At 38.1% G+C, this 576,716-nt stretch overlaps 2 protein-coding genes, 1 long non-coding RNA gene and 1 other non-coding gene across 6 annotated transcripts; 2 read left to right on the forward strand and 2 right to left on the reverse strand.

The window, feature by feature from the left end:
- Positions 1-20,378: 20,378 nt before the first annotated feature.
- On the reverse strand, positions 20,379-23,125 carry LOC139029701 (uncharacterized). The gene is made up of 2 exons (XR_011481915.1): positions 22,789-23,125; positions 20,379-22,111 (listed from the first exon to the last, which is right to left on the reverse strand). It is a non-coding gene; the product is annotated as an uncharacterized lncRNA (long non-coding RNA).
- A 26-nt stretch (positions 23,126-23,151) lies between these two features.
- ASCC3 (activating signal cointegrator 1 complex subunit 3) lies at positions 23,152-343,233 on the forward strand. 3 transcript variants are annotated; one of them, XM_070450058.1, is made up of 43 exons: positions 23,152-23,453; positions 32,603-32,731; positions 43,425-43,555; positions 45,093-45,243; positions 60,329-60,888; positions 85,629-85,749; positions 91,523-91,727; positions 92,400-92,541; positions 93,106-93,231; positions 111,401-111,601; positions 112,047-112,187; positions 148,576-148,740; positions 160,349-160,525; positions 163,061-163,132; positions 195,778-195,912; positions 209,404-209,595; positions 209,908-210,132; positions 216,190-216,309; positions 221,783-221,947; positions 224,219-224,305; positions 225,160-225,336; positions 228,454-228,679; positions 230,264-230,418; positions 233,338-233,436; positions 234,389-234,557; positions 236,856-237,076; positions 238,950-239,035; positions 240,516-240,682; positions 240,793-240,938; positions 241,060-241,180; positions 243,378-243,520; positions 261,475-261,612; positions 261,702-261,822; positions 262,967-263,099; positions 266,895-267,020; positions 272,740-272,851; positions 273,045-273,179; positions 311,789-312,013; positions 333,357-333,508; positions 335,501-335,648; positions 339,204-339,413; positions 341,926-342,101; positions 342,432-343,233. In XM_070450058.1, exons 3-43 carry the CDS (start codon positions 43,466-43,468, stop codon positions 342,574-342,576), a joined length of 6,606 nt encoding a protein of 2,201 aa, XP_070306159.1. In that variant the 5' UTR covers positions 23,152-23,453; positions 32,603-32,731; positions 43,425-43,465; the 3' UTR covers positions 342,577-343,233. The 3 variants fall into 3 exon arrangements, with proteins under 3 accessions (XP_070306159.1, XP_070306158.1, XP_070306160.1); XM_070450057.1 differs by lacking the exon at positions 32,603-32,731; XM_070450059.1 differs by lacking the exons at positions 23,152-23,453; positions 32,603-32,731; positions 43,425-43,555; positions 45,093-45,243 and adding an exon at positions 54,954-55,105.
- Positions 231,454-231,526, reverse strand: TRNAC-GCA (transfer RNA cysteine (anticodon GCA)). Its single transcript has one exon. It is a non-coding gene; the product is annotated as a tRNA-Cys (tRNA).
- A 49,731-nt stretch (positions 343,234-392,964) lies between the features above and the next one.
- SIM1 (SIM bHLH transcription factor 1) lies at positions 392,965-467,356 on the forward strand. The gene is made up of 12 exons (XM_070450060.1): positions 392,965-393,316; positions 393,979-394,580; positions 403,821-403,903; positions 407,204-407,293; positions 407,812-407,920; positions 408,052-408,137; positions 408,877-409,076; positions 409,276-409,382; positions 410,008-410,155; positions 433,819-433,987; positions 459,146-459,548; positions 461,743-467,356. Exons 2-12 carry the CDS (start codon positions 394,406-394,408, stop codon positions 462,471-462,473), a joined length of 2,301 nt encoding a protein of 766 aa, XP_070306161.1. The 5' UTR covers positions 392,965-393,316; positions 393,979-394,405; the 3' UTR covers positions 462,474-467,356.
- The last annotated feature ends 109,360 nt before the right edge of the window (positions 467,357-576,716 follow it).

Genomic DNA, 576,716 nt, shown 5'->3' on the forward strand with positions numbered 1-576,716 from the left:
AAAAGGAAAGTTGGAGACAAGATGTAGAGACTATAGACAAAGTGTGAGATTATGAAAGAGACGAACAGCAGTACTGAAGTAAGAGGATTGCTTAAAGTTTTTTCTGTTGTGTGCAAGGTACATTAAGAACACTTCATAACATTTACATTACTAGCCAATGTTTTTGAATTTGGACTTGCTTTTGCAGGGAATGCCAGAAGAAGTGTTGAGTCTGTTCTCAGAGTGGGCTGGGTGCAAGAGAAGAGGCTGCTCAAAGGGTATAGTCATATTTCTGTTGCATAAGTAAAAGGCTACTAGGCTAACACATGACAAGCCTCCAATAAATGCTAGCTATTACTCATGGGATGTCAAGTGCTCTAAAAAGAGGTATGCAGAAGGTTGAACAGAGATTTCCCAAAAAGGCATGTCCACATCCTAATCCTCAGAACCTGGGGAAATTGCTTTATATGGCAAAAGATGTGATTAAAGAAAGGATTTTGAGAGGATGAGTTTATTCTGAAATAGCTGCATGAGCCCTAAATGAAATCACATGCATTCTTATAGGTGTGAGGCATAAAGAGTTTTGAGACCCAGGAGGGGAAGGCAATGAGATTGGAGCCATCAGGCCACAAGTCAAGGAACTCTTGGAGCCACCAGCAGGTGGATTAGACAAAGAACAGACTTTTCCTCAAAGCCAGTAGAGGGAACACGGTCCTGTTGACACCTTGATTTTAGATTTCTGGCCCCTAGAACTGCAAGACAAAATATATATATATGTATATACTTTTAAATTTTATTTACTATAACATAATAATAATAATATTATTATATAATGTGCCAGGTCTTTGTTGTGGCATGTAGAATCTTTAGCTGTGGCATATGAACTCTTAGTTGCAGCATGTGGGATCTAGTTCCCCAACCTGGGATTTGGAGCCCCCTGCATGAGAAGTGCAGAATCTTAGCCACTGGGCCACTAGGGAAGTCCCTATCTGTTATTTTAAGTGACCCAGTTTGTGGTAATTTGTTATATCAGCCACAGGAAAACTAATACAAAACATTTTGCCCAATTTGTGAATGTATAAATTGCTTTTGGAAGCTGAAGTAATCTAAAAGGAGAGAAAAAGAGTCCAGTTTCAGTTCAGTTCAGTTCAGTCCCTCAGTTGTGTCCAACTCTATGTGACCCCATGAAGCGCAACATGCCAGGCTTCCCTGTCCATCACCAACTCCTGGAGTCCACCCAAACCCATGTCCATTGAGTTGGTGATGCCATCCAACCATCTCATTCTCTGTCGTCCCCTTCTCCTCCTGCCCTCAATCTTTCCCAGCATCAGGGTCTTTTCAAATGAGTCAGCTCTTCGCATCAGGTGGCCAAAGTATTGGAGTTTCAGCTTCAACATCAGTCCTTCCAATGAACACCCAGGACCAATCTCCTTTAGGATGGACTGGTTGGATCTCCTTGCAGTCCAAGGGACTCTCAAGAGTCTTCTCCAACACCACAGTTCAAAAGCATCAATTCTTCGGTGTCAGCTTTCTTTATAGTCCAACTCTCACATCCATACATGACTACTGGAAAAACCTTAGCCTTGACTAGACGGACCTTTGTTGGTAAAGTAATGTCTCTGCTTTTTAATATGCTGTCTAGGTTGGTCATACTTTCCTTCCAAGGAGTAAGCGTCTTTTAATTTCATGGCTTCAATCACCATCTGCAGTGATTTTGGAGCCCCAAAAAATAAAGTCAGCCACTGTTTCCACAGTTTTCCTATCTATTTGCCATGAAGTGATGGGACTGGATGCCATGATCTTAGTTTTCTGAATGTTGAGCTTTAAGCCAACTTTTTCACTCTCCTTTTTCACTTTCATCAAGAGGCTCTTTAGTTCTTATTCACTTTCTGCCATAGCCATAAGGGCGGTGTTATCTGCATATCTTACGTTCCAGTTTAACTATATGTAAAACATCAATTTAGAAGAAAACCATCAGACAGGAAATAATAAATTTTTTTCTGAGAAATATAAATGGTGGGCCATATGGAAAGATAAGAAATGAAATTAGGCATGGTCAGTTAGATCTTTCAATGGTACAACTAAGAAGCCAAAACTCTAAGCCCTGGTCCTCAAAGTGTAGTTTTTAGAGTGTCAGAGGCAGCGTTACTCAGAACTTTTTAAAAAATGTATAAGTGGGGGCCACATTCCAAACCTATTCAATTAGAATCTGCATTTTAACAAGATCCATGGGTCATTTGTATGCATTCTAATATTTGAGAAGCATGCTTCTAGGACAAGGTGATTGGAAGATTTTGAAAGATTTAACACACATCAGGGACAAGGTAATATTTGCATTTTAGGTCAAACAATGTGATAGTATTATGAAGAACAGATTTGACAGGGGTAAAACCCAAGGCAGAGACAAGTGACTGCCATGGTACAGGTAGGAGATCAGTGAAGTTTTGAACAAAGGTGGTGGTAATAGAGATGCGGGGGAAATGACACAACTTTAAGAAATATTCAGATCCTGGTCTGATGTGTGCTAATGATGCTTATACCTAGGTTCTATAACAAGTCTTGATTCTTTATGATTAAATTTATTTTCTTTTTTAAAAAAGCTTTTTATTGAAACTATTTTCGACTTGTTAAGGAGGAAACATATTAGTTTCAGACATAAGTGGTCCACACAACTGTAAGCTTTTACCTTAAGTTGTTCCAGACAGGAACGTGAAATGACTGTTTTCTCTCTTTCATTTATGTAGCTCCACTGGATTGTTGTGACATGTGGAATCTAGTTCCCTAACAAGGGATGGAAGCCAGGCCCCCCGGATTGGGAGTGAAGAGTCAGCCACTGGAACACCAGGGAAGTCCCTATGCCTCCATTACTAACAGGATCCCAAAAGGAGTTTCTTCGTGGCATAGTTTCTGGTGAAGCGCCAACAAATGCTAGGATGCCCAAGAAAGTACGAGATACATTCTCTTCTCCATTGGCAGGTTTGCAAAGGAAATGTGTTCAAAAAACGGTTACATGATTCTCTGGGCCTTCAATCAGATTTGGTATATAAACAAGTGTCATAGAAGTAAATTTCCTCAGAAAACTGCGTGTTGTCAGTACCTACCCCCTACAGAGAATAGATGAAGGTGAGTATGACCTTCCAATCTCAATTCAAGTGGGTACTTCAAGGGGACCATAGCAGAGCTTTGAAATGTGCCTTCTGCACCCAGAAAATGCAAAGATCTAGTGTACTGATGCCCCAAAAGGCTTAAGTGGACTGTAGACAGAAATGAGTCTACTTCCACTCGAGGAAATTTAGAGGCTAAGAGCATGACTGCCAACTTCATGTGGAGCCAACAGAGTGCCATCGCTTTAGGACTGGTCTTCATTCCAACTTATCAGGGCAAGGGGTGTACGCCAGGGAGAAGAGAGCTGGAGCGAGTCATCTTGGGGGTCTGTCTAATAAAGCCATCTGGAGGAAGAAGAGGTTCCCCTTGAAACAAAGTGTAGGCACACAGCAGACTTCCCAGAGCCTGAGGGAGGAAAGACGCGTGTGTCAGGGGACTGAAAGAGTTGGGAGGGTCTGGTTGAGAACCTTCAAAGAGACCCCAAGATAAAGAGTCTGCTTTAATCACTTACCTGTAATCAGGATCTGCAAGGGTCCCTGCCTTTAGACTCACAGAGGGAAAACACCAGACTTTGCAGCCAAGTAAGAAATTTCCTCCATCTCCTGACTTCCTTCCAAACCCCAAAAGGTTTGAAACTTCCTTTCAAACACAAAAAGGAATGTGTGTGGCCTCGGGAATGACAGTGATAATGGGGTGGGAGGATGTTATCATATGCAGAAAGGAGAGAAAAGGCTCATCTCACAACTTGGGTTCAGGCCTTTGGCTCTAAATCAGCTTAATTAATCTGGTGGAAGGGAGAAGAATTAACACTACATCTGAAGGAAATGGCTACCTACTCCAATATTCTTGCCTGGAGAATTCCATGTACAGAGGAACCTGGTGGGCTACAGTCCAGGGGGATGCAAAGAGTCAGAAAAAACTGAGCGACTAACACTTTCACATGTTCAGGCTTAATTAAGCTGGTGGACAGGAGAAGAATTAACACTAAATCCAGTTTTTCATTTTAGTTATTATACTCTAGTGAATAGTATTAAATACTCTAATAACTGAATTACAGTAGCAATTGTGATCTAAAATGACAATGGAAGGCTACATTATTTAAAAGTAAACAACAATGAACTATAATCTCATGAGTTTTCATCTGGAAACAAGTAAGACATTCCAACAAAAGTTAATGGAACTGTGAGAGAAAAAAGGTTTCATTCTGGTTATGTTAAAAGCTATGTTTGCTCCAGCATGCAGATTACATTAATATTTTAGTCATTAAAAAACATTTTACTAAATATTCCTTGTAACCCCACAGGCCAAGAATCCAGTAAAGACAAATGCCCGTCCAGAGCCTGACCCTCCAGGAGTGATGCCCACTTCAGAATGTGAAGAGGAGGAAGGGTCCGGAAGGCCATGCTGGCCATATGTGGCAGGTGGCAGGTGGGGCCATCCTGATGGGCTGCAGGCCCTTCTCACCATGATCCATGCACACTCCTCTAAAGCATAATTGCTGCTGTACCTCTGTGATGAAGCACCACATTCTGGAGAAATTCCCTGCTAATTATCTCTTCACTCTTTGCAGAGGGTTTGAGATTTCACCTTCAGGAATATAAACAAAAGCATCTTTTGGGGATGTGGGCTAAGAAGTCTGTCTTCTTGCAAAGTGCTTCTGAGAATGGATTGAATTGCCTGAATACTGAAGTCTATGTACATGTTTATCTGCAAAACATATAAGTGAAATTTTTATTTGTTGTTGTTTGCTTGCTAAGTTGTGTCCGACTTTTGCTACCCCATGGACTGCAGCATGCCAGACCTCCCTGTCCATCACCAACTACCAGAGCTTACTCAAACTCATGTCCATCGCGTTGGTGAGGCCATACAACCATCTTATCCTCTGTCCACCCCTTCTCCTCCAGCCTTCAATCTTTCCCAGCATCAGGGTCTTTTCAAATGAGTCAGCTCTTCACATCAGATGGCAAAAGTATTGAAGCTTCAGCTTCAGCATCAGTCCTTCCAATGAACACCCAGGACTGATCTCCTTTAGGATGGACTGGTTGGATCTCCTTGCAGTCCAAGGGACTCTCAAGAGTCTCCTCCAACACCACAATTCAAAAGCATCAATTCTTCATCACTCAACTTTCTTTATAGTCCAACTCTCACATCCATACATGACTACTGGAAAAACCATAGCTTTGACTAGATGGGCTTTGTTGGCAAAGTAATGTCTCTGCTTTTTAATATGCTATCTCGGTTGGTCATAGCTTTTCTTCCAATGAGCAAGCATCTTTTAATTTTTTAATGACTTTAATGACTGCATTTACCATATGCAGTGATTTTTGGAGCCCCCCAAAACAAAGTCTTTCACTGTTTCCATTGCTCCCCACCTATTTGCCATGAAGTGACGGGAGTGGATGCCATGATCTTAGTTTTCTGAATGTTGAGTTTTAATCCAACTTTTTCACTCTCCTCTTTCACTTTCATCAAGAGGCTCTTTAGTTCTTTGCTTTCTGCCACAAGGATGGTGTCATCTGCATCTCTGAGGTTATTAATATTTCTCCCAGCAATCTTGATTCCAGCTTGTGCTTCATCCAGCCTGGTATTTTGTATGGTGTACTCTGCATGTAAGTTAAATAAGCAGGGTGACAATATACAGCCTTGACATACTCTTTTCCCTATTTGGAAACAGTCTGTTGTTCCATGTCCAGTTCTAACTGTTGCTTCTTGGTTTGCATACAGATTTCTCAGGAGGCAGGTCAGGTGGTCTGGTAATCCCATCTCTTGAAAAATTTTCCACAGTTTGTTGTGATCCACACAGTCAAAGGCTTTGGTATAGTCAATAAAGCAAAAGTAGATGTTTTTCTGGAACTCTCTTGTTTTTTTGATGGTCCAACAGATACTGGCAATTTGATTTCTGGTTCCTCTGCCTTTTCTAAATCCAACTTGAACATCTGGTGCCTCATGGTTCACAAACTGTTGAAGCCTGGCTTGAAGAATTTGAGCATTACTTTGCTAGCGTGTGAGATAAGTGCGATTGTGTGGTAGTTTGAACATTCTTTGGCATTGCCTTTCTTTGGGATTGGAATGAAAACTGACCTTTTCCAGTCCTGTGGCCACTGCTGCGTGTTCCAAATTTGCTGGCATATTGAATGCAGCATTTTCACAGCATCATCTTTCAGGATTTGAAATAGCTCAACTGGAATTCCATCACCTCCATTAGCTTTGTTCATAGTGATGCTTCCTAAGGCCCACTCGACTTCACACTCCAGGATGTCTGGCTCTAGGTGAGTGATCATTCCATCATGGTTATCTGAGTCATGAAGATCTTTTTTGTACAGTTCTGTGTATCGTTGCCATCTCTTCTTAATATCTTCTGCTTCTGTTAGGTCCATATCATTTCTGTTCTTTATTGAGCCCATCTTTGCATGAAATGTTCCCTTGGTACCTCTAATTTTCTTGAAGAGATCAGTAGTCTTTCCCATTGTATTGTTCTCCTTTGTTTCTTTGCACTGATCACTGAGGAAGGCTTTCTTATCTCTCCTTGGTATTCTTTGGAACTCTGCATTCAAATGGGCATATCTTTCCTTTTCTCCTTTGCCTTTAGCTTCTCTTTTCTCAAATATTTGTAAGGCCTCCTCAGACAACCATTTTCCTTCTTTGCATTTCTTTTTCTTGGGGATGGTCTTCATCACTGTCTCCTGTACAATATAATGAGCCTCCGTCCATAGTTCTTCAAGCACTCTATCAGATCTAATCCCTTGAATCTATTAGTCACTTCCACTATAAAATCATAAGGAATTTGATTTAGGTTATACCTGAATGGTCTAGTGGTTTTCCCTACTTTCTTCAATTTAAGTCTGAATTTGGCAATAAGGAGTTTATGTTCTGAACCACATTCAGCTCCCAGTCTTGTTTTTGCTGACTGTATAGAGCTTGTCCATCTTTGGCTGCAAAGAATATAATCAATCTGATTTTGGAACTCATGTGTAGAGTCTTCTCTTGTGTTGTTGGAAGAGGGTGTTTGTTATGACCAGTGCGTTCTCTTGGCACACTCTATTAGCCATTGACCTGCTTCATTTTGTACTCCGAGGCCAAATTTGCCTGTTACTCCAGGTAGCTCTTGACTTCCTACTTTTGCATTTCAGTCCCCTATAATGAAGAGGACATCTTTTTCGGTGTTAGTTCTAAAAGGTCTTGTAGGTCTTCATGGAACCATTCAACTTAATCTTCTTCAGCATTACTGGTTGGGTCATAGACTTGGATTTCTGTGATATTGAATGGTTTGCCTTGGAAACAAACAGAGATGATTCTGTCATTCTTGAGATTGCATCCAAGTACTGCATTTTAGACTCTTTTGCTGACTATGATGGCTACTCCATTTCTTCTAAGGAATTCTTGCCCACAGTAGTAGATATAACAGTCATCTGAGTTAAATTCACCCATTCCAGTCCATTTTAGTTCACTGATTCCTAGAATGTCTATGTTCACTCTTGCCATCTCCTGTTTGACCACTTCCAATTTGCCTTGATTCATGGACCTAACATTCCAGGTTCCTATGCAATAATGCTCTTTATAGCATCAGACTTTACTTTCATCACCAGTCCCATCCACAACTGGGTGTTGTTTTTGCTTTGGCTCTGCCTCTTCATTCTTTCTTGAGTTATTTCCCCATTCTTCTCCAGTAGCATACTGGGCACCTATCAACCTGGAGAGTTCACCTTTCAGTGTCATACTTTTTGCATTTTCATACTGTTCATGGGGTTGCATATGTATGTATTTATAACTTCTTGTGTCCTTGCCAAGGCTTAAAAGCAGAAATTCTCTCACAGAGTATATATGTCAAAACGTATTTTGTAAAATTCACATTAGTGGTTGTTAGATAACCAAATCTCTTCAGAGTTGCATAATCTGAGGCTTTATGTTCAAGCAAGGACAATTTTTTATCATTGTACATTGATCATACCTAGATTTTAAATTTTAAAAAGGTTCACTGATGAAATCCACATCATATTTCTAAGGAACAACTTATTTTTAAGCAACCTTGAATATATATTTTAAGAACTAACATATTGAAATGAATTATCTGTCTTTATTTCTCTTTCTTCTGCATAATAGCAACATAAACATCAAATGACAGAGTTGCAACTAAAATGAGTCCTTTCTTCTGGTCTAGAAAATACCAGGATTCTAGACGATAAACCATACAATAAAGAAGGGAATGAGGGAACCCTTGACACCTTTGGCAGCAGTCCCCAGGTCAAGTCCTCCTGTTTGAAATTCCACATCTTGCCAAAAGATGGGGCTCTTGTATCCAACACAGAAACTGAAACTGATGGAGGATAATTTTTCAGATTGCTGTTGCATAGTCTCTCAGTCATGACTTATCTCGTTTGTGACCACTTGGACTGCAGCCCATCAGGCTCCTGTGTCCGTGGAATTCTCCAGGCAAGAATACTGGAGTGGGCTGCCAATTCTTCCTCCAGGAGATCTTCCCAACCCAGGGGTCAAACTCATGTCTCCTGCGTTGCAGGCAGCTTCTTTACTGCTGAGCCACCAGGAAAGCCCGCTTTTTCAGATAACAAGGATTTATGTTCATTACAGCCAGCAATGGCCTTTTGCTAGCAAGAAAGTTCAGCTTTGAGAGATGGGCCAAGAGGCATTTAGACACACTCCTTCAGTGAGATTCTCAACGTCTTAGAGATTCAATTTCCTTACCTGTGAAATCTAGATAATACAAGTGTGAATAACAGAGTTCTGGAAGAAGTGCTTAGCACAATGCCTGGCAAACAGCAGATAGATGGGCAATGAACGTCAGCTGTCATCCTTAAAAGCCCAGTGTCTGTCTTCTCTGCTTCTGTGCCTGCTGACCCATAGCAGGTATTCAATGTACAGTATATAAGCTGAATGAAAGGCTGAATGAGCCTTCAAATCAACCTACAGTGTTAGCTAAACATAGCTTTTGATCTGAGACTTTCGAGCCTTTGAAATCAGAATCTTATGCCTGACTTGAACCTTGGCCTTCCTGGCCAATGACTCTATAATATCTGCCTGCCCAATTGTGATTTGATTGACTTTAATCATTCTGGTCCTGCTACGGTGGCTAAGGTGGTGTTTCAGTTTCCAATCTGTTTTAATTTAAGTCTTGTATCTTACTATACAAAATCACTGCAGATGGTCATTGCAGCCATGAAATTAAAAGACGCTTACTCCTTGGAAGCAAAGTTATGACCAACCTAGATAGCATATTAAAAAGCAAAGACATTACTTTGCCAACAAAAGTCCATCTAGTCAAGGCTATGGTTTTTCCAGTGGTCATGTATGGATGTGAGAGTTGGACTGTGAAGAAAGCTGAGCACCAAAGAATTGATACTTTTGAACTATGGTGTTGGAGAAGACTCTTGAGAGTCCCTTGGACTGCAAGGAGATCCAACCAGTCCATCCTAAAGGAGATCAGTCCTGGGTGTTCACTGGAAGGACTGATGCTGAAACTCCAATACTTTGGCCACCTCATGCGAAGAGTTGAATCACTGGAAAAGACCCTGATGCTGGGAGGGATTGAGGGCAGGAGGAGAAGGGGATGGCAGAGGATGAGATGGCTGGATGGCATCACCGACTCCGTGGACATGAGTTTGAGTAAACTCTGGGAGTTGGTGATGGACAGGGAGGACTGGCATGCTGAGATTCATGGGGTCACAAAGAGTTGGACACGACTGAGTGACTGAACTGAACTGAACTGATCTTACTATATTTTATCAATAGCAACAACAAAATCACAACTCATTTTAAACTTGGAAGAGAGCTAAACCCATCAAAATAATAATAAAAATGATTTTAAACAGAAATTTGACATAAATAATAATTGGGCTCATAGCCCTTTATATTTTTTAATTTCATTTTAAGCCATGATGCTGTTAATTCCTCAAACGTGATTTCTCAATACATTCAAAGAAAAAAATATTCAAAATATAGGAATGATTTTAGACAATTTCACCAATTTCACCCTTCCTTATGGAGGTTTTTGGGAGTTAACATTCTTTCTGGGGGAATCTTACTCAACCCCCAAGCCTCAAAATCACTGAATCGTTGCTAATTCAACCTTATTTTTTAGTATTGCCAGTACTGGTATTAATAGCTCCTAGAAAACTCTCAAAAGAACTAACTTTCAGAAGTACAAGTCAGTAATCTTGGTAGAATCCTTGTATTTATACATATTGGACAATTAGGGGGGAGAAAGAAAATGTTAGTATTCCCTCTTCAGTCTTAACTTCTTGTCAAATATGTTGAGATGCTTGATAACAATTCAGAATCCTTAGAAACACAAACTTGTGAAATTAATCATTGAGAAAAAATTTTTCAAAGAAACAATTTAATTTTTGGAAAAAACAAATTCTCCTGTCAGTGAGGTGAAGATTTGGGGGTATGCAGTAAAGAATTGGGGCTTGCCCAAAGAGAAGTCTTGGCCTCTGCCCTCAGCCATACAGTATCTGCTGTTTGCCAGAGGGCCGTGGGTCCTAGAGGGTTGTCTAGCAACAGGATTTAGGGTGGGGCCTGGCCACACCCATAAATCTTAGGTTGGGGACTGGCCCTGTCACAGGTCCAATTGTGTGACTTAGGGTAGGGGTTTGGGGTCACAAAGTACCCATGGACCTGGAAACTGGGATTAAATAAGGGGACAGTCAATCAATCATGTCTACATAATAAGACTCCGCCAGGCACTTTCCTGGTGGTCCAGTGGTTAAGACTCCTTGCTTGTGCTTCCGATGCAGGGTGTGCAAGTTCCACCCCTAGGCAAGGAGCTAAGTAACTAAGATCCCACATACCGTGTAGCACAGCCAAAAGATAAGAGAGCCCCCCACACCCCTCTGCACCCCGTTCCCTGCCAACAACAACAAAAAGCAGCTCTGGACGCTAGCCTCAGGTGAGCCTTCCTGCCTGGCCGTCTGGCAGTACTCGGCACATGTTGTCACTCATCAGCGTTGGGAGTACCATGTCCTGACTCCACGGCTAGAAGACAACTAAAACTCTGCATGTGACCCCCTCCTGGACTCCGCTCTACCATGTCTTCTTTTGACTGATCTTAATCTGTATCCTTTCCCTTTAATAAACCATAACCATGAGCGTGACAACTTTCAGTGAGTTTTACGAGTCTTTCTAGCAAATTATTGAAACGGAGGTAGTTTGGGTCCCGCTCAAACCCTTGCGAACTTGCAGTTGGTGTCCGAAGTGAGGGTGGTTTTGTATAAGGACTGTGCCTCTAAACTTAAAAAAATTTTTTTTTTTATATTGGGGTATAGCCAATTAAAAATGTTGTGATAGTTTCAGGTACACAGCAAAGGGACTCAGCCATACATATACACGCATTTATTCTCCCCCAAAATTCCCCTCCCATCCAGGCTGCCACATAATATCAAGCAGAGTTCCATGTGCAATATAGTAGGACCTTGCTAGTCATTATCCATTTAAAAAATAGTAGTGTGTACATGTCCATCCCCAACTCCCTAACTACCCCTTCCCTCCATCCTTCCCCACTGTGCCCTGTACCTCTAACTTTGTAATTGACCTAAACTTCTCATATGGAATTTCCAGATTTGTCTGAGTAAAAAAGTCACAGCAAGTTAACTTGATTGTCATCATGGAAGTACCAGTTATACTGGCTGTGCCTGATCTTAGAGTAAACACAACCTGTCTTTGAAGTTTAAAGACTAATGACAACTTTAATGCAAAGTATTACTTAATAAACACCTTTCCTATACTTTTATAGGGTTTTCCCATAAGAAAAGTCTTTAAAATAGAGGGTGGAAATATCTCTTTCAAGTATCAACAAGCTACACAAATTAAGACCAGGGCAGCAACAACTTGAAAAAATGTTGAGTGACATATTATTCTGTTTATATGAATTTCAAATCTAGGAAGATAATCTATATTGATAGGAATCAGAATAGTGGCTACTTTGGGTGGCTGAAGTGGGGTGAGCTGAATTGAGTGTTGACTGGGAGGGTCATAGAGTACTTTGGAGAGTTAGAAATGCTCTGTAACTTGATTTGGGAAGTAGTTACATGAGGTGGTATATGGCACTGTACAATTAAGATCTGTATACTTTAGTACATTTCAATTTTTTAAAAAGCTATACCTCAATAGAAAAATGTTAAGTCTTTAGTCATATACTAAAAGAAACATTGAGAATAAAAGGAAAATTATTTAACAGATACTTGAGATCTCTGTGTCAGGCATTCTGTTATAACTTGTGGATACATCATAAAGCAAAAAACAGAAACGATACCTATTTATAAACGACCCAGTTAATCATTTTTAGACTTTATGCTACTATCAGCAATTGCTTGGACTTTCAATTCAACATGTCTTTTTTCTCCAGGATTAACCCTACAAATAAACCTTTTATGATTTTGCATATGAAAGGTTTTATAAATAAATTAAGGCTATTCTTATATGCCTAGTTCAATTTTCACTATTTCCACAGAGGTTTTGTGCAGAACCAAAACGTTTTGCAGCCAGAAATGGCCTACCTTTACTTTAAATTCCTTTTATACTCATAAAGTAAGCATCATACAACTCAACACTTAATTGTTTCTGAATAGTCTTGAGTATTAAATTTGTCTTCTACCCAAACTGTAAATTCTTTTAAGTTCCTTGAGACTAGAGATCATATCACATTTTTGGGGGGAAACATTTCACACTGCTGAGCGAAGTATGGATTTTGTGATATATGCTTAATTACTTGTGGGTTCTGCTCAGTTCAGTTGTCACTCAGTTGTGTTCAACTCTTTGTGACCCCATGGACTGCAGCACTCCAGGCCTCCCTGTCCATCACCAACTCCCAAAGTTTACTCAATCTCATGTCCATTGAGTCAGTGATGCCATCCAACCATCTCATTCTGTCATCCCCTTCTCCTCCTGCCTTCAATCTTTCCCAGCATCAGGGTCTTTTCAAATGAGTCAGTTCTTTGCATCAGGTGGCCAAAGTATTGGCGTTTCGGCTTCAGCATCAGTGGCTCCAATGATTATTCAGGACTGATTTCCTTTAGGATGGACTCGTTGGATCTCCTTACAGTCCAAGGGACTCTCAAAAGTCTTCTCCAACACCACAGTTCAAAAGAATCAATTTTTTGGTGCTCAGCTTTCTTTATAGTCCAACTGTCACATCCAAACATGACTACTGGAAAAACTATAGCTCCAACCAGATGGACCTTCTTGGCAAAGTAATGTATCTGCTCTTTAATATGCTGTCTAGGTTGATTATAGCTTTTCTTCTGAGGAGTAAGCGTCTTTTATTTCATGGCTGCAGTCACCATCTGTAGTGATTTTGGAGCCCGAAAAAATAAAGCCAGCCACTGTTTCCCCATCTATTTCCCATGAAGTAATGGGACAAGATGCTATGATCTTGGTTTTCTGAATGTTGAACTTTAAGCCAACTTTTTCAGTCTCCTCTTTCACTTTCATCAAGAGGCTCTTTAGTTCTTCATCACTTTCTGCCATAAGGGTGGTGTCATTTGCATCTCTGAGGTTACTGATATTTCTCCTGGCAATCTTGATTCCAGCTTGTGCTTCATCCAGCCCAGCATTTCTCATGATGTACTCTGCATTTAAGTTAAATAAGTAGGGTGACAATTTACAGCCTTGACATAATCCTTTCCCTATTTGGAACCAGTCTGTTGTTCCATATCCAGTTCTAACTGTTGCTTCCTGACCTGCATACAGATTTCTCAAGAGGCAGGTCCCGTGGTCTGGTATTCCCATCTCTTTAAGAATTTTCCACAGTTTGTTGTGGTCCACCCAAAGGCTTTGGCATAGTCAATAAAGCAGACCTAGAATGAACTTGTACTTCAAGAAGTAGAAGTACTAGCGGGTAGAATGAATGAAAACTTCACTTTGACCATATTGAACATGCTTAAGAATTGTTTAAACTTCAGGAAAAACTGGTCCTTAAAGTAATTACTAGTCAGGATTTCATTTTTATATTTTTTCACTAGCTCACCTTTTAAGTGCTAGAAAGAGATAAAAGTTATTCCTGACATTCTATTCTGTTCTCTGTGGCTCAGTTCTGATAAGGGAAGAGAGGTTCTTCTTATCTGTTTAATACCAGTATATTTGCTTTAAGAAGGAAAAGCATCCTGGGTGAAGCATTTGTCTCCAAATATTTCTTACCTCCTGATTATTCAACTTAGGACAGAGTCGTCTGAAATAAAAACTACATTTTACAGCTTTTCTTGCAACTAAGTAGGTCATGTGATTGTGAGTGACAAGTATACTTTCAGTTCCCAAAGGGACGTCGCTGGGGTCCTTCTCTTCCTTTGGACTGCTACTTGGAATAAGGATAGGAGTCATCTTGCACTATGAAATGAGGAAAACACCCTAGAAAGGGCAGAGTGATGAGAAGGTGCCTGCGTCCCTGGATGAAACTGAGAAAGAAAGCTCAACAGTCTAGGATCATTCATGTATTCTGTACATGAGGTACCTACTGTTTATTGTTGTTATTGTTGTTTAGTCCCTAATTCACGTCCAACTCTGTGACCGTATGAACTGTAGCCCACCAGCCTCCTCTGTCCATGGCATTTCCCAGACAAGAATACTGGGGTTGGTTGCTATTTTCTTCTCCAGGGGATCTTCCTAACCCAGGGATCAAACCCATGTCTCCTGCATTGACAGTTGAATTCTCTACCACTGAACCACTTGGGTCTCATTGTGCTATGCTGTGTTCAGTTGCTCAATTGTGTCTGACTCTTTGTGACCCCATGCACTGCAGTCCACCAGGCTCCTCTGTCCATGGGGACTCTCCAGGCAAGAGTACTGGAGTGAGTGGTCATGCCCTCCTCCAGGGGATCTTCCCAATCCAGGGATCAAACCCAGGTCTCTTGCATTGCAGGTGGGTTTTTTTTACCATCTGAGACACAGGGAAGCTCATTATATATAGCTTAACCAATTTCCTACCTTATCAATGGGAGTAATCATAGAATGATAACAGTTGGCACAGAATAATTCTTCCCTTCCCACACTGTGCTTTAAGGAATAAATATGCTTCAGCCCCAAATTTTGGCTGAATCATTGGCTTGCATAAAAAAAAAAAAAAACAAACAGACCTAGCTTCTGCTATCAAAACACTAATTAAAAATGATTAGTTTTGGAGTTAAATACCCCTAATCATTTTTCACTAACACATATTCTCACACTTATCATGGGTGTCTCTTGGCATTTGGGCAACCAATTGGACAGCAAATTAAAGTAGCCAATAAGAACTGTGTGAATAGTTCTCATTATATATTTTTATGCTGACTTTGAATAGTGTTGCTTTTTAATATCTAACCTTGACTACATCCTTGAAATGGTGTTAACCTGCATTTAGTAATATTTTATGAAAATTTAATGTATGTATTATAAAACAACTAAATATATTCAGCCACTGAGCAATTCATAATTTTAAGGCTGCCAAAAGATGAATTAACTTTCATTTTGTATCTTCAACTTGGAAATTTCTATAGCTATACATATCTCAAAGCGCCTCTGTGCTAAGCTGCTTCAGTCATGTCCGACTCTTTGTGACCCTATGGACCGTAGCCTGCCAGGCTCCTCTGTCCATGGCATTCTCCAGGCAAGAATTCTGGAGTGAGTTGCCATGTCCTCCTCCAGGGCATCTTCCCAACCCAGGGATTGAAATCATGTCTCTTTTGTCTCCTGCATTGGCAAGCAGGTTCTTTACCACTAGGGCCACCTGAAAGTCCACGCGTCTCAATATCTTAAATATTCCTATATATTTCAGGATCCTCGAATTCTATTTCACAGAAAAATGTCCTACCAAGATGAAGTATAACCTCCCCCATGGTCTTCAGGGCATCTTTGTCTGCCTTCACCTAATTATTTCCTTCTTTGCTTATCTCTTTCTTGGAGGTTCTTTCCCCCCATCAATCCTTACCTCTACTCTTCTGTCTTAAAAACACACACAGACAAAAGTCTTTCTCAGACCCTAATATTTCTTCATGTATTGTGTTGACTTTTTAAGCAAAAATGATTATCATCAAAGTTTTCATTTTCTCACTTCTCATTTACTTGCATATATTTGCTATATGATTCCATCTTCTTACTAAAAGTGCTTCCAATTTATCAGTCACCTAAATCTCCATGGACATTTACTCAGTGTCTACTCTCCTTGACTTTGGAGCAGGAATTAACCTTGTTGATGACTTTAAAAAATAATAATTTTGCATGTCTTTGCTTATCACTTATCTTTTTGACCATTCTTCTCCTTTGCTAGCTCTCTTCTCCCTCTCAATACTGGTATAATGGATACATTCTGAAACGACCCTTTTCCTGATAATTTTTCTGAATTTCTTTTAAGGAACTACCCCTGTCTACATTTTATCATGGCACCATTTCATTTACTACACCTTCATTTATTTTCAAATCCCTTATCTTACCAATGTAGGAGATGTAGGAGATGGGGGTTCAGTCTCTGGGTTGGGAAGACCCCCTGGAGGAGGGCATGGCAACCCACTCCAGTATTCTTGCCTAGAGAATGCAACGGACAGAGGAGCCTGGCAGGCTACAGACCATCGGGTTGCAAAGAGTCGGACATGACTGAAGTGACTTGGTATGCATGCATCATCTGTTCTATTGAATTCCCCTCTAGCACTCCTCCCCCACCCCAGCATTTCCTCCACTAAGACCTTGTTCCTTGAACCCTTCTTCTTGATCCCATCTACATTGTTTTCTCTCTAGGTTTGATGCACAGCCCTCTTCCATAATTTTTTCTTTGCCTTTGTCTAGGATTGATACACTTTTTTCCAGAATTCTGTGGTTTCCTCTTGGTTTTTGCCTTTATTTTGCTGGAATATATAGGAGATAACTTTCTTTCTTTTTTTTTTAGTTTTGTTTTTTTTTTAGTTTTAGGTTTTTTTTTTCATTTATTTTTATTAGTTGGAGGCTAATTACTTTACAATATTGTAGTGGTTTTTGCCATACATTGACATGAATCAGCCATGGATTTACATGTGTTCCCCATCCCGATCCCTCCTCCCGCCTCCCTCCCCATCCCATCCCTCTGGGTCTTCCCAGTGCACCAGCCCTGAGCACTTGTCTCATGCATCCAACCTGGGCTGGTGATCTGTTTCACCCTTGATAGTATACTTGTTTCAATGCTATTCTCTCAGAACAGCCCACCCTCACCTTCTCCCACAGAGTCCAAAAGGAGATAACTTTCGAAAAGATCACATGGGAGGAAAGTGTTCTGTAGTTCTGCATCCTTGCTGATTTGAAAATTACTTTTGCTCTTACAGTTCATTAATAATTTGAATGCATACAGAGCTCTAGACTGAAAAATATCTACCATTTAAATTTTGTCTTTTAGAGCCAATGCTGCTGAAGAGGTCTCACTTTTATTCCTTTGTTAGTAAAATGTCTTTTATGTTTAGAAATTTTGCAGGTTTATTATTAGTATTCCTAGTTTTTCTTTTTTTCCCCCCTTTTGAAAAAAAGATCCTATTTACTTATTTATTTTTGACCATGTCAGGCCAGAGTTGCAGCGCACTGGCTTAGTTGTCCTATGGCATGTGGGATCTTAGGTCCCAGAGCAGGGATCAAACCCACATCCCCTGCATGAGAAGGTGGATTCTTAAGCACTGGACTACTAAGGAAGTTCCTCCTAGTTTTTATTCTTCATTTTTTTTTCCTCACTTAAAAAAAAAAAAATCTCTTTCTCTTCTACTGATTCAATGTTAGTTAGTTGGATTGGCTCTACACAACTCTTTAATTTTTCCCATATTTTCCATTTATGTCTTTATATCTTATATTCTAGATTTCCTTGATTTTTATCTCCAATACTTTCAATGAATTTTCTTATTTAAGTAGTCATGCTTTTAGTGTTTCAGAACTCTATTCCATTCTTTGGTTGCTCTTTTTCTCAGAGTACTTTATATCTCACAGATCTGATATATTCTGAAACTGGGGTACATAAAGTGGAGTGCTTAAAAAAAATGTTCTTTTTTAAATTTCCTGAATTTTAAGTGCTTCTTTAGGAGTCAAGTTACTGTATTTGTTTTTCTGTGTCTTTCTCTTTCACCGTGGTGAGTTTCCTGATTTGCCTGTTGATTCTTCATTGTAGGTTCCTATATACAAAGAGCTGGTCATCGTTGTGGTTTTCCCTTGCTTTTAATAAGGAGAACTTCTTCCAGTTCTCTCTCTTGTGTGGAAATTCAGAATAATTAGCAAGGTTGAACAGGGAAGGGCCAGCGATGCCAGATATCAGGCTTCACTTTCTGACGGCAAAGCAAGTAACTGGTTTTCTGGACGGTGGCCCTGAATGCCTGAATAACAGTGGCTTTGCTCTGAGTTAACATGGAAGTCTTCATGTCTTCTCTACAATTTGTACAATTAATTTGAAGGAGACTTTGGGGTCTTTTGGTTTTTCTTTTTCTCTGCTGGTAGATGTGTCTTTGTCTACTCTCTGTGTGCATGGACGAGAGAAGGAAATGTGTGTGGTGTTGATTCAGTTGTACCATATTTAGGTTATGTCCATTTTCAGCCCTTATTCTCACTTCTGCCCTTTGCCAGGCCTCCAACCAACTCTTCTGTAGCTTCTTCACTATATTTTGTTAGGCAATGGCTTTGGGTGTTATTACTAGTCAAAGCACTACTATTAGCTTTGTGATCCAGAAAACTGTTGACATTTCATTTACTTTTCTCCCCTTTGCTACCTACTCCTAACTTAAGCACATACATACAAACACATATTTTTATTCTTTGGTTTTTCTACTTCTACATTTTTATTTCAGGAATGTCTAGGAGAGACTAGCTGGCAGATTATATGCCAAGTCAATCATCTTGAACAGAAACCCAAGAATAACTCTATATTTTATAAGCACTTTTGCTATTTGGGTAAAACATGTTACAGAATCCTCCCTAGTTTGGTCACAGGACCCCCTCTACAACATTTAAAAAAAAAATATTTATTAATTTATTTTTGGCTGTGTTTGGTCTTCAATGCTGTGGGCGCTTTTCTCTAGTTGCAGAGGGTGGGCTTCTCATTGCAGTGGCTTTTTTTGTTGAGGAGCAGGAGTTCTAGGGCACGCAGGCTTCAATAGTAGTGGCACTTGAGCTCAGCAGTTGCAGTTCCCAGGTTCTAGAGCATAGGCTGAATAGTTGTGGCTCACAGGCTTAGTTGCTCTGAGCGATGTGGGCTCTTCCCAGATTAGAGATCGAACCCATGTCTCCTGCACTGGCAGGGGGACTGTTAACCACTGAACCACCAGGGAAGCCCTCTACAACAGTCTTATTCAAAGGGAAACAGAATTACTACCAGGGTAACAGGAGGAGCTCCCATTTCTTTAGTTCTTTGGAACGCTAACAAACTCATTTTATTAAGTAAGAAAGAGGACAAAAATGGGGTTTATGTAGGCAACCAATAGTCTGCCAAGGTAGTGATCCATTTTTCCTTCCCAACATAGCTCATTAAAAAGTTTAGGGAGGCTTATTTTAGGATTGAGTCTTTTATTAATCAGTATTGCCCAGCAGTTAGGTGTCAGCTCCAGGTAGGCAGCTGCACTGGGGTCCAACACAGATGGAATTTTAAGATCCAATGTTACAAACTGGAGTAAGGAAGACAGCTGGACACTGGATTGAGAATAGGTAAAACCAAAAAAGGCATATAAGGTAAGGCTGTGGGACACTGGTGAGCTGAACAGACTTACTGGTCTTACATATTGAGATACTAAGAAATTGACAGGCTGAAAATGAGTCTGCAGCTTATTAACCCATCCCGACAACCCAGGAGGTGACAAGGCTGAGAATGAAAGGCTAACATGCTAATATGATGGAACATAGATAGGGGAGGGTCAAAAACATGGATGACTTTGTTGAGCCACTGAAAATATGTTGGAAACATCCCACCCTGAGATTTTACCTTTGAGATGCTTTTGGAACAATTAGGGTAATTTTGGTCAAATGACCTAATTACATACATCACATATATAATTTTACATATATAGGTTCATTGTATTGTTGCTGTTTAGTCGCTAAGTTGTGTCTGACTCTTTTGCAACCCCATGGACTGGGGCCTGCCAGGCTCCTCTGTCCATGGGATTCTCTGGGAAAGAATGCTGGACTGGGTTGCCATTTACTTCTCCAGGGGATTTTCCCTGACCCAGGGATCAAACCTGTGTCTCCTGCAATGGCAGGTGGATTACCTACTGCTAGCTACCAGGGAAGACCCCATATGGGTTCATAGTGTACATATATTGTTTCGAAAACTATTTACTCTGCTGTACATCTTAATATGTTTCCATATCAAACAATACAGATTCCACTTTATTTATAGATGTGCCATAATTTATTTAAATCAACCCTCTACTGAACATTTTTTTGTATAATACATTTTTAAGTACAATAAGTTTTAATTGTTGCCCAACCACCCATTAATACACTCAATATTGCCAAGATATTCTTACAATCCCATTTTGAAACTGCCAAATCCTGATTGCCAATAGAACTAAATCCCTTAAATTCAAAATTGAGTCTCTCTTTATAGACAGCTTTCTAGCTAGTTCTGACTTTACTCGTCACTAATTTGTAATAAGAACCTTCTATCATGGACAAACATTTTACTCACCAAAGAATGCATCTGCATTCTTGTTTCCTTACCTTTGCTCAAGGCATATTTTATGGACAGTGTTCCTTTTCTTCATCAGGAATCTTTGTCATCAGACTGTCTTTCCGTTAATGTTTCAGAAAATTCCCCCAGGGACTATTAAGAATACAAAGACAGTTCTTAAAGTTCAATGAAGTATATTCCCTTCTAGATCAGGACTATCTAATAGAATAAGATGCAAGTAAAAGATGCAAGTGACTCATGTAATTTAAAATTTTTCTAGTAAGCCGATTAAAAAGTAAAACTAAACAAGTGAAATTTAACTCAATTACATACCAAATATTATTTCAACACATCATTAATGAAAGAATTAAGCTATTTTACATTTTTTCTTTGTACTAAGTCTTTAAAATCTGGTGTGTATTTCACACTTACTGCATTTCTGAAATTGGACTAGCTACAAGTATGAAAGTGAAAGTCGCTCAGTCCGGTCCCACTTTTTGCTACCCCATGCAGTCCATGGAATTCTCCAGGCCAGAATGCTGGAGTGGGAAGCCGTTCCTTTCTCCAGGGGATCTTCCCAACCCAGGGATCAAACCCAGGTCTCCCACATTGCAAGTGGAGTCTTTACCAACTGGGCCATTCGGGAAGCCCAAGAATACTGGAGTGGGTAGCCTATCCCTTCTTCAGGGCATCTTCCTGACCCAGGAATCGAACTGGGGTCTTCTGCATTACAAGCAGATTCTTTTACACCTGAGCTACCAGGAAAGCACATTACAAGTATAAGAATTTATATTTGGCTAGTGGCTACCCTACTGGACAGGGCAATTCTAAATACAGTCCATTTTCAATTTCCTTCTTATCCCTTAAGTCTCTGAAACTGTGATGAGAACAATCTGTCATGTGAACTCCTAAAACTTATTGCTACCACCTCTCTTTATCATCTGGCCTTCCTTGCATTTTTTACCTTTTGATGCATTTGTCTCACAGCTAACTTGTAAATTCTAAGGCTGGAACCACGAACTAATTGACTTTCCAGGTTGTAAACACCTTTAACAAAACCATTAACTGATTCTTCTCTTGATGCCTGGCTCTCCTGCACCTAGGTCCTATTAAGTAAACCTTCACAATCTACTTAAAAGTCAAATCCAGTGGTCAAGGCAACTATGTAACCTAAAGCAGACACCTTCTCTGGTGAGTGCTAGAAGGGGATCTTCTTCTCAGGATCTGAAATCTGTTTCTCTCAACTATGCATCTCTTGATACCACATGAAACAAATCTATGTCACATGAAGAGTTTTTACATATTTGGAGACAGTCCCAGTAGCTTTTGTTCTTCTATGAGAATCTTCCCAAGTTCATTTGTCATGCTTTTGAGAACTCGTCATCATTTTCCTCTTCTTTGAAATAGTTCCAGCATCTCTGAGGTCTTCTTGAAGTGTTTGATCTAGAACTGAACGGCAGAACCCCAGAATTAATAGCTGGGCCAGTGAAATGTATAATTGGATCACTACTGTCAGCCTCTATAAAACACGGTTCTATGAGCCATCAAGGCATATTCCTTACAAGTGTTATGTATGGAAGAGAAAGAAGGAGCCAGAACACGTTATTAACTCATACCACCTTTGCATGCTCGGCTTTTGGTCTAGAACTGTACACACGTGCGAAGAGCTGACTCATTTGAAAAGACCCCGATGCTGGGAAAGATTGAGGGCAGGAGGAGAAGGGGACGACAGAGGATGAGATGGTTGGATGGCATCACCGACTTGATGGACATGGGTTTGGGTGGACTCCGGCAGTTGGTGATGGACAGGCAGGCCTGGCGTGCTGCGGTTCATGGGGTCGTAAAGAGTCGGACACGACTGAGTGACTGAACTGAACTGAATTGTACACACATACTTGAGGTTAGTTTTTCTTAACCTCTTCCTGATTTTCAACTGAGCCAGGTAATCTCCACGCATTTTGTTTTGGTGGGGTTCGTCAGACAAAAGGACCAACTAGAAGACATAACTTTGAGAAAACTAAACTGAGAATCAGAAAGCTTAAGGAAGGCGGAACTTGAGAGCAAGGAATCATGCATAAAGTGACCAGCGGCCAGGATTTCTGGCTGTTGATGACAGTAGCAATTACCTTGGTTCTTCGCTCATACTCAGGGCTCCCCTCTCCTTTATTTGTAATAAACATTACTTCCTCCAGATCTTCGTCGGACGCGACTGAGCGACTGAACTGAGCCTCCGGGTCTTCGCCTTACAAATGGGTGAGAAGATGAGGCCGATCCAACTGCAGAGTAAGACGCTCAGGCAATTAGGAGGTGGCAGGAGCAGCGTGGTGACGGCACCTCCACACCCGGAATCCCAGGGTCGCGCGCACGCGCGCCCGCCTCAGAGCCCGCCCTCGCTGCTGGCCGGGTCCCGATCGGAGCTCCGCGGGCAGGAGGCGGGACAGCGGCGCGCGCGCGCGCGCGCGGGGTGGGGCTGAAGGAGCCGACGTGCGACGTTGGCGCCGCTGCGGGCGGGTGACGTGTAGGCCCGCGCCTGCTCCGCCCCCTCCCTGCCCGCCGGGTCTGTGGGTCTGTCCCGCGGCCGAGCCGTCTTAGTGGACCCTGCCCCCTGACTGGGAGGGATCCGGCTAGGCCGGCGTGGAGTGCGGACGAGGGCGCGGCGGAGAAGTTGTCTTCTGTCCTTTTCTGCCCTGCCCTCCGCCCCCCACCCGGCGTGGGAAGTAAAGATCAAACCGAAAGGGAGGGAGACAGGAGCTGGCGGAGTGATGGGAAGCGCTTGAAGCGGGGCCGAGAGGTGAGGAGGGGGAGTGGGAGGAGAAGGGGACCCGGCGGGAGGCGGGGCCGGGGCGCCCCAGGTGCGGTGGTCTTTGGGCCCCGGAGGCGAGGCCGGACCTGTCATTCCTCTCTGGGCCTGAGACTTTTCCGTGGTCTCTGATAGTCTCGTCCTGCTCCTGAAATGTGTAGGGTGGGGGTGGGGATCAAAACATGAACACGGCCACATGTTGCCAAGGTGTTAGGCCACAAGGTGATGACCAGATGCGTGCTTTTGCCCCCTGTGCGTGAGTAGTTTGTTTTCATTTTTTCTTTACAAAAATGTAATAACTTTTTCATTTTCTTCACGTGGACTTTGGAGAGAAGTCAACTTCCCAGTATTTTTTACTTTCACACTGAACAGTAAATAAACTGGATAGGGAGTGGACCATGGTGAATTGTGGGTGAATTTAGCAATCGAGGAATCTAGAATGTTATTTTGAAGAAAGTGTGTTGTATGTGCGAGCATGCTGCGATGTCGTGGGTACGTGGGCAGTTTTTTTATTTTAAATAGGCTTCTTATCATACACTAACTTGTTGACAGATTGCAGTGTGCTCATGTATTTTGCTCTTCTTTGGTTTAAAAGAAACGTCGTTTTAGCGGTAGCTAAAAGTTTAATACGAATGGCATCACATGTGCAGTTCAAACTAGTAATCTCTTTTCTTTCTTTCCCTAAGTAAAATTAGACTTGAGTAGCTGTTTTCTCCATCACCACATTTCATGCTTCATAGACTGAAATCATCAAAATGTTCTTAAAAGTTGATTCAGCTTTTGATTCCAGTCTGGATTGTGCTCCTGTTCATATATCTTTTATTTTAATGGTGGTTATAATAATATTCTTGCATAAGGAAAATACTCCTTAGAGATGCCAGTTAAATGTAAGCTAAACAGTGTTATTAGAGTGAATTGGGGCTTCCCTGTTGGCTAAGAAGGTAAAGCATCTGCCTGCAATGCGGGAGACCTGGGTTCAATCCCTGGGTCGGGAAGATCCCCTGGATAAGGAAATGGCAACCCACTCCAGTACTCTTGCCTGGAAAATTCCATGGATGGAGGAGCCTGGTGGGCTGCAGTCCATGGGGTGGCAAAGAGTCAGACACGACTAAGCAACTTCACTTTTTTTCTTTCTTTAATTTCTCATGTCTTATCCTTGTGATTCCCTGCTGTATAGTTTTAGTTTTCTTTAATTCATCATTCACTTAATTATGTCTTTCTATATGCCAGGCATATGCTAGGCCTAGGCAATCAAGAGAGACAGGATGTTTGTACTTAGGAAACTTTCTATAGTCCTTCCTCCTTCTAATAGGGACTTGATTAGGGTTCCTCCTCATGCCACAGATATCTAGTTGACAAAAGCAAGGCTTTTGCAAGAAAAAGTTACTGTCAGTGTTTATATATAAAGTGGCATTGAAAGAGGAGCAGATCATTTTACTTGAACAGCATGACTTGTTTTGTTTTTGATCAAAAAGATAGTATGCATGCTTGTGTTTTGCTGGTTAAGAGGAATAAGTTTTCTTTTGGACAAGTTGGCTTAATTATAAAATTCAGAATTAGAAATCAGTTTCTACCTGAAAAATAATACTTAAACATTAAAAATGTTTTTAAAGTAATTTTTCCAGTTTTTACGTTGGTCTGTTGGTCTATGTGTTCAGTTCAGTTCAGTCGCTCAATCGTGTCTGACTCTTTGCGACCCCATGAATCACAGCACGCCAGGCCTTCCTGTCCATCACCAACTCCTGGAGTTTACCCAGACTCATGTCCATCGTGTTGGTGATGCCATCCAACCATCTCATCCTCTGTCGTCCCCTTCTCCTCCTGCCCTCAATCCCTTCCCAGCATCAGGGTCTTTTCCAATGAGTCAACTCTTCGCATGAGGTGGCCAAAGTATTGGAGTTTCAGCTTCAGCATCAGTCCTTCCAATGAACACCCAGGACTGATCTCCTTTGGATGGACTGGTTGGATCTCCTTGCAGTCCAAGGGACTCTCAAGAGTCTTCTCCAATACCACAGTTGAAAAGCATCAATTCTTTGGCGCTCAGCTTTCTTCACAGTCCAACTCTCACATCCATACATGACCACTGGAAAAACCATAGCCTTGACTAGATGGACCTTTGTTGGCAATGCAATGTCTCTGCTTTTTAATATGCTATCTAGGTTGGTGATAACTGTCTATGTGTTAATAACTTGTAATTCATTAGAGTAATTCATAGTAATTCTGTGCTCTGAGCATTTTCATCAGAAATATGTATAATACCTGTTGACTGAAGTACATTTGTTGTCCAGTATACCTTCTGTGGGGAAGCAGTTACCAGCAGCCCTTTTAGAACAGTCTTGCTGTGTTGTTACTGTTCAGTCACTAAGTTGTTTACCATTCTTTTGTGACCCCATGGACTGCAGCATGCCAGACTTCCTGTCTTGATGTAATGTGGCAGTTTTAAACTTTGAGCAGATGTCTACCTGAAACTGAAATTTTAGCAAACACATTTATGGAAAGAAAAAGTGCTAATCACCAAGGAGGAGAGAATAAAGTGTTTGTGTTTGCTTAGTTGTGTTCTACTCTTTGTGACCCCCTTGCAGTGTTGTCTGCCAGGCCCCTGTGTCCGTGGAATTTTCTAGGCAAGAATACTGGAGTGGGTTGCCATTTCCTTCTCCAGGGGATCTTCCCTACCCAGGGATTGAACCCGTGTCTCCTGCATTGGCAGGCAGATTCTTCACCATTGAGCTACCAGGGAGTATGTGTTTAATAATTATCCAAAGGCAGACTTTTGTGTCTATCTCCTACATTATACTCTAAAGTTACTTAAAATAGTTACTTATTTCTTTTGCCTGGTATAATATCTGGCACATGGTTGACAGACCCATGTAAATGTTTGTTCATTCAATATGTACCATCTCATTTGAGTATTTTGTGGTTAGATGAGCAAGTGAATATTTTTGAGTGAGTTTGTCTGCTGTTTGTTCATTTTCCTGCTGTGTTGGCTTATAATAATGTCTTATAGACATATTTATATTTCTGAAACTCTCTGTGTTTCAGAGTTAAGTGCAGTTAAACTTGCGTATTCTGGTTTAATCAGATTATTCAGCCTGAAAGGGGCATAAAAAAATCGTTTTGCAACCCTCTTTATTTTATTGATCAGAAAATTGATACCTTGAGAAGTTAGCTGGTTTTCTGCCATCAAACAAATTGGCCTCTGAACTAATTTACCTTTATTTTTATTCTGTTTCTTCCCACTGTATTCTACCTCTAAGAAATTGTTATATGAGTAGAATAATCCTTGGGGACCTTTGTAAATTAGATTCCCATTTTGTCTTTCTGGTGTTGGAGTTTGGGGCTAGTTTTTCTCCACTTCTCTGATTTCCTCTTCAAGGAGAATTCATAGGAATTGCATTTGTTATCAGAGGTTTGAACTGACATGGAAAATAAGGGTGGGAATTTGGAAAGATACATAATTTTAAAATGTAATATGTAAGAAATTTTCAGGTAGTAAGATTCTCAGGATATATTTTAATAAGATAATTGGGAAGAAATATTTATATTTGAAGAAGAAAAAGTTCACAGCTACTTATTTAGTGTTTAAACCAAAGATTGTTAAACAACTAAATCATAATTTTGGGAAGTGGTGTCTGGAAACGTCTATTTTCAAGTGAATTCCCAATGATTCCAGTGCAGCTAATTCATATTGTTGAAGGACTTCATGTTAAAGCATGTGAATTCAAGAGTCTCTTAATTACAGATAATATCTATTAAAACAGAACTTAAAAAGAAGGAAGGTAATTTATCTTAGGATTGTGGATAGTTAGGGAGGCAGTTGATAATGTTTTCCAGCATTTTCAAAGACTTGCTAGGTTAATTTCAAATGAAGTGAGTGACTAGCAAGTTCCTCAGTTGTGTGTAGCTAAGAAACCTGGCATATGAATTTGATAAAGGAAAACTATATTCCATTTCAAGGGAGGAAATTCTTGTTTACTGATGAGACAATTCGAGTTTGCGGAAGAATTCTTGAAAGTGCATAAAATGTTCAACAGGCTAATCAAATGTAACAATATAAAAATGGTAAATTCTACTCTTATTTATAAATACAAATAGATATAGTTTCATCTTGATTCAAGAGATTTAATTATAAAATTCTAAGAAGAAATTAATGTTAAGGGCAGGTCACAATTTGCAAAAATGACTTCAGTGCACCTTTCTCCAGGGCACATGCCTTCTCTAACACGTTCAGTCCGGACGCTCAGTCATGCCCCACCCTGCGACTCCATGAACCGCGGCACGCCAGGCCCCCCTGTCCGCCTGCCGTCCTGCTCGGGTTTCTCTTACCTTGGATGTGAGGCATCTCTTCGCGGCTGCTCCTTCCCTTGGACGTGGGGTGGCTCCTCTCGGCTGCAGCCCCTGACCTCGGGCGTGGGGTGGCTCCTGCTTTAAGTAGTACCTCTGTCACCAAGGGGGCCCACTAAACATTCTTTTTGAGCATTCTTTAAGGAGTGAAGGAAGCTTTGCAAAAATATTAGCAATGCTTTTACTCTGGGGACTGGAGTAGTGAGGAATAACCTAACAATCATTTCTGGAGGACTTCACAGTAATACTCTGAGTACACATTGAACAGATATTTATTGAGTTCCTTGGCACAGGCCAAGAACTTTGCCAGGTACCAAAGAGAAGAAGATATACATTACTTATGCCCTCTTGGAGATTATAGTCAAGATGTTGGCTCTGTGAGACTGTTCAGTGTAATTCCTTAAGGCAAGGACAAATACTAATGCATGGCCACTGACTGCTCTCCTGGCCATCTGAAGTTAAAAAAGTAGACGCCTTGTCGCTGATTAAAAAGGTGAAAAAGCTGTTATCCCAAGTCACAGATTTTGGCAATCAGCTCAGAAAGAAAACCGAGTGGGTTTTAGAGAGGTTTAAGGTTTCTTGACCTAACACCAAGCTTTGAGAACTCTTCTGTTTGTATTTATCAGAAGCGGAGCACAGGAAGAACACGGCTGAAATTCTAAGTCCAAGGACATTTCACTGCATTTCTTGACAGTGTTTGGCATAGTTGACCATATCGCTTGTTTAAAACTTATCCTTCCCTTATTCTAACCCCAGTCTGGCCGTACTTGACCTTCTGCTGTTCAGAATCTCCTTTCTAGACCTTACCCAGCCCCCCGACCCCCTACTTTTTCTGTAAAGACTTGTGTGTCTCCACCATCTGCTGTCTTGTCTTCTTTAGTCTTCACATAAATCCTTGGGTGATTTTCATCTGTTTCTGTGGTATTCCTTATGATTCTCATGTTTGTATTCAGACCTCTCTCCTGAACTTCACACCTGAATATTCAGTCCCTGCTGACCATTTCTACTTGAATGTCATATGGACATCTTAGACTCACCCTGTTTGAGATTGAACTCATGATATTCTGATCTAGTTTTGTGAATTATGTCATCACCTGATCTATTAATGTGGAAGTCAACTGTGGTCCTTGCCTCCTTCCCCACCACAGATAAAAATAATCAGACTAAGCCAAATAGATTTGATTGGATTCCTCCACTTTCCTCTAATTCATTACCACTACAGTTGGTGGCTCAGAGGTTGAAGCATCTGCCTGCAATGCAGGAGACCTGGGTTCGATCCCTGGGTTGGGAAGATCCCCTGGAGAAGGAAATGGCTACCCACTCCAGTATTCTTTTTTTTTCCACTCCAGTATTCTTGCCTGGTGAGCCCCATGGACAGAGGAGCCTGGTGGGCTACAGTCCACGGGATCGCAAAGAGTTGGACACAACTGAGCGACTGCACTCTCACTTTCACAGTTCCGGAACTCTCATCTCTTCTGGATTACTCTGACAGCCTCACAGTGTCTTTCTGCTTCAGGTCTTGCCTTCCTGTGGTCCGTTTTCTCCTCCCCAGTCGTAGCGTGTGTGTGTGTGCTTAGGGGCTTCAGTCGTGTCCGACTCTCTGCAACCCTGTGGACCATGGCCTGCCAGGCTCCTTTGTCCATGGGATTCTCCAGGCAAGTAATCCTTATTAAACACAGTTCAAGTCAGTAACTCTTCCGGAGAGTTCTTTTACTATTAAGAGAGTTTCCAAACAACATGCCTTACAAGGCCCTGATGACCTCATTCCCACCTGTCTCTCCAGCCCCATCTCCTGCCACATTACATACTCCTTGACCACTATGCTTCAGTCATCTATTTAGTTCTTTGAATGTGGAATGTTCTCACTTTGCATCAGGAGTATGTGTACCCGACTGACCCCTCATCCCTGTTGTTTCAAGGAAGGAAGGTACTTTTTCTTCCCAGTTTCCTTTTGTGCTAGGCTGGATGCACCTGCTTTGTGTTCCAAAAACACTCATTACTGCCCTCTTTGAGAGCCAGCAGTCTTACTCTGTATTGCGACAGCTTATCTAGTTGGATTGTCTTCTGCCCCAGACTGTGAGACTACCCTCTGGAAGTTTACTTTTTCACCCTTGGGAACCTGCTGTTTCTCAGGTCATTGCAGCTGCCCTTACAGATGGTCAGTTAAGGTGTGTCACCACTACAGACTTGTCTCATCTTTTTCTTCATGTTCATTCTTCTCATTTAAACTTTTACATAGTTGATACCTCTTTTAAAAATCTGGAGACCTCTTATTAATTTTTACTCTTAAGAAGATTCAGTGTTTACCAGAAGAGTTAGGGGAAACAGATATTTGAATATTTAGAGTAGTATTTCCAAATATAGGGTGCAGAGTTAAATTTGGATTTCAGATAAGCAACAGCTATTTTTTTTTCCTTTTTTTTTTTTTAGTATAACTATATGCCATTTAAGTATGTCTCAAATATTGCATAGGCCATATTATACTAAAAGAATGATTTGTTAAACAACCTGAAATTCATATTTAACCGTGCATTTTATATTTTTATCTGGCAACTGTAACTTACAAAAAAAGTTTGCGTGATTCTTAGTCTGAGAGCATAGACACAAAGGTAAATTGGGTCTCTTGAAAATGTAATCCTGATGTTAATCATACATTAACTCCAATGATCAAGAAGAGAGAGGTGTCTCAAGAAACTGATGCTGTTAAAAAAAAGAAAGAAACTGATGCTGTGCCTGAATATTTTTTAAAATATAAGTTGAACAATGGAGAAAGAGTGCACAAACTAAGAATGAATTAAAGAAAAGTGAATTTGTAGAACCTGTGATGTGAATCCTTGAAGAAACACTGACATTAGTGAAAACAATTTTTAAGCTACATTCAGCAGTGTTTCTTGGGGCAATTACTAGGATGTTAAAAGAGAAAATAGATTTAATTAACTGCTAAATTCTCTTCCTTCTTTTATGCTAAGGAGAATGGAGGATGGACTCTCTTTGGATTGGAAATGGCAGAATTGATTTGGTTAAATGGAATTGAAGTACATTATGGGTGGCAATATTAAAAGAGCACCCAGGTATTCAATGTTAAGTCTCATAAGCCAAAGCATTTTCAGTAATGTTTTCAGAACCTGTGATTTGCTTGATATTCAGTTTGATGCTTTCACAACTCTTCTGTCTCTTATTAGGCTTCTGTGTTTATTTAAAACTTGATTAGGGAGGGAGGTTCAAGTGGGATATACATATACCAATGGCTGATTCATGTGGGTGTATGGCAGAAACCAACAGAATATTGTAAAACAATTATCCTTCAGTTAAAAATAGAGACACTTAATTAAAACTTTCATTTTGATATATCTCCAGAATATGGAAAATGTTCAGAAAGTAATGTAACACACGTTGCCATGCAGATTTAACAAGGAGTCATTTTCACCTTAGTTGCTTCAATTCTTCTCCTGAAAAGTGCTGCTAATTTTTTTTTCTTCTGTCACTTCTCTGCTGCCTCTCAGTCTGTTACCTTGAAGCTGGTGTATAAAGTTCTCATGCGTGTTTCTACGTACTTCTGTGTGACAGGATATAAGCCAAGGCTTAATGAGGGGTATTGGTGGGAAGAAATGGTACTGATTACCTTGGTGAAGAAAACATTTAAAGTGAGATGACAGGTTTATATCTAGAAGTCACTTATGTGAAAAGAGTACTTAACTTTGAAAACTCACTGACAGTAGACAGTACAGATAATTTTTTTGAAAGTACTTTTAAGATCAGAAATCAACATCTAGTACTTAGTGACCCAGATACTTTGTGATTTGTACTTATGTGGAGAGTTTTATAGACCACTGAAAAACATTGATGTTCAGCCTCTACAGATGTCATTTTTATTAAACAATCAATAACTATCATGATTTTCCTGGTGTTTTTACTGTAAAGATGGTTAACTAGCAATCTTTAGAGAATTGACTCTCACTATTTAACATTTCGTAAATGGCACATCCCATAATATTTAAGACATCAGAGAAAGTGAATTTTAAAAATATGTTACTTGTGTTTTGATGTTTTTTGAAGCATGTTTCCTTTAGTAATTATGTTCTAAAAAAGGTTGGAGATGTCATTGTCAAAACTTATTTTTTTCTCTGAAATGTAGTATATATAATTTGTTGGTAAGAAAAATGACTTAGCAAGTTAAAATATAAGAAAGAAGGAGAAATACGGGTCTGATCCTTTCAGACATCTTTCAGTTTAGGAAGCTGTGAGTAACAGAGTATGGAGTGAGAGTTCAGCTCAGAAGAGGGTACACAGAAAGTATTCTTATTAACTGTATTTGTCAGGGTACATTTCTGACTAATACAGAGTGAAAGAGAGTACCCTCTTTTAGTAATTAAGTTTTTAATTTAATAAGATTGAAACAAACAGTTCAGACCAGAATGTTAAGTAACTATCCTGGCAATACATTCTTTCAGAAAGACTAAGTAAAGCACACATTACATTAAATAACATGTAACTACGATAAAATTCTTACTATGTATTCTAATTTGTAATGCCCAATGAGTTAGTAATTTCATTTTCTGTTTTTATATTTCTTGTTTACAACTAAATTCACCTCAGTCCTGTTGTTAATGCCTACTTTTTCTCTACTTTAGAGAGAGGGGTAGAGATTTCATCTGCTATCTTGAGGTACGTGCCAGCTTCTTTTACATGGTGTCGAGTTAGGGCTATTCAAAAATTTCTTCTACACAAAATAGTAAATAAAGATCAAAGTCATTATACTCTTTGATAAATTTTTTTTTTTTTTTTTTTTTTTTTTTTAGGAATTGGAGTGTACAATCCTAGTTATTTGCATGTAAAAACTATCAGATTTCTAAAAGATCACTGGACCTCATATTTGGGAATGTGGTGGTGTTCCATATAACTGTGGTACAGAGGAACAAGTGTACAAGGTCAGGAAAATGCTTTCTCTAAACAGCTAAAGCTGACTCCAGAGCATCACTTGAGTTTTGGATTTGGTGTATTAGGGTACCTTATGAGAGGTTTCAGTTAAATTAATCTTCTCAGGGCTCATTAGGGGACAGGAACAGAGTCCCTGAGTCAGTCTATCCAAAGGCTCATAGATTGGGGTGGAATGAGAATTTTGCCTTTTTCAGCTAATTTGGGCGCAACCTCTTCCACTGGAATGAAAGGAAAATATGTACTGCCTTGTATGTAGTGGGTCTGCTCCCCGCCTTCTCTGCAATATGTGTGCTGGTTTGTTCCTTGTGCAGTGTTCTTCCTGGCTGTTCTTCTTCTCATCTGTGCTGATATGTTACTCTTGCCATTTATTGTCCCTGGAGTATTTAAAAGAAAGGCTTTTCTTATCCTTTGTTAAAATTAAAATTAATATAACCTTGGAGGTCTTCTGTAGACTCTTAGGTTAATAGTTATAAGCCTGTCTAGGTTGTCTCCCCTATCTGTGGTTGGTAAACCTGGAGTTACTGTAAGTCAGTAGTTAGAGGGAAAAGTTAGAGAACAAGAATCTTATACATGTACATTTTATTCTTAACAAGCCATTATAGATTTTGATTCATATGAAAGATGTATATGTTGTGATTGTTTGTTGTTCAGTCGCTAAGTTGTGTCCGACTCTTTGTGACCCCATGAACTGCAGGACATCAGGCTTCCCTGTTCTTCACTATCTCCCAGAGTTTGCTCAGACTCATGTCCATTGAGTCAGTGATGCCATCCAACCATATCATCCGCTTTTCTTCCTGTCCTTAGTATTTCCTAGCATCAGGGTCTCTTCCAGTGAGTTGACTCTCTGCATCAGGTGGCCAGAGTGTTGGAGCTTCAGCATCAGTCCTTCCAGTGAATATTCAGATTTGATTTTCTGTAAGACTGACTGGTTTGATCTCTTTGCTATTGAAGGGACTCTCAAGAGTCTTCTCCAACACTGCAGTTCAAAAGCATCAACTCTTTGGCACTTACCTTTCTTTATGGTCCAACTCTCACATCTATACCCGACTGCTGGAAAAACCATAGCTTTGTCTATATGGACCTTTGTTGGCAAAGTAATGTCTCTGCTTTTTCATATGCTAAATTTGTCATAGCATTTCTTCCAAGGAGCAAGCATCTTTTAATTTCGTGGCTGCAGTCACCATCTGCAATGATTTTGGATTTTGGATTTTCAAAAAACTAAGATCAAGGCATCTGGTCCCATTACTTCATGTCAGATAGATGGGGGGAAAGTCTATCACTGTTTCCACTTTCCCCCATCTATTTGACATGAAGTAATGAGACCAGAGCCTCATTCTTAGGTTTTTGAATGTTGAACTTTAAGCTAGCTTTTTCACTCTCCTCTTTCACCTGCAGCAAGAGGTTCTTTAGTTCCTCTTCACTTTCTGCCATTAGAGTGGTATCATTTGCATATCTGAGGTTGTTCATATTTCTTCTGGCAATCTTGATTGCAGCTTGTGCGTTATCCTGCCCAGCATTTCTCATGATGTACTGTGTATATAAGTTAAATAAGCAGGGTGACAATATACAGCCTTGATGTACTCCTTTTCCCAATTTGGAACCAGTCTGTTGTTCCATGTCCAGTTCTAACAGTTGCTTATTGACCTGCATACAGATTTCTCATGAGGCAGGTAAAATGGTCTGGTATTCCCATCTCTTTAAGAATTTTCCACAGTATGTTGTGATTCACATAGTTAAAGGCTTTAGCGTAGTCAATGAAGCAGATTTTTTTTTTTTTAATTCCTTTGCTTTTTCTATGATCCAGTGGATGTTGGCAATTTGATCTATGGTTCCTCTGCCTTTTCTAAATCCAGCTTGTACATCTGGAATTTCTCTGTTCACATGCTGTTGAAGCCTTGCTTAAGGATTTTGAGCATTACATTGCTGGCATGTGAATTGAGTGCACTTATATGGTAATTTGAACATTCTCTGGCGTTGCTTTTCTTTGGGATTGGAATAAAAAGTGGCCTTTTCCACTGCTGAGTTTTCCAAACTTGTTGGCATATTGGGTGCAGCACTAACAGCATCATCTTTTAGATGATACACAAAAATGTATATGTGTGTACTTATTTATCTTTCCTGTGCTTTCTCAGTTCTCCATGTTCCAGGTATGTTTCCTGATTTGATTGGAAACTATTCAAGAGCCATTGCTTCATGCTTAAGAATGAGTTAAGATCTAAAGTGAACTTGTTTGGTGAAGATTATGAATAGTTATAAGTTTCCCTTGAAAGTCTTTTAGAAGGACACCAGGTTGTCAAAACCTACTATCTCTCAATATGTCATATGCAACCACATTTTTCCTCTAAACTTGGGACATATCGTAGTTTCTGAGGATGAACAAGATGAAAAAGTTGGCTTGTGTTTAATGGGCATGTTGTATATTTTTTTAAAAAGGGAACTTGGTTTTAAACCTTGGAGTCCTGCAGTACAGCCAGATTCTCAGTTGGATACGCATGTAGTTATTGAAACAGACCTAAGGGAGCATCATATTCTTGTTGCTCACCCCCATTCACTCAAGAGCATGTGTTGAGTGTGTGAAATAGTGGACAGAATCTCTTAGTGTTTGTGTCTGTCTGTACCTTGTATTTGGTCTCCTTTGTTTGATTCAGATAATTAAATACACCTAAGATGTGACTTCACATTAACCTATTGGTGGCATAAGGTACAAGACAAGTAAGTACAAGTTCAGTACAAGTAACTAAAATTTTTCTTTAGGATTTACCATGAAAAAAATCACCTCCTTTTTTTTTCCATTTATTTTTATTAGTTGGAGGCTAATTACTTTACAGTATTGTAGTGGTTTTTTGCCATACATTGACATGAATTAGCCATGGATTTACATGTGTTCCCCATTCCGATCCCCCCTCCCGCCTCCCTCCCCATCCCATCCCTCTGGGTCTTCCCAGTGCACCAGCCCTGAGCACTTGTCTCATGCATCCAGCCTGGCCTGGACTTTTGAAATGGTATAATAGAGGATTTTATATATATGTATGTGTGTATATATATTATATCTATTAAGGCTTATTTTTCTGAATTCTGATTTTAACAGTGTTAATTATATCTATATCACAACTTGATTTTTTTAAACAGGTGAATTAAAATATAAATATTTCAGCTTTTTTTTTTCTAAAAGGTATCATCTGTGGGCATATAATTCTGTTTTAGCTATTGAAATCTTAAATTATAATTTTTGCTTCATTCACAGCCTCATCCATCTTTTCAGTGTTTTTATCCCTTACCTACATTATATCTCTTTTACTTTTTTTTCCCCCTCCTAATAATTACCTGGTATTCGTGACCACCAACAAGCAATTGCTTGACGTTATACTCATTAGGAAATATAGTTTGATTCTTCTTGATCTTTTATTATTTATTTGTAATTAAAAATACTGTAACTGTGTTTTCCTTAAGTTGCTATCAAGCAGTTGGACCCTTTTTAGAGTTGAGAAACGAGTTTGGAATGTGAAAAATAAATCTTATAATTTTTAATATGCTACTTCAGAATAATGTGTACTAGAATTCTGGCTTACTGATTATTGGTTAATATTATTTCACAAAGGGAAATACATTACTGTCGGATATTTTTCTTCCCTACTTGAATGTTAGAAAGGGCAGTTAACTTCTTCAAAACAGTTTCTGTTTGTTTCTGTATATCTGTCAATATATCTAACTGACGGTCTAAAGGCTCATTCAGATAACCATAGCGGGGTACTTCAGGGAACAGGGAAAAAAAAGAAAAAGTGACTTCTAGGCTTTCTCTCTTTTAGAAAGATAGATATATATGTTTTGAGGGATATTTTTATTTACATAGTTTTGGTTGGAATAAAAATTACTGGGGTAGCAATTTCTTTGTAGGTCAGTTTATCTTGATAAGCCTTCACTGTATCTTATATCAGAAAGTTTAATAATAAACATTACGATGTCTGTCTTTAAGACCTCTTAGTTGAATGTCTTTTCCTTTTGTTTTGGACCTCAAATCCAGCACTCAGTCATTTGCACCATTTACACTCCACTGCTCTCCTACTGTCCATGAGTTATAAAACCTTAACCCTGTATGATACCAACCTTTGTTCCTGTGCCAGATTGCTGCCATTCTAAATTTATGGTTTCCAGTATGAGATGAGCATTCATTTGCCACCTGAAAAATCCTTTTATGATTTATTAGTCAGTTTCCTCTCATTGTTGATGGTAAGGTCAAACTTTTGCCTTTGTCTTCAAAAATTCCATCACATTTTTTTTCGACTAGTTTTGGATCTCAAAGAAAATAGGAGTCATTTGGTGGAACCATCTTTTACCATATTTTTTCCTCTCCCTATTTACCTTCTGCTTCCCTTATAAACGTATATGCACTTCTACTCACCCACCCCTCCATGCTCCTTCTATCCAAGCGGTATCTCTAGACCCATGATTGTCTCTCTTGCTTTCTCAGGAGCCCTACTCTCCTAAGTCATGTTCAGTCTTTCCTTTGGTTATTCTACCTGTCTGTCTTTATTGGCTCTCATCTGATTTAAAGAATTGTGCTGAACTCTCTCTTACATTACTAAAAAGTCTCAACCCTGTGTTTTCACTATTTCTTGCTTTTTCTTCTCAACCACGTTCCTTGAAAGAGTCGCTAGTACCCATTTTCTTCCTTTCCATTTATGTTTCACCTACTGAAATATGCTTTCTTCCACCATTTTTTTTTTGAATATGTGTGTACTAAAGTCATCTAAGACTTCAGTGGCTGAGTGCACTGAACTATGTAGCGTAACATTCGAAACCTTTTCTTGTGATACCACTTTCTTCATATGACAGCTCTTTGCTGATCCTTTAGGACTCTGTCTGCTGTCTACTCTCAAGAGGTTTTTAGGGATACATGGATGGGTTTCATGGCTTTCATGCATCCTGTGAAATGAATTACAAAATGTTTATATGTGTGTATGTCTGTTTTCTTAGGGAGTCTGCAGGTTTATATAAATAATTTGACATAAGGGAGTATGTTCATCCATGCTTTTAACTGCAAAGAAGGGATGACACTAAATTCTGTCCTTCTAGCCCCAGACCTCTGATAGGAAACCCTAAACCGTGTATCCCACTTGATGGCCCATGATCAGAATTTTCCAAAGCTGAACCAATCATCTTTCCTCTTCCGGTATGCCTTCTCTACACACTCACTCTGCTCTTCTGCCTGTCCAGAGCCAGAAAGGTGGGTGTCCTGCCGCTTTTGCCTTCATCTTCACATCCTGTCCGTGAAGTTATTCTATCTCCCAAATAAAGACACTTCTCAAATCCATCCTTTGCTGTCTTTTCTCGCTTCGGTTGTGTCCTCTTTCACCGAGTTTATTGAAATAAATTTCCAAATAGTTTGCTTGTCTCCAGTTTGACCGCACCTTTAATCTGCTCACTACACTTAAATCTGAGTCATTTTTTCTACAATATGTTACATTTTTTAGCAGGATAAAAAGTGCTTAAATTGAGACATGCTGTTGGGTCTCTAGTTACATCTTTAATTTCATGAGTCTCCAAATGCACTATTTTATAGTTTTTTTTAAGCAATAATCTGTTGGTTTAGTTTTCCTCTTTATATGTTTACCTTGGAATAACCTTTTTTCCCCCAATCAGACCAACTCACTCAAGTCTTTTAAATATCAGTTTCCTTCCTTCTTACCTACTTTTGTTTCCACCCTCTTAGGTGTTTCTCCCTTGTCTTCCTATAGTTATACTTGCATAATTATTGCAGCTGTTTTTCTTTCTTTTCAGCTGTATTGTATGCTTGTTATCTAGGGCAAGAGGCAGTCATACTAGAACTGTTTTTTCTTTTTTCCCCTTTTTAAATCTCTAGATCCTTGCGGTGTATCTAATACATTGTGGGTGATCTGTAGATATTTGTTGATTAAATGAATAACCATAAGATTTAAAATTTATTTTCTCAATTTGACCTTTATGCATTTCAGATACCCTTAAGTGTTTGATGATCTTTTTACTGGTATAGGATACAGTAGGTTTTGAAGAATAGAGTTCTGTATGCCTTATTTATACCCAGTGCTTAACACAGTTCCTGCTAGATAGGAGATACTAAAATATTTGTGAATAAATGATTTATAGGCAACTATGAAGAAGTGAACTATTATATTTTACAGTGTTGGTCATTTAACTTGAGGAATAAAATAGATAAAACCAAATTAAAAAAATCAGGGAATGTGCTTTACTTCATCTTTTGAGAAGTATAATTCATACTGATTATTTTGATGATTGCTCAGGGAGCTTTAAAGTTTCCTGTTAGTGTAGAGTCTAACAGTGTGACCTCATTACCAGGCCCTACTATTATTAGATCTCTTCTTAAGAGTTTGTGTGTGAGCAGTTTGTTGTTTTGTTTGGATTTTTGATTGGTGAATTATAATAAAAATCAATGAAGTCTTACTCCTTGCTTTTTAAAGAGAGAGACAGGACATTCAGATTACTGTGAGATATGTGAAAATGATGAAAGTAGTGATGCCAAACTCTATTAATTCTTAAGACCTTGCCTGAGGTAGAATATCCCATGTATCACATGTCTCTTGTTCTGATATTGTATTTTGAAAGCACTAACGTGTATGGTTAAAAAGTAGGTTCTGAGGCAGAGTACTGTTCAGTTTAGTGTCAAGACCTTTCTTTAAAGACTTCTGACTTCTGTCAGTCATCATGAATCGAATTCTTATCTTTGAATAGAATTCTCTCTATCTAGGTAGAGAGTTTAAACTCCAGTGCCCCAAGGCATACATTTTACTCAGTGGATGATATTAACTATGTTCCATCTGTAGGAGAATTGAGAAAAAAGGCACTCAGTTCACTTTCAGTAAGACTTCTCTCACAGATCCTCGTTGAGAAAGACTGCTGGGAAACAGATTGTGCACTTAAGCTGCTGAGTTCTTAATAGAAGTGGGAACTTCGTGGTTACTGTTGGTTTGAGACAGGACTGAGATGGTGACTTCAGAAGAAAAGATACCACCTCTGAAACAGTGGTTCTCCAAGTGTGGTGCTAGACTTGCTGCATCACTGGAGAACTTGCTGGGAAGATGAGATCCTTGTGTCCCATCTCAGTGCCGTCTGGTCTGAGTAGAAGACGGGGGGTGAAGGGTAGGCAGGTGAAGCTCAGCACTTTGAGAAGCCCTCCAGGTGATCGTGGTGCACACTGAAGTCCTAGGACCCCAGTGCTGTGTTCACTGACTCTTGCTTTCATTTATTCTTCCAGATGCTCCAGAAAGTATGTTATGTCGTGTTAGAAAAACCCCAGTGTGATTCTTTGAATCATCTCATTTCCAGAAATGTTCTCCTAAATTCATTCCCAGTGGGTAGCTGAAATTTAAAATCAGCCAGTGAGGGAGTTTATTTGCAAATTGGATCGTTTTACTTTTCTGACTGAAATTCTTTATTGTGATGTGGAGACTCCAGCTGGTTTTTACCTCACCCGAATCATACCCTTTACTTACAGATTTGCAGTGCAAACAACTATGTTTTTTAATCATTTGTGTTTCTGATTTCTAATCATATTTTATTCAGAAAATATGAACTGTATCTGAAGTCAGCAGATTAATTTGGTTACCTTGAGCCCAAGAATGATTAAAAAAAAAAAAAGGAATATACAGCAGAGGCTCCCTGCCAAACCTAAAATATTTGCTTTTTTCCTGCAAAGTTTGTTGACGGCCAGTCTATACGATACTTAACTTTTTGACATCTGTTGAGATTTACTTTATGGCCTGGTATACATAGACCATTTAAAATTGTTACAAATGTAGTTGAAAAGAATATATACTTTCATTTATCGTAGGTTATATTTACCAATTTCACTGCTCAACTTCCATTTTTTTTGTTGAAGTTGATTTGACATATCAATAATTGATCGATTATTGAACTTTCACTTTGATGTTGGACTTGTTACTTTTTTCTGGAAGTCTGTTTGTTTTAATTTACATTGACGTGTGTTGAGGTTTAATTAATTTTCATCGGGGCATGCAAATGCAACATTTTTATACCTTAGTGAGCTACATCTCCTAATATTATATAGAGAGGTGTTTTTTTTCCCCATCCCTAATAATGCCTTTTGTTCTAAGTCTTTTTTATCTGATCTGATGCTATTGATATATAGCATCACATATTGATATAGCCACTAGCTACTTTTGGTTATCATTTACAGGAGGATCTTATTCCATCTTTTAACTTGCAACCTTTCTCTGTCCTGTTTTAGGTATGGCTCTAGTGTTTACTTGATTGCTGTTTAGTTATTCAGGTTGTCAATCTTTTGGGTGTTAAGATTAATTTGTTTACATTTATTGTGAGTATTGATATATTTGGGCTTCTTTCTCTTTGATCTACTTAATTTATACTTGGTCTAGTTGTAACAGCATACTGGGTTATTCAGATCTCTCGAAGATCACCACTTTTGTTTTCACTGTATCTAATCTATTATTTAACTCATTATTGATTTGTTTTTTATTTAAGTATGTAGTTTTATTTCTAAAAGTTATATTTTCAAATTTGCCTAGTCATTTTACTATTCTTCATTTTTAAAAAATTCTCCTATTTTGTTAAACATTTCATACAATTTTTTTAATATCTAATTAATATAGGAACTGGACATTTTACTGAGTATCAAATTTTATAATAACTTCAAAGGTGTATGCAGTCAAGAAGAGCAGAAACAGGGAGTGGTCTGAGGCATCCTGTATGGTCTCCTAGTTGCTATTCCAGTCCCATTAATGGACAGATACTCTTTGGCCCAGAATAATTAGTGAGGTCTCTTAATTGAGGTGTGTAGGTCTTTTCACAGTTCAGAAGTGCTTTGGGTTACAAAACATCTCTATTTTTAGACTCTGGAATGGGAATCCTAATAAGCTTTGCCCTATTGACATTTGGGGCTAGATAATTCTTTATTGTGAGGAGGCTGTCCTGTGCCTTATAGTGTGTTTGTCAGCGTCAATAGGCCCTACCCACCAGAAGACAGTTGTACCCACCCAACTCCCCAGTGACCCAAAGTGTCACCAGGTATTGCCAAATGTCTCAAGTGGGGCAAAATTATTTGTTTGACAACTTTCATAGCTTGGGCTTGCCTGGTAGCACTAGTGGTAAAGAACCCACTAGCCAATGCAGGAGACACAGATGCAGGTTCAATCCCTGGGTTGGGAAGATCCCCTGGAGAAGGAAAGGGCAACCCACTCCAACACTCATGCCTGGGAAGTCCCATGGACAGGGGCCTGGTGGGCTTCAGTCCATGGGGTTGCAAGGAGCTGGCCATGACTGAGCACACACGCACTAGCTCATGTGACGTTCTTCAGGGAGCCATGCCTTACAGATGTATATATTGTAGTTTTATTATAGTAAGCAATCTTAAACCAAGATAGCCCTCTAAGAGTATTGTAAAGTTGAGGACTCTCTTCATAGTAAATAGTCTATCTGCCAGAAGACTGTTAGCATATAAATAAGGAGATTAGATCAGATCATGTGACTTTTTTCTTTGCCTGGGAGTTCTCCCCTTCCTCAGCTGCTCTGGTTGTTTTCTGGTTCTTTAGTGTTCCCGTTACCGTGATTTCTTCTTCTCAGTTTTTCATCCTTCTTTTATTAACCACGTAGTTGTTGTTTAGTTGCTAAGTTGTGTCCGACTCTTTGCGACCCCATGGACTGTAGCCCACGAGGCCCCTCTGTCCATGGGATTTCCCAGGCAAGAATATTGGAGTGGGTAGCCATTTCCTTCTCCAGGGGATCTTCCCGACCCAGGGATTGAACCCGTATCTCCTGCACTGCAGGCAGATTCTTTACCACTGAGCCACCGAGGAGGCCCAGCCAAGACGTTGTCATCGCCGAACGTGTTGCATCACTGTTGTGTTTGCGCGCGGAGACGAGGGAATATTATCCGCCGAACGTGTTGCATCACTGTTGTGTTTGCGCGCGGAGACAAGGGAATATTATCCGCCGAACGTGTTGTATCACTGTTGTGTTTGCGCTCACTGTTGTGTTTGCGCGCGGAGACGAGGGAGATGAAGGTCTTTGTTTTTGTTGTTTTTTTTTTTGGTCATGCAGCTTACTCTTTGTTGGGTGAGACACTGTATAAATAAGTAGATAAGAAACTATCAAATATTAATTAGTGCCTGTAAAGAGAATGGGAGTTTTGTACTATGATAGGCAGTAGCTGGGTAGCTGCCCTGTCTGTGACTGAGTGGTCTTTTAAGCCTAGAACTTTAAGGCGGCAACTGTATGAACATCAGAAGAGTACTTCAGGTAATACAAATGCATGTAACCGGAAAAAGCCAGTGAGACAAAAAATTAGAGATTATGTGAGATGAAATCAATGAGCATAAAATGAAATTGGAGAAAAGATAAGCAAATGCTTTTATCTCTGTCATTGTTACTGGTTGTTGTACTTGGGAATCTATGCAATTCATCTGAAGGAATGTTATGGTAGTACCCACAAACAAGTGTTGGTGGGTTTTTTTTGTCTTTTTTTCCCCACCTATAAGACAATGTGTTATAAAAGAACTGCTTGGGTAGAAAATGTGTCAAGAGAACTTTTCATCATTGGTAGCAATTGCTTTTTAACTGTTTTCTTTTTTTTTTAATACAGGCTAATTTGTTGAATGTGATTATCTCTCCCACCTCCTCTCTACAGTTAAATATCATCTTGTTTTGTTTCAGTTTCAAGTTTCTCGTTGTATGGATCACTGATTGAATAATAGATGGCTTTACCTCGACTCACAGGAGCCTTGCGCTCCTTTTCAAATGTCACCAAGCAAGATAATTATAATGAAGAAGTGGCTGACTTACAGGTACATTGTTTTAGATAAAACGATTATAAATATAAAATATGGGCAGATATTTGACATTCCTTTTCTCAATTCTGTGTGCATTTTCAAAAATGGTAAATTTTACCTTCAGCTCAGTTCAGTCGCTCAGTTCTTCTCCTCCCACCTTCAATCTTTCCCAGCATCAGGATCTTTTCAAATGAGTCTGTTCTTCACATCAGGCGGCCAAAGTATTGGAGTTTCGGCTTTAGCATCAGTCCTTCCAATGAATATTCAGGACTGATTTCCTTTAGGATGGTCTAGTTGGATCTCCTTGTAGTCCAGGGGATTCTCAAGAGTCTTCTCGAACACCACAGTTCAAAAGCATCAATTCTTTGGTGCTCAGCTTTCTTTATTGTCCAACTCTCACATCCATACATGACTGTTGGGAAAACCATAGCTTTGACTATACACACCTTTGTTGGTAAAGTAATATCTTTGCTTTTTAATATGCTGTCTAGGTTTGTCATAGCTTTTCTTCCAGGGAGCAAATGTCTTTTAATTTCATGGCTGCGGTCACCATTTGCAGTGATTTTGGAGCCCAAGAAAACAATTGGTAACATGCAGTTGGTAAATGCATGATTTTTTTCTTGGGTCCAAAATCGTTAGTACAACCAAGGGGAAAATTAAAGCGTTGGACATGACTTAGCGGCTAAATGACAGGAATAACATCTGACTCACTGCTTTTCATTTGGTCAGAGGATGTCATGAAGTTTAATCCAGGGATCAAGTTCAGTGATATGAAGTAGAATATTTACAGCTTTCTGTGTCAGTTCTTGAGACTGGAGAGATACAGTCTCATGGAAAGAGTATGTACAGATAAGAATCTCCTGGATTCCTAACCTGTTGTAGGATCAACCTTAGGAAAGAAATGCTGATTTGAATATATTGAACCCATCATTTGCTGTTGTCGTTCGGTCCCTAAGTCATGTCTGACTGTTTGTGACCCCATGGACTGCAAGCATGCAGGCTCCCGCATCCTTCACCATCTCCCGGAGTTTGTTCATATTCATGTCAGTTGGGGCAGTGATGCTTCTAACTCTCTTATCCTTTGCCACCTCCTTCTCCTTTTGCCTTCCCATCACAGGAGTCTTATTTTCTTTAAATGCCTTTCATCAAAAAGCATGACATAAAGCTCTTATATACAGTATGGTCTAAGCTATGTAAAAAGCAAGCAGGAAAATGAAAAGAGGTTTGTGGAATGTTACCAATTGTTATCTGGGTGTTGGACTTTTTGCTTTTTACTTTGCCACATGAAAATTATTTCATAATGAGTATTCATTGTGATTAAACTATAGAAAAAGAAGCTTTTAAAAATGTATCTTTGAATAAATGAGATTCTTTTAAATCACATTTAAATAAAGCTCCTTCTGGGAGCTGTAAATTTGGATGTGAATAGATACAATTTTGCATTCTTGTAGAAGGTGCCAAGTTGTATGATTAATGAAGAATATATGTGGTAAAAGATAGATTCGAGAAAATTTTTAACCAGTATGTTTCTGTATTATGCTGTCTGTTTCAGATGAAGCGGTCTAAACTTCATGAACAAATTATAGGCTTGGACCTGACATGGATGAAGATTGTAAAATTTTTGAATGAAAAACTGGAGAAGAGTGAAATGCAAAGAGTAAATGAAGACTTAAAAGATATATTACAGGCTGCAAAACAAATAGGTATAGTCTTGTTTTTGTTTTTTTTAAACCACTAAAGTTCAAAAAATAGATTCTTTTTAAACTATAGACTAAAATTTCCAGAGAAGTATTCATAATTATAAGATAGTCTTATCTGTCAAAGAGCTTAGGATTCAGGGAGGCAGAAGTAAGCTAATTAGTATAATAAAATTAAGTTTGAAGGATCTATAGGAATCTATTTAGAGTTTTAAACCACTGTCTTTACTGAAATAAGGATAGGGTAAATTAAAATTGTCATACAGCTGGAAGAAAACTTAAAAGCCATGTAGCTTTTACTCAGGTTACTTTCCCAAGATTGAAGAGAGCAAAAAAAAATAAACGACTCTTTGGTAAAGTGTTTGAGTTTATTCATTGAAATTCATTGTTTCATTCCAGACTCTGATAACTAAAAAGCATACTTTAACACTAGTATACTTGTAACTTCAAATTTAGGTTTTTACCTACAAAAGCTTGAGACTGCTAACTGTGGCTCTGTGTGGTCTGGCCTTCATCTTTCTCTCTGATCGGGAGTCATCCTTGCCTTTCCTAACTGTGCTTCACAGACATACAGCCTTCCTCACTTCCTCAAACCCACCAGGTTGGTGCCTGTTTGGGATTCTTTGTACATGCTCTTCCCTATGCTGAGAATGTTCTTCTGTCCTACTCTTAGAGTGGGTAGATCCTTTCTTGTTACTTTTGAAGGTATTCCCTTAATGAGACTCTCATTGATCGTCTAATCTCAAATGAGTACCCATTCTTTATCTTGTAACCCTTGGTAACATTTTCTCCACAACATTTATTATTATCTGATATTTTGCTTATTTATTGCCTGTGTTTTGCTCGGAACAGGATCTTTTTCTTCTTGTTCAACACACACCATCCCCGGTGCTTAGAATAGTGCTTGGTATATTTTAGGGTCTTAATGAAAGTTCACTTGACAAATAAATGAAAATTTTTTTCAGGTGATTTCTTGGTAGAAGGAAAATTTAGATTCTTACTTCACCATATGCAGGTTGACAGTTTTCTTCCTTTCACCAGTTTTGGAAGGTGTTTCTATTTTATCTCATCTACATGAAGAATTTTCATTATATGATCATCAGTTCTTTGAATTTATTATTCAGATATTTTGACTTTGATGTATCACTCAATTTTCATTGGTTTGCAATATAGTATTATGTTAAATTTAATGACCTCATAGTTTTATGCTGTGAAAATATAAAATGAATGTCACATATGTTTTTGCAGTGAGATAACCTTTTGAAATTTGAGGATTTTGGTAAGACTTGAGTTTGCTTATTAAGCCTGGGAAAACACTGATGTGATTTGTGATAGCATTTGACATACAGTCATACTTTATATTTTAAGAATATTGCAGCAGTTGGGTTCATTGGAAAACAATGTTGAAAATGCAAAGTCTTCAATCTAACTAAATTACCTTGAATAGGATATTAACCCTTCCGGGCTTCACTGTCTTCATTTGTAAGGTGTTACAATCATTTTGGGTTGGGTTGTCTGACTCAGATAGTTTTCAAAAACTGGAATGTCATTCCTCTTCTTTAATTTATAAAAATACCTCAGAATACTTAGCAAAGGCAGTATAAAATATTAAGCTTATTCAGCACCATGACTGAATTAATTCTTTATTAAATGATGTGGAAGTTAAGATTTTTGAAAAGTAAGTTTTCCTTTACTACTTTCTGCAAATATCTCTGACAAGTCAAAAATTATTGTTTTAAAAGCCATTTAAAATATAATAAATTTAAATATATTCTAATATTATCTATTAAATATAATCCTAGGAGTTTTGCCTGTTAGCAAAACATCTGATTCAAACTCAGGGACTAATCTATTGACTGATGTATTTAAATAAATGAATATTTTGAGATGTAATATCTCAAAAGTTTAATACTTTTGTGACAGATGAAATCTTGGGGTTGAATTTAGGCAAGTGCTCTTTTTTTTTTTGCAGGTGCTCTCTTTAATGGTGTGTTTAAGTTAAATTAACTATTAGCTTTAGTGAAATTAGTAGTTGACTAGTAGTCATCTAGTCTGAATGAAAAATACTGGTGATACTGGAAGTTTTATTAAAGCTGGCAGCATTAAGAGGATTAGTCTTATGGGAAAAAATGTGTGTTTTCTCTTATATCATTCTTTTAACACAGGTAATTTTTGCATAATTGTGTTAAAAAGGTGGAGCAAGAGAATAAAGAAAAAGAAAATTACTTATATTTCAGTTGAGCATAGTGGTATGAGGTACTTAAGACCATGTATATTGACTAGTCAGAGTAATGGGTATTTCAGCTTGAGGGGACATCAGGGAACATCTTGTCCAGCCCCATCATTTTGTATGTGAAAAGACAGGGTCCAAAGTTCAGTGAATCTTGTGGTTGAGTTGTGGCACTTCTTGGCTTGGACCCAAATTTTGAAATGGAAACATGATGGAATCCTAGATTCTTTCCTTGTGGTCAGAGGTCAGGTTCTGTCAAGTCTACTTTATAGTTGTTCTTAAATTGACTCCCTCTATATATCCGCTATTGCCCTAGTTCAGGCTTTTATCATGTCGTGCCTGAACCACTGCAGTAGCCTATTGTCTCAAACTTCCTTTCTTATTCAACTTCGTCACTGTCACCAGACTGATCTTTATAAAAAGCAAAGCTCATTTTAGCCCCAGTTTGGTGGCTCAGATGGTAAAGTGTCTGCCTGCAATGTAGGAGACCCAGGTCGGGAAGATCCCCTGGAGAAGAAAATGGCAACCGACTCCAGTACTCTTGCCTGGAAAATTCCATGGACAGAGGAGCCTGGTAGGCTACAGTCCATGGGGTTGCAAAGAATCAGACGAGACTGAGCAACTTCACTTTCTTTCTTTCTTTATTAACTCTTTAAACCAGATTCCTTAGAATGGGAAAAGAAAAGCTCCTTTATGAATTGGAATAATTTATCTTCTTGCCTTTCTGTCACATGTAACCTTTATTCCTAACGTATGTAGTATTTACTATAATACTTTGCTGAGCAGTACTCACTGCTTTTTCTCTTTGTAATTATGTGTTAGAACAACTTTCCCCGTTGTGTGCATCTGGTGAAATGCTTCTCATCTCTGAAGAAATGGCTTAGGCTTCATCCATGTCTTCTTCTAATGTTGTTATTCCTTTTTAATGTTAGTAGGTGGTGCTCCGTTAGAATAGCATCTCTTCCATACCTTTTTAAGAGTACTTTCTCATTATTTGATGTTTACCTCAGTCCCTTCACTGAGGGACTGTGAATGCCTTAATGACACAGGAATTCCAGGAGTCATAGTGTCTTCGTCCTCCAGTGCCTAACGTGCTATGAGGGATATAGTAGATGTTCAATAAGGAAGTGAAGTATTGAGAATCCAACTAAAAGTCGACTGTGGTCTTTACTATCTGTGATGCTGATAGTGTCTTTCAAGTAACAGCTTTTAAAGAATTTTTGTAATTTTAAAGTACTTTCTTACCTCTCAGATTTACATTTGATATATTCCCATGTCTTTTTTACAATTTTATTCTCCCTTCCAGAATGTTTTAATAATAAAACTTAGCTTGAGGAAGAAAATACTATAAATTATTTTTAAATAGTTAATTTATTTAATTACTCATTGTAGACATAGCTGTGTCATTAGAAAATTAATTTAGCAGGGTCAGTATAAAAATCAGTTTTACTTCTCTTCATAAGAAGCAAATTTGTGAAAAACGCCATTTACAAAAGTACTAAAAATCATCAGAAGTAATTTTAACAAAAGATGGATAGGACTTCTTCATGAAAAACTAATATATTATTGAGAGAAATTAAAGATGGCCTAAATCAATAGGGGGATATACAAAAGATGGAAACACTACAATAAAGCTATCATTTTTATCCAAATTGATCTGCAGATTCAGTGTGATCTAATCAAGATCTAAGCAGGTTTATGTTTGTGAGTTGTGTGTACATGGAAATTGACAAGATAATCTGAAAGTTACAGGGAAAATTAAAGGTGAAGAGCAGCCAAGTCAATCTTGAAAAAAAAGAGGGAGAGCTTACTCTCTGGATATAATAATATTGATTTATTATAAAGATCATAATTTAGACAGTAAGGTATCGATCCAAGGATAGGCATACAGACCAGATAGAAGAGGGTCCAGAAACTAGCCCATGGATATTAGAATACTTGATTTATCATGAAGGACCTCAAGTGTGAGCCATGACTGATTGTTCAGTATGTGGTGTTGGGTCAACTAGATGTCCATATGACAAAAAAAAATGTACCAATACAAATAATTGAAAGCAACTTACAAAAATGAAACTGAAGCTCAGAACAATAAATCTTCTAAAAGATAATATAGAAGAATATCTTCATGATCTTTGGATATAGAATAATTTTTTAAATAAAAAACAGCTTTCATAAAGGGAATGATTGGTAAATTGGACTACACTAAAATTGATGCATTTTATTCTTTCAGTGTAAAAAGGCCAGTTATAGAGTGGGAGACTATATCTTCAACATATGACCAAAAAGATATCTTGTGTCTACAAGAAGTCCTATAAATCAGAAGTCCTATAAATCAATAAGAAAAGGACAGATAATTATGTGTAAATAAAAATGAGCAAGAGTCTTGAACACTTTGCAGAAGATAATGGAATAGCTAATAAATATGAAAAGATGCCCAACCTTGATAGTAATCAGGGAGATGCCACTACATACCCATCAAAATGGTTAAAACTAAAAAGACTGACATACCGATTGTTGGTGAGGCTCAAGAATATGAAGCTAGACTTTTCATCCACCTCTATTAGAGTTTACATTGGTATGACTGCTTTGAATAACTATTTGATAGGCTCCACTGTGGTTGGACAAGTGAAATTTAAATGCTGATACAAAGTAATATGTACATAAGTATCCAATGTAAGCACCTGTATAGGCACAGAGACATGTGCATTCATGGCTACATTATTTGTAATAGCCTTATGATGGAAATAGCCCAGTTTACTGTTAAGTAGTGGCATGGATAAATCATGATATATAGATTGCCTTATAACAATAATAAACCATGGCTACGTATAACTTTGTAAACGCATCTTATGAATGTAATGTTGACTTAAGACAAACAGAAGAACAGATCATATGATTCTGTTTATATGAAATTGAAAACTAGACATTACTAATATCAGGTTTCAGAAGTCAGGACAGTAAGACTGGGAATGAATATGGGAGAAGTTTCTGGGAAGCTCCTAATGTTCTTTTTCTGGAAGTAGTTACCCAAGTTATGTAGGTGTGTTCATTTTGTGATAATTCTTTGAGTTGTGTTGGTATTGTATATATCTTGTTATATTAAAAAACATAAAAATTGTGCTTTTCATATTATCAGTTTTCATGAAATGTTTCAGACTGATAAAAATAAAAATGTATATAGCAAATACCTGTGTATTCACCATTCAGCTTAACACTTGACTATCTTTCCTTCTGGTTTTCTTTTTTAAAAAAATAAAATCTTATTGACATGGTCAGAACTGTTTATGTACCTTGCTCAGTCTCTGGTAACTGATATAAATATAATAAAAAATTGGTATTTATCACTCTCATGCCTATTTATGTTTTTATGACATTTATATATTCATAAATATATGTTTTAGGAATGTATTTAACTCAAATGACAGGGAGCAAGTAGGTTTATTTGTTTTCCTCTGACACCCTCCCTCTGCAGAATTCAGCTTGGTGATGTTAGGGGTTAAGGCTGCTAATGTTTGTCCTTTTGTTTGTACTTGTCGCCTTTTGCTCACCATGTCTGCTCTACTTCTGGCTGTCATATCTTAGTATTAGAGTCTCTGTTAATTTTTTGAGAGTAGATTATCTTGCTAGGTTTTCTGATAATTTGAATCATCTTTGCATTCCTGGAATAAACTCTACTTGCTTATCGTTTATTTTTGTAGATATGGATGACTCTAGTAAGTTCGTATTTTGTTTAGGATATTTGCAACTGCATTTTTGTACCATCTTTTTGTTTTGTTTTCAGTTTTCATATTTTCTTTTAGCCTAGATAATTTCAAGTCACCAGTTAATATTTGTGGTACAAATTCAGTTCTGTCATTTACCAGCAGGCGGCTAATTGTGTGCGTATGTGATGTGCTTACTCGTTCCATCCTGTTCTACTCTTTGCGACCTCATGGAGTATATATAGCCTGCCAGGCTCCTCCATTCATGGGATTTTCCAGGTGAAAATACTGGAGTGGGATGCCATTTCTTCCTCGAGGGGATCTTCCTGACGCAGGGATCAAACCTGCATCTCTGTCTCCTGCATTGGCAGGCACATTCTTTACCCACTGAGCCATAGAGAGCTAATTAATATCCCTAAGTCTGTTTCCTCTTATATAATGTGATGATAGTAGTAATTCTTACTTTTTGTAGTTGTTGTGATGTGAAGAAGTAACTACAAAGTGCCTAAAGTAAAGCCTGGTAAATGGTTGTCAGTGAATACTTTTATTGTAACCTAGAGGTACCAGTAGCCATTGGTAAACAATAGTGCTCTGAGTGGTTACATGTTAGGATAGTTGTATGTGCCCAGTGATGTGCCGCCACAAGGTCCAGAACTTCCTAGGGTAAATCAGGAAGGAATTCTTAAAGAGGGAAACTTGGGATGGATTAGACTGTGTCTTGAATGCTAAGGGACAGAGGTGTGTTATATTTATGTCTCTTTCACGAGGAATTGCAACATGAAAGAGCTGAATAACTTAATGAAAATCATAGATGACTTTACACATGTATAAACAGGCAGTTAAGATTACTTGGTGATATGGCAAAACAGCTGAAAGTTAAATGGCTGTTCTGGCAATGGCAAGAGTTGGAAATGGGATCAACTCTTCACAATTTGTTTTAGCTTATCAGTATATTCTTCATTTACAAATTATTACAACTCCCTTAAGTATAAGGCAATTTATACTGCCCTCTGGTAGAGGTATTTTTAAGTTTGCAGTTAATTTTCTATATAGTATTACCAGGTATAATATTACTAGGTGCCTGATAAATGCATGCAGCACTCAAGTGTATATTTAAAACAATTTTCGCCCTTGGAATTCAAAAAATAAAAAAAGTGTCAGTTAATTCTCAGTGAGCTATAAGATTTGTTCAAGGATAGACTTTCTATTTGCTTGAGGATGTTCAAAATATGGTTTTATTATAAAAAGCTTTTATATAAAATTAAAACTTTTATGTTAGCCATTTGGTTCCTTGAGAAGTCAGGTTGTAATTTGATGCAGAATTTTTAGTAGAAATGATAATATAGAGACTGGATGCTAACTTAAAAGTCTGCCATGTAAGATGAGTATTCACATTTTGTAATGAATATATGTAAAATTAAATAGTTGACTTTAAATCATGGGGACATGTTTTGGTCTATTTTTAATCTCTTGTGTTAGTTACTACTCCCTTTTTTTGTACCATGTATGTTTCTCTATTCGTTTTCTTTCATTTAATTATTTGCTCACCCTGAAGGCAGTAATTTCTATATCAATCTTAATATTTAAGCACTTCATTCAAATTAATACATTGAACATTTCTTGAATACCCACTTAACGCAAGATTTTGATGAAGTATTTTCATGCACAGAGTTATAATTTCTCTAAAATAATGAAACTCATTATTATTACATTACTTTGGCAATTTAAAATTTGGATCTCATAAATTGTTCAGCTTATTTGCCCAAAATCCATATGGGTAGTTGTTTACCTCTATTATATCATAAATTTGTTTGATAATTTGGTGATTATTTGAAAGATGGTATAATGCAAAAAGAAAAAAATGATCTGGCTCTTACAGTCTTAGTATATTATTTAACCTTACTGTATTTAACCTTACTGTATCTGTGTTTCTCTGTAAAATAAGGAAAATACTTGTACAGTTCACATGACAAGTTTACATAATATTAGACAATTTTAGACAGTCCAGATTACTTGTGGATATATATACTTGTTAGGAAAAAAGTACATTAATAAGCACTGGCGGCATATATATGTAAGAGGGAAAAAATGAGGATATAAGGATAATATTTTTTTTAAGTTAAATCACTTCTGTGTTTTTTATATGTAATGTCTTCAGAAAGTTGCTGATACAAGTGTTTTCCATATTTATAATTTAATAATAATTATCAGTTAGCTAATCTCTATTCAAATACAAAATGTTTATAGCCTCTTTCCTACCTTGCTGGTATTTTTAACAAGTGAAATGAGCTTAAGTTAACTCTGTGATGCAGAGTTGTAATATTTTGGTATTTACAGTTTATCAAGTGTCAGGGGTAAAATGGACATTTGAAGTTTGGCCATAAGGTGAAACAAAAAATTTGTAAAATACTTTCTCCCATACATTAAAGATTTAACTGGTCAGGGAACTCATTTGTTGACAACTTCTAATTGAATATTTAGCAATTAATGATGTAAACAGTTGATGGATATTTTTTATTCATTTTCAATTAAAATTTCCTACTCATCCTTTTTAATTATTTAGGTAGGCAGTTAAAAAAGCTGTAAGGTTCAACCTTTTAACTCTTAGTATTTTGCACTCAAAAGGAAAATATATAAGTAAATTGTATGTTGAGGATGATTTAAGATTGTAGTAATCACTAAATTCTAATTTTAAAACTTTGTTCTATAATGTTTACAGTCATCAGTTACTTATTATATCTTTACACTTTTGCATTTCACATCTCATTTTCTCTCAATATAACTCAGGCAGGGAAAGTATTTATTATTAATTAAAAATATCCTAGTGACCTTATAAGTGTATTTCTTTAAATATATTGCAATTAAAGTGCTAGGTGCATAGAGCCAGTTTTCTGAGTTAACAATCGTAGTGTTTTGTGCATAGAAAATTCAGTGTTAAAGTGGTAGGTAACTAGTTTCCTTAAAGGTTTGGGGATCTTAAGTTTCATTCAAACTTTAGTCAATTGATTATTGAGGGTATATTTTATTCTTTCCTGAGACTTTATCTTGAGGACAAAACTAAGTTTCCTAAAATGCCTATTCCTCTGAAAGATTAGCACAGTCAGAGGTGTAACTGACCTAAGAGTTTCAGCCTAATAAATAATCATTTAAAAGATTACATGTTATAAATTGTACTTAAAATATAAAGGGAAGTGGAAAAAAAAATGAAAGGTTATTTGTGAACAAGATCCTCACGGTTAATCTAACAAAGTTCCATCTTTGGATATAGTGTGTAAGAAAACGAGACAGCTACTTATTACAAATTTCTACTCTGGAATTGTACCACGCACGTTTTCCCAGGCCTTTTGATGTGGCCAGTTACTAGTGTGCTAGTTCAGGTGGCTCCTAGAGAAAGCAGAAAAGCGTTTCCGTTACTGTAGGTTTCCCTTCTAATTGCATTTTATTGAAAGGAGGGTGGGACCTGCCAGACCTTTGAGAAATCAGATACCTGATTGTGTTCATTCTCTTCAGATCTTTTCTCTCTTTTACAGAGACACCCTTCATTTATCAGTCACTAAAAGATCGCTGGGGGTTGGTGCGGGGTGGCGGCCTTTACTAGCTAGTTGGGGTGGCAGCCTTGTTGCTGGGCACACAGTTCTCCGCTCCAATCCTGAGCCGCCTTCTTATCCGGGGTTCTCTGACAGGCAGTCCCCCTGCGGTGATACGTCATCACATGCGGACTGGGCGCAGTGACGCACGTCTCCGCCCCAGGCTGGAAGACACGCATGTGCAGTCACCTGAACGCGGCTTGATCCACGTCTTCATTATGCCTCAGTGCCGCGGGGAAGTTCCTTAGTTTCAAAATGTGATCGCCTGCGTCTTGGAGAGCCAGTAGTGCTAAGAATGCCGTTTTCAAATACTCTCAGAAGTTGCAGCCCCCAGACTCTCGAATAGCACGGTGCAGTTTCAATTTTGAGAAACCTCTTTGCGCTGTAGAACCGTGTTCATTCTTAGGGGTCTGCCTTAGAGCTGCGGTAGAGTAAGGGCTTCCCGGGGGCTCAGACGGTAAAGGATCCGCCTGCAATGCGGGAGACCTGGGCTCGGTCCCTGAGTTGGGAAGGTCCCCTGGAGGAGGGCATGGCAACCCACTCCGGTATTCTTTCCTGGAGAACCCCCATGGACAGAAGAGCCTGGTGGGCTACAGTCCATAGGGTCGCAAAGCGCAGCACACAGCCGGTTATCCAGAAGAATTTGTAATTAGGCAAGGATATTAATTACGTGTGTGAAGCACCATTATGAACTAAGTTTAAAAGTATCTGTATGTTACTTAAAATTTTTTATACATGTACAAAAGGGCTCAAATTAAAAATTTGAAACCTTGAGAAAATTGTTTTTAAATCTTTGTAGGTGTTCCTAATGAATCTGCAATTAGTTTTTTCTTCAAAAGTGAACTGATAACCTACTTTTTCTCCCCCTCAATATATTGTGGAGATTATTTTATAGCAAGATACATGGAGCACTGCACTATGTTTGGGCTTTGCAGGTCACCCTGGTGGTAAAGAAACCGCCTGCCAATACAGGAGATATAAGAGACTGGAGAGACAAGGCCGCTAGGCTCTCGATCCCCTGGAGGAGGGCATGGCCACACACTCCCGTATTCTTGCGTGGAAAATCCCATAGACGAGTCTGCGGGCTATTCCATGTCGCAAAGAGTCAGATACGGCACACGTTATGTTTAATGTATGTAATATATGGCTGTAATGTAATTTAACCAATGACCTAATAATAGGCATTTAAGTTAATTCCACTTTTGGTAATAAATTTACTGTTCTCGCATTTATTTCCTAGGGTGGTGATTATTTATTAAATGAGAATAAGCATCTTCCTGCAATGTGGGAGACCTGGGTTCAATCCCTGGGTTGGGAAGATCCCCTGGAGAAGGAAATGGCAACCCACTCCAGTATTCTTGCCTGGAAAATCCCATGGACAGAGGAGCCTGGTGGGCTACAGTCCATGGGGTAGCAAGGAGTCGGACACGACTGAGCAACTTCAAATGAGAATTAGAGATAAATCTGGGCCTCCCTAGTAAGCCCAGTGGTAAAGAATCTGACTGCCAGTGCAGGCGACAGGGAAATGGCAATCCACTCCAGTATTCTTGCCTAGAAAATCCCATGGACAGAGGAGCTTGGCTGGCTGCAGTCCATGGGGTCACAAAAGTGACTAAAAAAAAAAAAAAAACAAAAAAACCCAAATAACTAAGAGATAAATCTACTTTCTAGAAGTGTAGTGTAGTAGAAAATAGTTTATTTAGGAGGTAGAAGCCTTCTTTGAATCTTGCTCATTAACTAAATAGCTATTTGATCTCTCCCAAATTTAATCTAAAGTCTCTTGTAGTATCTATAAAATAGAGATAATTTTGTTAAGAAGAATTGAGATAATTTAAAAGTTCTTAGTAAGTTGTGTAAGGAAAATGCCAAGATGCAAAATAATATCTTTACCGAAGAGCACATTATAATGTAGGTACAGAATGAGTTTGCAAATGTGAATTCCAGTTTTGGTCAGACTTCCTTAGTCCCAGTCCTGTTGAATTATCTATAGAATTATCACAATCTATAAATTATCCAAAACCTAAGATCTCCAAACCTCATATATAGACTGCATAACTAAAATGTACACAAATGCTATTTAATTAATTAACTTAAAAGCATTATTTAATCTCTAGAAGATATTTGTTATGTATTTTCCTAAGTACTAAAAGAATATGTCAGATGGTGTTTTATGAATTCTTTATAATCATGGAAGATTTTATAGACTTTATACTTGAAGAATTAAATAATGGAGTTATATTGTGTGTTTAACTTCACTTGCATAAGCTGTTAGTCTTCTACACAATGTGTAAATATCAGATACAATCAAAGCCGGTGGTATAATGTAAAAACAGCAGTCTGGTGTCTTTGAGGCCTGGGTTCGGATAATTCAGCAGTTTCTTTTTCTTCTTTTTTTTTAACATTTGTAGGTTTTTTTTTAACATTTGTAGTTTTTTTTTTTTTAATATGTATTTATTTGGCTGCACTAGGTCTTAGTTGCATCATGTGGGGTCTTTAATTGCTACATGCAATTTCTTAGTTGTGGCATGTGGGATCTAGTTCCCTGACTAGGGATTGAACCCGGGCCGCCTGCATTGGGAGTCTTAGCCATTGGGAGTGGAGTCTTAGCCACTGGGCCATCAGGAAAGTCCCCAAAATTCAGCGGTTTAAATCTATTGAGGCACTTATTTTGGCTAGGTAGCAGGTAATAAAACAATGCACACAGCATTTTACTTGCCTTGAGAGAGGCATTTCAGCTGGCCTATGAAATGTGGGTAGGATTTGAGAAATTAGAGGCCTTAGAGAAGATTTAATAAATGCATGGAAATAGGCCTAGAGTAGAACAGGGCCTGCCATTACCAAGGTTAAAATCCCTGGTCAGGGAACTAGATGCCACATGCCACAACTAAGAGTTCGAATGCAGCAATTAAAGAGCCCATATGCTGCAGCTAAGACCCAGCACAGCCAAATAGATAATTAAAAAAAATTGTTTTTGAGGATTTCAAATCTTATTAAAAAAAAAAAGGCAGACCACCAAGAGTAACTAAAGAGTCTCTTGATGAGGGTGGAAGAGGAGAGTGCAAAAGCTGGCTTAAAACTCAACATTCAAAATACTAATATCATAGCCTTCGGTCCTATCACTTCATGGCAAATAGATAGGGAAAAAGTAGAAAGAGTGACAGATTTAATTTTTTTGGGCTCCAAAATCACTGCAGATGGTAACTTCAGCCACAAAATTAAAAGATGCTTACTCCTCAGACGAACTATGACAAACCTAGTTGTTCAGTTGCTAAGTGGTGTCTGATTGCAATTCCATGGACAGCAGTACGCCAGGCTTCCCTGTCCTGTCTCCTGGAGTTTGCTCAAACTCATGTCCATTGAGTCGGTGATGCCATCCAATCATCTCATACTCTGTTGACCACTTCTCCTTCTGCCCTCAGTCTTTCCCAGCATCAGGGTCTTTTCCAATATGTCCACTCTTCACATGGCCAAGGTATTGGAGCTTCAGCATCAGTCCTTCCAATGAATTTTCAGGGTTGACTTCCTTTAGAATTGACTGGTTTGATCTTACAATCAAAGGGACTCTCAGCAGTCTTCTTCAGCACCACAATTTAAAAGCATCAATTCCTCAGCCTTCTTTATGGTCCAGCTCTCACATGCATGTATGACTAGTGGAAAAACCATAGTTTTTACTATATGGACCTTTGTCGGCAAAGTGACGTCTCTGCTTTTTAAATACACTGTATAGATTTGTCATAGATTTTCTTCCAAGGAACAAGCACCTTTTAATTTCATGGCTTCATTGTCTGAAGAAGCAGAGACATCACTTTGCTGACAAAGGTCTGTATGGTTAAAGCTATGGGTTTTCCAGTAGTCATGTACACATGTGAGGGTTGGACCATAAGGAATGGTGAGTGCTGGGGAAGACTCTTGAGAGTCCCTTGGACAGCAAGGAGGTCAAACCAGTGAATCCTAAAGGAAATAAACCCTGAAATATTCATTGGAAGGACTGATACTGAAGCTGAAGCTACAATACTTTGGCCCCCTGATTCAAAGAGCTGACTCAGCATCATTTCTCACTGATGCTGGACTTAGCCAGCAGGAGGAAGGCAGAAGGAGAAGGGGGCGACAGAGCATGAGATGGTAGGATGGCATCAGTGACTCAACAGACATGAGTTTGAGCAAACTCTGGGAGAGAGTGAAGGACTGGCAAGCCTAGCATGCTTCACTCTGTGGGATTGGAAAGAGTTGGACACGACTTAGTGACTGAACAACAAGAGCAGGACCTGAGTTTTGGATGTTAAGCAGTTCTTGTTGGTTAGAGTAGGAAATGTATAGTAGCGAGTAAAGCTGGTAAAACAGAATGGGTCAGTATCAAGCATGACTTGAAAATAAAGTATAGGAGTTTGGGTTGAATTACTGAGTTTTATGGGGCTTCCCAGATGGCACTAGTGGTAAAGAACCCATCTGCCAGTGCAGGAGACATAGAGACCCGGTTTGGATCCCTGGATTGGGAAGAGCGCCTGGAGGAGGGCATGGCAACTCACTCCAGTCTTCTTGCCTAGAGAATCCAGTGAACAGAGAAGTCTGGTGGACTACAGTACATAGAGTCACAAAGAGTCCTACACAACTGAAGCAACTTAGCATGCATGCAGGCATTGAACTTTATCATAAGCTGCTCAAGATTTGTGATTAATGATGTAATTGGAGCTATGGTTTCAAGAAGATGATGGTGTTAATTGTATTATTACTAACATTACAAATATTACTTTAGGAAGTCTTACTGACTTTTCAGGCCTTCTCAGATTGAATATCTTTTTTACTCTAAGAATTTTCTTTGAATTCTATGACATGATTATAGACTCTTCTTCCTTTTGAGAGAATCAGATATGAGATACTAATGCCTTAAAGAAATTAGGGGCTGCTCCTTTTAACTTCCTCATACTTTCATAAGAATTTACTTTTGGCCTCTTCTCAATAGCAGAATTAAAAAAAAAATTTTATAGTGTGGCTGAGTTTATTTTAAAAGTTCTTTTCATGTACATCCTTGATAGTATTAAATATTTTCAAAGCTATTTTTTATTGAAGTGTAGTTGATTTATGTAGTAATAAATATTTTTGAATGGAAACTATAAATCTGTTCTTGCTATCTCAGATGTACGGTACATGGAAAGAAGGTTATGGGTTTGCAAGGCTTCCTTCCAGCTCCAGAAGTCTATAATTCAGATTTTTTTTTGCATCTTATTTATTTAACTAGCTCAGTTTTTAACATTTGGTTTTAAAATAAATCTTACCTAATGCCTCAAATTGTTTTTAGAAAAAGGTAAGGGATTATTATAGGCAGTTTCTATCTTATGTTTAATACTGATAATGGGTTATTTACCTAATGCCATTCTTTGGGAATTTGGGAATGGCCTTAAAGGGATTTTCCTGTTCCTGAATTGGTTATCTTCATGTGTCTCACTATATCTAAATATCAGTATATTTTCACTGTTGAATTTGCTTAGAGGAATATTTGTAGTAGTTTTTTTTTGGAAAATGGAAGCTTGAACCATGATCCATTTAAGCTAATACTATTTCTTTTGTCTGAATAGTTGGAACAGATAATGGGAAAGAAGCCATTGAAAGTGCAGCCGCATTTCTCTTCAAGACATTTCACTTGAAGGACTGTGTTGGTCACCAGGAGACAAAGGCTATCAAGCAGATGTTTGGTCCCTTTCCATCATCATCTGCCACTGCAGCTTGTGATGCTACTAATCGAATTACTTCTTATTTTTGTAAAGACAGTCTTACTGCTCTTGTCCAGATGACAAGTGATGAATATGGTGATCGAGTTTTATTTGGTAAAAATTTAGCATTTTCATTTGACATGCATGATTTGGACCACTTTGATGAACTGCCAATAAATGGTGAATCCCAGAAAACTATAAGCTTGGATTATAAGAAGTTTCTGACTGACCACCTTCAGGAGCATTCCACCCTGAACCGCAAGCCTGCAGAAAAAACAAACGACTCGTTTTTGTGGTGTGAAGTTGAGAAGTATTTAAACGCAACTTTAAATGAAATGGCTGAAGCAACAAGAATAGAAGATCTTTGCTGTACTTTATATGATATGCTTGCTTCTGTTAAAAGTGGTGATGAACTTCAGGATGAGGTACAGTTGAAGTTATTGCAGTTTTATCTTAATGTGCATTATCTTAATGGAATAGCCTTTTAAAATATGAGTGTCTAGCAAAGAAATTACTTCTTTAATATTGTGCTGCAGAGATCAAATATGTAGCCAGACGGTTTTACATGATAGGCGTGCATATTTCTCCACTGTGTTGTAGGAGGACTGTGAGGGTAATGAATAGGGAAATAGTGAGGGTGTCCACATGTCCTGGTTACTGGGACAGTTCTGGTTAAACCTGTTGTTACATTGAAATAATTAGAAGTGTACCTTCTTCAAAAAGTATATAGGTTTGAATGATAAATTGCTTGGTTAATCTAGTAATATCTCATGAAAATAAGTTTCAAAACAGAAATTTTATCTGTCTGTTGAATGACTTACTGATTTAAAAAATATTTTTGGCTAGTTTCTATGATTGAAAGAATAAACTTTCAAAAACAAACTGATCTGGAAATAATTGGACTATTTTATATTACTTGTTCAATAAAGAATTCTGTATTTGTAAGTTTTTTATATCACACAAAGGAAACATTATTTTAATTCCTTTCTATGCCACCGTTTGGTGATGTTACTCAAAAAATGGTGAATTACTCTTACTGTCACATGAAAAGTTTATCTTGAAGGGTTTCGGTTACTTTCAGTCATGGCATTATATTCATTTTCTGATATAAATGTCAAATAATGTCAACCCAGTTTTAATACTGGATGAGTAATATATTTGATGAAGATGAAGAGAGGTGGCATATTGTTGTATTAATAGAAAGGGCAGAGGCTTTGAAATCAGAAGTCCTTCCTTTCCCACTTATTGGTGGTAAGACTTTAGGTAGTTGAATCTCCTGGAGCCTGTTTTCTAGTTGGACTATCTCAGGATAAAAAGAATACATTGATTATGGAGTTGGTATAAGTCTTAAATGGGATACCATAGGTGAAATGATAAGTAGCATTTGGTAAATAATCACTGCATGGTAGCTGTGATTATTTTTGTTGTTGTTATTGAAATTAAGAATTTTAAAATCACACAGAGTATCAGAAATGTAGAAAAAAATCTCGGTAGTATTTTTTTTTTCCAGAAGGGGAAGAAAAATTTAGGGAATAGGAGAAATAGGTATTGGAGGATTAAACCCATGGTAGTTAGGTATTATACTCATTAACTGTAGTTTCAAAGTAAGTTAACATGCTGTTAGTTCTTTGATCAGTCTCGCTTACCTTTAATGTTTTACACTTAGTTTATCAGATATGGTCCACATTCATAAGTGGTTCTCTCTGACATTCTGAAAGGTAATATTGTTCTAAAAATTGTGATTTATAAAGAAAACTTTACTATTTGCTTGTTGTAATTGAATACATAGTTTTGCTGTGATTATTGTAAGCTGAAACTTACAAACATCAAACTAATGGAAATTTTGTCTGAGTGAGCCATAAAGCTATTCTTTTTATTTTAGAGTATCTAGAGTGAAGTTTGCATTTCTTAGGGTTTCACCACAGTTCTTCAGTACATAACTGAAACTGGTTGTTGGAAGAACATTTTCTTATTCTCAAGATCATTTTCATAATGTACCTAACTGCAGGATCAGAGTGAATTCATGCTTTCATCCCTTCATCATATGTTGTAGCACTAGGTACAGTGCTACTTACTGAACATAAAAGGATGAATAAGACAGCAACCTTGCTGTTAGCGAGTTTGTTGTTTAGTCGGAGGAGGCATGCCAATAAGTAAGTGCACCCAGATACCTAGGTATGATGATACTATATACAAAGAAAAATGGGGCATAGAAGAGTTAGTCATAAATTTTGTAGGGGAGTTAGAATGGTAGGAAAAGTATTCACAGAGGAGGGTGAGCATGAGCCAAACCTTAAAATACAACTAGATTTAACTTCTTCAAGTGGATCAGAAAGGTAAGGAACATATTTTAAGTGTGAGAAAAAGCAAGGTGTGTGTTGAGGGCTGTAGTCTCTACAGTGAAGATGCAAGATATGCAAAGAGACAAGGATGAGCAGGGAGGTAAGGGCCAAATAAGGGGAAGCCTTATACACCTTGTTCAGGTATATTGTAAGCCACTCTAAAACCTGTAGATACACCCTGCATGATCTTGTTTAATGATTTTCAACCAGGATTTTATGGACAATTTAACATGTAAGTGAATATTTCATGTACTGCTAGTGGCTTGAGTAATAAGAGTTTTAAATGGTTCATCTTTCAGAGTTTTGGTTTTTTAATAAGTGAATAAAAATAAACAATCATTATGATAGTTTTTTGTTTGTTTTACAGTATAGTCATATTTACTAGAGCCCTTTCTTTATGATTACATTGTTTTGATAGCAAATTTTCATTATAATTTTGAAGAATAATAGAATGTTTCAATATAGTTATTCTTCATTGCTTTTTTCACTTTTGGGTGTGCTGTATATCTTATGTATTATCTATTTACTTTTAAATTCCTGCTTAAGCTTTAGAAGAGTCTAAAAGGAGTAATCAGTTTATGTGATAGAATAAATTCCATTTTTTAGTTAATTTCTATTTGAGTTAATTTACAATTTCTTAGTTGAGTCTGTGCAATAGTGATGTTTAAATAACCATGTTTTGTGTTGCTCCAGAAATTTAGCAGAATCATAGAAATCTGTTTTTGCATGTAATCTTAAATATACAAAAACTATGAGTAATACTGAAGGTATTTTTGGTCCTCACCATATGATTTCCCATTTTCAAATTTAGTTTATTGACCTAATGACTGATGATAAAGCTGTTTGTGAGGACTGGCTATTTAAATCTTTTTCCCAAAGACCTTTATGTCATTAACTAGTGTTACAAGTATGAGAAAAAGTGTATGCATATGATGACATTCACCACAGACATGGTGCAAAAGAGGTTCTAGTCTGAAACATGTGGAGAGAAATAATTCTAATAGCAATAGTAATAAATAGCTACATTTGAGTGCCTACTGTATTAAGTAAGGCATTATGTTAAGTCTTTTCTGTGCATCACTTCATTTAATCCCTAACAATAATGCTTTGAGGTAGGCAACACTGGATTCAGTTCAGTTCAGTACAGTCGCTCAGTTATGTCCAACTCTTTGCAGCCTCATGAACTGCAGTACGCCAGGCCTCCCTGTCCATTACCAACTCCCGGGGTTTACCCAAACTCATGTCCATTGAGTCGGTGATGCCATCCAACCGTCTCATCCTCTGTTGTCCCCTTCTCCTCCTGCCTTCAGTCTTTCCCAACATCAGAGTCTTTTCAAATGAATCAGCTTTTCACATGATTCATGGCCAAACTATTGGAGTTTCAGCTTCCATATCAGTCCTTCCAATGAACACCCAGGACTGATTTCCTTTAGGATGGACTGGTTGGATCTCCTTGCAGTCCAAGGGACTCTCAAGAGTCTTCTCCAACACCACAGTTCAAAAGCATCAATTCCTCGGCGCTCAGCTTTCTTTATTGTCCAACTCTCACATCCGTGCATGACTACTGGAAAAACTATAGCCTTGACTAGACGGACCTTTGTTGGCAAAGTAATGTCTCTGCTTTTTAATATGCTGTCTAGGTTGATCATAACTTTCCTTCCAAGGAGTAAGCATCTTTTAATTTCATGGTTGCAGTCACCATCTGCAGTGATTTTGGAGCCCCCAAAAATAAAATCAGCCACTGTTTCCCCATCTATTTGCTATGAAGTGATGGGACCAGATGCCACGATCTTAGTTTTCTGAATGTTGAGCTTTAAGCCAACTTTTTCACTCTCCTCTTTCACTTTCATCAAGAGGCTCTTTAGTTCTTCTTTACTTTCTGCCATAAGGGTGATGTCCTCTGCATATCTGAGGTTATTGATATGCTGAATTAAAAGCTGTTAGAGACCTGAAACACTGAAAATGTTAAATGCTGAGGTATTTCTTCTCCCCTCCCATAGATTTTTTAAAAACTTAAAAGCATGCTACAGCAAATATAAGAAAGTCTAATAAAATGTTATTTTATTTTTACCATTGTGGCTGAATTGATGTCTTTTTCAAACATCAAATTCTTTAAAAAAAAAAAAGTTTTTCTCATTTTTTGGTACCCGTGTTTTGCTGGTACTTGAAGGAAATGTTTTGGTGGCCTCATGGATTATTGCTCACTGGAGATACGTGTTTTATAGAGGTGCTGGGAAATTTGTCCAAGGTTGCAGGATAAATAGTGAATCCAGAGTTTAAACTCAGACTGACTCTAGTGTGTGCTTTCTTTGCCAAGAAATAGTTCTGTACATTTCCTTAGGTTTGATGCTTTGAAACATCAAGCAGTTTAAGTATGGTTAGGATTCTTTGGCATTTACTCTAATTTATAGTTTCTTCAGAAACAATATCTGTTCCTTATAGAGAATTCCAAATATGGAATTGGCTAAAATAAGAGAAAGGATGAAATCTTGAAAACTTGTTAAAGATGAGTTTTAAAACTTTTGTGGGGAATTGCATTTAAAGTAATTCTGTGTTTCTGTGAGTGTTGAACTAGTAAAACAGCCAACTTAGATTTCTGAGTTCTATCTTTTTTTCCTTTCCTACTTTGCATCTTTAAGTTTAAACTCTGACTCCCGGTAATTTCTCTGTTAAGGCCATAGTTACTGTGATTAAGCCTAAGAATTTGTTTGGGCTAGACTCTTTAGTTTTTATACTCTTGAGACTTACTTACTTCTAAAAATACTTACTAAAGTTGGTACATTTTAACTACCCAGAAGAAGATAAGATATAAACATTTCAGATTACTTTCTTAATCAGGACTCATCCATGGTTGGTACAGACATCTTCTTGGCTGCTGATTTTCTGTAACCAGAATTGTAGCAATAGGTTTAGTCCTAACAGGATCACATAGTCAGTGAACTTTCAACAGAAACTTTTCCCCAAGAAAGTAGTAGTTTTAATAACAGCAAAACTCCCATGTTTTGAATGCCTGTTATATATAGAGTTAGACCAATCTGTCTCCTTTGATATAACCAGTTTCTTCATAGTTCTGCAAGGTAAGGATGGTGTATTATGTATAAAGATAACAAACAAACAAAAAACCCCCCAAAACCCGCATCCCAGTTTGTTTCCTAAAGTCACAAAGCAAGACACTGGTAGATATTCTGGGACTTTTGTTTAAATCACCAACACAGGCCTGCTGTTCCTCTCTGGTCTGTCACTGGATTCTTTGAAGAGAAGGACACTTACTTACAAGGCTCTGAAGGAAGTTCTGTCTGCGCACTTACCTCTTGTGGACTGTGGGCAGGTCACTACACTCTTGTGAACCTTTGTTTCACAAAGTCGCTGTAAAGATTTGTGAGATGCTCCATAGGAAGTACCTACCTAGCATAATGTTTCACAGACTCTAGGTTCTCATACGAAGCACCTACCCTGCATAATGTTCCACAGACTGTACATTCTCAAATGTTAGATTCTTACCTTCCACATTAATGAGGATTATGTATTTCCACATATGCAAAGTTTTATTAGAGTGGATACCTTACAGATCAGTAAATAAATTTTATCTATGCCTTGTTATATATAGATGTTTCAAGTAGTTAATTAAATGATGCTTAGAGGGTAGTTCTTACTTTAGAGAATTATTATTTTTACTGCTTTTTTTTCTCTATTGCTTTTATAAGTCTCACTATTCTAAAAGTCTTGAATTCAGTTTTTGTAGTGAGTTCTGATTTTAAAATCTTTGGTAAAATAGAAAAGAAATTAATAGAAAATTACTTGAGAATATTGGAAATGGAGTATGCATATCTCTTGGTATTGTTTCAGGATTAAATGCTATTTGCAGAGTTATTAATATTGATGTAAGTGTTGATGAGTAATGTGTAACAAGTTCTTAGGAAAAGTGAATTTTGAGTTATATTGATATTATCATAGTTTGCAGTTGTGCAGCTGAGGTTCATTCTTTATAGCTTTTATAATTTTATGTTCACTATTACCATTATCGACTCTATGCAGATGGTATTATTTAACCCATGAAAGTTAATTTCTGAACCCAATCCTCTTCCAGATATGTACCAGATCTTAAAAATTAGGACTTATTTGGTTAGAATGTCTTCTGAGGAAAGACTATTTTTTTAAATACTCATTTGCATTATAAATGATTCCAGCATCCTTTGAAATTTTAATATAGAATAATTAGCATGGCTTAATAAAGTGGCATCCAAACTTTACTTTCTTTAACATTATGGAGGATCTCAGAGTTTTTATGTTGCTTATCATAATGTTCTACTAGGGTCAGACACGACTGAGGGACTGAACTGAACTGAATATTATGTTAAAAATTGAAACAGTTTTTAATATGTTATTAAATATTGTATTTATTAAGTAAAAAGTCATTAAAAATAATACTAAGTCTATCACACTAGTGTAAATAGCTAAATCTATTACATTAATGCCAATAACACTAAATCTGTTACATTAACATTTTTATGAAAAATAACTTTTCTAAAATAGAATGTAAAGTATGAAGAATGGGATTGTATGGCATTTTTTCAAGTCTTTTCAATGTCTAGCTTAATATAAGACAACTAGATTCCCATATGTGCTTCTGCATGTAGTTTGTTTGTATATCACACATTATGTAGCCTCTGAAAACTCCACTCAATTTATACTCAGGGGAGGGTGAGGAGAAGGAGGCAAATAACATTTGACTGTTATTACAAAAATAATTTTGGTTCATGGACCTCCTGAAAGGGTCTTGGAGATTCTAGACCACACATTGAAAGTTACTGACTTAATATATATACACTACAGCTTGGCAAGGAGGCTATAGTGATGATTTTGGTACCCAGAGTAGGAAATTTAAAATATTATCGAGCTGAATGACTAACATGAGTCCTTTATGAAAAGTCTTCATATTATATAAGGACGCCAACATTAATGAGGTTGAAATTAAAATAATATCTCTTCAACTGTGAGGACCAATTATGTGTTGCTTTTTCTATAGTCATTTCACCAAATAATCAGAAGAGCCCTGCCCCTGCCCAGGTCTGAGTAGAAAGCTGCCATTGGGTAAAATTATACTTAGAGAATATTTAGAATCATAGCATCCCCCCTACCCTGCCCCAGAGTATATTATGTGTGTGTCTAGCCTTCTATCCAAGTGATGCCCATGTAATAAGATCTACTTATTCTCATGAGTTTCTTTTTTTTTTTTCAAAAGGCATTTTACCCCTTTCTTGAGTAGCCCTCTTCTAACTTATTTGTTTATTAAACTGACAACTGCTCCTATTACATCTGCCATTTAGTCTTATATCTAATACATGGGGAAGTAAAGTTATAGATGTCTACTCTTTTATATGATTGTGTTTTAGACGTGTGATGGCAGTTATATTTTTCTTTCCTTTAGTCTTTTTTTTTTTAAGTGTAAAACTCTCCCAGTTTTCCTCTGTTAGCATTAATCCATTATCAACACAATTTGGATACAGCTGTTCAGTCCTCTATAGATCTAACACTATTGACCTGTAGAATGCTTTCATCATCTCATTTTCAAAGGTATCAAACTTTCAGTTGCTTTTCCAATCTAAGAACAGCTAACCTAACAGTCTCATAGGAAAAAGAATTAAGACTATTTTGCTATGATTTTACTTGTGAATTCTGTTCCTTGTTCTGTTACATTTCCATGTATTGATATTAAGTTAAATTTTCACAATCCATCTTTTATATCATTTATTTTTTTAAACTGGGGAATTTTGCCTTCATATGGCACTTCTGTTTTCCTTAATTATTCCTCAGAGATAGCAGACTCTGACCTCAAATCTGTAAGTCGTTTTTCAACCTGGGGATATGATTCATCAAGGTCTGAACACCTGAAGTTATTTATCTGAAGAAGTTAAGTGATTCCTTACTACTTTCTCCGTAAGATAAAGCTCAGTATTTCTCTATAGGTAGCATTCAGGCTTTATGGCTTCTATTCTGCTCTTTCCTGTCTTAAGCTAATGTTTTCTGTAGGAGAAGTGAGAATGGACTTGCCTGTCTTATCTTCCTCATGGAGGAACATATGTCTTGGTTTTATTTCCTTCCTTCAAACTTGGTAAAGAAAGTCTCTTTGTTATTTCTCTCATTTTTATGTGCCGAGATGTTTTTAGAGATGTAACTTTATAGAAACTAAAATGCTATGTTTTAAAGACATATATGTGTAATTATGTTAGTTTTTATTGTGATTTGCTACCATACTTTCTCTCATGTCCCTCTAGTTTTTTGTTTTTTTTTTTTTTTTTTTAGTTTATGGTTACTGCCTAGCCATAGTGTTTTATAGAATCCAGTTTTTTCCCCTTATTATTTATTTTCAAGACTGTGCTGGAAATGCTAGTCTTTTATGTCATTTCATTTTTGTAATGTCGACTGTTCTTTACACAACTTTATTTTTCTAATTAAAAAAAATGTATCATTGTAGAAAATTTAGAGCATACTTATATACAACATGTAGAAACAAAATCATCTGCATTCTCACTATATCTAGTCATGGTCATTGCAACTATTTTGACATATATATTTTAAAAATATGAATAATTTAAAAGTGGATCATATAGTATATGAATTGCTTTTTTGTTACTTAACACTTCTGTGTGAGACAGAAAAACATTTTTATAACAATAAAATCTGCAATGCATTATCTATTGTATACATGTTTTACATTGAAGTATACTTCACTTACAATGTGATATTAGTTTCATGTATATATCATGGTGATTTGGTTAATGTATAATACTTTTTAGTGGTTGCAGAGTAATGCATTTTTCATCATATCCTAGTTTATTCTGCTACTGAAGATTTGTTAAATCTGGCCTTTCCCTATGAAAAAACTCTTATGCTAAATATTTGCTCACACATATTTTCTCCTTTAATATATTCCTAGTACTGACAGAATTCTTTCCTGGAAGAATCCACCAGTGCACATTTCTGCCTGTAGTGTATAAGAGTATCCTTGAACTTACATTCTTGGCCAGCCCAGTTTATTAGGGAGAAAATGATATCTCACTGTTTTAATTACATTTTTATTACTACTGAGGTAAAGCTTTTTTCCCCCATATATTTATAGGCCATTTACTGCTTTCTTATGAGAATTGCGAATTTTTCATATGATGAAGTTGAGTTACTTTTTCTTAATTAATAAGGTAATTTATAATGAGATTGCAAATTTTTTTGCAGATATTTTGAGTGTATAAATAGGCAAGTCTGTTCATCTTTTTTTTTGGTGTTCTGCTTAGAAAGGCAGTCCTCAGGATGTGATTGAACCTCTCTTTTTTGAACTTTTTTCTTAGTCTCACTGGGTTTAGTCAGAATGTTATTTGGGGCAGATGTATCTTTGTATTTAATTTGTAGGTACATATATGAATATATTCACATTACGTGCTCTAAAGTGATATAGCCATTTTCTCCCAAGGTTCTTGTGACTTCCACATTGACTGCCACTTCAGAATATTCATTCCTACTTTTACTTTATAAGGGATAAAATTTTTATGAGAAAAATTCATGTTCTACTTTTAGCTGAATGTAAAAATTAGGAAAGGTCAAGACAGTTGAAGTGTTTTACCTGTTGTAACAGGTCTCTTAAGTTTTATAGTCTGTATTGGGAAAGCACTAGCTATATCTATATGTATATATAGATACATATCTATATTATCATGGTTGAATGTTGCTTTTATCTTCTTTATGGCTCAAATTGTTAGAACAATGGGCTGAATATGACATGATAAAATATATAAATATAAGTTCACATACTTGTAACAAGGAACACTGTTAATTTTAGATAGGAAGGTCTAGTTCAGCAGCAGCATTTGAATAAACTAAATTCAGTATGAGTTAGCTATGGGAACTGTGAATTCAAGTGTTTAAGAGAGAATGGGAAAAAAAAAAGAGAGAGAGAATGGGCTTTAGGGCAGACACATGTATGAATCCTAGCTCTCCTGCTGATAACTGACTTTGGCCAAGTCACTTCTCCAAGGGGCAATTTTCGTAATTGTTGTGTGGAGAAAGTGATAGGCTTACCATATAGGTTGCTGTGAAGATAGGGTGTAAAGCACTTGAAACACTTAGAATAGTGCCTAGCAGATGCTAAGTGTTCCATATGTATTATTTTTGTAATCAGTCTTATGTAGCTAGCTAACAATACAATTTTAATATTAAAAAAGTACAGTCTTATACACGGGTAATGACAGTTAGCTCTTTTTTATGCTCTTCAGGCCGCACCTGGCCTTCATACTTTTTTTAAGGGAGTTACAGTCCTACAAAAGGCATAGAGAAGAGTGATGAGGTCAGTGAAGGAAGTAGAATCAATGTTTTGTAATGAACACTTGAAAAACCTCTAACTGGTTATTCTTTTCTAGAGAAAGCTATGGTGGGATAGGAGGATGGGCATAATATTTGAAGATCTGTATTTGGAAGAAGGATGGCCCAAAATTTTAACTAGGACTCTGGGTGGAAGGTACATGAAGACAGATCTCAGCTCAGGCAAACATTTTCTGAATCCTTTAAATATAAGGTGCTCTTTTGGCAAATAATGAGATCTTTTATTGGAAAGATAGACATGTGTGCTCAATGATTAGTTTGTTGAAAATTGTGGAGGGTTGACTTTTAAGATATCCTTTCATCCCCAAGAGTTCTCAAGGTCTTGTGTCATCTTGTTGTAGATATGGAGGAAAAGATATTATTAATATGTTAAACTCACAGTGAGGACTTAAAAATACTTGCTTCCAATTTGTGGCAATAACAGATTTCAGACTATTTTGCTGTTAGTTGGAATGATTGTTCAGAGAGTAAGACATTTTGCCAGATTCCACGCATTTAGTTTTATTCTTCTCTGTTTGGTACTGTTCATTCAATCATTCACTCATTCATTCATTCTCTACTGTGTGTCAAGTACTCTTTGATTTGGGGAGACAAAAAGGAAAGGTAAGGTAACAGAGTTCAATCACCCCATTCCCATTATCTTGCTTTCTTAAGTCTCTTCCTCTGGGAACTTTCACACATATATTTAAAAGAAGAATGGGCAAGAAAATTATATTTGATATAATGAATGTTGTTATGACTGATTTGGAAGAGCATATGGATTTCCTAAATATATATTGAGAAATATCTGTAATGTATTGATATGGGAAAGAAATAAATATATTAATAGAATAAATAATATATTTCTGTGCTTTAAAAGTATTTGAGATGAATAAAAAACATTCTGAATAATGTTTTAGTTGTCAGTTTATAAGCATAAATAAGTATGGCTATTAAATTTAAAAATTGCTGTAAGCATTTATTTAAATATTTAAAATTTAATATTTGTTCAATTTTATATATATATGCATAATATGCATCCACTCATACATGCATATGATGGCTATAAATTTATTTTCATGAAAGCATTTAAAAATCAGCATAATTTCTTTTTAATAATCTAGTACACTATAAATTTGCCATGTGTGTGCAATTGTAAAGTAAACTTTTAAATATGCAATGATACTTAACTCTAACCTTAACTTATACATCTAATTAATTATAGTGTGTGAGGAATAAATTGATTTACATTCCAAGTAGTTTTAATTAAGTTGTAAGTGACCTTGGTTTTTAGCTTTGTTAAGTTGTTGTGTTAGATTAAGTACCTGTAAATAATGAGTAAGTTTTTCTGAAAATGTAATTTATCTAATTCTCTGCAATGCAGCAACAATTTTCATAGCACATTTTTCTTGAGAGAAAAATAAATGTTAAATAAATACTGTCCTAATTTTCATGGTCATTTTCTTTTGTTGTTTAAGACTTTATTTTGGAATGTATGAATATTTAATAATTTTTTCTGCCACAAATCAAACTAAGAATAGTTTACAGTATTATAAATAACATGCTCTGCTTTATATAATTATTCTGACACTGAGTTCCACATGGACTGTTAATTCAAAACTTTTCAGAATTACTCAGCATTTTCTTTTATCATACTTTATTATTCTTTGTTTTCAGTATGTACATCTTTTTCATTTCATGTATAAATCTAACTAAAGTTGCTTATTTTCTCAAAGGAAGATATTCCCTAAATGAGTATCTTTTTTCTCTGGATAGCACATTTTCTGTAGTGCATGGTGTATGCTGTTTATTACATACAGTAGAGGTGTAGGTACAACTCTTAAGTTTTAAAATTTTGTAACTAAAAATGGAAATACATGGATTTGCCTTAGCTTGATTTATGAAAATCAGAATGCCTCCTCTTTGTCATGGGGCTTTATTGGATAGTCACATGATATTCCAGTTCTCCTACTGTGCTTAGAATGCCAACCTGAGCAGATAATTTGTAAATTAGCCTGCTTTAATATTAATGTGTTAGTTGCTCAGTCATGTCTGACTCCTTGTGACCCCATGGACTGTAGCCTTCCAGGCTTCTCTGTCCATGGAATTCTCCAGGCAAGGGTACTGAAGTGGGTTGCCATTCCCTCCTCCAGGGTATTGTCCTGACCCAGGGATCAACTCCAGGTCTCCTGCGTGGCAGGTGGATTCTTTACCATCTGAGCCACTAGCGAAGCCCATTTTAATACTCATGCCTAAGGGTATTCCGACTTCCTAAAGTGAGCTTCTGGAGGTTTCTTCATTTTTTAAAAGGTTTCTTAAAGTAATTATTTCTTTCATGAAAGTTTGACACTAGTATGCTAATAAACTTTCTCACCTGGTGTCTTTTGTAGTTAGAAATTCACATTTTCCACTTGTTGGTTTATTCAGAATTTCTGTTTCTTCTTAAATTGTTTGACAATTGTATTTGTCTATGAAATTAGCCATTTCATTAGCCACATAGTCGAGCTTTTTGCTCTGAAGTTATTCGTAAATGTCTTCTTATTAAAAAAAACTTTTTTACACCAACTTTTAGTTATGTTGCCCCAGTACCTAATTTTTGATACAAGAGTGTTTGCTTTCAAAGAACCATGTTTTAATTTTGCTGGTCTTTATTTTTTCTCACATATGTTTTAGCTTTTTTCATATAGCGGGTATCCGTTTTAAACAATAAGACCTCTGGTAGTTTCCCGTCTTTAGATACAAAGGGGTTGGGACAAGCCTGATGTCCTTCAAGTTACACCCAGTTATAATGGATATAATTGTTTCACAGTGGAAATGGGTTTCTTCTTTGAAATGTTTAATCTGTTTATAACTACTTGTTTTTAAATGCTATCGATAACAATCATGATAGCATTTGAAATACTCTAAAAGTATAAAATGACATCAAGGACATTTATTGTATTTGCAAAATAAAATAGATCCCAATGAGAATATTAAAAGATATGTATATTGTATGACCTGGTAACTAATGTGGTTTGAAAATGACCTCATATTGATCATTAATTCCCTCTTTTCATTACTCATTTTCTTCACAAAGATTTGTTAAGCATCTTTTTTTTTTTTATATGTAAGGCATTTTACTAGGTAGTTTTTATTTAAACCACAAGTGTATGGTCCTTTAACTTTTACAAATATTTATCAGCAGTAGGAGAATCACCTTGATTGACAGAGCTTTAACATTTGTTTTTCCATGAATCAGCTATCATCATTTTTTAAATTAATAAACTTTTTAAATAGCAGCATTGTTTATAGAAAAATTGAGCAAGAAGGATAGAATGTTTCAATATACCTTCTTTTGTTCTGTTTCATAAATCCTTTTGATAGAAAACAACTGCTTTATTATCTCCTGGAACTTTAGTGCTTACTGGAAAGGCTTTATCACATTGTTCCATATTACCTTTTTCTGAGTAAACTTAAGTTCCTGTGTTGATTTTGTTGACTGTCATTTTTACTGTAAGATTTGCTCATATGTTTTACAATTTTCATTCTAATGCTGATGTTGATTTGCAGGGTCTTCCCTCCACATTCCCCCTCCTCCCCATCTTGGATTGCTGTAGAAGGTGTGGGCGCAAGTCTCATCGCGGTGATAGCTCTTTTCAGGCCCTTCTCATCATCAGGGGAGCCCCGTGCCGATGCTCTGCCTTCACCTAAGTCACTGGTCTACTTCCCACGTTGTTTGCAGCATTTTTCATCTAGATTATCTCACAGGAGCCAGGCTCCTGGCCTTGCTGTCCAGACCTGGAGCTCAGCTTGTCACTTTGACCCTACTCATTGCTTTACTTTTTTTGCTTGATTTATGGTCCAGGGAGATATTTTTCTTCTTTTCAAGTTTGAGGTATCTTTTAGGTTTTTCTCTTTTTCTGTCTTGCCAGAGAAGGTGCATTCAAGTATGAATTTAGTACCATACCTTCTTTTTCATCTTAATTGTTAATACTTATTAGCAGAAGGCAGCCTCCTTCCAGTGTTAAGCATAAAAGGGAGTTTTTTCAAGATAATTTTAAGAAGAAATTTAAATGTAAAATATATTTTTTAAAAAAGAGTAATGACTGTGATTATCCTTTAAGATCATCATTGTTTTTTATTGTGACAAACTGTTTAAGGGTTTTTTTATTTATAAACATTCTACAATTTGAAAATAGTACACTAAATTCAGTATATGGAAAGTCAGTTGTCCTGTCAGAATCCGTGACCTATAAACACTTTTTCAGCTGTTCTTTCTACTTAGGGTTAAAATGGAAATCTTAAGTTTGCTCAAGACAATGGAAAATTAATCATGATGGTTTTGTTGTTTTAATAAGAATAACTAATACTTGTAGCCTTTACAAGTATTTTGATAATTTTAACAAAAAGATCCCAGGAACTCGTTGTTACTTACTTTATTATTTTTGTTGTTGTTTAGTGGCTAAGTCGCTAAGCTGTGTCTGACTCTTTGCAACCCCATGGTCTGTAACCCACCAGGCTGCTCTGTTCATGGGATTTCCCAGGCAGAATACCGGAGTGGGTTGCCGTTTCCTTCTGCAGGGACGTTATTATGTGGCTTTCTTTTGTCATTTTAAAGAATTGATTTATTTGTTTACTTTTGGCTGCGCTGTGTCTCCGTCGCTGTGGGGGCCTTTCCCCAGTTGCTGGGAGCGGGGGCAGCACTCCGTTGCAGCGCGCGGGGTTCTCTTGTTGCAGGGGACAGGCTCTAGGGCCCTGTGGCTTCAGGAGTTGTGGCATGTGGGCCTAGAGCACAAGCTCAATAGCCGTGGAACACGAGCTTAGTTGCTTCTAGGCATGTGGGATCTTCCTGTACCAGGGATCGAATCTGCGTCTCTTGCGTTGGCAGGTAGATTCTTGACCGCTGAACCACCAAGGAAGCCCTATTTTGGTACTTTTAACCCTGTGTCTTGTTTGTATGGGTGCTTGGTTCTCATAACTTTATTGCTTATGCATTTTATATATTAACTAATACCCAGAAAAAGTGATGTGTTCTATAATATTTCTGGGGACTCAATTTCTGTGTAGAGAGTTTAGTGTCTTACAAATCCTCCAGATAGAAAGTTCCCTTAATAAATGCTGTGATTTTCCTTGTCTCTGCCAATAAGAAAAGAGGCTGAACATTATTCCCTGTGTATTACCATGAAACATAATAAATAAGCCTCATACCAACATTAAATGTATATTTGAGGAGTTACAGGTATTGCTTTCTGTGAAAATGTTAAATTGCTTTTGATACACAACTAAATAAGCTTACTTCGAGAGTGATACTTTATTCACTTGCTCCATTTTGTAAATCTAGCCATTTAAATGCTCAACCAAATTTTTAATTTCTGTTTGCGAGCTGCTGTTCCTTTCTCTAACTAGCTTAGTTCAAAGTGCCATGACGGCTCTTCTGTTAATGTGTAATATATAATATACTTTCCACACTTTCTGCATCTCTGTACCTCTCCAGTTAGATACCAGGATAATGGGTTTACTTATTAACTCAAATGATTAAATTGTTAAACATTTATTGCTATTCAAACTGATAATTAAAATATTGTTAAAGGTACTGAAATAGTTTTTCAGTGGTCAGATTTTTTTAGAAAATGCTGTTAGCCTGATTCCTATGTAGTTACGTTGTACTTGATTTAGAAAAAAAAGGTTTTTCGTTTGAAAAATAAGATTTGGTAGAGGAAAAAAGTTTATTCCTTGGTCCTTGTCCTATTAGTTATCAGCTGATTTGTCAACATGATAAGGGATTTTTTGGTTTATATAATTTCTTGTGTTCATTCCAAATAATGGCAATTTGTGAAAACCTATTTTATTTATTAAGTTGGTAATGCTTTGTATCCTTAGTGGACAAAAAGTTAAAAAGCACTTGTTAAACCAGGATCTGGTTTGTATTATCTAAAAATAAAACTTCATCTGATTAAGTAATATATGTTTATTATTGTAGAAAATTTGGAAAAGGCAAAAATGAAAAATGTGCAATTTAGTGATATTCTTTCAGCCTTTCTCTGAATATGACTTGCTTGTATATTTTTATGGATTAGATACTTTGTGTAAAAAACAGAATTTAATGAAATAAAAAATAAAGACAGTTGTCAAAAGCAAACTAGATATCCTTCAGTAGGGAAATAGATGAGTAAACTGTGATATATCCATATGATGGAATAGTATTCAGTGATTAAAGAAAATGAGCCTGCAAGCCATGAAAAAACTTAAGAATCTTAAATGATTATTGCTAAATGAAAGAAGTCAATCAGAAAAGGGTGTGCATTGTATGATTCCAGCTATGCGACATCCTGGAAAAGGCAAAACCCTGGAGATAGTCAAAAGATAAGTGGTTACCAGGGTTTGGGGACAAAGAACAAAGGGATGAATTGGTGGAGCGCAGGGGGTTTTTAGGGCAGTGAACTCTTCTGTTATGATAATATAATGATGGGTACACGTAGGCATCATACATTTGCCAAAACTTGTAGAATATACAACACAAAAAGTAAATAAACTCTAATGTAAAACTATGAGCTTTAAAGAAAATCAGATTTGGTAGTCATTGTGATACAACTAGACAGATAAATTTTGCTGTATAAAAATATTCTATTTAGATCTCAGCAGAGTGTTTTATAATAGAACCAATATATCTTCCAGCCCAGTGCTGTCTTTTTGCTATGACTGAAGCATTGTTTGCTTTTTAACGCAGTAGCCACTAGCCTCATCACTAGCCTCGTCTCTTGACTTGTGGTTAATGTGACAGGAGAATTTAAAAGGATGCTGTTTTGAAGAGCATTTAACTTTATTATTGGTATTAAAATTCTTTCTAGTCAGAGCAATGTAATTGAATATACCGCAGCATCAGTGTATTGACTCTTCATTTGGCACTTTGTGATGTTTTGAGGTTCTAGTTCTATGTTCAGTTCAGTTCAGTACTTTATCTTGAGAACAGTGGAAGGCAATTGAAAATTTGTTGCCAAGGAATGGACAGAAGGCAGTGAACATTGATCAGACCTACATTTCATAAAATCGTCATTGTTCTGTGCTTGTGTCATTTGGATAGATGTGCAAAAACCATTTAGGGAGCCCTTTGAGTGGTACAGGCGATAACGAGGAGTTTCAGACAGGCAAGGAGAAAGGCTTGAAATCTGTTTAGTAGCTGAGAGAACTTGAGAGTGGGTTGGATGACAGGAATAGAGTTGGGTGTGATGGGGTAAAGAGGCGGTAAGGGTGCATTTTAGCTTTTGACTTGTGTAACTGGAAGGATGGCGGTGCCATTCATGGAAATAAAAACAAGTATAAAACAGTGAAGTAAGTGGAAAACTGAGAGATAGTTTTGGGCATATGTGGAATTGTGGGAGGTCTTAAAGACTTCCACGTGGGAGATGACAACTGGGCAATTAGATACATGAAGTTCAGCATAGAGATCTGGGAAGGATGTGTAAATTTATGAGTTATCAGTATATGCGTGGTAATGGGAGTTGAAGGCTTGTATGCAAGCAGTTAAGGAAAGAACAAGGAGTGGAATTAAGAGAAAGCCTGGGATTAAACCTTAAGGCGCTCCAATGTGTAATAGTTAAAGTGAACCTGGAGAGAAGATAGGAATGTAACAGAGTGATAGGATACATATCAAAAGAATGGTGTGTCAAGGATATCAAAGGAAAAGTATGTTTCAGGAAGGATAAGGAATGATATATGGAGGAAGATCAAGGAAGATGGACCCAGAATAATATTCATTGTCTTTGTCAAATCTATGAATGAGGATTCTTTGAACAGAATGGATAATAATAGATAAGAGATATGCAGTTGAAAACATTTGCATAGATATATCTTATTTTTACTTTCTTTTTCTTGTTCTGCTCTTTTTTTGTGTGTTTAAAAATGTATAGACTAAAATTGAACTCAGCCTTCTAAATATGATTAAATTATGTCTGCCAACACAGGAGACACAAGAGATGGGAGTCCAATCCCTGTGTCAGGAGATCCCCTAGAGTAGGAAATGCAACCCGCTCCAGTGTTCTTGCCTGGGAACTTCCATGGACAGAGGAGCCTGGTGGGCTAATTTCTTTAAAGAAAATAAAAAGTTACAAGTACAAAAAAAAATGTGATTCAATTAATGTAGTATCCTTTGAGATGCTAAATGGGGTTTTTGAGACACAATATTGCAATTACTACAGTAAATTTTCCCCTAGCCTTCATTGCATTTTTTAAAATCCATATTGAGCCAGTAAATAACCAACCTCCCCGGCTATACACACACACACACACACACACACACACACACACACTGTCCTTTCTGGATTTTTCTTCGGAATTTATTTGTGGGATAATATTTCTTCATCTTGTACAGTACATAGGGGCTTTTTCTGTTTGAATTTTTAGTGTTGATTTTACATGTGGGTTCTATAATTGTGGGGTTTTATATTTACCTCTATTACTTTTCCTTTGATCTGGTAGATTATATCAGACTATTCAGAAAATTTCAAAATTTTGATTCTGTCATGAACCATATTAATACTTGAAGTAAATTTGGTTTAATATGCCTTCTAGTTTATGTATCATAAAATTTTGAACAGGACAAAGCCATGGTCAATCTTTTTTTTAATTTTTTTTTATATTAAACTTTTAAATTTTGTATTGGCATATAGCCAGTTAACAGTGTTGTGATATTTTCAGGTGGCCAGCGAAGGGACTCAGTCATACCTGTACATATATCCATTCTCCCCCAACTCTCTCCCGTCCAGGCTCTCACAGAACATCAGGCAGAGGTTCCGTGTGCTGTGCCATAGGTTCTTGTTGGTTATCTGTTTTCTAATATTGATGGATTTATTTAATTTTGGGGCTGTGGTGCTTTGTTGCTTTGCAAGGGCTTCCTTTAGCTGGCCGCGCCTTCTCTTGTTGCGGAGCGCGGGCTCCAGAGTGTGGGCTCAGTCGTTGCGGCTCCCAGGCTGTGGAGTGCTGGCTCCATAGCTGTGGTGCCAAGACTTTGTTGCTCTGAGGCAAGGGGGATCTTCTTGGACCAGGGATCAAACCCATGTCCCTTGCATTGCAAGGCAGATTCTTATGCACTGGACCACCAGGGAAGCCAGGTTATCCATTTTGAATATAGCAGTGTGTACCTGTCTATCACCATGGCCAATTTTTGAAGAACAACTTTAGAGGATAGTCTCCATATTGTGGTTAATTCCATAATCCACTTAACTGTATTGTTGTACCTCATTCACATGAATATATTATGCCTAATGTACATCACCAGCTGTTTTCAGAATGCCCACTGACTATTTGATAGGGAGAATCAGTTCAGTTCAGTCACTCAGTCTTGTCCAACTCTTTGCAACCCCGTGGACTGCAGCACTCCAGGCTTCCCTGTCCTTCGCTAACTCCAGGAAGTTGCTCAAACTTGCGTCCACTGAATCAGTGATCCATACAAGCATCTCATCCTCTCTTATCCCCTTCTCCTCCTGCCTTCAATCTTTCCCAGCATCAGAATCTTTTCCAATGAGTCATTTCTTCACTGGGAGAAGGAAGACTGATTGGTCTTTATTTTGAAAGTGATTTTTTTGGAACTTCAGATAGACTTATTTTTGACTTTTAATGAATTCCTTAATATTGACTAGATGGAAACAATGTAACTGACAAACCTTTTAAAAACCTGGGTTTTATTTGCTTTAAAGCTTGTTTTACTGATTAAATACTTGGTCTAACACTTTTTGACTAACCTGAGAAATAGGATTCAAACAGGACATTACGGTGACCAGACCCTTTTACTTGGAAATAATGTTTTGCATGAAAATCTTTGAGTAAACCCATAATACAAGTATGTTTATCATATTTATTCTGGGATTTCACAAACCCTCAGCATATCTCTGCATACCCCAGCTCTTGAACAGATTTATAGCTCTTATTTAGCCCTATGATAACTTTTTTTCTTACCAGTTTTCTTAAGATTTGTAGTATAATTTTCCATGGTATATTATTTAAAGGTTTTCATTACTTTATATTTTGCTTTTATGATAATATAATGTTTGTGATTTATTTGATACTGTGTTGGGGATATAGCATCCACTATAGCTTTGTTCCTATTGGAATAAAAATGATGTAAGTCACAATACAGTGGAAAGTGGGTATTGCCTTTCCTGAGAGATTCACAAACTACATTCATCTGTTAAAAGTATAAGAAACAAAAAAGTAATGCTGCTTTAAATTTAGTCTGTACATGTTCTGAAATTTTCTTTTTTTTTTTGGTTTTTCAGGAATGTAGTCTTGGTTAATTTTTCTTATTGTTTCCATTATTTTAGTCTAATGAGGAGGTACTTTAATTTGCTCATCTAATTTAATAAAAAAGGAATTATAATAACAGTGAAATCTCTGAGCACCTTTATCTGTTGATAAATTATTTAATAGATAATGTTGGCTTTAGCAGAATCTACCAGGAATAGGATATTACCTGTCTGTTCTTATAAATCTCATATCCTTAACTTACAGCCAGAGTACTAAAACTTATCTTTTTTTTTGTTTGAGAGCTGTATTTTTTTTTTTTAAACTCTGTAGTTGATGCCTTCTTCTCTACCCATAGCTAACTTTTCCTGCCCACCCCTCCTTTTTTTTTTTTTCAATTTGATAGCTTCTGGAACTTGTTTGCAGTGATCCAGGCAGCTCTACCTTTATAAACAGCTAGTCTCCGTGCCAGATTAGTTTGTAGTGCAAATCTTTTTTTTTTTTTGTAGTGCAGATCTTGAATGAGAACTGCACCTGCTCTCGGTGTAGATGAAAATGGCAAATGTTAGGAAAAGCAGAATTTGGGATTGCTCTAAATCTGATGGCAGCTGATCTCAGAATTCTGCTGGGGATTCTTCATCGTGGGTTAGGGGAGTCCTGCTATTCAGAGCAAAACAGCTTTCTTGTCTCTTTTGCTAGATCACAGATGTGTTATTTTTAAGAAATATTAATAACATGTTCTTTGTGCTGTGATTTTGTACCTGAGATATTTTGTCTAGAAGTTATCTTCCAGTTACACTGGTGGTTTCCTAAAATTATGTTGAACTAAAAATTTCTGAATTAACATTTCATATGTCAACATTATATTTCAAATTAAATAACCTTGAGTAGCTGGGAATATATGTCAGGGTAACTGCTCCAGTAAATCATATCCTTATAGGGAAATTGTCTCAATTTAAGAATTAACACAGTCTTTGAAAGTTGATAGGATATAAAGACATTCCATGGTGTATGTAGAGAGCATTTCCTGATACAGTTTGTTTGGAGTGTCAGGGGAAATTAACTCTGTAGGTATGTGTCACATTTATGTTTTTTGAATTTCTTGTTTTTTAATATCACCGTTACCTTAAGCATGAGGCTGGCTTGTGTCTAACAGCCATTCAAAACCTACTTAAAATGCTTATCAGAAAATTTATATTTAATCTTTATCTTTAATATTTCCAACCCTAAGCAATTTATTGGTTACTTTTAGTATTACAAGTCATTTTGGTTCATAATTTTAAAAAATAGCTTCATTGATAAGTAGTACACATACCATACAATTCACTCACTTAAAGTATATAAATCAGTAATTTTTAGTATATTCATAGGTAAGTACAACCATCACCATGGTCAACTTTAAAGCATTTACGAAACTTCAAAAAGGAATCCGGAACCTTTAGCTATTTTTTTCTGTACTTCCTCCTCACCCCAACCACTTGCCCCAACCCCTAAGCCCTGAACAACCACTAGCTTACTTTCTGTCTCTAGAGATTTCCCTATTTAAAACATCATATTAATGGAATCATAATATGTGACCTTTTGTGACTAACTTATTTCACTTAGCAAAGTGTTTTGAAGGTTCATCCATATTGTATACGACTTCATTTCTTTCTATGTCTTAGTATTTTCTGTTGTGTGAGTATACTGCTTTTTGTTTATCCATGCATGAGCTGATGGACATTTGGGTTATTTCTACCTTTTGGCTATGTTAATAGCGCTATTTGTGTGCAAGTTTTTGTTTGGATATGTTTTAAATTCTTTTGGGTATATACCTAGGGATGGAAATGCTGAGTCATATTGTAATTCTGTGTTTAACTTAACTGAGGAACCAGAAAACTGTTTTTCACAATGGTTACACAACTTTGCATTCCTATGAAGTATGAGAATTCTAGTTTTCTCTACATCCTTCCCAACCCATTATTTTCCATTAACGAATTCTTCTTTCCAGTGGGTCTTCTTTGTATTTATCTAGTGACTAATGATGTTGAGTATCTTTCATGTGCTTATTGGTCATTTATCGATTTTCCTTGGATGAATTCAGATCCTTGGTTCATTTTCTCATTGGTTACCTTTTTATTAGTAGTAAGAACTTTCACAAATATATAATTGGTAAATATTTTATCCCATCCTATGAGTTGTCTTATTCACTTTCTTGATGGTATCCTTGAAGCAGATGTTTCTTATGTTGATGAAGTCCAGATTATCTGTGTTTTCTTGTGTTACTTATGCTTTTGGTGTCGTGTATAAGAATGCCTTACCAAATCTGAACCCATTAAGATTTACTTGAATAAAGAGTTCATAAGTTTGTTTGTTAAATGTAGATCACTGTTTCATTTCAATTTAATTTTCGTGTGTGGTATAAGGGTCCAACTTCAATTTATTTCATATGGGGCTAGCCAGTTGTCCCATCATTTGTTGAAAAGACTGATCTTTCCTCACTGAATGGTCTTGCTGTGCTTTTTGAAAACTCCACTTATTTATTAGTTCTAATACCTTTTCATTTTCAATCTGGATGCTTTCTGCTTCTTTTTCTTGCCTAATTGCCCTGACTTGAACCTCCAGTACAATGTTCAGTAGAGTCACAAATGCACACCCTTTTGTCTTGTTTCCTTTCTTAGTGGGAAAGTAATCCAGTGTTTCACCATTAAGTATGACGTTCACTGTGGGATTTTTATAAATGCCCTTTATCAGGTTATGGAAGTTCCTTTCTAGTCTTAGCTCATTCATTGTTTTTATCACAAAAGGATGTTGGATTTTATCAAATGGTTTTTCTGCATCTGTTGAGCTAACCATATGATTTTTCCTTTTTATTCTATTGCTATGATGTAATATATAAATGATTTTCTTACATTGAACTAACCTGATATTCCTGAAATAAATCTCACATTGTCATGGTATATAAATTTTTCATAAATTGCTGGATTTGATCTGGGTTGCTTGTATTTCCCTGAGGCTTTTGTGTCCATATTGCTAAGAAATACTCATCTGTAGTTTTCTTTGATGTATTTGTCTGGTTGTGGGGTCAGAGTAGTACTGACCTCATAAAATGAATTGTGAAGTATTCTTTCCTCTTCTGTTTTTTGGAAGTGTTTGTGAGGAATTGGTTTTAACTTTTTAAATGCTTTGTAGAATTCACCATTGAAGCTATCTGGACCTGGATTTTTCTTTGTGGGTAGTTTTTGATCACTAATTCAGTTTTCACTTGTTTTAGATTTCTTCAGATTGTCTTGAGTTAGTTTTGGTAGTCTGTGTCTTTCTAGGAAGTTGTGCATTTCTTTTAGTTCCACCTACAAGGCTTGTTATTGTTACTTGCGTGTTGGTTCAGTGGCCAGCTGGATTATTTCAGTGCAGACATTTCTTTCTCACTCCACAGTGTTGAGTTTCTGGTGGTGTTCCTTGTGGAGACACATCTGTGAGTTTACCTGAAGTCACTTTGGGACAAAGGTAGTGTTAGATGAACCCTTTTTCCCCTTCCCCTGACCCCACTCAGCCATTAATCTTTACTAATTACCAGCTGACCATTCTATTGTTTGCAAAAATGCCCTGGGCCTTAAATTATTCCATGCACTAATCCAGTAAATTTGTGACCCTTTGAAGGAATAATTACAAAGGTTAGTGTTGGTATTTATTCTCACCCCGAGGGTCCTTCCAACTGTGTCTTTCTCAGTTCTCTTCTACAGCTTGGTTGCTGAATCTGTGAATCTTCTGATTGTGGTTTACCACAACTCTGCTGTTTTTGAGGTAGCTCTTTGGATTCAACTTCATGGCCTTGGTTATCCCAAGAGAAACCAATTGTAAAAAACTTTCGGCCTGTGATTTAGGGTTTTATATATGAATCACAATTATTTTAACAATTGGATCATGCTCTTTAATTATATAGGGCTTCTGTGGTGGCTCAGTGGTAAAAATCCACCTTCGATGCAGGAGACCGGGGTTTGATCCTTGGGTTGTGAAGATCCCCTGGAGAAGGAAATGGAAACCCACTCCAATATTCTTGCCTGGGAAATCCCATATAATTGCAGATAGCCTTATAAAGCTGAAAATATGAGGAGTTTTTTTTTTTTTCTTTCCTAAGTTGTTATTTTTTTACAATTCTTTTCTAAATATTTTTTAGGTTCTTCTGTGTTAGTTTAACTTCATTGCTCTGTTGAATAGATGGTAATAACTTGAAAACATTAATTTTGAAGTAACTGTTTTGATTTTCCTCTTCTTATAAGCTATTTGAGCTGCTGGGACCTGATGGACTTGAACTTATTGAGAAACTCCTCCAGAACAGAATTACAATTGTGGACAGATTTCTTAATTCTTCAAATGATCATAAGTTGCAGGCTCTTCAAGGTAAGAAAGTAATCAGTGGTAATTTTACTTTAAAGGAAAAACTCATTGTTTAGCAATTTTTTAATACAATTATACTTTAAATTTTCTTTGGTTGTTATATAACTTACTGATAACATTCTCTTGAGTAGATTTTAGATATGGCAGATTATGAAACAAGTATCAATGCCCTAGATAGGGTTTTATGTCAGAGAGTCTGTCTATGTTTAAGTATGGCAGAAGATTTGGATAGACAAAAAAAGAATTAAAGCAACTACATATAATGCTTAGGGTCAAATAGAGTTACAATTTATAACCACATTTTTTAGTTTGAAAATTTCAGACCTTAGTAATGGTGCAAAGATAGTATAGTAACTACTCATACACTCTTCATGTAGATTCACCAATCATTAACGTTTTGCTTCCATACCCACCCTTTATCTTTCTCACACACTCATACAAACACACATGTGCAGGTGAATGCATACATGGACACACACGTACACAGTTAAAATTTTTGCTAAACAATAGGAAGTTGCACACATCATAATATTTTAGATATAAAATCTTCAATATACAGTCTCCTACTTAACCTGTAGTACAGTTATCACAGGCAGCAAGTTGAACATTTATATAGTCATGTATTACATATATCTGAAGACCCCCAGAAGAATTAAAGTTGTCAAGGAAGCTAAAATTATTAAAAAAAAAAAAAAAACCTGACTTACTATGAGACAACTGATGATAAACTCAGGTCTTAGGTGGTAAGTATTGATAGGAAAACTGTTTCTTACCTTTACCCAAATTTCTTTGCCAGCCTTGTAAATAGTTTGGAAGTTTTACAAAGTGCATGAGAATAAAAAATTAGATACCCCTTTTCAGAGCAGTCAACATTTACCCTTTGTTTAAGTAAGTGATATCACTTTTTTCTTACATTTATGAGTGTGGCAGTGAAAGGAAATTACAAAACCAGCCTTGAGTTAAATCCAAAATTTCGTAAGGGTTTTTTTTATTACTGGTAGTTGTCTTGGAGTTACTTTGAGATTTCTAGAAACTTTGAACGTTGGAATTTAGCCACTTTGTTTCTAAAAGTGTTTTATTTCTTTAAGTATATTCAGTACTTATAAACAGCCTGGCTCTAAAAGGACTCTCACCTGTTAAACCATGCTTCAGCCAGGCATTGCAGTAAGCCAGCACAACTGAGTGTTTAAAGTGGGTATCTGCCAGAAGTAAAGGAATGGATTTAAATATCCAGTCTTGCAATGTAATTTCTGAGAATTTGGTATTCATTTTTTCAGTCTTTAAAGTGTTGATTCTTACTGATCCCACCTTTCATTAGTTCTAATTTATTAACAAAACTTCAAAATATGTTCAGCATATGTATTTTTTAAAGAAAGCTGTAGGTGATGAGTGAATGTCATTTTTCAGTTTCATTATGGTCATTTTTGTATAACACAAACTTTATTCTACTAGGATAACTTTTAAGAAGCAGCACACTTTTTAACCTAAAACCACATTTTAAATTTGAATTATTAAAAATTTTTTGAGCCTTTAGTTTGCCCTGAAATATTTTCTACTCTTCTCAGTTGTCATTTACTCTTTTAAGTCTATGCTAGGTTGTTTTTAATGTTGCTACTAATGAAGAATATAATTATAACCATCAAAAATTTGGGACATTTAAACAGACTAACTTCTTCTAAGGATTGTGGTGAAAGAAACTGACAATGAGCATATATTAAAGATTTTTTTAAATAGCGTTTTTTGTATAATTGCCTTAAAAATGATTCTCCTTAATTTCTTTTTCTGAGGAGTGGGGGAAGGAAATACTCAAGAAGAAAAGAATCATTTGACTTGTTACTTTATCTCTGTTCTCATCCATTTATGTATTTTGATATAATTTTGTATTAATGATCCTTCAAAATTCTCTTAAAACTACCAAATTGTTCCATTCTTTATTAAGTTACCTTAGTAAGACGGTCACGTCCTATTCTTTTCTCTCTTCCGCAAAATCATGGTCTTAGAGAGCAGTGTGATGGCTCAGATGGTGAAGAATTTGCCTGTAACGCAGGAGACGTGGGTTTGATCCCTGGGTTGGGGAGGTCCGGAATGGCCACCCACTCCAGTGTTCTTGCCTGCAGACTCACACACACACCCTATTTTATCTCTGTTCTTATAACCAGGAAATATAAGGTAGGCTAGAAGTGAGTGAGAACAGTGTACTAACTGCTAAGTTGATAGTTATAAATTGAATTCTGTTTTGGGGGCTGTTGTGGCAAATGTTTAGTATAGGGTGTATCATAAAATAAAAATTAAGTTAGCTTATGCTGTCAAATGACACTATTTTGAGTAGTTATAGAAGACTTTGTCATAGGAGCGTTTTAAAAGGATACAAGCTCTACATGTTCTTCAGAAAGTTCTGTATTAGAGTTGCTGTTAAGCTTATTCATTTCATTTCTACTTGTCAGTCTCCAGTTAGCTGAACTCATCAAAGAGAATAATACACTTAAGCATTTGTGCTTAATAACTTGATTTTAAAAGTCGCTTATTATGTTCAATCTTATGGGATTTCAGTATATTCTGACTGAGGCCTTTTAAAGCTATTAATAAGGTAAATATAGTTCCTTCTTATAATTTTAACTTTATTTTGATGAGCACAGATGTGTCCAATAGTATTTTGTACCTGTCACATTTGTTTAAAATATTAATGATGTTATCATAAAATATGTCACCCAAAGACCCCTTCAAAAGCAGAGACATCACTTTGCCAACAAAGGTCCATACAGTCGAAGCTGTGGTTTTTCTGGTAGTCATGTATGGATGAGAGTTGGACCACAAAGACTGAGTGCTGAGGAGCCGATGCTTTCCAACTGTGGTGTTGGAAAAGACCCTTGTGAGTCCCTTGGACTGCAAGGAGATCAAGCGAGTCAATCCTAAAGGAAATCAACCCTGAATATTCATTGAAAGAACTGATGCTGAAGCTCCAATACTTTGGCCACCTGATGCGATGAACCAACTCATTGGAAAAGACCCTGATGCTGGGAAAGGTTATTATAGGCAGGAGGAGAAGGGGACGAAGATGAGATGATTAGATAGCATCACTGACTCAATGGACATGAATTTGAGCAGACTCCAGGAAATACTGGAGGACAGAGGAGCCTGGCCTGCTGCAATCCATGGGATTCCTAAGAATCAGACACAACTTAGTAACTGAACAACACCCAAAGAATTTAGTTTCACGTACACAGCCTTTATCATTCATTTATAGTAATAAGTTTATGGCATTATTCAGATTTTTAAAAATCTGCTTAATATCTCTGTTCTGAGCATGTGACTGTGCAAATAGGTTAATTTTTTTTTTTCATATTTCAGAGTACATTAGAAAACTGGCAGTATGCTGCTTTCTTCCTCTAATACTAGAGTTTCTTGATTATAAATTCAATCATTATAATAGATAAATAAGTTTTACTTACAAAGCAAAATATGTAAGACTTAGAAAAATACTTTTCTCAGAACCATAAAATGTAGTTTCAATATAGGTAAGAATATATCTTATTTCATAATTTTCAGATGTAACTTTTATTTCTCATTTTCCTTTTTGAGACTTATGGTGCCTTATTTACAGGCGTTATTTCATGTGGTTGAGAGTTAAAATGACTTATTCAAAATCATGTAATGAGATAATGACACATGCCTGAGAATTGTAAAAATTTGACTTAGAGTGAATTAGAAAGCTAAATTCCTCCTCTTGATGCTGTTTAAATCCTTCCTTGTTTTGTATTGGGCCTTGGAACTTGATAAAATAACTTGCACTGTGCATCTTCAGAGTGTGGACCAATTTCATTCTTCATTGTTTTTCTAGCCTACCAGCAGTGCCTGGGACCTAGTAGGTCTTTAAAACAGTAAGCTTGTATTGACTTGGATTGCTTTCAGTGACATTCCTGTCAATTCCTTTAGGGCTGCAGTGAGCCAGGATACTATTTCTTAGAAAGATTTAATTAAACACAGAAGGTATTCCTTGTAGAACATTTTTCCTGACTATTGAGTTGGCCAACCACAGGTTTAATTCTCCCTTGTAAACATTGAGCTTTGATTGACCTGATTCCTCTTAAGTGGCTCTAGACTTCTTCCATTTTTTTAAAGAAGCTGTATTTCCCAAATCAAAATTACCAGGAGGTATCACCTTACACCAGTCAAAATGACCATCATTAACCAGTTGACAAATAAATAAATGTTGGAAAGGGAGCCCTCCTACCTTGTTGGTGGAAATATAAATTGGTATAGCTACTATGGAGTACTATATGGAGGTTCCTTAAAAAGCTAAAAATAGGGAATTCCCTGGCAGTTCAGTGATTAGGTGTTTATACTTCAGGGGGCACAAGTTTGATCCCTGGTTGGGGAACTAGATCCCTCAAGCCATGTGGTGTGCCCTCCCCCACCAAAAATAAATAAATAAAAATGGATTTACCAGATGGTCCTGCAATTCCACTCCTGGGCATATATCTGGATATCTGGATAACTCTAATTTGAAAATATATGTGCACCCCAGTGTTCATAGCTGCACTATTTACAATAGGCAAGACATGGACTAAGTGTCCCACTGACAAGTGAATGGATAGAGGAGGTGTGTTTTATGTATATAGTGGACTATTACTCTGACATAAAAATGAATGATATAATGCCATTTACAGCAACATGGATGGACCTAGAGATTATCATATTGAGTGAAATAAATCAGACAGAGAAAGACAAATATCATATGATATCTTATATGTGGAATCTAAAAATAGGATACAGGTGAGCTTATTTACAAAGCAGAAGTAGACTCATAGACATAAAAACAAATTTATGATTACCAAAGAGGATGGGGGAGAGATAAAATTAGGAGTTTGGAATTAACATATACATATACATAGTAATGTATGTAAAATTCCAAACAAGGACCTACTGTATATAAACATATACTACATATAAACATATCTATAAACATAAACACACATATAAACACACATATATATATACTGTATATAAACATATGCTGAATATAAATATATAGACAGTGTTGTATATAAAATCCCAAACAAAGACCTACTGTATAGCACAGAGAACTATATTTAATATTTATAATAACCTATAATGGAAAAGAATCTAGAAAAGCATATGTATATATATACACACACCTGAATCACTTTGCTGTACATCTGAAATTAACTCAACATTTTATATTAACTATACTTCAGTTTAAAAAATGGTTAAAAAACCCTGCATTTCCATGAAAAGGTGGATCATACTTAATTTGCTTTAGTCATCTTCTAAATATATCCTGAGCTGTATTTTATTTTTATTTTACTTTATTTCATGTATAAAATAGTAGTGACATATAGACAGTTTAACAGAGTGAGACTTATTATATGGAAAAAAGTTAAATCTTATATATATGTAAAGGATATCTTTATTTTACTATGTTAACAGTAAATACTGATTAGTATTGGTAATTATTTTGAAATAATTTAGATTATTTCAAAATTATGAAATAGAATTTTTAGGTTCCTGATGTTATGTCTAAGAATTTATATTAGTCAGTAGAAAAACAATATCTTCTGACTTTTTCTAAGCCAGGATATTATATCATTTAGAAATTGTGACTTAGAAAAGCTCTCCTTAGAACATGTAATTAAATGTGCCACTTAAAAAAAATGAATTCTTAGAGCATTGTGTAGCTTATGTTTTGATAAAGAGGAAAACTGGTTTTCATAAAGGTTAAACTTGTAAAAATATGGATCTTAAATTTGCCTTGCAGACAATTGCAAAAAAATTTTAGGAGAAAATGCTAAACCTAATTATGGTTGTCAAGTCACTATTCAGTCTGAACAAGAGAAGCAGTTAATGAAACAGTATCGCCGGGAAGAAAAAAGAATTGCCAGACGAGAAAAAAAGGCCGGAGAAGATGGAGAAACTGCAGACGGCCTCCTGTGCTTTGATCCTAAGGAACTGCGGATGCACAGGTAATAAAAACAGAAGTTGAAAAATGCTTGTGCTGTACTTGCTGCTTTTATGTATCACTATAATTGTTTAGTTTTAACAACTTGGATGATTCTTCTAGTCACGTTTTCTTACAAGAATAGAATTTTGTTGTATGAAAACCTAATTTTCTAGGATAAGAAAGCAGTGATCTGCTTAATTAGAATATTCTTGGTTGCATCCACAGAGGTGAGAGATTTAGGTGCTGTGCTTTATGAAGTGTACACAAATTTGTTTTGAGATCTTTTTCTTTCCTACCTTAATGAATGCTTTTTCCCATGTTGTTGAGAAGTAGAAAGGAGGCAAATGAAATAAAGGCATTATTATACATGGTATTTAAATATTGAAACCCAGTTTAAAAAAGGAACTTATTTATACTTTGTTAAATATCTTTGGATTCTGAAAAAATTATAATAAAAATCATTAAGTCAAACTTATCAGATGATGTTATCTAAAAATAGTACCTGAAAATGTATTGATACTTACATGATTACACGGAAAATTTCAGGCTTGCTAATAACTTTGTGTTGTTTAATTTCTTCTCTTTTGTAATTGAAGACTACATGAAATAGTTATTATAGTGACTTTGTTTTAGTATATGCTTTCTATTGTGAGATAAAAATGACAGATTTAGCCTATTATTTTTGTATTTACAGAGAGCAGGCACTCATGAACGCTAGAAACGTTCCAATTCTGAGCAGGCAGAGAGACACAGATGTTGAAAAAATACGTTATCCCCATGTTTATGATTCCCAGGCTGAAGCCATGAGAACATCAGCATTCATTGCTGGTACAAAGGTATGTCATTGGTATATGACCACTTTTGGATAATGTGTCTGTTCTAGAGATATGACACACAGATTTTTCCCTGTTTCATTTTACTATGCTAAATTGTATATTTGAATATTGAAGAAAATGAGATAGTGCAGTTTATGTGAAGTTCTTAGCACATAGTAGGTATTCAAAGCATATTTGTTCTCCTCCCTTTCATTATCTGTACAACTTGTGTTTTTGAGTTTTGGCAGTTGCACCACTTTTTAACTAAACCTTACAAGGTGTATTGCATGTTTTCCCTGGCTATGTTAACTACATTTATCTTCAGGAATACCATGTAATTACTGTGTGCTTAAAATTCATCAATGTAATATGGTTTGTGTGTTATATGAGATATTTGATTCATGAATGCTTTATGTATATGTATGTGTGTGTTTTTTTGGTTGTTTTTGTTTTCCTTTAGCTACATTTGTTTGCTAGTGCAATGTCATGAAACCAATAGCATTTTCCCTTCTCTCTTTAATTAAAGAATCTTTACCAGAGACATTATTCTATTTCATATTATTATTGAATTTTTAATGTTTATAGATGATTTTACCAGAAGGAATCCAAAGAGAGAACAACAAGATATATGAAGAAGTAAAGATTCCTTATAGTGAACCAATGCCAATTGGCTTTGAGGAAAAACCAGTTTATATCCAAGACTTAGATGAGGTAAGATTTTCATTTTGCGAAGTTGATTGTTTTGATGCTTGGTATGATTTTGAATGCATTTGTATTGGAAAAATTATTTTTAAAAGTTGGTTAATGAAACTAGAGCCCATTATACAGAGTGAAGTAAGCCAGAAAGATAAAGACCATTACAGTATAAAACTTGGTTAATACAATAAAGAGATACATGCAGTTGATTACTAATGAAATAGGGGAGTTTAAATTAAAAAAACATTTATACATATATTTCTTTACACATTGAATATATTTACATGTATTTTGTGTATATATTTCTATAATTGTATGTTTATTTTAGCTATTTTAGCTCATACTTTTATCTTATGTAAGCTGACTCAAGTGCATTGTTTTAAAGGATTCATGTATTGTACTGACATATGAAATGGTCAGCCTATAATAAAATAGAATATTATTTGAGGATAGGACCAAATTCTAAATTAATTAACTTTGCCTCAGCTTTTAAATTTTGAATAATTGCAGCCCTATGGAAAAGATGCGTGAATAGTACTATTCTTATTCCCTTTTGTTTTGATTTACCATTAGTTAAAATTTTGCTCTAATTGCTTTATCTCAGAATAAAATATTTTTTCATTTAAAGTACATTTGTTATTTAAGGTTAGCTTTTTCATCACCAAAGTGAAGTTGCTTTATTTTTATATATGAGTCTTATGAAATCATTCAGAAATATCAAATAATATAGGCATACAAAAGGAGCAGCATAAGGAGTAACTACAGCCAACCCAAATTAGCTCCATTTTATACATATCGGTGCATATGTGTTTTAGTTTTACAAAAATAGAATTGTATCCATACATACTTTTTTTCTGTGTTTATATATATATATATGTATATATATATATATATATATATATACACTTACGTACATTTTTCTATGTCAATAGACATATTTTTACGACATTATTTTAAATCACTATGTGGTATCCCAACTTATGTCTTCATTACTTTTATACCAATTTCTTATTGTTGGAATTTTAAGTTGTTTCCTATAAGTTTTTATAGTAGACTAAAATGGTCATTAAAACTTATATTAGTGGGTTTCAGCCTTGGCCTCAAAATTACTGTAGAATTTTTTCAAGATCCAAATGCTTTGATCCCTATTAAATCATAATCTCTTGGGTGGGACCCATAATATCTATATTTTGAAGATGATTTTTAGAGCTCTGTAGGTGATTCTGAAATGCAGGCAAGGCTGAGAGCCTGTAGAATTAAATAGTTATATATATAATTCTTTTTAAACCCTACCAATCATTATAAGGATTATCATCATGAAGATTTATTTAGTTTTAGATAGCAAATATTAACTTTTTTTCATGTAAAAACATCATTGACATTCATTGTATTTATAATGAATGGACCAGGCTTCTTTTTCTCTCAAACTTTTTTCCAAATAAATACTTTGTTCACGTTAATGTAGATTATAGGAGTGAAAGAGATTTCCGAATGCGTTCTTTCCATGTGCAGCCCTACTGTCTCTTTGCCATGTAGCCTAACACACTTACAGGTTCCCTGGACTAGGATGTGGCCATCATTGGGGATCATTATCCTCTCTACCCCGCGAGATGTGGATGACCACAATGTAGCTGTTCACCTGTTGACAGACATCTGTGTTGTTTACAGATTTTGGCTGTTATGGATTCTGTGAGTCTATCTGAGCTGCCCTAAGCACAGACTAGGTGGCTTAAAGAACAGACATTTGCTTTTTCACAGTCCTGGAGGCTCAAAGTCCCAGGCCATGGGACTGACAGTTTTGTTTTCTGGCTGAGAACTCTTCCTGGATTGCAGGTGTGATCTCTCTGTGTCCTCGTGGACTCATGTGGCCTCTTCTCTGTGTATCTAGAGACTTCTGGTGTCTTTTCTGCTTCTTATCAGGACACCAGGCCTATTTATTGGATTAGGGTCTCATTCAGATAACCTCAGAACCCTAAAGGTTCTGTCTCCAAATATGGTCACTTTGGGAGTTAGGGCTTTAGTTTATAAACTTCGGAATACATAATTGCATCCATAATGTGGAAATAACTGCTCCAGATATTGGTGTACAGATTTTTTTTTTTTTTTTGGTGTACAGATTTTTGTGCAAATGTAAGTTTTCATTTCTCTGGGATAAATATCCAAGAATGCAATTACTCAGTCATATTATAATTACTTGTTTAGTTTTCTAAGAAACTACCATAATTTTTTTCCAAAGTATCATTTTATTTACCCAACAGTAATCCAGTGTGATCTAGTTTCTCCACATATTCACCAGCATTTGGTGGGTATCACTTTTTAAAATTTTTATTTTAGCCATTTTAATTCATATTTTTATATATTACTTATATTTTTCTTCTTGTGGTTTAAATGTGCACTTTCATAAGGGGCAATAATTGGGGAATACTACATTCAAATGCAGTGTCATAAGTACATAAGTAAACTCTTTGATCTCTTAGCAATGTAAATAATGATCCCAACTAGATGCTGTTACTGTGGATATTCATATAGAGCTCAGGAAAAAATATAGATGTTAACAGACTGTTAGTTTAGTTAGATGCATCTGTTAGTTTGGATCTTTTTTAAAAGGCAGGATCTTTATGTATCAGGAGAAATGTTCTTGAAGATGTTATCTTTCTCTTTTCACTGAGATCATAATTGGATTCTGCTCCTGACAGTCCTGTGGAACAATAGATAAAATGCTTTTATGTCCTTTCGCTGACTGCATGTCACATCAGATAAATTTGTCCTGTCTTTCTTGTCTTCTTAAAATACTTCTGTAATTTGATTAAAAAGATAAGGATAATTTAAAAATTCTAAAATGATGTGCAAAATTGCTGTTAATGCTCTTAAATGGGTTTTGTACTTTCCTGGAGAGGGAATAATCCAAAAAAAAAACCCAAAAAAATCATTAGATGGGCTTCTGTATTAGATAGAACTCACTCATTTGGAAGTTAGAGAAATGAAACTCAAAATAAGTTTTAGCAATGAAGACAGACTGTTGGCTTTTCTAACCAAAATATCTGGGAATAAAGCTGCCTATGCATTCAGATGGATATATAAGTTCACATGATGTCATCAGATCTTTTCCTCTATCTTCATCTCTCTGTCTGTCTTTATTTCCTTCTCTTTCCCTTCTCCCTTATCTTCTCCTCCCTTTCTTTTACCCTCTATTCCCCTCCTTTTATTTCTCTGGTTCTTTTTATCCCGACTCTCAGATACATACTTTTTACATGTAATCAGGGAAGAACATAAGACAGTAACTCCAGGCTTTCCTCTCCCCTCATTCTAAAAGCAAGAGGCTTCTCCCCATTAAAACAAAGCAAAAAAACTCCTGGGATGAGCTCTTATCTTCTTGACTTGTGTCACCAGTTCATTTCTGAACTACTTTCCCCGTGGTAGGAGTGTGGGATTCTTAATTGACTATGCTGCTCACTTGAGTTTCCTCACCCTCAGCCCTCTGTGAGCCATCAGGAGTCAAGGAGGAGTTTCCCGAAGGGAAGATGAGGCTGTTATCTTTAAAAGGAGCATGTGAAAGATGCCAAGCAGACAGAACTGTGTCTTTGATATTTTGATGAGAGTGAGGTTTGCTTTTTTGTTGGTGTTAAATCAGGTGACTGTTATCTGTTTCCACAGGCGGGAGTTACAGTTTTTAAATAGCCAATAGAATGTTATTTGGCAGAATCGGAATACTGATTCAAATATACTATTTAGTTTGGAAAAGTAATATAAAAGATGCATATAATGTTTCATTTGAGAAGTTAAGAAAGTTGAATCCTATAAAATCTCAATGTAGAGAGTTTGAGGATTTTTGTGACCCCAGATTTTTGAGTCCCGTGTTTACAGCCTAGGTCCTGAGGGAAATTATAAACAGGGTATTATCTCCGATCTTAAATTACTCCGTGTAGTGTATCTGACCCACACCATTCCTATGGAAGTGGTTAATACAGTAGGGGTATGTTGTGCAGATTTCTATGGCAGCACAGAGAAAGCAGATTATCAAGTTCACAGAAGTCTTCATGGAGGTCAATGAGGGCATAGGATTTTGCCACATAGACAAAGGAGGTGGTGGGGGGTGTATCATAGGCAAAGGATGCTCCATGAAACAGTATGTGACCTTTTGTAAACATGTATTTCAGTATTATTAGTATGCAAGCTACATATGTAGCATGGCAGCAATTAGTCTAAAAAGAGACTTGCTAGTACACATGAAGGACTTTGAAAACCATACATAGTAAGTTTAAATTCATTATTATTGGAAATGCTACTTCTTAAAAATAAATGTAAATGATCAGATTTTTTTTCACTTACAGAGATTACTCTGGTTGCAGTAAAAAAAAAACTGATGGTTGAGAGTAGAGCTGCTGCAATAATTAAAGGGAGAAATGCTGTGTGCCTGGATGAAGAAAGTGGAGCCTATGTAGAAAGTGGGACAACGGAGACTAGAGAGCTGCTAGTTAAATGTTAGTAGATGTTAGTTTAGAAGTCGTGTAACATCTGATGACAGGTTAAATGACAGGAGATGAAGCAGAGAGAAGAAACTGAAATGATATCCGGGGCAACATGGGTGAGCGCTGGTGTCATTTATTAAGATGAGAAATAGGAGAAGAGGAGCAGGGTGTGTGTGTTACGTCCGGGAGGTCACATGTTGATGAAGAGTGAGGCTGGGAATCCACTCGGACAAGCTTGAATCTTGGCTCCCCATGTTCTAGCTGAAAGACTGGGCCAAGTTATTCTCTGAGATCCAGTGTTTCACTTGTAAGATAGGGGTGATAGTACCTACCTCACTGTTTTATTGTGAGGATCAAATGAGTTCAGTTCAGTTCAGTTGCTCAGTCATGTCTGACTGTTTGCAACCCCATGGACTGCAGCACACCAGGCCTCCCTGTCTATCACCAACTCGCGGAGTTTACTCAATCTCACGTTCATTGAGTCAGTGATGCCATCCAACCATCTCATCCTCTGTCATCACATATATATGTAAAAAAATATATATGTCATCAAATAATATATGTAAAACACTTGGAAGAATTGTGAGTACTTAAGACATTTTAGATAGAATGTTAGCTTAAAATGATAAATGTAAACTGACACTGGTGAGATCAATCTGAGTGTGGATAACATGAAAAGACTTATTCTCTGGGAATTATATTTATTAAATACATTACTTCTATGTTCATTTATGCTCTTCAGGTATTCTTTCATTACAAGTGCATAGTCACTCTATGAAGACATAGGGTCAGTTCAGTTCAATTCAGTCTCTCAGTCGTGCCCGTCTCTTTGCGACCCCATGAATTGCAGCATGCCAGGCCTCCCTGTCCATCACCAACTCCTGGAGTCTACCCAAATCCATGCCCATCGAGTTGGTGTTGCCATCCAGCCATCTCATCCTCTGTCGTCCCTTTCTCCTCCTGCCCCCAATCCCTCCCAGCATCAGGGTCTTTTCCAGTGAGTCAATTCTTCGTGTGAGGTGGCCAAAGGACATAGGGTAGTTTCCAGTTAATTGATAGAAAATAAAGAAACCTGTCATTGTATTTATTGACATTTGTGGTTATCTCAAGACTAAGAGTTTGGGAAAAGGGAAGTAGAATGACTGTAAAAAACTATTACTTTTCTTGTGGTTTTACTGTGTTCTCTGAGCCTTGAAGGGATCCTAAAGCTAAGAGAGTTTATTGACACAGTTTGATTCAATCAAATTACAAAAGCAAGAAAGCTAAAGAGGCATCCAGAAAAGCACTTCAGAATGTGAATCATTTTTATGAGATCAACTTGAACAGGAAAAAATGTTACTAAAACCTGGACATACACCCAAATAAAAAGCCTTTTTCAGAAGCATCCCACAGGCTGCTTATTACACTGTCAAGTGTATTATCAGTTTCATCAGCACCATGACCTTGAATTCCTCACTGCTTTTTTTGGAGGTGGTATCAAGAAATAGTAACAAAATCTAAAGTTCAGCACTGAGAAGTGAGCTCACAATCTTTTTCATACTGATAGAGATCTTAGGGAAGAAGATTTCATAAATTTCACCAGGAAGGAAACAATGTGACAAATATTAAATTTCTGATCATTTTAACAAATTATAATTTCCCTTGATACATGTCTCACCTCACCTGGCAGTCAAAGAAACATGAGTATTCTGATAATATTTGCTACTATATATTTCAGATTTTTCAGTACTTATTACCACCAAAGCAAACAAATGAACAAACAAATATGTAAATATAGACACATTCTACATCTGTTGTAAACCCCACAACACGTTGTTATTCTTTTTGCTGTTAATAGTCTTTTTTTAAGATATCATTTAAGATGTCTAAATGATAACCAGGAAACGTCCTTACACTTGTGCATTTATCTGCTCTTTTATGCCTTTGTGTAGGGAGATTCAGATTTCCATCTGGTATTCATTTTTTCTAGTGCAAGTCTGCTGGTAATAAATTCTTTCAGTTTTGTATGTCTAAAAAAAATAATCTTTATTTTGTGTTTGTTCTTGAAAGATATTTCATTTGCTGTGAAATTTTAGGTTGATGGTTTTTTCCCTAGTACTTACAGATGTAGCTGCTTCTTGCAGCTTACAGATGTTGTCTTCTTACTTACATTGTGTCTGATAAAAAACTTGTCCTCATTCTTAATCTTCCTCTCTATATAATAAGTCTTTTTTTTTTTCTGGTTGATTTTTAGATTTTCTTTTCCTCACTGATTTTAGGTAGTTTGATTATGATGTGACTTTGTGTTAACTTTCTGTTGTTGTATAAGAAATTACCAAGATATTAGTGACTTAAAACATCCATTTATTATCTCAGCATTCTGGAGGTCCGATTTGGATGGGCTGGACTGGGTTCTCTGGACACGATTTATCAACTAAACAAAACAAAAGGATTTCAGGGGTTTTCTGTTTTAGGGGTCAATAAATGTGCAGTATATAAAAATTTGTTCCACGAGATAAGCTTTCCCATAAGAAATGTTTATATATTTTGACTCTCAGGAAACATTTATATGATTAAAAAGTAATATTTACTTGCTATGAAAGTACATTATAGTTTAAATATATGAAATAGCTAAGTCTGATTTGAAGGAGTAAATCTATATTTTCTTTTCTAAAAAAGAATTAATTTTGTCTTACGCCCTGAACTTTTGTAGGATTTTACTGTAAAGTCTACTGGGAATGCTGCAAACAACTAACCAGGAAAAGGGCACCAGCTGCTTGAAAAATACCTGCTAAGGAGAGTTATAACTAACATCTGCCTCTAGCTAGGAGTAATTGAACAAAATAACTTTCTTTACAACCTATACTTTATTGATTTTATGGGGAGGAAAATTAGAAGAGAGAAGATTAAAAGCATAGCAGCATATTGAGCTACCCCAGAATGATAATGTTAGGACTCAGATGATTTCAAAAGTCTGAAATGTACATGAATTTAACTTATAATGTGGGAATTTCAAGCTGCTTTAGAAATGAACTTTGTCCATATTTTCCAACATATCTGTGTGTTGTAGTTACGCAGGCCTATCACAGATAGACAGAATTGTTGGGTAGGATTGTATTACTACTATAGGGTTTCATTATTTGTCTTTGAAAATATATGTGAATTGGTTATCTATCATCAGGAATCATTTCTTGAGTCTTGATTGATGCAAGTCACTGTGCTATGGTGGATATCAAAAGGTTTGGAATTACGATCATGCATTTGAGGAACTAACTATTGCATTAGGCAATTAGAACTGATGGGATTCTCACCTTTACCATTTGCACATTTTGTGATGTGGATCAAGTTACATAACATCTCTGAGTTTCAGTTTCCTTATCAGTCTGTTTATTCTGAAAAGATTACATGTGTCAGCACACAGAAAACATGTAGCAGCATCTGTGATATATTTTGAAAGATGAGCTACCCAAATTGCAGTGTGGTATTGCAATCCTGACAAGGTTCAGGGCATTTGAAACTTTCTGTTAAGACATATGGAAAGGTGGAATTATTTTGGAATAAGTAACATTAAAATTCCTCAAAGATGAATACTGGGGCTTCCCCAATGGCTTAGTGGTAAAGAATCCGCCTGCAATGCAGGAGTCATGGGAGATGCAGGTTTGATCCCTGTGTTGGGAAGATCCCCTGGAGGAGGAAATGGCAACCCACTCCAGTATTCTTTCCTGGGAAATCCCATGGGCAGAGGAGCCCTGGCTGGGCTACAGTCCATGGGGTCACAAAGAGTCAGACTGAGCATAGTAGGGCACACAGCAAAGATGAATATTGAAGTAATGTAGAAAATGGCTTTAAATTGATAGAGGTAAAGCAAAGGAATTTGCATTTTTTTAGTTAATACTGTACATTTTTTTAGACACATTATATCACATTATTTAACTGAATCCCCTGTATAAATCCTGAAAGCAAGATGTTTTGGAAAGGACAAGGTTCATTGGATTGAATGGTGCAAATATCAAACAGTGGCTAAATAAACATAGGGTTACCTTGCTTTTTGTATTCTCTGCAAGCTCTTACATTCTTGATAAATTTTAGAGTTGTATGAAAATAATAATTATGTAATTTGAAAGTGTTAGTTGCTCAGTCATGTCCAACTGATTGCAACCCCATGGACTGTAGCCCACCAGCCTCCTCTGTCCGTGGAATTCTCCAGGCAAGAATACTGGAGTGGGTTGCCATTCCCTTCTTCAGGAATCTTTCCGACCCATGGATCAACCCCAGGTCTCCTGCATTGCAGGCGAATTCCTTACCATTTGAGCCATTAGGGAAACCCCAGTAATTATGTAATTTGGGTAGTTTTGAATATATCAGAGGAAATCAATATATGCAGAAATTGTCATGCTTTATTGTATAACTTTCATAATTTCTTCCTTTAAGTGTTTTGCTTATCCTTTAAATCTTTACATACTACACAAGGAGTTCAAGTAAAGCATTTGTCATACAGGGAGGGTCCCCCTACCTAACTTCTCCCTTCTAATTTGATACATGTTTAAACCAAAGTTTTTCTGAGTAAAATGTACTTTAATCTTCCTGGAGTAGGTTGGGTTAACTTATGAAAAAACTAGATGACTAAGAAAAACTTAATCACTATGTTCAGTGTAGGTAGGAAAAGTTAGGTAGGCTAACAATTCTCAGTCTTGCTTGTTCGCAATAATCACTCGAAGGACTGTTAAAAAATGTCCAGATTACTATTCCCCATCTTAGCAAATAAATGAAGCTCTCAAGGGTTGAGAAGAAAGTCAAAGCCAAGTGTGTTGTTAAGCAGTGGAATATTTGAATACACACATGTGCGTGCACATTTGTCTATTGAATTATTCTAAATAAGTCATTAATACTTTCATTTATATAATGGGTTTTTGCTATATAGTTTTTGTTCTATATTAGATGAATTCTTGACTTGACATCATAATAAGTTATTCAAATACTGTAAGGTTAGTTAGGGAAAATAGTTCATTATCCTTCAAAGTGAAGTGAAAGTCACTCAGTCGTGTCCGACTCTTTGCAAACCCATGGACTATGCAGTCCATGGAATTCTCCAGGCCAGAATACTGGACTGGGTAGCCTTTTCTTTCTCCAGGGCATCTTCCCAACCCAGGGATCGAACCCAGGTCTCCCGCATTGCAGGCACATTCTTTACCAGCTGAGCCACAAGAGAAGCCATATCCTTCAAAACACTTCATTTTATGAGGATTGTCTTAATATTACATTTTCTTGTGTAAGGATTATATATTTAAAATGACATCCTTGATTTACTTAATTAGTTTTGGAAAGTTTAAAACTTAAACTGTAAAACTTAAAACATACTGTAAAAACATTTTAAATTTTAAATGAAGAAATTACCTATAATTTAATAAATACAACATTTTTGTGAACTTGACTGCATTCTGCATTAAGTGCCTAAATACTTCACCTGCTTTAAAGATTTCAAGCAAGCTAATGAAAGTAATTTAAAAGTTAAGGTCAGAGCTAAAACTGGTTATTACTATAAATACCAGCCAAGAAACTGAAAATGACATTTTCTTTGTGGGACTCCACTGAATTGGACAGAGACTCTTCTGTTGCATTGCCGTGGTTAGAGGTATGGCTGTTTATTAGCAGGCAGGCCCCACAATTCTGGTCAAAAAGACTGTAATAACAATTAAATAATAATGTCTTACATTTTTAAGGTCTAACACTTAAAAAAAGTGATATCCTGGAGGGCTACTTACAATATATAATGTCAGGATAAATTCATCTCCCTTATGAAAATAATTTATTTCCTTAGTAGAAAATGCCTTATTCTTTGCCTCTAATTTTACTTCTGCTTTAAGCATCTAAAGTTTGTATATGTAATTATAATCCTGGTTTGTGAATCCAGCCCTTGTTTATTTTAGAGACGCAGCCAAACCTAGCCAGCTCACTCAAAACTGAGGTTCCACCGTGTTTTTGTTTTTGCTTTTTTATTTTTGGCCCTGTTGTGTGGCCTGTGTGATCTTAGTCTCCCAACCAGGGATCTAACCCATGCCCCTTGAACTCGGAGTGCAGAGTCTTAACCACTGGACTGCCAGAGTTCCCTTTTACTGTCTTTTTGTGCATTGGGAATGTGACTCTTGGTGTTTCATGACATCAGACCTGCTGACTGTGCTGGCAGAAACCCACATGTGCAATCACGATGAGTTATCAGTGGAATTCGTTATTGTACAGAGTTTTGTCTTTCAGAATTTCCTCTTGAGATTTTCTTCTTCAGTTTTCTCAATAGTTAAGCCTTAGCACAAACCTGGAAGTAAGGAGGATACCTTCCCCTTCCAAGAAGAAGAGAGTGCTCCTTTTTTCTAACACCCATTACGCCTTAAGTTCTCAATTAAAGGTGCTAGTGTTGCTATTATTCGTTTTTCTTTCCTTGTATTTTTCTCTTCAAGGCTAGTAATACCTACTTATTTATCATTTTGTCATCAGGGAGTTCAGTGTATTTAGAGGATCCATCTATTTATTTAATTGGATTTTTTGGGTTGTTGTCAAATGGACTATCTTCAGGATGAGAGAATTTTTAGAAATTGATTCTTCAGGGCATATGGAGTATTTTTGGTTACTCTTTTAAATGGTGTAAATGCATTCCTTTAAATAATATGAAAGGATTATGAATTATGCATTGTGATTTCTTACTGCTTTCTTGTACGTAATGAAAATTGGCTGTTTCATATTAGACAATAACTAACTTACTTGATTTTCACAAAATCTTACAATCTCATTTCCTTCAAAGATTCAATAGAAGATTACTCTCCCGAGGTCTTTTGTTGCTAAGACTTAATTTCCTCTACCCAGATTATCCCGTTCAAAATGAATTAATATCATAAAACATTAAAACATATAACTCTCCAGTAAAGAGTAACTAATAATGACCATACACTGTCTTTCTTATCTCCTTTTTTCTTTTTACCCCTTATCTCTTAATCAACAGCATTCAGTAATTTTTCAATGTGTTTTCAAGTAGGAGTACAAATTGAAAATTTGGTTTTTGGTAAAGATATAGAACTCTTCATACGACATAATGAAAAACAGAGTGAATCAGTTACTTTTTATTAATGTAAAACATTGTTTAGAGCTGTTAAGAAAGAAATGATTACCATTTTTAATACATTAAGACAGCATAGACTAAATCTTCCCTTTTTGTTTTTCCTCAAGATAAATATTTTTTTATGTATAGAGAAAAGCATTTTGGGGGATCTGATTATAAAATCTGCTCTATAAAAAATAATATCTAAAATATAATATCTAAATTTATAAAACAGAAGGTAAAATTCCTTTATAACCCCGGATCCAGTGAAGCAGTTTGATATATATCATTTCATAGTTTTTTGTATAACAGTTTATATTTAATTAATTATGTTCTGTGACGTATTTTGTTTTCCCCTTTTAGGTATGTTTTTTTGTAAGAATATATATCTTCCTCATCCTTTTAGGGTTTCCCAGGTGGCTCAGTGCTAAACAATCCACCTGCCAAGCAGGAGATGCAGGTTCAATCCTGGGTTGGGAAGATCACCTGGAGATGGAAATGGCAACCCACTCCAGTAATCTTGCTTGGGAAATCCCATGGACAGAGGAGGCTGGCAGGTTACAGTCCATGAAGTTGCAAAGAGTCAGACACAACTTAGCGACTAAACAACAGCATCCTATGTAACTACTGTAATTCATAAAGAATGCATCATGAATTGTTTGTCTTCTGTTTATGTACATTCAAATTGTATTAGCTTTTTCTTAAATTATGAATAACATTTTAGCATGTATCTTTGAGCTTAATCTGGCATTCTTGTTCAGTTAGTATAACTTAGGTAAATTTTTTGGAAGTGGAATTTTTAGGCTAAATGATATGCAGATTTCTCAGTGTTGATCATTTAAAAGCAATGTGTATGATGCATATGAAGACATAAAAATTACAAGAATAATCCAGTTTAAAAAGTCTTAAACAACCAGATTAAAAAACATTCTTACTGTATTTTGCATTTATTTATTAATATGGTCAATATTTTCATGACTTTATATTTTTATATTTTATATCTATATATATTTTTATTTTTATAAAATTAAGTTATGCTTGGTTAAAAAAGATCATTATAAGGAACAAAAGTGTAAAAAATAATTAAATCAGTAAACTTTATAAGTTTTTAACTTGGACTTTAAAATCTGAACTTGTTCCAGTCCTTGCTCGGCTACTTCTTGGCCATTGGTCCTAGGGCACAGTCTTCAATTCCTCTGTGCCCAGTTTCCCTATCTTTAAATTAAGGATAATAAAAAAAAAGATCCACTTCATGGGTTTTCTTTGGATACTGAGAGAAATAATCCCCTTAAAGCATATAAAGTGAAGCCTCATATGTAGTATGTGCTCAATAGAAATGCTAGCTAACTGGTACTATTATCGTTAAATGAACTAGTGAATAATATACCTGCCAATTTAAATAATAAGGAATTTATTATCTTCTGGATTTATCTATAATTCGAGAGTATTAAAAGTGACATTTTAGGTTTTGTTGTAACGTGCACATCTGCAGATGTTGCCGCAGATCATCAGTGTGGGGTTTCAGCCAGTGAAGTAGTGTGCCTGGTCATTGAAGGTTGTGGCGTGGAGGTGTGCAGTAGGAGAGGTGTAGCTGGGGCCTAAGGAACAAACTGGTGACCTAGGCTCACCTGCTCCACCTTTAGCTCTTCAAGACGGAATATAAGCCCTGATAGCTTGGCACTTGCTGGGCAGAGTTCAGTGCATGATGAACAAGTGGGAGGGTACGTTTGAGATAACAGCAGGGTGTAATTTAGGCTTTGCATTTAATGATAGATCTGGACTTTTGATGAAACTGTACCATCTTGGGTGAGGTCCCTGATCTAATGTTATAGGTATTAGGTACTGTAGGAAGAGAATCTGTTTCTTGTATTCCTAAACTTGTGATAGAGAAAAGCCTTTGAGGAATTCAGCATATGAAGACCAAAAAAGAGAATGTTGAGGAAGACAATGAAAGGAGGGACATATGACTTAATTTAAAGAAACTTCAAGAGGGTAATTCAATTTAACTTTATTTTAAAATTAAAAAAAAATTTTTGGCCATGCTGCACAGAATGTGGGATCTTAATTCCCCAACCAGGGGCGAACCCATGTCCCCTGCATTGGGAGCACAGAGTCGTTATCACTGGATCATCAGGGAAGTCCTTCAGTTTTTCTTTTTCTCTCTGTAGGGTAAAACTCTAGGAATAGTGAGAGGAACTTTTTAATACGAAATATTTTTGCAATACTTGAGAGCTCATTTAGGCATCACAACTTAATCAGACCTATCTTAATTTTTCTATTTTTTTAAGGAAGTCAGTTGTATATCTTTGTGCATGCCTGTTATCTTTTTCTTCTTCTGTATTATCACATTGTAAAAACTAGAAATCTTTAAATAGCAAATTATCTCTTTAATTTATTCTTGTCCCCTCTCAGCCCAGATCCTTACTTCCTTCTATCACTATATTAGATTGTGAGTATCCTTCTAAAATGTCTACAAGAAAATATGAACATATTTTAATGTTAAATATTAAGCATATACAAATAGTAGATTCTTATTCCCTATTCCCTACTGCTATCATCTTTTTAAAAAAAGTTTTATTGATGTATAGTTGCTTTCCTACCATCTTTGAGAAAAGTTGTATAATATTGCTGTGCATCTTGCTGTTTTCCATCTTAGTAAACAGAACATATTCCATGGCTGAGCAGCTTATAGTGTGGAATATGGTTTGTAAGAAACAGGAGAGCAGTGGATTCCAGCATATAGAGCTTGGACTGACTGTACTGAGTTGTGAAATTTTGAGCCTAAGGCACATGCTATCTAAAAATGGAAGAAACTTAAACTGTGAAAATTATGTCTTTGGTATCTATATGATTTTTCCTAGATATATGCTGAGATTGATGTTTACTGTTTAAAACTTAAGCTTATGATACATACACTAACTTGGGAGGGATGACATGATCTTGGCTTCATCTTAGGTACCCAGTTAATGCGTTTTAACTGGTACTACCTACATTTGATTATTAAAACATTTAATGCAGTATGTTTAGTGTACATTTTTGTTCTTCCAGGTAAATCGTATTATACAGAGTAGTTTTTTAAAGATAAAACCTGCATTTGACAGCAGTCTGTGTAGCTAGTGTTTGGTAAAGTATATTAGAAGCATATAGTTTCTATGGATTTGCATATATGAGCCATGTCATTTCTGTGAGATTAGTAGTATGATGAATCCAAAATATGCATAGACAAGTGGATTTAGAATGAAACTTGTAACATTTTCATCTACTGATTATAGTGTTTTGAAAATGCATAGTAAAACTAAAAGGGAAAATGGTACATATTTAGAATGACTATCTGAGCTAAACAAAGCCTTTATGATAAATTAGCCATGAGTTACTCAGTTTTCTGTTTAAGAGCAAATATTAACATACTAAGAAAAATAATTGCAGCTTAACTTTTTATACTCATTAGCATAAAAAGTCAATACATGAGTTAGGATATTAAATATTTGGAAGCAATGATTGTTAGTGCCACTTAATTAGACATTGGTGGATGTTTCATGTATAAATAAAATGATGGATATTATTATTACATAGTTCGAAATTTGAGTAAATCAGAGTTTTGATATAGTCGCACTTTTCTTCCTCTTTAATCTTTAGTTTTCCTAAGATATTTGTGAATATAATTTGAATATTTTTCAAATACAAGAAATTCCTTATGCATAATGAACTTCAACTTAATTATCTCATGTTCCAGTAGCTCACAGAATTTATTTGAAGTACATTAAATATTCTAGTAATATTTTTAAATAAAGTTATGGTTGCTATCTCTGCACATTCCTTTTATTCTTTTACTGATAAGTTTATTCATGAAAATTGTTTCATTCATTTTTCTAAACTTTAAATAAAAAAACAAAAAAAAAAACTTGGGAGAAGGGGGCAGAACATGAGCTGCTTAAAGTAATTTACAAATTTTTGTGGGTTTTTTGGGGTAACTTGCTTTTTCTCATCAGCATGTTATATTACTACTAAAGAGTGTATATATGCAACAGTATTTTAAGGATTCTTTTGCAGTGGTTTTGAATATAGAATTATTAACTGGCAAAAATCATTGTATGATGGTATTTTAGACAGCATATGTATTTGGTGGTAATTTGTATTGAAGCTAAAGGAAAATCAGTTCAAGTCTCATCTCTTCCACAGTTTATTAATGCTGTGGACTTGAGTGAGCTGTTTAACTTCTCTTTACACCTCGGTTTCCTCTGCTTCCCTGCAATCTTTCAGGAAAATCTAGAGATAAAGAGTCTCTACAGTAGTTCAGTCTTCTTAGTCTGGTCGTGACCACTGTTCCATCTGCATCATCTCTGCTGCCCCTTCCTCCCATCTCTTGTCTCACAACTACTAACTTTTAATAAGCTCTCGGTGTCTTTCTAATACTCTCTCCCTTCTGCCTGAAATAGCATTCTGCTTACTGAGATTCTCCCTCAGATGCCTCAGCACGTGGTTTTTATCTTTAATATAGACAGCTAAACTGACGTAATATAATTCTGTCACCTTTTCCCCCTTTAAACCACAAACTAATATGTTGTAAGAATCATTTTAGACCTCCCTAACTTTCGTTAAGAGAAAGAATATTTATATTTATATAAGTCCTTAGCACAGTAATATTTGTGTAAGTGACCAATACATGATTGTTGAACAGAATGCGATAAACCTCCATGTGTCAGCATTTTCTTCTGATGCCTTAGTTTACTTCTTGATTGAACTGTAATCTTTAGGAACAAAGGAAAAGTTTCTTATTCAAGGTTGGATATAGGTTTTTTTTCCCTAGAACTACTGCATATTTTGCTTAAATCCAGTCTACTGTTCCTTTGGAAGATATTGTGTATGAAGTGTGTATCTTTTTAAGACTTGTACTGTTTTCCCTCATTTACTCAACTGACTTATCAATCAATAAAAATTTATTCATAGGCCTACTGTGTTCCTGGCAACTCGTTAAGTACTATGGTAATGCAAAGAGTAATAAAACTGAATTCTTAGTTTGAATCCAGTGGGCCAGATGTACATATAAACAAATTATTTCAGTGTTTGTGAGTAAGGATCATAATGACAATATATAAAGAAGGTATTATGGAATGTCTAGCTGATGAGAGAAATGGGAGTGTCCTTAAATCTTTTGAATTATGGCAGAATATAAATGCATAAATAATTATGTGTGGAATTGGAGGGGACCAGAGATTACATTTGAACTCAAAGTGATAATGAAGAATTTCTCCAGGCTGGGAAAGGCATTATAAGTAGTGCAAAGGCACAAAAAATGTCCAGAGAATAGTATGTATAGATAGTGGTAGTAGAAGATTATAAACAAGGGTTCACATTTTGAAGGGTCCTGTTTGCTGTACCTTCTGTGTCTTAAAGGATCTGTGTATTCTGTATAGTTAAAATTGACAGTGAGAAGTCAGAAAATATTCAAGCTGGAATGTGACATGATCAGATCTCTAATCTAGGAATAGTGGATTCTATATTTCTTGTCATGAGCCTATAAAGACTGGAAATTGCAGCATTCATTTGCCATAGTATTTTAGAAGCTTTATATAAGAGACAAAGATGACATAGGACAGTGATGATCAGTTCAGTTCAGTCGCTCAGTTGTGTCCGACTCTTTACGACCCCATGGACTGCAGCATGCCAGGCCTCCTTGTCCATCACCAACTCCCAAAGTTTACTCAGACTCATGCCAGTGATGAGTCAGTGATGCCATCTAACCAGCTCATCCTCTGTGGTCCCCTTCTCCTCCTGCCTTTTATCTTTCCCAGCATCAGGGTCTTTTCAAATGAGTCAGCTCTTCCCATCACGTGGCCAAAGTAGTAGAGTTTCAGCTTCAACATCAGTTCTTCCAATGAATATTCAGGACTGATTTTGCTCAGGATGGACTGGTTGGATTTCTTTGCAGTCCTAGGGACTCGCAAGAGTCTTTTCCAACACCACAGTTCAAAAGCATCAATTCTTTGGCACTCAGCTTTATTTATAGTCCAAATCTCACGTCCATATATGATCACTGGAAAAACCATTTGTTTGACCTTTGTTGGCAAAATAATGTCTCTGCTTTTTAATATTCTGTCTAGGTTGATCATAGCTTTTATTCCAAGGAGTAGGCACCTTTTAATTTCATGGCTGCGGTCACCATCTGCAGTGATTTTGGAGCCCAAAAAAATAAAATCTGCCTCTGTTTCCACTGTTTCTCCATCTATTTGCCATGAAGTGATGGGACCAGATGCCATGATCTTAGTTTTCTGAATGTTGAGCTTTAAGCCAGTTTTTTCACTCTCCTCTTTCACTTTCATCAAGAGGCTTTTTTAGCTCCTCTTCACTGTCTGCCATAAGGGTGGTGTCATCTGCATATCTGAGGTTATTGATATTTCTCCCGGCAATCTTGATTCCAGCTTGTGCTGGATACAGGTGTAGTCTCATCATATTTTTCAAATTGAGTGAGTTTCATTTCCCAGGTGCAATTGTTGTGAGTTGTTTTCAACTGCATACAACTTAAATATAGGATATGAGAGACTAAATAAATTAGTCTTTCTTTTTAATTAAAAAAAGATGGCATTTGATGTTTTGTGTGGGACCTTCACATTTTCATTTTATTGTTGATATTTTTTGTTTTTCTTTTTAGATTGGACAGCTGGCTTTTAAAGGAATGAGGAGACTGAATAGAATCCAGTCAATTGTGTTTGAGACTGCCTACAACACCAATGAGAACATGCTGATTTGTGCCCCTACTGGAGCTGGAAAAACCAACATTGCGATGCTTACAGTTTTACATGAAATTCGCCAACATTTTCAGCAAGGTGTTATCAAAAAGAATGAATTTAAGGTAGGAATTAAATTGAACAACAGCTTTTTAAATTGTAAAATCTAAAACCATTTTTCAGTTGTATATTTTGTCTGATATCTGGTAGTTTTTAAGGATATTACACAGGAAGTCATATAGAGAATGCTGCATGGTTTCCTTCATTACTTTTAGGCAATACTTCTTTGTGTTATGAAAGTCCCACTACCCCTGTGAAAGCTATCAAAATGCACTTAGCTTTAAAGCACCAATTTTCAAAGTGATGATGCTATATAACCATTCTGTAGTTCTTTAAACAGATGTACACTTATACAACAAAGATAAGTATTTTTCATCTATCAATATTAAGATTTTTCACCATAAGTGTCTAGAATCATATATCACAATAAATATGACTTCAGTTGACTTCTTTGAAACAAATGACATTGTAGTTTTACTCATTCATCAAGCTAGTGTTTCTTGGGCGCAGATTGTATATGTTGCTCCAATGAAAGCCTTGGCAGCTGAAATGACAAATTACTTCAGCAAACGTCTGGAGCCACTGGGCATTGTTGTGAAAGAATTGACTGGTGACATGCAGTTGTCAAAAAATGAAATTTTACGAACTCAGGTATGTTGTATACTTAGATTTTTTTGTTGTTTAATACTGTTCTTTTTTTCCAGGTAATTGTGAAAATTGTTACACAACTGTTCTTTAAGTAACTATAAAATGTAATATGAATATTACATAGTGAACTTCTTTTGTTTGTAGCCATATCTTAACATCTACAGAAGAGGTTTTTACTGGTGCTTTATTCTGTTATATCCCTTCTAACTTCCATAATTCTTGCTGTATCTGGAATATTGTTAGATTCCTAGTGTAGATGTTTAAGTCATTGACAATAGATATTGATCTTTTAAAACAATAGGCAGTGAGGATGTAAATAAGACCAGGCTTCAGTTTTAAGAGCAGGAAAATATATTGACCTTTAAATGATCCCATAAGCATTCTGAACTATTCCATGAAGATGATTTAATGTACATAAAAAAGTTTTTAGTCATCCTTTTTTTAGAAAATAGGATACCATTAAATCATAACACTGTATATAGCACTGTATTAAGTGAAATGTATGACAACTAAGGCATCTAAGATACAATCTCTGCCTGCGAGGAACTTATATTATGACTGAATAAACAAAAACTACATTAGAACTGCAACTAGATTATCATTAATGGATGCAACATGTAAGTAAGGTGATGTTCATAGTGCTTTAAAAAAATGATATGTAACCAAATATTAATGGGAGAATTCAGGGAAATTTAGTGGAAAATAGATGATGAGTCTTTTGAAACAGTGACGAGACATTGATTTAAAATGTGATTGGAGATTATCTTCAGGCCCTAAGGCTGCCATAACAAATTATCACAAGCTTTGTGGCTTAAAATACCAGAAACTTCCTTCTCTCACAGTTCTGGAGGTCAGAAGTCTGAAAGCAGGGTGGCGGTGGGACTTCGTTGTTTCTGCAGGCTCTGATACCGTATCCTCTTCACGTCTGTCTCCTAGTTTTTGGTGGCTGCTGGCAGTCCTTGGCGTTGTGCAGCCTGTACGCACATCACTCCAATCTCTGCCTCCGTTCTCAGAGGGATGCTTCTCCTGCATATCTTTCCTCCTGCTTTTCTGGGAACACTCTTTAGGACCTACCCTAGTACACATGATCTTATCTGAAGGTCCTTACCTTCAGCATGTCCACAAAGATACTTTTTCTAAATAAGGCTGACTTCTGGGTAGATGTACATTTTGGGATGCAACAATCCAACCCAACAATGGGAATACTGGGTACAGTGAAACACACAGCAAAGATAGAAAAATCCAGTTCCAGTTGAATATATTTTGGACTTGATAAGGATAGAGTGCATTGTAATAAACATTTTGGTCAGTTTTGCCAGTTATTTTTACTTTTTGTTGACACTCTTCTTTTTCCATAGACAGTCGAAAAAATCAAATCTTAATATTTATATACAGGCATGTTCATATAGGGGCTTTCCTGGTGACTCAGTGGTAGCAAATCCACCTGCCAATGCAGGAGATGCAGGTTTGGTCCCTGGGTCAGAAAGATCCCCTGGAGAAGGAAATGGCAACCCTCTCCAGTGTTCTTGCCTGGGAAGTCCCATGTGCAGAAGAGCCTGGCAGGCTACAGTCCATGGGGTCCCAAAAGAGTCAGACATGACTTAGTGACTAAACAACAACAGTGTTCTGTAGTATTTTTAAAAATATATAGCAAAGATTTGGAAGAAGTTCAATATCTATGACTAGAAGACTAGTTGAACAGTATGATATTTCACTTGATGAGGTAAAATATTCCTTAAAGTTATGTTTTCTGGGAATTTGTAATGACCTTAGAAATTAAAGTTTAGAAAAAAAATTAAAGAAACAACTCTTTATGTTAATATAATTATCTATTCTATATAACAACTAAAACACTATCAGGAGGAATAATTACATTAATAGTAGTTATGTCTGGTTGTAGGATTATGGAAGATTTTTTTCCCCATGTTTTCTACCATAAGAATGTGTTAATGTTATCATCTATAAAATATGCATAATTTTTATTTTACTTTAGGCATTGTTTTATTTAGCATAATTATTTTTCTTCAGTATAGTTGTTTCATAACCTATCACTCAATGCAAATGTAACACTGCAGTTCTACTGAGGAGAATGAGGCTTGCTGAGGTAACAGTTTTTGCCTGGGGTCCCATTTCTAGTAAATCATGTGGAAAGAACTGGATTCCAAGTTTTCAAATTTCAAAGTCTGTGATAAGTTTCTGCTAAAATATGTCACTTGTGCCTAACACAATTTATTGTTGGTGGCGGTGGTCTTGGTGATTTAAACCACCAGGACAGCGACAGAACTTGGTAGTATTTGAAAGAAAATCAGTAAAACGAGGGTATGGTGTGACCACGCGAGGGAAAAAGTGGTACAATGAAATTAAGAAAAGAAGTAAATCAGTTCTTTCCTCTTTTGCTATTTGCAATTCTAGGCTTGGGAAATTTTCTGTAAATGTTGTTTGGCTGTGGTCATCATACCTCACTCACTGCTATGCCAAATCTCGGGCTTTTCCTGTGTCTTTCTGTTCTAGTCTTCACTGCGTTCAGTTCAGTCACTCAGTCTTGCCTGACTCTTTGCGACCCCATGAACCGCAGCATGCCAGGCCTCCATCTGTTTCCCCATCTATCTGCCATGAAGTGATGGGACCGGATGCCATGATCTTAGTTTTCTGAATGTTGCACTTTTAGCCAACTTTTTCACTCTCCTCTTTCACTTCATTTTCCTATTTGGAACCAGTCTGTTGTTCCATGTCCAGTTCTAACTGTTGCTTCCTGACCTGCATACAGGTTTCTCACGAGGCAGGTCAGGTGGTCTGGTATTCCCATCTCTTTCAGAATTTTCCACAGTTTATTGTGATCCACACAATCAGAGGCTTTGGCATAGTCAATCAAGCAGAAATAGATGTTTTTCTGGAACTCTCTTGCTTTTTTTGACGATCCAGCAGATGTTGGCAATTTGATCTCTGATTCCTCTGCCTTTTCTAAAACCAGTTTGAACATTTGGAAGTTCACGGTTCATGTATTGATGAAGCCTGGCTTGGAGTATTTTGAGGATTACTTTACTAGCGTGTGAGATGAATGCAATTGTGTGGTAGTTTGAGCATTCTTTGGCATTGCCTTTGGGATTAGGATGAAAACTGACCTTTTCCAGTCCTGTGGCCACTGATGAGTTTTCCAGATTTGCTGGCATATTGAATGCAGCACTTTCACAGCGTCATCTTTCAGGATTTGAAAGAGCTCAACTGGAATGCCATCACCTCCACTAGCTTTGTTCACAGTGATGCTTCCCAAGGCCCACTTGGCTTTGCCTTCCAGGATGTCTGGCTCTAAGCGAGTGATGACCCCGTCGTGCTTATCTGGGTCATGAAGATCTTTTTTGTACAGTTCTTTGCTGCCTCTTAATATCTTCTGTTTCTGTTAGATCCCTACCATTTCTGTCCTTTATTGAGCCCATCTTTGCATGAAATGTTCCCTTGGTATCTCAAATTTTCTCGAAGAGATCTATACTCTTTCCCATTGTATTGTTCTCCCCTATTTCTTTGCACTGATCCCTGAGGAAGGCTTTCTTATCTCTCCTTGCTGAAGAAAACAAAAAACAGTTCCCTGCATCGATTTGGTCATTCTCATTGCTATAGAAAGGCCAGTCTCAAAATGGATATGGAAACACCCGGAATTCGCTGAGACTCCTCAGGGGATCAAAGAGGTTAAAATGCATTTTTGTAACAATATTATGACATTTTATTTTACTCTAATTATCTTACAAGAATACGGTTTAGTTTTCCAGAGGCTACATAACGTGTGATTTTCATCATCAGTGACAGTTAATGGAATGAGCACTTTGTATTTTTGTGTTGTAAAAATCTCTTAGGTTCAATTTATAATATAAGAAATATTGATAGATTTAACCCAGAAAAAAAAAAAGGTTTTTGGAGCCTCAGTAATTTTTAAGAGTGCAACAGAGTCCCAAAGGCAAAACGTTTTAAGAACCACTACTTTAGGAGAAAGCTCCTTGTTTATTACATTGGATCCTCTTCATAATCTACATCCAGCCTAATGTTCAGCCTTTTTAATGATTTTCTAATACAGACTTCAGCCTGACTGTTTTTTCTTTTTGTAAAATCACCTTACTCAACATTTTCTCAAGTGAATTTTCTGGTTAGTAAGTTTCATCTTGCATTTTCTCTTTTTCATATCTTCCTTTATCCATTGACATTTGTCCGAATCTTACCCACTGTAAAAAACTCAGTTTGAACTCTTTAAGTACCTTATTTCCTCTTGCCTGAATCCTATAGCATCATTCATTTATATTTATAAAATAATACCTAGTCTACCAAGTTCATGCTTTTGGATCTTGTCTTAGAAATTTGGACCACTCTCAAATAAAATTTTGATTGCTATTGTGCCATATTCATTGCATTACTGATGCTAATGAAAGAATATTTATGGAAAGAGATATAACATTTGAATTCAAATTATGGACCAGTCAGTATAGTAGTGCATATATACATTCTCACTAAGTCATTACAGTAACCTTATTGAGTAGTGTCTTCATTTCATACATACAGAAAGCAAAAGTTGTCAAAAATCTATCTCAATTTATGTATTATATTTTCAGAAGATTGATTGCCATCTTTGACTCTCGTTTGCTCATCTCCATACTTCCCTAGATCTGCTCTGTATTTTTTGGCAATATTTGTTAACTCCGTAAGGGCAGGAACCATGTGCTTGGCCACAGTAATAGTTTATCAGTGGCTTCCTATTTTATGCTTGCTTTTCATTCTCCTCCAGTGTACCCCTACTATCTGTGACAGTAATTTTTGTGGACCTAAAACTATATAGTGATTAAGCTCTTCCACCCTATCTTTCTGTGTATTCTCACATTTTTACAGATCAATATTCTGCACTGCCTTCTCAATTGGGCTGTAGAGAGAACAAAGCAGGAATATTGCAGGGCGTGTGGGAGTACAGGCACACTCCACTTTTTTTGAATTTTTAATTTCCTGCTTTCCATACTTTTCCACTTTTAGAATTTTTAATAGCTTTTTAATGATTCCCATTGTATATTTCTTTTGGTAAGTAAGTTTCCCGATAATTTACACAATTAAATATAGCCTTAAATTTTCCCTGTCATTTTAAAAATATGTTTTCAATGTCATTTGTTTATTTTATTTTACTTTAGTATGGGAAGGCAAATTGATCTCATTTTGCAAGCTCTCTGTCATGCTGTTCTGATCGTAATATTTCCTTGCTCATAAACTTTCATTGGCTCTTTATTGCTTATTGAATTAACCGCAACTACCTAGCTTGTTAAGAATCTTGTGTAAATTAAATATAACGCGAGATGTAATCTGTTTTGTGGTTTACTAGGGATTGTCAGGTCAAGCAGCAGTTATGATTTTATTGAGATTTGATATAAAATTTCCTTTTACAAGAGAGAATTGTATAGTTCTAAGATTTATTAATCATGAGAAATAGTCTGTGTAGGGAACAGACACCTCTTTGTTGTTCAGCTGAAGAGCAACTTTAAACAGTTTAGTAAGGTTGTCATCAGTGAAAACATCAATCCACTTTTCAGAACCTATTTTTCATTATTCTATACCTACCATTAATTTCAGACTTCTCTGCCTAAATGTATGCTTTATCAAGATATATTGCTATTTTATAATATTCATTTTGCTTTTCAGTGGTTCCATGGAGCAGTCACACTTTTTCTTACATTATTTCTTCAATCTAGATTATCCCTTCTGTATTCTTTCCTAATATCAGAGATGCAGTATTCTTTTGAATCTCAGTGAAAATGCTGGTCAGAAATTTTAGAGAAGGTTTCTCCCCTCCTGGCACTAACTCTGGTTTATCAAAAAGTTCCTGTTCATCAGGGCTGCCCTGCATCAGTACTTTGTTTAGAGAAAGTATCTGAAAGTATCTTTGGAGCTTGGGTGTTTTATTTTGTTTTGGGAGTGGGTTCTGCACCCTTTTTGCTATCTCATTTTGAGCTTCTTCAGCAACTGGTTAGGATATATAGAGGCCAGAGAAAGAAACCCCAGGGAACTCACTGCCATGTTATTTGTTGAATCCCGAGATCCCTCTTCACTTCTTCTTTCCAAATTTTAGAGTCTTCTGATGTCTGTTTCATGTATTATATAATTAAAATAAATTTTAGGTGTAATAAATAATTGATGAGATGAAATGTATCTAATCTGTCTTATCCAACCAGACTTAAAATCACAAGAAGTTTGTTTTATTTTCTTGGAAATACTACATCCATACTTTGGAGATAGTGCCAGTTTGATTCCAGATGACCGCAATAAAGCAAATATTGCAATAAAGCAAGTCATAAATTTTTTGGTTTCCCAGTTTATGTAAAAGTTGTTTATACTGTCCTGTAGATGATTCAATAGCTCTCTGTCTTAAAAAATAATGTAATGTCTTAATTTTAAAATTAGTTATGCTAAAAAATGCTAGCTGCCATCTGATAGCACAGTGTTGCCACAAACCTTCACCATTTGTAAAAAAAAAACACAGTATCTGCAACGCACAGCAGGTGAAATGCAGGGAAACGAGGAATGCCTATACTTTAACCCAAGTTTCTGAGATCTTTCTCCTATATTTTTCTTCTAGTGGGGTTCAAACTTGTTTTTCACATTTAAGTCTTGAATCTCTGAATTTTACTTGTTATTTCTGTGAGGGCAGAGTTCTAATTTTTTTTTTTTTAAACCTTAGAAAAGCCAACTATTTCATCATCACCTTCTTTATGAATTGTCCTGGTAAATTTGAAATGCCATCTTTATGATATTCAAAATTCTACTGTTGTGGCTTTGACTGAATTTTCTGTTGTGGCATTCATGTTGTGTATCTCTAGCCTGGTCTTAGGCCTATGCTGTTTTAATTACTGTTATTTTAGAGTAAGTCTTGAATATAAACAAATTCCACTTCTTTATTTTATTCTTATTTTTCAGAATAGCTTTAGATATTCTTCAACCTTTATTTGACCATTTTCATTTTGAAGTCAGACTCTTTAAAAGGATCTGTTGTGATTTTGTAAAAACTGCATCGAGTTTATGGAGTACTTTGGGGGAGAACTGACACATTTATCAAGTCCTCTCTCCATCCATGAGTATTATATATTTTCCACTTTTTAGGTCCTTTTTGCCCTTCAAAATGTTTTGTAATTTTTGTTATGGGTCTTCTATTAATACATCTCGTTTAAGATTTACTTCAGGGGATCTTGTATTATCTTTTGCTGTCTTTTAAAATTTCTCTTATGTAATAGGTACCATTGGAGTTTTAAGAACAGTATCGATTTTTTTATGTTTATATTACTATATATTATATTATTATATATTACTTATTACATAAGAGCTATATGCTCTTATGAATGGTAACAGCTTATCTTAAATATCTTTGACTGTCTATGTTTCTGTTGTTTAGTCACTAAGTCATGTCTGACTCTTTTGTGACCCCATGGACCATAGCCTGTCAGGCTCCTATGTCCTTTGGATTTCCCAGCAAGAATATTGGAATGGGTTGCCATTTCCTTCTCCAGGGAATCTTCCTGACCCAAGGATTGAACCCACGTCTCCTGCATTATAGGCAGATTCTTTACCCCTGATTACCAGGAAGCCTTGATCAGTTGTCTCTGTTGATGGTGATATAATCTATAAATTACAGCAGCTTGGTCTCAGTAACTTTGAGAGTAGCCCAGCCTTAATCCTGATTTCTTTAGCTTAGTGTATGTGTTTTGTGTTGCTGTAAGTAGTTCCTCTTAAGTGTCTTTGAACTGAACGGGGGAATTTACATCAGTTCATTCTGCTTTATTGAGTGAAATTTACAAAATTCACTGTTCTTATGGTAATGGACAACAGACAATTAAAATGATCACAGAATAATGACTAAGATATATGTGAGGGGTTACTAAACAAGTTGATTTCTTTTAGTTTGGAAGTCTGGAGCTTCCATATATTTTGCAGAATTACTGAATTAAAAGTTGAAAACAGAACAATATTTTTATCTCTGAGAATAAAAAATGTCATAAAACAGAAAAGTAAAAGTAGTATAATGTTTAGAGTTCAAAATCATTCTGTCTGTATTTTTTGCTTGTGAGAAAGAGGTTTAACTATTATGACATTTGGAAACATCATTTGTCATTTTAAGTTTGGCTAATTGAATATAAACAACGACTCAGAGCAAGTTTTAAACTACCAGTGTTTCTTTGATTAATAACAATTACAGACCTTATTTTAAGGGGGAAATTCTTGACAAATTACCTTTGTGTCTTATTCAGAAAAACAAAAACAAAAACCCAGGATTCTTTAAATATACGAATCTTAAATCTCCTGATGACATCTAGAACATAAAGTATTTTATTTTGTGTGCTCTTCCATCTTCTATTTAGACATAATTCAAAAAAGTTACTTTTAGTAACTTCACATCTAAGGAATTCATACATACTCTATTTATAATAAAAATAAATTACTCTTCTAATTGAATTAACCAGATCATTTTATAAAATTATCACTTGACCTAGTACTTTTAGAGAGAAAATGTAAAATGTTTTGTGAAAGAATCCTAGATTTGAGTCATAACAGGGCTGATGTCTTAAGGGAAACATTTGAGGTATATGTAAAATCATCATTAAGTAGCTATTTACTGAATTATGAACTTGTATAAAGTGTCTTAATCCTACATCTTCTGGAGGGTTCATTTGTTGTGCCTACTTAGCGGTTTGAAAAGTATCCATTTATTAAATTGTCTTCAGTTCAGTTCAGTTCAGTTGCTCAGTTGTGTCCGACTCTTTGCAACCCCATCAATCGTAGCACGCCAGGCCTCCCTGTCCATCACCAACTCCCAGAGTTTACTCAAACTCATGTCCATTGAGGCGGTGATGCCATCCAGCCATCTCATTCTCTGTCGCCCCCTTCTCCTCCTGCCCCCAATCCCTCCCAGCATCAGGGTCTTTTCCAGTGAGTCAACTCTTCGCATGAGGTGGCCAAAGTAGTGGAGTGTCAGCTTCAGCATCAGTCCTTCCAGTGAACACCCAGGACTGATCTCCTTTAGGATTGACTGGTTGGATCTCCTTGCAGTCCAAGGGACTCTCAAGAGTTTTCTCCAATACCACAGTTCAAAAGCATCAATTCTTCAGTGCTAGCTTTCTTCACAGTCCAGCTCTCACATCCATACATGACCACTGGAAAAACCATAGCCTTGACTAGACAGACCTTTCTTGGCAAAGTAATGTCTCTGCTCTTTAATATGCTATCTAGGTTGGTCATAACTTTGCTTCCAAGGAGTAAGCGTCTTTTAATTTCATGGCTGCAATCACCATCTGCAGTGATAAATCGGGTCCGGTTGGTCTGCATAGAAGATCAGAGAGAAGAGCTCTCTGTGGATTGCCTCTATGGGCATCAGGTGTCAAGAAGATGTTCAGTGCCTGAGGACAGACACTAATTGTGCTGCAAGCTACCCTGAAGTTTTGTGTGTGCTAAAGGTACATTTTGCTGCACACTTTTTCAGTGTTCAATAGTTAGTATGAGGGTTTTATGCTAAAGCTAAAACTGGGAGCTTACCAACTTTGTGATTTCAATAATTCTTTGTTTGACTTATTATTGCTTCTTGTTGTTGTTCAGTTGCGCAGTTGTGTCCGACTGTTTGCAACCCTGTGAACTACAGCACGTCAGGCTTCTCTGTACTTCATCTCCTGGAGTTTGCTCAAACTCAAGTCCGTTGAGTCAGTGATGCCATCCAACCATCCATCCTCTGTCATCCCCTTCTCCTCCTGCCTTCATTCTTTCCCAGCATCAGGGTCTTTTCCAATTATTCAGTTCTTCTCATTAGGTGGCCAAAGTATTGGAGCTTCAATTTCAGCATCAGTCCTTCCAGTGAATATTCAGGACTGATTTCCTTTAGGATTGACTGGTTTGATCTCCTTGCTATCTAAGGGACTCTCAAGAGTCTTTTTCAAAGTTCAAAGGCATCAATTCTTTGGTGCTCAGCCTTTTTTATTGTTCAGCTCTCACATCCATACATTAACTACAGAAAAAACTATAGCTTTAACTTTGTAAGCAAAGTAATGGCTCTACTTTTTAATATGCTGTCTAGGTTGGTCATAGCTTTTCTTCCAAGGATCAAACATCTTGTAATTTCATGGCTGCAGTTACCATCTGCAGTGATTTTTGGAGGCTAAGAAAATAAAGTCTGTCACTGTTTTCATTGTCTCTTCATCTATTTGCCATGAAATAATGGGACTGGATGCCATTATCTTAGTTTTTTGAATGTTTAGTTTTAAGCCAACTTTTTTACTCTCCTCTTTGACCTTCATCAGTTCAGTTCAGTCACTCAGTTGTGTCCAACTCTTTGTGACCCCATGAACTGCAGCACACCAGGCCTCCCTGACCATCACCAACTCCCGGAGCCTACCCAAACTCATGTCCATTGAGTCGGTGATGAGTCCATCTCATCCTCTGTCGTCCCCTTCTCCTCCTGCCCCCAATCCCTCCCAGCATCAGGGCCTTTTCCAATGAGTCAGCTCTTCGCATCAGGTGGCCAAAGTAGTGGAATTTCAGCTTCAGTATCAGTCCTTCCAGTGAACAGCCAGGACTGATCTCCCCTAGGATTGACTGGTTGGATCTCCTTGCAGTCCAAGGGACTCTCAAGAGTCTTTTCCAACACCACAGTTCAAATGCATTAATTTTTCAGTGCTCAGCTTTCTTCACAGTCCAACTCTCACATCCATACATGACCACTGGAAAAACAATAGCCTTGGCTAGACAGACCTTTGTTGACAAAGTAATGTCTCAGCTTTTTAGTATACTGTCTAGGTTGGTCATAACTTTTCTTCCGAGGAGTAAGCGTCTTTTAATTTCATGGCTGCAATCACCATCTGCAGTGATTTTGGAGGCCCCAAAATTAAAGTCTGCCACTGTTTCCACTGTTTTTCCATCTATTTGCCATGAAGTGATGGGACTGGCTGCCATGATCTTAGTTTTCTGAATGTTGCGTTCTAAGCCAACATTTTCACTCTCCTCTTTCACTTTCATCAAGAGGCTCTTTGGTTCTTCTTCCCTTTCTGCCGTAAGGGTGGTGTCATCTGCATATCTGAGGTTATTCATATTTCTCCCGCAATCTTGATTCCAGCTTATGCTTCCTCCAGCCCAGAGTTTCTCATGATGTACTCTGAATATATATAAGTTAAATAAGCAGGGTGACAATATACAGCCTTGACATACTACTTGCCTAATTTTGAACCAATCCATTGTTCCATGTCCTGTTCTAACTGTTGCTTCTTGACCTGTTGACAGATTTCTTATGAGGCAGGTAAGGTAGTCTGGTATTCCCATCTCTTGAAGAATTTTCCACAGTTTGTTATGATCTACAATGTCAAAGGCTTTAGTGTAGTTAATGAAGCAGAAGTAGATGTTTTTCTGGAATTCTGTAGATTTTTCTATGATCCAGAGGATGTTGGTAATTTGATCTCTAGTTCCTCTGCCTTTTCTAAATCCAGCTTGTACATCTGGAAGTTCTCAGTTCACTTCGGCAATAAAAATGGGCTTCCCTGGTAGCGCTAGTGGTAAAGAACCCATGTGCATTGCAGAAGACACAAGAGATGTGGGTTCAGTCCCTGGGTCTGGAAGATCCCCTGGAGGAGGGATGGCAGCCTATGCCAGTATTCTTGCCTGGAGAATCCCACGGACAGAGGAGCCTGGTGGGCCCCAGTTCATAGGGTCACAAAGAGTTGGACACAACTGAAGTGACTTAGCACACATGTAGGGAACAAAATGAAAATGAGAGAAATAATTAAAAATTTTAACTTTTATTATACTCCATAACAGATTGTCCCAACATATGTGTGGCAGTACAGTATTTTGGGGAGCTGCTGAGTGAGTGCCAGAACAGAATGAAAATTCTGTTCATTGTTGGTAGTGACTTGCAAAGTATGGTCAGATATTCAGATGATCTGATCCCTGTAAGAGACTTGATAATCCTACGTGTATAAGAAAAACTAAGATGCCTTGAAGTGAACATGACTTATTTAACTTAGCATTTTTCAAACTTAATGGAACATAGAGCACTTCTTTCATAGAGCAGTTATTATTAGAGCTTGCTTGAGAAGTGCTACCAGTGAACTTATTCACTGGTCTAGTGAAGTGGTCAGTGAACTTATTCACTGGTCTAGTGAAGTGGCCAGTGAACTTATTCACTGGTCTAGTGAAGTGGCCAGTGAACTTATTCACTGGTCTAGTGAAATCATGTTCCAGTGAGAAACATTACTTTTAAGATAGTTTTGATAGTTTTAAGAATTCAGCCTCAGGTAAATGTTCTGTGTTGCTCTGGTCTTTGATTTAATGTATCTGACCAAACCTGAATATGTTAAAGGTAGTCTGTTTTAAACCAAACTTTCTCTTCAGTGTTTACAACTCCTTCAAATATTTTATGGATAATTATACTTTTAAAATTTTCTAGTGTTGTTATATATATATATTCCAGAAAATTCTGTTCATTGTTAGTAGTGACTTGCAATATATTTATTTCTTTAAAACAGTTTGCTCACGGAATGACCTGGTGGTCCATTGGTTAGGACTCTGCACCTTGGAATTTAATCATGATCTAAAACTAATGATAAACTCTTCTGGTCTTCCTGAGAATACTCAGAAATCGCTGTATCAAATAGTGTACAGGTTAATAGCTAATATCAAATATTTTAAAATTATATGCATTGTGTGCAGAGTGTTTTCATGTTTGATATGTGTTTCATTAGGTTATGGTTTTGTGTACAGTGTTGCTCGGTGCCAAAATGAGTCTCAAAAACAGTTATTTTTTCTAACATAGCCTCTCCTTCATTGATGTCAAGTTTCTCTTTTAGAAATATCAAGACATTCTTAGAGTGCTGAAATTTTCTCCTCTCGATGGAAGGCATTTTTTAATTTATCCATTTCTCCATGCCCTTTTATGACATTTAATACAACTTTCTTCCATATCGTATCAATTTAATTTTAATTCTGGTATTTTAGAACAGCTGATACTCATTTTTATTGTGAGAGAATACTTTTTTTTTTTTTTTGCTGTTTAATATTTGAGCAACAAGCTATTTTTTTCAGACATCTTGATCAAATTTGGTTAATCTTAAGATATTAATTAAAATTTTTACTTTTTCTTTCTCTAATTTTCCATTTCAATTCATAAGAAATTATTTAAATATCACAAAATTCAGTTTAGTTGCTTGGGACTTAGGTGTGTGTTAGGGTACAAATTGAATAAGGTTGAAATCTTCAACATGTTAAATTGGTAAAAATCTTTAATCAAAAATCTTTGATCAGAATGATTGATTGATTGGTAAAGCCCAGATCTAAGCTTTAGAGACCCTCCCACCATGTGCTCTGAAGTATACCCTTTCATTTCTTATATATTTCCTATTACATATTTAGAAGGAAAGCAAGCAGAAAAAGAGCTTGATAGGTATATCATTTACTTTCATTTTTTCCTACTTCACATTTTCCCACCTTTGAGAATTTTGCATTTGAATTGGTATTCTGGACTGTGAAAGAAACAATAATGTAAAAAAATACTACACTTATGCATTTTCTGAACATCTTATGTATAATACCTTGAACTGTGAGTTGCATAGATCTTATAATGTGGACAAAATCTATACAGTGGTCATTGAGGCTTTGACTTCTGGCTGACTCATGTAAACAGAATTGGTCTATTTAACATTCTGGACAAAGTTCTGACAGGTTGGAGAGTAAATGGATATGATATACCAAAATAACATTTTCCTCACATACAGTTTTGAACCTGAAAACATAGTAGGACAAAATAACTTCTTACAAGAATAGAGTTTGGTTTTAAATATTTAGAGCATGAAAGATGTCTGGAGTTATAAATAAAACTGAGTTGGAAGGGTAAGCTAGCCCAAAAGAACTCTGGTAACATTTCTGGAATGTTAGGAATATAATGTTACTTGGGGTTTCCTTGGTGGTTCAGATAGTAAAGAATCTGCCTGCCATGTAGGAGACCCGGGTTCCATCCCTGGGTTGGAAAGATCCCCTGGAGAAGGGAATGGCAATTCACTCCAGTATTCTTGCTTGGAGAATTCCATGGGCAGAGGAGCCTGATGAGCTACAGTTCATGGGGTTGCAAAGAGTCGGACATGACTGAGCAACTAAGACACACACACGCACACACACACACGTAATGTTACTTTTGCTTTCACGTATAATTTCTAATAGATCTGGTAAAAGGTGCTAAATGCACCATACTTGTGGTGGGTAGGTATGTGTTAGGGTTTCTTGAATCTTACGCTCCCCTTGAGTTTGAATTGGAAGAGCAAATATGCACAATTATACGCCATTGTAATGACCCTGAGCTAGGAAAGACTGGGAGAAGAGGGTGGCAGAGATGAGATAGTTAGACATCATCACCGACTCAGTGGACATGAATTTGAGCAAACTCTGGGGGATAATGAAGGACAGGGAAGCCTGGCATGCTGTAGTACATGGGGTTGCAAAGAGTCGGACACGACTTAGTGACAGAACAGTGGCAATGATATGCCATTCTGCACAGTGTGTTCTAATGGTTCACCCATTTCAGGCAAGGCAACCCTGTGACCATTTTTTCATAAAGCACAGAATGCTATGATTTAGGAATTATAATCCTAGAGTACCGTGTTTGGGCACAGCATTCGCTGGAATCTATACAGACTTACATGGCCCTCAGTTTTAGTAGGACACTGCACATTTAGCTGTGCTATGCTTGTTGTTTTCCTGTGTTGGGGACCAAACGTATATTAACACTGGTGGTATGTATATTGTTAAATACTACAGTAATGCCATTATTTTGTTAGCTATTATACAAAAGCTATTATTATAGCTATTATACAAAAGCTATTATACAAAAAAGATTTTGTACACCTTATTCTGTAAAAAGTATGCAGTTATTGAAAAAATACAAATTTGATTAGTGAGCTTCCTGTTCTATAAAAGTTAGAATGATTCTTGATGACTCTAGGGCAAATACATTTTATGAGTCTTAATGATATGGCATGTGCTTTTCAGATATTGGTATGTAGCCAGTAATATATGATAGTTCTGGGGAAACTGTATTGTCTTGGCATAATTTACTTTTTGAACAGTCAATTTCTCTAAAACTGAACTGCCTTGGGTAGGGCATAGACTTTATAATTCAAGCACATCTTCAAGTTTCTTCTCCTAAGGCATCCATAGAAACATAAGGACATTCTATATACTCATTAGCATCTGAGATATTGTGAATTTATTCTTATCACTTACCTCTAGAATTAAAAAACAACTCTGCTTAAAAGAGCTGATGTATAAAAATATTCATTGTTAATCTGAATTCTTACACTTTCTTGAACAATACCAAATGCTTGTGCTTTCTCCAGAAAGCTGTAGTTTGATCTGGTATGATATCAGTGAGAAAATACAGCCCTATAAGATCCTGAGAGCTTGTTAGGTTGGGGCAATTTCTTACTTCTTGATTTGAAAGCAAGTTTTCTGTTTTTACAAGTGCTTTACTCACTCTTCAGGGAAATTGTTGTCAAAAAGGCCCATTTCTCACACTCTGCCACAGAGCTATAAAGTTGCTATAAACCTAAAATGCAAGTGCCGAACTGGCTAATTTTAGGGTTTGTAGGGAGATGTGTTTTCTGTAATTTCTGTGACTGATCTAAATAGCTTCTCTTAGATGTATTGTTTTCATTTTCACATTGTAAAAGAATTATCTTTCCTATATCAAAACTGGAAATATATGAAATCTTATTTTTGCATAGCTTTGTGCTGCTGCAGCCATAAATAACTTTCCTAAAGGAAACTAATTGTACTTGGATTCATCATTTATTTGAGCCTTTGTTAATTTAAATTCATTACATAGAAATATTTACTGTCTGTTGGTTCATGGATAATCAAAGTCACCACAACCTTAGAGGGCATGCCTGTTTGTATTTTGATAAATACTGTTAGATCACGCGTATTTTTAAACTGCATTGTATGTTACAGGTCATTTTCTGTGTATTTTGTTGCATAGTTTTACAATTCTAATTGGAGTTTTGTGGCACATTTTTTTAAAGTCAGTGTGAATTAAAAGATAAATTTATTTTGAAAATTCCTCTACTCTACATTTTTTTTTATTCCAAAAGATAACATACTCGTATAAAATTTTAAAAATAAAGATAATTATAGAGTTTAGTATATATCCTATTAATCTTTTTGCTAGGCAAGGATGTATAATGTTAAAAATGAGTTTATTGTTTATTATTTTGTTAAATTTTTCCAGTAAATATGTTTGTATGTTATTAAGAATTAGTTCATATTGCATGATAATTGATGGCTGCAGATCACTCCCTTTACTGGATATGTGTTAATTATGTACTTCTGATGACTTTTACTTAAAAATAACATTTATTTACTTATTCATAGCAGATTGAATATTGAGGGAAAAGAACCAAATAGGATATTTCAGAGTCTAAATTGATATAGTGAAGAACAAAATTTTCTCTTCTTGTTTTTAAGTTTATTCTTTGTGAGCTCCTGGTTAAGGGGTTTCCTTGACATTCACATTTATCAACCATGTTACCATAAATGTCTTCTTGCTCACTTTTAGCCATAAGCATAAACTTAACTTTTTTTTAAATCCAGGGATTCGTAGGGTCTAGTTTCCTTAAAAGAGTTCCTTGTCTTTTCTGTTGATGGGTGATGGACTCTCCTAGGCTTACTCATAGGATGGGCCATGAGTTATCTAGTTCTTGGTGTTCCAATTATAATTCTTTTTTTCTCCACTATTCAAAGCACATCTGTATGCCAGCTAATTTTGGATCCATTATATTTAGAAAAATAAAAATTATTTTCTTTGGTACTTTAATATGGTACCTTAATTCTCATTGCTGTCTAATCTATATATTGTAAATGTTTCTTTTATTTTAAAGAAATATTAGGTACCTTATCTATAGCATGTAAGGCGTGGTGCTTTTTATGTGGGATCAGTCATGTTTATGGCAGGGCCAAGCCTCAAAAGATATTAGTCTGAAAGAATAATACCTGATTTTTCCTATTTGCCTTAAAAACATTTTTGTCGTGTAGTACTTTGTTCTGTTAAGTTAAAGACTAAAATATTCTAAGTGTCTCACTGTTGTTATTTGATATAACATATAAAAGATATTTTGAAGTTGACAGCTTTGTACATAGTTGGCCTTCAACAAATGTTAGTTTCTTTCTGTAGCTTGATTGAGTTTTTTATTCTCCTAACGCACTGTACTTCATGAGAATAACCCCAGAGTTTACATGTGGTTTATGCTACACTGCTGCTTTGAACTAGGCCTGGCTGTTACAATCCAGGAGAAAAGGAAAAAAATGACAGCTTTCCCTCCAGTGTTAGAAGTGATAGTGTAGTTAAGTGTGAGTGGTGTTTATTTGGTAGTATTATAAGTAGAGTATCCTTTTGACTTACCCCTTTGGCAGAACAGTAATCTTTGGAATTGATTCTGGGAGAAAACCTTTTGAATGCTTGGTTTAAGAGAAGTCTTTTATGTTAAGTTTGATCTTTTTTTTTTTATAAGAGAATTAAAGCTATTCATTTGTTCCTAAATTTGAATCTTTTCTCACCAGAAAGAAAATAATAATTATATTCTACGGAAAGCACTAGATAGTACTATATGTCATATTTAATGTAGGTGTGTTAGTTGATCTTTAAACATTTTATTTCAGCTTTATTGAGGTATGACTAATGTGCTAAAATGTACATATTTAAAGAACACAATTTAATGAGTTTTGACATATGTGCATACCAGTGAAACCATCACTACAGTCAAAATAATGAACATATTCAGCAGCCCTAAAAGTTTCCTCACATCTCTTTGTAATCCATCTCTCACCATCTGCCACTCATATCCCCAGGCAACCATTGAAATGCTTTCTGTCATTAAAATACAAGTTCGTTTACAATGAAGAAAATTTACGTAAGTAGAGCAGTATAGTGTATGCTTTATAAAAAATCTGGCTTCTTTCATTCAATGTTGTTATTTTTATATTCGTCCATGTTGTTGCATGTGTTAATGGTTTATTCTTTTGTACCACTAAGTAATATTGTATTGCATGGACATATCATGATTTGTTTATCCATTCAATTTTCATAGTCTGTGCCTTTGTTCCAGTTTTTGGTTATTACAAATAACACTGCTATGAACATTCTTGTGTATTCGTTTTTGTGGACATATGTCTTTCATTTCTTGGATAAGTACCTAGGAGTACAGTTGCTAGGATTATGGTAGATGCATAGTAAACTTTTTAAGAAACTACAAAATTGTTTGCAAAGTGGCTGAAGTACTTTATATTCCTACCAGCCATGTATGAAAATTCCATTTCTTTCACATCCTCCTTAATACTTCAACTTTAATTTTAGCTATTCTAGTGACTTTTTAGCAGCATCTCACTGTGATTTTAATTTGCATTTCCCTAATGATGTTGAGCATATTTTATGTGTCTTTTTGGCATCTGTGTATGCCATCTTTGGTGATGTATCTTTTCAAGTCATTTGTCTTGTTTGAAGTATTTTATGTGGGTGGTTTGTCTTACTATTGAGTCATAAGACTTTGCATGGCTCTAAATACAAGTCCTATGTTGGATATGTGCTCAGCAAATATTTTCTTCCCATTAGCAGGCTTACCTTTACATGTTTGTAATACTATCTTTTGAAAATTAAACACTTGATATTTTAATAGAGTTTTAACTTACTAGCTTTATCCTTCATAGTGCATACTTGTGTGCTGTTTTAAAAATATTTATCAAACCTAAGTTTTTTTGTTATGTTTTCTTCCAGAAATTTTATAACTTTAGAAATTTGATAGTTTCAGTTTTTACATTTAGGCTGCGGTCTATTTTGAGTTAATTTTTGTGTAAGAAGTTCAGGTTGAGGTTCTTTTTCCCTTTTTCAGTATATCTGTTGTTCTGACATCATGTTGAAAAGGTTATTTTTTCTCCTTTGAATTACCATGGCAGCATTACTAAAAGCTAAATTCACTATGTATATGGCTCTGTTTCTGAATTCTGTTCTGTTTCATTGATTTGTATGTTTATCTTTATGCCAGTACTACACTGTCTTGATTGCTACACTATATATACTGTATGTCCTGAAATCAGGTAGTATAAGTTCTCCAAGTTTGTTCTTTTTCAAAGTTGTCTGATTATTCCAGGTTTTCTCTTTTCCGTATAAATTCTATATATTTTGCTTGATTTTGATAACATTTCTCCATTTATTACTATGCAATTTTGCCAAGTAACCATAGAGAGAGAACATGTTATAAAAGTGTGAATTGGGGGATTATGGCTATTTTTAATTGTTTTGCAGAACTTGAACCTCCTAAAAACATTGCTTTAATGGCAGTAGAAGCTGAAGTGACTAAAGTGATTAGAAATATTTTGAAAAATAGGGAAAGTTTATCCACAACACCTTAGGATTACAGATCTTTTTAAAGTATGTAATTCTTTTTAATACTTTGAATTTTTGTTTCTCTTTTCAAAGCATATTCTTTCATTTCAGAAAAACCTTACAATAGGCAAACAGAAACAGCATGTCCAATTGTAAGTTGTTGTGAGTGCATACTTTCTGTTTCTCATTTTTGTGCCAAAATATATTCATGTATTTAATGAATGGTAGTAGGGCATAGTGACAAGTAGAAGTTAATTGATTTCCTACACGTGAAGTGTTTAGAACTGTGCTTATCAGTATAAAGTTCTTAAGCAACAGCAATAAAACCATACAAGCAAGCTTTGTATTGTGCCTTATAAAATTATTTAACAAGGTACCACACACAGCTGACCATCCTTGTCAACAGGTATATATGTCAATGACCATTTTAATGATATTAACTAACTGAACAAAGCAGATAACTGATTGTGGAAAGAGGACCACACACACAAACCTGCTGTGTGTTCCTGATTAATTAAATTGGAACATAGAGCAGTGTAGTGCAGTATAGTAGCCAGTTACCACATGTGACTATTTATATTAAAATGTAATAAAATTTAAATCTTTTTCCTTCGTTTGTACTAGGCTTATTTCAGCTATTCAGTAGTCATTAGTCATTACCAGATCTATGCCTGATTCATTTTGAGGTTTGATGGAAAACAACAAAATTCTGTAAAGCAGTTGTCCCTCAATAAAAAAAGAAATTAAAAAAAAAAGATAATGCAGATGTGGAACATTATGCCATCACAGAAAATTCTGCTGGACAATGATAGTATAGCGCTTAGAGGAAGCATTGTGCTAATATAGAGGCAGAAGCTGAGGCAGTGTGCATGTCTGCACACGGGTTTTCTTTTGATATGGAGCATACAGTGTTCCAGAATGCAAAAGGGTCTTGCACCAATTGAGAAAGAAGCCAGGCATCACTCAGCCATTCCTCTTTTGTAGAATTCAGTCTCTGGGCAGCTTAAGGCAGTGTTTACCATCAGTCTTTTCTGTTTCTGAACCCATTTTGATTCAATTCTCAATTGTACAGTTGAGAAAACCCTGCTTTTAGCTCCCCAGAGTCCTGCAGAACCCTCTCCTCATAGTAGTACACAACATTATATGGGTATTTTGTGTTTTATTTAACACTTGCTTGGATGTTTGTTTACAGTATTTTCAAACTTTTCCTATTAGAAAAATCAAAAAGCATGCATGATTGGCTAGAAATGTGTACTATGAAAAACAAAGCATATATCATAGAAAATTAAAACCCCTTAAGTTTTTGAAAAATTGATATAAATGCTTAATAAAAGCACTGCAGTCTTCAGAACAATCCTGTAAAGTACTAACATTTTAACATGTTTAAATTAGTAACTAGAAATATCTTTTTCATCAAGTCATCATTTCAAAATTTATCATTGGAAAATTATTTTTTATGTTATCCTTTTTTTATTGTTATCTAGTCATATTAGAAACCAGCTTAGTTTCCCATTCATGCCCTTTTATATTACAGATCTAGACATTGAATTGTCATGTTGCTATGTTGATTGCATTTTGCTCTGGAAAATACAACACAGTTTTACAGCTTACTTATAATAATCACCATCCCTCCCCACCCCATCTTTGACCAATGCTGCATTTTATATGAAGAGCTAAAAAGAAAATAACAACTGCTTGATAAAATCTGGAACAAAAAATGGAGAGCAAGTGAAAATGAGGCAGAATGAAAATTTTATCAGGGCAAAAGAATTTGCTTCTACTTCTGGGTTTTGTATAGATATGAACCTCTACCATGTACAGCTAAGGATAAAATCACTGATGTAGCTCATTAAAAACAGTGTATCTGTTTTATAAATCAGTGAAGAAAGCTAATCATTTAAAATCATTGTTTACTAAGCTACTTAAGCATAATTTAAAATCAGTTGAAAAATGCAGGGTCTTAATGATGAAATCTAAGTATTCTAGGTATTGATTTAGTTTAGAAATTACTGTGATATTTACATTTGTTATAGTGTTGCTTCTTATTTTCCTAGTTGTCTTTATTGGGCTTGGGGATTTTTTTTTTTTTTAGTATTACTTCAGAAGCAGAATAAAAGACAACAATATTCTTTTGTATTTTGAAAGTGAATCTCGACTGTTTAAGCTTAATTTTCCAGGTGACTGCACAAGTATAATTAGTGTGTTTTTGATGGCAATAATGATTTTTCAATCTTTCATAAGTCAAAACGTTTTGCTTTTTCTATTTTTTTAAATTTGAATTTCCAATTTATATAATTGAATAATAACCACAATGAATTTTTAAACCCCCTTTCATTAAGAGACATATCAGAAAATGGGACTAGAACCTGAAATGGGAAGGCTTTGCTCTCTAACAGAATAGTTAGTTTTAAAAGGCTTAACCGTGTGTTTATAACTGAACTAGAAGGCTACCACTTTCAAAATCCCTTGATGAAATGTAAATATTCTTTGCCAGGATAACTATTTCCTGCATCTAAGGCGTGCCATTAAGAAGTAATGAGAGTTCCATTTTGAAGAATGTCTCATTACTTTTATTTGTAAGTAAGCTATAATTTCCTTGGAAGCATCCTGGAGTTCTTAGTATTAGTTACTGATTATTTTTACTTTTACAAGGTTTAATAGCTACTCATAAAATACATTAAAATGCTTTGAGTAAAAAAAGCCCAGTTCTAGATTTAAACTGCTGTTTTTAACTGTTTTGTTCTTTGTAATAAACTTGAGTTGGAAAGGGTAGTAAGAGAGCTATAATTTTTGATACATAAATGTCTGTCTAGTGATTGCAAATCATGTGTTATGTGAGATGCTTTTCTTAGAGAATAATTTGAAAGTAAACTTTCTCTGAAAACAATTTAGACTAACAACTTTGCATGAGTGTTCCTTTGCAAAAAAAAATAAAATTAGCTTGTTTTGTAGTATTAGAGGAGTGAAGAGAGGCATAAGGGTTATGTTCTGTCCATGTGTTTTTTTCTCTTGTTGTATTGTTTTCCATCAACATTTAGTTTCTTTTTTTAATCATGTGATTGTTTTATACTCCTGTGGATATTAAGTAAAAAGAGCAAAGTACTTAAAAAATTTATTTTCAAATTAGTTCAAGAACGCTGCTTGTAAATATATCATGTTAACTTACTGAAACTCAGATCAAAAACCAAAAGAAATTTTATTATTTTCTTCTTCCTAAAAGTGAAAAATCTGGATATTTTCTATTATAAAGTTATAATACAATACATAGCATTCTTAGAAGCAATCTGGGTTTCCTATAAACAGGGACGTAAAAATAAAAGGAAATGTCTAGAGAACTATGATGCTCATCCCAAGTATTTTGATTACTTACTAAATTTGAGAAAAATCCTTCCACCATTATGTGGTCAGATGGGAGCTCACTAACCACAAATATTAGTTTCATTTTGAAAAAATTACCTCTCTTTCTCAGCTATATGATATGTATTAAATATTCGAGGGTATATCATCTCTGTGGTCTTTCATAATTGCAGATCCCTAAACATACGTGTTTTTCTTTAGTTCTCAAAGACTCTGTAATGAAATCTGCAACATACTAAAGTTTTTGGAAGTTAATTATTGTCAATAAATAATAGGCATCATTTTCTAGAATTCCTTTATATCAGTATCTTTTTTTTCCTTTTAACCTCATAACTTAGTCTTACAGTTATTGGGGGGTAGAATCTGTAAAAAGGAGTTTGACACAAGTATAAGTATTGGCAACTAATGATGACCTAGGAGAGATGAAGAGGCTAACCAGCTTTAATTTTCTTCTATTATATTATCAAATCAAATTAGAAAACTTTTGTCAGAGGGTAACTTGTAGCTGTACTGAGTGTTTCTTAATGTTTTATTTGTGATTATCTCATCCTGAATAAGGGATTTAGTAAAGAGTAGTAAAATATCTGACACAGGAGAATTTTCTGTAGCTTATGTTTTTATATTATATATATATTTAGATAAAGTCATTGACTATATTTAGCTTATATATAGCCTATATTTAAATATAAGGTAAATGTAATAAGTTCAGCACCCCTCCCTATTGATTATTGAGTTTATCTCCTAAGTATTTCTTAGATTTGTCCATGTCCTCTCCATCTTCACTAGGACATCTTCCTAGTTTGAGGTTCCAATTATGTTTCGCCTTGATTACTTTTATAGTATTCTAACTGGAATATCAGCATTCAATCTGCCCCCTCCAATTCTTCCGTCCACAGTCAGGAAAGCAACCTGGTCAGTTTTACTCCTTCCCTTTTCTATTCCCATAACTCTGTTGTATGAAAAACAATAGCAATAAAAAAAAAAGCCTCTTGTACTTTTCCAGGCTACTGTAAGGAGTGACAAGAATACAACTGAAAGTGACTAAATGGCTGAGAAGTCTGCCCCTGCCTGTCTTATTTCCACTAGTCTCCATTCTTCTCATCCTCCTTGCTCCAGCTGCACACTGCCTGTCTTCAATTTCTCCCATCCATATTGTCTCCCATATGCTTTATGCCTGTAACTGCATCTGCTTATTACTCTCTTTTTTCTCCTTCACCTAATTAATTCCCTTTTGTCCTCTAGATGTTATGTCAGATGTCATTTTCTTAATAAAGGCTTTTCTGATTCTGGTTAGGTCAAATTTTCCTGTTATAATTTGTTGTAACACTTCAGAGCTTATTCTCAGTAGCTTATCACAAGTAAAAATTTGTATTTTATGACTTTTTGACTAATGTGTATTGCCATACAACCTCCAATACTGTGAGATCACGGGCTATCTGTCTTTATCTTTCTTCACCATTGCATAGCTCATGGCATCATGCCTGGCTCATTACAATGAGGAAGAAGAAGATGATACCGATGATGTTAGAAAACATAATGGATCCCTATTTTGTGTCAGGCATTATTCTAAATGTTTTAATGTATTCACTTGTTTCCCTTTCTTTAAAACCCTATGACATGTTGGTACTTTTTTTTAATTTGTAGCAGAAACTGTAAGATTTACAGTAGTAGAGACACAATAAGTATTTGATAAATGCATGAATGAAAGATACTGAATGTGTTTTCATTAAGCAGTCACAGTATATTAGAATGCATCAATAAATGAGACATGGCTATAAGAATACTTAGAAATGTTGATAAATTTGCTTATAGAAATACAGGTTTTGGTCCATGTTAATAGGGCTATCCACTCTCCTTTGCCTAGTAGGAAATTATGTTTGGAGTCCTCAGCTATTGGCTGTGAGACGTAGGAAGTGAAAAGCTGGCCTGTTTTGATGGGAAAGGCCTGGGGCAGGTTTGGGTGGGGTGGAGAAAGAGGCAGGAGGGGAACATAAAAAACCTGTAAGCCCTGATTGCAAAATGTTCAAGTTATATTTAATCCTCTTTGGAGGATACTTGAGATGCAATTCTGTTTTTCCTGATAAGCTGAGGATACAGGCCACTTAGCTTATTTAGCTTACTACATAAGGAGCCATCTAGATCCCACCTTTCCTCAATACCTTCATCCTAAGTAGGTAGCATCTAGGTACCAGAAACCTGGAGTGTCATCCCTGAGGCCACAGGGTGAGCGGTGGGGGTGCCAGTGCTGTCTTTCCCCAGGACTCAGTAAATGGACCTGTTTCTTGTGTAAGCTTTTTGATTTGTCAGTTTGGCACATTTACATGAATGGATTAAGGAGAGTATTTCCATGGCTAATTCACAAAATTTATTATGTGACAGTATCCTAGACGTAAATTTTTTAAAACTCAAGTATCTATGTAGTAGAACATAAGTTGTATCAATCCTGCTATTAAATATAGAAATATTTGTCCTACTTTCTTATTAGGCAAGAATTGTTACCACCAATATGGGGAGTAATTACTGTCTGCGAAAATACATAATCCATTGGCAGTCCTTGAGTGTGGACAGCGCGGCAGACCACTTGAAGACATTGTAGATACAATGGCTGTCACTGCCCCGACTCGTCTGTGCCTGTGGTTTATTGAGAGAGACAAATATTTAAGCAAGCAACGTAGTGTATTAGATGCTAATGTAGAAAGTATGAGCACAGTGATGCTGCAGAAGCCTGTGAAAAGGAAATAGTATTAGGGTATTGTGGTTTTAAAAAAAGGTGCTGTTAGTTGCGGTTTAAAGAAAAAGTTGTGGTTTAAAAGAAGTTAAACATTTAAACTCAGAAGCTGGAGAATGTAGAGAAATATATGTATATGTGATTTTGTTTTAATTTAATAATGGATCATATTTATGTACACATGTGTATGTGTTTGTATAAAATGTATAACATTTGCCTTTTTCCACTTAATATCAGTGTGTATAGATCTTCCTTATTGCCTTCTAAAGAACTTCATGTCTCTCTGTCCGTATGTCTTTATTCTAGGATAGAATTTTGGAAGTAAGATTGCTGGACGTAGGGTTTGCATATTTAAAATTTTGATAGATTTTGCCAAATTGCCATCTTAAATGTGTCCACTAGTTATAATTAACATCTCCATTAAAAGCTGAATTTATGTGAATTGATGATATAAACCCAAATAGTATATATATGAGTAGACTCTTACCACAAGGGAAAAAATGCAGTTTCATAAATAAGGTGTTAAACATCACTAACAATCAAATAAATATAAGTTAAAATACAAAGCTGCTTCTCCATGTTAAGTTAGTAAAGGTAATGATAATGCCCCAGCCAGGCAGAACTACACTCTAATTTCAGCTCTCTGCTATTGCACAGTGTGGCAAAATCTTCTTTCGGTGACTGATTTGCTTAAAAGAAATATGTATAGTATAGTGAAAAACAGTTAGTTACTGAATAGAGAATGAATGTGGGAGTCCTGGGGCCCTGGAAGTTTGACAGATTTAACCAAGTCTTCTTCAGTTGCAATGTCATAATTATTTGGGTAGTGTTTTCCTACTGCACACACCGGTATTCTTTTTTGGTAACTGACATCCTAACAAGTGTGACGTGTTGGGATCATTGTGGTTTTGTGTGCACTGACTAGATGATTAGCGATGTTGAGCACCGTTCGAGTTACCAGGTGTGGGTTCCCAGGAGCCTGCTGGTGGGTATACCCTGGCTGCTGCCCGAGGCTCGGGAGCAGCCCTGCCTTGGGTGGCTGGAGGTAGTAGGAGCTGGGGCTGAGCTGGGGGAGGTGGGGAGGCCCTACAGCCTTGGGCTTGGCCTGATGTCGGGGCCTGCAGTTAGGTACTTGGTTTTACTTTCTTCTCCAACTGGAAAGGTATTTCTCTCTGTGCTGGGTTTCCTGGGCTTAGAGGACGAGTCGTGAGGCTAATGTGAAGGTATCTTTCCTACCCGCCTCACTGTGTCTTATTTCTGTGCTTCACCCACAGGTGGTAATCTCTTACCTGGAATCCTTGGTTTTTGCGAAGCAGTGTTTGTGTGCAGATAATTCTTCCTAATGTGTAATGCTTCTGAGGGGAGGGGTTGAATGCTAGAAATTCCTATGCCCCCCCCCCCCTTTGCTAATATAACTCCCAGTTGTGTTTTTGTTTCTGTTTTTTTCAATTCGGTGTTAAGAAAGCTTAGAGCCCGGTTTTATACTTAATCACATATATTATATTAGCTAATTCTTTGGGTATGTTTGCTTTTGTCCTTCTTTATCACTTTCTTAAGCCTCGTTTTAATTGAATATGAGTTTCTGTTAAACCACTTCAACACCAGTAACAAGTAATTTTGTTTGATCTCTTTCTGTGCTGTAAGTTTGTTAGACTGTAGGAAATGTAAGGAAATGGAGGGGAAAAAATGCAGGAAAATGTGTAATTTCACTCAGTTCTGCACTGTAGTTGTATTGGTGCTGTGTGTGTAATTTATACATGTGTAGCTGTGGGCAGATTCAGTGGCAGTTTCTTGAACAAGGCTGCTGCTGCTGCCAAGTCACGTCAGTCGTGTCCGACTCTTCTCATCCCCACGGACGGCAGCCCACCAGGCTCCCCCGTCCCTGGGATTCTCCAGGCAAGAGGACTGGAGTGGGGTGCCATTGCTTTCTCCGTGAACAAGGTTAACTGCCCCCTTTTAGGCGACATTTGCATTTCATAGCCTTATATGAGAGAGAGTTTAGGCCACTTTTCACTTCTTTGCTGTGTTTTCACCTTGAAGTATACGCTTCTGAACTTCTTGCCTTTTATCTTTGTGTTCTTAACCATAGAAAAATATCAGAAGACATTGACTTGAGTGAGTTAATCGCAAAGTTTTATTAAGAAATTCTCCTTTGGATAACCATACATTATAATTAAATAGTACACATGTCCTGCCTTAAAAAAAAAAAAAAGAATTCAAATAAAGGAAGTAGATTAACAATAAAAACAGCTAATTTCCTTAATTGTGGTCATTTTCAGCAGCTTATGTCCTGCCATAATTTCCTCATAAGATTTTAGAATCTTGTCTTCAAGTATCTCTTCTTTCTGAAATAGCAGACTCCAAATGTTTGATTAATTATTCTTGAATTAGTAAAACCTCTTAGTATTGAATGTTTAGAATTAGTTTTAAGAGATGAAATTGGTATTATTTTCACATTAACATTTTTATGAAGAGCTGCAGAATACATTTTGTTTTTTAGCTCAACACATCTGAGGTTTCAGGTTTAGTACCACAATACAATATTTTAAAGCATTTCACTTTAGTAAGAAATTGGTCCTCAGTCTGAGCTCTTCACAGGTGTAGGGAAAGAGGTAATGACTATCAAACTATCAAATATTCAGAGTCATATGAGAGAGGATGTTTCTCCCACTTTCAAAGGGCACATATACCTGTTTGATTTGGGAGGGAAAAAAATTACTTTATAATAAACCAAGGAAACGCATTCAGTATGAGTCATATCCTCATTGTACAGGACAAGATTTACAACAGGACAGGTTTCTACCACAAATTAGTCATTGTTGTGTTGTTTAGCTGCTAAGTCGTGTCGGATTCTATCGCAGCTCCATGGAGTAGCCCACCAGGCTCCTCTGTCCATGAGATTTCCTAGGCAAGAAGACCGGCTTGGGTTGCCATTTTCTTTTCTGCAAGTTAGTCATATTCAAGAAATATCTTTTATGAGTGAGCAGAATAGGAATCATTGTAAGTTATATCAGACCCCTGCTCTTTGAGACTTTAATGGAACTAAACTAAATCCTAGGGTATTATGGACAGGCAGTTAGAATGACGAGAGCTAGGTCTTCATGACTTTTACACATTGCAATATAAACCAGTTTTTGCATTTTTCTTTTTGTGTAATTAAGTTTTAGGATAATCAAGCACTGTATTCTTTACACACTTATGTTGATGAGGCTATAGTTCAGTATATATGTTCTGAGATTGTTGGAAAGTGTTTTAAATTGACCAAAAGAACTGCAAATATAATTCTGCTCCAGTTATAAACACATGCAATCTAAAAAGTATTTTTCTTAAATGTTTAATTTTGAGCTATATATTGTAGGAGCCTTTTATCCCTTACTCCAGAACTCCATGCTCTGTTCCTTTGCAAATATTAGGATTTCTTATTGAATTATGCTTTGTTTCTTTATTTAGTAAATGTTTACCTTTGAGCTTTTAACTAAAAATAGTATCGTACAGATTTTTTTCTGAACATCAAGATGCCAAGATACATTTCAGATTATATTCCTTATGCTTTAGCTTGACCATTTCTATACTTTCAACAAAAATATAAGGATACTTTTGTAGTTGAAGATTCTCCAAATAACTTTTATATTTTCATTTTATAATTGAAAGCTGTGATCCTTGACATAAGTATATAGCTAGATACTTCAGAATACTTTGGGCTTCACATGTGTGCGTGTGCACTCAGGCATGTGAATTGGTGGGAGAGGAAGGAACATAAAAAAGGTAGAAAAGAAAGTAGTTGGAACGAACTGATTTGTTGTAGTGTCCCAGGGGGCAGGTGTAATCTGCAGGCTGTCAGGTTCCATTACGGGGGTTGTTGCCATCGATCAGAACTGACATTTGTAAGGCAGAGTTTAGTATAACTGTAATTATATGTGTGTTTACAGAATTTAAACCGCGTGACATTAAAACATTCATATAATTTATAGGCTTGTTGGTTGAGTAAGTATGTGATTATGTATTTTAAAAAGGAAGATAGATTTCCTAAATCCTGCAAACAGTTGCATGGTCTAAGTTTATAGCATTAAAATGTGATTTGGAACAGCTCCAGGCTGACTGTTTTCACACAGAAAATGTATTGAGCACACATTCTTGAATATTGTTCTTTAGCATAGTTAATAGATCCCAAACATTTTCAACTAAATGTACAGTATTTCATCAATTGTAAGACATTAGAAAAATTTATCTTTTTTTTAGCTTCCTAGTGACACATAAAATGATGATATAGCTCAAAATCAATAGCTCTTGTGACTTGATGAAGTATAGTGATATACTCTTAGATTTTAATGACAATATTTTAATATCTTACCATTCTGTTTTTAAAATCTAATGTAATGAGTTTAAACAATTAAAATTTTTTTCTACAGTCTAAGTACCAAAAATTTCAAAATTAATTTTAAATATAGTAAAGGTAAGAAAGCATGCTTTCACTTTTAAAATTTGTTATATTCCTTTGACTTAACATTTTAAATCTAGTTTTAATTTATAGCCATCTGCCTCAAGGAAAAATACTGCTCCAACAGTCAAAATGTTTTTTAAAATGTTTAAAATTCAGTAGGATATCAGTGTGACTTGTATAGCTTTAAATAGATATAACAGGATTTGTTAAGCATAAAACTGTATTTAGATATCACAAACATTCTGTCTTAAGCTGGATATATATTGCTATTAGTGATATAATTTCTGTATAATGAATTAATTTATTGGAATTAGAAAGTTTTATGGACTGGTCTGTGTATGGAAAACATGAATATTGAGAAATAAGAATAAATCTTATTTTTAAATAGACATCAACAATGATAACATTAAGGAAATACAGGAATTATGAATTCTAAAATAGGTGTCTAATTTCTCTTCTTGGTTCAAAAACTTCCTATAAATATATCAAAACTCTTATCTCTCTGCTTTTAGTGCTTATAGAGGTCTCTGGTTGAGGAGAAGATTGATAAGTGATCAGGAAATTGACATAAATTTAGAAGTTGTCATTTGTATGAAAAAGAAATCCAATCAGTAGCTTGAAGAATGTGGACTTCTATGTATAAGATTTTATATTTGATTCCTTCCTCAGGATGCTTGTGGTGTGCATAGAAAGATTATACAAGAGATGATATGTGACTAATGCATATTAGAAGCGCAAAGAACAAATTTTGCTTATTTTTCTTTGTAGCATGCGTTTTTTTTTTTTTCTTTCTTTATCTAGCAAACTCTTATTTACCTTTCGCCTGTTCAGTTCAGATATCCCTTCTTGCCATTTAGTTTTTGTTTGTAATTATAAGTTATATGTAATTATAATAGCATGTGTGTGCACAGCTTACTGTTACTGAGTAAAATACATACTCAGAATAGTACAGAAATTGTAAGTGAACAGCTTGATAAATTTTCCTAAACTGAATACACTGATATATGCACCACACTGATCAAAATAGTTTTACCACACTTCGGAATCTTCCCTCATTTCTCTCCCATTTGCTGTGTCCTTCTTCCTCTCCAAAGATGACTCCTAGCTTTTCACACCTTATGTTAGTTTCACCTGTTTCAAAACTTCATATCCATGAAGTTTTATACTGTATAACTGGATTTTTTCACTAACAAGATTTTCAGATTTTTACTGTATTATTGCATACAGCAATAGTTTACTCATTTTTGTTGTATAATTGTTTCATTGTATAACTGTTATAAGTTATTTATCTGTATTATTGATGGAAATTTGGCTTCCAGTTTTGAAGTATTATAAATAGTATAGCTATGAAGATTCTAAAATACATCTTTAGGTATAAGTACATGTGCATTTCTGTTCAGTACATAATACACTAGGAATGGAATTGCTGATCACAAGACTTAAATATGTTCATCTCTAGTAGGTAATACCAAGCAGCTTTTCAAAATGGTTGTGTGAGTTTTCATTTCCACCATTGTTTCATGAGCGTTCTAGTTCCTCCACATGCTGTCTAAACACATGATATTTTATGTCTTTCATTTTTAAACTTTTTCCTGCAATATTTAACATCCTTTTATGATTAAAACCTCTCAACAAATTGGGTTGGAATTGTCATCAGCATAATGAAGTCCATATATAACAAACCTATAATTAACATCATACTCAACAGTGAAACGTTGAAAACTTTCCTAAGGTTGGTCTTTCTTTGCTTAGATCAGGACAGGGGTGCAGATTCTCACTAGTCCTGTTCAACATAGTACTGGAAGTTCTAGCCCACATAATTAAGCAAGAAAAAGAAATAAAGGTCTTCTGAATCAGAAAAGAAGTAATATGGTCACTGCACATACGATTTTGTATATAGGAAACCCTAAAGACTCCAGGAAAAAACTTCTGCAACTAAGAAACAACTTCAGTAAAGTTGCAGGATGCAAAATCAACATGCAGAAATCAATTGCAAAAAAAAAAAAAAAAAAAAGAAATTGCATTTCTATATGCTAACAACTAACTATCAGAAAAAGAAATAAATAATCCCGTACACAAAAGCATCAAAAAAAATGTAATGCTTAGAAATAAATTTAACCAAGGAAGTGAGAGATCTGTATACCGAAAACTGTAAGACACTGAGGAAAGAAATTGAAAAATAAATGGAAATAAATGGAATAAATAAATAGAAAGATAGCTCATGTCTGTCATACGTTGAAAGAGTTAATGTCTTTCATACATTGAAAGAGAAATGTCTATACTATCTTAAGCCATCTATGGATTCAATGCATCCCTATCAAAATTCCATTATCATTTTTCACAGAAATGGAAAAATGCTTTTTAAAGTTAGTATGTAACCACAAAAGACCCAAAGAGCCAAAGCAATCCTGAGAATGGACAAAGCTGAAGGTATCAGACTTCCTAATTTTAATCTATACTATGAAACTATAGTAATCAAAAAGTATGGTACTGTCAGAAAAATAGACACATAGACCAATGGAACAGAAGAGAGACTAGAAATTAACTCACACATATACCATCAACTAATATTTGACCGTTGAGCTGAAAACAGTTGGGAAAGAATGATCTCTTTGGTAAATTGTATGGGGAGAAGTGGATAACCATATGCAGAGGAATGAAAATGGCCACCTATTTTATATTGCTTACAAAAAATTAAGGGGCTTCCCAGGTGGCACTGGTGGTAAAGAAACTGCCTGTCAATGCAGGAGACATAAGAGAAGAGGGTTTAATCCCTGGGTTGGGAAGATCCCTGAGTCAGGAAGATCCCTTGGAGGAGGGCATGGCAACCCACTCCAGTTTTCTTGCCTGGAGAATCCCATGGACAGAGAAGCCTGGCGGGCTACAGTCCGTAGGGTCGCAAAGAGTGGGACAGGACTGAAGCCACTTAACTTGAGTTAACAATAAGTTAACTCAAAGTGGATTAAAGACTTACATGTAAGACCTGAAACTGTAAAACTGCTACTTCAAGAAAACATAGAGAGAAAAGCTCTTTCACATTGATCATGAATGATTATTGGATATGACACCAAAAGCCCATGAAAGAGAAGTGAAAAAAGCTTCCACACAGCAAAAGAAATAGCAGAATAAGAAGGTTACCTGTAGGAGAAGATATTTGCAAGCCATCTATCTGATAAGAAGTTAATATCCACACAACTCAAAAGCAAAACACACACATAACACAAAAGCCAAACCAAAAACAAAACAACAAAAAATGGACAGAGGACTAGAATAGACATTTTTTCAAAGAAGGCATGCAAATGATCCCCAGGTACAGTAAAAGATATTGAACTTCACTAATCAGTAGGGAAATGCAAGTCATAATCACAATGAAGTATCCCCTTACAGCTGTTAGATTGACTTGTTATCAAAAAAGACAAGAGATGAAAATATGGGTGAGGATGTGGAGAAAAGGGATCTTTTGTGCACTGTTGTAAGCTGGTGTTGTAAGCTGGGAATGTAACAGTTTGAAGGTCTCCCACAAAGTTAAAAATGGAACTACCATATGATGCAGCCGTTCTACTTATGGGTATAAATCAGAAGGAACTGAAATCATTATCTTGAAGAGAGATTGCTCTCTGGTGTTCTTTGCAGCTTTATTCACAATAGCTAAGATATGGAGACAATCCTAAGTGTTCACCAAGAAATGAATGGACAAAAAAAATGTGGCATGTATGTAGAATAGAATATTATTCAGCCATAAAAAATGGAAATTCAGCCTTTTCCCACAATAGAACAGACCTTGAGGTCATTATGCTAAGTGAAATAAGTCAGAAAAGAAAAGACGAATACTATTACGTTCTCGCTTTTATATGGGGGAAGAAAAGCCAAACTCAAGAAAGAAAGAGAGTACAATGTTGGTTGCCAGGAACTTAGGGATGAGGGAAATGAGAAAATGTTGGTCAAAGTATGCAGGTTCTAGATATTAAGATGAATGTGTTCTGGGGATCTGATGTACAGTGCAGTGAGTATAATTAACATTCCTGTGTTATATCCTTAAAAGTTGGTAAGAGCAGATTTTAAATATTATCACCACACACGCACACACACACACACACACACACACTCAAACACAAAAGTGATATGAAGTGAGGGGAAGAAAGTGTTAACTGACCTCATTGTGGTAATCGTTTTACAGTATGTATGTGTATCAAATCATCACATTGTGCATTTACATTTGTATATGTTACATGTCAGAGATAATGCAATAGACAAAAAAAGGAAGGAGAGATAAAGTGATTTCCCCAAGGTCACAATGCTTTAAAAGGCAAAAGATTATGTTTATATTAGTTACAAGATGAAGTGGTTCTAGCAAGGCTTAGGTCTTTTGCTTTAGCTGTCAAATGGATGGAGCATTTTAAATTGAATATACCAAATTGTTGACACAATAGTGGTGGATAGCATCTCAACCATGCCATTTTACCAGTGGTTCGGCTAAAATTGGAACCGTTTGGAATAATGATTTTTACACTCCTAAAGGAATAAAGTACATGTATTGAGAGAAATTTCAGTTGACAGTAAAAATATTGACAGTTAACCCATGCCCTAATACAAGAGCAGATGGAAATGTCTTGCATGAGTTCCAATTCATTAAGCAAATGTGACACTTTATTTTCTAGCCATTTTTGTTCAGGGAATTAGAGTAATGAAATGGTAATGTAAATGAAGTCATTTCTCACTGTGCTGAAAGTATAGAAAACAAAATACTAAAATGGATTTTTAAGGTTTGGTAGTATAGTTTTCTTATATCTGAAAAATTTTATTTTAAAATTTAGTTGTTACCACATTATTAGCTTTGTAGTATACTTTGTAGCTTTCTTAACATTTATCAATTGTAAGCTTATTTTATATTTTAATGTAATATGAATTTACAATTTAGAAGAATTGTTGCTTTTGAAAACACATGGGCATGTTTTTTAGGATTTTCAGTTAAAGAGTTGTTAGTGAGTGATCCCTGAGCATATTTGTAAGATATATCTTGGATTGTTTTAAATTGTCATTTTTCAAAGTAGAAGTTATGTTTAAATTATTGGAATATAAAAGATGTTAATTAATGCATAGTGAATGTTTCAAACCATTTTAGATCTTAAAATTCATTATACATCTGTTTATACTTAATTCCAGTAGCATATTTTTATCAATGTAACATTTGATGTGGCTTCAATATTACCATTTAACTCTAGCAAATTAAACTAAGTAACTTTAGATTCATAGTATTTTGCACCTTAGATATGAATGCCTTAATCTATTTCATTATAGTTTGCCAATTAATGTTATATTGAAATACAAATGCTTAATTTTGTGGTTGATATAGTTTATTTCAAAGTGATCGTGATACCTCTAATAATGCAACAGGTTATACTGATAAACTTGGATTATGCATTTATTAAGAAGTATGTGATTTGCATTCTAAAAAAATAAGATCACCATTCCCGTAAGCAACTTCAAAACAGACATGAGAGTAATAGCACAACAAAAATGTTGAACAATCTGACTCCCATCTCATTTAACTGCTTCACGAAATAGTTGAATTTTGATTACCATCAGGCTCTATAATCTGATATACTGGCTAAGAGAAAACTTCAGTTTTTGACTTGTTACCTCACATGTTAAATATATACTAGTATAATATTATCATAGTAGGAGGTTTAGTAGGAGGTTTATTAAACTTGTCTTTTTCTCTGCCATTGTATGCTTTTAGAGGACACAAGCCAATTCAATATGTAGAAAGCAAATAGATTTATAATCACAGCTCACGTCAAATGGTCTCTTCTAAGAACTTAACATAAATACCCTGGGCTCGCCTTCTGCTCTGGGTACCCTGGGTCTCCGGTGACCCATTGTTTTTATTGCTACTATGTGCCAGTTATGCTGTGGTATGTGTATTGTTTTTTGGAATAAAGAGCTGCATATATTAGTTGATATTAAAGGTGGTAGTTTTTTAAAACTGCGTATCAATAGTAAAGTTTCCTCCAAATTTGGAGAAGTATAGACAGGTGACCATTCCTAGAGCAGATTCCTGGTATCCTTTTCATTTCCTTTTAATGCTTTGTTCACTTGTTTTTATCCCTTTTCAAATGAAAGCCATTATCAGTACACACTTGTTTAAAAGATACTGTCATTTTTCTTTAATATTGTAAGATACATTTTAAATATGCTTGTGTAATTTGTACACTTTACAGTACAGTTTACTGACAGACTACCTTTACTGAGTTTTAAATAACTGCTTAATATCACAACTTATAGAGAAGTGACTGTTGTATATAGGGAATCAGATATCATTCTGGGTATCTTTAACACCTTTTATTTGATCTGTATATAAGTGGTCAATCATATTTCTTTTTGAATGACAGTGAAAATTTAAGTAATATATGATCTTTTTCCTCTTTTAAATTTATCTTCTCTTGTGTTATAGATGCTTGTGACCACACCAGAAAAATGGGATGTAGTAACAAGAAAGAGTGTTGGAGATGTAGCTCTTTCCCAAATTGTAAAGCTCCTTATTCTTGATGAAGTCCATTTACTGCATGAAGATAGAGGACCAGTATTAGAAAGCATAGTGGCACGAACTTTACGGCAGGTAAGAGGAAGTTATATGTATGCTTATTTTGAGGGGTAAGTTGTTAAACTTTAATCTTGCATTCAAAGAAATATTAATATGTGTTGTGTATGGGGGAAAATATAATTTTAGTGTGGATAAACCTATAGGTATTTCATTTTTATGTTAAAAGTACTTGATTGTTCTTCTTTTCAAGTCTTATTTTATTGAAGTCTCTTTAACCAAAATAAACACAGGAAAACTTCGAAACCTGTGTTTTGTATCTATTATTGACAAAGCAGTGTTACACTTGATCTTAGCCAAAAGACTGAGGAGCAGTTGACTAAACAATGTTAACATAATGGTAGAACATAGGACAATGTTAGTGATTCATCCACTTTTCTCCATGCCTAAATTCTCCCTGCTGAAAGGGGAGTGAGAATCCTCTGACTGCCGAGGTCCAGCTTGTGGATTAATCAGCAGTCACATCCACTCATTGCTGGTAGCTCAGCTGGTAAAGAATCCACCCGCAATGCAGGAGACCCCAGTTGGATTCCTGGGTCAGAAAGATCCCCTGGAGAAAGAGTAGGCTCCCCACTCCAGTACTCTTGGATTTTCCTGGTGGCTCAGCTGGTACAGAACCCACCTGCAATGTGGGAGACCTGGGTTCCATCCCTGGGTTGGTAAGAGCCCCTGGAGAAGGGAAAGGCTACCCACTCCAATATTCTGGCCTGGAGAATTCCATGGACTGTACAGTCCATGAGGTCACAAAGAGTCGAACACAACTGAGCGACTTTCACTTTCACATCCACTCAGTGACCTCTTCCAGCGCAAGATCCAGTCACTTGCCATCTTCTTTTTTATTCTAAATATTTACCCTGGGAAAAAAGCACTTCCTTGCCAGTATCACCTAAGTCTCTGTATGTAGTCCATATCTCTCTGCTGACTTCTAGTCCTGTCCAAACATAGTTGGTATTTCTACTTTGATATTCCAAAGACATCTCTTGATAAACATGTCAGAAACTCTGTCGTTTCTCCCATATATTTATATAGGGCATCACAATTCACTGAGTTCTCAAGCCCAAATTGAGTGTGTGGGAGTCGCCTCCAAGTGTTCCTTCTTCTTTAACACTGTGCCTCACCCCAGTAACTAGATAGACATAAATTCTTTCACATTTCCTATCTTGAATAGCTGTCATCTAGATCTAGCTATGGGAATTTAAACAAAAAAGGGAGTACAGAACTTATGAAGTTTATGTTGCATTTTCAAATATTTTAAAATAATGTATTTTAATCTGGTAAATATACCATAAAATTCTAGATGAATTAATGATTTAACTATATCAGACAAAACTCAGTGTATTAAAGAGAGCATTTTGAAAATAACCTTGGCATGGATACACTCTATGCAAAGTGCAAAACTCCAAAGGCTATAAAGGAAACATGTGACTCATTGGAATATGCATTAAAAACTTTTGACCAGTAAAGATACCTCCATAAAGATAAAATGTAAGAATAATAGAAATTATTTGTCACACATAAAATAAGCTTAGATGTCCTTTGTAATTAAAAAGTTATTGTAAACTAATAAATATTTGTTGTTCAGTCATTAAGTCGTGTCCTACTCTTTGCAAACCCATGGACTGCATCATATCAGGCTCCTCTATCCTTCACTATCTCCGAGAGTTTGCTCAAATTCATGTCCACTGAGTCAGTGATGCTATCTAATCATCTCATCCAATGCCGCCCTCTTCTTTTGCTTCAGTCTTTCCCAGCATCAGTCTTTTCCAATGACTCAGCTCTTGGCATCTGGGTGGCCAAAGTATTGGAGCTTCAGCATCAGTCCTTCCAATGATTATCCAGGACTGATTTCCTTTAGGATTGACTGGTTTGATCTCCTTGCTGTCCAAGGGACCCTCCAGAGTCTTCTCTAGCACCACAATTTGAAAGCATCAATTCATCAGCATTCAGCCTTTATGGTCCAACTCTTACATCCATATATGACCACTGGAAAAACCATAGCTTTGACTGTATGGATCTTTGCTGGCAAAGTGATGTCTATACTTTTTAATATGCTGTCTAGGTTTCTCGTTGCTTTCCTTCCAAGGAGTAAGCATCTTTTAATTTCATGGCTGCAGTCACCATCTGCAGTGATTTTGGAGCCCAAAAAAATAGAGTCTGTCACTGTTTCAGTTGTTTCCCCATCTGTATGCCATGAAGTGAGGGGACCAGATGCCATGGCCTTAGTTTTTTGAATGTTGAGCTTCAAGCCAGCCTTTTCACCAAGACTCTTTCATCAAGAGTCTCTTTAGTTCCTCTTCATCTTCTGCCATTAGAGTGGCAGGACCATCTGCATATCTGAGGTTGTTGATAGTAAGAAATACAAGTTTTTTAAAAATTTGGAAAAAGCACTTTACAGTGGAAATAAAAATACTGAAAATCTTAGAAAAGAAGCTTAAAAATAATCCAGATTAACTTGAGACATTCCTCTTCCATTAGATTGGCAAAAGTGAAAAAAAAAAATGTAATTTGAAAACTCTCACTAAACTATGCTTTTCCTCCTAGAGTTCTAACCTACGGAAATAATAGCACAGAAACATAGATACAGTAACACCAGTATTCACTGATGCTTTCTTGTTAATGCAAAATATATTGGAAACAACCCAAATGTTCAACAAAAGAAAATATGATTGAATAAATCCTATTGCTGCTGCTGCTGCTAAGTCGCTTCAGTCGTGTCTGACTCTGTGCGACCCCATAGATGGCAGCCCACCGGGCTCCTCCATCCATGGGATTTTCCAGGCAAGAGTACTGGAGTGGGTTGCCATTGCCTTCTCCGAATAAATCCTAATACAGTCATCAAATAAAATGCTACTTTGCAGTCTTTTAAAAAGAATGAGACAGAGCTATAAGAACCAGACTTAAAAGATATCCAGGTTATAATTTTCATTTGAAAGGCAAGCTGGGTCCTGTATATATAGCACAATCCCGGGGCGGGGAAAGGGCGATATATTCTCATTCATTCATTTACTGAACATCTGTTAACTACCTGCTGTGTGCCAGCTTCATGGTTCTAGGTGGTGTGGATGTAGTTAACAAATTTCTTGCCTCTATTTAGATTTTTAAGCTGGGGTAGAGTAGGGTGCATAGATGTGAAAGCATATGAAACAACTGTAAAAGTGGTTTTATAGTAGGGATGGAATTAGAGGACTCTTTAAGACATGTCCACTTTTTACCATATAAAAATATGTGCATACAGACACACAGACACAGAATACAAAGAGTTGAAATATTCGAGTAGACACACAAAAATCAGAGATTTTAGCTAATACTCAACTTAGAACAGCGTCAAGAATACATGTGGTTGTGAAAAGTCTGCAGCTGCCGCCACTTCTTTTGCTCTGGCAGTTAGTTTACTTGTGAAGTCTTCAAAAGAATCATTCAGGGCATCATTTATGCAAAAGCGAGCTATTTTGATCATGAGATTTTTAAATAAAAATTTTAACAGCTTTGTTGAGGTATGATTGACATAGAAAGCAGTGCATATGATTAGCATAGGGGGTAAGTGAGTTTGTGGTTAACAGAATATACTACTTCCCATGGTGATGCTTCCTGATCATAAGATGTTTTGGCTTGGTACCTTGATATGTACATAGCTTAGTGATGTTTTTCAGGGAGCCCAGGCCACATGAGTCCATACATTCCTGGTTTGTTTGCATTGAGCTATCTGGAGAGACCATGTCCATCAGCTAAAAGCATTACAAAGATAAGGCTTTCCTACAACTATAGAGCATTAGAGGTCAAGTAAATACCATTAGTATAATTGCCAAGAGGACTATCAGTAGCATGTTTTCAAGGGAGTTTGACCAGGGCATCTTTCTTTCTTGAGCACTTCCAATTGAGGGAGAAAATAGATTGCAAGAGTGCTGCTGTATACACATGTACACAGACACACACACATTATGTACCATATATACTTTGAGGCATTCATTAAAATTCATAAATATCTTATAAATTATAAATGTTTAATAGTATAATTTTCTATATGTAGTTTATAAACTATATGATGTAAAATATATAAAATTATATATTATGTTTTTAATTATATGTAGTGCAGTTGGAAACGGCAACCCACTCCAGTATTCTTGCCTAGAGAATCCTGTGGACAGAGGAGCCTGGTGGGCTGCCGTCTGTGGGGTTGCACAGAATCAGACATGACTGAAGCGACTTAGCATGCCTGCACGCATTGGAGAAGGCAGTGGCAGCCCACTCCAGTATTCTTGCCTGGAGAATCCCAGGGATGGAGGAGCCTGGTGGGCTGCTGTCTGTGGGGTCTCACAAGAGTCGGACACAACTGAAGCGACTTAGCAGCAGCAACAGTGCAATTATAAATATGTTATTAGAAGATACAGGAACATATAATATGTTTGTAATATGGATATATAATATGTAAATATCCCTGGTAATGCAGCTGTAAAGAATCACCTGCAACACAGGAGACCCCCGTTCGATTCCTGGGTTGGGAAGACCCCCTGGAGAAGGGATAGGCTTCCCACTCCAGGATTCTTGGGCTTCCCTGGTGGCTCAGATGGTAAAGAATCCACCTGCAAAGCAGGAGATCTGGGTTCAGTCCCTGGGTTGGGAAGATCCGCTAGAGGAGGGCATAGCTACCCACTCCAGTATACTTGCCTGGAGAATCCCATGGACAGAGGAGCCTGGTGGGCTATGGTCCATGGGGTGGCAAAGAGTCAGACATGACTGAGCAACGCTGCACAGCACAGCAATATTTAAATATATAATATATTAATTCATCCTGTACATTAGCATCTTCATAATATAGCCAAATTCCAATTGTTTAGTTTATCAGTACTATGCTCATAAACCTTTGCTGACTTGCTGTTTGTTTATCCTAAGAAAAATGTTTAAATACCTTAGCTGGACATAAAAGTCTACTAAAACCCTGATCTATTTGTCTAATTTTAACTTTTCCACTCTATTCCTTAGTTACTTAGGTTCCAACCACACAGAACCAAATTTTTTCCTTCCCCAGTTTTTTTTCCAATGCCTCTTTTTTTTTCCATCTCTTTCAGAGATGAAACTAATCTTACTTAAGTCAGAATGTATCTTTATTTTATGAGATTAAGGGTTATAAATGCAGAATTATATATTATTACTCCACAGATCTATCTGTTGAAAACCTACTGTTCTTTAGAATCTGCCCGGTATCACTTCTTCTATGAAGTGTTTCCTAGTTCACCGCTCGGCATGAATTCCACCTTTTCTGTGTTCCTTCTGTATTCCCTTTCTTTGCACATTTTTAGCACTTACTACAGTCTTCCTTATAATTTCACAACTTGTTATAGTTAATTCTGTCTTTATTTGTGGCCCTCACTAGATTTTAATCTCCTTGACAGAATGATCTATATGATTCTCCTCATATTTCCAGTGTGTTAGTGCAGTGCAGAGCAGTGCTCATAAATATTTTTATAAAAAGCTAAGTTCCTATTTTAATTTGTTCTTGTGATTATCAGACATTTCCAGTAGATGGCAGTGCTTCACATGGCACTTTATAACTAGCATAGACACACCATAGGGAGCTTTTCTAATGCGATGTAGATTCTGTTCAGGTTCTAAAATTACATGATGGAATTAGGTACTAAATTCACAACATCCTTGGCATGAGAGAGATTTGGAAAAGAGAAAAATAGAACAAAAGCCAAATCTGTTGTATTTAACAGTGTTGAACTAACATTAGTTGTTTTAACTAAATTTACTTTCAGTGAGTAGGGAGACTTTGTCCAAACTTAGATTTTATGTGAGGGAAAATGCTATAAAAATTTGCTGCCTATTTTTTGGGCTAATGATAAAGAAGAAACTGTAAAATGTTAACTTTTTTTAGTTTTCAACTATTAATATTTTCAGATTACTCTGTATAGTGTGTAGAGTTTCAAGATGTGGTTTAAGACATAAAGTTAATTATCCATATTTAAAGGAAAATATTTCTCATACAAACTTATGAGTATAATAGATTATTTTTAGATTAAAAAGATAGCAGTAGTTTTTAAATGGGGGTTTAGCAGAAAAATACTATCTCTAGTGTTTGCAAGGTGTCGTGTATTTAACATCAAAAGGCATTAAAAATATACTCAATAACTTTTGTGTTGAATGATTTTAATGCTAACAATCAGTTTCATATCCTTTCAAATCACCACCAATAGTAAATAGAACTATGGTATAATTAAAATTATTCTAGGGGGCTTCCCTGGTGGTCCCATGGCTAGGACTTCATGCTCCCAATGCAGGGGCCCTGTGTTCAATCCCTGGTCAGGGAGCTAGATCCTACATGCCACAACTAAAAATTCCTACATGCTGCAACTAAAAGATCCTGCATGCAGCAAGGAAGAGCAAGGTCACATGTGCTGCAAATAAGATGTAGTACAGCCAAATAAGTAAATGTATTTCAAGATAGCATTCTAATTACTGTAAAGGAGTCTAGTTATAATACGTAAAGGAGACTTCTTAAGTAGGGACATCAGTTCCCCTTACTTAGGGTTCCTTGACTTGGGTTGGATTTGCTTGGGAAGCTATGTGTATATCTCATAGTGTTTTATTTAATCCTCAAATAAGCCCAGATATAACCCATTACAGTGAGTAAGCAGATTCATTTTTGTCCTACTTACAGAATGATTTTGGAAGGGACAGGGCCACATTTTCTCTTAGTTCCTGTAAGTGATATTTGTGTCAGGGAGTGCGGGACCTTGGATTTTCCCAGCCCATGTATGCACTGTATTGAAATATCCAAGGTGAAATCCAATGTTGGGAGCTGCTCACTTAGGTATAGTAACTTGAAGATGCCAATATGAGGCAAGTAACTTTTCACTAAGAAGGTCATAAAAAACTGAAAGAAATAACTAAAATATGCTCAAGTAAGTATATCCCATGAATCCCCTTATTTTATGATAGCAAGAACATTAAACATTCCTAGATTTAAAAAAATAATAGTACTGTATAGTTTTTTGTTACAGATTGAGAATCTTTTTTAATGGATTCTCTCATAAAGGAATTTGGTTGAAGTTGATTAGCTTACCAAATTCATTTCAAGTCATGTGTACTTAAATCACATCAGAGGTTTTCAAACTTTTTCCCAGGTAAGAAGCCCTTTTTTAAATTAGACTTTTACATGGAAGCCTAGTAAATATATAAAAATATAGGATGAGATGGTTAGATAGCATCACCCACTCAGTGGACATGAATTTGAGCAAACTCTGGGAGACAGTGAAGGACAGGGAAGCCTGGTGTGCTGCACTCCATGGGATAGCAAAGAGTTGGGCACAACCGAGCTAGTGAACAACAGCAACAAAATGCAATAGAAATTTTGAAAGAAATTCTATATGATAAAAAACTATATATTCCTATCTACATACAAACACACTTGTATGTGTGTATATATAGATAGATATAGACACACATACACACATACCTTCTACACTTTGAATTTGATAAGTTGATATGAAACCCAGTCATTTGAAAAACTATTCTTCTGACACTTAGAGCTCAGTAAGTGCTCATGGAAGGAAAAGAGAGAGTGAAACTCTTATCAGAAAATAATGAAAGTTTACTTAGTACAGACAAATTTATAATTCAGAGTTCAAATTATGCTCTAAAATGAAACAGATATGTAGGGACTATAATAAGTTAAGTATTAAATTTTAACTGCTAGATAATATTAAATAGAATGCTAAAAAATGGAAAAATACCAAAGTTGAAAAAATAAAATTAAATACAAAGTAGAAAAACAATAAACTAGATGTATTAACTTGAGTCCTATAAAAATATTTTTAAAGCTAGTTTTTTAAAAAGTAAAATAAGCTTAGAACAAATCTAATCACAAGTAGACAACCTATGAGTAAACAAAATTAGAAAGGATAAAGACATTTTACAGAATGTTTAGAAATGAAAAAAGATGAGAATACTATAAGCTGTAAAAATGTAATTGAACGAGAATGGGGTAGTGTCCTGGGTTCATAAACAGTAAAATGGAGAAACTTCTTGGCATGCAAGATTTCTCACAATCGTTTCTACATTTCTGTTACCTCCCTTCTCTAACCGGCACCACTAGTGTTTCCAAGTGCAGTATCTTAAACACTTTTCTTCCTGGCCTACATTTCTAACTACTCTTCTCTTAGAAAACAGCTGTCACCTCTGCATGTCATCTCTCCATTGTTCTCACAATTTTTAGAAGGTGCTACTGTTAATGGGATACATTGCAGTGTTTTTTTGTGCTTTTGCAGACTCTTAAACCCCTGCTTTCCCTGCACTGCATTAAAAGCTTAATAAATGACTGGCAAACAAATTAATCAATGTTATCAGCAGTGTTTAGCAGCATAATTAAAATTTTACACCCTAGCAGTGAACACAAGAGGATGGCAAGAATTAACATCGACATTTTAGGAATCAGTGAACTAAAATGGACTGGAATCGGCAAATTTAATTCAGATGACCATTGTATCTACTACTGTGGGCAAGAATCCCTTAGAAGAAATGGAGTAGCCCGTCATAGTCAGCAAAGAATCTGAAATGCAGTACTTGGGTGCAGTCTCAAAAATGACAGAATTATCTCTGTTCGTTTCCAAGGCAAACCATTCAATATCACAGTAATCCAAGCCTATACCGCAACCACTAAAGCCAAAGAAGCTGAAGTTGAACAAGTCTGTGATGACCTACAAGACCTTCTAGAACTAATCCCCAAAAAAGATGTCCTTTTCATCATAGGGGACTAGAATGCCAAAGTAGGAGGTCAAGAGATACCTGGGTTATCATGCAAGTTTGGCCTTGGAGTACATAATGAAGCAGGGCAAAGGCTAACAGAGTTTTTCCAAGAGAACGCTCCAGTCATAGCAAACTCCCAACAACACAAGAGTCGAGTCTGCACATGTATATCACCAGATGATCAATACCCAAATTAGATTGATTATATTCTTTGCAGTCAAAGATGGAGAAGCTCTATACAGTCAGCAAAAACGAGACCTGGGGCTGACTGTGGATCACATCATGAACTCCTTATTGCAAAATTCAGACTTAAACTGAAGAAAGTAGGCAAAACCACTGGACCATTCAGGTATAACCAAAATCAAATCCCTTACAGTTATATGGTGGAAGTGACAAATAGATTTAAGAGATTAAATGCGATAGACAGAGTGCCTGAAGAACTATGGATGGAGGTTCGTGACATTGTACAGGAGGCGGTGATCAAAACCATCCCCAAGAAAAAGAAATGCAAAAAGGCAAAATAGTTGTCTGAGGAGGCCTTAAAAAATAGCTGAGAAAAGTGAAAGGCAAAAGAGAAAAGGAAAGGTATATCCACCTGAATGCAGAGTTCCAAAGAATGCCGATAAAGGACAATAAAGGACAGAAATGGTATGGACCTAACAGAAGCAGAAGGTATTAAGAAGAGGTGGCAAGAATACACAGAAGAACGATACAAAAAAGATCTTCACGACCCAGATAATCACGATGGTGTGATCACTCACCTAGAGCCAGATATCCTGGAATGCAAAGTCCAGTGGGCCTTAGGAAGCATTACTACGAACAAAGTTAATGGAGGTGATGGAATTCCAGTTGAGCTATTTCAAATCCTAAAAGGTGATGCTGTGAAAGTGCTGCACTCAATATGCCAGCAAATTTGAAAGACTCAACAGTGGCCACAGGACTGGAAAAGGTCAGTTTTCATTCCAATCCCAAAGAAAAGCAATCCCAAAGAATGCTCAAACTACCGCATGATTGCACTCATCTCACATGCTAGTAAAGTAATGCTCAAAATTCTCCAAGCCAGGCTTCAGCAATATCTGAACTGTGAACTTACAGATATTCAAAAATTTAGAAAAAGCAGAGGAACCAGAGATCAAATTGCTAACATCCGCTGGATCATCGAAAAAGCAAGAGAGTTCCAGAAAAACATCTACTTCTGCTTTATTGATTATACCAAAGCCTTTGACTGTGTGGATCACAACAAACTGTGGCAAATTCAACAGATGGGAATTCCAGACCGCCTCCTGAGTAATCTGTATGCAGGTCAGGAAGCAACAGTTAGAACTGGACATGGAACAACAGACTGCTTCCAATTTAGGAAAGGAGTACATCAAGGCAGTATATTGTCACTCTGCTTATTTAATTTATATGCAGAGTACCTCATGCGGAATGCCAGACTAGATGAAGCACAAGCTGGAATCAAGATTGCCGGGGGAAGTACCAATAACCTCAGATATGCAAATGGCACCACCCTTATAGCAGAAAGTAAAGAGGAATTAAGGAGCATCTTAATGAGAGTGAAAGAGCTGCTTAAAGCTCAACATTCAAAAAACTAAGATCATGTCATCCGGTCACATCACTTCATGGCAAATAGATGTGGAAACAATGGAAAAAATGACAAATTTTATTTGGGGGGGACGGTTGCTCCAAAATCACTGCAGATGGTGACTGCGGCCATGAAATTAAAAGACGCTTGCTTCTTGGAAGAAAAGTTGTGACCAGTCTAATCAGCATACTAAAAATCCGAGACATTACTTTGCTGACAAAGGTCCATATAGACGAAGTTATGGTTTTTCCAGTAGTTATGTATGAATGTGAGAGTTGGACCATAAAGAAAGGTGAGCACTGAAGAGTTGATGCTTTTGAGCTGTGATGTTGGAGAAGACTCCTGAGAGTCCCTTGGACTGCAAGATCACACCAATCAATCCTAAAGAAATCAACCCTGAATATTCACTGGAAGAACAGATGTGGAACTGAATCTCCAGTACTTGGGCCACCTGATGTAAAGAGCAGACTCATTGGAAAAGACCCTGATGCTGGGAAAAATTGAAGGCGGGAGAAGGGACAACATAGATTGAGTTGGTTGGATGACATCACCGATTAGATGCACCTGAGTTTAAGCAAGCTCCAGCTGTTGGTGATAGACAGGGAAGCCTGGCGTGCTGCAGTCCATGAGGTTGCAAAGAGTCGGTTATGACTGAGAAACTGAACTGAACTGAGTGAACACAAGAATGAAGCTTAGTACATTCTTTGAGAATGTACTTGTGAATTTCCCCCCCAAGTTTGGCTGTTATTCCACATAAACTCTCCCTTATACAGTATATCATTTTAAATTTAAATTTGTAAAACACTAGAAGAATCTGCCTTAATTATTTCAGACTTTTACATGTTTGTGTTTAAAATGAATTTGAAATTTCTGAACTTGAGAATAAACAGTATATACTTTAAGTGCTTGAAATTATAAGATAACACTAAAGCCTAACACATTTCACTTGCCTTATTACATTTTTAGGAGAAAACAAAAGAAACCATTTAACTAATAGAATTTTCCAGCTCAGGAAATACACTCAAAGTACATTTTTAATAATTTTTTATATCATTCCACATGCCAAATTCAGGCATATTATCTTTCAGGCTATGTATTGTTATTCTCAATACCTTTAGTGATCGTATTTTACTGCAAATATTTCATACTTTATATTACCAAAGCTTTCTTTAAACTAAGTAGAAATCCAGTCTTACACATTATTTAAGACTTATACACGTTATTTATGTGTCACTTAATATAATGTATAAATTAAATAATTTATTTAATGTCTTATATGTTATTTAACTCCTATAGGTTGAATCCACGCAGAGTATGATAAGAATTCTTGGACTCTCTGCTACCTTACCCAACTACCTCGACGTTGCTACATTTTTACATGTTAATCCCTGCATTGGACTTTTCTTCTTTGATGGCCGTTTTCGACCTGTTCCTCTTGGACAGACATTTCTAGGGGTTAAAAGTGCAAATAAGGTAAATATTTCTTTTAAAAAATTATGCTTTTCTAGAAATATTATTGTTGATATATTGTTTAATACTTGTTTGACATTAGAGACTTCAGACCACCATTACAAATATGGCAGCTTAGAAGAAAATCAAGCGCATGTCCTCAGCTATATGTAGGAAAATGTCTCCTCTCCAAAAAGCTGCTTGTAATAGTTTACATTGCTGTTATCAGTGAATATTTTGTATTCTTAGCTAAGAATACAAGTTATATATATATATATTCAAAAAGTTATTTTGATAGGGTTGAGGACAGTGAAATAATAAAAGACTAGTTAAATCAGTAATATATATTATATTCATCTAAAATAAGTAATACCATATATACAATTGAAAAATAATTTCATGATAACAACTACTAAATGAGGTATTCTGTTTAATTTGTTGTATAATTATCATATTAATTATATATACAAGCAGCATTTCTGAAATTCTTTTGAGATGTTCCTTAAATGTTATTACCATGTACCATTTGCATTATCGGGGTGCTTATTTTAGGCTTTTATAGAATCATGAAGGAATATTTTGCTTAAAATTTATATGTTTATTAAGTTTCATGACATTTGTTTCCCCCTGTGGAACAAATAGTTTTAGGAGAAGGTTCATGGGCCAGATGACCTCTTTATAAAGGAAAATGAGATAGAATCATGTGTTACTGTATCAAACTTGTTCTTTAGTGTATTATATTACTTCTTATCTAAAAATAATTTTGTTACTAAAATAGAGCTATTTTTACCTTACAATATTATAAATAAAATAGTTAGCTTAGAAAATACTAAGAGCCAATATCACTGCAACAGAATATACTCTATCTGCATATTAACTAAGATATGTTTAGAATTGTGGGGAACCATTTCAAATGTGTATACAAAGAATAGTCATGATATAGTAATAGTTATGAAATGCATATTTTCTTTGATTGTTTCAAGTGCTTTTCGGTATTACTTGCTGCTTTTTTTTTGGTTATATCTTAAAATATATTTGATTATTTAGTTTATTTTAATGTATTATTAGAACAGATATAGAGTTGTGTATAAGATTGTTCTTTCAATTTATAATTTAAATGATAGCAGATAGCAAATGATTATCACAGAAAAATATAAAGTGTTTTCAGATGCTTTCAGCCATCATAAAACTTATTTTTATCATAGAAATTGGTAAATCACTTAAAGCTAATTAAATTCTAAGTATTTTCACCACAATATGTTAGGATTGTAATCATAAAAGGAATGGTGTGAGATGTTGATCTGTGGTAATTATTTAGAAGGTTCAGGAATTTGGCAAAATTTTAAAAATACTTTTATCAATATTATGTAGTATAAATAATAAACTAATTATACATATTAGTTATAAATATGCATTTATGTCTTACTAAAACACATTAGTTTTACACTCAGCTGACATATACAGTTGGTAACAATTAAGCATTTCCCCAGGGTGTCGTTTAATTTATTCTAACCATTGTTAATTTGTCATTTCTTATACTAAGAAATCCTTGTAGATTTTCAAAAGTTTCTTTCAGAAGCTCATGATATGATTCAGTTGTAGTGAAAGAACATGGGAAAATAGTGTCCATGACACGTCTAATTTGAAATAATGCCCTTGATCAGAATTCAATCCAAAGTTAACCAAAAAAGTTATTAAGAATTTTGTTTGGAGGAGTTTTAGTGTTTTTTTTTGTGTGTCATTAGTTGAAAGTCAATTTTCTTGTGATTATTTTATCTTACTTAATCGCTAAGTCCTAAGAGTTCTAGAATGTTAAAATGTTTCCTTTATTAAAACAAAGATTGTAAATTATAGTCATTTTAGATGTATAACATTTTCATCCCATGCAAAGTCTTCATCAGTGTTAAATAGAGAGATGCAAGCTTGGTCTCATGCCTGCTGTTTTAAGGTAACCACCTTACCTTTTTTTGGTTGGAAGTCATCTCATCATTAACAGAGAAAATGAGACCTTTTTAAAATTCATGAATTTGATACTAAATTTCCAATCAATTTGGAAAATGTTTCTGTAGAAAAATATTTACTGTACTCCATATTCATTACAGAAATAGTAATTTTTCTTACATTTTGATATTCTATGGTAATATTCTGTGATTTTGAGAGTTAGGAAATCTCTATATTTTTATGAAATGAAACAGAAGAAAAAAAAAGCCTGAAGAGTGGGCTCTCTGGGGAAAACAGTGGAAAGAACCTTAAAATTATTTTAAAATACCTCTAATTAGAATATTGTTCTTAAAATTATTGTCTTCAAAAAACTTGGCATTCTTAATAAAGTTAGTACACTGAAAGTGTTGCATGTGAGGTATTTTACTTGTTTTAATTACATTGTGTTTACTTCCTGTGGGTTGCTGTGTATTACGTATTGATAACTGCTCTTCTTGTTTCAGCATTCTGGCTAGTCTGAAAGTAAAAGGAGATGCCTCATAATTGGTAAAGATTTTTTGTAGCTAAGCAGTTTATAATTGCTTTATTTGATATTTTTCATGTTTTATAAACTTTAAGGTACAGCAGTTGAATAACATGGATGAAGTATGTTATGAAAGTGTTTTGAAGCAAGTAAAGGCTGGACATCAGGTACACTTTATCCTGTTTTTAGAGATTGCATAATGATTAAAATTATTAATTTTTATGGTCTTAAAAGTATTCTTCAATTCGAAATAAAGATCCACAGGTTTTATTTCTTAGTAATAATTTAGTCTACTAGGTAACCATTTAAGTCATAAATTTTCCAAAGATACTACTATCATTCTAATATTGATAGATCATGCTGATTTATTTGCCATTTTTATTAAAAAGGTAAGAGAAAGAAGAATTTCATCCTTAAGATTTTAGATTATTTAAAAATACCAACCTTCTCTCACACATCAAAAATTTTAATTTATTTGCATAATGTAAGAAATTAAAATGTTTATATTACTCTTATTGTTTCATGAAGTAGTAGCAATTGAAATATACATATAATAAATTTTCATATTGTTTGCTTTTTTGATGTTGTTTTGATGTTAACTGCTTTTTTGATGTTGTTTTGATGTTAACTGCTTTTACTTTAAATTCCAAGGTTCAAGATGTTACAATCAGGATTGTTAAGAAAAATGTAGAATAATGATAATTACTTATGTAACAGCTAACCAATGTGAAATTGTATATGGTTCTTCAGGTCACTTTATTTTATTATGGGATTTTTTTTCTACATTGTTAGCCTTTTATGGCATGTAAAATGAAATATTTTTTGGTCCTTTGTTTTTAAATTCATTTTAAAAGCAGTGACATCTTTTTTTTTCCCCCAGACTAAATATTTTTTGGAGCCTCAATATATAAAACAAAGATAAACTAGAATTGAAAGTGGGATACTGCCCACTCAGCATTCTTGATGCATTTTTTTCCCCCTTAAAGGCACAGTTTTAAAATTCTATCCTCAAGAAAATGTCCTTAGTTATAGGAATAACTTTAAGGAAAAGAAATCATGATTAAATTGTATGAAAATATTAGTAACTTTTTAATATATTTCTTAATGATCAATAAATGCCTGAAACTGCTACAATTACCTTACACTTATTATCTCATTGACTTCTCTCAGCAGCCAATGAGGCAGACGCTCTTATCCTAATTTCTCAGATAAGAAGATGAGGTGCTGTGCTGTGAAGTAACATATTGCCTTTGTTTTACTAGTACACTTACAAATATGACCATGTAAGTGTAGCGTCTTGGCTAACCATGGTCTCATATCACTTTATTTGGATTTATTTTATAGCTTTGGTCCTCTTTGATCCTCATTAGAGAACTGCCTTGGGGGCTGCATAATTTATCATGTACAAGTAAAGAAGTATAAAAAACCAATATTCTTTCTTTAATACAAAAATATTACCAAATACCACCAGTCTGTTCTTGCCTGGAGACAGAAAACTTTTCTGGAAAAGGCCAGATAGTAAATGTTTTAGACTTTGTGGGGCTTATGTTGCAGGTACTCACCTGTGCTGCTGTAGCATGGAAGGAGCCATGGACAATATAGGAACAATTGGGCATGGTTATGTGCCGATAAAACTTTATTTATAAGAACAGGAACAGTTGCATTCAACTCGCAGCCTGTAGTGGTACCAACCTTTGTTCTAGACTTCCTCATGACATTTATTTGTAGCAAATGTCTGATGATCCTAAAATGCTCTCTTGAGAAACTTTTGGTAGCATTTCACAGGAAATCCTAAAACAAAGCAATATGTTGCATAGCCACCAGTATTTGCACCATCTTTGTAAAGTGTAATTAGCTAGATGCTACCACAATGGACATTTATTTCCAACTTTTATATTACAGACGTTTTCAACTATATTATTAGCTAAGGAATCTAGCTCTGGAGCCTATGCCATATTAGAAATATTCAGTGAATATTTCAAAGTTTTCTCCATTAATTTTTTTTAATTGACTTTATTTTTTAGAACAATGTTGGGTTCACAGCAAAACTGAGCAGGAAGTAGAAAGATTTCTCATACACCCCCTACCCTGACACGTGCACAACTTCCTCCATGATCAACGTATCCTTCACCAGTGTGACACTTTGGTTTCAGTCTATGAGCTCATGTTGGCACGTCAGTGTCACCTAAGGTCCATCGGTTACATTAGTGTTCACTCTCGGTGGTGTACTTTCTATGGGTTTGGACAATATATCCACCATTATAGTGTCACACAGAAAATTTCCCTGCCCTGAAAGCCCTCCGCTCAGCTGATTCATCCTTCCCTCCCCTTTACCGCTGGTAACCATTCATCTTTTCATTGTCTCCGTAGTTTTGTGTGTTCCAGAATGTCATATAATTGGAATCATGTAAGATTGTAGCCTTTTGTAGTTTATAGCCTTTTCAGATTGGTTTCTTTCATAATACGTGTTTGAGGTAACTCCCTGCTTTTTCATGGCTTGATAGCTTGTTTTTTTAAACACTTAATAATATTCCATTGTCTGAATGTACCACAATTTATGTGTACATGAGAGCTTTGAACAGATTTTATGTGGACATTAGTTTTCACTTCCTTTGGGTATATACCAAGGAGTGTAATTGCAAGATCAATATTTATTAAACTACTTCAACCTTTCTCCATATAATCTTACGTTATAAAGTATGTCTTTTTAAAAAATAAAATGCAGCTTTATTCCTAAATATTGGGAAATATAATGGTTGTATCTTCTATTGTAGGTAGATAAAAGTCCAAGTAAATATAGGTAAAAAATCCTGGGAAGATTATATCCTCTTCCTCTTCTGGCATAGTTTGTTCTCCGGCTGTTACAGGGGCTGACATGTCCCTCTAGAAATCGTAGAGTTCAAATGCTGGCTGGGCATGTTTGGTCAGTAGAGATTAGATCTCACTGCCAGCCCTTTCATTCTTAGGGATTCCATCCATTGCATTACTTTTCAGAACAATAGCTGCCATAGGGCAGGCACTTCCAGTGGTATATTCAGACCAGCCCAAGGCGAGATGGAGTTCACAGCGCTGGCCTCTGTTTAGAAAGGACAGCCCAAGGCGAGATGGAGTTCACAGCCCTGGCCTCTGTTTAGAAAGGACAGCCCAAGCTGGGAAGCCTCAGGAGAGGCTTCAGCTGGTCAGGGGCTGGCTACTATGAGGCAGGAGAAACCCAGGAATGGAGAGTGTGCAAAACTAAGGCAGCAGTTGCACACTTGTGTCACCTCCTGTCTTTTGTGTGCGTGTCGCGGTGTCCACAGATACATGACCACCAAGCTGTCTCCTTTCTGTACACTTCGGTCTGGCTAAAAATGCACTGGGGGTGACTCTGTAAAGTGTGGTTGCAGTTTAAGTACCCACTGGAACACTTCGGTATCAGTTCCTATCCGGATCTGTGCTCACATCCCTCTCCCGAAACAAGAAAGGAGCAGGATAACCAGGATTGTTTTCAGGTTCTCTGCCCTAAGAAGTAGAGTTTAGGCTGCAGGTCTCACAGTTTCTGTCTCAATGACTAGTGATGATGTTTGTTTTCCATAGTAGTAGGACTTTCTTCAGTTCTCTACACATACCTACATATCCATTTACTTTTTTAAATTGTAAAACTAAAATAACAGTATTACAATTTTGTTCATAGTTCTCCTATTATTTTACCATTTCAAATTATTATTATAATTTTTATTCATGACCTGCTGGTCTTTTTTAATCCATTTGCACGTGTACCTTTTAATTTTCCTTATTCAAACTTAATTATTAGTTACAGCTCATTGCTAAATTATAATTACACTGTATATACAGTTTTATATTCACTGTTTTCCTTAATGAATAGTAAATATTTTTCATTGTTTCTCCATGATCTTCTTAATGTTAATGTCTGTAAGAGACAGAAGGGAGTTTTTATTCAAGTTCTAAGTTTTAGATTCTGTGTAAGTCACTTTGGACTTTTAAATCTTCATAATCTTCTAATATAAGTATTAAATCTCCTTTTGTTAAAAGAGAAAATGAACATAAGACATGTTAAGCAGCTTCTCAAGGTCATACAGTTAGTAAAAGGTCACACCAGGGTTGAAATACAAGCTTATGTTGTTAAAATACAAGCTTATGTTGTTAAAATACACAGCATCTTCAGTACTTTACACTGTCACTTTACCAGTGAGCCAACATCAGCTGTTCTTCTCATTATTGGTCATCCCGCCATTATTGAGTACATTAAATGTTTGTGGCTTGCTCTTATTAAAGCTGTGCTAAGTAGCTTCAGTCATGTCTGACTCTGCAACCCTGTGGACTGTCATCTACCAGGCTCCTACGTCCATGGGTTTCTCCAGGCAAGAATACTAGAGTAGGTTGCCATACCCTTCTCCAGGGGATCTTCCCAACCCAGGGATTGAACCTGTGTCTCTTAAGTCTCCTGCATTGATGGGTGGATTCTTTACCACTAATACCTGGGAAGTCCCTTATTAAAGATAGGGCTGCTGTAGTGATCATCTTTCTATTATTTTTTCTGTTGAAACGTTTACTTAGGGTAAGTTGTCTAAAATAAAATTATGGCACAAATGGCCACATGTTGTGATCTTACCCCATGATCCTATAATGCACTCTAAATGGGTTATCACATTTTATTGTCACAGCAGACCTACAAAAGAGTTTACAAATGCACACCATGTTCTGAATAATTTTATCAAGTTGTGTGATGTAGGTTATGATCTGATGTATGTGTGTCATTTTGAATTTGTTTTACAATTTTAAGGTGTTATACACCGTGTGTTTTACCAGTGAAATTTTTTCTTAAGTATCTACAATTACCTCTAAATTATGATTACAAAAACACATGTTTTACGTACCATATTGCCCATGCTTTCTTTAGATGTGCTGTTACTTTCATGTAGAAAAACATGTCCTTCCCTGTGTTTTTTGCTTCATGTGTGACCCTGTGGTCTTTGGCCTCTGTAATTACATCTTTTAAATGTTTAATATAAAATATGATTAATATACTGATAACAGAGAGTGACCAGTAAAAGAGTTTAAACAAATTTCACCTTTGGGCACTCCATAAAGTAAAAATGAGGGGGAAAAAATGACTGAATTCTACCATTCAGAGATAGTGTTGGTGTATACTTTCTATTTCTTAAAATGCATTTTACTCCCTTAATTTTCTAATTTCTCTATTTTATCTACCTAAAGATGTGATAGAAAAACCAATGGAAACAATAACATGTAAATAAACACTTAAAGATGTCAGATTTTAAAAGTTTAATCACTGTTCTATGCAGTGTTTTTTTTGGGGGGGTGGGGGGGGCTTTGTGTTCCAGTGGAACAGGTCCTGCTAAGTAAGACTGGGTTATAAGGAAATACTGTTGGTTAAGTTCCTAGTGTGGTGTCATATACATGGGGACTCTGTGATAAATAGGATTTCACTGTGATAAATTGCTCATCTTCATAGATCCTTAGTTTATTGGGGATGCTGGAAAATATTGAATGCATCAGGACTATGGCCCATTAGTTGATATTTGCCTCTAATATTACTGGTATTACAAATGCCCAGGCCAATACCTTCAGATGTTAAGTACTATGTTGTTGGTTGTTAAGGCAGCATCTTAGTCTTTTACATTAATGTGATCATTTCAATAAAAAGCTCTTTTACAACACAATTTGAGAACAAACCTCTTTTTCATTTCTTTAAATTATCTGTATTATGTATGTAACTTTGGGAAAGTTGCCCAAAACTAAAATTTTTTTCTGTTTCAATCTTTTCAAAAGGATCGTTCTGTCTGTTTAAATCTTCTATTTGCAAGTTTCTCTGCCAAATACTATTTGGCTTAGAAGTTCAGTTAGCTTGATAGGTGGCAACTTCTGCTGATTGTCTTTGTAATATGTCCAGAACTAGGATTGCAGTGTGCATACTTGGAAAAGAGGACTGTTATGCATTTTGACTTTGGAAGCTGAGGCAGATACCTATTTCAACAAGGCTAGCAATCTTTGACTGAATCCATCACACAAGAATTGCTATTAATACTTCATGGTAGTCTTTGATTGCTAAGCCTCATGTGGAAGTTTGCTTTCAGGGCCTTGCATTCCCTCACTGGATTATTTTTCTCTTATCTCCTTTAAGAAACGCCTTCACTAAGCTGTGGTCTTCTGCTTTTATTAGAAGGTTAACAGAGAACTCCCCAGTGGAGTAGAGTTTAAAGTTTCCTTTTTTCCCTCATAATTGAGGTTGAGTATAATGTTATCCTAGTTGCTTGCTGTCTTTGTGTAAGGTTCCAAGTGATAAATTCCAACAAATGAGTTTGTATCCATCTGTCAGAAAAGGAAAATAGATAATTCAATAATCTTTTAACTTCTTATCTCAAAAACTGACAGCTAAATTAACTCTTCAGTTACATTATTCTGCCTAACTCTAGTGACTGAAAGGTCTAACTATATGCACTTCATTCTAAGAAATTCTTCTGTATAAATGCTTTGTTTTACATGTGAAAGTGCAGTAAATTATGTGTGTGTGTGTGTGTGTGTGTGTACAGAAAGAGACACAAAGAGAAATAGGCAGACAGAGAGCTTTGGTCTGGAATTCAGCTATAACTAACTGCACATTAGTGCGTTGTTATTAAGCAGCCAGTAAATATTTGATAAATGTACTTTTCTTTATTATTAAGGGAGCATAAGTTATTAAAGGACTGTGTACCTAAAAAACTGTAGCTTTATTTTATTGCCTTTTAAATATAGCTTAGCAGTTAGTGTACAATAGTAGAAAATTGTAAGTCAGCCTGTTCTAGTTCAGGAAAACATTCGATTTTTTTTTTTTTTGACTACCACCTCATGCCCCGCCGCCTTGCCAACTAGTTAAAAAATTCTTTCAATGACTATTCCTTGATTTTGTTTATTTGTTTGCCTTCAAGTTGTTTCATATTTTGGATTTTCTCTCTAGTTGTGGTTTTCCTAAACAATTTTATTAGAGCAACTAGTTTTCAGACCATTATTAAGAGTAAAAATATGTGTCCATAGGGGAAAAAAAAAAAACTATAACTCTCAGACAAATAAATACTTTTCATGCTGAGAATTAAGTTTCCTCTTATATATATAAATGAATTAATTTTTTTTCTCTCCATTTAGATTTAATTAGAACAGAGCAAATTTCATGTCAAAATCCATGCTGATGGTCTCTGATCATAATGTTGCATGGGTTTCAATATACCAATCATCCAAACTTGTGTGTTCATGTACTTAATAGATTTCATGTGCAACTTTGTCTTAAAAGTATTAAAAGCAGTAGGAGGCAGTTGTGTTCCACTCAAGCATGTGTGATGACAGATGGAGAAAATCTTTTCATGTTGACTTTTCAACAGTCATACTCTGCAAGACTTCAAGCTCTTCTTGGCTATTGGGAAATTAAAAGTTGGCGATTCAGCCTTTAATTTTGATCCATCTGCTCAAACTAATGAGACGTCTCATTTGTAAGCTTCTCTTTGCGTTACCAAATGCAAGTACAGCTTTATCATTCCTGTTAATAATTCCCCTCCTCCTGTGTAACTCGCAGAATGGGAAAATAATTGATGCCTTAACCCTGTTGAGATTTTTCTAGTTATACAAACTTTGTTACAGTGATAAGAAAAGAAATTAGAAACTGCCTCAGAGGTTATAGCATATTTTTTAAGTTTACTTGTTCTTTTTTTCACATTATCAAAATGTTAAGATCCTTACTCAATAGCTTCTTACTCCAAGTCTACCTCCAATTTCAAGAATAAAAGATTTTGCAGTATTAAAAAGAAAAAAATAGTTTCAACTTTGAATTAATGCTAAACATCAGCTTTTCCTTATTCACATATGTGCCTTTTTCTTCATTATTTGTAAGTTTTTCATAGATACATATGTTTCTAGTAAGAAACCACCTTAAAATTGACTAATAATTATGTATTAATTTATTAGTGTCTGAAGGAAATCTTTGGTTTTTAGCACTAAATTATAGTTTATCTAAAACCGATTATGTCCAATTGAAAAAACTACTTTGCTAACTTTAATAACGGAACTTTTCCATTGACTCTTTGCCTAAAAAGTTTTCTTCCTCCAGATACAAGCATCTCTCACTCTTGGTACTAATGGTTTTGTCATATCAAATTTGTGTGCAGCGTGAATTTTATAGGTAAATCATTTCAGAGCTTATTTCTTTTCTGCCTTCTTTGCTTCCTTCCTTCCCCAAACTTTGACATAACCCCCAAGGAATAAAAGAGCAAAATTCATGTTCAAGCCCCATGGTGCTTAGTTGCTCAGTTGTGTCCCGCTCTTTGCAAGCCTTTGGCCTGCCAGGCTCCTCTGTCCATGGGATTTCCCAGGTAAGAATGCTGGAGTGGGTTGCCATTTCCTCCTTCAGGGGATCTTCCCAACTCAGAGATTGAACCTGGATCTCCTTCGTCTCCTTCATTGCGGTCAGATTCTTTACCTTCTGAGGCAATATGAGCAGAATTTGTAAGGAGCGGACATTTTAACAATTACGAGCATAAAAATTAAGGACATTTCTCCTTGATCTTTGCTGCTAAAGATGGTAGTACTAAAGAAATATTTTAGGTGTTTTCTAAGTATAAAGTGAAGTGAAGTGAAGTTGCTCAGTCATGTCCGACTCTTTGCGACCCCATGGACTGTAGCCTACCAGCCTCCTCCTTCCATGGGATTTTCCAGGCAAGAGTACTGGAATGGGTTGCCATTGCCTTCTCCAGAGGATCTTCCCGACCCAGGAATTGAACCCAGGTCTCCCGCATTGTAAGCAGATGCTTTACTGTCTGAGCCACCAGGAAAGTCCATTGAGCTACCAGGATATGTATAGACCTACAGAAATATATCCTATTAGGAAAGAAAATTTTGATAATGATAGCAAACAAAACATTTTGAGAAACCAAACTTCCATACATACCTGGCTAATGCAGCAATATTTCCAAAGGTATAAAACGCTGCAAAAAGCTTTATGCCTTCAGGGAGCCAGAGCAATCCAGTTCCAAGGATGGAGAACAATAAGAAACTCTAAAGGAAGCATTCACTAAACCTCTACCTTTGGGGAAAAGAAAAACAAAAACCCTCGCTACCTACCAGAAGAAAGCTCTGATGAGTCTGCTATCAAATTGAAATTTCCTTATTCTTCCTTATTTCACAGGCAAAAATTAGTTTTTGATACTGTTGAGTTCTACATTTTACGTTTTAATCAGTATTACTAGTGTTCGCTTAGATTTTTTTTTTCCATCTTCTCTCTGTATGATTTCTGTAGTATATCTGTGGACATTTAGTTAAAAAGAAGACCAAAACAGAACATTCTTATTATCATAGAAGGAATTTCTGGTATGACATAATGAAAATGTATCAAAGAAAATTGAATTATAATTATATTTAGAAGTCAAAATGTTTCAATTAGACAGTATAGTTCAGGAGAAATAGTTTCTTAGCACTGTCAGCTGCAGGGTTGATCCTGTGATCACTGTACTGCATATTTTGGTCATGGCTAACTTAGGAACATGGAAAATGATGTCCGCTGAGGCATTCTGCTCTTTCCCCTACAAAAGCCAAAGGGAGTTTCAACTAAATATTAAGTCCAAGTAAAACTTGATACATGCTTAATGAAAGTTTTGTTCTGTTTTTTTAAGGTGAAACTCCCTTACGAGGGTCATTCCCAGTTGAGAATAAAATAATCAAAGGGATTACAAAGAGGTTATAAAGTGGAAGTAGTTGCAAAATGTCAGTTTTTCTTTTCTGGCTCTTGTTATACAAAACTCACCTTCCTGTTCTTTATGTTCTAACCTTTTGGGCCATCTTTTTTCATTGTTTGTAGCCTTTAGTGGATCTCTGCTTCATCTTGCTAGGTTTCTGGTTGATGAATAACTCCCTTTTGGTATAGAGAAAGCAACAAGTCACCATATATTCAGGACCCCATGGGGCAGAACCTAAGCCTTATATGTAGGTCAAATGATTCCTTCTCTACCTGGCTTGTTCCTAGACCCTTTTAAAATTTAGCACTCTTTCTTGTATCATTCCATCCTAGTTAACGACCTTTATGAAATAACATATGTTTATATTCCTAACCCAGACCACTTCCCTGAGCTCTAGATCCACATTATCCTGGCTGGCCTCTCCTCCTGGGTATCACAAATGTAGTGTTCCAAACCAATTACATAATTTACCCCCTCTAAACCAATGGTTATGTCTTCCATTATTCCTTAGTTCAGTTCAGTGAATGGCATAACTACAGATACAGTTCTGTAAAACAGAAACCTAAAGGTCACCCTAGTTAACTCTCTCTCCTGTGTTCTCATCTCTAGTCCCTCATTAAGACCTGTTGATTTGACCTGCCTCTTAAGTCTTCTCATTTCTTTCCATCACTTTCTTTTGCACCATCACCTCCAGAACCTAATCCAGGTACCTATCGTGTCATCCATGACACCTCTTAGCTGCTCTGCCTCTCTTAACTCTTCCTTCTGTGTCCCTTCTGGCCTTGCTCTAGCTGTTCTGTCCACTGGAGCTGTTTTCATCACATTCGTGTCTTTCCCTCATCTCCCACCTCCCATCTTCCTGGCCTTCTTTCAGGCCCTGAGCTATTGTATAACTTGTTCTCTCTGCCTCACACATTCTTGCTTATTCTCCACTTAGTTTTTCTCTACTAAATCCATTAGATTTCATCTTTCTTAAAGAAGCCTTTTTTTTTTTAACCTCTTTCACCTCCCTGTTATGAACTATATAATAACACAATGTATGTCTTCTTCCTATTTCTTACTATAGATTTACATTTTTCCTGGCTGTTTGTGATTAACCACTTTTCAGTAGAAGATCGTAAGTCACATAGGAAAGGGGCCATCTCTGCTCCGGCTCATAATCATATTATCATGGCCTTACCAGTACCTGGCACACAGCTGGTGTTCACATATTGCGTGACGAATAAGTGAATGGAAGATATGGTAGTCTTTGTAAGTCTTAACTTATTCTTAAAGGATTAGGGAGCAACCAACTTCAAAGAAAATAATAATTAGATCCACAGTAAGCCGAACGTCCAGGCTGAGGAAAGAACACCTGGAGAAGTGGAATGACATCAAAGATTGCTTTGATTACTTTCTTAAGGAATTTTTTCCTCTCTGTAGTCTATAAAGATCAATGAAAGAATGCTGGCATTCTCCTTAAAAATATTTCATTATGTACATTTATTCTTAATATTATTTCATGTATTTATAGTCTTCTCTGTTAGAAGTATTAAATTATCTCATTTTCTCCTAAAATAAAATGTCCATGTGACTTACCTGTTTTTCATGATATGGATAACATTTGTGTCACCAGTTATTTTAAATTAATATGTTCTTTCTCTTATTTCTACTCGTTAAGCCCTAGAGGAGTAACTTTTGAACGCTTTTAAAATTTTACAATTTTAAGAAAGCGAAGTTTCTGGACTATAGTTTACCAAGGGAGTACTCAATTATACTCTTGAGATTTTATCAGTTTCTTTGTTAGCTTTGTAATATTTTCTTCATTTGCACAGGGAATACTTTTTGATGAGGAATATTAGTATTGCGTTTTCCTTCATTGTCCTTAACATTACTTTTTTCTAAGTCTTCAAGGACTTTTATTACTAAAATAACACATTCTTATAACAGTTGAATCAGCACAAATATGTGAAAGGAAAAGACTAGTGAATTACTTTCTCCTCACCGCCCCTCACTTCAGCGCCCTTGCCTCTGAGTGTACTCCGTGTTCTCCTGGCGCATACAGACGTATACAAGTATGTACGTACCTGTAGGCGTTTGAGCTTTTCAATGTTGGTCATCAGTGGTTTCTGGAATTACAGCACAAATTGTTCAAGCACATGGAACAGTTTGTCTCAGAAAGACTTTTAGAAGTTTCCAGGATATAAACTAAATTTTCATCTATCCTTATACAGCCTATAGGTCTTCAACCAAAAGATCAAAAGAAAAAAAAAAGACTGTGTATGATCTTGGAATAAAATTGGAAGTAATACAAGTGGTTTTACTTTCCTGAAACTGGTTTTATTTTTATATGTTGAATCAGTAAAATTTCCTTATAGAATTTATCACCATTTCTATCCATTTTCTCATTCTCTGTGTCTTCTTTGTTGCTCTCTTCATATTTAAGTAGAAAAATGTGAAGATAGTACGAGTTTTGCTTTGCCCTCTTATAGGTACTATACCATATTATTATATAATTTTCCAGTCAGATCTGTACAACTGTAACTATCAGACTTTGCATATATGCTTTATGCAAGTAGCCAGTGTATAAATGCATGTTTTACATGAAAAGTAAAGTTAGTTAAATTGTATATAATTTGTTATAAATTTTATTATTTGAAAGATTCGATATAGATCCACAGTTGATTTAAATGAAATATTCCAAACTTAGGAAGTGAATTTATGAGATTATTTGGTAATTTATTGATGCAATTTTTGTAATTGCAATATTAAATTACAGTGAATGTATAATTATCAGGAAACATTGACTATTTTGTGGTATTTACTTTTGTCAAATACTCTGTATATTTGGAATTTTCACTAACTCTGAACAATAATATAAATAATTAGAATAACATAGTGTAAAATAAACATAAATATAAACTGTGTTTCATGCTTTAAATTTACATTTTAAACTATGTTTCATAGTTACATTTATGTTTATTTTACACTATGTTATTTTAATTATTTATATTATTATTCAAATAACAGTAATGATATAGATTTGGAGAGTACTAAAACAGCATTTGACTGCTTGTAATCATTTTTCTTTTTTACACCATGGAAAATTCTCCAGACAGTAATCAGAATATTTTACATTGAACTGTCAGAAGTTAATTTGACAGCTGTTTATTTCATTTTAGAAAATGATACATTAAATTTCTGTTAGCTGGTTTCCAGGTGATATTTGGACTTGGTAGCAGTTGATATTTGGAAGCAGTTGGTAGGTATATTTAATAAGTTTAATTACCACCCCAAGGATTTGTTGACTACATTTTTGTAGCCATCTTATACAGTATTTTTTTTCTTTTTAAATTAACTTGTATTGGAGTATAGTTGCTTTAGAGTGTTGTGTTAGTATATACTACACAGCAAAATAGATCAGCCATACATGCACATATATCCACTCCCTTTTGGACTTCCTTCCGTGTTTATTAAAGCTAAGTATAAAATTTTGTGTCCCAGAAATCTGATACAGCTATTTGTGTATTTTCTACAAGTGCAAAGAAGAGGGTTGAATATTTCTATTCGGTGAACCACTGCAAACGTTTACTGTCTTTTCTTGTAACGAGGGTTTGTGTCAGTTTGTTGTTGTTGTTGTCATAGCATATTTAAGTGAGAAGGGATGGGAAGAAAGAAACTATGTCTCTATAGTTAATAGTAGAATATTCTGTTCTTTAAGAGAATATTGTAATCGTGTCCGATCCTATCTTACTTTTTTCTTGGTTTTGTAAATGAGTAGATAAGAAGTACAGCTCTGACTATATTATGACAAATAAACTGGGCATTTCCCACCTGTACAGCGTTCAAGTTAGTGGCTGCTCTTGAAATATGGTGAGCAACTTAAGTCTTGTGAAGGTATTATTCTACATGCATGCTAGCTAGCCACAGGCTAACTTTATTAAAAACCACACACACACACACATGTGCACACAGAAACAGGAGACACGGGTAGGGGACAGACCTTCAGTTTATTCATAGAGCATGGTGTTGCTTGCCCCTTTTTACAGGGTAACATAGTAAGCTACCTCTGTGCACAGGGGTTGCCCCGTAGGAATGCTCCAAAATTATAAAACTTGAAACTTACGTAGCTGCTGCTGCTTCTAGTAGGGGAAGAGAGGATGTGAGGAAGAGAGAGGGAAGGAACAGAGGAGGCAAAGAAGTAGACCAACTGACCTGCCCAAGGACCTTCTCTTTCACTCTGGAAATAAATAGATTTTCTCTCTTGAGGAGGGAAGGGGCACCTGTACCCTGGAATATAAGTAGTTGTCTCTTTGAGTGATAAGAAGCCCCTAGGCTTTATTACCTATAGAATGGGAAGAAATGGTTCTGGGAGAGTGGAGACATCCTCTGCTAGTAGACCCCTTCAGTTTCCACTGCTCGGAAAGCCCTGACCATGTAGGATCACCAGGAACTTCAGGGAGGATCATTTTCCAACAAGACTTAAAGGTATCTTGCAAGAACAGGTAGTCTACTAAACTATCCCAGTCCTTTTTCTTTTCTTCTCTTTTTTTGTTGATGGGTCAATCAAAGAGTACAGTACAGATTTATGGAGAACTAAGGTGTTTTTTGATTTGTAAGCACAAACGCAAGAGCAGTCACAAAAAATGGAGACAATTAAGAGCCAGTCTAAGAGGAATTACAACTTTGTGATTTTCTCTTTATAGCAATACAGTTTTAATTAGTCTAGTTAGTAAATTTTATTGAGAGTTTATTGGCTTAGTGGGATTTTTTCTGCTCAAGAAAGTTTAAACAATTCTTTTTAGGGAGAATCTATTCAAGTGTATTACTTAAGAATATTAAATGCACAGTTGGATATTTAGGAATTATAAGTAGTGGTTATTGTCTAAGAAAATAAATAAAAAATACTGATAGAAATCTTAAAAATACATTTTTTATGTTCTTGTCTTACTGAAATTCAATTCAGTCCAAAACATCTTATAATATTGAATAGTAATAGAACTTCAAGTCCAGCAGCATCTGTAGAAATGAAATTGTTAGCTCACTAATGAATTTTATTTGCATAGTAATAGACTAGCTAGTCTTGCTTAATTTGCTATACAGAATAGATGTTGCTATTTTGGGACTGTCAATAACAAATGTCAATGCAATTTGGTCTGTCATGGACATCAGTAAAGCATTTTTCTGGGTGTGATGCTATAATGTATTGAAATATTCTTTATTCTGTTTTATCAGTCTTTAGTGGATTGACCTAGGTTTAGAAATGAATTAAGTGAACACAGTTGTACTATGGGGACTGAGAGCGGTGTAGTTTGGTTCAGATATTAGTCATATTTGAAAACATCTTTGACAAAGCTTAAATTCAGAGTGGTTGAATTTTTAGAACTTTATTAAATTACTTCATTATTAAATTAATTATTACAAGTAGGTTGGCTTCAACATAATGTTTATTAAAAGTTTTACTTATGTGTGGGTCTGTATGAACACTTATAATCTTTTAGCAGTTACACAGTGTAGACTGAAATTTTAAATGGAAATTGAATTGTAGACTTTAGAAGCTTGTAGATTACTGGGACTTCCCTGGTGTCTCAGACTGTAAAGTATCTGCCTGCAATGCAAGAGACCAGGGTTTGATCCCTGGGTCAGGAAGATCCCCTGGAGAAGGAAATGCTACTCACTCCAGTATTCTTGCCTGGAGAATTCCATGGAGAGAGGAGTCTGGCGGGCTACAGTCCATGGGGTTGCAGAGAGTAAATTACTAAGAATGGTTCATAATTGGGATCTCTTCGAGGAGCCTGTTTGCCTTCTTAAGGTGAGAGCTACAGTGGGTAGAGTGCTAAGTATAGAAACTGCTACACTTTTCTTGTAGCATATGAACCGTATCTGACTTGTCAGTGTTAATTCTAGGTATTGAAAAGAATGGAGATGGCTTTTAAAACTAGATCAAGACAATGCTGTTAAATATTCAGCAAGTATTTTTTGAATAGCCAGTGTGGGCCAGCAACTATGCTAAACACAGAAAACAAAGACACTCTGCATTTGTGTTGCTTATAGTCTGATGAAAGAACCAAAGGCTATTAAATCATTGTGGATAAAATGTAATTACAGCTTTCACAATAAACTTTTACCTACTCAATTTAGCATGTTGATGATTTTCTAACTCCATCTTTCCTTTCATTCCATTGTATGTAAGAAAGAGCATTCCCTTTCTTCCCATTTGTTCATTTCTCTGTTGACTCAGATTCTTATTTTATTCAAAAGGTTATAATCCATTATTACATTATTATAATATTATGACCATACTAGCCCAAATTTGGCAGTCGGGAGCCCCTTCAAACTGGCTTCTTTATCCTTCTGACATGTCCACATCCCAGAATTGGAATTAATCATTTCTGATGAATCATTTCTGCAAGCAAATCTGGTGTAGAGAATGGTATTTAGAAACCAGTGAAAGTAATTTATTTCATAAATGAATTTTTCCACTTATTTTTTTCCCCCAAATATTACCCAGAATGAAAGAGAAATTGGGGTTTTTAGAATTTTCAACTTTTAACCAAAAGGAAATTCAATTTTGAGCAGTTCCTTTCCCCTAGTAGAGTTCCTCTCACAGCTGTTATTTTTAGACTGCTCCATCATCCTCTAAGGGGCCACGGGAATTACTGGCATGAGGTTGGAAGAAATGTGCTGTTTTGGAGGCAGAAGTGAGATTTGAGTCTATCAAGTCCGCTTAGATAGCCTTGTGTTTTGTAGGTTTTTTTGTTTTTTTTTTTTTTTAATATCTCCTGCAGAAGAGTTTACTGAAATAAAGAATTACACAGCCAAAATAAGGTTTTAAACCACTGTCCTGTGGAATTAACTTTTCATAATTTCTGCAGAGATGAGTCATTTCTGTTCTTGTGGTGATGCCAAATGGACTGACCTTTCATGTATGCATTATCAGTTTAACTTTTATGTAGGGATGGAATTAGATCTTCCACTTTGTCATATATATATTAGACTAAGCAAACCAGTAGTTTTTTCCTTATGGGCTTTGAAAACCAGATGGAGTACTAATTGGATATACTGGCTGAATGCAGTAGCCTGAAAGTTTTCATATGTAGTGTCTTTTAGTCACCAGGCAGCTATGACTCTGCTGTTGTTCAAATCAGGTTCAAAGTATTGTATTTGCATAACAATAAGAGAGACCAGTAGCTGAAAATGCTATGCCACACCTGTACAAACTAGGACTGAATCAGAAAGTAGAGTATACTTTTCCACTGCCCTTTGATACTTAAGAAAATGTTTTTAATTATGTTAAAAACTTTATAGCCAAAGGAAAATGCATTCAAAATACTTACCATTTTAAAATTATGTTTTAAAAACTCTTTTTTTTTATGGTCATAATATTTTACAGGCCATACTGAAATGTAACTGTCTTAGGCTTCTAAGTGTACTGTACAGTGTCCTGACACATGCTGCATTGACTGTAAAATAATACTTTTTATAGTGAGCTAAGCTAGAAATGTGGTGTATTTTTGCTGCTATAGTACATAAAGGCACTAAGCCATCCAAGTTTGTTTTTTTTGTAATTGTTATACATTTTGATAACTAGTATCTTTAGGGTTTAGAAGATGTAAAATACTGTGGATTTCTTTTAACCAACTACAGCAGCTCCATACAACTGAAACAGAAACTGATAAATATTAAAATGATTCCTTTAGAGAAATTGATGGAGAATATATTTCACATTCAGGGTAGTACCCTAAATGTAGTTCAGTAATGACAACCTGAGTCTATTTATCACTTAAAAAGCTTAAATTTCTCAAGAAGAGCTGTAGATTCTCAGTGTGAGAGTTCAGAGGTGGCTCTGAACTGCCAAGTATAGATCTAATTACACAGCTTGGAGCTGTGGAGCCACTTCTCTCTACCCCAGATTACTGACCTTGTTTTATTTGCATAATTTAACACATGAAGACTAACCAATGAATTATATAGTTTTCTGATATAGATAAGACAAGTAACCCTATTTGAGGTAGTTTGTGTATGTGATAAAGCTTTTGCCATGTCTTTCACAACTAAAAAATATGCTTGGGACTTCCCTGGTGGTCCAGTGGCTAAGACTCCGTACTCCCAGTGCCGGGGCCTCATGTTCAATCCCTGGTCAGGGAACTAGACCCCACATACCACAAAGAAGAGTTAAAAGGTCCAGAAAAAAGCCAGAATTAAAAGATCCTGAGTGCTTGATTAAGACCCTGCACAGCCATATATATTAGTAATGCAACTGGTTGGCAGGAATATCTAATGATAAATGCTAGTTGTTATACTCATGATTAATAAAATAGAGAATTTTAAAATTTATTATTTTACCGCTATTTTTAGTAATAATAGTTTTACTGATGTAATCCAATTATGCATGCTTAGTCACTCAGTCATGTTCAACTCTTTGCGACCCTATAGAGTGTAGCCTGCTAGGCTCCTCTGTCCATGGAATTCTCCAGGCAAGAATACTGGAATAGGTTACCATTTCTTCCTCCATGGGATCTTCCCAACCCAGGGGTTGAACCCATGTCTTCTGTGTCTCCTGCATTACAGGCAGATTCTTTACCTGCTGGACCATCAGGGAAGTGTCAAATTTTCTACTGTTATAAAATAAGAAAATGCTTTCTTTACTCATATACATCAATAAGATATTATTTTAGATAATGAATCTAAATAATTTGATTCATTGTAAATGTAGTTAGCTTTGATTTAGGAACTTTTTGACGTCAAAGTCAAGAAGCTTTTTTTTTAAGATGCTCTTAGAATAGCTTATTTTATGAATTCTTTTTAAAACCTGAATTTTTAACTTTGCAATGGCATTAAAATATCAGTTGACCTTGAACAATTTGGGGGTTAGGAACGCCAACCCTCTATGCAGTCAGAAATACCGTAATTGGCCCTCCCAATACCTGCTTCCTTTATATGCATGTTTTCTCCAGATCAGCGGTTCTGCATAGGATTCAGTTAGCAATGGATTGTGTAGTTCTGTAGTATTTTTTTTTTTTGTAATCTTTTTTTTTTTCCCATTTATTTTTATTAGTTGGAGGCTAATTACTTTACAATATTGTTGTAGTTTTTGCCATATATTGACATGAATCAGCCATGGATTTACATGTGTTCCCCATCCTGATCCCCTCTCCCACCTCCCTCTTCACCCGATCCCTCTGGTTCATTTGAATCAGTTCTAATGAGATGGATGAAACTGGAGCCCATTATACAGTGGAGTAATCCAGAAAGATAAAGACTAATACAGTATACTAATACATATATATGGAATTTAGAAAGATGGTAATGATAACCGTTATGTAGTATTTAATATTGAAAAAAATCTTCAAATAAATGGACCTGCCCATCTCAAACTTAATTGTTCAGTGATCAACTGTATACACATAGCTTTACAACAGTATCAAAAAACTAATAGTAACAATTTTAGTTATTAAATATCAGGGGAGCATTTGATAATAAATTTAAATAAACAGTCCAGGAAAATTAATTATCCAATTGAATAATTGGAAGTTAGATTTATACCTCATATCTAATGAAAGATATCAGTGAAAGTGAATGGCAACCCACTCCAGTATTCTTACTGAGGAATCCCATGGACAGAGGAGCCTGGTGGTCTACAGTCCATGGGGTCGGAAAAGAGTCAGACACGACTTAGCAATTAAACAACAATCAGTGAAAGTATTAACTCAGCCTGCATCCTATTATTTATAAACTTTTACGTTTCCATCTCTTCTCAGAAAGGAATAGAGCTGCAGATGTAGAGAGTGGACTTGGGACACGGTGGGGAGGGAGTGAGTGGCAGGGATGGAGGAAGCAGCATCCACATATACCCGCCATCGTGTATGAAACGGGCAGTTGGTGAGAAGGTGCTGAATAACACGGAGCACAGTCTGGCTCCCTGGTGACCTCCGGGGGTGGGGTGGTGGGGAGGGGAGGGAGGCTCAGGAAGGGGGAGGAACGTGTATAATTATGGCTGATCCTGTTGTTGTATGACAGAAACCAACACAACACTGTAAGAAGTAAGCAAAAAACAATAAAAGACATAAGAAAAAAATTCACGTCTCTGCTCAAAAACGTGCTAAAGATAAGTGGTTTTTTTTGTCAAAGCTGAGCATTTTTAACATTGGAATTTCAGCAATCACTTGTGAGTGCCGCTGTTTGGATGATAGCAGGGAGAATGGCATGGGGGATGACAAGGAGACCTCAAAATTAGTAAGATGTAAACATGCCCTCAGTCCACACCCAAAGAGGCACTATAACTTCTCAGAAAGAAAATAGACTTTGGAATATCAAATCTGAGGCTAATTCCCAGTTCTGCTCCTGAATGAGTAGCAAGTTATTAAAACTCTGAGCTTGTTTTCTCACCTGTAAAATACTAATAGAATTGCCTACCTAATTGTGTTGTTATTAGTAAGTTAGATAACTGTGCTGGCAGCTAGTACTGGGACTATCACATAGTAAGCACTTAATAAATCATTTCTTTTATTATTAGTCCTGGTAATTATTAACAATAGTGGAAAGACCTATGTACATCTCGAAATTACACAGGGCACAACCATGAACAAAGTGCCATGGAAGTGACATTTTTCTCTGGAGAGATTGGAGAAGTGTCATTTAGAACTGAGCCTTAAAGGTTTGGAGAATTTCCCCAGGTGAAGTTGGCAGGAGAACTGGGTAAAGTAAAACATGGGTAAAGGCCTGGGAACATATTGATACAGGTGCATGCCTCGAGGCTGTGATTAACAGGAAGGATTTAGAGAGATGACACCCCAAAGCCAATAATGAAGAAACTTGGAATGTCATGACCTTTAAGTTAAGGAATTACTAGCTTTAAGAGAGGACCCCAATTAATTTCTAGATTACACTTTTATTTCTTTTTTTTTTTTAAACTGCATCTTCCTATAGTTGTTCATGTAATGAGTGGCAGTTTCTGTGTGTGCCAGGTTCTTAGATTGCGGTAATGCATCACAGTAACCAGATATTAGCTCTGTGAGCACAGGAACATGTGCTGGGGTCATCCACTGTTACATCCCCAGTACTTCTCATGGAAGTGTTAGATGATCGCAGGCTCACAGAGGAGCTAAATTGAGCACAAAAAAAGTTTAAAATGTTTGTGCTCAGTTGCTAAGTTGTGTCCAACACTCTGTGACCCTGTGATCTGTAGCCCACCAAGCTCCTCTGTCCAAGGGATTTCCCAGGCAAGAATACTGGAGTTGGATGCCATTTCCTTCTCCAGGGGATCTTCCTGACCCAGGGATTGAACCTGCGTATCTTGTATTGGCAAGCAGATTCTTCACCATTGAGCCACCTGGGAAGTCATTAATAAATGCTCAAGAGAGGAACGTATGAATTCTTTGGATGCTCAAAAAGAATAAAGTATCACTTCTACCTAGACACATCAGGGAAATTTTTATTATTTTAACTTAATCATGATAGCCTCATGTCCCTCAGTGTAGGTATGAGTTTCTTTTCTTCCTTTCTTTTTTCTTTTTTTAAATTTATTTTTTAATTGAAGGATAGTTGCTTTACAGAACTTTGTTGTTTTCTGTCAACGTCAACATGAATTAGCCATAGATATACATATGTCCCCTCCCTTTTGAACCTCTCTCCCATCTCCCTCCCATCCCACCCCTCTAGGTTGATACAGAGCCCCTGTATGAGTTTCCTGAGCCAAACAGCAAATTCCCATTGGCTATCTATTTTACACATGGTACCAAGGGAACATTTCATGCAAAGATGGGCTCAGGAAAGGACAGAAATGGTAGGGACCTAACAGAAGCAGAAGATACTAAGAAGAGGTGGCAAGAATACACAGAAGAACGATACAAAAAAGATTTTCACGACCCAGATAATCATGATGGTGTGATCACTCACCTAGAGCCAGACATCCTAGAACGTGAAGTCAAGTGGGCCTTAGGAAGCATCACTACGAACAAAGCTAGTGGAGGTGATGGAATTCCAGTTGAGCTATTTCAAATCCTGAAAGATGATGCTGTGAAAGTGCTGCACTCAATATGCCAGCAAATATGGAAAACTCAGCAGTGGCCACAGGACTGGAAAAGGTCAGTTTTCATTCCAATCCCAAAGAAAGGCAATCCCAAAGAATGCTCAAAATACCACACAATTATGCTCATCTCACACGCTAGTAAAGTAATGCTCAAAAATCTCTAAGCCAGGCTTCAGCAATACCTGAACTGTGAACTGCCAGATGTTCAAGCTGGTTGTAGAAAAGGCCGAGGAACCAGAGATCAAATTGCCAACATCCACTGGATCATCGAAGAAGCAAGAGAGTTCCAGAAAAACATCTTTTTCTGCTTTATTGACTATGCCAAAGCCTTTGACTTTGTCGATCACAACAAACTGTGGAAAATTCTGAAAGAGGTGGGAATACCAGACTATTTGACCTGCCTCTTGAGAAACCTATATGCGGGTCAGGAAGCAACAGTTAGAACTGGACATGGACCAACAGACTGGTTCCAAATAGGAAAAGGAGTACATCAAGGCTGTATATTGTCACGTTGCTTATTTAACTTATATGCAGAGTACATCATGAGAAACACTGGGCTGGAAGAAGCACAAGCTGGAATGAGATTTCCAGGAGAAATATTAATAACCTCAAATATGCAGATGACACTATAGCAGAAAGTGAAGAGGAACTAAAATGCCTCTTGATGAAAGTGAAAGAGGAGAGGGAAAAGTTGGCTTAAAGCTCAACGTTCAGAAAACCAAGATCATGGCATCTGTTCCCATCACTTCATGGCAAATCGATGGGGAAACAGTGGCTGACTATTTTTTGGGGCTCTAGAATCAGTGCAGATGGTGATTGCAGCCATGAGATTAAAAGATGCTTACTCCTTGGAAGGAAAGTTATGACCAATCTAGACAGCATATTAAAAAGCAGAGACATTACTTTACCAACAAAGGTCCATCTAGTCAAGGCTATGGTTTTTCCAGTGGTCATGTATGGATGTGAGAGTTGGACGGTGAAGAAAGCTGAGCGCCAAATATTGATGCTTTTGAACTGTGGAGTTGGAGAAGACTCTTGAGAGTCCCTTGGACTCAAGGAGATCCAACCAGTCCATCCTAAAGGAGATCAGGCCTGTGTGTTCATTGGAAGGACTGATGCTGAAGCTGAAACTCCAGTACTTTGGCCATCTGATGCAAAGAGCTGACTCATTGGAAAAGACCCTGGCACTAGGTAAGATTGAGGGCAGGAGGAGAAGGGGACAACAGAAGATGAGATGGTTGGATGGCATCACTGACACAATGGACATGAGTTTGGGTGGGCTCCGGCAGTTCGTGATGGACAGGGAGGCCTGTCGTGCTGCAGTTCATGGGGTCGCAAAGAGTCGGACACAACTAAGCGAGTGAACTGAACTGAACTGACTGTTTTCAGTGGTTTATCATTTTTTTCTGAATCCCGAATGAATGTTTTCACTGTATACAGTCATAATGAGTTTGTGTTTTACCTTCGCAGCTCTTATTGCTCATCTGTCTAATGTCCATTTCTGCCTAGAGCCTGTATTCACCAAATCCATGTGGGTTTGTGGTCTTCTCTGTGCCTTTGACCTCTGTATATTATACTTTCCTAGGAAGTACTATTTATTTTCTTCTGCTGGAGCGTGTCTCTTTTCTTTTTAAGGCATTTCCAGGTAAACTAAAACTTTTTGATCAAAAGTACAGCCACTACCCTCCTTAAAGTCCATTATTAAATATGTGTTCTGTCAGTTTTTACTTTGATGCTGTAAATCCCTTAGCAATAAAATAATCACATCAAATGTAGTAGTACAGTAGTAAATTATAAATATACCTTTACAACCTCATCATTGATCGTTGCTCCTTTTCAATATAATTTATATGTTTATAAAACTTAAGGCTTGTTTCAGTGGGCAATACAAGTATTGTAAGATATACAGAGAGAACATTATCTTTTTATACCCCCTATATTATACCTTTTTATACCCATCCTATTTTCATTTGTGAGTTAATTAATTTGGTGGGTGTTCATTCATATCTGTCTCTTTTTAAACACACACACACTTTATAATATACTCCGAATAATGCAGTGGAAATTGTTTTTTAATTTTATTTTTTTTCGTAGCACTGTATTATGGATATCTCTGTAGATATCTTTGCAGACCTGTGGTGTGTGTGTGTATGTGTGTACAAGAACAAAATCCAGTTCTTCCTGTGCCCCTCATTGGGTTTTGAGAACCACACAGTGCTAATGAAGTCCCATACCTTTTTGGGTGTTGATGACTATTTTCACTTTCTTGCCTATGAATTTCCCAGTAGTCACAGAGAAAACTCCTGACAGATTTAAACAAAAATATAACCATTTCCATACTAAATAAGATATCATAAACAGTCAAAAGATAAAACATAGACTAGAACAAAATATTTGCAATGTAGAAAAAAAGACAAAACATACTATCTTCTATATTATAAGAGCACCTAAAAATAATAAGCAAAAATGCCCAATAATAAAACAGACAATATTCAAAATAGAGACATAGTTCAATGGTCATATATATTTCACCCAACAATTTGGCTTCTAGGAAAATATCTGCAAACAATGAAATTGCTTGTATTCAGAGTTGTTTATTACAGCATTGCTTTAAATAAGAAAAGATTAGAAACAATGTAAATACAACAAAGATTGGTTAAATAAATTATGGTATTTCTAAGTAAAGGAATACTATTGCAAATGAAAAAGTAAATGAGGAAACTTAGTATGGATGTGAAAAAGATCTTCAGATGACCAATGTCTTCAACTGGTCAGTATTGGCAGGACTAAAATGAAAACTGATTCACAGCAATCAGAATGAAGCCTTTTAAAATTACATTTACTTGATATGACAGATAAGTTAATATAATCACAGCAATAAAAACGATTTTGTTGCCTGCCTGCCCTTGTGGTATATAAATCTGAAATCTATCTGCAGTGGCACTCCTCATTCAAACTACACATCGTAGAAAATGATTTGGCTATTTTCTCCATTCTCCCAAAGATAGTACTTACAGAATCATTTTAAACGTGCAGAGGACAGGTTAGGGATTTGTTTTTCTTTCTTTCTTTCTTTTTTTTTTTTTTTACTTCCAATGACTACCACTTCCCTGGATTCTCAAATGTTAACATTCAACTTATTAATGGCTTATAAAACCAGATTGCTTGGTCCCATCCTCCTCGTTTTTTGGCTCAAATGTGAGGAGATGCTATTAATTGATAATTTTAACAAGTTTCCAGAGGATACTAATGCTCTTGGTCTGGGGACACATTTTTAGAATCACTGTTTGTTTAGATCATTGGGGCTTATTTCTCTTGAGGATCCTGGGTTAAGAATGTTAGGAAGAACTGAGAGCAGAACAAATAAATGGCTATAGTGGTTAGAGTCATAACATGAATACCATGAGATCAACTTCCTCACCCTCAAGCCTTATTCTTTAATCACTGCAGTAGCCAATACCGTATACCATAGAACATTTTTTCTCAGCAGCATTTCCTACTGGACATCTATCTGCCATGTTGTATCTTTTTCAGTTATGTCGATTCTTAGTCTTCCTTCTTAGTGGAAATGTCTAGGGAAGAGAATTTGATTCAAGATTTTACAGTCAATCTTTGGCCTTCCTCCTGTTCTAAAATAATCTCAGGCTTAAATATTTCTGTTAATCTTTTTTTATTCCTAGTTCATCTGGCACAACACCCTTACAAGGTTGTTGGAGTGTTCTTTCTAATTATTTTCTGTGGTGTAAGATGGGGATTCCCAGGTGCCTCAGCAGTAAAGAATCCGCCTGCCTGAGCTGGAGACACAGGTTCAATCCCAGGGTTGGGAAAATCCCCTGGAAGTGCAAATGGCATCCCACTCCAGTATTCTTGCCTGGAAAACTCCATGGACAGAGGAACCTGGCAGACTATACAGTCCAAGGGGCCACAAAGAGTTGGACATTACTGAGCATGCATGCACCATGCATGTGGTGTTAGATATGCATGCACTTGCGTAGATGAGGAATAAATGTTTTTATAGGTGACAATTTATACTGCTCATTCACTGATCTAACCCTTTGGTCTTTGGGGTCAAGTTGATTTTATTAATGTTTATTACCTTTATCATGGTGTTAATACTTACCAGCTTTGACTAAGGGTCTCCAAGTCCCTATACAAAGAGTTTTAGCATCTCCTTTGAATTTGTTAGAAGTGCAAATTCTTGTCTTGCCTCAGACTTACTTATAGAAAGGGTATTGAGGGAAGGAGCAATGGTTTGTGTTTTTAACAAGCCTGCCAGGTGATTTTGATGGTTCTAAAATTTGAGCACTGTTGTCTTATTAAATGTAGTGGTTCACTTACATGATATCCTTTAATCCTTGCAGTAATCTTGTGACACTAGTAACTATGTCATAGAGGAAATTAGGATCAGAGATAAAATAATTTGTTCTCAATCACACTGCTGTTTAACAAACTTCAAAGTAAAATTGTCTTTTTAAGGTAATATGTCCTTCTTTCCTTTGACTACACTGAAAGAGTATCAGTTATTTTAGCATTTTGGTATTTTGAGTGATTGTTGTCTGAACTTTTACTTTTCATTAATTTTAATCAGCATCTTATTTGAGGAACAGTTTCTTTGACAAGTCAAATAACAGAACCAGAACTCAGGTTCACATACTTTTATTCTTAGTCCAGAACTGATTCCATGGTACATTTTTAAACTAAACAATTTTTTAAACTAAAAATAAGTATATAAAATATTTTTAATTCCATTAGCCTAACAAACCCTGAGTTAAAAACATAAGCAGTTCAATAAAACAATTAAAACTTATCAGCATTATTGACTTGAATCTACTTTTCTAATCTTATTTTAATGACACATTGCCCATTTAACTGCTGTTTGGTTACCAGCAGTGTTTCTAAGATTAATTTGAAGTTATTTCTGCCAAATGAAACAGTGCTGTCCTCTCTGTTAGTTATCATTTTCATATGAGTCTATTTAAATTAATTAACCAAATTAGCAAACCATAAAATCAAGTATGTTTATAGAGACCCAAAACCTTGTAATGGCTTCTGTTGGAGCCTCTAGACAGAAACTTCTTAACAAGAAAAAGAGTTTATTTTACTGAACAAGACATGATGGATTCTTTAATAAAAAGAAATTGCTACTTTAAGTTGTAACTAATATTTCTCTTGGCTGCAGTAGAAAATAATTTGCAAAATGATAAGTTGACAAGTCAGACTGAAATAATTAATGAAGATTTAGGGTCATATTTTATTTTCCCTTATGTTTTCCATATCTGTTATTTTAACAGGATTTACATAATATGGTATTTGACTTATGGAGAATAGAAATCTGGTTGTATTCTAAAAATCTTGCCCATCTGGAAAATGACTTTGGGGCAATACTAATTATATAAAATATCTTAATAATATCTGATATTTCATATGTATAGGTAAATAAAGATGGGTTATTAGGGAATCTTTGTAGTGGTGATTTTACTTATGTTTCCTTTTGAACTCCTTTTAATTTTAAAAAAGAAAACTAAATTGGTGGTAATCATTAACTGTTTTCACACAGTAATACAGTGGTGATCTCAATAGTTGTTAATAATTCAGTTTTTCGCCCCTACTGCTTGATATTTTTACTCAGTTGGTTTTAGGGAAGGACTGAGAAATCTATTTTAACAAGCCCCAGCAGTAATTCTGAGGAAGTGGCCCCTAGGCCTCAGTGTAAGAAACTTCGAAAGAGAATCTACTTCTTCAAGCTAACACTGAAACCACCAATGCTAAATACTCTGTAGACTACCATAGCTTTTTCCATGCAGATTGCACCCAGCTCCTAGTCAGCTAGGGTCAACTCCTAGTGATTCCATCTTGGCGTAACAGTGTGTGTTCCAATTTGGTGCCTTGGAACATATTTCTTAAGGTTTCCCTGGTGCTTTGGCCACTGTTTGGCACTCAATAGGTATGTGTATACATCTTGGCATGAATGAATAAAGGAAACCAACTAGCTCCACATTTAGCATTGCTGTTACCACACTTTATCTGTCTTTTGGGTCAGTTCCCTAAATTATTTCCAGTTTTATCTCCCTCCTTAAATTGTATAGAAGAAGGGACCATGCCTTATCCATTTTCATATGTCTCCCAACAGTATTTTACACACACACGGCCAATAAATATATATTAAGTAAAAAAAATTTTGTGTTTATTTAATCTATCACACAAGATTCCCATCTCCATGAGGATAGGGACTTTGTGTCTTTTTCACAGCAGTTTTCTCAGGGCTTGATAGTGACTGCATGCCCAGAAACGTTTAAGCAAATTAATAAAATTTAAGTAATTTAAGTAAGTAAAATAATAAAATATAGCTTTATTCTAATTGAGATTTTCTTAAAATTTAATGTTGGGGTAAATGAGATTTTGTGTGTGGTCAAATGTATTTTTATATAAAAGAAAAAAGTCTGCCTTACTTACCCTTTAAAAAGAAATTCATAGATGAAATGCCCTTATCTTTAAGAAGACAAGATGGTGGGATTTGACAGAATATAAATTGGTGAAGCTTCAGCATGGCATTATGGTTAACAGAGTATTCTACATAAATTAGTATTAAACAATTTATGTCAGGAATTATGAAAATATCATAATGAACATAATGTCAGCATATCCTCGACATGCTCTGAGGTAAAGATGACTCCTCAGAAACCTAGAAAGCCTATGAAAAGCAGATTTATTTTTTGATTTGTGTGTTTTTAGGGGGGGGATTAAAAATAAGGAAATCAAAAAAATTTCTAAGTATCCATGAAACTTACTGAAATACATTTTATTATCATTCCCTTCAGAAATATGCTTATGATAATATTTCTTTTCAAATCACATTAGTATCAGAAAATAAGTTCAGTCAGTCAGTTCAGTCACTCAGTCATGTCCAACTACTTGTGACCCCATGGACTTCAGTGTGACTGCAGCATGCCAGGCTTCCCTGTCCATCACCAACTCCCAAAGCTTGCTCAAACTTAAGTCCATCAAGTCAGTGATGCCACCCAACCATCTCATCCTTTGTTATTTATCCCCTTCTCCTCCCGCCTTCAATCTTTCCCAGCATCAGGGTCTTTTCCAGTGAGTCAACTCTTTGCATCAGGTGGCCAAAATATTGTAGTTTCAGCTTCAGCCTCAGTCCTTCCAATGAAATTCAGGACTGATTTCTTTTATGATGGACTGGTTGGAACTCCTTGCAGTCCAAGGGACTCTCAAGAGTCTTCTCCAACACCACAGTTCAAAAGCATCAATTATTCGGCTCTCAGCTTTATTTATAGCCCATCTCTCACATCCGTACATGACCACTGGAAAAACCATAGCCTTGACTAGATGGACCTTTGTTTGCAAAGTATTGTCTCTGCTTTTTAATATGCTGTCTAGGTTGGTCATAGCTTTTCTTCCAAGGAGCAAGCGTCTTTTAATTTCATGGCTGCAGTCACCATCTGCAGTGATTTTGGAGACCAAAAAAATAAGATCTGTCACTGTTTCCATTGTTTCCCCTTGTATTTGCCATGAAGTGGTGGGACCAGATGCCATGATCTTAGTTTTCCAAATGCTGAGTTTTAAGCCAACTTTTTCAGTCTCCTCTTTCACTTTCATCAAGAGGCTCTTTAGTTCTTCACTTTCTTCCATAAGGGTGGTGTTATCTGCATATCTGAGGTTATTGGTATTTCTCCCAGCAATCCTGATTCCAGCTTCATCATGCCCGGCATTTCACATGATGTACTCTGCATATAAGTTAAATAAGCAACGTGACAATATATAGCCTTGAGGTACTCCTTTCCCGATTTGGAACCTGTCTGTTGTTCCATGTCCAGCCCTAACTATTGCTTCTTGACCTGCATACAGATTTCTCAGAAGGCAGGTCAGGTGGTCTGGGATTCCCATCTCGAAGAATTTTCCACAGTTTGTTGTGATCAACACAGTCAAAGGTTTTGGCGTAGTCAATAAAGCAGAAGTAGATGTTTTTCTGGAACTTTTGCTTTTTTGATGATCCAATGGATGTTAGCAATTTGATCTCTGGTTCTTCTGCCCTTTCTAAATCCAGCTTGCACATCTGGAAGTTCTCAGTTCATGTACTGTTGGAGTCTGGCTTGAAGAATTTTGAGCGTTGCTTTGTGAGTGTGTGAAATGAGTGCAATTGTGTGGTAGTTTGAGCATTCTTTGGCATTGCCTTTCTTTGGGATTAGAATAAAAACTGACCTTTTCCAGTGCTGTGGCCACTGATGAGTTTCCCAAATTTGCTGGCATATTGAGTGTAGCACTTTCACAGCATCATCTTCAGGATTTGAAATAGCTCAACTGGAATTCCATCACCTCCGCTAGCTTTGTTCGTAGTGATGCTTTCTAAGGCCCACTTGACTTCGCATTCCAGGATGTCTGGCTCTAGGTGAGTGATCACACCATCATGGTTATCTGGGTCATGAAGATCTTTTTTTATAGTTCTACTGTGTATTGTTGCCATCTCTTCTTAATATCTTCTGCTTCTGTTAGGTCCATGCCATTTCTGTCCTTTATTGAGCCCATCTTTGCATGAAATGTTCTCTTGGTATCTCTAATTCTCTTGAACAGCTCTCTAGTCTTTCCCATTCTGTTGTTTTCCTCTATTTCTTTGCATTGATCACTGAGGAAGGCTTTCTTATCTCTACTTGGTATTCTTTGGAGCTCTGCTTTCAAACAGGTATATCTTTCCTTTTCTCCTTTGCCTTTAGCTCCTCTTCTTTTCTCAGCTATTTGTAAGGCCTCCTCAGACAGCCATTTTGCCTTTTTGCATTTCTTTTCCTTGGGAATGGTCTTGTTCCCTGCTTCCTGCACAGTGTCATGAACCTGCATCCATAGTTCTTCAGGTACTCTATCAGATCTAATTACTTGAATCTATTTGTCACTTCCACTGTATAATCGTAAGGAATTTGATTTAGGTCATATCTGAAAGTCTAGTGGTTTTTCCTACTTTCTTCAATTTAAGTCTGAACTTTACAGTAAGGAGTTCATGATCTGAACCACAGCTGGCTCCTGGTCTTGTTTTTGCTGACTGTATAGAGCTTCTCCATCTTTGGCTGCAAAGTATGTAATCAGTCTTATTTCGATGTTGACCATCTAGTGATGTCCATGTGTAGAGTCTTCTCTTGTGTTGTTGGAAGAGGATATTTGCTATGACCAGTGCATTCTCTTGGCAAAACTCTGTTAGCCTTTGCCCTGCTTCATTTTGTTCTCCAAGGCCAAATTTTCCTGTTACTCCAGGTATTTCTTGACTTCCTACTTTTGTATTCCAGCCCCCTATAATTAAACAGACATCTTTTTTGGGTGTTAGTTCTTGAAGGTCTTGTAGGTCTTCATAGAACCATTCAACTTCAACTTCTTCAGCATTACTGGTTGGGGCATAGACTTGGATTAATGTAATATTGAATGGTTTGCCTTGGAAACTAACAGAGATCATTCTGTTTTTTTGAGATTGCATCCAAGTACTGCATTTCAGCCCCTCTGTTGACTGTGAGGGCTGCTCCGCTTCTTCTAAGGGATTCTTGCCCACAGTAGCAGATATAATGGTCGTCTGAGTTAAATTTGCCCATTCCTTAGAACACCGATTAAAGTGTGAACACTCCAGCTTTATGTCCTTGAAGGCTGTGATTAACTTATGTTAAATTTTACCAAATGACCTAGCATGCTGGTTCTATTTTCTCTAAACACTTTGGGAGATTTTCATTAAGTAACTTCTTCTTCTCCAGAATACCCACTCTCCTTTACTTTTAATACACCCTAAATGAGTGTCACTTAAGTATTCCAGTTTCTTGAACAATGGTTATCTCAGATTTTACTTCACTATGAATTTTATCAGATCCCATATCTGAAACATTCCCTTTGACAAGTTTACTGTGGGCTAATCATTGCCTTGGCCAAAAAGTTCATTCAGGTTTGCCATTTGATGGTACGAAAAAACCTGAGCAGACTTTTTGGCCGACGCATTATAAGGTTACTATAGGTTAATTATATAGCATGAGCTCTAGATCTATATCATTCTGGCTCCTTTTAGGTCAGATACCAGACCTCCTTCCCATTTTCACTTTTGTTTGTCCTCAAAATGATCTCTTACTAAGGTCAACTCCCATGAGCCTATTAATTTTCTGACTGAAAGCAGTCTGTTACATATCCTTCTAAATGTGTAGCCTGAGATAACAGCAAAGTTCCAGCTTCTGGGGAAACACAGTTGACAGGAAAACATGGAGAGATACTGGAAAGAGAGGCAAGAATCAGGAATTAGTCATGGCTCTTTTGGAAAGCTGGGGTTGAACTATGAAGGGAGGGGACAGGGAAAGTGGAGACTGAAGAAGAAACATCACATAGAAGAGAAGGCAGGCCCTGATAAGCAGCAAATGCAGACTGCCAGTCACTCCCTGATTTTACTCTCTTTTTTGCCTTCACATTCTGCCTGACTTCTATCCCTGAAAGAACTTTTATCCTTTTCCTCTTGACAAAGCATCCAGACACTGAACTTCCCCTAATTCAGATTTCCACTGTCACTTTGTAGAAAGGCTGCCACAACAGAAAATGCCAAATACTTCTCTAGAAGCTTTGTCTTCTCCAGCAGTCCCCTAAACTGTATTTTAAATGGTTGTTCTTAGACACGATTTCATCCAAAGAAGAGTGATCTTTATTGTTTTCAATTTCCTTAAACATCTTAATGATACTGGCAGTTTCATTGACTAGGGAGAATAAGGCTCTAGAATGTTTTTATACTCTGTCTTCATAAGATATGATTGTGCTAATGAATCACATCTTCAGAAGAAAAATGCATAAATCAAATTTCACATTTTATATAATCCATTAATTTCATTTTGACTTCTGCCTATTTTTAGGATTAATGATAAACAAAACCATAGTATTGACTTTTACTTAACTTGCCCTTATCCAAATGGAATTTGTTCTAAAATAAGCAAATGTTGACATGTTCATAAACTGGGGGGTTATTTTGAAAAGTTATTAGTTGTTTATATATTGTGATTTCCAGACCAATACTAAGCTATCTCTTAATGAAGGTGAATATTAAATCCACTGTTTTCCTTTATTTTAGGTGATGGTGTTTGTACATGCTCGAAATGCCACTGTAAGAACAGCTATGTCTCTAATAGAGAGAGCCAAGAATAATGGCCAGATTTCCTACTTTTTACCTACTCAAGGACCTGATTATGGACATGCAGAAAAACAGGTAGGGAACAAATGACAAAACAATACAAGAACTAAAACACATAATGTGCCAGATATTTTATATGTGAAAGATTCATGGTCTCTAATTTCCAATAAGTTACATTGTAGATTTATCATGTTATAGTTCTTTTTTCTTGACTGTCAAAGGATCTCAGTGCTTGATGTATTCAATTAGTACTTTTTTCTATGTGATTATAATTGTAATGTTTAGTTCTCTTTAAAATATAGTTAAAGCATAAAATAATTTAAATATTATAAAATCTGTTAATGTCTAATGGATTCTTCTTTTAAAGATAATTTTTTTTAAGTTTCTAGAGTCAACACGGACAGATGTAATTAGCATAAACAAAAGCTGTTTTTTAAGAAAGCGTTTTGTTTTATATTGGAGTATAACCAAGTAACACTGTTACGGTAGTTTCAGGTGGAGAGCAGAGGGACTCCGTCATGCATACACATGTATCCACTCTCCCTCAAGCTCCCCGCCCATGCATGCTGCCACATAACATTGAGGAGGAAAGAGTCGTGTCTGACTCTTTGCAGCCCCGTGGACTGTAGCCCACCAGTCTCCTCTGTCCATGGGATTTCCCAGGCAAGAATACTGGAGTGGGTAGCCATTCCCTTCTCCAGGGGATCTTCCTGACCCAGGGATCGAACTCTGGCCTCCCGCATTGCAGGCAGATGGTTTGCCCTGTGAGCCACCAGGGAATTCCCTGTAAATAACATAAACAAAAGCTCTTTTTTAGAGTGCACGTTTGAGACCCAAAAGATTCAGAACAACTGCCTTGCTATTCAGTATATACTCAAAGGGCCTGAAAAGTCTGTGTCCTTGTTAGAAAGGCAAAGCCTGAGCCCCCCAGCCCTGCCGTGATTTTACACCTCCTAGTCTGCATTTCTGCTTGAGCCCCAGAGGATTTCTGCACATGATAGTTTGAGAAGCACATCTATAGGTTATTTGGGTATTGCTAGTATTCAGAGATTTACCAAAGATTTTGTTTACTCATATCAAATAATGATTTAGATAGAGTGGACTACAGCCTGAGGGCCAAAGGTGGCAAATTTTGTAATTAGTTTAATTAGAAAACAGTCAGAGCCCTTCCTTTATCTTCTATGGATGTCTTTACACAATGGGGAAAAATTGAGTACTTTCTATCGAGATGTATGGCTCACAAAACCGAAAATGCCCTTTATCCCTTTGCAGAAAATTTTGCCTTGGTTTAAAGCTATACGTATAAATTTTTTTAATTAAAAAAAACTATATGCATAAAATGGTGGGAACTTCAGAATATTTTGTTTGCATAACATGAGGTTGAACTGATATTTGCTGAGTAGCTGCTACATATGCTCTGCACCTTCATATTTACTAGCATAATAAGGTGTATTTGGTTATTAGGATTGTGCTGTAAATCTTACCATTTTATATTGATATTTTAAATTCTATCTGTGATAATGTGATACAGGTTGTTTTGAATGTCAGATTCTCTTTCAGTGTAACTACAAAATTTATCCATTTTTTTTCTCTGTAAAATTTTCTATTACGTACCACTTGTTATGCAGCTTTGTATTCCTCCAGTTATCTATTAATTATGAATTTATGAGAGTCTTTGAAAAGTCAGGTCAGCATTCATAAGTCTTGTTTCATTTTCTTTGGAAATACAGAGCAGCTCTATTGTGTTTAAAAGCCAAGCCTTGAGAGCCACCTTGTGGATTTCTAGTTATTTCATACCTCTCGAATCTGAGAGTCATTGCTATTCTAAATCATACAAGTTTGTTGTTTCATTGTGATAATAATATTCAGTATTTATCAAGAGTTTACTTGAGCCAGGCATTGTTTTCATTGCCTTCTATTACTCACTCAATGGTCACAACTTATGATGTAGGTTTTTACTGTTATTATCTCTTGATGTGACATATTATGCATAAGTAATTCAAATATAGCATTAAATAGTCAAAAGCATATAGAAATAGTTTATATAGAGACATTTTCAAATGATATTTATTTAAGGCCACACCACCAAACATGTAATCACAGAACACTAAGCTGAAAAAAAAAGCAGAGAAATACAGAGTTTTCCTACAGTTAGGTAAACTTGGAAACCCCTAATCATTTTATTGGACCTTTTTTTGGATATTCTTATTATGCTTGATTTTTATCCTGACCTACTTATTATTTTTTTGACCAAGGGTGGATTCCCCATAGATTTATTAATAAGTACATGTTTTCAAGGAACATTGTCCTTTTCTCCGTTATCCTTTTTAATATGGTATTTGGCTGATCATAGCTACCCTAAAACTACCTTTCTTGTTTGCCTTTGTTTCTCAAAGACAAACATTATGAAGAGATGTTCTCACTTTAGTTATCTCATTTGACAGAATGCCACTATTCTGTCTTAAAGATTCTCATCCGTATTTTACACATAAGAAAACTGAAAAAAAGAATAAATTTTTCCAGAGGCTACCATGTAGTAAGTGGAGCTGTGATTTCAATTAGTCTGACTCCAAAGTCTACCTTTTCACCACCCATTTCACAAACAGTGCATCCTGTTTGTTCAAAAGTGAGTATATCAAACCCAACCTGTGGTTTGCTAAAGGCTTTAGAGCTTTGAGCTTGTGGTTTTGTTTTGTTTTTTTAACTAAGTGGAAGAACATTTCTTTGACCCAACTATATCCTAAAGAAAGATTTAAAACAGTTGGCCCCTCCACCATGGAAATTATTTTATAACAAAATATAGTAATCTTTCTGAATGTTTTCTCAAAGCTCTAGAATTTTAGTTTATTCTTCTAGTGCAAGATATACGTTTGTTCCTATTCCTTGAAGTGCCTTTTAAACTTGAATAGTATTAACTTTCTAGCAATCTAAGGACACTATTACCATGATGGTAGGAGATATTTCTTCTCACGAAATTGAAAAATGGAAAATTAAGTATTCAAAACATGAAAATTAGAAGGTAAATTTGCTATGGTAGCACATAAAAATTTAGTGTCATGACTCCTATTGATGGAACTACAGCTCAATACCTATTGTGCCACAGCCATACTTTACTCCTAAGTGTTTAAAGTAACCATCTCAATTCCTAATTCACCAAGTATGGTTTTTAAAAAGCATTTCTTCACAGTTTTATTCAACATACAGTCACTTTCAGTTCAGTCACTCAGTCGTGTCCAACTCTTTGCGACCCCATGAACCGCAGCATGCCAGACCTCCCTGTCCATCACCAATTCCCGGGGCCCACCCAAACCCATGTCCATCGAGTCAGTGATGCCATCCAACCATCTCATCCTCTGTCGTCCCCTTCTTCTCCTGCCCTCAGTCTTTCCCAGCATCAGAGTCTTTTCCACTGAGTCAGTTCTTCGCATCAGGTGGCCAAAGTAATGAAGTCTCAGCCTCAATATCAGTCCTTTCAATGAACACCCAGAACTGATCTCCTTTAGATGGACTGGTTGGATCTCCTTGCAGTCCAAGGGACTCTCAAGAGTCTTCTCCAACACCACAGTTCAAAAGCATCAATTCTTCGGCGCTCAGCTTGCTTTATAGTCCAACTCTCACATCCATACATGACCACTGGAAAAACCATAGCCTTGACTAGACGGACCTTTGTGGACAAAGTAATATCTCTGCTTTATAACATGCTCTCTAGGTTGGTCATAACTTTGTTTCCAAGGAGTAAGCGTCTTTTAATTTCATGGCTGCAGTCACCATCCGCAGTGGTTTTGAAGCCCAGAAAAATAAAGTCAGTCACTGTTTCCACTGTTTCCCCATCTATTTGCCATGAAGTGATGGGACCAGATGCCATGATCTTAGTTTTCTGAATGTTGAGCTTAAACCAACTTTTTCACTCTCCTCTTTCACTTTCATCAAGAGGTTCTTTAGTTCACTTTCTGCCATAAGGGTGGTATCATCTGCATATCTGAGGTTATTGATATTTCTTCCGGCAATCTTGATTCCAGCTTGTGCTTCCTCCAGCCGAACATTTCTCATGATGTACTCTGCATATAAGTTAAATAAGCAGGGTGACAATATACAGCCTTGACGTACTCCTTTTCCTGTTTGGAACCAGTCTGTTGTTCCATGTCCAGGTCTGACTGTTGCTTCCTGACCTGCATACAGGTTTCTCAAGAGACAAGTCAGGTGGTCTGGTATTCCCATTTCTTTCAGAATTTTGCACAGTTTGTTGTGATCCACATAGTCAAAGGCTTTGGCATAGTTAATAAAGCAGAAATAGATGTTTTACAGTCACTTTATTTGTTAAATAATAAATAAGACTCATTATGGATTCTTTTTCATGGAGTTGGGGGAATGGTGTGTGTATATAATAAGGCTGTGTCTGTGCCTTAGTCACAGCTGAAAATGACTCTCTTCTTCCCAGTAACAGTTATGTTTCAAGACCGCTCATGCCACTCCCATCTTTGATTTCAAATTCACTCCCAGCTGTAAAACCAACTGCTATTCCCAAATAGTCCACTGAAACAGGATAATACAGAACGGAAACTGAAGTACTCTGAGAGTAACTTAAGCTATAAAGATGGTACTTGCAGTCTCCTCGAGGAAGGGAGCATCTCACGAATTCCAAATGAGGCCCAAAGTAAGAGGGCACATTGATGAAAAGCTTTGGCTCTGACTTCGCCTCAGAAGCCCTGTGCCCTTAGACACCTAAACTTTCTCTTCTATCAAGTGGAATAATAATGGGGTAAATAACACCTGTTCTAGTAGTTTACTGTGAGAGACAAGTGGAATGATATATGAAATTATTTTGGAAACTAACTGAAAAATGATAAAACACTACATGTCATATTATGGTAATCTACTTCTAGAAATTTACTTTGCATATTACTTTCACCCTCTCCCACAGAGAAACTCTTCTTAAGAAATCACTGTTTTCGATAAGAGAACATACTTTAGGGAAAGTAATAGATTGCATTTATTCATAGAAGTTTATTATTAGGGGTACAGACATTTTCATTGGTTAAGCCATTGTTTTTTATTATAATTTTAAGTTGAATAAATTATTCCAATTAGAATCCTCAGATTGTGTTTCATTCTTCATCTCAGTGGAATAAATTCTTTCCTTTAGGGAACAAAACTTTTAACAGGCGTTAAATATTTTAGTACTAGGATGTGTATTTCCACCCACTTTGTACCATATTTCTCTGATTTATGAACACCAATGTGGTTCAGTTTTTTACATATATTAGTGATATTAAAAGTTTTCCTCATAGGTAGATATGAGCTTCCGTGGTAGCTCAGGCAGTAAAGAAATCACCTGCAATGCAGGAGACCCGGGTCGGGAAGATCCCCTGGAGGAGGGCATGGTGACCCACTCCAGTATTCTTGCCTGGAGAATCCTATGGACAGAGGAGCCTGGTGGGCTACAGTCCTTTGGGGTTGCAAAGAGTCAGACATGACTGAGCGACTAACACACACAGGTAGATATGGTCTATCATGCAGCAGGTCTCATGAATGTAGTTATTAGGGATATCTATTAAGCAAATCAGAACACTAGGAAAAAGCCAGTAATAGTATGTACCCTCAAGCTACTTTGAAGTATCATTTTATGACTTTTTATTATTATCTGTATCTGCCAACCATCTCCTGTTTTCATATGTTAGCCTTAGCCTTTGCCTAAGTTATAGGAATTGGAATTTGATATAAATTATCAGATACTTAATATTGATAGCCTTAATTATTTCTGCTTTAGCAGCTTTCCAGCGTCAGTATAGCCTAATGAAATTAGAATTTCCTCTTCCGGGAATAGATGATATCTGTTACCTAAAGAGAGTAGCAGGTGCCTCATAACCCCTTTCTCTTACTTTTTTACTTTAAATAAGTGTAAAATGTTATCTCAGAGTTTATTCTTTCCTCTGGCATATCAACCCCTTTTCCTTTTGAAGGCTAATATATTAATTCTGCTGTCTGTCTGTAACCTCATAAAAAGAATGTTAAAAGTATATTAACTTTTATGTGAAATCAAAGAAAATTAATTAAACAATAGACCTGAGTGTTTAATTGGATTTTTGGAGGCATGACTTTTTCATTTTCAAAGGGAAATAGCCGCTTTAGCATAAAGACTGAAGCCAGGCAAACCTGGGTTTCAGTCTTGACTCACACACTCTAACATATCCGTCTTTTGCCTTCCTTGAGCTGCAATTTGTCATAAACAAAATGAAACTGAGGTAACATAGATCTTGCCAGTCACATAGTAGACACTCTGTAAATGATTATGTATGAGCTTTGAAGGGAAAGAAGATGATAGCTTTAAAGAATAGTAGATGTGACAACATTTAAATATGAAGATTTTGGACAACAAAAAATATTATATTGAATTGTAAAAAGTAATAAATAGGTTGGGGAAATATTAGTCACAAATACAACAGACTAGTTTATATCTTTAGATGTTGTACTTAGTATGTTTAATAGCTAAAACATGGTTTCCAATAAGTAAACGAAGAAAAGAAGGAAATAAAATAGATAAACTATGGGAAAAAATGACTAAAGTTGTATAAATTAATAGACTATATATTCTTAAACCCAATAAATCATCAAACACTAAAAATGATAATGTCAAATTCCGAAGGTGATTTGAGGATTTGGCATACTCCTAGATTTCCTCTTGCAGTAATCAGTTCACTTCTTTTTTAAAAGTTTTTGGTAATATATTTTAAGAGCCAAACTGTTTTTCAGAGCCTTTAACCTTGAAATACTAAACCTGAGAATCTTTCCTTGGAAAAGTTAATGTACACCAAGAGTTTTATCCAAACATATTATTTATAATGAAAAAATTACAGGCAGCTAAATATCTAAAAGTAGGGGAGTTTTAAAGTATGGACAGTTAATTCAATTAAATATTATATACCTACTAAGAAAACTGATTTTAGAGTATATCAGACATCCAGTTCTAAATATGTCAATTTTAGTTCAGCTGGTCGAATGTGCCTCTCTAAATGAATGACCAAATGAGGCAAGACATGCAATCCCACAGAGGATTTAGAAATACATATATAAGGAAAGAAAAATGTGGCATATAACATGAGAAGAATGAACAGTTCAATGGGAAGACAAAAGAGATTAATTTAAGCTGGTGGTCTTGTATTTCAGTAGTCAACAACAGAAAAAAAAAGTAGTAAAGGACATTTTACAAAAAAAGAAAGAAAGAAAGAAAAGAAAAGGACATTCCAAGAGAAAAAGAACGAGAACATGCGCAAAGGGAACCAGTTCATACATTTGAAGAATGAGAGTGTTTCTTGACCAGTGGACTGTAAGGTGAATGAAGGGCTAGGTATATGGATTTCAGTCAGAATGTAGAGGACCGTAGAAGAGTAGTTCATTGATTAACTTTATAAACAGTGAATGATGAAAATAGCACTTTCCCAAGATGAGGACTCTATAATATTTTTTCCCAGTATCGATAAGGCATACTCACTGGGAATTGTAGAAAAGAATGGTATAATTTGCGAGAAACTATTTGCCTCCTTCTGGTTAAATTTTAGTTTTTATGATGACAGTTAAATTATTTCTTCTTAATGGACTTGAAATTATCCACATTAAAGCATATCTTATCAAGATAAATTACTTCAGAAGGCTCACAGAGGTCACTAAATTATTCATGCCATTTCCCATTACTCTTTCATTCAGGGTTTGTAACTGAGCTAAAGGTCTTGTGTTACATATGCATATTTTTTTTCATCTTATGGAGTTAATTTGTTTTCTTTTAACATCTTCAGTTTTTGCTGTCAATCTTCCTTTAACCATGTATTTGTGTTAGTTTGGAAGTCAACTTTGGAAAGTGTTTATATTTTAACCTTATTCATTTTAAAAAGTAGTCACACTGATTTTCTGTGTCACAGTTAGGGAAAAGATAAGTAAAGTCATAGAAGGAAGCTGGGGTGTGCTTTCACTGAGGGAAAACATTTAGCATCTTCTGTGTGCTAATGGATTCTTAGCAGTTATCCATTCTGGTCTAGTTTTACTGAAAAATAAAGCCCTGGATGGGAAGTTGACTTTTGAGAACTGGAAATATAAAGTCCACGAAAACCAATTTAGATAACTTTTGTACTACGCTCTTGACTTCCTTTACCTTTTTACAGTTTAATGTTCTTTGTGCTGGATTTCCATGTATAGAGACACTATATCCAGTGAGTATAGTGTTGGATCCCTGATGCCTTCCTTGGAGAATCCAATACTCTGTTCAGAGAATGTGAACAAGGTGGGTTATACCCCTCCAGCCCTGCAGAGGCTACAGAAGCCTAAAAGCCTAGCCTCCGAGTAGAGCTCACCCTGAGAAGCCAGGCGGAAAACAACTGTTCTGATATTTGAGGAAGAAGCAGGCATCTCGTATTAATAATAAACAAGTTCAGCTCCATAACTCATAGGCTTAACCATCTACCTTCATTCATTTCTTCAGATGAAACTGTTGTAAAAAGTTTCTTGTATTTATATTCCTTTCAAGGGAAGATTTTGTACAACTACCATTGTGTGTGTTTGCGTGAGTTTCAGTATGAAAAAACTGGGTCCTGTTAGGCACACTTTTATGTCTCTTGCTTTTTTTTGCTTAGTGATACATCATGGAGATCTTTCCAAGTCAACACAGAAAGATCTGATTCATTCTTTCAACAACCGCATAGTATGCCCCAATGTGGACATTATTTTCATTCATTTGCCCTGTCTTGATGGATACTTTTGTTGTTTTTAATTATGTTTTATTGTAAACAGTGCTGCAGTAAACATTCTTGCTCATACTCTTGGCAGTTGCAACAATGTCCATTGGAAAAATTCCTGGCAGTGGAATTTATCCATCAACATGGTACATGCATTTAAAAGTTTGGCGAATGAGTGGTCCTGAATTGCCCGCTAAGACTGTTCCAACTTACATTTCCTGAAACAGTAACTTCCTCCTATCTAACTACCAGCACTGAGCAGTGTTAGAATTTTTGGGTTTATGACAGATTAAAAGGCAAAAAAGATACTTCATTATTATTTTTACTGGCATTTCTTTATGAGTGAAACAGCATTTTTCACATTTGCTATTTGAATTTCTTCTGTAAATTGCATGTACTATTATATGTGTTACAAACATTTTTCCTAGTTAACCTGTGATTTTGATTTATTTATGAATATTTTTACCATGATGAGATTTTTATTAGTTTTTATAGTATTTGGGCTTTGTCTTGCTTATAAAGGCCACACCCACTTAATCATGATTTCCTCCAGCCCTTTTTAAACTTAATTTTTAATATTTATTATTAAATCTTTGATCCAACTGGAACTTAACTGCCTATAGTGATGGTATTTGGTTTGCATTCTCCTCGAGACCTTTCTGGGTATAATCTGAAACCCTCCATAAACAGAGGGAAGGAGAGACTGAAGAAAGAGGCAGACCATTCTAGATTGGTAGGTCTCAGGTTTAAAAACTAAGAGAACTTATATACAAGTAGATCTCCAAACCTACCTGCTACAATCTTAAAAGTTTATATAGAAGCCTTAACGGGATTTAGTCACGTACATAGTCAACACTGCATTTCTAACTAAAGCTATGTTCTTGGCCAGCCTCTAGCATAGTGAAGGCAAGCAGAGTGCACATTCCAAGGACTGGGGAAAGGATGAGGTACCTCTGGATTACCTGGGCCCAACTCGTGGGTCAAACTGGTGGTCACATCTTTCTGCTGATATCCTGCAGCAAATGAGTTTCTGAATGTCCGTGTTAAGTTGCTTCAGTTGTGTGTGACTACTTGCAACCCCATGGACTATAACCCATCAGGCTTCTCTGTCCATGGAATTTTCCAGGCAAAAATACTGGAGTGGGTTGCTATTTCTTTCTCCAGGGCATCTTCCAGACCCAGGGATCGAACCCATGTCTCTTACATCTCTTACATCTTAGCAGGCGGGACTCCTTGTTTATTCCATTGATTATAAAATTTAATGTAACATAACAAAATTCTCACATCTGCCTGAGTCAGTATCTGAGTTTTCTCTTCTATTTCCTTGAGCTTATTGACTCTTCTCTGGTATCAAACTATTTTACTTATCCTGCTTTTATAATATTTTTAATATGTGTTTGGGATAAGCATCCTCATTATTCTTCAATTTTAGAATTTTTTTCCTGGATAAATATACATGTGTACTTTTTAGGATGTACTTCAGTGTCACTTCCAAGAAATGATGTTTACCTTTTAGTTAAGTTAATATATTGATTTACAGATTACATTGGTGAGAATTGATATTTTTATCAAATCAGGTTTTTCCAACTCAGAAACAAAGCATGTGATTTCATTTGTTGAATATCCTTTGGCAGTGTTATGATGATTTCTTCAGGTAGGGTTCTACCTATTTCTTGCTTTTTTCTATTTTTGATGGCTTTTATAGATGTGATATTTTCTTCCCTTTTATTTTCTAACAAGTTATTGTTTATATATAGAAACACTTGTTAAAATATTGATTTGAGGGACTGTCACCTTTCTGAATTCAATCATTAGTAGTTTTTAATTAATTCTCAATTTTCTAAATAAATGTTTATTTCATCTGCAACTAATAATTGGTTTGATCTCTTCCAATCTAGTACTTCTACTTTTTATTATTTTCTCATGTCTAATTCCATTGTTTAAGACATTGGTTAGCTGATTGTAAACAACTTTGCCTTGTTTCTAACTTTAATAGATGTACTCCTAATGTTCTATGATTCATTGTGGTTTAAAATCAATATTGTCACCTCTGCTCATTAAGATTGAATGTGGTCTTTTATGAGCTTTCAGTGCCTTTAGATCATCTATGTTTTTTCTCCTTTGACTCATTCATAAGCATGTTCATATAAATTTATTTATAGGTATAATGCCCTTGCCTTCTGGGGTTTAATTTACTTAGTTGTGATATATTGTTTTAATGCATTGGTGAATTCTATTTTCCAAAGCTCTTTACTGTTAGGTCTAATATTCTTAGATATTTCTCTATTGTTTTCTGTTTTCTGCTGCTTTATCAGGTTTTAATATCAGTGCTAGTACACTGCCTCTGTAAGATTAATTTTTAGACTTCTATTTCTGTGCTCTAAGGTCCCTAACTAACATTAGAATTAATTTGTCTTTAAAAAGGATGAAAGCCGAGATGTTAGACAGCCTTTAACTTTTCTTCCATTGCTCTTATTACAATTTTCTATCAGTTTTAATATAAATGTTAGCCACATATTTTCCTAGAGCAGATCAGGGGGTCTGATCTACCAGGGGCTGTAGGAGGGGAGGGTTTAACTATAAAGAAATAACAAGAGAATTTGAGGCAGTGTGTAAAGGAACTGTTTGTATCATTATCATGGTGGTTACACAGTTTGAACATATACTAAAGTTCATAGAACTGTACACCAAAAGTGAGAAGATAATTTGACTATATGATAATTTTTAAATAAAGTTTTAAAGCATATCTATCCCTGGATCTCTTTCCAAGATTTCTCATTTATTTATACTGTGAACTAGGCTAGATCAAAAACAGCAGATTCAGATTCTAAGATCGTTGAGAAAGACCAACCCAGTCTTACTTTAAGGTTGTTGTCACTTCAGGTCTCTACTGAAGTAATACAATAAAAAAAAGCAACAGCGCAAAATACCAGCGAGAACAGAGAGAAAGGAGAAGTGACCCCTGGGACCTCTTGGTTGCTTACAGAGACCAGGCTGGTTGAACCCACCTGGTCAGGGTGGAAGGTGCTGTGTCAGCACCCCATGATCCACCTACTACCTTCTAGAAATATTCTGCACCACAGTTACATGTTTCTGGGGTTCAGCTTCTTACTGTGTCATGGTGTCACAAGCCAAGGCTTAACTCAACTGGATTTTGACTAAAAATCTGCATTTATAACACGCCCATCAAGATATTCTGGTTCAGGAGTCCACAGACAACAGATTCACCCTCCAGAGCCATCCAGCTTTGTTCTGAATGTCTCTAAGCAGTATTTTTTAGTTTGCTCTCTGAGCTCTGAATGTTCACTCATGAATGTTAGGGAAGAAATGAAGTAAGTAAAATGTTTTTACTTTTTCTACCTTGACCTTGTGAAGGAGCTTTGTTAGATACTAGCAAATACTCCATAACACGGAGACCGAAATACTCCATAACATGGAGCCCATATTTGTGAGATTGATATTAACACATCTAAAAGGATGAAAGTTAAGGCAATATGATCCTTAACTTAAGGCAAATGTAGCTAATCATAAAGTGTGCATATAAAATTATTTCTAAGAGTCTGACCACACTGCACAAAAATGAAGTAATACCCTCCCCATGAAATTTTAAAAAGATAAATCGTTTTGTGTATATATTTCCAAGTTGTTATTTACGTGGCTGGCCACTAGATGGTGCGGTTTGTTAATATATTCCCTTTCATTTTATATTTGAAGCCGATTTCGTGGAGTGCGGTTTTCACAGATCATTTTCTTAATTATTATTAACTTAGAAGTTTCCAATTTTAAGAGCTAGCCAGTGTGATGAAATCAGTGCCAGAACCCCGTTCCCCGCCAGTGTAGTGCGCCTTACATAAAAATTATGGAAACGCTCTTTCAAAAGAAGCTGTCAAGGCGTTGATCTTGAAATTTTCGGAGCAACAGCAGACAAGCAGAGGATGTGGTGCCCAAACAGAAACTTTGAGCACTAATGTTAGTCTTTAATTTTGCAGAAAAAATTTCTCCAATGTATGATAGCTATCAGTGAATTTTAAAAGATTTGCTGTAGCCCTTACACAAATTGCAGGTAAGCGGACCAGACCCCGCATCTGAGCTCAGACGGAGCCGAAGACCAGCCCTCAGAGGCGGGTTAGTATATTCGGGGCAGATGTGACGTTGAGGAGGTAAGACAGGTGGCTAGTGCAGAGATCAGCGGGACACAGGTGTGAGGGGGCGCAGCTGGGCTAGTTGGCTCGTTCTCATGAGAAGGCGTGCGTGGCCAGCGGAACCGGGGACCTCTCAGTAAGGGGGAGAGGCTTCCGAGGCAGTGAGTCTGGAGCAGACAGTGTAAAGACCTCAAGGGAGGTGTGGATTTGTTAAAAAAAGAAAAAAAAAAAAGACTTTAGAGAAAAAGCCAGCACTTGTGTCTGGCATGAGTAAGTGAGGTTCGGGGATGGGAATGATTTCTGTAGGTCTGGCATGGTAAGCACTCTGACCTTTACTCCGAATGAGTTGGAATCCACTGAGATTTACGCTTACTTTTAATAGATTTCTTTTGGATGAATACAAAACAGGTAATACTGATCGATTACAGGAAGAGGATACCTGAGTGAAAGAAACACTTTATTTTAACTTCTTTCCTTTTGGATTTTGTGCCATGTTCAAGGTTACCTATTTTTTAAGATATCTAAAATATAATTTTAAGTGATCTTGTATGACACATTATATACTAAAACTTAGTAAGACCTTAAGATGCTTGACAATAATTCTATGCTCTCTTTGATAAACTTATTCAGCAGACATGCTAAGTAACAATTGCTTTTAAATGCTAAAGAACACTTTTATGTTTTGTTGCTGTCTACTCTAGGTGCAAAAGTCAAGAAATAGACAAGTACGAGAATTATTTCCAGATGGTTTTAGTATTCATCATGCAGGCATGCTCCGGCAGGACAGAAATTTGGTTGAAAGCTTGTTTTCTAATGGGCATATCAAAGTCCTAGTCTGTACGGCGACGTTAGCCTGGGGTGTCAATCTTCCTGCTCATGCTGTTATTATTAAGGTGAGAGCTTACCTTCCTTTTTGCATGGATTTGAGATATCTTAAAACAAACATGTGGGTTGATTTATTTAGAAAATTATTGTGATTTTGGCTGCTTCAGTGACTTTGAATGTTATTCGTATAAGGTCAGAATTATTTTCTCCAACAGAATCTAGTTTATATTGTGAAAATTTAACTCTATCACAGATAATGAAAGGATTAGTTAAAGTACACTTTTGAGATCTTACCATATTTGCCTAATTTCAGTATTCAACTCATCAGGATTATATTTGTGTGTGTTTATGTAAATTTTTATTAACTTTTCCTCATCTAGGGAACACAAATATATGCTGCAAAAAGAGGCTCCTTTGTTGACCTTGGAATTTTAGATGTCATGCAGATATTTGGTCGAGCCGGAAGACCACAATTTGACAAATTTGGAGAAGGAATCATCATAACAACCCATGATAAACTCAGCCATTACCTCTCTTTGCTCACTCAACAAAATCCAATTGAGAGCCAGTTTCTGGAAAGCCTTGCAGATAATCTAAATGCAGAGGTAAGAGCTAATAAGCAAAAGGTTGGAATGGAATCATCAGCTTCAAGAAAGACTAAGAAAAATAAAGGTTGAGTTGATTGCTATTTTGTAATATTTAATAATACATTTTATTTCCTTTCACAGTCATGAGACACAAGAGGTGGAATGGTGATATCCTTGGTTAGATCAGAGCAATATAAAATGCAAATGAGAACTGATAACAACTCATTGCTAAAAGACTGTGCTTTTAAGTCATGAGGTTTTGTGAAAGGGCAGAAATATAACCACAGCTATACAAACTAAGGAAACAGTAATAACAACAACTGTGTTCATATGAACTTTTATAAAGTTTATTATGAAGTATTTTATAAAGTTTTTATAAGGTTAATAAAGCTCTTCTGTTTTAGCTCATTTGATTAACTTTGTTATAGAAAATATGATTGCTTAAATTGAGCTGCAGTATAATTTATTTGTAATTTATTTCATGTGTGATGTGTTTTTGTGTTAAGATTTAAATAGCGGACCCTGGAATCCTAGGTAGCATCTTAACTGGTAAAGAGGATAAACATTCTAAACTTAAGAATATGTTAAAGTGCACTTAAAATCAAACGAGTTTTTGCTGTTCTTATGGCGTTTTTTATTGTTGTCTGTCACTCAGCACTTTTCTGTCTCTACATCCCTTCTTACCATGCAAGTTGACTCAGTCTTTGAAAGTAGGTGGAATATAACTATTAAATACATGAATAAGTGAAATATTTGTGAAGTATTATAGAAATTTCACTTAGATCTACTGATCTTATTTACAAGGCTTTTTAGAGGATGAAAACACAGTCAGTATGCAATTCCTCTGTTAAGGAGTATATAGTCCAGAATGGGAGAAAAAGACACAAAAACACAGTGCAATAGTGTTGGTAAGTAATAAAGTTCTAAAGAAGGATTCAGTAGAAGGAGAAAACACCTTTGGCCCCAGCCTATCAGGAAAGGCTTTGTTCATGAAGGTGATAAAACTTGATCTGGCTTCAGAAAGTTAAGTAAGGTTTGGAAGATCTAGTTGGAAGTTAGAAAAAATCAGGAAAGATGCTGGTTTCTAGCAGCAAAATTATAAGAAAATAAAAAAGATTAGAAAGTTAATTATGATGTAAAGATTGTCTCCAAAAGAAATACTATAACTCAGTTTTTATCCTCATTGCCTACTATAATGGCATGGTTTTAATAATTAGGTCTTGGGTCACTGGAATCTATGATAAAAATAGTCTATTGTACAAAGATAGTAATAGTAGCAATGGACTGAGGATGTGCCAACCTGCTGGGTACTTTTTGTATCTTCCGTCAGTACTGATGCTCAGGAGGTATTGTTCTCAGAGAGACAGATAACATCCAAAGCTCATGCAGATACTAATCTTTGAAACTAGTACTGTTCAAGCTCGAGTCTTTTTAACTACAAAAAAAGTCTTTTTATTATAGCCTAGATTTCAATTATATAAAATGTGGTACGTGAATACACATGAATGAATACATTTCTCTATATTAATTAACCTACCATTTGCCTTCTTCTGAGACCAGGACTAAATATTTTCCAATATGGCAATAATCATTTCTCTTATTTACAATAAAAAGCAAGACTCTTTTATGCAATGTTTCTAGAAAAGCATATTAAGAAAGCCTACATCTTTGTAAACTTAGAATTATTTTCCTTGATAGCTTTTTTTAAGTGGTAGACACCAAATAGTGATGCTTTTATGCAAAAGACACAGATGAGTAACTCTTGTCCTCAGGAATTCTTTTTCTTAGGGACTATAAAATACCATCAGTGAAACTATTTGGTCAATTCCTGAGAAATTAAAAATGAATTCTAGCCCACAGATCCACCTCATATTCATAAAATACTTATTAGTGTTTGTCATTTTCAGAAATGTCAACTATCTAGAACTGTAATTCCATTTAATACTATAAATGGCATTCAAATAACAAAACATATACCTTGAAATTCTTAGCTAATATAGCGAAGTATAGCCATTGCTAAATTTTCTTTATCATATTTTGTCTACTAGACTAGTTCCCAATTAAAGTAAATTTTCTTATTAAGGAAACAAATTCCCTTAAATTATAGTTTGAATGTGAAATTAAATTTGGTAATCTGTGGAAGCCAAGTGTGAAATTAGTTTATACAATGAATGTGTGCTGTGCTCTCAAGGTAATGAATTTTTCAGTCTTTAGATTCCCCAAATCTTTGCCAGACTGTATAGCAACAATTGTCAACACCAAGGTCATGTTAGATTGGGAATGTTGCCCAGACTATTATCCTTGATAACACTAGTTTAGAAGAACTGGAGAAAGTATTCTATCAAACAGTCATTTTAATGCAGGTATTTTATGAGACATCTCTGCTAATTGATCCTTAATCAGGCTGACTCCCTAATGCTAATTAATGCCAAAAAGTCAGAAGTCCCAGCCCTGTCTATACCATTTCATTCTGCTCTGAGAGAAACACTGAAGCATGTTTGAGGCTTATGAAAATTGACTCAGCAAACATGACTGGGTACCTGTTCTGTGCCAAGGCCCTGTGGTCCATCCTTTAAAATGTGTTCATCTTTCTATAACCGTACGTACATTCTTTGTACAGAGTTCCTCCCATCTGCACAGCAGTGCGTGTGCATATGCGTGCTCAGTCGTGTCTGACTCTTCATGACTGCATGGACTCTAGACGCCCCAGGCTCCTCCGTCTATCATCCTCTGTCCGTCTCCGCAGGGTATAAATACAAGCACTTTGTCTTTGGATTTTGGCCTCAGTAGCCTGACATCTCCCAGGTCTGACTCTGGTTCCTTTCCAGTACAGCTCTTCTGCTCTAGAGGCTCTCAGTCTATTTGCTTCCCCTGTAAAGTGCTCTTGGTCCCATGTTTAGATTAGGAGTAGTATCACTAGATTGTTGTGAAAAGTTAACAAACACCTGTGCCAAGTTGTTATTTAGTACAAGATTATGCCACTTGTGTTACTTCATAGTTGCTTTATGCTCAGCCCCAATTATACTTGCTACCCTCACAAATTTTAGTGAAATAAATAAATGAATAGTGGTAGAAATGTGTTTGCATACATGTACTAGAGAGATTTGTGTTTGCATATGTATTTATATAAATATGATTATTACATTTGCTTGTTTAGTTTTATTTGATTTCAACTAGCTTTTTAAAAAGCACATACAAATAAACAAGATAATTGTAATAACTGAAGCTTAAGTAGATAAATCAGATACAAATGATACTTTGAGCCTTCTAAATTACCAAAGTTGGGATCGATTTTTTTTTTCTCTTAGCACTTAAAGCTCTGTTACAGTATATATTAATGGCACTTTTTTTTATAAGTTATATATGTTAGGTGTTTTTCTTTAAAAGCATTTTTGAATACATGGTGTGTCCTGGCACTGTGGATAATGGTTTCATAGATGTCATCTTAATTAGTTACATGTATCTCACCTAAGGGACTACAGAACTTAAGATGAGGCGCCATGCTATATTTATTGCCATATCCATTGTACTTGACTTACTGGCTTCTTGGATGGTTATTGGGGTGAATGAATAAATTTCAGAGAGATACTATGAAAAACACTTGTTCTATATCAGCCTCCTATACTAAGTAGCTACTAGGTGACCACAGATATTTGCAAGTGAATTTTTATTGTTGTCACTAGATGGCATTCAAGGATTAATCTCACCGTATGATGTACCGTCATAAATTTACATTCATTTTTCTGAGTGGTCTTTTCCTTTTTGGTGAACATTTGAAAGACTTGTATTGCCTGATCCAGGTTTTGCTACCTACTTGGTCTTTTCCTTTATTCTTATCAGCGCCCAGCAACAGCTAATTATCAGTTATTGTTAATTTACTGTCTGACTTTGAAAGTAATAGGAAGCTTATATTATTTTTTATAAAATTTTCTACTCTGGAGTTGTGTGATGTTATTTTAAAATGTCAATAAATCATAAGGAAATTGATACAATCCAAATCAAATAATAGAATTAAAAATGGAGAATGCTATCGGATGTCTCGCCATATTATCTAACTAGTTTCCTTTGTCTACGTAGACTAGAAAATGTTTAACTGTGATGTTTGTAAATATTTAGGAAGTGTTGTAGGACTCACTCCTTAGATAAATTTTACTTCTTGTTACTCTTTGTTTTGTAGAAAGTCTTACAGTTCACATTTTAGTAAATGTGTATGTTTACTTAGACTGTGGTCACTTCTGGTCATTTGTAAATATGTAATGTAAATTTATTTACTTTTTCCAGCTTTATGGAGTTATAACTGACATGACATTGTAAGTTTCAGGTTATACAGTGCAGTAATGTGACACACACATGTATTTGTTAAATGTTTCCCACAATAAAGTTAGTAAACACGTCCTTCACTTCATGTGATGACCATTTTGTCTTTGTTAGGATGAGAGCACTAAAGCTGTACTCTCATATCAGCTTTCAAGTTTAGAGCACAACAGGATTACCTGTAGTCATGATGCTATACATTGGATCCCCAGAGCTGACTCAGGTGCCTGAAAATCTGTACCCTTTAAACAACATCTCCTCATTTTCCTTACCCCTCAACTCCTGGCTGCCACCATTCTGCTCTTTGTTTTCTGAGTTTGGTGTTTTTAGATTCTGTATATAAAGGAGATCTTACAATATTGTCTTTCTCTGACATATATCAAGATTGTTTAATTTTTAAAAAAGATAGCATCTGCCTTGTCATTTACTTAGTTTTGGTCATTTATTTAAGGATGAATAGTATGATATAATACTATAATGATATTTATAAATTGCTATATGTCATCTCCAACTAAATAAAGATAGCTAAGACTACACATACTTACTTTACAAAATTAATTATACACAATTTAAATTATAATGAGAATAAAGCAAACATTAATGTTTATATTTTCTTTAATATTTTATACTAAAATAACAGGATTTATTTTTCCTTCTTGTCTCCCAAAATTTTGTTATTTAGGGTGGAGACCATCAGTTATCCTTTGATTAAAGTATTAAGATGTAAAAATTTTTTCAGCTACAAATTCAGGAAAAATTATTCAAATCTGAAGTGGCATAACTTGGATAAATTTGTTAATTAAAATGAACACTCTAGGTAGAAGCAAAATGACTACCTATAGATCCAGTGGCTAAAAAAATGTATCTTTAAGATTTTTCACTGCAGTTCTGTGTTAAGATCATTTTCTAGCAATTCCTTTTATTACACAGATTTTATATGTTATCATTGTTTTAAAATTATTAACTTTGGTTTCATTAAATTACCATATTATAAAGTTACATTAAATGCTATGTTAAAAATTTCAGAGTATAATCTAAAGAAATACCCAGTGTTTATTATAATTCAAATTTATAAATAACTAATTTTCCATAAGTTAAGTTTACCAATAAAAAGATTAAAACCACTCCCTGTTCTTGTATGAATTTTGAGGTACATATGTTATTAATATGTATAAATCCCAATAAAATATTTGTGCCAAAATTATTGCATTTACCATTGTATTTGTATTATATATTTATACTAGCTATACTGCAAATGGGAATCTTTAGAGGAAAAAAATTAATGTTATACCCTTTGTGATTTTGGTGATGACAGTATACAAAATCAAAATAAAGAGGGATAAAATCATCAATATTATGTTTTACTTGTGGTACAGTTACATTTAAAACTATCAATAATGTTGTCACATTAAATGAAGCCAAGATTTAAAAGAAACAAAAAGAGGAAGAATTAATGAATACCAAAATGTTTTTAACACTATATAAAATTAAACTCAAACGGGAAAAATAATCCAATGCAATAATATTAAGTAAGGTCAGTTTTGGCAGGTAACATATCTAGTGTACTGTTCTCAAATGAGGCAGGGCTGATTTTTAATTAATTGGAGAAATGTCATGGCCAATAATTATGCTTACTTTCTTTTAAATACATCATAGTGATGCATTTTAAAAACTTAGCTTTTGACAGAATGGTCCTTGATGCAATGTTTATATTCAACTTTAATGCATTAATTTAATTTTTGTTATATTTTTGATTTGCAGATTGCTCTGGGAACAGTTACTAATGTGGAAGAAGCAGTGAAGTGGATAAGCTACACTTATCTTTATGTACGGATGAGAGCAAATCCATTAGTATATGGCATCAGCCACAAGGCTTATCAGGTAAAAAAACTCATTTATTAAAAAAGAAAGTCAGACCTCCTTTTTAGTTCTGTAATCCTTTCATGGTATGAGGATAAATATTTGCTACTTCTGCCTCATCTGAAAAGAGTTAGGTACCTGTAAGAAAAACAGACCTTTAATCTTTTTTTTAGAAAATACTAATGTTCAAGCTGGATTTAGAAAAGTCAGAGGAACCAGAGCTCAAATTGCTAACATAATCGAAAAAGCAAGAGAGTTCCAGAAAAACATCTACTTCTGCTTTATTAACTACGCCAACTCCTTTGACTGTGTGGATTACAATAAACCGTGGAAAATTCTTCAAGAGATGGGAATACCAAACCACCTGACCTGCCTCTTGAGAAATCTGTATGCAGGTCAGGATGCAACAGTTAGAACTGGACATGTAACAACAGACGGGTTCCAACAGGAAAAGGAGTATGTCAAGGCTGTATATTGTCACCCTGCTTATTTAACTTATATGCAGAGTACATCATGAGAAATGCTGGGCTGGAGGAAGCACAAGCTGGAATCAAGATTGCCAGGAGAAATATCAATAACCTCAGATATGCAGATGACACCACCCTTATGACAGAAAGTGAAGAAGAACTAAAGAGCCTCTTAATGAAAGTGAAAGAGGGGAGTGAAAAAGCTGGCTTAAAACTCAACATTCAGAAAACTAAGAATATGACATTTGCTCCCACCATTTCATGGCAAATAGATGGGAAGACAATGGAAATAGTGGCGGACTTTATTTTGAGGGGTCTAAAATCACTGCAGATGGGGACTGCAGCCATGAAATTAAAAGATGGTTGCTCCTTGGAAGAAAAGTTATGACCAACCTAGACAGCATATTGAAAAGCAGAGACACTACTTTGCCAACAAAGGTCTATCTAGTCAAAGCTATGGTTTTTCCAGTAGTCATGTATGGATGTGAGAGTTGGACTATAAAGAAAGCTGAGCGCTGAAGAATTGATGCTTTTGAACTGTGGTGTTGGAGATGACTCTTGAGAGTCCCTTGGACTGTAAGGAGATCCAACCAGTCCATCCTAAAGGAAATCAGTCCTGGGTGTTCATTGGAAGGACTGATGCTGAAGCTGAATCTCCAATACTTTGGCCACCTGATGCAGACAACTGACTCATTTGAAAAGACCCTTATGCTGGGAAAGATTAAAGGCAGGAGGAGAAGGGGATGACAGAGGATGAGATGGTTGGATGGCATCACCGACTCAGTGGACATGAGTTTGAGCAGCCTCTGAGAGTTGGTAATAGAGAGGCCTGGTGTGCTGCAGCCCATGGAGTCGCACAGAGTCGGAAATGACTGAATGAACTGAACTGAAGGAAAAATAATTTTATCCCCTGTAATTATTTTACTTTCTTTATACCTCTTTCCTGCTGATACTAATGATGTTTATGTTGTTAATCAATTTAGTATTCAGATGAGTTTCCATTTGATATTAGTCTTTTGCTATGATTTTTTTAACTATATTTTTTTAATTTAGTTTTTGGAATAAATAAGACATGAGGAAACTTAGAGACCACTTTTAATAATAGGGTGATATTGTATACCATATGTTCCTCTTATCAAGCCCTTCTAAGTCCTTGTTCCTAAGTTAATAGATAGCATTAATGAGTTACTATCTTAACAGTTTGGAGGCTGAATCGGTTCTGCTGAGAACATAGACTGAGAATCAAATGCATGTGGTCACAGCTCTTCCTACAAACTTCACAGCTGTGTGGTCCACATAGCTTAAAGATTCTGTGAGATCTTGTCTTTTCTTTAGAACTCTGCTTTATACCCTGTAAATGCTTCCTAATTACAGATAAAATCTAGTTATTCTCTAGTGAATATACTATTTCACCACCATCATATCAATATTCACTGGTATTAAATCAAAATTAGAAGAAAGGTTGAATTTAACTCAGAGTTATAGTTTTCCTCCATTCATTAATTATGTTGGCTTAGTTTGTGTATGTATTCCCTGGTGTTATCAAAGCTTCCCTGGTAGCTTAGATGGTTAAGAATCTGCCCACAGTGTGGGAGACCCAGTTTCAATCCCTGGATCGGGAAGATCCCCTGGAGAAAAAAATGGCAACCCACTCCAGTATTCTTGCCTGGAGAATTCCATGAACAGAGGAACCTGGTGGGCTTCAGCCCATGGGGTTGCAAAGAGTTGGACACAACTGATCGACTAACATTACATTAACATTATAGTTTTCTTCCATTTATTAATAATAATGGCTTAGTTTGTGTATACATTCCATGGTGTTATCAAAGCGTATGCCTTTCTTTTTTCTTCTTTATTTTTCCTTTTCATATACAGTAAATGTGACCATGGGAAATTTTTGAAATTTAAAGATTTAGGAGGGGGAAATAAAAATAGCAGCAACAACTAGTTATGAAGCTGTTCATCTGAAATCATTTTATTTTTATATTAAATACTTAGGTTTACTCTTTTACTTAATACCTAAGTATTAAGATATCTGATACTCAGATATCTTCTTTTACAGCCAGATTGCTCTCAGCTATAAAATGTAGATGTATTGTAACGTGTAACTTTATAAATTTTTAAGAATGAGGCACTAGCTCATTATAGATACGGGTTTTGTAGGACAGGTCAATGGTACTATGAAAGTATTCTGAAGGAATGAAGGAAGACAGAAACACAAAATGTTTTTTTTTCATGGGCTAAAGCATCTCAAATCTCAAGATAAACATACCAATTGATTTTTCTTAAAGTACCAGGTCAATATCAGAAGTCATTTTTATATGATTTTCTAGTATAAAAAAGTGACTTTTTTTCCCCTTCTGAGGTACATGGTTTTATAGCCCTCACAGTTCAGATAATCTAACCTTTTTTCTGACCTATGTGTTTTTATTACTCAATAAGGATTTACAGCTATAAAATTCATGTGAACTAACACAAATAATGTAATACTTTAATTCTTTTTAGTGGTTTATTAATATGTGATTAATAAAATGGTTTTATAAGGTAAACCTGAAACATATAGTATGTCACTTAGAGAAAATACTGAAGACTTTTTGGGGACTTCCCCAGTGGTCCAATGGTTGAGACTTTGCCTTCCAGCACAGGACGTATAGGTTTGATCCCAGATCTGGGAGCAAAGATTCCACATGCCCCGCTGCTGAAAAACCAAAACATTAAAAACAAACAAACAAATAAAAAAACCCACAAACAATGTACAAATTCAATAAAGACTTAAAAAAAAAGACTTTCTGTATTTGCTAATATGACCCTTGATTCCACCTTACTTCCCTACACTTGATTTTCCTTTGCCTCATTTTTTTCTGATTTATTCATTTGTTGTAGCTATATTTGGTGCATGAATAAGTTGCTATAAAAATCTTTTAGAACAAATAGTAGGAGTATTAACTTGTAAATAGTTTTCTGAAGTATTTTATACTTCCCCTCACCCCCTTTAGAAGGTCATACTCCACTTGATTGCTTGTGGCCAGACTGCAGTCTTCAGGACTTGGTCTGTATGCATATATGTGTGTATATATACATATATTTACACACACATATCTTGGTAACAAGAACATTTGTTGATATCTAGTGTTAATGTCCTTTCTCCTTAGAAAAATACTGCAAAGTGGTTTTCCCATCAACAGTTATGAAAATTGTTAGAACACTAAAACCATGCTTTTGAAAGGATAACTTTTCATTTATTTTTGTATACCCTTACTTAAGCAGAGGAAAGCATTCTCACTGTCATTTCTTAAAACAGCTGATAAAGCAAGACTATGATTTGGTATATTAAAATTCTTATTTATTTTAGTGTGGGAGGGAGAAAACAATGATTTTTTTCATGTATCTAATTTCTAATCATGATTAATCTTAAAGATTATAAGACTATACAGAAATTTTAGATTCTAATATTTACTATCTGAAAGTAATATACAGATTGATAATTTTCATTAATTTTAAAAAGCTTTAATGAAATAAAATATTTTCTAATTGTTCTTTTAAAAAATGTATTCTTTTTAATGGCTGAGTATTTTAAAGTCTATTTTATCTGATAAGAGTATTGCGACTCCTGCTTTCTTTTGGTCTCCATTTGTGTGAAATATTTTTTCCAGCCCTTCATGTCAATGTATGGCAAAAACCACTACAATATTGTAAAATAATTAGCCTCCAACTAATAAAAATGGAAACTATAAGCAAGGTGAAAAGACAGCCCTCAGATTGGGAGAAAATAACAGCAAACGAAGCAACAGACAAAGGATTAATCTCAAAAATATACAAGCAACTCCTCCAGCTCAACTCCAGAAAAATAAATGACCCAATCAAAAAATGGGCCAAAGAACTCAACAGACATTTCTCCAAGGAAGACATACAGATGGCAAAAAAACACATGAAAAGATGCTCAACATCACTCATTATCAGAGAAATGCAAATCAAAACCACAATGAGGTACTATTACACGCCAGTCAGGATGGCTGCTATCCAAAAGTCTACAAGCAATAAATGCTGGAGAGGGTGTGGAGAAAAGGGAACCCTCTTACACTGTTGGTGGGAATGCAAATTAGTACAGCCACTATGGAAAACAGTGTGGAGATTTCTTAAAAAGCTGGAAATAGAACTGCCATATGACCCAGCAATTCCACTTGTGGGCATACACACCGAGGAAACCAGATCTGAAAGAGACACATGCACCCCAGTGTTCATCGCAGCACTGTTTATAATAGCCAGGATATGGAAGCAACCTAGATGCCCATCAGCAGACAAATGGATGAGGAAGCTCTGGTACATATACACCATGGAATATTATTCAGCCATTAAAAAGAATTCATTTGAATCAGTTCTAATGAGATGGATGAAACTGGAGCCCGTTATACAGAGTGAAGTAAGCCAGAAAGATAAAGACCATTACAGTATACTAACACATATATATGGAATTTAGAAAGATGGTAACGATAACCCTATATGCAAAACAGAAAAAGAGACTCAGATGTATAGAACAGACTTGTGGACTCTGTGGGAGAAGGCGAGGGTGGGATGTTTCAAGAGAACAGCATTGAAACATGTATATTATCTAGGGTGAAACAGATCACCAGCCCAGGTTGGATGCATGAGACAAGTGCTCGGTCGTGGTGCACTGGGAAGACCCAGAGGGATGGGGTGGAGAGGGAGGTGGGAGGGGGGACTGGGATGGGGAATACATGTAAATCCATGGCTAATTCATTTCAATGTATGACAAAAACCACTGCAATGTTGTAAAGTAATTAGCCTCCAACTAATAAAAATAAATGGAAAAAATAAATAAATAAAATAAAATAAAAATCTGCATTAAAAACTAAACATTAAAAAAAATGTATTCTTTTAAAATTGTAATAAAAATGTATGCTAAAGCATCAATAGAAACGTTAATTTCCATAAACAGGTATACATTTGCAAATGATGACTGTCTAAACAATTAGTCAAGTGTTTTGTTTTGTTTTTTTTTCCTATAGATTGACCCAACATTAGCAAAGCACCGAGAACAGTTGGTCATTGAAGTTGGACGGAAACTAGACAAAGCTCGGATGATTCGTTTTGAGGAGCGAACTGGATATTTCTCCTCAACTGATTTGGGTAGAACTGCTAGCCACTACTATATTAAATACAACACTATTGAGGTATTATACTGAGTGGAACAAATAGAATAATATGTCTCTTTTTAAACGTATATACTTTCTGGACTTCAGAATATAGTATTGTGGAAAAACAAAAGCTACTAATGGAACAAAATTCATTTAACTTAGGAATTCAACAGCATGAACTCAGTAAGGATAAGAAAAAAAAAATAGGACTTTAAATATTCAGACCTTCTTGCCATCCTGTTCTATAAGTACATCCCAAGCCTAAAACCACTGAGCATATTAGCCCTGGGGAATGAATGCCTGAATGATTTAAAGAGGGGGCTGTTGGCTTATTGATGTCTATGAATAAGAAGTTGAAAAATTAATTACAAATTACTGAGAAACACTGACCAAGAAGAATTATAAAAGCTAATAAAAATATTAGGGCAATCAGCTGTGCTATTTGGACAGTTTAAGAGATTATTCAAAGGTAATTTGTACTATACAGTTGTATCCTTGCCTGTTGCCTTTTAATGTAATCTTATGTAAGGTAGGGTACCACCAAATATCTACATTTTAAATAGTACATACTTGTCTTCATATGTATTTATATACCTATATATGTGACCTTCATTGGAGAGGGAAATGGCAATCCCCTTCAGTATTCTTGCCTAGAGAATCCCATGCACAGAGGGGCCTGGTGGGCTCTATATATTCCATGGGGTCACAGAGTTAGACACGACTGAGCGTCTAACACAAATACACATGGACCTTCATGTATTACTACACGTAAAACTTAACAGTGATTACCTGTGAAGAGAGGATTTAAATTTGAATAGAGGGAGGTAGATTAAGGTGAAATTTTGCTCATTGCTCTTTTTATAGAGAGAAGGTTTGAATTTTCTATGTTCACTTTTATTTTTGTTCTTAAAATTGTTTCTTAAATGAAAAAGTAATAGCAATCACTAAGGTGAAATTTCTTCAAAAATATGAACACCAAAGCCTGTATGAAAGTTTTGTACGTGTTAAATGTTTTGTATTTATGTAACATCTGCTTATGCATAGAAGATGTTTCAGAAAACGTCTTCGTGTGCTTAATAGCTTTTCCTCCCTTGCCACGTTTATATCTCGGGTTTCTATAGCACTTTGTGTGTGTGCGCGCGCTGAATCATTCAGTCGTGTCTGACTCTTTGTGACCCGGTGGACTGTAGCCCACCAGGCTCCTCTGTCCACTGGATTTTCCATGTTAGAATACTGGAGTGGATTGCATCCCCTTCTCCAGGGGATCTTCCCAACCTAGGGACTGAAGGAGCAGCTCCTGCATTGGGAGGTGGATTCATTACCTTTGCACCACCTGGGAAGCCCCATATAGCACTTTGAAAGTGTGAGTGCTCATTCATGTCTGACTTTATGCGATCCCATGGACTGTAGCCTTCCAGGCTCTTCTGTCCATGGGGTTTTCCAGGCAAGAATACTGGAGTTGTTTGCCATCCCCTTCTCCAGGGGATCTTCCCAACGCAGAAATTGAACCCGAGTCTCCTGCATTCCGGGCACATTCTTTATTGTCTGAGCCACCAGGGAAGCCCCATATAGCACTTTAGGTTTCTTCAGAGTCTTTTAACATGTGTCATCTCACAACTGTGATCTCGTAGTTCCTCAGCCCACAGCATTTCCCCCAGCCCTCTAAGCTTGCATCGCCTACTCATGTCCACTTGTTTGTCCACTAAGTTTCCTTTCTCATTTGTCCACCTGGTAGTGTGTTGCTGGCAAACCACATCTTAAGCCTGTTTGCTGCTCTCTGTCAGGATCTCTAGCCTTTTTTCAACTGTGTTTTTATTCTGATCTTTTTCTTTGCAATTTTCTGAATTTCTGTATGCCCTTACTAGCAATATTATGATATCTTTGCCAGAATCTTCAGGTTACATAGTATTAGTTATCCCTACATCAATTTTATGTGATATATGATCAGCTTAAAGTCAGAGAATGGTATAGGTTTCCATATGCCAATGCTGAAAATGAGCCAAAACCAGAATGTTATGCTGAACATTGTTTTAGATATCTAATGTAGGCCTCATTAACTGATTTTATTGATTTTTTTTTTTTTTTTGCTTCTAAAGATCTTCTCTAGATAAATAGTCTTTTTAGTCTTTGGTGACTTTAATAATTGTTTAAAATTATGATTTGGAACAGTGTGCTACAAACATTGTAACTCTGCACATTCTAGGGCTCAGATGTTCTTTTAGAATGTGTGATTTATAGTCAGGTTTTGAATTTAAAATATTTCACTAGGCCTTCTATTTTAATAAAATGTAACACTTACTTTGGTAGACCTTCAATGAACTCTTTGATGCTCACAAAACAGAAAGTGATATTTTTGCTATAGTCTCCAAAGCTGAAGAATTTGATCAAATCAAGGTAAGATTGCTTGAAGTTTGAATTAAATGCATATCATATATGTGTCTATTCATTTATAAACATTTGCAATAAATTGTTATTCCTGATACAATATAAACTATATGACACTTCACATTTTGAGTACCAGCCATGTTGTTCCATTTACCAACAATGTCCACTATTATAGATTTTGATAGTATTCCATACCTGACACCATTCTTTGCTCTCTACTGCAAATCAAATACAATTTAAGTAGCTTTTACAGTAATGAAACTATCATAGAATTTAGTGTGTAGATTTTGGTTTATTTGCAATGTAAGGTTCACTGAAGAAAATATAAAGGACATGCATGAATCAGACTTAGATATGAATATTTCTGTACTCATATTGTAATTTAATCTTATTAACAGTGAAAACTTTAATGCTTTGATCATAGTACTTCACAGTTTTAAGCTATGAATGTGTTATACCATATAAAAATATATGACTGTAATGAATGCATTTGAAGATAATTCAAGTTTTCCATAATCCATTTGGGCAGAGGTTTTACTCTGGTCAAATAAAAAATGAAATCTCATCAATAGAAGGATGGTGAGGTCAGAAGATTTAATTTTTGTGGCATATCAAATTTTTATATGTCAATGGCAATTTCAATATTGGTGATGAATAATAAAATGTAGTTGTATCAGCCTCAAGGTAGTTTTTCATTGTATTTTATTGGTTGCCTATGAAAAAATTGCTTTTATCTTAGTATACAAAAAAATGTTGAGTAATGACATGGAAACTTTTAGAACACATGCAGTATGGTTTAATTTCAGTATAAAAATTTTAAATAAGTCAGCCCAGATAATTCTATAAGATCATGATTCTTCCAGGTCAGAGAAGAGGAAATAGAGGAGTTAGATACCTTATTGAGCAATTTCTGTGAACTCTCAGCTCCTGGAGGCGTAGAGAACAGTTACGGGAAAATAAACATCCTGCTTCAAACTTACATCAGCCGAGGGGAGGTGGACAGTTTCTCCCTCATATCAGATTCTGCATACGTTGCACAGGTAAGAATATTGCTCCCTTTCTGTTTTCTCTTACTTTGGTTACTTTTAGAGATTCAAGGAATTAATTCATGCTATAGTGTATTGCTTCATGATTGACATGCTATCAAATCAGCATTTTATCTTAGAACTGGTTCTGTTTAATTTGTATGTCTTTTATTCCATCTTATGCTGTTAGATCAGGAACAGAGGTTAGATTTGGTGGTTATTTTGGCTTTTTTTTTTTTAATGTTGCTTTTGTTTACTTTTTAGCATGTAAAAATATCAGTATCTGATTTTTTTCCTGTTTTAAATGGTCAAGTTCATTTCTTTTACTTAGGGCAATAGTAAAAAATATTTCAAGGAAAAAAAAATTATGGAAACTTTGTAGCCGTCCTCAGAAGTTAGAAATATAAACAATTGTTTTTAACCATTGGACAGAGTTTAATAAATGTACCTCATATCATATATCCAATATGATATATCTTTTATTAAGAAAAAATGGTCTTCCCTCCTAAGCTGATTCTTATAAATTGAGGGCTGAAAGAAAATTAATCCTTAAATTACAGCTCATTAAATATTTAGTTTTTAGAATTATCACAGTATAAAATGTTATAATATTTATGTTTTTGTATTCAAGACCTCATGCAATATATAAAGTAGATTTGTGTGTGTGTGTGTGTGGCAGTATATACCTTTCAGATGAGAGGTTTTACTTCTAGGGAGAAATATTTATTATTTATCAAAAATACTTTTTTCATTATTTTTATTGAGTAATGCCTCTTGTAGGTTAAGGAGAATAAAACGTTAATCATCCTTTAAATATAGAAACTATTGCATCATGTGGTTTCTTTTTGTAATTTTGTTCAAAGACTTAATATAGAAAAAGTGTTTGTGTTAAATGAATTGCTGTTAACAACCATGTATACACCAGAGTACTTTGAAATAACTGTAAACATGAATATTTATAAATGTAAACCAAGACACATTAGCAAACAATTTGAATGAAATGCAGTAATTTAATCAAAGTAACCGAGAAACTAGACGATGACTTCAAATATAAAGTAAATGTGGATGTGGTAAAAACATTTTTTTTCATTTTGCAACTCATATGTTTCTGCCATGGAAAAATATATGTATTCTCGGAAGCCTAAAGCTCTAGAAGGAACCATTGTTTTTAAAGTCTTTGTTTTACCTGTTTTTCTGAAAGATAATATATTGTCATTTTATATAATCTAATGGTTTTATATTGAAATAGTTAATAATTTAATGAAAAGGCGAAGTTTTACTGCATTCTAGATGGATAATCCAACCACATTTCTGCTTAATTCAAGATTATGAAGATATTATCAGAGACTGACTTATGAATTGCTTTACAATATAAAACTCATGGTTTCCTCATGATTGGTACCCAGAAAGTCAGTCTCAGAAGGTTGAGGATGTATCTCAAGGCATCCCTGGTTTTTCTTAAATAACTGCTATTGGTTTATCATTCTTGATTGCGTTAGATAAATTTTGTTGAGTTTGGGGGTTTCTTGTTTGTTTGTTTGAAGTTTACTAGTTTTTTTACTAGTTCCACAAGCACTGTCAGATCTGTAAAATGGTACTTCCTTCTGTATTCCTGGAACTTTCTCTCAGCCCTTAAAATAAATCCTTAGTTTTTTTATCCTATGGTATTATAAAGGAGCCTGTATCTTCTGCATGTTAGAGATTTTGATCATTGTTCCCACCCAATTTGTATCATTCCAGATTAAAATGTCCTATTTGCATTATGTCACACAGAATTTCTCTTTCCATTTCTTTTAGCTTTTAGGGAACAACCATAGGCTCTGAAATATTAAAACACATTTTTCAAACACAGTTGAAAAAATTAGCCTGACAGTTTTTAGAAGAGCATCTGGGCATGCTGTAGGAATAACTACTTGATAGCTATAATAATAAAAATGTTCAATTTATTTATCATTTTATGAGCCTAATGAGAGCCATCCTGTCTTTTTTAAAAGATATTAGAGATAGCTTCACATACTTCTAAATACCATTTGTTTTTAAATTTCCAATACTGAAACAAATAGTCGAATTTATCAAAAGATGAATAATACTTTTTATATAAAATGTAAAACCAAAGCCCTTATCTCTTATGATTATTTTTCACCTCACAATTTCAAGCCATATCATGTTTGCCATTTTGCTATTTAAAATCTCACTATTTTTAATCTATTTTTATGATTTTGACCAGATTTAACATTCCTCATTTTCAAATGCAAATGTTATTAGATATTGTAGATGTCTCTAAGTTCATGATTTTTAAAATAATCTTCCATAAAATGATCTGAAAAGTTAATTATAGAAAGAAGCAAAACAAATGAAAACTAACTATGTGACAAAGGGCCTCAGTCATTGTGTCTCTATTTGTCTGTGAATGAAGTTTTCCTCAGGTCACTGAATTTAGAATCTTGGTGTTAACTTTGGCGATGTTTAGGTCTAGTTTTCAGAAGATACTCTGACACCAACTTTCCAAATCATTAAAATCACTAAACTTTAGTATCTTCATCTATACAATCATAATATCAAGACCAGTCAAATGCATTTGTCATAAAAATTAAATAACAAATGAAAGCAATGAACACATTGTCTGGTTTGTAAGGAAGCCATTAATATGGGTAGTTGCACTCATCAGTATTTTTTTGTTGTTCTTTTCTCACTAATTTTTCTCTCTGACTGGATCCCAAGTCTTCTGCATTTCTCCAAATAGCTTTATAAGTTTGATTATTACACTATATACCCAAGGATATCCACTGCTGTCTCTTAGATTCTAAATGGTTTCAACAACCTCCTAAATATTTTGCATGCCTTTTGTCTCATCTCCTTCATTCCTGTTTAGGGAGATGTAATGTGGAACTTCCTAAGAACTTGGAAATAAAGCTATTCTTGGAGAGTTAACCAGAGTAACATCCACATAAAAGGGTCGATTATTCTTGTGTAAAAATAATAAAGATAATTAGAGGTATATGAGGATAGATGTTGCCCACAATTAAAGGATGCAATTTGACATACTTTTTAAACTGAGTCTGAATAATAATTTCATTGATAAATTAAAAATGACATTGGACCTGACCACCAATCCCCCTTTTCATTCTTCAGAATGCAGCTAGAATTGTCCGTGCTCTTTTTGAAATTGCTTTGAGGAAACGCTGGCCTGCCATGACCTACAGGCTCCTGAATCTTAGTAAAGTCATTGACAAGAGGCTTTGGGGTTGGACTAGCCCTTTGAGACAATTTTCAGTCTTACCACCACACATTCTAACAAGATTAGAAGAAAAAAATCTTACTGTGGATAAGCTGAAAGACATGAGGAAAGATGAGATAGGTAAGAAGGAAGCAAAAATGTTTTAAACTGTTACATGCAATTAAAATATTTTGTTTAATGTTTTAGAAAAGCATTATGAATTTTCATTTTACTAAAGATAAACTTTTACCATTTTATTGTTTTTTAATTGATCTAAACTCAAGCAAAATTTAAATTTTGTGAAGTTAAATCTTTAAATTTTATGTAGTTACTCAACGAAATTGCTAGTTAAAATGGAGTTTAGGTTGTCATACCCTTGATTATTTTACAGATGCAATCTTAGCTACAAATAATGAGAATTAGTTAATGACATTTATTCTCAAATTATTTCTTAATATTTAATTCATTTCATTGCCTTTTGTTATGTGTATAGACAGTATTTCAACAAAAAAAGTATGTCAACAATAAACTGTACAATTCTTCAGATTCTAAATGAGCCTCATCATTATGTATGTATAGATCTTTAAATACTGTTGGTATTAGTGTGTAAATAGTATTTGGTCTTCTATGCTTTTCAAGTAATACTGAAAAATTATCCCTGCATATCTTGCCATGTGCCTTAACATTCTGTTGAACAAACATGGATTAGGTAATGTTTCAGATTCTAAATAAAATAAGCTTTACGCATGAAGGAAGGCAGGCTGAGGAGAAGAGAGGTTTGGCAAAAGGTCCATAGATACAAGGAGAGGCTGGGATAGTTATTTCCCCTGTGTAATAAGAATACTACTAAGATGGAATGAAAAAAGGGAAGTATCAATAAAAATAGAAATTGGGAATACGAACTAGAAAGTTGGGATTACTCGTATTTTCTAATGTAAATATTTTATTAAAATTAAAGGAATCACTTTAGTTTCAAACGTTAGTGTACATAAAACTTTTTGGTTTACTTATAAATGTGCTTTAAAAAAATTATATTATGAACCACCAGGACACATAAGAAATACTTCTCCTATAAAAAATATAACCTATTTCCACTTAGTCATTTGAATTAGAGTAGGAAAATGTTTCTAGTTAGTCACGTCTGTTTGTGACCCCCACTACCACCCTGGTGCTTTCATGCATATCTATATTTCAGTATCTCAACATTTATGAAAATATGTATATATAAGTGGTTAATTTTGTGCTAGATTGGCCGTAGTTTATATTTTATCTCTGTTTCCTGGAAATAGGCATGTAAGTTAGTTGTGTTTGATTACTAAAGCATTTTCCATCATGGTTATAGAGTTCTGAAATAGGCCTTGAATAAATTAATGACTGTTTTCACAAAATACTAAATATTTCTATAATGGTCTTAAACTGACTAGGAGAAAAGTAGAACTGTTTATAGTAGTTTAGAAACGATCAAGTTTCAGTAATTTTAAGAACCCTATTAATAGCTGAAAAAAGAAAAAACCCTGATACTGGTTTTCAGAGCTATGAATTGCTAATTCAAGTTAACTATTAAAAAATATTCAAACATGCCAGGTCAAGAATGTCAACCATTCTACATAGCAAATCATAAAACAAGCAATAAAAGCACCTTCTCTGAAATCCCATTTACAAGTCGGATTTTATTGCTTTTTTCCTGTCTGGACACGTTTCTTCTAAGTGATGTTTTCATTGTAGGTCACATTCTGCATCATGTGAATATTGGGCTCAAGGTCAAGCAATGCGTTCATCAGATTCCTTCTGTAACGATGGAAGCATCCATTCAGCCCATCACGCGGACTGTCCTCCGAGTGACGCTTAGCGTCTCTCCTGATTTCTCTTGGAATGATCAGGTAGACATGGAAGCACCTAAATCTACGTTAAGGAAATAAGTCTGTACTCCAGGTTCAACTACACCTCCCTACATCTGTCCTCAAGGCATATAGAGAATCCTTTACAAAGAATATACATTGAAGAATCATTTAAAACATTGTAGTAGTATTTACTCTCATCGTCAAGATAGGCATGTAGTATAATAGATGGATAATATGTCAACCAATGAGACCCCATCAGAGAATTATAGGAAACCTAAAATTTCACATGAAACAATTGTATAATGGTTTCAACTCCATAGTGACTTTGCTTAATTCTGTCCTCTTTCATTTTGTCTGAGTGATCTTCATTTTTTTCTAGCTCTATCAGTTCAGTTCAGTTCAGTCGCTCAGTCGAGTCCGACTCTTTGCGACCCCATGAACCGCAGCACACCAGGCCTCTCTGTCCATCACCAACTCCCGTACTCCATCCAAACCCATGTCCATTGAGTCGATGACGCCATCCTGCCATCTCATCCTCTGTTGTCCCCCTCTCCTCCTGCCCTCAATCTTTCCCAGCATCAGGGTCTTTTCCAATGAGTCAGCTCTTCACATCATGTGTACTCTGTCATTTTAATGTACTTAAAATTCAAGATTCTTCATGTTAAAAGAGCCCTTTTAAAATCCTGATGTTTCTCAAACTGTCATTGATTACCATAATAAATGGCCTTTCCTTAGTTATCATCTTTATTTTCATGAACATTAAGTGCTCTACATTGTCCTTCTTGAAAATGTCCTCCTTTGGCTTCCATCCCTTTCCTATTTCTGTTTTTACCCCTACTTCGGTTCTTTCTTCTAAAACTTAGCTGTTACTCTGTGTGTATGTGTGTATATATATACACATATACACATTGAAATTCTACTCTGGATCCTCTTATTCAGTCAGTAATTCTTTGTGTGTTAGCTACTCAATCATGTCTGACTCTGCAACCCCATGGAGCCTGCCAGGCTCCTCTGTCTGTGGAATTCTCCAGGCAAGAATACTGGAGTGGATTGCTATTTCCTTCTCCAGGGGATCTTCCTGACCCAGGGATTGAACCCGGGTCTCCTGCATTGCAGGCAGATACTTTTACCACTGAGCCACCAGGGAAGCCCTCAGTAATTCTTAAGGTCTATCTTTGCACCAGTTACTATGCAAAGAGTACGGTAGAAAAGAGATTGTAGGTGCAGACAAGGAAGTGTCAGTCCTTTCTTTCAAGAGGCCAGTGGGGAATGAAAATCAGTAAATATAGTATAGCAGTGCCTGCTTTATAAGCTTCTAGTTAAGTGTAAGTAAATATCATCTGCATATTTACAGTATTTGTCATAATGTCATCATCTGCATGACATTAGTACCTCTTTAAAGTGAATGCATTTTATTATACCTAACCATAGTCCTAACTGAAATCAACCATTGGCCTTAAAGTGTCCTAACCATTCATTCTTTCAGTTTCTTCATCTCTAAACATGTATTATAATAATAATTATCTTTCTCACAGAATTTCTGTGAGGGCAAGATGATAGAAAATTATACTTAATATTTTATAAATATAAAATTTATGTAAAATATAAAATTACCATTAGCCATAAATTCATTTTTATATATTGAAATAATAGAAGTTTTAAGTTTTTTACCCTATTTTCTTCTCTTAAGATATGTAATAAATCTCCCACAGTGCATTAGCAGAATGGAGTACTTAATTATTTTCATAGCTGCTTTTATCAGTTAGAATACTGTTGGCTGTAAGAATAGCAGGTATAAGTAGTCTCAAACTGACTTAAGGAAAAGAAGATATGTGTGTGTGCTAAGTCGCCTCAGTCATGTCCAGCTCTTTGTGACCCCATGGACTGTGTGTAGCCCACAAGCTCCTCTGTCCACGGGATTCTCTAGGCATGAATACTGGAGTGGGTCATCATGCCCTCCTCCAGAGGATCCTCCTGACCCAGGGACTGAACCCACGTCACCTGCAGCTCCTGCATTGCAGGCAGATTCTTTACCACTTGAGGCACCAGGAAAGCCCAAAGAAGATACATCCTCTTACAAAATGATAGGTCCGTGGGTAGAGCAGGCCTAAAGATGGCTGAGTCTTCTGTTTAATAATACTGTTCCAGACCCAGGATCTTTCCATCTCTTTTCTCTGCTGATGTTTTTGGCTACTTCTCAAATGTGTTCATGCTTCCTTGTTCACAGTTAATTGAGAGAGGGGAAAAATACTCCCTGCTTCAGCAGCCCAGAGCATGCACCTTTTCTTTACCCTGATTGGGCAAGTACTGGCCATGTGCCTGTCCCTTGCCACAAGCTCTTGTGAGGGGGATACTATAGGCTGATTAGTGTATGTTAACCAAAATTATTCTTGGAGGTGGGGTAACCTTCACTGTTACATGAGAGAAAAAGAGATGAACATACTGAACAAGTCTAGGCTTTTTTAGGAATAAAAACAGAGAGGAATGAATACACAAAACACAATATATCTATCCAATGGAATATTACCTGTTAGTAAGAAGGAAGGTAGGACTGATGCATGCTATGACATGAATGAAAATATTAGGCAAGTGAAAGAAACCAGCCGCATATGATTCCATTTATATGAAATGTCGAAAACAGACAAATCTATAGAGAAAGAAAATAGACTGTGGTTGTCAAGAGTTGGAGGTTGATATGATGGAAAGATAGTTAGGGTACAAGGTTCTTTAGGGGATGATGAAAATGTCCTAAAATTAGATTATAAAGATGGCCGCAAAACTTTGTAAAGGTATTAAAACTATTGAACTGTATACTTTAAGTGAGTAAGCTTTGTTATGTAAGTTCCATATCAATAAATCTGTTAAAAAGAGAAAAAGGAATGGGTTCTGGGAATGTTAACAATAGAATCCCTTACTTGAATTAAAATATATAGTATTAGGATATTATTTTCCTTCTAGGTCCATGGGACAGTAGGAGAACCCTGGTGGATTTGGGTAGAAGATCCTACAAATGATCATATTTATCATTCAGAGTATTTCCTAGTTCTAAAAAAACAGGTAAATATGTCTATGTCACTCTATCCTTATTTTGTTGGTATCATTGAAAAGAAAATATAAATTAAATAATTTCTGTTTTTACCTGTTTCTCTATAATTTCATAATGCCATTAAAGCTTTATTTATTATGTTTTATGTTTCTGTTTGGTTTTAAAAGAGTGATTAAATATTATAATATTCATATATTCAATGTGATTTTCATCTGAGAAATTAAATTGTAATTTTTCTAATGGTTTAAGGTATAGATTCCAGAGGGGTAGAATGTGTCAAATGGGTAGAATAAATAAAATTTTTTAAATTAAATAAATAAAAAATAACTTCAGGTGTTACAAAAGGCACAGTATTAAGACTACTGAATACATTATATAAAAGACATACTTTTTTAAAAATTCCAAGACAAAGACTCAGTTTGATGGAATTCACTGTGATGCTTCATTCCTAATTTCTGTTTTTATCAAAGAGAAACAAGCTTTAGGCCTGAGTGGACATCTATAGAATTTTATAGCAATATTTTATTTTCATTGCATTTGTGTTCATGATTATCTTTTATTTATGCCAAGTGTTCTGTTATTTCACTTATGGTAGTGAAAGATTTTTTTTTTAATATTAAATGAATAATTTGGTAAACATTATGAAGTTAAGTACTTGAATGAATGAAGTTAGGGAAGTTCTGATAATGAGTTAAATTGGTAACTTGATAATACATGATGATATGCATATGTAAATATTATAAATTGAGCATATGCTTTTCTTTCTATAATATCAGATCTCCTCAGAGAATGACCACCTACAAGTTTCTGAAGTATCTGAATATCTCAGCTATTTAGAAATCCAAGATATTTTCTTTCTCTTTAGTACTTACTGCTGTAGAAACCATTGTTTTCACAAGAGAATAATAAGGGCCCTTTGCTACTAGAATAACCACATCCATTTTATACTTTATTCCGCATTAGGTCATTAGTAAAGAAGCTCAACTACTGGTATTTACAATCCCTATTTTTGAGCCTTTGCCTTCCCAATACTACATCCGAGCAGTGTCTGATCGATGGTTAGGAGCTGAGGCTGTATGTATTATCAACTTTCAACATCTGATTCTACCAGAGAGACATCCTCCCCATACAGGTAACATGTAGAATAGTAACTTGAATCTTCCAAAATTGTTGTTTTTATTTCATGTTGAAAAGTATCTATGCTTTAAAATTGTCTGAATCTAAATCAAAACACATCTTATTTCTCAAATATAGTTTGAGAAGAGACTTTTCAAAATCAAATGTAGACCCCAATGCAGGCCTTAATTTTATTTATTTTTTTTTTTTGAGTTCCAAAAACATGAAACTAAGCCTAGACACTCACTGTTGCTCTATTACTGTACCTTCCTCTCTATAATCATTATGATTTCTCAAAAAATAATGAAATTGCATTATCTATTGATCTATTCATTGAAGACTTTTCTGATTTTCTTTCATCAAATAAGCTTTGTGATACCTAGAATCTCAAAATAAAATAAAATATTTGGTACTTTATTTTTTTATTAAAATCTAGTTGATTTACAGTGTTGTGTCAATCTCTGTGGTATAGCACAGTGACCCAGTTGTATATACATATACACTTTTAATATTTTTTCCATTATGGTTTATCACAGGATATTAAGACTAGTTCCCTGTGGTATACATTAGGACCTTGTTGTTTATCCCTACTAAATGTAATGATTTGAATCTACCAACCCCAAACTCTCAGTCCATCCCTCTCCTTCTCTTCCTTCCTTTTGGCAACCACAGGTCTGTTCTCTGTGTCTCTGAGTCTATTTCTCTTTTGTGGGTGCTTTAAACATACGCTACCAACATCACTACTAGGTCTCTCTGCTTGCAGTACCTGATTTTAACATGTATTAATGTTATATTTTAATTCTCATTTAATCCCTTCTTTGTTGAGTGGATAAGCATGTATTACCTTATTTATGTAATTAGCTGATTTTCTGACTACATTTTTAAATGCAACAAATGTACCACCATGACTTATCAATTGATATTAAAAAATACATAATGTAACCTCAATGATTTCCAGTTCTGTGTGGATCCAAGTTTATATACAGGCATTCCACTGAACTCGAATCAGCTAGGAAAAATCTTTGTATTTCACAGAAGTAAAACACCTAAATTAACATTGTCAGTAAATGCTGAAATGTTTTTTTTTTTTTTAGTGTTTTTTAAGAATATGTCTATGCTTTGATTGGCATTACAAGTTAAGATTTCCTTCCTCCTTGATTTTCAGTGCTACAAAACATATCAGTGATTGTAATCTGGTATAAGAAACATACATTTAGTTCTTAATCAATTACCTGTATAATAGAGTAGAGCAGTGGGGCAGTGATAATATTTTAAAAATTAGTGTTTTACTTTTAAATATATTTTTTGAGACGAGAACTCTCCATACTTTCCACTTTGAAGCTGTACTGTGAAGATCCAACTCAAGATACGGACCACCATGTTCCCTTCTTGATTCTTTTTTCCCCTTCTTACTTCAAATAAGTAGAGTCATACATTGACATGAATCAGTCATGGATTTACATGTATTCCCCATCCCGATCCCCCCTCAAAAACCACTACAATATTGTAAAGTAACTAGCCTCCAACTAATAAAAATAAATGGGAAAAAAAAATAAATAAAAATAAAATAAAAAATAATAGTTTGAAAAAAAAAATAAGTAGAGTCATACTTCATGGAGTAATCCTGAAATTAGCTAACTGATACCTTTCTGGATTATAGGAAAATGAAATGACTGTCAGGTTTAAGGGTATCTAGGTATAACTTTATTTCTCTAAATTATTTTGATTTTCTAATCTCCTGGACTTCTAGTCTACATGATGATTTACAGTTAAATCTAGTTTCTTTCCATGTTTTCTCAGCACAGTTCTTATTTACCCAGTCGTGCTCTGATTTAAAGCTCCCACCCAAGCTTCTTCTTATTTTAAGCTCATGTTTGTTTGCATTGTCTGGAACAACAGTGCCCTCAACCACTGTGTTTGTCAACTGTCTAACAGATGAAGAGTTATTTGTTCTTAGTAACTGTTCTAGTACTACTCTGCAAGTGGTTTTCCTCCTTCTACAGGTTGGCACAGATTTAGTTTTCTTCTAAAACATGCATATTTTCATACACCTCTCATTCAAATCTCCTTCCTGATTGGAAGATCATTAGCGCTGTCTTAGAGGGAGCTCTGCCAGAAAAGTGTTTAGTGTGTATGTCAATGTCATAATCGTGGTAATGGGGTGGGGAGGGAAATCTGTAACTAGTATATAAGAATTGGTTAATCTTTTTTTCCCCTCTGAAGAATTAAGGATTATTATAATTTGTTTCAAAAAGACGGTATTTTATCATGTGCGTGTTCTCCAGTTTTGTGTGTACTGGTTGAATCTTTTCAGAATTGCTGGATCTTCAGCCTTTGCCTGTCACAGCTTTGGGCTGTGAAGCATATGAAGCCCTCTACAACTTCAGTCACTTTAACCCTGTGCAGACACAGATATTTCACACGCTGTATCACACAGACTGTAACGTCCTACTTGGAGCACCCACTGGATCAGGAAAGACTGTTGCAGCTGAATTAGCCATTTTCAGAGTCTTCAACAAGTACCCTACTTCAAAGGTCAGTTGGAAACAATCACGTGTTTACATTTAATTATAAAACATAATTTATAATCTGTAAATTAGCCAGTTCTAAATATACTGGCAGGACTTATTGAATAGATTTGCCACTCTCTTGTGAGTTTTCCAGGGGGGGCCAGATCAATATATGAGTAAATGGCCAAAAGAAAACTTCTATTAACACTTTGGAGTCCTTTAGTTAGATTTCTAATGTACTTATTGGTGCTCACATGTCCTTTCCTCATTATAAGATACCTATAATTCATAGGAAATTTCATTGTAAGAAATGTAGTTCATAGCCATACTTATAAGAAATATAATGATTCATAATCATTAATCATAATGAAACCCTTTGGCTGTGAAGGAAATGCTAATACTTTAATAAATACAGCTTGATTACACACAGGAAATACCAAGGCAGCTTTTATTCCACATTTCTCCAAATGGCCTTGCTATTATTAATGTAAAATAATGTGTCGAGTAAAGCTTTCTTTAAATGTGAAGTACTCTCAGAAACCTTTTTTCTAAAAAAGTCAATTTATTTGTTATGATTAGAATTATGTGCTCTTCCTCATCATTTGTGATTGTAGAAATGTTTTAACTTCCTTTTTCAGTGATTTTCACTTAGTAGTTATTCTTCCCTGCTTAGCTTTGTGTTTTCCTACTCTTCAGTTTATTTTGTGGCTATGGATCCATTGAAAGTGAAAAAAAGTGAAAATGAAAGTCACTCAGTTGTATCCAACTCTCTCCGACCCCCTGGACTGTAGCCTGCCAGGCTCTTCTGTCCATGGAATTCTCCAGGAAAGAATACTGGAGTGGATGGCCATTCCCTTCTCCAGGGAGTGTTCCCTTCTCCAGGGGATATTCCCAAGCCAGGGATCAAACCCAGGTCTCCCACATTGTAGGCGGATTCTTTACCATCTCAGCCACCAGAGAAGCCCAAGAGTACTGGAGTGGCTAGCCTGTCCCTTCTCCAGGGGATCTTCCCAACTCAGGAGTCAAACCAGGGTTCCCTGCACTGCAGGTCCATTCCTTACAAGATGAGCTACTAGGGAAGCCATTAGGAGACGAATTAACACAACCAGTAGAGCTCTGTTCTAAATTTGAAACATTTTATAAAGGAAAGAATTTTTTTCCAGTAAGTAGTCTGTATGAAAGTTTAGATTATTAAAGACCAGGGTTTTTTTTTTTAATTTATTTTTGTTTTCTAAAGTGTAGAACACATAAAATGTATGACTGGCATTGGCATCTTCCATAAAATCTGCATTAAAATTTTAAACAATCAGATTATTTATCTTTATAATTTCAAAATTAGTAGCCTTTTTCATGAAAGAGTTATAACTTATATGTAATTTATTATCTCCTGGTTTTTTAAAAAATTTTCATATTATGTTAAAAGATAATTTCATTCTGTGACAACTAAGAGGGGTGAGATGTGGTAGGGAGTGGTGAGGAGTTTCAAGAGGGAGGGTACATATGTATGCTTACGACTGATTCATGTTGTTGCATGGCAAAAGCCAACACAATATTGTACAATATTGTACAGTTATCCTCCAGTTAAAATAAAAATGTTTAAATGATAATTTCATTATAAACTACCTAGAGAAAATACTTTCTTTAAAAATGCTTTTTAAAAACTATTTAAAATTTTCTATGTCAGTATATTTATGATTTGTTACATTCGTGTCTTACTTTGGGTAAATGTAGTTTAAGCTAATGACAGTTTTCCATTAATTTAAAATTTTAATTCTTTCAGTCTTAAAAGATACATTTTTTTAAACTACGCTTATATTTTGATAACATTTTATTGAGTTTACCTTTATTTGAAAATGATGTCACTATTTTCATGAGATTTTTTTGCATCCCCATTTTAGGCAGTATATATTGCACCTTTAAAAGCCCTAGTACGTGAACGAATGGATGATTGGAAAGTTAGAATAGAAGAAAAACTTGGTAAAAAGTAAGTTCTTACTTTTTCAGAAGATATGCAATGAATAATTGAAAAGGGTCAACAAATAAAAGATTTGCATAAAACTGTTGAATGCTTTTAAATGATTTGCATTTTCTTTTTATTTAAAGGTGTTGTAGTTAAAATGTTATCAATATTCTCACTTGTTTCAAGATTGAAAAATGAGAGCCCTTAATTTACTTATACTTTAATTTGGCAAGAAAATCTCAAAACTTTAGATTCAAAAACAAAAGAAAAATAAGATATGTCTCTCTATTTTTCTTTCACGCACTTCAGAATAACTTCCAAAAACTGCTTAGAAGGCATTTTGCATGTAAATAATTTACCGAAAAAAGAAAAAATCACTGAAGAACATGACATAAAAAAAATTTTTTACTATTGACGAGGTTACTTATTATAATTTTTTTTAATAGCAAAATTGCATGTAACCTGAGTGACCGCTGGAGCATCACTAAATACACTATGACACATTCACACAGTGCAAAATATGGTCTTACTATATGAAAAAACTGAATTCTATATACATAAATTCTATATGCATGAAAAACAGATCTTCCAAGATACTGTTTAAAGAAATGTTTTTAACTTAAGTATTCCCTTTTTGTTTTTAAAACTTGGTGAAGAATATAAATATGTGTTTGTTTTAGAATGAGAATCAGGTGATGAGAATATCCATGATGCAGAGACTATTTACTATATATATATAATATATATATACATACTTTGAACCATACAAATATATCACCTATTCAAAATAATAAATAAAATGTAAAAAAATAAGAAAAGGAACTAAAAGCTTTGGGAATGCTATCCTTGGAGGAACTAATCTTGATTTTTTTTTCTGTTTTTTGAATGTCAAAACAGATATAAAATGACTTAGGTAATAAAAATGATTACCTAAAATTTGGAGTTAGCCTTCAATTTTCCTTCTTTCTCATATTTGCCCCAACTTACCTGTTTGTGTCCTTATATATTTGAACTTGCTTGTAATATCTAGACAATTTCAACCTAAGAAAAGAAATGAAGCTTAAACACAATCATATTCTTAATGAATGCCTCCTTTTATCTTAATAAGTTAACACTTTCCCTCATTAGAAAGGTGTTTATTCCAACATAAGGAGGAGGTGTGAGTTCACCTCTGTAAAATCACAAAGGGTGGAGACTTTGTAAACATAATGAAAACAAAGTTTGATACATATGCATTCTATGCATATGTATGATTCTATGCACATCTGCATAGAAGTTAGATTTCAGTGATTTGCTTTTATACATTCTTCATTTCGTGGGAGTAAATCATCTTAGAATCATTAAGAAATATCTATTTTGGACTCAAGTCAGAAAATTTCAGAAATCAAAGGGAGATAAAGTAGTTTTAGGCATAATATAATTTTATTTTGAAGGCCATATTTTTGCTTTCCTAAGCTCATGTGTTACCTGAAAATTTAAAGGCATCATTTTTGTTCTTCTCCAGAGTTATTGAACTGACAGGAGATGTAACTCCTGATATGAAATCCATTGCCAAGGCTGACCTTATCGTGACCACACCAGAGAAGTGGGATGGAGTCAGCCGAAGCTGGCAAAATAGGAACTATGTAAAGCAAGTCACTATTCTCATCATAGACGAGATCCATCTGCTGGGTGGGTACCACTGCATCTGAATCCAGTGCGCAAACTTGGACTCCTCATACCTGCAGCAGCTAGCATCAGGACTCGTTAAATGATTAACTTCCATTATTCCTCTTTCTTAGGGGAGGAAAGAGGCCCTGTTCTAGAAGTCATTGTATCTCGAACAAATTTCATCTCATCCCACACAGAAAAGCCTGTTAGGATAGTTGGGCTATCCACTGCATTAGCTAATGCCAGAGACCTTGCTGACTGGCTCAATATTCGTCAGGTATGTGAAAGACTGGTAAACCAGACATTGCGTAGTGTGCACCTAGGGCCTTATTAAGGAGGCACTAGAGTATTATAAAGTATGAAAACTGGAAATGGTTTCTCTCTCATTTTTACTCCAGATGGGCTTGTTCAACTTCCGACCATCAGTGCGCCCAGTTCCGCTGGAAGTCCACATTCAGGGCTTCCCAGGTCAGCATTACTGTCCCCGTATGGCCAGTATGAATAAGCCTGCATTTCAGGGTAAGCTTCAGATTCCTGGGATGGGTAACCACCGTCTTGTATGGTAGCCTTTAAATGCGTTCTAAATGTCGTGGGCTTGTTTGAAAGGGTGGTGCTGCTCCAGCTTCTACAAATATCTAGGACTATTTACCTTAACTGTTGAGGAATATTAATATATATTGAACTGACTATTGAAAATTTGATTTCATAAGTGATAATGTCTTCATGGTAGAATAAATGTATGTAGTCTTAAAAAATCAAATTATTCTTAAAATTAATTTATTAAGGTATTATGATAGTAACTTGAGTAAATGACAAGTAGAATATTTTAGACTCATAATATTAATTTTTATCAGAATCATCTGAAAAATTTCATTCTTTTTTTGGCTATGTATCTGATTATGTTTTATTTTTTGTTTTTCCCTTTCTAACAAATTAGGCAAGCAGGAAAGATTTAAGAATAACACTCCTATTTTATTGAAACATGTTTTCATGTTTAGGCTGCATAAGGAATATTTATTATATCAATTAAAAATAACCTCCAAAATAAATTCTCTAATGTGAACTGCTGTTGATTGTGAGGTGACAGTTGTGAGGTGACTTTTTAGCTGCTGTAATTAGCCTTATGACAGAAGCAAAGTATTGATTGTGAACTGGAGACCAATCTTGGCAGTTCAGATTATTTACACCTCCACAGAAGCATTGTACAAAATCACTAATGAACAATAAATCTGCCGTGAGCTGTTCAGCCACACCTGTTCTTGCAGCAGCAAAAATCCATTAAATGTTTGAGGTTTAAAAAAGAGGCAAATTCATTCATTCATGATTATGTGCACCAATGATACCAATATTGTACTAATATGTGTATTTTAAATGTATCTCTAATATGATTTATCAAAGCATTACCATTTGTATTCTAAAAATTCTGATCAACTGTGAATGTGTTAATTTTTCATAGTATGTTTGATTGGTTCCATTTAAGGAATGACTGATTCGTGATTGAAATGAAGCATTTTATATTATGTAAATCAATAGTAAATTAACTGTACCTACATTTCTCTAAATATTGCATAAGTACAGCAGCTATCCTTGTAAACTCTTTATAAAGAGACCTATAGTGGATCACTATATTTCTTTGAGTTTGCATTTATGATTTTGTGGTAGCTTTATTTCTCACTCTTAGGTATAAATATAGCCAAGGTCATGTCAACATTTCCATTTATGAAGCTTGTTCTTTTAGCCCATAAAAAGAAATTCTGCAGCTCACATTTCAAACTAGAAACTACAAGGAAGTTGTACTTTTTAGTATAAAAATTCCTAATACCTCTGACTGTTTTAAGAGACCTATGTACACATAAATATAAATTCTCTTTGTGCCATCTTATCAGTATTTCGGAACCTATGCATAGCAAAGAAACTTCAGCTCCAGTTAAGTCAAATGATTTGTGTGGCTCTTTAAGTAATATTTTTTCAGGCTTATTACCCAGTTTTCAAACTATCATCTTCTGTGTGTCTGCTCCCTATGTGCCATCACTCAGACATGGATTCAAGCATGGTATTTTCTTCATCTTCCTTCTGCTTTCTTTTATCTTCCCACTTGAAACCTTATGCTTACATTTGGGGGAAAACATTTTTCTGACATATCTGATTAATTTATTGATACAAACTCACTTAATTTTTCTATCTACTGGTAACAGGACAAAAATAAAAGGAATTTTTTGTGGCTTTCCTTCAACCCCACCCCACCCCCCCACCCCTGCCTCAGATCTTGATTCTCTGTCCAGACCCCAGGACCAACTAACTCTGCAATATCATTGCTTAGGCAAGCAGAAACACAACTCAAAAATAGAAAACCCAACCTAAGATTTAGTATCCATCATAGTTGTATCCATATACAGCTGTTTATGGAGAGTCTCAGCTTTTAAGTCTCCTCCCTTGGCAGGTCATAACGGAACCAGGAGTCAAGACAGTTCAGTCTTCCCTGTCTTGGGCAGAAATTTCTCCTGAGTAGAGACAGCTATCTTTCCTTTCCTATCATTTATCCAGTATAATGTCAGAACCAGGTAGTAGCTCAGATAATGCTAAATTTCATGACCAAATTAAGAATTCAATTAAATCATTTACATCCTTAGTTTTCATGCATTTATTTGACATCCTAATGAAATTCAGATTCTGGTTTAAGTGGCTTACTATCTTATTTTCTACAATTTTTCAACAGCAATTAGAAGCCATTCTCCAGCCAAGCCTGTTTTGATATTTGTCTCATCAAGACGTCAAACTCGTCTTACTGCTTTGGAATTGATAGCCTTTCTAGCTACTGAAGAAGATCCAAAGCAGTGGTTGAATATGGATGAAAGAGAAGTAAGCAACATATTTTAATTCTACTTCTTATACCTGTCAAATTAGTGTGTATTGTAGTATAATAGGAATTACATATATAACTATGTTTAGTTTTAATCTATTTATTACCGTTGCTGTTGTTTAGTCCTAAGTCATGTCCAACTCTTTGCAACCCCATGGACTGTAGCCCACCAGAATCCTCTGTCCACGGGATTCCCAGGCAAGAATACTGGAGTGGGTTGCCATTTCCTTCTCCAGGAGAGCTCTCCGACCCAGGGATCAAACCCATGCCTCCCGCGTTGCAAGCATATTCTTTACCACTGAGCCCCACCAGGCTGTCCATTTATTACTCTGTTTCTCCCTTTAACTTCATCACCTATGTATATTTTAATATTTGGCTAAGTTTTTTCATAATATTTGAGTGTTCACTGCTGTTGAAATTCATAATCAATTCAGCAAAATTAACTTTGTATCAACTATATAATTTGACCATCTTCAAAAATTTAGAAAACACTGATAAGTATGTAAAAATTAAAATCCTATTACTGTCCTTTAAGTAATAAGCATCACTAAAATGTTTTCATATCTGCATAATTCTATTATATGACTATTCCATTGTATTTTTCTCCTATAATTAAATAATCATTCATCTTTATTATTATAGGTTTTTCTTTATTTAGAGTTATTTCCTGTGTATAAACTTATAAATTTAAAATTAATGATTCAAATAATGTAGCCATTTTTAATAATTTTTCATGCACACTGATAATTACTTTCCAAAAGGACTATACCAATTTTGATTATCCCTACTGGTATATGAATTGTCAGCAGTGTATGAGAGTAACAGCCTCACTACATGCTCACTTGTTGTAATTCATTGTTATAGATAAAATGTTTCTTGTTTTAGTGTTTTAATGTGTACCTTAATTTTTTTGTGGTTAAACATTTTTTTTCATATATTTTGTTTTATTCTCTTTTGTCCCTTCATTCCTCTGAGCTTTTATCTGTTGCAGTATAGCATTTTTCAAATAGATTTGTGTGGGAGCCTTACCAAACTGAAATACCATATACACATGCATACACCCCTAAAATTTTATACAGGCGCACCTTAGAGATATTGTGGATTGTGTTCCGGACTACTGCAATAAAGCTAACATTGCAGAAAAGCTAATCACACAAAATTTTTGCTTTTCTTGTGCTTAATAAAAGTTACATTTACACTATACTATAATCATTTAAGTGTGCAATAGCATTATGTCTTTAAAAAAGTACATAACTTAATCTATTATAAAAAGACTGTATTGCTAAAAAAAAAATTCACTATCATCTAAGCCTTCCATAAGTAATAGTAATATAGTAATAGTAATCATAATAGTAATATCAAAGATCACTGATCACAGATAATCATAACAAATAATGATGAAAAAGTTTGAAATATTGAGGAAATTGCCAAAATTTGACACAGAGACATGAAGTGAGCAAATGTTGGAAAAATGGTGTTGATAGACTTGTTCAACATGAAATTGCCACAGACCTTCCATTTGTAAAGAAAAGATAAAGCCACATTATTTGCAAAGCACAATACAATGAGGTATGCCTGGTATGAGGCATGTCACTCATGAAGTATGTTACTTTTTTCCATATGTATGTATTAGTTATATATACATGTATTAACCTTTCATCTGCTTTATTAGTAAATTTTGGTAGTTCACTGAGTGTCTTTTAGTTTTTTCAAATGGCAGTATTTGCATTTTATGTGAAACAGTCTGTTAATATGATTCTTTGTGATTCCTTCCAATACTTCTAAATGTAGGTATTCCTCCTGTCTCCTGCCATAGATTGATAGATGGTGATTTGTTCTTTCTTACACTTTTATGGTTTTTAAAAATATGTTCCTAGCTGGAGTTATGATTGAAAAAAAGTAGGTGAAATCAGTGATACAACCGTTGCATCATCTTCCTTCCCCCTGCCCATCTCCCCTTTTTCATCTCATGTAGCCTGAGGAGCAGTGAACACAGTGCTCCTAGCCTGCTAGAGCCGGTCTCAGCAGTCACATATCCCTCCCCGTCCATGTCACAGCTCGTTTAGGGCTGGATGACACCGTGTATGTTACAGTCATAGGTTAACATTGGTTAACTAGCAACAGTTAATATTTCAAGATTCTTATGTAGGACCACAGATGACTTTATTAATCACTAATAAGTAGCAGAACCCAAAATTCACTTCGTGTAAAAGCTATCACATGACCCATGAAGTAGGGCGAAAGCTATCATTTATCCTTCAAGTGTCATCATTACTCCTTTAATGCGATTTGTAGGCATATACAAGATATATAATTCAAGATAATTTAGAATCAAAATAATTTTGTCAAAAGTTCCATATCCTGTGTTATTTACTTATTATGCCGAAATAATGACCCTGTTGCATTTAAACATTATCTTGACTTAAAGGAAATGCTGAAAAATAAGTGTATGAAATATATACCTGTATACAGTTTAGTTTATATACAGCATCTATCTAGCCTTATTTTCTTTTTGGTTTTGTTTTTCTTCCTCTTGTGTCTTATCACTAGCGGTATTCGCAATGGAGACTTTTCTTTGAAGTCAGGGTATAAGGTAACTATTTACATTTGGGGATGTGTGCTCAAAGCATATTTATATAAGAACTATGCCTTTAGCACATGTGTGACTCGCATGAACCTCAAATGTGAACCTCGTGTGCTCTCCCCAGCTACAGTTCAACTCTACTGTTCTTTATTTTTCATTTAAAGGTGTGAGACCTTAGCAACTCTGGACTGCTCACCATTGTATGAAACTACTTCCCTGTTTTGTTTTGTTCTGTTTTTTTTTTTTTTTTTAATCAGCAAAAAGTCTATCACCAAGGCTCATTAGAAAGTACAGAAATTACTTACATGGTTTTTGCTTTTTCATATATTTCATTGCTAAAATAGGCCAGTTGGAAATTATGTCATTTCTGGACATTTTGTTTCACTAAGCCCATCTCAAGAATAAGACAACCCAAGCTTTGTTTTTATTCCTGCCACTAAAAACCATCACCTTTAAAGTCAAATTCTCGGAGGGTTTACAACTGATTATTATGCAAATTCATCTGATTATAAGTAGGTTCTCATTGTTGAATCCTCTAAATAAGTTAGGACTTTTCAAGACTCTAGTTTTTGTAAGGGTTACTCTCCATGATACCCTGGCCTAGACATTTAGTGAGTACTCCTGGTGCTGCTCCGTAGTGTCAGGTTGCTGTTCTGTGGTAGGTCATGAGTACTCTGGTAGGACTTGAGTGTTGACTACTTGAGCATTCAGAGGAGGCAGGGTAAGCTTGGGGCAGTTTATCCTGGCAGCTGTAGAGTAGGGAGACCCTGTGGAAGACAGTAGCATCTAAATAATTCTTCAGTTGAATGGTGTGAAGTCAGGAAGTGTCCCTAGATGTGGAGGTGGGAGCTGATGGATTCAGGGGAGAGAGGAAAGAAAGCTAGGGCAAATCTGAAGAGGATGGAGAAAGAGAAGGTGACCAAGGAAGAATATATGTGTACTATTTTGATTCTCAGCAAAGACAAAAGAAATTATCCAAGTATATTCTTAACCCAGTAAAGCCTCAAAGTAAAGTATTAGAAAATATCACTGATGTAAAATCATACTGCAGAATGAGAAAACTCATTCTGTAATAATAGTAATGTTCTTTCATATTTACCATTATGAAGCCTCCTGCAGTGATTCCAAAAGTTTGTGGGCATGTGCTGCTATGCGTCTTGGATTTCTCAGTTGGATAGCCACCACTTCCACCATTAACCCCAAAAGGTTGGGTTTTACATCACTCTCTCAAGCTTATTGCAAAATTCAGATTTAAATTGAAGAAAGTAGGGAAAACCTCTAGACCATTCAGGTATGACCTAAACCAAATCCCTTATGATTGTACAGCAGAAGTGACAAATAGATTCAAGGGATTAGATCTGATAAAGTACCTGAAGAACTATGAACGGAGGTTCATAACATTGTACAGGAGGCCGTGATCAAAACCATCCCCAAGAAAAAGAAATACAAAAAGGCAAAATGGTTATCTGATGAGGACTTACAAATAACTGAGAAAAGAAGAGAAAGGCAAAGGAGAAAAGGAAAGATATATCCATCTGAATGCAGAGTTCCAAAGAGTAGCAAGGAGAGATGAGAAAGCTTTCTTAAGTGATCAGTGCAAAGAAATAGAGGAAAACAATAGAATGAGAAAGACTAGAGAAAATTAGAGATACCAAGGGAATATTTCATGCAAAGATGGGTACCATAAAGGACAGAAACAGTGTGGACCTAACAGAACCAGAAGCTATTAAGAAGAGGTGACAAGAATACACAGAAGAACTATACAAAAAAGATCTTCATGACCCAGATAACCATAATGGTGTGATCACTCACCTCACACCAGACATCCTGGAGTGTGAAGTCAAGTGGGCCTTAGGAATCATCACTATGAACAAAACTAGTGGAATTCCAGCTGAGCTATTTCAAATCCTAAAAGATAATGCTATTAAAGTACTGCACACAGAATTCCAGCAAATTTAAAAACTCAGCAAGGCCACAGGACTGGAAAAGGTCAGTTTTCATTCCAGCCCCAAAGAAGGGCAATGCCAGAGAATGTTCATACTACCGCACAATTGCACTCATCTCACATGCCAGCAACATAATACTCAAAATTCTCTAGGCTAGGCTTCAACAGTATGTGAACTGTGAACTTCCAGATGTTCAAGCTGGATTTAGAAAAGGCAGAGAAACCTAAGGTCAAATTGCCAACATCTGTTGGATCATCAAAAAAGCAAGAGAATTCCAGAAAAACATTTACTTCTGTTTCATTGACTATGCCAAAGCCTTTGACTGTGTGTATCACCACAAACTGTGAAAAATTCTTAAAGAGATGGGAATACCAGACCACTTTACCTGCCTCCTGAGAAATCTGTATGCAGGTCAGGAAGCAACAGTTAGAACTGGACATGGAACAACAGACTGGTTCCAAATTGGAAAAGGAGTATGTCAAGGCTGTATATTGTCAACCTGCTTATTTAACTTATATGCATAATATATCATGTGAAATGCCAGACTGGATGAAGCACAAGCTGGAAACAAGATTGCAGGGAGAAATATCAATAGCCTCAGATATGCAGATGACACCATCCTTATGGCAGAAAGCAAAAAGAAACTAAAGAGCCGCTTGATGAAAGTAAAAGAGGAGAGTGAAAAAGTTGGCTTAAAACTCAGCATTCAAAAAACGAAGATCATGGCATCCAGTCCCATCACTTCATGGCAAATAGATGGGGAAACAATGGAAACAGTGACAGACTTTATTTTCTTGGGCTCCAAAATCACTGCAGATGGTGACTGAAGCCATGAAATTAAAAGACGCTTACTCCTTGGAAGAAAAGCTATGACCAACCTAGACAGCATATTAAAAAGCAGAGACATTACTTTGCCAACAAAGGTCCATCCAGTCAAAGCCATGGTTTTTCCAATAGTCACATATGGATGAGAGAATTGGACCATAGAGAAAGCTGAGCACTGAAGAATTGATGCTTTCAAACTGTGATGTTGGAGAAGACTCTTGGGAGTCCCTGGGACCACAAGGAGATCAAGCCAGTCCATCCTAAAGGAAATCAGTCCTAAATATTCATTGGAAGGACTGATGCTGAAACTGAAACTCCAATACCTTGTCCCCCTGATGCCAAGAACTGACTCATTTGAAAAGACCCTGATAGTGGGAATGACTGAAGGCAGGAGGAGAAGGGGACAACAGAGGATGAGATGGTTGGATAGCATCACTGACTCAATGGACATGAGTTTGAGCAAGCTCTGGGAGTTAGTGATGGACAAAGAAGCCTGGTGGCTGCAGTCCCTGGGGTCGCAAAGAGTTGGACACCACTGAGCAACTGAACTGAGTTGAACTCAAGCTTCAAGTCCAAGACAGAAACATCTAAGTGCCTAAACTTCAGTATCTAGCGTGCAGCAGGAGTAAGGAATATCTTTTCCTCTTTGGCTTGTATTGAGAGATGTTCAGGCACTGGTTGTCTGTAAACAGTGAAGGTTCAGCACAGCCCTTCTGCTGCCCAAATGCATTCATGCACATTCTCTCCAGACCTTCACTTTAAATAAATAAATAAAAATTCCTCCTAACAATGCAGCTCTCCCTCATATAACCAAAATCCACTCATGCCTCCCCCAGGGAGGCAACTTTCAATTTTATCATTAGCTCCATTAATCCTAGATCTCTTGGTTATCCAGTCACCCTCTGGTTCTTTGGCAGTTCTCTCTAAATGTTCTCTGCTCAGTGTACTGAATTATGAAGTTATCCACAGTCAACTCATGCTATATTTAACAGTGAGGGATGGGGACAGAGACATGAGGTTGGTTAAACATGTAACATATTGTTAGTTAAAATATGGTAGTGCGTACATGAGACAGCAAGGGTAGAGGCCACCATGTGCAACTGATCAGAGAGATATCTGTGGTTTATTTTCTCTACTACCCATCACCTACACACGTCTTCTTCAACCAGCCCCTAAGCTAATTCACATTCTCTGTTCCATGGAGTTACCAAAACCCACATTCCTGAAACATTGGAAGTTGACTGTTCATATATGTTTAATATAAAGGGTTTTTTTAAAAAAAAAAAAAAGCTTTGATTTATTTTCCAAATGTGAGAAGATTTCTGTGAGGTCCATTCAGAATTTCCCCTCCCCTTGTGGTATAGCAATAGCCCCATGTTTTCATCAGGGTCAGTTACCTAGACTATACCAGGACCACATTTTGCTTGCTCACATAGCCCTGTGGCTCTTTCAATTTCCATATAAGTTGTTACATCCCTTGAACATTAAGTCTATAAATGAGAATAGCTAGAGGTGTAGGGAAAGGAAACAAAAAATTCCCAGGTTGTTTATCAGCTCTGTTTGCAAACATCAGCACACTTTGACTGTTTGGTTCCTGGAACTGTGTATTCCGGCAGTGAGAGAAGCAGTGTCATTTAATGATTACTTAGTTCAGAGCATACACCTCATCCTACGAAATAGCACACCAGCCTCACTGAAGTAATGTCTCTCAGCTGCCACTCTGAGTCATTAATCTATAAAGCCAGCTCTTTCTGGGTAGTGAGAGACATAGTAAGAAAAGTGGATCTCCTGGCAGCCTTTGTCTTAATCTTTCTCTATCACGTGAGTTCCTCAGGCAGAAGCATTATCATCCAGGAGATCATGATGATGTACAAGGCATTCAGTTATTCTATCCTAACTGAAGCCTTATTCAGTTACCCTGCCATTCAAGGCACTGACAGGACATGGTGGGCAGCATAGGAGAATCAAAATCTATAGTGTCCATCCTAGACATCATCTCAAGTAGATGTCCGCTCTGTGCTCGAAAGGGTCCAGTGTAATTTCAGGTAGCTGTCTGTTCCCACGGGGAAAGTACTTACAATGGGCCCAGGCTTTTTGCGTCACTCGCATATTAGGCGCCGAGCAGTAGCAGAGTGGGTCTGTCCGCCCGAGGAGATGGAAGCCTGTGTTTAGCTCAGGCAGAGTTCATCTCTCCCACGATGGAGCAACTTAGTACATGAACCCGTCGCACAAGACCTAGGGCCTGGGAGAGAGGCTGTTGGGTGCCCTCAGATGCCCCGTGGACGGTTCACAGCGTTTTCCACACTGCTGTTAGCTTTTTGGTAAACATCTTCATGGGCTATAGGTAGCCGTTTATTCTTGGACCGTTTTAAAAGTTCATGCACATAGAACTGCTTTCTTGTCACTTGTTCCCTGGTAGCACTCTTACCGAACTCCTGGCCATTTGACTAATCAGTAACTACAGAGTAAAGAGTGGATCGTCAGTTCGCGTCATCTCCATTTTGCAGTAAAGTGACAGGGAAGTACATTACACTCAACGTTTACTTCTTTCCTTAGAGTCATTCATGAAGTGACCATAATACCATGTCAGTGTACTTCTTAGAGTGCTACCATCTTGTTCAAAGCCATTTGGAATTTTTCTCCCCTCAGTCAGTTGCACATAAAAAGTGCCCCATGGGGCCTACGTGGGTGGACTGAAGTAGAAATGGTATGCCAGGAATAGGCACACACATGGAAGGTTCATGGATCACATTTTGTAATATTTTTCCATTGGGTCCTTTTATTTCTACTAATGATGAGTGCTTATACGGCTGTATGATTCAGACAACATCCAATTCATGATCAGCAGCTTCAGCAAGTTTACCTGACATTTTAATTAGGAATTCTTTCTCTCCCCTCTCAAAAATATCTATTAAATAATCCTCTCACTAAATCAATAGGGCTCTTAACAGAATTAGTGAAATATTCATTTATTTAACGTCTGTTTATTGAATGTCTACAGCTTACCAGGCACATGTGTTAGCCTTATTGATCCCAAATCTCAAAAAGCTTAAGTGAAGAAAATAGAAGTTTAAAAGTATATACGTGATTAAATAAATAGTTGATGTCAGTTATGAAAATTGCTATGGAAGAAGGCAGTAAGAAATCAAATAGAATAGAGGGATGGGAGGTTCTTCATTAAGTAGAACGGTCAGAGAAGACCTCTCTAAAGAGATGACATTTAAGCTGAGCACCGAAGCATGAAAACGAGCTGGCTAGGCCAAGAGAGATGATAACAGCCTTGCAGGTGAAGGGACAGCATGTTAAAGGAACTGAGAGAAGATCAGGTTCAGCTGGAGCAGAATAAGCTAGGAGGAGGTGGGTATAAGTTATGTTTGAGAGACAAGCCAAAGCCAGCTCAGGCAAGGCCACTGACCCCTGGTTAGGGAGTTTGGATTTTTATTCTCAGTACTATAAGACACTCATGTATTCATGTATTAAGCCAACATTTATTGAGCTCCTTCTTATGTCAGGCAGGTTAAGTTCCTGCCCTGTGGGATTAACACTCTGGTGGGAATGATGGCTAATAAGCAAATATGTCAGATTGTGATCATTGATGTGGGGAGAAAAAAATAATCAAAGCAAAGAGTATAGGGGTGCCAGGGATAGTACTGAAATGCCGTACGTTAATGCAAGTTGAGGAGGCCTCCCTGATGAAGGTACTTTTGAACAGAGAAGAACTGAAGGAAGTGAGGAAGCAAACTAAACTGATATCTAAGGGAGGGGGCATCCCCAGGCTTTGAAAGGTTTTAAGCTAAACTTTTTTAAATCACTTTTTCTTTTTAGTGGAAAATAGTTTGAAGTGGAAGTATGCTGGTAAAGAATCCACCTGCAATGCAGGAGACCCCAATTCGAATCCTGGGTCAGGAAGATCTGCTGGAGAAGGGATAGGCTACCCACGCCAGTACTCTTGGGCTTCTTGGTGGCTCAGCTGGTAAAGAACCTGCCTGTAATGTGGGAGACCTGGGTTCGATCCCTGAGTTGGGAAGATCCCGTGGAGAGTGGAATGGTTACCCACTCTAGTATTCTGGCCTGGAGAATTCCATGGAATGTATAGTCCCTGGGGTCACAAAGAGTCAGACACAACTGAGTGACTTTCACTTTCACTTCACTTTGCTGCTTGGTGGAAAATAGTTTTAAGTGGAAGTATGCATGGAATTAATGATGGTGGTGACCTCAAGGCCACCAAAGAGTGGTAAGAGTAGGAATTAAAAGATATATTTGGGATTAGATTCAATAGGACTGTCTAATAGATGAGAAATGGTGATTGAAAAAATGAAAAGAATCAAGAATGGTGCCTCGGTTATTAACTATAAACGTCTGAGTAAGTAATAGTATCGTGTGTTGAAATGGGGAGAGCTGAGACTGTAGGATAGAGAGGAAGAAGGAGACAGATTTAGGATGGAAAGAGGAAGACAGAAAACAGATTTGAGCTTTAAAAACAAAAGGAAAGTAAAGAGGGGAAAAGTTGTGTTTTTGACATATTAAATTATATCTCTAAGACTCTCAACCCTGGAGGAGAGCATGGCAATCTACTGCAGTATTCTTGCCTGGAGAATCCCCATGGACAGAGAAGCCTGACAGGCTGCGGTCCATGGGGTTGCACAGAGTTGGACATGCCTAAACACAGCACAACAAGACTTGCAAGTGAAGATTTCAAGGCAGTTAAACATAGTAAGTCTGTGAAACACACAGTGTGAGTGAGACGAACACATGAACTTGGGAGCATCTGTGGAGAAGCAGCCTTCGAACCCAGGTGAGCACCTGAGACCCTCAGAGAGTGTGGGGCTCAGAAGGCAGGCCTGAGGGACTCTCATCGTGAGCTCAGGTAGAAAATGAGGAGCTGGCAAAGGACCCAGAGAAAGTGGTGCCAATGCGGAAAGACAGCGTCCTGACCTCTGTAGGCAAGAGGGGTTCATGAAGGAAGGAGTGCTTGACTCCATCAGATGTTAATGGGAGTTGAGTGAGATAAGAACAGAGAAACACTCATGGGATTTCGCACTTGGATGTCCTGAATGAACTTGGCAAGTACAGTCAGTGACATGTTGTGAACATAAGCCAGTTTGGAATGAGCTGAGTAAATGGGTGGGCAGGGAAGGAAATGGAAGCAAATAACATATACAGCTCCTTCTAGAAGCTTTTCTATGTAATTTAATTAATGTTATAATTTAGTACCTAATAAGTACGGTCTGTTGGATTCTGCCAAATATTCTGCAGTCTAGTTCAGCATGCAGGGTGAATGGTGCTGAGATCTGGATAGTTGCCAGCCTGCTCTGCAAGATAAAAGAGCAGAGGAAACACCCTTTCTTCTGAGTGGGTTTCCTGATTGAAAGCTCAGAATACCGCGCTGATTTCATCACTCACACTTTGGATGAGATGCATATCTGGAATGGGAAAACAGAACCTGGCTGAAGATTAGACTTTATTCTTCAGTCTGTCTTATATTCTCCTCCTCATCTCCTCTACCTATCTGTCCAGTTAACAGCATAGCTAACCCTTTCTTCCTCCACACTGTTAAATAAGGTCCAGGTAGCTAAAAGAAAAAGCACATCAAAGAGAACTACCTTTTTTTTTTTTTTAGTCCTTAGATCCTTACAAGTAGGAATGAATTAAACACAATTCTACAATATTTTTTGCCCTAAAGGTCCTGCACCACAATGTTTGGGTTGTATTCTAAGGTCTACGGTACCACCGAAAGGTAGATTCGGGGAAATAATCTGAAGCAGGAAAGGGAATAGCTTTCTGACTGTATAAAAGGAATCTAGATGTGGGAACATGAAAATCAGAGTGTGAAAGATAAAAATTCCTTGGAACATAGTATTGTTAAACAATACTGTTAATTTGTTAATTCAAATTAATTGGCTGTATGACTTAATGTAGATGACATTGAGCGTTATTAAGGAAATGTGCTAATTTTAATTTTATACAATGCTTCAAAGTGAATTCATGAAAAGCTGCATAGGTACACAGTAGGAGCACATTCATGAAAAGTAGAACTGATGTTATTTCCACATGTTTAATGGGAGTTCCCAGGTGGCTCAGTGGTAAAGAATCCTCTTAGCAATGCCAGAGATGCTGGTTGGATCCCTGGGTGGGAAGATCCCTTGGAGGAGAAAAAGCAACCCACTCCAGCATTCTTGCCTGGAAAATTCCGTGAACAGAGGAATTCCATGGAAGGCTACAGTTCATGGGGTTGCAAAAGAGTCGGACACAACTGAGCAACTTGAGCACGCATGCACACCACATGCTTAATACTGAAGGAATTTTTTGATACTTGAAAACTTTTCTCTTTTTAAGCTAAACATAACTCATCCAACTACAGTACAAGTAAAGCCTTCATAGATGAACTCTAGGTTTATACAAAATCATCACAAGTTCAGGTTTGGTGGAGTTTCTACTACTGACACTTTACTATAGCTTTCTTTGGTCCATTTGCTTTTTCATTCAACATATACATACTGACCTCTTCCTATAGGTAAGAATTTAGCACCAGGCTTTGAAGATGGATGTTGAGATTTTTGAAAATCAGAAATTAAGTTGACTGTAATGAGGGTAACCGTATTTTCAACTTAAAGGATCTGTTTTATCAAATTAAAATAGATTTAGCTCATGATACAAAAGTCCCACCCCACATGCTTTCTATTTTGATCAAGCTTCAGACCTCTTTAAGGACCATCCAATACAGAAGACTATTAGGCTAAGAATGTTAAGTATCAAAACAGACATTATCTACAGGTTTGCTAAGCATTGGACATTTGAACTGAGTTGGGCCTCGTGGAATGTTTGTGTAATTAAGGGCAGCTTCAAGATAGGAGACTTTTCTTTTTTTGTTTTGTCTTAGTTTATATCATACATGTCCTATTGACTAAAGAGGTAAAGCTCTTGTTAATGCTTAGTAATAACTGATATGTTTATCAAGTGCTTTAATCGTTCCCTAAAGGCTTACCTTATCCCATTTAGCCATGGATTCTAGGAGGATTGCTCCTGTTACCCCAGTTTTACAGATGCGGGAACTAAAAACTTAGAAGAACTAAGTGACTTGCCCAATAGCACAAAGCAAGGGAACCGAGCAAGGGAGCTGCAGGTCAGAGCGGCTGTTTCAGAGTTGCGCTTTTTTATTGCCCCACATAGTTACGGAATCATGGACAACATGCTGTCTAGAGAAGATGGAAAAGTCGAAGTGGGAGTGTGTGTCTTTTGATAGGGATGGTAGCTAAAATGTCAAATGCAAGCAACCAAGAAGAACTGTGCCATTTTCAATAATGAGAGGTGATAGTTTAGAGGAGAAGATAATTGGAAGTATCCTTCATTTTGAACATAGGAGAAGAAATCAACTGTAAAAAAGAAATAGATTTGCAAATCGTCTGTATAGAGTTTCCCAGCTGTGTGAGTCTGGGACATCACCCATGATTTCAAATCTCACCTATTTTCTTCATACTGTTTAAAACAATGAGGTCTAGCCCTCAGCCAAGTGGATGATGTCATTACTTCAAGTAGGTACTTGAAACATGGCTCATTCACGTGTTGGTTAGAGGGTGGCATTGTGGTTGAGAGCGTGGACTAGATCCTGGCTTCTTAGGTTCAGGACTGACTGCCCACTGCAAGCTGGTGACCTTGGTCAGGTGTTACACTTCTGAGCTCATCCTTTAGTCTATGAAAGGACGATAGTAATCCTATCCCAACAGGATTCTTGTGGGGATTAAATGTATTCGTACATTTATTTTTTTTTATTAGTTGGAGGCTAATTACTTTACAATATTGTAGTGGGTTTTGTCATACATTGACATGAATCAGCCACGGATTTACATTTGTTCCCCATCCCGATCCCGTATTAGTACATTTAATGTGCATAGGACAGACCTAGAACAGAGTTAAATGTTCAGTAAATGTCATTACATTGAATAGCACTTTTTAAAACAGATATTCTTTTTGCTGAAAGCTCTGTGGTAAAATTTAATCATATATTCATAATCTTTTACTTGTGATCCTTCACAGATTTGATTCATGTTAATATAGTATTTGCTTAAAATTCTGCTGCTTAAGATTATAACGCTGTAATGTCCCTTTTATCAGCTTCCTCTGTATTTTGGTTATTTTTTAATGCTTGTTTATTTACTAATTTATCTGGCTGCCCCGGGTCTCAGTTGCAGCATGTCAGGCCTTTGTTGGTCACGCAGGATCTTTTGTTGCGGCGCACGGACTCGATGCTTGCAGCACTCAGGTTGCAGCCTGCAGGCTCGTTAAGTTGGAAACGTTGCTCTGCAGCGTGTGGGACCTCAGGAATCAAACCCACGTCCCCTACATTGCAAGGCAGATTCTTAACCACTGGACCACCAGGAAAGTCCCTCTCTGCATTTTAAGAGCAGACATCTATGAAAATGTTCTCCAAGAATGTTTTGAAATTTGCACTCACCAAAAATTGAAATGAGCATAAAATACATGTTCAGAAATTTAATAGTGTGAAAGTGTTAGTCCCTCAGTCGTGTCTGACTCTCTTTGCAACTCGACGGACTGTAGCCGACCAGGTTCCTCTGTCCATGGGATTCTCCAGGCCAGAATACTGGAGTGGGTTGCAATTCCCTTCCGCAGGGGCTCTTTCCAACCCAGGGATCTAACCCAGGTCTCCTGCATCGCAGACAGATTCTTTACCATCTCAGCCACCACATGAAGTGCTTATACTGGGATTTCCAGACAATAGCATAGTGAATTAAGTTGGAAACGTTAATAAATAAAAAATTTTCATATCTCATCCTACAGCCCAGTTTTGATACTGCTATTATTAAGAATCAGACTAAACTAAATGCAAACATTGAAAATAATATTGTGTTTATTTAGCAGACATAGCAAAGATTTATATCTTATTGTTTAGATTTCATTTACATATTTACTTCTCGTCTAATTATATATTTAATCATTTATAAACACATTTGTATATTAACAGTATGGTAAATTACTTTGAGGTGTGGTTGTTTTGGGTCTCAGATTGGGCACAGGAGAATATGTTCTGAGGTGTATCAGTAAAGCTTGAAAACATACTACCTTAAATGAATTTTATTTAAAAAATTTTTTTCATATTAGTAGATCAAAAGAATGTTCTAAAGTGTTTCTTTTATTTTTGTTTTTCCCCTTTAGTCTGTAGGGTGTATCATAAAGAAGTGTATTTTAAGAATAATAGTAGTTATGAGGAAATATTTTAACTTCATTTAACATCTGTGCCAGATGTGATGTATTTAATTATTTTTTTAAAAAAGAAAGTGTTTGTGACTTTCATTGTTCTTCTTGTGGTGCATCTTTTTTTGAGTGTTTTATACAATTGATAAGCATTATTCAGTGGCATATGGTCCGAGTCTGACGTGCTTTGAAAAGAGTACAGAGTTCTGATAATGAGGATTCTGTGAAAATGGGAAAACCAGTACAACAGATATGCTTTGAGAAAGTATGGGTTTTTAGCATCTTGAAACAATATATCACACTCAAAGGGACAGAACTGGGCTGCACAATCTGTTAGCTCATTCTTGTCCAATCTGGTCTCCTCCTTTCTTTTGGAGCCAGCATTGTCATCAACTCACTGAATTATATTCTGACTGGAATGTATTTCAGGCACAGAGTAATGTATCTACTTAAATGGAATCCTATCTTTCTACAAAAGCTTTTTGAGTATAATAAATTTAAAATATAAAAAAAAAATTTCTATTAAGTTAAAGTAATTGGTTCAACAGTTTACATATGTGCCTCTTCCCCCACCACCCTAAAAAATGAGCACTACTTAGAGGAGCATAGATCTGTTTTCCTTTTATTTTTAATATTGAAAAACATTTTTTGGTTTCACTAACATACAGTCAGACATATTTCAGAGACTGTTTATTGGAAAGATACCTGTACCTTACAGCAATCGTTACTTGAACGTAAGTGAACTGTGCCATTAAAACTTCCTCTAACAAGGTGTTTTAATTATGATTATTCTTTTTAAAATTCTATAGCAGTCTTTCTACCAAGAATTAGGCCTTAATGTCCTACGACATTCAGTGAGTGTAATAAATGAACTTTCTCCTAAGTATTTAAATGGTACTAACTGTCCTTGAAAAAATTAAGACAATGGTAATTCAGATATTTTTTTGTGAGGCTCAGTTCTCTCATGGAGCCAGAATTGAGAAAAACTACTATATAGTATTCAAGATCACCCAGTCTTTTAATTTGAAATATAATGTGTTGTATAAATGAATTGAGTGTTACTTTAGAGCTATATTACTTTATGTAAAGAATTAAGTGTTACCATTTTTGTAAAGTCATAAGCACAATGCCTGATACTTAGTAAGTACTCAACAAATTATATATATTATCATATTTAAATTCCTAAAAAATTTTGCTCTTATTATGTTGTTTTGATCAAGATGAAATTAAGTATAGCAGTAAAGATGCATATAATCTAGTCAAAAATTATATTTTCAAATTTAAACAGGCTCCCCTGGTAGTATTTTATGCTTATTGGTTGAGTAACATTACTATAAATTTTGCTTTTTTATAATGTACAGATAACTCAGAATTCATCCATAGTAACCATGTAATAAATGAAGTTGTTTTTTGTGATTGTCCTCTTGAGGATTTTAGGTCTTTGCCAGTTCAGATAGGCAAATAGTTCTTTTTAATGCATTGATTTATGTGAAAGTGGGGGCAAAGGAATGAGAAGCAGCTCGGCTTCCCTGATGTGGAAGGACAGGGTATTATTGCCTCGCCAAACCTCCTGCCGTAGGACTCTTCCTCTTTCCTAGCGTAAATTGTATGTTAGTTTTTCAATGTGATTGGCATTGCCATGGAACACTGCAAACTATACAAGTTATAAATATACAGTGATATTTAAGATGTGAAACTGAAAAATCCCAAAACTAATTATCAGGGCTCGAATATCAGCGAATTAATTCTTGATGGCATAAATTGAAGCTATTTTATGCAGTGAACTATTGAACAAAAAAGGGATAATAGGCTGTCACTTGAGAATGGCTAACATAATTTGTGAGACGGGACAGCATCTTTCTTTATAGCATACATTTGTAGTCAGTCTTTATGCTAATACATTTCCATATTCTTGCGAACAGTTTATAAAGAAAATAACACAAGAATACCAGGTGACTATGCTGTGAATGTGAAACAGAACAAAGTGTTTATACATTGCATTCAATTCAGGAAAGTGGATAAATGACATTTCTGATGTATGTGTTAATAAAATGTTACCTAGCCTATGCACTACTTCTTATACATTGATAATTATTATAAAGCAAAACTTTATCTTTCTTTTCTTTTCTTTTCTTTTTGGATAATTGGTATAAAACAACTTTTTCCCACACAGAAAAACTAGTGAGTTTCGTAAGAAAAAAGGATTTGTTCCCTTTGCATAAAATCTGTGTTGCATTAACTATTTTCCATGTAGAAAATGGAAAGTGATTTCTATCACTATATTCTGAGAGTATTTATAAAATATGAGTTTCAGAAACTGTTTGTACAAATAAAATTCAGTGAGCTAAACTGAGGCTGGAAATGCAATCTGTTTTACAATGCAAAACATGGAATGTATGAGAATTCTGAATACAATCAAATTAGCATTTAAAATAAATAAGGTAAAGAGTTACTTAACCAAATAAAATAAATAAGAATTACTTAATATTGCTAGAATAATTGATGGACTATTTACAAAAATTAAACTTAGATTTCTACCATACTTTTTATTACAAAATAATTACAAGTTAATATTTAAATGTAAAAGTAAAACTATAACAGAAGTTAAAGGAATAGTAGGTGCATATGTATTTTATCTCAGGATGAGGTAGTTTTCTAAGCAAGAAAACATAAGGCCAATTTAAATTTTAAGTCCATAAAGTAAAAAAATAAATAAATTGATAAATTTATAAATAATAAATTGTAAACTTAGTATTATACATATAAAACTGGATGAAAGTTTATGATAATTTATGAAAAATGAAACAGTAAATATGAAAAGTATTTAACTGAACTGTTGATCAAAAACATGAGAAGTAAGTAAAAGTATGTACCAGGCTGGTTTTGTAAATGAGAAAGCTGAGGCTGAGAGGGTATATAACTTGCCAGCAGGTCACTAAGTTCAGTGAGAAAGTCTAAACTTGAATGCTTACTCTTTGGTAAGATTATAACTGATTTTTTCCATTAATTTTTTGTCCTTCCTAAATTTTTATTACTGAGCCAAAAAATAGAAGTCTTTTCCATAACAAGACAAACAGACACTGAAACATCTTAGGCAATATTGCATCGCTTTTAATAGTGTGGCTCATTAAGGGGTAATGAGTACAGATTTTTTTTCCTTGATACATAAAAATAGGATTGATAGCATTTAAATTTTAGTTAATGTAGGCTATACATTCTCACTAAGCAGATATTCTTTTCAACTAATTTAACTTTAATCATTGCTGCAGATGCGGCCTAGATTTTTATGCCAGTAAGAATTAAAAAAAAACAAATTTAACCAAATATAGTCTTATGAAAAATGTAAAGCTCATGCACCTACAACTTGTAATTGTGTTTTTATTTGCAGATGGAGAATATCATTGGAACAATAAGAGATTCCAACCTGAAGCTGACACTTGCTTTTGGAATAGGAATGCATCATGCTGGGTTGCATGAAAGGGACCGAAAAACAGTAGAGGAACTATTTGTAAATTGTAAAATTCAGGTATTTTTTTTTTCCCATGAACAGGTATTTAAAAGTGACTTGAAAGTTGTGTTTTAGTTAGATGTAAGATATTATCTTTTATTTTTTAGGTTCTTATTGCTACAAGTACATTAGCCTGGGGTGTAAACTTTCCAGCTCATTTAGTAATTATTAAGGGAACAGAATATTATGATGGAAAAACACGACGATATGTGGATTTTCCTATTACAGGTAATATTTTTAAATTTACAAATACATTAGACTTCTGTTTCAGTCTTAATAATTTGAATTTGCATGAATTAAAGTTTAGAAAATTGGTCATATATGATGAGCAAATTGTAAAATTTTTTTTTGTTTCCAGTAAAAATATAACTCAAAGTGTTGAGCCATTTTGTTTACTTTTACTTATCTAATTTGTTAATGAATGTCAAAAGCACAAGTAATTTTTTTTAGTTAAAAAGGGATTAATACTGATTAGTAGCTGCTAGTAACGTTCGGTGTGTGTGTGCTGTTCAGTCCTGTCCAACTCTTTGCTACGCTATGGACTGTAGCCCAGCAAGCTGTCCATCCATGGGGTTCTCCAGGCAAGAATGCTGGAGTGGGTAGCCATTCCCTTCTCTAGGAGCTCTTCCCTACCCAGGGATCAAACCTAGGTCTCCTGCATTGCAGGCAGATTCTTTATCATCTGAGCCACCAGGGAACCCCCATAAATTATAATTAAATATTATGTTTAATTTTAAATCTCCCTCAATAGACATGATTGTTTCCATAGGATTTCTAGAACCAAAGCATTTTTTACTATAATTTGTACAAGTCAATTAACATATTTTAAAACCTGATAGAATATTTTCAATGAGTTTTGAACAGGGTGATATACCAAATGAATATTTTAATTCAGTTAATGCATAGAAGACCTATATCATTTCTCAGTGATAATTTATGTCAAAGACTCCTGCAGTATAAAAGAAAAATTTTATACAGTGGGTGAGTTGAGGATGAGGCCTAAATGGATCCATTATCACAGGTAAAAATAATCAAATTACCCTGCTAAAGAGGTTTTTCTATGTGTTTTATTTTTTCTTACTTGATTATAGTAGTTATAACTCTTAAATATCATTTTTGAAACATTTAACTAAAGGAACCTTTGATCTTTCTTACTTTTACCGCAAGGCTCTTTTGAGGACTCAGTTTTCTGTCTTAGTGAATTGGTTATTAAATTATTAAAGAACTCTATAGTAGGCATAAGAGATAACACCCCTTGTCTTAAAATACTCTCTTTCTTATTTTCTGGTATTGTAGAAGCATGCCATAATCCATCAATATTTTTTGTGCTACATGCCACATTACAAAATACCTCTTGTCCTCTTTTTTATAGATGTACTCCAGATGATGGGGCGTGCTGGGAGGCCTCAGTTTGATGACCAAGGCAAAGCTGTAATTCTGGTTCATGACATAAAGAAAGACTTTTACAAAAAGTTTCTTTATGAACCTTTCCCAGTAGAATCAAGGTAAATTTTGCTGTAAATTACTTTAAATGGATTATGTCTTAGCAGGTTGATGTTTTTGTGCTTACATTTTATTAGGTAAAAATAGGTAAAACTTGTAGTACAGAAGAATTATTTGAAGTGGAACAATACATTTATCACAATAAGACAACATTAAATTATAATTTTCACTAAAAAACAAAGCTGTTTAAAAGAAGCAGTGAAGCACTTTGTTCAGTCGTGTTGACTCTGGAGCCAGAACACTTAGGTTCACATCTGAGGTCTCCACCACTTATTTGCTGTCATCCCTTTGGCAAAGTGGACAATGCAAAGAAATAGAGGAAAACAGTAGAATGGGAAAGACTAGAGATCGCTTCAGGAAAATTAGATACACCAAGGGAACATTTCATGCAAAGATGGGCGCGATAAAGGACAGAAACCATGTGGACCTAACAGAAGCAGAAGATATTGAGAAGAGGTGGCAAGAATAAACAGAAGAGTTATACAAAAAAAGATCTTAATGATGGCAGAAAGCAGAGGAACTAAAGAGCCTCTTGATGAAAGTGAAAGAGGTTGAGTGGAAAAGCTGGCTTAAAATTCAACATTCAAAAAATTAAGATCATTGCATCCAGTCCCATCACTTCATGACAAATAGATGGGGAAACAATGAAAACAGTGACAGACTTTATTTTCTTGGGCTTTAAAATCACTGCAGATGATGACTGCAGCCATGAAATTAAAAGACGCTTGCTCCTTGGAAGGAAAGCTATGACAAACCTAGATTCCATATTAAAAGCAGAGACATCACTTTGCTGACAAAGGTCCATCTAGTCAAAGCTATGGTTTTTCCAGTGGTCATGTATGGATGTGAGAGCTGGGCCGTAAAGAAGGCTGAGGGCCAAAAAATTAATGCTTTTGAACTGTGGTGTTGGAGAAGAGTCTTGGGAGTCACTTGGACTGCAAGAAGATCAAACCAGTCCATCCTAAAGGAAATCAGTCCTGAATATTCATTGAAGGGACTGATGCTGAAGCTGAAGCTCCAGTCCTTCCACCACATGATGTGAACAGCCAACTCAATGCAAAAGACCCTGATGCTGGGAAAGATTGAAGGCAGGAAGAGAAGAGGATGACAGATGGTTGGATGGCATCACCGACTCAATGGACATGAGTTTGATCAAGCTCTGGGAGATGGTGAAGGACAGGGAGGCCTGGTGTGTTGCAGTCCATGGGATCACAAAGAGTCAGACATAACTAAGTGACTGAACAACAACTTTGACTATGTCTTTGCTCATTTCTCAGCAAAAAATAATCTTTTCTCTGTCAGATTTGTACATTTTCATTCTTAACATATATCATATACTTTTTATCACTGTCTTAATATACTGAACTTCATTTACCATATTCCAAATGCAAAGGATAAAACACATTTCTCATTTATACTGTAAACAGTTATTGAGGTTTTTTTACTGTGTTAGAATTTCTACTAATGTTCACTTTTTTAATTTGGAAAATATGAAAACATTTAATTTGTGGGAGATAGCTTATACTGTGCTAAGAGAAAATTTATGACCATAAATATGTATTTTAAAAGAAATAGGGAAAATGAATTATCTGAATATCCATCTCAAGAATTTGAAAAAAAGTTAACAAATTGAACTCAAAGGAGAAGATAGAAAGATGAGAAAGAATTAATGAATTAAAACCAAACATACATTAGAAAAAAATATCAGCAAAGCCAAAAGTTTATCAATAACATTGATAAACCTTTAGTATGGTCAAGAAGAAAGAGAGAAGGAACAACACAGTATCAGGAATCAAAAGATATAAAAAAATTTTAAATAATAAAATATGAGAAAATTATGCATATTTTTAAATTTTATATCAAGTGGTGAAATCCTTTTTTAAAAAAACTTACTAAAACTGACACAAAAAGAAATAGAAAATTTAAATAGTCTATCAAAGCAATTATATCTGAAATTTAAAACCATTCCACAAAGAAATTTTCTGATCCAGACATTTCACTAGTGAATTCTTTACAGCATTTAAGGAAGAAATTGAACATGAACTCTTTTCTACTCTAGAAAAGATTGGAATATCTGCCAACTTATTTTATGAGATTAGAATAACCTTAATGCCAAAACCTGATAAATTTACCAGAAGGGAAAGTAACAGAGCTGTGTCTCTCATGAATATAGATGTAGAAATCCTATATAAAACTTCAAATCAAATCTAGTAATGTATAGAAAGATAACATATTACAGCTAATTACAATATAAGTGCAAAGGCTAATTACTTGAAAATACATGAATATAATTCACTGTATTAGCAGGAAAAACATGAGAAAAATTATATGATTATCTCAGATATTTTAAAAAGTGTTTGATGAAATTCCACACCCATTCATAATAAGAACTGTTAGCCAACAAATATTTGGGAAATGTTCTTAATCTGATAGAGTATCTACTAAAAATCTACCTCAGATGCCATGATCAAGGATTCAATATAATGTTCTTAATCTGATAGAGTATCTACTAAAAATCTACCTCAGATACCATGATCAAGGATTCAATATTAAAGGCTTTCTCTTTGAGACAGAAAATTATACAAGGGATGTTGCTTTACCACTGCCAGTAATTAAGCATTGTGTTAGAGGCCTAAGCCAGTACATTAAGGTAAAGAAAAGAAAAGTGAAAATTCTTTTTGAGCAAGAGGAGTAACTAAAAAACACAAAGAGAAGACTTCTGGGGCAGTGGGAATGCTTGATCTTGGCACTGGTTACACAGACGTGTTCACATTGTGAATATTACTTGAGTTGTACATATGTAGTTTATGTAATTTTTTTTCTATATATACTTCAGTAAAAAATGGATTAAAAATTTAAATGTGCAAGTTTGATGTAATATTTTATCTTCTACAAAATATATATACAGAAGTTATATATTAACTTCTCTATTAATGGGCATTCAGAGTTTCTAGTTTTCTCTCTTACATATATTGCTGCAGTGAAGGGTTTTGCTTCCCTATCCTAACTTTTGAATGTTTCCCTAACAGGTGATAATGAAAAAGTAAAATTGCTGGGTCATGGTGATTGTTCACATAGATATTGCCAAGTTGCCCTCCAAATTAGCTAGACAGATTTACACTCTGCCACTGATGACTAGAGAGGAATATAGCAACTTTTTTTCATTCAGTTATTATTATGGCCTTTTCCTCATATCCTTAAAAACATCCTTTGCGGAAGCTGTTTTTAATAATACATACTGTTCCATGTATCATAATTTACATGTTTTTATCCTTTATTGGACATTGCTTCCCTTTTTTGTATTTTATGTAAGAAACTGAAATGACCATTTTGTTGTGCCAATATTTCAATGCATCTGATCATCGCTATATTCTACAACACCTAGTACATTCATCGTATATGACTGAACTTAATATTCACTGAATTAATGAAGGGAATATCCTTGCTCCAACATAACTGTCCCCCATTTCCTACCAACTCTTCTGTCATCTGCGTCAGTATTATTCCGTACTTACTCCAGTGCCCTCTAAGAAAATTCTGCTCTCCAAGGTGTGTGTCTCTTGTCCACTCTTATGTTGGCTCTCATCTTCTTGTAAGAGTTACTAGCTCCCTTCCTATCAGCCTGTGTTTATTTGCACCTAGCAATTCATTTGGCCAAAATTATATATGAAGTATATAAATTACAGGAAACACATTTGTCCTATATCTTGGGACATCAAATTTGAGTCTTGACTATGTGTTCAAGTAGTTTTCATTTAATTTTCATGTATGTTTCCCATGTCTTATTCACTCTGTAGTTTATTAGGAGTGCTGTCTGACCATTTAAATGCAGAGATTGCTGGTGGTACAATAACATCTAAGCAAGATGCAATGGATTATATTACCTGGACTTACTTTTTCCGTCGTCTAATCATGAACCCCAGGTAAGCACAGGACTATTATTTATCGTTCTTCTCTAAAGATCTTTTTTGTATTTAAAATATCACCTGTCTGTGGAAGACCCAAAATATTTCACTCCATCTGCTCTCCATCAAGTAGAGTCTCATGTCTCCACCAACCTTCTGAATGTTGCCACATGGACTTCCTACCATCATTTCAAATTCAACATGCCTAAAACTGAATTAATCATATCTAAAAATTTTGCTCAAATCTCACTTTCTTGATCAGAAATTAAATATATTGTTTTGGAAATGGAAAGTAGATATGGTTTACTTAGTAGACATAGGATAAATGGTGACATTTGAACAAAGACTTGAAAGAGGTAAGAAGGTTGACCACATAAATATCTAGTGAACAGCATTTCAGGCCAGGGGGACAGGAGAGGTTCTAAGACTGACTTGTCTGGTGTGATGAAGGTACAGCAAGAAGAAGATATAGCTAAAGTGGAATAAGTAGGCGGGTGTGGAGAGTAGTAGGAGATGAGGCTAGGGATTGTGGATGGGTGGTAAGTGGTCTTATTAGTCTCATGAGGGCTTCGACACCAATGTAAGAACTTTGATTTCTATTCTGGGTGAAATGAGAAGCTTTGTCAGTTTTTGATCAGAGGACTGACAGTATCTATCATATCATAAAGAAGGCAAATTATAATCATAAATGTTATAAATAATTTGAATTCCCCTGTTGAAAGGTAGAAATTTTCAGATTTATTTTTTAAATATCACTAAAAAAATTTTTAAGCAACATTTCAAATCAAGAGAAAGGGCCCAAATAAAGTCAACAATTTGCATATTTTACTTAATCTGCTATAGTCATGCTCTGCAGTTTTCTTTCTAATTGGCCCTAATATCTTTTTATTGTTGTCTGTGTTAAAAGCCCCTATCCACAAAGCCAAAAGCAAAGAAAGGCACAGGAAATTGGTGCACTTTTCCCACTTACTTTTAGATCTAGTAAAAGTTTTAAGAAGGCTAAAATCATTGTCTCAAATGAAGAGCTTGTGTTGTGTGTAGTTTTAATATATACTTCATACTCCCTGTCATTCAGAGGCATAAATTGAGATTTGACTTTTCTTTGGGTGGGAGGCGCTTATATACACACTTGTGTGCATGCATGTATGTGTGACAAGAAGAAACTGAAGTTTATTTTAAAAGTTGAAAGAGCAAGCGCCACTCCTGAAATACAGTCACATTTAGATAAATAAATATGACCCAATTCTCCAACCAGTTCTTCATTTATTCATGTTACTGTAAAGTGTCCACACCATACTACTACCCAAAATAAAATTTATGTTGGGAAAGATTTGAGTTCCTGGTTGTTCTCTGTATGTCTATGTATATTTTTATGTTTTGATATGCATGTGTATATATATGCAAATCTATATATATACATATAAAGATATATGCATATGAAATTATATATATATGTAGATACAGATATATGTATATATTAGTTTGTTTAAATATATATAAACACATGTATTGGTGCATCCTGAAATGTAATATATTTCAAATTGAGTTCTGGATTCAATTTGTATGTTCAGTTTTACTCTCTGTTTTCCCCTGAGAAAGCTTCTAAATATTTCTAGGGGAAAAAAATGTTGTGGTAGTTTCAGCTGTCCCTGTAACCACTTCCATTATTTGTGTCATTATTACTGCTGCATAATCTGAACATAAAAAAGCATGGTGCTGTAACAAATGACTTCCCAGTACTGACAGTTATAGCAGCAGCATTTCTATACTGATGAAAAATTTCCCAGCGAGATCTCTGGCCAGGTTTACATAAACCAAACAGGAAATGGCTGCCACTATTCACATTAAATCCAAACTGTTTGGTGTGACTTTATCTATGTTTTACATTACAATAAAATCTCTCTTTTTCAGCTGGTAAACTTTCATTTCTTTTTAAGGTTGGAGAAAGATAATGAGGTTTCGTGTGAGGTATTCTTGTTTATCTTTTGATAAGATCTTTTAAAGTTAATATTTTTAAGCTTGTTTTACTTTTTGATTCTTTAAATGTAATCAACTTTGTAAAATTTTATGATAGGGAGAGGTTTGTTTAAACTTTTCCCCAACGGACTGCTGATAGAACTAGCCTGTCTAGTCCATGTGCTAGATGCTGTCAGTACAAACTGCCTTTGACTTTCACACCTCTCAGGGGACTAGTAATTGTTGTGTTCAAACAGCCTGTAATTGTGATCCCGCTGGCTTTCTCAGTACGCTTCTGGCTATTAGAATCATTAAACAACTCAGCACCTGTTAACAGCATTGTAAATATTCAACCCTGCTTGTGTGCAGGTTGAGTCCAATATAGAGAAATCTTACAGAGCTCAGCCTCATAAATTACAGCCTCTGACAAGTCAATTATTGTGAAACTGGGTTTCTCTGTGAAATAAATGAAATACCATGCTGACAAAAAAGGTAGGCTGTCTGTTTATAGCAGAGAGAAGATAATGACTTGATGATTCAATGCAGTGAGCATGAAACTACATTGTATCCTTTATTCATAATTAAACGTATAATATTTCTGCTTTAATAACCAATAAGTTATAATTTTCTACTGTGGCGAGTGCAACATGAAAACAAACCTTTTTACTTAGCAGTTGCATGCTTTTTCAAGCTAGTAAAGTGATTATTAATATGTAATTTGTAAGCTAAATGCTTATAATTATTTAAGCTAGAAATTGCATGGTTACTGAACATTCACGTGTTAAAAGCAAAGGCCATATAATGCTACTAATGAAGATTATGTAAATATAAACTCTATCCTTTATTCACAAATAAGTGTCAGAATATACTCTCTCTCAAAATTTTATGGGATCTAAAAAATGGATATGAAAAGTTTTATATAACCTTAGAATCGCAATTCAAATATTAACAAAGAGTAGTAATATTTGGTATAGATGAGTGAAGTCATCACTAGCAAAACTAGCAAAACATTTTACTATTTGTGTTGGCTGCATAAGAGAAAAGTTTTTACTATTATGTTCAACAATATAATATTTGAACTAGTACTCTCTGTTTTTAAAGTTGTCACTTTTAAAAAATAAAGTTAATCACTTACATATGCCAGAATATCTGAAGAAAACAATTTTAGGGATTTTGAAAACTCTTGATAGCCCCGAGATGTAGTAAGGGTAGAAAGTTCAATATTGAATCAATTGAATGTCAGTTCAATTACTTAAATTGAGTTTTTCATCTCTACTCCTATGCAAGTCAGTAATGTTGATGAGCACGTTGGAAAAGAACAACTATATTAAGAAATTTATCAATGGATTTTTTTAAGTTATTCTACTCCAAAAATGCATTAGTTTTTAGCAAGTTAGATTATGAATAATATTTTAGTGTGGTCATTAGATAATTTGTTGGAGTCTCAAAGTCATGATTTTACTTAATTTTTTTTTTTGCAACTCATTATAAATGTTTAAAACATGTTTATCCTGACTCTACTTTATCTGAATAAAACCACAAAGTAGTTTAAAATATTTTCCAATAGATTTGAATAAACAAACTTCAGATGGGATTTTAGCCCATCACAATATGTCTTAAAAGTACATAAAATAGTGAATAAAATAAATAATTTAAAAAGAACCTATCATTTTTAGAGAAAAGTTTTTATCATTAATGGTTTTAAGTATTATTTTTAAGTGTACCAAATTCATTAAAAATTGATTAAAATTGAAATGCATTAAAGCATAATGTGGTAAAGTTGACCTTCCAGTTATATTTATATGGGAATGTCTGTGATTATCTGTAGCAGCAGCCATGAGATTTTTTTTGTTTTCAAATAACCTAATAAATTTATAGATGAAATGGAATCACAGCTTTTCATTTTTCATGGTAATATTATTTTCACAATGTCTTCTTTCTATAATTTTAATTGCATAAAGAATGTCTTGATTTGTGTTCTGCAAATAGTACTACTTATTCAGTGTCCTGGACACATTTTCACTAGTTTTCATCCAGTTAGATATAACTTTATCAACGTTGTATTAGTCCAGGCAGCTGACAATACTATTGGAAAATTTATAGGCTTAGCAAGCCAAAAGAATGTGAAATATAAAGTAAGCGCTTACATCGCACAAAGTCTGGCTGATAAATTTCATTTGTTGGGAAAAATATAAAAGGGAAAAAAATTGTTAATAATTTGAAACAGCTTTGGAGATCTGTCTCTTTTATGGAACCTTGAAATGTCCAGAATTTTTATTTTCACCTCTAATGCAGTATAAATTATTCTAACTATATGCTTCTCAGTCATAATTCAGAATAAAGGAAGTATTTTCTAACGGTTTCTAATACTGATTTTTCACCTTCACATATGGCTGGTCATATTTTGGTCAAATTAACAATAGCACTGATCTGTCTGGTATTTATCTGTTCATTGATAAATATTGCTTCATTTGGGATTTATGAAAAGAGCTTTTCCAGGAAAGGCAATAATTTCTCTACAGACTAAAATTTCAACTAACTATTTCTCTTTTATAAGAAAATCCTTAGCATCTAATTAATTATGATTTAAATAAATAACCTATTATTAATCCATACTCAGTGGAAACTCTCATATTTGAGGGTACCTAAATATTTGGGCTAACTTCTCTTTCTAATGAAAATATATCCTGCCATGATTTAAGTCCTGCTTTTGTGTTTTTAAATAAATTTTTATAGTATTGACCCCAACTCTTTCCCTTGGAAGAAAGAAAATCACCATACTTGGCAGGCCTTAAGGCCTCTCCCATTTGAGACTGTTAACACTTTCTTCCCCAGGCCCTGACTACCCACTTCCTGCTGCTGCTGCTAAGTCGCTTCCTCGTGTTCGACTCTGTGCGACCCCTTTCTATCCTCTACAGATGTTAAACCTCCTTGCTGGGGTTTCAGTATTGACGGTCTGTTCTCTGAGGCTTGTATCCTTGATTTGGATGGAGGTAGGGCATGTAATTCTCCAGGCTAACTAGGGGACAGGATTCACCCATCAGGAATTAGCAGTCTGCCATGATTGTGGGGATGGTCCCTCACCTCTTGGATCTTTTCGCAGGCACAGTTTCCTAGTAATCTTAGGGATTTGCAAAAAAAACCTCTTGGAGTTACAGGGAAGAGCATTAAGGTGAATTGCATGTCCTTAAGTTTTTATGTAGAAGGTATATAGAGCTGAACCTGTATATTTTCTGTATAAGTAAGCATAGTTAGAAGCTTTTTTGTTAGCCTGAAGATGTTCCTTCTAATCTTTAGAATATTCCTTAAGGGAACAACAATTTACTAAATTTCCTAAAAGAACTTATCTACTACCCAAATCAATAGTTATTTGAGTTTTTTAATGTTACTGCAGATGAGTTTTACATATAAAAGGGAATTATATGTTTAAATGTAATAAGCTTCTTGCCGCTTTTGAATCTAGTATGTAGATTTAGTTCGTAGTAGATGCATAAACTGAAATAGTTTTAATGCTGGAAAATTAGTGTCTTTTTAATGTGTTGCTGAGTTTTATCCACTTATCTTTCATATTTTGAATGTATTGCCATTCTTCATCAGTATCAATAAACTCTAGTATGAGGATTTTGATCTGTAAGGTGGAAATGACAATTGCAGTTGCTTTATTTCTTTGATTTGCTATAAATGGATTTTTTTTTAATTCTGGAAAGAACAAGGTGAAATTGAAGTGACAGTTTTAATAGGAAATATTTTGAAACAAATAATGACTTTGCTTGTTTTCTAGCTACTACAATTTGAGTGATGTGAGCCATGATTCTGTGAACAAGTTTCTGTCCAGTCTGGTTGAGAAGTCTCTGGTTGAATTGGAACATTCCTATTGTATTGAAATTGGAGAGGTACGACTGAGTCATATACATTCCAATTGAAAAGATTGCCCAGCTTTCTAGCAATAGGGCTTTTGCTAATGATAATCAAAAACTGTAATGAAATTTTGCAATAGCAACCTGCAGTATGAATTATTAATATTATGAATATATTTACTTCTATTGTACTTTCTATTTACATTACTTTATCTTTCTTCTGAAATAGGATAATCGGAGCATTGAGCCTCTGACATATGGCCGTATTGCCTCTTATTACTATTTGAAGCACCAAACAGTTAAAATGTTCAAGGAGCGTTTGAAACCTGAATGTGGGACTGAAGAATTGCTTTCAATTCTAAGTGTGAGTTTCATATTATTGCATTGTTTTTATTATAAAGGGATTATATTTTATATATGTTATACCTTCTCTTTTAATTTGGGTCTTAAACTGTTGCCTTCTAGTTCCTCTTGAAATTTGGCAGAAACCATTTATGAAGTTCGTTCCTCTGTCTGGCAAGATCACTACAAAGCAATATATCTGGGCCAAATTCCCCATGGATAAGATGACCACGTCATTTATCATCCAAAGTTGAGTCAGCCTGAGAGTGGAATCTGGCACTATTAATGTTTAAGCCAGGATAATAGTTATAAACTGGGCTGTCCTCAGCAGCCAGGTGATTACCCTATCCTTCAGTGTAACAAGCTTTGTGAATTATAGTTGAAAGCTTTTCTTATTGCTTTTTTGAGGAATTCAGTGGAATCCATGATATTGCTGAAGTTTTTTAACATAAGGATCCCTTGATTAAGTTCTCTTAGAATTAATGCCAGAAAAGTTAACTCCTCCCATTCCCCCTTCCCAGAAAAAAATATACAGTCAGCTTTATCACATGGTAAAAAATTATACTCTGCTTATTTTGGGTTTTTGCCAAGAAACTGTGAACTAAATTTAATATTGAAGTTAAAATTACTATTAGCAGTATCTTCTTCACTTCCTTCCTGCATATTATATATGTGTTCTTTTTTTTCTTTGTTGACTTTATGTATAATAATTTACCATAAAACTTTGTTGACATGTTAGTTGGGATCCAGGAGATAGTGAAGGATAGGGAAACCTGGCGTGCTGCAGATCATGCGGTCGCAAAGAGTTGGACACAACTTAGTGACTGAATAGCAGCAGCAAATACTGTATTTTACCCTCAGGTATGTTGGTACTTTTTTAAAAAATTAAGACCCCTTGGACTGTAATATCTTTAAGGCCCTTCTCTTATAAAGTCACTGAGTCTGCTGTAGTTCACTTACGTATTAGCTTTTTTTTCCTACCTTTCCTATTGCTTTATCATTTTTAATAGGCGTCAGCATCCTCACAATTTTCCAATTTTTCAGTGTTTTCCCTTTGAGAAACTAGTGTATAGCTTTCGTGTGTGTTATAGGGCCACGTACAATGAAATGAGTCAGAAAATATTTGTTAACAAATTGATGGATGGGTGGATGGATCCTGTGTAAATCACTTTCCTGTTGTTTGCTCTATAGCAATGAGAAGAGGATTAGAGTATATGAGACAAGTATCAAAAAATTATTTTTTGTCAAATTAACTCATTTCTGGGATAAGAATATTTTTTAATTAAGAATTTCTTTTAGATTTCTAAGAATGAGATTTTATCATTTTCTAGACGGATTCATGAAAACGAGATTAGGGAAAAGACAGTAAAATAATGATTAATTTCAGCAAGCATCTTAAAGTATCTGTTAGATTTAAGAATATAATGTTTCTTTCATATTTACCTACATTGATGTATTTGCCTAATTTAGTATTTTAAAGTACTTGGGAACACATAATAATAGCTAACACCTTTGAGCACTTTTCATGTGCCAGACACTATTCTAAGAACTTCACATTGATAAGCATTTAATCCTAACAGCAGTCACTAATTTGATATTGATAAAATCCCATTATTATTCATGTTTTAAGGATTACCCAGCTTGTCCAAGGTTGCACATCCAGTGAGCAGTCTGCAGTCTGGCACCTTAGTATAAGTTCTTAACCACTACCCTGTTCTGCCTGTCCTGTGTGTGTGATGGATGTCTCTCACACACACACAGAGTGAGGTGGAAAATGCTGAGGTGGGAGGTCTGAAGTATAATATATTGTGTTAAGACTAGGCGCATATTGTTCTGTAAATGTTTGTGAAGTCCATGCGTCTGTTACATTCCGTAGCCTCTTCCACCCACTGTTTGTGCATGCTTAGTTGCTTCACTTGTATCCACCAGTTTGTGACCCCATGAACTATAGCCTGCCAGATTTCTCTGTCTGTGGGATTCTTCAGGCAAGAAGACTAGAGTGGGTTGACATGCCCTCCTCCAGGAGGTCTTCCTGATCCAGGGATCCAACCACCTACTACAGAAGCCCACAAATGTATATAGTACCAAGTTTATTCAATCATTTTTCTCTTTTGTCTTTTACATAAAAAGTTATTGATCAGAACAAGTGGTCTGTTCACATCCTTTCAGCATCCTTTTTCTTTCCAGTATCACACTGCCCAAAATGACTTATGCTAATCTCCTGGTATAGCTTTATTAAAATAGAGTCAACCCTTTTGTGAATAGTAAGAAAAATAAATCATCTGCAAATATATTTAAAGTAAACTACAGTGTATTTGCGTAGATACTGTTCAGCAAACTCCCTTAATGGTTTCCACAGCAACAATGATATAATGTCTTCATCCTATGGGGTTTGATCCAGGGAACTCTCAGGTTCTGCTCGGTAGTATCTAAGTAAGCGTAATATTTAAGTGAGCCCTCTTTTTGAGTGAAGATGTTGGGGCATTAGGAGTGTAGGACTCAAATGTAGGAGAAGGAGATCTGCAGGTACCGCTTTTTTGCTAATTTCTTGTTTAGAAACTATTCCCTATGTACACGAGAACATATGTATAACTAACAGAGAAACATTAAATAATAAAGTAGGATTGTGTTTTAAGTAATTATAATGCAATTTTTAGGAATCATTCTTTCAATGAGAAGTGTTTTTAAATATTATTCTGTGGCCACACCTGAGATTCCTAAGTGAGTCTCAACATAACTTCATTATCGTCTCTGCTCTCACTTCCAAAACTGCATATTAGTCTCCTTGTGGTTTTGAAACAAGGAGAAAGAAGTGGCGAAGCAAGAGCCTCAGAGGAGGGTGTGACAAACACAGGGAGGCAAAGAAGAACAGCGCGTGTGCAAGTCCCCTTGCCCACCAGCATTGATTTTGTTTTATAGTGTTTAATAGTGTCACCTTATGTTTTTGAACAACACAGTATTGTAATTTATTTTTTGTCAGCATCTCCTTTTACTTAGATACAGTCACTGATGTTTCTAAAGTCATTTTCAAACTTTCTTATTTTTAAAATTTAATTATTTTTAAGAGGAATTTTTAGTATTCCTGAAAAGATCACAACTGAAAAGCTTCTATTCTCTTGGGCATTACTTTGAATTCACTATAACATTTTCATCAGTTTAACTTTGGCAGTGCATAATGTTTTCTTATTTTTTAGGCTACATATTATATTTAACTTTCAGTTAAATTACATGCAGATATTATGTTCATTAAGATTTTTATTTTAGGTGTTCTAATTATGTTCCAATGTGATTATTGTTGGTGCAGAGAAAACAAACTAGAAGATAACAAGAGAATGAAAAAAGAATATTGAGGCATTCATTGACTTTGACCATTGACTTTTATTCATTGACTTTTAAAAACACGTGAACCCTTATATCTCAGTAGGTAAAATATCCACTTGCAATGCAGGAGACCCTGGTTCGATTCCTGGGTCAAGAAGACCTGCTGGAGAAGGGATAGGCCGCCCACTCCAGTATTCTTGGACTTCCCTTGTGGCTCAGCTGGTAAAGAATCCACCTGTAATGCGGGAGACCTGGTTCGATACCTGGGTTGGGAAGATCCCTGGGTTGGGAAGATCCCTTGGAGAAGGGAAAGACTGCCCACTCCACTATTCTGGCCTGGAGAATTCCATGGACTGTATAGTTCATGGGGTTGCAAAGAGTTGGATATGACTGAGCAACTTTCGTTTCTGGAGAAGGGAATGGCAATCCACTCCAGTATTCTTGCCTAGAGAATTCCACGGACAGAGGAGCCTGGCAGGCTGCAGTCCATGGATCGCAAAGAGTCAGACATGACTGAGCAACTACATTTTCACACTTTCACAGTTTTATTGCCAGTAGTTTTTCTTTCAAAACTAAAAAGAGAAAGCCATAGAATCAGGTCATTTCATGGTATGCTTCCTTTCACAGTGTTTTTGGCCCTTAAAATTTCCCTCTACCACAGTGTTCCACAGCAAAAAGTCTTCAGCTTTGGTTCAAAAAGTCCCTAACATTAGGTTCGTGTGTACCCTGTCTTCTGAATTCTGTCTTTTTTGTCCTTTTCCTCTGTCAGTAGGCTGGTTAGGGTCAGCCTGGTGTTTTGCAGAATAACATTTACTGTATTAACGATATCACCCTTTTGACAAAGGATGAGTTTAAAGATGAAAACTAAACTCTTCCAAACAGTAAAGAGCTAAGCTGAATGAAATTAAATATTTTAAGCACGTGATGACGTATATATAATTTGGATGTTTATCCTTAATATTTCACTCTATTCAAGTCCGTATTAAATTCCATCAGTCACATTTCTACCCACAGAATATGTATTGATTCATCCAAAAAATACTTACTTTATACCTGTAATGTATAAGGTTCTTTCTAGGGGCATGAGATAGAATAGTGAACATTAGTGACAAACTCTGTGTGTGTGTATTAATGCACAGATAAACTATGGGCATGGTAATAAACTTCTTAGGTGTTGCTCCTGACTGAGGTCCCCAGCACAATGTGATACTCCCAAGAATCACAACAAAATATTGTCCACCATGAAAAAGAGTCTCTAAAAACAAAATAGGATATGGTATTCTTCCTGCATGTTAATCTTTCCTGTACATAAGATTTGCTATATACATTTCTGCTGGCCCCACATCAAAAGAACATCATGGATAAAGTTTGAATGGGCCCAGGAGAGCTGCTCCAATGATGGAAAATATATGATTGGAGCATTTCAGTCTAAAGAGGTAAAGGCTTTGAGTCAGTTAACAGATATTAAAATCATGAACTGTGAGAACAGATTGTGAACACAGGTAACTTTCATAATTAATCAGAAACTCCATCTGATCCTGCAGCTAATAAACTCAGAGAATTTATTACTTCACTTGACAAATACAATGTAGGCCAAAAATATACAGATTCAAAAAGGACTAGAAAATATTTACAAATGATAAATCTACTAACAGAACTAAAAGAGAAGATGGAATTGTGCATATCATATTTGGTATGGTAGATGCTGATCATTCTGTTTCAGAACAGAAGAGGCAAGGAGGAGGTTTAGATGAAAATGTATCATCTGTATGGTATTTTTCTCTGGGTTCACCAGATACTTGGACTATTTTTTATCCTTCAGAATACATGGGGGAAATGAGGTAGTATTTGTTTCTCTAAATGTGACAGTCTGTTACACACTCAAGAACTAATTCCTGTTAATTATAACTTCATTAAATATAAATCTTTTGTTTTAGTTAACACCTAAAAAGAAAACACGCTCCCACTAAAGATTTTTTTCTCTACTACACTTCTTTTGAAAATTCCGTTTTCGCTTATCTTCTTCCTAATAAATTGAGCTGTTTTTTTAGGTGGCATTCTTTTTTTTTTTTTTTTGTCTTTAAATGATAGTAAAATATTCTATAAAGAGTAAAGATAGTAAAAATAGTAAAATAATCTAGGTGTAAAACTGAAGATTATATTGAGACTATTTCTCTTCACTTATTCTATGATAGCACCTGCTTATTTGAATCTTGTCTTTTCAATATATTCATTAAACAATGATAACAACTACCTTTTATGAAGCACCTACAAACATGCCAGGCATTTAATATATATTATTTGTAATTCTCAAACACTTCGTGGTAAATGTTAATATTATGTAGAGAATGCTACTGATGTTTGATGATATTTTAAGTTTTCCCAGGTTTTATATGAAGTAGCTGTTTAGAACTCTTTTCCTTTCTCCTTATTTCCTCTCTTAGACATACTTTATCCTTATTCTAGGATTTCATTCCAACTGTAAAAAAATTTTAAGTACTGAAATGTGATGGTATTTAAAAGTCAGTTAAGAAGCAGAATTACTTTTAAAATTATGTGTGACCTTGTAGAATAGACTTACAGGTTTTAAACACAAATGTTAATTATTGGCAAAATAATTATTTCAACATTTCTTATTGGAAGTGTATATTTTAAGTTTTAAGCAATATGATGCTATTTGGAAAGGTTAGGTACTTTATAAGAACTCTTGCCAAGTTTTTTTTCTAACACCATGAATTAATAAGCTTCATAATTAAGGCAGCTGCTTCACACTTCTATTGTTAACCGATGACATTACATCTGTCTTGCTCCGCTGATGCCCTCCTCCTACTTATTGAAGCATTTAGCAGTTTTGGCAACAGGGATTACATGGCATAGAGTAAGTAGTCTAATTAGATATAAGTGAAAATCCTGAGGGAAAAGGACCTTTAAAAAGTAATTTGAAGAATCTCTTAATGATGTTGGCACTGACAGCCAAGTAGAGTAGAAAATGCCTGTCATCATGACAAATAATGGATTGTGATTTGATATGTGCAGTGGAGTTTTAGAAGGAGCCTGTTTTAACAGAGTAATAGAATGAAGAGATTTCAAAGTTAGGAGCAATTTGAGTGAATTTTTCATAACATTCTTGCTATAATATTAATAGTTTTGAAAGAAAGCAAAATATGCCCCAAATGTATTCTGATCTAAATGAAACAAATGAGTTTATTTACAAAACAGAAGCAGGCGTAACAGCTATCAAACACAAGCATAAGTTACCAAAGAGGAAGCTTGGCGGGGAGGGGTAAATCAGGAGCTTGAGATGAACCTGCACACACTCCTGTATAAAAGATAGATAACCAGCAGAGAGCTGCCGTACAACACAGGGACGTCTGCTCAGTATTCGTGGTAACCTGTGTGAGAGAAGAATCTTAAAAAGAATGAATTACATGTACATGTGTAACTGAGTCGTTTTGCTATACACCTGAAAGTAACACATTTTAAATTTTCAACAGATTGTTTTTAAAAAGACATACTCAGTTGTTAAGGTTCTAGTGACTACACTGAGAAATGAGATTATATATCAAATATCCAATTTGAAAACTTGTGAGATTCTCATTTTTCCATGAAGCCTTGGATATTGACTAAAATTATGGGCTTCATGTGTTAATGTAAAAGGGAACCATTCCAAATTTAGGAAAGCTCCAAAGCGATAAAATTTTGATATCTTAATAAATTTCCAGGTTCAACAGTTCTCTGCACTGCTTTCTTTAAAAACATACTGGTTCTTTCTTTGCCCATATAGAGAAGATTTTCAGTATTACAACATCTTTAATGCTTAAATTTTGTTCTCTTTGGGACACAACCACAGATCTCTTGGTTGAAAATTACAAATGTATCTTTCTTAAACATAGACTTGGAAAAATGAACAAGAGTTTTTTTCCTAAGGAAGAAGTTTTAAATGTGATAAATAAAAAGGACAAGCCGTATATGAACACCATCGGTAAGGAACCACACATGTAAAATTAAAGAGTTCATTAAAGGAAAAATGAAAGGGAGGAAAGGTTAACTGAGTAACAGTGAACATCACCAACCTCATGGCCTTCCATTTCCAAATAACCTCCTGACAATCGCAGGATCCCATCTGCTCCTCTTTATCATCCTAGTGGGGAAACCTAATGGGATGTCTTCCAGGGCTCGTGAGGAGAGCTTCCCTAACCCTCGGTCTGGGGAGCTGGTTGGCATCTTTGGGAGAGGCACAGATGGCAGATGTCTTAAAAAAAAAAAAAAAAAGGTATCTTTCTACTTCTCTTGGTCTCTTTCCCTTGAGACAGTCCCTATTGTCTGTTATTTCCTCAGCTTCTTCCTAGCTTTCCACACTTACAAGGTTTTCTCAGCTCAGAAAAAACTGAAGTAAAGTTTTCCTGGTGCAAACTTTCATTTCTGAGATAGACCTGTTGTGATGTAATAGATTCCTCTTAACAATTTTTAAGCTAATGATGTCCTGATGAGCCTGAAATGTATTTGTAATATTACCTGAAATTTGACCTGTTTTAAATTTTTGATACTTTTTTTTTTCAAGTTACTCTTTGGCTTTCAGTTATTCTCTCCCACAGAATAACAACTAACAATTACTGGAATTCCAAATGTTGGTGATTAAATAGGGTTGTTAACTAAGAATGAGTGTAGATACCAAAGTATGACTAGCTTTAATATTTCTCTCATTATCACTTAGTTTAACTTTCTAATGTTTTCAAAAATCAGAGACTCAGTTTTGCTCAAGATGACAGAAATCTGTACAGAAAAAAATAATACAAAAACTGCTCCCAAAGGGCAGAACTGAAATTAGGATTTTTATCCCCCAACAACCTTTTAAATGCCCTTCTCTTTTTTTCCCCTTTGCTGGGTTTTGTATTGAGCACTTTCTTTTTCATCTTCTTGAACCTTATTTTGCCCTTTTATTTAAATGTACAAAGCAAGGCATATTAAAAAAAAATAATTTAGTTGCTCAGTCGTGTCCAACTCTTTGTGACCCCATGGGCTGTAGCCCTCCAGTCTCCTCTCTCCATTGAATTCTCCAGGCAGGAATACCAGGGTGAGTAGCCATTCCCTTCTCCAGGGGCTCTTCCCAACCCAGGGATTGAACCTGGGTCTTCTGCATTGCGGGCAGATTCTTTTACCTTCTGAGCCATGAGGGAAGCCCACGGTATATAAAAAGGTGGGTGTATATATAAAATTACATGTATACTTATTATTATATATAATATTATAAATATTGTAATTATGTATATATATGTAATTTTTTAAGGTATAAAAAAAGGATGTACCGTTAACCTTCTCATCCTAAGCTGTCTATAAAAAATACTTCTGGCTTGTCAACAATAATTAAGATTTGCAAAGTGTTCTAGCCAATATTCAGCACTCTTGGGGGAATACCAAGGAAATAGAAGACAGAGCTATGTCTTTTAAGGATATTTGAAGTTGAGCCCAGAGAACCTAATAAAAACAAAGGAATAGGCTTGTGCCAAATATGTCTGTCTCTGCTGCTGGGGCTGCCCAGCAGTGTCTGTGTCTGTCTCTGCACAGAAAGTGTTCAGTCCTGCTTATGGCATTCATGGCAGAAGAGTTGCTGACGTTGTCCTCAAAAGTCCAAGTTACTAGCCTGGCCTAAGGGCAAGATTGGATCACCGAGCTCCTGGGGGTCATGTTAAAAGCATTTGTAAAAGGAAATTCCACTTAGACATTTTTAAATTACAAATAAAATCTTGAGTGGTTTCATGTAAATTAAATCATATTTATAAAACTTCAGGGTAGTCTGCTTTTCAGGGAACCCTATCATGAATCACTTGGCAAAGTAAATCATTGTTAATTTGGTTTTGAATATAGTTTTGTTTATCATTGGTAGTAACTCACTGCTTAACTTAATGATATCATAACTAGAATTGTCAGTACACATGCAATGACATTGGAAAAATAAAAATATAATGAAAATGAGATTATTGTCTGTCTGAGGATAAAATCTCTTCCCTAAATTCTAACCATTTGTCACTTCATTCTACTTTGAGTAAGTAGAGCATTGTTTAGACTATAAAAATAAGTGAAAAATAAATAGAAACTTTAATAGTGAATAAAACATTTTAAAATATAATTTCCATATGCTAGAAATTGGTTTCAGCTCAAAATGTTTCCAACTTCATCCGAGTAAAATGTAAGTACTCTGAAATTATGATTAGGGTTTTGTTGGTCCAGCAGGTGGAGCAGTTCAAAAACCCATGCTAGCTCCATCCTCAATTAATAGTGTTGATTAGGTTCATGGTTCCTGTCCTAAATATCTTCCCAATAGAAATAATGCTGAAGTATTGCCTTTTATTTTCACAAAGCAGCCAAGTAGGTAAATAAGTGTGATCATTCCCAATACTTAAAGCCAACTAAATATACTTTATTTAGTATCTGTATTATTTAGCATACTTATTATGTGTACAATGTATACAGTATCATTTTCTGTGTAATAGAGCAAAAGAAAAATTAAACATCCTAAAGAAAAATTAAATATCCTTCCCAACCCCCTATTAGTATAATTCAGAGTCCTTCAGTTTTACATTGTTTTAGAAACATGCAATTTTTTTAAAATGACCATAGAAATACTCCTTAGTGTAGAGAGAGATATACAGCTCATTACGTTAACTTAACATGCCAGGCTCTCTTTATGTAATAGTATAGAGATACAATAGAAACACTATGTGCTTTAAAAAACATTTTTAAACTGTGTTAACACAGTTTCAGATAAACTTTTTATAAACTCTCTATTTATAAAAATAGTGTGTTAAAGTGTATCCTAATGTGTGACATAACTTAAGAGCAAGTTATTATAGTAGCCATCTTATTTTATTGAATCTTGTTTTATAGAAAATACTACTTTTGTAAGTTTGAGGGGATTTTTTTAAGTGGCTTCCCTGGTGGCTCAGAGGGTAAAGCATCTGCCTGCAATGCAGGAGACCCGGATTCAGTCCTTGGGTCGGGAAGATGCCCTGGAGAAGGAAATGGCAACCCACTCCAGTATTCTTGCCTGGAAAATCCCATGGATGGAGGAACCTGGGGTCACAAAGAGAGTCGCACAGGACTTAGCAACAAAACAAGAGATTTATATATCCTGGTCACTTTCTCAAAAGACAGTTTCTCATCCATTAATTCTTCTGAATTGTTCCTTTTATAGTCATTGTATTTTAAAGGAAAGAACCTGTATTTCAATTAAAGAGTGATTCCATAGCTGTGACTTTTGTGGTATCACCTCCCTAAGTATCTCATGGAATTATTGGGGAGATGAAATTAGTTAATATAGGCAAAGAAAAGAACAGTGCTCATTTGCTCATCTGCAGTACTTAGTGTTAGCTATTCTTGTATTTAGTCATATTTACTGAGTATACACTATGCTCCAGGCATGGAGTATACTGCAGCACACTAGACTGATGAAGTTCCAATAATTATGGAACTTCATAATGAAATTAGCAAACAAACAAGTTAACCAATAAACATATAAATTCGAAAGTGTGTAAATGAGATTAAAAAAAAAATAAGGCAGAAGTCTGAAGATAAATAGAAAAGCCTGTTCTGCATAGAACAATTGAGGAAAACTTTTCTGAGCACATGATATTTGAACAGCAAACTGAGTGACATGAAAGAAAACTCACGAGAAAGCCTTGGGGGAAAAAATTCTAGGCAGAGGGAATAGCAAATGGGAAAGGTCATGAGCTACTTGTCAGGGAACGGCAGCAAAACCTGAGTGGCCAGAGTGAGCAGGGCAGGGCTGAGGAGTCTTTGGCCTGGCTCAGGAGTTTGGAGTTTATCTCAAGTGGTAAGGAAAGCCATTGGAGGAATTTTGATCAAAAGAGTGATATGACATTATTGACAGATTGGCCAAAAGTTTCATTTGTTTTTTTCTGTAAGATGTTCTTTTTTTTTTTTTTTTTTTCATTAGGGATCATATGGTAACTTCATTTGAAAGATCTTGGCATTCTTGATCACAGTGTCATTTTCTGAGTTTTTACTCCTAGATTGTTCTGCCCCTATTCCCTTGTTCCCTCTGCCTTTCTCCCCAGGTTAATGTTTTACTTGAGGCCATGGCTCTAGGTTTTAGCATACCGTGGGGGAATGACAAAGTCGGTAAAAGTAATGATTCCCCACTGCCACATTATCCTACCTCCAAATAAAAAAGCACTGCGGTTCTTTAATGAGACATTACCCTGGCTTCCAGACCAATGTCTGTGCTCCTAAGAGCACTCATCTATTCGTAGTTGTTAAAAACCACTTAGTAATTAGAAGAAATCATAAAGTAATTATGATTCGTAATAGTGATTATGGCTGGGTGATTACTCCTTCACTAAGATGCTTTGCAAATGGATTAGCACTTCTTTGAATTAGGAGCTGTGGCTTGAAATCTATGAGGAGGCTATTTTAGTGAGAAAAATGTCCTTTCTTTTGGGACTAAGCAGAAAGCTGTAAAACAGCCAGGAAGCCACTGGAATCTGGCTGACAGAAAAATCAAGCAAACCAAATCGGCCATTTTATTAAGCATATATTCATCTGAAAAAATTTTCTTCATTCAATTGCAGTTAAAGCTCTGGTCAATTTAATATATTAATAGTTCATTAGTAATGCCAGCTCTCAATTGGGCTATGATGTATAGTAGTTTCTCTTCCTGAATAATTAGGTAAATATTACATTGCTTAATATGAAGCTTGGGAAATGGGACCATATTAAAGTCTCGGTACATGCTAAATACAGCTTTCCAAAAATCAGCGTTTTTGATACACAGATGAAGCATTGTTTCATTTTAATTTTTGATGAGGAAATAAATGGCCATACCTTTTATTTTTCTGCACTTTTCTAATCTCTTTCTTCCTCTACTTCAGTTTCTTCTTTGCCTTCCTTACTGGTTATACTTTCTCTTGCTTGTCCTTAATTTTCTCTTACCTGGAAGCTTTTCTGTTCTATGCCTGTTACTATCCTACAGATATTCTTAAATACACATTTTCAACAGGCCAGCAAGTATTTATATAGCACCTACTGTGTTAGGTTCAAGAGGACAATGATAATGAAGATGCAGTCCCTGCTTTCAAGAAAGGAAGAGGCCTATGTCTAAGAAGTAATTCTAGTTTGATATTAACTCTTTTAAAAGTGTAAGCTGTACCAGCATGTCTAGAGTATGCTAAAAGTCTAGTTATTAAGAACGTGAGCTTTAGAGTCACACAGACCTGTCTCTGTCATTTTCTAGCTATGTGACCTTGGGTTAGTCACTTAATCTTTCCAAGTTCCATGCTCCTCTGTAAAATGAAGAAGAAGATTAAATAAAAGAATATGTGTAAAGCCTCAGTCAATACATTACCTGCCATATGGTAATCATTCGTATCTATTATTGCTAGTTTTCATTAATAATAATATTTTAATATCAATAAGTTCTAGTAGTTGATTTATTATAATTTATATAAACCATAGCTATATAGAACAAATATCACTATTCTCTCCTATTCAAAATCACCTTATAAGGGACTTCCCTGGTGGCCCGGTGGCTGAGGATCTGCCTGCCAACGCAGGGGACACATGTTCAATCCCTGGTCCGGGAAGAATCCACACAGCACAGGACAACTCAGCCCTTTTACTGCAACTACTGAAGCCCACGCACTGTCGGACCCTCACACCTAGAGCCTGTGCTCCACAGGAGAAGCCCCGTGATGGAAGCCTGCTTACTGCAGCTAGAGAAAGCCCATGCATAGCAATGAAGACCCAACACCGCCAAAGTGAATGAATACGTGAAATAAAACAAAAACCTTATAGTAGTAATTCTGATTCCTTCCCATGCCATATGAGACTTCAGAGCCCAGCTCCGGGACAGGCTGGAGTGACAGTAGCCTCCGTCTTCAGCTGCGCCTCGCCGTCCTCCCTTTAGCCTGTCTGTGGAGCGCTTGCGGCTCCATATGCCCAGTATGCCTCCCTCCCCACCTCAGCCAGGGGAGTTTTCACACACACTGGTCAAGACCAACTCACTTAATCTGTGTGACGCACTAACCGAATACAAAGAAAGCACCATAAAATCATTGGCTAAGGGGCAGTTTTTTCAACAGATATTGTTGGGTAAATTGTATAACATTTTGGAATAATATTCATTCGATTCTTACTTCATAGCACATACCAGAATAAAATTCAGATTAAGGATTAAAGCCAAGAATAATGTTTAAATTTCAAAGAGGGAGAGGGGAAGAAGCAAAGGGCATAAAGGAATTGAGGAAATTATAAAAGAAAATGAATGGATCTGCCTACATAGACTATAAAATATTTGCATGTCTATATAAAATTTTTAAAGTATTAATATTTGTCATTTTTAATTATATTGAGAGTAATATATTTTAATTTTTCAAGTAAAAAAATTGAATAAAGCAACCACTATGACTCCAATTATAAAAATGAAAAGAAGACATTAAATAACAACTTGCAGAAAAATGAATTCAATCTTAACAATTGTTTTTAAAACCCCTCAGACTTCTCAGTGATAAGAAAATATTAATTGAAACAAAAAACAGCAATCTTTTTAGCCTATTAAATTGTTGGAAATTCAAGAAGGATAATACCCTTTGACTGTGAGTGTGCTGTGAGTTGCAACATTCCCGGACACTGCCAAATAAAGTTTTTATTGACTTAAACTTTCTAGAAAGAAATTTTATAATATCTGTCAAACTTAAAAAAAAAAAAACTCTTAAAAGTTTATGCTCCATGGCATTGTAATTCCATTTCTAGGAATCTATGAAACAAGGAAACAAGTCAAAATATATGTACACAGATGTTCATCACAGCATTACTTATAGTAGGAAAAAAAAACCTGCAGAAGTTTTTTTCAAAGATCAATATCTCTTTAAAAATAATTTATAATTGCTTATGCTGAGTTTTTGAAAGACAAGCAACAGAAAATATGGGTTTTGTTTTGATTTGTTTTCTTATTTCCCTATAGGTGAATTCTTGTATGGAGATATTTATAAAGCTTGCCTTGTTAGACAATAGAGGATAACTTACCAATTAACTGAATAGCCTTGAAAAGCTCTTTCAAGAAAAATATCTAACTAGTGATTAATAACTCTTAGCAAACTAGTTTTCCCACTGTGAGGACTAGAATGAATACTTTTATGCTGAACCATTATATATATGGCAGAAGCCTAGAGGAATTTCCTCTCCAGAGATACATTAAAAGCTGAATATCTTTTGATTTCTCAACCCAAAGAAATGGATGTGCCCCATTCTTATACGTACATGAATTCTAAAAAATCATTACTACCAAATAAAATGCATCGAGATGGTCTTTATTACAGTAGTATTATTCATACCATCTGCATTTTATTTTAACATCACATTCTCCTAGAAAAGAACTTCACTTATTTCACAATGTTTTCCAGCTGACAATCCAATGGCATTTAAGCGGGTCTCAGAGGTTTGATTATGTCAGAAAGTTAGAACTCACTTTGCTTTAAAAACAGAAAACGCAATATGAAAGAACCTGAAAGGCAAGAAAAATTTACAAATGTCAGTCTCCTCAGATACATAAATTCTACATGTTCGTATGTTCTAGTCATTATTTTGTATGTAATTCAGAAGAATAATGCAGTTTGGCAGAAGCACTATAATCTGTTTAAAGGACTTTAAAGATTTCCATTGGCAACAGAGAATTGTTCTACATATACTTGCTTTGGCCTGTTAAAACATAGGTCCTCCATCCAAACTCTGTGGGTATTTTCTGTTATTTATTAAACAGTGTCAGCAAATTTGTAAGACAAATGCCAAACAGGTGTCATCTCCTACTGACAGATGAACAAATAAACTGTCTTGCAGAACCAGTGACTGAGCTGGCAGTGTACTGCCCTGCTGGGCTGAGAGCACAGAACGGGTTAGAACCTTGAACTTCTTTGACTTATTTTTTGTCAGGGAAGGAGGAAGAGAAACGAGAGAGGAAAGAACCAGTAAGACATAGAAATAAACAGTGAATTCCAAGTAAAATCAGGGAAAAAGGAAAAAAAGAGTTAATTGCACTTGAGACCACACTAAAATTGTGTGGCTATAGCTTAAAAGCAGAATGGGCTTTTTTTTTCTTTTTTTTCTTTTTATTATAGGATGGAAATATGCTGTGATGATTATTTAAAATATTTTTGTTAATAAAATTTCAAAATATATGTCTTATACAGATTTCAGAATTCAAAGAACTTTAATGCCATAGAATACTCTTAGAACTGTGCTGAAAAAATGTTTCTTTGATCATTCAGAAGACCTGTAAAGATCTTTCAGAGTCTTGAAGCTATCTTTATAGACATCAGTCATCATTACATTATGGATGTGTTAAAATGCTAGAGGGCTCATTAAAAAAGTCCTGATAAACTGAATTTGCTATTTGGTTCTTTGGTTTTAGAGCAGGCAGATGTCCACAGATAACCACTACATCAGAGTGTCAGTAAAATAAAGCCAAGTAAAATCAAAGGTTTCTCTGTGTAGTACTTTGTTAGAAACTGATTAAACAGTCTTACTTTTCTTATTGAAGCAAGTACTTGGCTGCTACATCTGAGAATCTGGAAATGTGTATATGCCTGATATATTATCATATTGCACTATAGAAGTTAAATTTCAAGTTAATGAGTCCCATGTGCATACCAGACTTAAGAGCTATACTTTATAAACTCTAAACACTTTGTTTTCCAGCATTTCAAGTACCAAGGAAATGCAGACTAAGTTGAGGAATTGGGTTAATTTAGCTTACAGCTTGTGATTGCCTGTGATTGAATAGGTAGGTAGGTACATAGGTAGGTCGGTATATAGAGATATTCCTATAAGATGTTCTGGGGGTTGAATATGACTTTAGCCATAAGAATGCATGTTTGCTTTCTTTTGATTCACACAGAGCAGATGGATGCTTGACTGCCTGCTAATCCACAGCTGGAATGGTTTCAGCAGCTTCCACGTTGCTGGGTTAGAGTGGCTTTTCTAGTGGACTGAGAGGGCAGGAAAAGAGGGATGTCATTATTCATCAGTATCCCAGTGGGAGCGCTGCCAGCGGAGATTAATTTTTTCTGTTATGCTTGTAAAACAAGCTCAGGTGGAGTCTCTAATCCTCAGGGCACGGGTGGCAGATCAAGGAAGATGCTACAAAGCTAGTTAATTTTCTGATTCTGGGGGAAACAGAAGCTCTGTTAGATGTATAAATACATGATTGCAAATTTAAGTAGCTCAAATTCAAATGGGATCCTCCCAGACATCTGGTACTGAAAATCTCTATTTTTCTTTGTTGTCTTTAAATATAACTTCTTACGAATTTCTCCTAGAGCCAAAATACTGGTAACTCTACATATGAGGAAGTAATTAATTTTTTGAGTTAATGACAAAATGCTTAATTTTTACAAACATGAACAAAAGCTTTCTACCTAAAGCAGACTCGAACTTAGATGCCTAAAATACCCACTTAAAGAAAGTTATGGCCCTAGCTATCTGATTGGCACAGTTAGTTTGAGGTTTTTTTTTTTTTTCTTAATGTATAGTCAGTCTATTTTTTAATGGTTTTATTTTTATTTTCTCAATATATGATTTCCATGTGAGGCCTGTTCCCTATATCTTATATGATCCATTAGTATGTTCATAGATTTGAGCAATTAATGTAGGCTTCAAAATAAAGTTAGGTGACTTTTTTTAATAAACAGAACTTACCCAGTAGGTATTGTCTTCTTAAGATTATTTATCTTTAAAAGTCCTTTACTACACTTATTACAAAAAATTTTAACTTCTTCCAGGCCCTTGGCACTTTCTGTTGATTATGTTGGGTCCGAGTAGATATTCGTTAATGGTTCTTTCTTGTCTGGACATTTGCATTTGTTTTGAGAAAATGATAGGCAGTTATATGAAGCCTAGAATCAGAAGACTAAAGTTGATTGATGAAGTCAGAGAATATAATTTGGGTTTGTGAAGTTGATTATGACTACAAGATAATGTGTAGTTCCTAAAGTCTTTCTGATCTGAAGTTATAAATTATAAACATTTGAAAGACATTTCAAAATGTTTTGAATGACAGAAACTTTATTGAAAGGAGTTTATAACTTCTCAGAATGTCTGTTTTGACTAGCATGACGTGCATATGTTCTGGGATATTCATTTAAAATCAGTCCCTCCTCTGAATCTAATCACTTTGCACACCTTTCTTTTTGTTAACTTTTGGACTTTTGTTAGTAATGAGTCCAAATCTTGTTATTTACTAAGAGCATTTCATAGTCCAAGAGGAGATACACATTTTTAAAAGCACTCAGTGAAATGCAAAAACTACCACATCATGAAAGAGGCTCCTACCAAAAACACAATGAGGGTTAGGAAGGCTTTCTAGTTATGAAGAAATAGCCAGAGGAATAATGAGAGTTAAGCAAGTCTCCAAGGGACTAGAGAACTAACTGAGGAGTTAGGATGAAGCCCAGAGTCATTTGTTAATAATTTTTGAAGTAGTAATGACTGCTAATAAATTTAAGTAATTGTTCCCTCAATCTGTGTCAAATAAACCAGTTCTTATTGTTAGTTGTCTATCCCACTCAGAAGAAAACATAGTCTAAATACTGTATGTAGCTTAAACTATTCCCAGCCAAACCTAAAACCCCACAAATCTGTAACTTCTTCATTGATCTTTTCAGATGGTTTAGATGCTAAGTTGTGTCCGACTCTTGCAACCCCATGGACTATAGCCCACCAGACTCCTCTGTCCATGGGATTTTCCAGGCAAGGATACTGGAGTGGGTTGCCATTTTCTTCTCCAGGGGACCTTCTCGACCCAGGGATCATGTGATTAATTCTGTAGCTGGCATTTGACACTCCACAGTGTCATGGCAATCTGATCGCAGGTTGGATAAGAATTTCCTGATGCAGAGTTGCAGAAAGGAGTGAGTTTAATAAAAACAAAGAGCAGGGGTAGTATGGACCCTGCAAGTGCAGCAGGCCAACTCCTGACAGGCCAGCGAGAGTGGACAGGATGCTGTTACAACAGTGGGTCAGCAAGTAGCCGGTTTTTATAGCCTCAAGACAAAGGAAATTTCGGCCAGAAGGTTGCCATTAGGTGAATGGTTAGGGCGCTATAGGGTGAGCAGTGGGGTGGACCTGTCTGCCTGATATGGGGTCGGGAAGCATGCTGGTGATGATCAGGGGACTTTCAGCAGTGGTTATAGAGAGGGTCAGTTAGCTTCAGAGGTGACCTTGGTTGTGGGCTCTGCTTCTGTCACCTTGCTGCAAGGCCTTACACCTGTGGCCTTGAGGCAGGACTCCATACATAAGGAACATTGTTTCAAGAAAGAATAGAAATTATTTGTTCAATCAGTCCTTTATTTTGGGGGGCTCCAAAATCACTGCAGATGGTATTTGCAGCCATGAAATTAACAGATGCTTACTCCTTGGAAGAAAAGTTATGACCAACCTAGACAACATATTAAAAAACAGAGACATTACTTTGCCAACAAAGGTCCATCTAGTCAAAGCTATGGTTTTTCCAGTGGTCATGTATTGATGTGAGAGTTGGACTATAAAGAAAGCTGAGTGCCAAAATTGATGCTTTTGAACTGTGGTTTTGGAGAAGACTCTTAAGAGTCTTGTGGACCGTGAGGAGATCCAGCCAGTTCACCCTAAAGGAAATCAGTCCTGAATATTCATTGGAAGGACTGATGTTGAAGCTGAAACTCCAATACTTTGGCCACCTGATGCGAAGAGCTGACTCATTTGAAAAGACCCTGATGCTGGGAAAGATTGAAGGTGGGAGGAGAAGGGGACGACAGAGAACGAAATTGTTGGATGGCATCACCGATGCGATGGACATGAGTTTGAGTAGGCTCCAGGAGTTGGTGATGGACAGGGAGGCCTGGCATGCTGCAGTCCATGGGGTGGCAGAGTCGGACATGACTGAGTGACTGAACTGAACTGATCCAGAATTTCTTGTAAATTTTAGGAATGTCTACATTTTTCTTGCTAATCAGTGCAGATTTTCCTGCTTGTTGGAGTAATTAATATGTGAAAGTTACTCAGTTGTGTCCGACTCTTTGCAACCCCATGGACTGTCCATAGAATTCCCCAGGCAAGAATATTGGAGTGGGTAGCCATTCCCTTCTCCAGGGGATCTTCCCAACCCAGGAATCAAACCCCAGTCTCCTGTATTGCAGGCAGATTCTTTACCAGCTGAACCTCTAGGGAAGTCTCAATTCCTAAGAACACTAATGTATACAAGCTGCCATTTCAGTTTCCTCTGAGAACCTAGATTTTTGCATTTCAAATAAATCCAAAGTTCCCTTAGACTATTTAAATAAGTTTTAGGAAAGGAACTTTCCACTTAGTGAATAAAAAGCAATAAAATCTAATAATTTGAAGTGATACCCTAAGCTGTTCTCCATTACTGGAGAACGTTCAGGCAGTATCGCTGACTTTCTGTCACTTCAGGTGCTATGGCGCAGGTCTTTCTTCTTCTGAACTCTCAACCCTAGTGATGGGTTTATGGATTAGACATCTAAGAAGAGGTTGGGTTTTTTGTTTGTTTGCTTTTGAAACTTACAAGGGTGTATATGAGCACTGACTCTTCAAAAGTTTTACTACTATATTCTGTTAATGTGTTCATTGTAGGTTTTAGTTTCTTGATATTGGTAAACTATCCTGATGAACAGTCATTTATAAAAATTAAATGTTATGTTTGTATTAATAATGATGATACTGTCCAGATAGAATTCTGTGATGCACTTAATATATTTACCATATATTCAAATATACAGATCTGTGTACCCCATTGTAGCTTGAAATTCATGTTCTCCCTCTTGGAAAACTATGTTAAGACTTATAGGCCATTGAAACAAAGATTTACCATAACGTTTTAATACAGATGTATAGAATTAATTGTGAATTGAGAACTTTGTACATAGTCATTATTATTAAGGCACAAAATTTATACAACCTATTCGGAAGCCTTGTTGCACCATTACACTAAGTCAGATTGAAAGAATCAAAGAAGAGGCAGTACTACAGAACTGAGGATACTAGTCTGTAGAAAAAGCCACTGAAATATATTCTGCTTAAAAGAGAGCCTAATATTTTATAGTATGTGGGGAGAAGGAAAAACAAATTAATGAAGAAAAAAATTTATCTTAATAATGAAACTAAAAGCTGTGGAGAAAAGTTCATTTACTTTTATATTCAGCAGAATTTGAACTTACATCTCAATTTACTCATATCTTTGCTAACTCTTAAAAAGACTGAATCAAATTTATTTTGTTTGTGGTGATTTTTTGAAGCACACTGTCTTGACACAACTTTCAAAAGACACAATTTTTCTAACATAATCATATATTAAGATATAATACTTTTCACATCAGGTTTAACTTTCAGCATACAATCTTAAAGAAAATAATTTCTTCCAAAAATACACTTACAACATCATCATTTTTCCTGATAACCTATTTCAGTACTTTGATATTGAAATCATTTGCTTTTGAGTACTTATAGTATAATTATTCTTAGATATTTTTCTTCTTCAGATGTTAATCAGACTAACTCTTCCTCATTTTCATTGCCAGTGGATTTGTATGATATTCAGTTTCTGTAGCAAATCTTTCATTGATTTAATTAAAAATGTATCTTTTCCAAGATGTTTAGTTTTACTTGGCAATCATTTTTCTTATTGTTTTGCATTATTTTGTTGAATTGATTTTAGACAGTTCAATTCAGTTCAGTTTAGTTGTTCAGTCATGTCTGACTCTTTGCAATCTTTCCCAGATCAGGGTCTTTTCCAATGAGTCAGCTCATTGCATCAGGTTGCCAATGTATTGGAATTTCACCTTCAGCATCAGTCCTTCCAATCAACTCCCAGGACTGATCTTTAGGATGGACTGGTTGGGTCTCCTTGCAGTCCAACGGACTCTCAAGAGTCTTCTCCAACACCACAGTTCAAAAGCATCAATTCTTCAGTGCTCAGCTTTCTTTGTGGTAAACTCTCACATTCATACATGACTACTGGAAAAACCATAGCCTTGACTAAATGGAACTTGTTGGCAAAATAATATCTCTGCTTTTTAACATGCTGTCTAGGTTGGTCATAACTTTCCTTCCAAGGAGTAAGCATCTTTTAATCTCATGGCTGCAGTCACCATCTGCAGTGATTTTGGAGCCCAAAAAAATAAAATCAGTGACTGTTTCCCCATCTATTTGCCATGAAGGGATGGAACCAGATGCCATGATCTTAGTTTTCTGAATGTTGAGCTTTTAAGTCAACTTTTTCACTCTCCTCTTTCACTTTCATCAAGGGCTCTTTAATTCTTCTTCACTTTCTGCCATAAGGGTGGTGTCATCTGCATATCTGAGGTTATTGATATTTCTCCCAGCAATCTTGATTCCAGCTTGTGCTTCATCCAGTCTAGCGTTTCTCATGATGTACTCTGCATATAAGTTAAATAAGCAGGGTGACAATATACAGCCTTGATGTACTCCTTTTCCTATTTGGAACCAGTCTGTTGTTCCATGTCCAGTTGTAACTGTTGCTTCCTGACCTGCATACAGGTCTCTCAAGAGGCAGGTCAGGTGGTCTGGGATTCCCATCTCTTTCAGAATATTCCACCGTTTATTGTGATCCACACAGTCAAAGGCTTTGGCATAGTCAGTAAAGCAGAAATAGATGTTTTTCTGGAAGTCTCTTGCTTTTTCAATGACCCAGCGAATGTTAGCAATTTGATCTCCAGTTCCTCTGCCTTTTCTAAATCCAGCTTGAACATCTGGAAGTTCATGGTTCACGTATTGCTGAAGCCTGACTTGGAGAATTTTGAACATTACTTTGCTAGTGTGTAAGATGAGTTCAACTGTGTGGTAGTATGAGCATTCTTTGGCATTGCCTTTCTTTGGGATTGGAATAAAAACTGACCTTTTCCAGTGCTGTGGCCACTGATGAGTTTTCCAAATTTGCTGGCATGTTGAGTGCAGCACTTTCACAGCATCATCTTTTAGGATTTGAAATAGCTCAACTGGAATCCCATCACCTCCACTAGCTTTGTTTGTAGTGATTCTTCCTAAGACCTACTTGACTTCACATTCCAGGATGTCTGGCTCTAGGTGAGTGATCACACCATCATGATTATCTGGGTCATGAAGATCTTTTTTGTATACTTCTTTTGTGTATTCTTGCCACCTCTTCTTCATATCTTCTGCTTCTGTTAGGTCCATACAATTTCTGTCCTTTATTGAGCCCATCTTTGCATGAAACGTTCCCTTGGTATCTCTAATTTTCTTGAAGAGATCTCTAGTCTTTCCCATTCTATATTTTCCCCTATTTTTTTGCATTGATCGCTGAGGAAGGCTTTCTTATCTCTCCTTGCTATTCTTTGGAACTCTGCATTCAAATGGGTATATCTTTCCTTTTCTTCTTTGCTTTTCGCTTCCCTTCTTTTCACAGCTATTTGTAAGGCCTCCTCAGACAGCCATTTTGCTTTTTTGCATTTCTTTTTCTTGGGGATGGTCTTGCTCCCCGTCTCCTGTACAATGTCAGAAACCTCTGCCCATAGTTCATCAGGCACTCTATTAGATCTAGTCCCTTAATCTCTTTGTCACTTCCACTGTATAATCATAAGGGCTTTGATTTATGTCATGCCTGAATGGTATAGTGGTTTTTCCCACTTCCTTCAATTAAAGTCTGAATTTGGCAACAAAGAGTTCATGATCTGAGCCACAGTCAGCTCCGGGTCTTATTTTTGCTGACTGTATAGAGCTTCTCCATCTTTAGACAGAGACTGACAGAATTGTTGACTGACGGCTAGAAATAAATGATAACCTTCAGGTAGGAAGAATGTTTGTTGACATTTTTAATTGGTTGAAATGTTTAAGAATAGTTGCATTATGACTCTTGCTTGTTTGTACAATTTTATAGCAGACTCAGATAATGAATACTCATATAACAAAAACCTCTGCATAAATAAAGAACATAATTTTGGACATTTATAATTGTAAATGCCTATATTAAAAAATACCTCAAATCAGTGACCTTACCTAGTTTAAGAAGCTGGGAAAGGAGGAATAAGCAGAAGATTAAAGATTTGCCTTGAAAGAAATGAAAAAGAGTATATAAAATCAGTAGAGAAAGTCGATAAAACCAAAAAGTTAATTCTTTAAAAAAAAATCAACAAAAATGACAAATCTTTACCCAAACTAATTTTTAAAAAAACCAAACTAGAACATTCAAGTCACTTATAACTGGTAACAAAACAGGGGTAACTTCACAAAAATAAAAAAGATTCTAAGGGTATACTATAAACAACTACATGCAAAAAAAATTGTATAATTTAGATAAAATGAAAAAACTTCTAAAAATACAGAAACTACCAAAATTGACTCAAGAAAAATAGAACATCTAAATCTTACCCTTAACAAGAAAGAGATTGAATTAGTAATTTTAAAACTTCCTATGAAGAAAAGCCCAGACTCAAATGACTTTATTGATGAATTCTACCAAACATTCTAACAGTTAATATCAATTCTATGTAAATATAAGTTCTTTAAAAAATATGAGAGGACACCTCCCAACTCATTTTATGAGGCCTGTAGTACCTTGACACCAAAGCCAAATAAGGATAGCATAGGTTAATATCATTTGTGAATATAGATGTAAAAATCATCAACAAAATACTAGCAAACTAAATCCAGCAGCAGAGTAAAAAGATTGTACACTATGACCAATTGGGACCTATTCCAGGAATTCAAGGTTTATTTAACATTCAAAAGACAATTGATAATTCACATTTTAATAGAGTAAAGGGGGAGGAAACCACATAATTATGTCGATAGAGGAAAAAACTTTTGTCAAAAATCAAACACCCTTTCAGGATGAAAACACTCAGCACAAAGGAATACAATTGAGTTTCCTCAACCTGGCAAAGGACATCTACGAAAAACCTTCAGCTGATGACATGCTGAATGTTGAAAACCTGGATGTTTTCTTCCTAAGATCAGAAACATGATGGGGATGTCAGTTCTCACCATTTTATTGAACATTGTAATGTAGACTCTAGCTAGAACCACTAGGGAAGTAAAAGATATTAAAGGCATCCAAATTGGAAAAGAAGACGTGAAACGGTTTCCAATTCCAGGAAACATGATCTTGTATATAGAAAAGCCTTAAGGAATTCACCGAAATATTATTACAGTTAATAAAAATATTTAGCAAGATTTCCAGGATACAAAAACCATATACAAAAATCAGTTATATTGCTGCACACTAGAAATGAAAAATATGAAACAAAATCAAGAAAATGATTTAATTTAGAACAGCGTCAAAAAGAGTAAAATATTTAGGAATAAATTTAACCAAGGCAGTGTAAGTCGTGTGTACTGAAAACTATAAAACACTATTGAAAGTAATAAATGAAGATCTAAATAAATGAAGAGATATCCCATGTTCATGAACCAGAAGACTAATATTGTTAAGATGGCATTACTCTTTATATTCATCTACTGGTTCAACACAATTTCTATCAAAAATCCTGGCTGACTTTTTTTCAACAATTGAGAAGCTGATACTGTAATTCATATGGAAATGCAAGGCAAACAGCCAAAGCAGTTTTAAAAAAGAAGAACAAAGTTGGAAGACTCACACTTCTTGATTCAAAACTTACTACAAAGCTAGTCTAATCAAAATAAGGTGGCAAAAGGAAGGCCTTATAGATCAATGAAATAGAGTGCAGAAATAAACTCTTACGTTATAATCAATTGATTTTATACCAGGGTGCCAAAACCAATAAAATGGAGAAAGAATGGTCTTTCCAACAAATGCTACTGAAGTAATTGGATATATGCATACAAGAGTATAAAACTGGACCCCTCCCTCATACTATACACAAATATTAACTCTAAATTAACCATGTACTAGCTAAAACTATATTACTCTTAGCAAAAAGAAAAAAGATGTTAAGTTTTCCTCACCTTAGGTTGGGTAGTGCCTTTTTAGAGAAAACATCAAAAGTGCAAGTAACAAAAGAAAAAAGTAAGTAGATAAATTAGATTTCATTAAAAAAAGTTCTTGTGCTGCAAGTGATACTGTCAAGAAAGTGTAAAAAATAGCCCACCAAATGGAAGAAAGTATTTGCAAATCATGTAGGTGATAAAAGACTTGCATCCAGAATATATACAGAATTTTTCATTTCAATAATAAAAAAATAAATGGCTCAACTTTAAAGGATATGAATAGACATTTCTCCAAAGAAGATATACAAATGACTAATAAGCACATAAAAAGATGCTTAATATCAGTAATTATTAGAAAAATGCAAATTGAAACCACAATGAGATACCACTTCATACTCACTAGGATGATTATAATCAAAAAGACAAAGTATTGGTGAGGATGTGAAGAAACTAGAACTCCTCATCCCTTGCTGGTGAGAATGTAAAATGGTGCCGCCACTTTGGAAAACTAACCGTTCCTAAAAATATTTAGCAGAATTACCATGTGGTGTTCCAGTTCCACTTCTAAGTATATACCCAAAGAAATCAAAACATGTTCAAACAAAAATTTACACACAAATGTTTTATTCACAGCAGTTAAAAAGCAGAAACAATCCAAACTATGAATAGATAAAATGCAGTATATTCTTAAAAATAGATAACAATTTATTTTCATTAGCTGGCTCTAGTAGTCCACTGGTTCTCCCCCTCACAACTCTTTTCTTGTACAATTTTCTCAGTAGATCTCTTGATATTGTTTCTTATAAACTTTAAAATACTTTAAAAACTTTAAAATAATAAAATTTAAATAATAAATAATATCTAATAAATACAAAATAATTTATATATCAGGATGGGGAACACATGTAAATCCATGGCTGATTGATGTCAATATATGGCAAAAACCCACTACAATATTGTAAAGTAATTAGCCTCCAACTAGTAAAAATAAATGAAAAAAATAATAATAAAATAATAAACTTTAAAAACTTTTTTAACTTAAAAAAAAAAAAGGTACTTCTGAGCAATTTATAGGTCACCCTTAGTCTGAATAAGAAGAAACCTATTTATTTGGATTTAACATCCTCGAATTACCATCTTATTTTCTTTCTCCTATTCACTACCAAAATAAAAAATGAAATCTCAATGTGTTTCCATCTCTTTTCCATCCATTTATTTGTAACTTCCTGCAATCTGGGTTGGTATTACTCAAATTTTTCACAGCTCCCTAGTGCTCTCAGAATTACCCAGTGCTATTGTCTTTTCTTAGTGCTCATTCTCTTTAATTTTTTATAGCATTTGACAGACACAGGTTACTTCTTGATACTCTCTTCATCTTTCAAAACGTTCTTTCACATCTTATCCCATTCTTTTTCTTATTGTTTGACATTGGTTCCTCTTCCTGTGTCTAAACTCTAGTTGTTCTCTCTTTTTTTTTTTTTTCTTGTTTTCCTATGTACTCTGCCAGGTCTCACCACAATTCATTTTGGTTTTTTTCCCCACAATTACAGTTTAAAGTGTTGCCTTTAAATGGGTGAGCCTCACAGCACAGTCTACTCGTCTTGACCTCTCGTACAAACCATGGTTCCAACTTCTGCGTGCTGAATGGACATTCTGACCCAGACTCGCAATGTCTCAGTCTTCCTTTTCACTGTTCCCCAAATTCCTGTCCTCATTTTTGTCTGTTGGTTGTCTTTGCATTCTTTCATACCTCCAAGATGAATTCCTTCGAGTAATCCGTGACTCCTACTTCTCTCCTCCCCAATTCCACACATTATACAAATTACCAGGACTATTTCTTCATAATTGTTTTTTCAAGTTTCTTGGACTTTTTAAAGATTGTTCACTCTCCGGCTCCTGTCAGAGTTTTCATCACCCTGTTTCAAAACAATTGTGCTTACCAGGCTCCTAAATGATCTTCCTACTTTAGTTTCTATCTCCTCTAATCCACCAACTCATTTATCTGTTTATTTGTTTTAGAACATCATTTGCATCATTTCTCCCCTTAGAAATCTAAAATTATGTCAATTTTAAAGCATTATTTCCTTAACCTGGGTATCTACTTGACAGCCGTCCTTTTTAGTCTGAACCTTCTTACTCTCACCTATAAACAGGCTGTATGGATGTCAACTTCACACTTTTGTATGATTCTTATCTGGACAATTGTGTCTAACATTCATCCATAGCATCTTGGCTCAGCTCCCTCTAAAATATTTTCTTATTGAGATGCAGTGGTTGCTACTTTTTCTAAATTCATGATACCAGTGTTTGTTTCACTCATTTGTCAATCACGCCTGTATTATCTTGTTATGTTTCTTGTATATTGATGTGTTTTGATATTTCACTTTTAGATTTATTTTGTTTTTTGTATATGTATATCTTAACTCCTGGGAGAAAGATATACAGTAGCTGTTAAGTAAATTAGAAGTATTTTAATGTTTTCCACTTTGCATTTTATGTTTTAATTTTTTGCATTTTTTTATTGTCTTTACAGTCTATAGAAATGCAAATTATAAATAAAAAAAAGTTGCCGTAGTGAAAATGCGAAGTTTTAAAGACAGGATCAAGTTGTAAAAAAAAAAGTTTGTTTATAGCTTTTAAAGATGGACTGCAAAATGTGATATTTAACCATGCGTAATTATTATATATTGCTGCTAATCTCAATTATTCCCTTTTAGGATTCAAACCTGATAGCCTCAAGATTTTTATTCTTAAGAGGAAAATAGCTAAACATTGTTAAGCTATAAAGCATTTTTATTATATCTTTGAAAACTGAGGAATTTTTTTAAGTTTCATCAAAGAACAATTTTTTAAGGACTTAGCTGTAAATCCTGGGAAATAGAAGTTTTTGATGGAATTGTTACCACTGAAATTATTTTAAGTACAACAGACCTACTGGTACTCACTATTGTAAGATCCCTTAAAATCCAGCTGTCAACCAGGTGGTCATTCTTACAATGCAAAGAATAAGGTATTATTTCTTGTTCGTATTTATTTTTGGCAAATGATTCTGTGGTTGCCCTAATTGGTTGAAGGCCAAACATATGTCCATAAGTTTAAGACATTGATATAAATCAGACACATATTCTCAACATAAGGCCTGACAGGAAACACACATAGATCTATGAGTAATTACAAGTATATCTGTCAGTGTTTACGTATTTGCCATCTGCATATGATAAAATTATTTTGATAGTTTATTCCAGTAAGGCAAATTGTATGCATGTTGGACAAATATTTTATTGCTTAACTAGATCTTAGTTTTACCATTTTCCAATAAATGTTTTATAACCAAAGGGCTCTTTTGTTACTTTTTAAATTCATTCCTGGTATATCTTTCACTGCACTATGAGGTCATTGTAAGTTCCATGTAAGTCTAGTTTTTAGCAGTCTTCTATTTTAGAGATGAACTTTCTTATAGTGGTATATAATTTATTCACTTTGAACAGATAATTTGAATAAAAGTATAAGTCTTAAGTTTAAAAACAATACTGCTTAAATATATATTTGATTTAGAAAACAAGTTATGTCAGTTTTTTCATAGATTAATGGTTGAATATAAGGTAATCTGAAGTAATAAAGATAAAAATAAGAGGTATTTTTTTAATCCCTTAATATATCTAGACCTAGATCAGTAAATGCCAGATTATTTTTCAAATATTATTATAAAATATATAATATACAAATTAATTTAATCCTTCAGAAAGGCAGAGAAATTAAACAGGGTTCCTACCTGGGAAATTTACTGAAATGCTTTTTCTACAGCTTCAGTGGCCAACAAACAGCGTTGGAATGTGAGAAACTAATTTTGGTTTGTTTTAACGCCTCAGAATGTTACAGATTAATCGAGTGCTACTTAAAGTCTAGAATTCATTAACTTTATATGTTTTACTTTTCCCATGACAAAGATGGTTACAGCATAAGGCATCTTTCGTCGCTTCCCTTGGCCAGGTTTGCCATCCCCCCTCTCACCTGTTCCGCACCTGTTCAGTGCATCGGTGATGTGTCCAGCAGCGTAAAAGCACCAGTTTCCTGTTACGTCAGGCTTGCACACAGCCAGGCAGCAACCTGTTTGGCTGTTTGTTACCTCGGTGGTTTGCTTAGGGGAAGCAGACTCCCCCAGTCACTGCAGCTAGAGTAAACACACTCACACATACACAAACAACTCATTTGTTTATGCACGTTCACTAAAGAGAAAAAGCAGTGTATATACTACTCCTTGTTAACAAATCTAAAAGGTAAGCTGCATGATCAGCATATTAAGGGCCACAAGGACATGTAGGTAAGACTTACATATTGAATAAAGGTACCCGAGTCCTAACTAAACCCACGTGCTCCTAATCTCTGAAAGACATACCTCATCAGTATAGACTGGCCAGATTGTTCTTCCAAGAACAAGCAAAATAAACGTATCATTATGTAAGAGTGTATATTTTCACTAAACTAAAACCAGTGAGAGGCCTGCCGTGCTGCGGTTCATGGGGTCGCAGAGTCAGACATGACTGAGCGCCTGAACTGAACTGAACTGAACTGAAAATCAGTGTAAATATACAAGCAAAATGTAGTAGCGTACATACATATGTTTGTGGGTTGTTGTTTTTTCAGTTTTTTACTTTATGTGGAGTAGTTGAGTTTATTGCATTTGTCGAGCAGATTGAGGTGTGTGGTGAAAAGGGAAACAAAATGAAAACTATTGAGTGAACAGCAGGGCCCATTTGATGTGATTATGAAAGATGTTTCTTTATGATTTCTCTTTTGCAATCGAAAAACAGTAGCAGGGGGCTGCAAGCAGAGTTCATCATAGATTGTCAGTCACTGTCACTCAACATTTGCAGGGAAGATGTCTTTATTCAAGGACAGCTGGGCAAATCAGAGACATAGATTTGCAGTTAGTAGCCTGTCCAGCCAACAGTAAACAAGGACAGGGCAGACAAACCAGCCTCTTACATGAAAATATAATGGACTCCACTGACCTCACTGCCCTCCATTCAGCTTCAATCCCAGTTGCATAAAAGCTTCATTGCCCACTTTCAATTTCCTTTAATTACCTACATGATGTAGATAAGAAAATGAACCTCACTTACACTCAGTGATCACACACAGGAAATTAACTGGACAAGTTGTTTAGAATTAGAGGAGTAATTTGGAGATAAATAGAGTATCTTACTGTGGAAGAAGAGGCTAGAAAGGGGATTTGTTTGCCCATTTGTTTTTAAGCAGGGATTTTATTATTTTACTAGCACTCTCTGCAGATCCTGGGTTTGCTGCTTTCCTAATCAATCTAAATAAAAAATCTCCTTTGTAAGTATCCTGAAACACACAGAATAAAATACTTGAAAGAAGTGAGAGCTAAGTAAAGTGGTGAAGCAAACACACCACATTCTAAAGAACTCAGAAAAATTGTGAACTGGGATGCCAGGAGTAAATGATCACGGTTTTCACAGAAGGGTCTGGTGGAACAATTGAGGGTTAAACAGCAGTGTCTTCCACAAGTCTTTATTTTAAGTGAACCATAATCAAACCATGAAAAATTAAATTCAAAATGCTGATACTGTTTTTATATATTCTAATTGATCTAAAAATCAGTATTTTTGTTTCATTCTTGTGGGTCACAGCTTTTAAGTTTTAATTAGAAAATACTGTAGGATTTCAGAGTACTATAACTATCCATAATACTTTTTCTCCAGAAAAGTTGCAGCAGGTGCATAGTATAAATGGTTCTTTCTCTTCCCTGTCTCTTCATTGTATTTTGAGTTAGTTTGCTGAAGAACACTGAAAAGAGCATCTTTTCCTAACACACACTTATATGCTTTTGTGAACATTTAATTAATGTAAATTTAAAAGAAACCTAGTTGGAGATTGGAGACTAAAATCTGCAGTATCAAACGTGTAGTTCAAGAGGATATAATTTCTGAATATTTTATCTTTAATTTGACTGTGTCTTGTATTGACAATATTGTCTTTCAAGGAATCAATATTTTCTGTAACACAGTTACATAAAAATTGTATGATTACTTGGATAAAATGAGTGTGCCCCTGCTAGTAAAGCATCAGTTAAAAAAATAATAATAACCTATTTCTTTGAAAATTATTTAAGAATCATGATATTTTTAAAGTGAGCTAATTAAATGTCATTTTAGGTAGGGAAGTATTTTTACATAATTGCAAACAAAGGTTTATAACTGAAAACTGTAGAACAAAACTCAAATAATTGAATCTTAAGGCTCAGTTAACTTTCTATATAGTATCAGATATGAGGATTATTATCATAGTAATAATGCCTGACGTCCATACAGAGTCTTACAGCTTTTAAGTGGTTTCATAAACACTGTCACATTGAATCATCACACCAAGTCCCAACTCAAGATAAGGAATTTGGGACTTAGGGAGGCTCAGTTACTCTCAGAAGGTCACGTAGCTTGTAGATGGCAGAGCTGAAAATCCACCTGTTATATCAATTCCCAGGCCCAGTGTTCTCTCTACCACCTCACACCGTGCATGCCACCCTCATGATCTGTAACATTTCCTAGGGGGTGAATTACTTGCTACATTCTTTGGATTCCCCTTCAGTTCAAACACTGGAAACAGAAAAGGAGGGACCCTCAAAGGAAGTAATAGCTTTTGATGAGACTTCATTTAATTATGGATAATTTTTAATTATAGAAACTATTATCAATTTGATATTTCAAACACTGCCTTTGTAAAATTTAATAATGAAAAAGACATTACTAATCAAAGTGAAGTGAAGTGAAAGTCACTCAGTCAAGTCTGACTCTTTGCGACCCCCTGTAGCCTGCGATGCTCCTCCATCCATGGAATTCTCCAGGCCAGAATACTGGAGTGGGTAGCATGTTCCTTTTTCCAGGGGATCTTCCCAACCCAGGGATTGAATCCAGATCTCCCCCACTGCAAGCAGATTCTTTACTGTCTGAGCTATCAGGGAAGCCCAAAAATACTGGAGTGGGTAACCTATCCCTTCTCCAGCGGATCTTCCCGACCCAGGAATTGAACCAGGATCTCCTGCAATGCAGGCGGATTCATTACTAGCTGAGCAACCAGGGAAGCCCGCAGCCACAATGTCCAACGTTTTTTGCAGCCCCATGGACCTGTAGCCCACCAGGCTTCTTGGACCATGGGACTTCCCAAACAAGAATACTGGCGTGAGTTGCCGTTTCCTCCTCCAGGGAATCTTCCCGACCTCGGGAACCTGCGTCAAACCTGCGTCTCCTGCATTGGCAGGCAGTTTCTTTACCACTGAGCCACTGGGAAGCCCTAGTAATCAAAAGAATAATATTAAATAATAAAATCCATGCAAGTATTCTTAAGTTTTCCTGTAGTAAGAGGCTGTGTCCTTCTTTCTGAACTCAAATTTGAACCTTATCCTATCACTTTTACCTTCTTTATCTTAAAAAAAATTTTTCTTTTTATTGTCTTTCAGCTCAGTCATAACCTCCTCAAAGATACGTTCCCTCTGACCCACTGTTATTTGTACCCCTCCCTTCCTTGTCCAGTTGTCATTTTACATTTATTCATGGTCAATTTTGATTAGGGTTTAGCTCCCCCATTTGACTATGAAGCTTAATGAGAGTAGGGGATCAATTGTGTCTTTTTTTTTCCCCCACCGTTTGTTTGGTACCCAGCAATAATATATGCTAAATAAATATTTGGTAAACAAATGACCAAGACATTGTCCATTGTGTTTATTAAAGTATTTTTCATTTTTATTATTAAAGTGTATAGATTTTGCAAAGAAATTAAGGACCCCTTGGCTTAATTAACAAGGGGTTAATTAGTTCTTTTATGCACTAAGAAAAGCCATCACTGAATTAAATTTTTCAGTAAGATTACTGTCCCGGTAATCTATATTAAAGATTTGATTGCTCCTCTAATCAACCTAGAAAGATCTCTCCACTGCAGAGCATTTTTTCCAACCTAAAATGTACTCAGCTGTTAGCAGACTCATCTGATATTGATACTGCTGGCAGTGAGCAAATTCACAATCCTGGTGAAGCAGGGGATTAAAGCAATAAATCGGGGGTAATTCAAGCAGAATTGGCATGATTTGGAGAACAGTGGAGTCACATCTTACATACACTTTAGATTCTAAAGTAAGTAAATACATTAAGAAGCACTAATGATTAAAGTTACCTGAAAATAACCCTAAAAGTAGAATAAGCATAATTTTGAGTAGTCAGTCTTGTTTAGATATGCCAGTACTCAGTCACTTCAACACCACTGGTTTTCCCTCTAGTATTAGAGCAGATCGTTGTTTCTTTAGCACCAAATAAAGTAGTCGCTTGCATTTGGAAGTCATGCTTTTTGAAAAAATGTGCATCTTTGGATGCTGGAATCATATGTCACACTCTCAGTATTTGTGAACTAAGACTGGGAAATGCCTAGTTTATATTGTTGCCTTCTAATCAATCAATCGATATCTAATCTATCTGTTTCTCTCCATTTGTCTCTCTCCCTCTCTCTCACACACACACAGAGTGTGGGAAAGAGGGGTGTGTAATGTATATAATAAAATGTGAACAGGATTGTACAGAAGGAAGTGGATTACTTAGACAATACTATTAATTAGTGCTTTTAGCCAAATCCTTACTTTCCATATAATTTGATTTTCATTTAACTTTTCATGTAATTTATAAGTCTAAACCTGTTTCCTACATATCTGAAACCTGGAGGACCAATCCAGTTGTCAGTATTAAAATAGTTATTCAATTTTCTTTTGGTAAAAGATCAGTTGTTGTCGTTCAGCCACTCAGTCCTGTCTGACTCTTTGTGACCCCATGGACTGCAGCACGCCAGGCTTCCCTGTCCTTCACCATCTCCCAGAGCTTGCTTAAACTCATGCCCATTGAGTCGGTGATGCCAGTGGATCAGAGATGGTTGTGTTTTTCAAACAGTATAAAGAAATATAAATATAAATAAATTTTAAATTGTGAGACAGATTTAAAGCTGATTCCTTCTCCTTCCACCTCCACCCAACTATCTGGATTGTAGTCCTTTCTTTAAGTGTATTTTGCACGCTTAACAGAAAGCTCCTGCTCACTGAGTGTTCCCAGCCTCTCTGTTATTAATAGCATCATCATTCTCCTCATCCCTGAGGCTCAAACCTTAGACCCCTCCTTATCTGTTTTTATGGATCTGCTCGTATTATTTTCTGCGCCTGGAATGCAAGGAATCTCTCTCCCTCTCTCCTCTTCTGCAAATTATTCTAAGACTCGAACGAACACTCTCTCTTTTAGGAAACTTTCCAACACATCCAATTCACTTCAGTCCTCTTCTCTGAATAGCAGTATTTTATTCTGCACTTAAAATAAGTATTTATATAAGTTGTTTTCACTGATATCACTTTATTTTTTTAAATAAAAGGTCATGTTTTAGATTTCCGAACCATCTTCTTCCTTATCTGCTATTGCATTTTCCTTAAGCTATTTGGCAAGGCTGAGATGGACAGGCATTGATGGGGATTTGAATGGAGCCCAGATACTAGGTTGAGATATGTCAGTCATCAGGTGACAATTTATCAGCCCTGAAATTCACCTGAAATCAAAAATAATAGCCCTGCCATGTATAACTGGTCCTTCTTTGGCAGATGACTTGAGAGAGAACAGGAAAGAATTGAAATGACATTTAAAAAGAAATCCAAGATGACTCATAGAGGCAAAACATTATTAACTGCTAACATGTCAGTATACACTTCTCACATAAAAAAGCACAATCTGGTGAAGACAATGTTCAAAATAGTGTAAAACAGCTGTGATATTTTTGACTTACGAAATAAAGTAAGACAAGAGACATAATTCATGAGAAAATGTCATGATTGTTTTAATATTTCTATTAAATGTCCTGGTTCTAGGAACACTATTCACGTCTCTGCTCATCTAGGTACCAACTGCTCATCTTCGGTATCAGCCTATCTGTCTTTTCCTTCAGGAAACCTTTATGACCGTCCTAACTTGGTCAGATTTCTTTGCCAAATTCTCATGCCCTTTTACATATTTTTTCTTCATGGAATTTATCATCATATCACAGTTGCATTTATGTGGCTGAATAATGTCTATCTCCTTCATAAGGTGGATATTCAAAAAATATTTGTTACTGTTTTCTATTTATTGCCCTTGTTCTATGTTCCTGTTTTTGTCTTTCTTTGTCTTCTGTTGTCTTATTTGAGCATTTTATATGATTTCATTTTCTGCTCTCTTAGCATATCAGTTATATATATGTGTGTATATATGTATATATATATGTAGTGGGGGGGTTTTTTTGCTTTTTTTAGTGGTTACCCTAGAGTTTACAATGTACATTTACAAATAATTGAATTCCACTTTCAAGTAGCAGTATACACTAGCGGGTAATGTAAGTATAATAACAATTATAATAACAATCATAATTCCTTCCATTTCCTGTTTCATTGCTGTTGTTCGTGTCACTTATATACAAGTCATATACATAAGCATAAGACATATGCATAAGCATACATGATTGAATGCACTGTTATTATTTTGAACTAAATGTTGTCTGTTAGATTAATTAAAAAGAAAAATGAAAGTTTTTGTTTTTGCCTTCACTTATTCCTTCTTCAGTGTTCTTTTCTTTATACAGTGCCAAATTTTGGACCTATATTATTTTCTTCCTCTGCAGAGAACTTATATTTCTTGCAAGGCCAGTCTTCCAGTCTGTTGCCAACAAATTAATTCAGTATTTATTTGTCTGAGAAAGTTGTATTTCTCTGTCCCTTTTGAGGGATAATTTCACAGGGTATAGAACTCTAGGTTGGTGGAATTTTTTTCTCAACACTTTAAATACTTCATGCCACTCTCCTCTTGCTTGCATGGTTTCTGCGGTGAGTAATTCAGAAGTGACACTTACCTTTGTTCCTGTATAGGTAACATGATTTTTTTCCCTGTGGATTGGTGTCTGGCATTAATGGGGAGGGGGCAGGATTTTCGATCATCATTGTTTCAGCTGTTTCTTCTCTTTCTCTCTTCTCCTTCTGGTATTCCCATTATATATATATATATATATATATATATATATATTACACCTTTTGCCTTGTTCCACAGTCCTTGGATATCATCTTGGGTGTCCTTCAGTCTTTGTTCTCTTTGCTTTTCAGTTTTCAGAGATGTGATTGTTATATCCTCTGGCTCAAAAATTCTTTCCTTGGCCATGTCCAGTATACCAACAAATCCACCAAAAGCATTCTTCATTTCCGTTAGTGTCTCTGTCTTGAGCATTTCTTTTTGGCTCTTTTCTTGGATTTCCATCTCTCCATTTCTGTTGTTCACCTGTTCTTGTGTGCTTAGTCACATCCAGCTCTTTGCAGCCCCATGGACTATAGCCTGCCAGGCTTCTCTGTCCATGGGACTTCCCAGGCAAGAATACTGGAGTGGGTTTCCTTCTCCAGGGGATCTTCCTGACCCAGGGGTCAAACCCACCTCTCCTGCATTGCAGGCAGGTTCTTTACCACTGAGCCACCAGGGAAGCCCTCATCTGTTTTTACATGCTGTCTATCTTATCTGTCAGAGCTCTTAGCATATAAATCATAGTTGTTTTAAATTCCTGCTCTGATAATTCTAACATCCCTGCCATGTCGGATTCTGATGATGGCTCTATTTCTTCAAACTGTGTTTTTAGCCTTTTGGTATACCTTTTTTCTTGATAGCTGGACATGGCATATTGGGTAAAAAGAGCTGCAGTAAATAGGCCTTTTGTAATGCAGTGAGGTGGGGCACAGAGGTGCAGGGGGACTATCCTCTGGTCCAGTGATCAGGCCCCATGTCTATAGTGACTCTAAACTGAATTTCACATCTGTTTCTCAGTTTTTTCCTACCCTCCCACCTTTGGTGGGATAAGATGGCTAGCATGGGCTGGAGTGGGATATTTCCATTCTTCCGTGTGCAAAGCTGGAACTGGTTACAGTTGGGTGTTTCCCTTATCCAGGTCAGATAGGTTCTGATAATATCCCAGTGGGTTAGGCTCCAGTTAACTGGTTTTCCTGAGAGCTGGCCTTGCTAAGAAGGACAGAGTGCTCTGGCATCTTTCAGAATGGTTCTTTTCCCCTCCCCTGGCCAGAAGTCCAAGGGGATTTTTCTCTGATATTGACTGTAGGAATCTGGTTGGGCTCCTGAAGGTAAATCTCATAGTATTGTGAGGCCCCTCCAACTTAGTCCCCATGGAGCTTTTAGCTCTTGGAGTTGCCCACACTGAATCTCCCACAATTCATCAGTTACAGTTCAGGTTTTCTTGCCTTCACTTATTCCTGTGACATTTTCTGCCTATGAGTCTCTGCCCCTCTTAGCCGTGACTCGCTGCATTTTTCAGCCTTGGGGGAAGCAGTTTGTCCTGTGTCCTCCCTTCTCATATGGATCCAAGACCATATGTTGTTGGTTTTTTCAACCTCTTCTGCTCTTTTTTTTTTTTTTTGATGTATAACTGATATACAATGTTCTGTTAGTTTCTGCTGTGTAGCAAAATGTCAGCCTGTTCAGCTTTTTACTTGTTAGGATGGAGTGGTGGCTTCCATGCCCCTTGCATGTGGAACTGAAAACCCCCAAATATGAATAATTTTATTTTAATCTAATTTATCATAGTAAGTCTTAAGTTAACGATCCTGGTCTTCACCATTTTCCTACCTCACCAATCCTATCCTTATCCACCTTTCTCCCAGCCCTGCCTATTTCTTCCACTCATCCTAAGTCCCCAAACTGACTGTCCCTTTAATACTCTCTACTTACCATATCATAGCATTCATTTCCACTTTATAGAACTTGTTTTTTCCTGATGAACTCTCAGTTGCCGATTTACTGCTGTGGGTCCACTGTCAAGCATGGTGTTTGATGCTCACTAGAATCTGTATTACTTTTGTTGACTGTATAAATAAGATCATACATGAGTTTCAGATATATTATAAATTACTAGCTTTTGCTTAATAGTGTGTGTATGTTAGCCGCTCAGTCATGTCCAACTCTTTGTGACTCCATGGACTGTAGCCCGCCAGGCTCTTCTCTCCATGGGATTTTCCAGGCAAGAATACTGGAGTGGGTTGCCATTTCCTTCTCCAGGAGATCTTCCCGACCTGGGGATCAAACCCAGGTCTCCTACATTGCAGTCAGATGCTTTACCATCTGAGCTACTAGGGAAGCCTGATATTAGTAGTAGTATTGAACAAAGCAGAATTTTAAGGGATATGGTTATCTTAAAGTTTTTCTAAAGCATGTTTTAAATGTTAGTAGTTAAAGCTAAGTACAGTAACTATTATAGTTTTGATCCAGTACATTAATATATGTATCTATGTGAATTTGTATGTTTTTTCAGGATGCAGAAGAATATACTGATTTGCCAGTAAGACACAATGAAGATCATATGAATAGTGAACTGGCAAAATGTCTTCCCTTGGAATCGAATCCTCACTCATTTGACAGCCCTCACACCAAAGCACATCTCCTACTGCAGGCACATCTCAGCCGAACCATGCTGCCCTGCCCAGATTATGACACTGATACCAAGACGGTGTTGGACCAAGCTCTCCGAGTATGCCAGGTATGAAAGTCATTTCTAATTACCTACATTTTCTCTGATTATTTCTGGATTTTTTCTTTTTTTTTTCCCTGTTGTAGAAGAAAATATATGTTGTAGAAGAAAATAAAAGTGTTTAAACACTTTTATTGTAGCATTATTGAAAAGTACCTAGTGAATCAAATCAAGAATTTTTGAAGGAAAAGAAAATGCAATAAGGTGATAGTTTCAGCCATCCATTCAATCAAAATTTATTGAAGGTTAACTGAGTGTCAGGTATTTTTCTAGGTTCTGAGCACACAGCAGTGAACAGGACAGAAGAGACCCTGCTGTAATGGGCTTTCACTGGTGACGTAAAAGACAGACAATTAAAAATATAAGTCAAGTGGCAATCACTGCTGTGTTGAAATAGTAATAAAGTATAATAAAGGAAATTTGGAGAAAGATGGAGGGTGCCATTTTGCCTATGAAGTCATTTAAGAAACAAAGGGAAGGGGGTGAGCCATAGTTTATCTATTTAGAATAGATTCTAAACACTCAGAAGAGCTAGTGCCAGAATTCATGTAGGAGCTTGCTAAGTATATTCAAGAAAAATGAAGGAGGCCATTGTAAAAAAGTTGAAAAGGAGTGGTCTGAAATGAGATCAGAGAGGATGGGAATGGAGACTATAGAGAAAGTGGGGTCAGGTCATGTAGGAAGTTTGTAAACCATGGTAGGGATTTGGGTTTTACTCTGAATGAGAGAGAAGCTTCAGAGTAGCTTCCATTAGTGGTTCATTAATGTTTGTGGTGGTTATATTGATACCTATGAATATTTGCCATATTAATTAAAACATACATTCTCAAATATTACTTCATTTGAAAATAACACTTATAAACCCATTATATGTTAGAGATTTTTCATAGGAAACAACTATTTTTGAAAACAATGAGAAGTGTAATAGTGTTTTACATTTTTGCAAATATCTTTCATATCTCACTTACTAGAAGTCAACTCATTTATCATCTTTTACAAGCAGTCTGTTACAATATATTTTAATTGAAGTATCTGGAGGAAATCCAGCCTCAGAGAGATACGTAGTTTAAAGAAGAAAGAGTATTTGTATAGCCTTTTCAGAAAAGTGTAGATATTCTCTGATACTATACAAAACCTTCACATGTGATATTCCTTAGTTAGTTGCCATGTGGAATCTGAAATCGTTATCTATGAACTTTATAGCTTGAATAAAGTTTATTCAAGCTTTATACCTTGAACTTTATAGCTTGAATGCTATAAGGCTATGCAAGAAATGATGGTGGTTGGACCAAGTTGGTCTGGGTAAGACTGGTGAAAAGTAGTTGGATCCTGTATATTTTTTAAGGAGAATCTATTAATGAATTGAACAAGGGTTTTTAGGCAAGGCATAGAGCCAAAGATGATTCCAGAGCTTTTCCCCAGGGCCATTAGGAGGCTGGAGTTGCCATTTCCTGAGAGAGAACTGTGAGGGGAGCAGGGCGGGAGAAGCACACCTGAAGGACTGAGCGTACAAGAGACTGATTTTCTATTTATGCCTTTGGGACATTTGTATAGCAAAAACAAATACGGTGTTTTCAGGGCTTCCCTGGTGGCTCAGATGATAAAGAATCTGCCTGCCTGAAAGGTAGGAAAGTTGGGTTTGATCCCTGGGTTGGGAAGATCCCCTGCAGAAGGGAGAGGCAACCCACTACAGTATTCTTGGGGCTGTCCTAGTGATTCAGATGGTTAAGAATCTGCCTACAGTGGGGGAGAACTGGGTTCTATCCCTGAGTCTGGAAGATCCCCTGGAGATGGGAACGGCTACCCACTCCAGTATTCTTGCCTGGAGAATTCCATGGACAGAGGAGCCTGGTGGGCTCCAGTCAGTCCATGAGATTGCAAAGAGTCAGACACAACTGAGCAAGTATCACTTTGACTTTCACATGGTGTTTTTAAAGGTAGAGTAAATGAGTCTGAAGATTTACGTATGAGTGAGTGAGTGAGTCAAGTCGCTCAGTTGCATCTGACTGTTTGCGACCCCATGGACTGTAGCCTACCACGCTCCTCCGTCCATGGAAATTTCCAGGCAAGAATACTGGAGTGGGTGGCCATTTCCTTCTCCAGGGGATCTTCCCAATCCAGGGATCAAACCCGGGTTTCCCGCATTGTAGGCAGATGCTTTACCATCTGAGCCAGCAGGGAAGTCCTAGATTTAGTCATTTACAAAATTAAAGACTTAAGAGAGAACCTAGGCATCTTTCAGGTTATAGAACACTGCAAAATATTACAGTTCCTCTTATTAATTCTGTATCTGTAGAGAATATCTACATAAATATGTGAATATATATTTCTAATGAGAGAAGATCCAGAATACTATCTACCAAAAGATTAACAGTAGCCATCTCTGTGTCACAGCATTTGGGGTAATTTTTAATTTATTTTCTATGCTCTTCTTAAATGTTTGAATGTTTTCAGATGAGCTTCTAACAATTTTATTATCAGGAGAAAAAAAGCTTAATTTTATTAATTAAAAGAATAGAGCTGTTTCATATAATATTCACAAACTATCAGGAATTAGAATGGAAATAAGGCTATAATACACAAGTAAATTTTTTTAACCCTTTTTTGTAGCTAACATATGGTTTATCTCTCTAGGAAGATGATTTGCCACTCTTTATTAGTCACACTTTATCAATGAAGGTTAAAGTTCCTAAAGTTTTAGCTGTGGCCGCAGATATTCATTTGTGTTTCCTGTAGCCATTTTTTCTCCTCCTCGAAGGCTGACCTATTAATGAACTCAGGGTCAGGAAGGGTTGGAGAGACATTACAGGGGAAATTAAATTTTTGTACTTACAGGTATACTTACAGGTGTATGTATTTACATCATATATAAAAGTTATAATATATATCAACTCATTCATAGTTTCTTTTTCACCACTCAAGTCAATAATGATTCAGAAGCTATAAATAATAGAAATCAGTGATTTTACAAGAAGTCTATTTCTAAATTTACTCTTAGGAAAAGATTCAGTCAGGTACTTTTAGCCTCTACATAAATATACTTATATACAGTTTCTTGGATATTTATATTTCTTAAAAATTTTTTGCTCCATCTAAACAACATATAAAGAGAAATTGTTCTTAATTATAAAAGTAATACATGTCACTGTAGAAAATTTGGAAAAGCAATGTATTGAGCTTAAATTCATTCATGGTAGTTATATCTTCACCCCTATGAATATAAGGCTCTTTTTTGTTGATGAATTAAAAAATTTTTAATTCAAAAAAATGTTTGTTAATTTTTTTCATTTTGAAGTAACTTCAGACATAAAAAGTTTGTAAAACATAGTACAATAAAATTTCCATGTGTCTTGCACTGGGCTTCCCCTAATGTTAGCATCTTGCCTCAGTACTGATCCTGTTAACTAATCTACAGACCTCGTTCCAATTCTGTCCATTTGGATTTTATCCCACTAATGCCTTCCTCTGTTCCAGGATCCAGTCCAGGATCCCACAGAGCACTTAGTTGTCACGTCCCCTTCAGTCTCCTTGACGTCCGGGACATTGGCACGTGTGAGGGGCACTGGCCAGGTGTCTTACAGAGCTGCCCCTCAGTTTGGGCTTGCCTGATATTCCCTCATAATCACATTGACTTTACATACTGCTGGTTCAGAATGCCATAGAAGTGATGTTTGTCCTCTTGGTGTATCATATCAGGAGGCTTGTGACATGGATGTGTTATTACCAGAGATGTTGACTTTGTACACTTGAGGTAGCATCTACCAGGCTTCTCCACTGTGAAGTTACTTTTTTTTTCCTCTTGTAACTAATATGTTGTGGTAAGGAACTTTGAGATTATGCAGTTATCCTGTTTCTCATCAAATTTTCCTACATTACTTTCATCATTCATTGGAGGCTTTCACCTGAAACAATTATTACTACTGTGATCTTTTTCTGTCACTCCCAGAATTTCCGTTCTCCTCCGTTTATTTATTTATATAAGTATAGGCTCACAAGTATTTAGGGAGTGATTTTAGAGATGCTGATTGACTTCATTGCTACCTGGATGTCATTACCTCTAAGCCCCCTCAGTGGGAAAAGCTAGGAAATATAAGTATGTATACATAGACATCTGTATCTGTTTGTTTATCCACTTGTGTGTGTGTGCGTGTTTGGATATGTAGAAAACATTTGTATTCATAAAACCATGAGTTCATTCCAATATCTCCAATTCTAGTTTAATACCAAGAGTTCATTTTAGTCTTCCCCTTTTTAAAAATTGCAATTCTTTTCTCTACCCATGAGAAACTTGGCTCTCACTAATCAAAATGTGTTTACTTAATTCTTCTAGCCTACTCCTGATATAGCTTTAGAATGACTAACCCTACTCCTGCCAAAAAACAAGTTTACTAACTAGAGTAAATAGCTGTGTATAGTTGTTTTTTGTCTTTGGAGGCTCAGAGGCTCTTTTTCTCTGTGCATTTACTCTCTTTCTTCCTTTGCAAATTTTTATCATGTTATTTTCTAACCTTTTTAACTTAATAATTTACAACATCAAGTATTCTTCTCAAGTATAATTTCTAATGGCCACATTATATATTTTCATAAGAGGTCACAGTTTGTTTAATTAATTCCTATTGTCAGGCATTGTGTATGCAATTTTCTGTTAGTATAAATTACAAGCATTAGTTATATTTATGGACTTTCCTTGTGGCTCAGCTGGTAAAGAATCCACCCGCAATGTGGCAGACCTGGGTTTGATCCCTGGGTTGGGAAGATCCCCCGGAAAAGGGAAAGGCTATCCACTCCAGTATTCTGGCCTGGAGAATTCCAAGGACTGTATAGTCGATGGGGTCGCAAAGAGTCAGACATGACTCAGCTACTTTCACTTACGCTTACACTTAGTTTTGTTTAGAAATGTAGTTTGACTTTTTGGAAGCCACCTGAAAAGAAACTTAATTGTAAAGAAATGGCAACCAGCTTCATATCCTAAATCCTCTCATTCCTACAATTTTTTGGTAAGATTATGATAAAAAGTTAACAAGCGAGGAACAGGAAATATTAGGGTTGCTAATGGAAAATTTGAGGGTAAGTCATGACTTGATAATTTCCTGTGACAGAGAGACAGTTTTCATTATTGTACATTATTGTTCTCATTTGATACATTGATAACCATTGGCCTGGAAAGCATTGGTTCAAGCGGTTTTCTAAACTGAAGCCCTGCTGGCTGATTGAAAATTATACTGCCCTCATGGGACATCGGCATGACCTTGTGTTCTGAGTATGGGACTTGGTACCACCATCTTAATATAAATTCAGCTCTGCTCCTGTTTTGGTATAAAGGCCTTAGGCAAGTCACTGAACCCCTGCTGTCTGAATAAAAAAGAAAATCTTACAAGAGTGGGACATTAGTTAATATTTATAAAATGAACAATGATTTGACGACTCGAGGAGCTAGGTCTGTCTTAGTATCTCTCATTCTTAGTAGTAGTTTTACTTCCTTGCTTTTTCATAGTCAATTAACTCTAAATTTTGCTATTCCCTTTCATTTATAGAAATATACCTTTTACATGAGCTATCATTTAGGTTATGAAAACTGTAGTCTTGACTACCCGTGTCCTGGGGAATCTTTTACAAAGAAAAACGTAATTGTTTGTAGTCATGTTCGCTCTGGCTTGAAGTCAGAATGCACAGTACAGCCTGCCTTTGCTTGTTGTATGCATTTGAAATTATCTATCAAGGTCATTTGTGGGTTTAAGATGTTTTTGTCATGGTTCCTTTGAATATTTTACTGTTAAGAGCATTTCCATTTGCATCCCACCCAACAAAAATGAGTAAAACTTTATGTACCTATCTCAATTTTTAAACCTGCTTATAATATACTAGTTTATAAATTGAGCAATTATAAAATTATTCTTGCCAGTAGTCTTTGAGATCCTCTCCTTAATTACATTAACTCTAAAATATATTTATAAAATGTAGTAAATGATGTGACATACTTTGTGTGCCGCATATACTGCTTTTATAGGAAAATTAAATATCAAAAATTAAAGTGACTTGCCTAAATTTTTCAGATTTGATGACCAAGTCAGAACTGTTGAAAAGTTTCAGGTGTCCTGATTAACACCACACTGTTTTTTGTTTGTTTTTTCTTTTATCAAGGGAAAAAAGAAACTGGTTTTCAAAGAAATTAAATAATTTAGCTGAAAGGTGATCTGTTGAGGCAGTCCATGCTGAAACCAAAGGGAGATACCAGGACTTTAAATCCTGCTCTAATAGCTATGATCTTTTCTAAGAAGTGCCATAAGTCTTTATGTTAAAACCATCTTCATTTCAATGAAAAATAATTAAATACAATACTGAGCCAAATATTATCAGAGTACATGATTTATCTTAGCCACTCCCACTACCTCTTATATGGTGTTTATAGCAAAACTTACCAGTAATTTGACACTTTCAAATGTTTCAGGGAAAAAGGGAAACCGTGGCTCGAGCTGACTAAGTGAGCTGAGGACTAAAGGGCTGTGTGTGATTCAGAGTGTAATTGTGCTGTCAGTTTGCTGGGTTCATGTGGAGAAGTTGCTTTCAGATAAAGAGAGGCCAAATGTACCCTTCAGCCAATGCTATCTACCCTGCAGATCAAAATATCTGTGTGCATTTTAAGATTTATTTTAAATAACTTTAGCAATAATGGGCTTCCCTAATAGCTCAGCTGGTCAAGAATCCACCTGCAATGCGGGAGACCCCGATTCGATTCCTGGGTCAGGATAGGCTACCCACTCCTGGGTCAGGAAGATCCTCTGGAGAAGGGATAGGCTACCCACTCCAGTATTCTTAGGCTTCCTTTGTGGCTCAGCTGGTAAAGAATCTGCCTGCAATGCAGGAGACCTGGGTTCAAACCCTGGGTTGGGAAGATCCCCTGGAGAAGGGAAAGGCTACCCACTCCAGTATTCTGGCCTGGAAAATTCCATGGACTGGATAGTCCATGGGGTCGCAGAGAGTTGGACATGACTGAGCGACTTTCACTCGCTTTAGCAATGATACTCTTAACCACTGCAAGATACATCTCATGAAAGGAGAACACACACACACACACACACACAAGCAGAAATATGACGGTGTAGACTGGTTAGAAAGATCTCTGGAAACCTATACTTCCACATTGAAATTGGAATTAATGTGTTAAATACTAAATTCAACCAGAATATTTGGAGAACTGCATATCATCCCTGCACCCCCACACCAAAAACTTGCTATTTAATGATAGTCCCTAAGGCAGGCTATCATTAATAGTGGTGCTGGTGAATGCTTATTGAGAATTTTCTTTGTAGCAGGCTCTGTTGTACTTTGATTGCATAGACTTATTTGCTGTAATAGTCCAATGAAATAATATTATCTTCATTTTACAAATGAAGACTAATAACCTTCTGAAGATCATATAGAAAAACAGTTTCCAGCGTAGGTTATCTATATAGTAAAACTTTATCTTACTGGATTCCCTTTGTCCTGTAAAGATGGATCTAAGAATTGTACTCTTGGTCTAGTCTGGATTTATTTTAGATGTGAGAACCTCACAAGAATTTCTACTATTTTTTTTTAGACCAAGAATTCCCACTAGAACATGAATAATATTTTTTAATTAATCCCTTCTTTTCGGAGTATACTCAAATCTCCTCCCTTTAATTACTCTAGTTCCCTTCAACAGTCTGCCTATAATTACTTTAACCAGTTTCTAAGAGGGACTTGTTAATATGACTGATATTTGTAATTGCTTTATTATATTATCTGCAATGTCCAATTGATATGCTGTTTGCCAGTTGATATGTTTTTTGTTTCAACAGCTTATGATCCTTCCCAAAGTTTTTGTATTTTGCTTGGTTGCTCAATAAATTAGCCATTTGCTTCCTCAGATTCTCCAGCAAAAACTACAATAATTGGAAGCAATGGGGGAAAGATCAGGTTGCTGATACAACCACAAGAAGAAAAGGGAATGCCATAATAAAGATACTCCTATAATATTAATAAATAGTGATACACACTATTAAATGACTGTGCTTAGATTGATTATTATAACACATATACAAACATTTTATGTTCCTGTTTTATTCTTTAAGGTTTGCTTTCTCTGCTTAGATTAGCTTCTTGGCTTCTTTCAGAGTCACCACCACTCCCCTGGAGGCAGCTTTTGTCCATGCACCTGGTCCTTTTTGAAAAAGTTCAAATGTCTAGAAGCAACAGGCAACCTCAGAGATTCCTTGTCCCAAGGTACAGAACTACCAATTCCCTTCAGAGGTAACAGACATCTCCTCTTTACTATTGGAGGAGAGTGTAAAGTTCTGTACTCTGTGTAACAAGGCACATGTTTATATAGATTGAATTAATCATGTTCCATGGCACTATTGGAAGTTGGCAAAAAGTAAACCAGGAGACTGGTTTTGAAAATCCAGGAGACTGGATTTATTAATAGGTGATTCAGTGCCTGAAAGAAAACATTTAGGGAGCTATATTCTGATGGGTAAGTTTCCATTGTTTTGTAAGTTCTTGCATCTAACTTTAACATAGGAGCTGTCATTTTACATCTTTTTCTTTAATGCCCAAGCTTTTTTGAACAGGTAATAAGTGTCCAGCCTTTCTTCTCTTTCACATGAGATAACGTGTAACTCATATACCAAATACTTTAATAAGTTGCATAAACAGAAAAAAGGGGGTAAATGTGTGAATTGGTATGCTTTACTTCATTCAGAAAACCTTAAATTTGTGAAACTGAACCCCTGAAAGTTTATTAGTAGGGTTGTTATTTAGTCCAAACTTCAGAACAGTTAGTTGACCTCTGTAACAATATCTGCTAATGTGTATTACATTTCAAATAACTAGTATCACATTTTTATAACCCACAGCTATTCTTAAAACACGTTGCATCTTCAATCTATTTTAATTGGTAAACTTAAGATATGAATGTATGCATCATTAGAGTCAGAATAGAAAAAAATAGGATAAGGGAAGCAGAAGAAGATACAATGATATGAATATTTTTATTGACCTGAATATTTTAACTGAGAGATGTTACAACTATAGCTGGGCCCATATTCCCATTAACAAGTGATCCCCATTTGTAGTAGATTAAAAAGCTAGACTATTTGATGATACCAGGAGATAAAACGGCCATGAAGCAAGGCTAACGTAACCTTTGAAGAGTATTTACCTATGGACGCACTCAGCACAGGCTCAGTGGGCTGTTAATGTATTGAATGTCTGTGTCAATTAAATGAACAAGTTCTAGAATCAGAGTCAAATATAGTTAGTGGTGAATAGTCCAGTGTTACCGAGCTTAACCAAAGAAGTACTGCATCAAATCATCAATCCAAAACCTGTAAGAAATATTTTGATGTAGCAAATCGTAGGTTAACTTTCCTGTATATTCTTAATAGAATCCTTCCTTTCACATTTTTAAATGCTTATGATTATTATTATATCAAATGAAAAGCTTATCTTTAAGTGGACAGTACAGCACAATAGACTTCAGAAAGCTTCTTTAAATCATTTTGAGAAAAAGATGGGTGATGATCAGTAAATTATTTTTAGATTTCCAAAATTGGATTATACATATTTAATAATATATAGAGTTAATTTCTGCAACTCAAGTCTTTGAAGTACCCTAAAATGAAAATTACACTATTAAGTTTTAAATATATCTTTTATACTTTTATGGGTATGTTTCGAGGAATATTAATACTATAAGCATACATTTGGAGGATTTTGTATCATATCCAAAATATGCTGGAACCTTATCAATAACTATTTATAATGTCACTGACTGTTAAGGTGACTTGGGCATAATTCTTGGCACATAACAGATCTCAATATATCATGGGTGAATATAATGAATAAATATTTCACTTTTTCCTCTCTAGTTCTTTCTTAGGAGAGGATTGAAAAGTGAGATTTCTTGTGTGCAGATTCTCACAATGTTTTTCAAATTATCTGCCAAGTCTTAATTGTCTACCAACAAATGTCTGTATGTTGTAAACATTTATGTGACCTTATCAAATTCAGAGACGGGGAAGTCTAATTCAGGCTGCTTTCCTGGCAAGACTGCCAGGAGCTCATATCTTGCCACAGAAGGCCTGATGAGGTTTTATTAATGGATGTCTATTTCAAAACAAATAATTCTAAATGAATTTAATCCTTAGTGGTTATTCTTTCAAATGCAAAGATCCACACTGTGATGCAGAATCATCATCCAGCTAGTGCTTATTTTACCCTGTATCAGAGTCACATTCAACAGAACACCCGAAGTGAAAGTGTGAGTTGCTTAATGGTGTCTGACTCTTTGTGATGCCATAGCCTGCCAAGCTCCTCTGTCCATGGAATTCTCCAGGCAAGAACAGTGGAGTGGGTTGCCATTTCCTTCGCCAGGGATCGAACCTGAATCTCTCCTGCAGATTCTATACCATCTGAGCCACTGGGGAAGCCACACCACCTAAAAAAAGCACCATCCCCACTGCAGATGTAGCACAGAACTAACGCATTTAGCATTTCCAAAACTAACACAAATGTGTGGATTTTGAGGTGTAAAACACCTTCACTTGCTCTTGTGGATTTACAGACAATCTCCCTTCGAGGACTATAATGTAATTTGGAAGGCTATTTCCCCCTGGGTGACTCTACCTGTAAGCTTTTGTATGACAATTTGGTGCTGGTTTATTGATGCTAGGATGCTATTATGAAGGATCCTTCTACCCCCAGCCCTTCTCATACCCACATAACAACCCTTTTCCCGGTTGGGGCTGTAGGAAATGAGTAATGCTTAACCCATTTGTGTGATCAGTTCACTTAAGCAGCTACTGTGAAATGTTAATCACAACTTTAATTTGTACTGCATTAGCATTTTGATTAACTTGTAGGCTTGCTAGCGCACTTGAAGCGCTTTTACTCATAGTTACAGCTCGGAAATGACTTTTTGATTAATTAAGTTTGTTAGACAGCAGCTGAGCTTCCTGAATGCTAACCTTCTGGGGGTAAAAGTTCAGGAGAAAGTTACTGTGAACAACTGTTGCTATTGAAAAAGATTCTTGTACATGTACTTATAGCATTTTAATTATTGACAAAATATTGTATCATTACTTGCAACTGACCTGAACCTTTAAAGGAGTGTGCCTTTCTGTCTAGAAAGCTTTTTTTCCAGTTTTCCCATCGTTGTGAAACGTCTGGGAGCTCTTGAACTAAATAGTGCATTTTCTAGCAGATGTCTAACAACTAATGTTTTAACAGGCTGCCTAGCCTGAATTACCATAGTGGTTTTTTGTTTTGTTTTGTTTTTTAATAAACTTTGCACTTTAGAATAGTTTTAGACTTGAAGAAAAGTTACAAAGACAATACAGATGTTTCCTGGATACCCCACACTCAGTTTTCCTCTGTAGTTAATACCTTATGTCAACATGGTACATTTGTCACAATTAACATTTGTCATGATGCACCTTTATTGATATATTATTATTAACTAAAGTCCATGCTTATTCAGAATTCATTAGTTTACTTAACGTCCTTTTCTTGTTCTAGGATTCCATTCAGGACACCTCATTATATTTAGTTGTCATGTCTTCTTAGTCTCCTCTTGGCTGTGAGTTTCTCAGGCTTTCATTGCTTTTGATGATCTTTCCATAGTAGTTTGCATTTTCTTGATATTCCATCGATAACAACTTGGTTCCTGTAAAACAATGAAAATGTTATCTTCTCATTCTGGACTGAATAAGTCTTTTTCTTCAACTCTGACCATGTATTATGTTTATGTCATTTAATTTAAATGTAGCAACATTTTCTAGCCCTTTGAACCTTTGTCATGACTTTGTTTTCATGTGGTTTTCCCCTCCCTCCGCTGTTACTAGATGCGGAGGAGAGATGTGAGGAAAAGGAGGGAATGTCCTTGAAGAGGAGAAAAGTGGAAGGAAGGAAGAATAGAGGCTGTGGGTCATCAGAATGCCGAGAGGGAGCTGAGAGTCTGACATGTCTCATTGTGCTCCGTATGCACAGCTCACAGCCACAGCTGATGCGTTGAGGACTGAATTCACACTCTGTAACCTGAAGTTTAGAAAGTTTTTAATGCTGGATCATAGAGCTACATCTTTTTATGCACCATTAACATACTTCTTGGTGTACAGTAAATGATAGTTTTTCCTCTTGGTGAGGTGAGTGATTCTATTTCCTTGCAATGAAATTGACTTAATTCAATTACAGTACTCAGAGTTCCAGTTTTACCCTTGGATTATTTAAATCCAGAATTCAGGCATGTTTCAAAAGATATTTAATGGCAGCATATCCAGTTCCAGAAAAACATCTACTTTTGCTTTATTGAATACACCAAAGCCTTTTACTGTGTGCATCACAACAAACTGAAAAATTCTTAAAGAGATAGGAATACCAGACCACCTGACCGGCCTCCTGAGAAATCTGTATGCAGGTCAAGAAGCAACAGTTAGAACTGGACATGGAACAACAGACTGTTTTCAAATAGAGAAAGGAGTACATCAAGGCTGTATATTGTCACCCTGCTTACTTAACTTATATGCAGAGTATATCATGCAAAATGCTGGGGTGGATGAAGCAAAAGCTGGAATCAAGATTGCCAGGAGAAGTATCAATAACCTCAGATATTCAGATGGCACCACCTGTATGGCAAAAAGTGAAAAAGAACTAAAGAGCCTCTTGATGAAAGTGAAAGAGGAGAGTGAAAAAGTTGGCTTAAAGCTCAACATTCAGAAAACTAAGAACATGGCATCCAGTCCCATCACTTCATGGCAAATAGATGGGGAAACAATGGAAACAGTAAGAGACTTTATTTTGGGGGGGGCTCCAGAATCACTGCAGATGGTGACTACAGGCATGAAATTAAAAGACGCTTGCTCCTTGGAAGAAAAGCTATGACCAACCTAGACAGTATATTAAAAAGCAGAGACATTACTTTTCCTACTAATGTCCATCTAGTCAAAGCTATGGTTTTTCCAGTAGTCATGTATGGATGTGAGAGTTGGACTATAAAGAAAGCTGAGCACCAAAGAATTGATGCTTTTGAACTGTGGTTTTGGAGAAAACTCTTGAGAGTCCCTTGGACTGCAAGGAGATCCAGCCAGTCCATTCTAAAGGAAATCAGTCCTGAATATTCATTAGAAGGACTGATGTTGAAGCTGAAACTCCAATACTTTGGCCACCTGATGCAAAGAACTGACTCATTGGAAAAGACCCTCATGCTGGGAAAGATCAAAGGTGGGAGGAGAAGGAGATGGCAGAGGGTTAGATGGTTGGATGGCATCACCGACGCAATGGATATGAGTTTGTGTAGGCTCCAGGAGTCGGTAATGGACAGGGAAGCCTGGTGTGCTGCAGTCCATGGGGTCACAGAGAGTCGGACATGACTGAGATACTGAACTGACTGAACTGATAACCAAGTGGTAGATTAAAATTTATTTTTAGATTTTATGTCTTCAAAACTGTTGACAAATGTTCTAATAATCAGTTAAATGCATAATAATTTGGAGTCTGCATAGTAAAATTTGGAGTCTGCATTTTTCTGTTAAGTACAAGAAAAAGGATAGATGTAAACCACTTTAAATCCTTCTTGAAATAAGACAGGGTATGTGTAAATCATTCAGAGGTTGTGGAATATAGTGTGATGAGCACAGATATAAAATTAGAAAACCAAGATCAAGTCTTCTCACTTTTCACCAGTGTGGTTACAGTCACTGGACTGATGTGAGCTTCAGGAGACAGTACTAGTGTCTGCCTCATAATTGGTGTTGTGAGCTATTTTTAAAAGTGCTGTATAGCCAACACACTACTGTATAAATATTTTTATCACACTTTATGTGTGTGCTGTCTATACAGTTTGAGTTTATATAACTCATTGCTACTTTTCACAATAATTGAATGAAATGTACTTTATTTGATACAAAACGCAGATATGTTGTCAACCTTGCATTTTTAAGTATAATCTATAGTAGCAGAAAAAGAAGAAAAATATCTGTAGATTTGGATAAACCCATCCTTTGCAGGAATAGTTTACATCTCTATGAAATGTGGCTGTATTTATTATAAATGCCAAGACCAAGTTTGATATGCTCGAGGAATTCTTGAAATGGATTCAAAATAAGTGTTGAGGACATGAGGTATATTCAAGTCAGAAAGCATGCCCTTGGCTTCACAATGCTTACAGCCTAAAAAATTTTCTTCCAGAGAGTGTCTCTTCTAAACTCTGGTTCTTTTTGATGATGGGGATGAGAAGCAGCGTTGTTTTTGGAGGTGGTAGTGGTAGTGGTTTTACCTTTGCACAAAGCCAAGTTCTTGAATGTTCGCTGTGAGTTCTACATGAGGATGTCTGGGAGGTTTGTAGTTTATGTCCCCGTTTTTGTTTTTACCTCCCCTTCTGCAGCTGTCAATCAGACACAGGCAGACACATACACCACCTCATTTCTGTGATCTCTTTGAAACTCCTGGGCTGGCTCGTTCTTTGTGCTTCTCCAGTAATCAAAGTCTGCCTCCTCAGATCTCTTCAACCACATCTTTCTTCTCAGATTCCTGCTTCTCTTATCCATGTTCGTTTTACTTTCAGTGTGTATAAGATTTCTTTTTCAACTGTGTTCCAGAGTCTGGATCTCTTTTCCCACCTCCCTCAAACACCAGTTCACAGCGTGCGGCTCCGTTCCAGCTCCTGCAGTCAGCAGGCGACCCTCCCAGCACTGTAATCACATTCATCCCAGACTCCTCTGCGGCAGTACTGCATCCAAACCCCTTCTGCCACCACCTCCACGGTATCACCCTCTGACGCTCCGGACCACAGCTTCTTTACCCACCAGCATGACTGAGCGTTTCTGTTTCTCATCAGCCGGGAGTCTCTCCTCGCCTTCCTGACTCTTTGGTCCAATCCTCAGTCATCTGTGACTTCACTTGCCACCCACCCAGCATTGGCCTCCAGTTGTCCACTTCACCCGTGATGTCACCAGTAACCTAGAATCTCAACATCTGAATTCTCTGCTTTCACACCCAAATTAACCCTACTCATTATTGTCAGAATCAGTCATGAAACATTACTATTTCTATAATTTCTCAATGTTTCTAATAACTTCTATAATTACTATTTCAAAGTCATGCTGCTGAAACTCACCAATGCTTAGCTTTTATTCACATCAGTAATTCCCCCCAGTACTTATTCCAGATCTCTTCATGCTCCTTACAGTACTTTCTCCCAGCAAGAGGTATCACCTCCACTCACAGAGGTGCTAGACACCCTGTGATATGAGTGCTATCAGTTTCCATCCGCTTCTTTCAGAGCTTCCCTCTCTGCCATGGCTGTGTGCAGTCTCAGTGACCTGCTGAAGCCTCTCTTCTCTGTGAGGCTCGCATGCCCCAGGCATGGAAACCTCATTTTCTGATCTTAAGAGGGTCTTTTCTCTCTGCATCTTACTCTGTCCCTACTGGAGGCTGCCTCCTTTCTTCACTTACATTTTTCTGCCCCAATTCCAAGGGTACTACAGTCCATCTGAAAGATAGAAAGTGAACTTTATAAAAACAAATAACAGTATAGTTTATGTTGGCATTTTATTGGAAGGTCAAGGCTTGCATTTAAGTCTTCTGGCTTCAGAATGGCACCTTGGTTCAAATGAGTTCAAAACTGAATTCATTGCCTGCTTTCCTATAAATAAATGAACCACACCATAGTTTCTGTTGATTATGATAGTTTTAATTGTATAATAGTATAGATAGTATAATTTTATAAATTAATGCAATGCCAGGAGTCATATTTCTAATCTGTTACAGTCAGAAATGACAGGGAATTCTGAGTCAGCAATCAATTAAAGTTGATTCCAACTTAATAGGAAAAAGTCTCCTGGATGGAGTCAGCCCCCACCTATTTTGCCCCTAGACTTAGAATCATCCTAGCTTTGTCTGATAGGGGGCATACCCAGTAGAAGATGGACATGAGGTAAAAGGGGGTAGGAGAGGGGGTTCAGTATTTGCCTCATGTTAATGCTAAGCCAGTAAAGAATGTCCAGTTTTTTCTCCACAGTGTACTAAAGCAGCTTTTTGTTGTTTGAGTATTAGATCTCTATAAGGGACTTTGAGGTGTCTTGGGGAACTGAACCATGATCTCCAGCTATTACCAAAACCAGCCCCATGCTAAGGAGGAGTATACACTTATTAGTACTTTGTTTTTTAAACACAATTTTTTTCTTTTTTTCTGGCCACACCATGTGGCTTGCCGAATCCTAGCTCCCCAACCAGTGACTGAACCTGGGCCTTGGCAGTGAAAGCACCAAGTCCCAACCACTGAAACACCTGAGAAATCTCTTTAATACATCTTTAAAGCTTACACTTCATTTATAGTTATTACAGAATACTGGCTATATATATTCTCCGTGTTATACAATACATCTTTGTAGCCTGTCTTACATCCAGTAGTTTGGACTTCCCACTCTTACCCCTGTATAGCCCCTAACTAGTAACAAGTTTGTTCTCTATATCTGCGAGTCTGCTTCTTATCTATTATATTCACTAGTGGTGTATTTTTTTAGATTCCACATACATAAGTGATATCATACAGTATTTGTCTCTCTCTGTGTGACTTGTTTGACTTAGCATAATGCCCTCCAAACCCATCACACTGCTATGAATGGCAAAATTCTGTTCTTTTTTATTGCTGAGTAGTACTCCATTGTGAATATACCAGTGGATCATGCGGTAGTTCTATTTTTAATATTTCAAAGAACCTCTATGTTGCTTTCCACAGTGGCTATCAGTTTACATTCCCACCAGCAGTGTATGAGGGTTCCCTTTTGTCCTTCTCCTCGTCAGCATTTGCTATTTGTGTTCTTTTTGATGATGGCTATTCTGACAGGTGTGAGGTGATACCTCACTGTGGTTTTGATTTGCATTTCCCTCATTATTAGAGTGCTACTCACTCAATCATGTCCAACTCTTTGCGACCACATGGACTGTAGCCTGCCAGGGTTCTTTCTCCATGGGATCCTCCAGGCAAGAATATTGGAGTGGGTTGCCGTGTCCTCCTCCAGGGGATCTTCCCAACCCAGGGATCATGATTAGAGATGTTAAGCATCTTTTCATGTACCTGTTGGCCATTTGCATTTCTTCCTTGGCAGAATATTCAGTTTTTCTGACCATTTTTTATTTGGGTTATCTGTTGGATATTGAGTTGTATGAGCTGTTTATATATGTTGGATATTAATCCCTTATCGACATCATTTGCAAATATCTTCTCCCATGCAGTAGGCTGTCTTTTGGTTTATTGATGGTATCCTTTGCTGTGCAAAAGCTTTTAAGTTTAATTAGCTTCCATATATTTTTGCTTTTATTCCCTTTAGGAGACAGATCCAAAAAAATATTACCGAGATCTGTGTCAAAGAATGTTCTACCTTTGTATGTTTCCCTCTAGGAGTTTTTTAGTATCTGGTCTTCCGTTTAGGTCTTTAATTCATTTTAAATTTATTTTTGTATATGGTGTTAGAGACTGTTCTAATTTATTTTACAGGTAGCTGTCCAGTTTTCCCATCACGACTTATTGCAGAGACTGTCTTTTCTCCATTGTGTATTCTTGTCTCGTTTGTCGTAAATGCGTTAACCATAAATGCATGGGTCTGTTTCCAGGTTCTCTATCCGATTCCTATGATCTGTGTGTTTCTGTACCAGTGTCTTGCTGTCACACTAGTTCCTGTCTACCAGGAAGACTGCTGTAAAAGACAGTGAGATGCAGGGAGTCCATGCTAGGCACCGTCATGCAGGGGTGTGTCAGGGTGACGCACCAGTCCCTCAAACCCATTTACCTGGATCAGCCTCAGCCTCGGCCCTTTTAGTTATGTACCTACATGGTGACTTAGACTTGTCCCTTCAAACTGAGAACCGAGTCCACATGCTCCAGCCCACACGGCCTGCCCTGCAGGGTCTGCCTTCAGTCTTACATGTCCCCTGACTGTCTTGCAGTTTACCTCTCCTGATGAACAGTTCTGCCCATTCCATGCATTGCTCCCAACCTTCCATACTTTGCTCCTTGAAGCCCTATACTCCTCATTGCAGAACTCAAGTCCCAAAGGTCCCAGGGAAGTCTTAGAAAGTCTCTCCTAGGTTGTTTTACAGTGTTCTTTCCATTTCCTCATAGAGGAACCTTCAAATAAGTACCTATTTATCGAGATCTATTATTGAGATCTAAAAGATTTATTCTCTTCCAGGCAGTGTAATAGATATCTTACATAGTACATCATCTTATTTTACCCTCATCAGCCCCTGTACAGACATATAACACTTCTATCAATAAGAAATCTATCCTCGTAGAGTTAAGTAGTTTCCCCAAATTTTATACATAGAAAGTAGGACAAAATAACATTCAAACCTGTGCCTGACATCAAAGCTTGTAATTTTTTTTTCCTACACTGTGCTGCCTTTGGCAGATATGCCATAACAGATAGAATGTTTGTTATAATTATTGTAATTGCATTTTTACGAATGTTCTTTCATAAAATGAATATTTCTTGAGTGCTCTGTGCTAGGGCTATAATTACCAAGACTACTTCCAGAATCTTGCCATCAAGGAGCCTATATTTAATGGGCACGTGTGTAAACAAAGACCCACAATATGATAATAATAGCATGGAGCAGGAGACACATTAAGAAGTACCTCCTGTCCATTAGGTAGCCTTCACAGGAGGAAGTAGCATTTGAGCTTGACTTGAAGGATGTGTAGGAATTTCCCAATTAGACAAGGTAGAGGGAGCAGGATTTGTTAAGAAGAGGACCGGCAGAGAAGTGTTAGCTTTTGTCCACTACGAAGCTTGAAGCCGTTGAAGAAACTTAAGCAGACAAATGACATAACCTGTTTTACCTCTGTAAAAATGCACTGAGGTAGCAATACAAAGTATGAAGAAAACTTAGAATGAGGATAAAGTGGTATTTATTGTAATATTCCAGGTGAGCGTTGATGAGGGTCTACACAGAGGCAGTGGCCGGAGGGGAAGGAAAATCAGGAACCACTAGGGAATGAGTAGGCAGTCGTGTGGCAACATTCACTCAGCACATTTGGGTAGTCACAACCATCTCTCATCCCTAATTCTTCCCTGCCTGCCTTTTTTCTAAATTAAAACAAGATAAGTAATAGTTTTCAATTCATGATACGGCTTCTTCATTTACTTCACGTAAGCAATCACTTTGCATGATTTTTTACATTTTCACATCTGGATCATACAAGGAAAGATTGTGGGCAGCTCTCATAAATTTTACAAAATCTTTCAACTTCATCATGAAAACTTCAAAGTTAAAAACATATGGTCTGTCCATCTAGCTCTTCTAGTATATGAGCTTTTGGTCTGGAACTTATTTCCAGTCAAGTTGTAATATAAAAATCACAAGTAAAATCACCATAGTTACTCTACATTACAACTTCTAACATCATCATGATACTGCATTAGGTATAATTATTCACTTGTCTTCCCTTTGGGAATTCAAGAGTTGTGACTTGTGAACTAATACTTTTATTTTTGTCTGAGGAATGTTCCTTGTGACCAGCTTGTCTCGTATACTTCAAAGGCTAAGCGTTCTAATCAGCTCTTCAGAGAAATAGGAAGAACAGAAGTGGATTTCCCCTGGATTTATAAACACATACATTTGTGCATGTATACACTTTGATATGCACACATACATATAAATATATTATACCAACCATAAAGTTTTATGACATGCAATTAGTAGGCTCACGGTCCCATGAGTGCTAAGTCACTTCAGTCGTGTCCGACTCTTTGCAACCCCATGGACTGTAGCCCACCAGGCTCCCCTGTCCATGGGATTCTCCAGGCAAGAATACTGGAGTGGGATCCCATTCTCTTCTCCAGGGGCTCTTTCCCACCCAGGGATTGAGCCCACATCTCTTAAGCTCCTGCATTGGAGGTGGGTTCTTTACCACTATCACCACCTGGCAAGTGCAGGCTCATGGGTACTAAAGGCCAATTTGACCATTCCATCACAGTAAACATCATACCCAGAGATGTGGATCCATTTCCCTGTAATATGTATAAAAAGAACACAGATTAATTTAGCCAGTTGTTTTTTGAACTATTTTACATGTTGTAAATTAGAAAACCCAGAATAGGAAATTCAAAACTTGGAAGAAAAATGTGTCTGACTCAATAACTACTAAGTAATATGGCAGATTAATTTTACTAACACAATAAAGCTTTAAGAATCATTTCTAAAAAGGTACTTGTAGATTTTGTACACTTTATAAATATTTTACAATCAGTGAGATGATGAAATATCATTTTAGGCATTTATGAGGTACATCTGATTTCTCTTACCTTCATTTCCCAAAACAAGGGAGTGCACTCCTAAAACTGTATAAACTAGCTGCCTCAGATCATGATATTAACTTATGTGTCTTTAAGTCAGCATTCACTAGAATCTAATTTAATTGAAATAGCTTTGCCTGTGTAAACTTCTCCTTTGTTTAAATAAGATTTCACTGTTTGGTTTGGACTTAAGCAAATGCAGCCGTTTGTTTGTCCATAAAACATTGGATTAAATGTATAGACTAATATGAATAGCTTCTCATCATTCCGCATGTACATGTGCACTGGTCCTTGCCCCGTTTACTCTGTGGCATAGTGTAGTCCCTGAAAACCAGGGCTCTGCTTTTATCCTGCTCTCTGGGAAAAAATAAAGTTTGGGTAAGTAGACCTATCACCTTACCACTGTTGCCTTTAAATTTGGGAAAGACTACTTGAGATTTGAATCAATGGTAAAGAATCCACCTGCAATATACAAGATGTGGGTTCGGTCCCTAGGTCAGGAAGATCCTCTGGACTAGGAAATGGCAACCCACTCCAGTATTCTTGCCTGGGGAAATCCCATGGACAGAGGAGCCTGGTGGGCTACAGTCCATAGGGTCACAAGAGTCAGACACAACTTAGTGATTAAAACCACCACCAGTTGAGATTTACTTTTTAAATGGAGCTGCCAGTGCTCTTGATATAGTGAATTATATATAATTTGCTCTCAAAGTACACTGAGTGTTTCTCTTTGTTTTATTATAGTGCCGATATTATCTGCCTAATCTTTGCTGACCTAAAAAAGCTAAATATTTGGCATTTTGTACAAAGTTATATGCAGTAAATGTTGTAAGAGATGTTTCACTAATGTTTCACTATAGACATTTCACTGTGTTCCCTCCAGTCCAATTGTAGTTTATTTTCTGGTTTCTTCCTTTGATTAGTAGTAATTTAGAGATATAACCCTGGGAGCTTTTTGTTAAAGCGCGGCATCAGATCCCCCATGGAGGGGGACGGTGCCATGGAATTCTTCTAACACGTGTGTTCTCGCCGTTCAGGCAATGCTAGACGTGGCTGCCCACCAGGGCTGGCTGGTGACCGTCCTGAACATCACCAACCTGGTGCAGATGGTGATCCAGGGGCGGTGGCTGAAAGACTCCTCCCTTCTAACAATACCACACATAGAAAACCACCATCTGCACATTTTCAGGTAGGTGTTTTAATTCTCGATGTAATTGGGGTTTTTATTTCAAAATCATTTCCTTTACCTGTATGGTCTCTCGAATTTCACATTGTGCCTAGGATATTGATTCCTGACAGTGAAAATGCCCCTGTTTCCCAGAGGGGAACATAGACTAGCAACAGTGGAATTCTCACTTGAAATTTGATCACTGGCTTCAAGCTGAACTGCAATTCATTTTAACCTTCTATTGTTTTCCATTTGCAACATCAAATGCATTTTCATTTTAGCTATTTCTTTGCTGGGTCAGCCTTCCTCTTAAAAAATGTTATACAAGTATTTTAAGTGACCTAAAGCAAAAGAGATTACCAATTTCTATCATTGCAGAATAGATTCGAGAGATCAGAAATTTTTTGTCAAAAGTAAGGAGAAGGCAATGGCAACACACTCAGTACTCTTGCCTGGAAAATCCCCATGGACGGAGGAGCCTGGTGGGTGGCTGTCTATGGGGTCGCACGGAGTCGGACACGACTGAAGCGACTTAGCAGCAGCAGCTTAAGATGTAACTTGTGGCTTATAAGAAGAGTTTATGTTATCATAAAATTATTCAACTCTTAGATCCTATGTGAAAAGAAAGTGAAAGTGTTAGTCACTTAGTCGTGTCTGACTCTTTGCAACCCCATGGACTGTAGCCCGCCAGACTCCCCTGTCCATGAATTTCCCAGGCCAAGAATACTGAAGTGGGTTGCCGTTTCCTTCTCCAGGGGATCTTCCCGACCCAGGGATTGAACCTGGGTCTCCTGCATTAAAGGCAGATTATTTACCATCTGAGCCACCAGGGAAGCCTAGGTCTCATGTACAACTATAACTATTTTAGCAAAGGAAAGAATGGTACATACTGCAAGCAAGATTGGCGTTGTTTAAATGAAAATGTTTCTTTTCACACCACTTGAGAGATACTGTGCAGCCAGAATATTGTTTCACAGTCATGTAGATGGACAAAACAGTCTGCCTGTGCTTGCCATCATGCACCCTTCTGCCTCTCATCAGCTGGACGAGGAGTGGCAGTCATTTGATACGTCTAGAGACATTCGTCAACCAGAACCTCAGGCACACATGGGGTCTCCTCGGGGAAGTCCCTCCGTCTGACTGACATACACTGGCTTCCAGGGCGGTTGATCCCATGGTACTCGAGTTCCCGCTTTGAGATGTCACTGAGAACTAAAACACATGCTCAGAGAATGGGCCACACCAACAGCGGGTGACCTGGGGCGGGGGAAAGGAGATAGCTCACGTGTCTATAGCTCAGTATCAGGAACTCTTTCAACATGGTACTAGAAGTTATGGAAGCTGGGCTTCAGCAGTAAACGAGACACACCAGGGTACCAACCCAACATCACATGGGTCTGTTATGGAAGCTGGTTGGGGCCTAGGAGATTTGATCCATTTTATTATTGCTGCCCAGAGAGGTGGCTGTATTTGGCTAATTTCAAGGATATTTTTCATCTTACTATATAAACAGAAAATAGATTTAGGTAGACTCCTTTGCAGGTTGATTCAGCACTATTTATACTGTAAATATGAAATATTCCCCTAATATACTTTTAACTGTAGGATGTCAGCAACTTACAATGAAAACTTTATTCAGTAAATGTATTAAAGACATTTGCCTGTATCCATTGCAAACAGGTCAGGGCTCCAGTTCAGTATTTTATCCACATATTAGTGTGTGTGTCAGCACATATTAGTAGTGCCTTCCTATAGAAAGACACCACCTGTCTGTCAATCCTAGTTTTCTACTGAGCTCACACGTGAGTCACACATTTTATGTCGTGGTAGCAAAACTGCCTTGGATTGATACCTTAAAGAATCCTTACTGATTCTGAAGCTTCATAATAGTGGTCTTTAAAAAGTTATACAGTATATTTAATTTTCAAACTCTTCTCTTTATAGAAACTATCATTGTCAGAAAATCTCATTTGTGCTATGAAAGAATTATTTGGTATTGATATTATTTCTTAGGAAATGGAGCCCAGGTATGAAGGGTCCACGTGCTGGTTACCATGGGTCCATTGAGTGCCTCCCAGAACTGATCCATGCCTGTGCAGGGAAAGACCATGTATTCAGCTCCTTGATAGAAAAAGAGCTACCAGCCCCAAAAATGAAGCAGGTAAGGCCATCAGTTCCATGTTCAGACACTCCCTCACTCTATCTGGGAAGTTACACAAAAGTTTTCTGACTTAAAGTGTTGCTTTCAGAGTCAGACTCTCCTGGGTTTAAATTCCACCTGCCATTTACTATGATTATAAACATGAAAACATTATATCAGCCTCATGAAATTCTTGGGAAGATTAAGTGGGATGTTATTATGTAAACTGCTCTATGCTCTATATCTATCCTGATATAGGATAAGAGCTCAACAGATGGTATTAAAAGTAATGACAGTAACAATAATTGGAATTAGCGTCTGCATTATTAGAAGGTTTTTTCAGTATAATGCTGTTACACCATTTGAGAAGTGCCTACTAGGACTTAGCCATCTAGGCTACATTGCCCAGGAGTCCTTCTACCAATAATCTCTTCTTCAAGGTGGTTTGTTGTTTTTTTTTACACTTGGATATATTTTCATGCAACTCCCTCAGTTACTCTTTTATGCCCCCCTCATTTTAATCACTTTTTGTTCTAGATTCTAAAGTATTTCTTCAAACAAACTCCTTGTTTGTATACTTTGTAGCTCAGAAAAATCTAAATCTATGTTGTGAAAGACAACTATCCAAACAAACAAACTCCTTGTTTGTATACTTTGTAGCTCAGAAAAATCCAAATCTATGTTGTGAAAGACAACTTTCCAAACTATCTTTGGAAAGACCAAAAATATGAATGAACAATGCCAGAAATATTTGGCATATGTAGACTTTTAAATCTTAAGCAATTTTACCCTAAGCATGTAAATGTTCAGGGTTTATAACATAATTTACATATTGGCTTGCAAAACAGGTAGTAAAATAAAGAAACTTTTAAACCATGTCATTCCTCCCCCTCCCCCCCAGTGGAACTTATTTCAAGCAAGACTTAGAAAAAGTATAACAGGCATATAAGTCTGATTGTTCAATTTCTGTTGAACCCAGAATTGGCACAAAAATCTATTTAAATATTCATAATAAGTGCCTCCTTTCTAGCTAAATTATCATCAAAATTATGAATAAAAACAATATATTTAAAACAAGGCTTCTATTAGCAACAACAGATTTCTAACATAACATACAGTGGTTTCAAGCCAAGTTTTAGATGTGATAAAAAATTAGAACATTGTTATAATTAGTTCAGGGAAAACTCAGAAGTAAACTTACTTAATTTATTTGCATAAATTGCCATTCTGTTATCTTTAAAACCAAATGCAAATTGGCTCAGTCTGATATGATGATGGTTATTTGGCTCAAAAGTGCTTCAATTTGCAGAGCAATCTGGTGTCGGCTCTGCAGTGAGGCGATCCCAGGTAACATACAAATCCTGAATTATTCCAGAAATTAGTATGTTTAAAGCATCAATTTAAGTGCTAATTGCAGTAGTAATGAGAAAAAGCAGTACGGCTGTGAGATTTGCATCTTCTACCCCATCAGTATGCCTGGAATGGCTGCTGACTGGCAGAGGATTTGGCTGCTAATTAAATAATTGTATGCATGGCAGTGCTCTTGCCTGATTCAATAGATGAAGATTAATCCACAGATAAATATGTTTGGCTGGTGTTGAAATGTCTTAGCAATTTCTTTAAAAACAGCTCATGTTTTATATACTTACATATGTGCGTATGTGTGTATATGTTTGTGTATATATATATGTACAAATGTATGCACACACCCGAAAAATATATGTATATTCATTGTAGATTGCAAACAATAATATTAAGCACTGCAAAAAGATTACAGATATATAAAAGCAAGATCTGACTTTGGCTTTGTTAAATAAAGTTCCAGTGAGTTGCTAATAATTATTATATTGCTAACTCATTTAAAGGGATAAGAAAAATATGAAGTCTTGCTTCATATGATAAATGCTACTTGTGTTGTCTCACGAAGTTAAATGCTATACAGAAATGGGATGTTTGTGTCCTTGCTGTGGCTAGTCTAAGAACATCCAGTGGTACAGCTTCTAGCCTCAGCTGGTCCTAGCAGGGGATAAGCCATCATTTGTACCTTAAAGCTCCATGTAGACCATTCTGTGGCTTGAGTATTTCAGCATCTATTTCAAACATAATTTCAGATTCACAAGACAAGTTACAGGATTGGTGTCGAATTGAAAATTTGCATTGGATTTACATTTTTTGAATTCCTGAGGGATAGTTTGATTCATCAGGGCTTCTTCATTTCAATTAGGTGGTATACTCAGCAGCAATAAAGTCTTAGCGAATAGGAAATCAAAGCCTATAAGGATACCTATGGAATATTATTAAAGAAATAAAAGGAAAAAATTAAAGTATTCATGAGCTTTTCAGAACTAACTTAGATGGTAACAACAGATAAAACAGCCAGTATTGAGAGTTTTCTTGACCAGTGGTGATATTTGCCACATAATTATAAATGTTAGAAGATGATAATTATCTAAGGACATTAGGTTATTTTTTTACATCTTTTCCATAGACTTAGGAATTCATTCATTCATTCAACAATGATAAGCACTTGAAAAGTGAAAGCCAAAGTCACTCAGTCGTGTCCAACTATTTGCAACTCCATGGACTGTAGTCCATGTAATATTCCAGGCCAGAATACTGGCGTGAATAGCCTTTCCCTTCTCCAGGGGATCTTCCCAACCCAGGGATCAAACCCAGGTCTTCCGCATTGCAGGCGGATTCTTTACCAGCTGAGCCACAAGGAAAGCCCCATTAATGATAAGCACTTACTATTTGCATTTTGATTTTTCACAAATATTTTTAATTAAAAGAGCAGGAATAAAATTGGTAATATTTTCTACTCCTTTAATATGTGTCATTTAAGTTGGTATTCTCAATATGATAATGCCAAAAAATATATATTTGTTTCTAGAAAGAACCCTAGGCCTAGAGATTTCCTTACAGTGTACAAACATATAAAATGTTTTCCTTTCAGAATAATTTGGAATAAAAACAAAAGAACAGTCCATTTTGTACACTAAATGGTCAATGAAAGATGCTGTCTGACATCAAAAATTACATCACAACATTTTTTCAAGTTTCTTTTATATCCCCAAGTAATGCTTTCCACCTTAGCAGTCACATAAATGCTTATACTTGATGCTTCTCTAAAACTAGCCAGTTCAACAATTATTTTAAAACTTATTTTTTTAGTATAGTCAGTAGCCACTCAATGTCTCAAAGGGATTTACAATAAAAGGGTCATAAGTTTAGGTAATGATTAATACTTTTTTAGTTTTTTTTAAAGGGACTTTAATAATATTAAAACTACACTATTGTTACAAACAAATGAGTATAAGAAAAATTAGGAAATCTGAACAAGAGCTGTAGATTGCGTCACTGTTAATATCCTGGTATAACTACTTGTACTGTAGTTGTGAAAAGTGCTCACCTTGGGGGAAATTGGGGAATGGTACACAGGGTCTGTCTGCTTTATTTCCTACAACTGCATTGAATCCAGAATTAATCTCAGAACAAAGTGGCTGATTTTTTAAAAGTTCACTACATCTTAGTTGATCACTCCATTTCAGTTACCCACTCTTTTCTCTTGTTATTCAGGCATGGAATTTCTTATCTCATTTGCCAGTGATCGATGTTGGCTTGAGTGTTAAAGGCTGGTGGGATGATGCCGCAGAGGGACATGATGAGGTCTCCATCACAACTCTGGCTTCAGACAAACGCAGCGACAACAGATGGGTCAGGTTGCACGCTGATCAAGAGTATGTGCTTCAAGTCAGCCTGCAGAGAGTCAGCCTCGGGTTCCACAAGGTAGAGTGTTTGGTTTCCATTCTCAAATGCTTCACACCAGATGCAAGCACGCGCCAGCACACATTGCTGTTATGTGACTAATGCCTCCGTGCCCTTCACAGATCCCGCTTCTTCAACTGGCCTTAAGCAGCAAGAGTCAGTCTTCTGAAATGAGTCACTTCGCCTCGTGTGCCATGTTTCAACCCCAGAATACCCATGAGACACCATAATACAGTGCCCAGAGTCCTGTTCTCAGGGCGTGGTCTACAGATTCAGCAGAATTTCCTAGAGTAGCTTTAAGAGCACAGATTCTTTGGCCCAATACCAGGCCCACAGCAGTCTCAGGGCTCCGAGGAAATCTCAAAATCTCGACTTTCACTCCACACCCCAGATGAGGAAGATACTAGTTAAGTTTTTCTGTGCCTCCTGTGCCACATCTACCTGCTTCCTTCGTTAGAAGCATATGAGAGAGCTCTGTCAACATGCAGATAGGCCAGAAATTTATATTTTAAGTTACTGGGCTCTGTTCTGCTGTCTGTGGCTCCACAGTAATTATTGAGCCCTTCAAGAACATTAGTACACAACATGGGGACAGATTGGTTTTTAGACGTAACAGTCATGTGTTGATTTTTGACTGCGCTGGGTTCTGGTTGTTTTGAGCGGGCTTTCTCTAGTTGCAGTGTGGGGAGAGGGGGGGCCTACACTTCCTTGCAGTGGCTTCTTATTGCCGAGCCCCGGCTCTGGGCATGCAGGCTTTAGTCGTTCCCGCTCCCAGCCTCTAGAGCACAGCGTCCATAGCTGTGGGACCTGGGCTAAGTTGCTTTGCTGCATGTGGGATCCCGCCTGACCGGGGATGGAACCTGCATCCCCTGCATTTGCAGGCGGATTCTCATCCACTGCACCACCAGCGAAGTCCCATGATCATCAAAATAAGAATTTGCCTTCTCCTTAGCCCAGGGAGAAGGGGCTTTCTCCCCTATCTAGAACTCTCCCTCAGGAATGAGGTTGTGGTTCACTAATATCCTCCTCCCTGTTTTCACACACAAAATGATCAGTAACTTTCTGTTGTTAAAAGGTCTTTTCAGTACTGTGCCTTTAAGTCTCATCTCATTTGATTTCTCATTCAAAAAGTCAATCAGCTTAAGTATGAACTGATTGGCCTCTGGCATTTCAGAGGCTTTCATATGAGCATTTTTAGATGACTTAAGGTATCCCAACTTACAAAAAAAGAAAAAAGCTGTCATAAAGATAAAATCATGAGGAAAAAAAAAACTGAAGAGTTTTCTTTATTGCTGCTATGTAAGAGGATGTGATTTCCCATTTTACAGAATAATGGGACTTGGGGAGTTTAGAAATTCGCCAAGGTCCTAGAGTCAGAAAATACAGGAGCAGGATGGGAACCCAGAGTTCTCTGATTCCAGTCCCTGCTTGTCTGTACCTTCCATGTGCACACACGGACAGAAGCGAGGCCAGTCCCAGATAGCTGGACAGTGGACCCCCAGCCTCAGGGGCTCACTCTCAACAGAGATGCTCAAGCAACGTAATACAGTGCCCAGACTAACAGCGTACTGAGGTGTAGCTAAGGTATGTTGCGAGCACTAGTGAGGAAGAACTTTGAGGCCTTTGCAGACATTTCTGAGAATAAGATTCTTTTTACCATAATATTAGTACTTCAACATTAGATTTAATCATGCTAGAAAAACTCTAAATTTTGTTTCTAAGTGCTGTAAAAATACATTGCTTTCTGACCTCTCTTTTAAAATGCCTTCAGTGAAACATCTCCCTCTGGAATATTGAGTGAGGTCTGATTGAGAGCATGTCATTATTAGCATCTTTTACACCATAAACTCATTGTCTTAAGGAATCTCTAGAATCTTTGATTTTCTAAAAATCAATCTAAAATAAAGACTTCAAGTGTTGTCATTATGGAGATATCTCATCTTGGGTGGTGGTGATTAATATATTTTACAATTTGCTTGGCTCACAATTTCCCATTCCTTAGAGAAAGGACTTTTTAATATTGCCATATTGCAATATGTGCTTTTTCATATGAGTTTTATTCTTGGGTAGTGGGGGAACATGTTTATATGACAGTGTTTATTATCTTAAGATTCCCGAGTCCAGCTTCAGTTGACTTTTTTCCCCAAGTGTTGGTTTCTCGTATATAAAGCTTTGGAAGATTTGGTTAATATGATTGTATCCCAGCTTGTTCATCTGCAAATAGGGTATTAATTTTCTTTACAAGAATGGTGTCAGAATTTATTTTTATGTCAAGATTTGAAGATTTTCTGTTCTGAGCCAAATAATCCTGGTGGTTATGGCCACAAAAGTAGTAGTGTGGCTATAATGTGCTTTGAGAATCTTAAAAAAAAGGTAGATGATGGCATATCAAATACACCAAACCTGAAAATTAAACACGTCCCAGATACTCAGATTTATGGCCGCCAAGACAACATGGCCTTTTAACCACAACCAAATGGTATAGAAAATCTAGCCATGATGATACTTTATCTTTCCTTTTTCTGGTTTACAGGGAAAGCAAGAGAGCCATGCAGTTACTCCTCGATTTCCCAAATCGAAGGATGAAGGATGGTTTTTGATATTAGGAGAAGTGGATAAGAGAGAGCTTATTGCTTTGAAAAGAGTGGGCTATGTCCGAAGTCATCACGTGGTCTCCATCTCTTTTTATACCCCTGAAGTACCCGGAAGGTAAGCAGAATCTTTACTCCCAAAGAATTAACCGTGACTGTGATAAGAACACCGCAGACTGTGGGCTTCCTGGGCGGCACTAGTGGTAAAGAACCCACCTGCCACTGCAGGAGACACAGGAGATGCGGGTTCGATCCCTGGTTGGGAAGATCCCCGGGAGGAGGGCATGGCAACCCACTCCAGTGTTCTTGCCTGGAGAATCCCGTGGACAGAGAAGCCTGGTGGTCTGCCGTCCGTAGGGTCACAAAGAGTCAGACACGACTGACGCAACTTCACAAACACGTGATGAACACAGTGGTTTCACCATTCCGTTCCTCTCTTGCGTGTTAGGTATATCTACACACTGTATCTCATGAGCGACTGCTACCTGGGCCTGGACCAGCAGTACGACATCCACCTCCACGTCACACCGGCCAGCATCTCTGCACAGGCCGACGAGGTCTCTGATGCCCTGACTGACCTCAGAGTGAAGTAACCCAACCCAGACCATCCATTTGAAAGAAGTGGTGGAGGAGCCTGGCTCTTCAGTCATCTGGACAAAGTCGAATTACCTGACGTTTGCCTCGGAGGAACCAACTCCAACCTCAAGACGCAGCAGAAATTGGCAGTGGCTGCAGCTCTGATTCCGGCAACACCAAGTCAGCTGCGGGGGGCGGGGGCGCTTTTCACAAATGTTGCTTTTTGTAAGTGTTGACTTCATGGATCGCTGGACATGTAAAGTGACTACGCCCACAGGAGGATCTTTCAGTTTGTGTATATTGAGATGCTATTTAGGAATTATCAAATTTTACATTTTACAGTGTACTGTTTACAAGAACATCAGCTTCTCTTTTTTTAAGGAAAACTACACAGGGGAGTGACAGCGTTCAGATTTGTTAGAAGAGATTTCTAACCAGATTTCTGTACAGTGACACACAGCGCGTGTTATGTTGCAAAATTTATACAGTTGCAAAATTTATACTTTGATCACATATAGAAGTAATTTCAAGAATTTCTTATAAATGTTAAAAATATATGATGTAAAATTACATTATAGAGCCCAATGATGATTTAAAGGAAAGCAGAATATACTGGTCTTAAAAATGTAGATACTGTAACTGGTGGAAATAAAATATTTAGAGTGCCACTTTAAGACAGCCTGACTCACTCCCTCTGGCTCCTTCCATCACAGCCCCTCTGACTCTTCATTTCCTTCTCTGTCAAGACGTCACTTCCATTCCCTTTCTGATAGTTTATTTATACAAGGAGAGACATACAGTCTAATTCACACAGACCTCATAGTTCAAGTCTTTGTCTTTATGCTCTTCAGGATGGGCCTGAGGCAAACCCAGAAAATGTTCAACCCCTGTAGGTAGGTTTTCACCTTTGATAAAGGACATTTCTCTATACCCAAACAATTTCTGTCTTGAAAGATACTTTTTTCCAACTAAAAAGTTGTTGGATTAAAATGTCCATATAACATACATTTTCTAGTGAAACGATATTCTACCTTTGCAAAATAATTTCAGTTATTCCTGGTCCTGCAGTGATTTGGGGGATTGGGGCGGGGGAGATGACACTGTGTCACATGTGGGATCTTAGTTCCCTGGCCAGGGATTGAACCCACATCCCCTGCATTTGAAGCACAGAGTCTTAACCACTGGAGCACCAGGGAAGTCCCTGTGATGAATTAATTATTTTAAAATATTTTCAATGTAACCATTGCAAGTACTGGAATTTAAAACTTTTTCTGAAACTGAAACATACTGCTTATGTGTACCTCTCTTTCCATACCAAAAAATAAAAAAAGGTGGGGGGGGGGTAGAAGCAGGCATTCACTTCCCCACATTAAATCTAAGCAACTAATATGAACATACCAAGTGCTATGGGCGTGAAGTGTCCAACGGGCTCTAGTCTCAGGAGTTTACTTCATATAAAGAGATCTTTCTACCTTTCGTTTGGCAGTTTATTTCCTACTTGCAATTCATATATATCTAAGCTCTGTTTAAGTGAAATGAAAAGAAAGTGAAAATTATATAGAGACGGATGATTACCAGTTCATATAAGAACCTGAAAAGAACTCATTGTCTTCATGTTTATCAGCATCATTCTTTTTTTTTTTCAATGAGAGCTGGCTACTTTGGGGAAGTAGGAAGTCCACTGGATATGTGGCAGAGAACATAGGAGCAATAGGAAAGAATGTTATATCCATTAAGAGAGAACATATGACTAATTAATTTTAACATTGAAAGTGATGAGTTCACAATAAGCTAAGAAGACACTAGTAAGACAAGGTGTGCTTAGATGGAAAAGTTCATCTTATTCCAATGAGTGACCAATGCTATTTGTCTATAGCTTTATCCTCACTCATTACTCAACCAAAATTTTAGAATGAAGTGTGCACTATAATATAGGGCATGTGCTAACCATTAGATTAATTCCATATTTCACTTTTAATTCCATATTTCATGTTATATTCCCTTGGATTTTATTGACTTCAAATAGTAATGGAAGTGCCAGTCAAATATTCAGTCTAGGCATGACGTTGAGTACTATGAAATCTACATGAATCAGAAACATGTCGTCTTAGACAGGTGGCCTAGAGAGGTGATGAAAAGATAGGTATTATAGATGACTGTAAGAAAAGGAAGTCACTGCAGTGGTGAAATATTTGGAAAAACCATGGAGGGACATATAGGCTGAGTCTTGAAGGTGATTATGAAGATGATCAGAGATGACAGAGAAGAGCCCTCCAGATAGAACAGCATTAACTAAGGCTCTGAGATAGCCTGGGATGTCCAGTTGGTCTGCATTTTCAGGGATGAGAAAGGGACTGCGCCTACAAAAGACTAAAAGTTGTGAATACTTACCTTGAATTACAGGGTAAGAGTTGTGAAGCTTACATATGTGAGTGTAATGGAATTCCTTGAGAAGGCACCAGAAAAGATGAGAAGGAATTCTGAGACCAGGACCGAGAACCAGTGGAGTTGGAGGGTGTGCCCCCGTGCCTGTGGATGCGTGCCAACAAAATTGAGGCTTGCCTCAGATTCTGACATGACTAGTAGCTTATAAAACTACTCATTCGGTAGCCTTGGAAAACTACACATCGCTTCCCAAGCACACTCTTCACGGCTTCCTCCAGTTGCTTACACCAATACCTGGGGGTCAATCCTTGAGTCCCCCTCTTGCTCACTCCCCGCTACCCCGTGAATGTCCTGCAGACCACGGCTGGTGCCGCTCCCTCAGCCCGGCTCTCTCCCCAGACACCCACAGACCTAACCATCTCACTCTAAATGTCAGCCCACCCGCGCTCACCTAGCCCATCACCCTTTCCTGTTTTTTCTTATCACCACTAATAAAAATTATTTGTTTATTAGTCTCTCCAACTATGTTTCCCAATTAAGCTTCAGGAAGGGTTCTTTATCACTTTCATTCAGGGCACATTACCAGGACCTACAACATCACCTGGCACATGGTCACTGCCTGATAAATCCTTGCTGAGAGACTTCCATGGTGGTGTAGTGGCTAAGACTCTGGGCTCCCAATGCAGGGGACCAGGATTCAACCCCTCATCAGGGAACTAGAGCCCATGTGCCACAGCTAAGACCCAATGCAGTCAAAAAATAAAAAAAATATATTCTTGCTGAATGTCTAAATGAATAGAGACAACCATGGATTTTAAAATACCACGCACCTAGTTCACTTCACACCTCCTCTTCTAGAGATGGCAAATACTCTCAGGCTCAACCAAAAACACGGACTTGCCTGATCATCCTGTCACCTGTCAACAAAGGAGAAGCATACTGAAAACTGATTGGTAGCTTTATTATGATGAAGACTGGAATATTTTTATATACCAGTGGATATTGGGTATTAGAAGTATGTAAAAACTTCAAATCATCATAAAACCTTTTTAGCCCGAAATTTCTCTGTTTTTAAATAGGAGGGTAATTGCTTTACAATGTTGCCTTGGTTTCTGCCATACAACTTGAATCAGGTATAAGTATGTGTGCACGAGCCTCCCTCCCTCCTGCCCCCACCTACCATCTCACCCCTCTAGGTATCACGGGGCACCAGGCTGGGCTCCCTGTGTTACACGGCAGCTTCCCGAATCTGTTTCACATGTGGAAATGGATATATGTCAATGCTTCTCCCATTCATCCCACTCTCTCCTTTCCCACTGTGTCCACAAGTCTGCTCTCTACATCTGCTTCTCTATCCCTTCCCCACAAATAGGTTCATCGGTTGTTGTTATTTAGTTGCTAAGTCGTGTCCAACTCTTCTCAACCTCATGGACTGTAGCCTACCAGGCTCCTCTGTCCACAGAGTCTCCCAGGCAAAAACACTGGAGTGGGTTGCCATTTCCTTCTCCAGGGGATCATCCTGACCCAGGGATCAAACCCACGTCTCCTGCATCGTCAGGTGGATTCTTTACCAGTCAGCCACTAGGGAAGCCCTAGGTTCATTAGTACCATTTTTCTAGATTCCGTATATATATGCATGAATAGAAGATATTTATTTTTTCTCTTTCTGGCTTAATTCACTCTGTTTAACTAGCCTGAAGTTTTAGCTCTCTTCTCTCACCAGACTCCTTTCTTTCCTCCATCACTGCTTGTAACTATTCACAGTGAAAAGGCTCCCCAAACAGGAACTCCGTACATTTGAAAAATATGAACTGACAATAACTTCTTTCTTTCAGAAATAATTCCAAAGGAATAGACAAGCATTATTTCATGAACTAGCTTCTTATAAAGAAAAACCTGATTTAAGTTTTAAATCTTTTGACTGTTACCAAAATAGAACTTAACTTCAAAGAAATATATTGAGCCCATAGATTAGCACTCATTTTCTGCTTTCAGAAATCTAAGCTCTAAATCTGAGAGAGACAAGGAGATAAATTTTTTTAATTTTAAGATCCCCCAAAATGCTCAAAATGATAGTTGATTCCAGGTTATTCTGAAAGCCTGTTTTAGTAATGGAGGATGGCTACAGAGACTTCTGGAAAGAGTTATTCCCACAGTTTCAAGCTCAGTTCACTTATTTCATTACAGAGCATTCTGTCCTATTTCAGAAAAATTAAGGGCTTCAAACTTGAGGACTTTATATGAGATTTCAAAGATTCCTTTTTGTTTGAAACTTCTGCCCCAAATCTTTTACATGTCAATTTGAGAAAGACCTTGGGATGCTATTCAGATCTGGGGTCCAGTCCTACCCAAGGTCAAGCTTTGGGCCCCAACAGCCACATCTGAATAGATGCCTAAAATTTTACTGTTACTCTTAACTGGCCTGTGATTCAGAAAATATTTCTTAAAAGCACTTGAGTGAATTTTCACAAGTACTGTGTCTCTTTATGGAGACTTCCTGGAGAACATAATGGATTATAAATCAATGCAAGTTTGGATAAGCAGAATTACAGCACCTCCTCCTAATTAAAAGTTCTTTGAATCCTTAAATCTATGTTTCCTTACTTATTTTTATTATTTGTCTGTTCTTGGTTTTATTTGGACTTGTTAAATCCCATAGATGCCATGCCTGTCCATTAAAAACAAGTGAGTGATTGTACCCTTGACTCCAATTATACTGGAAGCAGTTTTTAATGATTCGAAGATTGCAAGGCTGATCTAAGATGAATTTTATTTCTGAACTTTCATCCAAGTACAACTGGCTCTTGGCATCAAAACACTGCACCTTGCAGGATGTGGACTGCTCTAGCCAGTTATGGAACTCCTTACAGCCAATAGCCCATTCTCCAAAACAGCCTTGAAGGTACCAACTTTTCAGAGGGGAATAGAGCTTCTGAAATAACCAAATAATTCCTGCAAGTGAAATGGCTAGTAACACTGAGTAATGTTGACTGCCATAAAAGAAAAATACCAAAACCATCAGAAAAAAGGAGATTCTTCCAAAGTTTCTCATGGCAATACATCAGAATTGGTGCATGTTCCACTAACCAAATCACTCTACTTAACCCCTCAAATTGTATGTAATTATTTTATATTGTTAGGTTTCGTGTTTCATAATCATGTTTTCATTATGGCTTGGAATTGTAAAGGGAAACTTCTCTGGATGTGTAAGTTCTAACCAAAGTGGACCAGCAACACATAAAATGAGTCTTAAATTACAGAAGAAAAAGTTTGAATTGGAACAGCAAAACTTCCCAGCAAAACCTTTATTTAAATCATAGGCAGTATTTGTAAACAATTTTTATGTAGTTAATATATTCAGCATCTTCAGTTGATCTCTTATTCTGCCTTGCAATTTCTATATAATTTTTCAGTCATTAGTAATTTCCTTGACATCTAAAGGCAGCACTTGGCACTCAGAAGCTCTGCTCTGATAGTCAGCTGGGTCTCACATTGCTAGCTATTTCACTGCAGTGCTGGTGGGTGCATTGAGCCAATAATAAAGATAAATAGAAAGGAGATTGATTGATTGATAGATGATAGATATAGACAGATAAATATGGGGTTTTGAAGACTATTTTCTTTTAACCTTTAAAACCTAAAATTTCCCCTTCCCTTGAAGGTGTACAGAACATAGTAACTCATTCCCAAAGAATAGAGGGTAAATAGTATATGGACAGTGGAGAAATCTTGTTATTCTTGATAACCTTAACCAGTTAGTAAGTTAACATCACCAGCAACAAGGCTTGTTGATAGCCTGCAACCTTGATATGATGTGATAAGGAGGGCATGCTGTCTCCTATTTTACCCCCAAACCTATATAACCCCAGTATAATCATGAGGGGAAAAAAAAAAAAAAAAGGCAAACTTAGTTTGAGGATATTGGACAAAACAACTGACCAGTACTCTTGAAAACTGTCAAAGTTGTGAAAAAAAGAAGTTCATAAATAGAGACTAAGAAGACATGATGTCTAAATTCTGAGTTGGGTCCTAAAACATGAAAAAGAATATTAGTGGAAAATTGGTAAAATCTCAATGAAGTTTCCCTTTTAGTCCATTAAAAAAAAAAAAAAAAAAAACACTTCACAGCACAATTATAAAATAATCCATAGCCAACAGAGATCTTCATTAACCAAACATTATCTGCCTCAATATCATAGCTGTCTTTCCAATGAACTCTGTACGAGAGACAGGTCATTGCATTCTGCTTTAAGTTCCTGAAATTGATGCCACACAAAAATGTCTAACAGTCATTTTAATAAAGGATACCAATATCTTCAACTGAGCTTTCAAATAAGATTTTCTAACTTCAATACAAAGACAGCCTAATTGTGGGCAGTATATCACAACTGTACACCTTTACCTGTGTTCCATTAGCTGGGTATTGTCAGAAAAGATGCTCTATTTCCTTTCACAACACAGTTGTACCAGAGAAGGAATAGATATGCCTTAGAAAAGCTAGGCTTGCTGTACCAAGAGAAGCAGCTTCGGGGCTTTGGGGGTCGTTCTCTCATGATCTCTCACCCATGCACTGTATTTGCTGATCCAGCTCCAGAGTGGAGGATTTTAGGACAATACAACCCATCAGCTCTCTTCTGCTCTCATTTCTTCACCTAAAGAGGTGAGGAACAGAGGTAATGCCTGCCCAGGCTTCCTCTCAGAATGATTGGCTCCATCATAAGAAAAGCAGCTATCTTCATTACTGTGCCACGGCAAGTGTTTTCTCAACTTTTCTCCTCAATTTTGATGAACTAATCATATATGTGAAAAGGCTTAGAAAGTGATAAGGAGCTCTAAAGAGGAAATAAGATGTAGATAAAAGTCTAAGGTGATAAATTAGAAATAAACTCCTCCTCGGGATGGATTTTATATGTCAGTAGGCGATAGGCTAAGAGCCCATCTCATCACGCGACTCCCACCAAAAACACCAAATCTCTGTGCCCAGAGAGCGATGAGCCTGTGCTCCACTCCTTGGTGCTGCAGTATTTCCATCTCGCCAAGTACAGATGCATGCACACATTCATTTATAGCTCAGCACCCATTGGAGAGGGCTTCCCTGGTGCCTCAGTGGTAAATAATCCAGCTGCAATGCAGCAGATGTGGATTCGATCCCTGCATCAGGAAGATCCCCTAGAGAAGGAAATGGCTACCCACTCCAGTATTCTCGCCTGGGAAATGCCATGGATAGAAGACCCTAGCAGGCTACAGTCCATGGGGTTACTGGAGTCAGACATAACTGAGCAACTAAACCACCACCACACAGAGGGGATTGGGTGTTACTTCAGTGGGACTTTTCTGAGGATGCTTCCTGGGAATGATAGTGAAGGATAAGACAGGAGCCCCTGATAGCAGAGAAGTCTGACTACCTCATTTCTACCCCTCTGGTTTCTGAGGACAAGCTTCACCACTTCACAACCCTCCCAACGCTGTTTCTAATGTTCAAATTAGCAGAAACAAGACCATTCTGGAAGTAAAATAGCTTTTGAGAGCAAGAGCTGTGGGCAGCTCGCACTTTCAAGTGTTTGGGTTGCAAAACATACTGCACCCAGAGTGAAATGATTGTCAAGTAAGTTCTAAAATTTCCTTAAAACCTTTGTGTACTTCCCTTAATATTGCACACAATACCCACTCTGTCCAATTTCCCTGGCTTGTATAAGTGTGAAAATCAATTTAAGCATATTCAGTAAAAACCTAAATCCTTTCCTCTTAAAAGCAAATAGTTGATTTTTCTCTTAGAAGTAACTATCTTTACACCATTCTGTCCAACTTCTGAAACCTAAGTCTAGCCAAAAATATAAGGAAGAGAAAAATGCCACTGGCTTCTAACAGAGTACATTAAAAGCAATAAGAATAATATAGACATCTTAGTAAAACATCAGTCTTCTTTTGTGATACTTTGGAAAATACGTCTCCTCTAAAAACACATTATCCTTCAAGTGGCCTTTGGAGAAACTGAAACATTGAAGAAATCTTTGGATTGCAATAGAGAACGTTCTCCATGGACAATTCTAATCAATTGTAGAAACATAACTGTACCCAGATCATAAAATATACCACAGTGATGATCCTGGCTTCTGTCCATCCTCTAAAATGCTACAACGACAAACATCATATGTGCTGCTGTTTGCAGCTCTCCAACCCAGAAAGACTTACTCTCAGCTGCTTGTTACTTTTCATGCAGAAAATGACTATACATCTGTATCTTCTATTTCAGTTTTGTCATTTTGTTATCTTTGCCCACTGTGTTAATTATTTTTGAATGCCTCAATCCTGTCTCCAAACAATATATTTAAAACACTCATGAGGATGCATTGCATAAATATTGAATGTGTTAAAGACAGAGTCTGAAGTAATTCAGAATGAATTTAAGTAAATTGATTGGAATCAGCTTTTATTTAGGAAATCTTCTAGGGACAATTCTGACATATTTAAAGTAACTAACTGTTCACAGAGATGCAGTCTGTGTGCACTGCAACAAATTAGTGAATAAGCAATCAGGACAGAAACACATGCCTTTGAGATGCTGGAAAACAGCTAAAAAGAGATAGCAACTACAGTAATAAAATGCCTGGGAATATTCTTCAGCACAAAAATGTTTTAATAAAATCAGATAAAGATGATGTAACAATGATGAGGTGTTAAAAAGAGGAATAGTAAAAGAGAAAGAACCTGCCTGCCAATGCAGGAGACTGCCTGCAAAGCAGGAGAAGTGGGTTCGATCCCTGGATTGGGAAGACCCCCTGGAGAAGGGCATGGCAACCCATTCCAGTGTTCTTGTCTGGAGAATCCCCATGGACAGAGGAGCCCGGTGGGCTATGTAGTCTTTGGGGTGACAAAGAGTTGGACACGACTGCAGTGACTTAAGCACACATGAATGCACGGTACACCTAAACTGTAATGACATGTATTTTATAGGGTCAGTAGATAGAAAAATGAGATCTGTTCCACGCTGGTGAACAGTGAGGGAAAGAGAAGCAGAAACTGCAACTAAAAGTCAGATGTCCTGCACTGGATTTGGCAATGATTTCTTGGATATGACACCAAGGGCACAGGCTACAAAAGAAAAAATAGCAAACTGAGCTTCATAAAAATGTTACGCATGAAAAAATACTATACGGGACTTCCCTAGTGGTCAGGGGCTAAGACCCGGCACTGCCAGTGCAGGGGGCTGGGGTTCAATCTCTGGTTAGGGAAATAGATCCCACATGCCAAAACTGAGAGTTCACACACCACAGCTAAGGATCCCGCAGGCTGCAAGCAAGACAAGGTGCAGCCAAGCAAACAAAAATCTGTTTTAAAAGGACACTATGTGTTAGCAGTATGGGCTTCCCAGCAAGCGCAGTGGTAAAGAATCCACCTGCCAACGCAAGAGATGCAAGTTCAATCCCTGGGTCGGGAAGATCCCCTGAAGGAGGAAGTAGCAACTCACTCCAGTATTCTTGCCTGGAAAATTCCATGGACAGGGGCACCCGACAGGCTGCGGTCTCCTGGGGTTGCAAAGAGTCTGACACAACTAAGTGCACATGCATTAGCAGTAAAAAGGCAACACACAGAATATGAGAGAAAATATTTTCAAATTATATATCTGATAGAGTATTAAGAGTCACAACATATAGAGAATTCGTAAAACAAAAACAAATGAAAGCAACCTGATTTTTAAAAAGAGTGTTGGGCTGCACCCTACAGGCCTACGAACCCTGTACTTGCCTCGCTTCAAGACCAAAGAAAGAGCCCGGAGTCAGCAACAGAGACTTCAATGGTTTAATGTCCCGAGGAGCTCACAAGTCTGAAACAAGGTTCTGAACATTGGGCAGGACTAAGCAACAGTCTCTGCTCCCAGAAAAAAAAGATTACCACTTATAAGGAAATTGACATCAGGTGGGCTCATTAGTTACCAGGGAAAGCAGTAGATGGGCAATGCCCCTCACCACCCCTTAGATCAGATCAATCACCAGTTGAAGCCTGAGGCAAGGACACAGGAAAGTCAGTCAGGTGCAGAAGACACAGATGAAGCAGGCCCTGGTCAGGCAGGGGATGTACAGAGAGTAAGGGAACAGTCATCTTGAGTGGCCTGACCATACAATGGAGGTAGATAGATGAGCCTCAAAAAAGAAATAGGTCTCATAAAAAAAAAAAGATATGCAAGCAGCCAATGGTCACATGAAAAGATGCTCAACATCACTCATCACTAGAGAAATGCAAATCAAAACCACAATGATACCACCTCACACCAATTAGATGGAGGAAAAAAAAAATAACCAATGTTCATAAGGAAGTAGAGAAACTGGAACCCTTGTGCTCCGTTGTTGAAAATGTAAAATGATACAACCACTGTGGAAAAGTAGCAAGGGAGATCCTCAAAAACTTAAAAATTGAATTACAAAATGCTGGGCTGCACCCCACAGCCTTACAAGGTCTGCATTTGCCCAACTTCAAAACCAAAGAAAGAACCCAGAGTCAACAACAGTGGCATCAGTGGTTTAACAGATGGGGAGCTTACACATTTTGAAGCAAGGTCCTGGAGAGACAACTCAGGTTGTGCAGTGGATGGCAGGCAGGACATGGTGTCAGTATTAGCTCCCTCCTGGGGTTAAGGAAGGAGCAATTACCAGTTATAAGGGAACTGGTGACAGGTGGGCTCATTCGTTACCAAGGGAACCAGCAGAGGGGCATGCGCCTCACAGCCCCTTTGGTAAGAACAATCACCAGCTGAGGCCTGGATGGAGGAAGGTCAGTCACGTGAGTGGGGTAGAGGCGAAACAGGACCTGGTTGGGCAGGGGATGCACAGAGAACAAGAAAACATCCATCTTGGGGGGTCTGATCACACACTCCACCCCTAGACACCCTGCACAACCTTCACAGTCTTGGTCCACCCCTTTTCCACGCAATCCCCTGGGTCAGGTATGCAGAAGGCAACTGCAACCAGATACCACAGACAGTAGACAGAGGCCACCCCTGGTTTTCACAAACCCAGAGCCACCCCCGTGGGGAGGAGTGGGTCTGGCTCAAAGAGAAACCCTATTGTTGGGAATTCCCTGGCAGTCCAGTGATTAGGACTCTGCATTTCTACTGCAAGGGTCATGGGTTCAATACAAGTCTGCCACTCCATGTTATGTTGAGTGACATTAGGGGTGGACCCATTAGGTCTTTCCAAAGGGAAAAAAAAAAAAGGAGTTAATCCCACTAGTTGGACTTGTGTGTCCAGAACTCAGCCTATTCTTCTTCACACAGTATAGTCCAGGGGGGCTCCTGGGCAGTCAGTTACACAATAACGTTTACTGATGGGTCTTTCTGACATATTGGCATATGGGACCAGAAGACGATGGGTCTTTTCCCCCCATTGTCAGTAGTCCCCATATAGTCACATGAGCTAGATCAGTTTTTCATGGAAGTCCAGAGAAGACGACAACAGCACCTCACTGTACACCCAGCAATTAGACTCATTTCACAGTGAGGCCAGTGTTGCTGCTCAACCCTCAAACAGATTTCCTCTCTCAGACTAGGGACGAAGCGTAAGCCATCTCACAGGCACACACAGGGAAGATCACAGCAATGAAGCAAAATACAAGCAGTAGCCACATTCTGAGAGAACACCACACCCGCCTGTGGGTTTTGTTCCAGTCTGCAATACAGTTGAGAAAACTTAAGTTTTCAGTAATACAAGAATGTGTCTAAAATCACATATACAATAGCCATCTAGTTTTACCTTGGATCTCTGGACCACAGTTACTTCATTTTGACTTTCAAATGCATTCCCTTCCTCAATAACCAAAGCAATGCACAATGAATACTGGAAAAGTCAGACTACAAGCTGCTCTGGTCATTAAAATTTAAGTTAAACCATGTATAAGTCTTCTGACCTCCCCATACCTCACCATGGACAGATTTTTCCATCATTCCCTCTTTGATTGCAAAAGCATTGACTACAAAATATCTATCCTTTGATGTCAGGGTGCTGGCTCCTATCCCAGGTTTAGATCATGTCCCTGTCCCTCAGTGCTAGGCCTCCTTTATATTCACATTACCATTCACGACCAGTGAAAACTAATCAGATCTCAAGTACAGGCCGAGGTTATATTAATGTGATATGCTTCACAGGCTACACAATTTATCTCTTATACCCAATGGTCACACAGGCATTGTACATGTGCTTTTAGCAGCAAACTCTAAGCAGTGTCACACTTCATGAGTAGTTACATTCTGTGACAATTTCAAACATAATGTTGTTCTCTCTAAAAAAAATTACCTCATCTCCACCAAACACAGCCAATCAAGACTAATTTGTCCACAAAATAAGTCTGGTCAACAACATTGTTGTTGTTGTTGAGTCACTAAGTCATGTCCAACTCTTTGTGACCCCGTGGACTCCAGCGCGCCAGGCTCCTCCGTCCATGGGATTCTCCAGGCAAGAACACTGGAGTGGGTCTGCCATTTCCTTTTCCAAGGAATCTTCCTGACCCAGGGATCAAACCCATGTCTCCTGCTTGACAGGCAGATTCTTTACCTCGGAGCCACCTGGGAAGCCCCAACTGACCACATAGGTTCCTCCAAACTGGCTGAGGGAGAACTCCGCAGGAGTCTCAGACTGAATGCCCAAAAGGTCTCTCAAGGTCAGCTGAGCCATGTCAAGCCCTGCCATCAGGGACTGCCTTGGTGAATTTCTCGCTCCTAGAGGTCCCCAGAGTATTGAGATCCTGAACATGCCAGGAGGCAGTCTTTCCCATTCACCTGATAAGGCTACTCAGAACCTAGGATCCCCAGTTTCTGGAGGGACCAGGCAGAGAGAAGAGAGAAGCGCTTCACTGCTACCCACAGGTGCAGTTTACCAAACTACTGGAAGTCATAACTAACTTGAGGGGAAGGGCTTCCCTCTAGATCTGTTCAGAAAACAGCAGATCAAAACCAGTGATATTCTAGACGAAACCTGTAACACCATAACCATAGCCACAGTTCACTCAGTAACCACACTGCTAACCTTGTATGATGCCATCGGGTCTTCCATTAGGATTAAGTTCTTAACCAGTTTGGTAGTATAATAATTCTCTAGAAAAGACAAAAAAGACAAGGTTAAATACCTGATTACAATGTAATCAATAAAGAAACTTGGTTATAAGAACTAGAAGTAGGACTGACTACAATCTTAACCCTTAAAAACTTTAATCTCTGGCAAAAACCAAGAAGCAAGTCACTGTGCACTTTCTGAGAGCCCTGTAGGAAGAGGACCGCTTGCAGGGCCCGAGAGTGAACTCGTCTAACACGGAAGTGAAGAGCCTGAGCAGACCTGTGCCGACAAAGCAGGAGACCTCATTGGAAGCAAGCACCCGGGGAAGAAAGCAGAGAGCAGGGTCAAGAGACCCAGGAGAACTGCTCTGCCACAGGGCTCACCCTCTCAGGCTTTATGGAATGGGGTTAGCTTCCAGATTGTCTCTGGCCAGTCATCTTGCTTGGTTCCCATGTGGTCTGACTCAGAGTCCTTCCTGGTGATGCCTGCATCTCTCAGCCAAGATGGATTCCAGCGAGAAGAACTCTGGGAGACTGGTCATCTCCTCCTTCCCAAATTCTCCCAGTTGGCTCCCGTTTTCAGCAGCAACACTAAGTTCCTTATCGAGACCTTCTGTTATGAGGAGGCAAGCGGGCCGAGCCAAAGTTGATGGTTTCAGTTACCAGTTTCCTAACTATGGGAAAACTTATGCTTTAGTCTTCATCTCCTAAGAAGGCAAGAGTAGGTAAACTTAGACCCACCCAGCAATTAGTGTTCCAATATTTCATCCTATTTGAAATGACACAGATAGTCAATGAATTCTCTTCATTTCACTTAGTTTAGTTTCAAGTTACCAAAATCTGGAGAAACTGTTTTAGATCATCTCAAAACATAATTATTTCTCAGTTCAGTTCAGTCGCTCGGTCGTGTCAGACTCTTTGCAACCCCATGGACTGCAGCATGCCAGGCCTCCCTGTCTATCACCAATTCCTAGAGCTTACTCAAACTCATGTCCATCAAGTCGATGATGCCATCTAACCATCTCATCCTCTGTCATCCCCTTCTCCTCCCACCTTCAATCTTTCCCAGCATCAGGGTCTTTTCCAGTGGGTCAGTTCTTCACATCAGGTGGCCAACGTATTGGAGTTTCAGTTTAGCATCAGCCTGTTAGGCAGTTAGAATAGGAAAAAGGAGTCCAGAATGGCGGTGGCTAAAAGACAAGGAAGGGAAAAGCCCGAGAAAATAGAACAAAAGAAGGTCCAAGGATGGGAGTGAGGACCTCGGGTAGAACAAACAGCACTCCTGGCTAGCCCAATTTACATACGGCAGGCCCAGGGGGGATGAAAAAACATATAGAAAGAGGAGCCAAAGGGCCGGGGCACTCTCTTCTCTTCGTGTCTTTGGGTCGGCATGCCCTCACGCCTCGAGGATGTATTTTTCCTGTTATTTTCTAAATAAAACTGAGCTGTAACACTGATCTGTCCAAGAGCTTTAACACGGTCTGTCTGAGACCCAAGAGATCTAATATGGTCTGCATAGAGCTGTGACACACCCACACAGAGGGCGTTAACATCCGTTGTTTCAAATTTTTGTTGAGATGAGACAGAACCGAGAAGATTACATACTCCCCTAACAAGTCCTTCCAATGAATATTCAGGACTGATTTCCTTGAGGATGGACTGGTTGGATCTCCTTGCAGTCCAAAGGACTCTCAAGAGTCTTCTCCAACACCACAGTTCAAAAGCATCAATTCTTTGGTGCTCAGCTTTCTTTGTAGTCCAGCTCTCACATCCATATATATGACCACTGGAAAAACCATAGCTTTGGCTAGATGGACATTTGTTGGCAAAGTAATGTCTCTGCTCCTCAATATGCTGTCTAGGTTGGTCATAGCTTTTCTTCCAAGGAGCAAGCAGTTATTTCTAGAGTTTATCTAAAAGCTGTTTTTTCTCCTTTACTCTTAGAGATCACAGGAGGTTAAGTTCCGGAGAGCTCAGGTAGATCATTTACATCTCAAAGGTACAAGAGAAGAGTCATCTCCTTGGAGAGAACTACCAATGGCTTAAATGGCAAAAGGCTCAGTTTGATATAGTAGCAGAGCCATTAGAGGCCGTTGTTCTCCAGATCTCTAGGAAGCCCCAGTTGAGCAAGGACAGCCAGCCCAGGGCTCTTCATGCTGGTGGACAGCCAACCAAGGATTTGCTCCGCAATTTTTGAGATCACCTCTGGAACTTTGGGGCCCAAATATCAGTGGATGCCCTTGCAACTTTCCACTCCCGTCCTATATTTCCAGACAGCTCAGAGCTCAGGGGGGCTCCCTCCGTATCTGGCTGCTCTGCCAATTGTTGGGCTGAACCCCACAGGCCTACAGGGTCTGTACTTGCTCAGCTTCAAGTCCAAAGCAATAGCCCGGAGTCAATGATAGAGACATCAGAGGTTTAATGGATGGGGAGCTTACATGTCTGAAGCAAGGGCCTGGAGCGATGTCCCACTAAATGCGGCAGACAACAAGCAGGACTTGGCGTCAGTCTTTGCTCCATCCCAGATGGTGGGGGTTGGGAAGGGAAGGGGAGATGACTAGTTACAGGGGAACTGACAATAGGTAAGCTCATTATCCAGGAAAACCAGCAGAGGAGCACCCATTTGATAAGAACAATCACCAGCTGGGGCCTAAGGCAAGAACATAGGAAGATCTGGTGCATAAAATATAAGTGAAGCAGGCACTAGTCGGGCAGGGGAGTTCAGAGAGTGAGAGAACAGATATCTTGAGTGGCCTGATCATACAGCATATGATCAAGCAAAGTGACTTTTGGATATATATCCAAAAAAGTGGAAAACAGCATCTTGAAATATTTCTACACCCATATTCTTAGCAGCATTATTCACGGTAGCTAAAACACAGAAGAAACCCAAGTGTCCATTAATGATGGACGAATAAGCAAAATGTGGTATATACATGTAATGGAATATTATTCAGACTGCAAAAGGAAAGATATTGACATATGCTGCAACATGGATGAACGTTGAGGGCATGATGCAAAGTTAAATAAGACAGTCACAAAAAAAATATTGTATGATTCCACTTACACAAGGTTCCTAGAGTAGTCAAATTCATAGAGACAGAAAGTAAGAAGGTGGTTACCAGGGGCTGAGGGAAGGGAGTATGGGGAGTTAATAGGTACAGTTTCAGTTTTGCAAAATAAAATTTAGGAGATGGATGCTGGTAACAATTACATAACAATATGAACGTAATTCCACTGAACTGCATTCTTAAAAATGGTTAAGATGGCAAATTCTAAACGTGTATTTCACCACAATAAAAAATATCTTTTGTTTCATTTTGGGGTTTCTTTTTGCTTACAGAATCTCAGTTCCATGACCAAGAATTGAATGCAGGCCACAGCCACGAAAGCCTGGAATCCTGACCACTAGGCCACTGGGGAACTCCAAAAAAAAGGTGTTAGTTTTTAAAAGTCAGATAGATGTCTTGGATCAAAGATGAAGAATTATAAGAAAACCACATAACATTCAAAATGTTTAAGAAAAGTTCAGGACAATGTACTTAGGTAGTCAGTATATTTATACAAGAAAAAGCAAACATTCCACAAGGAAAACTTATTGGGCCATTTTGCCAGTTTATTCCACTGAAAATATATTTCAAAAACCTGTCAGATCATTGTTTCTAGATATTAGGAAAAAAAAGGGTGGAGCAACTAATTTCCTTTCATGCATCCTTCCCTGCTTTTCCTGCCGGAATCCATACCCCTCACTTAGGTCAGAGCCAGGTCTTCTCAGAGTGAGAGGGCGCATCAGCACCCCCAACACTTTGCCCCAGACTTTGTACCTAAAAGTGAAAGTGTTAGTCTCACAGTCACGTCTCACTCTTGGCAACACCGTGGACTGTAGCCTGCCAGGCTCCTCTGTCTATGGGATTCTGGAGTGGCAAGAATACTGGAGTGGATTGCCATTCCCTTCTCCAGGGGATCTTCCCAACTCAGGGAATGAACCTGGGTCTCCTGAATTGCAGGCAGATTCTCTACCCTCTGAACCACGAGGGAAGCCCCATGATACACTACAGAGTTACCGGTTGGTTGGATGGTGGTCCCTTCGTGACATCCACACCTCCAATAATGTGAAACTCGTCACCAGGAAGTCAGGCTTTCTCATCTCTCCTCCATCTCCCAGACCTATGCTTATGAGGTTTTGGAACCCCACTCTTCAAGCCCACAGTGAATAGAATGAAAGGTTTTAATTGTTTGTATTTTGCTCATTTTTTATTACAAAATATTCCAAACATAAAAAATGCAGAAGTGAACATAATGAATATTCCTGCATTGTCTCCCAAATTTATTGAATGATAACATTTTGCATACTTAGTTTTTAAAAGAAATAAACAGTAAAGTATAGTTGGTGTCCTGTACACTTGTTCCCAACTCTTCCAGTCCAGAGCTAATCCCTACCTTGAATTATTATTTTTCATGTACATGTTTTTTTACTGTTACTGATATAACTACTGTGAAATGTAATTATATCAATATACTCCTGCCATATCAATAAACAAGAAATGTCACAGCCAGCAGCAATTTCTGGCCTCCAAATGTGAATGAGAGTTCCCCAAACTGGGATCCAGAGGTGATCCCAGGTGATTGCTGAGGAGCTAGGGGGATGCAAGAAGCAGTCATCTGCCACTCCTCAAGGTGAACAAGGAAACGGGATTTGGCCCCAGATAGCTGAGGTGCAAATGAAATGAATGAATGCAGTGAGCCAGAGGCTTGCATCTTCCCATACACAAAATGCTACATTCCTTAACTTGATATCTGATCTTTGATGTTCCAGCTGCCTGCTGCCTTTGTTGCAAACTTGTATATAGCCTGACTCTCCCTCTTGCCTCCTTGGAGCAGTTTTCTCAGAGCTACTAACATGCTGTTTCAGGGCTCGGAGTCCTAAACATGCACACCAAATAAGATAACTCTACAACTAAATAACCATATTTTTTCAGACAACATTACATAATTTTATTACATGTTTTTACACTATTTTCACATATATGCAAAAAAGCTATCTAGCACTTGTGGTCTGCAGCCCCCAAGATGGCCTCCAGTAACCCTTCTTCCTGGTGTTCACACCCTGGACAATCCCCTCCCCTTGAACTTTGTCTGGATGTAAGGATTAACTTCTAATGAGCAGAATATGGCAGAAGTGATGGGATATCACTTCCAAGATTAGATTATAAAAATATATTGCTTTTGGATAGCAGAAAGTAATACAACATTGTAAAGCAACTACACCCTAGTTAAATATATATATATATATATATATATATATATATATATATATAGTTTTTGAGATTTATCTATGTTGACATAGTTTACTATACTAAATAAATATATCACTGCTGCTGCTAAGTCGCTTTAGTCGTGTCCGACTCTGTGCGACCCCATAGACCACAGCCCACCGGGCTCCCCCATCCCTGGGATTCTCCAGGCAAGAACACTGGAGTGGGTTGTCATTTCCTTCTCCAATGCATGAAAGTGAAAAGTGAAAGTGAAGTCGCTCAGTCGTGTCCAACTCTTTGAGACCCTGTGGACTGCAGCCTACCAGGCTCCTCCGTCCATGGGATTTTCCAGACAGGAGTACCAGGAGAGGGTTGCCATTGCCTTCTCCAAAATATATCACAGTTTATTTATTTTTAAGTTGATGGACTTTTATATTTGTTTCCAATATGTGCTACCACAAAAACTGCTGCAACCGGGACTTGCCTGGTGGTTCGGTGATTAAGAATCTGCCGGCCAACGGGGGGGACACTGGTTCAATCCCTGGTTGGCGAAGATCCCACATGCCTCAGGGCAACGAAGGCAGTGTGCCATAGCTACTGGAGCCCACACGCCTAGAGCCTGTGCTCCTCAACAAGGGAGGCCACCACCCGAGCAGGGCAACCAAGAGTAGCATCTGCTCTTCGCAACTAGGAAAAGCCTACAGGCAGCAACGAAGACCCAGCACAACCATAAATAAATAAATAAATAATTTTTAAAATTGCTGCAATCAATATTTTTCCTTTTTATCTTTTTTTTGGACTTGCCACACAACTTGTGGGATCTTAGTTCCCTGACCAGAGTTTAAACCTGGGCCCTTGGAAGTGAGAGTTCAGTGTCCTAACCACTGGACTGCCAGGGATTTTCTGTTTCTCCCACTTCTTATTGAATTAGCTTTAATTTCATGCAAATGCACACAAAAATATTCAAGTCAATATTTTAGTCCAGGAATCAAAAATAACTAGACGTAAAGAATGTATGATTTGCTTAGGCTAGTATGGGGCTTCCCTGGTAGCTCAGCAGGTAAAGAATCCGTCTGCAATGCAGGAGTCACAGGAGACACAGGTTCGATCCCTGGGTTGGGACGATCCCTGGCATGGGATCCTCATGGCAACCCATGCAAGTATTCATGCCTGGAGAATCCCATGGACAGAGGAGCCAGGCAGGCTACAGTCCATGGGGTTACAAAGAGTTGGACATGACTGAAGCGACTGAGCATGCAGGAAAGCAGACTAGTATGACATTTTTATATTTTTAGGGCAAAATGTAATCTGCCATGGATTTCTCCACAGTAACATATCTAAGTAGGTGATGTTGACATTGTAGAATACAATAAAGACAGCCAAGGAACCATATTCCAGGCCAAGGCTGATGGAACACAGGCAGCCATGGTCTCATGATTCCTTGATTATGTACAAATGAAACTAGTTAGCATGAATTTTCCTTTTCTGTTCTTCTCAAGCTTAGATTTAACTGCAGAATTTCCCAGTGGATGCTTCTTTTGTGCCTCAGTGGGAGACATCCTCACAGATGGATTCTCTATGCGTCACTGAAAGAAAAGGGTCAGGGAGCAGAGTCCCAGCTTTCAGGGCTCTGTTGAGCGGGGATTCAACAGGCTGTGTCCAGAGGGACCACAGGACTTAAACTGAAGTTGTAAACCTCCTCAGAAATGGGAATATGCTCTGTCATCATCTCTCCTGGCAAAATAAGACTGGTTAAAATGTCATCATGAATTAACAAGCATGCCTGCATGCTTCATGGTGTGACAAAGGTCTTAAAAGGTTCTCTTCTATTTTTGATTTACAGACTTTTAAAGCTGACATTAAAAATTATTCCTCCCATACAGGGTATTCGGTCAAATGGTATCACATTTTTGGATAAGCTTGGTTACTCATATTAAATCTCTTTCTTTATATTTCTCATCACATGTGGACAGGAAAGGAGAATCCTAATCCTGCAGACTCTTACCTCCCAGTTTTAGCTAAAGCTAGAGCAGCAACCTACCCCCAACACCCCCACCCCCATTAAGACACAAAAGTATTAAATAGAGAAAAGCCAGCTTTGATGCAAGTTACAAATATAGTAATACCGCTCAGTGCCCTGCCTTGAATGGCTGTTGTTCTTAGGCACACGGAAGGCGATCTATTTAAAGGGTTGTCAGACATCTCAAAGAACTTCTGTTACCATTTCATTACAACCTAAGATTTATTCAAGAAGAAACCTAAAGATCAAAAGTTCCTTCATTATTAGAGTCATTACTAGAAGCAATCTCTCTCTCTCTCAAAATACGCTTTATCTCATGCACATCAACCAAAGAAAAACATACTAAGCACAACTTTCAACCAAAATTGAGCTATGTAGATGCTTCAGAACACAAGAGGCAACAAAACCCAGCCCATGCCGGTCTCCCCTGCCGTCTGGTCCTGAGCCTGCCCTCCTCTCCTGACTCCGAGCTGCAGCCTTTCTCCCGGGCACTAACTGGCTCACCTTAAACCCTCACCTGTAGAGCCCATGGCCTCAGTCAGGTAGAAGAAGTGCTTGAAAAATACCTGTGGCACAAATACAACTTTAAAATAATAGATTGAAGGGCTGTCCCACGTAGACCATGAAGCTAACAGAGGAAAGTGAAGGTAATATAGCTTCTGCAGCACCCACTGCACCCACAGTCCTCGGGTGAGGCGTCCCCAGAGAAGGTCAACAGAACAAAGTAAGGTCACAGAATATCCTTCCTGCTTGCAGGTCATTAGGCAGACAAATGCCTTCCTGTACCCGGAAAGATGATCTGATGGAGAACCAAGCAAGCACGGAATTGAGGAAATTAAACGCATTTTTCAGGCAGTGGGCGCAGGAGTAAATGCCCCTGATGTCTAACCCCTGCTGGAGACTATTTTACAGCCTCCACCCCAGATTGCTACTCACTTAACATGTTTCCAACCAAATGCGAGTTTCCTCAAGAACTCAGTACTCCCCATTGTTTAATTCTGGAAGGTCGTAAGAGGAATTTATGAGCGGTGGCTTCTGAGGAGGGGACTGAAAGCAGAAGTTTAATGTGTAATGTTTTGCACTATTTTTTTTAACCTTGTGCTTAGTATTTTTCCATTGAAAATAGTCAGTTTAAAATGTTTGATAAAAGAAAATAAATTCTCAAAATGACAACCTATTTCAAGCCAAACCTAACCAAAAGATTGTGCTCGGTTTTCCCTTTTGATTCACTAGCTGTGCCTCTGAGGGGACAGGGCTTCCATGGCAGGTTAAGGAGGAAAAAAAAGAAAGCTGAATTTACTGTTGAGGACAACTTTGGGAGAAGGAGGTGATCTCCTGTTCACGCCTGGGAAGCGACCCTCTTGAGAGCAGACACAGGTCCTCTGACGTGTTTGTTGCATGTGAGGACAGTGCAGCTAGTGCTGGCGCCCTCAGATCCTCCACGAGACACCATGGACCTGTGTGTGGGTGGTCACTGGAGATGATTCTTCATTAAAGGATGATTAAAACAAGGGAGGATTCAGTGTTCTATTTAGGGAGGAAAACTGAAGATTTTCTGGGGAAGGGGTTTTATTTTTGTGCTTTTTGTACCTCCGAGAGTCCCAAGGCAATCTCTCTCCTCTCATCCCTATCATGGGTAGAATTTTGTGTCTCCCCCCACTCCCCCAACCAAAAAAAAGATATGTTGACATCCTAGCCCCTAGAACCTCAGAACTTGACCAAGCTTGCACACAGGGCCTTTACAGAGGTCATCAAGTTAAAATCAGGGCCTTGGGGTGGGCTCTCATGTCCTTATTTAATAATAATGCTTATTTAATAAGCACTGGTGTTCTTCTTAAAAGGGCAGTTTGAGCCCAGAGATAGACTTCTATGTGAAGAGACATAGGGGGGATGCCCAAGAAGGAGGGGGCAGATGCTGAAGCCAAGTTAACACGATGGGCGTCAGAAGCTGGACAAGGCAGCCCAGGTCCTCCCCTTACAGATTTCAGAAGGAGCGCCTGGCTTGCAGACTTCTGGCTGACAGAAGATGGACTCCTGTTGCCCTGAGCCGCTTAGTTTGGGGTTCTTCGTTATGGCAGCTCTGGTCCTAACGCGAACCTTCCCTGTATCTCCTGGGCTCACCAGCCGTCTGCGACCTCTGCCAGGCCGCAGTGCCTGTGGCCTTTTGCCTCAAATCCCATCGATGCCTTCTGCTTCACCTCATTGCTTTTAGCTCCCTTGTGCTGCCGGCGCCTCCAGGCCTTGGCCCAGTCGGTCTCCACGCTTTCAGGGGCCTGGGGGCCTTCGTGGCCGTCTCTTCTCACTCATCCTCAAGTCTCAGCCCATGGAGGCATCTCCTCAGGGTGGAGAAGCTTCCATTCCCAGCCTGACCGTTCCTCCCCACTCCCCCACTGCTGTGCCAGCTGAAAGTGTCTATCTGTGGGTCCGTCCAGCCTGTGAGAGTAACTCCCTCCAGAGCATGGACCATGTCATCTTCATCTTCTGCCCCCAAGCCTGCCACAGTATCCAACACACAGGGCTCAGTGCATTGGTCCTGAGGTGAACTGCCCTCTGAGGACCTGCTGAAGGGGAATCCTGTCAGGAGATGCGCTGTTATTCCAACCCGCTGCAATAGGAGTCAGCGCCCAGAGCCTAAACAGCCTTGGGGGGGGGTGGGGGGGGCGGGTCAGGGAGGAGACACATCATAACAAGGAGAAACTAGGGCATCCGGTCTAACACTTCTGTGACTATTACTTGTCCCCACTCAGAGGCCCTGTGAGAGATGAGCCCAGAGCAACAAACAGGGCCTCAGGAGTGGCCCCTGGTCTGGGCTATAAATCTGCAGCATCTGGGGTATTTTCCCCCCATCATCTCTCATTCGTCTACTTGTGCATCTGCCTTGAGTGCATTTGGTAGTGAGTTTCTTTGGGGCAGTAACCTCCTCTTCAGAGAGTGTTATTCAGGGACCTCTGGGAACTGAAGAAATAATGGCTGGATTGAGACTGCAAAACCAGGAGACTGAACAAATGAGTAGATGTGAAAGAAGGCTCTGGAAGAAGTAAATGGTCTCATCCCCTACCCCCACACTCATTTATTATAAGATAAAAGGAACATGTTTAAAGAACTAATGATTTAGAAAGAAGAAAAAAAAAGTGGAAGTGAATGCCCTATTTTTCTAAGGCAAGAACATTTTCTCTTGATCATCCACAAATTATAAGATGACATACATTAGCATGCTATTTCATTAACAAATTACAGTCCATTCTCCACAGTGGAGGAATAAAAAAAAGGTCACCTAATAGGAGAGGTTAGCTCCTAATTAGGATCAGACTGCAGAATTTCCCGGGTGTAATTTTCCACTGCAAATTGTTCTCGAGTTGACCTTGGCTGGTATTAAGGACATGGGTTTGAAAACACATCTTTCTTTTGCCAGCACGTCCCCACAAATCTCCAGCGCCTTCTACAGACGGAGTCTGTCTGCACCCCCAGCCTCTTGCTCCCCAACTGTCCTGCCTCCCTCCAGCTTTAAGGACCTTCTTGAAGAGAAATGAACATTTCCTGAGTCCCTTGGAGTAGCAGGAAGGACAGAGGACTTGGAGTCAAACAGTCCTGGCGCTGAGTCACGTCTCCACTCCCTAGTCACTGCTCTGTAGTTTCGCTGAAACTGGCTCTCCGGGTGAAGGACGAAATGACGAGAACTACTTTCAGAGTTGTGAGGGTCCATCGTGAGGGTGGTGTGAAGGGATGAGGCAAGCGCTCACATGTGTTATTTTCCTTCTCTTTCAAATCTAGTCAGCAACTCTGTGAGCCTGGCATTCCCCCTTATTCCACAGCTAAGACGCCCAGAGAGGCCAAGTGAGTCTCTCAAGGACGTTAACCCGCGTACGTTGAGGGCGGGCTTTGAACCTCTGACCCCAGAGGTCCAGGTCAGCCACACTGTCCACTTGGGCACAGTGACCTTGAAGATGGGCTGCCCGAGCTCACACTTAGGGTGTGGGGCTCCCAAAATGTAGGTGCTAATTAACCACAGTGGCTGTTGATATCTTTCCACCTTTTGGGACGTAAAAAGTGAGTCAGGGGGAGAGGTTGGGGCAGCCGAGGTGACCCTGGGAATGGATCTCCTCCCTTCCTCCAAATCTGTCCCCCTCACCAGGCTGTTACAGGGGAGCCGGCTTATCCTGCTACCCCAGTGGCTTCTAAGGAGATTGTGTAAAAGCCTTGAGAGAGGAACGCTCCTTCTTTCCAAGCAACCACCACCTCCTACCCCCTCACCCCGTCTCGTCTCATCTCCCCAGATATCTTGTGAGGCCCCAGATGTGCTGACTCTGTGTGTAGCTGAGGCGGTGATTTTGTAACGAGGCAAGAATCAGGGCTTTATACGATCACTTCACCCATATTGATTGTTTCACCACATGAATAGGAAACCTGTGGAAAAGTTCTATAAATGTTCACCAAGCATTCCAGCTCCCTAAGTCAGCACTTTGGAAAACTTTGGGGTTTTGAAATTTTTTCCAGAGATTCCGGAGATGTGAATGTGACCTTCAGAGACAGGACAACGGTGGGAGGGGAGAATGATTTCCAGCTCAGGCCAGTTACACTCTCATATTACTACAATGAATATCTTGGAAATCTTACCAGAAAAGACCTTGAAAATAGAATTAATAGAATCTCCTCAGACTTCAATTTTCCTTGACATCCTTTTAGGGTTTGCTGTCTCTATTTGCCCTAAACAGGCCCCACTTGTGCTGCCTGAGAACTATCATCAAGAAAGGAATTTTAAGAAAAACAAAATCAGTTAAAATCCCTAACATTTAGAGACCAAAGATTATCATAGGTTATGGAAGACAGAGAAGTAGCAAAAATGAAAAATAAGAATGGGATAATAATTTGTCTCACCCGGTCCTTATGGCAGGTGATCTAAAGTGTTCATAAACATGGGAACCTGCAAGGAGAGTTCTTAAACACTCCAGTGTGTTTTAAAGGTGAACAGAAAAAGACTTCTCTTTTTCCTCTTGCATCTTAAAAGGAATTGTGCAAATTTAAACAATCTTCCTTCGGTTAAAAATGACTTATGAATTTGATTATATAAGTACTCAAATTTACAATAATGATTGGAAATCAGTCTGACTTTTAGCAAATCCCTGAAATAGCATCTGAATGAGTGTTACTGACTTCAGAGTCTTTAGCTCAGAAGACTCTGCTTATTTCAACAATGAAGTTACCTCCCACAAGTGTTTGAAACTTCCTTTCCAAAATCATTTCAGAACCCAGGGTACATTTCTTATTAGTGGCAAACATTTGTTCTCTAAGAGAAAATTTGACTTTTGGAAATGACCAAAAATGAACATGATCAGTCTTGGTAAAAACAGCTTTGGTCAAAAACAAAATGAGACTATGATTCCAGAGACACTGATTTTGAAACTCGTTCCCAAAGAGAAGTCTGAAAAAGTGTTTTCCACAACAACAGCCTGTTGGAGTAGGAGCTTGCCCTGCCAAGCTGGATGTTCACTCAGGTGTATGAAAAGTCATTCTCTAGTTTTCTTGAGCCTAAATATCAGTATTGAGTTTTTTTTCTAGTCGCTTTTCACAAAGTTTTAATTAGCCACTTACAACTTGATGATACTACGTCTCCTTTCACCTGGGATCAGTGATTATTTTTTTGAAAACTTTCTGGTGTAGAAAATTAGAGCCCACAGAACTAATTAGCTGGTGGAGGAGCTACTGTAGATTTTCCCAATAGATTTATTCTTTAGTTTACAGGATTTTCTGGCATGCAGAGCTGTTAAGAGTAAAGTTATAGCTTTACCATGTTTCTGATGCCAACAACCTGTGGAGGTTAGCTGGGCCTCCTCTCCTCTCTAATTTAGAAGCTCATTAAGAGATGTTTATTTACTTCAAAAATGCATGACTATCAAGGTTATCAAGTGCTAATCCCTACCATCTCATCACAAAGACAAAATTTTTCTACATCCACAATGTTTACAAGTGCCTTTTGCTCAGTTCCTGGGGCAACTTCTCCATATTCTGGGGCAAGATCCATGGTGGTACCTACGGGAAGAAAAAGGATAAAGTTATTTCTAAATGATGTTCTCCCTGCGCCCACTTGAGGCATCTGTGTGTTTCCTTGTGGTCCAAGTCTGCCTCTTTTATCCAGCCGAAAATAAAGCACACGAGCATCTTCCCTCTTCTAGTGAACGCCGAGGCTCGGCCACAGCGGGTGAGATGGAATCCTGGTGTTTGGGAACACAGCGGAGTCACCCGGGCTACCAGGGGAGCCTGCTCTGCAGAAGTCAGCTGTCACAAGCCCATCTGAAACTGGCATCAGGCTAAAACAGGGTGTGTGTCCCCCTGGGCCATATCAGAGGCGAGTGCTCAGAGGAGGAGACTCAGGCGTCTTAGAAAACTCCAGGTCAAGCAACACAGGGACCTGCCTGCAAAGAGCCTTTCAGATGGCGGCTCCTAAAGACAGTTGTTTCGCCTACTGACCCAACCTGATATTTTGGGGCTGGGGTTGTCCAAGTTTTTCCTCCCCTGGACAAAAGGATAAAGGACTTCATGCTGGTCTACTTTTAATGTGAGTGTTTACCTTTGTCACTGATGTTTACCTGGAGATTTTTATAATATTAATATAACTTAATGTCATATATGTAAGCTGAGCTCTGATGTATATACTCTTTTCTTTATATAATCAAATATTTGTGACTCTAGAGTAGAGAAAGTTACCATATTTATCCCTTTAAAATGTGTGTTAGTTGCTCACTTGTGTCTGACTCTTGTGATCCCATGGACCCTAGCCTGCCAGGCTCCTCTGTCCATGGGATTCTGCAGACAAGAATACTAGAGTGGGTAGCCATTTCTTCTCCAGGGGATCTTCTGACCCAGGGATTGAACCAGTGTCTCCTGCATTGGAGACATTCTGTCTTCTGCACTGCAGGTGGATTCTTTACCATCTGAGCCACCAGGGAAGTCCCAATGATTGTTTATAATTCCTAAACACCAGGATGGCTTCCCAAAATGGAACGTGAAGCTAGGTGATTCTTCTAAATTGGCATCAGGTGAATTATTTGCTCAAGAAGACAAAGACTGTAAAGTTAGATTCCGAACTGAATCCCTAAGTTTGCAATAAGGTTTCTATAGGATACATTCTACTGACAAATTTGCAGCCACTTTGAAACACACAGAATCTGCTTTGGAAAATGGGTTTTGCCTTAAGTCAGTGTATTCCTATAGGATCACATGGCCTGTCTCTGGTGACTGGCTGCCTAAGAGGTAAAGAGGAGAAAGGACCAAAGAAAATTACAGATAAACTAGAAGGATTATATACTATGGTCCTTCCCTCCTCCATCCCCTCCTTGTTACTTTCTCAATCCTCACTTGAGAAGCTGGTAGTAACTTAAATCTATGTTGTTTGTATAGATAACTCATAATTTGTCACAGTATTGTCAGCACGGAGGAAATTTTATTGAGAGAAATCTGCTTGCAAAATACCTCTCCTCCTACACGTCAAAATACCCCTGCTTTTGACACATGTAAATGTGATTTTAATAAGGGAATAAAATACAGACTCAGGCATTCCCTCTCCTTTGTTTCTTCAGCCTTGGTCTCTCTCTCCCTCTTCACTTTTTAGTTTTGAATTTGCTAGCTTGCTGAGGAAAAGAAGGGGTGGGCAGGTGCTACGTGGAGACAGTCCTGATGAAAATCTCTAGCCCCTGAGGAACAGAGGTCAAATTTCTGTGTGTGCTGGCAAAGAAACCTGTAGTCACTGCCAAAACCACAGAGTAAAGTCTTCTCAAAATCCCCTCAGACGGCGACGTTTTCAGAGTTAAGCCTTTTCATTTATATTTGGACAACCACCTGTTGACTTCTACTGGCGCTTGTCAAGGGCGGATGGATAGCGGGAACCTGCAGCAGAATTAGCCCATTCAGAGGGCTTGATGCTCCCCTTTGAAGACGCTGCCATTGTTTTCAGTGGAGCCTAGTCAAGGCTCATAAGATCAAAACATGAAAAACAAAAAAGGAAAGAGTTTACTTGGGGCAGGGTCTCGCTCTCCTCTTGTGATTATCACAGCTTCCACAGGCCATCCTTTTAAATCCAGGAATCGATCGGGGCAGTCTTTACGATGCCTTTCCCAGTCCTGAAATGCGGTGGGTGAGAGCCAGGGAAAGACAAGGGAGAAAGTCCAGGACAGCAGGGCCTGCTGCATGGCTGCTGCTCTGCCTGAACATTTTCCAGGGCCAATTCTGCTCCTAGCATGAAGAAAGAGGGGCGGATGAAGGCAAAGGAAAGCCAGGGGAAGCGAACAGAGTGCAGAATGTCCTTCACTGAAGCCCAATCTCAAATTTGTGATGGGAGAGTCGGCCACCATAGGATAGCATCTTTGGCAAGGTGCAGACAGTTCTAGGCACTGACAATGAGATGCCCACTTCTCCAGCCTGCCTTGATCAGGCTCTTCCCAAGTATTTTGTGAGCATTTACTATACCCTAGGCCTTACGGCAACTCAATCGTGAACCCACCATTAATCCTGCTGAAATGAAAACATATGTTGTCAATTACCCTTGCTGCTGCTGCTGCTAAGTTGCTTCAGTCGTGTCCGACTCTATGAGACCCCAGAAATGGTACCCACCAGGTTCCCTTGACCCTGGGATTCTCCAGGCAAGAACACTGGAATGGGTTGCCATTTCCTTCTTCAATGCATGAAAGTGAAAAGTGAAAGTGAAGTCGCTCCATCGTGTCTGACTCTTAGCGACCCCATGGACTGCAGGCTACTAGGCGCCTCTGACCATGGGATTTTCCAGGCAAGAGGACTGGAGTGGGGTGCCATTGCCTTCTCCCATCAATTACACTTACCAATCCCCAAAGGAGGCAAGAAGACAAAACTCAAAACCGTTAAGTTTGTTTTTACTGAATAAAATATTCCAAAGTCTCTTTTTGGAAACAATTTCTTGGCCAGTTCAGCAGCATGAGCAATGGATGGTGGCCTTTATTTATCAGCATGACATGTGTACACTGCAGATTCAGAATTAGGCAAAGAATCCAGAGGCAGGTCTCCTGAGAGAACCAGCCTTGCCCTCCTCCCGCGAGTGCTGTGACAGCTTGACAAGAGTGCACGTTTAGCTCACCAGCTTCCTCCCCTGGCTCCCCTTTCCGTCCCACAAGCCACTCACCTCAGAGCTACTTCTCCCCTGACCTGCCATGGGCGTGGGCCCTTCACTCTCAGCCACACTGACAGCAGCCTGCACCTCAACTCAGGCACCCGAAGGGGCTTCCTTAGAGCAGCAGAGGGCTCACAGGCTCTGGGCTGGGCACTGGGGAAGCAAGGCCCGAAGTCAGCACTTTGTCCTAAACTGGGGTGTCTGTGAAGGGCTGTGGGAACCTGGAGAGTCTGCATGCGATTTTGTTGAGAGACACAAGGCTTCTATGTGTTGTTGTTTTACTTGCTAAGTCATATCTAACTTTTTGCGACCCCCACAGACTGTAGGCCATCAGGCTCCTCTCTTGATGGAATTCTCCAGGCAAGAATACTGGAGTACGTTGCCAGTTCCTTTTCCATGGGATCTTCCCAACCCAGGAGTCAAACTGGCATCTCCTGCATTAGCAGGCGAATTCTTTACCTCTGGCCCATCTGGGAAAAGTCTTCTATACTCCTGATTAAATCCAGCATCAACTGCAACCAGACCTGAGGCAAGGCTCGAGCCGGCAAAACAGGATTAGGGCTTCTGTGACGCTGTGATTGCTTATCAGATGCTCAGTTCTCAAGATTTATCTTCCAATTCCCTGAACATACATCTAAAAGTAGCAATTGGTTTTCTAAGCAGTCAATGAACACGCATGTTATCTCCATAGCAAAGCCAGAAGAGGTAGGCAGTCAGCAGAGCAAAAGCGAGGGTTTTCTCAACTGCCTTCCTCCCCACCCATCACTGCCTCTTCTATCCCAGGCCCTCATCTGCCCTTCTCTCCAGATGGATCCCATCTCTCTATCATCTTGAGGGCCACTGTTCTTCCAAAAAGGCCACGAGCACCTCGTCCTGGCAGGTGTTTCTAATAGAAATGGGCAGGCACACAAATAGATTTGAAGTGAGAAGAGTTTAATGAAAGGACTGTGCAGAGTGGAGCAGGGTTTGGGGCGCCACCAAAAGGATGATGGAGCACCTAGAAACTAGCAAGAGTAAGAAGCCCTGACCACCTCCAGGCCTAAGAGGGCGAGAGATGAGAGAGCTGCAGTTTTACAAGAGGGCTATCCACCAGGGCTGGAGCCTAGGGAAGCGTGACCACCGCCACGGCCACGGCGGGAAGAGGATAAAACAGTAAACCACCCAGCCTTTCCCCTCGCCCATTCTCCAAAGGTTGCCCACTGGTTGAGCTCAATCAGAAGCTGAAGGGAGCCCAGCTTCCCTCTGGGATCCTCTGAGGAGATTCTGGGGATCAGAGATCCCCAGGATCCTCTGGGGAGCAGAGAGCGGAGTCAAAGGCACAGAGAATGGATCTGTAGCAGAGAGTGCTTAGTTGTTCAGTCGTGTCCGACTCTTTGCGACCCTATGGACTGTAGCCCGCCAGGCTCCTCTGTCCATGGGGACTCTCCAGGCTAGAATATTGGAGTGGGTTGCCATTTCCTCCTCCAGAGGAATCTTCCCAAGCCAAGGATCCAACCCAAGCCTCCCACTTTGCAGGCGGATTCTTTACCGTCTTGAGCCACCAGGGAAACCCAGAGAGGGGCAACAAAAAATAACCAACACAAGGCTACAAGGAGATTGTTTGGAAGCTTGCAATCTAACGGACACTGAGTGGCTCTCAAAGATGCACGCTGCCTTAATATGACTTCTGATTCACACCAGACCCCTGAGCAAGGTTGTGCTACTTACATTATCTCATTACCCATTTTACAGATGGTGAAAGTGAGATTCCATTAGCTTCAGTGTCTCGGGCAAGGCTTACAGCTAATGGTGGTGGAGTCAGGATCTGAATGCAATCTCTCTGACCCTGGAGCCTGTGTGCTTTACCCAGGGAAGATGCACCTAGACAGGACTCAGGGACTGGTGGGGTTCTGGGAAAGGAGGAAGAGGGTAGATCTGACGACATCTTTTAGGGGTTGACCTTGTGATCTTCAAGCCTTGAGCTGGGGCCTTGAACTGAATGGGACAGGCAAGTCCTTGAAGTAAGCAACCATTGGGTGGGTATGTCAACACTCAACGTAGATGAAGATCTGGAAAGCATCTGGAGGTCTCAGAGCCAGGAAGAAAGATTGACAGCCATGGGATGGGTGATGGCCGACACCTTGGGGTAAAGAACACATGGGGAGCTTGCAGGGCAGAGATGAGAAAAGGACCCAGGTAGGGCCCTCCAAGACCCCTGCATTGAGCAGTTCGTCCAGGCTTGAAGAGAATCTTGTATTGCCTATCATGGCACGCAAGGCCCTCCTCCCCTGGACTCCACATATGTCAACATTCCAGAGATTAACCCTTGTCTCTGTCCAGCCTGCCTCCACTTCCCATGCCCTATGCCTTGACTTGCCAGCACCCTGCTTCCGCTTCACAATGTTTTGGCCTAGCCAATGGCTCCCTTCCTTGACCCTCCGTGATTCCCACATCTCAACCATGAAGCACACGCTGTCTTATAAGGTCTGGGTCTTTTGCCTCCACCCCATCTTGAGAATTAGGTGCTCCATGAGTATTGGATGAAGATGGATGCAAAAACAATAGATTCAGGTGATCCAGTGGCTTCCCACCAGGGTTTCCCTCCAGTGGCTAAAACTCTGTGCTCCCAATGCAGGGGGCCTAGATTTGATTCCTGGTCAGGGAACTATATCCAGCATGGCACAACTAAAGTTCGCATGCTGCAACTAAAGATCCCTCATGCTACAATAACATATAGCAATGCTTGCCAAATAAATAAATATCAAAAACAGAAACCATTGATTCAATCACTTGCTCATTCTGGAGATAGCCAAGGCCAAATTTCTTGTTTGATTCACACTATCCCAACAGTTTAGACTAAGTTGTTATTCCTAAAACAGCTCCAAAAAAGTAGTGGCAGCATCATTGGAATATATGGATAGACTTTCAAAGGGACTATGCAAGAAGGACAGCACTTATTTGGAAATATGTTACAGTGGCTAAACTCTCAGTAGGCTCATGAATCAGATCATCTCAGTTCATATTCTGCTCCTGCTGCTCACTTCCTTGAAATCTGGGGCAAGTTGTAATGTGTGCTTAGTAGCTTAGTCGTGTCAGACTATTTACAACCCCATGGACTGTCATCCACAGGTTCCTCTGTCCATAGAATTCTTCAGGTAAGAATACTGGACTGGGTTGCCATGCCCTCCTCCAGAGGATCTTCCCAACCCAGGGACTGAACCCAGATCTCCCACATTGCAGGTGGATTCTTTACCACCTAAGCCACCAGGGAAGCCCAAGTTGTATTAGGGGCACCTATAAATAATACCTCTCATAGGATGGGCTTTCCTGGTGCTCAGACAGTAAAGTGTCTGCCAGCAATGCAGGAGACCCAGGTTTGATCCCTAGGTCAGGAAGACATAAGGGAGAAGGGAATGGCAATCCACTCCAGAATTCTTGTCTGGAGAATCCCATGGATGGTGGAGCCTAAAAGGCTGCAATCCACAGGGTAGCAGAGTTGGACATGACTGAGCAGCTAAAACTTGCACTTTCATAGGGTTGTCAAGCAGATCAGATAAGATAGAGCTTAGCCCAGGGCCTGACAGGTAGTCACAATCACTAATAATTGTTAGTGATCACTGTTATGATTACTTTTAGCCCATAGAGTCTAGTTCATTAAAGCCAGAAGGAACAGCACAGAAATTCTAGCCCAATCACTTCATTCACAGATGTGGAAATAGATGCTCAGGCCAAGATCAAGCAGAGCTCAGTTGTCATAAAACGAGGCCCATGGTCTTTCCTCACTGCCCAGCATTATTCAAGGGAAGGAATGATGCTTCATATCTGTACAAGTCTGCTTTCACTTACCTTACAAGCAGTGGGACAGAGTGATCTAGATGTGTTTTTGTATTTAACTTTCTGAAGATTACAGGTGATCCTTATGGGAACACTGAAAGCAAACTTGGAGAATATAGTTGGAGAAGTCATGGGGTTTTTTATGTATGACAGGTTTTTGTTTTGTTTTGTTTTGTTTTAGATCAGTATCTCGGACACAGGCAAACACTTGTAACGAAAAAGTTCGCCTATAGGTGGCAAACTTACACTGCTGGCATTCTGTCCTTGAGTGCCCTTGAAACAAATGTCACCAGCGACGGAGGTGAAAGTGAAATTTAAAGGAAGAAAATAGGGAAAGAAAGAAAGAAAATAGGAAAGCGAAATGGATCCAGAGATAACATTCTCACACAAATGCACAATGAACAAACACCCACATAACTTCACAAAATACTTAGTCTGATTTGTCTGAAAAACACCAGGAAGAATTGTACCAAATGCATTTATTTGAAATAGCTGGAAAGCTATTTCAAATAAATGCGCTACAACACAGCACCCCGTGGCTTACAGTGAAAAAGACACACTTCATCACCTTGAGGGCCCTGACAGTGCAGGGCCTTCCACAACAAAGCCCGTCCAGCAATAGCTCTCATCTGGCCCGGCCATTGTTCCCGATTTCACAGACGAGGAAACAGAAGCTCACACACACACAGGGCAGTAGCAGTGACGGCTGGAGCCCAGACCTTTGGATTGTAAGTCTGATCCCTGTCTGCCGCTGTATGCTGCCCGCAATGCAAGGCACAAAGTGACGAGATGATCCAGGACTGGGGGTCGGGCTAATTCAACTGGGTCTTATCATTCACAAAGGAGCCCCAGCTGGTTCTTCCAGAGCTTTTCTGAACAGTGTCCTCAGCTGCCCCAGCAAACCCAACTTGCTCCCTAACCATGGTGGGGAGTGGCTGTTTCCTAAAGTATAGGTCTGGACCCCCCCCCCCCCCCCCGGGAACTCTAAGGAAAGTAATGAAGAATCTAATTTTTCAATAAGGAAAAAAAAGTCTGTCCGCACTACTTAAAAATCGTTGGATATAATTCAATCTTTTAAAATATCTTTAATTAAAAGCACATTAAATGACTGTTTAGACACAGAAAGACAGTAAACCCACTCCTACTCCTTTCAAGAGTTTCCTATGTATTACTCCAGACCTATGACTATGTATTTACAGAGATGCAGATACATAAGTGTGCAGAGTTTTTTTTACCTATTTCATATATCATTCTGCCACTTGTTTTTTCATTTAACAATGTACCTTAGAGGACTTCCTGTGGATATATGTCACTGGGTTTACTGTGGCATGATGATTTATAGTTTGGATGTACCATAGTATACAAAACATTCCCCTACTGGTGGATATTTAGGCTATTCTGCTTTTCACTATTGCAAACATTCTGTAGTGAAATCCTTTTACATATAACCGTGCACATGTGTAAGTAGCCCCCAAGGATAAATTCCTAAAAAATGAAAAACCGTTGGAACAAAGCATATATACATTTTTATAAATCTTGTTAGATCATCCCCCAAGAAGGCTGCATTCACTTTCGATTGACTCATTCCAGATTTTTTGTTCTCTTTCTTATTAACTTTCTATTCTCATCCTAGTCTCTGCATCCCACTCCAGTTCTCTTGCCTGGAAAATCCCAGGGATGGTGGAGTCTGGTGGGCTGCCATCTATGGGGTCGCTAAGAGTCAGACACGACTGAAGCGACTTAGCAGCAGTAGCAGTCTCTGCATCACTTTTATATCACATTCTAACTTTAACCTTACAGTCTTCCTTCTCCCTCCTTCTCCCACATCCAGTCATCAGAAAGCCCTGTTGGATACACCTTCAAACATGTCCAAAATCCCAGCCCCTCTCACCATCTCCACTGCCCGCACCTGGTGGAAGCCAGCATCATTTTGGTCCTGGATGCCTGTGTGGGCTCCTACACATCTCTCTGCATCTTCTCTTGCCTCCTGCAAACTATTGTCAGCACATCAGCCAGAGTGACCCTGCTAACGCCAGGTCAGAGGCTGCTGGCAGGGTCCGCCCCTCTCTCAGTGACGTCATCACGAAGGCACGCACGCCTCCCCCGCCCCAGTGAACTGTCTCAACACTTCCCTATTTTCTCTTCCTTGCTCCATTCTGCTCCAGACGCCCACCTTCCTGCTCTTCCACCAGCAGGCCCCTCCCTCCAGATATCCCTTGATTAAGTCTTTCACCCCCTTCAAGTCTTACTTCATCCTGCAAATGCCCCCTCCGACTCCCCATCTTCTTTGTTCCTATTTCTTTTCCCTGAGCACGTACAACCCTCTTGCCTGCTATGTAAGTTTTCATCAAGTTACTCTCTATATCTCTGCCATGACTGGAACTGCCACGCCGGTGGGGATCTTTGCTGTACTTTTTTTCACTGAAAAATCCTGAGTACACAGAACACTATCTGCTACACAGTAAATGCTTAACAAATACCCATGGAATCGGAATTGCCATTCATTCCCCTGTTGCAGTTATGAAGAGATTCCCAGAGGAGTGGTTTTGACACTGTGGCATTCCTAGTGGTTGATGATGTCCTACGGATTTAAAAATAAGTTTCAAAAAGAAAAAGATGGAAATATTGGACATCATCAAAACAGAAAACTTTAGCTACGTGAAAGACCATAAACAGGGGCTAAAAAGACAATTTGGGGAGAAAATAGTTGCAAATCACATATTCAACAAAGGGTTTATTTACTCAGAATGCAACAGTCAGTCAGTCAGCTCAGTTGCTCAGTCATGTCCGACTCTTTGTGACCCCATGGGCTGCAGGACGCCAGGCCTCTCTGTCCATCATCAACTCCCGGAGTTTACTCAGACTCCTGTCCTTTGAGTTGGTGATGCCATCCAACCACCTCATCCTCTGTCATCCCCTTCTCTTCCTGCCCTCAATCTTTCCCAGCATCAGGGTCTTTTCCAGTGAGTCAGCTCGTTGCATCAGGTGGCCAAAGTATTGGAGTTTCAGCTTCAGCAACAGTCCTTCCAATGAACACCCAGGACTGATCTTTAGGATGGACTGGTTGGATCTCCTTGTAATCCAAGGGACTCTCAAGAGTCTTCTTCAAGACCACAGTTTCCAAAAGCATCAATTCTTCTGCACTCAGCTTTCTTTATAGTCCAACTCTCACATCCATACATGACTACTGGAAAAACCATAGCCTTGACTAGATGGACCTTTGTTGGCAAAGTAATGTCTCTGCTTTTTAACATGCTGTCTAGGTTGGTCATAACTTTCCTTCCAAGGAGTAAGCATCTTTTAATTTCATGGCTGCAGTCACCATTTGCAGTGATTTTGGAGCCCCCAAAAATGAAGTTGGCCACTGTTTCCACTGATTCCCCATCTATTTCCCATGAGGTGATGGGACTGGATGCCATGATCTTAGTTTTCTGAATGCTGAGCTTTAAGCCAACTTTTTCACTCTCCTCTTTCACTTTCATCAAGGGCTCTTTAATTCTTCTTCACTTTCTGCCATGAGGGTGGTGTCACCTGCATATCTGAGGTTATTGATATTTCTCCCGGCAATCTTGATTCCAGCTTCTGCTTCATCCAGCCCAGCATTTCTCATGCTGTACTCTGCATATAAATTAAATAAGCAGGGTGGCAATATACAGCCTTGACGTACTCCTTTTCCTTTTTGGAACCAGTGCATTGTTCCATGTCCAGTTCTAACTGTTGCTTCCTGACCTGCATACAGATTTCTCAAGAGGCAGGTCAGGTGGTCTGGTATTCCCATCTCTTTCAGAATTTTCCACAGTTTGTTGTGATCCACACAGTCAAAGGCTATGGCGTAGTCAATAAAGCAGAAATAGATGTTTTTCTGGAACTCTCTTGCTTCTTCGATGATCCAGTGGATGTTGGCAATTTGATCTCTGGTTCCTCTGCCTTTTCTAAATCCAGTGTGACCATCTGGAAGTTCATGGTTCGCATATTGTTGAAGCCTGGCTTGGAGAATTTTGAGGATTACTTTACTAGCGTGTGAGATGAGTGCAATTATGGGGTAGTTTGAACATTCTTTGGCATTGCCTTTCTTTGGGATTGCAGTGAACACTGACCTTTTCCAGTGCTGTGGCCACTGCTGAGTTTTCCACATATGCTGGCATATTGAGTGCAACACTTTCACAGCATCATCTTTTAGGAGTTGAAGTAGCTCAACTGGAATGTCATCACCTCTAGTAGCTTCATTCATAGTGATGCTTCCTAAGGCCCACTTGACTTCACATTCCAGGATGTCTGGCTCTAGGTGAGTGATCATACCATCATGATTATCTGGGTCATGAAGATCTTTTTTGTACAGTTCTTCTGTGTATTCTTGCCACTTCTTCTTAATATCTTCTGCTTCTGTTAGGTTCATACAATTTCTGTCCTTTATTGAGCCCATCTTTGCATGAAATGTTCCCTTGGTATCTCTAATTTTCTTGAAGAGATCTCTAGTCTTTCCCATTCTATTATTTTCCTCTATTTCTTTGCACTGATCACTGAGGAAGGCTTTCTTATCTCTCATTACCATTCTTTGGAACTCTGCATTCAAATGGGTATATCTTTCCCAAATGGGTATATCTTTCCTTTTCTCCTTTGCTTTTCACTTCTCTTCTTTTCACAGCTATTTGTAAGGCTTCCTCAAACAGCCATTTCGCTTTTTTGCATTTCTTTTTCTTGGGGATGGTTTTGATCCCTGTCTCCTGTACAATGTCACGAACCTCTGTCCATAGTTCATCAGGCACTCTATCAGATCTAATCCTTTTGAATCTATTTGTCACTTCCACTGTATAATCATAAGGGATTTGATTTAGGCCATACCTGAATGGTCTAGTGGTTTTCCCTACTTTCTTCAATTTAAGTCTGAATTTGGCAATAAGGAGGTCTTGATCTGAGACACAGTCAGCTCCCGGTCTTGTTTTTACTGACTTTTATAGAGCTCCTCCATCTTTGGCTACAAAGTATATAATCAGTCTGATTTCGATGTTGACTATCTGGTGATGTCCATGTGTAGAGTCTTCTCTTGTGCTGTTGTGTTGTTGGAAGAGGGTGTTTGCTATGACCAGTGCGTTCTCTTGGTAAAACTCTATTAGCCTTTGCCCTGTTTCATTCTGTACTCCAAGGCCAAATTTGCCTGTTACTCTAGGTGTTTCTTGACTTCCTACTTTTGCATTCCAGTCCCCTATAATGAAAAGGATATCTTTTTGGGGTGCTAGTTCTAGAGCTAGCACACCCAAAAGGTAGGTGTTCATAGAGCTGTTCAAATGCATAAAAACTGTCAAAACTAACAGTAAAACACCATAGACTCCAAGTAGAAAATGCAGAAAGGACATCAATAGACATTTCATTAGAAGGGAAACAAAGATGACAAACAAGCATATAATAAAATGTTCAACATCATTAACCATTCAGTTCAGTTCAGTCGCTCAGTCGTGTCTGACTCTTTGATACCCCATGAATCGCAGCACGCCAGGCCTCCCTGTCCATCACAAACTCCTGGAGTTTACTCAAACTCATGTCCATCGAGTAGGTGATGCCATCCAGCCATCTCATCCTCTGTCGTCCCCTTCTCCCCCTGCCCCCAATCCCTCCTAGCATCAGGGTCTTTTCCAATGAGTCAAATCTTCACATGAGGTGCCAAAGTACTGGAGTTTCAGCTTCAGCATCAGTCCTTCCAATGAACACCCAGGACTGATCTCCTTAGGATGGACTGGTTGAATCTCCTTGCATTAACCATTAGGGAGATGCAAATTTATAGCATAATTATATCAGAACTGTCAAATAAAAAATAATGATAATACCAAATGCTGGTGAAGATATGGAGAAACCAAATCACTTATACATTCTTGGTGGGAATATAAAATGGTACACTCACTCTGGAAAATAGTTTGGCAGTTTCTTTTAAAACTTAAAAATGGACTTCCCATACAATCCAGAGGTTGTACTCATGGGCATCTATTGTAGAGAAATGAAAACATATGTTTACATAAAAATTTATATCCAAGTGTTCACAGTGGTTTTATACATAATATCCAAAAACTAGAAACCACCAGAATGCCCCTCAATGGGTGAATGGTTAAACAGACTATGGAAGCTTCATAGCATGGAATATTATTCAGCAGTAAAAAGGAATGAACTGTTACTACACGTAAGCGCTTGGATCAATTTCAAGGGAGTTAATGCTGAGTAAAAGCACCAATCTCAAAGTTTCCATATTACACTGTTCCATTTATATAACATTCTTGAAATAAAAATTAGAAATATAAAACAGATTGTTTGTTGCTAGGATTTAGGAAGTAGAGTGGGGGAAGGGACAAGTGTGGCTGTAAAGGGCAGTGTGAAAGAGACTTGTAGTGATGTTATATCCATAAACGAGTGCATTCATAACTGGAGACACGCAAATAAGCTCTGTTAACATTGAGGCAGGTGGGGTGAGAGTAAGGGATGCTTGGCATGCCCCATGCATTTCTTTGAAATCTATGATAAATCTATAATTAGTTAAAAATGAACAGTTAAGAAAAATTTCAAAAAGCGGTCCAGGCCAGCTAGTAAGTTCCTCCCTCCTTTTTCAGCCTAGAGATGCTTCTGCTTCCTTGATTTCGTGGGGATGTTTGCCCCTTGGGTTATTCTCTGTATTTTCAATGCATATCATCCCCTTTTACTTGATCGTGTTCTAAAAGGTCCAAGCACTTTTCAAAAGAAAATCTTGAAACACTTACTTGGGTGAACATTATTCCTGTGGGGTTCTGAGGAAGTTACTCAGCTTGCTTTTGGAAACTTGGAGAGCTGTCATCTGTCCCCTTCCTCATAGGAATGCTGAGGATTGCAAATTCACAGAGGTCCCAGTGAAGTCCTGAAATCATGGAGGGAGTGAGAATCCCCTCCACGGGGCACCCTGCTCATTCTCCTCACTGCTCAGGAGCTCCCACCAAAGTGTCTCCCTTGTCAAGGGTCAGCTCATTCTAGAATGATGTGAAGAGTCTTTTCAAGTTTACAGTATTGCCAACTGTTGGATAACCGACGGTTAATAACATTATTAAATATTTTGGGTCTACAGTAGATTTATACCCTTCCTCGAATTCCAAATTAGCCAAAGCAAGTGTGATTTTCTGAAAGTTACCTAAAATGCATAAACTTACTGTTCAGTGGATTTTTTAAAAATAAATTTATTCCACTATTTTAAGGCATTTTCCCCTGAATTTGAGCAATAGATTTAAAAATTATCTCATGCATGCTGATGTCAACACTTTTCCCAAACACTCTTCCCTCAGTTCTTCCCACCTGCACATGTTTCTCTGCTTCTCTTCATCACAGTAACCTTTCTTTTTCACTCCCTTACTTCTCTGGAACATGACCTTAGTAAACAAATTTGCTGTGTCACTTCCAATCCTCTCCTTGAGTAAATCATTATTTGCTGGTTGCTCTGACCAACACTGGCAACTGGAGTTAACCACTGAAACTCCTGCATGATGATTTCCAAAGGGTCATAATAAACATTCCTTGACATGTGTCACACAGCCTAGATTCAACAAGTGGGGGGCAGTGTTAGCCCAACATGAGCTACTCCACAGAGCGCCTTTGTGCAACTCAGGAAAAGGTATCTTCCCTGGGTAGGACACAGGTCTGAGTCATAGCTGAATCTCAATCGTGACCTGCCCAGGTGGAGCACAAGCCCCCCAGCTGGACCCAGAAGCTCTCCACCAAGTTCAGGAACACAAGCTTGGCTCCTTTTGACCTCTGCACCGATTCCATCATTGATTTGCAGTGTTTCTAAGAGCAATCACTTGACCCTTTTTTGACACAGTTTTTTCCCTGGGTCACAGGAAAAAATACAAAATACTCAGACACAAGGTATTACAAACCCATCCTGATAGAAATTTCTTTTTTTGTCGCTGCTGCAGTGGTGCCAATATCACTGGGAGATCAGCAGATCACTGAGCCCTAGGTCAAGCTCAAACCATTTTGGTTTCCTTTAGTGAGGAAGAGGGAACTCTGGCTGGCTACTTTTGTCCTTGTTCAGCCTTCCGCTGTGGTGAGTCCAACAGCCATGACGTGCTGGCCAGGCTTTGAGACACACATTCTCTTCAGTTGAATGAGAACATGTGACTCGCTGTCAATCTGCTGTGGAACACACCTCCCAGATTTTCTACACTATGTGATACCAGCTCTGAACAATTCTTATTTGGTGCTCATCTCTGTCAGCTAGCCTGAAAATTGGAACCAGAAACACTTGACAAATCAATGGCCACATTATGGTTACAGGTGGTGACATATTGCTGCTGCCGCTGCTGCTTATTCATGAAACTGGAGGTTAAGACTCCGTTTCTGAAATGTAAAGTAGGGGAAACCCCATAGAAGGCACCAGCGCTGGACAGAATATCACACAGACAATTTCCAGCTGAAATGCCAGTTATTAGAAGCCATGTGGAGTCAGGAGTTGCCATGGAATCCATTTGTTTCTAAACCAGCTCCTCCTGATGGAATAGTTTTTCATTATCATGTATTTCTTACAGGAAAGAGGGACAGAGAGAAAAAGAGAGAGACAGACAGACACACAAACAAAGAGATGGGGGTGTTATCTGATACAAAACTATGTTATCGTTCTTATACACTCAAATCCTAATATTAATCAGATATTTAAAACTTAAGGAGGGTTTTAATATCAGCTTTAACATACACTTATATTGCTGTCTGGTTTGGAGTAAAACAGTCACATTGCCATCACGTGACTTCTGATTATTCGAGGGGAATATACAGTGGCTTATCATATGACATTTATCTTCACAAACAAGTTATCAGATCTCTGAGGATAAAAATAAATATCAAAGCAGATCTAAGCCATGGTAGGCTGCACACTGGCAGCACCCTTGTTTTTTCCTCTGCTTTCTCCCATGTATCATTTTTATTTAGGTTCTTAATAGATGATTACAAGTTTTTCCTGTGAAATTACTGCCAGGATCAGTCTGTCCCCTTGTTCCTTCAAGTTATTGGCTTAAATCATACAACACAATTGGATGGCATATGTTAATGCTTGAGTTGTTTTTGTGGTAAAGTCTCCTTGTGTTTGCAGGTAAAATACAAAAACAGTTGGTTCAAATATCAACTTGGGACAACTGAATTTCAAAACATACAGAATCCATAAATTAACCACCATTTTAACATATGTACAATATAATTGAAGATAATTAGGAGGTCAATTGGATGAAGACACATTCAAATTATAATTTTATATTTATGTGTTTTACATTAAAGAATATTAAATATTTTATATAAGGGGGTGAGGGAAGTGTCAGTAGATGACTCCAGAGCCTGGAACCTGTATTTCTGACTGTTTTCACTTCCTAGAGGTCTGGGGAGCTCTCCTCCCTGAGAGGTTCAAGAAACCCTCACCTCCCTTAAAAGTCAGGTCCCAGCTTTTCCTCCAGCCCAGGAACCTTAATCTTGTCCAGAGCCAAGAGGGCCGCATCCTCAAATGTTTCTGGAAAGACCGTTCAAGAGGAGAGAAATTTGAAAAGCCCTTAGGCATATGAAAAGATATTCACCCTCCATAATAAAAAAAAAGACAAAGTAGACTGATTTTTTTTTTCACCTATCAGATTGGCTTAAAAAAAAAAAAAGGCTATAATGTTCTTCATTGCAAAGCTGTGGGGAAACAGCCACCCTCGTGCTCTGATGTTGGGGGCATCAATGGGCACAACTTCTGCGGAAGGCAATGCGGTAATATCTATTAGGAGTACAAATACACGTCCCCTTGGCCTAGCAATTCCACTGTGGGGAGTCTGTCCTGTGGTTCCACTGGTACACAGCTAACTGACTGCTTGTGATAGTAACGATGAGGAACAACCTAAATGCCCTTGGCGGATGCCAGGCTAAATAAATTATACTGATATATTCATAAGATAGAATGCTATAGAGATTTTAGGAAAGACAAGATGAAGAAGTTGTCACGGAAAGTGAACAAATTAAGGTGCAGGACAGTGTAAGGTATCAACCTTAATGTTTGCTTGAATCTGTGTAAAGGAACTTTATAAAGATAGTAAGAAATCAGGTATTGTTGTATAGCAGTGGACACCAGCTGGCAACCCAAGTCTGTTGGTTTGCATAAAATTGGATTTCACTTAATAATCTGATATCCAGGTAAGGAAAAAAAAGTGAAGCAGTCCAGGTGTTAAGATAAGAAATGGGCTGATAACTGAATCTGGATTTTTCCACCCAGTTTTAGGGTCATACCTCAGACAGAACTAAAGCAGGGTGGAGGGCCTCTGCAGTGTGAGCTCTGAGGAGCCAATCCATTTTGTACCAGAAGCAGGGCTGTGACTCATGGATAAATAGGATGGTCCCAAACCTCCCTCCAAGTTTCCTAAAGAGACTTAGGAACAGAACCTGTGACAAGACACACCTATCAGCCCCATCCTCCCAGCTGTGCCCAGGGCAGCATTTGTCACAAAAGGCACAGGGCCAAAAGCCCCTGGCAGTTTTAGAAGTCCATAATGTGCTTTAATTTTAAGCTCTAGTACAATCAGAAGAAAAAAGATTTAAGAATAATGAATATAAGGTCATGAATTCAGCCAAACTTGCATTCATCTTTGCACCAACTCAATTGTAAAATACAACCTTTAGTACTTTTAACAGAGGAAGGGACCCATAAATACCTAAGTGCCCAAGGACTTACAAAGTCATACTGTCCCAAAGTGATGCTGAACGTGACGCTGCATGGGACAGAGCCTGCACCATGTAGGAGGAGGTCTAGACCGCACAGGCCCCATGGGCCCAGCCAGGGCTGCTTCTTCGAGGGACAGTCCCCTTGCACCAAAACCGCACACATCTTGGGTCCTTTTAGCTTAAGAACTCTGCAAAATCAGGGAATGATTTCAAGGCCAAAAGGAGAACCAATAGGTTATTTGCCATTTTTCCAATGTGTCCTAACCCTAGGTGGATTGGCTCAAACCCTGTGGACTTCTTCAATGAGAACGCTGGAACTCCGGCACCTTCTGGGAGTGCTCTGAAAACTTCCCTGCTCTTTGGAGGCCAAATTCCCCACTGAAGACTGACCTGGCTGGGTTTCCCTGGCCTCCTCTCTGTCATCCTGAGGCCACCATCCTCTTTCTTAAGAAGGTAGGAATGACCCATCTTCACAGCCTCGGGCCTCACCCCTGAACCTCAACTAGACAGTCATATTATTTTATGCCATATGCTCAGGCTCCTATAATAGGACTCTCACTTTAAATCTTTTCCCTCCGGACTGTCTTCTCCAAAGACAAGCTGAGAAAAGGCAGACTAAAGCAATGGTTCTCAAACTGTGGTTCCCTGACTGGCAGCATGAGCATCATCTGGGAACATGTTAGAAAGGTGACTTTACTGGGTCTCATCCTAGATCTGCTGAATCGTAAACTCTGGGAGCAAGGACCAGCCATCAGTGTTTTTCCAGGCCTCCGCAGGCAATGCCCGTACAGGCTCAAGTTCCAAAACCACCAGCCAGGAGCAAGGATGCCTAGCTTTTCAAGGGCAGGTTCCCAAGAGCACAGAGGTGATGAGTCTGGCTAGAGTGGAACTCCAACATGCCCCAGACGCCAGAGGTACTCGGTCCCCGTCCCAAAACACAGAGGTACTTCGCTGGGATCCTGCGGTGACGACCGAGGCGAGGCGGGGTGGGCAGGGGGGGAGGTGGGGGCGGCAGCTCTTCCAACTACAGTCTGCCGGCGCCCCCAGCCGAGTTAAGCCGCAGCGCAGAGTTGGGGGCGGGGCGGAGAAGGCTGCGACCGCAGTCACCTCGCGAAGCGAGGAGACGCCCACGGCCCCCTCCTGGAGCTCGTCCTCCCCCCAGCTTCTGCGGCTCGTGGAGTTTCCTAGTGCTTGGACCACCCCCGCCCCTCCCATCCTTTATAAATGCGGACTCGAGTGCAACTGGGGTTTCCGATTCCTAAACGAGACTGGAGCCCGAAGGTCCATACTTAAAAGCTGCGCTTGGCACAAAACTCCACCCTAAGGGACCCCGGGGCTCAGCCAGGTCTGGAAGCCCCGTCATCTGTTTATGGATTAGAAGCATCCGCCTCGGGAGAATGCCTACTCCGCCTGGAGTGCGGGGCTAGCGGATCCTTTTCAGGCGCTCACCGCACAGTCCCTGGGGCACATCGATCCCAGGAGCTAGACTCAAAAGTTGCGGCTCAGGAAAGGATTAACTCTCCAGAAGCGTAATCCAAAGGTTCTCAAAGCAGGAGAGTGAAGCACAAACCCTCTGGAGCCTCACAATTCTGACGCCCCTCGCCCTTTTCGAAGTCACTGACTCCTCCAGGGCCCCTTTCGGCCACCTGGCTTCCCCTCACACCCCGCACTCCACCCCTGCGCATTCTAGTCACCCACTTGCGCCCCCAGGCTTGGCGTGCGCTCCAGTAACACACCAAGAGCATGGTTTAGCCTGAAAATTGGAAACTGATTTAGGAATCAAAGCGTCTTCCAACCCCCAGTAGCGAACCAACGTCATCTTCAGCTTTTGCACACCTTGATTTGTGTTCCTGGGCTCTGCTTTGCTGAATTACACACACACACACACACACACACACACACACACACACCATCCTCAGCTCGATTTCTAGAAAGGAAAATTGTAAAAATTTCCTGCGCTTTGAGCTGCAGGCACCCACCCGCTCCTGTCCTCAGAATGCGCAGCATCAGTTTCTCAGCTACTGTTATTGGTCGAGTGGGTCCGCTCTTTAAAAGTGCGCAGTTTAACAGGCCCTCTTGTTTTTCAGCCACCAATTCAAGGTTATATTAGACTACAGTTCAAAATCTGGGTGGAAAATATCCAGACTATTAAGAGAAACTATTAAAAAAAAATCTTTACTTGCATTTTCACGTTAGCACATTTTCTTTCCTTCCTTCCTTCTCCCTCCGCCACCCCCATTTTCTTTTTTCACTGTGTAACCACTGAAGCTAATTTTCTGGACATGTTAATGGTCAATTCAGGCAGGCGCCTGAGAAGTAGTACCTCAGAAGAGAGTTGTTTTTTGTTCATCAAATAACTTATACTTTCTCAAACATCCTGATCAAACAAGGAATACTTACAATATACTTAGAATAATTTGAGAAAGATTAAATACTGCCCTATTTTTTGGAGGTTCCTCCTTGTCTTTGTTTTCTAGCAGACTCACCCCTCCGGGGGTTAAATCTGTCAGGGGCCCTTGTTTCTGCGTCTACATCACAACGACTAAGGGTGGTAATAAAGTGAGGCTCGAGCAGGATTCACTTACATGGAAGAAGAAAAACGTTAATGTTTCCCTAGACATTAATATTTCCCCAGATAAAGTCTCCTTTCCACTAATAGACAGTGAATATCTGGATATAATATACTGAGATATTTAAGTGAACATATTCAAATTTTAATCTTGAATATAAATATCCTTCATCCTGACCTTGGCCATTGAGTAAAATCCTTGCCTGAAGTGCTCTATGCGCTTGTGTATATGTGATATGCTAGAGTGTAAAAGTGCATATGTGAGTCCCTAGCAGTCTTTTTTATTTTTTCTTAAGCGTTATGCGGGCGGCGTGGGAGACAGCATTCTAGTTTTGAAGCAACAGGGCGCAGGGAGGAGTTACCAGAGGCATGAGGGAGTCTGTGCCCGAGGCAGGGGTCGAGGCCTCTGTGCTGAAACGGGCTCCTTGGTGTGCACCGGAATTCTGCGGGGCGTTCACTTGTTCTTTTACAAGCCAACAGCTTCTCTAGATTGCTCTTTGCCTGAGCAGGCAAGAGGTCCTCCGAGGATCCTCTTTTAGCGCGCGGAACTCCACAGGTTCTCGGCTCGGCCGCGGCGGGCACGCCTTTCTCCCTCTGCTCCGAACTTGAGCCCTAGACCTCTGCTCCTCTTGGCTTCCAGGCCTATTGAGGATGGGATCCATGCATCCTGGGGTTGTCTCGGAAGGGAACCTCGAGTGCGCGATGTTCCTGTCATTCTAGGCAGTTGGCGCTCCTAGGCAGGGGGGTGGGGGTGGCGAGGGAAGGAGGGAGAAGTTTGTTTGTAAATCGGTTCTGGTTTCTCCCCGCTTTAGGACCGGGTTCTGGGGTTGCACAGACAGTGCCGGGGCGTCAGTGCTGAGGCGCCCGCGCAAGGAGGCGGTGGCCTAGCCTCTTAGGGCTCTCCCGTTTGGTGTTGGTGGGTCCCGTGTGCCCATCTTTTTCCTTTCTGGGGCTTTCCCCCTTACATCGTCAAAAAGGTGGGTAGGATTAGCCTCTTAGCCTCAAGAAGCTGGTTTAAAATTACCCTTGCTAGAGGTGAGCAGCGATCCTCCGAGCACGTGGGAGGCACCCGAGGTCGCGGCTCCTGCCCGACAGGCGTGGTGCGCGCGGGGCCCCGGGCGGGGTCGCCGGGCGGGGGAGTGCCAGAGCCGCGTTCCCGCTCTAGCCGGGTTCAAAGATTAGAAAAACAGGTGTTACGTCGCCATGCTAATTCACTCTCTCGGTAAACGCGGCTCAGACAGTTGTGTGCAGAGGACTTAGCGAGGGGGCCGTCACCACATGGCCCCGCATTCACTTTGTTTATTAAAGGACACATTCTCAGTTCTTCGACTACTGAGCTTCACTGGGACACCGGAGCGGCCCTCCTGGCCCCCGCCTCCGGGACGTCCTCCTTGGTGTGAAAACTCCCAGACTCACCTTGATCTGAAGGCAAAGCGTTCCATTTCTTTGGCGCCAAACACGCCCAGTTTGGGAAGTCGGCGCTGCCTGACCCCTCGAAGTCCCTGCGGTGGGCAAGGGTTTCGGGCCGCTGTGGAGCACCAACACTTCTGCACATTGTTTGAAGCGGAAATAGGGTTTACGGTAACCGCGACTTAAGTGAAATCCTTTAACAGTCGGAATAGAAAAATGCTTTTTACCCTTAAGTGTCATTGCTTCATCTGGCCGCTCCATTTTAACTCCTAAGATCTGTCCAGGTTGGGGGCTGGGGAAGTGGGGAGAAAGAAGGTTCTCAAGAAAGGTTCTTTCACCCTTTCCAAACACCTTTTTTTTTTGGGGGGGGGGGGCACGAGTCAGCCTGATCTTATCTGGTCTTTACAGAATCTTGTGTATAAGTGAGCCCCAGTACATCTCTCTCTGTATCCCTATCCGTCTCTTGTTAACAGGGCATTACTTGGTGGTTGAACCGCCCAGAGCCAGGCTTGTTAGTGGCTACAGCTTCTGGGGAAATGACTCCTCCTTCTAGATTAGAGTCCATTTGCTGGATTCCAGTTTGGGAACACCTATAACGTCTCTACATTTAGTTCTTTTACAAAAAAGTCTCCCTCCCCCCCACTCCTGTCCAGAACGTTCACCACTTCCTCCTGCCAGGTGTTTCCCAGATGTGTAAATATCCCCAAGACTCTCCCACTGTCGTTCTTCAAGCTTACTGCCATTGGGCTGCAAGGAGGCGGTGGGTGTATGTATTTTTGAACAAACACTCTTAAATTTGTTCCGAATATCAGCAGGATGCCACACACCCCTCTTCAGAGTATCTGTTTTCTCGGAGGCAATTAGCGTCACAAACGAGGAGCGCAACAGGACTAGTGTTCTCTTTTCTCGATGATGAAACAACTGCCTCCAAGCCGACCTCCGGGAGCCTTTAAGTGGCCACCAGCCGCACCAAAAGGAAGCAAGGAATCGCTTCTGTAGGGAGTGATTTGCAAGTAGCAACAATTATCTTCCAGGGCGAAGGAACTTTCCCCCATTGCTGTTTTGTTTTATCCACAGATGACAGAGAAGGCGATTCAAATTAAGAGGTTCTCTTAAAAATAACTTGTCAGCAATAGTACTTACAAGCGTTTGTTTAAACGGCTCCTGTAAAGGATTGTAAATGCTGTAAATTCGTTCATGCAGACTGTATCCTTCCGTTAAGGAATAGTGGTGTTGGACTTTGGTTTCCTGAAACAAAACCCAACAACAACAAAAATCTTCGCTCAGGATTAGGGTAACAGACTGCTGTGAGGTGTCTATATATCAACGACTCTATTTTGGCCCGAAGTGTAACCTCTTTTCTTCTAGTGTCCCCTAACTGCTCCCCATAGGAAAACCCAGAGACTGAGCTTTCTAAGGTGAACAAAGTCAGCCCCCATATTCTACCCATTTCGAAAAAGACGCTCCTCTTTGGGATTAATTTAAATATGGGTATATTTATCCTCTCTGGAGATGAATTCGGTGTCGCCGTAATTTCAGAGATGCGAACAAAAAAATATAAACTACCGGCTAGGCACGCCGTGAGCCCCGCGACTTGCCGGCTAGAAGGGACCAGCCGGCTGGTCGGCCTCTGGGCAAACGTTTCCCGCAGCCAGAGCGACTCCCGCCTCGCCTGTCGGGCGCCCCAACCCACGGGCCCGACCTTTGCGGCCCGGAGGCCGCTGCTAGTCTCTTTGGGGAGCTCCTGGCACTGCGAGACCGGCGATCAGGGCTGAGTGCACAGCCCCTCGACCCCCGGGAGAGCAGGGAGGTTCTGCACATCGCCCTCAAGATCCGGGAGGCTGAAAGCAGCAGCTGCTGAGGGCCAGCGCAGACTCCCGTGCTCGGGGCTAGTTAGGAGCGTTACAGCCACGCGGCTAGCTAGGCGGCTTGCGGAGAGCTGTGGCGCGCGGCTGGGAGGGGGCGGAGGCGGGGAAGCTCGGTTCGTGCACGCGTCACTCAGGCCTGTTGGCCAATAAGCGCCGCACCCCGAGACGGAGCAAGCCAATCATAAACGAGGAGGTTTTGAGTGGCATTAAGAGAGGGCGGGAGAGAGGGAGCCCGGGAGTGAAGTTGAAGCTAAACCCTGTAAAGCCATAAAGAAGTTACAGGGGGGCGTTTTCGGCTTCCAATTAGCAATAATACTTCCTTCGTAACAACTACCGAGGAGGAGGATTCTAAAGCCACCTCACCCGTCCCAAAGCCCGAATCCCCCCCCCGCCCCGCCCCGCTTCTCCCTCGCACCCATCCCCCAATTCATGACCGAAAGAAGAAGAGAGCCAGGGCGCGCTCTGCTCCTCTCTGCTGGTGGGAAGCGGTGAGGCCCGCGGAATGGCTTAGTTGGACGGTAGGCTGAGCACAACTAAGAGGTGGGCGCCTCCGCATGCTTTGCCCCGGCAGGGACTGAAGGTAGGTGAAGCGGAATATGCCCCGCGCCCGCCCAGTGGCGCCCGCGGCTCCACGGCGGAGGAGAGGCCAGGCGCCTCCCGCCCTCCGGTGCCTGCGAGGGGCTGTCGCGAATGTGCCACCTGTTAACCTGGCGCTGCCGTGCCCGGCGTGCTGCCGCCCCCACTGGGCAGGGGAAGCGCTGGGTCGCCTCCTCGGCAGTCCCGAGGGACGCGATGTATAAGTGCCACTTTTTGAGGAATCGCTGAGACTTGAAACCCAAGTTAGAGTCAAGTTCCGGACCTACCGAAGTGGGGGGACCGAGAGGCGCCCGAGCGCTGCGGAGAAATTCTGATTTGCAGAAACCTGCCTTCCTGGGAACGTACGCCTGGCCTGGGGCTCCTAAGGGTCTTCCGAGACCTATGGTTTGGGCAACTTCCCAGGGGGCTGGAGAATGTGTCTGACGGGGGTGAGAGAAGGCGAATATTATTTGCCGGGGACTCAGTCTCGCTGCTGATTTTTCCAAATCTTAACCAACCAACCAACCAACCAAAACACTGAGCCTGGCAAGGAAAAGCGGAGGCGCGCTGAGGCCCTTCCCGGCCATCTCCTCCAGAATTGGGGCGAGCGCGTGAGTGAGTGTGGAGCCGCAGATGTCTGACGCTCTGATGCTGTTGTCTTCACAGTGGCCTGAAAGAGTGGTGCGGCAATCGTGTTCTTCCCCGAGGGGCTCGGAGCCGCCGCCAAGGCCTCGGGACTGAGAGCACCCGTCGGGGATTATTATGTCCATCTCCCGAGGACCGGTGTTTGCAGCGCGGAACCGAAGAAAAGGCTGGCTCTTCGGGGTTCCTGCTGGCATTTGATACCCAGCTACGCCTAGGATTGTCGAGATCGCTTGCCGTGGATCAGCAATTTATTCGCATTCCTAATTTTTAAAGAAAAATATCTGTTCACCGTTGCTGTTCTTTCACTACCATCAAAACACTGAAGCAAGTGTCGTCAAAGTATGCTTTATATTTTTTGCCAAATATGATCTCTAATTGAAAGTTTATTTTTGATTTTGGATGAATCTGTGGAACTTATGTTGTAAGAAGAAAGGGAGAACGAGACACGATGAAAGAGAAGTCCAAAAATGCTGCCCGGACTAGGAGGGAGAAGGAAAACAGTGAATTTTATGAACTGGCTAAATTACTGCCTTTGCCCTCAGCTATCACCTCGCAGCTGGACAAAGCATCCATAATCAGACTCACCACCAGCTATCTCAAAATGAGAGTAGTGTTCCCAGAAGGTAAGTAACTTTGACCAGATGGAATTTCAAAGGTAGAAGGGGTAAGGGATTTGCCAGTGGATGACTACACTACCGGCAGAGAAGTGCACTCATACTTACCTACACACACTGCAAAGGGAAGTTTAGCATGCTGGAATAACTAAGGACCTCGCTGGATTTAGAATTTCTATTGCCTTTCTGTGGCTCTTTCTGCTCCCCCACTAATACTTTCTCTTCTGTCCATCAGATGTGTTTGATTGGGAAGCAGCCCAGCGGTGCTTTTGTCAACACTTAGATAACTGGGCTCAGTCGGAAGTACTACTAACCCAAACATGACTTTCTTTTTTAATTCCTCTTATTAGATTTATATCTAGTAGAGAGCAGGAGCACCTCTAAATTCTTCTAATTTTGTTATGTCTAGACAGACCCATGTACAAGGAGATAATAATTTCTCAATATGTCAGTAATTCAGCAGATGAGGAGCAGGCAAGTTCATGAACAAATATGTTCTGAATTTACCCAGTCTCTGGACTACTTATTGCAAATTTATTCTGAGTTGTTGAGATGGTCACAGATTCTGAGACTAACTCTGATTTGCAACTCTGAGCTTGATATTTTTTTTTCTGAGATATAAGATGGAATTAAGATCACTTGCCTGCTTAGAAAATATCTTTTAGGTGGCAGGTTGGCAAATGAATCCCTGGGAAAATTGTCTTATAAGGCCTAGAAGTTAGAATAGCTGAACTGTTGACATGATTTAAAATGTGTTTTTAGATTATCAAGATTCACTGTGTGAGGACAAAGTACCCTTCATAGAACACTGTCTTGTATAAAACCATTTATATTCAGTAGGTGAAGGACTCGTCTCTCTTCTGTTTCCCCATCTTTTCCTTTATTTACATTCAAATAACGTAAACAGATTTTAAAAAATATTTTAGATATGTCTTTGCTGTGGAAGGACGATTTGGAAGTGTAAAAGAGAGAATACTAAACAAACAAATTCAAGAGAAGGAACGCTGTTTATTTACAAACCAGAACATCTTATTTGACCCAGAGAGATTTATGTTATTGTTGATTCTGGATGTTTGGAATTTGTTGTTTATTTTAGGGAGAAGAAGGAAGGAAAGAATCACTATTGGGCTTTGAGTTTCACTTTGCTTCATTTTGACTACAAGTTATTATCTGAATCAAGATCTTGCAAAACATGCCCCCAAATTAGTCAGGAGCACTAAAGGACAACTTTTATAGTTCAGTTTTAGCCCAAAGCTATAAGTAGTATTATGGTCATTTTGTCTTAAAGCAGTTCCTTGAACAATTTCATCTGACCTTGGAAACTACGAGAGGAATCAAAACCTAACATACCTGAAAAGTTTTTAAAAAAAAAGAAAAGAGAGAGAGAGAAAAAAAAAAAAAGAGGGGCAACTTATGTAATAAAAAAAAACCACATTTCCCATTCAACCTGTGCTGAGAATTGCCGGTGGGAAAATTTCTATTATGCTACATTGCCTTCTGTTTAAAAAAGAGATATCGTTGTCTTTATACTGTCAGCGCCTACTTTATAAAAATAAAGCTATTGCGAACTCCGCTGGCCGCTCTGTTCCTAACAGGATTATTAGCAGTGATTTGTCAGCCCCTGCGGTCTCAGTGGGCTCCCTTTCTGCGTGATTTCTAGCGGGTCTCGTCAATTATCGGTGCCGATGTCGCTCGCTGTTTGATCAGAAGCAGCATATGGTGCTGCTTGTGAGGCTGCGAGTAATCGCGGAGGAAAAGAATAGCGGGTCGGCTTCCCCGGGCGGGCGCAGAGAGGGACAGTGAGCCCCGGGAGTCGCTGGGCCAGGGGCTCCTCTGGGTCTGGCAGACCCCGGGCAGGCGCGGCCAGAGGGAATCGGGCTGGTTTTTGTTGTTCTGGTTTTGTTTTTAAGAGAGCAAGCTTTCTTGTTTAATGCTAACTCCACAAATTATAAATTGCGTGATAAATAGGAGGAACAAAAAGTAAACCCTCTTAGCCAACTTCTCATTAATTTTAAAAAGAGCGCGGGTGAAGACTCCCGCTGGAGTCCCCTTGTTGACCAGGCCTGTCCCCTGTGGCTACTTTAAAGGCGACTGTACTTTCTGCAGCTCCACTCACCTTCCTTCAGAGATCTGGCCAGGGGCCGCTCCTGCCTCTCCCTTCTTTGGATACTTGCGAGTTTATGGGGAGGAGGGGATGGACGATGTGTGAACTCTGGGCACATCATTTATTTCCCCAGCTACTGTTGAGCTCATAACTCACCCGAAGCCTCCACCGGGTGAGTTAGGGTCATCCGGACAGCTGGTTCCTAGGGAAGAGGTTTTAATTTTGAGGCTAGATTAGCTTCAACAGTCCAAAACCCAGATTCAGCCCTTTAAATTAAAGGACAACAGCAACAAACAATAAAACCAGCCGTTTTCAGAAGGAGCGAAATAATCACAAGGCCGCAGAACCAAGCGCAACCTGCAGAGGGTGCCAAATTTGGATTCAGCTGCTGCCTGAAGGCAGAAAGGTGGGCAAGATTAGGTCCATGGCAGTGGGGGGAACTGAGCACTTTTTATGGAGGTAATATATTTTAGTGTGGAGAGACGGAAAGAATTTGTTCGAAAATGAAGTACATTTTCACATCTGTCTTGACACGATCCTAGCACATAGTAGGTCTTCAACAAATTTTTAAGGGTGAGATGAAGGTAACTGTTTCATCACAATAAGCCTGCTATCACATGTAACGGATGGGTTTTGCAAAGTATATAATCTAAAATAATTCTAAATCTGGTGGCATCGGTTATTAGGCATAAAAATGACTATAAAACTTTACTGTTTTTGCTCATATTACATTTTATTTATAATACCCTGTAATGCCAAAAGACTTAAACAGAAATCCTTCCATCCTTACACATGAAAAAAAATGAAAGATCCTTAAAATATAGCTACCCTCCCCCCATTTGTTGAATACAATTCCTACCTACCCTGCCCCCAGGAGTCTAGTAAATTCCTTGTCTGGGAGCAAATTTCAGCTTTTATTTATCTCAATAGACAAAATTGAGCTGCTGAGCGTAAAAATCAAGGGAGAAGGAACAGAAGAATGGGATATGGGCCCCTGGAATACTTAAGAATAAAGTATTAAGTTGGAAATTTCATAGTAAAAATAAAAACAAAAACTCTGGGACAATTAGTGGGAAATCATTAGAACTGCCTATCCCAAGTGGTAACATATTCTATTCTAAAATAGCCTTGCAAAGGAAAAGTTGGCATATCTGGATATATATGTGTTTGGTGTTCTCAAAGCCAAAAAGGCAAGATAAAAAAAGAGATGTTATGACTTGATTTGTATACAAAAAAGAAAAAGTTCAACTAAAATATGTATTTGTTATCCAGTTATAATACTGGGGGCATAGTGGATTGCATAGTGTGGCCTTTGAAAAGATCAAATGTTTTCAAATCTATGGCCATTCAGTATCTTGGTAACATTACTGCCATTTCTTTGTCAACATGTCTTGGCAAAATCAAAGTAATAACAGAATTGAAATCAGTAACTGTGTAGGAAAGTCTCTACAAAGGCTGGAAAGAAAAGGATGATTAAACAAACCTCCATAGACACTTGCTGTAATATTCACCTCAAGACTGAAATCCTTAATCACCTTATATTTTTTTGAGGCTGAGAACTGAAAGAGGAAAAGAGGCCCCATTTCCCACGTGGATGGGTGATTTAAGGCTGTTTTTCTTGCTGCTTGGGGAAATGATTGAGCATTAGGTTTCCATGTTTATTTTCTTACAGAAGTTTTTCTCATTTAAACGCCTTTAAGCACAGTTTATGCTCCACGCTGGGTTTCTCTGTTTAATTCCAGTTTTGATGTTGACTTAAAATGTAGAGTGCAGAACTAAACTCTGGGCAGAGCATTTGCAAGGCAGATTTATGTGCTAGAAATTGTAGACCAGATCAATGGAAAAAGTACTTTTTTTTTTTTTTTTTTTTTTAGGAAAAAGGAGTAATCATTAATAACAGTAACAATAGCTGCAACAGCAAAACTATGGTATGATAAGCTATGGTAGAATACTTTTAAGTAGGGTACACTTCTCTGAAACTAAAATCAGGTTAAATTTCCAGAGGACAAACCTGAGTTCTAGGGGGAGTTATTTTTCAATCTGGGGGAATCTTGGCAGATTCCAGGTTTTGCACATACAAATGTGGACACAGAATTCAAATCTATGAATTCTTGCCTCATTTCTCTGTCGGATAAGTTATTTCTCAAGAGAATAAGGTTTAGTCCCAGCTAAAACCTTATGATAATAGCTGTTCACCCATTGTCAGTCTGTGGTCCACGGAATTTTAAATTTTGCATGGGGACGGGGAATCCTCAATTATTTTGCAACGGGCCTCCTTATCAGAAACACTAAAACAGGGTCTGAGCATTGAGGAGCAAAGCTCTTTCTTCCGGTAGCGCCATTGGGCAGGCGGCTCCGGAGCGGTATCAATACCTCGACCTCCGTGGCTCAGACCAGTCCAGGGACAGCGACCTTGTCGAAGCCCCCGCCGCACCTCGCGGCCGGGGAGGCTTGTAGGCCACGGCCCGCGGGCCGGATCCCCGCCGTGCGGCCTATTCTCTCCCTGCGGCGGCAGCCAGTGACCCGCCCGCCTTGGCCCCGGTGGCAGAGAGTGCGCCAGCTCGCGGCCTCCGCGCGGTGTCTCCTCCCGCTCCGCGCGGGTCCATGTTTCCGTCTTCCTGGGGCGTGAGGGCGTCTCAGCCCGCCGAGCTTGGGGCTGCGCGGGCCCCTGCCCCCAGGCCCGGCCCTCCTCTAAAACTCCTCTAAAGCCAAGATGCCGCCCGAGGGGCAAAGCTGTGCGTCCCGACCGCCAAGTGGAACCGAAGCGCGACAGGCCCGCGCAGCGGGGCAGACCCACCGGCCTCGCCCGCGCCGGTCTTTGGACGCCCAGCCCGGCCAGCCTCGAAGGTCGGGAGTCTTGGGGAGACACCGTGTGAGGCTCTCAGCCGTCGCACACTCTTGTCCACCCTTCGTGCGTGTCCGTTCCCCAGGTTCGTCGGGACCTAGCCGGACCCGGCCGGTCCTCGTTCCTGCAGTTCCTGTTCTCTCGGGCTCGGCCCCGTCCGGGAAGCCCTAGCTCAGGGCCGAAGCACCAAGGAGCGCGCAGAGCGTGTCAGCGCTGCGTCCGTCGGTCTCCACCCCAGGTTCACACCGACAGAAGTGGATACCCGTGGGCGCGGCTGGGGGTCTCGCAGGCAGTCAGGGGAGCACCGGGCACACGCGGGGCCCGGGGCCCGGGACCCTGCGCGGGGCAAACCCCAGCGCCGCGCGGCCACCGACGTCGTCGGAAGGTGGGCCACACCCGCCAGGTGGCCCAGAGGCCGCGCCGGGCGTCCCAGGTCGGGGTACTGAGTGCGTTTCGGTGCGCGAAGCAGCCTGCTGCCCACTGACCGCTCCAGACCGCTCGGTCTGGGCGAAACGCTCCTGATCTCCGGCCCTCTCTGCCCCTGAGAGCCCAGCCGCTGAGGCTCCTGGAGCCGGAACACGAAAACCGCTTGCTCTAGGGCTGAAAGGGTTGCACAGTACGCTCTGTGAGGACGCGAGGCCCTGTGGACAAACCAGACGGCTGAGACAAGCCCCCCGGGACCAGAAGTTAGAAGCGGGGTCTCGGAGAGCTTTCCCCGTCTCAGTCACCGAGTTATGGTCAGGTCATGGGACAGCTCCCCGTCATCCAAGAATTGAAGGTTCCCGGGAAGGACCATAAGGAGAACACCTTTCTATTGAGATACAGTGTTTATCTATTAAAGGAGGGTGGGGGTGGGGGGAACAGTAGAACAAGCTCTTCTCCTCCTCCTCTTCCTGACTGGGTGAAGGAGGAGATACCTGGTCTGTAATCTATATTTTGTCAAGGGTATGAAACTCATTCCGAAGGAAAAGCTCGATCAATTTATTTTTGCTGCTTGCAATAACACAGCTGGATGATGCTTTGGGCTCACGCTAGACTGGGGCTCATCATTCATTCGCCAAGAACGGGCCTAAATTGTGCCTGTGGGATTAGGTCAATTTTAGTGGATCTACTTCGCCTCATTTGGTTACTAATTGGTTTCTTGTTTTAGAAATCGAAATCTCATTTTCAGGAAATTACAAAACCCGTGCAGTCAGTCCATTGAGGTAATCCTTGGGTCAGGGGGTATTTAAATGGAAATGGCTCAACGGCGCACTGAGGGTAAAGCAACAGTGAAACTTCGCCCGGGACTTCACATGAAATGTGAGCTAGTCCTTTAGATCCATAATAGATACATCCCTTCTAATACTACTTATGTAAATATGATAAACCAGACTTTAAGGGGAGAGGGGGCGGGGAGAAGAAAAATTTATCTGCTAAGGTTAATGTGGCATATCTTGGAAATCTTCCAAAATAGATTATGTTTTCCTTTGTCTTCGGCCACTTTAGCTGGGGAAAATCCTTTTGTCTAAAACCCGATTTAGTTATCGCCTCCCTCGTAGAGCTCCTTCTCTCCTTTGCAAAACCCCGTTCCCTCGGCCTCACCGAATTACAAGAGAATCTTTAGATCTTGTTCCCACTGTAATCCTGCCGCAAAGGGAGCTGGTTTCCTCCTCATTTTAAACAGACAATCAAAGGATTTGCGAATTTTCTGCGGTAGGTCAAGTGCAGAAACGAAATCTCAGCTTACCCCCCTCTCCAACAGAAACTGGGGGCGGGAGCGCGTCAGTGCGGGCGGAAGGTGACCGGGTCCAGGGAGAGCGGTCTCTGCCCCCACCCCAGCCCCGGCTTTTTGAGAAATGAAACCCATGCCCTGGGCTTGGAAGGTGTCCTGGGCCGGATGAAAAGAGAGCTCAGAGCCCTGATCTTAGGTCAGAAAAGCTCGACAGGTAGAGGAAGGCAGCCAGTTGCTTATAAAACATTAACCCAGACACAACCGTGTGCGGGAGGTTTCAACCGGGAACAGGAGAGAAGGCAATGCTCCGTGAAAGCAAAAGTTTCCTTAAAAGGTGAGGGGGTGGGGGTTACAGGAGAGGGCGCGGGAGGCTCCTGTCACCCTCTGCCCGGCCCAGCTGTTTATTAACCTGCAGGGAAGTCTTACTTTTCTCTCGTAGGCGCATACTAATGAGGCCGCCCCCAGAGACCACAACCAGCCGAGGCTGGCGCCGGGAGTTCGGAACCAGTACTCAACTCTGAGCTCAGCTCGGGGGGTGGGGGGTGGTTTCAGATGATTCGGGTCAGGAGGCGGCGCCCCGGTGTCCCCAGCCGCTTTGGGGAACCTTCGTAATTGTAGAATAAGGCGTTTGTTGGCTCCACGAGAAAGTTTCACACCCTTTGGGGAGCTTCGCAAGGCGGCCGCAGCCAGCTCCCTGCCCGACGAGCGCCTGGCCCCTCGCCCCAGGAAGTTCGGGGCTTTCAGGCCTCGGTTGGGCCCCAGCGTCCAAGGGCCTGCGCCACCCGAGTCCCGGGCTCTCCCGGCAGGATCCTTTCCCCACTCCCCCGTGCGACCTCCTCGACTACACCCTCCCGCCACTTCTTCTGGGTGGGTATGTGTGATCGGGGGTGAAAACATGAGTGGGTCGTGCCAGAAACTAAGGAAGAGAGCTTGACTCAGACGGCAGGAGCTAAGGCAAAGTAACAAGGCGAAGGGTTGTGTGTGTGCCGGCTGCTGCGGCAGGGCCCTTCGGAACGGCCCAGGAGGACCGCAGGGACCTGGGCAGTGAAGTCACCCTGGGGAGGGAAACTGGGGCGGGAGGAAGAATCAGGAGGAGTTGCCCAACGCGAGGAATGGAGAGGAGTCCTGGCGAGGGCGGGGGCTGGTGGGGGCGGATCAGTGTTTGCAGAGCGGTGGGGAAATCGTTAGATTTATTTAGATGTGCAAACACCCAGAAAAACCCGATTCGAGCTTAAGGGGCGCTCACGGTTACTCGTTACCAGGGTTTTGATCGCTGGCTTCGGAAGCAGTTTTAAGAGTCCCAACTCCGCGTTTTACTCTGAAAGATCCGCCCCCACCCCCATTTACAATGCGAGTGTTTGTCATTGGGTACTTCATAGTGATCTGTCCCGTAACGCAGTAATTCAGTAAATCATCCCCCCCCCCCCCCGTTTTTATCACGTTTAACCTTGTTCAATGGTGGAAGCATAAAAGAATTGGAGTACCTAGTTATGTTAATTTCAGCAGCAACATTGTTAAAAGATATTACCCATAAGTAGTTTAACCACGGCAAGTTTCTTCTGTCTTTTCATTTTCTTCCTGAAAACAGGTACTACAGCAGACTCCATATTAAATTTTGAAAAATGAGCCACGGGCATACAGGGAGGTTTATTTTTCAGACATCACCAGAGAACTGATTTGTGGCAAAGCCTGGGGAGAGCTTAAGGTGATAGCATCAAGGACAGGAAGGGGCAATCTTTGTTACTAGTTGATGCCCGGGAATTAGAGAAGGGGAATGATTCCCTATGTCCAAACAGGGACGTAAATATTGTAAGATGGTGTTAGCACCTGAAAATAAGTGGCTTTCAGAAAAGCCCCTGGGTTTTTCTTGGGGTGGGGGTGGGGCCCTGAGGTTAGGCCCCTTAAAGGGGGGTCTGCTAGGAGAGAGGAAAGGCAGAGGAAGGGTTGCGGAGGGTAGCTGATGTTGGAAGCCATCCCCAAGCAGACGAGTTTTTTCAGAGCGTTTTAAAGTAGGAGGCCAAGGGGAGGAAGAGGGCTGGAGAGCCCCGCAGCCAATCAGAAGGCCCACCAGGACGAGCTGGCCTTGGCCCGCAGTCTCGGGTCGTCCTGGGCGGGCCGCGGTGTTCGCTGAACGTGTGGACACTCGCGGCCTCGTGATAAGGAGGATGGTGAGACTCGTGGTGAGAAGGAGTTCCCTCGCCCTTCTAAGCACACTAGTGAACCTACACAAAAGCTGTCGCTCTGGTGTTGTGTCGGGCCCCTTCTGGGCACAGACTGCCCTCAAACGAGGCCACTTGGGGTGCTGCCGGGGTGGGTGAGTGGGACGCTCAGCCAGGACCCTGTCCTTCCTGAGAAGCCGGGGCCGGTCTTGCAGAGGCAGAGGGAGTCTGGCGTCAGTTAAACTCCTTTGGAGCCGAGAGGCGGAGCAGCAGTTGACCCGCCGGCGTCCCCGCGGTCCAGGTGGAGAGGGAGCCGGACGGTGTCCGGTTGTGAGTGAAAGCTTGCCTGGGTGACAGAACCACTAAACTCCTCAAACCGCCAGCCGGCTCGGAGTGCATCTTTTAAGGGTGTCTCTATGTTTCGCAGGGCTCGGCGAGGCGTGGGGCCACTCGAGCAGGACCAGCCCCCTGGACAACGTGGGCCGCGAACTGGGCTCGCACCTGCTCCAGGTACTGAGGCGGCGTGTATGCGAGGGCCCGAGCCAGGCTCCCTGCTCCCCAGAAAATGGGGAACTGTTCCGAGGTGGCCGTCTCACACGCAGCCCCTGTGACTCCTTATAAAGTTAAAATGTTAGGCTCCTGACCTCGCTAGGTGTGGAAGTCTCCTGGCCACGTGGAGAGGGCGAGCAGGTGACAATGGGCGCCTTGGGTTTGGAGGGGAGCCCGCTAAGGCCACAATCAGGACGGCTGAACCGAGGGAGGGGGCGCCATCTGACACCACTCGGCAGAGGGAACCACAGTCCTCAGGCCAAGCTGCCGAAGCCCGGCTGCACAACCGTCCGAAATGAAGAATTTATCCCGGAAATAGCCGGGATCTGGTAGAAATGCCCGTCAGTGCTTTAAGCCCACACATTCCGGATGCAGCTGCGACCACAACTCGTTTCATCTGCGCCCTGTAGCTCCCGGGGCTCCTTCCTCGCTCCAGGCGCCCTCATCCCAGCCCTGCCAGGCTGTGCAGGGACCCTCGCTGTAGCACACACACCTCCCCAGGTAATGAGTTTATCCATTGTGGAGGCGCCCATCACCACGTTGTTTGCAGTGTACACCGTTTGAAATTGTCCACTGCCCGAGTAAGTAGCCTAGCAAATACTTAAAATAGTAAAACTCCCCGTGGAATTTTTAGGCTTGACACTTGTATCCCACCCTGCACCCCCTTATTCTTGTTATTCAAGTCCACCAAAGCGCCTCATGTGGGAGCCTCAGCATCAGACTGCGGACTCTGAGATGGTCCTCCCTCCCTGGCCAGGCATGCTCAGCATCTCATGGCAGGAGTGGCCTCGCCTTTCCAGCCTCATCACTATTCAGTTCCTCAATCCCAGAGGCCAAAATTCTTCAATCCCAGAGGCCAAAAGAGATTTTAGTTTCATAGGGCAAAGAGAGGCCCTGTGTGAGCATTCCCTTCCAGGCCTGGCCTCCACACCCCTAAATTTAATGAAAAGGCACTATCTCTCCCCTTTCTGCGGGACACCTTCCATTGGTTGCCTCTCAACAACTGACCCCCTCCAAAATCCCTCCATATTCCCAGCTAACTTTCCTCATCAATATAAACAAGAGAGCACAACCCAAACAGCCACCCCTTCTAGTCCTCTCCCAATCTTTTCCCTCATCTTCATCCCAAACTCCTCACAGGACTCAGCGGTCCTCTCCGTTTGCATGGCTCACCTGGCTCTCCCCACTCCCACACCACTGCAGTTGGCCTCTCTCCCAGGGGTGTGCTCTGCACAGGCTGTATCTTGCTTTTCAGCATAAGATGCTCATCTCTTATCTTACCTGACCTCGTTCATTCCATAAACACAGGAGGTCCAACTGTGTGCCAGGCAGAAAGCCCTGGCCTCATGGAGCTGACACTCTAAGGAGAGCAGCCTTGCAAATCCACACAGGTGCTCTGCATAGTGTGAGAGTGGTGTGGGCGCCATGGAGAAAAAGGGGGTGAAGAGGAGGGCTGTGTTTCAGTGGTGGGACAGTTGCAGAGAACCTCACTGGCAAGGTGACATTTGGGCAAAGACTGGATGGAGGTGACATGGCTTACTTGACATTCTGCCTTAGTCTCCAAAGTAGCACAGTTTCCTGGATTCTTCCCCCTGCTCTGCTTGCTATTCTAGGTTTTCCCACCACTGTCTGACTGTAAATGCAGGCATTTCCCCAAGGTTCCAGCTTTGTTTCTCCTCTTACAGCTTCAAGGCTTCCCGGGTTATCTCAGCCAACACCACCACATCAACTCCTTTCCCCACATTTGCATGACTTCTTGTCTAGACATCCCTCTCCTGAGCAACAGACCTTTATTTCTTGCTGCCATCTGGACACATCCAAATGGAAATCTGCCTGTACCTGAAGTTTAGCATACCCAAGACAAGAACTCACTATCTCCTTCTTCCAGACTTCCACTCTTACAAAAACTCACCATGCCTCTGTAAATTTCAAAGATCTTGAAGTCAGTCTCAGCTTTTCTTTCTGCCACCACAAATTCCACAACAGCCAGAATCATCTTAGACTCTTTCCCCACTGTCTTCCCTGAACCACCGGATTCAAGCTTGACCATCCCTGATTTCCTCATCTCCACTCTTTCCTCCTATAGGTCACTGTCCACATTCTGCCAGAAAAATGAAACAAAAAATACCACCAACACACACACACATTTAAACCTGATATTTATTTCCCTACTCTGTTGGAACCTGATGCCTGCAAAGCATCTCTGAATTCCTCAGACTGACATCCCAAACTCCCCAAAAATCCAGTACCAGTGTATTTCCTCAGCCTCATCTCTGGTACACCAAACTTATCATGCTGAATACACCAGATGCATCCTCTCCTCTCCCCCAGTGCCTGCTTTCTATATATCATTCTTCTGTCTAGGATGACCACCTTCCCTTTTCACATTCAGGCTTCCTCTTCAAGGCTCTGCTCAGACAGCTCTTCTAAATTCTGATTCTCTGAGCACTCTGATTCTCCCTAGGTCTCAGGCTGCTCAGCCTCCAGTCCCTCACAGCACTGTCCATTCAGTTCTATGGTCATGATATTGGCTTTAGGTCTGTTGTCCCTTATACACTTCTGGCTCCTTGAGAGCAGGATCAGACTCATCCTGATGCTCCACCGCCTGGACTGAAGCCTTATTCACAGAGATAAAGAAACGGTGAAAGTCTGATTTCCCTTCATGGAGAGCCTGTCAGTTTGCTACATCTGTGTAAACACACACATATACTCTGTAGCACTACTGTGTGGACTTGCTGTCCCGAAAGACTCTCATCTCCTAAATCCCCCTCTCCTGGACTCTTTCCAGAGCCACTGGCCAGCTGCCTTCTGTCTACAAACTTTTCAGACTGCCAATGCTTCCACATCTCTCAGTGCCTCCTGTTCCCCAAACCCCGCTAGCACGCTTTCCATTATAGAATGTCCCACCATGAAACTCTCCAAGGCGGACACGGGAAACCTCTGGTTTTCTTAGTACCCATCTTATCACAGGCTGTGGTTTCCCCCCCAGAATGTTTGTGTATGTGTAGATATGTCTGCTTTGTTCATTTCTTGAATCCTCGGTCTTGGAGGACAGTAGCCTCACCCACCACTTCCTCCATGCTTACAAATTTGGAATGAACAAAAGAACTCTTGTCGCTATTTTTTTTTTTTTTTTTTGCCCTCCTTCCTGCTAGCCTCTGTCTACTCCATCTCTCTGTACTTCTGTATCAGTCCCCCCCCACCCCCAATTTCTCCCAATGGCCCGGAGTGCTCTCCATTCAATGGTTTCTGTCTCCCCAGACCCTGGATGGTTTCATCTTTGTGGTGGCCCCAGATGGGAAGATCATGTACATCTCTGAGACAGCCTCAGTCCACCTGGGTCTTTCTCAGGTAGGTGAGTGGTCCACACCTCCAGCCTTCAATATTTACAGCCAGGGCTGGAGGCAGGGGGTGGGGTGGGGGTGGGGCTTCCCCAAGGCATTTCTGTGTTTCTTGGACTGGAAACATCTCAGTTGGCAGGCGATCTGGATCTTCCCCTTCCTCTTATTGTCCTTTAGCATCCACCCCAAGCCCTTTTGGCTGCCTTTTCCAGCCGCTATAGCCTAAACCAAAGACCATGGGAGGTGGCTAAATATTTATGTCATGATGTCTTTACCAGATTGCCAGGGAGCTGTTACTATTACTACTGCTACTATTACTATAATTACTATTGTTATTCTTTCCTCTCACAGATAAGGAAACTGAGGCGTAGATAGGTAGCAATAGGTAGCAGGCAGAACTGGAATTAGAACTCAGGATCGACTCTGGAGCTGAGGCTCCTGTCCCCTGCAGATCCCCTGGCTCAATCTCTCAGCCCCTCCGTGGGACGTCCCACCACCTCGGAGACGGTGATACCCACCTCTTTACAGGTAGAGCTGACCGGAAACAGCATTTACGAATACATCCACCCGGCGGACCACGACGAGATGACGGCGGTGCTCACGGCCCACCAGCCCTACCACTCTCACTTCGTCCAGGGTAAGGCACCCGCGTGCGAGCGACGCCGGGACCCGTCGCAGTCGGCTGCTAGCTCTTCCTCCCTGCCGGCTGTGGCGGGGATCGCGGCGCCGCCGCTTGTCTCACGGGCTCCTCACCCCCACCCCCCGCAGAGTACGAGATCGAGCGCTCCTTCTTCCTGAGGATGAAGTGCGTCTTGGCCAAGAGGAACGCGGGCCTCACCTGCGGCGGCTACAAGGTGCGTGGCTGCGAGGGAAGATCCACGCCTCCTGGCGGCCGCGCCCACCGAGCAGCGCGCGGGCCGAGGGGCAGGACTGGAGGCGCGTGCGGGTGGGGAGAGGGGTTCCAGGACCACCCTGGACGGCTCTCCTCCTCCCCAGCCCCAAAGGTCACACAGCTCCACCGGCCGGCCGCCCGGCAACGGTCATTAAACTTTGTGAACAGCTGGAGACTGTGTTTTAAGCTTGCTTCCGTCTCATGGGTTCGAAAACTGCCTTGGACGCTGGGGATCTTAACCTGGGGCTGGTAATGGGCCTTAGGGATGTGTAAAGCATCTGAAACAGTCGGTAAGTTCGGGAGATTCGTAGAGTTTACTCATAGGGTCGGATTCTGCCCCCTCCCCCGCCAGAGGTTAAGAACCAGAGATTAGCTGGAATGCAAGCTTTTTCTTGTTTAATGGCAGCGAACAGGATCAGAATGCAGATCCCAGGGCCCCACTTGGCGATCCGAATGCATAAGGGCTGGCCGGGCTCAGGCCTCTGCATTTTCATCAGTTCCTAAGTGAGTCCCAGTGGGGCAGAACCGTCACTCCCTTGAGACACGTGGGAGCCCCATAACTGCGGGCACTTCAGTGCACCGGCTGAGGCGCACAGGCGTTTGTGGCCGAGGAGAGCCTGCAAATGTTTCAGTCCCTTTCCCACCTTTCTGGGGTGTTTCCTGCCCGTGGCTGAGCCTCCGGCCTTCCCCGTCCGCCTCAGGTCATTCACTGCAGCGGCTACCTGAAGATCCGCCAGTACAGCCTGGACATGTCCCCTTTCGACGGCTGCTACCAGAACGTGGGCCTGGTGGCCGTGGGCCACTCGCTGCCTCCCAGCGCCGTCACGGAGATCAAACTGCACAGTAACATGTTCATGTTCCGCGCCAGCTTGGACATGAAGCTCATCTTCCTGGACTCCAGGTGAGTGGTCGGGGCCAGAGTCCCCCCGAGCGGGAGGGCGGCCCAGCTGAGCCGCCCAGAGCTCCTCGTCGACCCGTTTTGCGGATGAGGTGACTGAGGGGGCCCTGATAACTGAGGGTGGGCACCCAGCTCTGAGGGGTTCTTCCGGGTGGGGGTAGTCCCGCAGCCCGCGCTCATCGCGCGGGGTTACTCTCCGCAGAGTGGCGGAGCTGACGGGGTACGAACCTCAGGACCTGATCGAGAAGACTCTGTACCACCACGTGCACGGCTGCGACACCTTCCACCTGCGCTGCGCCCACCACCTGCGTAAGACGCCACCTTGCCCGGCGGGAGGCGGGGCGGGACGGGGTTGGGAAGGGGCAGGGCCGGTGGTGTTGCTGGAAGAGGCCCTGCGCGCCTTGCCCCAGTACTGGCCCCAGCTCATCTCCCTAATCATCCCCTGGCCCTCCTGCAGGCCGAGGGAGTTTCTGAGTTCCCGGGTGAAGTTCTCCCAGGAAGGGTCTTGTTCCCCTATTGATACGCCTCCTCCCCTCCCCCAAGATGGAGATGGAATCCAGGACTGCCCCGCTGGGCTCAAGCTGGCACTGACTCACTTCAGCTTTGAAACAACTTTGCTTTGAGCTTAATCTCCCGGGACAGGGAATGTGAGCAACCGGGCGTTGATGCCCACACCCGACCTTCCATAGTTAGAATATCGAGTTAAGTGTTTCCCTCTTTTTTTTTTTTTTAAATTCTTGAGGGACCGGAGGACTCAATGCAACTCAACAGGACCAACTGTTCGTTTGAGAATGTTCTGGTTGTCTCTCCCTCCTGCCCAGGCGCGGCTCTTAGGGCTCCCTGGGGACCTGCACTCCCCACCGCCAGGGATAACATTTGGGCCGATTCAGGAGCAAGTCTGTTCACCACGAGCCGTCTTCTCTCTCTCCATCAGTGCTGGTAAAGGGGCAGGTCACCACCAAGTACTACCGGTTCCTGGCGAAGCGCGGCGGCTGGGTGTGGGTGCAGAGCTACGCCACCATCGTGCACAACAGCCGCTCGTCCAGGCCGCACTGCGTCGTCAGCGTCAACTACGTCCTCACGTGAGTCCTACGTCCTCACGTCTGGGACCACGCGGCCCCTGCCCGGCGACGCTGGCCTCCACGAGGGGGCAGGGGGTGGGCACGGCCACGGCAGGCGACGCTGGGGTCCGCTGGGAAGGGTCGTTTTGACCCCGAGCGCTGAGTGCGCTGGGAGGTGGCAGCTCTAGCACTTTCATCATCATGAAGAGCCGTCCTTATGTTCCAGAGAAAGATTTTAGGAGTTTTCCCCTTCGCAGTCTATTTTTGATTTCTACTCTCTCTTTTTTAACCTTTTAAGCGCACTCTTAAATAAAATTAAATATGGCAGGAAGAGAGAGGAAGGGAGGGAAAGAGAGAGAGCGAGCTCGGGAGAGAGAGGGAGAAGTGTCCCACGTACGGAGCCATTTATAGTGAACAAGCAGGACATCTGTTTCACTTTTCAAAGCTGGGTTTGAAGTGCTTAATTTTAACCAGAGTCTCCAATCAAAGTTCAGAGTTCTGAGAGAGTGATTCCGTCCCTGAACCACAAAGAGGGTTTAAGTGACCAGGAGGGTCTAACTTTAACCTCTAGAAAGTGAAGAGACCCCACGGGACCTAAGGCTGCAAGTCATGGCGGGGCTCTCCGGTTGCCCTGTCCTCTCTAGGTGAGGGACCGGCCTGGAAGCCACCTGCCGCCAGGGGATGAGACTGGCTGGGCGGCCGGGTGACCACACTGGAGCCTTATTCTTTCTAGAAACAATCATCGTTTTTGTTTGCCAGTGTGGCCCTATAGGCTCATCACATGTCCTGGTATGCTGCTGGTGAAGAACACACTTTCTGTATAATGTTTGTGAAAGTAGAATTGCTTAGCGTTGAAGCCTTTATGAAGAACCCTTTGGTGTGCACTTACCTCTTGTTGTTTTTCATTTTTTTAGTGCAGGTTGAAATTCTTGTGATTTTAGAGAGCCTGAGCAGTTATTTACTTTGGAAGGTTGACACAATGAGCACTTAGTAGGAATGCTGTTTTGACAATAGGATGTTGGTTCAAGGGTACTATTTTGAATCAGACTATACTATTGGCCATGAGGAATAGATTAATTTCACGTTCTTTTAAATTAGCAAATTAAAAATGTAGTAGTTGGACATATTATGCTTGGCAATAAGATTCTTTACTCTGCCCTGTTAAATAAGAAAATTTAATTCAGTAGACTTGGAAAATGAATTTGGCTTAAGTGAGGATTCAGTATTCAAGAAAAATAGCTGGTTGTTAAGAAACTTTTCTTTCTTTCATTTTAGTAAATGGTATTAAAATGGATGCTTTTAAGTTTTTGTAATAGCAAGAAGGCTGTGGATTTTAATACAGAACAGAAAACATACCAATATTTGGGGTCCAAAACCATCTATTTTAATGAATGCAGCTTTTCACATTATTAAAATAAACATAAGAGAAATGGCAAAATATAATTCATAAAACAAGTCACTTTGTGAAGTAGAAGTATTAAAGAGTGAAAAATTATGTCTGCTTACCATGGAAAGGAAATGGACATTCTTTAAGAAGGTGCTTTGTATGTCTGAGACATCACGAGCATTATACATACACTCTGTTCTCTGGTGGGTGCCTGTGGTTAGTAATCATTTTTTATCAAACAGCAGGGTATATAGTCACACAGCTCCATATAAATGATCAGAATGCAAGTTGGACCTCCCAATGGGTAAACTTAATTTATGTTTAGAGTCATTTTGAAATATTCTGTTTTGTTTTCCAGTGGGTAAGTGTACTTTCTTTCTTCTGTTGACTGTGTCATTCTTCACTTTACACACTTCTTCAGATTGCAGGATTAGGCTCCCAACTTTACATCAGATTAAAAAGATGTAATGAGGATAAATGATTTACAGAAAAAAAATAGCATTGCACACGATTTTCTGAATGTTTTATACTGCTGAATGAAAAGAGAAATAAACACACAGAAGCACACAAGATGAAAAGCTGAAATTGATTACCCTTTTATGAGTCTCAGCTCCAATTCTTTGTATAAAAATTCTGAGAACAGTTTTTATAGCTGTAAATGTGGAAATTGCCTTAGATGGAATGTCATCAAGTGGCTCTGTGTGTGTTGACAGGATTTTCATAATGAACAGGTTGCAGTTTGTTTGATGTGTATGTCACACATCTGGCTGGAAGTTACTAATTTACATTGTCTTAGCAAATTAAATAGATGGCTATTGATTCTCTATGGTAGCAGTGAACTACCACATACATTTGTTTTCAGGGCTAGTTCTCTAGGAAGCCTGAGAATGGTAAGTGAATTCCTTTCAAATACACTACCTCAAACGATACACTGCAAAGCACAAGCCCCTCCAAATAACTTGACAGGCCAGATGTTTCCCAAATATAGACATTTTAATAGCATATATTGTGAGGGGGTTTTCATGTCATGAAATAGAGAGAATTTTAGATAATCATTGGTCAAATGAAAGTGTGACATGTTGGTGGGAGCTACATTCCTAAGAAACTCATTTTTCTGATTTCCTGATGGTAAATTTATTGTTCAAGTTAAAATATGCCTAGAAAAATCAGTCATTATTATCTGATAAAAGCAATGATGAATAGAAATATTCAGTTACCTTGTTTTAATTAGTGGCTGTGACAGTGAGTGTAGGAATTTTAGAGGCAGGTGGTACTTATACTGGCCTTGTATGACCACTGTACAAAATGTTGATGTTCTGAAAATCTGGAGAAAAAAGGAGAAGACATTATGATAAAATTTTAAAAATTCTCTTAGCTTTTCTCTAAGTCTTTGAGGTTCCTTGAAGCTTGTGTAGCTCTTCATTAAGGGCTATCCCTTCCCCTAAAAAAACCCAAAACAGGAAAAAAAACACCCCCAAACTGACCAGCTCATGACTCTCTATAAGGTACACATACCCTGTTAGCTTTTAAAAAAAACCTTTCTATAAACTTTGGGTGCCCACAGGCTTTGAAATAAGTGTTAAGGGTGACAGGCTGACAAGGCCCTACTCCCTAATTATTTTCAAGAGGAGAGCTGAATGGAGCTAGTGTCTAGCTAGTAACAGTGACTGTGGGCAAAGTCCAGAGACACGTGGAGAGTGAAAAAAGAGCATACTGTGTAAAGCCTAAGTAATTTCCTTGGATTTGTATTCCTTTGAGTTTGTTTAATTAGTAGTATTAATTATTCATAGGCAGTTCAGATGGAAAACATTAATACCCAATGTGAAGAAAATTGAAAATGTGGAACACCCAATAAACTATGAAAAGTAATTTCTAGAAAAATGAATGGTCTTGATTCTCTTTATGTTTTAAAAACAAACTTTTATAATCTACTCTTAAGGATAAACCATTAAGATATAAAAATTTCATTTTAAAATCTTATAAAACATAGGATTTTCATAAGTATAGAAAGGTTGAAAAAATAGTACAATAAATATTCGTATACATGTCATCTATAAGCCTTATTTGCTTTATGTCTCTCTCTTCCTCTCTGTATGTCTGTTTGTGTATGCGCTTTTTCCTCTGCTGAATAATTTTAAAATAAACTACAGACATCATGATACATCATCCTTAAATAACATTCCCTTACATAGCCACTGTACCATTTATGATGGCACATTTAAAGTGTTCAAATTACAGTGTGTAGAAGGTTGCAAAAATATACATGAGATCTAGTCTACTGATGCCATTAAAGACAGTCTGCCACTGAAATTCATCAAGTACTCACTGATGTGTGATCTCATTTAAGCTGATTGATAGATGATATATTATGAGGGGACATAAAAACCCCTTGTCCTTTTCTGTAGCATATAGTGGTAAAATGTTAGTGTATTTTAAGCTAGACTTCTAATGGGAATTGTAAGCAATACAATCTCATATTTCACTTGGAAAGTAAAAGAGAAGATTTTCAAGAATGATTTGGTAATTTTGGAATCAGATACATTTAATATCTTCAACCATTTTTGTTGTTGGTAAAGAAGCCTTCTCTGTTTATGTCTAAGTTTAGGATGGAACAGTGTTTCAGTGGAAAATCTCACATCCTGTTTTAGAGTGATTCATTGAACACATAGAAGAAGGTAATTTTCTGTGTTACAGTTTCTAAGTGTTAGAGAAGGCAGAACAAATATAGACAATTTACATTAGAGGTCCTTATAACTTGCTATCCACTGGTAATCTTGTAAATTTGTTTATAAGTTAGGGCAAATGGCAAAGGAGCCATACTTCCTTCATGGGGAAGGGGGACTAAGAGGATATCTACATTGTAATTATCACAGATCCCATAATTTTTGTTCTTCTTTGCATAAAACCATTGTTCTCACAATTAAAAGGGTTTTTTAAGTGTTAACATACTTTGTGAAAATTTAAAAAAAAATTAATTAACTTAAAGGCCCAGTGATATTATTGTTGTTACTACTAAGAAATTTTAAAAGATGTATTCTAAAAACTTGACCAATAATTTGAGTAGTTATAAAAAATGAGTAGTTTTTGAGTAGTTATTTTTTCTGGTTAGCAAAACCACTCTTTTATATTAAAAATAATGTCAAATGAATCACCTTTTGACTTAGCAATCTACATCAAAATGTAAAGTAATTTACTCTTGTGCCTCAGGTAGATGGAGCACTCGTTGAGTAGATTTAATGTTTTTGATCATTAAAAATAATAATTATATACCAATGTATACTCTTAAATTAGGATTGATCCTTAATTGTGTCAAATTATTATTATGATAAAATTGAACATCAAAATCCCTTGTCCTTTTCAAAAGACTTGTTATGTAATTGAATTGTCATAGAGACAAATTGAAGTCACATTTGTATGGATAGTACTTTTTGACAGTCAACGCTATTAGTAGTAATTAACTGTAATTTTATAACTACCAAAACAATTTGTTAAAGGAGAGAGCTGGGACATGTAGTCAATTTTACAGTGCCTAATACCAGTACTCATTTAAATAATCTTACCTTTCATATACTTTTCACTAATTGTAATTCTTTTGTCAAAAATGATCATATGTAGTCTTGAATTCATCATTTATACTCAACATTTTTCCCCATGTTGAATTCACATTTCTTTAAAGTGCTGTCGCATTCATTACTTCATTGGTTTTTTTGACAGCTCTGTGTGGTGGTTGGGGCCAGGATCACACTCCCCATTTCCTATGTGAGGAGGCTGAGGTCAGGTCTGTTGAGTAAGTGGTGAAGCCGGGGTTAAAGCCTGGAGTGTTGACTGTATCCCCTGGTTCTCTGTGTGGGGCTGGGGGCTGCGAGAAAGCATCTGGGAAAGAGGAATGGGTTTAAATGAGTAAGGCCTGCAGGGTTAGGCTACCCAGCTTCTGGATGGGCTTTCATCTGAACTCGTGATGGAGCAAAACGCTGCCTCCCTGTTGCTGCTTCACAAGTATTGGTAAGCGGAGATGCTGACACTTTAGGGGCTAAATCAGCAGTGCTACCTTCTTAGTGACATTCAGGTAAGGATGCGTCTTTGTTCCCCTTAAGGCGTTTTTATTTTGTAAGAAAAAAATGTGGCCTGCAAACATTTCTGCTTTATCAAGTTGTTTGTTTTTAGATTACATACATAGATACAAAATTGATATTACTAATTATTTTATTTCTATAACTAGACTTAACATTTTATGTTCTTGACAAACAAAAGCCATTGAATTGGCAAACCAACTCATCCTTTTTAAAAAACAAAATCGCATAAGGTACTAAATTACCTCCTGTGGCAGCAGACTATTTCCTAGAGAGAGAGAGAGAGTTAGGTGGGCATTGGGGCAGGGGCAACATTGGCTCTTTTCTGTTTTTGAAGGAGAATGGCAGAAAAGGTTGTCTCCTGGGGACACTGTTCAGAGGCTGGGGATGGAGAACTTCCCAGCATGCTCTGGGCAGGCATGTCATCCTCTGGTCCTTTGGTGATGCTGCTGTCTGGCTGCTCCCCCTTGCACAGGCCTCTCTGGCTTTCTCTCCTTCCTGTGTTGTTATCCTGACCTGGAGGGCACTGTCTCCCAGGACCTCCCCTTTACTTCCTGGGTGGAAGCCACTTGGTGTTGACTAAATGACCAGCCCAACAACTTGTCTCTGGCTGTTCAGAGGGGAAAAGGTTCTGATCTTTGAGTCACATCATGGAAAAACGTGAATGGATGGACAAATTCAAAATAAGGCTTTACTGGAACTCCAGAGAAGTATGATTTGTCTTCTGACTTAGTGGAGTCATGAGGCAAACACTGTTAAGTTTCATATAAGATATGTGTTGGGAGGTGGATTATGTGTATCTTTTTTTTTAATTGAAGTATAGTTGATTTCCTTTTTTTGGATTATGCATATCTTGATAGTTTAGTAAAAGACTGCTACTTTCTTCCTCTTATCCAAGGCTTTCCTCTCTGTTTTCTGTTCTCATTGGCTTGTGACATCTTGCCGATGAGCAGGTGGTGATTGAAAACTCATTTGGGCTGAAGTGCCAGTGTCTGTGTTTAAGCTACCATGCAAAAAGGATTGGTTGGAGTTTGGATGGAACCTGGAAATATCTGAATGCCTATGAATGGAGGAATTTAACTTTCTGCTTTGTCTAAGGGAGTAACTTCCCACTTCCTTTTCTCTGCCATAGGCATCCAAGGTCCAGGGAGCTGCAAGGGGTGAGAGATGATCCATGGTGAGGGCAGAGCTAAGGGCCACAAGAGAGGAACCTGCTTTTGTTGGGCATTGACAACGTTTGTGGGCTGACTGAGTCTGAGCCATCTGTTTACCATCTGTGACCTAACTCTGGGAAGTTATATTGCACTGGGATTGTGATTTTGCTTTTTTAAAAGCACAGTATGATTTGAAGCAACCTGCAAGGGAAAGGCACAGACTTTGGTGTCAGATGTATCTGGGTTCAAACATGCATTGCTGCACAACAGTTGTGAGACCCTGAGTGCGGCTCTGCTCCTTTGATCCTCTGTTTTCCCATCTGTGAAATGGAGACATTTGCACACACTTTATAAGGATGGTGTGCATGCTCAGTGGTGTCTGACTGTTTGCAACTCCATGGACTATAGCCTACCAGGCTCCTCTATCCATGGGATTTTCCAGGCAAGAATACTGGCGTGGGCTGACATTTCCTCCTCCAAGGGATCATCCCGACCCAGGGATTGAGCCTGCGTTTCCTGCATTGCAGGCAGATTCTTTACCACTGTGCCACTTGGAAAGCCATTTTTAAGAACTGAAAAGGATTAAATGAGACAATGTATATACAGCACAGTAGCTGGCAGAAGGCAGGTGTTCATAATATCTTAACTCTTGTTTTGAAGGGACTTCTGGCAGCGCAACTCTTGCCAGCTATGTGACACCAACTGATATACTTTGAAAGAAGATGAATAGTTCCCTCTTTAATTTGGATTTCAAAATCCTCGAATCCACAAATTTAAGTGCCTGTTTTCTTTCCCTTCCTCAGTCCTTCCATTCACACCCCTCCAAGCTTTGTGCTTTTTGTGTGTGGTAACTTCTCTAGTTTGGTTGAGTTCTAGGCCAGGGGTCCCCACCTTTGGGATCTAATGCCTGGTAATCTGAGGTGGAGCTGACGTAATAATAATAGAAATAAAGTACACAGTAAATATAATGTGCTTTCATCAGCCTGAAGCCATCTCACCCCAGGTCCACGAGAAAAAATTGTCTTCCATGAAAGTAGTCCCTGGTACCAGAAAGATTGGGGACTGCTGTTCTAGAGGGAGCTGAGATTTCTGCTTGGACAGAGATAAACCAGCATTTCCTAAGTGCCTTACATGGTGAAATGGTGCTTTACAGGGCCAAAGAGCATTCTAAGAAATTAAACTTTAATCAGATTTCTGAAGTTAGTTTAGTTGGAACCAGTGTTATGTCAATTTTACCAAATCAGTAATTATAATTTAAAGAGAATAAAACCTGTGACACCGGTACTGCTGATGATTAGTGGAGCCTTTTGTGTGATCCCCATCTCTCTCCATGGACTGATATGGCTATCTCACCAGTGTTTTTCCAGAGGATGGCAGATTGCAGTGATTTATTGGGTATATACATGAAGCTGAGGTCTTGGCTTCTCTTGGGTAGTTTACAATTTAGTTGACAAAATAGTTTCACTTAAATATTTAAACACTAAGATTGGCCTGTTTGAGATGATGTGATCCACTTGCACTATTTGCTAAGGGCACAGAATTCAAAAGAGCTTGACATGAGGGTAGAGCTATCGGGAAAGGAGTAGAATTTTAAGGGTTGGATGCAGAGGTTGGGTCTTTTGAGATGAAACAGTGCCTTCTACACATTTGTCCCATTGCTCTTTTTCCATTAAGTATTCTTGGGACAGGCTTTCCAGGTGGCACTGGTGGTAAAGAACCCACCTGCCAATGCAGGAGACATAAGAGACCCAGGTTCAATCCCTGGGTCAGGAAGATCCCCTGAAGAAGGGCATGGCAACCCACTCCAATATTTTTACCTGGAGAATCCTATGGACAGAGGAGCTTGGCGGGCTACAGACCATGGGGTCACAATGAATCAGATACTACTAAAGCAACTTAGCAGCCGCAGCATTCCTGTGATAGTATCACTCTTCCAATTTGATCCAACCATGCTTGTCCACTGCTATTGTCGAAGATGAATTTCTTTCTGTCTCTACCGTTTTACCTGAACTGTTTTGATGGAACGGAGTGCATTCCATCAAGATAGGAAACTGTTTTCCCCAAGGCTCTTACCTTCCTCAAATGAATGCTAGTGTATCTTCAACATGTTCATCTGATGTTAGTAATAAAAATATATTTTTTAACATCCAGGTATAGAACACCATTTTTAAAATTTTAAGGGATGTTAATATTCTGTGTCAAACATAAATCTTATTGAAATGAATACACAATGGTGCCACAGTGGTATAATGGTTCTATTTTAGAAATTATTTGTAGGGAGCAAATGTGAGATGTGCGTTAGAATGACAAAAAGCAGCAGACTGGAGGAGAGAGAGGTGCAAAGACCGTGTGTGGCCAGCTCCAGACTGCAGGATGGGAAAGCCGCCTTCAAGCTGCATTTGATGTTGTAATTCTAGTGTTAGAATATGATGCAGCCTAACCCCTAGGTTTCGTACTTGTTTCAAACTCTGATAGTCATAGAGATGTTTTACAAGATATTTGAAACATGTGTTATGAAATGAGATATCAGTACATTTTTATTATATAGCTTTTATTATAAGCAATATAGCTTATTAGTTAAGAGTTTGGGCTCTGGGTCTATTGCCTATTTAAATCCCAGTGATGCCATTCTGGGACTATGGGAAAAAATTGCCTACCTTCACTGTCTTTTCTTTTTTTAATCTGTAAAATGCGGGTAATGATTATATCTACCTTATAGAGTCGCTGTGAACATTAAATGAGATAATGTGTGAGGTTCTTGGAACTATGCCTGATTACAAAGTAACAAGGGTTAAGTGTGAGTTATTAGGTGATTATTTCTGTGAAATTAAAGAGAATAATTTTTGGCCTACCTGTACACATGGAATAAATGTGAATAAATGGAATAAATGTGAGTCTTTGGGCTGAAGGAGGGACAGCACAGCTCAGGAAGGCTGAGAGGGTTGCCCAGGAATGAAAAGTCACCAAACATTCTGATGCATCTGGAAAGGGTTGTGAGACTCTCCTTAGCTGGTTAGGGCTAGTGGGTCTTCAAGCATTTATATATGATTTATTGAGCACCTGTAATGTGTCAGGCACAGTGCTACGTTATGGGGACATCAAAATGAACAAGACAATACCTGCAGGAAAAGAAATAAGTGCCAGGCAGTAGACTAGTTTGATTTCCCCCTTGGCTTACTGACAACCGAGATTCCTTCCTGGAGGGAAGTGATTCCACCCTCATTAGAAAAAAGAGGGTCCCAAGTACTTTAGGACTGTTAGGACATCCCTGGGGGATAAGCTTGTAGGGGCAGTCAGACTCCCCTCTGGTTAGGAGATGGGATGGATGGGAGGAGCTGGGCCCCTGGAGAGAGCTGTGTGTGTGTGCGTGTGTGTGTGTGTGTGTGTGTGTGTAGATCATGACTGGCAGCAAAGTAACTGATTGCAGCTTATGAATCCAGCTTGAATACTCACAGGGACAGTACCCAGGACAGGTCCTGTGTATCTCATTACCTGAGCCACAGAGAGAACAGCTGTTCCCAGGCTGACTTCTCTCCTGTTGGAAAGATGTTGAACAGCTCTCTGTTCTGCTTTGAATGGGATTTTTGAGTATTTTGTGGGGCTGACTTCTAAGAGGATTATGAAGCTCAGCAAATTGTAAATTAAAGAATCTCTTTAGAGTTAAAATAGTCTTTGCAGATTTATTACATTTTTAGAAAGTGTCACTAATGATTTTAAGTTTTCATAGTACTTTAAGCTTTTCTCTAGTAAAGGGTAACTCCCAGATTGTCTTGCCCTGGAGAGACTGAAGGTCTGCTCGAGCTGAAGGAGGGATGAGAAGGTGCTCTCTTGCCTGGAAAGGTTAGGGAGGAAGAAGGACTCATGTTTGAGGGGTGGCTGTTTGTGCCACAGGCTCAGAGAGACCACGTGACTTAACCAATACAACACAGCTCATGAGTGAGCATACTAACCCAGGGCCTAGACTCTGGAGCCTACCTGATTTCCTGTTGGGCTTGCTGTCTTTAAGCTGGTAACTGTATTAGGATGTTGTTGTTCAGTCGTTCGGTTGTGTCTGACTCTTTGCAACCCCATGAACGGCCAGGCTTGCCTGTCCTTCATGCTCTCCTGGGAGTTTGTTCAGACTCATTGTCCATTGAGTCAGCGAAGCCATCCAACCATCTCATCCTCTGTCGTCCCCTTCTCCTCCTGCCCTCAATCTTTCCCAGCATCAGGGTCTTTTCCAATGAATTGACTCTTTGCATTAGGTGGCCAAAGTATTGGAACTTCAGCTTCAGCATCAGTCCTTCCAATGAATATTCAGGATTGATTACCTTTAGGATTGACTTGTTTGATTTCCTTGCTGTACAGGAGACTCTCAAAAGTCATACTAGGGTGAAACATATGAAATTGCCATTTCTAGACATTAGTTCAAAATTAACAATTTCATGCAATTCCACCTATTGCTCAGGAATTGATAGGATGTTTTACAGAGATCTTTACCAAGGTCTGTGGACAGTTCACTCTCTTGTACAATATGGGATCTCCATTGCTTTCCAGTCTGGGTACACTCAGAACCAGTCAGCTCACCCTCCATACCCCAGCCCTTTCCCCTCCACCAGTTTAAGCACCAACATTTAAGACATGTTCACATAGCTGCAAGCTGTACGCATCACCTATAGATCATTATTTTATTTAGAACATCTCTAATATTTTACCAGGATTCAAATGCAAGCTGCTGTCTTTACTAGAAGAACATCTTTGCTTTGATTGATTGCTAAATAGATACAGCTTGTGAAAGGATCTCTCTCTCTCTCTTTTTTTTCCTGGGATTTCTTGTTCAAACAGAATTTGTTGTATCCACATCAGTAAAGCCGTGCTAATATGGGCTGCTGGCTAGATCGTGGAAACAGCCTCATTACCTTGAACTGGATGTCATAATGGTACCCATTAAGGTGGAATTCCCTCTGTGTTTGTACTTTCAAACCCAAGTCCCTTGCCACTTAAACATCTCTCTGAGAATAGCAACATTCTCTGGTGACACAGTCTGAGAATGTGCTGGCTCTGTCCTCCTCCTACTGAAAACCACGATAAAAATAGAATCCTGGGTTCAGGGCATTTTTAGGGGTTTCAGTTTGCTGCTGCTTCTTGGCCATTCATTCCACACTCTGCACTTGTGATGACTAATGTGTTCTGATGGCTGAAGGTAAGGAAGGACCCACAAGATTTACTTCTTTCAACACTCCCATTAATTGCTATTGGAGTCCAAATATACAGCAGGAAAAGAGCAGCATTTTTTTTCCCTCCAGAATTAACCGAATGCAACACGAGAGTTTTCATTTTAATTTTTAAAAGCCGTTAAGAGACTAATAGCATCACAGCATTTCTATTAGCTGTTGAAATCTCACTATCATCCAGGCAAAGTGAAGTTGTTTGTTGTGCTGAATTTGGGTAATGGACCCCGGCAGGGTTACAGCTCAGGAATGCTGGGAGGATGAAGCCCACAAAGGGGAGGGCAGAGTGGGTGTCAATCTCATTCCTCCAATTAAAGCAGTCAAAGAAATAGCCAAGTGCGGCATTTATTGTGAGGGCTAATTGAAAACCAGAGGAAAATATTGAGACGCTACATGGCATTTCACATTATAATCTCTTTTCTATTTGTGTCTCATCTCCATTGACTCAATAGGACTTTCATTATAAACACATTTCTATCATTAGATTCAGCTTAATTTCTGTGGCTGTAATTAAGAGGATGGTAAGAAACATTTGAGAGCATAGTCCTCTCTATTGAAAACTGGGCATGGTTCTTGAATTTACCTGGAAAGTCTTTTCCCAGTGCCTTCTACATGCCAAGCTGTTTGGTGAGACCCTGTTATGACCAAGACAGACAAGGTTCCTACCCTCATGGAGCATGATTTAGTGGGAAGAAATAGACAGTACTTATAAACAAAGAAATATGTTGTGTGATGTCAAAAAATGAAAGGAAAAAGATTAAGCAGGACAAAGAGATGGAAGTGGTCAGGGAAGGCTTCTCTGAGGACTCTTAAATGAAGGGAGGGAGGCCGCCATATGGAGGCCTGCAGAGAGAACATTTCCACAGCGAGAAGCAAGTGCAAAGGCCCAGAGGTGGAAACCATCTTGGTCAGTTGATGAACGGGGGAGGTGTGGCTGGAGCAGAAAAAGAGAGGGGAAGAACAGAAAAAGATAATGCTAGAATAGGCAGAGTCAGGTCATGTTGGGAAGCCACTGGAGAGTTTTGAGCCAAAGGCATGGCATGAAGTGATAGAAGCTTTGAAAGGATCATCTGGCTGATGAGGAGAGTAAGCTTCGGGGTGGGTGATGGGAAGAGGCAGGGAGACCAGGTAGGAAGTGATTATAATCACCTAGAGGAAGGAAAATGTGGCTTGAAAGAAGGAGGTAATGGTGAAGGGTCAGGTTCAGGATGTTTTCAAGGCAGACTGATGGGGTTTGCAGATGTATTGGATAGGAGTCGTGAGAAAAATAGGAGTCAAGAATGGCAGCCTCAGTAACCTGAGTGAGTAATGGGAAGAAATAGATTTATAGGAAAGGGCAGCAATCAAGGGTTGTATGTGGACATGTTTAGTTTGAGATGCCTGTTATTCATCAAAGTGAAACATCAGGTAGGCAACTGGATCTGGGTGTCTTGGAGCCTGAGGAGGTCTGAGCTAGAGATGGGGATCGTCAGCATATGGAATTTAAAGCCAGCAAAGGGACTGAGGTCACTGGGGAGCGGATTTGAAGAGAAGCAGCCTGAGGACCAAGCCCTGCAGTCGGAGTGGCATAGAGTCTGCAGGAACAGGAAGTGCCCGAGAGGAGGCCGAAAGGAAGCAAGCAGTCAGGGGTGCGGGTGGGAGTAGTTTGGTGAAATACATGCAGTCAGGGCAGTTCCTGGGGGATGTGTGAATTTTGTCTTTGGAATGTTCCTTCCCTTTTCAGTGGTTTTCTATTTTCCCTGTGGTGGCCTTTCTTTCCTCTGATTCTTTTAGTTTCTCTCATCCCTGATAACAGTTGCTCTAGTTCTCAAAGTATGGTCCACTGACTGGCGGCGCCAGCACCGTCCAGGAGCTTGTTAAAAATGCAAATTGTGAGCTCCATCCTAGACCTGCAAATGAGAGGCTCTAAGAAGTGGAGCCTCGTAAGCTGTGTTTTCATACATTTTTCATGTGCTTCTGATGCAGGCAGAAATTTGAGAATCACTGCTCTAGGGAAAGGAACTGATAAACTGAATCAATGAAAGATGATAGATGAGGCTTACCCTATTATCCTTTTCTGAGCCATCTGTCTGCAGCCAAAGAAATAAATGTCTAATGACAGATTTTGAGCATCAACCAGTAGACTATTCTTGAGGCATCTTCATGGGAGCCAAGGAAACTTCTCCTTCCCTACAAATCATAAAAGCAGGCAGCTGCCTACTTGCCTATCCTGTCTTTAGAGTGGGCTCTATTTATAACTACGTATTCTATATAGTATTATACAAGCTCACCGACTCCACATATGGCAATGTGTGGAGTGATGAAAAATTTAGCATTTTAATGGGCATCCAAAATCTCTAGCAGCAGTTCAGAACTTATTTTGTTACAACATAACTTACCTATCAGCCAATTTAAAATAAAACCTGAATACCAAGGTACATAATAATAATAACAGAACATTTGTTGAGTTGTAAATTCTTATTCGTAAAATACATGTCAAATTTATTTTAGCTGTTTAAATAATAGAGTTTAATGTATATTTAGTTAAGCATTACAGTAGTAAGGACTTAAGGAGATTAGAAATAAATGAATCCAATTAAAGAACACGTCTGTGAGATTTGATATGTCATAGGTATGAATGAACTGTTTGCTCAGCAACTGTAAAGAAACCGTTAAATGATTAACTATCTAGAATAGGTTTAATCAAGAATAAATGCTATAGGACATATTTAAAAATATTTAAGTTAAACAAATGAAGACTTGTGCATTTGAAAACACAGCATCACACCATCATTTTTTGCTGCATCTTTTCGCAGGGAGTTTGAAGCCTGAGCTTCACCTTTTCTGTGATCTGCACAAATGCCAGGGTCTTGTGTTGTGTGGAAAAGGGCAGAGCTCCCAACAGTGTCATGAGGCTTGGCCTTGTAGGGCCTCGTCAAACACTGTGGGGAATTGGGGGACCCTGGGATCTTGAGGATGGGATTTGTTTGTCTGTGTGTGTTAGTCGCTCAGGCGTGTCTGACTCTTTGCCACCCTCCTCTTTGACACCAGAGGAGCTTGCCAGGCTCATCTGTCCATGGAATTCTCTAGGCAAGAACACTAGGGTGGGTTTCCATTCTCTTCTCCAGGGGATCTTCCCAACTCAGGGACTGAATCCAGATCTTCTGCATTGTAGGCAGATTCTTTACCATCTGCGCCACCAGGGAAGCCCAGGATTTGTCTACAGCCAAAGAAATAAGTGTCTAATGATAGATTTTGAACATTAACCAGTAGAATTTCTTGAGATATTTTCATGGGAGCCAAGGAAACTTCTCAGTATTGTGGGAAGATGATTTCTTTGTGATTACAGGTTTCTTTTCTGTTCCTGGAGTTTGTGTAGAGTTGAAAACAGGAGGTATGCTCTTTCACCCTCTCTGCCAAAAGGTTTTAGGGTTTAGGAATCAACTTTCTAAGGGTCAGAAGAACTAGGTGAGCAAGCTACTCCTGTGAGAATGGAACCTCAACCAAATGTAAGGGGTTAGTTGAGGGGTTCCCCCATTATTCATCTATCACAGATATTGGAAGATCTCTAAAGAGAAGATATATTTAAAAAACATCAGTTTCATAAATGATAGCAAAGGTGAAAGGGGGACAGAGAGGGTGGGGAGGTGAGACAGATGGAAACAGATGAAAAAGAGGGGTCAGAGTGACATGTATGCATTTTATTTTCTATTTGTGGAAACTTCAAAACATAAGAAAAACTTGGTTGGTATTTGTATCATTTTTCTTTCTTTATATTTGGCTTTTTTTTTTTCTCTCTAGAAGTAGGCTCAGATTAGGGGTTCTCACGATGGGAGAGGAGACCAACAGTTTTTACTTGATGCTTTTGATAAAAGAGGCAGCACATTTTGCATTTGTTTATTTGACTTTTAAAGATCACCTTAAGACAAGAAGATATAGACTAGCTATAAGAGCAATAGGATTTGGAACTTTAGACCAGGAAAATTCACAAATACACCTAGACTTTAGTAGCCAGGTATAGAATGAATTTCTGAGCATAAAAAATTAAGTTCCTCAGAACAAGAAATGTCGCCCCAAAGTAGGGTTTATGCCATTTAAACAATGACAAATATGTCATTTATAACTCACATGAAACGAAACTGTTTTAAGAAACTCCATGGGGAGGCTTCCTTTTTTTCAATTATAAGTAATATTTTAAGTCATAGTCTCCAAAGAAGGAAACAAAACGCTCCATAGTTCACTTGAAAGCCTTTAGAGACAGATAATTCTAGAAGGCAGGAAGGGCGGAGAATGGATCAGAAAGTAAGTGAAATGGACAGGCACGGAGGGAGCAGAAGGACATGTGGACATTTAAAAACTATGAATGATGTGCATGAGATGTTGAACCTATGGGAGAAGTTTACTCATGCTTTCTCTGTTGTAACCTAACATTATTCACGAAGCAGCAGCCCAGGCTTCTTCTAGATAAAGAAAAGAAATTGGGAACCCATTTCACCATTAGGTAGGAGTGCCTGAAGTGTGCCTCAACTGGTGTTTCTTTTTCAAGAAATATTTTTCTGATTATAAAAGTCACACATATTCATTATAGAAAAATTAAGGTAATGTGGAGTGTTAGAATGTAAAGAGCATCATTAATCTATTTTCCCCATCTCTACTGTTTGCATTTTAGTTTTTTGCCACCCAGTATATTACATGCTATGCTGTGTTTGCTTGCTCAGTTGTGTCCAACTCTTTATCACACCCACCTACATGCCTATACAGTACATGTCAATTTTTAAAAAGATAATTTTTCACTTTATCAGTAGTATTTCTAAATTAAGTAAAAAAAAAAGAATGCATAATATTTTATCATAGTGGTATGCCATACTTAAATAATGCTTCTATTGTTGGTTCTAATTTGCTTATTTACAATTAAATATAGGAAATTATGCTGATAAGCACCCTTGTATATAGACTTTTGACACCCATCTCTGATTATTTTCATAAGATATAGAAGTGGAATTACTGGATTTAAGGTTTGGACACACCTAAGACTGTTAATAAAAACCGCTAGTTTATTCTCTTACTGGTAATATGTATATATGCATATTTCACCTTGTCTTCAGTGAGATTTATTGTCATTTTAAAAATCTTTGCTAATTTGAAAGGCAAAAATGACATCTGATAGCTGATGAATTCACACAGGTTATTGCTAGTGAGGCTGAGCCTTTAGAGAGTTATTTCTCAGCAATTTGTGCATTGTTTACAACCTTTTTATATTTTTCTATTGCATAGATACTTCTTACTGAATTTTAGGAGTGTATCTCTGGGGATTTAAAGCACTATTACTGCTTACCCTCTTCAGTACGACTCTAATGGTTCTAAAGACATAGTTGAGGATGAAATTAATTTAGGATTCTAGTTTCCTTAACATCACATATGCCATGCTTGCATCACAACTTCATTTTTTTAAAAGTGCAGTTAGTTAATATAGATACCACTAAAATGGTAGCATATAATTTGTTTCTTTGATTTAAGATCACACAGAATTTCAGAATGATTATCATTAATTATAACCTGGGAATTTAAAAATCCCTCACATAAACTTGCTTACCTAGCAGATATGTAGAAAGTTTTGCCAGGTTTTAAATTTTGGGTCATTTGGATTGGGGAAGAATGACAGTTCATTGCAGTGAGAATTATTTTGTCAACCATTTGCAAGTGAGTGTTTGTTCTCTGTCAGATATATTGCAAGACAGTAAACAGAGACCATTAGAAGAGAAAAAATTTAGGAGGTTGTTGTTAGATGGGTTTCCCAGGTGGCGCAAGTGGTAAAGAACCTGCCTGTCACTGCAGAAAACGTGAGACATGGGTTCGATCCCTAGGTCAGGAAGATCCCCTGGAGGAAGGCCTGGAGAATCCCATGAACAGAGAAGCCTGGTGGGCTATAGTCCATGGGGTTGCAAAGAGTCCAACACAATTGAAGCGACTTAATATACAGGCACCCACACACACGCACATCATTAGATACTCCATTCATGTGAGAGGGAATACGTGCCAAATGAGTGGTAGGGCAGTGACTGGTATAGGAGCTCAGAAGAGAGAGCGGGGAGATACCACTGTGGCCAGTGAGGGGAAGGAAATAGTCAGGTGCAGCGTGTGCAGTCTTTACTTAGCTATATTTCAGCTTGTGTTGTGGGTTTGCACAAATGCATTATGCTATCCCTGTTGTGAAGATGGTTGGTTTTCCCACATCTATGTTACAGTTCTTAACTTTTTAGTTGTTGCTGTTTGCCTGTTGTTTTATACCCCTGCCTTTCCTTCTTGAAATGACAACATGATGGTAAACCTTATTCACTGTTATATAGTATTTACTGTCACATACAGGAAGGGTAAACCATCCTTTACCCTTGTGGGGATGCCCCCTCCATAGCATGTTGGATGAAACCTACATAATGGAGCAGAAAGGGGTTTCTAGGCTGAGGCAGTGTTTACATAAACCCAAGACTTTTGGGGAACTATTAAAATCGCCAAATCAAATGGAGAAAACCACAAATCCACTTATTAGTATGAGACTATTACATTTCCAAGGGTGCCTTCGCCTAATTTCCCAGCAGATCGTCTTCATTCATGAACCCCTCACAGTATGGAATCCTCCTTATCAGCTGTCTCTGCTGGGCTCCGTGGGAGCCTGAAAATGAAACAGAAAGTAGGTCTCTCTGCTGCGGAGGTTTACCCAGTGGCCAGGCTGCAGCTCTGCCAGAATATAAAGAAGGTCATGCACTTCGTGTAACAGTGACTCTAGAATCCAATTAAAAAGTTTAGTATAAGGCACAGTCATTCCTACTTAATCCGATCACGGTTTAATGCAATCCTCTGCTTATTTCAGTCAGCGCCTTTGGAGCCAAATCAATTGTATGTCTTTGTTTCCACGTTTTCCTCGGTAATTTGATCACCTTCAGCTGTTTTAAAAAAAAAAGTAGCTCAATTGGGAAATCTGGCAACATCTTTTAAGAATCGCCACGTAACATAAGGTCAACGAACTCCAGAATGGCCAGCTCCCAAACTGATGGGACAGGAGCAAAAATTCAGTAGTCTAAAATAAAAGCAGTATAGGGTAAGGTAGAGATGAAGAAGGAAATTCCTGCAAAGCATCTTGACTCAACATGAGTTGATCAAATGCTGTTGATTACTTCTCTGTGCACTCATTCCAGCTCGCTTCAAGGGTCATACGTGTGTTGGTGCTGGGTGTCGGCATAGAGTATGCTGGGCTCCCAGTCAAACTGATAGACGGATGTTGATGCATCTCTCTGAAGCCGACAGTACCTTTCAGCAGTGAAGACATCTTTTATTCGCTTGGCAAGAGGGGCATCACTCTGAGCTTCCCATATGGCAAGCTGGCATTTACCTTGTGAGTGGTCATGGGATATTGCTTAAGGAGAGGCTGAGGAGACCAGTGATGCAAAAATAGCCCCTTTTTATTCAGTTGGAATTTGAGTAATTCTAAATATGTATATGACTATTATAAAGTTTGGAGTAGACTCAGATGGTTAATTCTGCCAATTGAATGATTTCTGGCTGTCCATAGTGGAATAAGAGGATTACTTTGGCCTATGCAAATATGGATAAGATCGACAAACTGCAGGTCCTAGTGATTGCAAATTACCTGTTTCACATTGCTGTCAGGGCCTGGGTACCCGAGGATGTCAACAGCGCTGGTACAAGTCATTAAAAGGAGGAAAATAAAAAGTAAATTGCTATCAATAGCCATTTTGAAAAATATGCTAAATGGCATATGCATCAGTTCCTCTTTTGATAAGCTTTTGATAAGTATCTGGGAGAGCTGCCCTTAAGAGGGTTACCTGTGGGGTCCTGAATACCACCTATGTGGCACTTCTCAAGAAAACTTGACCAGGGCTGAGTTCTTCCTTTATTAAAGTCAGCTAAGTCAAGGTCCTTACCATACTCATTTCAGGGTCTAAGATCTGTGCAGCCACATGTTTTATTTTGTCCCACTGCCCAGGGAAGCACTGACCGACTTTCCTAGGTGTACACCGACCTTTGAGGATTTGTGTGATACTAGAGTACATCTCTCTAGGGGAGGAGGGGGAGGGGGAGCCAGACTCTTCTTTGTGACTGAGTTTGGAGGAAGGAAATGGAACTCGTAATGTGATTCCCATCAGTATTTAGACCTTTAATCTATACAAATGAAATACTCAGTTTAATAGAATTCTAACAGTAAAACAAATGCTTTGTTCTCAGTGAATCCGCCATTCAGAGCGGCTCTTGGCAGCACATCAACCGTACTTGAAAAGTCTTTAAGTGGGTATTTTTTTTATTGTGCTTTTCATCCTGACACATCTTTTGAGCTGTTAAGAGCCCGGAACAGAGAAACACTCTTCTCAGAATGCCGGGTCTGTGTTGCGCTATGGTCTTCATTTGGTGACTTAGCAATAAAAAACTTAATTAACTTAATAAATATTTTGGCCACACTACAATAGAGTTTAGAGGCTAAAAAGAACAGAGCAAATCAAAATGAGTTTGGGATAAAAAGGAAAGAAATATGTCATAGGGAGGAGTTTGGAATGAACCATGTTACAATATATCAAAGTGAACCTATTGCTCTGGGGAAAGCAGGTGCCAAAAAGTTCACTAGAGGGCGGAAATCATACTATTTATTGAGCATGTATTATCTTCTACCACTATGCAAGCTTTTCACAGTGTTTCATCTGAACCTCAGCACATCCCTATTAGGTGTAAAGAAGAAATCGAAGTCGAGACAGGTTATCACACAGTAAGAGGCTCACACTGTGATCTACTTGACTTCGTGATCTTCTTCTCAGTTTTGATGAATTCTTTTTTGTATTTTTTGGTGCACTAAAACATTAATATTTTTATTGGTGTATCCAAAGTATAACTCTTCTGAGACTTCCCTGATGGTTCAGTGGTTAAGATTCTGGACTTCCACCACAGGGGGCATGAGTCCGATCCCTGGTTAGGGAAGTTCCGCATGCCACAATGTGGCCAAAAAAAAAAAAAAAAAAAAAAATTCAAAGTATGACTTTTTATATTTATTAGCTTTTTTATATGAATGTGTAGAATTTGCAATCATTTATTGGCTTTCAAACTTTAAGCCTATTTAATTTGGAGTATTTCATTGATTGGAAACTGTGCAAAAATTTTGGACTTTTTCAATGGTTAAGATGCGTACTGTGGGTCTGATAGTGTACAAGAGAAAAGTGAATCCTGTTTACTCTCTGCCTGTAGCCTCTGCTTGTACATCTCTGTGCTGAAATGTTGCATTAAGAATGAATTGACAAAAATAACAGCCGATTTTCAGAGGTCCGTGTTTCTTGCTGTCAGTTCTAGGGGCTGAGTGGATGCTCCACTGTGCAGTGGACGGAAGTACATTTTGATGCAGAATATGGTCAAGGATGGGGGCCCTGCCTCCTGTCAGCGCCTGGCTTGCTCACTGTCACATGCACGTGACCTCAGGGTCAGGTGGGTCTGGGGACTCACAGCCCACAGGGGTCTTTTCCATAGAGAAAGGCTGTTGGGTTCCAGGTTATTAGCAGTCATTGAAGAAAGCAATCCTTTTTTAGTTGCATCCTTATCTTCTTCCTCTTCCATCTAGGTGAACTACTGTGCCAGTTGCCATTGGAACAGACAAAATAGCTCTTGACAGTAGTCTTCCAGGAACTCAGAATCCACTGGGCAAGATAAGATATAATCCCTTGAAAAATAAGATTTGAGGAGGAAAGAGGTAACCTTCTGGTTCCCTCCTCACTTCCCTCAGGAACTGGCCCCAGTGCCTTGGTCATGAAGGTAGTAACTTAGTCTTTCTATTCATTGCTGTCCCCCCACGGCCACTACAGAGATGCTCAGTAAACACATACTGAAGGAATGGATGGGTGTAGCACCCAGGAAGGGCTTTCTAGAGGTGTGTATGACTTAAGGTAGTTCTTTATAAGAGGGATTTTAAGAAAGAGAAAGTCTGGAAAGTATAAGATCAATCTGAGGAGAGCTATTCTGGATGAAGCCAGGGGCTAATGAAGGAAAATCCTGAGATATTGTCAGTGAAATAGATGGGTGCCACATTTTGACGGGCAGTGAGTTTCTGGCCAGGGAGTGCTCAGAGTCTGTGCTGTGTGTGGTTCCTGGAGTTGAGTAGAGCATATAACAGACCAGTGGGGATATCAGACCCGCCAAACCCAAAAGACAAACTGCATGCCTACCTTCTAAATTTCTCTTACTCGCATAAGGAGAATTTTTTTGGTCTTTTTTAAAAACTTTATTTTTTTATTGAAGGGTAATTGCTTTACAGAATTGTGTTGGTGTCTGAGTAGATGAGCTATTTGATATGAAGCCATTGTAATTTGATGACATCTATTACTACACTCCAGTTAGTAGTAGTGATATTATTGGCCCTATTTTAGCCAGTTTCTATTTCTGGGCACTTGAGGAGGAACTCCTTGCCTGAATTATACTTTTGCTTTTGCCTGATCTCTCTGTAGCAGGACAGATAGGGAGAAGGAGAAGAAGGTAAATGAATAGTCACTGAACGGTGGAGATCTGCCAACCACTTTTACGTGTATAATTTTATCAATTTACTACACTTAACATAGGTATCTTAATCTGAAGAGCGTGGAAAATGCATGCAGAATGTTTAAAAAGGTAAACCCATTAGAGAAAGGGAAAATAATATAAGAAAAAAAAATAAAGAGACGGTGGAGTTTGTTGCACAGAATTTGTGCCATGAGGATTTGTATACTTGCTAGAGGTGGTGACACATCGAATTTGGGCTCAGGCTTTTTGACTTCATTGCAAAGAAGGAAACATGACGCGTGATATGATTCACAGTGCTTGTGAGATAAAAAGAAATCAATTACTCAGAAGCAGCCAGGCTAGATCTGGAACCTGAGAGAAAATTCTCCCACGAGTCCTCATAAGGAGGACTCTGAAACATTTTATTTTGGCTGCCAGTGGGAAGGATTGATATCCTCTTATGAAACCCGAGGAGTCAGCTGAGACTTCCTGCTGCTTGGGAGCAGGCTGAGGTGGTTGGTAGCTGTGGGCAAGGCCAAGCTGTCATCTTTAGTCCCCGAACACCTCAGCAGTACCTTCTCAGCGAACTCTCTTGAGATACACTTTTCCCCCTGTCACCTCACAGCCTGCAGTCGTTATGTTTATTTCTTTATTGTTTTTTCTCCTTAAGACATTGTAATCTGCACAAGGGTAGGAGGCTCTACATGCCTTATTTGTCCTTTCATCTCCATATAGCACAAAGTCTGGTTTATTTTAGGAACTTAATAAATACTTACTGAGTAAAGGAATAGAAAGAACTGGTGGGAAAGTATACCCTCAGGTAACTAAATTAGTTAGCCTGTTGAAAAAGGATTTTTAACTAGTTAGCCTGGATACCCTAGTTTGCTAGCCATACGAGTATTTGGAATGTTTACCCAGGATGGCTGATCAAGGAACAGCTGATAAAAGACATTCTTTTTGTCAATGATCAGACAGTATCAGTTGGTCAGTTTTCTTCTGAGCTCATCCCACAAATAGAAAATATTTAGAATTTATAATCCATAACTCACCAGCAGGGACACAAAAGCTCAGAGAACTGGAATTCTAGATTTATTTTCTACTATATAAAAATAATGAACAATGTATATTTTAATCAAGGCATCTTCATGAGCACTTCATATAATTTGGCAGCTCCATTCACAGACATTTGTTAAATGTTAAGTACTTGCAAAATAATCAAGGTGTTTTGTGGAGACCAGTTATATGGCTCACTTTCACTTGATTCCTCTTCAAATAGGAATGACTGTCATTTCCAGGAAGAGAATATGTGTATTCCTCTCCTGGGGTGGCCGATTAAGGGCTGTGTCTTCCCACCCTGCAGGGACACGGAATACAAAGGGCTGCAGCTCTCCCTGGATCAGATCGCAGCCTCCAAACCAGCCTTCTCCTATGCGGGCAGCTCCACTCCTGCCCTGGCTGACAGCAGGAAGGGGGCCAAGTCCAGGCTCTCCAGCTCCAAGTCCAAATCCAGGACTTCCCCCTACCCTCAGGTAGGTACTCTGCCACTTGGCACTTTTCTTTTTCTGTGACTTGGTTTGGTCTCGCAGAGGAGGAAGTTTTGAAGCTGTTTGGAATTAATTATCTGGCTTTAATACATTTAAAACTCCTATAAGTCTGGAAAGCTTTCTAAAAATATCTTCTTCCTTTAAAATAACTGTGCTAGTAAAAATTCGAAGTGATCTTGTGGTTTACTGCTTTTATATGAAGGTTGTGAGAGGCTTCATTGCAGTCAAAACCATAACTGTATTTTCAGGGAGAATGGCCCTGAGTTTTTTTCCTCAACAACGATTAACCAGAAAGATGGGGCAAGCATAGAAAAATATGGAAAACAAGAGCTTGATGTAGAAAAGTGGAATCTTAGGACAGGAGCTGAAGTCGAAGGATAAATTAAGAGGTGGAGGCAAAAGATCAAGGGTATATTTCACCATGAGATTTGAGCACAGATGGACTGTTTATGGGGAGGAATGAAACAAAGAGGGTCTTCCAGATGGCAGGAATGGTAGAAAAAGCAGCCCTCTTCTCATCTTTGCAAGGTGGTGAGCTGATGAGACCCAGAGGAGGTATTCCAGAAACACTGCAAGGTACTAAGACAAGTCCTGATGCTCGGAAGGAAGAAAAGAATGTTTTTCCCTATCAGCCTCTGTGATATAGAAACTTGTCTATGTCAGATGTAGGCACAACTCTCTCCTGGCCTGAAGGAAGCAGGACAGAACTGAGGATTTTTCACTCCTGGTACCCTGTAACCATCCTTTTTTCTTTAAGGGTACCATGTCCCAATTCCTGCAGTTCATTAGGGTAATTCAGGAGATGATTCCTGGGCTGGTAGAAAACCAACTGGGATTCGGAGATATTTCATCAAGGTGGTCTTTATCATTTGTGTTTTTAATTTTTTAAAGTAAAATTGGCAATCTAGTGAGTCCAGAAACTATTATTTCCTTACTTATCAGAGAATATTTAATTCTGTTAACATTGACAAGTATGTACTGTTTGAGGAAGTGTCATTCGTTGAGCTCATGGCCACTAAGAAGCTACTATTTGCTGGATTATTTTAGCTTGGTATGCGAAGGTGAGAAGATCTGTGTCCCAAGGGAATGCGGTCACGTGGTTTCAAATCTCCCACCAAGACCAGATTTCTCTACCCTGACAAAGAGTAAAGAGGAGTAGATGTGTGATGCCTGGACGTTGTTCAATGTAAACATTCTGTTATGAAGACTGAGCACTTTATGTATAAAGTGCATTTTAGTTCAAGTTACTGTGAAGGAGGAGTTGCTTCTTTTTATTGAGTATCTGAGAAGCTTTATTTACTACTACCTCATACCTTGGGAAAAGAATTTTACTGTCTCTTTTTATTACTTGGAAGAATGAATTACTCCTTTGGGTAATTTTATCCTTATATGGATAGGAGTGCTGGACACATAGATGAAAGAAAAATTTAAATTAGGAAATACTAAGTTAAGAAGGAATTTGTCCATTGTTACACAGAAATAAAGCTACAAAACCCAAATATCCCCAGTGAGCTTCCCAAACCTCACCATCTACATTTTCTTCCACCTCAGCTTTTAAGTCTAAAATTTCTTTACTTTACACTAATGTTGGACTAGGGCTTCCCAGGTGGCAAGGGAAGCCTCCTGCCAATACAAGAGACTTAAGAGATACAGGTTTGATCCCTGGATCCGAAAAGTCCCCTGGAGGAGGGCATGGCAACCCACTCCAGTATTCTTGCCTGGAGAATCCCATGGACAGAGAAGCCTGGCGGGCTACAGTCCACAGGGTGGCAGAGTCAGACGTGACTGAAGCGACTTAGCACCCAACGTTAGACTGTCTACACATTAAAAAAAATGTTTTAACTGCTATTAGACTGCTCCCTGGGCTCATGTGAGGGGGAGTTAATTTGAAACTGTACATGTTTCATCGTTGTTTTTTTTTTAAAAGGAATACAGAAGAGTGGAAAGTAGAAAATCACCCACTATTTCCTCCTTTTCCCTCTCCAAAATGGTGTTTTCTTCTAGAAATGTACTATGATGCATAAAAATCATTCACGTGCACACACCTATGTTCACATAGAGTTTCTCTTGACTTTTTAAAATGTTCATTCTTGTGTTAATTCTTAGATAAATGCAGTCCTTAGAATTTTGGCCCTGTGTCTCATTTGAAATCTCAGTCATGAATTAAGTTTACTTAACATTTATGCGCCTAGTAAAGGTTATTCTTTAATTGCGTTTGCTTTAGATAATGATGGTGCTAGGTCAATCACTGACTGAGTTCCTAGTACATGGACTACTGATATGTGGAGGTCAGAAATGGACCACAATCTCTGCTTTCAAGGAGCCATGCGTGCAGGCAGAAAAGGGAACAGCCTTTGCTGTGAACTGTCCTAGGACAAGGTAAACAGCAGGTCCTCTGGGGGGACACAGCAGACAAGCATGACATCCAGGGCAAACGCATCCGTTTCTGCTGAAAGGAAACAGCTCAGCACCACCATCTGGAATTCTACATCCTCAGAAATTTTAAAGAAAAGAAAAAAAAAAAATCTGGAAGTGTTCTGGAGCTAGTTGGGTTGTATCTTTGGTACTCTAGTTGTGAAAAATAAAAGATGTTTGGCTATGCAAAAAAAAAAAAAAAAAGAAAAAGAAAATAATTGAGCTTCTCAAAAGTCTTATTTGGTCCAAATCGCTCTTGTATTATTGAAGAATACTTAGTTTTCAACTTCCTTGCATTATTGCTATTATGTGTTGGTTCAGTCAGTGCTAGCTGAGTGCCCACATTAGAGAGATGCTATGCTGGCCATTGTGATGAATGGGGATAGCGGTTGAGTAGAAGGTGCCAGACTATCAAAAAGTGGTGTAAGAAATGTCCTTATGTGTTCCAGTGCAGTTGGAATGATAAGTTATGAACTAGAATGAGGCGCATATAGAGGATGATGTATACAAAAGGCTTTAAGAGAGATGTCAGTCCATATGCCTGGGGAGGGTTGTTGACCTAGCTCTGGGGGTAGAATTCAGGTATATGCACATAAGGGAAAGGAGAGGACACTCCAGAAAGACCAAGATTCTGAAGAGATGCAGGAACACCCTGAGTGTGGCTGGGGGTGAAGTGGGGGAGAGTGGGTCCCTGTGGTTAAGGACAAGGGGTTATATGTTTGGAAACGTTCATTGATTGGTGCCGAATATCTGTGAGGCCAAGGCATTTGGATTTTGTTGTGTGGAAAACCAGTAAAGGTTTTGAACTGGAAATGAAGCATTAAGGTGGCTGAAGCAAGGCAAACTACTCGGGAGGCTCATTTTAATAGTCCTGGGGTGAGTCTAGTGGGGGTCTGAGCTAAAGTTCTCAACAGGAGTGAAAAGCACTGTAGAGGAAGGAATATTTTTATCCTTGACTGCTTGTACCTCTTCTCATTATAGATATATTTTGATCATTATAGATTTATTTTTGAAATGATATATATTTGGTTGCACTGGGTCTTTGTTGTGGAGTATAGGCTCTCTAGTTGTAGTGCAAGGACTTAGTTACCCCGTGGCATGTGGGATCTTAGTTCCTGGACTAGGGATTGAACCCTTGTCCCCTGCCCTGGAAGGCAGATTTTTAACTACTGGACCACCAGGGAAGTCTCTGAATTTGTATTTTAAAGCTTACATTTTGTATTTAGTGACATGTACTGAATTTTCCTTTATATATTAATAGATGCCCAATAAATATATTTTTATTTACAAAATGATCAAGATTTTCATAGTATTTAATTTTAAACGCTTCTTCCTCTTCTCAAAAATACGATCTTTTACTTTTTGTTATTTCCATGTTTACATATTTTTAGTATGCAAATTCTCATCAGATTTTTCAAGAGGCTGTTTCCAGAGCAAAAAAAAAAAAAAAAATTGAGCTCGTAAGGTAACATCTTGTGCTTTTTTATTAGTTATGAAAATGATGTAATGATGCTATCAATATTATTTATTCAGCTCTTTGCTCTATTATCTATTAGGCATATCTGGAAATTTGATGAATAGCAAACAGCACTGCTGCTTTTTGGAATTATTTAGGCACCCTTATTTGAAGATATGAGACATGCACAAATTGTAATTCACTGTCACTAACTCAGCTTGCAGTAGTAGATGAGCTTTCAGGTCCCCACTTGGTGTGAGATGCCCTTGGGAATGATTTTAGACTTGATTATATTATAGTCACTTAATAAATGACTCAGTCACCTTTGTACCTCTATGTGTTACTCAGGACAAGAGAGGTCAAAATTGTTTTGAATGGTTTTGAAACATTTGTTGTAAGAAATATTTTAGATAACTCCCAAAAGATTCTGCAGGTAGCTACTGTGCTGCTGTCGAGCTATCTTAGCAATATGAAAGTTGTATTTTATTGTTACTGGGTTTATACTCATGAATATAGCAACGTATTTTCTTCACAGTTCTGTTGAATTAAAAATATTGAGTTTATGGAATTTCTTTTTCAGACCTTACCTCTAGCAATTGCTAGTCTCTCCCATCTATTTTGAAGGAACCTGTCATGGCTACTCCAATACAGTTGGGAGTTATCTTGGCATAGTGTAGCCACGTCAGTCATGAATAAATTGCCTCCTGATTCTAGTTTCCTTTGAAGCTTTTCCTCTTGGCATGTTTATAGTTGTTACTTTTATTAGAGACAGTCGTGCCCTCCTGTTTTATTGCCTCTCTCTGCCCTCTTGCTTTCTCCCTGGTCAGTAATAAGCAATGCACTATATAATTCTGTAATAACAGTGCATAAAACTATGTTTGCTTCTGAAATCTGAAAGTATTGAATCTCTTGTTACATATACACTGTAACACCTGCAGGTTTAACTCCACATCTGTTACTTTAAATAATCCCACAGAACCCTCTTAATTTTCACTGCCAGCAATCTGGCTTGCTTTCGGTGAAGGTAGAGGCTCTCTTCCTGCAAAGATTCTTTCTGGCCTCAAAAAAATACACTGCTGACTCCTGTGCTGACTTTTGAAGCTTCAGAGAAAAGAAGGACCAAGAATTTCCCTTACACATAGTATCAATACTTTTATCAATACTAGGATAGATAGCCCTTCATTTCATGTTTTATATGTGACATGTAATCCTTGACCATTAACAATAAAAACTGTAATACATCTTGCAAAAAAAAAAATGAGGTTATCTTCTCTGAAATTCTTATACTGTACAGGCCTTTTATGTTTTTTGGTTGTGTCTGAACTTCAGATATTGCCTCTTCTATAGAAATATCAAGAGATTATTATTAGAAGATGAAAGGAAGAAAACTTGGAGGCAGTAAATGGGGACTTTAAGATCCTTGAGGACAGGAGATTTTGCCCTTGATAACCAGATTGCTTTGGGCACCCAAAAGCCCTTAGAACATATTGAGTGAGTAGGTAAATGAATTGATAGATGAGTGAAATTGATAAGATAGATGGATAATGAAACAGAGGAGGGCTGAAATGACCTGGGCATATAGCCCTTTCCCCAGAAGGCTTACAGATTCAATGGGGGAGATAAAAATGTAAGTGAAAAATTTAAACACAGTGTAGCATGTATGTGATAAAGGCATCATGGCAGTGATGAAGCTCTGGTCGTGTCTTGGGGGCTCCCCTGCCCTTCCAGCAGTGAACTGGAGGTGGGAGTTGGAGGCTGACAATAGCCTCTAGGCCTAGAGACCGTCATACCTTGGGGTGTTTCCAGCAGGTTCAAATTTATTTCTGTTTTGGGACTTCCATGGTGGTCTAGGGGCTAAGACTCAGTCCTCCCAATGCAAAGGGCACAGGTTCGATCCCAGGTCAGGGAACTATATCCTGCATGCCCCAACTAAGACCCAGCACAGCCAAATAAATAAATAAATACTAAAAAAAAACAAAAAAACTCATTCCTGTTTGCAAGGTTTGCAGTGGGGCTGCACGTTGGCAGTTAATAAGGCCCTGAACCCCTTGGGTGCCCCGTCACAGACCCGACTCACTCTCCACGTCCAGTTGTGCTTCCACCCCTCACCCATTTATCCTTCTTCTCCCACTGCCTGTGTCCCAGGAGCTCTGTCACACTGGAGGATTGGAGCTCATCTTCATTTTCTGTCCACTTTGGAAATTTTTCATTTTCAGTCTTTCCCACTTCTCAGATTGACCTTAAAGGACCACTGATCATGTCAGTGTTTGGAGAATTGCCACAGTCCTCGCTGTCACTCAAGGTCACCTATAATTGAGTCCTAAATTACCTGAACCCTGTGATCCAGCCAGACTTCTATGCTCCCTCTTTGCTGAATGCCTTGTCCTTTCCTGCCTCCAAGCTTGTGCTTATGCATTTATTTTCTGCTTGCATTGCCTCTATTTTTCTAAATTCTGCCTCTCATCTAAGGACTGAATGCTACCTCTTTCATGAAATATAACTTTCTCCTTTGTGCCTCTATTTATAATAATCTGTCTTCTGCTGCCTTCTGGATATGTCAGAGCTTGTCTTTTGGACTATAATATCTTTGAAAGTAGTAACCGTGTCTATTTCATACCTGCCCCCCACCTTGACCCAGCATCTGTGTGTCCTCCACATATTCACTCACTGAATGTTAATGAAATGAATGAATGGATAAGTAAAGACTTTAAGAAGAAGGTAGATGCTTTGTTGGTTGCCTATAGAGACATTAAAAACCCCAAGGAGGGAAAATATTCTGCTACTATGGAATTTATAACCTATGTAGAGAAGCAAAAGAGACACATGCAAAAAAAACCTAAGGATGCTTTCACAAATACAAAATCTTGCAGTACAAATCAAACACCTACCTGCTGAGGAGGAATTAAATGTGGTAGAATCTAGAAGCTCTTTCAAGAGCAGAACTTTGAACATGTGTTCTCTGGCTCACATATAGGGCAGAGAACCATCTACATCCTGTCCTAAAGTGGGCTTTCTAGTCTCCATGTCTCCACAGTCATCTCCAGTGCAACCACAGAGGGAAGTGACAACTGATATTTACTCTGTGTGTGTATGTGTGTGTTTTGATTACAAAATAATTGCCCTGAGGTATCTATACAGTAAGTCCGCCACATACAAACCTTCAAGCTGTGAACTTTCTACTAGTGAGAACGTGTGTTCACATGTCCGATCGTGTGAGTTAGTTCATGCATTGTCACGTGCGTGCATTCTCTAGAGATGGTTGTGCTTTTGTGTACTTAACTGTACAGTACTGTATAGAGTACAGTAGTACAGTATCTTTATTTCAAGCCCAGGATGTCTGGAAGCAAGCATAAAAGCAGCAGTGACGTAGCTGGTACTTTTCAAGGTACTGTACCGAAAGAGTAAAAATGTTTTCTTTCTTTACTGTTTGTTTGTTTTCTATTATTTGTGTGAAAAGTATTATCAACATATTACAGTACAATACTATATGGCTGATTGTGTTAGTTGGGTACCTGGGCTAACTTTGTCGGACTTCCAAACGAATTGGACTTAAAACTGTACTCTCAGAACAGAACTTGTTCGAATGTAGGGGACTTACTGTAGAAGCAATGCTGTTTGGCTCTGCCTTCCATCTCAGAAACCTGTCTTTATTTATGGGCTCAGCCTTAGTTCCAGGGTCCAGTTCCCATGATCAGTAGATACTTTCTAGATAACTGTCTTATTCTTTTAATAATCTAAGTGCATTTATGGTACTGTATCTTTATAGTTGTCTTCCATAAGAAATGGAAAAGTCTCTTAAAATTCTGGTTTCTTTGTTTGGTTTGGTTTTTGACCTCTGGACACAAAAGGCCTTGTGCAGGTCATGTTCCTTCATGATCTTTCCTGACCCTTAGCTCCTCCTCTATCCCATGCCCACTATCTTTGTCCAGTTCTGGGCTCTTCAGAACACATCACATTTAGACTACTTCATCAGCCTCCTGTTGTTCTTTTGGTCTCTGATCATTTCTGCCAGAGTAAGCTTCCTGAAATACCCTTTTCATCATGTACCCACTGCTCACCCCCTACCCCCCAAGCCCTACTTAAAAACCTAAAGAGGCTCTATGTTGGTTATAGTATGAAGTCCAATCTCCACAACCTGGTCCTGCCAACATCTTTGCATCTGTCAGCCACCTCTAGCCCCACCACATCAATTCTCCACTCTAGCTGTGTACTCACCAAAGGACACCTTTACTGTTGAGCTTCTTAAATCCTACCCAGCCCCCCAAAGCACAGCTGCAGCCCACCTCTCATCCCCGCAGATCCCTGGCTATAAGGCATAATTCATGTTAAACACATCTCTCTTTCATAACATAGGATGGTTTGGATGTAGGGGAGAGTTAGTGTCAAAAAAGAAGTTGGGCAGTGGGCAAAGCAGCTGTGCTAAATCAAATGGAAAGCCTCTGCCTCTGGCTTAATGGAAATGATGGCTGGAATTTGTGATTCTGCCCCACAGCTGAACAGAGGCGAAGCAGCGGGATGGCTGAATCCACCATCAAAATATGCCCAGGGAAATTTATTTTAAGAAAACCTATCAAATCAAATTTTATTAAAACCAAATAGTCAAATTCAACAGAGCAATGCCTTACTTGATGGTTTTTGGTGGTTACCCAGTCATAATGGAAAATTTGTAGAGTTAAGTTGGATTTGAATATCTTTGCTAAGAAATTTAGATTTCCTTAACTCATCCATCCTTCACAGATTTTTAGGAAACCCCTTTAAGTTCATCATGGCACATTGAATTGCAGTGTTTTCCTGGAAGGTCAAGGTCTGGATGTATATTATTTAACAGTTTGTGCTCTTTTAGTTTTCCTTATTATTTTCCTAATTGTACTTGACTTAGAAGATGAGAAAGTAGATCCATCCTTCCATTTACAGACACCAGTTTGAAATTGATTACCTCGGTAGAGGGCCTTTGAGCTTTAGTTTCTTTTCACAAAGTTACAAGTCTGATAGATCTCCTCTTTCAGCATGCAGAAGGCCAGTGATATGCCTGCCAATAATCTGTTGGCCCAAGTCTAGGACAGTGCCAAGAGCAGCTTTGTCAGCCGTCCTTTGTCGAGACTCAGAATAAACCAATGGAAGGCCAGACAAAGCTGCAGTAAGGAGTTGGAGCAGGTGGGACCGCCTGTCCCCATCTAATCCAAGCCCATCTAATCTGCCACTTATATGTGAAAAATCAGAGTGAGTCACAGTGTCAGTGAAAAGATGGAAGTAGTTCTGGCTTATGCTCAAAGCCCATCAGGGAACAAGATTACCATTAAAACTAGTGCTACTGGTCCTGGAAACCCAGGATCTATCCAATGGGCTAGAGCCACTTCTGTTTTATCAATGCAAAGTTGAGATTTCCTTGATCATTTACAGCTGTGTGTGGCAGGACATTAAAGGGCCTAATTAAATGTTTATTACCTGTTTAAAATCTTCAGCTCAGTGAAGATACCTGCCAGCCTTTGGGACTTTACCTTTGGATTTATAGATGGATGTAGACTGTGGATTTCATGGTTGGGAACAGCTCTCTCCATATGGAACCGTCTAGGGTATTCCTTACAGAATTACGCTGGAGAAAACCCAGCCTCTGGTTCCGGGTGCTGGTTCCAGCTGCATGTCACCCTGACAGCTAATGAGATGTCGACTGTACTTACTTTTCTGTGAGAAAAATGACTAAACCAGATCCCAGTGACATTTTTGTAACTGTGGGGGGTGGATTAAGAGAAGGCCTATGACATTTCAAACCACATTTGAGGCACATAAAAAAACTTCCCATATTTCTACTTCATGAAATTTATCAGGAACTTACAGGTATGAAAGATTTCTCACCAGAATGTTCTTTGAACTAAAAATAACTAAAATGTGGATTAAAGCTAAATATGTCACAAAAAACAACAGATTACATACTATGAGTGAAGCAGATCATAAAAATAATAGTGAAAAATCTTGTGAACCCATTCTTTAAAACTGTAATCTTCATCTGATTGAAGATGATGATTTATACCATTTTCTAAAATGAAGGGAGAAATAGCCTAAGTATTTAAAATGTTTAATGATTAAATTTTGAATCAGTATTTTCCTTCTAATTATTTATAGTTTAAGCAGAAATATTTATTGTGTAGTTCCTCTAGTCAAGTCATCCTTGACCCTGGAATGTGACTCAAGATTGACATTTTTTCTTTTAAAATGCATTCTCTAATTTTCCTTGAAGGTTTCCTTAAGCTTAACTCTTTTGAAGTTATATGTAATTAAACAGAATTTCATTTAAAATTTCATGAGGATGCTTTTCCAATGCTAAACATGTGTGAGACTTCTGTAGAAATCATGTTATATTTAGCCCTTTTTAATGTATAATCGTTCCAGAATTATTCTTGTTGTTGATTCATTAGACAATAAATTATACATGAAGTAAAAGCAAAGATTTCTACCTACCATTAATAGGAGTGCAGGAATGAAACAAATAATGTCTACTTGATATCTTCTTTGCAGTTTCATTTATTTACAATTTCTAGGTAACAGTTTTTCATGTTAGAAATTGACTTTATTATTTGATTGCTATTCAGTTACATTTTCACAGGCAAATGTTTTCAGTCAGCCCTCCAGATTAGCAAAATAACTTGCATAATTGTCATCTTAAAATGCATTTGATTTTGACACTAGTTTTTCTCTTACGCTTATGTTTATCCTTGACAAAACCCCCGGCAATTTCCAACATGTATAAACCAAAGCCATTCTTCTTAGCAAACACAACTCCTGTTTGAGGGAAGCACCCCCAGCAGTGGGGGCTATTTTAATGGACATGCTGTATTACTTTAATCTAACCCTTTTACCATCTGTTCTTCCCATAACAGTGAATGAAAAAAAAAAGGACATATTTTATGTTTCAGGGTTACATTAGTAAAAAGTAAGATAAAAGTGATTTAAAAGCATGCATATGTTCTTAGTACAATTCAGTCTGCATCTGTGATGTTTTTTTCTCATGGTTCAGACACAAATCAAGAGGAAAGCTGTTCATGCCTGATAGAGTGAAAGTTTTTCATAGAAAACAGGACTTTATCATAAGAGGGTCTCTCTATGTATTTTACAGCTAAAAATGATATTTAAAAAAAAACCTCAGTGAGCTGCCAGAGTAAAAATAGATAATGATAACATCTATCGTTGGAACATCTGGCATTTTTCCTGAGTTGCCTTATTGCTGCCACATCCAGATGAATGCAGAGCACCTGTCTGGAACATGCTGTTGAGTCAGGAGAGACTCTCATGACTGTTGTCAAAAGGGGAATATCTGTGCTGTAACTGTTGTGGAGGAGCGCTTCAGCACTAAGAGGACGTCACCGAGGCTGTGTGGAGATGGTCCACTGGAATGTAGAGGCTGGAGAAAGCTCCCTTTGTAAGAACACGCTTGGGGACCTGGGATCCATTACTGCTGCATAGAGGGTGGGATGCTGCTGTTCTTGTTATCTAGGTCCCTAAGTCTAGACGAGTCCAGGATTCTGGAAAGAGCAGAGATTCTGGAATTACATCTCTCCTCTTAAATATCATACTCATGTGAACTTAGATAATGTCTGTGGGATCTCAGTACAGTGACCAGAGTGAAGCAAGTATTTGCTAAAGGTAGTGTGATGGGTTGTTGTGTGATGAGTATTAGTTAGCATATGCAAATAATATGGTAAACTGCTTCTTAGTTATAAGTTCATTTTCCCTTCCCCAGTAGCTACAGTGTTAATAGAGAGTAAGAGCTCCCTTCTTTGAACTCCTTAACTATATTGCTTTTCTGTTTGTTCATCCCTTGCCATTTTTGAACTTGTATTAGTTATGTCTTATGCATTATTTATACTGCTTCTAATATGAACACCTTAAAGATGGAGCTGTATTTCTCAAATCACTTGGCATACTGCCTTGCCAATATTAGACATTCAGTAAATATCAGAATGAATCATAGAATGAATTGTTATAAATAGTTTCCATTGAATGCATGTAAAACCCCAGCTGATGGCTCAGATTTTTAACCGGATGAAGTGTCAGTCTCTTCTAGAAGGAATGATTCTTTCACGAGCCCTGAGTCTCAGAGGAGAGCTGGGGGCTATGAATGGCATCTGACATCCATTGCTGGCAGGCATCCAAGCTCTTTGCTGGTCGGTGTTAGCCCACCTTTGGTGGGTGACATGTGGTTTCAAGTTTATTAGAACCAGGGCATCCTTCATCTGACTCATTTTTTAAATTTACCAGCATGAAAGCCTGTTTTGAAAATTAAATTTTAAATAAGAAATAGGGGTAAACTAAGGTGCAGAGTATTCATAATAATACATTTTCTAAGAAAGAAAAATAGAGGTTTCTGCAAAATTAACCAAAAATTAGTTTCAGTGAACTTTCTTTCATTGCTGATAAAATCTAATTAAAATAGGGAATCGAATCATTCCGTTTCTTATCTTTAAACAGAGGAGAAAGTATCATTACCTTTTCAAAAGAAGAAGAGCAGATATTCTATAGGTTCTAAAATGTAATTTTTTTAAATTTTTTTTTTTTTACCTAAAAATGGTCTAGATATCAACAGTTGCTGGGAGAACCATCCACAGGTGCTGGCTAATCGATCATAAGTGTCCTCTCTCTCCACCCTTGAAACAGATCTGTGGGCTTTCTGTCACAGTTAAGTGACAAGAATCGTTGGTACCAAAGGGCATTTGAACCTTGAAAATCAGAGCATTTGGAAGAAAAGGCCGTAATGTTTAGGTGACTGGCCAGTCACCTGATTTCTTTTTGCAGCTGGGATGTTTATTTCTTTTTTAAACTTTTTATACTGAAGTATTGTTGATTCACATTATTGTGTTGGTTTCAGATGTATAGCAACTGTGATTGTTATATGTACACATATATATTTCAGATTATTTCCATTATAGTTTATTATAAGATATTGAATATAGTTTCCTGTGCCTTACAGTAAATCTGTATTTCTTGTCTATTTTATGTATAGTAGTTTTTATCTGTTAATTTCATACTCCTAATTTATCCCTCCCCCTCCCTTTGCCCTTTGGTAACCCAAGTTTGTTTTCTATGTCAGTGAATCTGTTTTTGTTTTGTGTATAGATTCATTTGCATTATTTTTTAAGATTCCACATATAGATGATAGCATATGATATTTGTCTTTTTCTGTCTGACATATTTTACTTGGTATGGTATTTTCTAGGTCCACCCATGTTGCTGCAAATGACAGTATTTCATTATTTTTTATGGCTAATATCACATTGTAAATATACACCACGTCTTCTTAAACCAGTCATCTGTTGATGGGCACTTGGGTTGTTCCCACATCTTGACTGTTGTAAATAACACTGCCATGAACACTGGGGTGTATCTCTTCAAATTAGAGTTTTTATTTTTTCCAGATGTATACCCAGGAATGGAATTGCTGGATCATATGGTAGTTCTATTTTTCATTTTTTGAGGAACCTCCATATTATTTTCCATAGTGGCTGTACCTATTTACATTCTCACCAGCAGTGTACAAGAGATGTTTTCTCCAAAAGAGATGTTGACTTCTTTATCCTTTAACCTATGTGTTTTATCTCTGACATGCCTATAGGATGGAACTGAAAATATGACCTCTAGATGATACAATCTAGGGGAAAAAAATCATTTTTACAAGATTGTGGTATAACTATTTCTGTCTACTGAAAAGAAATTCGTTGATTAAGGGCCTTTAGGTCCCCAACCATTCTGGCACCAGGGACCAGTGTCATGGAAGACAGTTCTTCCACAGACCCGGGGTGGAGTGGGGGATGGTTTCAGAATGATTTAAGTGTCTTACATTTATTGTGCCTGCTGCTCGCCTCCTGATGTGCAGTCTGGTTCCTAACCGGCCACGGACCACTATTGATCTGTGGCCCCAGCAGTTGGGGACCCCTTCTTTACACATTACATGTATACCCGTAATATTTGCATTTTAAGAGTATTGCGATGCACGTTATTTACTTGATCTTCCCTGCAGTGGTGTAATGCAGGCAGTCTCTTCCTGTTCTGCAGATGGAAAAATCAAAGCCCCCAGGAGGTGATCTTCAGAACAAGTCATGTTGGATGATAGCAGATCAGGGTCCACCCATATCTGAATTCAGATCTGAATGGTGTTTCTACTGAAATCCCAAATTCATAACTTAAAATATTTTTATGTACAAAATATTAATCATCAGTAATGAAAGCAAAGATATTTAATTAAATTATAGCTTTATCAGAGCATGTCTCTATTTCTTCAGAAAAAAAAGTTTAAAACAAATGGCCTTGTCTCTAATCATTCTATAAAAATGAAATATTTTGCTATATGGGATTTTCTTATTTTAAAATACTTATGTTGAAGAAACTCCCTGATAATCTAGTGGTTAGGACTTGGTTCTTTCACTTCAGGGACTCTGGTTAGACCCCTGGTCAAGGAACTAAGATCCTGCAAGCCACATGGTGGGGCCAAAAAGCAAACAAACAAAAATGAAACACAAAACCTTAACTTTGAAATGATTTCATACATAAAGAAAAGTTGCAAGGACAGTAAAGTATTTCTGCCTACTAAACATAGGTTCACTACAGCTTAACATTTTGCCATATTTGCTTTGTCATATTCTCTTTCTCCTTCCCCATCTGCCCTCATTTTTTATTTTTTCTGAACCAGCTTAGAGTAGGTTCCATATATAATATCTCTTTACCTACACCTTACTATTCAGTGTATCAATATATTGCTTGTATCACTATATTCTGTAGTGGCTTCTTAGCAGTGGGGAATTGCAGTTTTTGTTAACTGTTACCAAATTCCCTTCCATAGAGGCTGTTATCAGTCTGAATTTCCATCAGCAGTGTGTGGGACAAAGTACCTGTTTGCCCACACTCTTCCAAGCAATGTATTGTCAAGCTTTTGAATGTGTGATAATCTAATGGTTAAGAAATGATATCTCAGGGACTTCCCTTGTGGTCCAGTGACTAAGACTCCGAGCTCCCAATGACAGGGGCCCCAGGTATGACCCTGGTCAGGGAACTCGATCCCACATGCTGCAACTAAGACTTCATATGCCACAATAAAGATTCCACAAGCTGCAAGATCCCAAAGATTCTGTACACTGCAATTCTATATGCCGCAATTTATTTGGCATAGTCAAATAAATAAATACTAAAAAAAAGAAAAAGAAATGGTATTTCATTGTTTTAATTTGCATTTATCTTACTCAGAAGTTAAACATCTTTTCATATGTGTAGTCTATTTTAATACTTTTTATGAATAATCAGTTTATGTCTTTTGACTATTTTTCCTTGTGCTTTCTTTTCTTCTGTTATTTTTCTAACTTTTGAATAGAGAATTGAATTTATGTTTATTCTTTCACTTTTATTGAATTAGGTATCTAAAACTATATATATCCCATAAATATAGATATGTACATTTTCATTATCCTTTTTCTAGAAGTTCTGTAGTTTATTTGCCTATTTTCCCCAGGAGTTAGTTTTGTTTTTTTAGGTGGAAGGATTCTTTTTCGATTGTTCTTAATTTTTATTTGTTATTCATTGAAGTCAGAGAGTGTTGTTTATAATATTTCTACTTGGTCAAATTTCCTAAGTTTTTTTTATAACCTAATATTTTATGAATTTTGATGGCTCTTCATGGATGCTGAGGCTTATTGCTTATTATCAGTGTGTAAAGTCTGATATATAACCATAGAATATATTGGTTTTTATTTTTACATCTTCTGTAGCTTTCCTTATTTTGGAGGGATTTGCCTTATACTGAAAGTGGCATTTTAGTCTCTTATTCTTAGGGTATTTCTCCTTGTATCTCTTATGCCTTTGGCTTTATGTAGCTGTCATCACCAAGTTATTTGATGCATAGATAGAAAGACAAGAAAATAATAATGTGTTTTAAGCAAGAGAATAACATGATTAGATAGGAGTTTCAGAAAGATTTCTGAAGTGGTTAGGTTCTGGGGAACCCCAACACCAAGCCAGGGGTTTGGGAGTTTTGGGGAAACGGCAACCCACTCCAATTTTCTCCCCTGGAAAATTCCATGGACAGAGGAGCCTGGCAGGCTACAGTCCATGGAGTTGCTAAGAGTAAGACATGACTGAGCATGCATGCATGCAAGGGACTCATTTCTTGTTCCTCTGGCAGGAAGACATCAGAAAGACAGAAAGTAGCTTAGTGGTTTCCAGGTACTGGAGAGAAGGAAGATTTACTGTTTAATGAGAGGAGAGTTTTCCAAGATAAAGGTTTTGGGATAGGCAGTGATGATTGCATAGAAATGTGAATATACTTAATGCCACTGAATTGTACACAAAAATGGGTAGGATTCAAAGTTTTATGTTATGTGTTCAGTTCAGTTCAGTCACTCAGTTGTGTCCGACTCTTTGTGACCCCATGGACTGCAGCACGCCAGTCCTCCCTGTCCATCACAGACTCTCAGAATTTACTCAAACTCATGTCCATTGAGTCAGTGATGCCACCTAACCATCTTATCCTCTGTCGTCCCCTTCTTCTCCCACCTTCAATCCTTCCCAGCATCAGGGTCTTTTCCAGTGGGTCAGTTCTTCACATCAGGTGGCCAAAGTATTGGAGGTTCCGTTTCAGCGTCAGTCCTTCCAATGAATATTCAGGACTGATTTCCTCTAGGATGGAATTGTTGGATCTCCTTGCAGTCCAAGGGACTCTCAAGAGTCTTTTCCAACACCACAGTTCAAAAGCATCAATTCTTTGGTGCTCAACTTTCTTTATAGTCCAACTCTCACATCCAGACATGACTACTGGAAAAACCATAGCTTTGACTAGATGGACCTTTGTTGGTAAAGTAATGTTTCTGCTTTTTAATATGCTGTCTAGGTTGGTCATAACTGTCCTTCCAAGGAGCAAGCGTCTTTTCATTTCATGGCTGCAGTCACCATCTTCAGTGATTTTGAAGCCCCAAAAAATAAAGTCTTGTCACTGTTTCCCTATCTATTTGCCATGAAGTGATAGGACCAGATGCCATGATCTTAGTTTTCTGAATGTTGAGTTTTAAGTCAACTTTTTCACTCTCCTCTTTCACTTTCATCAAGAGGTTCTTTAGTTCTTCACTTTCTGCCATAAAGGTGGTGTCATCTGCATATCTGAGGTTATTGATATTTCTCCCAGCAATCTTGATTCCAATTTGTGCTTCATCCAGCCCAGTGTTTCTCATGATGTACTCTGCATGTAAGTTAAATAAGCAGGGTGACAATATATAGCCTTGACGTACTCCTTTTCCTATTTGGAACCAGTCTGTTGTTCCATGTCCAGTTCTAACTGTTGCTTCCTGACCTGCATACAGATTTCTCAAGAGGCAGGTCAGGTGGTCTGATATTCCCATCTTTTTAAGAATTGTCCACAGTTTGTTGCGGTCCACACAGTCAAAGGTTTTGGCATAGTCAATAAAGCAGAAGTAAATATTTTTCTGGAACTCTCTTGCTTTTTTGATGATCCAGTGGATGGTGGCAATTTGATCTCTGGTTCCTCTGCCTTTTCTAAATCCAGCTTGAACATCTGGAAGTTCATGGTTCATGTACTGTTGAAGCCTAGTTTGGAGAATTTTGAGCATTACTTTACTAGCATGTGAGATGAGTGCAATTTTGTGGTAGTTTGAACATTCTTTGGTATTGCCTTTCTTTGGGACTAGAACGAAAACTGACCTTTTCCAGTCCTGTGGCCACTGCTGAGTTTTCCAAATTTGCTGGCATATTGAGTGCAGCACTTTCACAGCATCATGTTTTAGGATTTGAAATAGCGCAACTGGAATTCCATCACAACTACTAACTTTGTTCGTAGTGAAGCCTCCTAAGGCCCACTTGACTTCGCATTCTAGGATGTCTGGCTCTAGGTTGGTGATCACACCATTGTGATTATCTGGGTATGAAGATCTTTTTTGTACAGTTCATCTGTGTATTATTGCCACCTCTTCTTAATATCTTCTGCTTCTGTTAGGTCCCTACCATTTCTGTCCTTTATTGAGCCCATCTTTGCATGAAATGTTCCCTTGGTGTCTCTAACTTTCTTGAAGAGATCTATAGATTTTCCCATTCTATTGTTTTCCTCTATTTCTTTGCATTGATCAGTTAGGAAGGCTTTCTTATCTCTCCTTGCTATTCTTTGGAACTCTGCATTCAAATGGGTATATCTTTCCTTTTCTCCTTTGCTTTTCACTCATCTTCTTCTAACAGCTATTTGTAAGGCCTCCTCAGACAACCATTTTGCCTTTTTGCATTTCTTTTCCTTGGGGATGATCTTGATCCCTGCCTCCTGTACAATGTCATGAACCTCCGTCCATAGTTCTTCAGGCACTCTGTCTATCAGATCTAATCCCTTGAATCTATTTGTCACTTCCATTGTATAATCGTAAGGGATTTGATTTAGGCCATACCTGAATGGTCTAGTGGTTTTCCCTACTTTCTTCAATTTAAGTCTGAATTTGGCAATAAGGAGTTCATGATCTGAGCCACAGTCAGCTCCCGGTCTTGATTTTGCTGACTGTATAGAGCTTCTCCATCTTTGGCTGCAAAGAATATAATCAATCTGATTTCGGTGTTGACCATCTGGTGATGTCCATGTGTAGAGTCTTCTCTTGTGCTGTTGGAAGAGGGTGTTTGCTATGACCAGTGTGTTCTCTTGGCAAAACTCTATTAGCCTTTGCCCTGCTTCATTCTTTACTCCAAGGCCAAATTTGCCTGTCACTCCAGGTGTTTCTTGGCTACCTACTTTTTGCATTCCAGTCCCCTATAATGAAAAGGACATCTTTTTTTGGGTGTTAGTTCTAGACGGTCTTGTAGGGCTTCATAGAACCGTTCAACTTCAGCTTCTTCAGCATTAGTGGTCAGGGCATAGACTTGGATTACTGTGATGTTGAATGGTTTGCCTTGGAAATGAACAGAGATCATTCTGTTGTTTATGAGACTGCATCCAAGTACTGGGTTTCGGACTCTTTTGTTGACCATGATGGCTACTCCATTTCTTCTAAGGGATTCTTGCCCACAGTAGTAGATATAATGGTCATCTGAGTTCCATTCACCCATTCCAGTCCATTTTAGTTCGCTATATTCCTAAAATGTGGATGTTCACCCTTGCCATTGTTTCTGGAGTTATTTCTCCAGCCTCTCCTGTAACATCATGGGCACCTACCAACCTGGGGAGTTCATCTTTAAGTGTCCTATGTTTTTGCCTTTTCATACTGTTCCTGGGGTTCTCAAGGCAAGAATACTGAAGTGGTTTGCCATTCCCTTCTCCAGTGGACCACATTCTGTCAGAACACTCCACCATGACCCGTCTGGCTTGCGTGGCCCTACATGGCATGGCTCATAGTTTCACTGAGTTAGACAAGGCTGTGGTCCATGTGATCAGTTTGGTTAGTTTCCTGTGATTGTGGTTTTCAGTCTGCCTGTCCTCTGATGGAGACGGATAAGAGGCTTATGGAAGCTTCCTGATGGGAGAGACTGACTGAGGGGGAAACCGGGTCTTGTTCTGATGGGAAGGGCCATGTTCAGTCAATCTTTAATCTGATTTTCTGTTGATGGGTGGGGCTGTGTTCCCTCCCTGTTGTTTGACCTGGGGCCACACTATGGTGGAGGTGATGAGGATAATGGGGACCTCCTTCAGAAGGTCCCATGCATGCCCTGCTACACTCAGCGCCCCGAGCCCTGCAGCAGGCCACCAGCGACCCCACACCTCTGCCGGAGACCCCTGGACACTTACGGGCAGGTCTGGGTCAGTCTCTTGTGGGGTCACAGCTCCTTTCCTCTGGGTCCTGGAAACCTGCACACGAGGTTCTGTTTGTGCCTCCAAGAGGGCTTATGCCACACCCAGGTCTGCTGCACCCAGAGCCCCGGTCCCTGCGGCAGTCACCGCAGGAGGTACTCAGGACACAGTTCTGTCTCAGTCTCTGCGGGGTCTCTGGGTCCTGGTGCGCACAAGCTTGGTTTGAGCCCTCTGAGCTTTTCTGGCAGGTATGGGGTTTGATTCGAAACGCAATTTCGCCCCTCCTACCATCTTGCTGGAGCTTCTCCTTTGTCCTTGGACGTAGGGTATTTCCTCACAGTTGCTTGAGCACCGCGCAGCCGCCGCTCCTGCACCTACCGTCTTGCTAGGGCTTCTTTGCCCTTAGACATGGGGTGCCTCTTATGTGTATTTTACCACAATTAAAAATAATTTTAAAAAGAAAAAGAACAGTTACAGAGGACCTGGGAGTGGGGGAAAATGCTGCTATAAGCATTCATGTATCGGTTTTTAAATGAATATAATTGTCATTTATCTGGAAAAAGTGTCCAGTTTTGCATATAGCAGTTGCACATTTAGGCTTTTTAGAAACTTCTAAGCTGTTTTCCAGAGGGGCTATATCATTTTACATTCCTATCAGCATTGCATGACTGAGCAAGTTTTTCTTCATCTTTGTATTGTCATTTGGTATTGTCACAATTTTTTTTATTTTAGCCAGTCTAATAGGTATGTGGTAATATTTCTTAGTTGTTTAAATTTTCCATCATGTGATTATTTGTGATCTCTTTATCTACTGGGTGAAATGTCTCTTCTTGTCTTTTACACATTTTAGTGTTTTATTTTTGAGTTTGGGAGTTCTGGATTTTGCTTGATTTTGAGTTCCTTACCTGTGGCAAGTGCTATGAGCTACTAAATATTGACTTGCATTCATATTTTGGCATTTATGGAGCTCTTTCTTTCTGAGGATAATTTTCTTCATTTTTCCTATGTCCTCAATTCCTTTCTCTCTTTCCACTCTCTCTCTCTCTCTCTTTTAGTCTCTTAAACCTCTCTGTACCCTACTCTCTGTACCCACAGGCTCACAGCAACTTCTGTTGGACTTTGTTTTTTTTACTTATAAGTGATTTGAAATTTGGCATATTCCTTGCCTCCTAGTAATGCTGATAGCATAGGTCATGTGAGGTTTAATTTGTGCTCCTTGAAAATCACTGCGGATGGTGATTGCCGCCATGAAATTAAAAGACGCTTACTCCTTGGAAAGAAAGTTATGACCAACCTAGACAGCATATTAAAAAGCAGAGACATTACTTTGCCAACAAAGGTCTGTCTAGTCAAGGCTGTGGTTTTTCCAGTGGCCATGTATGGATGTGAGAGTTGGCCTATAAAGAAAGCTGAGCGCTGAAGAGTTGATGCTTTTGAAATGTGGTGTTGGAGAAGATTCTTGAGAATCCCTTGGACTGCAAGGAGATCCAACCAGTCCATCCTAAAGGAGATCAGTCCTGGGTGTTCCTTGGAAGAACTGATGTTGAAGCTGAAACTACAATACTTTGGCCACCTGATGCAAAGAGTTGACTCATTTGAAAAGACCCTGATGCTGGGAAAGATTGAGGGCAGGAGGAGAAAGGGATGACAGAGGATGAGATGGTTGGATGGTATCACTGACTCGACGGACATGGATTTGGGTGGACTCCGGCAGTTGGTGATGGACAGGGAGGCCTGGCGTGCTGTGGCTCATGGGGTCGCAAAGAGTTGGACACGACTGAGTGACTGAACTGAACTGAACTGATAACCTTATGATTTCTTGGGGGAGAATGTGTGAAGAGATGCAGATTCAAATGGATGCTATTATCCTTCCTACTCAGAAGCCTCTAGAATGGAATAATTTATTGACCTAAAGTCCTCATAATACCTATAAAATTTGTGTCATGAGATACTTGGAGGGAAATTAACATTATAGCAAAATTATGACTGACATAATAGCCTTCTTATAACCATGAAAACAAAAATTCTTGGATTTGTATTATAGTCCTAATTATCTACTTTAAATAAGTGCAATATAGGAACAGGCATAGGGATCATGTGTTTCAACACTAGAAAGGATACCAAATAATTTTTTTATCATAAAGAATATTAGAGCAGGAAGAAAAGTTCAAGGACTAACCTAACCTAATATGTCATTCTACAGCTGGGGCTAAGAAAGATAGATTTTCCCGAGGTTAACCTGGTGGGCTGTGGTCCACAGGGATGTAAAGAGTTGGATACAACTGAAGCGACTCAGCATGCATCCACACTCTGAGAGTTACTATCAAGAATGGATCTGGAACAAAGTCTCCTGGCTCCCTGTCCTTAGGGCCTCTTCCATTAAATGGCCCCAACCCTGGTTCAGCTTTTCCTGGTGGGACACAGAAATTAAATCAGTTGCCTGTGACTGTACATGTGGTTAAGGAACAAATGCAGGTGCCAGGGAGACCAGGGGTCTTCATCTATGGCACTCATTCACAGGCGGCATATGTTGCCTGGCTGCCTGCCTCCCTTTCTGCCCTCTCTCTTTCCTCAAACATGTCATGAACAACTGAACAACTTGAGATCAAATTACAGGGTTGTAGTGTTAACAAAGTATGGTCTGTTTTAAAGGGTGGACATGGCTCACAGTTTTTTGTTTTGGGGGGCTTTTTTTTTTTTGCCCATGGGGGATCTTAATTTCCCACCAGGAGTCAAACTGGTGCCCCCTGCAGAGGCAGTGCGGAGTCTTAGCCACTGAACATCAGGGAAGTCCATGGCTCCCAGTTTTGATGGTGTGCTCAGGCTCAAGTTTATAGGCCTTCTCTTATAAGACAGAGGTTGACGGCTTGGCTTTCCCCCCAGGCCTCTAAAGCAGTGGGAGGGCTCAGTCTAACTGAACCACCCAACGCCCGCCTGCTTGAAGGTCAGTGCCCGCGCTGCTGCGGTTTCCTGATTATCGACAAGAGGCTTCTCTGTCAAATTCTCCTTCAGGTGCTCTTGAAATGTGTGCCTCGCGTACGCCAGGGTTGCCTCGTGTTGAATTTTCTCTGTCAGAGAAGGGCAGAATGTTTTCTGCTGCGCCAACAGCACTTTCCCATATACACTCAGTGAAGGCTTTTCCGCCTCTCAGCAGGGCTCAAAAGTCTTGACTGGAGCACTTCAGAAATAGGCCTGGTTTATACTTTGACAAAAACAAGCAGAGTCTGGGCAATTCCTAGTGTGGAATACTACCGATGATCTTGAATTTTTTCCTAGGAAGCATGTGGATGGTGCTCCCAGAGGGCAAATGGAGAACACGCTGGTCCCCACTCAGTCAGGAGAGAGGGTGGCAGCCCCCGCTTGGTGAAATGAAAGGCTGGCGTTCAGGGGGAGAAAAGTCAGAGGGCAGGTGGGGGCGTGAGTAGGAGAGACGGAGCTCGGGGTGCTGTGATATGTCCACCCTACAGGCCTGCAGGAACGAAGTTCAATTTTCTATTTTTTTGTCTTGATGGAATATGGTGATGGTCCATATGTACATTCAGAAAATAATTAAATTAACATTAGAAATAGCCATGGAAAAATCTTGACCCCGGGAATCACCTGGAACTCTGTCCTGAGTATGCTGTATTTATCAGGGTGCTATGGAGTTGCCCCAGAGAAACCTCTGTACCTCATCTCCCTGGTGGGGCTGCCTGTTTGCACAGAGTTGGGGAGGGCTGGGATTCTTTCTTCTGTTCAGGGTGGGCCTAGGAGAAAAGGGAGAGTTTGGCTTGTTCTGATAAGCCCTCATCAGGGATCACATTTGCTCAACCAGCGTGTGACGTGAAGGACAATAGAGCCTGGGAATTTCTTCTGTCCCTGTGCCTCCCCCATCCCTACGCCCTGCGCAACCTCCTTCCCACCTTACCCGCGCCCCACCGCACATACCCATCCCTCCTTCTTGGGGGTGAGAAAGAAAATGAAAACTGGACTTGAACCTATAAAGCCGTTTCAGCCACTTTTCTGGTAATCTAACATTGAATCCTTTCTTTCTCCTCTCTTCCTTACCATGGAAGAATAAAACCAGACTTTGAAACCAGATAGACTGTGGGATGGCTGTGGCATCTTATTAAAACTCAGTGATGCAGTGTCCTCATCTATAAAATGGAGCTATGTTACTGTCCAGGTGGTTTTAAGGATTCATTTATATAATATATTGTGAGTGGTTAGGGTTAGCATATTGCTGGGCACACAGTAGGTTCCCAATAAATAGCATCTATTATTATAGCAGGTAATCTCTCTATGGTACCAAGAATTGTGTTTAGCATTAGGTGACCAAAAACTGGTAGAAATGATTATATTACTGATATTAATGGCTCTTGAGGAACCTCAAACTGAACCTACCTCCTGGGGAGGTCCTCTGGCCTTTTATGTTTTCTTTAAAGCACCTGACCAAATACTCTGGCAACAGGTGAGCAGTGTGATTCCGTAGAGGTGCAGCCTTGCCTGCAGCTATGTTATCCTGACAAGCCTGTGCATATTTGAAGTTTCACTTTAGAGAGCAAGAATGGATGTGTATCCTAGTGAACTAGGTTAACTTATATGGGACAAGACTTTCCCAAAGTCACATTGAGACTGAGTTAGGTTAAGCATTTATTAACTACCTTGCCCTGTATCCAGCATGTCTCTCAGAGAGTTACCAGTCCAGTGTGAAGCCTTAAACCTTGCTTTTGTTTTGTTTTTTTTTTTATGTAAGAAAAAATGTGAAAAGCCAACAGGAGTAAAATATGGTGCTCTCAGGACTTCCTCTGGTCGTCCCATGGCTAAAACTCTGTCTGCCACAACAAACACAGGGGCACAGCCAATTATATAAATAAATACTTTTAAAAAATATGGTGTTCTCTTGGACTCTGTTTTTGACACTACCATTTGTGTAGCAGTGGAGATCTTGGGTTTGAATTCTGGCTCTGCCAGCCGCTAGCCCTGCCGTCTCGGGCAAGTCATTTCCCCTCCTCGGGCTCTAGCTTACCTACCCATTTAATGGGTTACTAATGTCGCTACTTGGGATTCCCTGGTGACCCAGCTGTAAAGAATCCATCTGGCACTGCAGGAAATGTGGGTTCCATCTCTGGGACGGGGAGATCCCCTGGAGAAGGAAGTGGCACCCCACTCTGATGTTCTTGCCTGGAGAACCCCCATGGACAGAGGAACTAGCGGGCTACAGTCCAGTGGCCCCAAAAGAGTTGTACCCGACTTAGCGACTAAACAACAAATATTTTCACTGAAGCGCTTGTAAGAATTATGTCGAGTAATTCACGGGCCGTGCGTCCAGCAGTGCCTGGCATTTAGTTCAGTCCGCGTTTGTTATTAGTTTTATCTCCTCCTTGCAGCGGTCTAAAGGGTTTTCTTCGCGGTACCGTGACTGACTTGGCGGATCCGAGTCAGGGGAGCCCAGCCTGGCGCTGGAGCCCAGTATGACCGACCGTAAGGATGCTTTCAGACCTTGGGGCCTTTTTGAAATGTTCTTTTCTCGCCCTCTCGGTTTCAGTACTCCGGATTCCCCACGGAAAGATCGGAATCAGATCACGAAAGCCAGTGGGGCGGCAGTCCGCTGACGGACGCGGCCTCCCCGCAGCTCCTGGACCCCGCGGACCGGCCGGGCTCCCAGCACGACGCGTCCTGCGCCTACAGGCAGTTCTCGGACCGCGGCTCCCTCTGCTACGGCTTCGCGCTCGACCACTCCAGGCTGGTGGAGGAGAGGCATTTCCACACGCAGGCCTGCGAGGGCGGCCGGTGTGAGGCAGGCAGGTACTTCCTGGGAGCGCCGCAGGCGGGGAGGGAGCCCTGGTGGGGCTCTCGCGCAGCCTTGCCCCTGACCAAGGCCTCCCCGGAGAGCAGAGAAGCCTATGAGAGCAGCATGCCTCACATCGCCTCGGTGCACAGGATCCACGGTAAGGGCGAGCTCCAGACTCCTGACGCGCAGCCTGGCATCTCTGGGCAGGGTTGTCTTAGTCTAGGTTGGACCCTGGAGTGAACCCCACCCAGTGAGTTTTCTCCTCGGAATTTACAAATCAGAAGTTCCAACCAATGGGATCTTAAGAACCAAATCCGCTCTTAAGAGTATTGATTTCGCTGATGTTTTCTTAATCCATTTATTTTGGACAGGCGAGTAAACACGATTCCCATTTTAACGTTTAAAAAAAAAAAGTAAAGAAATTAAGTTAAAATGAATTAATTCTATTCCTACTAAGGTGTAGTCTGTATGCATTTAAATTTCTTCTGTATTCTGAGGCTTCAGATATGGACAGGGAGTAGCTTGGGGCTCCTTTAGCAGGGTTTCTCAATGAGGACACTATTGGTGGTGTTGGGGGTGTTGGGGAGGCCTGCCTTTGTTTTATGGCCTATCACTCACTGTCACAGGTATCTTAACCTCCCTGGTCCTCTAGGCATTAAATGCTAGTAACTCCCTTCACCCCATTACAGGAACCCACAGTATCCTCTGTGAGTTGAGGATGGAGTGAGATGTGGAACCCACGGGGACTTTCACCTTGGGATTATTTCATGGCTTTGTGAACACATAGAAATGGGCGCTGCAGTTAAAACCTTTAGTGTTATTAATGCTCTTCTATGTCCATTTCAATGTAATCTGCTCAAGGAGACCTCATCCCGTCCATTCCAAGTTTGGGTCAAGCAGGTCTTGAAAACCCTCCCCATTTCGTTAAAAGGCAGTGACACTAAGATTGATCCGATGGCCATGGTATTTCTCTTCCTGCTGTGTCTCTCAAATGAGAAATGTGCTGGACATTGCAGTTCTCCCCATAAAGGTCTCCTGCAAATACCACCTGGGCACTGACTGTTTTCTATGAATGATTTTGCTTTGTTTCCATTTTTGCTTTTTATTTTTCTGCTTTTATTTTTAATTTCTCTAGTTTGGTAGCCTGGGAATGGAAATCCAGGGCAAAGGGTAATTGCTTGCCAAAGAATGGAAGTGAAGTGAGAATCCTGGCTTAACCCACATGGTTGTGAGGGAAATATTAGCTATAAAATAAGAAAAAAAGGGAAAAGGAAAGCAATGACTAGTGTGATCCTGAGCTTCTCTGCTGCATTAAGCAGTTTCAGCTTTCATATGTTCCTTTCTGCTTCTCTCTTTTTATATTGACTTCAGACAATTTGGAGAATAATGTAGTTTATGGGATAATGGTTTGGATGCACTCTTCATCCATCTCTGTCCTTGTTTCAAAACAGGTTATTATTAACATTTAAAATGTTTATTTATTCTTCACTTTATTTTAGAAGCAAACTAAAATGCCAGAGTTTCTATATGATTATGTGTGTGTGAAACTGAGATTTTTTTTTAACACTAGATTAAGGAAGACCATATTTATATTTTGATAAAGATGATATATATGTATATGTATCTCCATTCACACATACACACATGTATGAATATGTGTACATATTTTTAACCCTCAGATAGTTTAAAAACTAACATTAGAGGCTTTTTGTAGCTCTACTTGAGATACATATAGCAATTTTAACATTTTAGGTGATTTAGTGGAAATGGAGAAAATAGTCTAGACTATATTATCCTCATCCTCAATCTTAATTGAAAGCATTTTCTAAGCATCAACAGAACACTTCTCTAGAAAATAACATAAACCAAATGTTGTGCATTTTCTTTATTATTTACAGTCAGACAGGTCCCAGGGATATTCATCCGTGGACAAATATAAACATACTTTACTGTTTCACTAGTTGACATTCACAGCACACAAAGTTTACCTTCTAGAAAACTTGTAAACTTCATCTGCACTTAAAAGCCACTGAGAACTATGAATTCCAGGACAATATGTTGACACTGTGTCATGTGCGCCTGCGTCTGTTTCAAATATTGATGCATATATTAAAAACGAAAGATATAAGGTTTCTTATAATAGGGAAAATAAAAGTGAAAGTGAAAGTCGCTCAGTTGTGTCCGAGTCTTTGCGATCCATGTAGCCCTCCAGGCTCTTCTGTCCATGGAATTCTCCTGGCAGAGATACTGGAGTGGGTTGCCATTTCCTTCTCCAAGGGAAAAGAAATTCACTTGCAATTTTGGGGGTGCATTTTGAGACCACTTACTTTTTTACTTTTTCTGGTTTCTAGGGCGAGGTCATTGGGATGAAGAGAGTGTGGTCAGTTCTCCAGACCCTGGGTCTGCCAGCGAATCAGGTGACCGATACCGCACTGAGCAGTTTCAGAGTAGCCCGCATGAACCTAGCAAAATCGAAACTCTGATAAGAGCCACCCAGCAAATGATTAAAGAAGAGGAGAACAGATTGCAGTTAAGGAAAGCGCCCCCAGACCAACTGGCTTCCATTAATGGAGCTGGGAAAAAACACTCCCTCTGTTTTGCAAGCTACCAGCAGCCCCCACCGACAGGGGAAGTCTGCCACAGCTCGTCTCTTGCCAACACTTCACCATGTGACCACATCCAGCAGAGAGAGGGAAAGATGCTGAGCCCCCACGAAAATGACTACGACAACAGTCCCACAGCCCTGTCTCGGATAAGTAGTCCCAATTCGGATCGCATTTCCAAATCCAGTTTGATCCTAGCTAAAGATTATCTACATTCTGATATGTCTCCTCATCAGACACCAGGAGACCATCCTGCCATCTCTCCAAACTGCTTTGGCGCTCATCGGCAGTATTTTGACAAGCATGCTTACACATTAACTGGATATGCCCTGGAGCACTTATATGACAGCGAAACCATTAGGAGCTACTCCTTGGGCTGTAACGGCTCACACTTTGATGTTACTTCCCATCTAAGGATGCAGCCGGATCCAGCACAAGGACATAAGGGAACATCTGTTATAATAACCAATGGAAGCTGATGTTTTTTCTAAAATATTTTGTTCTTTAAGGATCTCTGAAACATATTTATCATTTAATGCCCCATTACCAGCATTTACAATGCCACAGATTGTTAGAATGGATAATTTAAGTTACTGGGTATTTGACATGTGTTCTTGTGAAATAAAAGACAGAGCACTGGCATTCAGGGTTATACATAGATAATGGAGCTAAAGTGAATACACAGATTTGCCCCTCTATTTATATGGGAAACAGATTAGATTAAATTTTGAATTGAAAAATACTTGTGTAGATTAAGTGAGCCTATATACCACATGAAAGGACAGATGGATGACAATGCATTATAATGATCCAGTGAACTTCATACACACAGACCACTATCCACAATCTGCTGTATATACTTTACATACAGAAACATTGACTGTATTTCATAAGTACACCCCAAGTGGGTAACTTTCCTTAACCCTAGCACATAGACCGTTGGAAAGAAATTTCTATTTCCAAAATAACTAAGAAAGAGGGAGATACATCTCATAAACTAGTTTTTCTTTGTGGTTTCAACCATGCAAATCCTTTGGTTTAGGCATAAATTAAGGAAATGGCTCTGAATCTAATACAAGAATAAGTTTTCAGCTGGTATCCATTATAAGCAATCAGGAAGTGTGATTTTGCACCTTACTTTTGAGTTCGACAAAGAACAGGATCACATGGACATAGCATTAAGGGTTTTTCTAAGTAAAAACACTGAGTGTTGGGACACACGTCAAAAGCCTGGTGTGCCCAATTGGAAGTAGGCTAGTAAAGATAGACCAGGCCAGAAGCAGAGAAAAATGAAATGATATCTCAAAACAAACAAGTGTCAGTGTATGTAATCAACATATTGGGAGCTTATAAAGCAAACCAAATAAAACCTCAAACTAATTCGCCAGGAAAAAAGGCTGATAAGTGAAAAAAAAAAAAAAAGCCAACAGGAAAACTAAGGAAAACCAGTGAAGTAGTACGTGACAGCAGTATAGTGCTTGAAGTGTTTGAACACATGTCAATGCACAGATGTGCAAATGTGACACGTGGAAAGCCTCAGGAGAGAGTCTAAGATAAAAGCGTGTGCTGATGGACAAGTGGCTAAAAGGGCAAGAGCAGTTCTCTGACTGAAGGAACAGGCAAAGTGTTCATTTTCCATATTGTTTATAAACAGCAAAAACAAACTTGGTCTTAGGTTCATGTGATACAGTAGAAAGATGTGGGCTAGATGCCAAGATCTCTGAGTTCCAGCTCTGACCCTGCCTGTAACTTATTTTGGGAGCACTCACCATGCCTGGGCCCCAATTTCTTTATCTGTATGATGGCTCTAAAGTTCCAAGGTTCTGTGGTTTGTTGGAACTGAACTTATCAACCAGTTTTTTTTTTTCCATTTATTTTTATTAGTTGGAGGCTAATTACTTTACATCATTGCAGTGGTTTTTGTCATACATTGAAATGAATTAGCCATGGATTTACATGTATTCCCCATCCCGGTACCCCCTCCCACCTCCCTCTATCAACCAGTTAATAACCATCTGATGTGAGTTGTCCAGGCCCATCTCTCTGGCTTTTCTGCACTCAGAGAGAGGTCTAGATGCTTGGAAGCTCAAGCAGAGGCATGGGCTCTTTTAGACATGTTATAGCTACAGTCAGCTTACTAGTTCAGCCAGGGTATAGATGGTAGAAGCTGAGGGAGAAGTAATATAAATAATGTTTACTTAATACACCATTCTCTAGTAATCAAAGCAAAATAACATAAGTGATTAGAGAAATTTCATAGAAAATATTTCCTAAGAGTCCCTTGCCTAAAATTCATGTGATATGAAAGGGGGTGGGGCATATTGGAAGAACTTACTTATCCTTCTGAAGGCAGAATATGACATTGAGCACTCAGGGATTGGTACTATATCTTCATCATCTAACATAGTTATTTGAAAGTCCAGAGGCAGGTGACAATCTGAATGATGGTAATCTGAGAGGTGAATACTGTTTGTACATAAGAAAGGAGGCTATATAAAATTAGTTATTGGGTATGGCAGCAACATTTGTGCTGTAAATGAAAAAGGTCAAGTGAGTGAGACAGTCAGTGTATACTTTCAAAAATGTTCAAAGAATAATAAAAACTAAAAATTGAATTATATAAGCTCTGGAACACTTAAACTGAATTTTTGATCAATTTGCAACATGAAGTAAGGTTTTAGGAATGCTAAAGTTTTTTTTGAATGCTGTAGATGGACAAATGGTTCAAAGACACAGATAGCTCACGAATATGGTGCATTTTGGAAAAAAATCTGTACAGGTGGGTGTTACTGATGGATACATGTTCTACCAAAAGTGTAAGGACAGATGTTATCAATATAAAAGGAATGGAGTCTCAAGAATCAAGAAAAGTGAACTGATATGAAAGAAAACACTGTCAAAGAAATTTCAGTGGGATTTTTATATGAAAGAAAGTTAATTGATGAAAGAAAATATGAACTCTACAAATAGGGGGTAATCAGAAAGAGTAATGCACTTTAAAATGATTATAACTAATATTTTTTAGTGAAGACCGAATTAACTGAATTACATCTTGACTGAAGTTTTGCTAGATTGATCCAGTTTTACACAACCCATTTATATAATTTACAGGTCAATAATTTTATGGTAGCAGCTTTATAACATAATACCTATATGTGCATATGTATGTTCCCAGTTAAAACTAAACTTAAATTGGAATTAGTTTTAAAATTTGATTTTCATAACTTTGCTAAATGTTGAGAATTAGTTGAAATAGAGAAGTAAGATTTTTCTATCACTTTCGGGATTCATAAAAATGTGTTATATCCAATTACTAGTACATATGTAGCAATTCATTAGATACAAACCTCACGCATTCTAGTAATGGTAGGAGTATGTTTATTTCCCATTTTACTTGTCTGCCTACCTAACTTAAAGATTTGTATGACCAAAGAAATAAATGAATATTTCCCCATCTTCCTTGGGAAAATCTAGTTAAAACTATTGAGAATATACAGATTTGGTGTATTATTTTTGGAAGCATAATATTAATATCCCAATCACTACAGGTCAGACATTTAGATGTGTTACACAGGTTTTTTTGACATAGTATGTTGAATATAATGGGTTGGCTTTTTCTAAACTGTAATTGCCTGACATAGGATAATATGACACAGGGCTGGTGTGACACTCAATATGAAAGACAGGATGCAATAAAAGATTTGCCTTCAGTGTTTATACAGAAAACTCATTTATTCTTTCTTGATTATATTTTATAAGGCTAGAATATTTCCACTGGGTACTATTCTTAATTCTTGGTACACCCTGCTGCCACATGCTGCCTCTGGGCAGAGAATTCCACTTAAACTAGACTTTAATGGACTCTTCTAGAAGAGGATAATATCCTTCATTTTTTGTCTCTTTTAATGGGGAATGAGAATCAATTCAATAAAAGATCATTTGGAAAATATGCATTGACATTTTAAAATAAAATGAGAGGATTTTTTTTTCCCCAAGACCTAGACCAAATAAGTTTGATAGAAGACACTACAGCTAAGGAGACCTTCTGAGTACAGATATGATATTTTGTAGCTCTCTCTTTCTTTCAAGAACTGAATGTTACTAAAATACTCTGTGCAGTTCTATTAGTGCTAGTAGCATTTGGAAGTTACACAGTGAACACTGATATTTGGAAAATTGAGAATTTGGCTATTTGGGGGTCACTTACCTAGACCAGTGGAAGAGCTTACATTTCCATGTGCTGTTTTTGATTTCAAAGTTTTGGTGCCCAGATTTGGTTCCTTCATTCACTCAGATTACAGGACAGAAAGATACACCTTGTTTTCGGAATAATTTAATAACAATTGTGAATCCTGTGGTTCTCCAAATAAGTGATTCAACTTTCATGTCAGTGTCAGCTTTTGTGAATAAGAATTTGACAGCAAAATCGATTGGTTAGTTCTTACTGGGAAATGCATTGTAGATAAAACATTCATTTTCCTGATAAATGTCAAATGAATGACAGAACAGCTATGGACACATGCATAGAAAATATTCTTGGGGAGGGGAATTTTTGTGTGGGGCTCATTTCTTGCGCACAAGAGTTCTACGGGTAATGCTGAATTTGAAAAGTAAGATTGTGCTCATATCCAAATAGGGGTTTGCTCAGAGTTCCTTCTCTAGGACAGTATGTAGAAAGGCTGTGTACGTGTGTATATATATATATATATACACACAAACACAAGTGTAAAACAAGTAACAAGATTCTATTCTGTTGTGCTCCTGAAAAACTGATGGTTCACATGAGAAATTCTAATGAATAATTTAATACCAGACTTTATCATTTTATTTATTGCAGTTTTGCTGCATGGGACTTTGCTTTCCTAAGCCTATATAGTGGAGAGTTTGACCTAATTTTCTGATCTGGAACACATTTAATCACATTTGAATTTGCACCCAAAAACTCTGGTGTGTTTACATTTCAAAAGAACTAAAATTGGCGTGGAAAAAATTTTAGAAATACTGTAACTTTTTTTTCCATTATTTTTCCCCAAAGGGAAATATTTCAAAAAGTGAAACATATGAGTAGGCACTTCAAAGAAGAGATAAAATATTTTGTTTGTTTTTTGACTGACACGCTATAAAAAGGATTATATTTGTGAAAGAAGATACTGATTGCCAATATTTCAAATACCATCTTGCAATGTATAGTTTTTAGTGACATCGTAGTATAAGTCTGTAATTTGAACTTTTACTTTGGAATGTAAAGTAGAAAATATTAGCTATGTCAATGATACCTTGCAAAGTGTTCCCATTTATAATTATTTATATTGTAAATAGCTTTCTGAAGTAAATTCGAAGTTAATTGTGCATAAAATGTATTTATTATGTGAGGAATTTTTTGGTTTAAAATATAGTTATCAATATGCAATTTGAGTCTGAACTATTCATTGAAAGAAAAATTTCTGTAGGACAAACCAGACCGCCAACAAGAAGACTAGCAATGTAAAAAAATATTGTTTTAGCGCTAGATTCTCATGGAATGCATCACACACACACACACACACACACAGAGGCACACACACGCACACACACACACACACACACTTTAAAAGACCTAGCAATAGAAACTGAAACATATGCGCAGTAATTATTAAGTAATGGATCTGATTTTCATTAGATATTGGAAAAGGTTTTCTCAATTTTTTTTATTAGAACATCTTAAGTGGGACTATTTTGGTCTCCACCTTGCTAAAATAAAGTGAGAAATTTCAAAGTATAGGTTACATGTTTAATGTCCAAGGAGGGAAAATAAAACCTATAATATTGAGATTATCTAGTTTGCTATAATTTAAAAACATTAAAAATGTAGTTTGAATAATTTTTCTTTTGAAACCCAAGGTATTTTTAAAATTTAGAAATTAAAGTCAAACAAATAAAAAAGATTGCCAGGTGATTTTCTCTTTTTCTCATTTTCATAGCACCCAATGTGGTATTTTTCCCCTTCCAGGGAATTCTAATTTACCTTGATGTATTCCAGAAATGGTGCTTCCCTGGTGGCACAGGGGTCAAGAATCTGCCTGCAATGCATGAACTGCAGGAGACACAGGTTCGATCCATGGGGCAGGAAGATCCCCCTGAGGAGGGCATGGCAATCCACTCCAGTAATCTTGCTTGGAGAATCCCATGGACGGAGGAGCCTGGTGGGGTCACAAAGAGTCGGGCACAAGTGACGTAACTGAGCAAGCACCCATGCATTCCAGAAATGGTCAACTGTTAGATAGTTCAGCAAACCTGCATGATATATTTTTAATTCAATGGAAATAGTACTTCTATTTCACAAAGCTTTTTGACAAAGCACCACAAAATATCGTTGCCATTAACACAACAGCATTTATCAGGTATTTGTCTACATGATTCTTTCAGTACTTGTTTTAGTGCTTCCATTTCTGAAAATCAAATTGTTTTCACTTACTTTACATTTCAAAATAACTTGGACATCCAATTTAATTCACAACACTTATGGAATCCGTGTTATATGCCCCACATAGGATAGATACCAGAATCTTTCTCCGTGTAGGACCTTCTAGAAAAGCACATGGAGAAGGTTTTTGATTTTCCTTATGTGCTTTGAAAGTGTAAATTCCTTAGCTCATCATAAAAATGACAAGCATTTATTGAATCATCATGTGCCAGGCATTGAACCCAGCTCAGATTATCCCTGGAGTCTGAATCGAGACCGTCAAAAATGCCAATGCACTCTATCTCGCTGATGAGGAAAGTGAGACAGAGTGACTCAGTAACTCAGTGACACAGCTAAGGAAGTGAGTGGTGGAGGTGAGAATAGCACCCAGGCAGGTTTACTCCAAAACGCTACCTTACGTTTATCTGCTTTCTGTATATAAATAAATAAGGGAAAGAAAATATGGTCTAAATGGTGGTTGCATAAAATAGTTCCTTCAGTCCAGTTAGTGGTGACTCCAGTAACCGGATGCGTGGTCTTCGGGTTGTACTAAGGTCATTCTCCATTATCACACTGACATGTGATGACTGGTCCTAGGCAGACAGAGGCCAAGCCTGCTACATCCTTGCATGATATTTTGCCTTCCTGCTAAGTGAGTCTTCTGATGCTTCTTTTAAATGAATGTGATCCCAAGAAAAGTTTAGGGCTTAAACAAGCTCCAGGCAAAATTATTCTATCAGGATCTCCATAATGTTTGAAAAAAAAATGTTGAGACTCTCTCAATTAACAAAAATACAAGTGAGTTAAGCAGTAAGTATAAACTACCTATTTTTTTCAACCAACATATTCAAGATATGAGCCAGAACAAAAAGTATGACTTTATCATGATTGCCATTAAATATTGTTTTGCTTCATGGAAAAATTTCCTTCCTCTTTGGATAAAAACCAACCAAAAACCCACTCCACCAAGAACCTATGTGTGTCAGTATCATCTGTATTATTTAAGGGCCTGCTTTCAAGGATACTCTTCAGGGAGAGGTTAGAGGGCTATTGCAACTCCCACATTATATATTTTCCCCAATATGAGGGAAAACTGCCCAGAGGTTTTCTGACAGTAAGACTGTCCCTCAGAACACAGATGATTCCTGTAAGATGTCGTTAAGCAGTGGCACGCTTCTGGCATCAGTCTGTCTCTGGCTCCCTCTGTGATGGTGATAATTCCCGGGTGCCAGCACCCCCGGCAGCCTGTCCAGCCACCCCTGGTCCCTGGCCTCAGCCTCACAGTGTCAGGAAGGTCGATCCTCTGTAGCATTTCTTGGCCTTTTCATAATTACGCTTTATAACTTAATATGTGCTGTATTTACCAGTGGAATTAGATCCAGGGTGGGAGAAATGTAAAACAGCCCGTGCTTTGGGAGTTTGTAAATAATCTCTGCTTTGTTCAGTTTCCCCCAGGTCAGGCTCCTGTGTGGGGAGTAATTCCATATGGGAATCTGCCTTGAGTGCCATCTAAGTAAACCTTAAAGGGAATCTTGGCAGAATCTCCCAAGCCATAAGGAAATCATTCTCAGTATCTGGTGAGGATTTTCTGATAGCTTTGTATTTTATGTATATATGTATTTTTTTTTTTTAAAGTTGAACCTGAAGACTCTTCTCATGGGTAAGATCTGTAGTGTTCACTTAGGAATGGGGAATTGAGATTGAATGTTGGGAATTGAGAATAATCATCCAGCAAATAATTGAAGTTCATTATTCAGTGAACTTCTACATTTCTAAATTCAACCTCAGTCCTTGTGTTAGTCACATGCCCTATTAATTAGGCTAGATACTGGGTTTGCTCATGGTGTGATGCTAAACCTATTTTTACATTTAAAAAGTCAGAGACACCCTATTAATAAACATTTACAATTCTGTTACAAAATGAAAGTTTATCAATAGTTAAGAAATTTTTTCTCCCAGGGTGAGAGAAGTGGTGGGAAAACGAGCAAGTCTTCACACTGCTTAAATTCTTCTCTCATTCACCTGTGTACCTTGTTAATACTCACATCTGTTAATACCCCATGTAATTTTTTCTGCATGAAAATATGTAGAAAGTGTCTTTTTATGTAAGAGGCAGAATTTTATTTTTGAAATTCATTTTTCTTTCATAGACTTTGCTGTTGGTCCACTTCATGTCCTCAAAATGAAATAAGATGGTTAGAGGCTTCAATCACTTTTTGAGGTTCCCTTTGATTGATTTGTGGCCAGGTCTCCTTCTTTATGGGGTGCCCTGGTGGCTCAGCAGTAAAGAATCTGCCTGCAATGCAGCAGTTGAAGGAGATGCAAGTTCAAGCCCTGGGTTGGGAAGATCCCTTGGAGGAGGAAATGACAACCCACTGCAGTGTTCTTGCCTGGAGAACTCCATGAACAGAGGAGCCTGGTGGGCTACAGTCCATAGAGTCACAAAGAGTCAGACACAACTGTAGCAACTTAGCACACATGCAAACTCCTTTTTCAGAGATTGTCACGTTGTATTATTCCAAATTTTTACTCTTTTCTCAAGCTCCCCTCATCCTGAAGACGTCATGTCATTTTACTTCAGTGACCGTCTCTAGATGAGGACTTAAAAAATATGTATATATAACTCTCACACCTGTAAAAGTTAACGGCAACTTATTGCCATTCAGTGTATGGCATTTTGGTGGCTCAGACAGTAAAGAATCTGCCTGCAATGCAGAAGACCCAGGTTCGATCTCTGGGTTAGGAAGATCCCCTGGAGAAGGGAATGGCAACCCACTCCAGTATTCTTGCCTGGAGAGCTCCATGGACAGAGGAGCCTGGCAGTCTACAGTCCATGGGTTCCCAGGGTTGGACATGACTGAGTAACTAACTTTCACTTTCACTATCTTGCCATTCAGTATGTGATATTTTGTAAATGCGGGAGATTGAGATCAGGCATGAAAATTTGGCCCTGTCTTAAAGTCCTGAAGCCTCTCTTTGGACAGCTGCAGCCTTCAGTCCCTCCATGGCTGTCTTCATGGACTTGCCTCATTGTCTTCCTCTCTTTCCCGACTCCTATCATTGCCTCCCCAGGATGTTTAATTGTGCGCACGCGCACACTCACACACACATACACACGGGGTCTCCCAGATGAGGCCAGCCTTCAGTTCATCAAGCCTGTTTATTGCTCAGCTACTCTTAACTCAGGGCTTCCCTGGTGGCTCAGTGGTAAAGAATGCACCTGCTAATTCAGGAGACTCTGCTTCGATCCCTGGATCAGGAAGATTCCCTGGAGAAGGAAACGGCAACCCACTCCAGTGTTTTTACTTGGGGAACCCCATGGACAGAGGAGCCTGGTGGGCTACAGTCCATGGGGGTTGCGAAGAGTCAGACATGACTAGCAACACAACAACTCTTAGTCCTCACGGCTGCTGCTTTGAATCCTGAGAACGATTGAAATTCCACTCTGAGATGCAGACGAGGTGTTCCGTAGTTCTTGATTTCCTGAAACATCTTAGTATCTCTCCCCAACATCTCAAAATAGATGAGTCTTTGCCTGCTTATCTCATGAACCAGGTGCCTTTCTGTGTCAAATGGGGATTCTGGGCTCTATATCTGGGCTCTAGGCTGTGGTGGATATTCGATGAGACAATGCCCTCTGTGGTCAGCAAGTGCATGATAGAGGTTGGCATTTAGCATCTGAGCCTCTGAAAATATGGTTCTGCAGTTTTCCACATTCCCCTCATTTGTCATCACCTAACGGTTACCAAGTGGCTCCAGGGATGATACGTAGCTCGCTACTGGGAACACAGACAAACCCCCCGCGGCCCCAGAGCCAACAGCTCCGCGCTAGGGGTGGGAGAGGGGAGGGAGGACCCGGATGCCCTTCCGCTCCGCTTTCGCCCCGTCCTGCCCCTCCTCGGGTGCCCACCTCTCCTGACCTCCCCTTACTGACCCACTCTTTTTTTCTGAACTCCCCGTGTTGACGTTCTCACCAGCTTGGCAGCTGATGTTCTCTAACGCGCTTGTCGTGGCCCGTCCGTTAGCAGGAAATGCCCTCATCTCAGGGACCCTGCCGGCCCTTCCGTCCGCATCCCCAGCCCCCAGCAGGCGCAGCACAGGGCAGAAGCAGCAGGTGCCTGCCCGACTGCGCGCTCCCTCCCCAAAGGCGGCGCTGTTATTTCCGGTTATCAGTCTTGCTCCTCAGTCAGTGTTACTTCCCTTCCTGTGGCTTGTGGATCCTGAATGCTCTCAGCATTGTAACTGCTTCATGCTCTCTTTATGGGGAAGGGTTGCAGCTTGCTTTCAATCTTCTGATTCTGAGACCTGAGGTCTCACGTGTGTAAGTGATGTTCCCCTGTTACTTGTATGCCGGAGGAGATGACATGTATGTGACGCTTTCGGGGCAGTTCCTGACGTCTGTCACTATGAGCACTATGTCTCCCTCCTCTGCTTGCCTCTCAAACCCACCCTGCCTCCTAGTCTGCCCAGTCCTCTTGCTACACGTCTGATGCATATTCCAGATCTCTACGTTTATCACATGACACAGATTCACTTTTAAGAATACTTTTCCCAAATCTTAGCTTGTCCCTGTGTGAGATACTACCACAAATTCGACTTCCTTCCTTTCTTTTCCAAATCCCTCTCCTTCCCCTCAGACTTTCCTCCTTCATTCTATACGTTTCCTCTACCTTTGATCCGTCTTTCCCCAGAATTTATGCCATTCATGAACTTTAAAAGGCCTTTTGTGTCCCTGTTGGCCCCCGTTTGTGTGTTAGTTACTAAGTTGTGCCCGACTCTTTGTGACCCCATGGACTCTAGCCCACCAGGCTTCTCTGTCCATGGAATTCTCCAGGCAAGAATACTGGAGTGGGTCACTATCTCCTTCTCCAAGGGATCTTCCCAATCCAGGCATCGAATCTGGGTCTCCTGCCTTGCAGGCAGATGCTTTACCATTTGAGCCAGCTAGGAAGTTGTAAATCTCTGAACTTGTCACACTAGGTGCTTCACAACTGAGCCCCAGGCTACTTCCTTGCTCTTCCTTCCATCTGCTCCCCCAGACCTCCTAGGCTTCCACCGCTCTGGTTTTTCAGTCTTCCTGGAACGCGTCGTGGCTTTCGTTTCCTGCATCTTGGCACCGGAGCTTCTCTTCTGAAATGCTCCACAGCCACTGTTTGTTGAGAAAGTTCCTCTTCACCCTTCATGGCCCAGGGTTCTCAAGTGATGCCTGAAACCTGGCTACTCCCCCAGGAATGTTCTACGCTTCCTTTCTGGGCTCTCACTCTATTTGGTTCATATTTCTGTTATCAAGTTTATCAAGTGTACAGTGAGTTTTAGTTGTGCTTTATAACCACAAAAACAATAGGTGAGTTAAAAATTGACACAATACATAAATGTATTTAGTAATGAGAATGCAAACAATTTTTTGATCTCTTTTTTTCGTTTAATGATGTATCATGGGCAACCTTTTACATCAGTTTCTATATATCTTTAATTCTCTTTAATGGATATACTATTATAGTATGGATGTGCCATGGTTTACTTTTCTATTCCCCTTTTGATAGGCATCTACTTCTTTCTAATTTTTGTTTACTATTTTACATTACATATATATAATATGCAATTAAATCTGCAAAAAGATCCTTTTGCATCTGTGACTGGCTTTCAGTAGAATAGATTTCTAGAAGTAAAATTGCTGGGTTGAAGAGTATCTTTAATTTTGAGGACTATCCATTTGCCTTCCAAAGACAGTGTAAAAGTGGACTCTCCCCTATATAGTATATGAGACCGTATTCTTGTTCTTTAACAGTTTCCTATCTTGTTTCATGTGGTCTTGTGTATTTCTTGACTTTATTTCAAGGTTCTCAATAATTTTGTGAGCTATTAATATGTGGACATTACTCTATAACTTTTTTCCTAATTTTGAATTGATAGCGTACAGGAAAGTGCTAACTTTCGTATATATATCTCATACCAATGATCTTTTAGTGTTTACTCATGTCTAATAGTTTTCAGTTGATCCCTTTGGATTTTCTGGGTAAATAATAATATTTATTTTCTTATATTTGCAATTCTTTCTAAAAATCTCTGTATTAATAAGTCTTAAACATCAATAATAGACATTTAATTTCATCAAATGCCATTTTGGCACTCAAGATGATAGTACATTTCTTTCCTAATTTCCTAATTTGAAAGATTCTTTCCTAATGTGGAAATATCTTTACTTTTCTGGCCGAAACCTGCTCCATCAGATTATTCTTTTAATATACATCTGTATTCAGTGTGCTAATGTTAATCTCAGACCTTTCTCTATTTTTTCAATTGTAGTCATTCTCTTATATTTGCCCCTATTTGAATATGGGCTTGTTGAGGACAGCAAGCATATGTTGTTCAACTGTAAATGCCCCTAACCTAATGTAACACCCAGTTACATACTAGATACTGAAACAATGCCAATATTTGTGTTCTGAATACCTGCATTCAGATCCCAGTTCTGCTGCTTACTAATGATGTGGACAGGTCATTTAATATCAGTCTGTTTTGCCATTTGTGAAATATAGTATTATTTCCTTAAGGGGTCTATATAAAGACTAAATGAAAGAATATATGTAAAGCATGTATTACAGTGTTTACAGCATAGAAAGTAATTAAGTTTCTCCCTTTGTTTTCCCCTTGATATAGAAAAATAAGCTGAATTTATCTGTCATGGGAAAGTTACCCAGGTGACCAAAAGTTTTTTAACAGACAAAATTATTGGTGACTGAACTTCTACATTCTTACCACAAAATGAGAAGATTGGTGTCTGCCTTTTGATCACTGTCATCAAATAAGCACTGTTTAGGCAGCTCATAATTACAGCTTGAGAAAATTAATATCATATAGATGCCAGAAGCCAATTAGTAAAAAAAAATTATGTTGAAATTATAGTTTATTATTTCATGTTTTCTAATTTAATCACGTGTGTACACCTGCCGCATATCTTTAAAAATTTCTGTCTGTCCACATTAGAACCTGAAATAATAGAATTGATGCTGATTTAAGTCACCAGTTTAGCAGTAAGCATGAGAATTTTGTGATGAGATTGGCTTCTTTTGAGGTTTTTATTTTTTCAGAAAAAGAAAAAAGAGTAACTAGACTGTATAAACCTGAACCTCCCTCCACAAACTGAAATATCAATGTTTTCTCATATACAGGAGAATAAATTCTATTGCCTATGCATGAAGTTGAATCAATGCCTCGGTAAAACCCTCTCGTGTCATTTTGCTGAATGGTTTCAAATTGGAATACAAAGCCCAGATGAAACTAAGATGAGATGGTAGCAATTGTGACAGGGCTATTTTTGAAATGATGCTCTTAGGAAAAGCTGCTGATTGAAATCAATACCTCAAGACCTGGAATTTGAAAAGACCATTTCTGAGACCTGAGAGGGTCACTGAATAGAAGTGTCAGTTGATGGTATTCAGACCATGCAATTGCTTTCACCAAGGTGCCTCTGTGTTTACTTAAGTGACTTGTGGTAGCTGGTGGCTGAGCATACATTGAGAGAGTCTCCTTCCATTCAGGCTCAGGGGACGAGGAGACTGGAGGGGACATTGTCTGGAGTCTAAATGAGTAAGTCCTAGTGTGCTATATTGGAAGAAATGAATTGAACTGGATTTTCCTTTTCATTTATCCCCTGGAAAGTAGATTCTATGAAGGATGCAAAGAATATAAATCTTTTAAATATTAAAAATATTACTGCACCCCAAAGCTTGCACTATTTATTTCAGACCAAATCCTATTTAATAAATTATAATTGATCAGAAAATATCCATTTGCACTGATCTCTGCTAAAGTGTTTCATTTTTCTCCAAGGAGGCATTTCCTTTTTATTGAGATTTGTGTGTGTGTGTGTGTGTGTGTGTGTGTGCGCGCGGTGCCCTGGGGTGTAGGGTAACACAGAGGCTACTCACACAGTTCAAACTGCTTTATATAGAAGTTGCCAGATCACTTAATTACACTAAGATTTGAGATGATGTTGTGGGGAGAAATGCGGTTTAGTGAAGCTGTTACCCTTTTAGGTTTCTTTAATTTAGCATTATATTTCAAATTTTAAATTATAGGGAATTATATGTCTTTTTTTGTGCATCAAAGTGAGTAAATCATTTTAGTGTCTTTAGCACACGTGGTGTATCTTAGTTATTAATCTTATTCACTAAGTTTAGGATTGCTCATTGAAATTAAATCGAACACTTCAAGCACTCTGAACCCAGCTTTTCACTTTCCCATCAGCCCACGGGACTGTCCCAGACTGGTGTGGGTGTCAAAGGTACAGGTGACCGTCAGGTATGGGAATAACAACCCTCAGCCACATACCTGGACTCTGTCACACAGCTGCAGAGCTGGGCGTGGACTCCAGAACCATAAACATGGCCAAATTGGATGTAAATTAAGCTTTGGAATCTGAATCAAGGCTTTAAAAAGTCAGAAGAACATTTGGGAAGGTCACACAGCTGCATCAACTGCTCCGGTGTTGTCAGGACCTGTTTAAGACGAGGATCTTGTTGTTGCCTCTACTGTCCTGAGAAATTCTTCTAGTTAAAAAGCTGTGAACACAGTGGCTGGGGGTAAAGCAGCCAAGGATGGGTGGCTGGGGAGCATTATGAGGAAAACCAGTCACAGAGGTTGTAGGTGGTCCAACTATGTCCTGTGTTCTAACACATCTGACCTGGAATCAGAATCTGATTGTTGGACATTTTCATTACATGGTTATGATAGCTACTGAAACTGTACAAGAGTCATCTACTAGGTCCTTTTAGAAAAAAAAAATGAGTTGATGAGACAGGTTAAGCCTAACTAGAGAAATTTTCTGCCATTTCTGGCAGAAAGCTCATAAAAGCAAGCATTTTAAGAACTCATAAAACCAAGCATTTTAAATGTGATCTCAAAGCCAAAGTCTTGCTATTCTGCATTCTGCCTCACCAGCAATATGACCTTGAGCAAAGAACTTGATCTAAGTCTCAATATCTTTGACCATAAAATGGGGGATAAAATGGGGGATAAAACCTACTTTTTAAAAGGTTGATGAAAGGATTAAAAAAGTAATGTTTTTAAAGCATACGAGCATCGTACTTAGGATATAACTAGCTCAGAATTCAAATATTATTTGTTATAATAAGTGCTATGATTTTTATAATCACTATTGTTTTGATACTGTTCTTTGAGCTAAATTCTGTAGCTTTTGTTTCTAAGGATTAAACTGAAGTTAGAATTAATATTTATGAATTTTTTTTTTATTCTGAGTTTTTTTTTCAAGGATGTTGCATCTCATCAAAAGCATTCTTTACAAAAAGAAAAAAAAAACTGTTGGAATGTATGTGACAGTTTTATTTTTATTGCAGTTCTTTAGTGGAATTCCAATATTATTCAGCATGTTTTATGTTTACAGAATTATTTAGGGTATAATCAAGAATACCATAATACTGTCTTCATAAATGGGCACTGTTTTAAAAACCAGGCATAATTAGCAGGAAGATATTCATAGTGTAGGTCTGACATTATTATGACTTCAATATAAATTCCACGAGGTGGAGAAGACCCAGAGAAAGAAGGCTACAGATTTATCATGGTATGATGCATTTGCAATATGGATTGTACTTATCTTTTTATTTGCCACAGACAATGTAAATTAGGAACATCTGAACGAAGATTCAAATAATTTAGCATCTGTAGCCCACTATAAAATATGCTGTTCTAAAAAAAAAATATGCTGTTCTGATGTCTAGAGTAGAAACAGAAATTTGCTGTTTTCTTACCCTACTGATACGGTGATTTGAGTTCCAGAGGTAGCCCCCAGCAGTTCTGAGCAGGCAGCCATCCTGAAGGGAAGGCAGAGAAACGGCAGTGGACTATTTATTATGATTTCCTCCTCTTCTCTCTTTAATATTCTAAAGTAATTTTCTTCTCTGGTCAAGATGTTATTGATGAATAAAACCCTTTAAGGGTGTGAAGTTTGGGGTCATATATCTTCAACCCATTTTCCATCTTCCTGTTATTTATTCTTCTATTGCGGAAACTATAAGATTGAAGACATGTAACTGAGCAATTGAGCATTTATGCTCATATAAATATGTGTCAATTTGGGGCTGTGCTTAATGACTCTAAATATTTCTTTTTAAAAATTCGTTTTATTTTTTGCTTTACTTAAAAATTCGTCTATTTTTGGCTGCACTAGGTCTTCGTTGCTGAGCAGGCTTTCTCCGGTTGCAGCGAGCCGGGGCCACTTTAGCTGCAGTCCGTGGGCTTCTCATTGTGGTAGCTTCTCTTGTAGCAGAGCGTAGGCTCTTGGTGTGCAGGCTTCAGTAGCTGTGGCACTTGGGCTTAGTTGCCCCGTTGCATGTGGAATCTTCTTGAGCCAGGGATCAAACCAGTGTCCCCTGCATTGGCAGGCAGATTCCTAACCACTAGACCACCAGGAAGTCCTAAATATTTCTCATTGGATAGCTTTCCCAGCGTGTAGGAAGAACTCCATGGTGCTCAGGGCATGACATTAATCACGAGGGGGATAGACAAAGGGCAGAGGGCCTGCCCCACGTTGGAACCTCATCAAAGGACTTGCATGTTTGCTCTTCCCCCCAAACCTTAATATCCTCATTTGACAGGTGAGGAACCCGAGGCCCCAAGGTTTCTCCATGATTTACTCTAGGTCACTTGGGTCACAATCAGACTTTACAAACTTTCATTTTGTAAGAGATAAAATGTCATAATTTGGTTAAGGGGGAAGCTGCGGACATGTATCGGAGCAGTGGGCCTTGGCCCCTTGAGTGCGTTGGGAAATCCTAGACTGCTGTCAACCTAGGAGCAAGTCTTAGCTGTGCAGCTGCTGTGAGGAGAACACGGGCAGCCAGTGTTTGAGGGGAGAGGGGAGGCAGGAGAGAGAACAGGAAAGGTCTCTGTCTCCTCGTGGAGTTTACTCTGCTCAGCTCTTGGGCAAGACGAAGAGGAAGACCAAGGGAAGATGGCTGGTCTTCATTCACTCTGAATGATACATTCTCTATTCACTCTGAGGTGGGTCCCTAGTGTTTTCATTGCACAGTAATTTGGAACGTTTGTGTAAAAGTGGCAGACTCTCCGAGGCCTGAGAAGGCTCCTCACTCTTGTCTAATCTGCAGTCTGACTGAGGCGTCTTTCCCACCGTGGACAAGAGGGGCTACTCCATGCGGCACCCACTTAGCAACAAACAACAGCTGGGTAGTTTTGATCCAATTACAGCTACTAATTTGCAAGTGGCTCTAAGCAGATCCCAGCTATCCCATGACTTTCTCTGAGCTGTGTGCCTTGAGTTCAGAAAGTGGAGACATGACGTGCCTTTGGCCTCCCAGGCTACTATGAGAGCCTTGGCTTAATGCGGAACTGATTTCATCCTTTGAGCAGTGATCGCAAACCAAGCACTTCAAAAAGACCAATCCATCTCCTCTCCATAAAACGTTAATACCCTTCAGTGTACAAAAAAAAACAAACTCAACAGGCTTTCACCCTTTGCATGGCAAACACCAACTGAAAAAAGCAAAACGGACCAAGAACATTTGAATATCTTTTTTGCAACCTATCCATTATCCTTTATCCCATATTGCAAAAGCTGGAGAAAGTACATCCTTTCTGTGGCTTTCCTGTAAGCTTGAGGGGTCAGAGGGACAGCATCTCCATGGAGCAGCCCCCAGCTCTCTCCTGGGAGCTGGCTGTGAGGGATTCTTGTTCCTGGGCTCTGGCTGTGTGACTTCACACCAAAATCGCCTCCCTCAATTGGAATTGGGACCACAGATCTGGGCTAGAAAATTAGTTCTTCAAGGTGCACGTGAACATGAACTTCTGAAGAGCCTGCAGCATTGTCATCTTAGCCAGCCTAATCCTTGTTGGGAGATTACACATGGAGTTCTTGGTTTCTCTTTGCCCTCATTGAATTTCCATACCATCCAGAGTCAGTCTGATGCTTGCAGCACACAGCCACTTTCAGAGGGAGGTGTTTTGGGTGAAGAGAGGGGACAGGAGGAAAGTAGTAAACAGTTTTCTTAGTTTTATCACTTTACCCCCTATATTCAGCACTAGGGATCAGCCATTGGCTTGGCATACCAAGTGGTTATTTTTCTACACAGAAATGGCATGAGAAATATTTAGCATACTGCATCAAGAATCAGTTTCAGAGAGTTTGTCACCCCCTAGTTGTTAAGGACTGGTTGTGGTTAAGAACTTGGACTCTGGAGCAAGATTCTCTATTCAAATTCTAGCTTTGCCCCAAACTAGCACCATGACCTTAGGTAAGTTACTTCTCCAGATCTCCATTTTCCCATCTGTAAAATGGGGTTAGTAATATAACCTACCTCAAAATATCTAGACCACCATCTGGTAAATATTCAGAATATGTCTGTTAGTTGGTATTGTTGTATCACAAGGTATTAGGAAAATTATTCTGTTTTGTTTTGTGATTCCATTTTGTCAACATTATATAGGTAGCTTCTTCTTCTTGCTGGAAAGTAACTGAAACAAATTCTCTAGACTCAAAAGGCAAGAGTTTTACAAAAGCCAACTTGTGCTTTTTGAGGAGATTTTCTTCCCCATTGGTAACTATAACTTCAATAAAATAAACATATTCTTGACACATTTATGAGTTAATTTGTATAGGGTATCATCATGGAGGAAATAATATGTTGGTGTATTTCACTTGCCTGACAGATACAAGTAATCTTTAGATTTGAATCACATAATTATTTTCTTTTTATTTAACAGATCTCTGTTTTGTGAAGACTGGTTGTTATACTAATCCTTGAAATGATAGTCTCAATTTCATTGGTTTTAAAGATCTTCTGCAAAAGAAAGTGTAATTCTAGCTCATTTTTACATGAGAGCTATGAGATAGAGAAACACTGAATAAGTTCATGTTCTTGAACAATCGTACAATAGTGTCACCAGGTTACACCATTACTCTTTTCCACTCTCAGAAGTCTCAGAAAAACAACTAAGAGAAGCTGAGATGAAGACTAGGAGATATAAGTAGCAGGACTATGAGAAAATATGGAACTTAATGTTGATTTAGTGCCTTTGTTCCTCTTATCGCCAGGGATACTCTGTTTCTGTCTTAGTCAAGTAGAGTACCAAATATATCATAGGTTTTGAAGGTCTGTGGGAAGGAGGTTGTACAGTCTCACACAGGGTATTTGGTGTGTAATATGCATAAGATTTGTAAATTCACATACAGCAGTTATTGAAATAGCTAACAATTTTTGAGCCTTTGGCCCTACTGTGGGTCAAGTCATTGAGTGCTCGCAAAATGTCACATCATAATTGCACCAGTCTCTTTTCATCTTTCCATCACAAGTAGACCTCCAGCGAATGCCCTGTGTGTCAAGGATGACTGGTAAGAATAAGGATGTCTTCTTGCTGCGGAATCTTGCTCTCCTTTCTTCTGGGCATGATGCTAGATTACATCTTCCACTCTCTTCACATTGAGGTGGGGCCATATGATGAAATGCTAGACAACAGAAAGTGGTGAAATGTATGCAGGCTACTGCTGCTGTCTCCTTTCTATAGGCTGGATGGAGAAGATCCAGTGATGGACTCCAAGGCCATAGAATATGGAGAGGCTATGAGACAGGAGGAGTCTGAGCCCCACACTGATGAGCAGAACCACCCTTAGTTAGAGACAGCCGTGGACGGAATTGGACCCTCTGACTTCCATGTGGGCTGGTTTCTCCAGTGCTACTTCAACAAGCAGGATGACTGGGTTTACACCTGAATAATCTTGACCCTATGGGACAACAGACCTGCTCCACTCATCCTGCTCACCCCCGCCTAGATGACAGATACTCTTGATGTGAAATCTAGGAATGCTTCAATGTGCTCATTACCCAGCAACCGTGCCCTGTCTTCTGAGAATCTCATAAAATTTCATATCTCCTGCTGCCTGCTAGCCCTCAAGAGACATTCTAAAACCAAGATTTTCAATTTGCGACCCTAAAGCCTTCCTATGACTGTTTCTGGTCTCATCACTGCCCTTGATCATGAGTGTTGTGAGGCAATCATGGTTGAATCCCCTTTAAACAGAAGGAATTTAAATCTTCTTTTCCTACTTTGAATCACTGCCAGGTTATTAAAATGATTTGAAAGGGGAAAAAAGTACTACCCTTAATCTCATCCTGTAACATGGACAGAAAACACTTTTGTGGAATTAAGTTCACTGAAGTTTTGGAGTTGTTTGTTATACCAGCTAACATTGTTGTTCTGACTAAAACAGTGAAAATGCTTTTATTACTAACACAAAAATGACTCAATAAGAATAGCTAACATCTATTGAATATTGGCTAAATGCAATGACTGAAGCTTAGAGAGAATGTTACCAGACCAAAGTCAGGAGCTCACAAGTGATAGAACCAGCATTGAAAGCAGGGCAGAATGACCTTGAAGTCATGCACTTAACAATTTTGTTTTGAAATTTTCTTATGAAATAGAACATTTATTATAATTATTTAAAAGTTTTATTTTTAATTGAAGGATAATTGCTTTACAGTATAGTGTTGGTTTCTGCCAAACACCAACATGAATCAGTTATAGGTTTACCCATGTCACCTCCCACTTGAACATCCTTCCCACCTCCCTCCCCATCCCACCATCGTAGATTGTTACTGAGTTATTTATTATAATTATTTTTGTATTATAGAAGTAAACCATGAGGTGAAATTTGTTTCAATTGTTTTTGCTCTTATCATCGTGAAGCCTTTTTGTGATAAGTAGCTACAAGTAACTATAATTTTCATAGCTGAAAATCTCTGTCCTTAGATCATCCGGTACTCATTTCAGCACTTAAAACATTGTAAATAGATATGTATCATCTTTCACAGTTTTCTTCCCCAGCTGAGCCAGGATTCTTCAACTGAGACATAACACAACAGGTCCATCCTCTTTTCTGTTTTTGATTTGGCAGGATTATTTTTTATTCCCATTAGTTCCACATCACCCATGTTACTCTGTGCATTCCAGCTGTCAAAAGAGTATGGCCTCTGAGTCTCAGCGGTCATGATCCTAGAGGTGATGGCGAAGATGGAGTTTGGGTGGGCAGGGTCTGGGAGAAATGCCAGATAAGGGGCAAGATGGATCTGGTCACCCACTACATTGTTGTTTCATGGGAATCCATTCTTTGTGTTTCCTGTTTGTTGTAGCCTTCTAATTAACATTATTTATCTATCTCCTAAGTAAAATGAACACACTCAAACTCCATTGACCTTAAGGAATTTTAAATATGACTACATGGGTTCCTTGTAGAAAAACCACTTTTAAAGTGTAAAAAAAAAAAAGAGTTTTTTAAAAAAGCCAAATTAGAAACAAAAAGATCTGCAAACTCTGGAACCTATACATATAGAAAGAGGTTTTTGGGGGCCATATGTTCCTCTTTGTAATACAAATGTGTCAAAAGAGCAGATATCTGCAAAAATCAACTACAAAGAATATCTTGTGAGTTAATGCATATCAAGCCATTCAGTCACGAAAAAAATTTGGAGTAAGCGGCAGTGGATCCGTCCAGGCTCACTCTCTGCAGTGGTGATAAAATCCCAGATGCTGTGCCAGCCGTGTGTGTGGAGGCTCCAGGTCGGAGGCACCCCTGGGATGTGTGTGCCTGGGGAGAGAGCAAGACCAGCTCAGCCTCGTCATTTGAAAGCTTTGAACAGCCTGTTTGGAATGCTAATGGGTTATGCTTTCTGCTTGCAGAAAAGGATGGTTCTTCTGCAAAGAATTAAATCATTCCCCACCCCCATCCAAGTTTTTCCAGTAGTAGTGCTATCAAATTCTATCAAGATGCTCTCTGAACTGATTTTTACTTTCAGATTTGGAGAAAATATCCTGCAATCCAGAGGGACATAGGAAAGGCAGAATAAGGAAAGCAGACCAAGTGAGAAAGGGGCAAAATGAGAAGGTCCTCAAAGGGTTCCTGGAGAAAAGGACGGGGGAGACAGAGCGAGCGAGGGAGGGAATGTGGAACTAGTCCCTGTGAATGTTATCTCTGCAAGGCTGAAACCTGGAATTTCAGAACACATAACAGACCTTCGCCTAATCATATAGCAATGTCAGTATTGGCTGTGGTTCTGACTCCAGTTATATTAATTTATAGACAGGACACATATTGCAAACAGTGAGAGCTGGTTTGTAATCTGGCAGACCATTGAAAGGAATTGTGTTAACTAGCAATTTCACACATGTTTAACTGAGTGATAAATGGTGTTAAATACTGTTGTGCTTGAAGCAGAATGAGATCGTCCATGGCCTCCTACATCACTAAGGGACAGATAAGTTTATTCCATGTAATGCAATGAGTGTAATGTTTTGCATACATATCTTTGGAAACTAATAATCCATACATAGCATACATGGTAACTGGGGTTAGTTTTATGAAACAGGACATTTCATCTCTGATAAGGCTGTGAATGGTTTATACTCAATGAACTCTGAGTTTCTGTAATTCTCACTCCTTCTCATCTTGAAGTGGAGCTTTTCAAGCTGTAGTCTCTGGGATTGAAGTTGTGGCTCATTTGCTGAGGACCAGAGAGGAAAAGGACGTTTTAGGGCTTCCCACCATGCATTCTTCATCCTCACATTCCAGCCAAGCTCAAGGATAAGATATGATTCTCTTTCCTGTGGTAATCATATTCAGGTTTCTGCTCCCACCTGATGATGACGCTTCAGATCAGTCCCATGAAACTCTCCTTGAATTTGTTTCTAGCTTTAATTTCTCCTAATCTTACAACTTTTGTTTTTCCACTCCAGCCATTGAAAGTTTTGTTGCCTTCGCAGTTCCATGGACAGGAGATAGGGCTGTCAAGTTAAGAGCAGACTCATCTCTTTGAAAATTATTATACTGATTGACAGCATAGGCGCTGTCTGAGAGCAACGTGAGGTCATCAGTAAATGAGCACACCCCAGGTCATCCGCAGCGTGTCCAGAGGCTGCAACCATGCCTAGGGAAAACAGGGAGGCCTTTGCTTGTCTCCCCTCGCTCCCTTCCAACTGAAGCTAGAAGAAAACTGACACTCTAGTAGCTCTTAACTACTGATTCCTAGAAGGCGGGGACCGTCCCACACTTGGGTGGTGTACAGGACAATTCTCTGCCATGTGCCCCGGCTTTGAGAAATCTTTGGATCCTCCCAGTATCTCTCAGACCTGGCACCAAGCTGCTCTCATACAACTGAAACATATTTTTTTTCGTGACAATTTTTATGACTTCCAGACTTCAACTTTTTCCGTTTTACTGAAAATTCTTGGTTTACTTGTCAGCAGATCAAACGCTGTTCTTAAGTGCACATATTTTAAAATTAACAGTCCCTTAACTCCAGCAAACAAACCTGGTTAGAAGGCTTTTTACTCCAACACGAACTCTTTTAATTTCTTCCTCAATTCTTATGAACTGAGGAAATAATTTTATTTGAGACTATGGATTGAGTGTCTCTCTACACATGGTACACAGGATGTGTCCCTGACTGCCTTTGGAGGCAATAATTTTTAGTCTTGGTTGCTAATTAATTTTGTGTGCTCCCTAACCTTTGCTAGCACACTGATTTAAATTCTGTTTTTATTTTTTATTACTTTTTAATTTTTTTAAACTGTCAAGTCTGTGCATGTTAAGATTTTTTTGTAGTTTTCAGGCATCACCTCTTCCCATTCAGATCCAGGAATCATTGTTTCTTGTTTTTTATTGTCTAATGTGCCATTCCTGGATAATTTTATACCTCTCACCACCACAAGGGAATACAATATCATGGCCTTTTTTATTTTTAGTTTTTTTAATTTATTTTTTTGTTCATGGCCTTTTTTAAAAAAGAATTTTATCATTTATTTATTTATTCATTTCTTTTAGGGTTTCCCTGATGGCTGAAACGGTAAAGAATCCACCTGCAATGCAGAGACACAGGAGACTCGGGTTGGATCCCTGGGTCAGGAAGATCCCATGGAGGAGAAAATGGCAACTCACTCCTGTATCCTTTTTTTTTTATTAATATAAATTAATTTTTTTAATTGGAGGCTAATTACTTTACAATATTGTAGTGGCTTTGTCATACATTGACATGGATCAGCCCCGGGTGTACATGTGTTCCCCATCCTGAACCCACCTCCCACCCCCCTCCCCATCCCATCCCTCTGGGTCGTCCCAGTGCACCAGCCCTGAGCACCCTGTCTCATGCATCGAACCTGGACTGGCAATCCTTTTCACATATGATAATATACATGTTTCAATGCCATTCTCCCAAATCATCCCACCCTCACCCTCTCCCACAGAGTCCAAAAGACTGTTCAATACATCTGTGTCTCTTTTGCTGTCTTGCATGTGGGATTATTGTTAACCACCTTTCTAAATTCCATATATATGTGTTAGTACACTGTATTGGTGTTTTTCTTTCTGGCTTACTTCACTCTGTGTAATAGGCTCCAGTTTCATCCACCTCATTAGAACTGATTCAAATGAATTCTTTTTAATGGCTGAGTAATATTCCATGGTGTATATGTACCACAGCTTTCTTATCCATTCATCTGCTGATGGGCATCTAGGTTGCTTCCATGTCCTGGCTATTCTAAACAGTGCTGCAATGAACATTGGGGTACATGTGTCTCTTTCAATTCTGGTTTCCTCGGTGTGTATGCCCAGAAGTGGGATTGCTGGGTCATATGGCAGTTCTATTTCCAGTTTTTTAAGAAATCTCCACACTGTTCTCCATAGCGGCTGTACTAGTTTGCATTCCCACCAACAGTGTAAGAGGGTTCCCTTTTCTGCACACCCTCTCCAGCATTTATTGCTTGTAGACTTTTGGATAGCAGCCGTCCTGACTGGTGTGAGATGGTACCTCATTGTGGTTTTGATTTGCATTTCTCTGATAATGAGTGATGTTGAGCATCTTTTCATGTGTTTGTTAGCCATCTGTACGTCTTCTTTGAAGAAATGTCTGTTTAGTTCTTTGGCCCATTTTTGATTGGGTCATTTATTTTTCTGGAATTGAGCTGCCACTCCTGTATTCTTGCCTGGAAAATTCCATGGACAGAGAAGCCTGGCAGGCTATAGTCCATAGGGTTGCAAAGAGTCAGACACGACTGAGCACCTGTGCACAGAGCAATTAATTCATTTTTTTAATTTTAATTTTTTGGCTGAGCAGTGTGGTATGTAGGATCTTAGTTCCCCAACCAGAAATTGATGCCATGACCCCTGCATTTGGAGCGCATAGTCTTAACCACCAGAGAACCAGGGAAGTCCCTCAATTGCATTTTAAAATTGGAATACATTTATTTTACCTCATGAGAAAGGTGGGTGATATCTAGACTACATCAAGGCAGTGTTTTGTCAATCAGCTCCAGACACGTCAGTTTTCCCTTTCTCTTGGATTTTGGATTGGACAGGCTGATTACTCTGAGGGTCCACTGTGACTCTTTTGGTTGAAAAGGTGCTCTGCCACTGACTAGTTATGTGGCCTCTGAAAATTTACTTTACCTTTCTGAGCCTCAGTTTCACAGTTTATAAAGTGGGGATGAAGTGTGTCTTAGTCGCTCAGTCGTGTCCAACTCTTTGAGACCCCATGAACTGTAGCCAGCAAGGCTCCTCTGTCCATGGAATTCTCCAGGCATGAATACTGAAGTGGGCTGCCATGCCCTCCCCCAGGGGATCTTCCTGATCTGGGGATTGAACGTGGATCTCCTGCATTGCAGATGGATTCTTTACCATCTGAGCCACCAGGGAAGAATTATTTCATCTAAAAAACCTAGAACAGTGTCTCAGAAAATGGTAGCAATTACTAAGTAGGACCACATCTACAAGATCGTCTTCAAGGTGTTTACTTTACTAAAAAATTAGTTATTGTAGTCAGACAAGAGGGGGAAGGATTCTTAGGACACCACCTTCTCTGAAGTGAGATTATGATATTCTGTAAACCACTGCAGTTCTGCTCTATTATTAACAGGCCTTTCCATTATTAGTGTGAGTAATGGCATTTTCCAATCTTCCTCTATCTGTGGGACTGTAAAGCCTGTCCATTTTCCCAAGACACGAATTGCTGTGGACTGTGGGAGATACCCACAGTCACAGCGCCAGCAGTGGGTACTTCTGAAGAGTCTTCTTAAACTCTGTGCTGTCTATGGCTCTCCGAGAGCCTCCTCCCAGCTCCCCAGGGTGGTTGCTTAGCAGTTCCATATTTATATGCTGTTCTGGAGGCTCAGATGGTAAAGAATCTGCCTGCAGTGTAGGAGACTCAGGTTCGATCCCAGGGTTGGAAAGATCCCCTGGAGGAGGGCACGGCAACCCACTCCAGTATTCTTGCCTGGAGAATCCCATGGACAGAGGGGCCTGGCAGGCAACAGATCATGGGGTTGCAAAGAGTCAGACACAACTGAGCAACTAACACTACTCACCCATCTCTTTAACCAAGGCTGTCTAGACACCTGTCCTGAAATGAATAAATTGCATTTTTTTTCTCCAATAACTTGGCTTTGGAACTGAGACCTCTAGTTGCTGCACATGGCTGCTACTGTCATCTGTAAATCTGGGAACCATAGGGCCGTCATATTGGGCCATGAGTAGAGAAAACTTGTCTGCAGCCAGAAAAAGAATGGAAACAGACAAGAAAAGCCAAGATGTGATTCAGAGAGATTTGAAAGGATCTGAGCTACAGGATTCCTGGTGGCCTGGCAGTCCCAGCTGTATTCTTACCCTTCCATTTCATGAAGAATTCTCTGCCTATATAATTAATTCTTGGTTTTTACTGAAGGTACCGAATAACAATCAAATACCTTAAAGTCTCTTGGTTTTGATCATTAAGGGTTTGAAATCAAGCTCTCAAGTCCACTACCATCCACTCAAGGGCCTCCATCACTTACCTATGACCTATTTCTTTCTATTTTTGTGCAGTGGAACTTGATATCTACCAGTTTTTCAGATAGTTAAAATTTTTTTTTTTTACATCTTGTAACACAGAACATTTTTGTTTTAGTTATGTAAATTTGGAACAATAAGTCTAATAAGTCTAACCTTATAATTGTCCTGAAAGTTTAAGAAATGATGATTAATTAAATCTATTTCTAATCCAGTTTTTGAAGTTGCATTAAATTCTGTAAAGAATATTTGTAATAGTTCATGCTAACTCATGTTAAAGAAAGAAACTGCAATATTCCCAGTATCAGTGGAAGTCGAATCACAGAGCAGAAAAATCTTCACTTTGGTCCAGCCTAGGGCTTGATGCTAGAGGATGGCCCTCAGCAGATTTTACGAAAATTTGTTCCTTTGAGCTTTTGTTTTCAGTTATGTTAATGAGTGTAATGAATAAAGGGGTTGCATGTACACATATTCTATGAAATACTGAAATTTAAACACAGTTTAGCTCTTTATTAAAGGTCTATAAAAGGATTTTATATAACAATACACATTGTGATTCTCTGATTGGTGTATAGTCATAGTAATACCTAAAGTATGTGGCCATGGAATCATTTTTCTGTAGAGAACATCTTTTGAGACAAGTGTTCTGTGGAATATATTAGTATTTTGGGTGTATTGTCCTAAGGGAAGTATTTGGGGAAGGTTGGTGTTGCTTGCTGTGGTTTGGCTTGTCCTGCTTTCTTATTGCTTACATACGGCTCACTTATTTATAAATGATGCCCGAATCCCTTTGGAATTATATGTATTTTTTAATCAATACCAGATTTTAGGTGATATTGGCACTAAGGAAATAATCTACAAATGGCACAGAGACTTCTTCTGCTGTTGTTGTTTGGTTGCTAAGTCGTGTCTGACTCTTTGTAACCCCATGGACTATCGCCCTCGAGGCTCCTCTGTCCATGGGATTTCCCAGGCAAGAATATCGGAGTGGGTTGCCATTTTCTTCTCCAGGAGATCTTTCCAAGCCAGGGATCGAACCCACGTTTCCTGCGTTGCAGGCAGATTCTTTACCACTGAGCCACCAGGAAAGCCCAAATGAAATAATATTATGAATGGCACATAGACTACCCTTACTAGTTTATAAACCCTCGCCGTAAAGTGTTTTATTCATCTTGGGATCTCTCCTACAGGATCAGTTCATGCCAATCATATTGGTTGAATAAAATTATTAATTCGATGAAGAGAGAGAACTAAATGTTGCTTTTTTCAACAGTTAGGAAACTGTGCCTCTCTTTTTCCACAATGGAAAATGTTTCCTTTAAAACATTTCTTTTAATGTAGTAAAGCTGTAACTGAACTGGCTACATCAACTGCGCCATTTTAACTCTTGGGGATAAATTGCCAGCAAGTGCTTTACTCTTTACAGGTTTCTTTCAAATTTAGTGAAATATCTGTTATACTTTTGCTAAAGGGAAGAATGGTAAATCTTTATTAGTTAGGGAAATCAAAATTTTGTTGAGATCTTAAGTAACACACCATCAATATGATAATTTAATAAAAGTATAAGAAAATGTGATAGATAACAGTTCACTGTAAAATTGTGTTGTTCTTATATCATTAATGGAATTGACTCTGGCGGTATGAAAACAAGCTGGGCAAAGTTAAGATGCTTTAGATTACATGAGTATTCATACTTATAATGCGTGTACCATACGCACTGCATTTTAATTTATGGGCTTAAGGGAACTGTGATTAAGTAGGAGAGAGAAGAGCTTTTTAAACACCTCCTGGGGAGTGATTTCTATTCTTTGCTGTCACATCTCCAATTATTCTTTCTCTTCAAATACTTATTCTCTTTCTTTGAGTTTTCCTGGTACAGGTGGCTGCCATTTGTAGAGCTATCAATTTTGCTGCCCCCTTTTAAGGCCGCTATTATTTATGCCAGTTCCTGCTTATCCTTCTTTTGATTCATTTGGACAAGAACAGCTACAAAACATTTTAAACAGCTTGAGAAAAAGGTTAACTTTAAGGATCACATGTTATGCACAGCCTCCAAATAAAATGTTTCATCTTCTCCAGCACAACACTCAGGGATTGTGATCTTAACATGCTTTTAATTTGAGGCACTCTTTTAGATCCCAGAAATGTGGGGATCGATGCCATTCGAGCAGTGTAATGCCAACAAGACTATCCCACACAATGGCCGAAAACATCAGCCCTGATGGAGAAAACTTTTTTTTCGTGTTCGAAAGCCAGTGTGACACTCACGTCATCTGGAAGAGTTGCTTTCCTTCTGTTAATTGCTGTTGCCTATTTCACTCTTCCGAATCATTTGGTTTAAAGTTTGTTATGTTAGAATTAATGGCAGGTTTGTAGTCTGTTAAACCATAAATTACCACTCCTTGTCTTGGTACTGAAAGAGATTACTTAGCCATTCACAATTTTCCATGGGATGTTCTCCAGATGTGTGCCATCTGAAGTCTCCTCACTCCAGTGGACTAAGCTGGCCTCTTGTTGAGGAAACAAAGGACTGGAAAATATATACATCAATGTTAAAGCATGCAGGTCCTCAGACAATGTTGAGATGCCTTCACACTTTCACTGAGTCCATTTGCGTTCGCTAACAAAGCCCCTACTGTGGTGGGTAAGTGCTACTGCTGTCCTTAACTCCTTTATGTCTAATTTTATGCTAATCCCCGAATTGTTCAAGGAGCCTTTAACAGTCAGCTGCCTTTCGCTGTCTTTTGAGGTATCAAATGATGTTACAACTTGGAAATCCCATAGATGCGGGCAATTGTGTCTTTAAACAATTCTGGCCCATTGGGTTTTCTAATGTGTTGTGTGTTAAGAACATGGTTCTCTCCAGTCCGTCCTGAAATACTGCTGGGGATTCTCTATTTCAAAGTGGCCCGAAGGAGCTAGCCATTAAGACAACGTTACCTCTAATCCAATTTCCCATAATCTCAAACTCTATGCAAAAGCAAATGTTGAACCTGTAGCTGAACCCAGTCTTTTGAATACCAAACCAAGACCCGTAATGTATTATCTTAACTATTTGGGGGAGAGGCTGATTGTTTGCAAAATATCTTTGGGTTGCCATTAGTTAGGGTTTAATCCTTTAGAAATATTCAGCGCTCAGCCCTATTCAAGCAGGAGAGTCCTGGCCCCGCCAGCCCCTTGGCGCAGCCTGGGTGATTGCTTGTGTATTTAGCCCACACTTATTTTGTTCAGGTTCACGATCAGGCGAGACAGCACTGTCAATTCAAAAAGACATTCTTTTTTCAAACTATTGATCTCCGTTGCTCTTGCAAATCCTTTAGTATTGGCTCTCAGGATTACTATAATGCTATAATCATTCTGTTAAGGATTCAGATTTGTGGTGGGCTAAAAGATGGGAACATCAAAAGGACTGAAATGCCCTTGAAGCAATCAATTTTTGTTCATCAAATACAAATGCTGAGAGGCTGCTTTTGGCTAATAATTTATAACTGAATTAATGACACATGGCTTCCTTCGGTCTTTTTCCCTTGAATTGTTCCCCCTCCCACCCCCACCTCTTAAATGATCTGATTTTATATTCGTGGCAAGTGAATTTGAATTGCATAGTGTTCTAAACAAGAAGAATGCTTTGGGAAGTGAAAAGCTCATTTCATTTGCTTTCAAACTGCTAAGGCAGTAGAATTTTTTTTTTTTTCTTTCTTTGGGCCGTAAGAGAAGGGAGAACCTAACACGGTATCTATCATACTTCCTCTAGTAGACAAACATGCATGTGGCATATATGTGTGGGTAACATCCTGGTGAAAGCCTCCATCAGCAAAATAATTTCTGTTAAAATCACAAGTGGCCTGCTGTGTCTCAATTCCTTCTACACAAATCAGTTCCAACAAAGTTTGTTAACAAGATAATGATGCTATACGACAGGATTTTTCTCTGGTGTTCATAAATATAAGTTACAGATCTCTGTTAATATAATGATTAAAACTGTTAAAAGATCTTTTAAGTTCTGAACGCATTAAGTCATTTTCAATTCCGTTCCTCACTTTTCTATTTTTCAAAGTATGAATGTCGATGTTTTTATCTTTTGGACTGTGAGGAGATCTTACGGTGGGAGCGCTGGGGGTCTGTCCATGTCTTGCATGTCCAGAGAACCTCACAGTGAGTCATGAAGACACCTAAGAAGAAAATCCTAAATGCAGTGTGAGCCCAATAGAGGAGCAGAATGTGGGAGAGTCGCAGAAGCCCAGCAAAACTTTGCTCTCTGTCTAGGTAGAAATTCTGATAACTCGGGTAGGACAGACTTGACACAAGAGTGCCTCCCTCCCTCTTTTATTTTCATTTTTTAAAATCAAGTTTTGTTGGGGTATAGTTGTTTTACAATACTGTTATAGTTTCTGCTGTCCAGCAAAATGAATCAGCGAAAGCTATACATATATCCCCTCTTTTTTTGTATTCCCTTCGCATTTAGGTCATCACAGAACATTGAGTTCCCTGGGTGTAGTAGGTTCTCATTAGTTATCTGTTTTATACATAGTAATGCATAGATGTCCACCCCGTTCTCCCAATTCATTCCACCCCTCATTTCCTCCACTTGTATACATATGTCCGTTCTCTGCGTCTGTGTCTCTGTTTTGCAAATAAAGTAATCTGTATGGTCTTTCTAACTTTTGTCTTGCATCTAATTTTTGTCTTGCATTGGCAGGCGGGTCCTCTACCACTAGCACCAGCTGGGAAGCCCTTCTAATTTCATGTATAAGCGATATTATATGATATTTGTTTTTCTCTTTCTAACTTACTTCACTCTGTGTGACAGTATCTATTCTATCCACATCTCTGCAAATGGCAGTTTTTTCCCTTTTTATGGCTGGAGTAATGTTCCATTGTGTGTATGGAACCACATCTTCTTTATCCATGCTTCTGTCAATGGACATCTAGCTAGCTGCCATGTCCTGGCTATGGTAAATAGTGCTGCAATGAACACTGGTGTGTATGTGTCTTTATAAATTATGGTTTTCTCTGGGTATATGCCCAGGAGTGGGATTGCTGGGTCATATGGTAATTCTATTTTTAGTTTCCCCCTTTCATAAAGAGAGGAACGAGTTCTGCTCCAGAGATATCAAAACCTCACCTGTGGTCACATGGTCAGTTGAGGCAAACCTGGAGCTGAACCCCAGAGGTCCTGAATCTTAACATGGATTTTTCCCTCTTATGTTATACTTACCATCTGCAGCAAGGTATCCTTTTCACCTTTTTCCATTTCATTATGCATTTGTATTCCATTAAATATTATACAGGTGGCAACAGAAATTGTGGATGTACATCTGGTAAAAAAGGAAATTTTGGTGAAAATGGGTTTCCATAGTTATACCTTGATGGTTATTTGGGGGATTCTAACATAAAAAGAGACATATTTTTGCTTAAAGAACACCTCTTAAGATCTCCTGTTCTCTTTCACATTCCAGCTGAAAGCTATTCTGAGGAAATAACAATATAATTTTCACCAAAGTGTAAATAATACTTTCCTCAAGGACATAGGCCTTCTAATGAGAAACAAACATAACCCACAGAAATGAAACTGCAATGGAGGAATTTTACTTATCAGCAAATAAGGGAGATTTTTTAGCCAGCAATGTCCCTGGAATTGTACCAATCCTATACCTGTTCCTGCCAATTTCACGTCCTTTTAAAGACTGGACTTGGTGATACAGTGTCATTGTCTGATTTAAAGTCCACTTCCAGAGGTGTCTGGGGTTTCTCTGGTAGCTCAGCAGGTAAAGAATCTGCCCGCAATGCGGGAGACCTGGGTTTGATCCCTAAGTTGGGAAGATCCTCGAAGGGAATGGCTACCCACTCCAGTGTTCTGGCCTGGAGAATTCCATGGACTTTACAACCCATGGGGTCACAAAGAGTTGGACACGACTGATTGACTTTCACTTTCACTTTTTCACTTTCCAGAGATGTCCAATTTAATACTAATAGCAGTACTGGTTTTCTCTATAAGTTCTTTTTGTTAAGTTTTTGACATTTGCTTTTTTTTTTCTTTTAAAATTTTATAATTTCCTACACACTTTTGGGAGGAAGTTACATCTTAAATTCTTTGCTTGCTTGAGTTTTTCAATGTTGTCTGACTTAATCTCTGTAAACTATTGGAGGCCAATAGGGTGCTGCAGGCACCCTCTAGATTTAGTCATTTTAGCAGCACTGTAGTATAAATATAAACAATAAATAAAATGTGATATATTTTAAATAAAAATCTAAAGTGACCTAAATGGACCTGAACGATCTGTTAAATTGCACAGACCTGTGTGTTTGGTTCATTTATGGCTAACACTGTGTTGTATTGTTGGCTGCTCATATTTTGATTTAATGAGTGTGGAGAAGAGAGTGGAAACAAAAACCACTTTCTCTCTTTTTTAAACTTTTTATTTTATGTTGGAATGTAAGCAATTAACAATGCTGTGATAGTTTCAGGTGGACAAGGAGGGGACCCAGCCCTACATATACATGTATCCATTCTCCCCCAGACATCCCTCCCATCCAGGCTGCCACACAACATTGAGCAGGATTCGCTGGGGAAGCACTTCTCTTCCCAAGCTTGAAGGATTTCCTTTCCTTTGGTAGTTAAAACCAGAATTTTGTTCAGGACAATGAAACCATTTCTCCCCAATATTGAAACAATGTTGATTATTGTTACTCTCTTTCTCAATGATACAAAAAACAATTGGATTTTTTCAGATTAATCCAGAATAACATTAATTAATGAAATTAATCCAGAATAACATTCCCCTTCATGGAATCAGTGTGTTGGCTCTCTCAGGAGGTGAGGAACAGGAGTATGTTCTGGGCCTCGGTTCATGGGGATGACCCTGAGGATCAGTGGAAAGTGAGGAGGCCAGGAAGCTGCCCAGGATTGAAGAGCCCGATCTCAGTGAGGTCTGGGGCATTTTCTAGGATAAGATGACAGTTCTGTCAGTTGAACGTGCCTATGACTCCACCTCTGTCCTTTACTTTCTCAGTTGCTTTCTTTCCTGCTTCACCAATAATTCCTTTTACAATATGTTTGTTGGGATCTTCACCAGTTGGTGAGGTACCATCCAGTGGGGTGCACTGCTGGGAGTTTTTCCTTCTGCCAGAGGATTGTGTGGGCTCCAGGCCTTCAGATCTAGCCAGGATTGGCCAGGGGACAAACCAAGCATGGTCGCATCTGGCAGGCAGAGTGGATGAGAAAGTGTGTCCTAATGTAAAAATCTCTGCAGGTGTATTATGTGCTACATTCCTATCTGTTTTATATGATATAATCTACTGGAGAAGGCAATGGCACCCCACTCCAGTGCTCCTGCCTGGGAAATCCCATGGACGGAGGAGCCTGGTAGGCTGCAGTCCATGGGGTTATAAACAGTTGGACACGACTGAGAGACTTCACTTTCACTTTCCACTTTCATGCACTGGAGAAGGAAATGGCAACCCACTCCAGTGTTCTTGCCTGGAGAATCCCAGGAACAGGGGAGCCTGGTGGGCTGCCGTCTATGGGGTCACACAGAGTTGGACACAACTGAAGCGACTTAGCAGCAGCAGATATAATATACATCCTATATAGCTATGTCTTATATAATATATATGTTTTTGAAAGTAGTCACCTAACTGTGCCTGGCACATGCAAACTTTCAATACGTGTTGCTGAAATTTGCAGAGGAGTCTATGAGCTTATTGTGCTCGTGGCTCTGGAAGAGCAAAGAATACCTCACACGTAACTGGGGTAATAGTACACACTTTCTCAGTCCTGAAGAATTGACTCATGAGGCTCAAATCATTTATTATATGTGAAAGTGTGAGCTAGTGCTATATACATCTAGAGAATTATTATTAGCTGTGTATTCAAAGCCAGATTTAAGAAAACTGTAAAAGAGGAAAAATCAGACTTTGGGAAATTTGTGGACATGTTATTGGACATTTGTGCGTATATTTTGGAAAAACTTGTGTTTTGTAGGTACTTGGTATCAGTAGCCCCATCTTGTCGATGTGCTACTTATTTCAATAGTTTCAGAATAACTAATGTATTGATTCCTTTAGAGTGAAATCCTTCATTCAAGAAGGAATAGAAAAAGACTAAATCGTGTGTCCACTGGAAAAAGTGAGGACTTCAGAAGGATAAAAGGGTGGGCAAGACAGGAATAAAACGAGGACAAGAACACGAATAGCAGTTGTGAAGGAATCGGAGAAGATTTGGTGGCTTCCTGTGTGGAGTCCACGGAAAGAGGCAGAAATGGGGAGAGAGCTTTTCTAAGATGTTTTATTGTGTAATATTGTCCCTCCCCCCATCCACCTGAACCATGTATTTTCTGAAGATATTAAATAAAAATTATATTTTTTAAAAATTAGTATACCACAAGATGGTCTCCAGGGTCACCCATATTATTTGCACTGTGCCTTCAAACTATTACTCCATGAATAAAATAGCTTATTGAGCACATAGTGTGTTCTAGGAACTAGTTTTCTCTCTTTTTTTTTAAACTTATATATTTCTTTATTAAGGGATAATTGCTTTACAGAATTGTGTGGGTTTCTGCCAAACATCAGCCACAGTCCCCTGCCACTTGAACCTCCCTCCCACCTCCCTCCCCATCCCACCCCACTAGGTTGTTACACAGCCCTGGTTTGAGTTCCCTGAAACATACAGCAAATTCCCACAGGCTATCTACGGAACAAGCATTGATCCTTCCACATTATCTTACAGGATTCAAACAGCATCACAGCAGAAATGGGTATATCTCCATTTTTAAAAAGAGGACACAGACTCAGAAAGAAAAACTGCCCACACTTGGTGTTGTCAAACTTCAGAGCATCAGAGTCACTGGAAGGCTCACTGAAACTCAGATTGCTGGGCCCCTGACCGCAGAAGTTTCTGATTCAGTAGGTCTGGGGTGTGACTTGGACCATAAAGAGGGCTGAGCACTGAAGAACTGATGCCTTTGAACTGAGATGCTGAGAAGACTCTTGAGAGTCCTTGGGACTGCAAGGAGATCAAACCAATCAAACCTAAAGGAAATCAACCCTGAATATTCACTGAAAGACTGATGCTGTAGCTGAAACTCCAATACTTTGGCCACCTGATGTGAAGAGCTGACTCACTGGAAAAGACCCTGATGCTGGGAAAGAGTGAAGGCGGGAGAAGAAGGGGACGACAGAGGATGAGATGGTTAGATGGCATCACTGACTCAATGGACAATGAATCTGAGCAAACTCCGGGAGATAGTGAAGGACAGGGAAGATTGGCGTGCTGCAGGCCATGGGGTCGCAAAGAATTGTACACGACTTAGCAACTGAACAACAGCAGGTCTGGGGTGGAGCTTAAGAATGTACAATTCTAATATGTTCCAAGGGGAGGCTGAGCACCATACCTTAACAGTCTTTGGCTTAAGATCATTTCTTTTTAGAGCCTAGCAGCCTATGTGGAATCTAGAAAAATGGTATAAATGATCTGATTTGCAAAACAGAAATGGAGACACAGATGTAGAGAACAAATATATGGACACCAAGCAGGGGAAAGGAGGGGTGGTAGTGGTGGTATGAGTTGAGAGACTGGGATTGACATATAGATAGGAAAAGAGGTAACTAATGAGAACCTACTGTACAGCTCAGGGAACTCTGCTCAGCACTCTGTGGTGACCTAAATGGTCAGTTCAGTTCACTTCAGTTGCTCAGTCGTGTCCAACTCTTTGCAACCCCATGAATTGCAGCACGCCAGGCCTCCCTGTCCATCACCAACTCCCGGAGTTTACTCAAACTCACGTCCGTTGAGTTGGTGATGCCATCCAGCCATCTCATCCTCTGTCATTCCCTTCTCTTCCTGCCCCCAGTCCCTCCCAGAATTAGGGTCTTTTTCAATGAGTCAACTCTTTGCATGAGGCGGCCAAAGTATTGGAGTTTCAGCTTCAACATCAGTCCTTCCAATGAACACCCAGGCCTGAACTCCTTTAGGAAGGACTGGTTGGATCTCCTTGCAGTCCAAGGGTCTCTCAAGAGTCTTCTCCAACACCACAGTTCAAAAGCATGAATTCTTCGGCACTCAGCTTTCTTCACAGTCCAACTCTTACATCCATACATGACCACTGGAAAAACCATAGCCTTGACTAGACAGAGCTTTGTTGGCAAAGTAATGTTTCTGCTTTTTAATATGCTTCATCTAGGTTGGTCATAACTTTCCTTCCAAGGAGTAAGCATCTTTTAATTTCATGGCTGCAATCACCATCTGCAGTGATTTTGGAGCCCCCCAAAATAAAGTCTGACACTGTTTCCACTGTTTCCCCATCTATTTCCCATGAAGTGATGGGACCAGATGTCATGATCTGGTTTTCCTAAATGGTAAGGAAATCCAAAAAAGAGGGGGCACATGTGTACGTATAACTGAATCACTTTACTGTACAGTAGGAACATGGCATTGTAAAGCATCTATACCCCAATACAAATTAAATTTAAAAAACCCTTTTTTAAAAAAACTCAGCAGCTAGGATTTGAACTAGTTTGACCACAACACTCTTTTCCTTCCCATTGCACCCCCCCATACACACCCACTCCAGTGCCTCTCCAGGACTCTCAACTTTGCCTATGCATTAGAAGTATTTTGGGATGTCCAGGCCACAACTCAGGAGCAAAACTTCTCAGGTATTTTCAACGGACATCTAAGGCAGTGCTCACTGTTACAAGGTAAGAAATCAAGGAATATGGCTTAAATGTTCCCAGGGGCCCAGAACCTCTGTGTGTATGTGTATGCGTGTGTGTTAACATCCATGTGAGAAGCTGAATGAATCCTCTCTAGACCAAAGTCTGAAGCAGTTATGCCCTTATTTGCATTTTCCCCACTGGTTCAGACATAGAATAAGCCCAGGCTTTGGAGTCTGCCCACCTAGGGTTAAATCCTCTTGAGGCTGCTTTGTAGCTGTGTAATCCTAGTCAAGTTCCTTTCTTAGTGCTGATAAGTTGTTTATGTGGAATGAATGTGATATGATCCATAAAATATAAGCAGAATAGGACTCTGTTCCCTTACTGTGTTCCTTTAGAGAGAGGCTGGCTTGGCAGCTTTATAACGAAAACCAGCATTTCCCGAAGTGTGAGAGTTACACTGCTGATGGCACAAGAGATGTTATTTGTGCCCCAACATGGATTAAATAAAACCAAATCATATTATGAGTAAGTTTTTTTCTTTTCAAATGTTTTAAATTCTTCTGAGTATATCAAAGGGAAAGTTTCAGTGTGGTGCTAGCATGCCTTTACAATGCCTCCAAACTTACTTCCTAATAATCCATATATATAACATATATGTATAAATATATATGAGTCTATGTTTATAAGTTATATATGAGTTTCAGGTGTATAGCATTACAATTTGACATGTGTATACACTGTGAAGTAATCATCACCACCAGTCTAGCTGTCATCCCTCAACCATATGTCATCCCTCATCTTATGGTTGATCCCTTTCACCCATTTTGCCCACTCCCATAGCACCTTCCCTTCTGGTAACCACCAATCTGTTCTCTGAATCTATGAGTCTGTTTTCATTTATTTTGTTTGAAAATTTGTTTTATTTCTTTAAAATTCACATATGAGTGAAATTATATGGTATTTGTCTTTCTCCATCTGATTTCTTTCACTTTGCATAATACCTCTAAGGTTCGTCCATGTCAATACAAATGGAAGTATTTCATCCTTTTTCATGGCTGAGTAGCATCCCAATGTATTTACATACCATATCTTCTTTATCCATTATTGGATACTTAGGTTGTTACCATATTTGGCTATTGTAAATAGTGCTACAAAGAACCTAGGCATGCACACATCTTTTTGAATTAGTGTTTTCATGTTCTTTGAATACATACCCAGAAGTGGAATAACTGGATCAAATGGTAATTCTATTCTTAATTTTTTGAGGAATCTCCATACTATTTTCCATAATGACTGCACCAATTTACATTCCCACCAACAATGTATGAGGGTTCCCTTTCCTGTCCAGCTTCGCCAACATTTTTTATTTTTTGTCTTTTTGATAATAGCCATTCTAACAGGTGTAAGATGGTATCTCATTGCTGTTTTCATTTGTATTTCCCAAACAATCTGTGATGCTGAACATCTTTTTATGTGCCGGTTGACAGCATATACCACTGAATATGATGTTAGCCTAGGAAATCAACCCTGCATATTCTTGGAAGGACTGATGCTGAAACTGAAGGTCCAATACTTTGGCTACCTGATGTGAAGAGCTGACTCACTGGAAAAGACCCTGATGCTGGGAAAGACTGAGGGCAGGAGGAGAAGAAGGAGTTAACAGAGGATGAGATGGTTGGATGGCATCACCGACTCAATGGACGTAAGTTTGAGCAAACTCCAGGAGATAGTGAAGGACAGGGAAGCCCGGCGTGCTGCAGTCTATGGTGTTGCAAAGAGCTGGACTTGACTGAGTGAGTGAACAGCACGATGTTAGCAGTGAGTTTGTCATATATGGTCTTCATATACAGTTCATCTATGCCAGTTTATTGATAGTTTTTATCATAAATGGACAGGGAGGCAGGAGGATGGAGGTCAAAGAAGGCTATGTAAAGACTGAATCAGAAATTGTGCTCTGAAGATGGAGGAAGAGCCTTAAGTAAAGGAAGGTGGGGATCCTGGTAGGAAAAAGGGACTAGATGCTCTTGTGAAGCCTCTGTCAACACATTTTAGACCTATCTCCAGAACTCTAAGTTAATAAATTCGTGTTGTTTTGAGTCACTAAGCTTGTGATAATTTATTATGGTATCAATAGAAACAATCCATGGCCCATGGAGGGGCCCCATGGCAGACAGGGGTCTTGGCTCCAGGAGGAACCATTGTTAAGAGATTAGGAAGAACAGGCAGGTGGGCCCTTTAACAAATCTGCCCGGTGCTGCTATTCCATGTTGCATGATTCACCATGCTTGTGATTGATGTAGGAAACTGCCAAACTGCTTTCCAAAATGGCTTTTTACCAATTTATATTCCCTCTAGCCATGGAGTTTCCATTATTCCACATCTCTGACAACACTTGGTACGGTCAGTCTTCTTAATTTTAACTGTTCCAATGGGTGTGAATTGGTATCTCATTGTCACTGGTCATTTAATATTGATGTGATCTTTACCTACAGTTTTTGAATAAAAAATAAGCTATAACATTTATTTCTATTATTATATTGAAAATAGGGGGAAATGGAATAAAGGCATAATAAAAATTCGCTTTCTGTTATTATAAAGAAAATAAGGGGAAATGAAAGAAGCAGAAAAGAAACCATATGTTGTAGGGATATAAAAAGACATTAAATGGATTTTATCATGTAAGATGACTTCACAAAGTATGGATATTTTGATTTGTTTCAAGTGAACAGACCTCCCCACTCCAGACATCAACAGAAGAGGCTATGGAGGCAGAGAGAGCATTGTGAGCTGCTGGAGAAGACTTGAGAAGGCTGAGTACTGGCATTTCATCTGTAGAAGCAAGGAAATATTCCTGACAAGATGTTCTGAGGCTGAGTGATTCCTTTATTCGTTGTCCTGATAGAGGCTGCATTTGGTAGATTATGCCATTTTCCAGTTGACTCACTTTTTATCTCCTAAACCCAAGAGAAAAGAGGATGGTGTTGAATATTTGCCATTGTTGAACAATGATCTCCCCTTGAATTTCTGCCCAGACACCATTTAGACTCAGCCTGTGAAAGCAGAAAGCATGAAGACAGTCTACTGGTTAACCTGACCAGGGGTTAAGGATAAAGCTGATATACCTGAGTCACCAGTAATCATGCCCAGAACCCTCAGTCTCCAAAGTGGTCTATGTACGTCAGAGGCTTTTTCCCCAATCTGATGCCTTTGTGAAGCTAATCCCTTGTACTCCAGAAATTAAACTTATTGCTTATGCAAAATTTGGTAAAATGTGTAGAGACATGTGGGTGGCCATAGTTTCAACTCAGTGATCTTTTAAAAGATTAGCATAAGATGATAAAAATAACAACATTCAATTTAGAACTTTTCACAAAACCAGCTAATATTTCTGTTCCCTGGAATATCACGGATGCTTATATGTGTACATTTTTTTCCTAATGAGGTATCAGAAAGCTCACAACCTGGGAGAGAATCTCAGAGAAGAGTGATTTTGAGTAATTCGTCACCTGTGAAGGGGAACAAAGGTCAACAAGTGACAGCCAGAATGGACGAAATTGATGTTCAAAATTATTTGGAACGACCTCATCACCACTGCCCACTAACACATTTTTTCATTGACACTTGTTTATCTCTTTATCAAAAAGGAATTTGAGGGGACAAACTTTAGGGGTCTTGGTCTATGTGAGGATTATAACCAAAACTCTCAGATTTAATCCTGATCCATCCTCTGTTGCTATTGGGATCAGATTTTCAAAATTCATCCAATGAAAGATGCACTGTACTATTATCCTCTGTTTTCTGAGACATGTCCTTTTCCAAATCATGTAAATAAAGACTTACAAAGTCACTTTATATTTTTTGCCCAAAGTATGGTTTTTAAATTTCCGTGCTGGACATGCAATACTATAAACTAATTAATTGTCTTAAAATATGCAAAGTGTGAAGTCATTGTAAAGTTACTGTTGCCACCAAATATATAACTTGAAACGTATGCCTCCAAGCAATGAGTACTTCAGAGAAGACTCTAGAAAGAATTAGACCCAGAATTCTGTTATGGAGCTTTGATACATTTCAAACACAACTAATGAAAAGAAATAGCATACTGAAAATGGAGATCATATGTATGGTGTAGCCTTTCTCAGAAATTCCTTAAAAGAGAAAAAGAAATTGGCAATAAAATGCTATTCCTTCAAGCTGAGAAATGGTTCCATGATGCATCAATTGGGACCTGGGTTAAATCCAATATAGTCCATCCTTAGTAAAGAATACTATTCAGCTGTTGAAAGAGGTAGGCTTACACATATTGACTTGGCAAAATCTCTAAGACATATTTTTAAATGAAAAATGCAAGAACAATAATACTGTATAATTCCATTTACACAGAAGGAAATGAAATATAGTTGTGATATAAACACGTATGTATATAGGGCATGAGATGTATACCAAACTATTGACAGAGGTTACTTCTGGGAGGGGAGTAGGTGAGTATGTGTGTACAAGTGTACACGTGTGTTTTGCAGGTGACCTGGGGGGCAATGAGCCAGAAATTAACAGGTTTTGTTCTGTATGATTCTTTTTGTTTGCATATTTTACAAGACTACATGTAGGTATAGAACAACCACCCCCAAACAAGAAAAGAAATGGTTTAATTAGATGTACTTCAGTCAATTTAAGGTTAAAATATGATACTGGTGTATATGTAAATCTGAAACATTTCTACTCACAGTACAGTTGAAGAGAGCTCTGGAATTGGTTCTATAATGCCAAAACAATTAACTGAAGATGGAAATAAATACAGATACAATCCAGGGATAAGTGGTAAACTCCTATACACTTTGTTTTCCATTCTGTTTCCCATACTTAACACAGATCACAGCATAAAGCAAAGGGTTCAGTAAATATTAATTGGATGGATGTTTTTGGTCTGTTGGAAGCCTATCATTTTATGACTTAAACTGCAAATATTGAACATATGATATTATTTAGCATATTACAGACAATATGACTTTTGCTACCTGGCTTAATTCTGTTTTTCCTCAGCAAAGACACTAACATCAAGAACATTAGCTAACCGTGTTCACTGAGGACAGAGAAGACTGCAAGACACCAACATGGCATCCAGCTTCATACCAAATGGAAGTTGTCCAGATGACCGTAGTGTCCAGCCTTCCCTAGACGTCACATCTGGCTCCTCGAGCCCTTCCTTCAGCAGCATCCACCAGCCGTACTTAACTTGAAACGCGAAGCAGGATCACCCACAACGTGCTCCTGGACCTCAGCCAGGCTGCCGACCCTGTGGCAAAGCTGTTGCAATACAAGATCTTTGGGGAGAACGTGTGGAGAATGGATGGCAATGCAGGCTCGGCACCAAGCTGAAATGGGATCGCCACGAGCAGGGTGGGCGCAAGAAACACTGCGATTTAATATCAAATGATAGGCTGCCTAGATGGACTTCTGGGAAATCAGATGCAATGGAAAAATTCCTTTCAGGCCAAGAGTCCCGTTGGGAAAAGGGAAGAGAATAAAGAACAAAAGAAAGAATTTTTGCAGCATTAGCTCTGACTGAAGGGGTATTATTAGTGGATGGATGGAATATAAAGTAATCTTTCTCCCAATGGCTGTCTTTCGCCTGGTCATCACCAACAGTGATATTAATTTTAAGCACAAAGGGATTTTGTACAGTTAATCAAGAATATGTCTATAAATGTTATGTTTATATGGAAGGTGTTTTTGCATAGTCATGGTGTTTACCTAGGTTTGAGATTTGCAACCGTGTCACATTTTAAAACTTTGGAAAAATAATTCTGTGTTCATAATTTCCAATGTAAAATGAAAACACAAACCATCTGGAAATTATCAAAATGCTATGTAAAGGCAATGATGCCATTTACTGTATAGAATCAATTTAGCACACCAATAAAAACACACACACGTATAAACCTTCTTTTTTTCCATAGAACTTTTCATTTAAATTCTGTAGCCATTGTTGTGCAGTAAATTTCGTTGTCACACAGCTATAGCTAAAGTGCTTTTTATTTGATGTAATCCTACTGCATCATTAAAATATCAGTATTTTTTATGTTTTGCAAATATTTGTGGACACCATTAAGCAACATGAAGGCAAGTGCAGTAACAAATGTCCATTTTATGGCCACTGTCAGACTATATATTGTACAATGCCCCAAGATTATCAGCAATCTAGACCTAAATTATCACAACCTTAAGTCCATGAAACACAAGACACATATATAATCTCCCTTAGTCCATGTATTGAAATGTTAGAATTGAAAGCTTGGGCTATCAATTCAGGCAGAAAATGTCGTTTTCCAGAGGAATTTTTCACTCTGGACAAAAAAAGAGAAAAGGCAAAGGAATGAAGCTAAAAGTTGATTTCTGAGAATGGCTCTAAACCTGAGAGAAGATTTTTAAGTCCCCAGAGAAGAAAGAGGGGAAGTAAATGGACAAGTGGGGAAGATTATTTTTTAACCAGTGCTTTATTACTATGAATTAACAAAGATGTTCAGATTATCAGTAAACGATGTTGGTTTATGGGGTTAGAGATTTTCTCCAAACTCACAATTCTTCTCAAGAGAAACCAAAGAGATTGATGTTTCAAACTATGAATGACAGATTGCCCATAACAGACGGTTCCTGGAAAATACAGAGCAAATAGTCTCTAAGTTGCTCAGGGATGCAACCAGCTAACGTGCAGGAGGGAATCTGCAAGAGATTGGGTGAAGACTGGAAATACTTTGTCATATAATTAGGCAGAAATAGTGTGGAACTAGTTTTAAACACCTGGTGATTCAATTTGCCCAGTGGCAGAAGCCCCCTAACTTACTGATAAATATTTCATTTCTTCTGCTAAAATTCTTTATCACTTTGGTAAATCATAAAAGACAAATTACCCCATTTCCCATACCTCCATTGGTCTTTTTCTCGTAGAGCTTTGAAGGTGGTGAAAGAATTGACTTCATTGTCTGCAAATGACAATATTAATCAAAAGAGGCTGCCAGGACTCATAAAGGTGAATGTGTGTGGAGGGGTCGGGTTGGTAGACGAACTTGGCCTCTTGCAATTCCCTTTCTGGTTGTGGTCCTCCATGGCAGCGCTTGGAGGAATGAGAGAAAGCTGCTGGGTCTGGCTGCCAAGAGGCAAGACCAGAGAGGAAAAGTTAGTACTTTGAAATGCCAGTGTTCTGACTTTCAACCGCGCTGTGTTCAAACCTCAAAGGCATTTTGACAGAAAGCAAGCCATTACGAATCATGAGAAAGATTTCAAAACCTTTTTCTGAACCATGCAGACCAAATGCACATAATCTGTTTCCTAAAACTACCCTGCAATGTAGTGCTTTAGTTTTTGTCTGCTTATTATGAACTTCAGAGGGTCTCTTCCAACTTAAGAGTTGTACCCTCCTCTGACAGAAGTCTCCTTGTCTATTAGATGATCAGCTTCAATGATATCTTCCTCCCCTTAATGTGAGAGCCAATTTAGAAGTTGGATTTTTATTCCATCATGAGTCCTTACAAATATTGACAAGATTTGCCATAAAGTTATCAAATGGCTTGATCAGTAACTCTGAATTAAGAAAAGAACTATAGATTTACTTGAGGAGTATTTTTCTCATATGAGATAAAATATGTAGTAGAAGAATTAAAATGGGAATTTTATTTTTTATATCTCTAATTAAAAATGAAGTTTTTAATAGATAATTCTATTTCAGGCGAGAATATGTTGAGGTGTGAAAATATAGTTTTTTATTCTCGTAAATGAACAAAATTGGGATTTTTTTAAAGAATTAAAAAAAATTTTACAGTACGTCCTTGTTGGTTATCTATTTTAAATGCATTAATGTGTACATGTCAATCCCAAACTCCTACTCTATCTCTCCCTCCCACCCTTTGTACCTACTAACTATAAATTCATTTTCTAAGTCTATGAGTCCGTTTCTGTAAATAAGTTCATCTGTATCATTTTTTAAGATTCAGCATATAGCGATATCATATGATATTTGTCTTTCACAAAATTGGGATTTTTTTTGAGGACTTAAAAATAAAGAACAGAACTGAATTACTTTAATTAAAACATTCAAAATATGTTCAGATAGAGTAGACAGTAGTAGCGTAGACAGTAGTTAGAGTCACAATTTGATAAGATTTCAAAGCAAACTGTAAAATTGAGACTTTTTTCTAATTCAGCTGCCTTTAAAAAATTCTAAATGGAAATTTTTGGAGAGCTTTTCTTATTTTCATAAACATAAAAGAGATGTGAATGCTGGAATATATATTTTAAAAGTATCTTCATCTCATCTAAATTTTTGTATCTTTTCATGTTCAATCTAAGCATTGGTGGATGAAGTTAGGTTTTTTTTTTTTTTTTAAGATTGCTTTAAGTAGCAGTTTATGAAAGAAATTTATTTCCTACAGATTAGCTTAGGTTTTTCCTGAGTTCTCTTTTAAGACTTTTGAAAATGTTAATATTTTTAAATTTTCTATTTATTTGTGTTTGTTTTGCTTTTTTACTTCATTTACTTTTGGGCCTATGTAGAATTCTGTGATAATTCTCACTTTAGTGTAGGTTTGAGTGTGTTGTATATGATGAGTCATTAGAATTGGTGATAGGGACTAGAAATAACATGAAACAAACCACATACAATTGATGAATTTATTTTAAAATTCTGCTTCTTACAAAATATAGTGTAGTATATAAAAAGAAAACATTTGTGCTTTTCTACACCAGGATTTTAATCATTAAGGCAGAATAGTTTTTTCCATGTGTGTTTTAAAATGGAAGAACATTATACAAATATTTATACAAGGGTAGGTGAGTATCTGTAAATGTGGGTACAAACACAAACATGCATTTCTGGATAGATACATTAAAAAGATTAAATAGTTTTAGAGGGAGCTGGGGCAGCTGATTGTGAGAGGAAGGGGAAGATTTTTACTTTCTGTTTAACATCCTGGACATTTGGAATCTTCTAACTATGTGTGTTTTGTTTTTTAAAGTCAGTGATTAAAATAAATATTCTAAATGAAATTATGTGCTATTTCTTTTTTCTTTATAATTTCCTGTGTAAAAATACTTTGGCTAATAATTTTTTAATAAATAAGATTTAAGCATTTTTTTTAAAAAGCTTGAAATTAAGCAGCTCTATTATTTTGCTTTTAGGAATTGTTTAAAGCTGGCCTCCCAGGTTGGGCTCTGTCCCTACTTCGGCGAATTAGCAGCATTGTCAGTTCAGCGTGGAAGTGTTTCTCTTCAAATTATTATATTCTTCCTGTGGTTGCTCTGAAGGAAACTTGCCTCACCTTGTATGGTTTCTAATAAAGCCTGATAGGTTATTTTGATGGAAAAAAAACCACATGGTCAAAAATATATCTTCAATTAATTTTGTTGTTTGCTTTTGTGCCACCTTCTGCTGCAAAGTTTCACATCTGAATATTTTGATGATAAGAGTTTTGCTTGATTTAAAGTTAGTTGCTTGTCTGTTGATTTCTTATGGCAAAAAATTAATACTGAGATCTTTCTGTGACATGACCTAATTGCCACTCATGAGTTTGGGAACCATTGCCAGGCTGAAGGGGAGCATCCTATTTAAGTCTGTAGAGATTACCTGTATTTGGTATTCTTTAAAGTGATAGGATTTTCTCTATTCACATTGTTTCATTTGGAATGTTATATTTCCTTGGCATATCATTCTGGTCTGACTTCACATGCAATGTGATAGGTTTTCATAAGACAAGAGAGTGTCTTTTAATTCTAAACATCCATTTGCATGTAGTTAAATAAGGCCTACTATTATTTCTTGTTTCCTCCATTTCATAGTTATACTTTTAGTATCTAGAAGAAATAATTGTTTAATTTTGCCCTACACTGAAATAGGATCTTTAAGATTAAAAACAATGTCAACTTTCAAAAATAATACTCATCTATTCCTTTAACTAGAGCTATATATGTGTGAGGTAATAATTCATTTACTTCCAAGATATATTCTGCTGTTGACAAAAAAGGACAGAATTTTGTAATTATAGCTTGTGTCTAAAAGATGCCAAAACAATAACTTTAATAACAAAATCATTTGAACTAAGCTGTCAGAAAACTTTTAGCAAAAACAACTGGTCAGTTAAATATTTCAGTTTTCAAGGAGTGTTTCTGATATCACCCTGAAGCAAAAATAGAATAAAAAACAATGATGTGTTTCTATATTAAATCTATACTACAAAGCAAATAAAACTAAAATTATTATTTATGTTTCAAAATGCAGGAAATAATTAGTTAAAAAATTTCATATCATATAGATAATGAGCATGTGTTGAAAACTGTTACTTGGATTTAAGGGCAGATTTGTTTTTAAGTTTATAGGTATCATGCAGACTTTCAAGAGTACATATATATCTTGTACTCAGCTTTTTGTATTATCATAAAAGGCCCTGCTGGAAGTGGTAATGACATTACTGGCCTGTGAAAATTTTGTTCAGTGTAGAGACAATGGTTAGTACTAAATACAGGAGGAAAGGAATCCATAATTCAGAATTTAGAAAGTTATTTTATTAGTAGATCATTTTAATTAAGCATTGTGAAAATTAATTTTTAAAATAAGATAATGGTTTTATTCTTAAAAAAGAGTCAAACTCTTGAAGCAGTATTTCCATCATCTTACTTTTAAATCAATATGGATTTCATATTTTCTAAGACTTTGATAGTATTGAAAAAGCAACTTACTGGCTTAAAATGTTATGCAAAGACCTAGGGTATTAATTTATCTTCATCTTCTTTAAAAACATAAGTTTAGTATTTGAGATATCTGTGGTTTGCTTTGCATAATTACAATGACAGTGAGATTTTTTTTTTCAGGAAGTAAAGCATCAACAGAATGCTTTTTTTTTTTTTTGCCTTATAGCCACAGATTTCTGTCAAACAATTCTTTTAGAATATTTCCATTTTGTTAAAAGGTCATGTCTAGATTACTGCCATTGCTGTTGCCATAATTACTTCCAATAGATAGTATCAAACACTTAAATTTTTCCAGGCACTGTGCTTAATGCTTTATATGTATCATCCTATTTAATCCTGACAACAGCTGCATGAGGCAGAGACACTTATTTTACAGATGGAGAAATGGAAGCACAGAGAGCTTAAGTAACTTGGTCACTTTCATAACTAGCCCATGAGGGTCCTGGGATTTGGAACCCAGGCAGTCTGATGCCAGAACTCATGTCTCAAATTTCATAGATAAGGGATTTGAATCTATTCGAAAGTTTGAATTTCCATTTTATGTTTCATTGATATGATAACACAACTTCATGAGCAAAAATCGTAAAATTCTGGAAAATGATTCGCTTAATATTTTTTCTGTCTATGGAAAAGCTTTAGATTTACAGGAAAAAATAAATTGTGTGGACTCTGGATTCAAGAAAGAAGCTGCGGATAACTAACTGGGGCATGACTGAACAAATGGAAAAGAATACTTTTTTTCAATAGCTGATTTTATGTTGTTGATGGATATCTAGACGTAAAAGGCACGATTCTTGCTCTCAATTCCTTACAGTTTGGTTGGGGAATCAGTTGAGTAAATAGATAATTAGATGCAGTATGAGCAGGACCAAATCAGAGGCAAATGTAAGTTCACAGAAAAGGATCTTCCTTCCTAAAATTTAACGTTCCTTAGCTTGAGGGAGAGTGGGGAGGCTGCCTTGAGGAGGTGATCCTTGAGCTGCATACATTTAGAAAGATGTGTAAACATTTCTGAGGTACAGACAGGGTGGAGTGGAGGGTTTTGCAGGAAGAGAAATACCAGACTTAAAGGTACATACCGAGTGAATTAAGACAGAGAAGCAGAAACATCATACACATTCCTTATATGCGGAATCTAAAAAGACATGATACAAATGAACCTATTTACAAAACAGAAACAGCTCACAGAGGTAAAGAAGGAACTTATGGTTGCTGAGGGGAAGAATGGGAGATGGAATAGTTAGGGCGCTTGGGACAGTCAGGTACACACTGCTATATTTAAAATGGATGACCAAGAAGCCCAGGAAACTGCTCGATGTTATGTGGCAGGCTGGATGGGAGGGGAGTTCTGGGGAGAATGGATACGTGTATATGTATGGCCGAGTCCCTTTGCTGTCCACCCAAAACGATCACAACATTGCTAATTGGCCCTACTCCAATAGAAAATAAAAAGTTTAATTTAATAAAAAGACTTAAAGGTACAGACACATTAGCAGGGCTTGAGTTAGAAACTTCACAGCCAGACTATGGAGCATAGGAAATGAAGCTGGCAAAATAGAGTCTGTAAAATACACTGCCTTGTATAATGTTCTAAGGACCTAGGGTTTTATCTTGAAGGTCAAGGAGAACCATTTAAAGATTTAAGTAGGGGAGGAAACATAATTAGACGTGTTTTAGAAAGAAAATTTCAGACTCATAATGAAGGTTTTAACACACTGAGGCAAGACTAAGTTAGGAGATAGTTGTACATGATTGCAGTAATCCTGGTGAGATATAATTAGAACTTGAATTAAAGCAATGGAAATGAAAACAGAGGAAAGAGGATAAGTTTAAAAGCTACTTATGAGATGACTAAATAGTCAGTAAGATATCTTCCAAAGAGGAACTATTCTGATTTCTGTTACTAGAAGATAGTTTTGGTTGTTTTTGATTTTACAGCATTCTTACAGAATTTACAGAATCATACAGTATTCTTTCTTTTGATCTGGCATCTTTACTCAATATTTATGCTATTGCATATAGCAGCAAATTGTTCTTTTAAAAACTGTTATAATTGTATCCTCTTGTATGAATATACCACAATTTATTTTGTCTGTTACTGGTTGACCACTGGGTTGTCTTTACTTTTGCGTTAATTTAATTATGGTGCATAAATATTCTTGTACATTTTTTTGGTGCACACACACACACACACACACACACACACACATATATATATATATATACATTCTATTAGAATTGCACAGATACGGGGAACAAGCTTGTTATTGCCGAAGGGGGAGAGGAGAGGGGGATGGGTGAAATAGGTGAAGGCAATTAACAGATATGAACAGCTAGTTATCAAATAAATAAGTCACTGAGGTGGAATGTACAGCACACAGAAAAGAGTCAATAATATTGTAATAACTTTGTATGGTATGTAATGTATAAGAATGTCGAATCACTAAGTTTTACACCTGAAACTAATAACTAATATAGTAAGTCACTACACTTCAATGGAAAAAAAACACAAAAAAGAAACGCTGGTTCATGGTTTCTAAGTATGTTCAACATTAGGAGATATATCAAATAGTTTCCAAAACTGATTGTATCCAGCTTAGACTCCTATCAACACGAATCGAGAGATTCAGGTGTCCCAGTAGTTGCAATTTTCAGATTAAAAAACTTTTCACAATCTGAGTGTTGTGCGGTGGGATGTCACAGTTCTATTTCATGTTTTCTTGTAACTAATGAGGGCTTCCCTGGTGCCTCAGAAGGTAAAGAATCCGTCTGCAATGCCGGAGACCTGGATTTGATCCCTGGGTTGGGAAGATGGCCTGGAGGAGGGTATCGCAACCCACTCCGGTATTTTTGCCTGGAGAATCCCCATGGACAGAGGAGCCTGGCCGGCTACAGTCCATGGAGTCGCAAACGATGCTGACCACCTTTTCATATGCTTGCTGGCCATTTGGAGGTCACTCCTTTCTGGCCATTTATAAAATACCTGTTCAATCTCTTACCCATTAAAAAAAAATGTGTTGCCTGTCTTTTGCTTATCAATTTCTGAGAACTGATTTTACATGCTGGATATAAGTTCTTTGTTGGAAAATACTTTTGGAACCTATGTTGGGACTATCTTCTCCTGATCTGTGGCTTACCTCTCATTCTCTTAATGTCTTTTGAATAACAGAAGTTTTAAATTTAATAAAATCTACTTCATTAATCTTTTCCTTTGTGGTTAAAGCTTTTTGTGTTCTGTTTAAAAAATACTTGCCTCTCTTGGGAATTTCCTGGTGGTCTAGTGGCTAAGACTCTGGACCAGAGAGGGTCAGGGTTTGATCCCTGGTCAGGGAACTAAATCTCACATGCCACAGCTCATAGTTTGCATGCTGCAACTAAGATCTGGCACAGCCAAATAAATAAAATTTTTAAAATATATTTTTTTTTAATTTAAAATACCTTTTTAAAGTAAGAAGACACTTTTCTATATTTTCTCCTATGAGCTTCATCTATGACAATCTGGAACTGATTTTTCTTGATATTGTGAGGAAGCGGTCAAGCTGAGCTTCCCACGTGGCTTAGCAGTAAAGAATCCTCCTGCAACATAGGAGACTCAGGAGACGCAGGTTCAATCCCCGGATTGGAAAGATGTTCTGGAGGAGGGCGTGGCAACCCACTTCAGAGAGGATGCTGGAGGGCTATAGCCCATGGGGTCAAAAAGAGTTGGACAGGACTGAAATGGCTAAGGACAGCACATAAAATTTGTCATCATTTGTAAGTTCCCCCAAACCTATCTTTATTAAAATGGTTTCTTGCCTATTCATAATGGAAATAACTGTCCTTTTCCAGTTTGGGATTAATAGAAATAAAGTTGTTTTCCCTTTTAATTTCATGGGTCTCCTGAATTTTAGTCTTTGATTAAGAACCCCTTGTATATAAAGGCACAACTTAAGCTACTTTCTTTAAGCTTCTTATAATATAGTGCATTTTCACTATATTCAGGTTATTTTCTAATTTTTATTGTTATTTCTCCTTTAATAATTGTTATTTAGAGAACACTGCTTAAATTCTAAACATATTTTATTGTTAGTCTGATTTGGTTAATCATGTTGTTCAAATCTTCCACAACTTTAGTGATTTGTTTCTTCTATAAATCACTGAAAGTGATGTCAAATATCTCATGGTGATCATGGGTCTATTTTTTCTTTTAGTGTTAGTTTTTGCTTTACATGTTTGATGTCATTAGGCACATATAAAATTTGGACTTCTTGTTAAATTGACTCTTTTGTCATTGTAGAATGTCCTTCTTTACCTCTAGTAAAATTTAATACTTATTGCCCTAGAGCTCATTTGTCTGATATTATTATAGTTATAGAAGCTTTATTTTGGTTGATACTTACATGGTATGTCATTTTTAATCCATATACTTGAATGTTTTTGTGTCATGGTATTTAAAGTATGACACTTCTAAGTATAATATTTATTATATATATTTGTGTATATATGTGCACAAACATAATTATGGCCTTTAAGTTAGGGTATTTATTTGATTTGCAGTTAATGTAATTACTAGCATGAAAGAAAAGTGAAAGAGACAGCTTCTCAGTGATGTCTGACTCTTTGTGATCCCATGGACTGTAGCCTGCCAGGCTCCTCTGTCCATGGGATTCTTCAGACAAGAATACTAGAGTGGGTAGCCATTCCCTTCCCCTGGGGATCTTCCCGACCCAGGGATCGAACTCAGATTTTCTGCACTGCAGGCAGATTCTTTACCATCTGAGCCACTAGCACATATTAGTTTAAATCTTCCATTTTTATATACATTTCCGTTTGTCTCCTCTGTTCCTTTTTTCTTTTTTCTCTTTTTTTTGCATAGTATCAATTGTGTTAATTATAAGATATAAGATAAGTTTGCAGAGCAGAAATAAAGTGGAGAAGAACCGGAACATTAACAGAACTGGGAAGACTGAGTGTTAATAGTGTGACTTCACTGCAGATGATGTCACACATTTTGAAGGGTCTTTTCTGCCAGGTGGCAGATGGGAGGCAGACCCTAAGAGCTCAGTACAGCAGCGTGTGATCTTTGCTGAGAGAAGTTGGGAGCAGCCCTTCTTTTTTTTATCCTTTGGCAGAGAGAAGGCTTGGAAATAAGGAGTGCTTAGAATTGAGACGAAGGTGTTAAAGATGCAACAGTTATTGTATATGCTCAGTCTGATAGTGGTCAGCAATGAGCTGGAGCAGATGGCAAGGAAAAAGGGACTGCAAATAACAATTCATGTCACACTTTTCTCTAGAACTGGGTGTCTTGGGATCACTTGGGATCAGTTGCTCAGTTGGAATCTCCATGACACATCTCTATATTTGTGAAAGCATCCCACCTGGAAACTGCTGATGCAGCTAGTAGAGAAAGAAGTGTAAGAAGGTGAGAAGCAGACAACTTAGTGGGGACAGGATCCCAAATCTACTTTCCTGCGTTGAGTAATCCACTCATAAATTACCTCCCAGTCCAGGGCAGTGGAAAAGACATTATGCCATACAGGGCCTTGGCATTTGAAAATTGAATTTACCAGGCAGCTTGGCAAACCAAACAGCACAAGTCTGTCATTATGATTCCAAAGTGACATAGGACGACAGGGTCAGCAGTCCTGCAGAGAGTTTATTCCAGGTGGACACCATGGAATCGCGGTTACAACTCGGTCCTCCTGGTTTTCTGTTGCCCTTGAATCCTTCTCTCAGTCCAGGCAAGTTACAAGCTGATTCTTTCATGTCTGTGTTTTCTCTGCCATAGACCACTGAAGGCATGATTTCCTCCTGACTGAAAATAAAGCAGTTCTGGGAGGAGAAGAATGAGACAAGACCATTCCTTTGTGTGACTGGCTTCAGAGCACAGAGAGCAAGATGCAAAGGGGAGTCGGAGAGCGTTTCTTGGTGAAGTAAGCCTTGAGTGCCAATTTACAGCAGGGACTAATTGTGACTTTATAGAACCAAAGATTCTGTGACCCAGTGGAGATGGAAAAATGTATACTGAATATCGACATTGGAGAGCAAATAATACCAAACTAGGAACAAAAAAGAGCAATGGTTCATAAGCCAATGGTTCCCTTTTAGTTACGTGTGAAATCTAATAAAAGAAAAAGAAATGCTGTTTTAGGATATAGCTTTAATATAAGAATTATTTTGGTTGTAAGTGATAACTTAATTCAAATGGCTTAAATAAATCAGAAAATAAAGTGGGAGGAAAAAAGGAATTTCTTGATTCGCTTAACTGAAATTTGGTGGCGTATCTAGAGTCAGGGGCTCATGTGACTTGGTCTCTCTCCCTTCCCTATTCTGCTTGTCTTTGTATCAGCTTGTTTAGGCAGACTAGGTCTAGAATGTGGGGCTGTCACTCCAGAAACTCCAGACTAACCCCATGAGCCTCTCAGCAACTCTGGGTGACTCAGGTTCACCTGTTTGCATCCCAAGCCTGTCTCTGAGCATTCTGGAGGGATGGGACACTGATGGGCCAGATTTAAAGCCAGCGAAGAAGGTCGTGGTGCAGTCAGTCCCAACAAACTCCCTGGATTGAAGCAGAGGGGTAACTCAAAGGGAAAGTAAGGTCCCGTTATGACTGGGTAGGGGAAAAAACAACAGATGCTCACAGCAATAGTGCCTTTACTTTCGGGAATGTTCCCATATGGTATGACATCCTAACACAATATAATGACAGTTCCGGGTGTGTGTTTATGTGTGTGTGTATGTATCCTCAAAATAGCGTTAAAGACCCTGGAGGCCTTCACGTATGCTCTTTCCCCTGCCTGTCATGTCATTTCTGTGCTGACCTCCGTCTGTAAGCTGGTTGATATGGATTCATCCCTTGTATCATTTTTTTCAGGAAAGCTTTCCTCGTCTAACAAACAGGTTAGCGCCTCTTTCAAGCGCAGCCCTCAGTGCTTTGTCTTTATGCACTTACTTTAAGTCTTGCTAGTTAATTTTCCACAAACATTTATTTAAGTTTTTGTCTCCCTGACCCTTTGCAAGCTCCATCAGGACAGGAATATAACCACTGTCATCCACTGTTCATGGGCCAGTGCTTACCACACGTGTGCGTGCTCAGTTGCTCAGCGGTTAGCGCAGCGCCTGGCAAAAGTGGGTACAAAAGTATTCATTGAATGAACAGCTGACCCAAGTTAATCCATAGAAATCTGAAGGATTTGGATAAATTTAGGAAAAAAATTCACTAAACTTTCTCTTAATTTTTTTTCTGCTAACAGCCATATCTAACAACTGAATATCCCAAGGTTTTGGTACCCAGAAGACCTGCATTTTTGTTGAGAGTTACAGTAGTTCACTTTTACTTATGGATATTACACACCTTATCAGTTCAGTTCAGTCGGTCAGTTGCGTCCGACTCTTTGCGACCCCATGAATCGCAGGACGCCAGGCCTCCCTGTCCATCACTAACTTCTGGAGTTTACTCAAACTCATGCCCATCGAGTCGGTGATGCCATCCTTATAACTAATCACAATTTTCTTATTTACTGTATTTCTAGGAAGGAAAAGAGTCAAATGTTCTGAGTTCATTTAAAGATTTTCTCTGGTGCTTTGGTAAACTTCACTCAAATAACCTTCAAGCACAAATGAGGTACAAGTAAATAATCAGGAGTGATAGCTTTCATTCTGACATTAAATTTAAAATTAGAACAGGTACTTTACTCCCCACAAGTATCTTTATTAAACCCATAGTAGATATTTACTTTCACTTTTCACTTTCATGCATTGGAGAAGGAAATGGCAACCCACTCCAGTGTTCTTGCCTGGAGAATCCCAGGGACCGGGGAGCCAGGTGAACTGCGGTCTCTGAGGTCGCACAGAGTTGGACATGACTGAAGTGATTTAGCAGCAGCAGCAGCAGATATTTAAGAAATGAGTTTGATTGTTTCATGATTTCTTCCTACATTGGTGCTTGAGAAATTTTAAAGCTATATAGTTCCACGTGGCGCTAGTGGTAAAGAACCCGCCTGCTAATGCAGGAGATGTAGGAGACTCCGGTTCGATCCCTGGGTGGGGAAGATCCCCTGAAGGAGGGCATGGCAACCCACTCCACTATCCCTGCCTGGAGAATCCCATGGACAGAGGAGTCTGGCAGGCGACAGCCGATAGGGTTGCAAAGAGTCAGACACGACTGAAGCAGCTTAGCATACAAGCATGGTCCTAATTACCAGAAACAAAGCTGTATTCGCTAATGGTTGATTATCCTCTGTTGAGGTCACCTCCCCTTTGCTTTCAGAATACTTGCTACTGGGAGATTTATTTCACTTAGACTGGCTCATGATTGCCTCACATCAAAGACTTGGATGCTGGTGAAGCCATGAGGAACCTAAGAAAGGGGTTAACAAGCAAGTGTGAATAACAAAATGACTAGCTTACCATCTCTAGTCTCCCTTTTAGGGCCACCTTGTTCACTATATCTTCAGAGTGCTCATGGAGGCAAAGAAAGAGTCTCTCATGGACAAACATACCTCTATAGGGTGATGTGATGCCAAGTGCTTATTCAGGAGCTGAGGTCCCAAACAGTATCAGAATCAAGCATGATTGATTCTAACAGTCACCAAACTTCTCTAAATCTGCTTCAGAACTTTGAGTCCAGGAGGAAGGAGAACCAGGAAACTGTTTCTTGAAGATTCTGACTAATCACAAAGTTCTTTTATGAGTGCATCATATTGAAACAATGTCCTTCTTGTTCTGGGTTTATTGAGAAAGCTTACACAAATATTTTCTTAATTCTTTTTCTGTACTATTTTATAATTATAATATAAAATTAAATCAATCTGTTTTGTTGAGATACTTTTAAAAAAATTATTCATTTGGCTGCGCTAGGTCTATGTTACTGCATGAGCTTTTCTCTAGTTGTGATGAGCGGGGGCTGTTCACTAGTTGCAGTGCATGGGTTTCTCGTTGCGGCAGCTTCTCTTACTGCTGAGCATAGGCTCGAGAGCTTCAGGCTTCGGTAGTTGTGGCATGTGGGCTCAGCAGTTGCTCAGAGCCTGGGCTCCCAGGATCTAGGGCACAGGCTCAGGAGTCGCATAGTCACTCCTCAGCATCTGTGGGATGCTCCCAGACCAGGGATCAAACCTGTGTCTCCTGCACGGGCAGCTGAGCTCTTCACCACTGAGCCACCAGGAATGCCCTCTTGAGACACTTTTTGCCTTGATGATTATTCTGGCTAGAAAGCCAATTTGTTTAGTTTTGTGAAGAATCATATATTTCTAAACAGAGTAGATGGATAGAGGTGTTCAGGGTTGGTTAAGGAAGAGAGTTTTTTTTTCCCCACACTGTTTTTTAACCCATTGTCTAAAAGTTGAGAAAATGTAAAAGACTCAAGCAAGACCTGGCCTCAAGTAATCTTTAGAACTGAATGGAAACGTGGAATTAATTGTCAAGAAAATAGATCTTGATTTTAAATTAAGAGCAGAGTATTTGAAAAAATTCACTCTAGATTTCAACAGGTTTAAAATGGCTGGGAGTAAGTCCAAGATATTTGATGAACTAGAATCTCTTTCCTACTTTTCCTTATACCTAGCATGCCTTCTCTCACCCTCCTTGTCCATTGCCCAAATTTCTAAGGAGAGAATGGACAATCTGATGGGGCAAGACTGTGTCAACATGATATCTAAGCAATGGGATGAAACTATTGAGAAATTTGTAAAAGCTTTTTTGGCACTATAAAGAGCAAAAAGCAAATTAAAGAAGCTGCTGGTGATGGTTTGGTAACGGGATGGGATTTTATGTGCCTGTTTCTTGGGTTCTCAATCCACTGCTTAACTTTTTGCTTCATGGTCGCCAGAGGACTTAATTTGGATAAATTCCATGGGAAGAGAAGATGATAATTGACTTTCTGTGTTGTTTGACTTCAGAGAAAAGTTTTAGAAGCTTTACGGATGAGAACCACATCCCAAGAAATTTTAAACCAGGGGTTAGAAATCATCTGAAAATTAGAAAGAAAACTCTTATTAACAGTACGCTGTGTGCGTGCGTGCTAAGTCACTTCAGTCGTGTTTGACTCTGTGCGACCCTAAGGTCTGCAGCCCACCAGGCTCCTCTGTCCATGGGATTCTCCACTCAAGAACACTGGAGTTGGTTGCCATGCCCTCCTCCAGAGGATCTTCCTGATCTAGGAATCGGACCTGCATTTCTTACGTCTCCTGCATTGGTAGGTCAGTTCTTTATGACTAGCACCACCTGGGAAGCCCAATGGTAAGCTACTTTATAGAATATAGCGGGTTGTACTCCTCACTACTTTCTAAAACACTGGCAGTGATTATCCCCATCTGTCACAATTGCTGTGCCGAGTCAATTTACCACGTTGTCTTTATAATTTCTTCTCTCTCCTAGATGTTTTCTTATTTTATGTAAAATGTAAAGAAATGCTAGAGTTAGCCTAAAACTTCAATAACAACTTGGGAATTTTTTTTTTTTGGATAATTTTTTAACTTCTTTATTTTTGGTTGTACTGGGTCTTTTGTGTGGGCATTTCTCTAGTTGTTGTGTGGGGCTCAGGTACAGTGCAAGAGCTTCTCATTGCAGTGGCTTCTCTTACCGTAGAGAGCTGGATCTAGAGCATTCAGACTTCAGCAGTTGTGGCTCCCTAGCTCTAGAGCAGAGGCTCAATAGTTGTCGCCCACAGGCTTAGTTGCTCTGAGGCATGTGGAACTGTCAGGGACCAGGGATCCCACCTGTGTCTCCTGCATTGGCAGGCAGATTCTTGACTACCGAGCCATCATGGAAGTCCCAACTTGGGAATTTTAAAACAGAAATTTAAGTTAACTGTAAGGAATAATCGTCAATGATTATAAGAACATCTCTTCAGCGGAGTTTGTATATTCAGCTTGAACATTTGGGCATCTGTTGAAATTAGAGTGATTCCTTTGTATAACAGTCCCTTCCCATTGAATGTGGAGAGAATTTACTTGCTTCTACTCAACAACAGCGATTGATGTCAGTCCCATGAATATGCTTGGCTGTATAAGACTGTCTCAGCAGCATGAGTAAGAGTGATTCTCCTGCTGGGCTTGAAGAAATAAGATGCTGTGTTTTCTGAGGGCATGTGAAAGGGCCACATGGCAGAGAACTGTGAGTGGCCTCTAGAATCTGAGGGAAACCTCCTGTCAGCAACTCAAGAAGTTGAGGCCTTGAGTCAGAGTGCAAGGATGTGAATTCTGCCAACACTGAGTGAACTTGAAGGTAGAGTCTTCCCAAGTTGAGACTCCAGATGAGACCATCGCCCAGCATTGAATTGGAGACTTGTAAGATGCTGAGCAGAGGGCCCAGTGAAGCTGTGCTTGGAATCTTGCCCACAGCAACTGTGATATGTTTATGTTATTTCCAACTATCATGTTGCTGCTGCTGCTGCTAAATCGCTTCAGTCGTTACCGACTCTGTGCAACCCCATAAACAGCAGCCCACCAGGATCCCCCATCCCTGGGATTCTTCAGGCAAGAACACTGGAGTGGATTGCCATTTCCTTCTCCAAGGCATGAAAGTGAAAAGGGAAAGTGAAGATGCTCAGTCGTGTCCGACTCTTAGCAACCCTATGGACTGCAGCCCACCAGGCTCCTCCATCCATGGGACTTTTCAGGCAAGAGGACTGGAGTGGGTTGCCATTGCCTTCTCCAGCTATTATGTTGATGGAAGCTTATTTTGCAGGATAGACAAATAATATAGTGGTTGACTTGCTCTCCTTCCTAGGGTAGGCTTTTCTATCTCTCCCTTAATGGTTTCAAAAGATCCCACCACCTCCTTGGAAATGTGAACACAAAACTTTGAACTGTGAAAACAAAACTGAGAGGTAGCAGAAGAGAAATTAATAATTCACAAAGTAGCTTGCCACAAATAGAAGTAAGACTGTCAGCAGGATTTTCTTGAAAGTGGAGAAGACATTTAGTAAGAGAAATTCCTTAAGAAGCTGTGTAATAACTAAGTTATATAGACTTTAGGTAATGAAGTTTGGGATAAATGCTAGAAGTCAGTTACCTGAGAAATTCAACTAAGATTTAGAAAGTTAGAACATTTTTGGAAAATTAATGCATACTCTATGTGGCAGAAGTTATAGGCCCAATGAAACATACCAACATCCAGTGCATGATGGTTCTCAGTGATGAAAACTACTTTTCTTTCATAAATCACCATCTTAATAGTCTGTTCATAGAATATTTATTTCATGGTTACCCATGGAGCATAGGTGAACCACTGATTACATTTTAAAATCTGTTGAGTTTGACTTTGGTTCCATTGGAGTCAACTTCTTTATGCTTTATTTTAATTAACCTTTTAAAGCCTTTATGTATCCTCTCTTCTGCTCTCACTAAACAGTTCTGATAACATTTCTGGTGTCAGTAATCCAGGTCAATGCTTTATATGTTTCAGGACAATTTGCAATTTATAAGTCAATGCTTTATATGTTTCAGGACAATTTGCACTTTAAACTTTCTCTTATTCATTCATCTGACACATTTTTTATTGAGTAATTTCTGCATGTCAATCAATATATTAGAGGCTTGAAACACATAATGGTGGCAAAACAGACTTTGTTCTTATTTTGTTTACCACCTAGTGAGGAATAGGGATATTAATCAAACAATCCCAAGAAATCTAGCCACAACCCAGCCTGAGTTAGTGTATTCTGAGGTTAGTCTTGTCTGCAATGTTGATATTCTAACATTGCTCAGCCAAGGGATACCTACTCTTGCTCCAAAGAGACCTACTTTTGGAAAGATACACACATATTGCAATGATTTTATGGTTAGTGGGCACTTAAAAAGAGCCTATTTTTCTTTCTAACATCCTTTCATCTACTTTCTGATCACTTCAGAAATATCAGCAATTAAAACATTCTGTTACAGGAAGCAGGTGTTGGGCAGCAGAAAATAGAAGCTAGCTTGAGAGCTCCATGAAAGAGAGTGAACAGCAATCCCTTTAGCATCAGCATGAGCTCAACTCTCCTGAAAGAACACCCTATGAGAAGGAACTGTTCCTGGGGTAAGCTAGTTTGCTCCTTGCTAGTGATGTCTGAAATCTGTATTGAAAAGAGTGAGGAATCTGACAATGACCCAGAGCTTGGGGCAAGTGATGATGAAAAGAGGAGGGAAATGAAAATAGCATCACAACTATCTCCTGAGCCTAAGAAAATTATTGAGAGAATGAGGGTCTGACACGACCCATGTTTATCTTCATATTTTTTATTCAGTTGTAATGTGTTTCCATTTCCATTCCTACCTTCCCACAAATGCCTGCATCATATCTCTATGTGTTTTTGTTCTTTTTCATTCCTTACTTCTCCTTCTAATATCTCACTCATTTCACTTTGGCCTTCCCTGGTGCTCAGCAGTAAGGAGTCTGCCCTGCAAGAGACAGGTGTTCAATCCCTGGGTCAGGAAGATCCCCTGGAGAAGAAAATGGCGACCCACTCCAGTATTCTTGCCTGGAGAATCCTAAGGACAAAGGAGCCTCACGGGCTACAGTCCACAGGGTCACAAAGAGTCAGATGTGACTCAGTGACTGAGCACACACAGACGGACCTAGAGATGATCAGACTGAGTGAGTCAGAGAGAGAAAGACAAATATTATATGGTAGAATTTATATGTGGAATCTAAAAAAGAGTACAGATTAACTTATTTACAAAACAACAACAGACTCATAGACATAGAAAATAAATTTATGGTTACCTAAGGGAAAGGGGGGGTTAATTAGGAGTAAGAAATCAACAGATATATACCACTATATATAAAATAGATAAACAACAAGGATGTACATTAGAGCATAGGGAACAACATTTGATATCTTGCTATAACCTATAATAGAAAAAATCTGAAAAAGTATATATATATATGTATATAATTGAATTATTTGCTCTATGCCTGAAACCAATATAATATTGTAAAGCAACTATACTTAAACAAAAACAAAAGATCTGGGAAAAGAGACCCACAGGACTTAGCACTGGAGGGGACTGAGGAGGAAGGCTAAAGGAGTTGAGGGTGATTAATTAAAAAAGTGTACCTCTAGGGCAGGAACTTTTAGTTTCACTTAATAAAATAATTAGGCTTTAATTTTTTAGGGAAAATGTAAAATTTTACTTTAATTAAAAAAGAGATAGGATAACAGTCCCTTCATAATGTTTCACTTACAGAAGGAAGCACCAAATTAGAATTCTACAACAAGCACTGTGGGTGATGTCATGATGTGTTTATTTATAGTGCTAGACCCTCAGTCGTGTCCAACTCTTCGCGAGCCCATGGACTGTAGCCCACCAGGCTCCTCTGTCCATGGGATTTCCTAGGCATGAATACTGGAGTGGGTTGCCATTTCCTTCTCCAGGAGATCTTCTCAACCCAAGGATCAAACCTGGGTCTCCCGCATTGCAGGCGGATTCTTTACCGTCTGAGCCACAAGGGAAGCCCTGTTTATTTATAGGACACCTAGAAATCAAGCAGAACTGTCATTTTTTTGTGTCCCCTCACTGAACCAGCCGGCTCCTCTTCATCCTTTAGATCTCAGTTTAAAGGACTGGTCCTCAGAGACTGCCTCAACCAAGTGGATCTGACTGTTCTCAAGGTGTAGCCGCATTCCTGCACCCATAGCTTCTTTTATAGAACTTGATTTGCTTTGTATTATATGTATATACTGTTATACACTTATTATCTTTCTACTGAGTGCTTTAGAGCAAGAACTTTAATTAAATTAATTATTTAAAAAATATTACCAATATATGCTCAAAGAGTATCATATGCTAGCAGAGTAGAATAAATTAATACTAAGTAGGTGTGGTCATACTAATCTAGGAAAAATTTGCAGCTTATAGAAAATTTCATACAACAGGGAGAATCAGGTAAGTGTTGCCAGATAACTAGAGAGGGAACACGAAGAAGAAGCTTTCAGGTTCATGAAGGAGTTGACCAAAAAAAATTTTTTTTTCTGGTATCTGCTCTCATTTGACTTCATTGTATGTAGATTGTTCTTCTATCAAGTCAAATGAAATTTTTCTAGTGAGTGAAGGATCTCTCACTCTTTTGCCTTCCTTGCCCTTCAAAGAGAGTAGGGAAACCTGATAATGCTCCGTATCAGCTCTCACAAAGGTTAGGACAAAGACGAATTCTTTACCTGTGGGCAGAAGACCCTGAGGAACTGTGGAGCTACTGAAGGAAGCTGCAACCCATATGCACCCTCAGGATTGTCTGCAGACTCTGTGCATTCAATAATATGCACCCATTAGCAGATGCTGTGGTGGTTAATAAATTAGAACACGTGTAAAATAGCTTCTCAATCCTGAGGGTTTTTTTTTTTTTCCCAGAGGTATTTTAAAAGACTGGCCTAGGCACTACATTGTACCACTTAGGATGAATTTTAACTGTGTGACTTCCCTGCAACAGTGAATAAAAGACCCCCTTGTGCCTCATCTCATCAGTCTTTTAAACTTTTGCTAATCTCATGGGTGCAAAATGATATTTTACTGTGACTTTAATTCTAATGAAGTTGTAATGTATTTCATTACATATATTTTACATATTTATTAGTCACCTAGACATTTTTACCTGTGAAATGCCTGTGTGTGACTTGTGCTTTTTTTCTATTATTTATTTCTTACTGATTTTTATGAATTAATATTTTTGAGGTATAGCTGTTTCTCTTCTACTTGGTTGTGTGTGTTGTAAAATCTTTTCTCAATTTGCTACCTGCTTTTTTTCACTCTATTTGTGGTGTCTTTTGATTTAAAAAAGCTGTTAATTTTTGCTTGGCACCAAAATTTTCCTTTATATATTCTGAGTATTAAGAAATCCTTTCTCTCTCCAAATCATTAATGTGTTCTTTTTCCCTTCTAAAAAGTTGCTTTCCATTCTTAACTTTTAGTGATTCTAAAAGAATAAGTTTCGCACACTTACCTTCATCATCATGGTGTTTTGATCCTTATGCAGCAGGCACCCTCCAGCTCCCAATTGCCATCGTGTAAGCTGAGGCTCACTGCAACAGATCTGCTCAAATATGGTAACTGTACAGTTCAGAACTACCAACTTTTCATCCTGACACAACTTGCAAACTCAGTCCCAAAATCCAACTATGAGACTTCTTAGAAAGTACCAACTCAGTATTTCAAGTATTTTTAAAGTTGGGTACTAATTTTGTATTTCAAACTACATTCTCAAAATTGTGAGTTTTTAAGTCTGTAGGTAGCTAATCTGATCTTCTCTGAGCTGGAAGACAATGTTTTGTGACCAGGTGGGTTAAAAAGGACTCACCAGAGTCAATGCTATGAGAAATGTCATTTGGAAGTGTTAAACATCAGTAAAAGTAGCCAGTTTTGCTAGTGGACAGCAGCTTCTGTTCCAACTGTTTAAAGATTTACTGTTTGGTTGTCTGTAGTGACTTTGAATATTTTAGCAAATCCAACCTCTAGAGATCTCATTTTATACATCAAAAATCTCTGCATACTTAGAAGGAATATATTCATAAAAATTATCCAAAATTTTGTCTTTCTTCTCCCTGAAATGCCTGGCTAACAAAGTCTCAATCCTTTCCTCCTCAAAGTTATCAGGACAATTTTTAAGAAATTATTGTCTAGTCTCAATGGGAAACTCTGGAAAAATGGCTTTTTTAAAAAAAAATATAATTTTTCTGTAAGAAACAGTTGACTATCTGATTTTTTTTTCTATCGTTTTCTTAGGGAATAAAAGAAGATCTAAATCATATTGGCCAATACTAGTATCCCTTGGGTTAAGTTGGAATGAAATTATTCAAATCATGTATAGGTGTTGGTCTCCCATTTCATATCTATGTAAAATTAAGTGATAAAATTGTATCACAGCAGAAACCTGCCCCTATGAACATCTAGGAAAATTTCACATAGAATTAATGATTTGATTTCCAAAAGTGGATTTAAGCTACACTGGCTATGAAAGCAGTGTGAGAGAGTGACTTTGCTGTTTTCTCGGCCATTTAGAAATACGGGTTGGAGACAGCAATAGAGTCTGGTTGAGTCAGTATGGGATAGTAAATATTGAAGTGTGTCAGAAATAAAAAGAAGTAATGTAGTTGAGCTTAATCCTAGGTCATAACCACTGGGGCCACCGGCCTGCTTTTGAACTGAGAACACACTGCCTTCCTTTGCATCCTTTGCCAGAATCTCTTCGAGCTGGGATTTCAAGGACAGTCAATACAGATTACTGCAGAATCTCATTTACATGACATCCTGGGTGTTCTGAGAAGAACCTGGGAAACCTATGCTATGGTTTATAGACCAACAAGACTTCCATATTAGGCTTTGCCTTGGCTCTGGCCATGATGTGGGCCTCTGTTGCATAATCCCTTTTGATGGAGAGGTACCTCTTGCAATGAAAGTCAAATGTATTATTTTGGCTATTCAGTCTTCCCAGCTGCCACATGTCTTATTTTATGTCGAGTAGGCAGCTGGTTACAGCTGCCTGAGACAGTTTCATCCGTTAGAGTCTCTTGGTAAAGTCTGGTGCTTCTAGAAACTTAGATCACGGGTAGTAGGTGTCCCCACAATGACGCTGATGAGAGAGCCTGAGCAGCTTTGGGGCTTAGAGAGGACTCCTCTGACGCAGGGTGATTCTGAAGCCTCAGGTTCCAATCCTTACCCCAAATACTGTGCATTGTTATTCATCCTCCTCTTTACTGTGTTTTTCCTTTTCACATCAGTTTTGGTTGTCCTGCCTCTACCTCTGAATCCTTAAAAATGGATAGAAATGTTGACATGGGGGAGAGACACACAATGGTCTTTCAGAATATCCTCTGTGCTGAAGGCACAGTATTTTAGGATTATTAAAGAGAGTTTGAACTCTTAAAAGATACTGTTACAACTTTTGTTGCAAAGTTGTGTCTGAGCTCCAGTAACAGTCTGGGTCCTGATCTGGAAGATGCTTTGCGGATGTCAGCGCACCAGGAGAGAAGGAGCCAGCAAAGCAGGTCTGGGTGCGTGCGTGCGTGTGTGTGTGTGTGTGTGTGTGTGTGCGTGCACGTGCGTGCATTGTATTTTTCACATCAAGCCTGAATGCTGATACATTTTTGTGTGTGTGCTTTCTTACCGTTATGAGCTCTTATGAGGAGCTGCACTTACTGATTTTTGAAGTGCTTTGTGGCATAGATATGCCGATTGGTCATAAAACCTCACAAGAGAGCACAGAAATAATCTACCAACTGTCTAAGGGAGCAAATTTCCTTTACGTCCGTTGATGTGTCACCTTCTTCTGGGAGGCCTCCAGCACACCGCATGGGAGACGTTCTATTCCACAGGTGGACAGCATGAATTATAGTTGGAAATGGAAAAGACATCTATTCTTTTACTCACAAATTTACTTTCAAACTTTAATGATTTCTTTTTTTTTTAATTTATGTCTGTCTCTTTATAAACCCCTTTATCCGCCCTAGTTTTGCCCTTATTGGTCCTAGATTTTCTCTTTGTAGGTCCACAGCAGAATCTACACCCACTTGCCACAGAAAACATGGAGAGTGTGTCCTCTCTCTCTTTCTATAAATTGATTTTTATTAATGTATTGTTGCTTTACAATGTGTTAGTTGCCACAGTACAGCAAAATGAGTCCATCGTAAGTACACATATATCCCCTCCGTTTTGGATTTCCTTCCCATTGATCACCACAGTGCATTAAGTAGAGTTCCCTGAGGCATACAGTATGTTCTCATGTGTTCTCTTATTAATAAGGAAGATTAATTGAAGACCAACCACTTGCCAGCCTCCCTTCTTTGCTTAACCATCTATGGCAGAATCCAATCATTATAATCTTATTTCGATAAGTCCTGTTAGTACCCTCAGTAACTGAGTCTTAGAATAACTTAGGAACTTGTCCATGGCCACACAGCTTCTCTCATAGCCCAGCTGGTAAAGAATCTGCCTGCAGTGCAGGAGACCTGGGTTCAATTCCTGGGTCAGGAAGGTCCCCTGGAGAAGGAAATGGCAACCCACTCCAGTATCCTTGCTGGAAAATCCCATGGACAGAGGAGCCTGGTGGGCTACAACCCGTGGCGTCGCAAGAGTCGGACACGACTTAGCCACTAAACCTCCACCACCACCACACAGCTAGTAGGAGGCTGAGTCAGGGTTTGAACTCAGACAATCCAGGCGAAAGCCCTCACTGAGACCACTTCTCTTACTTGACCCTCTTTCTTTTCTTCCCTCTGGGGTCCAATATCCCCTCCTATGTGTGATTATCCCATAACAGGGTCTTCATCACTTCTTCCCAGCCCTTCTGTGTCCCCGTAGGTCATCGTCGTTCTCCTGGCTGAGGCCCTTCCCCTCCAGCTTGGTCACGCTGGTGACACTCAGTCAGGGTGTGGATGAAGGGCGACAGCAGGACGAAGCCGGCCCTGGGCCTCCTGTTGTGCACAAAATTGAGCCCTGAGTCAGTCTTCCTTGGACGCTCGCTCCACCCTCTGCTTCCCTCAATAAGGGTGACTTTGTCAAATGTTCCACTGACTCAGAAATACAGCTTTCTTCTCCCTCTGTCATCAGGGAATGTGTATCACATTTTAGAACAAGTTCTAGACATTATTTCCTTTAATCTGTCACACACGTTTTAGCACACACGCTTTGAGAGAAAGCCCTTGGGTGTATTAAGAGTTCTAAGGAGGGAAATGTCCTAGGAACTGTGATGACACATGTTAAAACTAGAAAGGACAACAAACTGAAAACTCTAGAAAAAAACTAACAATGACGCTAAGCAGCTTTAGTAACTGGAAACATAATAGTACATTTGAAGGATATCATGTGTTTTTTTCTCCATCCCATTTACATTGTAAACTCATAGGCAGTGTACTATATACACATATTAAGACCTTTTCATCAAAAGTGAAACTAGGAATATCAGGACCATTTCACCAGCGAGTGGAAGCACATCTGATTTGATTCATAAATTGACTATTCTCACAATGTGGGTGATACTCACTCTTGGATTAAATCCCTGCTTCTGCTCTACATCATCATAACTACATTTTCATTTCAATTCACAGAGATAAAAGAAGTGTTAGTCAATGTTGGTAAAAGTTAAAACGCCATGTGAACCAAATCAGGTTGAAATCAGCCAGTGGAACTGAACTATTCCGTTTTCACTATGTTCTCATTGGACTTCGCGTTTTGTAGGAACTCTGAAAAGTTAAAGCGTCAGTGTCTCAGTTGTGTCTGACTTTTTGCGACCCCATAGGCTGTAGCCCGCCAGGCTCCTCTGACCATGGAATTCTCCAGGTAGGAATACTGGAGTGGGGAGCCATTTCCTTCACTAGGGCATCTTCCTGACCCGGATATCAAACCCGGGTGTCCCGCATTGCAGGCAGATTCTTTACTGTTTGAGCCACTATGGAAGCCAATTGTAGGAAGTTTAGAATTCAGAAATAAAATAATGATTTAGTCGTTGGTCTCACTGATTAGATTCCCAGTGTATCCTAGGCAAGGAAATACACGTTGAGAATTCTGGCATCTGCTGGAAGAGGTTGCACTGACCTTTTACATCACGTGACTCATTGTGTGAGGGAAGGATAGAGAGGAAGAGGGGTCTGCGGAGAGGAGGGCTGTTGGATGGACCTCTCCTCCATCTTATATCAAGGTCCCAGTCATGTTTAGAACCAATAAGACTTTAGAACCTCTGAAAGGGGAATAAAGGTCACCAAATAAAACAATGTGGATACTCTTAGTTTTCTGACCAGCCCCTGATGTTTAAAAAAACATCACAGTTTAGAAAACAGTTTTTCTTCACTGTAATTCTGATAGGCAGGAAAAATCCTTCTAAGGAAGCTTGTTTCCAACATCTTTGTAGCATTAGTTTTGAGAGATACTTTGTACAGAAGCATTTAGAAGTCAGTCCTAGCTTAAACAAAATTAAGCAGTTTACTTCTGAATTTCTTGAAGCCTTTCTATGCCAGTGTGTACTGAGAATTTGGGGGAAAGGAGGAGGAGGAATAGTCAGGTCCCTAAACTTCTTTGACCATGAATTTTTTTTCACAGACTGCCGCTCAGATTTAGTGGCATGTACTTTTTAAAAGTGGAATGCACTTTTTAAAATGTTTTACTGAAGACTTGTTGGATAGTTTCAAGATTAAAATAAAATTCTAGTGAAGAAAGTTCAAACTGGGAGTTGAAAATAGGATTATGACCCACTCACGTTAATAATATTATAAGCTATTAATCCTTTTTGAACATTTTATAAATAATTCTATAAATTCTGAGTGTCAACCATAAGGCTGAGGGACTCTCCTGGTGGCTTGTAATTTCACTGTGATGTCACTAATAACATTTTAAAAAATCCTTTTTCTTATAAGAAAATTTAAATTTGGTTGACAGGCCATTAACCTTCCCTCCCTTTTCTGGTCCATCCTATATTTCATGTCCTCAGAAAACCTTTTTAGGTTCTATTGAGTTTTTAAAAGTAATGTGTCAGGTTCTAATGCTCCTGCTGGTTTAAGGAAAAATGCTCTCACTAATAAATTATAATGAATTGTCAGTCTCAACAGGCCTGTGACCTTCAGTCGGTGGGGGGTTTGGGGCTAAACTCCACCTCCCCTTCTTCTTGTTGGAGCCGCTTTTCTTATTCTAGCCTGTCCTCTTAATTTATGGGTGGGCTGCCCACAGGACAACTCACCTGCAAAAATGGTTCCTGCTGTGGTGTTTATTATACTAAGTAGGTTTCATGCTGACCCAGAGTTTTTACAAGGGGATGGAGTTGCTGTCAAGATCTTCCATCATCTGAGCAAAGCTGGCCCTTAAATTCTCTCATATTTCAGCATATGAAATTTAGTGGGATGCGAGTAGGCTGGATGGGAGTGAGAGGGGACACAATGGTGTGAAATTAGCTTAAATGTCTTGCTCTGGGACCCCTGTAAATTTGACTTCAGTAAAATGTATCAACAGGACAGAAACTAAAAAGACATACATTAGAAACAGTAAAATGGTCCCTGCTAGCACAAGGTAATGAAAAATCTCTGTAGTCTACGTGAAGGAATGCTAAGAAAAGTAGCTTTAAGCTGATATTTTTTTTTTTTTTTAGTTGTGTGAATACGTACTGGACCTATTTCCTTTATTCTTCAGTTATTAGTAAGGATTTCTGGCTTATTCAACTAATCTGTTCTTCTAGAGAATTTAAAAAGAATGAAATAAAATAATAAAGAAAGAAAGAAGGAAAAATCCTATCACCCTCTCTTAGGGGCAATTATTTTTAGCACTGTTGTTTTCTTTCCAGTGGCTCTTCTATGCATTTTGTCAAAGTTGTGACAATAGAATGTATACAATGTTGTATCTGCTTTGGGGGCTTCTCTGGTGGTCTAGTGGTAAAGAATCCACCTACCAATGCAGGACAGGCAAGAGACATGGGTTTGATTCCTGGGTTGGGAAGATTCCCTGGAGGAGGGAATGGCAACCCACTCCAGTATTCTTGCCTGGAAAACCCCATGGACAGAGGAGCCTGTTGGGCTGATGTTGCAAAGAATCAGAAATGATTTAGCAACTAAACAACACTAAAAACCCTTTGCAAATATACATCATTTCTAATGCTAAACAATGTGAAACAGCATGCATGTATTACTTAGTCATTCTCCTACTGTTGAATCACCTTAACTCTGATTGATCTTATGCGCTTTTCTCTTCTTTCTTTCTCTATCCTCCTTTTCTTCCTCCCTGTTTCTCTCTCTCTCTAAATATATATATATATATATATATATATATATATATATATATATATATATATCTGCAGTTACTCAAAGGTCAAGTTCCTTCCTGGAACCTGGGCCTTTGCATTGCCATCTTCTTTGCCCAGGTCTTCAGAGGAAGGCACCAGGGAAGCTCTGGGAGAATGAATGATGGAGTCATTCATTGACTGTTTGCCCTGGCCCTCCTGAAACAAGAGTTACTTGTCTGTCTTGTTCAAAACTAAATCTCCAGCCCTCGAATAGGCTTGGCACATTGTAGATGGTCAATAAATACTTATTGCATGAATCTATAATATCAAACTTCTAGGCTTTGGGGAGCTTTTATTAATAATATTATGAAAACATTCTTTCTGCTTTAATTTTTATGTGCATTTTAAATCATCTCCTTGGAATTGATGACTAGAATGAAAATAATCAAGCCAATGAGCCTGTGCATTTTAACATTCCTGACCCATGCCAACTGGCTTTTGTTAAAGGTTGTATGGTTTATATCAGCTGTGAAGGAGTATGTTCTTCTAACCTTGGAATGACTACAATTCTCATTTCAACTGGCTCATTTCTAGACTAAATCCAGCAAAAATTGGGGTTGTGCAGTTTTAATTTAATGTCTTAGATTATAGTAAGTAGAAATCTTTCATTATTTATGCTCCCTCCTTTGTTAGTTGTGTAAGCTCTTTATCCAGTTATCCCTTGGGTGTCTTTGTGTTTTCTTATCAGTATACATGGAATTTTTGTAAACCATAATTTAGTCTTTCATCTGTCATATTTATTTAATTTTTTAGTTTAACATTTTGAATCATTTATAAATCAAATTTATCAGTTTTTTTTTTTTTTTTTTTTTGGTAATTCGTTCCACAGTTTTTAATTCTAGAAAATCCTACACTACTCCAAAATCAAATAAATATTCATCTGTCTTGTGACTTTCTTATGGCTTGATATTTCTTTTAAACTTCTAAATTGTTATTTTGTGTGAATTTGCATTGTTATGGTGTGAGGTGAAGATCTAAATAGAATTTTTTCCAAGTAGCACGTCATTGTCCCTTTTGCCAGCTGATTCATAATGCCTCTTTATCTTAAGACATTTTTGAAGTAACATAGACAAATTTAACTATTGTTATTATTGAAATTAAAACAATTTAAATATCTTCATGCGAAAGTGAAAGTCACTTAGTCGTGTCTGACTCGACTCTTTGCAACCCCATGGACTATGCATTCCATGGAATTCCCAAAATACCAGAGTGGGTGGCCTTTCCCTTTTCCAGGGGATCTTTCCAATCCAGGGATCAAACCCAGGTACCGCATTGCAGGCGGATTCTTTACCATTTGAGCCACAAGGGAAACCCAAATATCTTAATAGGTTTTTAAAAATAGGTGATTTAGTCCTCCTAAAGCATGAGCAAATTAATTTTGGTGTTTTACTGAATGCTAATTAGCATATGAGAGCATGTCTTGGAATATTAGAGAAGGCTTTGTAAAGAATTTTAAACAAGCTTTAATATTAAAATTAAAAATATATAAACTACTATATATACTATACAAATAGATAAACAAGAAGAATTTACTGTTTAGCACAGGGAATTATATTTAATATTTTGTAATAACTAGCTATGGAATATAATCAGAAAAAGTATAACAATCACTTTGTTGTACACCTGAAACTAATACAATCTTGCAAATCAACTATGCTTCAATTAAAAAAGAAAGAGAAATGATACTCTTAAAAGAAAGAAAATCACTTTGGTATAAGGAAAATGCCAAAGTTAAACAGCAAGATAAGGTTGAAAGAAAATATAATGGTGTATAGTACAGAGATTCAATATCCAGAATGTAAGTACTTCCATGAATCAATAAAAAAGGAAAATAGCCAAACAGGAAAACAGGCTAAAGTTAGGAATAAGCAATTCATAGAAGAAAAAGTGAAGATGACTATGAAAAAATGAAATATGCTCAGTTATATCTAATTAAGGAAATAAAATTTAAGATGGAAATATGCTTTACCTTCATCAGTTTGGAAAAAATTTTTAAAAATTAACTGAATTTGAACAGATAGTTTTGGAAAAAACTTTTTGTAATCTATGTGCAATTAAAATAAATATATGCTTCATACTAACAATTTTATTTTATTTTTAGACTTTTAAACTGTGAAACTACTTAGATATTAACCAAAGAGACATTTTAAATATCTTTTAAAGAATGTTTAAAGGTTTGTTTATAATACTGAATTATTTGGTCACAACTTAAATTTCGGTCAATGAGGAAGTGGCTAAGCAAATGTGGTGAGATTATTTTATGGAACACCATTCAGCAGTTAAAAAGAATGAGATAATAGCACGCTGGCATGGAGGGGGTGCGGAGACATACTGTTAAGTAAGAAAGTTGTGGATTAGCTACACAATATAGACTTATAAGGGGTGGGATGATATGGGAGAATGGCATTGAAACATGTATATTATCATATGTGAAATAGATCGCCAGTCCAGGTTCGATGCATGATACAGGATGCTCGGGGCTGGTGCACTGGGATGACCCAGAGGGATGGGATGGGGAGGGAGGTGCGAGGGGAGTTCAGGATGGGGGACACATGTACACCCATGGAGGATTCAAGTCAGTGTATGGCAAAACCAATACAATGTTGTGAAGTAAAATAAATAAATAAATTAATTTTAAAAAAATAAAAAAATAAAATTATTTTAAAAAAAAGAAAAGAAAATAGACTTATACGGGCTTCCTTCATAGCTCAGTTGGTAAAGAGGAGGAGGGAGAAGGTTTACTCGCTAAGTCATGTCCGACTCTTCCGACCCCATGGACTGTAGCCTGCCAGGCTCCTCTGTCTATGGGATTCTCCAGGCAAGAATACTGGAGTGGGTTGCCATTTCCTTCTCCAGGGGATCTTCCTGACCCAGGAATTGAACCCAGATCTCCTGCACTGCAGGCAGATTCTTTACCAACTGAGCTACAAGGAAAGCCCCAGTTGGTAAAGAATCTGCCTGCAATGCGGGAGACCTGGGTTCAATCCCTGGGTTGGGAAGATCCCCTGGAGAAGAGAAAGGCTACCCACTCCAGTATTCTGGCCTAGAGAATTCCATGGACAATAGACCATGGGATCATAAAGAGTCGGACACGACTGAGCGACTTACAACTTACTTACACTTACATACAGACTTATACACATCTATACTCTAGTCATAAAAAATAATGCTAGTCACAAAATGATGCTCTATGGTTCCTGATTTTATCTATCATCTGTCTATCATCTATCTATCTATCATCAATCAGTAAAAAAAAAAAAAGTAAGCATACAGGGAAAAATTCTGAAATTACAGATATCATATTACAGATATCTACTATTATATCTAAGGAGGGGAGAATAAGGGTTGGGTGAAAGCAAAGGCAGATTTTTGCTTTTTTCTTTTGTTTTCAAATGCAGATTTTAAATAAGGGTGGCATTTATTTAGTTAGTTATGTATATGTGTAACGCTGTACGTATGCATATATATATATATATATATGTATGTTTTGGGTTAATTTCTAATTTTGGCTGTTACAAATCAATGTTACAGTAAAAATTCTTGAAAACATATTGTATTGTTCAATTGTTCATTTATATAAGTAACTTACAAACAGATTTTCATTAAAAAGTCAAATTATATCAAATCATATGGAGGGAAAAAAATCAGTTCTGGATTTAAGGTGTGCCAAAAACACATGTACAATATCCTCTGCCTACATCAAATTCATACATATATGATAGTAAATATCAAAGACATGAAAACAGAGTAGGAATGAATGTATAACTGAATGTAAGACTGTGTAGTAACATCAGAAAACTGGAAGAGAAATGGGGTGTGTGTGTCTTTCTGACACCAAATGCATGCTGTTTTCCCACACCAAGAATAAGCAATTCTCTGAGACCAACTGAGTGTCTAACAATTCAGTTCAATTATGACATTAACTGGAGATAGCATAGGTTAAGGTCTCAGCCCCATATGACTATCTCCACTTCAGATGCCAGTTACAAATGGGATGTCCAAGTTACCCACACTATAGCCCAGATAAGTTGGGCGGGGTGGGGGGTTTTAACAATCCAATCCTTGAATAATTCCCTACAACAACTCACAGGTCTCAGAAAAACACTTTACATATATTACTGATTTAATTTGCAGGATGCAACTCAGGAACAATCAAATGGAAGAGATTGAAATACAATGACATAAATTTATTGAATTAATTATTTTTAAGCTCAATTTTTAAAACTTCATTTCAAACAACTTGAAGCAAATTCTCCCTGCATTTAAGGTAATTATTTTTGACTATATGCATACAGGTTTTCAAAAATTGTCTGTTTTTTCCATTTGTTTTGTTTTCATACAGATTTCAAACAATGCATTAATGTTAACAGACATTCTTGTGTTGCTTCTCAATGAAGCAGAGTGTTGGGGGGAAATTTTGAAAATGTATTTTAAAGTAGTGAAAAATTATTTTAAATACAATCCCATAGAGCAGTGGTTCCCTCATTAGAAATATAATAGACCTGTTTTAACCTTCTATCATCATGTTAATATTTGTTTATCACATGTTGACTACTAAGATAATATGACAATGAAAGAATATTCTATCTGAAGGTGAACATTGTATATTGGGCACAGGCTATATCTGTGAATCACAGTTGTAGTTGATTTTGTAGAGGTGAGGTGATATAGATGTGAAGTATTCTATGAATGTAGCATAGATAACTCTTTCACAGTAAAAGGTTGTGGTCTTGAATTTTCTCTCACAGTTTTAATATTTTATATACATAAAACAATTTATCAGAAACAAACATCAGCTTTATATATTAAGAAAAGAAAAACAACAAATATGCTTGACATCTACACATTTTAGAGTATTTAGTATTTAGTATTCCACATTCTGAGGCAATATGGAAAAGATTTATTCCTGAAGAGTATTTCCCACCAAGTTAATTAATTCAGATTAATATATTATATATATATACTCTCAAGTTATTAAAAGATATTGAGTGTAGTGTCCTTTGCTATATAGTTTAAGCTTTGTTTTATCTTAATAGAATGTTTTTTACAGACATTTTCTTGTGTATTCACAAATTTCAACAGAAAGATGCTTTATTTTGTGCAACACAGTGTAGCCTGTGCCTGGAAGAAGGCCTGGTACACTGTAGGTGTTCAGTGAGTGAGGAATTGAATGCATGATGATAACTTTCTGGATCTATGGTCATAGTGGATCGAAGTTTGTAATTGATACTTCACAACTTTCCGGAATTGCCTGCCTTCTTTCTCCCCTAGTGATTATTTTGCTTTTTTGCCTCTCCTTTCCCTTGTGTCTTTTTTCCTTCACCTGCATTTTGCTTTCCTCTATTTAGCTTCTTCCTCCCTCTAACCTCATTCTCCGCTATCATCCCCTAGCTTTATTCTTTGTCCCATCCTGGACATACATGGGCCTGAGAGATTTTTTTTTAATGTTTATTTCACTTGTGAAATAAATCTTTAGTTTCTCTGCCCTTAATTTAAAAAGCAGATGAGCTGGATGGTCTATATTTTTAGATATATAATTTAATTTTAAAAATTATTTCTATAGCTCAGTGGCTCTGGAGAGGTGACGCAAACTTCCCTGCCCTTGCTTTAATGGTTCAAAGACTTCTGAAAGCCTGTGAATCTGGAGTTTAACTGGAAGAGTCATTTCTAGAGAAACAGAGGAACTTGTTGTGCATTGAAAGTAATCTAGATGTGAAGAAAAAGAAGACTGGAGTCCTCTACCTGAGAGGCTGGAAAACTCTCAGGAGACACCTACATGAGAGAGAGCTGTATGCCAGTGACTTAAACCTCATGTAGTCACACCCCTGTGATTGAATGCCGAACACCCATGGTCAGTGAAGGCTCCTTGATTTCACTATACTAGAGGACTTTAAAAATAAATTGACTATTTTTCACTGTCCGGGTCTTCGTTGCTGTTCGGGTTTTTCCCTGGTTGCAGGGAACAGGGCTGCTCTGTCGTTGCAGGGCTTGGGCTTCCCACTGCAGCGGCTTCTCTTGTGGGTACAAGTATTTGTGATGTGCTGTGGTCTCAGGGTGCCCAGGCGTCAGTAGTTGCAGACTGTGAGCTCCGTGGTTGTGGCTCCTGGGCTCCAGAGCACATACTCAACAGCTTTGGCAAACAGGCTTAGTTGCTCTGCTGAATGTGGGAGTGTAAGTGAGTTTTACTTTGTATGTTTTTTCCTTCCTGCTTTCCTTTCAATAGTTTCAAACACAATATTGCTCACCTCTCCTTAAAAAAAGCTACAGTGTGGAATGTTTCGAGAGAACAACATCGAAACATGTATATTATCAAGGGTGAAACAGATCACCAGCCCAGGTTGGGTGCATGAGACAAGTGCTCGGGCCTGGTGCACTGGGAAGACCCAGAGGGATCGGGTAGAGAGGGAGGTGGGAGGGGGGATTGGATGGGGAATACATGTAAATCCATGGCTAATTCATGTCAATGTATGACAAAACCCACTACAATATTGTAAAGTAATTAGCCTCCAACTAATAAAAATAAATTAATTAATTAAAAAAAAAAAAGCTACAGTGAGTTTGGATCACCGCAGTGGTATTGGGTGGGGGAGAGACCCGGGAGATCATTCATTACACAGCATTTCTCAACCTACTGGAAACTGGAACTCATTTTTCTTTTTGTATCATTCAGGATTGGACATTTTAGAAACGTTATTCTAATCCAGTAAAGCTCATTTGGTTATTTTATCTATCAAGTAATAAATCATCAAGAAATAAGCTGTGCTATCTGAATGTAGAATTGATAGTGGAACAGTGTGGTCAGTAAATACCTCACTTAGAGACATTTACTAAAGATCTACACAAGTCATTTAACTTACTCACTTATTTAATATCTGCTTGCTTGGTTCTGTTCAGCCTCATCATTCATAAAATACTTACTCTCATCTCAACTTTTGCATTGGCCTCATCTAATTCTCCTTATCTCTCTAACCACTTTTCTATAAGATTCAAACTTCTCCATTCAGCTGAGAAAAGTGCTTATATATTAGGTAGTGATCTCCTAATCACCTCCTTGTTTTTTATACTTCAGCACATTCAAAGTAAGATGTATAATATATGCAAGGAAAAAATACATAGGGTGAGACAAAGTGAAAGAGAGGGAGGCAGAGAGAGAGAAAAATAGGGAAAGAAAGAGAATAGAAAGAGAGCAACCAAACTGAACCAAATAATTTCTTTGGTTATGGTCTCAAAATAAAATAAAAGTAATATGAGAATATGGTAAGAATACCAAAATCAAGGTTTTATTGTTTTATAAATTGGTTCAGAGGACTTGAAAACTATTTAATATCCTTTATATTTTTAAATTCCTCATTAAAATGTGAAATGCCTTAGAATATTAGAAATAATGAAGCAGATTACAAAAGATACCACTAAGACCTGCACTGAAATTGCTAAGATCAATCAATTTTGTTTAATGAAGAAAATATTTCAGTTAAAGGGGAGGCTTCATTATGAATCTCATAGCTCTCCACTTTAAACACAGATATGAATTGTAAGAGGTTTTGACGATTAAAAAAAATTCTGACATGTAACAACTAAGAAAAATCGTTTATTTATCTGATAGGGGAGAAAGAAAATTCCTCAAGTGGTTTTCATTCTTTCATGCCAATGAGGGTGTTCACAGCCTTGTTCTTGGGAGACAGGGGGAAGAAGAGGAAAAGACAAGAAAAGAAAATATTTTAAAATGTGAGTGCATCAGAGATAAAAATCTGACAGTATATTTGCTTCCACCCAGAATGTCACAGATCTGAAAAGCAAGGTTGAGGCCCAGTTAAGAATTTGGCCCAAGATGCAATGTTACCTAACACTTGCAGACAACGTGTAAACTGTATATTTTAGCTTTACAGCTGTGAAGACACCTGCCAACGCCCTCCCTCCTCAGATTTCTTGCCTCTGCTTTATTGGAAGGTCCTATCTGATTTCCATGAAGGTATTTTTCCCTATAGGTTTAGGATACAGTAACCGCAAAGTATTATTTGGATTTCATGTGCCTTCATTTTAATACTTCTTTTGTGGAGTCTCCTGTATTCCAGGCAGATTCTTTACTATCTGAGCCACTAGGGAAACCTTTGTCTTTGTTAGAGGAGTAAATTACTAAACATACAGATATTTGAAACACAAAGCTACTTATAATAACTCCTAACTGTCTATGTAGTTCATCAACCCCTTCATTTCCGAATATTAGATGATCAGAATACAATCTGCTTTTAAACTGAGAGGAACTGTTTTGTGCCCTTCATCAATGTGGCTTTCCTTCAGAGCACGGGAATAGTCTCTGGAGTTACCTGGAAAAAGACACTACAGGCAGATGGAAACAAAAAGGTAAAGAAAGCTGGAGTAGTAATACTCTTAATAGAGAAATGAGAATTTAAAACAAAGACTGTAACAAGAGACAAAGAAGGACTTTACATAATAATAAAGGGATTGATCCAACAAGAAAATAACAATTATGTGTATAAATGCACCCAAAATAGAAGCACCTAATACATAAAGCAAATATTAATAAAGGTAAATAAATTGACAGTAGCACAATAATAGTAAGGCGTTTTAACACCCCACTTACATATGGTATATGTATCACATATATTTTCTATATCTAGAACATTTCATCCAAAAGCAACAAAATACATGTTCTTTTTAAGTGCACACGGAGTATTCCCCAGAATAGATCACATGCTAAACCACAAAATATTCTCAGTAAATTTAAGAAGATTGAAATCATATCCAAGAATCTTTTTTGATCAGTGTATGAGACTAGAAATCAACTCTAAGGAAAAAATGTAAAAACACAAACATGTGGATGCTGAACATTATGCTACCAAACAACCAATGAGTCATTGGAAACATGAAAGAGAAATCAAAATATACCTGGAGAAAAATGAAAATGGAAACAATGATCCAAAAATCTATGGAAAACAGCAAAAAATCTAGGTGAGAAGTTTATAGCGATACAAATCTACCTTAGGAAATAAGAAAAATTGAAGAGGTGGTCTTTTCCTTATTGTATATTCCTGCTTCCTTTGTCATAGATTAATTGACAGCATAATTGAGTGTTCATTTCTGGGCTTTCTATTCTGTTCCATTGATATGTTGGTTTTGGTAACTTTGTAGTATAGTTTGAAATCAGGGAGTTTTATTCTTCCAGCTTTGTTCTTTCTCAAGATTATTTTGGCTGTTTGAGGACTTTCAGAAGCCCATACAAATTTTATAATCATTTGTTTTATTTCTGTGAAAAGTGGCCATTGGAACTAGGAAAACTGGACAGCGACATGTAAAAGAATCAAACTGAACTACTTTCTCATACCCCATGCAATAGTAAACCCAAAATGAATTAGACTCACATGTGAGACCTGAAATCACAAAACCCCTAGAAGAAAATACAGGCAGTACACACCCTAACACTGACCTCAGTAGTATTTTTAAATATGTCTCCTCAGGCAAAGCAAGCAAAAACAAAAATAAACAAATAAAACTACGTCAAACTAAAAAATTTTGCACAGCAAAAAAAGCTGTCAACAAAGTTAAAAGTTCTATTGAATGAGAGAAGATATTTGTGAAGGTTACATCTGATGTAGGGTTAACTTCCAAAATATACAAACAAGTCACAGAACTCCATATAATAAAGGAAGATATACAGATGATCAATAGAACACATGAAAAGATGCTCAGTATCACTAATCATCCAGAAAATGCAAATCAAAACCACAATGAGGTATTACCTCACAGCCGTCAGAGTAGCTATTATAAAAAGACAACAAATAGCAAGCGTTGGTAAGGATGTGGGAAAAAGAGACACTTGTGTATTGTTGATGGGGATGTAAAATGGTGCAGTACCTGTGGGGAAACAGTGTGGAGTTTCCTCAGAACTTTTTTACTAGAACTATCTGACGATCCAAGGCTCCCTAGGTGACTCCAATGGTGAAGAATCCACCTGCCGATGCAGGAGATACAAGAGACGCAGGTTAGATTCTGGGTCGGGAAGATCCCCTGGAGTAGGAAATGGCAACCCACCCCAGTATTCTTCCAGGAGAATCCCGTTGACAGGGGAGCCTGGTGAACTCCAGCCTGGTGGATGACAGAGTTGGACACAACTGAGCTCACACACACACACACCAGATGATTCAGCAATTTCACTCTGGGGTATTTTTCCAAAGAAAACAAGATCACTAATTTGAAAAGATCGTGCATGCCTATGCTCACTGAAGTGTTATTCACCATAGCCAACACAGACAAGGAAACTAGGTGCCCATAGATATGTGTTACTCATGAAAAAAATGGAATCTTGTCATTTGTGGCCACACGGATGGACTCAAGTGTATTATGCTAAGTGAAATAAGTCAGAGAAAGACAAATCCCATATGATTTCAGTTATACCTGGCATCTAAAAGCAAAGCAAATGAACACACAAAATGAAAGAGTCATAGACACAGAAAATTAACACTGCCAGAGAGTCAGTGTGGAAATAGGTGAGGGAATGTGAGTGAAATAGGTGAGGGAAATTAACAGGTACAAATGTCCAGTTATGAAATAAATAGTTCACAGGGATGAAATGTACTAAGTGGGGAGTATAGTCAATACTAGCGTAATATTTCTGTGTGGTGGCAATGCTAAGTAGACTTACTGCGGTGGTCATTTTGTAATGTATAGAAATACTGAATTACTATGTTGTGCACTGGGAACTATCACAGGGTTGTAAATCAATTACACTTTAAAAAGCAAACAAACTCATAGGAAGAGAGATCAGATTTGTCGTTACCAGAAGCAGGGGGTGGGAGGAGGGGGAATTGATTGAAGGTTATCAAAAGGTAAAATCTTCCAATCTTAAGATAAATAAGCACTAGGGATGTAATGTACAATGTGATAAATATAAGTAACATTGCCAAAGTTGTTAAGAGAGTAAATCCTAAGAGTTCTTGTTACAAGGGAAAATATTTTTTCTTTTTCTTTTATTTTATGTCTGTGTGAGATGATGAATGATCACTAAACTTACTGTGGTAATCAAGTCAAATCATTATGCTGTATACCTTAAACTTACACAATTACATCTCAATAAAACTGGAAGGGAAAATAAACAAGCAAAAGGGAAACCCAATATTCGGCATCATCTGATCTGTTACCAAGTTGTAATGTTAGCCTGTTCTTGGCGGAACTTCCCATTTTTATTTGGATTAGCCTGAAATTTTAATATATTTTAGTGTCAAATATCTGAATTTTAGAATGCTGCTAAGTAAATCAAATTAAACAAAAACACCATGCATGACAAACAAACCACATCTGTAGTTCATAGTCAGCTGGGAAGCGTCTCATTTAGTCTTCTGACATTGATAGGAGATTTAAAGAAGTTCACATCTTCACACAATTACAGTTTGGAACCTGAGCTGGCTACTTTTTACACAAACCCTGTACATAAAACATCACCTCTTCCTTATGGAACTTTTGTGGATATTTTTCGCTTCTTGTGAGCAAATCCCTTTGAAGGGAAGAATTGGTTTGTCTTGATCTCTTGTATCCTTCAAATACATGTCCCAAAGCTTTACACATGTGAGGCACATATACATGTTTGTTCAATGAAAACAATAAATACCACAGCATTGTCATCCACCGGTCTTGTTTTAAGCATCTTGGGTTAAAACACTATGACAAAAACTAAGTAATTAAGTGTAAAAATATAAGTGTAAAAATATAATTAAGTGTAAAAGTAACTCTCTGTGTGAGAGTTATTTGATTAATAGGGTGCCAAAGGGCTTTTTAATAAAACACTCTTACTCTGATTTAAATCAGGAAATCAGAACTTGTTTTCTAATACTGTTACTTAAAGTATGGTTATACTTTGGCAATATAAATGCCTAAAGAGAGGACTATGGAGCCCATGCCTGTGTTTTGCCATTTATAAATTTTCACCTGCAGTATTTTATTTGCTAGAGGTACCATGTGCTATAAAGCTTGTGAGATTATTTGAGAAGAATAATTTTTATTCACAACAGTAAGTTCTATATTACATATAGTTGGTTAGATTATATAATCAGGGACTTAGTAAAATTCTTAGCAAATCAACTAAGGAGCAAAAGTTTAAAAAATATCCTTTGATACTATTAGAAAAAATCAGGGTAGAATATTTAGAATTCTAAAGTGGAATCTTAGAGTGTGGAGGATATTTCTCAGTAAGACATGAGACCTAGAAATCATAAAAGAAGATTGGAAGTTTTGATCAGTTAAAAATTAAAAACATTCATACGGGAAAGGTACCAATAAATGCATCTTATAAAAGTGATCATGAGAAAACGTTCACTCTCTCTCTCTCCAACTATCTTTTTTTTCTACTTGTATCTATCATTCATATATCTATGTATCTATGCCTCTACATTTATCTATTTATCTATGTATCTACCTATGCATTTCTCTATGTCTGTCTATCTAATCTATATTTCAAAATGTTAGTAGCAATAATAAGCTAAGAGCGGCTAGCACTCAATAAGAAAGAATTAAGCCACTCAGAAAATGAGAGGGAATTCCCTGGTGGTCCAGCAGCTAGGATGCCACACTTTCACTGCCAAGGGCCCAAGTTCAATCCCTGGTCAGGGAACTAAGATCCTATATGCTGCAGAGTGTAGCCAAAATAAGTAAATTAATAAAAATATTTAAGAGAAAATGGGAAAGGAGATGAGTTGACAATTCACTAAACAATAATAAATAAGCTTCAAACAATTAAAATGATATTTAATCTCAATTATGATCATGCAAATTAAAATGATAATGAAATTTTCTTTTATTTACCAAATTAACAAAAGTTAAAAATACCGATGATACTGAATGTTGGCTTATATCTAGGCAAACAGGAAATCATACATTGTTTCAAGGAATATAAATTGGTACAAAACTTCTTATGCGGCAATTTGATGGTACTGGTAAAAATAAAAACATACAATCCCTTTTGATCAGCAATTGTAAATATAGGAATTGGTCACGCAAAATAGTGCTTAAGTATTCAGAATACAGATGGATAAGTATTCAGAGATGTTCACACATGGATGTAGCATTCTTTGTAGCAGCAAGATGTTAAAGCTACCTGCATGTCTGCCAGCAGTAGATTGTTTAGGTACCCTCTGATTCTGCTAACCTGCAAATAATGGAGATCCATCTACTTCCCTACACGAACCAACATGAAGAGGCATCTACAAACATGGTGAACAAAGACATGCAGGATACAGAACAAAAAATGTTCAAATTTTGTAACATTATAAAATGTCTTTATATACATAAACATTTAAAAGATCTTAAAAGCATAGGGAACTTTCAGAAAGAAAAATATCTTAACAGTGTTGAGCTTCAGAAATGAGATAGGGAAGAGACATTTTTTATTTTATACTCTTCTATAATTTTTTTTTTTGTTTTTTTACAACAAATACTCTGCCTTTTCATTGCTACACTCCTAGTGAAAATGCTTTTTTATGAGACAGCTCTTTAACATGTAAACTCGTTTTTCCATTATGACTTTCATGTCACACACATAGACTTTTTTTTTTTAAATTAAATGTGTCAAAGGTTTAAGAGCTCAATAGGCATAGTTTGTTCAATAGACACCTCATCTGAAATGAATGATTTGCTTTAATGGAGTTGACATAGAACATATAATAATGTCTTACTGCCTCTTTAGTACATTATCCTCAGCTGATTTAGGTAGAGACCTCTGGCCCAAGATGTGGTCAGTACCCTGTGTCTGAGGTTTATGTGTGTGTTTGGTTACGGAGAATGTGGCTGAAGCATCTTAGAATATGGTTCATTGTTGCATGAATTTATCTCTATTGAGGATTCAATTATTACTTTCAAATCTCACTGTGTATAACAAAGGCTAGATGAGTTTTGAGTCATGCATTTTTAGCACTGAAATATTTTATAAAAGACAATAGACCCTATTGTGTTAGGACTTCTCTGGTTTCTCAACAAAACTTTGAGGGATTAGTGTAATTTTATGTCCTTTCTACAAGTGAGGAAATTGTGTGCTACTTAAGGCTATTCAAGCAGTAATGAATAGAGTCAGGGTTTGAACATAATATTTTAATAAGGCAATGTGGCACAGCAGAAAGGGCTAGACTTCCACTAAAAAATAATGAAAAATCTGCTTGATGATAACACCATAACCTCTGTAACTAAGGAAATATCACCTAGGCTGTTGTGGGTCAGATCAGGTAACAAAATGTTGCTATATTAGTTGCCTCTTCCTTCTGCAAGTGTGAACTGGTCAGGTCATAAACACTGTGCTTTATGGACAAAGCCAATAATAACAAACTTAATAAAGCAGTGGAATTTACTGGTGTATGCTGCCACTAAGGCAGCCCTAACCCAGGAACATATGCAGAGATGATAAATTCGTGATTGCGTCTGGTAGAAGAGCTGAAACAGATGTGCAGGGTGAGAGACATCAAAGTTAAAACAATTACCATCTCAACAAATGGGAAATTCTCCCAGATACAAGCTTAGCATTTTTAAAAGACCTGGGCATTCCTTATATCACACGGGCAATCTGAGGTGGTATATTCAGATGTGAAGCATATGTCCGTTAAAATAAAACAAAACAAGAATAAATGGCTGTTAGTTGCTTTAAAATATCCTGCCACTTGGCAGCAAATGTCGTGGCATATATTTGAATCATTTGGGGGAACAGCCTTATTTTTCTCCTGCCCTCCACCACCCTCTCCCAGAGGCATCTCCAATATGGATACATCTATCATTGATGCCTTGGCAAGACTGAGTTGGGACCAGAAAAGAGACCAGCTACTTTCTATTGCCCTGTGATGCTGACAATGGAAACGTGGTGAGTAAAGGCTGTGGAAATAGGGATAGACATGGCTAGATGCAGAGATCATCTCTGGTCAGTAACACTGAAGTCGTCACCATGTGGATATTTCATTCAGATACGGGGGGTTATAAATGGTTTGAAAAGAACAGTCATTCAATGTGCTGTTTTGCCTATGTCTCATGTAAGGGAATCTAAAAAGATTTTCTGTTAAGTGATTATTAGTGTATGTTTTACTCTGTTACAATAAGTGAGAGCCAGATTTAATAAATTAATAAGGAAATGAACTGTAGTCTTTTTGACCTTGTGTATAAATATTTTTATATTGAATAGAAGTGGGCCAAACATCATTTAAAAAAAAACACACACTTTTCATTACCTGTAGCTTCATCATCTTATCTCAAAAGTTTTAGTAACTGAAAAGACTTGCACCTGTGTCTATATTAAAGGGTGCTTTGCCTGAAAATGGTATTTATTTGATATTTTCATAGATTTTAGAATCTTGTTTCATAGCTTTTAAAATCTTGCTTAATAGTCTCTAAGAAAATGTAAACCACTTATCTGTATTTTCTGACAAATGATAAAATTACCTATATAGAAAAATGGCATTATAATGAATTAATGGCCAACGACTGTTCAATATCAGATCTGGAAACTCTTTTTCATTGTATGCCCCTAGTGAAAATGCTGTTTTATGAAAATGACACCTCAGCATGCAAACTCATACTCCATTAGACTTCCATGTCACAGTTTACTGGTTCAAAAAAAAAAAATCTGTTGCTATGCACTTCGCTACTAGAATTGAATTAAATTATTAAACACAAGCTGACAAAGAAATAATAGTGCAGCTGAATATTTTTATGGGTTTGTTGGTAAGCCTCTGTGTTCTTTAGTGTTTGGTTACAATTATAGTACTTCTCCAAGAGGGATGGCTACAGTTTAGAATTGCTGCCTCCAAGAATAGAGAAGATGCTGCGTAGCAAGGGGAATAAATAACGTTTGACTCTCACATCTAAAAATAGACATAAATAAAATTTAATAGGTGTATTTAGAAACTATTCCCTTAATTTATAGGATTCTGGGAGTATATATTTGAGTGGATTTGGTGCCATATGGAATAAAACCACAGTGACAGAATTTCTTGACCTAGGTGGTAATGTATTGGATGGAAGCAATTGCCAGTTTGCCAATTACACTTATCTTGCCAGTGCTTTCTTATATCTGACAAATCCCTAGTGTGAATCATTCATCTGAAAACAGACCAGCATACTGTAGCTGTTCTATTTTCTCTTTTATATATACCTTACAAATAAGCCAAGATATTTAATACATTGATTAAAAGGCATACAGAATTGCATTGAGATCATGGATAAATAAAACAGTGCATTAGAATCTCTATCCTCACCATTGTTCTGAACATGAAATATTTTATCCAAAGCAGGCTGTGTAGAGTCCTGAGGGACCAACTTAGGACACAAATTTAGCATGCACTTTAAACTTTGGTTGTTCTATCTTTCAAGCTAAATTTAAATCTCATTAATTTTTAGTGAAAGAACAATAGTTAAATATCTTACAGATGTAGCTTGTGTATTTAAAATTCCTTAGAAGGTTTCCATTTAGGGTTTTTACTGCATTAGTTTGATCTACTGTGCATGACAATACGGCATGTGCATTTCTCTCAGGATGTGCAATTTGATTTCATACTGTGGAAAAATCCAGAGCGTAAAATATTAGCATGAACGGTGTCAAGTGTCGATGCTAATTCTTTTATTACTGTGACAATATTTAAGGATAGCAATCATTTAACTATTTTAAGTGATAAATATTAGAGCTTGAAAAAATAGCTATGTGATCAGCTAAGATATATCCTTGGAGAGGATAAAGTTCTAGAAAGTTCTAGGAAGATGACATATACACGCAACCATAGATTTCTCCTTCTTGTACAAGATTATAGAGGATGCAATTGTTGATACCAATGAATAAAATCAGAATGTAACGTTTTAATATTGTTGCATGTGGGTCACCAGATTTGCTTAATTTGGTGATCAAAGGCTAAGGGCATTTATTTCCAAAGAAGCATAGTTACCTTCATTATTTAGCAGAACCATATATTTTAGCACAAATGATGATACCTTGCAAGATAAGCCAAAAAAATCAATATTAATTTTAGCAACTTCTAAGAAATTAAAGTGTTGAATTCTTCTTTTAAAAATTAAAATTATTTAAAAGAAAAATATCCTGACTTACATTGCTCATTTTTAGAAGCTATGTTAAATAAAAACTTCACAGAGAAAATTCAGTTTGAATAGAGAAAAATTCCATACAACTGGTTTTTCCTTGGATTCAAATTTCTTATCCTGAAATTTGGAATAGAACCACAAGTCTCTTCCCTAAGTAGTTGTGGAAAAGTGATGATATATTCAGTGGAAGGATGCAGTACTAATATCTTTATTATAGTGCTCTCATCATTGACAGAGTACCTATATTATTTATATTCCTAAGATCTATTTATGACAAAAACATGTATCACTATTTGAAGTTCTAGAAATGTCAATTCATTCATTCACTCGGCAAATGCTTTCTGAGTGCAAATCAAGAGCACATAAAAGTTTAGATGGGTTAGATGTTGAGGATGAAAACACATGTTTGCATTGTAGAGAGAGAGAAATTTTGATACAATACCACAGCTCTACACAGGGAACAGATAGAAAGAGCAGCAGGCCCACTCATTCACTTGGGGTGGGGGGTGTTGGTGTACATAGGGAGGCTTCAAGGAAGAGACTAATGGTGGGTAGAGACCTGAAGGACTTGGAAGCATTGATCAGTAGGCAGGCTAAGGGATGGCAGGCTAGAAAGGGAATTGGAGGGAAGACAAAGGTAGAACTGTGAGCAAAGATGGCATGCTGGGCACTGCACAGAGGGGCATCACAGTTGGAGCACAGAGTTGGATGAAAGGGGAGACTACGGTTGAAGCTGGGATCAAAGCATACAAAATCTTGTATGCTTTGCAAGGAGATTAGATTAAATTTTACAGGTAAGAGATAGTGCTGAATTTTGAGCAAAGGAGTAACAGTGTCAACCTTTGAATGTTTCATTAGGGTATCTGTTTAGAGAACCCATGGGAGGAAAAACATCTTGAATAACTCGTAATTTTTGGCTCAGGCTGACTCTGGTGTCATTCCCTGAGTTCAGGATTAGGAGTTCAAGAGGGGAGTAGGGTAGAAGAGTGGGTATCAGAAAGATTGAAGGAGACAATGAGGTCAATTTGAATGTGCTGAGATTGACAGGAGTTAGAAAGGTCAGATTTCTAGTAGGCAATTATATGTAGTGGTCAGTACTCACCATGGAGCTAGACTGAAATGCTAATGATGATAAATGTGTGAGTCATGAAACTCACCATTATGGGAAAACTTGTAGGCTGACATGACATCTCAGTCATTTTGAGTAGGGAGTTGGATCATGAGGGGAGACAGACAGTGAAGTGTGTGTATTGGGACCCTGGAGCCAAGTTGCCTGGATTTGAATCTTAGCTCTCTTATTTAACATCTCTACCACCCAAAGCAGCTCTAAGATCTTGGCAAAGTAGTTTCTGTGTTGTAGTTTCTTCAACTGTGAAATGTAAGAACAGTATTGAACTCAAGGATTATTGTGAGGATTAAATGAGTTTCCAAAACTTTCATGTTTTTATTTATACAGAAAGTATATGGGACATATAAATGTTATTATCATCATTATATTGATTATATTGATTACTCCTCTCATGAGCTTTCATGCTGGAATGGCGCCATGGTCTACTGTGTTGAAGTGAGGTTGTTCAGTTCTGTTCTGGTTGGACCTGAGGGATCTGATAAGAAATGGTTAGTGAGAAGACTCTTGAGAGTTCCTTGGACAGCAAGGAGATCAAACCAGTCAATCCCAAAGGAAATCAACCCTGAATATTCAATGGAAGCACTGACACTGAAGCCAAAGCTTCAATCCTTTGGCCACCTGATGCGAAGAGCCAACTCACTGAAAAAGACCCTGATGCAAGCAAAGATTGAGAGTGAGAGGAGAAGGGGGCCACAGAGGACGAGATGGCTGGATGGCATCACCAACTCAATGAACATGAGTTTGAGCAAACTCCGGGAGATAATGAAGGACAGGAAGCCTGGCGTGCTATAGTCGACGGGGTTGCAAAAAGTTGGACACAATTTATCGACTAAACAACAGCAGCATGGTGATGGAGGTCCCAGTAGAAAATGGAATACTTTAGTCTTCAACTCAACAGTCTTTCATTTACTTCTAAAACATGGGCTAGCAGCCAGGCCAGCTTGAGGGAAACCTGTAGGTGGTTTGGGGAGTGTAGAATGAGCCTGGTGGAGCCCTCCTGACTTGAAGGACTGGAGTTTCTCTACAGAATTGGCTGAAGAGGAAATGTGAGACATGGAGGGAAACATAAAGACCTGCAGCAGTTCCAGCAGGGGCTACTGAATGGTAACTCAGCTTGTGCTTCCCAGCCTTTAGAGTCCTATGTTGAGAAACAACCAGATCTTTGAGTGTGCCCAGGGTGTTCCACCTTGATAGCCTTCCATTCTAGACACATTTTGTGGGAATCTGAATTAAAATCATGATTTAATATTTTCTTTATTTTAATTTCACCTACCCTTCAAGATTCAGTTCAAACCCGGCTTCTTCTATAAATCCTTCCTTGGAAATCCCACACTAACATAATCTCTCCCTTCTAGCAAATGTTATTATTGTGCAAAATATTGCAACAATGGATGGAACAAAACTCACATTTATTTAAAATTTGCTATGTACCAGGCACAATTTGAGCACTTTGCATTCCTAATTTCATTTAATTCAGACTATAGCAAAGTCCTAAACATAATCACTTATTGCTTGTGATTTTTTTTTACTGTCTCCAGTCATTTCTTTTACAGATTATATTTATTCATACAACAAATTTTGCCTTTTTTTATTTATATGCTTGTGTGTGTGTGTGTGTGTGTGTGTGTTGGTCACTTAGTTGTGTCTGACTCTTTGTGACCCCATGGACTGCAGACTGCCAGTCTCCTCTATCCTCTCTCTGGCAAGAGTACCAGAGTGGACTGCCATTCCCTTCTCCAGGGGACCTTCCTGACCCAGGGATTGAACCTGGGTCTCCTGCACTGCAGGCAGGTTCTGTACCATCGAAGCCACTAGGGATGCCCATTCATATTCTTTTCGTGCTCATTCCTAGAGGATAATAACCAGGAGCATGGAGCCCATGTCATCTCTTTCAGACTTGTATCTTGGGGCTTCCCTGGTGGTCCAGCGGTTAAGTCTCTGTGCTTCCAATAACCATCTAAACCACTAGGGATGCCCATTCATATTCTTTTCGTGCTCATTCCTAGAGGATAATAACCAGGAGCATGGAGCCCATGTCATCTCTTTCAGACTTAGTTGTATCTTGGGGCTTCCCTGGTGGTCCAGCGGTTAAGTCTCTGTGCTTCCAATGTAGAGTGCACAAGTTCCATTCCTGGTCTGAGAAATACAATCCCACATGCTGGGTGGCAAGGCCAAAGAAAGCAAAGCTGGTGTACGTTGATCTGAGCTACTAGAATTAGGACAGCCATGTTGCACAGCTTAAGGGTATCTATTCACCTGGTGCCTGGTGTGAACAGCACCCCTGCATTTGTGCTGTGCACGGATAAAGTGGCCGTACACATCGGCCCTAGATAACATGCAGTTGAATCTCTGGATTCAACTGGAAAGCAACTTCACATAAGGACTGGTGAATTACTTATCTATTGGTCTGTTTCCCTCTGGCAAATTCTGAGCTCTTGGTAAGCAGGGCTCAGGTAACTCTGGCCCTGCCCCCTCTTCCATGCCACTTAACACAAGACTTTGCAGAAAGAATACCTGCCAATGGTATTTGTTTGCGAATGGGACAAGGGGCAAGAGGGGGTTGGCCACCCCATCTGTACTCTTCCTTTCTTCTGATTTTAATAGTAGAATAAATGGCTTTCTTGCACTACAGAGTGAAAGAAATAACATTAAACACATTTAAGAGAGGGTGGGTAGAAAATGAACTTTACGAATGTTACAGCGCATCTGTCCCTCACATATTACAGATAAAGCTAGGCAGGCCAGAGAACTTAAATGATTTGCCCAAGGTTACACAGGTCTCTGGCAGTGGAACCTAGTCTATCTCCTTGGTCTCTGACTCCCAGTCCCTGAGTTTCTCTTTACACACCTTCAGAAAGAATGTCATGTAATGATTTCTTTTAAAGGAAAGGAAATTCGATTTGGAATTTGCAGACTGTTTCCAAATAAATAGATTTAAATTTTCTTAAATTAACCTTTTGTCTCTTTAACAAAAGCCTTCCCAACCCCTACTGTCTCCTAACACCTACTGAACTGTGTGTCTCTGTGTATCTGCATATGGATGTATACTTCTAAGCCTTTATATTTCTGATCAAAAGTTACCCTAACATATTATGCTGAGCCGATTTAGAACATTTGCCTTTGTTGAAACAAAAGCAGCTCCTTTTATTCACATCAATAACATGTAATTGTATGTATAGTGTGCCGCGCTCACCCGGACTAATGAATATTCAACCAATAGTGAGAAAAGGGCGCCCCTCGAATGTTTACGAGGGTCCCTTTCTGATTTAGCATCGCACCCAAGAGTCAGGCAAGGACAACACCGCTTTCGCTCCCCAGTTCGATCGCTGGGCGCGGTGGCTCCTCCCACCCTGACGCAGAGGCCCGCCTGTCTGATTTGGGAGCTCTGGCAAAAAGCCTGAGCCCATTGATTACAGATCGCTGTTAATAAAGAGCATTTGTAATGCAGCAGCGGCGAGGCGGTCTCTGCACGCCGGTTCATGATGGCCCTTCAGTCCCCACAATTAAGTCGTCCAGCAGGCATGCCCCCTGTTGCAGCCGCTCTGTCAATCTCATTTTGAAGCACAAATGATCTTAGACCCAGTGTTTGACATGGGGTTTTAACACCAAAGAAGGCAATTCTGCAACTTCAAATGAGCCTAATTGGCTGAGCGCTCGGGCGTTCACTCAAGCTGCTTCAGTCCATCAGAGAGAGATTTCCCGCTAATTGAACTGCTCAGAAGGAAAAGGACCACGAGGAATCACGAGGTGCCGAACCATTGGAGAGGGTGGTATATATATATATGTATATTTCGTGATAGCAGACTTAAAGATACATTCCTCCTCTTTAATCAGCCACCTGTCAACATAAGAAAGGTAGTTATCGCGGCAGATGCCCACCGAGTTAAGATCTCAGATTGAGTTGTTGCTGTTCGGAGTGTAAATGTGCATATGTTCCTGATAAAGGACATCACAAAACACTTCGTCTGGATAGCATTTTTCTGCATCATTCTGAAGGCGGTCCGAAATAAAAATATGCAAATCCAGGCTGTGTGGAGAAGGATGAGGTGCCTCAGTTGGAGTCAGTGTGTGTTCATCCATCACTTTATCCATCCACCCAGGCAGCTCCATCACCTATGTTCTTCTGTTAAATGACAATCATATGTGAAGAGATGTAATATCTATAACTGCATCTATATCCCTGTGTCTATTTATGGGCTTCACTGGTGGCTCAGATGGTAAAGAATCGCTGTAATATACCTGTAATGTACCTGGGTGGGGGGGTATCCCCTGGAGAAGGGATTGGCTACCCACTCCGGTATTCTTGCCTGGAGAATCCCATGGACAGATATGCCTGGTGGGCTACAGTCCATGGGGTCTCGAAGAGTCGGACATGACTGAGTGACAAAGTTCACATCTTTATCTCTGTATCTCATATATCCATATTCACATCCATATTTATATATCTGATATTCCTTACATGACCCAGAGTAAAATATTTTATAGACAATAGCAATCTATATAGCAGTATTAAAAAGTATTTAATTCTGAAATTGATATAGTAATGTGTCAGACAGGATTTTGGAACTAAGGGAATTGATCTGATGTAAGTTTTTCTAAACCAAAGTATTGCTTAAAAATTATGACAACTTGTTTTTTGGTGTCAAATTCTCCACATATGTATCCAATTTACACAAATATGGTTTTACATGACATGGTGGTTAAAAAATAGGGAGAAGGAAACAAAACAAAACAAACAAAAAAATAATTAGGGAGAAGAATAAAGAAACAAGATATTAAGGTTTAGGACTGGCTCAACTTTATTTAGGTATTTAATTTCAGATATGGAGAGGATCCAGAAAACATTCCACTATGTATTTTAAGATATGCAGAAAGTGAGTGAAATATGCTTGGCATCAGCTACTTTTCAGCTCGGGAGCACGTGGTGTACATTTTATATTGCCCAAGCTTGATGATGGTAGTTGTGTTCAGGGGGCCCTGCATTTTAAATCTTTGAAGTTGTTCATATGAGCTCTGCCTCTGCTTTACTTTGTGACTTTGCTTTAAATTTTATTCATGGATTGATTGATCTTATTTTCCAAGGAAACCACTTGCTATTCTTAGAGCTTTTTCAGTATAGTTACCTTCAATTTCTAACTAATATGCTTATTTTCCTAATATGTCTTGATTTGTCCATATTTAGGCACAATTTATTACTAATTTCTTATTATGGAAGACGAGGAACTATCTTTTACCTCTCTTAACTTCCCCATCCCAACCCTCCATTCTTCTACTATATCATTTTTGTTAAATCAATAATACACATTATAATAACTATGCAAATTCTTCCATGTCCTGTGTTACAATCATTTTTGCTCTCTAGAACACCTTCCTTTGCTCAGAGTCAGGATTTGCCTGATTTTCTCATTTATTTCTTTGTTTTTACTAGGTTCATTGAAATGTAGCACACAGCTCACAAAGTGTATAATTTAATGGAATTTAATGGGTTTTGGTGTGTTTACAGAGTTTTGCAAGCATATTGCTGTTCAGTCTCCCAGTCATGTCCAACTCTTTGTGACCCCATGGACAGAAGCACACCAGGCTTCTCTGTCCTTCACCATTTCCTGGGGTTTGCTCAAACTCATGTCCATTGAGTTGGTGATGCCATCCAACCATCTCATCCTCTGTCATCCCAAAGCATGCAAGCATGTTCCCAATCTAATGTTAGAACATTTTCATCACCCAGAAAACAGACCTAGAACTCACCAACATTCTCTATTTTCTTGTCCCTCCCCTTCCAACCCTAGGCAAACACTAATCTATATTCTATCTTTACAGATTTGCTTGTTCTGGACAGATCATATAAATGGACTCATATAATATGTGGCTTTTTGTACCAGGCTCCTGTCACTTGATATTTTCAAGTTTCTTTTAGGATGTAGTGTGTATCCATACCTCATTCCTTTCTACTCTCCAGTAATATTTCATTGCATGGATTAACATAGATATCCATTCATCAGGTGGTAGACATTTGGATTATTTCCGCTTTTTGGCTGTTATGAATAATGCTGCTATAAACAGTCATGTATCTTCCATTTATTTTTATTTGTACAGTTTCCTCTTTGACCATCCTTATTTTTCTTTCCTATGTATTCCTTCAGATCCGATACACACTATTAGTGATTTCTTTCTCCAGGGCTCTAATGTATCAAATAAAGTTTCTCCCCCCTTTTCTTCAGGAGACCTTCTTTCCTCCAGCTCTAATCTAGATGGCTACCCTCATACCTTTTTTAATGGCACGTTCCTTCAGTGTACTGTTGTGTTAGAGCCCCTGTTTCCTGAATCCCCAGCCATTCTTTTTCGCAGCTGATTCCCAGGTCTGACTGAAGCTGTTTAGGGTGTGGGAGGTCACCTGGTCCAACTGCTCGGTGTACATCAGATTTTCACCTGGCATCTCTTGTCCCACCTCCAACCCCCAAACATCCTGAGGTCCCTGGGTGAACTGGCTCACTTATTAGTATCCCCTCTGCTATGCTCTTCACCTTTCAAAGAGGTGTGAAACCCCTTGTGTACAGAAGACTCCTGCGTACAGAAGTTCTCTTTGTCCTTAAGAGTTTATACTGTCTTTGTCCCTTTAGATCATTGAAGAAAGGTCTCTGGAGGCAGAAGGGAGGTAAACTGAGGAGCGAGTGTTTGGCGGGGAGCTTGGGTCGTTGTTTAGTGATTTAGTTATTTTTCAGTTGTGCTGGGTCTTTGTTGTGGTGCACGGGCTTCTCACTGCTGTGGCTTCGCTTGTCATAGAGCATGGGCTTCAGTAGTTTGGGCTTGCAGGCTTCGTAGTTGCAGCTGATGGGCTCTAGAGTGCAGTTCAGTAGATGTGGCACACAGGCTTTGTGACTCCTCAACACGTGGAATCTTCCCAGGCCAGGGATTGAACCCATGTTCACTGCATTGGCCGGCGGATTTTTATTCACTGTGCCACCAGGGAAGACCAGGAGGTTGGGTCTTGATTTCAATGATTTGGGTGGTTCCTCAAAAATCACACTTTCCCATGTAGACTTTCTCCTTTCTCTGGGATTGAAATTTTACATTCTCTTTAAGAAGAAAATAATTGTCGATCTTATTTTACTTTACCTATTCATTCTCATGTTGTAAAAAAAAATATGAAAGCAGAAATGAAGTAACAATGGTTTATTAATGGCTCAGTGTGGACAAAGTCTAAGAGGTTCTCGAATCAAAGCTGGAAGGGAGATTAAGGCCACGAGGCCTGTCTCAGTCCCATAGGAAGAAGGAAGGAGGCTCAGTGAGATCACCTGAAGTGCTCCCATTCCCACAGTGAGTAGGCGGAAGGAGGAGTCCTAAGAAGGACCCAGGTCTCTGGACTCAGTCCAGGGAGAACCTTCTCTCCCACACCTGTTTGACCTTTGGTATCCTGTGAGGCCCTCGAGGAGGGACCCTGAAACCTCTGTAGAAGCATATTCTGTACCCAGTGATCCCCACAGAATTTTGTTTATACACGTGATAGAACCAGGCCCCTTTGGAGAACAACTAAAGACTTCTGGTTTTTGTTTTTTTAACTGTGTTTCCTTAGTAGGAATGTTAAGTCTCTGGTTAATTAGTTTTGATAAATACGAAGTCTGTCTTTGTTTTCTCTTTCTTCATGACTACATAGTACCCGCCTCTCAAGGCTGTGAGCATGAAATAGAGTAACATGTGAGAGTGCCTGGTATAGAGTCTGGCACCCTATAAATGCCAGGGCCCATGCTTTATTTTGCTTTAAAGTAAAACTGTCAAATGAAAACATCACGTTGATATAAAATGGGTATGTGATACATCTAAGGTCATTATTTGCTTACTCTAGGAAGTATTATGGAATTACTCTGAATAACTCTAACATATAGACATTTTTGCCAGTAAGCTTTTGAGTCAAGTTCACCTCTAAGAATCTGGTTAGAATGGGATCTGAGAGGTGAATTTCAATGAGGCCTCTGAGGGTGTGCTCAGCGCCACTTCCCCAGTCCCTGCACTGACTCACATCCTCCTCTGCCACGTTTGTGATGACATTTCCCATCAGCATGAATCTCTGTAATAACCAACTGCCTCCATATGACATCTCATTCTTCCAAGGAAGTTCATGTTTGGGAAAATTGTGTTCTAAGTTTGTTTTCTCTTCTTTATTCTTGAGCAACTTGTTCTTGACTCATTGCAATTCTTTTTGTAGTTGTATCCCTTTTGTGATGCATAATTAAGTAAATATATATATGTATAAATACATATTTATTGTATATGTATATATGTAGAAATATATATACATAAAATATATGTAGAAATATATATATAATTTAATTATAGTAAATTATGTTATACCAATTTTGAGATCTGTAAAACTAAAAGCAGCTATAGACATGTTAGCCTGTAGTTTACAGACAAAGGAACTAAGGTCCAGAAATGGGAAGAAACTTGCCCCAAATTTCACAGCTTATTCATGGCCCTGGGCCCCTGATCTCCAGTCTTGCCACTCTGCCTTAACTATCTCCTACTCAGTGATCTCCCATTTGTTCCAAACTATTACTCCTGCATATCCAGGCGTTTAAAAATCTGCCTGCAAGATTTACAGAGATTATTGATAAAGTGAGCATTTTTTCTAAAATTCTTAAATGCTCATTTCAAATTCATTGTCTGGGGTCAAACAAGCTTGCATGTCAGGATGACTGGTAACCCCACAGGGTCATGGTCATGCTCTCCTTTCTCTGTTCTGAGAAGGCGCCACAGCTGGTGGCAGATTCTGTCTTTGCAAAGGATCACATGTGTGATTGCTAAGAGCTTTCTTGCAAATAGTCCAAGTTCCAATGCTTTAACCTTTCAGAAGAGACTATTAAAAGTAGAGATAAATGCTCTTAATACTTTCCAGAAAATATAAAGAAATCTTTATAGGAGAAGGAAGTTTAAGATTACTCACACACAAGAGAACAGCATCGAAACATGTATATTATCTAGGGTGAAACAGATCACCAGCCCAGGTTGGGTGCATGAGACAAGTGCTTGGGCCTGGTGCACTGGGAAGACCCAGAGGGATCGGGTGGAGAGGGAGGTGGGAGGAGGGACCTGGATGGGGAATATATGTAAATCCATGGCTAATTCATTTCAATGTATGACAAAAACTACTGCAATGATGTAAAGTAATTAGCCTCCAACTAATAAAAATAAATGGAAAAAAAAATAAGATTACTCACACCCCTCTAATATCACACTTTGGGGAGGATAAGCAGGAAAAGTTGTGGTGGTGAATCATAGTTTTAAGTGCTGAGTCAAAGGTCAGATAGAAAGTCTTTATTGAGACATACTCCAGGAAGATAACCTGCCCTTCGATGTCCTTACAGTATTCCCTTGATGTCTCTGATCCAGCTCCCACCCTCAGCTCCTGCCCTGGCCCCGTGTCTATTGATCCCTGTCTCATCTACCTCTCCTTCTGGCTCACTCATCTTTGCCTCCCTCTGATTTCTCCAAAGACTACAAGGACCACTCCCACGATGGCCTTTGTCTTCTCTGTTTTTTGGATCGTGCATGGTCTTTCCCCAGATAGCTACATCCACAAAGACAACTCCTCAGCATCATCCTCAAGTCTTTGCCCAGGTAGTTCCTCACCTGACCATCCTATTTCAAATTTCACCTGCACCAACTAACCCCCATTCACCATGTCCTGCTTTCCAGATCTCCTTTTCTTGCTTTTTTTTTCTATAGCACTTATAACTTTCTTACATATCTATAATGTGCTTTTCTTAATTGTGTTTACTTTTTATTTTTGCTTTTGCACTAGAATGTAAACTCTGTGAGTAATTGTGTCCATTTTGCTCCTTGATGCTTCAGTACAGTTTGTTGACTGGATGAATGACTGTTAGCACGCATCCTTATGCCTGACTAAAAGTAGTATCTTCACATTTAAAAACTTAAAAAAAAATTGATCAATATTTCTTATTATAAAAGTAACATATGCTTATAGAAACAAGATCAAACAAGACAGAAGTATATAAAGTAAGAAGAGAACGTCTGTCTCTTGCCCTCACACATCCCTGGAGATAATCACTGGAAATAGTTTGATATGTCTTCTTCCTGATGTTTCTGTTAGATTGTGCAAATATATCAGACAGTAAAGAATCTGCCTGCAATGCAGTAGGCCCAGTTTGATCCCTGGGTCAAATCTGGCTTCCCTTGTAGCTCAGTTAGCAAAGAATCCACCTGCAATGAAGGAGATCTGGGTTTGATTCCTGGTTTGAGAAGATCTCCTGGAGAAGGAAATGTCTACCAACTCCAGTATTCTTGCCTGGGAAATCCCATGGACAGAGGAACCTGGTGGGCTACAGTCCATGGGTTCACAAGAGTCAGACATGACTGAGCCACTCACACTCAGAAAAAAGTAGATATATGGACGTAACATAACATAGCTTGTTCATCTTTCCAAGTCAGCATATTGGTTTTTCTTTCTAATAAATGTATTTTTAATTCTGTGTGCTATAGTCTGTTGATGAACACTTAACAATATTTCAAAATTTTCTGCTACAATGACGCAATGAATACCTTATATGAAGGAATGTGAGTATTCACACTAGTGTTTCTTTTCTTCGTGTGTGTGTGTGTGTGTGTGTGTGTGTGTCTTTGAGATCTAGGTTTATTGTTGACATTCTCAGTTGCAATCAAAAAGTCCTTTTTTTAGGGACTCAAGCTGGAGCATAATTGTTGAGGATATTCCTAAGGACCATGTACTTATCATTCTTTATTTTTTTCTTTTTTTATTGGAGTAAATTGTTTAACAATATTGTGCTCATTTCTGTCATACAGGAATGTCAACCAGCTGTAAGTATATAAGTATACGTACTTCCCCTCTGTCTTCAGCCTCGCTCCCTCCCACTCTGTTATGTCCATAGATACATTAGAACTCTTTAAAGATATGTACATTTAAACTTTTTAAATCAACTGCCAACATGTCCTTCATAGAGGCTGTACCCATTTCTACTACTTCGAACATTCAGTTCCTGCCTGCTTCTCCACCTTTGTAAGCACTAGATGTTTTACTTTGCCAATTTTATGGGAAAATAGTTTTTCTCTTTACTTAGCATCCCCTGACTGGTTATATTAAGTATTTTTACATGTGATTACAGTTACATGTATTTATACTATAGAGTGTTTATTTGAGAATTTTCCCATTTTTTCTAATGTATTATTTTGTTTTTCTTGAGTTTTTACAGGATACCATTCCTTTGCTGGTTGCTGCTGCTGCTGCTAAGTCGCTTCAGTCGTGCCCGACTCTGTGCGACCCCACAGACGGCAGCCCACCAGGCTCCCCCGTCCCTGGGATTCTTCAGGTAAGAACACTGGAGTGGGTTGCCATTTCCTTCTCCAATGCACGCATGCATGCTAAACCACTTCAGTTGTGTCTGACTCTGTGCGACACTATGGACAACAGCCCACCAGGCTCCTCTGTCCACGGGATTCTCTAGGCAAGAATACTGGGGTGGGTTGCCATTTCCTTGCTGGTTAAATGGGTTGCAAAAATTTTCTGCCATTTGTCTTTCAGCTTGTTTATAGTACCTTTCACTATACAGTGGCTTAAAATATTTATATTATTAAATCTGTCAATCTCTTCCTAATGACTAATGACTTCTAGGATTTCAGTCTTTTCTAATTCAAAACAATATAAAAATCTTTTAAGGCTTTTTGTTTTAGAACATTCTTATTAGATAAATTTTTGTTTGACAATTTAACTGGAATTTATTTTGCATACTTTCTGAGCTAGGAATTTACATTGATCTATTTCTTCTCAGTTAAACAACTGTAATTCTAACTCAAATAAATATGTTAATAATATTCCCACATTTTAAAATGTCACTTTAACATTTATAAATTCACAGATATACAAGGGTCTTTTTCTGGACTCTCAATACTGATCCATTGATATACCTGTCTTCTCTGTGCCAATATCACACTATTCTAGTTTATAGTAAGTTTATAGTTTATTTTGATATCAAAGGGAACAAGTTCAGCAGAAAAAAGGTTGAATATTTCTATTTTCCTTTCTTTTGACATTGCCCTTTTCCACCCTGATTGCAGCCTCTGGGGTTTGCTGTGACTGCACTGATCACTCTGTTTATCTTGGCTCTTCAAGACCTCATACTTTGCATTCTTATGCACTACAGCCGTTTTCTCCCTCCTTTGAGGCTAGACCCCATTTCGGAAGAGCAATGTTGTGATTAAGATTCAGAAGATTGTAAACTGCCTCTTTACATGCCATGTAGGTAGATTCTGAGGGACAAATTTGGGTAATTTGATAATTTGCAGCTCATTTGGCCGAATGGTAAAACATCTCCCAGGATCCTCCAACCTCATTCTCTGTTGCCACTTACCCACTTAGACTTGCCAAATTCTCAGTCTATGCTGAAAACAAAGAAAACTCACAGACTATATGACAGCTTCTCCATTCATTTTCACTATTTGAAAGAATTGCTTAGTATAAATTATATGATTATTTGGCTGGGTTAAGATTGGTGATATGGTAGTGGAGAACAAGAATTAAATTTTACATTGTGACACTATCAGCTCCCTTAGTAGTAATAATCATTATATATTTACATTAAAATTTACTTTAATATTTCCAAAGTGCTTCCCTTCATAATGTTATTCCAACTGACCTTTCAAAATAGGATTTCATATGACATAGTGTAGGTGTGTGTCTAAATACAGGCATTTTAAGTGAACTAATATCATGGAACATTAACTACAAATTAAAACCTTGGAACAATTAATGCTAATTAAAATTAAATTTTATAATGAAATGTTAGGAAAAAATAATTTTTTACTATATTTCTAAAGTGCAAGTGGCATTTTGATTTCTGAATTTCACTGAAATAACACTATGATTCGGGGCTACAATGCTTCCATTTTCCATATACTGTTTTAGATATAACATGGAATGTCTTCCCTCCCCCAGTCCTATAGCGAAGAATGAATGTCGGATGCTCACTCCCTTAACAGTGGGGTTGGATGTGGACTCTAGGCTCCCCTGCTGTTGAACATAACAAACAAGCTGACCATGAGATTCCAGATGTTTCTATTTCTTTTTGTTTAAGACCATTGGACCTCCCAGGAGTAAATGTCAGCATGGTTGAGTGGGAAACCCTGTCCCCTTTAGGTTGGGAACGAAATGTTAACTTTGTGGCATTGCCAAAAGCTTAAACATGGGTCCCTCAGAGCAAGAAAGGCTCACAGACCCAAAGCGTCAATTTGCACCTCTAGTGACACCAGTCAGAAATATAAGTCCATTTAGAAAACACAGCCTAGGTTGAAAGACAGCTGTCCTGATTCAATGCTGTAAATGGGTCACTGGAATTTTACAATGATCTCTGACTGATAAACATACAGGGAGTTCTCTAGCTGTGGTTTTAAATATTGGTTGGGGAGGAGAAGGAGGTTATGGGGAGATTGGAGTAGAAAATTGATGCCCCCTAATTGGGTGAAAGAATAGAGCCTCTGCCGAGAGAGACGAGGGAAGGCTGGTGGAGAGAGTCATCAGGTGTTAGGTTTGATGAAGCTCATTGTTTATCTCATTTACTCTGTTCATCAATACAAATGTGCATTTGGAGCTCAGTCAGCAAGAGCTGGTTTTAAAATGAGAAAGCCTACTTGAAAACCCATTGATAGAATCAGAACTTTTGAAAAACAATCCTTTCATAGACTCTTCACATTTTAGTGGTATGTGGGTCTCGAGGTCAATGCCATGGAATGAATTAATCTCCTCAAGTATACACTGGCTTATATCTGAGCTTCATGTGGTTGTTTTAGACTGATGGCTTATTAATCCATGACCGTTTTCATAATTTTAGTTTTTTGGTCTTGAAACAAACAGTCCTTTTTAACAAGCCCTCTAAACTTCTACTTAAAATTCCAGGAAAACCACACTGAAGCAATTAAGTGAGAGGAATCAAGAATTCTAAATGTTCCTCAGAGTGGTCATTTTGCATTGAGATTTTGAAGGGACAGAAGGTGTGCCACTTGGGTTATTTTTTTTGGTTGCGACTGGAAAGATATGCAGAATCATTTGCGATGATAATTTTAAAAGCCAGTTGGTAAGATGAATGAAAGCAAGCCGTAAAATACAGCTCAAGTGGACCTCGCGGGGAGTAGCGTACACCAAACAATGGGAAAGGGCAAAAAGAAAGAAGTAAAACACTCCTTCATGGCAAGAATATTTCCAGGCCAAAGGCAAATTTTGCCTAGTGTGAGACAGTGGTGCTTTTGATTTTCTGAGCTAAAGAACTGATATCCTGTGCTGCGCCCCCGCCTCCTCCTAGCCTGCCTGCTCACTATTAAAGCTGAGTTTTCCCTGGGCTGAAAACTGCTTGTACATTGGCCATTTGACTTGCCAGCATTCTGCTCTCCTGTGGAAAATGTGGATCTTCAGCCACATAATGTCTTTCCATTAGTGATGGCGGCTTTCCAGAGTAGGGCTGTGGTTTAAACACAAATGGGCAGTGCGCGCCAAAATGAATGCAATTTCAAGTCTACTATCTTTAAAAGGTGGATCTGGAGGCAATTTAGTGAGTGTAAATTACAATTGACTTTGGAAGAAATAACTCATACACTTGAACCTCCTCAGATGTGCAGCCAATAGGGGGTAGCCAGGCTAACATGAAATTTTACACATCCATCAGCTAAAGAAGAGATCCAAATGTAAAAATCTAGCTATCATATGGATTCGTAACACCCCCTGGAGGACTCACGGCCCACAAATCAATGAATGGTTTATGCTGAGCCAAAAATGTACTTTCACAGCGCTTCTCATTTTCCTTAACTGTTTCAGAACGCCATATGGGAGAAACACAACAGCCTAGGAACCGCTCATGCAGAAGGCAGACCTCGGCAGTGAGAGGGGTACCTTGCGAGGTGGCCACAGACAGGTTGTTGGCCAGCTCCTTGGCTCTGACCAGAAACAATATTAAGTAATCTTTAAAACTCGAGCCCGAGGGACAGTTTCCACCATACAGGTGTTCTTTGGTCTCTGGTATTCTAGGAGTTATCTGATGTGATGCTTACTCCCACTGCCTCTCTTCACAGTGAGGCTACCCATCAATGCTGGATTAGAACAACCTGGTTGGGATTTCTGTCTTGCGCTCTTCTTTTATATTTGCTGAGACTTGTTCATTTTTACTTGATGTCCACAGCCAGAAATGCTGACACATTCACAGGATTTGCTCTCCTTCAGAGTCTTCCCAGTTTATGGTCGTGAAATAGAAATCTACTTAATGATAGCTCTCTATGGGTAAAAAGGACATTTTTTTTGGTATTTAAATTCTTAAAGCATTAGTAACTAAATTGCAAACAGAGAGAGCTGTTTATTAACAAGCGAATATAATGCAGGTCATATCTTTTTTGGATAATGTTGTCTAAAATGATATCACAGATACTTCTGCGTTCTTTGAAAAAGAGAACTGAAGTTTATGTATCTTGATTACTGACATTTTTATATTTAGCAAATTTTTAATGACAACATCTTACTACTCTGCCTGCATTAAAAATTTGTCAACTAAAATGTTCAAAACAAAAACTTAGAATAGATTCTATGTGGATGATTCTAAGAAAGTAGGTTTGGAAGAAAATGTTTTTCACTTACAGTAATATGTGACTTGAAATTCCAAGTTTGCCCTGCATTTTATGTGTGTTTTTGTTGTATACATATATATGTATACACACACACACACACACACACACACACACACAGTTGTTATTGTTACCTAGCATTTTAGTTAGGAAGTGCATCCAGCCACTTGTAACAGAGACCCAAACAAAATAGTGGCTTAAGCAAATTCAAACTTTCTTATTCTGTCATGTAAAAGAATTCCTAAGGTTGGAAGTTCAGAGCTAGAATGATGGCTCCACAGTATCACCAGAATGATCTAGAATCTTTCTAGCTTTCTGTTCTGCCATCCTTGGAGTAGGGAGAGTGACCTTTCCCCGAATGCTCAGAACGGCTGCCAGTGCTCCAGGCTCACAGTTGAGTTTCAGAGAAGAATATAAAGGCCAAGAAAAAAAGTTTTCCCATTGAGTCAGCCCTGTTAAAGTGCTTTCCCAGCAACCTCATCCAGGGCCATCCACTTAGATCTCATTGACAAGAACGCCTCTGCTGCAGGGGAGACTAGGAAAAAGAGATGTTGAGCTGGACGAACTGAAACCTCAAACCATATCAAGGCAGGAGGGAAATAAATACCGAATTAAGCGAGTAGCGCTGTTTGCCACAGAGGTGGTTTGCAAGGCAGATAAGGCAGGTACAGTGCCAAAACCATAGGGAAATGTATCATGCAAATAGAGATGTCTTTTAAGTTTACTTAAACTTCTCACGAGGACACACTAGGAATGATTGCCCAATGCAGTCCTTCCCAGAAATTGTTGCCTTTCTGTTCTGCTTGCCTAGAAACTCTTTCCTAGGAATTTGCAGAGTTTTATGCTTTATTCAGTTCTCTGCTTAAATTTTATCCCCTCAAGTGAGGTCATCCCTAAGGCCTGGATATGAAACCAGATTTTTTAGGGTCTGAAGGTTACACAATTTGGGAAGCCTCTTTAAGAAACAGAAAAAAGGAGCCTTCCCTGGCAGTCCAGTGGTTAAGACTCCACAGTTCTAATGCAGGGGGTGGGGATTGGATCCCTGGTCAGGGAACTAAGATCCCATATGCCATGCCACAAGCCAAAAAAAAAATAAAAAGAGGAAGAAGAGACAGAAAAAAATGTAAGTATCAAACTGGATATTTATATACAAAAGTGAATATCAATTTAGAATGAGGAACCCCAAGTTATACAATTAAGAGACTTCTAACTATGACAAATATCACAAAAGCAAGAAAATAAAATGTTTTCTTAACTGATTACACACAGCCCTTTAATGTTTTTCCACACTCCCCCATTTTTGATCATGTATCATTTGAGCCCCTCTACATGTGATTTTATAATATTTCTATAAATAAAGTATAAAAATATCCTCTAGGATGGTTTATAAAAACATTTTTTGTTATCACTGAGAGTTTAGGAAAGTTACTTTCAGCTTCTAAAAACTTGTGTTTGGTAATAAAGTTCATACAAATTTTTAGGATTATGGTCAAATTTGGGAAAACATCTATCAAGTTCTTTGGTATATGAGCTTTAAGATTTTTGTTGTTCAGTCAATAAATTGTGTCCAACTCTGCAACCCCATGAACTGCAGCATGCCAGGCGTCACTGTCCTTCACTATCTCCCTGAATTTGCTCAAACTTATGTCCATTGAGTTGGTGATGCCATCCAACCATCTCATCCTCTGTCACCCCTTTCTTCTCTTGCCGTCAATTTTTCCCAGCATCAGGGAATATCTAATTTTCTTATGCATTGACTAATCCTAAATATTTTTTGACTGCAACATTAATTAACTTGCTTGTCATTGATGTCCTCATTGTAGTAGCATATTATGTATAGTTTGCATTGGTTGATATCAGGTTTTGTATCCAAGACTGAGTGACTTAATGGCAATAACATCAAATAATTAGTAATATCAAGGCCATTTCAGGCTGAGAGAAGATCACAGGCAGAAGTGGGTCCAGTAAAAAGCAGGAAGTCCTATCTAGGGGAGTGCAGTGTGTAAGTAGAGCCATGGCAGGGAGATGAGACTGGAAAGATATATTGGAATCAGGTGGGACAATTATCAAACGCTGGTATGTGGTCAGGGAGTATTTTAAGCTGTGATTCCTTTAAGTGAAGGAATAGAAGGCTACTTAGTGGCAAATTAATCATATGAAAAATAATAAAGCCTTATGTTGAAGTTGGTTTTAGGGCTGAAAAAATCCCCCATTTAAATGCTAGTTCTGGTGCTTACTGGTTTGTGAGACCGTTCTAGGGACACCGCAAGCAGAAGGGGCAGTGAGCTGCATAACTGTGCCATGCTGTTTGTGCCTAGTCGCTTGGTCACGCCTGACTCTTCCTGACTCCATGGACTGTGGCCTGACAGGCTTCTCTGTCCATGGGGATTCTCCAGGCAGGAGTATAGGAGTGGGTTGCCATGCCCTCCTTCAGGGGATCTTCCCAACCCAGGGACTGAACCCAGGTCTCCCGCATTGCAGGAGGATTCTTTACCATTTGGATCACTAGTATTATTATATGTGTTAGATAAATAAGGGGAGCTAGGCTACATTTCTGACCTTCCACGTCCTCTGCTCCACAGCCCTGGAGAGACACAATGTTATATATGAGTCCCATAAAGTCTTAATAAAGACTGAAATCTGATGCTGGTATTGATGTTGTCTTGAGGCTGAGAATCCTAATTCTACGTGTAGGTGCTAATCATACACTTTGATCCCCTACCAAATAGAATTATTAAATGAAAAGTCAAAAGGGACTTAAAATTTGCTTTTCCATCTTTCCTATACATTAATGCACTGTCAAGGGAGACAGAGTGGTCTGCCCAAACCAGAGCTAGAATTCTGCTCTTCTGCATTTTAGCCACATTCTTTTAACTATAACGCAGGGATAAATTGAGAAGGAAGAACCAAAAGAAAAGTAATATGCACTTGCATTTATTTTGTATTTTTACCTGCATGAAAATTAAGTTTTGTGGGGGCCTCTGAGTGGTAAGCTTATGTCTTCTTTTACCCCTAGGGTATTATCAGTGTACCCATGGACCTCATGGCATGATGACACCAAGAAATTTTCCAAACAGTTTTGAGCTTTCTTCAAAGCTCATGATAAGAAAAACTCAGATGTGCTTTGGTGGAGAGTAGTCCAATTCCCACAACTTAGATCTGGTCTTAGAATATTCCTGAGGTGTGGGTCTTTGTGTTCAGGGTCTTGGGAGGAGAGGATTGCATATATATCACTAGGAAACAGGTGTTAATGTAAAGAAAGCTGCATTTCCATAGAAAGCAACCTCTAGTTCCCACTTTGTGTGTGGGAGAATTCATTAATTTCTTCTTTTTTATGTTTGAAGTGTTCAGTATTTTTTTTTATTGGAGTATAATTGCTTTACAATGATGTATGAGTTTCTGCACAACAAAGTGAGCCATCTATATGTGTGCATACATCACCTCCCTTTCGGAGCTCCCTTTCACACCCTAACCCCAGCCCTCTAGGTGACCACAGAACCCCGAGCTGAGCTCTCTGTGTGCTATGCATCAGCTTCCCACTAGCTATCTATGTTACACGTGATAGCGTATATCACGTCTATGTCAATCCTCATCTTCCAATTTATCCCACCCTCCCCTTCCCCACTGTATCCACATGTCCATTCTCTACATCTGCATCTCTATTTCTGCTATGCAAATAGGTTCATCTGCACCATTTTTTTTAGATTTCACATACATGCATTAATACATATGATATTTGTTTTTCTCTTTCTGACTTACTTCAGTCTGTATGACAGACTCTAGGTCCACTCACATCTCTACAAATGATCCAATTTTGTGCCTTTTTATTGCTGGGTAATATTCCATTACATATATATACCACATCTTTATCCATGCCTCTGTAATTGGACATTTATGTTGATTCCATGTCCTGGCTACTGTCAATAGTGCTGCAATGAACACTGTGACACATGAATCTTTTTAAATTATGGTTTTCTCCAGATATATGCCCAGTGGCAAGATTGCTAGATCACATGGTAACAATTTTTGGTTTCTTAAGGAATCTCCACACTGTTCCCCGTAGTGGCTGTACCAGTTTACATTCCCACCAACAGTGTAAGAGGGTTCTCATTTCTCTTCACCCTCTCCAGCATTTATTATCTGTAGCTTTTTTGATAATACAGCTGACAGATGCAGGCAGAGGAGGGGAGAGGTGGAGTTCTTCAGATCAGCGCTGCCACCATCTTTACTTTTTGGTTCTATCAGCTGAATTCTTCTCTTCCTTTTCTCCCTCTCTCCCTTCATCCCTTCCCTTCCTTCCTTCTTAAGCTAGGACTTACAGAATTCCAGCTCTGGCAGCCAGAGTTCTGATGGATACAGTAAATTACATGTTCTCTCCCTACTTGGTAGCATAAAATTCAACACAGATATAGTCAGATTTTTCTTAACTCTAATATGCTTTTTCTGAACAGAATTTTGCCACACAAAATTTTTGCTGTTGTTTATGTATAAGAATATTTGAAGCAAAAAGCATAGTATTTCTATGTTTCCATCATTGATTATGTTCTCTCTGAGCACATGGATATTGTCAGGGATCAAGAGAAGAAAGGCCTCCTCCTGGGAAAGACCTCTCCCCAGCATCCACACTGTGTGATCACTGTCCCAGTACAGCCCTCGGGGTGTGGCCCAGGAAAGGTCTGTTACTCAGAGTTGAGAAATTAAGAGAATTGCTGTGTTTCTGCCGAGAGATGCTGAGAATGGCTTTCTCAAGTTCAGGAAGTGGTTCTGGTCCTTTTCCTACATTGCTGATCACTCTTGTTCAGAGGCTCTTATGACTTTCCTGCTGCTCGTCAACCCTTCCATCCGCCAAGCTGGGCTCATTAGGTACCTGTGTTTTCTTTCAGTCATGCCTGCCTGAGAGGTGACAGTCCTTTTAAAAACTACCTGCCCTTTTAGTTCTTTAAAACAAAGTTTTAAGGTGGAAATATAAAATGGTCAGCCACTATGGAAAAGAATGTGGAGAGTCTTCAAAAAAATAAAAATAGGACTACACACAGTCTAGCAACCCCACTTCTGGGTACCATCCAAAGGAAATGAAAGCCTGGTATGGAAATGAAATGAGTACAGAAAAGGTATCTGCATTCCCAAGTTTTCATCACAGTAGAATTCACAATGTCCAAAGGTTGTAATCGATCAGTAGATGAATGGATAGATATACATACAATGGACTATTCAGCCTTTCAAAAGAAGGTAGTCCTGTGAAGTACCACTATATGGTTGAACCTTGAGGACAATGTGTTAAATGAAATAAGCCAGACACAAAAAGTTGGATATAGCACAAGTGCATTTCGAGGTCTCCAGCAGTCAAACTCATGAAAGGAGAAAGGAGAATGGTGGCTGTGGGAAGATAAGGTGAAGGGAGTTGCTGTTTCACGGGTATAGGGTTTCAGTTTTGCCAAATGGAGAAGGTCTAGACATCAATGCACAAGGCACGTAGAGTTCACACAATTGTGCTATATGTTAAAGATGGTTAGCATGGTAAATTTTATGTTATATGTTTTTTGTCCATGATTTGCAGAAGTAGAATTCAGGATGACTATTCCTTCTTCAAAGTAGGAATGGGATGCATTATATGACATTGAAGTGCTCAGGCCTTTCTCTCCTTGGTCCTGGGTATAGTCTCTTTCCATCTCTTACCCTCCCAAGAGAAGGTAATCTTGGATCCTGAGATTTTCCCCCAAAGAATCAGAAGGAAATGGGGAGGTGAGTAAGGCAACAAGGGGTCTATGAGGAGAAGGATGGAGTTGCTTCTCAAGGGTTTCTGGAGAGAGAAGAGAGAGGAAAGAAAGAAACTGGTGTGGGGAAAGTAGGGACACCACTAACCTCTATAGAACCTTTGCATGGATGAGAAAAAGAGGTCCCTCTGCTGAAAATCCAAAACTTTGGCCACCTGATGCGAAGAACTGACTCATTTGAAAAGACCCTGATGCTGGGAAAGATTGAAGGCAGGAGGAGAAGGGGACGACAGAGGATGAGATGGTTGGATGGCATCACCGACTCGATGGACATGAATTTGAGTAAACTCCGGGAGTTGGCGATGGACAGGGAGGTCTGGCGTGCTGCAGTCCATGGGGTCGCGAAGAGTTGGACATGACCGAGCGACTGAACTGAACTGGGTGGGTTAGCCCACCTGCTCCATGGCTGGCACCTTTCTTATTTGAGGATATAGAGCCCCTTGCTCCAACAGAGTCCTATTAGAGCTATCTCTTGGCATGCGAGTGTGGGCTAGATTCTGCTTCTCTTGGAAAACGATTCAGACACTCTCTGGGAAGGGCAGTGTATAGGAGAAGAAAAAAAGGTTTTGAAAATATGTATAAGTAAAATATATATTAATATAAATATTTATATTTATATAAATAAGTAAAACAAGTATAACTGGAAGTTGTCTCCTCTTCATAAGTTTAAGCTTTGTTTTTGTTTTTTAAATAATCTTGTTTATTTATTTATTTGGCTGTGCTGGGTCTTTGCTGCTGTCCAGGCTTTTCTCTAGTTGCTGAGAGCACAGGCTACTCTCTAATTGCGGTGCTTGGACTTCCCATTGTGGTGGCTTCTTTGGTGGAGCAAGGACTCTAGGGTGTGTGGGCTTCAGTATTGCAGCACATGGGCTCTAGAGCACAGGCTCAATAGTTGTGGCAGACAGGCTTAATTGCTCCATGGCATCTGGGATCTTCCTGGATCAGGGATCGAACCGTGTCTCCTGCATTCACAGGCGAAGTCTTTACAACTGAGCCACAGGGAAGCCCTGATAAGTTTTTCTTTTTCTTTTTTTTAAAGAACTCAAAATACGAAACAATTAAAAACTTAAGTCAATATAAATAATATAACAGACCCATGCATAGCACCACTATTGAACATGGATCAACATATTATTGCCATATTTTCTTCAGATACAGTAGTTGCAGATATGTTCTTGCTAATGTTCCCGGCATAGTTAAAATCCACTTTGGCTACTTCTCCTTCCTCTTCCTACCTCCCCAGAAGTAAGCTTCATGCTGAAGTTGATATTTACCTTTCCTGTGTTTACACTTTTGCCTTTTGCATATATAAATAATATATAGTCATCTTTGGGCATATTTGAAAGACAAATATTAATATATTAAATAAATATGGATATTATATAAACTGCAAGAAAAGTGATAGGATGCTTTGGAAACTTGCTTTTTGCATTCAGTATTATATTTTCGAGCTATTTTTAATCTTATCATATACTAAGTCCTATTATTTTAACTGCTCTATAGTATTCTCTTGTGGTTGTGCAGTAATTTTCCTCATTCATCTTGCTACTGAAGAACAAGTGGGTTGTTTGCACTGAAAACAATGCAATCCCTGAGTTGCCATTCTTACAAGCCCACATGAGAGCCCGCCTATTCTGCTACTTCCCTTATGCAAAGGGGACTACTGAAAAGTGCCCTGAAACCCCAATATTCTTGGGGTGAACATGCATATTAGGTACATATTGTCGAAGTTGATACAGTCAGAAAAGAAATCCATTCTTAGAAACTTTCCACTGCCATCCCACCCCCTCTTCTCCCTACGCCACTCTTTCCACCATCAAGGTCCTGACATGCTTTCATTCTTCCATTTTGCAGAAAGATGGTGCAGAAGGAAATGATGTCTCTGAGTCTGAGTCCAGACTGAAATTTAATCCTAAGATCTTTGAAATATTGATGACAAGAGTAAAAAGAGAAAATATTATTTAAAAGCTTCAATTTTTTCTCTTCCCAGAAGTGGAATGGAAACTTGAATATAGATGGGAGTAGACTCTATCTGGGACAAGATTTTCAAAGAGAGATTTAGTTTTGTAAACTTAAAGTAGTGGCTGCAACCAAACCTGATGCCTGCCATCAGTGGCACCAATGAGCTCCTGATAAAAATACAGCCTATTGTCTCAGAGGTAAGCAGAATTGCAAATACTGCTTCTGGGGCAGACTTTATTTTCTAAGGAGGATTGAGACGATTTTGTACCTGAATACTGTTGTCATTACTTCTGGAAATGAATATTTAAAGGGGGGGGAAAAGAGTACTGTATAACTGGAGCTTAGGCAAAGACGCTGACCCCGGCCAATGCTGGGCTACTTGGAGGCGTGGTTGCCAAAGTATTATTTGTTGAATGAATGAAAGCAGCTTGGATTTGGGGTGCAGGACATTCTTTCCACCTCCTTATAGACTCTGAAGTGGAGAGATCCATTAACAGGAGCGATAGTGAGAATTCCTTGTGGCTTGTGAGCACAACAGGGGACCCAGGAAAACAGAAGAAGAGGGTGGGGAGAGCTTTTGGGTAGCTCATGTGATCACCTCTTTGGGGACTTCCAGAAAAAAAAAAGCAACTAGGAGACATTTTGTAGGGGCACAGAAATCAATCAGGTGAAGAGACATAGGAATTTAAACAACTGAGCCTGAATAGAACCTTATTGATATTCACAGGATGCTGAATGATGGAGTCTGCACAGCTGATTTCGTTTTCTTTTGGAGGAACAATGATAAAAAGAAATGGCTGTTTCTTTCTGTTTCTAGGCATAGCAATCCTTTGGAAAGTGACAAATTTTGCAGGGCGTATATTAGGCTTGAAAAGGAGGCAATTACAGAATAGTGAGAAGATTTTTTAGCTAGCAATCCCTGACAATTTGATTTGTAAATGTACGGCCCATGTATTCTGGATTTAATTCCCTACTATTTTATGTAACCTGAGTGTTAAGAGTTGGGTGGCAGGGGCAGGAGGGGGGGTGTGGTGGGACGGGGGGATAGACAAATAACCTTTCCACTATCTAAGATTGAGGCTTCACATTGATGTTTATAACATTTTAATGTAGGTGTATACTTTATTAAAACATTCCTTGAGTAATTTTTTTCTTTGATACCTAATTATTAATTGGACTAAGATGGTACATTTTACTTTTGATTAGATTTCTCCGGTATGTTCAGCATGTATGGGTAATGAATGCTCAGTGTTTCTATCCTTGAGGGTTAGGAGACATCTCATTACTTGCCTGGATCACTTAGGACTTTAACTCCTAATTTTTAAAGGTATTGGTTTATTGTTGCTTTTAATTTCATTTTGAATTATAAAACTCTCTGAGACCTTGCTGAAGAGGGATGTATGAATTTATTATATTGTTCTTATTGCTGGTCATACATTATCCATGCCATATTAATGGAAAAACCAGGAGAGATAAGGTAAGGTTTTAAAGCAAGAGACTCATTTATAAGAACCAAACCTTACAGCCTTTTCTTTTTCCTTTCCCCCTCCAGTTTCATCATTTTTCTGCCGCTGCCTTGCTCTGTTAGCTTGTTAACAGTATAGTTTCTATAGCAACACCTATTGGTTGTTGTAATAATGAAAGCCACAGCAAGATCTCCTGCAGAGAAATCCTTGATGCTGACAAGATCAACTCATATTTTCTTTGTCCGATGTTTTCTATTTTTTCTTGCAATGACCCTTTTAGCAGAATATAAAAGAT

This window comes from Odocoileus virginianus, chromosome 19, assembly GCF_023699985.2.
Source record: "Odocoileus virginianus isolate 20LAN1187 ecotype Illinois chromosome 19, Ovbor_1.2, whole genome shotgun sequence".
NCBI classification, from domain to species: Eukaryota; Metazoa; Chordata; class Mammalia; order Artiodactyla; family Cervidae; genus Odocoileus; species Odocoileus virginianus.

Bases quoted from the DNA above. Each gene is read 5' to 3' on its own strand.
- ASCC3 (XM_070450058.1), top strand. From the start codon at position 43,466: ATGGCTTTACCTCGACTCACAGGAGCCTTGCGCTCCTTTTCAAATGTC. The intron at 111,602-112,046 runs GTAGGAATTAAA...TCTTGGGCGCAG, and splicing joins TCAAAAAGAATGAATTTAAG to ATTGTATATGTTGCTCCAAT. The intron at 272,852-273,044 runs GTACGACTGAGT...CTTCTGAAATAG, and splicing joins ATTGTATTGAAATTGGAGAG to GATAATCGGAGCATTGAGCC.
- SIM1 (XM_070450060.1), top strand. From the start codon at position 394,406: ATGAAAGAGAAGTCCAAAAATGCTGCCCGGACTAGGAGGGAGAAGGAA. The intron at 409,383-410,007 runs GTAAGACGCCAC...TCTCTCCATCAG, and splicing joins GCGCTGCGCCCACCACCTGC to TGCTGGTAAAGGGGCAGGTC. The intron at 410,156-433,818 runs GTGAGTCCTACG...CCCACCCTGCAG, and splicing joins AGCGTCAACTACGTCCTCAC to GGACACGGAATACAAAGGGC.